Raw genomic sequence first — 450,217 nt, 5'->3', positions numbered from 1 at the left:
GTGTACTGCTGTCCTGGCCCAGGCCCAACTTCAAACCAGGTCTAAGGGGTTCCCTCCAGTTGGGACCATACTTGCCCATCACCACCATTAACCTCAACACCCTCCTCCCCTCGCTGCTGCTCTACGGCCCCGACAGCCTAGAAACATTGCCGGAGGCTGAACGGCAGGAAAAAATGCCACACAGAAGAGCTGAGGGAGAGGCACGATTTATTGGTCGCACAGACTGCACACAAGGGGCTGTGGGTGCGGATCCAGCCTCCGGCACACGTACACTTCTGGATTTGGTTGCCTACATCAATTCCGTTAAGTGAAAAAGCAACACGAGGAAAGACATCACAATCTAGTCTAGTGACCAAGGACGGAGTGCCAAAAGCCACGGCAGTTTCAAAGAAAAGGCTGCACGATCCCGAGAGCTGGGCACGGCGCGGCCCACCCTCCAGGCAGCCAGGCGGCAGCTGCTTCAGCAGCCCCAGGAAAGACTCTGCTAGGAGCATGATGGCAGAAATGCTGGGGGCTGCTGGGGGCTGCCCACGTCAGGGAGGGCCTGGGCATCTGCAGCCCGGGCTGAAGCTGGACGCCCCCACTGGCGAGAAAGGGCTGACTGTCCTTCAAAACAGAAACCGAGAGGACCCAGACACCCTGCTCTTAGCACCAGCTCTGCCCGAACCCCTGGGGCTTTCGCTAAAGCAGTTTGTCACTAAAGCTACAAGGCCAGGTTCCTTGTGCCCTAAATTAACACTCATTCTTCAGCTTCCTACAGGCGAGCCTCTTCCTCCAGGAGGGCAGTGGCCTTACTTTTTAATGCTTTTTCCAAACCTCTCGGGACGTCCTGTTTGGAACCGGGGGGTCTGGGGATGTGGTTGCGGTCGGCTGAAGAAGTCTCAACTCGTAATGTTCGTAAAGCACTTAGCAGGTACCTGGCACGTGGTACACGCAGCCATTATTATTATTAATATTATTATTATTTCTATTTCCACCTGGAAGTCAGCGCTTTCGTTCCTTTCTTCGAGATGGTGACCGGAACAAGGCTCTGGGGTCCCAAGTACCAGGATCAAGCTGGGGCCCAGGTGCGTGAGCTGTTCGTTGCCTGTCAGGTGTGCTTTTCCTTCCAACCTCAGCGCTTGGGGCCAAGTTTCGAAGCCAGCACACTCTGCTGGCGACGCAGACGCCGCCTCCTGACAAGTACGAAGCCCTGCACGGGAAGCTGAGTAGGAGGGGCCGACAGGAAGTCCCAGGAGAGGGTCCAGGTGGCTTGGTGCAGCTCCTCTGGGCTCCTGTCTTATGGGCAGCTCACCGGGGGCTTCACTGTGGGCCAAGGACAGAAGACTGTCAGCATTGCATTCTCGCCAGGCCAGATTTAACTAAAGGTCCCCATGTCCCCGCATGCTGTGGGCCAAGCCAGGATTTCTGGAGAGTGCTGAAGACAGCCAACACTTAGCAAAGGTCTAAGCACCTGAAATATATTCTAACATATATGCATATATGTTATACTTATGCATGGGACTATATAGCATATAAATAAATGACTTAGATATAAATTATAATGTGCAGTAATAATATATAATAAAACGTAAGCCTCCTTTTAAACCGAGAAGGCAGGTCCCACCAATAGCTCCGTTTTTACAAATGAGTAAACTGAGGCTCGAGGACTAGAGCCAGGAGATGGGAGAAGAGGGATTCAAACCCAAGACAGCCTGGCTCCACATTCTGTTCTTAGCACTATTAGCTCTGTTCCGAAAGAAATCCCGGTTTTCTGGAAAGGAAGAGGGCATTGCATCTGAAGTGTCAGCAGTCCTGGGGACATTGTTAAGTGTTAATACTAATGACAATAATAATGAAATGTAAACGATCTGGGCTCTTTGTATTTATGGAGCCTATTCCTAGGGGCCTGACACAGGAGGGCTCAGAGTTTGTCCACAGCCCCTCCTTCAACCCTTTCATTGTTGGAGCAGGGACTTTGGACACAGACAGGCCTGGGTTCAAATCCCGACTCCACCTCTTCCTCATGGAACAGCTCCAGAACCACTGCTTTTCAGAACCCACTCCCGGCCTGGGTCGTTGGATCATGCACAGACACTCACTCACGTGCACGCACGCAAGCCCACGTGCACCCGAGCACACTCTGGGCACGGTGGTCGTCACACGCACGCGCACCCCGGCGCACCTGCATGGCAGCCCTGCTGAGCGGCGTGTCCTCGGGCCGGTGCTTGGCATGGTGGGGCAGCTCGGCGTTCTCCCGGTAGTCGCGGCCCTTGGAGTGCTGCAGGTGCAGGACGGCCGGGCTCTTGTGCGGGAGGGGAGGCCGCTGTGCCGGGGTGGGCGGGGCCTGCTGGCTCAGCTCCGACCTGGAAGGCTTGATGGGCCTCTTGGCGGGCACTGGGGCTTGGGTGCCGGCAGGGGCCTTGGGCTTCCCCTGGCTCTTGTCCCCAGCGGCCGGCCGGCCCTCAGCAGGGGATGAGCAAGTGAAGGAGCGAGGCCGGGGCGTGGGGCTGAGGAAGGGCGTGGGTGGGGGCGTAGGCACTGGCTTGCCAGTCCCCTTGCTTCCCTCGGGCTCCTGGGCTTTGGAGAGCAGGATGCTGGGTGACAAGGATGGTGGGTCCGGGCAGGGCGGGAGCTCCTTCTTCAGCATTTTGGGAGATTCCTGCTCTTTCCTGGGAACCAGCTTCGAGAAAGAACTCACGGAGCCATACAGTGGGTTCTCAAACATCTCGGGCTTGGCCAGCTTGGGGTCCTCGGAGGGCAAAGGCTCCACCCCACTCTTCCCCACGTCGCCAGGCCTGCAGTGTGAGAAAGGAGACGCGGAGACACGTGGGGATGAGTGCTGGGTGCTAGGGCTTTTCTTCGGGATAAAAGCGGAACTAGATGGAGGTGGGGATGGCACAACGCTGTGAAGTACTGACTGCCACCCAACTGTCCTCTTTCAAATGGCTCATTTGTGTCCCATGAGTTTCACGTCAATTAAAAACTTTAAAAACGAAAGGAAAGGGTCTGTGTTACTCCTATGTTGCTGCTCACACAGGTGATCTCAGCTGTCCCTGGACCTTTTCCACCGGAGCCTGGGTGGGCCAGGGGGCTCTCCTGAAGGGTTTGTAGGAGGGGAGAGAGGGCAGGGCTTGCATGGCACCGCCAATATCAAAACCAGCCCCTCTGTCCTCCTCAGAGAAGCCTGCCCCCCTCCGCCCTGCCCCCCACTGCTGCTAACAGACCTGCCTTCCTTGCTCCCCACCAAGAACCCCGCAGCCTCTCTGCTGTCTCCAGCAGATTCTGCTCTGACCCTCAGGGGAACAGAAGCCTTGCAGGTGACCAGATGTCCTCAGCCACCATCTGGGCTACATGAGGGTCGCAGGTCAAGGAGTATCATGTAATAGACATGATGAGCCCACTAGGTGCCCCAGACACCGGAGTGAGCCATGAACAGGACACATTCTGGGCTCAGGGGCCGACGTTCCTGATCAGCACAGGACTCGTCCCGGATTGCTCCTAGTGACCTCGGTTTCCTTCTGGCCTCACTTAGGGGGGGAAGGAAAGTACGCAGTGGTCATGGCGGACGTCAGAGGGAACCTGGAGAGATGGGAAGAAGCCAGCAGCAAGCAAGCAGGAGAGGGAGCGCCGCGTCGGGGGCCGGCGCAGGTGGGCGCCCCCTGTTTGTCTGTTTCCTGGTTTCTTACGGCTCTTACTCGAGGTGATTTTCTGCTGAGCAAATTATGAGAACCAGGAATGGAACACATTTTACTTCCTGGCCAATGGCTTAATCTCCCGGGGGAGTCTTCTGGGTTCTGCTTTCTGCAAAAAGGAAGGCGTCGTGAAGAAAGTGTGGGTCCCTGGGAACCCACTGCCGTTCAGCGTGACGCCCTCACCGATGGGATGTGCGGAAACACTGCTCAAAGCCTGGGCAGCCCGGGCCGATGACTCCTCGGGGAGCAAGGCGTAGGCTCCGGGGGCGGGTCGAGTGCCCACCTTGCCAGGTACCGTGAGATGAGATGACGGGGTATCGGGGGAGGCTAGCCTCAGGGAGATGCCAGTGGGGCTTGGCTGTAGACTCAGTGTGGGGCTCATTCCTCTTTGGAAAGGCCCAGAAGCAGCTGTGTAACTGGGAATGAATGCTGGAACCTTGAAGGAAGACTTTGGAAAGCCTCCCCACCACCGCAGACCTGTATCCCCGCCTGGATCCTCGAGGACCTTGGCTAGGAGTCAGCCCGGGGAGGAAGGTGCAAGGACACCGACTAGCAGCTTTCGATGAAGAGGAAAGAAGGAGAAAGGAAAAGCATGAGGTCTGCCCTGGCCGGTTTGGCGCAGTGGTTAGAGCATCGGCCCGCGGACCAGAGAGTCTCCGGTTTGGTTCCCATTAAGGGCACGTACCTCGGTTGCAGTTTGTCCCCGGCCCTGGTTGGGGTTGTGTGGGTGGCAACCAGTCAATATGTCTATTTCTCTCTTCCCCTCTCTCTCCCTCCCGCTCTATCTGAAGATAAATGCAAAAATGTCCTCGGGTGAGGATAAAAATAAAAAAAGAAAAACGCGAGATCTGACAGCTGACAGCCCACTCTGGGTGGCTGAGGCAGGAGGAGGGGGTCGCCTCTGAGAATTAGGGGCAGGGCCCTGGATGCCAGCCTGTTGGTGGATCCAAAGCTCACTCCCCGGCCACAGGAGCAGAGATGGCGGCAAGTCAAGCTCTCCCTCCGGGAGGGGCAGTTGTCACCCTTAGAGAGCTTGGTTGGGGCGGGAGAGACTGGGAGAACCACAAAACAATTTGAAAAGTCTTATTTCCATGACCAAAGGTCCTAGGAAACCGACTCGCACGGGAGGCCACAGTAGGCCACCCTGTGGAATAAGTGAACCAATGTCCACGACGCAGAGTTAATTCCTGGGGCCAAAGGGCCCCGCTGCTCAGATTTTGGAGTCGGTTCTTCTCCAAAGCAGAGCAACGCTGAGCAGGGATTGAGAAGAACCCTCTTTCTAACCACGCAGCTTCAGTCCAGGGTGACCAGCTGTTCAGGTTTGCCCAGGATTCATAGGTGTCCCAGGACGCGGGCTTCTTAGTGCAAAAAAGGGGACCGTCTTGGGACAGCCAGTCAACCTACTCGGTGCAGGGCAAAGGAGGGATGACATGGAGGATGCTGGCGACACCCCCTTCTCCCCTGCCTTTGCTCAGGCTGAGCAGGTGGTGAAAGCCATTAAGAGGCAGCAGGCAGGGGTGGGAGCTGCTGGCTTCTCGCCTCTAATCACCTCCTTGGTGAGCAGGGAGCTGAGAAGGCCACCCCGGGGGCCCCTTGCCTACGCGTCACCGTTCTGGGGCTGTCACCAAGGAACCGGAGGCAACACGTTCTCCGCCCAGTTCCAAACCGTGTGCTGTGTTGCGTTAACTCTGGGAACTTAGAAACATTTCAACTAAATAATCTCCTCGTTCTATGTGGATGTTTGCAGATCCATTTCCTGGGTGTCCGAAGTCCTGCCCTTTGCCGAAAAGGCCCCTCAGCACCCATCGAGGTGGTTCTTGTCCTCATTTCTCAAGGGGAGGAAACTGAGGCTGTTTTTCCTTCCTCCAAATTTCTTACGAGATGACAAGAGTCCAAAAACATTATCAACAGATTCTGCAAACTAGAGGTACAGAGGTAGCCCGGGCTGTGCTCAGGGCAGGCCTACTGACTTATCCTGTCCTGCCCGTCACATCCTCTATTCCTTCCTTCTTTCCATTCATCTATTAATTTCCATTTTAGAGAAATTAATTTTTAATTTTTTTTTTTTTTAGAGAAAAGGCTTAAAGGATAAAACTGTGACCTGCCCCTGAGAGGTGGGAAGAGGTGCGGTGAGGGAGAACACTGTTCGACAACACTCCCTTCCCTGGCTCCTAGGCAGTGACAGGAAACACCGCTGAGAAACCCCGGAGCTCAGAAAAGGGGAGAGAGCAGCCCCCGAAGTCCCGGTGAACCGTACAGACAGCCACCAGGAAAGCCGGTGCTAATGGTGTCTCGTCCGCCTTCGCTCCTGGCTCATTGATCTGCACTCCTCATTTCCATCTGTCACCGCAGCTACGAGAGACTCGCAGGCCTCCTCATCTTGTGTTTCCACGAGGAGCTTTCGAATGAGTCTGCTCGGTGACAGTGGCACGCATGGGAGCTGGCCGCGGCTTCGCTGCCTGGCCCGAGCTCGGCCCTGGCTCCCTCCTTCTCACACCGGCTGCCTGGGGCACCCCCTTCTAACCTCCCGAGTGCCCGGCCACAGTCCTCCCCCTGCAGGACAGCGCATCCTCCTCTAACCTCCCGAGTGCCCCGCCACAGTCCTCCCCCTGCAGGACAGCGCATCCTCCTCTAACCTCCCGAGTGCCCCGGCCACAGTCCTCCCCATGCAGGACAGCGCACCCTCCTCTAACCTCCCAAGTGCCCGGCCACAGTCCTCCCCCTGCAGGACAGCGCACCCTCCTCTAACCTCCCGAGTGCCCGGCCACAGTCCTCCCCCTGCAGGACAGCGCACCCTCCTCTAACCTCCCGAGTGCCCGGCCACAGTCCTCCCCCTGCAGGACAGCACACCCTCCTCTAACCTCCCGAGTGTCCCGGCCAGAGTCCTCCCCCTGCAGGACAGCGCACCCTCCTCTAACCTCCCGAGTGCCCAGCCACAGTCCTCCCCCTGCAGGACAGCGCACCCTCCTCTAACCTCCCGAGTGCCCGGCCACAGTCCTCCCCCTGCAGGACAGCGCACCCTCCTCTAACCTCCCGAGTGCCCCGCCACAGTCCTCCCCCTGCAGGACAGCGCACCCTCCTCTAACCTCCCGAGTGCCCCGGCCACAGTCCTCCCCCTGCAGGACAGCGCACCCTCCTCTAACCTCCCGAGTGCCCCGGCCACAGTCCTCCCCCTGCAGGACAGCGCACCCTCCTCTAACCTCCCGAGTGCCCGGCCACAGTCCTCCCCCTGCAGGACAGCACACCCTCCTCTAACCTCCCGAGTGCCCCGGCCACAGTCCTCCCCCTGCAGGACAGCGCACCCTCCTCTAACCTCCCGAGTGCCCCGGCCACAGTCCTCCCCCTGCAGGACAGCGCACCCTCCTCCAACCTCCCGAGTGCCCAGCCACAGTCCTCCCCCTGCAGGACAGCACACCCTCCTCTAACCTCCCGAGTGCCCCGGCCAGAGTCCTCCCCCTGCAGGACAGCGCACCCTCCTCTAACCTCCCGAGTGCCCCGCCACAGTCCTCCCCCTGCAGGACAGCGCACCCTCCTCTAACCTCCCGAGTGCCCCGGCCACAGTCCTCCCCCTGCAGGACAGCGCACCCTCCTCTAACCTCCCGAGTGCCCGGCCACAGTCCTCCCCCTGCAGGACAGCGCACCCTCCTCTAACCTCCCGAGTGCCCCGCCACAGTCCTCCCCCTGCAGGACAGCGCACCCTCCTCTAACCTCCCGAGTGCCCCGCCACAGTCCTCCCCCTGCAGGACAGCGCACCCTCCTCTAACCTCCCGAGTGCCCCGCCACAGTCCTCCCCCTGCAGGACAGCACACCCTCCTCTAACCTCCCGAGTGCCCCGGCCACAGTCCTCCCCCTGCAGGACAGCGCACCCTCCTCTAACCTCCCGAGTGCCCCGGCCAGAGTCCTCCCCCTGCAGGACAGCGCACCCTCCTCTAACCTCCCGAGTGCCCCGCCACAGTCCTCCCCCTGCAGGACAGCGCACCCTCCTCTAACCTCCCGAGTGCCCCGGCCAGAGTCCTCCCCCTGCAGGACAGCGCACCCTCCTCTAACCTCCCGAGTGCCCGGCCACAGTCCTCCCCCTGCAGGACAGCACACCCTCCTCTAACCTCCCGAGTGCCCCGCCACAGTCCTCCCCCTGCAGGACAGCGCACCCTCCTCTAACCTCCCGAGTGCCCTGGCCACAGTCCTCCCCCTGCAGGACAGCGCACCCTCCTCTAACCTCCCGAGTGCCCGGCCACAGTCCTCCCCCTGCAGGACAGCACACCCTCCTCTAACCTCCCGAGTGCCCCGGCCACAGTCCTCCCCCTGCAGGACAGCGCACCCTCCTCTAACCTCCCGAGTGCCCAGCCACAGTCCTCCCCCTGCAGGACAGCGCACCCTCCTCTAACCTCCCGAGTGCCCCGGCCAGAGTCCTCCCCCTGCAGGACAGCGCACCCTCCTCTAACCTCCCGAGTGCCCCCGCCACAGTCCTCCCCCTGCAGGACAGCGCACCCTCCTCTAACCTCCCGAGTGCCCGGCCACAGTCCTCCCCCTGCAGGACAGCGCACCCTCCTCTAACCTCCCGAGTGCCCCGGCCACAGTCCTCCCCCTGCAGGACAGCGCACCCTCCTCTAACCTCCCGAGTGCCCCGGCCACAGTCCTCCCCCTGCAGGACAGCGCACCCTCCTCTAACCTCCCGAGTGCCCGGCCACAGTCCTCCCCCTGCAGGACAGCGCACCCTCCTCTAACCTCCCGAGTGCCCCGGCCACAGTCCTCCCCCTGCAGGACAGCGCACCCTCCTCTAACCTCCCGAGTGCCCCGCCACAGTCCTCCCCCTGCAGGACAGCGCACCCTCCTCTAACCTCCCGAGTGCCCCGCCACAGTCCTCCCCCTGCAGGACAGCGCACCCTCCTCTAACCTCCCGAGTGCCCCGCCACAGTCCTCCCCCTGCAGGACAGCGCACCCTCCTCCAACCTCCCGAGTGCCCAGCCACAGTCCTCCCCCTGCAGGACAGCACACCCTCCTCTAACCTCCCGAGTGCCCCGGCCAGAGTCCTCCCCCTGCAGGACAGCGCACCCTCCTCTAACCTCCCGAGTGCCCCGCCACAGTCCTCCCCCTGCAGGACAGCGCACCCTCCTCTAACCTCCCGAGTGCCCCGGCCACAGTCCTCCCCCTGCAGGACAGCGCACCCTCCTCTAACCTCCCGAGTGCCCCGGCCACAGTCCTCCCCCTGCAGGACAGCGCACCCTCCTCTAACCTCCCGAGTGCCCCGCCACAGTCCTCCCCCTGCAGGACAGCGCACCCTCCTCTAACCTCCCGAGTGCCCCGCCACAGTCCTCCCCCTGCAGGACAGCGCACCCTCCTCTAACCTCCCGAGTGCCCCGCCACAGTCCTCCCCCTGCAGGACAGCACACCCTCCTCTAACCTCCCGAGTGCCCCGGCCACAGTCCTCCCCCTGCAGGACAGCGCACCCTCCTCTAACCTCCCGAGTGCCCCGGCCAGAGTCCTCCCCCTGCAGGACAGCGCACCCTCCTCTAACCTCCCGAGTGCCCCGCCACAGTCCTCCCCCTGCAGGACAGCGCACCCTCCTCTAACCTCCCGAGTGCCCCGGCCAGAGTCCTCCCCCTGCAGGACAGCGCACCCTCCTCTAACCTCCCGAGTGCCCCCGCCACAGTCTTCCCCCTGCAGGACAGCGCACCCTCCTCTAACCTCCCGAGTGCCCGGCCACAGTCCTCCCCCTGCAGGACAGCGCACCCTCCTCTAACCTCCCGAGTGCCCCGGCCACAGTCCTCCCCCTGCAGGACAGCGCACCCTCCTCTAACCTCCCGAGTGCCCCGGCCACAGTCCTCCCCCTGCAGGACAGCGCACCCTCCTCTAACCTCCCGAGTGCCCGGCCACAGTCCTCCCCCTGCAGGACAGCGCACCCTCCTCTAACCTCCCGAGTGCCCCGGCCACAGTCCTCCCCCTGCAGGACAGCGCACCCTCCTCTAACCTCCCGAGTGCCCCGCCACAGTCCTCCCCCTGCAGGACAGCGCACCCTCCTCTAACCTCCCGAGTGCCCCGCCACAGTCCTCCCCCTGCAGGACAGCGCACCCTCCTCTAACCTCCCGAGTGCCCCGCCACAGTCCTCCCCCTGCAGGACAGCGCACCCTCCTCTAACCTCCCGAGTGCCCCGGCCAGAGTCCTCCCTCTGCAGGACAGCGCACCCTCCTCTAACCTCCCAAGTGCCCGGCCACAGTCCTCCCCCTGCAGGACAGCACACCCTCCTCTAACCTCCCGAGTGCCCGGCCACAGTCCTCCCCCTGCAGGACAGCGCACCCTCCTCTAACCTCCCGAGTGCCCCGGCCACAGTCCTCTCCCTGCAGGACAGCGCACCCTCCTCTAACCTCCCGAGTGCCCCGGCCACAGTCCTCCCCCTGCAGGACAGCGCACCCTCCTCTAACCTCCCGAGTGCCCGGCCACAGTCCTCCCCCTGCAGGACAGCGGCTCCCTCCCTTTGGTATTCCTGGTCTCAGCAGCCTCCTTTTCTGACTGTCCTCAACAGGGGGAATGGGGGAGCTGAACCTGAAACAGGCACCCCGTGGCCAAGAAGAGAGGGGAGCTTGGAGTTGGAGAGGGACTTCTACATGGAAGTCCCCACCTCTCCTCGGGGGGCCTCCAGGGTTCACAGGTGATAGAAATGACTTTTTCAATCAATGCAGTTTTTATGGGAGGGTATTTTTCTTGATAGTATCTTTAAAACTTTCTCCCTGGCCGGATTTGCTCGGTGGTTAGAGTGTCAGGCTGCAGGCCAAAGGGTCGCGGGTTTGATTCCCAGCCCCGGTCGGGGCGTGCGGGGGAGGCAACCAGTCGATGTGTCTCTCTCACATTAATGTCTCTCTCTCTTTCTTTCTACCTCCCTCCCTTCCACTCTATCTAAAAAAATCAATGGAAAAATATCCTCAGGTGAAGATTAATGAAAAAAATGAATAAAAATTTCTATTTGAAAAATCTTTCTTTAAAAAAAAATTTTTTTTAATGATTCTAGAGAGAGAGGAAGGGAGAGGGAGAGAGAGATAGAAACATCGAGAGAGAACATTGATCGGGTGCCTCCTGCATGCCTCCCAATGGGGACCTGGCCCACAACCTGGGCATGTGCTCTGACCAGGAATTGAACCAGCAACCTCTTGGTGCAGGGTCGACGCTCAACCACTGAGCCACACTGGCCGGGCTGAAAAATCTTTCAAGTCCACACTGATAGGGTAGGGCTTGGAGATTCTACAAGTATTTCGGCAGTGTCTACTGTGTTCCAGGCCCCGAGGGTGAGTCAGAGAGCAAAGTGGACGCACACCCCAGCCTTCATGCAGCTTCCGTTCCAGGGCTGGGTTTCCCAGCAGCAAACACACAGGGAAGGGAGAGGTCTTGGTGAGGAGGACGCTCACCTTGACTCCTGTGTCCTGAGGCAGGGGCCCCGGGTCACTGTGGAGGATGCAAACTTCTTGGGTGATATGGGTGGCTGGGAGGGTGGTGTTGGAGGGCCTTCTCCCCTTCCGGGTCCCAGGGAGGAGTCCTTGAGTGGCTGGTCATAGCTCCAGGCTGTGGGCTGATGGTCGGGGGACAGGGCCTGTTTCATGTGCCCGAGGGACCCCACCCCCATGTAGTTGGGGTTGATGATTTCAGTGATGCTCGAGCCACTGCAGAGAGGGACCCTGTGGGGGAGACACCCAAAGTCACACGTCAGTTCTCCCTTCCCACCTTTCGATCAGTCCCAGCCTGAGGATGGTGTCTCCTAATGTTCCTCAGGACCCCTCAGGATCTCCTCAATTCCTTCACTTTTGGGGCAGTAAGTGCATGGATTCATTCATTCATTCATTCATACAACGTAACAGTTTCTGAGTGCCCAGTGGGCACCCAGCCCTGGGCTAGGCAGAGGGAATGTGGTTGTGAATGAGGCTGCCAGTCTGTTCTCACGGATCTCAGACATGGTGGGGGAGACAAGCAAAACAAGCTCAGTGACTGAGACAGGTGGTATTTGCACAGTGCTGAAGTCTAAGAGACTCGCCAAAGAGGCAGAGATGGACTGGCAGGCGCGCTGAGCCCCGCTGGGCCCAGGGTGACCAGGGAAGCCCTCTCTGGGGGGCAGGTAAGAAGGCAGGGGGGAGACAGCGGGAAGAGTAACTCATGGCCCTGAAGGGGTGTAACTGTCCCAGGAGACATTGGTGGCCCAACGAGCAGTGGGGAGGATAGAATGGGAAACTGTCGAGGCTGGTGGGGCCGAGTGACCGTGGGGAGTGCAGGCTGGGGTGGGGTACGTGGAGAGTTCCACCGGGGACAGGTCAACGTGCACGTTTGTGTGTGAGGCCTGAGAACGAAAATGGCCACGTGGGCATTTGAAGATGAGGGCACGGAGGTCAAGGCTGGAACCTCGAATATTGGGGAGTCAGCTTAAAGCGACGGAGGGGATGGCCCAAACTCGGGGGAGGGGGCCTGAGACCCCAACCCTGTGCTGCCTCTGGTGACAGAGGCGTCGTCCTTTGTGGCCAGGGCCATCACGAGGAGAAGCCGGATGTGCAGGGCTAAGAGCCCCCCAGCTCCCTCTGCTCAGCCAGCCCGCTCTGGCCCACCCCACTCCAGTGCCTGCTTCCTGAACACGGATTCTAATGCTGGTCAGATGGAGAAGAATGTATAGACCTGCGCTGATCCTCACTCTGGAGCCAGAGCGACACGGGAGAGCCAGGACGCTTTCGTCGGCAGGGTAACAGTGGGAGAGAAAGAGTGAGAGGGAATACAGCACCCAGGGGAGGCTGGAGGGAGACAGGGAAGGGGCTGGAGAGGTGAGCTCCGTGTTCCCGGGGCGGTGCCCGTGGGCGAGGGCCGGATGCATGGGCCTGCGGTGTGGGGACCAACAGGGACAGTGCGTGCTGGGCATCCAGTCCACGCAGCCATCTCCCTGGGGGCTTTCTCCTGGACGGGGCCTCTGTCCCAGGCCGAGTCCCCAAGTCAGGGACGGCTCCTGACCTGCCTTGGCTTCTCTAGAACCTCTCCCATAGCAGGTGCTCAGCCCATGCTCGTTGCGCTGAACCAAAGCCTCCAGCACAGAGGAGTATCTCAGGCCGCACCACAGTCACACGGACCCCGAGGCAGGACGGCGCCTCTCCGGGCCGAGCCCCCTTTCCCTCCGGCCCTGGGTTTCTCTGCGCTCCACTCCCTCCCTGGGTGCTCGTCTGCAAGGCCAGCGGGTCTGTGGCGACGCCCTGGCAACCCCCCTGCCCTACCTGGTGGTAGGCTCCCACTGCCTCATGGGGTCGTGGCTGGTGAAGCTCTTCAGGGACTTGGTCCCGCTGGACTCGTCCCGCTCAGTCTTCACGAAGTCTGCAAAGGACGGGCCGGGAAGAAGCACGTGAGGGCCCAGTGTGCAGGTCGGGCTGGGATGGCAGAGGTTTCCACCGAGTGCCCGCGCCGGACAGCGAACACCGGCTGCCCGAGCACGGTCCCCAGGCCTCATGCGGGTTCAGTGAGCGATTAGTCATGCCTGCCATGCTTCCAGAGGGGGCAGAATTGACACATGTGACCCAGAGGGGTCATTTCATGTGACTTCGCAATTTGTTGGGGCCTGTGAGGGGCAAAACAGGCCAACTGTCCTTGGCAGATCCAAACAGAACAAACAGAAGAAGGCGACCCCACCAGAGCTTCGGGTACCAAAGCCACCTTCTTCACGGGCTTAAAGGGCAGCTCGGACCGTCTTTGTTTCTGACTCGGACATGTAGTTGCAGAGATGCTCAGGCCCCCTCACTCCAACCCACGGTCCTGCTAGAGAAAGGAGCTCCCCCAGGGCAGAAGGGGGCCACATCCCTGGGAGGCGGCACCCCTGATGGCCCAGCACGTCCCAAGGAGCAGAGGCTGCTAGACAGTCCACGTGTGGTGAGCCCTGCTGTCTCGCTGTCCACACAGGGCAGGACCCCAGCACGTGGACAACTTCCAGCTTAGCGCCCGGTGAACCTGCACTTTCACCTGCGGCTGCTTACTCGGTCCCTGACCTCCAGCCAATCACTGAGCCTCTCTGTGCCCCAGTTTCCCCGTCTACCCAGCAAGGATGATGCCTGGCTTTCAGAGAGGAGCTCACTCCTGTTGGCAGGGCTGACATGGGTGCGGGGGTGGGGGATCGTGCCCACTTACCGTACAGCTTCTCCCGCTTCTTGCCCTGGGAGGTTTGCAGCTTGATCTCGCCCCGGAAGTGACCCATCATCTCTCCGTGGTGGGTGAGCGGTGTGTAGATGGGAAGCTGAGTCTCCGTGGCCTCTAACCGCAGAGCAATGCAGCCCTCGCCTGGGGACGTGGAGGGGACAACTGTCAGGTCAAGACGCCGCCACGTCGCTGGAGAAACCCTGTGCACTTGGCCTGGAGAGTTAGCTCTACCCCCAAAGGCAGCCGTTCCAGACAGTGGCCGCGGCGGGGATCATCGAATGACCCTTTTAGAGCAACTCCTCGGCAGCCTGGGGAAAACATCCCAACAGTAACAGCAAATGAACTCCGTGTGGATTAGCTGATGTGGAAAAGAAGGTCAAATCATAGACCATCCAGCAGAAAAACCGAGTTCAGTGCTAATCTGCTGGAGGGAATGACAACTTTCCAAGGCTTGAAGAGATGTCAAAAATGACACTATGACTGGCAGGTAAGAGGACAGAAAAGTTTCAAACTTCTACACAGAAGAAAACATGAAAAGGAGGAGATTGACTGGGGCTGTTCGCTGCAGTCAGCTTCACAGAGCGGGGGTTTTATCTGAACTCACGAGGAACTCCTCAGAATTAACCCTCAGCAGATACCTAGGCAAATAACCCAAACAGTCATTTCACACAAGAAAGAATTGTAGCTGGTTAATTTCAATAAATGGAAACTCATTCAGCCTCGCACGCCATCGAAAATGCAAATGAAGGCAGCACGAAGCGACTCCCTCACAGACAAGAGCTTAGCACAAAACGAAAGGAAGAAAAAGAATCCCCGGGCCAGCCAGGATCAGGGAACCCTGGGCCCTGGGGCAGAGCAAGGTCAACGCGGCAAGACAGAGCCTTTGCAGCAATCGGTTTGATAACAAGGGCAACAATCACGCACAGGTTTAGACCCTTTGATCAGCAAACATGGGAACTCAGACTAAAGAGATAATCCAAAAGAATTTAAAAATGTAGCTGCAGGAGAATAAAAAATATCCCCAAAGAGCTCCATCTCAGCGTTGCTGATAACACTAACAGAAGTAACTGGAAGAGCCTCCGTAACAGCAACAAAGACGACGATAAAAAACAAGGGTGCGCCCTGGCCGGTTTGGCTCAGCGGTTAGAGCGTCGGCCTGCGGTCCGGAGAGACCTGGGTTCGGTTCCTGCTAAGGGCACGTACTTCGGTTGCAGTTTGTCCCCGGCCCTGGTTGGTCGTGCGGGTGGCAGCCACTCGATGTGTCCCTTCACGTCGATGTTTCTCTCTCTCTCTCCCTTCCTCTCTCTCCCTCCCGCTCTATCTGTACAAGAAATGGAAAAATATCCTCGGGTGAGGATAAAAAAAAAACAAAACAAAAAACGAGGGTGCTGTAAATCCGTGGAATATTATGAAGCCATGAAAAGCAACACTCGTGAAGACCATGGAGGAGGCTTATGGGAAATGGGTCTTTAATAGGAGGTGAGGAAAGAAGACTGTAAATGGTAATTCTGTGATGATGAGAAATATAGAAATTTATGCTGCCTATGTACGAGGACGGAAGTGTGAAACCAAAATAAAAAGGACTGGTGTGTAAGGGAATGAGACTCCTGTGACTTTCCTTTGTTAGTATTACGACGTGCTGTTTGTGTGCGTGAATACCAAGAAGACGAAACACATGGAACCATCAGACCCGCATTCCTGCTTCCTGCCACCGAGCCTTCAAACATTCTGGCGTCCGCAGGGATCTTTCTCTTTGCCCAGTGGAGACAGACGGGAGATTCCGACCCGGAGCCAGGACACCCCCCAGGCTCTGCCCGCCCCTGCCCTGGCTCGGGGACCCTCTTTCCAGTGCTGCCCTGGGAGAGGGGGAAGGCATGATTCTGGAGCTGGGCTGCCTCGGTTCAAGTCCAAGGTCACACAGTAGCACATCGAAGTCATTCGGTAGCTACATGACCTTGAACAAGTCACTTCATGTCCTCACCTCTGCCACAAGGCTTTGTCAGAGCCTGCAGACTGGGCAGCCAGCACCCACAGGCGCCCATTGTGTCTATGCCTCTTGCTATTTCCTGGCTTCCGCCATCAGCACCGAGCACCTTTAGGTCCCTTCCATCGAAACAAAGCCCCTCCTGGGCCAGGTTCACCTTCTCACCTGCCTCTCTGCTCCCTCATCCCGCTCATGCCCGAACGGCCCGTGAACGCTGCCTCACCAAGTCCGTGGATGGTCCCCGAGCCACTCTGTCTCAGGGACGCTGCTTGGTTTGTATTTTGTTGGCTTTCTCGGGCACATTTGCCATCATAGCCTTGCCTTCTTCTCAAACCAACTCCGAAGTGTCCCCAGCACCACAGCCTGTCCTCCCACGTCTCTGGCTGTGCCCTGTCAGCTGACCCAGATCCGGAACGGAGACGCTAACGCAGCTACTGCAGCCAGAAGTGCAGGGCCATCCACCCTCGACTACCACGTCCCCCATTCCCAGGGCCGGACCATCTCCCTTCCTAACGCCTCTCAGACGGATCCTGTCTCTCCGTGTGTACTGGCCCCTCGTCTCGATCTCTGCAAACACATATGAAAGATGGGAAGCTGACCCCATCACTGCGCTGCTTGACTCTCCACCGGCTCCCTCCTGCCCTCAGCACACCGTGTTCGCCCCCAGGCTGGCTGGTAGGGAGCTGCTTGCTCTCCTCCTGCCTGTGGCCTCTCTGGCCACCTGCCCCCCTCACTCCATGCTGCAGAACACTGCGTGTACCAAGCGTAAGGCGAGCCTGGCATTGGGCCGGAGCCACGGACAGGCTGAAGATGTTACGGAAGACGGTGTCTCTCCAGTGGGACAGTTGTTGGGGCCACGGGCCTGAGCACTGAGCGATGCTAGGCAGACCTGCGTTCCATAAGGGCTCAGCCAGTTCCTACCTGTGTGACTTGGGCAAGTCACTTAGCCTCTCTGAGTCTGTTTTCTCACCGACTAATTGGAACAATAGTGTCTGCCTCCTAAGGTCTTGTCAAAATTAAATTATACAGTGGCTGCAGGCTGTCACTCCCAGACGCCCGACGGGGCAGGAAGGATGGCTGACCAGTTACTGTCCCCCGGCAGCCCTGGGATGGGGAAAGGAGGGGCAGGAGAGTAGGACAGGGAATGGCAGGTGACAGAGAGGCCACCACCTCCTTTGATCAGAGGCCACCGGCTACCAGCAGGAGCGGCCCCTGTGGGCCCCTTACCGTAGGACTCGTCGCTGTCGGAGGACTTAATGCTGATCAGGATGTGTTGGTCCAGCAGGTACTCGGGGTCGGAGATAATGGGCTTCAGCTGCAAAGAGACGGGGTGTGGGATTAGAGGGGACCAGTCGGGGGCAGGCGGGGGAGGGTTGCCAGCCCAGAGGAGGGGGGTGCTGGAGAAAACAGGCCTGTCGATGTCATTAAACAAATATGAATCCGTGCTCTTCATGCCCAGAGAGCAGGAAGGACCCCTAGGTACCCCCTACCCAGCAAGGTGGGTTATCTTCCTTTCCTGTCCCCTCCCGTCACACTGCACTCCAAGCCCCAGGGACAGGGCCTGACCCCAAATACACCTCACCTTCTCTGTCTCCCTTCCCGCCTTTTGCAGTCCCCAGGGCCCGGGGGAGTGGGGCCAGGCTGAGAAGCAAATGGGAACAGGACCAGACGCCAGGTCTGCATCCACCACCCCCCCAGCAGGGGCAGCCCCTTCCCCCAGGACTGAGGCTGCAGGAAGGGTCACCACAGGGCTGCACTCCATCTGGGCAGGAGGAGGCCTCTGTGTCCACCCCTGCAGAACCCCCCTGGGGGTCTGGAGTGTCCTGTGGGTAGTTGGCAGGTGGCTCAGTGGATAACAGGCAGAGATGCCCGGTTCTAATCCTGTCCTCAACTATATTGCTCCAGGCTGTCCCCTTCCTTCCCACCCACAGATACAGAGACCCCTGATGCAGGCCTGGCGCCATGTTAACCAACAGAAAGTTCCAGAACAAGTGAATGGCCACCGCAGAGGGGGCTCGAGCATTCTGGGGTTCCAGAGCCACACCAACCACTTTGTTCACTGACAGGTCATGGTGGCCGGCTCGAAGTTGGACCCGGGCCGGGCTGTGGATGCAGGAAGACCCTGCCCGGCCAGCGGCCGTGGGCGCAGGGCGGCCGGTGTCAGCGAGCCTGTCTGTGGGCGCACGCTCACCACGGAGGGGGCAGGACAGTGTCGGCGGCGGGGGGTGTGGTTCAGAGTCAGGAGGGAGTGAGGCCCGAGGTGCTGCGGGAGCAGGTGGGGCTGGAGAGGGAGGAGCGTCTGGGAGCCAAGCTGAGGGGCTCGGGCTCACCCCACGTGTCACTAGGGAGTGGACCGGATAAAGAGGGTATGCCGGGGTGCGATGAGCATTCCAGAGAGATCCGTCAGGCTTCAGGACGCTTCGGCAAGAAGGCGGGAGGGTGGAGACCCCGGAGGTGGAAGAGGGTGGAGAGGAGGGCACAGGGCAGGAGGAGCGTCAGGTCCTGGCAGTGGGGAGGCTGTGGGGAGGCGGGTCCCTAGAGGTCCCTGAAGTGGACAGGGTGCCGCAGGGACTGGGTGCTGGTATCCTTCCCGACTTGAACAAAGGTGGGGATAAGCCATTTGGGTGCTGTACAGGAGCAGCTGGGAGACAAAGCAGGAGGTGGGGGTGGGTGGGGAAGGCAGGATGTCACCTTGGAGCCAAGAGCCACCAGGATTCAGGGGCCTGAACACAGCCCCGGGACTCCGGCAGTGGGCCCCGCCTTGTGGAAGACCCGATCAGAGTGTACCCGAATTAGGAGACTGCGACCCAGGCATCGGCCTCTGCTCCTGAGATGGCCTTTGTGTGTGTGGCCCAGGAGTTGGTTCCAACCAACAGTTAATGCCAGCATGGCAGCCAGCACCCTGAAACCTGCCTACACCCCACCCAGCCCTTGGGAGCGGATGGGTCCCTCCACCTGTTAGAGGCCATCCTTCAAAACTCATCTTGGGTGCACCTCTGAGGAATCTTCCAGGAGACCCCGAGACCCCCACCCCATGCGAGAGATTTCCCCAGCCTGGCCGCTCCCTGGTTACCCTCCCTCGTCACGTGACCAAGAAACAGGTCCTTCTCCCCGGTGCACCCAGCAGGAATCTCCAGGTGTCCCCCATCAGCTGAACAGCCCAGAGACTGTCCTGGGTTCCAGACTGAAAACCGTTTGTTCCGCCATAAAGGTGAATGTGTTTTCATAAGTTCTGCCAGGTGTTTGAAGTATAACCTCTGCTCGCACGGGTCATGGCCGTGGCAAGTCCTCTCTCATTCAGTGGCCTCTGCTCTACTCCTCCCTTGACCCTCCGAGCTGGGCTGACCAGGCAGAGGAGCGCTGCTGGGGAGTCGGGGCCTTGGGGCGCAGGTCCTGCGTCCGTCACCGACGCCGTGTGACCGTGAGCAAACCTCTCTGGGATCTGCCTCGGTTTCCTTCTTTGTAAAGTCATGTGGTCAGCCAAGGTGACCTGTGGATCTCTTCCACGATCCATCATGGGAATTGAAATCCATTTAGAGATATTGGGGCCACGAGGCACAGACTCATGTCGCACCACGGCCGTAAAGAGTGCCACAAACCACCTGAAAAGCGAGCTGGCCCCCGGGGTGGGCAGGCCTGCGGGGTCTCTTCACATTTGGCCCCTGGGATGCCCATTCCCTCTGTCAGGTCCGGCTGGCCGGATCTCTGCCGCTGCCCATGATGCTGGCTGGGCCACTGCAACATCCTCCCCGGGGACACGTGTTCTTGAATTACCTTTGGAAGGGTCTCACCAAACTTCACCACCAACTCCCCTTCACTTCCTTCTTCATTTTCTCCTTCCTGACTCTTGACGAAACCTGTTAGAGGACGAGAAGGCTGGTTTTCAGAGAACAGAGTAAGGACCAGACAGAACAGGCTCCTAGGGCCGACCCATCCGGACCCAGGAAGACCGTCTGCCTTATCTCTGTAGGGGCCACAGCATGGTTTAGGGGTCGGGCTTGTTGGGGATGCTGTTTTGGTGTAGGGGATGGTCATCTGCCAGCGGGGGCCAGTTATTTTTGGGAAATCAGACTTCCCTCCTTTTCAGCTCCTCTTTGCAACAAACTAGGTGACAAAGAAATCTCACTTCTGCAGGGAGATTAGGGACTCGACAGCTCTCCCCCGCCACTCAAGATAGCAGCCTTCTGAAACGCTAATTTAAGCTCCCGAATCTGCTGTTTCCATAGAAATGTATGCAAATGTCTCGATAGTTTATTAAAAACACCCCCGCAAAAATCCTCATCATTTTTGGATGTGCTCTGCCCTTGCTCCGGGAACTGGCACCTGGAAACTTCAGGAGAGGGTGGGTCTTTCCCCAGCATGGGGCCCAGGTGAGTCCGAGAAGGAGGGGTCGGGGCAGCACTGCAGCTGGGGGTGCAGGTCTTCTGATTTCTGGAAGAGTTGGTTCTGCCCCCACTACCACCACTACCCAGGGCACCTCAGCGAGGAGGCTGGGCACCACACGGGTCTCCTCACACAGAACAGCCTTAGAAAACACGCCTAGAAGTGTCACCTAGAAAGAGTCCTGTGCTAACTGCTGGCCGAGGGGAGGCCGGTCATCTCCAGCTTGCTCTCGCTGCTCCAGACGCCCTGCGAAAGCGCCCGTGGTACCGGCTAGAGCGTAGGACTGTGGGGAGGTGCGGGCGGTTCAGGGCCTGGCACCGGCCTCCAGAAGCTCTGGACGTTCACCCAGGACCCTGTGGCTGAATCAGCTTGGCTTGCGGGAACCCTCGAGTGGGCTACATTCTGCCCTGAGGGGCAAGGGAAGGACCCAGCTGCCCAGCGCCTACAACGGGCTCAGTGGTCAGCGCATCAGTGACCACCCTGCCCCTGGAGCGGGGCATCGCAGACCACTGGGAGACCCCCACATAACTGGTGTCCCCTCCGCCTGCAGCCCCACTTCTGCACCCCCTTGGGGTGCACCCACGAGTCCTCCCCGGAGAGCGGAAACGGGGCACAGCACCGTCAACGGAAAGGCACGTAAGGCCGAGTCATGGCTGCCACGCCAGAGGGAGCCTTCAGCTCTTACTCTCCAAGCAGCTCGAGTGGAATTCCAGGTAGAATTTGGTCTGGGACTTGGTCTTCAGGGTGGCGTAGCACCGGAGGAACTCGATCTGCCCTTGGCTGTCGACAGTCCCGGGGCCTGGAACAGGACGAACAGAGACCCAGTTCCCGTGTGCCCGGGCAGGAGCACGTCGGAGCCGCCCCACGCAGAGCTCCTGTGGCCAGGGAAGGGGAGAGTCCGGGGGACAGGTCTCCCTGACGTCCCACCAGCCACACTGAGCATCCCAGGGGTAACCGCCTCTGTGACGAACCAAAAATGTGGGGAGCAGGGTGCGAAGAACCAAGAGTTCCAGGCCCGGAGCTACTCCGGGCTTTGCCACTAGAGCGTGCGGCCTCGGGCAATGGCCTTAAGCTCGCTGCCTCGGCCCCTCACTAGTTCCGGCGAAGAGCCTGTCCAGGGGTTTCCCCACTGCGCACCCAGCGGCTGGACACCCAAATCCATCCCATTTCTGAGTGCAGGCCGTGAGGGATCCCTGTGCTTCCTTCCTCGGGCAGTCACCGCCTCTCCTCACTCTGAGCTCCTGCTCCCCGGTGCTCAGACTACTTGCTGTCAACGCTATTCATTTAGATGATGCTTTTTTTTTTTCCCAAGCGAAAGGAAAGTTTTTTACTTTTAATTTTTTTTCTTTATTGATTAAAAAAAATATTTTTCTTTATTGATTTAAAAAAAATTTTCTTTATTGATTTAAAAATTTTTTTCTTTATTGATTTTTAGAGAGAGAAGAAGGGAGTGGGAGAGATAGAAACATCGATGAGAGAGAACATTGATTGGCCGCCTCCTGCACACCCCTCACTGGGGATCAGGCCCACAACCTGGGCATGTGCCTTGACCGGAAATCAAACTGGCAAACTCTTGGTGCACGGGTTGATGCTCAACCACTGAGCTGTACCGGCTGGGCACAAAAGGGAAGTTTTATTTGACAGATACACAGACTCCCCGCAGTGGGGAGGGGACCCAAGTGGATTGCCCTAGATGATGCTCTCACATTAATTCTGAGCCACGGAGAGCAGGGACAGACATTCCCTTCCTCTCTCCCCATCCTTCCTTGCACCATCTTCTTCTTTTCCCCAGCTTTATTGGGGAATCACTGACAATTATAATTGTGTATATTTAAAGTGTACAACATGATGTTTTACTTAGATGTATATTGTAAAATGATCACCAAGATCAAGACATTGAACATATCCATCACCCCATGTAGTGAACTGTTTTCTGTGGGGTTTCCGGTGTGGTGAGAACACTCAGATCTACTCTCAGTCAGTTTCAAGAATGCACTGCCGTAACCCTGGATTGTCACCTAGTCACCGGCTGAGTCGTCGATCACCAGAACGTCTTTATCTTGTAGCCGAAACTTTGTACCCTTTGACCTACACCTCCCCATTTCTCTCACCCCCGTCCCGGCAACCACCATCCTGTTCTGCTTCTGTGCTCCATGAACCCTGCTGAGTGATGTTCAGTGTCCACACATAAGGAATTCCCTGCAGTACTTGTTTTTCTGTCTGGCTTATCCCTGAGCTCTCCTTTCTGTTTGAAAGCCCCACGGCACCTGGGCCGGGCTGGGCTTAGGCAGACGCTCGGCCAGCCCTCAGTCCAGGCCGTCGGGGTCGGTGGGCGTGTGCTGTGGCTGTTAGGCGGGGTGGCAAGCCTAACAGGATTCGCTGAGGGCCCTCACTGAGGGTGCGAAAACTGGGGCTACCCCACCAATGCTGCAGGCACTCAGAGAAAGGGGAGATGGGTGGGAGGTAGGGAGCAGGTGGAAGGTTCTGGAAAACCACAGTGGCCACTGGGAAGGAGGCAGGATGGTGGGTCATGGCTGCAAGGAGAGGGAGGTCACATTGCTGGGCGGGGATGTCAGACCCAACAGCACGGAGAAGTGTCCCGGGAACTCTGCTGCAGCCTCAGCCATGTCCATCACAGCCTGAAGGACACAGTGACACAGGCTCTTCCAACCTGTGCTGAGCCCCCTGCTCAGCCTTCCCAAATGAGTCTGGACTGTCTGCTGACCACAGATGTGGGGGGTGGGCAGAGAAAGTGACAACATGGCTCCCCAGTCACCCAGGCCCAGGGCTGGACAGGCCAGAGAGACCAATAGGCCCCTGATGGGATGAAGGTGGCCGGCCCGGTGATCAGGGCTAAGCTGAATTATTTGAAAATTTACCTGCAAATGTAAGTATTATTTACTCTAGTGTTTCCCCAAACTTCGTCATCGCATCCCATCTTCACAATGTTTACTGTCTCTGCCTACCACACATCCGCACTAATATCAACTTGAATTTTCCTTTGACTTACTTTTTAAACTTTAATAAACGTATTTAAATAAGAAGGTCTAGCCCAGTCAGTGTGGCTCAGTGGTTGAGTGATGACCAAGAGGTTGCCAGTTTGATTCCTGGTCAGGACACATGCCCAGGTTGTGGGCCCGATCCCCAGTGGGGGGCATGCAGGAGGCTGCCAATCGATGTTCTCTCTCATCAATGTTTCTCTCTCTCTCCCTCTCCCTTTCTCTCTCTCTAAAATCAATAAAGAAAATAAATAAATAAATAAATAATAAATAGGAAGATCTATCACAAGACTAAATGGAAAATCAGTGTTGCTTGTCTTACACAGAAGAGAAAACCGTGAAACATACTAAGATAAACGCAGGACTGATAAATTGTCATCCAGGTTCCATCCGGACTCTTCAGTGGTAGACATGCCACACCTTAGAAAACACTCATTTACCCAATTTAAAAGACTGTACTAGAACCGAGGCTTAAAAAGCTGATGCATTTGCCACAGAGAACAAGCAAATGCTCTGGACCAACGTCATGATGGTGCTTGGACATGAAGAAATCAGACCAATGGACTGTGGACTTGCTGGAAGGAGGTGCCTTCATCTAATGAAAACAATTCACTGTTACAACCAGCAGACAAGTGCTCAAGGCCCCTGTTTGTGTGGAAAATGAAGGGAAGGACACTGCCCACCACTTACCATTTTTGGAGACAAACTGGGAGGTGACTCCTGCCTCAAATGTGGCAAAAACAGGGCTGTGGTCACTGGTCATGATGTCACTGGTGCTGCCTGCAGGGAAGGGAAGGCATTTCTGAGCAAAACCCTCTGGCCAAAGCAAGGGTGGCAAACCTACAGCAGAAATCGGCTCACACCGGGGAATCATTCCAGAATGTTTGCACCTGTTGACCTTCCACAACTGCACTCAAGTCTCAGTGAGGTGCGACACAGTCTCCTCCATGGCTGAAGGGTGTCTGCGCTCGTTTTCCCTAAAGACTCACGATTCAGATCGTGGAGTGTGGACTGCGGAGATTCTTCTGGTCCTAAGCACTCTGTTGTGTTGATGAGAAGCCACAGCCCAGAGTGGGATGGGGATTTAAGGTCACTAGCTCATCAGTAAGAGAGACGGCAACTTCCCACATCCCACCGCAACTCGCAGGATCGGGAGAGTGGGGTGATGAAGTGTGGACATGGAGGGTAGACAACTCTTTTAAGGAGCGTGGGGCTTGGAGGAGAAGGGAAGGGAGCAGAGCGCGTTTGGCGTGGGTAAGAGAAAGACCACAGCTCCAGCGATGCTGAGTTCTAAGTGCTCTTGCTATAGCACATGGAGATGTCTGGCTGGGTACTCAGGGCTGCAGACGTATCTTTAGAATTGGGGTCATGCGGTTAGTGGAAGCAGAACCATGAGGGTGTTTGGGCTCCACAGGACAGACATGAAGGATGAGAAGAGACAAGGAGGAAACCAGGACACACCAACCATTCATGGGCAAAGGAGAAACAGCCCAGGCAATACAACAGATTTCCTTCCTTTTCGATGAAGCATTTGCAAATCAGCAAGATAAAGAGAAACATCCCACCCCTCCACCAACCAAAGGCTATGGGCAGAAAATCCACAAAAACAATACAGGTGGTTCCTAAACACGGAAAAAATGCTTCCTCACTAACGGTCATCAGAAGGAAACTGAAACAGGAGACAGATGCGATGATGAGGTGGGATGGAGGAGGAGGAGCAGAAGGGTCACTGGGACTGGGGAGAAGGAGGGATTGGAGTGTGAGCTCAGGGAAAAAGTTAGCTCAGGAAGGGGGACACCCCTTCCCTAAGACAGGAGGGAAGAGGGCAGGAGGGGCCCCCACCTGAAACATGTTTGGACACGGACAGAAGGAAGTCAGTGAGGGTTCGGTGCTGCGTGAGGCAGCAGAGAGGAAGATGGGCAGTCGGGCTGTGTGTGGGCTACACATTTATGGTGGCCATGGAAGAGGGGGTGTCCCAGCGAGAAGTTACAGGGTGGACAGGAAGGTTTTTGAAAATGTTCTTTAAAATATTTTAGATAGATGCTGAACATAATAGCACTGACTATGCCCTGGAATGCGGGTGGACCCTTGCAACCACACTCTGTGTGTCTCCCCCAGCACAGCGAGTCTGGGCTTGGCCACGTGATTTCTTTTGGTCATTAGGACATTAGCAAACGTGAGGCAAGCGGAGACTTAAAAGGCACTTCTGCATCTGAGGCGTGCAGCTGGGAACTCTAGGACCAGAAGGAAGCAGCCTGGACTAGCCTGCTGGACGAAGAGCCCTCATGGCTGAGTTACCACCACTGCCCCTGCCGCCAGCCAGCCAACCCCAGATCTGAATGGGCTCTGGGCCTGGGTGACACCGAACCCAGCAGAGATGAGCAGTCCAAGTTGAGCCCCGAGAACTGTTAGCCACCACCAAGTTTTAGGGTAGTTTGTTATGCAGCAATAGCTAACGGATACATCCTATTTATGTCATCACCATAAGATGCAAGCTCCCAGTGGGCCCCCATTTTCTCAGCTCTGGACATTCCTTCCTTCCCCCACCCCCAAGTTCTTGCTTGGTTTGAATTGAATAATTCATTAAACCCTTCTACTGTGCCCTCTGGCATTCAGTGAAATATCACTAGCAAAATTCCCTCCATCTTTAACTTTCCCTTCCCTTAAACCACCTGCATGCCTTCAACTACCCCAGGGTAGCTGCTCTGGTCCCTCTGGACAGCAGGAGGCAGGCATAATACAAAGCAATGAAAGTCAGTTCGACTGTATGGGACGTGGGTTAAGGTGGGCATTGCCGATCCCCAGAGAGAGGGGGGAGCCATGAAGGTGGCCACCGGGCAGCAGCAAGACTCCCTGCTCGGAGGGGGTGGGAGGGTCAGGGTGGGAGGCCTCAGCTGTGGGACAGGCCCGAGTCACAGCAGCCTGTCAGGGGTCCCAGGCCAGGGACGTGGTCGCATGAGGAGCATGCTGGGTCAGGGGCGGCCCTCCTTGGGATGCTGCTGTCTGGGCATAAGTGTTGCAAGTAACTCTGCGTAGTTCTGGATAATGGGAACGAACAAGCAGCTTTCAAGAATAAGCACTCAAGCGATTAAAAATTCCTGCAGCACAGCTTCCATCCCTAGGGTCAAGTTATTAATCGTTTTGATAATTTTTCCATGCATATTTACTTTAAAATAGCCTATTAGGCCTATTTCTTCAGTTTAACTCATTTCATCTTGAAATCTCCCAAATGACATGTATGTATACTATGATGCGTAGTAGGTAGAACCATGTGCCTTTCCGATATTTGACTATTTGACCTACGGAAACACCACCTTTATAGAGTTCAAACCTACTATGCTTTTTTCCAAGGAGACAAGTATGGATTTCTTTAAAAGTGCTCCACCATCCAACCCAGAAGATAGCATGTTGCCGCCTAAGATGGGAGAGGAGGCACCCACTTTTTTCAGGTGACCTGACAAGGGCTGCAGGGAGCTCTCTCACTTTACAGAGGGACAGACCAGAGCCCTTTAGTTTAGAGCACAGAACCGCCAACCGCCACTCACCGTAGGACTGACACACCACGTGCACCAGCGGGTAGGACTTCCAGAGGACTCGGTCACACCAGGAGGGCAGGTTGTACTTCATCTGCAAATCAAAGTTCCAAGTTTTAAAATGCCTGCAACTTTAAATACTATACATAGTTATATCAGTTAAAGGAAAGATAAACTCTGGTTTTGGGGATCCTTGGATTCACCTGCTGTTGGTTCTTTATAGAATTTCCCCACAGGAGGCCCTCAACCCTTTCTGCTGCCTCAGTCCGGACCTCTGCCATGCGCCGCACCTTCAGAACAGATTGATTCGCCCGGCTGTGCTCCCTACCTGTCTCCTCGTTGTTTCAGAATAGTTTACATTCTCTTACTGTTTTCTAACTCAGATGAACCTCTCTACCTGTTTTCAACCCAGTTTCTGTTTACCTTCTCCAGTTACTTACTTTAATAACATACTCCAGTCACCACACCTGACCCACCATCTATCCACCCGCTCACACATCCATCTTCCCAATTGTGCATCTATCTGTCCAGCCACCCACTCACTCATCCATTCACCCACCTACTCACACATTCACCTTCCCAAATACTTACCTATCCACCCATCCACCCATCCACCCATCCACCCATCCACCCATCCACCCATCCATCCACCCATCCACCCATCCACCCACCCACCCACCCACCCACCCATCCACCCACCCACCCATCCACCCACCCACCCATCCACCCACCCACCCATCCACCCATCCACCCACCCACCCACCCACCTACCCACACATCCACACACCCACCTACCCATCCGGCCATTCAAACAACATGTACTGTGACAAGTCCTCTCCAGGCCATAGTGGTGAGCAAGACCTGCACTGGCCGTGATAAACAAGGCCGCCTGACAATGATAGCAATCCTCCTCGATCAATACCCTTACCTCCTTCAGCCCCAGCTCTCTCCTCCGCCTGCACACGTAACAGTATTCCTCCTAAAGGAGACCGCCCCTGCCCTCTCCTTACCAATTCTTTTTCTCTTTTTACTAAATTTCTCTCAAGAATGTTTCCTTTTTTTTTAATACTTGCCCAAGGACATTTTTCCATTCAGATAGAGTGGGAGGGAAAGAGAGGAAGAGAGAGAGAAACATCGATGTGAAAGGGACACATCGAGTGGCTGCCACCCACATGACCCAACCAGGGCCGGGGACAAACTGCAACCGAGGTACATGCCCTTAGCGGGAACCGAACCCGGGTCTCTCGGGACCGCAGGTCAACACTCCAACCACTGAGCCAAACTGGCCAGGGTAAGAATGTTCTCTTTTTGCCTCTACTTCTGGACTTCCCATTAAATTCTTTCAACTTTAGGTACAACTTACATAAAGTGTAATAATCTTAAATGTATAGCCTGAAGAATTTTTACATTAGTATATACCCCTTTAACCACTACCCAGATCAAGATGTAAAAAATTTCCATCATCACAAACGGTTCCCCGTCCCTCCCTTGTCAACACTCACCTCCTTGAGGTGAACACTGTTGTGACTAATTCTCCATTGACTATATGTGCCTACTCTTGCACTTACACACGGATTCATTCGTACAGTTGAACAACACAGATTTGAACTGTGTGGGTCCACTCATACACAGATTTTTTTCAATAAACACATAGAGTACTATAATTGTATTTTCTTGATAACATTTGTTTCCCCTCTAGCTTGGTTGATTGTAAGAATACAGTATATAACATTCACACTGTGTGTCAGTCAACGTTATGTTATTGGTAAGGATTCTGGTCAACAGTAACTATATTAGTAGTTACGTTTTGGGGGAGTCAGAAGTTATGTAGATTTTTGATTACACAGTAGAGGGTCGGCACCCCCAGACCTATGTTGTTCCAGGGTGAACTGTATAATCTTCTGTGCCTGGCTCCTTTTGCTCACGTTGTTGTGTATAGAAGTTCTTACACGCCATTGCGGTGGTTGTATTGCCCCGTAAGTATACACCACATTTGTCTATTCTACTGTTAAAGGAAGTAGGACTGTTTTCAGTTTGGGGACATTGTAAACAAAGCTGTTATAACCATTCCTGCATTTGCCTTTTGGCAAACAAATGTACTCATCTCTTTGGTGTACACACCAAAGTGGAATTGCTAAATCACGGGGTACATGCACATGTAGTTCCTTACATGCCGCCAAACTGTCATTTCTTAACCTCACGTTCTCAGCATTGGCTGCCCCAGAGAATCACCGGTGGGGCTTCACGAAGATATGGAAAGTAGGGCCCCACTCCAGATCTGCTGTGTCAGAACCTGTGGGGATGAGCCCCAGACACCTGCACTTCAGAAAAACATCACCGATGACTCATCTGCAGCCGTGGGAAGGAGCCGCCTTATCCTCCTGCAGCCTTAGACTTCACCTCCAAGACCTGTTCTTTCAGAGTCCGCTGAAACCTCCGAGTGGCAAGCCCGGCTCCTTGTGCAGGGCTCGTGGGAATGGCGCACGCTCCTGACTCACATTTCATGCTGGTTACCGCTAAGTCTCTCACCCCAGCCTCCACGATGCCGAGCTGTGTGGTCCCACCTACACCAGCATACTTTTTCCATCTTCTTCGTTGTCTCTGTTTCTTCCTCGTTGTCTCTGCTTCTTCCTCTCCTCTCTGAACGTAGATGGCCCTCGAACCCGTCCCTACCGCTTCCCTCCTCAATTCCACTCACTCCTGGTCCACTCCGTGCCGACAGCTCCCAAATCTACGACCCAGCCTTGGCATCTCTCTTTAGCATCCATCTAGTGTTTTAACCGCCTTCTGGATGTTTTCTGAGATTTTCCACTACTATTATACAATCCGTCTAAAAATAAGCTCCATTCCCCCCCTCCAAGCCAGCTTTGCCTTCTGATTTTCCAGTTTTGAGTCCATGGCAGTCAGATCTAGCAATATGTCCTGCTTTTCTCCTTTTCTTTTCTTTTTTACCCATTGAGATCCTAGTCATTTCTCAGCAGGAGGCACCTCCCTGGCCTCCTCCCCGGGCCCGCGTGGTCCTCACCCTCACACTGCTGCAGACGAGGCTTCTCTGTGCAGCGCGGTGACGCTGCCAGCCCCTCCGCAGGACCATCGGAGGCTTCCTGGTACCCACTGGAAAGGCGAAAACCTTACCTGGGACATTTGAGGTCTTGCTCCCTAACACACGTCATCAGTTTGGCTCACATGAACCCTTATATACATTTATCAACAACAACAAAACCCTGAACCGCATCCAGGGCACCCCTCTCTCCCTCCGGCCCCGGTCTAACCCTCCTTACACTCAAATCAAATGACCATCCCCTCAGCAGCCCCAAACGTGTCCCTAGGGACCTGCCCTGACAGTACCTTAAACCAGGTGACCCCACTGCGCAGCGGCCAGCGGACACCTCCCCGGAAGGTGTCCTGCCCTGGTGGGAGGAGGAGTCTCAGCCTCGCCTGTGGCAACAGTCCTGGATGTGTCCTCCTCTCCGCTTCTGTTCTGTTTTCCTCTGTAACTTCTGCTCTGTTCCGGCACCTTCCCGACCCTCGGCCCTTCTCTCTGGTTCCAGTTCTCCTCGTGCCCCTGAGCCCGGAAGGCTCGCGGGCAGCTCTCTGCATGCCCTGCCTCTCCCTAGGCCTCCAGGGGCCCCAGAGACTCCCCACTCGGCGCGCTGACCCCAGGGCCCTACTCAGGCTCGCTCCCCTGGGCGGGTCCCCCGAAGGTGCGGGACGCCAGAATTTCCCGCCTCCGCATCTGTTCCGGCAATTCTTTCAACCGGAAATACATCAGCCCTCCTTACCCCTTGTCACGTCTGCTTGTTGAAACCAGCCTGTCCGTCCAGGCACCACACACGGCCCCTCTTTAACAAGCCTCTCTTGACCCTCCCCTGCCCCAAACGGTCCCTTCCCTCTCGACTGCTCCTCACTGCACCCGGCATCGCCGTAGTCTCGGGGTATTTATCTCGTCTTTCCTACTGCAAACTCCTGGGGGGCAGACAGCCCACTCCTCTTTGACCTCCCACCACCTAGCAGAGTACCCAGCCCAGCAGTAAATTCCTGTCAAACAAGAATGAACAAACGCTTTATTTCAGCTTTCCCCAAACACCGTTCCTTGGAACACAGGTGGCCTCACACGATGTTCGCTGGTATCTCATAACCAGTCAAGTTTGGCACCCGAATCTCCTCATGGGGAACTACAATGTTTATGAGCCCACAAAGGCTCTGATAAGTCCTGCAGCGAAAAAGCTTATTTAATGATTCACTTGGCAGATTAGCAAATCTATTTGACCACAGGACTTTTTTTTAAGTAAGCTTCAGACCCCGGCTAAGAAAATTACCCTTGAAATTCGAATCCCTGGACAGAAGGTAAATACCTCAGAATCTTCGAATCCCTGGACAGAAGATAAATACCGTGAGTGTCACGAGTCTAGCTCCCTGCAGCGGGTAAATCTGGTTGCCTAGCCTTCTTTACGAGAGCTTTTGCTCTGGGACACAATCTACAGGGGATTTCTAATTTTCTCTCTTTTTGGTTGCCTGGTGGACGAGGACCAATCTGTTCACCTTTATAGAAACAGACAAGAGCAGTGAGCTGGGCCAGCGGGCGGAGACCGAGGGCGGGGGGGGGGGGTCTAGGAGGACTCACCCCCGTGGCTTTCTGCTTAGTGTAGGCGTATTTCTCCCGAGTCAGTCTTTCAAAGCGGTAGGTGGGAGCGAACGTGATTTCTTCCTCCTCTGAAACCAAACAAAACCCTGATTGCAGCTTTCAGTCCCCATGTTTCCCATCTGGCCAAGTTTCCTTCCTCTCCAGGCCTAACCCTCCCCACCGTGAGGATATCTGGGGAGAAGGGAAGACAGGGGGATGGCTGGAGGGGGTCCCGGAGAGGGGGCAGCTCTCACCGAAGTGCAGGAAAACCTTCTGCTCCTTCCTCTCCATGAGCAGCTGGTCGTGGGCCAGGAGCTCTGTGTACTGCTGTTGCTTGATCTTCTGGATGATGGTCTCTGCCTCCTGCAGCAAGGACATGGCCACCGTGAGACACGCCTTCACCCACGGCCGGGAGGCATGTCACCGCCTGCTGCCCCAGGCCCCAAATCCTCCGCGATGCTGCACCAGACCCCGGCCCCCACCTGGGGTTGCCCCGCTGTTGCTTCTCAGCTCAACCATTTTCTAGGGAAAACCCTGCAGGGGTTCCTGGCTTTTCCAGATTTGCTGAGGGACATTTTATTCTTTTCATACTGTCTTTTTGTTTTGGTTGTTAATGCTTTTAATGTTGCTAATGTTTTTCCATTGATTTTTTTTTGATACATTGGAAGGGAAGGAAGGAGAGAGAGCGAGAAACATCAATGTGAGAGAGACACGTCGATTGGTTGCCTCCTGCACAAACCAAACTGGGGCTGGGGATCGAACCTGCAACCCTTTGGTCTGCAGGCTGACGCTCTAACCGCTGAACCAAACTGGTCAGGGCTTTCATATGGTTTTTTGTTATTTAATTTAATTTTTTTTCTTTATTGATTTTAGAGAGCGAGGAAGGGACAGAGACAGAGAGAGAGAAACATTGATGAGAGACATCGACTGGCCACCTCCTGTATGCCCCCCACTGGGGATCGAGCCCACAACCTGAGCATGTGCCCTAACCGGGAATTGAACCGGGACCTCTTGGTGCATGGGTTGACACTCAGCTACTGAGCCACACCGGCTGAGCCATACTGTCTTTTAATATCACTTTGTAGGCCCTTCAGTAGGTAGGTAGATATGTATCTCTTGACTCTGTGGGCACTGAGCCACCTGTTGCAAGGCCATGAAAGGCTGCAAAATCCCACTGGGTCTTTGTGATCTGGGCTGGGACCCTGGGGAGTCGGCATGACATCAAGGTGATGCGATGGCCTTGGAAGCCAGCAGTCCCCTCTCCTGAGACTTGTTACCTCTGCTCTGGCCAGGGCACTTGGCCACCACCTGGTGAGTGAATGACCGTGACGGCCCCTTAGACTGAGAAGGGTCCCTGTGTACCCCTCTCCCATCTGCCTGCTCAGTAGGAGCGAGAGGAGGAGAGTGGCCAGGAGAAGCACCTTCAGGGAGGGAGGGGTTGGGGAGTGGTGATGGGCACGCAAGGGCCCTAAGCGCCTGGGTCTCGGCAGAGCTGCGGCCACGGGAGGCCGAGGCAGCCGAGGGACATGGGCAGCTGGGAAGCTCTGGGTCAGCTCCAGCTCGATCAGCGATCTGTAACGAACCCAAGGCCATTTTCTTGGCCTGTCTGTGTCCTGGGCTCTCTCTGCTCTGTAAAAGTGGGTCACGTTCGGCCGCTCTCCCCTCCCCCTCACAGGACAGCAGCTAGACAGGGCACACCAGGCAGGCAACCAAGGACTCTGGGCAGACGGGCTCCGCTCGCTCCCAGGCCTGGCTCCGGCCCCATCTTTCCAGGAGTACGAAGACAACCATCTCTGGTTCTAGGTGCTTCCAGTGCCGTGCCTGTCCACCCCCCTCCCCAGGAAAACCTTCTCCCTCCCAGAGCACAAGGCTGCGTTTGTGCCACATGGCCCCCTGACCACTGCTCAGTGGACAAGGGGAGGTGTCCAACTAAGAATCACTTCCTTAGGCTGGGCCTGAGATACGGGGAGAAAACTGAGCTGCTGAGCCTGACTTCTGCCTTCCCTGGAGATCTGGGACTGACAGGCTGAGGGGCTGCTGCCCGCCAGCTGGAGGACAGAGTGGCAGAGAGGGGGTGAGGAGGGGCAGCCAGGACGGTCAAGGGGAACTAGGCGCGAGCACAGGCAAACTGCAAAGAAGGCAGGCGCTCCGCAGTGGAACAGTGTTGAGGCTCAGAGCGGGAGTAGCTGCCTTGCCCAGCATGGTCTGTGTGTCTCCATGAGCCTCTGCCCTGAGCTAACGCAAGGGAGCCTCTGTCCACGCAGGCCAGCCCTGTCAGACAACTCGTCACCCAGGCGGAGCCCCTCACCCAGGTGGACAGCTCCTCACCCAGGTGGACAGCCCCAGCCCCAGGTGGACAGCTCCTCACCCAGGTGGACAGCCCCAGCCCCAGGTGGACAGCTCCTCACCCAGGTGGACAGCTCCTCACCCAGGTGGACAGCCCCAGCCCCAGGTGGACAGCTCCTCACCCAGGTGGACAGCGCCTCACCCAGGTGGACAGCTCCTCACCCACGTGGGCAGCCCCAGCCCCAGGTGGACAACTCCTTACTGAGGTGGGCAGCTCCACACGGTAGTTGAGATCCCCGAGCCAGAAGAGGTGGGTAAAGCGGTGAGTGATGTTAAAGGGACTCAGTTTCTTGTCTCCCAGAGCCAAAAACCGGAGAATGTTCGTGTAGTTCTGGTTTCGCCTGAGTGAATGACAAAGCAGCATCTTAGTACAGGGCTCCCTGCCCCACCCTGGAGGGAAGTCAGAGGGGCGTGGGGGTGGGGCACCCCCATTGCAGCAGACCACGGCCTGGGCCCCGGAGCATGTGTCCAGCGGGCATGAGAACCGAGAATATTCTAGATGGCTGTCTTCATGACGGGACCACCGACAGGCATCTGTGAGTGTGCCCCAGTGAGGTTTTCTCCTTTAGAAAGAAGTGGTATTCAGGTGTCTAGTAAGTTAATGGCACAGGAAATGTGTGTTCTGCTTTTCAGATGAGATCCATCCACACAGGAGGTCACTGCTGGGTTGCAGGAAGAAACCTTGGGGAAAGCCCCCAAAGGCCTACGGGACAGGGTCCCAGCCAAGGCCCGAGTGCCTGGCATCAGTCTGTCTGGGCAAACAACCCTACACAGACTCTCGGGGAACCAATGCTATTACCTGAGTTTCTTCTCGCTTCCGGAAGTTAAGTGGCTGTTGACAAACCCCAAAGAGGTTCCATTGAACACGAACGACACGCCCACAGCGCCCTTGTTCCCTAAGCCGGGGAGAAAGAAGACGTCAATGTAAACGGGCAAACCTGCCACGCGACGGGACATCAAGGAGAAGAAAGAGGGGCAGAAGCAGGTGTGGGAAAGTGGAGGAGAAGGAAGCAAAACAGCTTCATGCAGGGGCAGGGAGGTGACAGGTGACGGGGACCAGGGGGACAAGACTCCTCCGGGATGGTAAGAAAGCGAGGTGAATGGCCAGCAGTCTTGGGTTCTCTGCAGGACCGAGGGAGGAGGCCACCAATGGACCCCACGTGGCATCTCCCCATATGGGGCTCCCAGTCACCCCACATGCCATGCAGGCAGGAGGAGGAGTAGCAGCCAGAGGCCTTGGGAAGAAGGTCTGGGAGGAGGAGCCGGGCTGGGAGGGCTGACCCTGTACCCAGCTAACTCCGGGCTCCTGCTGAGACCAAAACCCGCGCCGAGACCACCTCCTTTCCTATCAGCTGCACTCTCTTCTAGACCCATGGTTCTCAAAGGGTGCTCCCGGCCCTGCAGGTCAGTGTTACCTGGGAGTGTGTGGGAAGCGCATGTTCGCAGGCCCCACCCTGCACCTGCTGAATCGAAATTTCTGGGGCGCAGAAATTTCAGGGTTTGCCAAGCCCTCTAGGTCAGGGGTGGGCAAACGCTGGCCCACTGCCAGCTGCAAATGGTTTACATTTTTATTATTATTTTAAAAATCCTTACCCGAGGATATTTTTCCACTTATTTTCAGATAGAGTGGGAGGGAGGGAGGGAGAGAGAGAGAAACACTGATGTGAGAGAGACACATCAACTGGTTGCCTCCTGCGTGACCCTGACCAGGACCAGGGACTGAACTGCAACCAAGGTATGTGCCCTTGACCAGAATCGAACCTGAGACTCTTTGGTCCGCGGGCCGATGCTCTAACCGCTGAGCCAAACCGGCCAGGGTGGTTTTTACATTTATAAAGAGTTGTGGAAAAAATTAAAAGAAGGGTATTTTGTGACACATGAGAATGATCTAAAATTTAAATTTCGGAATCCACAGAGAACACTTTAATCAGTGGTTCTCAACCTCCCTAATGCCGCGACCCTTTAATACAGGTCCTCATGTTGTGGTGACCCCCAACCATAAAATGATTTTTGTTGCTACTTCATAACTGTAATTTCGCTACTGTTATGAATCGCCATCGGAAATATGTGTTTTCCGATGGTCTTACGCGACCCCTATGAAAGGGTCGTTCGACCCCAAAGGGGTCGCGACCCACAGGTTGAGGACCGCTGCTTTAAGGGCACACAGCGACAGCCATGGGCAGGGCGGAGCAGCTGCGCCGGTGTGCCAGCTGCAGAGCCGCACACCGAGCTGGCCCTTGAGAGAGTCGGGCGGCCGTGAAGTCCGAGAACCTGCTCTGTCCAACGCGGCAGCCCCCAGCCTGTGACTGAGCCCTTGAGACGTGGCTGATCCGAACTGAGAGGAACTGTAAGTGTGGGAGCACAGGCCTTGGAGAAAACAGGATGAAACGCTGATGGTTTTCTGTACTGAGTACCTGTTGAAATGGCGAGTTTTTTTTTTTTTTATCCTCACCCGAGGATATTTTTCCATTTTTTGTACAGACAGGGCGGGAAGGAGAGAGAGAGAGAAACATCGATGTGAAGGGACACATCGAGTGGCTGCCACCCGCACGACCAACCAGGGCCGGGGACAAACTGCAACCTAAGTACGTGCCCTTAGCGGGAACTGAACCCGGGTCTCTCTGGACCGCAGGCCGACGCTCTAACTGCTGAGCCAAACTGGCCAGGGCGAAATGGTGAGCTTTTACATGGCCGGTGTGCTCGGTGGTGGATCATCGACCCTGCACCAAGAGGCTACTGGTTCGATTCCCGGTCAGGGCACGTGCCCAGGTTGTGGGCCTGATCCCCAGTGGGGGACATGCAGGGCCAGTCGATGTTCTCTCGCATCGATGTTTCTATCTCTCTCTCCCTCTCCCTTCCTCTCTCTCTAAAAATCAATAAGAAAAAACAAAAAACACTCCTTAAAAAAAAAAAAAAGAAATGGCAATCTTTTGGATGTATGAGGTTGGATAAAATATATTATTAAAATTGACTTTGCCTGTTTCCTTCTCCTTTCTTTAATGCGGCTACTAGAAAGCGTCAAGCCCCACCCGGCTCCCCTTCTGTCTGGGCCGAAAGCCAGGCAGGGCACAAGTTTGAAAGGGCCTTGGGGACCTGCTGGCTCCGCCTCCCTGGGAAGGGGCGAGTGGGGGCGGTGGGCAGCCCAGGCAGACACCGAACAAGCTCTAGAAAGTTCCGTCCCCGGGCAGCAGAAGTGTGTGGGCTTCACAGCAAGGCGGCCACTGTGACAGGAAGGGATAAGAGGTGAGGACGTGGGTGGGGTGTGGTTTGTCAGCAGCAAAGTTGAGAGCTTCCCATGTTCAACTGCAGCAATTCTGTCCTGTTCTCTCTGGGGCTGTCCTGTCCCTGACTCCAACCCCCGGACACCACTGGCCTCGCCCTCACCTCTGCCCACGGCCCGTGTGGGGCCCCTGCCACGGGCACGCAGGCAGACTCCCACAGACGGCCTCCCGCACACACTCACGGGGTCCTCTGCTCTTACTGCGGTTCTCTGAGGCACCCCGAGGGGTCCCACTGGCTCGCAGCTGGTACCAGCGCGTCCACATCCCGCCCCAGCCAGTCCAGATCCAGGCCCGGTGGGCAGCGACCACCTGTGGTCACCTCGAGCCCACGGCCTGTGGTGGATCAGGTTGACGGAGAAACCCCTCCCGTTCATGTCATGCTTTTGTGTGACAGAGGAGGGACCTGCGGCCCACAAAGCCTCTCTGCTCCTTCACAGCCAGTCTGCCGGCCCTTGTCCTGGGTCCCTGTCATTCAAGGAGGGGCCTGTGGGCCAGCAGCACTGACCCCCCCGGGTGCTTGTGGGAAACAGAAAGTCGGGCCCCACCTGAGACCTGCCGAGTCAAAACCCGCCTTTCAGCCGGATCCATAGATTGCTGGTGTCACCCACTCCGGTTTTCCCAGGCCCGAGGGGATCCCAGCATGTGAGACTTAGTTTCTAATCCGGGACGTCCCAGCGGGGCTGGACGGGATGGACGCCCATGAAGAAGGCGCCCCTCCCCCGCTCACCCAGCGTGTTGGCGATGCCCGTCTTCACGTTGTCAGTGCAGATGTGGCTGATCCGGTTCTCGTGCTCCGGCTTGGCCAGCACCACGATGCGGATGTTCCAGAGGGTGTGGATGGCGATCTGGTGGGGAGGACGACGCTGTGACCCTGGGCCAGGGCGTACTGTCTGACCCCAGAGCAGGAGAGTCGCACCTGCCCTCACCTCCCGGGTGTGGGATTCCCCGTCTGTCACCCCTGAGCTCTGGGGGACTCCTGAGATGTCCCACAGATGAGACTAAGTATCTTAAAGACGAGAGCCAGGCCTGACGAGATAGATGAAGTAAAGATAATACAAGTACAGGCAGGGCTGAGGGGGGACCCCGCCACTTTCAGCAGCGCCCACGGGCCCCATCGGATTCTGGATTCAGGCTCCAGAAGTCTCGCCCTGGGAGGCAGGGCAGGACCACTGAGCACCCAGGCACCTTTGCGAGTTGAGAGTCAACACGCGGAGCCCACCCTTGCCTGCGATGTCCCTGGCCTTGCACGGTCCGCTGCCCCGAGTCCCACCCAGGGCTGTGGACAGCTGCTCACCGTTTTGAAAGTCATGCTGGTGATTTCTTGCAGGGAATTTTTGAGTATCTCCAGCCATTCCTTCTCCCCCAGGGGGTCCTCCTGGGTGCCGATCACATAGATGTCGTGGGGGATGTAATCGGCAGAATCATCCCGTGTCTTTCCCTGCCCCTTGGAGAGAAACCAGGACGTGATCTTCTTGGGAGGGGGGGCGTTACCTTCAACAGCAAAACCCAACACCAAGTGAGTCACAGGTACATCAGAAGAATTCAAACAGAGAGGGGGAAGCACTGGGGTGGGGGTGGGGTGTCACACAGACATGAAACCATTCAGGCCGCCCACAGAATACCTTAGATGGAGAACTAGGTACTATTATCCCCCAGGATGTCGGGCCAGGTAAGTTTCTTTTTAAGATAATGTGAACTTTCCGAGACTAAAACACTAGAAGGTTCCATGTGGGGTCTTGAACTAGCTGCACGTGAGGTCAAGCACCGGCTAGTGTTTGAAGCTACAGGGCTGAGGGAGTCAGTCCCCAAGGACTATGCATCCCGCTGTCGGGACGACCCAGGAAGCTGACAGGTTTGGGACCCGGCTTCTAGCCGCGGTCGGGAGAAACAATGGCTTCCTTGCAGAAGAGAGATCTCAGTCCAGGTCTGATGTGGGGTGTGGGCCACTGAATCGGGGGGAGTGTGGAGATCCCCTCCACTCCCACTCCGAAAAAGGATTCGAAGTAACTCAATGAGAAACAATGGAAGATTTCTTTCTCCTCTCAACGTCCTTGAAGGTAACTCAGCTTTTCCCCCAAAGACACAACCTTCTCGGCTCACAAGTCCCAAAAAGCCGAAAACCGAAGTAACTCGCCTGCCGCTGAGTTCTGCTCGCGACCGTGTCTCACGGTGGGAGGACAGACACGGCGGGCTGGCGGTCTCTGCCCAGGGAGACCCTCCGCCCCACCCTGGAGTCGCCAGCGCCTCTACACTGCCTTCGGTGTGAAGGGCGCCCCCTGGAGTGGTGCAACAGGATGCCCTTCACCATGCCCAGCCAAATCTAGAGCTCGGTGCTCACAGAGGAGAAGGTGGGAGGGGCGTGTGCCCCGTGCGTGCCCCAGCGTGAGAGCTGGCGAGCTGAGGGTCAGTCAGAGACACTGGAGAGGACAGACGAGCGGGCAGGAGCCCAGGGCATAGGCCAGTCCTGTAGGTGTTGCTGGGGCCCAGAGAGGGCGGGCAGCTTGTGGAATCGGGGTCAGAGCCCTCACTCAGCCAACAGGCCATGGCGTTTTCACCTCCAGATCACCCCCCCTCGCTGACCATCCCCTTCCTGCTGCTCACCCCCTTCCTCTCAGATGCCCAGTCAGATTCCAGTTCCAGATAAACAAAGGCTAATCTTCAGAATAAGTACATCCCACGCAAATCTATTTATCTGAAATCAAAATGTAACTGGACATCCTATATCTACTTATTTTTCATCCCTAGCTGGGTACTTACAATAAATAGTTATTTAGCATAATTTACAGTTAGTATGTAAATATACATGTATATGTATATTTATATGTGTATATGTGTATCTTGCACAATATTTAGTAGAATATATATTTGGTATACATCTAGTACATATTCCCAGCTGCACAGCCACACTAAATATTTAGCATAATTTACATTCAGTATATTATATTTATACATTTGGTATATAATATATATTAGTATATAAATATATAATATATCCATTTAGTGTAATATCTATTTAGTATGTATGTATGTATTTCTAGGTAAACACCTATACTGAAAAATTATTTCTTATTTGTATGAAATTCAAATTTAACTGGGCACCGTCTCTCTCTTCTGTGTCTGTCTGTCTCTGTCCGTCTCTGTCTGGCAATGCCACTCCAGGAAGTTCTTTCTTTGGGCCGGGGGCTGAGCTGCCTAACACGGGCAGGTACCCAAGGGCCCCTTCGCCCAGATGTGCGGACTCTTTACCTAATATCCTCCACCTCGGACCTGCAACACAACCCACTGAGGCGGCTTTTGGGGTATGAAAGCCCCCTTATCCATCATTTCGGGAAAAGGGTGCTCTTCCCTAGAAGGGAGGCTGTGCAGGTGGGCTGGGGTCAGGGAGACAGGAAGCAGAACCCAAGGGGAGGGACAGGAGCGAGGGGCGGCAGCGGACGCACCCATGTTCCAGGTGCCGATGAAGATGGTGATCATGTCGGGCTCCGGCTGCTCCGAGTGCTTGTTCTTCATCTGCTGCAGGAGCTGGCAGAAGCCCTCCCGCTTCTAGGGATGGAAGGGCGACACTCAGGCCTCTGCCCCGCACACTGCCCTTGCAAGACGCTCGGGCAGCTTCCAGAAAACTGAGGAGTGCAAGTCAGTAGGAACTTCCAGGAGGGCAAGCGGGAAAGGAGCCCCGGCACTAAGAAAGGGGCTTCTCTGTGACCCCGCCGAGCCGCGGCGAGGAGCAGACTCGGAAAGTATTCAGGCACCGGGCAAAGACTCAGCCATGTCACGGGAAGTGCAGCCCGCGTTTAGATCCCGGGAAAATGAGAAGCTGCCTTAGAGTCCACTCTCAGGACATGCATTCGTTATGGTATCATGGGTCATCCATAGACTGGCATACCGTAAGGTTTAGAAATTGTGCTGCAGAAAGACCTTATCAACAAGAATGGATCATCACATGTGTATTAACAACACAAAACCACCCTGAAGGACGCTGTCCCAGGTTCTCTAGTGGTATCCAGGCATTTCTATTTGAAACCTTTTGCTTATTTCTAACTTTTCCCCTGATGACACTAGACTGTCTGTGAAATGAAAGACAACTCAGATTAAAGAAACCGATGGAAAGAGCGCAGGAGGCTGCCAGAGCCTCCTGGGTAGTCTATTTAGTTACCCTGGAAACCTGCCTTTAGCAGGGATGGATCAAAACTCTGGACCTCAGTTTACTACCATGTCTCAGCCCTTCTGAGCTTGTAGCATTGGGCAGCACTGATTTTTGGACCTATGTCCCTGTGCCCAGAACGACCCCCAGCCAGGCCTTCCGTCACCTGCCTGGCCCCCACTTCCTTGCTTCTCCCAGCCCCTTCCGTATCACTCCTCCTCGCCCCCGGGCTGTTCTGGGTGCCCAGCCCAGCCCTGCCAGTTTGCCCCCAGGGCACTTGGTGGGGGCTGTCCCTGTGAACCTGTCCTGAGAGCCCGTGTCCCCCAGCCTTATCATGGTGTCAGGGTCCTGGAAGACCTGAGTCCCACCTCCTAGGTGCTGTGCACTAGAGGATAAACGCTGAGGCTGCGACGATGGGGTTCAGCCCCTGGGCAGCATGTCAGAGGGGAGCAGGTCACAGAAAACCCTGCCTCTGGCTGTACAGGGGCCCATGTGATGCCCAAAGACCCTGAGGTCTTCCATCGGCCCATCACCTCTTATTTCAGGAGCCAGTCCTGCAGGGCACCTCGCTTCTGCAGAGTAGGGCCACATGTAGAAGGGGACAGAGCACTGGGTGGGACTCATCTAATTCTGGGGTGCCCCAGAGCGCTTCCGAGTACAGCCCAGAGAAGCTAAAGGCCTCCCAATGGGGGTGATGAAGGGTGCAATCTCAGGCAGGTGGCATGGAGGAGGGACAAGATGCCAGGGCTGTGACAGCTCAAATCCCAGCTGGGGGAACATGTCCCTTCACCAGCCTGGGCCAAGCTTTCGCCGGTGGGAAATGGGGTGTGAGAGCTGAGCGAGCACGTGGTACGACCTTCCAGGCACAGAGCCCACCTCGGGAAACGTGTCCCTCGCTCGTCCCTCACTCCCCTCTTGGCCACCTCAGGAGTCTGTTGTCACTTACTTTGGAGTCAGCAAAAACATATTCCTTCCGCAGGGTCTTCTCCTTCTCTGTTTCCACCAAAATCACCAACTTGTTCAGAAACTTCTGAGACTTGATGAGCTGCAGGACTTAAGAGAAATGCACGTCCACTCATTCGTTCACCCTCTCATCACCTAATATGTAGAATGCCCACTGTATTCTGGCCCCTGACCATCAACAACCCTAGCTGTCCCATCCCCGGGCAGAGCACCAAATCTGTGCCTCGCCCCTGAGATCCCTTTGCTCCTGGCTGGTCTTCTGGGGAGAAGCTCATGTTTGGAAAGGGTGACGTCTCATTAAGCAAGAGGTGCCCGGGCTGCAGCAGAAAGAGCATGACTATCATTTCATCTTCCTTCCTCCTTCCCTGCTCTTTATTTTTCTCTTTGTCTTCCTCCCTACCTCCTTTGGCTTTGCTTTTCATTCAGATATAAATGAACATGTTTTATTTCTATCAGTGATGAAAGGGCTCAAGTTGTTCTACAAGATTTGTACACACAATGGTACCAACACCCCCCTCCCCAATGTTCTGCTTCCCAGAGGCAGCTACTTTCAACCCTCTTAACGGAGTCTTTTGGAATTTCATTTCCTTTCTAAATAACATGCCTATGTTGCTACTCCTGGGGTTCCAGGTTTAAGTATTTCAACATTTCCTATTGTATACTGACTGCACTGTGGAAGATGGAGTGACAGCTGTCTTTCACACATGCAGCCTGTCTCCCTCTCACCAGCCCTCCCCCAACCAATGCATAATGTCAGTTCCTCCATCATCCTCCCAATAGTTGCATCATCATTTTGGCTGGGTGAGTAGCCAGTGTTTTTTATTCTGACTATGGAAACGCTACTGACAGACAAGTCCTGACTGTTTCTCTACATAGCCTTTTGCTTTTCCTGGAGTTAATAATTGCCATATTTTTTCTTTGGTCCTAACTCTTAGTTTGTAACTCTCTTTTCCCCATGATCAAGCACTTTCATCAGTTTTGTCATCCTAGGGGGGCCTCTCCCTGGGCCTTCTCTTCTCTGGACAGGTGACCTCTAGGCCTGACACACAGCCATTACCTACGGGCCTTCCTTGTCCACCATGTAGGAACCCATTCACCTCTGTTTCTCTTGTATTGCATTCCAGTTTTTGGATCCCATGTCTTCCTCCTTATTGGTTTATGCCCTCGTTTGGGTAGAGCAACATTTCTAGTAGCTTTCCAAGAAAGGGGGATGGGTGATAGATGTGTGAGGCCTCGCATGTCTGAAAACTCTACCCTCAGGCCTCACGAACAGAACCCTAAGTTCAGAACAGTTTTCCTCGGCCCCTGGAGACCTGGTTTTGTCGTCTCAGGTTTACAGCAGTGCTGCTGAGCCACTCAGTGCTGTTCCGACCCACGTGCAGCACAAGCGTTCACACGCAAGCCTGAGTGCTGGCCTCGGACGGCTGCTTTCGGGTGGCCCTGGGCTGGCGTCCGGCTTGGAGCTGAGAGCTGCTCACTGTGCCTAAACAGTACAAACAACGTGGTGCCGGCCGAACACCCGCTCTCCCGGGCGTGGGACTCGGGTAGGCGCCAGGCAGAGGGCGTCTACACGACTAACCCAGTAGGAGCCTTGGCCCCTGAGTCTCTTCTGAGCTTTACAAGCTTCCCGGGTAGACAGCTCCTCACTCGGTGTCCACACCGTGCTGCTGGAGGAATGGAGTGCCCCGGGGGCCTGCACAGGGAGGGGACTCCTGGGAGCCGCGCCTGGCGTCCCCTGGATGTTAGCGCACGTGCCCTTCCCTTTGCCGATTCCACTCTGTGCCCTTTCGCTGCGACACATCATAGCTGTGTGACTCGATGCTGGGCCCTGTGAGCCTCCTGGTGAACCACTGACCCTGGAGGTGACCTTGGGGACCCCCAACCCAGCCTGCAATTCTATCTTTTGCTTTCAGGTTTTTAGGATGCTCTCTTTGAACGAAGCCTTGTAAGACTTTCCAACGTTGCGTGTCTCAGGGCAGAACGACTCTCCAGGAGAAGGAGGGCATGATGGGTGTGGGGGTCTTACTTTTCTTATGGCTGTAGAACTTGTCCTCAGAACCATCCTTGGACTTCTTAATGATCAGTTTTCCAGTCTCAACGTCGACTTTGAGCTGCAGTTTCTGAGGAATCCCCAGAGACTCTGACTTCACCTGTGAGGAAGAGGAAGAGGAGGGGGAGGGGGAGGGGGAGAGAGCTTGGTCCTCTTTGTCCAGGCTTCCATGAGCTCCTCATCTGTATGGCTGGCAGCCCTTGGCCAGTCCAGCCTCGGTGCCACGTGTTGGGCCCCCGGCTTCTGTTTCCAAGCTCTCTCCCCCCGGGCCACACCCCGCAGCTCCCACCGCAGCTCCTGAGAGTGGTTGCGAGGCGGCAAGGAGCCCGGCCCGCCCGCGGTGTGCACACTGGCTTCTGTTTCCAAGCTCTCTCCCCCCGGGCCACACCCCGCAGCTCCCACCGCAGCTCCTGAGAGTGGCAAGGAGCAGTGCGCACACTGGCTTCTATTTCCAAACTCTCTCCCCCCGGGCCACACCCCGCAGCTCCCACCGCAGCTCCTGAGAGTGGCTGCGAGGCGGCAAGGAGCCCGGCCCGCCCGCGGTGCACACTGGCTCTTCTTCCAGCAGGTTTGGTTGAGGAAACCAGTGAACAACTGGAAAACTGTTCGTTCCCTGAATGAGTTGACAACACTCATTAACCTGACGTCATCTACGTCCAGAAAGGATTTTACTAATAGATTGAAGCTCCTGGGCCTGGTTACAGCCAACACTGAACACTGGCTGATGGCAGTTAGGAAAAAGACGATTGCCGTGCTCGGAACATAGAAATAGCGTAATACAGAATTATCAGCGGGCGAGGGGCGGATGGCATCTCGTTCTGTGTTTCTGAACGTGGGACCAGGGTTGCAATCGGAATCTCTGGGGATAATTAAGAAAAACAAACTTCTGGGCCGGAGCCTGGAGATTCTAATTCAGTCACTCCAGGGGAAGTCGTGAGATATGCATTTTTTCCCTAACCCCCCCTTAAGGGATGTGCAGCCAGCTGGGGAGCCCCGTTTGATGTTACTCGCTACCGCCCCTTGAGAAGGACGACGTTTAAGTCATCTTCGCCCAGAGCCTCTTTCCTGGGGGGCCTCCCCACGGAGGAGGTTTCACGGGTTCACCTGGATGCCCATCCTAACGGTGCAGCGTCTTCACAGGGGACTCCACTGACCGCCATTCTCAGTCACTGGGCTCCTAGACCTCGTACAGGTGAGCCTAAAGCCCTCCTTCCACAGGGACCGGAATGTCCCCCAGCCTCCACCTGCGGAGCACAAGGGCACAGCCACGTACCTCGAAGGTGACCGGAGGGATGAGAGAACGCCGGTGGGGAGACTCGGGTCCCTCGTGCAACAAGGCCTTGACCTGTGGGCACAGATGCACAGAGCCCTTGAGGTGGGGCGGCGAAGGGCAGGCAGCACCCTTCGGGACTGAGCCCGCACCCCTGGGCATTCTCTGAGCAAAGAGGGGACAAAGAGAAGCTGCAGGAACCCCCTGCCCCAAGTACCTTATCTTCGATAGAGGACAGTAGACTTGTCAGTTGGCTGAGCTTGGTTACCATGTTGATGGCATTGGCCTCACCGGGCACCTGGGAGATGAGGAAATGAGCAAAGGACAGCCACTGAGGGGCAGCACTGAGTGCTTTCTGTGCTTCATCTCATCTCACCCTCCCAACAACCCCAGGAGTGCTATTATCAGGCCCCTTTGCAGACGAACACATCAAGGACATTGCCAATCCCCTCACAGGTATCATGGCCAAAACATAAGTCATTTTTTCTTCCCTCTAAATCTGCTTCTCCCCCAGAACTTCGCACCTCATCCACTCAATTGCTTAAACAAAACTCTAGGATTGGCCTTGATGATTACGTTCCTCCTCCTACGCCTACGGCTTCCGCTCTTCTCCCAAAATAGAGCCACCCCGTTGCTGAAAGCCCTCAACGAGTCGCTGCCCACCGCTGGGAGGGAGTTATCCGAAGTCCTTACCCTGCCCTCCAAGACTCTCTGGCCTAACCCTCCACCCCCAGCCGTCCTCAGCCTCACTTCTGCTCTGCCCATGGCCTCGAGCTACACTTCCTGAGGAATCCCCAGAGACATGGGGTTCACCCGGGAAGGCCACCCTCTTGTCACTCAGGTCTCAGGTCCACAAAGCGGTCTTCCCTGACCAAGCTCAAGTCGCCACCAGGCCACCAGTGCTGCAACCCTGGTGCTTGGAACGGCGCCTGGCCAGAGGAGACACTCAGTGCAGGTGTTCAACGCAGACACGCGGCCGAGAGCCCAAGTCACTTGTTGGAAGCCACACAGCCGGTAAACGGCAGAGCAGGGCGTGACGCCTGCCCCGAGGCACCGAGTCCACATCTCCAGCACGCATTCCCAGAACAAACATTTATAAAGTGACTCTCTGCGCCAGACACACTGCCAGTGCCGGAGGTATAGCGCTATAAGGCACCCCTGGCTCCAGAAGGACAATCAGACATGTGTGTGGTGAACTTGAACACCAAGCAGAACAGGATGAGGGTTATCTTCAATCCAACCAGGTGATGGCCCTTGACTCCACCCCTTGCTTACCAAGTCAGCCAGGTTATGCTTGCTTTTGACCCCAATTTTCCACCCACCACCTTAGCATGCAACTTCTGCCATCAGCAACCAACCACCACTTCCGACACCACCATCGGCAGCATGCCACCATCCCCCCTGACCACTGTCACCTCCATCAGTGTCGTCACTACCACCTCCAACCACTTGCCATCGAGCCCACAACTATCACTGTCGTATTTGTCAACACTTTCTCTGACTACATTGGTCAATAGATGAGACAGTTCAGGATCCCCTTGTTTTAGGGGTTGTTTTTCTCATAAAGGATTGGAAAGATAACAGATTTCAACTCCCTTAACCTCCCTCTTGGACACTTGGAATTACCTGCTTGCTACCTGGGCAGGCACCCGGCAGTTTTAGGCTGAATGTGTCTTTTGGAGCAGGTCTGGCAAAGACTCACAAGCTGTGAGTGAAGTTCCTGACAAACCAGGGTGAGTTCGTGGGCCGGCTATGTGCCTGGTTTTTATTTAGCGGAACACACATGAGGGTGGGGTGAGTTCTTATGCTATGGCCAGCATATTTTGAATGTATTCACTTATCTAATCCACATGTGGATTGATTCTTTTTTATTTATTTTTTCTTTATTGACTTTAGAGAGAGAGGAAGGGAGCAAGAGAGAGAGAGAAACATCGATGAGAGAGAACATCGATTGGCCGCCTCCTGCATGTCCTCCACTGGGGATCGGGCCCACAACCTGGGCATGTGCCCTGACCAGGAACTGAACCGGCGACCTCTTGGTGCATGAGTCAATGCTCGACCACTGAGCCACACCAGCTGGGCTGTGTATTGATTCTTATAATCCTTGTTCTGCAGAGTCAGAGTGGTCAGTCAACTTGATCAAGGTCACACAAATAGCGTACCCCTGAGATGTGAAGGCAGATCTAGCCCAGTGGTTCTCAGCTGGTGGCGATTTTGCCCCGCAGGGGACATTTGACAAGTCTGGAGACATCAGGGTTGCCACAACTGGAGTATGCTAATGGTGTCTAATGGTAGAGGCCGGGTTGTGTTAACAACCAACAATGCACAGGACAGTCCCCCACAGTGAAGAATGATCCAGTTCCAAATGTCACTAGACTAGAGGTTGAGGGCACAATTCACAGCTTGGCCTAGAAGTGGGCGCATTGGTCTGAGTGCCACTTGGCGAGTTATTTCCCTTTGCTTTTCTGTTGACCTTTCAAAGGAGGATGTGGGCTCCCCTTTCCCACATGGGGCAGACCCAAGCCTTTCCCCAACCCTCAGGCCAGCCGTCATTTTAACAACGTTACATTTGTACCCCCCAGCAGCTCTCAAATAAATGCCACGCAGGAGTCCAGGGGTCTCCAGCTTGTCTCGAGTCTTGCCTGGCCGGTGTGGCTCAGTGGTTGAACGTCGACCCATGCACCAGGTGGTCGCCGGTGTGATTCCCGGTCATGGCACACGCCCAGGTTGTGGACCTGATCCCCAGTGAGGGGCATACAGGAGGCGGCCAATCAATGTTCTCCTCATCGATGTTTCTATCTCTCTCTCCCTCTCCCTTCCTCTCGCTCTAAAAATCAACAAAAAAATTAAAAAAGAGTCTTGCACAGTCAGATGGCTCACACGTGCCATTTCCCTTACTGCTCAACACAACCCTGCAGTGTTGGGTGTTTCTGTGCCCATGTCATAGGTGAGGAAACAAAGGCGCCCTGAGGGTACTTCAGACTGAACCAGATGTTTCTGATCCAGGGGCCGGCGTTTTTCACCTCGGAGACTCAGAACCCCGTCCCCCGCGCGTGAACAAAGGCATCAAGGAGGACGTTCTCCGCTATCTCTCCGAGTCAGGGTCTCAGAGGGGGGTGGGAGCAAAGCTTTCTCTCTACCGCATGTCTGCTGCCACCCTCCCGGCTTGCTGCTGTGCCCCCACAGGTCGACAGCCCCCGGGCCCGAGGGCAGAGCGACGGCGGTCAGCTCATCTCCTGGGGGCCCTTCCCTCTGCTGATCAACCTCAAAGATCTGGGGTCCTGGTCTTCCAGTCTCAACTCCTCAGATCTTAGCATCTGACGCGGCCAGTGTTTTGTCCAGATCTGTTCTGACTTTCCTGGACGTGGACCCCTGCTTCACTAGGAGGGAAGCAAAACACTCTGCAGTCACTGCTCAGTAATCCATGATTCCAGCATTTACAGTCGGTAAGCGTCACACACACCCCAGTGGTGAATCTTTAAGTTGTACAAACAGAACATACACATATTTTCTCACTAAAAACTCAAACAATACAGTGATACCTCGGTTCTCGAACGCCTCGGATTTCGACCAAATCGGTATTCGACCAGGAGATTCGAGAAACTTTTGTCTTGGAATCCGAACAAATATTTGGAACTCGAACTTCCGAGATGAGCCGAGTTGAGCCGAATGGCGTTCATTCGGCCCAGCGCGCCTTGCTCGCGTCATCAGTGGAGTGCAGAGAGAGAGTCACGCTTTGTGGAGAGAGTCACGCTTTACACTGAATTTAACCCTTAGACATACTGTACACTTTTATTTCTTGTTGAGACTTATGTTTTTCTACATATTATATACAAATTAGGCCAGTAAATAGGCATTTTCTGGGGCTTGGAACGAATTAATCCAGTTTCCATTATTTCCTCGAACAATTTGGTTCTCGACCGTCCTCCTGGAACGAATTATGTTCGAGAACCGAGGTATCACTGTATAGTAAACCCAAAGCCCCCCCCCCCCCCCCCCCCCCAGTATCCAGAGATGTCCTTCGGGTATAAACCCTCCTGGGCCATTTCCTCCGTGGCACACCAGTACACCGTCGCACCCTTCGCTTTATGCCACCCTCCAGTGTGCTGGGACATCCCGCCACGTCAGTGCCTCCAGCGTAGACAATTCCGTGCCTTCGTTTAACAACTCTCTACGTTTGTGTGGTTTCCAGTGTTCTTGCTTTTAGAGACAAAGCCGCATGAACACTTTTGTCGATATCTCTTTGTCCCTAAGAAAACTGCCTACATTTAGAACTGCTCGCTGGATGGACGTGTGCTGTCGGGGCCCGGGGCTGGCCACCCCACGATAGTGGCCCAGTGATTAGTTCCAACTGCAGTCACCTGGAGGCAGCGGGAGCCAGGGGAGCCCAGCTCTCCACTCTGCCCCCAGAGCAGGCGGCACCTGCGCCCCGGACAGGTGCGTCCCTGCTCCAGAGGGCTGAGACAGCCTTACCCCCAGCCAGGCGTCGTAACGGGAAAGCTGTGTGAACAAGCCCGCGCCCCAGCCCTGCTTGCTGTCCTAACGAGCAGCGACTTTCTCTGTCCTGTCCGCTTCTCACCAACGTGTTCGTCTGAAAAGTCTGAAAGGTGCCTGGTTCGATCATTTCCTTGAGCCTCGTTTTCTGATCTGAGCATCGTACTGGGAGTCTCTCGCACGCACACGTTAAACTGGTTTTTCTCCTATTGATCTAGTCTTGTTTCAGTTTAATTATTTTATTACTAGTCCAGCCGTAACAACTAAAGAAGGGCAGAAGGGGGTGAATGATCTCCCCTCTCTGACAATGCAAATCGCCTTTCAGAAAACCCACCTGGGCTCCCTCAGTGACAACAGCGAGCCCCTGGAGTCCCCGGTGCCCACACAGCCAAGCCTCGACTCCTTGCTCGTCTGACATGCAAGAAGGAACCTCCTCCTTTTCTGGCTACTAACTAGGTGAGGCTAAACATCCTTGCAGGTGTATGTCGACTCTTCCAAGTTCCTCAGGAAAACAATCTTCTTTATATCCTTTCCCCATTTAAAAAATTGGGTTGTTTTCACTAACTTTTTTTGTAGACTTTAAAAAAACAAACATGTTAACCTTTTGTTCCTTATCTTGGTGGCAAGTCCTTTCTCAGAGATATTCCTTTCCTTGCTTTTAATTCTGCTGGTGACACCTGGGTACACAGATCCTCGTTCAAGGACGACCTGGCCTTGGCCCCCTGCTGGGCCGTGAGCAGGTGTCTGGGGGGAAGGGGGAGGGGGAGGGGGAGGGGCCCTGACGCCTCGCTCTTCCTGGGGCAAAGGCAGGATCAAGCATTTAAAGACCTCATTTGTTTCTTTCAGTTTCTGAAGAGAAATGGTGGGAAAAGTCCCTGCTTGCCGCCTTATTCAGCACTAACAAGTAGTTTTACTGATGCAGGCATAATTTAAAATATTTCTTCCTCAAAACAAAATCGGGCGGTGGGAAATGACTTAGCGGGGGCGGGGTGCAGAGTTCTGTGGCTCTCACCGGTCACCCCACAGCACAGTCTGGTGGTCCAGCAAAGTTGGGGTAGGGTGGGGCTCCCTTCTGAGCCCTTGGGACCCTGGTCACCTCAATGCCCCACCCCCACCCCAGTTTATCAAACTCATCTTCCAACCCCAAAACCTTTACCTGAGGCCGAGGACGGAGGCCAGGGGAGAGCTGCTGGTCAAACAACCTCTGCAGAGACTCCAGGGAGGGAAGGGTCCGGATGACTTCTCTGGGGGCAGGGGACAAGGTGAAGGTCAAGGATTAGTGAGGACCCGGCTGAGGCATCCCTGGCTCCATCTGGAGCCCCGGCTGGTGAAGGCAAGAATCTTTCCCAGAACAAGCCTTGGCAAAGACCCTGGCCCACCCCCAGACCTTACTCCTTCCCATCCTACCCCGGACCGAGCTGGAGTCATGATTTGTAGACCTAATTTACCTCTGTTTAGTCATACATGGCCCATAGAAAATTTGGATCTACAATCACAAAAACTCTTTGAAATCACTTCTTAGTAATCCATGGTTCCAACATTTACAGTTGATAAGAATCACACACACACCCCAGCGTTAAACATGCAAATTTCTGGGCCCCAACCTGATTTGGTCTGGAATCTGCATTTTAAATGCAGCTCCAGGAGCTCCCGGTGCTGGCAGCCAGTGCCTTCCGGTTCAGGTCCCTCCTCCAAGGCACGAGAGCTACTCCGGGGTCTAATCCCTCCAGGAACCAACAGGACTTCACAGAATCTTCCTTCCCTTCCCATCTTTTCCGTTGCTTCCACATTGTTTTAAGCTTGGTGGGAAGACAATTTTGAGTTCTATTTTTCACTTCTCCAAACCCTGGTCATGTTTTTACATAGTTAACGTTCTAGCAGTTTCCAAATAATCAATGGGGGTAAATGTACCCAAGTTGGTTGTAGATATTTGGGTTATTTTGAGATCTTGGGGATCATAAAGTCTGCTCTGAACAGCTCTGTACATGTAGCTTTTCCTTTCTTATTTTCAAATACTGTTTAAGGATAACCAGAGACTCCGGCTCGTGATCAAGCTTGCCAAGCCTTTGAGCGACGATGGTACCAATTACAGGGCCGTCAGCACTGTCCAAGCCCAGGTGTGCTGTCTGAATTCCTTCTGTTACTTTCTTGTTTCTCTCTCTCAACATTGCATTTCAATACTGATGGGTTGATTTGCATATCTTTAATTTCTAATGTGATTAAGTATTTTCCTACAAGGTTGGTTGCAACTGTATTTCTCTTTGTACAAACTGTGCATGTATGTCCTTGGTCAGTTTTCTGTTGGGAATTTTGTTAGTGCTTTTATACACTGATATAAACTCTTCATATATTGCTTTGTTTTTATTTAATCTAGGTGCTGTATTTTTCCCCCTATTCTGTTATTTTTATCCTAGGTAGGCTGGATTTCATTATGAAGTGATTTGTAATTTTTTTTAATCCTCACCCGAGGATATTTTTTCATTTATCTTCATATAGAGTGGGAGAGAGGAAGAGAGAGAGAGAGAGAGAGAGAGAGAGAGAGAGAGAGAGAGAGAGAAACATCTATGTTGTTAGAGAGACACATCGATTGGTTGCGTCCTGCATGACCCCAACCGGGGCCCAGGACGAACTGCAACCAAGGTACATGCCCTTGACTGGAATCAAACCTGATACTCTTTGATTCACGGGCCGACATTCTAACCACTGAGCCAAATCGGCCAGGGCTGGTTTGTAATTTTTTATTGTTCCTTTTTTTCATCTTTTCCTTGGTCATTTTTTTTGCTTACCTCAGTCAACAGTTTATCTTCAGGATTTACTGGTGAGCAATTATTTGCTCATTTTAAATTGGCCTCAATCTTGTAAAAGTTATGTTTTATATGGGTTTTGTGGACTTACTGCACCTGTGTTCCACACCTACTCTAGGTAGGCAATCATTTTGTCAGTTTCCTCCTTAATTCAGCTGTTATTTAGGAAAGGGTCTAAAAATGTCTAGATGGTTGAGTAGTTGTGGCTAGTTCTGTTATTTATTTCTATTTGTACCATATTGTGTTCTGGGAGTGACAGGATGAACATTTGCTTTGGGTGTATCCATGTCCAGCTGCTGAGTAAGTGGCAGGGTTCTTAATTTTAGGATCACAACACTCACAAATTCGGGGGTGGGGGGCGATTCTTGGACCCTTTTTGAGGTAGAGGCATGTGATTAGTACTAAGACCTTGGTTGCCATCTAGGCTGAGATAACCCCAGGTCCGTAGTCTTCTCCTTGGAGATGCTGCTTCAGAATTTTTATTGTATCCTCAGAAAAGGTGAATCATATTACATATTATAATTTTTTAAAGTAATAGTGCTGTTCCTAAGTATTGATTATCTGTATTCGTCTTCCTTTATGGTTTAGAAACATTATAAGAAGAGGTTTAGGGGTTGCTATTTGGTTGTTCTGGTATTTGTATTTTTTAAAAAATATTTATTTATTTAACCTTATCTTTATTGTTGAATGTATTACAGACATTCCTCCCTTTTCCCCCATTGACCCCTCCTCCCCAACCTGCCCCACTTCTGCCTTCCTCACACTGTTGTCTGTGTCCATTGGTTATGCACATATGTATAGAAATTCTTTGGTTTATCTCTTCCCGCCCTTCCTACCCCTTTCCCTTTGAAGTTCATCAATCTAACAACTAATCTATACTTCTTAATTTCTTCATTTTTGTCACCCATTATTCCAGCCCCCTTCCATTTGGCAAGCAACACAAAGTTCTCTGTATCTAGGGGTCTGTTTTTGTTCTGCTTGCTCATTTTGTTTGTAGATTCAATTATTCATAGATATGTATTTATTGCCATTTTATTGTTCATATTTTTGTTCTCCTTCAAGAAGACCCTTCAACATTTCATATAATATAGGTTTGGTGGTGATGAACTCCTTTAGCTTTTTCTTGTCTGGGAAACTCTTGATATGTCCATCGATTCTACATGATAGCTTTGCAGGATAAAGTAATCTTGGTTGTAGGTCGTTGCTTTTCATCACCTTGAATATCTCTTGCTACTCCTTTCTGGCCTGCAAAGTTACTTTTGAGAAATCAGCTGACAGTCTTATGGGAGCTCCTTTGTAGATAATGAACTGCTTTTCTCTTGCTGCTTTTAATATTCTTTCTTCGTCTTTAACCTTTGGCATTTTGATGATGATGTGTCTTGGTGTGGACCTCTTTGGGTTCATCTTGTTTGGAACTCTCTGTGCTTCCTGGACTTGTATGTCTGTTTCCTTCACCAAGTTAGGGAAGCTTTCTGTCATTGTTTTTCCAAATAGGTTTTCAATTGCTTGCTCTCTTTCTTCTTTTACTGCCACCCCTGTGATGTGAATGTTGGTACGCTTGAAGTTGTCCCAGAGGCTCCTTACACTATCCTCATTTTTTTGGATTTTTTTTTTCTTTTTGCTGATCCAATTGAGTGTTTTGTGCTTCCTTATAGTCCAAATTGATGGTTTGCTTCTTAGCTTTACCTACTCTACTATTGATTCTCTGTAAATTATTCTTTATTTCAGTTAGTGCATCCTTCATTTCTGACTGGTCCTTTTTTATTTTGTTGATATTCTCACTAAGTTCCTTAGGGTTCTCCTTGAATTCCTTGAAGGTCTTACTAAATTCCTTGAGCATCCTTATAACCAGTGCTTTGAACTCTGCATCTGTTAGATTGCTTATCTCCATTTTGTTTAGTTCTTTTCCTTGAGTTTTGTTCTTTTTATTCATTAGGGACATGTTTCTTTGTCTCCTCATTTTGGCTGCTTCTCTGTGTTTGTTTCTATGTATTAGGTAGAGTTGTTATGTCTCCTAGGCTTCGTAGGGTGGCTTATTGTTGTAGGTGTCCTGTAGGGTCCAGTGGCACAGCCTCCCTGATCACCCCAGCTGAGCACTTGAGGTGCACCCCTAGTGTGGATTGTACACCCCTCTGTTGTAATTGAGTCTTGATTGCTATTGGCACATCAATGGGAGGGATTTACTCAGGCTGATCAGCTGCAAGGACTGGTTGTGCCCACTGACCACTGATCTCTGACTACCTTGGAGGATCAGCTGTACAGGGGCCCAATACACGGAGCAAGACTTACTTCAGCAGGGCTCTGGTACTCATGAGTCTACTCATTGAGTGTGTCACTTGTGGTGGTGGTTGGGTGGTGGTGCTTCGAGGTGGTCTGAAGCTGTTCACCGGGGGTGCTGGCTCTGGGGCCAGGTCAGCCTCTGCCTATGTTCTACCTGTGGCCACCAGGCATAAGCTACAAAGTGATCTGCAGATGGCTGCTTCTTGTGCTGGGCTTGGAGGTGCCCAGGCAAAGCCCAGCAGTGAATCAAGGCTGGTGCTTCTAGTGCCAGGCCTCGGGCCACTTAACAAGATGTATGGGGCTCACTGAGGCCAGGTGCTGTTCGTTGGAGAGATTTTAGGAAGATCTGAAGTAGGATCCAAGACAGACCTATCCTATGGTAAAGCCATTGAAAATAGTTTGGGTGAGCTGGAAAGTTGGGTGGGCGGGGCCTCAGGAAGTCACCAGGGCGGGGCTACCAGTGTGAGCCAGGTTGCTGGAATCCCAGTTAGAGTAGCTGTCTGCTGCCCCAGGGAAGGGCTCACCAAAGGAACATCAGCCTCTGCCAGCACATCTGTCCAGGAGAAAGCTGCCTCTCCAGCTCTTGCCCTGCTGCCAAACAACTCAGTTTTTCACTCTATGTCTCTAGTGCCTTTCCAGCTGCCTCCCCTTTGAGCTGAGAAGGAGAAGTCCGATAAGTCCATGTGCGGGCCCTTTAAGGAGCTGCTTGGGGCTCCAGCAGCCTCAGCCTCCCTGAGCCTCAGTTCCCACTGGTTTTTCCAGCCAGAAGTGATGGGGATTCTATTCCTGGCACTGGACCCTGAGCGGGGCACCTGGTGTGGGACAGGGACCCCTCAGTCCTCAGGGAGGACCTTCCTAGCCGAGATGTCCTCCTGATTTTTCTCCGCCACACCTGGGTGTGGGACCAGCCTGTCCCTCTGCCCTCCTACCAGTCTCGATGTGGCTGCTGCTTTAATTCCGTGGTTGTAGGACTTCCGTTCAGCTCGATGTCAGGTGGTTCTGAAGGATGGTTGTTCTGTAGTTTAGTTGTCACTTTGATGTGGTTGTGGGAGGCGGCGAGACCGGGTTACCTACCCGCCATCCTGACCGGAAGTCTGTGACATTTTATTTTAAAATTCCACTTGCATTTCTCCTCATCTCCCATGTCAGGTTAGCAGATCTTTCAGGCTCCGGTGACACATCCTTTATTTCTCTTTGGGTAAGAGCCCGGCGGTCCAGCAGCCTGCTGGGTACAGATCTTCCTGGAGCTCTGACACTCTCCGTTAGACGCAGGTGCTGACGCCCTGGGGCCTGGACAGCGGAGGCTCCCGGCCCGCCGCTCAGGGCGTGGTGTTGTGCCCAGCGGGGAGAGGGGACGAACCTGGTCACTTTTGGTGTCCTCCTCAGACTCCTGTTCCAGCTGCTCCTCCTGCACCTCACCTCTGAATGTCCAGCCTGGGTCCCCTTCTCCCTGCAGTGACCTTACCCCACTGTCTCCCAGCTTTAAGTGCCAACTGTATGCTGATGATTCCCAACATATACCCCAGCCCTGAGGTCTCCTGGGCTCTAACTTCTAGCATAGGACCCTGGTTGGCAGCTCAGCTGGTAGCATGCCAAATAGCACCCCAAGCCAACAGTAGCCAGAGAAGGATCCCCCACCCCAACTCTAGCCCCTCCACCTTGACTTTCACCTTTTCAGTAATTGGCATCACCATCCACTCAGCTGCTCACACCAAAAACCTAGGGGTCACCCTCGATTACTTACTCTTCCACCCCACATCCAATCAGGCAGCCCTACCAACCACACATACCCCAGGTCACGCCAGCTGTCACTCAATGCCTGCACATCCCCAGGCCCTTGGCTTATTTAACTATCGTCTCTCAACCATTCCTATTGCCAGGCACCGTCTGAACCCTGGACTAGGCAGGAAGCAAACAGACAGAGATGCCTGCCTCTGCTTGCTTCCTTCTCGTGGGTCACCATCAGGTCATAGCCACAGTAGTGCCACTCTGGTCTCCTGCTTTGGGTCTGCCTCCTGGGATCTATTTTCCACAGCCCCAACTTGGATCCCTCCACAGTCCCCTAAAATATATGCAGGGCTTTGTGAGGTGGACATGCCATGGCTCAGCCTAGCATTGCCCAATGTAACACAGGATGTCCAGTTGAACTTGAATGACAGATAAACAATGAATAATCTACTTGCATAAGTAGATCTCAATATTGCATGGTATATACTTATACTGAAAAAGCATTTGTGGTTTATCTAAAATCCAAACTGAGCTGGGCATCCTGTGTTGTATTTGCTGAATTTGGCTGCGTGCCCGCCTCTCCCCGACCTCTGCTCCTAATGTTTTCCTTTTCTCATCATGCTCCAGCCACACACTTTCTGTCTGTTCCTTGCAGGCCTGCCTCATGCCTGCCTCAGGCCCTTTGTGCTGGACATGCCTCTGCCACATCGCTGGATGGCTAGCTCCCTCTTGTCACCAGGGTGCCAGCTCTGTCACTGCCTCAGAGAGGTCTCCTTGACCCGCAGAGGATCCTGGCACTGCCCCCTCTCAATGTCTCTCCATCACTTTTTCCTGTTTTATTTTGTCATGATGCTTACTAACATGATCTTGTTTATTTACAGACTTAATCTACTACTGCGCTCCTTCCTAAGATGTCAACTCCAACAAGGTCTAAAGAGCAAGAACCTTGTGCATTATGCTTATTGCTGTAACCCAGCACCCAGAACAGAAGATGCCTTCCAAACACCTATGTTGAATGAATGAATGAATGAATGAGTGAATGAGTGAATTAAGGACCCGTTCCAACAAAAGCAGTTTGAAAACTACAAGTTTATAGTTACTTTCATGGAACGGCACCAGCAGTGGGAACATAGTTTTGCTCTTAAGATGTTCTAAAATTCCATCTCTCAGTTAACCAAGTCTGCAAACCTGCTATCACTTTGCCTATGAAGGTGAAGACAAATATGTGCACAGGGGCGACATCATAGTGTCTCTAATTCTAACTGGAAGGTGACTCTGCTCAGTAAAAAAACACGTGGAACAGCTAGAAGCCAAAGCAAGCTTTTCCCACTCGCACACTGTTCCAGAGAAGCAGGCACACTGGGGAGGCTGCTGTCCCAGAAGCTGAGGTTACCCTGGTCCAGGTAGCAATGAGATGCCAGGGAACACTGCCCATGTGCTGAGTGATGGGAGAAGCTTAGTGGAGAAATTTAAAGGTCTATTTTCTTCTGGACAAGGAAGCTACAAAGAACAGGATCTCCACTAGAGCAGAAATAAGAGCTTATTTAACCAGTCATCATGAAATTGTTTGTTAATAAGAAACTGTCATGTGCATATATTTTCCCTAGTGATAAACAAATTATCACAGCAGCAAATGGAAAAATATCTCTCCATGGGAATTTATAAATGATGGCTCTAGGCCCAGTGACTGGAACTGGATTAGTGGAAAGCCAATTCAATGAAATAAAAGCTGACGGCCAAGCGCTCCATTTGTCAAAGAAATTATTGGTTAAGTTTACCAAATGTATTGATTGTACTTTTAAGAGATTTTAAGAGAAAAATTCAATTTGATTAATGATGATGAAAGATTCTTCTTTTTGCATATTTACTCAGCTAAGATGGTGGGTATAGCATCGGGGAAACTGACAAAAAAAATTCGAAACTGCTGCATCTGTATAGAGGCTGAAAAAAACCTCACCCACAGGAAATGCAATTTTTTCCAATCAAAATGTTGACCTGTCATTTATGATGGGATTGCTTTGGCTCCTTGTGATTTCTCTCAGATGTTTTTGAACGTTCTTTTCTATTTTCTAAGCTTTTAAAAATGCATCTAAAAGATTCTTCTGCTAATTTTTTGGATGGCAGACAAGCCTGAATTGTGCACCTCTAACAATTAAAGTGTAATTACACTTCAAATTAATTTTATGTAAATGAAATGAAAATGTAAAATTAAAAAAAAAAGTAGATGAAATGGGAATTTTTATCAACTGGTCATTCAATAATTCAATATTAGAAAACTGACAATTTGGTGAATTGAGTCACTTTATCACTTTAAAAAGCAACTGTCCATCTTGGGCCATCACCACCCATGCAGAAAAGGGGGTGACTTTCATTGATTGCCTCTGGGTACCCTACGAGCTTGCTGAATTGCTCGCTGAAGGTGCAAGATGATAGATCAGCCCTGAACGTCTGAAGTGCTAGATGCTGAGCAAGTGTGAAAGGGCTGAGAGCACCAAAGAACCGCCTGCCCACCCTTCCCAGAGCCACCGGCCTCAAACGAACTTCGGTTTTTAAAAAAAAGCAAGCGCTACAGTTCAATACCATGAAAACAAAACCTGAAACAACCACGATGTCTGAGCCCCGCCCACTGCCCGAGGATTCTGCGCAGGCAGCAGAGCGATGAGCAGCCGGGGAAGCACCAGGGCACCCGGCGAGCTGGCTCTCTGCCCCAGCCCTGCCCTCTGCCCGCGGGCTGCATTACCCGTAGAGTTCCTTGCACAGGAACACGGTCAGTTTCTTCAGGTGAGGGAGACTGCTGGAGCCCGTCTTCACGAAATCAGCGTCCAGGGCCAGCTGAGTGCTCAGATAATCCTGTATGGCTTTTAGATGCTCTTCTGGAAGCCTGAGAAAAGCATAAATAAAAACATGCTTACCCCGTTCCTCTAGCTGGAAACCCCAACAACGGGAAGAAATCCGCATTCTCAGAGTCTCCTGCGGAGACCAGGGGACCAGATCTTTGGGGGAACATCTGCTCACCTGCGTGGTTCCCTGGGTCTCAGAGAGGGTAGAGAAGCAGGTTGCAGCAAGATTAAAAGGTCTGGCAAGGAAGGGGGAGGGGGCCTGGTACCCTGTCTCCCCCACCCCCGACCGCCACCCCACCCCCACCCCATGAAGGCTCTTTCCCAAGTCAGTACTTGGAAGTTAGTGATACTGGGAAATGTTTATCCTCTAAAACGAAGATGAAACAGCTTGGAAACTATCCCGTGGAGTTGTTTCCCTAATTCATCTGTTCATAAATATGGATCCCAAGGCTCCAGTCTACAGACAGTGAATGGTCCTAGCTCACATGCCAACTGCAAATTCACAGCCAAAGGCCACCTGGGGGCCTGTGTCGGGAGGTTCCAGTCATTCTGGGCTCCCTGGGGAAGGACTTCTGTGATGAGGGATGGGGCTGTGGTCATCGCGGCCCAGGTGCCCCGCCTTGGCCTCTCTCCCGGGTCTGGTCCAGCCCCTCCTGGACAGCAGGTCGACTTGTCACTGGACACCACGGCCCAGCAGAGGAGAGCCCAGGCTGTGAGGCACCTGGGCTGTCCCCCAGGTCTGATCACACCTCTACTTTCTATGTCCTGGCACTATTTTTTTCTAGATAACTTTTGAATCTTGGTTCGGATAATAATGAAGATTAATCATAGCATATATTTCCTGAGTATAACACTCCCGCCATCTGCTACGTGCGCTCACTTTCTCCTTTAATCCCCAAATCCATGTCAGGAGGCAGGTATTACTATCCCTGCTTCACAAATGAAGAAACTGAGGTTCAAGGATGCTAGTTTACCTGTATGAGAAAAAACTGTTATAAGCCCTAAAAATTATTGTTCCAGCCTTGACAGGTAATCAGGCTGAAAGTGGAGGTCACAGGGTTGTTTTTTTTTTTTTGGAGGATCCTTGAAAGAATAAAAAGTTGTTGCTCTCAAGATTAGAAAGGAGTGAATTAGCCATCCTGACTTATCTAGTTTGGGAAGTCAGTAACTATTTACAAACCAGTTATCATAATATTTAAACTTAATCTATACTTATTCTGAGTCTTGACATTATAAAAATCTCCTGTGGTATTAAGATATGTCTTTTGCCCTGGCAGGTTTGGCTCAGCAGTTAGAGCATCGGCCTGCGGACCAGAGAGACCCAGATTCGGTTCCCGCTAAGGGCACGAACCTCCGCTGCAGTTTGTCCCCGGCCCCGGTTGGGGTCATGTGGGTGGCAACCAGTCAATGTGTCTCTCATGTCGATGTTACTCTCTCTCTCTTTCTTCCTGTATCCCTCCTGTTCTATCTGAAGATAAATGCAAAAATGTCTTTAGGTGAAAATTAAAAAAATGTCTTTTCACCGTTCTAATGACTATTGACTTATAACTCTGAGCCCACGAATCCTTGCTATGGGGAGCTATCTTTGTTTAAATGTCTGTTGTAGAAACGTGTTGACGCAAGATGGAAACTGTGGTTCAGAGGTTAATTTTACTCAGTGGTCTGCGTTCACCAGGACCAAACTGATTAGATCTAATTAACTTGCACAAAAGACATGGCAGGTCGTCTTATGATTAAGAATAGCCTAATGACAGTCCTCTGTGTACAAAGGCATTTTACAAACAAAATTAGATGAACTTCCACCCAAGGAAGAATCTCAGTTTCTCATGATCCAGAAGAGAACAGAGGGCAGGCCCCGTGTGGCCGCCGTCCCTCCACCATAGGCCATTTATTCATTCCCAACTCCAGGCAGAAGTTTTAGGAAGATTCTACTGCCATGTGTTCGCTGAGAAGCAAAGCCAGAGAGAGCATGACCCCCCCACGGCCCCCGCCAGCCTCTCGAGAGGCTGCACAGAGGCTCTGCTGCGTACACTGTCCTGCCCCACTGGGCCCTGGCCCAAGAGAACACCTGTCCCCAGAGAGGAGGCCCTGGCGAGGAGTCGGAGTCAGTAGACGTGAGAGAGGCAGGAGGACTGCGCGGATGGTGGCACCTTTGGGCTCCCTGCCGATTCCCCCAAGGAGGTCACTGCATTCAGCATCTAACCCGGGAGAGAACTGCAAACTCATGGAGACGAACACGGGCTCTGCATGGAATCTCTGAACGAGCGTCTGTTACTTAGACATATCTATCAGGACAATCGCGATGATGCACCAACATATTCAAAGCATTGGGTATTTAGCTGGCTGGTAAAGAGCACAGGGAACTCAGAGTGTGCAGAGCATGTGGCCTGGAGAAGAATCAGGGGGTGCGTCGGGGGGGAAATAGAAAACACCAGGTATCTTAGCAACCGGGAGGCTTGTGTGTACCTGCAGGCATTTCCTTAGGATTTTGCCAGATCACGCGGTAGGGGAGCGGCCCTGGCTGCCTCGAGTTGATCTTTCAAGTGGGAGATGTCACAGCAGCCTGCCGCTAGGATATTCTTTGGGGGGCCTTTTCTCACAAAGAGACAAAAATGTTTCTAGATTATGAATGCACGGAGGCTGCTGGGTACGCACTGACGAATTCATACACTAGGCAACGTGCTGGGCACTGGGGACACGTTCCCCTCATGGAGCTTCCTTCCTACTGAAGCCGTCCCCCTGGCCTGTCTTAAAGTCGGGGCCTCTGATTTGCAAGTCCTGGGCCTGCTAAGAGAGGGGCCATATGGCGAAGAAGCTGCGGGGCCAGCAGGAGCCAGTAAGGGGACACATGAAGGATCAGAGGCTGAGACCTCTGCATCAGAGCAAGTCGGCCTTAAAAGGAAGGAGCGCCATGCTCTGCAGACCTCACAGTCCGTACCACACACGGAACTACTGCTCTGACCCATTCGCAGGTGACAAGGAAGGTGCAGGAAAGGGCTGTGTGGTTTCCAGGTGCAGGGCAGGCAGCTCCTCCCCCCGGACCAGCTGACTCAGTCGATGGGGTGGCTCCCGAGGCACCATGAGGGGGACAGATGCTGTGTGCAGTGTACAGCAAGCCCCAGTAGGAGTCACAGCACAGGCCCCCAAAGTCGGGACCATGCTGTGGGCAGCAGAGAGAGGCACATCGGTCCCGAGCCAGCTCCCGCCATGCTGCTGGGCCTGGCGGGGACGGAGCCCCTGAGCAGGGCTGTCCTGTGCCCTGCGGTGGAGCCGCCAGGTGAGCTGGGCTCCCTCAGACACACCATCGGGGCCAGTGGGCTCTGCAGCAACCTGTCCTAGGGTGGAAGGGGTACCTCCAGGAGTGAGCCCCGAGGGAGCTGCCTGGGTGCTGTGGCACAGGCTGGCCTCGGAGGGGACCCCCCAGCTGGGTACTCACCCGCTGGTGTCCATGGTCTGCAGTCGCTGGAACAAGGTCTCGGAGAGGCTTGGCCGGCTGACCTCGGTGGCCCTCAGATTCTCACTCAAGAGAAGGACCTCCTTGGCTTCACATGGCCCGGCAGATAAAGGGATGTTTCTTGGTGGCAGCTCAGGCGGAGACGGGACACCTTCTGCCCAAGAGAAGAGCAGGAGAGCCATTTGGACTAAGCTCCAGCCCCCCCTGGATCACTCGCCTGCGGAGGGGGCCGCGTGGCTGATACCGTGTCCTCTGTGCAGTGACCCCACCTGAGATGCGAGGCCCATTGCACCCAGTTTCAGACCCCATCTGTGCCCACACTGTCCCTGCCGTCCCCACTCCCTCACTGCCTCCCTGACAAACCAGGGACCTGGTCTTAGTGGTCTTTGGTCCCAGGGGGCCTAGCACAGTTCTTGCCATTGAGGCTCTCAGCGTACACTTTGACATTTGGGGTCCGATGGCTGTGCCAGGCAGAGCGGCTGGCCTTGGACAGGGGGAGCCGGCAACCCCAGGCCGCTCAGCCCGATGGCCAGCATTCAGGTCAAAGCAGGGGTCCCGGCACCGGCAGAGAGAGGCCCCGTTCCCAGAACAGGAAGAGCGGATGAGAGTAGACAGGCCCAGACACACAGCTCATCCCTCTCCTACCTTGCCCTCCTTTCTCTGCCCCCTCTCCAGCCTCTGCCCTCCTTCTCCCCTACCCCCCAGGCCCTTGGAGACAAATCAAAGAAACTGAGGGGGTCTTCCTTCACCAAGAGAACTGAAATATGACACAAATGATTTGACCTTGGCCTGGGAAGTAAAACTCCTGCCCAGTCATCAGGACTTCCATCCTCCACACGCCACAAACGGGTGAGGGTCCTGAGTCCCTGAGTCCAGGACCTCCTGCCTGAGCCCCTTCCCACCCCACACGGCCACCCCACAGCCTTGGCGACAGCGCCGCCTCTCGAAAGGACCAGCCCTCCACTCCCTCTCCTGCTGGGGCTCTGGCTCCCCGGATGGATGAGTCTGCCTGGAGCAGCCCGAGCTTCCTGGGGAAGGAGCAGTCCGCAGACGGGCACTCTTCCGGCTCTTACAGAAGGTCTCGGACCTCCTCAGGTGGCCATCCCCAAGGGGCAGCAGAGCTGGGCTAGTGAGGACTCGGGTGCGGAGGCATTTCTGCAGGGTGGTCTCTCAGCGTCAGCACTTGTGGCACAGCCCTGGTGAGTGGCCCTGGGCTCACACAGGGACATGTCAGCTCTTGGCTGTTCCCACCGAGGGCACCTGTCACTCGGCTGAGGGAAGCGAGAAGAGACACGACCTGCCTGGTCCCGCCCCTCCACCGAGCTGATGAGGCTGCCCACAGAGTTCCCCTCGGAGAAAGCCGGTGAGCTGTGCGGCTATGCGAAGTGGGTCGCCAGGGTGCAGGGTGGGTGGCAGTCCATAAGCCAGCCCGGCGGTGGGAAGAAAGGGTGCCCTGCACACGGCGGCCAGGGACCTCAGCATCTCTGCTCTAATCTGCCCTCCCTTGGGAGCGATCCCAGGGGGCCGGGTTGTTTCCAGACCCTGGAATTTAGGAAGAGCCTGGATCTCCTAAATTGAAGGTCTCAGCTCTGTATCTCGGGGTTTTATTTAAGGAAGTGAATTTTTTTTTTTTTTATTATCTTTATTGTTGAGGGTATTACAGACATCCCTTCCGTTTTCCCCTCTCACTGCACACTTCCAGCTGGCTCCTGCCCCCCCAGCCTGCACTACCCTATTGTCTGTCACCATGAGCTATGCATGTATGCACGCAAGTTCTTTGGTTAACCTCTTCCCACCCTCCTTCCCTCTGAGTTTGTCAGTCTGTCCCATGTTTCCATGCCTCTGGTTCTATTTTATTCATGTGCTTATTTTGTTCCTTAGATTCCACATATAAGTGAAATCATGTGATATTTGTCTTTCTCCTACTGGCTTATTTCACTCAACATAATAATCTCCAGTTCCCTCCATGTCGTCTCAAAGGGTAAGAGATCCTTCTTTTTTACAGCTGCATAGTATTCCGTTATGTATATGTACCACAGCTTTGTTATCCATTCATCTACTGATGGGCACTTGGGCTGTTTCCAGATCTTAGCTGTTGTAAATAGCACTGCTATGAATATAGGGGTGCATATATTCTTTCTGGTTGGTAAGTGAACTTTTAAGGGGGAAAAAAGGGTGCCACCCAGGTGAGAACAAGAGGATCTTGTTCTGTTCTCTCTGTTCCTCTGCAGCTTACAGGGCAGGTCCAATTTGCACATGCTTTTTAGGGTCTATACCTTTTATTTTCTTTTAATGAAGATGAAAAGTAACACCTTTCTCACCCTTCCAGTTAGCAGCAAAGATTTCCTCCTCCTTGGCTCTCTTCCCAGTGAAATGCAGCTAATGATTTTGATAATGATGGTAGCTGCATTTATTGAGTACTTACTATGTACTAGGCTCTGGGCTCTATATTTATTGACTTATTTGATGACACCCTGAGAAGTAGATATTATTTTTACTGTCTCTTTAAGAGAAGTTTGTGGTTCAGAGAGGTTAAGTAATTCACCCAAGCTCACACAACTAAGAAGCTGAAGAGCAGGAAGTCCAACCCAGGTCTGTCTGACTCCAGAGCCCGTGTCCCAACTGTCCTTAACCACTGTGTCACCCTCTCTCCCCCTGATAATTGGACCCACGTAATCTATCGCATTTGTCATGAGAGAAACACCTAAGCAGGTCTCACCGTGGTGCTTGGAGAGCCGGGTGCCCTGTCCCTTCCTACCTGTCTCCTCCTCAGGCTCATCGCCAGCATCCTCCTCCTCCAGCGGCACGGGATACTGCAGGTGAGTGACCAGACCCATGTTCTCCTTCTTGTAGAACTCGATGAGCTGGTCCAGCTTGGCAAAGAACTTCATAGGGACGCCTTCAGATGCCTGAGGATAGAACCCGAAACAGAAGCATGGTTGAACTGGCTGGGCTAGCACCAGACACAAGGCCACCAGTGGGCTGGGGGGTGACCACGATGCAGAAAAAGTCCTGGGCACGTCTGCTTGCCACGCCCTCCCATCCTGTAGCCAGCAGCCCCCAAGAGCCAGTCTCCAAAGGACAGTGTGAAAGATATTTTTCTTTCAGTTAAATATAACTTTCATTTTTAAAAGGATTTTATTAGCCCTGGCTGGTTTGGCTTAGCAATTAGAGCATTGACCTGCAGAATAAAGAGTTGCGGGTTCGATGCCAGTCAAGGGCACGTGCCTCAGTTGCGGTTCGGTCCCCAGGCCTGGTTGCAGTTGTGTGGGAGGCAACCAGTCAATGTGTCTCTCTCACACTGATGTTTCTCCCCCTCTCTCCCCTTCCCACTCTGTCTGAAGATAAATGGAAAAATATCCTCAGGTGAGAATTTAAAAAAAAAAAAAAAAGTATTTTGTTATATAAGTAACATATTTTCATTAAGGCAAAATTAGAAAATGCAGACTTAAAAAAGGTCACCTGTAGTCCCACAACCTCGAGAGACCTATTTTCAATAGTTTAGAATATTTTCCTAGACTGTGTGTGTGTGAGCACATGTGTTTGGTGGGGGAACTTATCCCCCCCAAATCACTTATTTTTAAACACAGAAAAAATCTATTCTAACAATGATTTTGCTTTCATTTTAAATATTTTTTGCATTTGCTATAATCCTGTTTTATCAAAGCCCAGAAAATGAGTCAGCACAAACATCTTCCCTGATTTGTATCTCTGTTGCTGATGACAGAGGAGCCAGGCGACCATTCCCCTGGGCTGTTCAAATGCCCTGGGGCCCATTCTTTCTCTGGTTCTGCGAGTTTAGCAGAAAATTCCAGTAGGACCCTGGACAATCAGCCCCTTTTGCTGACACTGCTTCGCTGAGACCTGACCCAAGGTCTCATCCTGCTGGAGGCCCCGCCCCACCGAGGTCCCGCCCCTGTTGCCCCGCCCCCAGGGGTTATCAGGTAGCAGGGGACTTCAAGGCACGAAGTCTGTGCAGGAAGGTGTGTGTGCTTGAATGTGAGGCTTAAGCTATTCTGCACCTTTGTAGAGGGTTTAACAAAAGGGTTTTAAAAATTCTTTGAAATAGATTCCCTTGTTTTCACGAAGCACACATTAAGTGATCTCTTAGGCATTATCGAACCAGAAATATCTGAGCAGGGGCAGCCAGGCCCTCTACCTGTTGAACTTGAACAGGTTCAACACCCAAAATGAGCAGAGGACCAGAAATCGTTTGACCCGACGCAAGATCAGCGTCGTGGTTCAGCTGAGGAAGCCAGATCAAAGTGTCCTCCTGCCAGAGAATGGGCAGTTGGCAGTGACGGGCCTCTGGGCAGATGGGAGAAAGATCTGAAAATGTCAGAGAAAGTCAGGGCGAAAAGTCAAGTGTGAGTCCGGAACAGGGTTCTCAGCTGCAGGACACCTGGGGAATGCGTGTCCGAGAGAGCCTGTCAGAGGCGGGAATCCAAGGTCCTGATGCGAGGACACATTATTGTATATCCCGCTAAAAAGCTACCATACACCGCCAATCGTGGACACATTTGACTTCAGAGATGTGAACAAATAAAGGTCCTAGAATTGATGAAATAGGTGTGTACTAAGCATGCAGAATTAACAGGACACTCTAAAATTAATCGAGTCCCCCAGAATAAATCCAGTTAAATTAATCTAGTCCCTGCATTGAGGCGGGAGGACCTGGAGGCCAGGGCTGGATGCTGAGTGTCGCCGGGGAGACCAGCCTACAGGGACCACTTTTCCAGGACCTGTTCGCAGAGGCCAGGGGGCCAGTGCCTGGCAAACCAAGGTTGCTGCTGCCCAGGTGGCCCAGGTTCCCAGGAAAGTAGAGAAGGAGGGTTGAGTGCAAACCTCACAGATGGTGGAGCAGACTGTGGGGGAGGGGGGGAGGCAAGCCAATGAATGGCTACTCAAAGGCATGGCTTGGGGACACCTTCCCGCAGCTTCCCACAGCTCCCTAGAGGAGGCACCCGGGAAAAGCGTGGGCCCCACAGCAGGCAGGTCTCCAGGGGGCAGAGCTCCCCGGAAGCAGAGGCTCCCTGGGCCCACGTGGATCTGCAGGGAGCGGCCTGTCTCTGCAGGCAGCCCAGACACACGGACACAGAGGACATGGTGAGGGCACGGGGCCACCGAGGCCAGGGTGAGGGTCTCCTTGGAGGAACTGTTCCCGAGAGAGTATCCTCCTCTCTCTTGGCACTAAGATGTGAAGGGGTCCACAGACACTCCTTGGGGAACCTGTGTTCAAAGCACTTTCTGGAATAGGACAGGAGGAAGGTCCGAGTGCTCAGGGTTACAGGAGCTCCTGAGTTGGACCTGACTGGGGGTGGTGGTGGTGAGGAATGAAGTCTAGACAGGTGATGGGAGGCTCCGCACGCCCAGGCAGACGAGAGCGGCCCAGCAAGGCTTCTCATTCCCGCTGGGCCCGGGAAGACCCTCCATCAAGGCAGGACGGCCAAGAGGACGGGGTGGGGGGGCCCGCAGGGCTGTGGGTCTGCTCAGACAGCCTCTACCGGATGTGGCCTAGCAACCCTGCCAAGTCAAAGCAGGTGGGGAGCTGGGGCTTCAGCTGGGCAGTGCGTGGATCCCGGGCTGGCGGGAGCGCGGGGTTCTGCAGGGATGGGCCTGGTCAGGCGCATGCTCCCTGACCTCCTGTTGTCCCCAGCCAGGAGGCGCTCAGCAGCCAATGGGATGGATCTGCTGCGTCTGCAGCGAGGAGAGGTGGTCAGGGAGGACCCTACGTGGGTCTGGAACTGGGGATGCAGAGAAACTCGGAGGGAAGGGGAGGCGGCCGGGGGAACCCCTCCCTTCACCCCTGCCTTTTCAATAATTTTATTCTGTTCTGTTAATCCTCACTCCAGGATACGTTTCCATTGATTTCTAGAAGGAATGGAAGAGAGGGAGGGAAGGAGAGAGGGAGAATAACATCGGTGTGAGAGAGACACATACATCGGTTGCCCCCCACACGACCTCCTCGGCCAGGAATCGAACCTGTGACCCTCAGTTCGCAGGCCAGCTCTCTAACTGCTGAGCCAAACTGGCCAGGGGCCTTTTCAATAATTTAAAATCAAGATGTCTGAAAAGACGAGTGTCAGGTCCATCAGTCGGGTCCCGGCAGGAAGCAGATGTCACGTTAAACTGGGGAATTTGGGGAGAGTGAGTGGACAGGGTGTAGGGATCCCAATAAGAGGGGTGCCACACCCCAGAGCTAGCAGCCAGGGGGCAGTTACCACCCTAGGGCAGGCCACAGGCGCGGGGTCGGCGAGGGACCTGGAGAGGACTGCCCGGTAGGTGCTGGGCCCGGCCTCCCCCACCCCGCTGGAGCCGGGCAGGCAGGAGGGCTCTGCCCTCTGAACACTGGGCGGCGTCCCACTGGCCAAGCCCCCCTGGAAAGCAGGCCCCAGACCAACGGCTGCTCAGCACCTCGGTGGCCAGAGAGCCTGCTGTTCCGCAAGCACAGGGCGCTGCCCCCAGGAGGCGCCAGCGGGGGCTGCCCTCCGTCCTTCGCAGTCAAGGCCTCCAGACTCTGTTCCTCATTCCGCAGCCACTGGCTTCCTGAGGGGATTTATCAAGTCATTTCGAAACAGAGAAGGAAACCCCGAGTAGCCATCCGCTGTAACGTGAGCCCGGCACAGGGGCAGACACTCCCAGGGGGTGACCGTGGGGGCTGGAGCTCTGCTGTGACCACCCTGCGGGCATCGGGACGAAGCCCTTCCTGCGGCAGGTGCCGAGCACTCGGCGGGACACTGTCTTGAGCCCGCAAAGGGCAGCGTTCCCCAGTTCAGTCGGCCTGTTCGCAGCCGGGGGCACACTGGCACAGAGCAGAGTCCCTGCGGGGTCTCTGTGACCAGCGGAAACGACGTGAGCTTATGCATGTCCATCGCCACAGCTCATACAGAACACAGCGTGGTAGGGGTGAGTTCAGATTGTGAAACAGGACACCCATCTCTTCCCTGCCTCCCATTAACATCTCCGGGTCCATGGAACGTTCCGGGCGCTTTCCAGCAGGGTCACGTCCACGAAGGCCCTGCACACAGCTCCCCACCACAGCCAGCGGTGCCTGTGTCCTCACAAGCTTATCGGTCCTCAAGGAACGGGACCCTGCTTGGCTCGGCCTCATCTAGTCTCCCAAGCCCTTTGTGGGGTACCGACAGGCCCATTGCTGGTTGGAGACATGAGCACAGGGGACCTTGCGGTGGGGGAAGTTGTAGGAGTTGTAGGAGACAGAGACGTGGATTCCGGGCTGGGCCCTGTAGGGAGGGGCCTTCTCCTCATCCGCTTGGCACCCAAGCTGCCCCAGGCACAATATTCCTGGGGCAGGTACAGAGCAAGGGGAGATGCCCTCCAGCCCCAGGGTTCGAGAAGAGGCCACCTCCGGGGTCTTTCGAACAAAGAACAGCTGAACATCCAGTCTGCTGGAGGTACAGGGCTGTGAACTCCGAGAGATGGTGTTTGTGGAAACAGCTCTCGGGCTGTGACCTTCAGACACCCTCCAAAGGCAGGGTCAGGGGCCGGGCAGGGAGGCTGGACAGGCCGCGCTCTCCCAGGGGCTAATTTTAACCTCCCCACGGTCCTATTCTCCAAAGGGAACCGAAAGAGGCTGCTAGCGGGAGGAGCCTGCGCAGGGCCGAGTGGGAGGCGCAGGGCCCGCACCGACTACCAAGCGTTCACCGTCATGGTGGCAGTTTTCACCATGGTGGCGTCATGGTGACAAATGACGGGAAAGTATCAAGAAGTGGAGGGAAACCCTCTTCATCATCCCACCACGGCGAAGCATTTTTGCCACATTCAGTGAGAAAGGCACTAGAAAGGTCTTAAGCAGGGTGACAATGCCATTCAGCAGCTGTGAAGAGAACGGCAGGGACAGCTGTGCGTGGCTAATGTCACCCTTTTCTCTTGTTCCGTGGAGGCTGGAGAGGTGTCAAGGCCTCAGAGGCAGCAGGAAGGCAGAGCTGGATTCAGCGCAGGCCTCGGAGCCCCCCGATTCGGGGCTCCCACACAGGCCCTGCTGGAGCAGAGGGGGACCCAGCTGGGCTCAGCTCAGGAGGGGCTGCACCCCGCCTTCCTGTCAACTCTCACTGTCCCTGGGGCCCGCCTGCTCCTGGCCTTGCTGCGCCCTCCCCACCCCGGCCAGGAAATGTTTTCCTTGGTGTCCCTCTGTCCTCGGGGCTGTCCTCAGTCTTCAACCACTCCTCTCCCCCTCTTCCTAAGAACTGCCACCCCAACTTGGGTGAGGAATGAAGACGCCGGAAGATCCGGTCAAGGGCCCCTTGGACCTTGGAGAGTTTGGATTTTGAGCCAACAGTGACGCTATGGACGCCGGGGGCCCAGGCAACCCCTCTCTGAACTGGGGAGGCGCAGTGGAGGGCCAGGGGCCAGGATGGAGCTGGAATTAGAACAGCCGGACGGACAACTTGTCAACACACCAGAGAGGGGCCAGTGAGTGCCAGGGAGCCAAGGAGGACGACTCCAGGCCTCCAGGGCGGGCAGAATTGGGAAGACTTCTGGGAGCATCTTCAGATCCAGAAATCCCTCTCCAGCTGTGTGGCTGAGGACTGACCCCAGAACATGTCTCCCTAGAACCAGCTCCTCCCTTCTCTTTCTTTCCCTTTAAAACCTATTTATTGGTTTGCTTCCTTCCCCTGCTCGCCCTCTGGGGCTGGGGCCAGGAGGTGGCGGGGGCCTTAGCCACGGGCCGGGGGCCTGGAGCAGCAGAGCAGGAGACCAGAGCAAATGGTGGCATTTTGGGAGCGAGGGAGCCAAGCATCTCGGAGCCAGCGAAAGGACTGAGGCTCGAATGAACTGTCTGCAGTGTCGGGTTGGCAGGGGAAGCTGCCGCGCGAACCCAGGGTTTACTACTTGTAGGTAACGCTGATGTGCGTGTGCATGCATGTGTGCATGCGTGTGCATGTGTGTGTGCGGCACGTGAGTGTGCATGTGTGTATGTGTGTGTGCGGCACGTGAGTGTGCATGCATTGTATGTGTGTGTGTGTGCGGCACGTGAGTGTGCATGCATGCGTGCATGCACGCGTGTGTGTGTGCGGCACGTGAGTGTGCATGCATTGTGTGCATGCGTGTGCATGTGTGTGGGGCACGTGAGTGTGCATGCATTGTGTGCATGCGTGTGCATGTGTGTGTGCGGCACGTGAGTGTGCATGCATTGTATGCGTGTGTGCGCGCGGCACGTGAGTGTGCATGCATGTGTGCATGCGTGTGTGTGTGTGTGTGGCACGTGAGTGTGCATGCATTGTATGCGTGTGTGTGCACACGAGTGCATGTGCGTGCACGTGTGTATGTGTGTGTGAGTGTGTGTGTGCTTTACCAGCCCTGTCACTCAGTTGCAGTGAGGAGCACACCTAAATACCACTCACCACTAAAAGAACCAGGCTTCTTGGAGACATGGGTGATTCTACCACCCAGGCAGGAAAGGGATAATGTGCATCTCAAACATCTGTTGCCCAGAAAGTAAGGAAACACTAAAAAAATGATGAGGATTTGGGAAAAGGATACAGGAGCCAGGAGACAGCAGCAAGGACAGTTGACAGGCACAATTTGAGCATCGAAATGAATAATAAAAATAATTATAATTCATTGAATAAATTATAAATTCATGAATCTACACCAATGTAATAAATAGTGCCAATAACGACTGTCGAAGGAATGATGGAAATAGTCACCGTTTGGCAACTGTCATATTAATAACTGATTCAGGCAAGAATCAACAGTTGTTAAAGATGCTAAAACTAAGGGCCTGGCCAGGTGGTATAGCGGTTAGAGCGTTGTCCCCATACGCCAAGGTTGGGGGTTCAATCCTCGGTCAGGACACATACAAGAATCAACCAGTGGACGCATAAATAAGTGGAACAACAGATCGATGTTTCTCTCGTTCTCTCAAATCAATAAATAAAACAATTTTTAAAAGATGCTAAACCTAGTGGTGAGAGAGTTGAGGAGGAATGGGATACCTACACTATCTCCAAGTATCTTCCCACAAAAATAGTTAATTTTAAAGGGCAAAATAGTGACTTTATAACGAGGACACCAGGCAGACACCACCGCAACCAGGTGACAAAGTTTATTTCACCTGTAATGGGGCAAAGTGACATTGCGTGTCCCCTGAGGTGGGTACACAGACAATGATCCTGTGGAAACCCTTGAAAACCCCGCATCGAGGGACAGTCTACAAAATAACTATTCTCTTCAAAAATGCCAAGGTCATGAAGACAAGGAACGGTGCCCAGCTAAATGGAAGTGATCATTACATCTAACGTGATCTTGGATTGAACTTTGGTCCAGAGGGAGGAGCTTATATATAATATATAAATATGACACATTACATACTGCTATAAAGGGCATTATTAAGACAATTGGAGAAATTCAAACAGGGTCTAAGGGTTAGATGATGGTATTTTAACAGTGTTAATTTTCTTTTTTTAAAAATACAATTTGCTATTTATTGTTGAAAATATTATAGATGTCCCTCCTTTTTACCCACGTTAACCCCTCCTCTCCACTCCCGTACCACCCCCAGCCTTCTCCACACTGTTTTCTGTGACCATTGGTTATGCATATATACATGTAAGTTCTTTGGTTTATCTCTTCCCACCCTTCTCCCTTCCCTTTGAGGTTTGTCAGTCTGTTCCCTACTTCCATGTCTCTAGATCTGTTTTGGTCAGCAGCTTTTTGTTTGTTATGTTCCACAAATAAATGAGATAATGTGATATTTGTCTTTTCCTGACTGGCTTATTTTACTTAGCATAATACTCTCCAGGTCCCTTCATGTCATCTCAAAGGATAAGAGATCTTTCTTTTTTACAGCTGCATAGTACTCCATTGTGCATATGTACCACAGCCTTTTTATCCACTAGATGTACTGATGGGCACTTGGGCTGTTTCCAGATCTTAGCGATCGTAAATAACACTGCTATTCAGTGTCAGTTTTCTGATTTCGATGGTTGAACTATGGTTATAAAGGAGGGGAGTACTTACCATTTAGGAAACACGTATTTAAATATTTAGGGATAATGGGCATAGTCAGCAACTAACTCTTCAATAATTTAAAAAACAAATAATAATAATAGGTGAGAGAGTGATAAGGTTAGAATTCGAAAGCATTGGTTGAAGAAAGAGAGTAAAGGGGATACAGGACTTCTTTGTGTTATTTTAGAATTTTTTTTGTAACTTTCAAAAGAAAAAGACAATCAGGTTGGAAATGACTGATAGCTTCAGGATCTGGATAGTGGTTACATGTAAGCACTTTTTTGAGCAATACACTGATAAAAGAGGGACAGCTCCAGGGAACACGGTGGGGGGGGGGTTACGTAGGAGCGGGCTGAGGGGGAGGCTGGCCCTCAGAGTGTGGCACCCAGGGGTGACAGGTGGGAGGTGGCGAGAGGAGGGCGCAAGCACCTTTTGAAGATGAAAGACCAGTCCGCACGCTGACACACCGAGGGAGGACCCAGGCAGGAGCAGGCAGTGTGCGCGGGACCCGAGGAGCTGCTCTCCAGCCCCCAGGGGGGACTCTAAGACGAGAGTCTAACTCTAGGATCATCTTTAGGGTCCTTTTCTAAGGAGCTGATCACCCCAGAGTCCCGGTAGCCACCTTGAGGTCGGCTTGGGCAGAAGCAGCCAGGGCCCCGGAGGGGAGAGGGCGAGGGTGAATCCGTCAGCTCTCCGGATGAAAACACAACACTCTGACTGGGAGAACATATTCGCCAGTGATACAACTGATAAGGGATTAACACCCCAAATTTATAAAGAATTTATACAACTCAACACCAAAAAACCCCAAACAATCCAACTAAAAAATAGGCAGAATACCTGAACAGACACTTCTCCGAAGAGGACATACAGATGGCCAATAGACATATGAAAGCATGCTCAATGTCACTAATCAGCAGAGAGATGCAAACTAAAACCACAACGAGGTATCACCTCTCACCTGTCAGAATGGCCACCATCAATAAATCAGCAAACAAGCGCTGGCGAGGATGTGGAGAAAAGGGGCCCTTGTGCACTGTTGCTGGGAATGCAGACCGGTGCAGCCGCTATGGAAAGTAAGCAGTATGGAGTTTCCTCAAAACATTAAAAATGGAACTGCCTTATGACCCAGTGATTCCCCTTCTGGGAATTTATTCAAAGAAACCCAAAACACTAATTTGAAATAACATGTGCAGCCCTATGTATATTGCAGTGTTATTTACAACAGCCAAGATGTGGAAGCAGCCCAAGTGTCCATCAGTAGATGAGTGGATAATACAGCTGTGGTACATTTACACAATGGAATACTACTCAGCCATAAAAAAGAAGGAAATCTTACCTTTTGCGACAATACAAATGGACCAGGAGGGCAGTATGCTAAGTGAAATAAGCCAGCCAGAGAAAGACAAGTGCCATATGACTTCACGCATATATAGAATTTAATGAACACAATAAACTAACAAACAAGATAGAAACAGACTTATAAATAGAGAACAAACCGACAGCTATCAGAGGGAAGAGGGGTTTCGGTGGTGGGTGAAAAAGGTGAAGGGATTAAGCAAAAAAAAAAAGCAACAAAGCTCACAGACACAGACAACAGTACGGTGATTAGCAGAGGGGAAGAAGCTGGGGAAAGGTCGAAGAGGGTAAAGGGGGGATAAAAGGTGATGGAAGAAGACTTGACTTGGGGGGATGAGCACACAATACAATATATAGACTTGTACACCAGAAACCTATATAATTTTATTAACCAATGTCACCCCAATAAAGTCAATAAAATTATTAGCTCCTGGAATTTAGCTCGTTTAATTAATATGCATGAGCGTGAGCATGCGCGCGCACACACACATGCCCAAAAGGGAGAGGGGTTTAAAAGGCATCTTGTCTAAAAGCATCAGGTTTTTTTTTTTTTATCCTCACCCGAGGACATTTTTCCATTTTTTGTTCAGGTAGAGTGGGAGGGAGAGAGAGGAACAGAGAGAGAGAGAGAAACATCGACGTGAAAGGGACACATCGAGTGGCTGCCACCCGCACAACCCACCAGGGCTGGGTACAAACTGCAACAGAGGTACGCGCCCTTAGCAGGAACCGAACCCGGGTCTCTCCGGACCGCAGGCCGATGCTCTAACCACTGAGCCAAACCGACCAGGGCAGGTTTTTTTTTTTACTCGTACAAAAGTATTCCTGGTCTGTATCCATCTGGAAGTTTCTGTACAAAATTAACATCTTGGAAACATGTTTGATGCTCAGATAACCATGATAACACTCACGTACCAAGAACAGAAAGACAGTCACAGTCTCCTGCTGCATGTGGAGGGAGGCGAGGGAGGCCGCAGCCCCACGACCAGCCACGCGGTGGGTGCGGCCTCTGGGTGGATGTAAGCGCTCTCAAGACTGACCAGAGGGAGGGGCGGGTCTTGGGGCTGGGGCGGACATCAGGTGCCCGGGGCATTGGCATGGCTGAGCTCCTGTGGAGGTCCCATCCATGGATGATCAGGGCAGGTTCTGTTTTGTGACCGGGAGAGGTGAGAGCCCGGGAGGGTGGGGGTGGGCAGAGGACTGGGGTGGATGTTGACTTAGCTTCTGTTCTCTTCCAGGACCCCTGAACTTGGTTTAGGTTCTGGGGTGAATGAGGGCTAGCTGGAGGCCGTTGGCACGGACTTCTAGGGGAGCCAAACCTGACCGACTGGTGGACAGAGCTGTTGGCACAGAACCCCAGGCGGGGATGGGGCCCCAGTGTTCTCACGGTGCACAGGGGCAGCGTGACGCTTCCTCGCGTGTCTCGCTTACCACAGCCCTGCACAAGCAGCGCTGACCAAGGAGAAAGGGACAGCGCTCTGTGTGCCCTCTGCAGCTGGCTGGCCAGTGGAGGGCACGTCCAGGGGTCTTCCAGGATGTCCCAGAGCTACTCATGGGGCCTTCGGAAGGCCGCTTTGTGGCAGTCTGGATGCAGAGCACAGGACCTGCCGCGTCCCACAGAGGGCCTGCTGCAGCCTCGGGCTGGACGGTGTTTGGCGGGCAGAGGAGGTGGGCGGGGACGAGGGCTGTCCAGGCCCAGGGGAGTGCGTCTCCTCCTTTCCTCAGGTCTTGTTTTGAAACAGTGACCCTTCCCACGAATCAGTCACTTTGGGCACAGTACCGGTCGTGGGGGCAAGAACAGTTCTCAGCGTGTCCCGTGTCGGGGCAGGGGAAGGGTCCCTCTGAGGGGTCTCCTGGAACCTCTCTGGCTCTTCCCAGTTAAGGACCCCACTCCCCAAATGGAAGAAACTGGAACTGGGCCAGGTGTGCTAGGTATGCTATCTAATTCACATTCTACCTAATATCACAGGTGGGTGCCATAGCTCCAGTGTACAGATGAGGAAACCGAGTCTCAGAGACATTGAACAACTTGCCTGCGTGGTCAGAGACATTGTCAGAAGAGCAGAAACTCGGGGGGACATTTCAAGACAAGAAAGAGGACGTGGGTGGGAATCCACGACTTTCTAGTAGACAGGACGGGGTAGCGGGCGCAGGGAGCTGCCAGCTGGGACGAACCGGGTGGTGAGCGATTCTCCCGGAGACTCGAGCCTCCAGCGGCACAGGGGGTGGGCTGGGCGGTGTGAACCTGGCATGTGGGAGAAGCATGTATCCTGGGAGACAAGGCCTGCCCTCCATGCTGGGGTGGCCGATGGTGACGGTGCAGAGGTTGGCATTTTCTGTCTGTGCACAATCCGGTCTCCACGGGCCTGCCCCATGGCAGGGTCCCCAAAACCACATGTCTAGGGGCTTGAGGAGGGTGAAAGATGACACCAGGCTCATTCAGAGTCGTATCTGTGCACAGGGGAGAGATGAGGCAGCTCTGGGAGGGGGCATGAAGCTTAAAGGAGGAGAAGTGGAAACTGCCCAGCCCCACCCACCAGCCACGGCACAGGGACATCCCAGCCCCCAGCCGGCTGCCCACGGGGCCCCGTCCACCCAGGTCTGGTGGGTCTGGCCCTGGTGGGGTGGGCTCTGCCTTGCTTCAGCCAGCAGGCGGGGGTCTCCCACCTACCACGTTCCCCTCAGCCCCCACGTCCAGAAGCCCGGTTCTTCAAGCTTCTCTCTTGCCTGGTTTTGGGCGGACTTCCCAGAACGACTTGGCAGGGGCTTTGTACTCACTTCTAAATTCACATCCTCCCAGATTCTCAGAGCTGAAGCCCCTTCCTTGGGCTTGTGACCCCTCCACCAGCGGGCAGCCAGCGGCCGGCCCACCCGCCTGCGCTCTCCTGCTGGGGAAGGCCCTGCAGGCCGGCGCCCTAGGCTGTTCGCTCTATCACCTGTCAGCTGGGATCCCCCGGGGAGGCGAAGCCCCAAATCTCTGCCCTTCACTCCCTGATACCTGCTCATGGGAGTCCGCCCTGAGCTTTCCTCAAAGACCTGAGAGGCTTACAAAGTGCTTTGAAGCTCTGACATCAAAGGAGTTGCAGGCTGGAGGCTGGGGAATTCACACCTCCGGCTGGTACTGAAATGACATCTCTGAGATGCACCCTCTGAGGTTGCTGGTGGTGTCACCACAGTCATTGCGAGGGGGCAGGGCAGGACAGTGCTCTGTCTGCCAGCAGTTTGGACAGTGGAACTCAGCAGAGTCACAGTTGACAGCTAGAAGGTAAGTAAGCCTCATACCCAGCATCACAGCATGGTGGTCAGCTAACTGTGGAAAAGGGGTTCACGCTTTCTCCAAGACTTGTATCAACAGAAGCCTGGAGAGGAGGAAGGAGGCTGTGGCAGAGCGGGTCTTCCCTGCCGTGGAAGGGCGGCCACCCCCCCATCACGGCACCTTGCAGTGTCTTGCACTCCCGTATGAAGAATTCATGTCTTTGTTCTACTGATGCTGGGCTTGGCTAAGCGTCTTGCTTTGACCAATGCAATGTGGGCAAAATGCCAGTTCTTAACTCTGGGCTTAACAGGTATTGTGGCTTTCTGCTTGCCCCTCCTAGGCCCCTGTGGTGATCTGCCCCTGGGACCCTCGGGCCTTTCAGTGTGGGTCAGGAATAAAGACTTGAGGAGCAGACCTGTTGTTGTAAACTACTGAGATGTGTGAGTGTTTGTTACACAGCAAACACTGACAACTACACGTTTGAAGGGAAGAACGAACTTTTCCTGAGTCTTCCTCTTATTGACACTTCATGACATAATTATCTCCATTTACCCACGAGGCAACTGAAGCTTGAAGGATTAGGTCACTTGTCCAGTGTCATACAACCTGTTTATTACCAGGACTTGCCACAAGGGACACATGTTCAAGTTCCGTGTCCTCATTCCCAACACATCTGCTCTCTAGTCTCTAAGAGGCCCTTATTCTTCAATCTTATCCTCTGTGTAGGCCTTCAGCCCCTTCTAGGCCCCATCACTTTCTGACAAGACTGAACCCCATTGTAGCCACCAGAGATCTGTCCCCATGGCACCCTGACTCCCTGTGCAGACCCTGCCTGTCAACGCCGCAGTCTAGGGTCAGCTCCCCAGCCCAGCTTCTGCACCTGAGCAGGGCTGGCAGAAACCTGAGCCGGAGGGCTCACCAAGCCAGCAGGAGCCCACACACAGTTAGTAACCTCTTACCATGTGCCCCACCCAGGGCTTGGCCACAAGAATTCAGCAGGGACCCACAAAGACCCAGGCCTTGCCCACAGTCTAGCAGAGAAACAAGCCATGAGATAATAAACAATGACGTACATAATTACAAGGTGCAGAGTTCTGTGTGGGGAAGACAATGCCTTGGGAGGTTATTATTGCATGTGGACTTGGCCTGGTGGGTCGGGAAATTATTTGTTAAAGAGGCAACACTTAAGCTGAGATGCCAGAGATGGGAGCGGTTGGCCAGACGAAGAGCAAGGGAGATGCCACAGCAGGCAGAGGGAGCAGCTTGTGCGAAGCACGGTGTTAATATCCAGTGGTGGTTACGGTAAGGCCTTGTATGGAGTGCTGCTGGTGTCTTCCACAGCTCCCCTAGATCCCCGGGGAGCTCTGTGCTCCAGTCCTCCCTCTGCTGGGGGCTCTGTGCTTTGCTGCTAAAGGCTTCAGCCTGGACCCTGGAACCGTTCTCCTTGGGCACTGGAGCAACCTCACTCCTAAGGAGATCCAGAAGAAACTGGCAAGTTCTGTGTTCCCGGGGACCACCCAAGGGAGCCAACACGTGCCTGGGGTGTATGGGCAAAAGCCCAGCTCTGTGCCACAATACAGGACAAATCCTAAGACAGAGTTGTACTTCAGGGCTCCTTATAGGATCAGGCTGCGTCTGAGACGTCACCTGGAAATGCTCCTTTGCTTGGCCTCTCCCCTTCCCTGTCCTGCCTCTCTCTCTGTCTTACTGGGTCCCTTGGAAGCCTTTCTTTGGTGAATTGCTGGCACCCGAACTCAGGGTCTAGAACCTGACCTGTGATGGTCAACTCTCAAATCAATCCGTTTATTTGTCCATCGTGAGTCCTTCCTCAATAGCTGGTCCAAGGATTCACCCTCAAGCCCTTTGCCAGCAGCAAAGAGTCTGGACCCCCCACCCGCACTTTATGGAGGAATTGGTTAGACTTGAAGTCCATGGTTTTCTCCTCCTCTCCCTTCCCACACACGTCTGCCCATGAGGAGCACTACCACCCCCCGAGCTCCGTCCTCCCCCCGCCCCGGGCTCCGCACACCCCTGCCCAACTTCTGCACCAACCAGTTCAAAGCCCCACCTGTAAGCTGGACCTCTGGTCCTGTGAGTCCCGGAGCCAGTGACAGAGGAAAAGAGATGCCCTCAGTGAGACTGGGCACACACAAAACCCAACATTTAGGTGACAAAGTGCATTGCATTCATCTCTGTGCTGAGACCAATCAATGGAAGGATGAATATTTCTTGAGTACCCAAACTGAAGTTTCTGTTGGTCTTCCCATTTTACAGATAAAGAAACTGAGGCTCAGAAGGGCCAAATGACTTGCCCTGTATGTGGTAACACTCGGACTTCGGGTCCTTCGCCGTACGTGCTGTGCTCCTGGACTCTGAACGCTTGTTGTCCTCCAGTTTCTCTGCCTGTGCTCTGGCACCTTGGGCTGAGGCAAGCCTATTCTGAACTCCATCCAAAGGGCCTCATTTACTAATGGATCTTATACATTTAAAGCCCTTTCTCCTTCCATTCCTCCCTGAAAGCCTGTGTTTCATAGAGACTCTCAGGAGGGCAGACTACTGCAGCCATTCTGAGCGACCAGATACAATTCAGACCTAATTACATATGTGAATGTCCTATGATCCAGCTATTTCACCCCTGGGCGTACGCCTAAGGCTCACACCGGGCCATTTACAGGGACGGGCACCACAAATCGGTGCTGGCAGAGATCTGGAGGGAAACGGGGAGCCCAGGATGGGGACCGTGGACAGGCACGGTGTGCTCGAGACACACAGAGGGTGCATGCCGCAGCCAGAAACAAAGACTTGATGTATCCGCAGCAACGTGGAGACTTGGAAAGATCCTTCGACGAAGAAAGTAGAAAACAGAGTGGAAGCTATGAAATCACTCCAGTGAATTAAAAATGCATGTACGCCAACCCATAAACATTTCTAAAGAACATATTCAAATAAAGACACCCACTCGCCTGGTTGCCTGTTAGAGGGAGGGTTACGCAAGTGCAGTGTGGGGCCAGAAGGGATTCGAACCGCTGTGTGATCCTGCCTCCCGGAGGAAATGCACTGCCGCACCGCGGGGTTGCTCTCGGAGTCCGATTGCGAAAGACAGGTCCTTCACTTTGTGGTGACCTTTCTGATTGGGCCTGAATTACCGAAAACCTTGTTTCAGTTTCTTCCTTAGTCAAGTTTGGAAGAAGGACTGGGCCAGGGCAAGTAACATTTAGTTAGAAGGCAGTGTGGTCCATAAGGATAAGCAGAAAATCTGAAGCCTGATGGGACTGAAGCAGGCAGGGTGTGAGACACTAGGGAGAGGTGGGGACTGTGGCATATTGGAGAAACATCTCTTTAAAGGGATTGGCTCCCAAGTAGCTTCAGTTTTGGCCCCATGGGGTAACATAGGCCTGGAGTTGTCAGAATTTCAGAATATTCAAGGGAAGGTAAACATCCAGATTCTTAGATAAAAATCTCAGATTTTTTAATGCTTGCAACTAACTTTTTAAAACACCATGTCAGCTACAAATTCAAATCTTAGCTCCACCACCAATGAGCTGTGTGACCTGGAATACGGTATTTAGCTCTCTAAGGCTAATCCAATTTCCTTGTCCATGAATGAAGATTCTAAGGCCTACTCACAACATGTTTAAATGAGCTCATTTAGGCCTGGCCTGTGTAGCTCAGTGAGTTGGAGAGTCATCCCATGCACCAAAAGGGTGCAGGTTCAATTCCTAGTCAGGGTACATACCCAGGTTGTGGGTTTGATCTCTGGTTGGGATACGTATGAGAGACAACTGATCTATGTTTCTCTCTCTCCTCTCTCTCAAATCAGTAAAAACATATCCTTGGGTGAGGATTAACCCAAAAAGCTCAGATAAGCCCAGGGCAAGGCTCCCAGTCAGGAAGAATTGCCATCATGGAGCACCTGTGGTGTGTTGAATATGCTAATATATTATCAATTCTTATTTTTCAGATAAAACAAAAACAAAAAACTGATACTCAGAGGAGTGGAAAATTAAGTAGAAGAGCAGGTATAAAAAAAATATCCTGCCCGGCTGGAGTGGCTCAGGGGTGGAGCATTGACCCATACACCAGGAGGTCTGGTCTATTCCTGGCCAGGGCACATGCCCAGGTTGTGGGCCGGATCCACAGTAGGGCATGTGCAGGAGGCGGCCAATCCATGTTTCCCTCATTACTGATGTTTCTATATTCCTCTCCCTGTCCCTTCTTCTCTCTGAAATCAATAAAAATATATATCTATAGACAGACAGACAGATAAATAGATAGATCTACATCCTCCCCAAATGTGATAAAAAGGAATGGGCAAAATTGAATTGAAATAACTTTTAAGTACGGGTTTGGGGATTTAAAGGGCTCTCTGTAAATCAGAAGTGGTTATTAATCTGACTGCTAAAGAGCCACCAGAGTCTCTAAGAAAGACACCTACAGTCCCTGTGGCACGCAGACCTCACCAGGGCCTCAGCTGGTATGAGTTTACAATACCCAGGCCTGTGTGAGCTGCTGCTGGCTCATGCCAACTTATGCCAACCTGTACTGGCTCAAAACTCAATTTTTTCTGGAACACCAAAAGCTGGTTGTTAAATGCGGCCACCATGGTGGGAGCCACGGTGAGAGCAAGTATTTACACCATGGAAATTGGCAACCACTCCAAATCAGGCTTTGTTTTATTGCTTGGGGAACTGCTTGTGAAATGTTTGCCACCGCAGGTAGCCCAGCAACTGTACTACTTGGGCAAAGCCACCCCTTCCGTTCTCCCGGGCCCCAGCCTCCTGCGTTCGCTGCCTTTCTGTCCACACAGCCCTAATCTCCAGAGGCTATACTGGGTCAGGAAAAAATATCGCTGACCCAAGACGGTTCATGATTTGTTGGGGGAAATGTGGAGGGGATTACTGTTCAGTTAGGAAAAAACCTTTTTCGCTTAAAGATGGCAACAGCTAGATGGAAATGGGAAGCTTCCAGCTGCCTTCATGGGTAGGTGGAGTTGTCTGAGGCCGTGGGAAGCTGAAAGGGACAGTAGCAAAGTGTGAGGCCTCCAGTCCCCGGCAGGGCTCACCCTGGACCTCTGGGGCAGAGGCTCAGCGTAGATGATCGGGAGTGGATGGAGCTTCTGGTAGACATGTGCCCTGCAGAGGAACCGAAAGTCACCATGTGTGGGCTCTGTGCTCTGAGGAAGTGATAGAGGCACCGCCATCATGGGACCCGAGCCCCAGACAGAAAGGGAAATGCCACTATACCTGTCTACAAGCCCACGCTCCTGCCAGGGGAGGACGAGGAGTCTGGTGAGACAGCTCCAGCACGGGTGCTCATGACGGGGGAAGAGTAAAGGGGAGGGGGCCAGCTGGCCGAGGGCAGGCCAGGGAACCTGTGATTTTCACAATAGGTAAGACGGGTCTTCGGTAGTTTACAGTTTGGTGAGACTACGTCCACCCTAGGCATGATTCTAGAGCCGATTACTAGGAGTAGGGTTTGTAAGATGTGTGAAAGCAAGTAGCGATCCTAGGAACCAGCAGGAGCTCACTAGGAACAGACTGTCAGGTGAACCTGTTGTCCTTATTTTATTTACACAGTAGGAGATCAGTGTGCGTTTGCTAGCCTAATGAGCTGGATCGTTGGTTGCATCTGATGGAGATTACAGCTCAGTTGCCTACGGAGGCCTGGCAGGTGCTAGAAACCCATGGAACAGTATGGGAGCGAGGCAGTAGGGAGAGGTGGGGACTGTGGCACACTGAAGAGAAATACCTCATTGAAAGGGGGAGGCTTCCACTCAACTCTGTCACATCACCAAGGGGTAATAGAGGTCTAAGCTTATCAAATGTTCAAAATTTTCCAGGGAAGCTGAAAATTCAGAATATTATGTGAAAATCTCTGAATTCTAAGAAATGTTTTTAACTGGTTCATAATTTTTAGAGACACATGTCAGGCAAACAGAACACCAAACCCAACACAGGGGTTACCAGTTTGTGATCTTTGATATAATATTTGTAGATTTCAATAAAGCTTTTTGCAATATTCATCTGTGACTTTTGCTGAGAACCACATGAAGGCATCTGGGCTAGGATGTCAGACTGGACAGAGGTTTCCAGTGCTGCTGGGGTCTCACTCTCGTTTACATCCGTGATTCAGACTAGGATCCAGGAGGTGGGCTTACCAGTGTGGGGCTACCACCAACCGAGGGGGCATCTCGAATACGCTGGGCGACGGGCAGAACCAACGTGAAACAGCTCAGTGATCTGGAGCAATGGGGTACTGACCACCGTCTGTACTTAGCAGCTTCCCACCCACTCTGCCGTTCCAGGGTGGGCACTGCTTGGTGGATGCCCTCCTCTGGGCACCCTCGTTTTACGCCTTGGCTTTGGTTTGCATCCTCCTTCCAGAGCAGAAAGCTCCTTGGCGATCAGAAACAAGACGATGACAAATGCCATTGCTGCTAACCTGCATCAGAGTGCCGCAGGCCCAGCCAGCATGAAACACACCCAAACAGCTCCCTCTCCCCAGATTAGTTCCATTGAAAAGAAGAAACAAGTCGATCATTATATGCAGACCACAAGGTCATGCACCTAGAGAAGCCAAAAGAGTATATTCAAAAAAACGATTACAGCCCTGGCCAGTTTGGCTCAGCGGTTAGAGCGTTGGCCTGCGGTCCAGAGAGACCCGGGTTCGGTTCCCGCTAAGGGCATGTACCTCGGTTGTAGTTTGTCCCCGGCCCCGGTTGGGGTCATGTGGATTACAACTGGTGAGCTAATTCAGAAAGATAGGCAAGTACCCTCCCCAAACCATACCTCTCCTAGACTCCAACAAAAAACCCAGTCAGAAAACGTGTTTTCTGCTTGCCAAAGTCACTCAAATGACCTCACACCCAATAACGGGGAAGGTGTATGAACTATATGGATAAAACATAAACTGGACATAAAAGAACATCTGGACAAGTGGAGAGAGATGCCATGTCCGCCGATAGAAGGCTCACGACTGTAAGGATGTGCGTGATCTTCCAATCAATCCATAAATGCAATGCAATCACATAAAAATGCCAACTGTGTAATTTTTAGGGAACTTTGCAAGCGGGTTCTAAAATTCACCTGGAAAAGGAAATACACGGGAACCACCAAGGAATAAAGAGAACAATAAAGAGGAACTCGGCCTGCTGGCTGGGCACACACACAGCAAAGCCCAGGAATGAAACATGTTGGAGCTGGGACGAGGGAGGTTCACCAGCCCGTGGGGAAGAACGAGTCCAGAGTCGGATTAGCGCTGTGGGAATTCAGCAGGTGATACATTGGCATTTTGAATCGATGGGAAAGGAGAGGCCGTTTAATATATACTATGGCTATCCATTTGGGAGATGCTGTTATAGTGGCTATTTTATATCAAATGTAAAAATAAATACTGAGCTGGACATAAAAGCGAGTCCCCAGAGTGTCGGGGAAAATGACATCTTTCCTGGATCAATACCGTTGGGACGAGTGACTCAGGAAACCCAGTCCATCAACGAAAACATTCGACTCCAGGCAAGCTGTCAACTTCCACATGACAAATGAACCGCAAGCAAATATTTTTAGAAGCGGCAGACTGGGAGAAGTTATTTACAGCAGAAGTAACCAAAAAAAAAATTGTTATGCAAAACACACAAAGAGCTTTTTTTAAGCCTGATTTTTAAAAAGGGAAAAAAACGGACGAAGAATAGAAACAGGCAGTTCACAGGTAAAGAAATAGAAATGGCCAGTGCATGTCTGAAAATGTGCTCATCACCGTTTCTAATATGGGAAATGCAAATACATGCCGAGGTCGCCTGTGTCACCGGCTGTCGGGCGGAAATCACAGGCACGGAGGGAGAGTGTCCCGCCATGAGACCTGTGGGGAGGGGGAGACGGCAAGTGACATCAGGTGGGAGGGGGCTCATGGGAGAGGCTCTGGCAGTATCTCCTGGATACGATGTGGCTGTATCTCCAGGAAAAGGTGCATTCCTGCAGCCTAGTTACATTTCGCTTTGAAGAAAACAGAGGCGCACACAAGCCTTGCTTACGGTAGTCACAACAAGAAAAAAAAAGAGGAAACTGTCTAAACGTCTGCCGGTGGGAGGATGGTGAAGTGTACTGTATGACAGTTAAGCACCAAGTTAAAACGCGGCAGGTTAGAAACTGGAGCTAACGCTACTTATTGCGTGTTTAGAAATTGCTGAAAGAGTGGATCTTGGTTCTCATGACAAGGAAAAAAAATGCCTAACTGTGTGGTGCTGGATGTTCACGACATTGATGGTGGAGATCATTTAGCAACATGTACATGTATCAGATCATGATGTTGTGCACCAAAATCCAACACAAGGTCATGTGTCAATTACACCTCAATTAAAAAACAAAATAGCCTCCCCGACCCCACCCCCCAAGAAGCCCAGGGGAATGCGATCTGACTTGGGGCGATCTGAACCACAGATTGCCATGGGTAGGAAGAAAATTGTGGGGCGATATGTACAGCTCATTAAAAAAGAATACATATTTGCCCAGGCTCGCATCTCTATGTAAATGCATAAAGATGGGAAGGCCACACTGTTGGCAGCCGTTACCCTGTGGTGGGGAGAGGATGGGGTGGGGAGGGAATGCTGTCACTTTCTGCTCTTGTGCTTTGGTTTTGTTTGAAGAAGTATATTCATATTTCACTTGGGTTGAAAAACCAAAAAAAAAAAAAAAGGTAGGAGGAGGGAAACGAAAAAGAAATTAAAGAGGCAAAACTGCCGTCAGCAGACCTGCCCTCCCCAGAAAGCGTCCTGTGCCGGGGTCACTCCGCCTGACCACGAGCGTGCCCACCGGGGCCTCGGGGACCCTGTCCCTACTCACACGCTTTAAATAACAAGAGATGTTTTAAAAATCACCCCATCACCTTGTTTTTCCCTTGGGGGATTCACATTCTCCACATATGGTTTTTCCAGAGAGACATAGGGACTAAAAGGTAATTTTTTACAAAACTAACTAAATTATTATTATTATTGTTATTATTATTATTATACGGGTACGAGCTTTTATTTTGGAGCAGTGAAAATGTTTGAGAACTAGGTGGAGGTGGGGTTGCAAAACCTCAGCCCGGCTGCCTGCAGCAGGGAGTCCCAGCCCCCAGCCCAGAGGTCCAGCCCTCTCCAGTCTGCCGCCAACCTCCTTCCCAGTCTGGTCTGCTGGGCTCCCACTCAGGACCCCAAGCACAGCGGTCTTACTCCCAGATTGTCTGAGCCGATCCCATGTCCCGTAATAATAATGTTTTAATAAAGAGGTGAAGGCCCTGGCTGGGTAGCTCACTTGGTTAGAGCGTTGTCCCCATACGCCAAGGTTGCAGTTCGATCCCAGTCAGGGCACACACAAGAGTCAAACAATGATTGCCTAAGTAAGTGGAACAACAAATCAACGTTTCTCTCTCTGTCTAAAATCAATAATAATAAAGAGGTGAAATGTAGAATAGAAAAAAAAATTACTAGATAAGTTATAGATCAGCCATCATTGTAAAAAATTAAAACAGTTCTAAAAGGTGTGGACTGGAAAGAAGCCCCTTCTCCCGTGGGTACCCCATTCTCGCTCCACGGGTCACAGTTCCCCAGATCCTCTGGCATTCTGATGCATCTGCAATCCTGTGTCTCCATTCACCCCAATAAACAAAACCCAAACTCTCCTACCATAATATCTTCCTACGACTTTGTCTTTTTTTAGTGGAGTGCTTATTTTGGTGGTAATTTATTTTTAAATTTTATTTTTCTCTAAAATTTTTTTCCTTTATTAATTTTTATTATTTGTTTGTTTATTTATTTATTTAATCCTCACCTGAGGACATTTTTCCATTTTTTGTTCAGACAGAGTGGGAGGGAGGGAGAGGGAGAGAGAAAGAGAGAGAAAAACATTGATGTGAAAGGGACACGTTGAGTGGCTGCCTCCCACACAACCCAACCAGGGCCGGGGACAAACTGCAACTGAGGTACGTGCCCTTAGCGGGAACCGAACCTGGTTCTCTCTGGACCGCAGGCCAATGCTCTAACCGCTGAGCCAAACCGGTCAGGGCTCCTTTCTTGATTTTAGAGAGAGAGGAAGGGAGAGGGAGAGAGGGACAGAAACATCGATGGGAGAGAACATCGATTGGCTGCCTCCTGCACGCCCCCCACTGAGGATCAGGCCCACAACCTGGGCATGTGTCCTGACTGGGAATCAAACCGGCGACCTGTTGGTGCATGGGTCGAGGATCAACCACTGAGCCACACTGGCTGGACAATTTTATTTTCCACTTACAGTTGACATTCAATATTATTTTGTATTAGTTTCAGGCGTACAGCACGGGGGTTAGACAATCATACACTTTACATAGTGTTCTCCCTCCACTACAATGTCTCCTTTAAAATGTGGAGATGTTTCCAACCTATTACACAGCCTTGCCCTGATTTTTCAACAGTTGTTGAGTCTTTCACTGGCCAGGCCTCCATTTGTGTAACAGTTTCCTATTAATCATACTTAGGTTGCTTGTTGGTTCTTTTTTTTTTTTTTTATCCTCACCCGAGGACATTTTTCCATTTTTGTTCAGACAGAGTGGGAGGGAGAGAGAGGAAGAGGGAGAGAGAGAGAAACATCAACGTGAAAGGAACACATTGAGTGGCTGCCTCCCGCATGACCCAACCAGGGCCGGGGACAAACTGCAATCGAGGTACGTGCCCTTAGCAGGAACCGAACCTGGGTCTCTCTGGACCGCAGGCCGACGCTCTAACCGCTGAGCCAAACTGGCCAGGGCTGCTTGTTTGTGCTTGTTGGTTCTTGTTGGTCCTCATTCGAAGGAGCGCAGCAGCGAACGTCCTAGTCTGTGTATCTGCCCACGTGACCTATTGGACACATTCCTGGGGGACACTGCTGTCGGTGCCCAGGCACTACAGATGTGCACGGATATTGGCAATTTGCCCTCTAAGAGCCTTGGCCCTGTTACACTCTCTCCCGTCATGTGTGAGACTTACTGCCCCTTGCCCCCTCCACATGGTCCTCCAACTCCACGTGCTTGGGAATGACGTGAAGGTCTTGTTTGGACGCTGATTCTCAATCAGGAGGTCTGGGGCCTGGTCCTCTGCATTTCTAACAAGCTCCCCTGTACTGCTGCTGGTCTGTGGACCACACTCTGAGTATCGGGATCCCAGAGCAATGCTGTCCAGCAGAAAAACAAGGCGAGCCTCATATGTGGGTTAAAATTCTCTAGGAGCCACATTTTTAAAAGGTTTTTAAAAATCAGGTGAAATTAATTTGACGACTATATTTTGTTTGCTCCCACATATCCAAAATATTGGGACTCAGTCTGCAATGAAAAATTAAAATCTATTGTATTCTTTCTTTCTCTTTCTTCTCTTCCTTCTCCTTTTTCTTCTTCTTCCATGTGAAATCTTTGAAATCTGGTGTGTGTTTTACACTTTGCACATGTCAGCTCAGACTGGCCGTATTCCACGTGCTCAGTGGCCACCGGTGGCCAGTGGCGGCCGCACTGGCCGGCTCTAGAGCATCTCTTGGGCTGTGCCAGGGAGTATGGCCTGAAGCCACCATGGGACCCACAGTGGAGGGAGCCCTGTACTACGGCATAAGGACACCAAGTAATGATGCTATTATTAATATTATTACTACTACCTGTTCCTAGCCAACATTCCCAATAACTTTTTTTACATTTTAAAAAATTGAGATATAGCCCGGCCAGTGTGGCTCAGTGGTTGAGCGTGGACTCATGCACCAGGAGGTCGCCAATTCGATTCCCGGTCAGGGCACACTCCCAGGTTGTGGGCCAGATCCCCAGTGGGGTGCATGCAGAAGGTGGCCAATCGATGTCTCTCTCTCTGCCTCTCCTTTCCTCTCTCTTTCAATCAATAAAGAAAAAAATAAAATAAAATAAAAAGTAAAAATTGAGATATAATTGACATATAATATTAGCTTCAGGTGTACAATATAACAATTCAATATTTGTATGTTTAGTGAAATAATCACCACAGTAAGTCTAGTTGACATCCATCACCACACAGTTACAAATATTTTTTTCTTGTGATAAAACTTTCCAAATCTACTCTCTCCACAACTTTCAAATATACAAGACAGTAGTATTAACTCTAGTCATCATTCCGTGTGTTACACCCCCAGGACAAGTTCTTTTCTAACTGGAAGTTTGTATCTTTTGACCACCTTCACCCAGTCATTTTGAAAGGGACTCATAGCACACTTGAAACTGTGCCAAGTTCGGTCTAGTTGACTAGGTGTGATGCTATTATTGCTAATTTATTGTACATCTTCTCTCCCCCAAATACCAGAGAAGTGTGCACATTTAAAGAATGCCTCAGCGAGAACTCAAATGCTTAACATAAAGTCTTTACGACTATTTTGAAGATGCCACAACCATCACCGGTTCTCAAGGTAAGCGTTAGAGAAACAAATCTGCATTGACAGGGTCCCGAGGCGCGGGTCAGCGTGGGATTTGGGCTCCTGTTAATTCCAGTGAGAACTTCTGCTCCCTCAGTTACTTCCCGCCGAGGAGAAACTGCAGAGATAATAAGTGTTGGTCCGCAGTAGCCCTTCTGATACAACAGAGAAGGAAAGCAAAGTCATCCAGGCGAGGTGTCCCTGGGCCCAGGAGGCTGTGGACAGAGCAGGACCTGGCGGCCCGCCGCCCAGAAGTGGGCCTACTTCCCCATTTCTCTCTGATCCGTCTGCTTCTTCCTGTGCAGCCATGTTCACTGTGGGGCCAAATCTGTCCACCCAGCCAGCAGGAATGCGCCCATTTAGGTGTGAAGCAGGGGGTAGGGCTGTGGGGCACAGAGGGCTGGGTGTGGGGTGGGCATGGGGGACACGGGGGAGGTGTCCCTGGGCACCTGGGGACAGGAGACAGTCAGGGGCCCCTGGCTCTGAGGCCTGGCCCATCCAATCCGTGTCAAGAAGGAGGAGGGGGTGGCAGATCTGGGGAGGGGCTCCGTTGGGAGTCCTAAGTCCTCCCCCTCCAACATTCAACATTTGCCTTTAAAAGAGCCATTTCCCCCAACACACCAGCCAGGAAGGAAGCTCATCTCCTCCTTCCCTGTTTCCATTTCCCCTTTTCTGTCACCCCAGGCCCAGCCGCTCTTTAAGACCCGGCATGGCCGCAAGGCCTTTCCTTCAGGGTTGGACCCGCTCGCTGACCGGCACGGGGGACCGAGAGGGTGTTTGCCGTTGTGCTGGCCCGTCCACACGGAGGGCCAGTCCTGATCATCTTTCCGAGGCCACCGCGGCCCCCAGGGCCCCAGGCAGGAGCGCTCTCTGTTTCCCCACTGCCAGAGCCTGGGGGTACTTCTATCCTTAACCGCTTCTCTTCTCTCTGACACTCTCGAGGTGCTCCGGGCAGACCAGACGAGAAGTGACAGCTGGCAGACAAGTGGAGCTCTCGGCGGGAGCCAGCCTGGAGAGGAGCTGCCTGGGGCGGAGGAAGCCGGGGCGGCCTCTCCGTGACCTCTTCAGCTCACCCCACACTCCTGCTGCCCTCACTTCATCCCAGACCCCGCTCCTGCTGTAGCCACTGTGCCCGACGACGCCGCAGAGCCGATTATGAAACAGCCACCCTGGACCGCCCCCTCCTACACCTTCGTTGATGTCATTGTTACAGAAGGAATCACAACATTTTAGAGCACGAAGGCCTTGGAGGTCTCCAGTCCACTGTCCATCTTTGTAGGTAAAGCAATGGAGGCCTTTCCTCCCTCGCTCATACTATAAATGTATCCCTTCATTCAACCAACATTTATTAATTTAACCAACATTATTAATTTAGCCAACATTTATTTATTTTTATTTATTTATTTTTTTAATCCTCACCTGAGGACTTTTTTTTTTTTTCATTTATCTTTAGACAGAGCAGGAGGGAGAGAGGGAGGAAGAGAGAGAGAGAAACATCAATGTGAGAGAGACACATCGACTGGTTGCCACCCGCACAACCTCAACCGAGGCCAGGGACAAACTGCAACCGAGGTACATGCCCTTAACGGGAACTGAACCCGGGTCTCTCTGGACTGCAGGCCGATGCTCTAATGGCTGAGCCAAACCAGCCAGGGCTAGCCAACATTTGTTGAGCACCTACTATATACCACATGCTCTTATAGGAGCTGCAGATACAGTGGTGAACAAAACAGAAAAGGTTTTGCCCTGGCTGGGTGGCTCAGTTGGTTGGAGCATCGTCTTGTACACCAAAGGACTGCAGGTTGTTCAATTTCCCATCAGGGCACATACCTAGGTTGCAGGGGCATACCTCTTGGGGCGCGTATGGGAGGCAATCGATTGATGTTTCTTTTCCACATCAATGTTACTGTCTCTCTCTTTCCTTCCTCGCTCTAAAATCAATAGAATATATCCTCAGGTGAGGATCAAAATAAATAAACAAACAAACAAACAAACAAACAAACAAAAAAGCAGATAAGGTCTTAGCCCTGCTGGGTCTCACATGCTTATGGTGAAGACAGATGACAAATGAGTGAGTCAATAAATAGCAAAGACAGTCACTGTGGTGGACAGAGCAATGACCCCCTCAAGACTTTATGTTATGTGTAGTGGGGGAACCAAGATGCAGAGGGAATTAGGGTGCTAGTGTGCTGCCCTTGAGATAGGCAGAGTACCCTGAATTATCTAGGTGGGCTCACTGTAATCCCGAGGGTCCTCATAAGGGAAAGAGGGAGGTGGGAGAGTCAGAACCAGAGAGATGGCCTTGACCGTCATTGCTGGCTTTGAAGATGGACAAAGGGGTCCCAAGCCAAGGAGTGCAGGGGGCCCCTAGCAGCTGGAAAAGGAAGCAAACAGTTTGCCTTTGAGCCTCCAGAAAGGCTCACAGTCCTGCCAACACCTGATTTAGCCTAGTGAGATCCATTTTGGAACTTTGGCCCCCAGAACTATAAAATAATACATTTGTGTTGTTTTTAAACCACTACATGTACGATGATTTGCTACACTGGCAAGAGGAAATGAATACCATTGCAGACAGTATTAAGGGCTATGAAGAAAAATAAACAGGTGTACAAAGGAGAATGATAATCAGGGCTGGGCATGATGTTCTATGGGGAGACCCGGGAGTAATGTCGGAGCAGTCAGCCACATGGTGGTCTGAGGGTCAGAGTCCTAGCAGAGGTCAGAGCAAGTGCAAAGATCCTGGGGCAGGGAGGAGTTTCATGCTCATGGGGCTAACTATCTCCTCCATGCCTTCCCAGGAAGAGAGAGCCATTCTATTGTCCACTTTCCCTAGCAGCCAGTGGTCTTTCTTGCAGATTTCTGAGGAACGTTTAAATCTACTTGTTCGAATGTCTGGTTTCATCTTGAAAGCCTGGGACTATGTCCTTCTCCCAGTATGAGGTACTAAGGCCTCTTCTCAGAGTCTAGAGAGTGTACATTTGTCATTTCATTTCAGAATTTCAGAACCCTTTCTCCCAAGTTACAAGGGAGCATAATTATGGCAGGGAGACAGGCAGACACTCTATGGGTTGTCAGCCTCCCAGGAAGAGCTGAAAAGGAAGGGACTCTGGGAACTCCCTACTCTTTTATGGTGAATCTCTTTGTAAAAATGACTAACTGATCACCTCTACTTCAAGCTATAGAGATATGGGGTTCAGAGAATAATCTTGATGATTGCTTGTCTTTGGGTTCTCAGCTGAATGTCCCTTGAGGGCAGGGACTGTGTCTATGAGGTTGACTATCATATCATCTGTCCCCAACCAACACTTTCTGAATGAATGGGCAGATGAACAGGTGTCTGTGGGGAGTCCCTGAGCTGACCCTCAAGGGATATGTTCAGGAGATACAGCTATAACCCTGGCTGGACTGGGCTGAAGAGCTGGGGTGCCTCCATGACCAAGGGCCAGGCCAAGGAAGGGACAGTGGTCTGACCCTTAAGCCGTAGCATTGTAGGGCAAATGACTTCTGCATTCGCTCACTGACTTCTGTGAACCAAGCAAACAGGGTTAACCCATGTGAGCCTGGTGGTCCTGGCATTTAAAATGAGGATAATGATCGTCCATCCTGCACTGGATTCAATGACAGTGTGCATAGCTTCTGATAAGGGCTCAATAAACAGGAGCAATGATGAAACGGGATGATGAGGAGTTATGGGACCCTCCCTTGGACCCCTCTGTCTCCTCTCTTACGCTGCCTGCTGGGACCCCAGGCATCAGTGCCTGCTCTGACCCCTGCCTCTGTCTTCCTAGTCCTTCAAAGATGGGGCGACCTAGGCCCAATGAGCAGGCTCATTCATCGATTGTTCAACAATGATTCATTGAGTCACGTGTCCGGCACTGCACGGTGTTCACATAAACCATGGCGTGAGAAGTACCGCGTTATCCAATACTTCAGAGGAGGAAGCGGAGGCCAGGGAGAACAAGAGCCGGAGGAGGGCTTCTCCGGAATGCTGCTGCAGAAACTAATAAAACACGCTGGGAAGCAGCGGACATCCTCATGTGGATGTGAAAAGGAAGGACTTCATGACCCAGGAGTAAAAGGCCTCGGGAAAGTCAGTGGACTGCAGGATCAGTAGGGAGGGCGGTCGGCCACATACAGCAGGCTCGCGCCCATAGAGCAGGCTCGTGCCCATAGGGCAGACTCACGTCCATAGGGCAGGCTCGCGCCCATAGAGCAGGCTCGCACCCATAGAGCAGGCTCGCGCCCCTAGGACAGGCTCGCACCCATAGGACAGGCTCGCACCCATAGGACAGGCTCGCGCCCGTACGGCAGGCTCGCACCCATAGGGCAGGCTCGCACCATAGAGCAGGCTCGCACCCATAGGACAGGCTCGCACCCATAGGACAGGTTCGGGCCCATAGGACAGGCTCGCGCCCATAGGACAGGCTCGCACCCATAGGACAGGTTCGCGCCCATAGGACAGGCTCGCGCCCGTACGGCAGGCTCGCACCCATAGAGCAGGCTCGCACCCATAGAGCAGGCTCGCACCCATAGGACAGGCTCGCACCCATAGGACAGGTTCGCGCCCATAGGACAGGCTCGCACCCATAGGACAGGTTCGCGCCCATAGGACAGGCTCGCGCCCGTACGGCAGGCTCGCACCCATAGAGCAGGCTCGCACCCATAGGGCAGGCTCGCGCCCATACGGCAGGATCGCACCCATAGGACAGGCTCGCACCCATAGGGCAGGCTCACACCCATACGGCAGGATCGCACCCATAGGACAGGCTCGCACCCATAGGGCAGGCTCACACCCATACGGCAGGATCGCACCCATAGGACAGGCTCGCACCCATAGGACAGGCTCGCGCCCATAGAGCAGGCTCGCACCCATAGAGCAGGCTCGCACCCATAGAGCAGGCTCGCACCCATAGAGCAGGCTCGCACCCATAGGGCAGGCTCGCGCCCATACGGCAGGATCGCACCCATAGGACAGGCTCGCACCCATAGGGCAGGCTCCCACCCATAGGACAGGCTCGCACACATAGGACAGGATCGCACCCATAGGACAGGCTCGCACCCATAGAGCAGGCTCGCACCCATAGAGCAGGCTCGCACCCATAGGACAGGCTCGCACCCATAGAGCAGGCTCGCACCCATAGAGCAGGCTCGCACCCATAGGGCAGGCTCGCGCCCATACGGCAGGATCGCACCCATAGGACAGGCTCGCACCCATAGGACAGGCTCGCGCCCATACGGCAGGATCGCACCCATAGGACAGGCTCGCACCCATAGGGCAGGCTCGCGCCCATACGGCAGGATCGCACCCATAGGACAGGCTCGCACCCATAGGGCAGGCTCCCACCCATAGGACAGGCTCGCACACATAGGACAGGCTCGCACCCATAGAGCAGGCTCCCACCCATAGGACAGGCTCGCACACATAGGACAGGCTCGCACACATAGGACAGGCTCCCACCCATAGGACAGGCTCGTGCCCGTAGGGCAGGCTCGCACCCATAGGGCAGGCTCGCGCCCGTACGGCAGGCTCGCACCCATAGGGCAGGCTCGCGCCCGTACGGCAGGCTCGCACCCATAGGGCAGGCTCGCACCCATAGGACAGGCTCGCGCCCATAGGACAGGCTCGCACCCATAGGGCAGGCTCGCACCCATAGGACAGGCTCGCGCCCGTACGGCAGGCTCGCACCCATAGGGCAGGCTCGCACCCATAGGACAGGCTCGCGCCCATAGGACAGGCTCGCACCCATAGGGCAGGCTCGCGCCCGTACGGCAGGCTCGCACCCATAGGGCAGGCTCGCGCCCGTACGGCAGGCTCGCACCCATAGGGCAGGCTCGCGCCCGTACGGCAGGCTCGCACCCATAGGGCAGGCTCGCACCCATAGGACAGGCTCGCGCCCGTACGGCAGGCTCGCACCCATAGGGCAGGCTCATGTCCATAGAGCAGGCTCGCACCCATAGGACAGGCTCGTGCCCGTAGGGCAGGCTCGCACCCATAGGGCAGGCTCGCGCCCGTACGGCAGGCTCGCACCCATAGGGCAGGCTCGCACCCATAGGACAGGCTCGCGCCCGTAGGGCAGGCTCGCGCCCGTACGGCAGGCTCGCACCCATAGGGCAGGCTCATGTCCATAGAGCAGGCTCGCACCCATAGGACAGGCTCGCGCCCGTACGGCAGGCTCGCACCCATAGGGCAGGCTCATGTCCATAGGGCAGGCTCGCACCCATAGGACAGGCTCGTGCCCATAAGGCAGGCTCGCACCCATAGGACAGGCTCACACCCATAGGGCAGGCTCACGTCCATAGAGCAGGCTCGCACCCATAGGACAGGCTCGCGCCCGTACGGCAGGCTCGCACCCATAGGACAGGCTCGCGCCCGTACGGCAGGCTCGCACCCATAGGACAGGCTCACACCCATAGGGCAGGCTCGCACCCATAGGACAGGCTCACACCCATAGGGCAGGCTCACGTCCATAGGACAGGCTCACACCCATAGGGCAGGCTCACGTCCATAGAGCAGGCTCGCACCCATAGGACAGGCTCGCGCCCGTACGGCAGGCTCGCACCCATAGGGCAGGCTCGCGCTCGTAGGGCAGGCTCGCACCCATAGGACAGGCTCGTGCCCATAAGGCAGGCTCGCACCCATAGGACAGGCTCACACCCATAGGGCAGGCTCACGTCCATAGGACAGGCTCACACCCATAGGGCAGGCTCACGTCCATAGAGCAGGCTCGCACCCATAGGACAGGCTCGCGCCCGTACGGCAGGCTCGCACCCATAGGGCAGGCTCGCGCTCGTAGGGCAGGCTCGCACCCATGAGGCAGGCTTGCACCGGGATGGAAAAGTCGCTGTAGGAAACAAAACCACACTGGAGGGAGTGACAGCGAGGCCGAGACCGGGGACCAGAGCACCGAGCCGAGAGTGCAGAGGGTCTGAACAAAGCACGGAGAACGAGAGACAAGTTGTGGGACACGGTGCACACCGTGGACACCCAGTTTAGGAACAAGAACTGCAACAAGGGGAAACAAGTCTGAATTTTCAATGAAACGTGCGGCTCTTCCCATATTCTGAAGGGGGCAATGGAATGAATTCATTCAGTAAATAGGCATTGAATGCCCACCATCTACCAGGAATAGTTCTAGGGCAGACAATAAATCCATCGAGTGCGAAGTATATAAAGTCGGGGCGTTACAAGCGCCATGAAGAAGACAGAGCAGGGAGAGGGGACACAGAACAAGTGGGGCTGGTAGGTAGTTTTATGGAGTAATCGGGGAAGGCCTCGTGGGTGAGGTATTTTCTTAGAGGAAGGATTCTTTCCTGTTGGGTCACTTGAAGCAGCCTCTTGATTATCTGAAGGTTAGACCCAGAACCTGACCTTGAAGGTACCTTGACAGGAGAAGCGAAACCATTCTGCAATACGCAAGTCATCGCTAAAGTAGCGATGGTTCCCTGAGCCTTTTCTGGCTAGTGTTGCAGAAAGAACTATTGGAGCCCCGGCTGTTTGGTGTGGAGACATACCACAGGGCATGTCCGGTGGGCAGGAGCGGGTCCCGGCCCGCGGTGCACGCCACAGCCCGGGAGAAGAGAGAGGTGGAACTGTGTGTGCCAGACGGTGACTGTGGGCTTTCCCTGCAGTGACACTTCATGTTCAACTACATTTTTCATTTTTATGCTCTGAAATTCCTGTGGGTTAATCCAAACCTCTGCACGTTAGGATACGTTTAGCTGCAGATAACAGAAAACCTGAATTCAGCTACTTGAACAAGAAAAGAATCTGTTATCTCACAAACAGGAAGTCTGGAGGCAGGGCGGCCACCAGGCTGGTTGATTCTGTTCAGTTAATCCAGTGGCATCACTGAGGACCCAGGCTCATTTCATCTTTCTGCTCTGCCCTCTGCTTATTGGCCTCACTCTCCAGCTACCTGCCCTCGTGATTGCAAGATGGCAGCAGCAGCCCCAGCCATCACATCCTATGACGGCTTCCATAGGTAGAAAAGCCAGTTTCCTAACTTATCTAAGATAAATAAACCTTTACCAGAGGCCCTGCAGAATTTTTCCTTCAGATCTCATTGGTTACAATTGGATCCAAATGATGTGACCATACCCACCAACCACAGCTGGTGTGGGCCCTGCATGAGATCTGCTCTGAGCAACAAAGAGAAAATGGGCCCAGGTCTGGGGGCAAGGAGGACCAGAGGCTCAGAGCAGGAGGAGCAGGGACAAGATGGCCAAGGGCAGGGCAGAAAGTAAAGGCAGACACTCGAGGTAGGCTGACCGATGAAAACCAGGAGGGCCAGACTAGAACCGTATGCAAAGACCAGACAGAAAGTCTTCTGAGACAAAGCAAGACCCAAGTTTGCAAAGCAAACAGGCTCAACCCATTCCAGGAACTAGCAACAAAAGGAAAATGACAAGGATGGAAAAGAATTCCCACCAGCTTCAGAGCAGGAAAAGGAAAACACTGGTTTCTATAGTGGAACTGGCCCCAGCCTGGTGTTGGATTGTGTGTTGGGGTTATTTGTATTACATTTCTCAAGGCAGCGGGACAACCCCTGCGTGGAATTCTGTGGGACAACTTGGTTCCCAAAAGTGTTATCTCCATCAAATTCCCTTTTGAATGGGAAGGCAAGTGGAAGGTGTTTTTATTATTTTATTTATTTATTTTTAAATATTGTTAATAGCTGCAGCTTTTAGTTACTTTTATTTAGTTATTTTTAATGTTTTTCTTCACTGATTTTAGAGAGAGGAACTGAGAGAGAGAGAGAGAGCTAGAAACATCGATGAGAGAGAACATTGACTGGCCGCCTCCTGCATGCCCCCCACTGGGGATCAGGCCCACAACCGGGCATGTGCCCTGACCAGGAATCGAACTGGCGACCTCTTGGTGCGTGGGTTGATGCTCAACCACTGAGCCACACCAGCTGGTCTGGAAGGTGTTTTGAGATCTCCAGAAACTTAGAAAACAGACCTGTCCATGGTCTAGAACAGATCATAGAATAAAAATAACAGAATAGCCCTGGCCATCTTGGCTCCGCAGTTAGTGTCGGCCCACGGACCAAAGAGTCTTGGGTTTGATTCCAGTCAAGGGCACGTACCTCATTTGTGGTTCGGTCCCTGGCCCTGGTCAGAGTCGCGTGCGAGGCAACCAATCAATGTGTCTTTCTCAAATCGATGTTTCTCTCTCTCTCTCCCTCCCTATCTGAAAGTAAGTGGGAAAATATTCTTGGGTGAGGATTAAAAAAATAAATAAATAACAGAATAAAATAAAACAAAAACGCAGTCTTCTAGAAATGGCAGTCCAGGCATAAAGGGACTGCTGTGGACCCCCCCCCCCCGGCCCAGTACCCACCCCCCTGCTGTCCTGCAGGGCGGCCCTGACCCTGCGTGGCATCTGCCGCCTGCGTCTTTTCTGTCCCCTCTTGTGCAATGTCAGGAAGTGTGCGTTAGAGCCACATCCTTCACCCTGTGGCTCAGACGGAATCTTTACTTCACTCAGTGACCACTCAGAACAATAACAACTGCCACCCTCTTCCTGAGCTTAATAACAATGGCTAAACCGTTTACCCACCCGGACACTTGTGACGGAACGGCTCTGAGAAAGTTGTTTTGTTGTCTCTCTCTGAAAGCCACACTGCCCAGAGCAACGTGACGGCTGCCGTCGGGGACCAGGAACTGAGTCACGAGTCTCTTACCCCAATGGCTCGAGCCACTGGTTTTTCTTCTAAATCCGGAAAGAATACCGAAAGCATCTAGGAGGTGACACTTTCCAGTTCCCTCTTCACCTGCACAACAAGCTGCGTGTTCTCATCTCGACTTAAACAGTCGGGACCTGGATAAGGTCTCAGCCGTGAGGACAGACGGCAGGTTCCCAGTGAAGACTGGCGGGCACTGGGGCGGGTTTTGATTTTCTGCTTCTTCTTCTTCTTGGTAGGAAAGGGATCAGAAAAAAGAGCCCGGCTGGAGGGGTTGTAGGAATGGGGCCTCAGTTGCTTTGGGGCCCCATTTCTCAAAGGGCCTCATTAACTTTGACTGTGGTCTTGGGTTTGGGGCAGCCAGTTATGTGGCACTGTATAGCTTCAAATTCGTTCCCAGCCTCCTGGGGACAGAGGTCATTGTCAAAGGCAGCAGGAGCCCAGTGGCTTGCTCTGGACCTGGCATTCCAAGAGCAGGTCACTGTCCAGTCAGGGAAGGCGTTTGGGCTGTGCAAGAAGCCACCCTCGTGGTGCAGGGAAGCTGGGGCCCGAGGGCTTGAGCAGATCTGCCCTCCTCTGGTCTCACCCAGCCCTCAGAGCGCCGCCTATCCCTGAGGACCAGCGCTCAGGCTCCGGCACAGAAGGTTCTCTGGGTCTGAGGACCACAGCGGCTATGGAACTCTTCACAATTCCACAGCTGCCGTGGTCACTCAGACACGGAAATCCACGGTGCCAGGTGCAGGGCTGAGGGAGCCCGATGGCCACAAAAATCTGCCACCCCAGGTGCTGCCTAGAATCTTCTAGAATTCAGCCTGCCTCCCTCCCCACTCCGCTCCCCCTTCTCTGCCATCTCTTTGCCCCACACCTATTTTCATCTCTTCTGCCAAAACTGCCCCCTGACCCTCGTCCACTCCACTCTTCCCTCTTTCTTCCTTCTCTGCTTCTCCCTCTCACTTTTCTCTTCCCTCTCCTTTTCCTTCTTTCTTTCCTTCTCTCCTCTCCCCATTGTCTTTCTCCCTCTTTCCCCATCTCATTCTCTTCCATTTCCCTTCCCTCCTTCACCGGAGCACGAGACAGACCGGGCTTATGTCGGCGAGCAGACGTGACCCTTGGATGTCTGCTCACTGTCTCACTCACTGTCACAGCAGATAAAGACAGCGGCTCCCCTGCCCACCCCCCACCTGGGCTGAGTGTGTCCCACGTGCCCGGGGAGGCACGTGTGTGTGTGTGCGTGCATGTGTGTGTGACTTCCACTTTCCAGTGGAGTTGTCCTTACCCAAGGTCACGCAGCTGGCAAAATCTGGAACCAAACCAGCTGGGAACAGAGGGCTCGGCCTTGGCTCCAGGTCCCTCACTGATTCACCCCAAGGGCCAAAGGCCACATGAGATCAAATGTTATCCAGACCGTGGGAAGGGAAGGGAAGGGGGCCCCTCTCCTCGAGAAGCCACATCGCCTTGCCTCCCTGTCCTCCTGGGGCAGAGTCCATCCTTCCCCAGGGGGTCCCACACCCAGCCAGGTTTGCACACACTCGCTGGTGTGAGCTCCGGCGTCTGCAGGTCTCGGCTCCCACTGTACTTAAAACTGTGTTTCAATGAAGTTAGTTTAATCTTCCCTGCCCATCTCTGGTTTATTCTAAGTCTGCAAAGGTGGAGTAAGACTAAAGTCACTAAACGCCAGGATGCCCCTCTTCCTGACCGAAATGGGGCTGTCGTGGGTCACAGCGCATGGCCCTCCTTCTCTGGTCATTCTGCAAAGAACAAAGATGCGGTGGCGGCTCTGGCTGTCACAGAAGGAGGCAGCCCGGGGAGGAGAGCTGGGTAGTTAACACCAGGCAGCAGCAATTCAAGCCCTCCTGTCTTACTTGGCAGTGTTTCAGCCAGATTCCTATTTTGGGAGCCTCATTTTATTTGGTGGCCCTATAACAACTCAGGTGGAAGAAATGAGTTATTTAGAAACTGGCTAAGCTCAGAAAAGAGCGTGAGGTTTTGCCTCAACATGAAAAGAGGAACTTGAGTTAAAAAAGCCGTGATCTTGTTGAAGCACCGTCAGGTCTGGGGCTTCGCCCAGCTGTGTGCCTGCTTGACTTTGCTCCCGTACACATCTGCTCTTACCGTGTTAGCAAGGTGTGCCTTTAGAGGAAGGTGTGTCGTAGGGATGGGTACTTCCTTGGGCTGCCTGGGCCCCACTGCTCCCTATCCCCTGGCTACTTGGTGTTGGCCACCAAGGAGGTCACAGGCCCAGCGCTGGGGTCAGGAGCAGACATGTCCAGCAGGGCCGCAGGTCTTCTAGGAAACCTGTCCGCCTGTCATCCTGGCTGGACGTGGGCCTCAGGTAACCATGCTGTCTCCACAACTCTACCCCCGTCTCTGAGGGGTGGTGGGCCCTGCATCAGGACAGCCCCTCTGTGCGCAGAGATGTGGCCCTTGAAGCCTACACAGAAGAAGCCGCTGGTGGCTGATCCAACCAGGCTCCCTCTTGGGGCTGGGAACCCAGAATGAGCCCGTTAACGGGAGGGGAGCAGACCCACCGCGAAGGGCTGAGCCGTAGCCTGGCGGGCAGAACGTGCGGGCCCCAGGCTCCTCCGGTCCCAGGTCTCAGGCCTTCTCCCTCCTTGCCCTGTGCATCTCCGCAAAGGCTGCCCACCCCTGACACGAGTTAGCCAAAGTGCGCCTCTGTTCTTCGCGACCCCCCAAAACCTAGTGAGGCCCCCTGATCACAAAGCTGCTGCAGGACGGGCCGTTCACAGGAACACCTGACGCGTGGAGAGGAGAGGGGGGCAGACACGCGACGTGGTCTCACATTGAGGAGCCCCGGGTGCAGACTCCGTGCAAGAAGCCACAAAGCCACGTCTTTTCCCGCTCAAGGCCTAGTCATACTTAAAGCCTTCTTCACTTTGAAGGAATAGAACAAACCACAAGGAGAAAAAGATCAAACACACCGACCAGCTTTTAACTTTAGAGAGTTCAGACTCCTTTCAGCAAAGCACCTCAAGAATGCCACCCTGTCAAGCAGGGTCATGCCGCCCTCGACTTGGGAAAGACCATGGAGGCTGCTGAGGCCCGCTGCCTGCCCCACACAGCCCTCCCCTGGGCGGCCACGTCCCTGGCAGGGGAAGCCCACGTGAGAGACAACCGTTTTAATGGTGAGCGGCCACCAAGCACTGGAAAGGATGGTCATGTGCCAGGTGCGCCAACATTTGTTCCTGGTGAGCAGACCGAGACATGTGGGCATCCCAGACCAGCTAAGAACATTGAAATGGAAACTCTTTCGACAGTGGTGCAGGTGTGCGGATGGGAGGGACGGAGGCCAGAAGCTGCTCAGCCTGACCTCGCTCGGGTGGCGCAATTCCGCGTGAACCCAAACGTGCGTCTCTTGGCAAAGTTGTGCAGCAAACGGCCCCTGACTCGCAAGAAGGCAGCCTCACGACCACTTGGGTGTCTCAAGCATGACCCTCAAGGTCTCACCCCTGTCCCAAGTGGCTCATTGATTCAAGTGATTTCCTTGATCACCGGAAATACTCCCCAGGCATTCTACTCAACACAGCTCCCTCTTGGCTCATTTCCAGGGACGTGGGTCCAGAGACCTGCCGGGTCCCGCCCTTGAGTCCAGCTGCTCGTACTACGGCACCTCAGCCCGGCACGAAATGCTCCACCCCCTCCTGTTCTGGGGTCAGGGATTGTGACCCGTCCACTTCCACTTGTTTTTCTTTTCTGTTTTTAATCCTCACCCGGGGATATATTTCTATGTATCATCAGAGAGAGTGAGAGGGAGGGAGAGAGAGAGACATTGATGTGAGAGGGACACATCGACTGGTTGCCTCCCACAGGACCCGAACAGGGCCGGGGACAAACCGCAACTGAGGTACGTGCTTCTTGACTGGAATCAAACTCGTGACGCATTGGTCCGCAGGCTGACGCTCTAACCGCTGAGCCAAACTGGCCAGGGCTTTCCTTTTTTCTCTTTTAAAACTTATCTTTATTGTTGAATGCATTACAGATATTTCCCCCTCCCCCCCATTGACCCCTTTCTTCCACTTTCTTTTTAATTAAACCCCACAGACCCTGTCACTGCGTTCCAATCACATGGTATCCCAACCCCTGCCTACCCTGGCTGCTCTGGTCACCGCGTGGGTGCACTTGGCCTCGGTCCAGAGAACCGCACGTGACTCCTCCACCCTCATGTGGATGCTGAGCACGTCACCCCCTTCACCTGCCCACCCCAGCTCTCTTAATGCAGCCAGATAAAAACAGCTGCCCCAGCTGCTGTGACATTCAGCTGTCATGCACCGTGGTCACACAAAGGCCTGGTGTTTGTCACACAAACTGCGTGGAGGGTGGCCCTCCCAACGTGGACTGGCGCAAGGTGGTTTTTCTCCAACATGTCACAACAAGATCTACCCGTTTGGACTTTACCTGGTGCAACCGATACCATGAGCACCGGCCAGCCTTTGGCAGGACAGGGCTCTCCCAGTGGAAAGGCCCTGCTTCCTGCTCACCGACTGCAACCTGCTAGCCCCTCAGAAAGGACGGGTGATTCCCCTGCAAGTTCCCCTCCTTCTCTCCGTCCTGGTCCACCGCCCCCACCCCCACCCCGGCAGCCACCGAAGGAAATCACCGACACGCCACGGCAGCTCACTGTCCTTCGTCTCTGGGTCCTTCTTTCCCACTGTCCCCCCTTCACACCCGTGGATATAAACAATGTCTATTACACCTGCTGCAGCGTGCCACGGAGCAGGGGCACTTGGCAGGGTCTCAGTTTCCCTGCTCAGCCACCCCCACCATGGACTTCTAGGGAAAGACAGGCTCAGCCGGGCCTCCCTGTCTGGGCTGCTTGGGGCACATGCTTCTCTTCTTCCTCTTTTTCACACAGGCCTCGGTCAGCTCGGATTTCTAGGTTTGTTACGGGCTTACCTGAACAGTGAACTTGTCGTCTTCGGGCAGAATCCTGTAAGTGTACACGCAGTTCCGATACCTGGAATAGACGGGAGACGGCATCAGCATGCACGTAGGAACGTGTTCCTGGACACCGAAATGACAAGAACGCCTGCCAGGCTTAGGGCGCTGAGCATGAAGTCTCTGAACCTAGGAGCTGCTTGACCTGAGGGGAGACCAGCCCTGACACCCAGGGATCCCGCGTGGAGGCACAGCGAGCCCCGCCCCCGCCCTCAGCACAGGGGCTTCAGGAAGAGGCAGGTGGGCTCCTCGGGGCCTGATTTCTGCTGGTGCCTGGGGGCTCTGTGGTCTGCTCGGGAGCCCCTGCCAGCTGGAGGACTTCCTCTACCTCAGAGCTGTCGTGTTGGCCAAGAACAGGGCCAGAGGGGTTGTTTCAGGTAGAAATAAGGCTCCAGGGGGGCTAGCAAGGTGGGGACATTATGCATGGGTGTCGGGCATAGCCACAGAGAGGGGCCACACTGGCCAAGGAGAGGCTCGCTCAGCTCTGGGTGGGGCCCCTCCCTCCTGCTGAGCTCCCATCAGGCCCCGCGGCCTCCTCCCTGGACACTCTGCCCGTAGGATCATTCTTCCAAAGAACGGCCACCATCCCTCAGAGGCCTGGACTGAGGGTTGCTCCCAGTGAGGAAGATTGAGGGGCCCTGGATACTCTTCCTTCTAGAAGCTCCACCGCCCTTTTATTCAGGCGTCCCCAGAGTGAGCAGCAGGAGAAGGAGCTACTTTTTACTTTCCTAAAAGCTTTGCGAGAAAGGGGAGTTGTCAAGTCTGAGCACCTTGGGAGAGGAACACATTGGTTGGTGGTGCAGCAGGCCCAGAGGCACGAGTTTCAGGGAACACATTTGGGTTTTATACTCTTAGTTGAAACTGCTGGTCTGTTCTGTTCTCACCCACCATGATCTCCCCCATTTCCTCCACTAGAGAGTCTCATGAACCCTGAGCCGCCCACCCCTGCTGACCCCCTATAGGGGCAGGGGCCACACTCCAGCTCCCAGATATTCATTTTGTTGCTGTGATCAAGACAAGGAATACGTCAGTACAAAAATTTCACTTATTTAGCCTTTCTTGCATGCCTAGCACTTTACTATTTACAGGTGTTAGTGTCTAACTAGATTTTAAAACTGTCCACCAGTTTTAAAACTTCAAGACCATAGAGAAAAATATAAAATAAAAAACAAATGTCTCCTTCCCCTATTCCTGTGAGTCCAGCTTCTTAGACTGACTGCTCCTTTTTGTAAATCATTCTAGAACTTTTAAACATGCATGCAAACTTATATATGTATTTTTTTTTATCCTCATCTGAGAACATTTTTTTTTCCATTTTTTGTTCAGATAGAGTGGGAGGGAGAAAGAGGCAGAGAGAGAGAGAAAGAGAGAAACATCGATGTGAAAGGGACACATCGAGTGGCTGCACGACCCAATCAGGGCTGGGGATAAACTGCAACCGAGGTACGCGCCCTTAGCAGGAACCGAACCCAGGTCTCTGGACCGCAGGCTGACGCTCCAACTGCTGAGCCAAACCGGCCAGGGCTATGCATGTTTTTTTAATGCAAATAATATCATTCTATATTTGTTGTACAGAAACGTGCTTAGTTTTTCTTTTTAATCCTCATCCGAGGATATGTTTTACTGATTTAGAAAGAGGGGAAGGGGGGAGAGAGAGAGAGAGAGAGAGAGAGAGAGAGAGAGACATCAATGTGAGAGAAACATCAATTGGTTGGCTGCCTCCCTGTGTCCCAACCAGGGATGGAATCTGCAACCCAGATATATGACCAGGAATTGAACCCAGAATCTTTTGGTACACAGAACAACACTCCAACCAACTGAGCCCTACTGGCCGGGGCCAGAAATGTATTTTTTTCACCAAAAAACAAAACAAAACAAAACTTAGAGGTCTTCCCCAGTCCTGTTCCGCCGTGTGGCTGTGCAGTCGTTTACTTGCTCAGACCGTGCTCTCAGAAAAATGCTGCAGGGGACATCTCTGTTTCTATACCTTGTGTACACTGGGGAGTTCAGAGTTCAGTTTCGCCGTAAGTAAACTGGGGACAACAATAACATCTACCCTGTTGTTGTGTAGACTAAGTGAACCAATGTATGAAAAGCATTTAGAACACCCCCCCACACACACACACACACACAATGTGCTGATGGTTATTGGTGATCACGGACCAACCCTGGAGAGACAACAGCTGGGCTGAAGGACAGGGTTCTTTTCTGAGGAGCCTAACAATCTCCTCCCCCTAAGGTGGTGTCACTTTCTGCTCTACTAACCGGATATGCAAGTGTCTATGTCCCCACACCCTGCCAACGGCCTGTTATCAGACATTTCAATCTCTGCAAATCTGAGAGGTGAGCAAAAAATGACAGCTCTCTTTATGAGAAAGGTCGGGCATGCGCTCCTGTGTTTCGCTACTGGTATTTCTCTTCCTGTGAATTCCTTTTCCTGCCTTGGGCTCACTCTCTTTTAGAACTTTTGCTTATTTATTTGTGAGACGGATACATACTACAACATAGTTTGGAATTATTTATGTCTAACAGTGTTTATTCACTTCTTTGGAGGGGTGTTGTTTGTTTTTTAAGCTGTGTAGAAGTTTTACAATTTTTTTTTTTTTTTTCTTATCCTCACCCGAGGACATATTTCCATTTTTCGTTCAGGTAGAATGGGAGAGAGAGAGAGAGAGAAACATCGACGTGAAAGGGACACATCGAGTGGCTGCCACCCGCATGACCAACCAGGGCCGGGGACAAACTGCAACCAAGGCACGTGCCCTTAGCGGGAACCGAACCCGGGTCTCTCCGGACCGCAGGCTGACGCTCTACCGCTGAGCCAAACCGGCCAGGGCGAAGTTTTACAATTTTATGTGGGCAATTTTACAACCTTGAACAGCTTTTGGACCGATGGATGTTTCGGGAAAGTTTTGGAGAGTGTTGTGGGTCATTCTCGTTAGGAGAGTTTCTTTTTCTCTCTTCCTCTCACCTTTTTCATTCCCATCCTCCCGTTCCCGGCCCTGTCTTCAGAGCCTGAATGGCACCACAGTTGGTTTCTGTCGGAGACGGCAAGGTGAATCTCTAGTCCACTGCCCCTCACCTCCTGGACAGGTCCCAGGAAACAGACACCATCCCAGACCCCAGCCCAGCCCAGCCCCCCGCCCAGCACCTCCAGCCTCCACTCCCCTTTGCAGAGCCTGCCAGACAAATGCCGTATAGCTGCCCCCCCATCTTTCGCGGCTCAGTCCAAGTGACACTTCCGTTGCAGATATGCAAATGAGGGCAGGGCACAAACAGTCTCTGGCTGAGGACAGCTCGTTTGTGGAAGAGGTTGAGCAGGGCCAAAACACCAGCATGTCGATGGAAAGAAAGAACACAGAGTCGCAAGGAGAGGCACAGAGACAGTTGCACAGAACAGGAAGGCCCTTTCTGACTTTCTTCAAAGATGTTCTAGGAACTTTGTTCTGCTGAAACAAAGAAGCAGTACCACGTGACTTAACTAGATCAGAATTCAAAAGCAAGCATAGTAAGAAGAGAGGATACCGTGCCCTTGACAGTCACCTCTCAGCCTCTCCAGTGCAGGGGGCAGGCCCCGCATTCCTGGGGCTGAATCCGCTTAGATCTTCAGGGGAAACTGCCACACAGCCCACGGGGGAGCTGTCGTTCCAGACTGCACCCCACGGGGCGCTGGGGCTGTGCAGCGAGGTGGAGGCAGGCCCTCCCCAGCACCCCCACCACCAGCAGCCGCACTTCAGTCTGGCCCCCTAGTCATCCACGTGTACATACCTGTATACAGAGGCGCACATGGATACATACACGTACACGTGCACATACGGATACAGATTCAGTTAGCCCTAGAGATACACACTCTCCCATGACAGTGCTCAGAGTGAAGGCTCCACAAGGAAATCATCTACAGCAACGGCTCCAGAACAGGGTCCGGGTGGCAGGCCCATTGCCGCCCGGGCCGTGGGTCCCGCCCAGCCCTACCCAGCTCTCTGTGGTGATTCAGTGACAGTGGAGGTGATGCCGCTGGTCCTCCCTGCTACTCCTTGCAGTGCCTGGGTCACATCTCAGGGTAACTGTGTTGGGAACACTCCCACTGGGGACCCAGGTGGGGATGGCACTGGGTTGCCAGTGTACCTCTGCTATCCAATGAGATCGCTCTGTTCTCAAATGAAGTGGCGATGAGAGCTCATTTCCCACGTGATACCAGACAGCCTGGTGACAGCAAGTGCCTCCACCCCGCAAGCGAGGAGGAGGGGAGGCAGGCGTTCCGATCGCCCCTGCGGGGCTCGGCAGCCTCACCGCAGAGCCAGAGGCTGCGGGAATAGCAGCAGGAGGGCACGGGCGCGTTTCATCGATGCTCTCTGAGAACGAGTCCTGGGACTCCCGCAGCGCGGACACCACGGTTAGCAACACTGCGCTGCGCGTTCGAAAGTTGCTAAGAGAGTCGATCTGAGAAGTTCTCATCACAAGAAGAAAACCTGTGTAACGGTGAGGTGATGGATGTTCACTTGACTCGCTGTGGTGATCATTTCACAGACAGACCAGGGGGCACCACTCGGCTGTACACCGAAGCTAATGCAAGGTTCTGTGCCAATTACATCTCAATGGGAAATTATTCTGTATGACTACATTACTAGCCAAACAGACACTGTAAGCATGCCCAGAACATCCTTAACCAGGGCAAGCCAGAGAGAGACAGAGACCTGGAGATAGAGACAGAGATCACCCTCTAAAATTCAAGAACATCATTAGCGTCTTCTCTGCTGATCACCTTGAATGCTTCTGTAATTATTTTTAAGCCCTTTAGTAATAAATTATACATGATTTCTAATTTCTAATGTTGTTTTGTATGTGTTTTCTCTTTTTCTTTCTTGTAAACTTCTGGACAAGACGGTGTGGGAGAACAAGGTCTGAGAACCTGACATTCAAGAAATCCCTGGAGCCCGGCCGGTGTGGCTCAGCAGTTCGATTCCGGTCCAGGGCATGTGCCTGGCTGGCAGTTTGTCCCGAGGGTCGTGCGGGAGGCAGCCAGTCAATGTATCTCTCTCACATCAGTGTTTCTCTCTCTCTCTCTCTCTCCCCCTCTTCCTCCCACCTTTCTCCCATTCTCTCTGAAGATAAACAGAAAAATATCCTTGGGTGAGGATAAAAAAAAAAAAAAAGCCTTGGACCATGTAGAAGCAGGAGAAATGTTCGCCAGCCCCAGGCAGCAAGGGTGTCACCATTCACCACCAAACGCCAAAGAATCCCAGCCAAAGAGAGCAGGCGATGGACGAATTAAAGAGAAGGCAGGAGGAGGTGCCAGGTGCCCAGGTGGCGGCCAGGTGGGAGGTGGAGGTGAAGCAGCCAGGGTGCTGTTGGGTGCCTGCTGAGCACCCTGCCCCGGCAGCCTTGGGGGCCAGCAGGCATTTCCGCGCGAGTCCCTGGGGGGAGGCCCACCTGTTCTCCAGCCGGACCAGCTCCTCTCCACCCACCCCATCAGCTGGCTCTTGGATTGGGAACTCTCCCCCTCCCCTGCCGGTCCTTCTTTGTTTGGGACAAGGATTTGGACAGACACCCACTCTGATCTCTAAAAGAATGTGACCTAATTTTTCCTGATGATCCTTTGTCAGAAAAGAAAAATCACCAGGCCCGTGAAAACGCATTGCCACCCAACAGTCGGGGCACCATTTTTCTAAGGACTCAAAGGCGTCACCGCCGTGTTACACAGAATCACTACAAAAGGGAAGGAAGGAGGGCATTCTGGAGGAGAAGTCTGATTTTCAAGCTCAGTAAGGTTTGAGAGACCACTGCATCTCTAAACCTGGGAAAATCGACCGTGAAAACAGCCACACGAGAGAAGGAACACGATCAGATGGGAACACCTGGAGTTCCAGAGTCAGCATTAGACACAAGAGGTGTTATTTGTAATGAGTAATGCAACCCAAACCACCTGGGTCCTGGTACCTGGGACTGCAATGCTTTTCTGATGAAGGACAAGGGGGTGTGCAGTGAGCAGCCCAGGGAGGGAGGACCTGGTCCACCGAGGCTTGTTCTCGTCACCTCCCGCCAGGCCGGGCCGCGGCCAGCAGCACGGACCCCACCGCCCACGCCCTTCTCACGTCCCTGGGGCCTAGGACTCCAGCCCTCTCAGCACCTCCCACCTAAGCTGGGACTAGTCACTTTGAAGACGGGCTCCTCTTATCTCCTCTTATCTCCACCGTCTGCAGTCTATCTGATTCCACCAGGTGGTTTTTCCTGGCACACGGCACCAGACCTCAGCCTCCAGGCGCTCAGCCGGTCCCAGCAGCCGCGGGCCACCCGTGCGTCATCGAGTCCCTCCCTGCCTCATCTCTCCGAGTACTTCCTCTGAGGAGGCCCCACAAGGCAGCTCGGTGTCTCCCGGAGGCTTCTTCTGGCCTCCAGGAAATTAGAGTAGTGACATGCTGCCTCCGCTCTGCTCCTTCCCCTGTGGATTCTCTTCACGGACCGCCCTGTGCTTCCTGATGTCACTGCTCACATACAGCTCACGAGCGGGGCCAGCTCAGCCGGTGCTGGCCGCATGCTGGCCGTGGGCTCTGCATGTGGTCCTCCCCATGCTATCCTCTCGCTCGTCCAAGGACAGCAGGAAGATGCAGAGCCCAGCTTCCTAAATGGGCAAGGGGTACACACAGACATGTCCTCTCTCTCTCTCCCTCTCTCGCTCTCTCTCTCTCTTCCTTTCCTCACCCGAGGACATTTTTGCATTGATCTTCAGATAGAGCGGGAGGGAGAGGGGGAGGAAGAGAGAGAGAGAAACATCCATGTAAGAGAGACACATCAAGTGGCTGCCACCCACACGACTCCAACGGGGCCAGGGACAAACTGCAACCGAGGTACGTGCCCTTAGTGGGAACCGAACCCGGGACTCTCTGGTCCGCAGGCCGACGCTCTAACCGCTGAGCCAAACTGGCCAGGGTGAATACATTTCTTGTAACAAACAAATGACCAAGAAGCACATGAAAAGTCGCTCAGCACCGTTAATCACTAGGGACATGCAAATCGAAGTCACAAGAACACGCACTTTCACACCCACTAGGATGGTTATCATCAAGAAGCTAATAGCAAGTGTTGGTGAGGACGGAGGGATCGGACCCCACACTGCTGGTGGGGATCGAAGCAGCGCAGCAGCTGTGGCAACGGCGTGACAAGTCCTCGGAAAGGTGCCCGTGGAGCGCCCCTGTGGCCCGCAGTGGAAGTCAACCTCCACACACAGACTTGTACCTGAAGCTGGCGGCGTTACTCACAGTAGCCAAGAAGGAAGTAGAAACAACCCAATGCCCATCGACTGCTGAACAGAAAAATGAAATGTGGTCCACCCACGCAACAGGCTCTTAGTCAGCCGTAAAAGGAAGGATTGGTGCTGAGACATGGATGAACTTTGAAAACAGTATGTTAAGTGAAAAAAGCCAGACTCAAATGCTACACATGGCCCTGGCCGGTTTGGCTCAGCCGTTAGAGCGTCGGCCCACAGACCAATGAGTCGTGGGTTCGGTTCTGGTCAAGGGCATGTACCTCAGTTGCGGTTGACCCCCAGCCCTGGTCAGGTGGTACGGGAGGCAACCAGTCGATGTGTCCCTCTCATATTAATGTTTCTCTCTCTCTCCCTCCCTTCTACTCTATCTGATGATAAATAGAAAAAAATCCTCTGATGAGGATTAAAACAAACAAACAAGACAAAAAAAACCCAAAAAGGTTGCATGTGGTAGGATTCCATTTCTATGAAAGACCAGAAGAGCCAGGTGGTTAGAGGCAGAAATTGGACTAGTGGCTGCCAGAGGCTGGCAGGAGGGGGACGGGGAATTAATGGGTGCAGGGTTTCTTTTGGGGATGATATGATAAAAATGTTCTGCAGTTAGTTCACAACATTATGAATGAACACCGTGGAGTTGTACACTGTACAAAGGGTGGTTTTATGGGATGTGAACTATAACCCAGTTAAGAAAATAACCCAAGGACGTTTCACCCACAGGGGTGCTGGGAGGGCACCGTGAGGCTAGTACTCACGTCAGATCGAGGCAACCACAGAGGGCTTCCCCACAAGGACTGCACCACGTGGCGTGAATTAGGGGGAGAGCAGACTCCGTCACGGGGGTGGGGGGTTGGCCATCTCATCACCATGCCTGGGTTCACGGCCCAGCATAGGCGACCGTTCAGTGGAGAAGCACGGATGTCTGTGCACAGGTGAGTCTACCCTGTTGGGTAGGCAAGCTTGCAGACCACACCAGAGCCAGGGCCCACCCTGGGGGGAAGGAATGCTCTGAGGTGCTGGGCATGGACAGAAAACCTGGGGACACTCAACTTTACCACGGCTGCTCTGAGTCACTTCAAGTGGAGGATACTAGTAATCTGCAGGCCTCCGTGGCCTTCATCCCTCGGGTCTTGCACACAGAAAGAAAACTCGGGAGAGTCGTCCTTGGACAAACTCTTGTGCAAACCGGATGTCAGGAGCCTGTGGTCCTCCAGCTCTGCCCCTGCCCCTGCCAGCACTTCCCCGACGGTCTCTCGGTGCCAGACGCAAGCCACAGGCTTTGCCTTTGCTTTCGCCTTTGCACAACAGTGACGAATGAGCAGTGTCAGCTCTACTGTCTTCGAGAGGGGATTGGAGGAAAGAGGTGTCTGTCACACCCATGCACACCACAGGAAATGGCTCTCTGCCTCTCCTGGGCCTTTCTTTCCTCCGAGACCCTCTCTGGCTCTTTCACCAGGGGTCTCCCCTGCAGACCCCTCAGCCCCACCCATACCCCGGCTTGCTGGCTCCTCCCTGTTCCTTCCTCCCAAGAACAGCAAGAGTTCAAGACCTGGCCCTGCCATTTATGTGTCCCGTAAACATGGCTCGTCACCTAACCTCCCTGGGCCTCGGTTTCCACATTTGCAAAGTGGGAATAATAATAACCCTTCGTCCAAAGCCACTGTGGACAGTAAGGGAGGCGACCCACGGAAGGAGCCCAGGATGGATCCTGGCACGCAGTACACCCTTCCTGAGTCTTCTGCTGGTACTTTTCGGCAGAACAGGTTCCGACCACCTTTTGTTAGTGGAGCGAGGCTGGGGCTTGCTCTCCCTCAAGGGACTGCCATCCTCTTTCTTCCCCAAACAAGTAGAATGCCTTCTCTGAGGGGACTTTGGTGACTAAATGTCCTCCTTGTGCTTCTTCATCTTTCTGGCTCTGCCAACAAGGCCACCAAGTCCAGGCTGCCTGTCCACTGTCCCCAGGGAGGAGCTGCCTGTCCCCGGGCAGGCTGTGTGCCGAGGGAAACCGAGGCTGCTTCCTGCCACGGCTGCTGGACCAGGCTCCGCTCCGAGCCCGTGCACGCCCCTCCCCAGTGGGGAACCAACTCTCTGGTGTGGTTGGGGGGAACTCCACCCAACGGGCAGCTCCGTGCTGGATGTGGCTGACGAACCCGGTCCCAGCAGGCTCTCTGGGGGCCTGAGATGCTCTCACAGAGAGGGCAGGCTGTAACCCCGACAACGCTGGGCCACCTGCAGTTCTGCCTGTCTCGCCTGGGCAGGGGGAGCTGCCCCCCGCTGGGCCATGCCCCTTGCATTGATGGGCCCCCACTCCATCAGACAACCGACAGGCACTGGGCCCCCTGTGGAAACACAGTCCTGGCGGGAGAGGGCACGCCCTTGACGGCCTGTCAGTATCCTCCATCCAAGACAGTTGGGCAGCCCCCAGTGCCCTGTGGACTCCCTAGAGCAGAGCCAACTCTGCTGGTGGCTTTGAGTGGGGCGAGGTGAGGCTGACATAGACCTCACCTGAGACAGCCGCTGTCCCTGTGCTGCACATAGACAGCAGAGCTGGACCTAAACCATGTGGAGTCTTCCCTCTCCAGCTCTCTGTACCCCAAGATAGGCCTCCAGGGTCCCCCCATGGCAGGGCTTTCTGAGTTGCTAAGGAGAGATCTGGACTTTCCTGCCCGGTGACAGGTGGCAGGTGGCAGAACTGACCTCTCCAGAGGAAATGCCAGTTTGCCAGACCTGGGGGACTGTGACTCCCAGGTCACATGGGCAGCACTGAATTGCAGCGTTGTCTTCGCTGCTGCCTCACCCCCTCCCAGGTTCCATTTAAATAGTCAAATCCCGTCCCCTTGTCTGAGCACGAAGCCACCGCTGAGGGAGCTACACTCAGTGCCTGGAGCTCGGACACTCCACCTAAACCAGCACTTGCAGCCCTGGGACCAGGCACAAGCAGGATGAGGTGTGGGCACCCTGGGCCGTGAGGTCTTTTCCGTATGGGTGTTTCTAGAGCGGAGGAGCGTGTCCGTGGCCTCCCCCAGCAGGCCTGGCTCACTTCTGGGCCAGGGTGGCGGGGCTCTGACCTCACTGCACCAGCAGGGTCCCTGCACTCGCTGGCTTCCAGAGACGGCAGGGGTGAGGCCCGTCACCCCGAAACCGAGGGAAGCCCAGCTGCCCCCCCACCAGGGTTTCCGCCCCCGGCAGTGGACCAGGGCGGCGTGGGGCCAGGCTCTCACCAGCGCGCGGGGAACAGAGAAATCCAAGGGTGGCGGGTTGCTTTTCAGGAAGTTACATCGATTTGATTTAAAGGACTGGCTTTTTTCATTTTTCATTTTAAAAGAGTCTGTTCTTTCTGCCTCTTTGGTGGTAAAGAACACTTTCATGAAATGAGCTATACGGAGGTGGCTAGTTGTCATTCAGTTAGTCTTAAAGTCTCTTTAACTGGCGAGGTTAAGGGCAGCAGCAGGATGCGGTCTCCCAGGTTTGGGGGAAGTTTGGTGGTCCGGGGTATCCCTCAGACTATGTGGCTCCTGATCCAGCAGGAAGGGTGGCTCCCCCGCCCCCACCACAGAGGGAAAGAAAGGGGAGCCCTGGCCTGGGGTGGGGTGCCTGGCCCAAGGGCAGGGCTCCCCAGGAGGGCTCTAGCCCTGGTGTCTGGGGATGGGCGGCTGAGAAGTCCAGCCCTGGGCCAAGAGGGCAGTGGGCAAGGGCACCAGGGGCTCCTCCTAAGGTGCAGACCCCGAACACCTGCCACGGACCCGAGTGACCCCGGGCAGGTGAGGGGAGACGGGGGAGGCGCGGGGAGGTGGAAGGATGGAAAGGGGAAGCCTGCTGTCTATCCAGCAGGGCAGCATAGACAAAGGCCTCAGTGCCCAGAGCCCCATCTGCTCATCTGCAAAGTCAGGGGCCGTCAGACCAGAGTTCCCAAGGCGCCTGGTCCCAGCTTTGGCCGGCAGGACCTGCCCAGCCTTCACCTAAGCACAAGCACAGCCCTGCTCAGGGGGCTGCTGCCCAGGCTGGGAGCTGGGCCTTTCTCTGCAGGAGGCTCACGCACACAGACACCCAAGAAATCGGCACCGGCCAGGCAGGAGACAGATCCACACGGGCCCAGTGGAGTCCGATCAGAAGCTCCTTACCCTGTCTAAGATTCTGTTGACAGATCCCCACGGGGGCAGCAACTGTGGGGAAGTCTGGGCCTGCGCCCCTTCTCCGGAGGGTGAGAGTTGGGGGCACAGGAAGCTGGCCTTGGGGTGGGGCTGCCAGCTCCGAGCTCGTGTTCTGGGCCAGCGTGAGCGGCTGTTTCCTAAGCACTCCAGCTGGCCCTTGTAAACACTGGCTGCTCCTGGCGTCACCTGGAACCTCTCCCCAGCCGGCTCCACAACCAGAAGTCTGGTTGTCTGGGGCAGCCTCTGGGAACCAAAGGCCTTGGCTTTGACTCTGAGCTCTCATGTAACCTGTCTGAGCCTCAGTGTCTCCATCTGCAAAGTGGGGTGAGAACAGGACCCGCACTTCAGGTGGCCGGGAGGATGAAATGGGATAACGCGCACATGCTCAGACTCTGTTCTAAACGGGGTCCGTGTTCAGTGACACGTTCGCCCCTGCCTGGAGCGGGGCAGGGCCCTGCCAGCTCAGAGGGACTTCTCTGCAAGCCCAGGGCCACCGCTGAGAGGTACATGGGGACATGCCCTTTGCCCACGAGGCCCCAGCTGGATGGGTGGACCACAGCGCTGCGGGGTGAGGGCCTCCTTGAGACATGGGTCAAGAGGGTGTTTTAAAACGGAACCTTCAGCAAGTGCCTGGTTCCTCAGCTGTTGGGACAACTGCCACATTCAGCAACATCCAGAGCCAGGGAGCAGCAGTTCACAGGGCAGAGGCCCCAGCGGGTGGGGAGCGAGAGGCCAGGGGAAAGAGGCCCGGGCTGCTGTGACGATGACTTCCTCTGTGCTCAGGGCCCCGCAAGTCACTGCTGGGTGAGCTGAAAGTCCTTTCTCGAGTGAACCCACCCCTTACTCGTGTCTCCCCCACTGATGGCTTTCTCCCGCTGCCGGAGCCTGGGCACAGGAGGGTCCCTCTTGCCACATCTGCTCTTCATGAGCGTTTCCACTCTGGGCATCTCCGAGCAGCCCCTGGGCTGAGTGAGCTGCCTCCTGACACACCCACCACCATGGAGCCCCGAGCTTCCGCCTGCCTCAGAGGCCCGCGCCCCTTCCCCTGGGCCCTGGAGCCCCCAGGATGCCTGGCACCACAGCTCCCGGGCAGCTTCGGGGTGTGACCAGGCCTCGGAGGGGGGTGCTCCGAGGGTTCAGCGCTGCCAAACCTGAACCCCGGGGCCAGGCGGTCCACCGTGGACCTCAGCTGGGCCCCGGACAAACCTGGGCAGAGTGCAAGTCGGGCCACTCCATGCGTGATATCAAGACCCCGTGACCTCGGCGGGTCCCCAGCTGCGCCCCACGCTGGTTTCCCCTCTCTGAGCGGCACCCCTGCCTGTCTGCACCCGGGCAGGGGAGGGCGCCAGGCGGCGCAGGGCATGGCCGGGAGGGAGCCTTTACTCACAGCACGCAGAGCGCGTAGGCCCGGGAGATGGACTCGCTGGCGCGCACGAGGAAGCTGCCGTCCTTGCCGGTCCTGGAGAGCAGCTCCTCGGCCTTGGAGCGGGTGATGTTGCCATGGTTCCAGCAGGGGACCATGGCGGGCGGGGGCCTCCTCGGCCGGGCCGGCGGCCACCCGCACGACCGACACGCCACCAAAGGGAGCTGAGGTCCCCGCGCTGCAGCCCCGGTCTGTCCCCTCTCTGTGGCCCCGGCTGCTGCCACCAGCTCACTGACCGACAACTTCCTGTTTCAGGCGCTTTGCGAGGGAAAGGAAACGAGCTGCAGAGAACTTCCTCATTGCAGAGACCGAGCCGGCCCGGTCCTGCACCTTCCACCCCACCCTCCGGCCCGCGCCCCTCCCTCCTCTCGCTGGCCCTTTCTCTGTCCTCGGAGGGGGCTCGGTCTCCAGAGGGTCAAGCGCCAGCCTGTGCCCGGGGCAATCGCAGCTCCTTTGGTGTCGGGAGGCTCATGGCTGGTTTCTGAAGGAGTAGGGCCTGGCAGACCGAAGCAGTGGCCACTCGGGCCTGTCCCTATGCCCACGTGCGGCGGCTGCGCCCTGGCAGGACCCTCAGCCTTCTTCCCTCCCCCAGGGCTTTCCAGCTGTCTGTCCTCTGCCCACCCCATGCCCAAGGAGCAGCGGCTCACAGGGCAGAGCTTCTTCACGGGTCTAAGCCTGCCCAGTGCTGAGCGAAATCGACGGGGAGGGAGACAGTCAAACCCTCCTTCCCACGTTGGAGATTCACGGTTATTCAGACACCATACTGCGCTGGGGACTGGAGGGACCTTGTGTGACACCACCTGACGGCTCCAAGGACCCAGGTGGCAGCTCAGGGGCTGGTGAGGGCGACGGACCTGTTCTCCATGGCAACATGAGTGCAGGCTGGGCTTCACCTGTGAATCTTTCCGGAACACTCAGGAAACCCACACACCCCCAGGGGCAAGCGGGCACCTGGCCAGCAGCGATGCTCCTTTCTGAGGGCGACATCTCAGCGGCCTCGGGGGTGGCCAGGCAGAGCTACCTTCGCCCACGGCTCAAAGGGAAGCTGCCTCCACCCAGGGCCAGCAGATTCGAGGGCTCCAAAGCGGACATCTACTTCTTAGGCCCCAAACTGGGTGCCCTCAGTCCTGGGGTCAGACCCAGCAGTGTGAAGGGGCAGGTGCTGACCTACTGCACAAGGGAGCTCCCCAACCCCACACCAGGCCTCACCCCCCAAGATATGACAACAGAATCCCCCCAGGGCCTGAGCCAGGCCTCCGCCTTGGGGGAAGCATCCCCTAAAGGAGGAGCTCACGTGTGCCAAGGGGCGCCCAGCCCCTCCAGCCTGCAGCAGCACCCACGCAGGTGATGCTGGTGAGCAATCGCTCTCATCCAGGTGGGCCGCCCCATTCGGACTCTGGGGCCCAGAGCGAGTGTGCCCCACCCCCACTACTGGGCTCCAGGTGAAGGTCCTATCGGAAACTCCAGTCCGGAGAACTCCGGTCTCTACCCCACCTCCCCAAACCCAGCCTCCCTTCCAAGCCCCCTCCCTGGCTTCTCCCCAACCTTCAGCAAGCCCATGTCAGGGGTTCCTGGGCAGGCCCTGAGAGGGTGTGGAGACACCGTGGGGATAAGAGGTGGCCTTCACGCTCTGGCCTCCCCGACATCAGCTGGGCCCTGGGTCTGCCAATTCCCCACAGCCCCTGTGGAGGCCTCGTCTTCCCTCACCCCCACCTCCACTCTGCCCCATCTTGCTGCTCCCATCATGTCCCCCTTCCTTGCTGACCTGCACAACTTCCATCTGCTCCCAGCCTCAAAGCCGGGTCACTCCAGGGTCCATCAGAAGGCTCCATCCGAAATCCTGGCCCCTTAGTGCCTTGGCCACCTCATCCCTGCAGCCCTCCCACCGCTCTTTACCTACCCCCCGCACCCCACTTTCCAGCTCCCCACCCTCCCTCTCTCACTCCATCCCCGCTGAGTCCTACCTCGCAGCAGAGATGGGCAGGCGTGGCTAGTGGGCTGTCCTTGCCGTTTGACTCTAGAGTGACTTTCCTTTGACACACACATGACACAGCAGATGTTTCCCTAATTTGGAAGGCCCACCCCCTCTTCACTTCCTTCCCAACTCAACTGCTCGGCTGTCCGACATGGTCAGCTTTCTTGTCCTCCTGCTCCCCCTCAGACAACCCCAATATCTAGGTCAGGCTGCCCTGATGGTGGGTAGGGCCTGGGGAGTCTCTTTTGCAGAGCTCCGTCTCATAAACAGTGCACTAAAGACTTGTGGGCTGAAATCAATGGGCCCGCTGAGGTTCCGCGATTTATCAAAGAAGACTGAACCGTGGACAGAGAGGTGTGTGCAGGTTTGACGTCTCAGCAGTGCACGAGAAGAGTCTTCATGACGGCAGGTCCTCTGCCTGGGCAGGGTTAGTCTGCTTCCGACAAGTGCACCTTCCTGGCTGGTTGCACATCTCACACAGCAAGAAGAGGGCAGCAGTGTGAGCCTGTTGATTCTGAGACGACATTGATCTTCTTGCTGTTGCGTTTCCCAGCACCGTTTATCTATTGCTGGGGGTTTCATTACTCGTGATGCTGCTTTGTCCACGGTGCCACTGTGAATACCAGCTTCTGTGGTTCCCTCCGAGGTTGTTCTTTGCTTCGGGGACAAGCAGAGATGTGTGTCTTGCCCAGATCAGGCAAGAAAATGTTCACAATAATTCATTTGCTGGCCATGTTAAAGCTCCTGTTCCGAATGTTATAGCTTAAACATAGAAAAACACATCTTTTAACCAGCTTCTCTGGAATTTGGGGGGCCACAATCACCGCATTGCTCTATGGTGATCTCTTTCACTGATGACCACATCCCTGCCTTGCACATTCCCAAGGAGTGTCTATCCCCACTGGGCATGATTAAGATGAACCTGGACAGCTCAATGTCAGCTGCCTGGAGGAGCCCATAGGTAGTGTAGAACAATGGTCTCAAGAGCCATCGGAGGAGATGCTGCTGCCTGACACCTGGACAGGGACCTCCAGAGGGGGTGGAGTGACTGCCCAAGTGCTGTTGGCAGGTGTGTAGAGGGCAAAGAACACCTGCCACAATCCCTGCCATCCTCGGTGCTACTGGATGGAGGCAATGCCATGGGTAGAACACCGTAGGTGAGAGAAGACCTGGGGCCCACAAGCAGTTCAAGGCCAGGGATTGTCCACAAACCATTAGTTGCCCAGAACTCTAAACGTACTTGTGTCTGATGTAAGAGTCACCCAAAATCAGCATCTCAGCACTATTCTAGTCACCCAATCTTGTGCCGTCACATACCACCCTGGTCAGAAGTGGCCTGCTCCTCAGGCTGTTCCCTTGAATCACACCCAGCCATGAAGCTCCAGAAAGATCCCATAAGTCAGAGGCTCAGAGCTACTTGGGGCATCTGGTCAACCCCACATGTTGGGGAGAGGGTTGGAAAGCAGCTGATGAGGAAAAGGTAGGATCAGGGCTCATGTGGGCCCAGGTCCAGACTGAAGCACTTCACCTAACTGCACTGCCAGCCCTGGCCAGTGCCAGGCACTGCAGGGACACTCGGAAGATCTCCAGGAAGTCAGAGCACTGAGCAGCATCAGCATGGTCTGGCCGGCACCAAGTCACGGGCACTTGGCCAGCTCTAGAAGCTCTGGGAAAAACAGACAAAACCTCGGCGTTGAAGAAATGCTAACATGGCAGGCTCCCCCTGCCATCTCCTTACAAGGAACCTCAGATCCGCTTCTGCTGCTGGCCTCTCGAGGTGATCCTCCACGCCCTCTCCTGGACCCCTGCAGACACTAATTCCATCCCAGTTTGGTTCCAAAGTGGCTGAGCGTGAGGCCTCCGGGTGCCTGAAGCATCCTGGCAAATAGGCGGGTGAGAACACCCTCCACCCTCTTCCCCCCACGTCGATAACTGTTTCAGGCTGGAAATCAAACCCTAAAACCACAGACAGGTGAGGCCAGGGTCTGAATCCAGCTCTGCCACAAATGTCTAGCCACTGAATCTCAGTTTGCTTCTCTGTGAAGTTATGGGACTCGCCTGATGCCAAGTAGATGCTCGTGACAAGGTAGGTCTCCGAGGTGGCCCTCCTGATTCGTGCCTGGAGGGCAGAGTCTGGGTGGGCTCCAACCTGCAACCAGCTTCAGTGACACTTGCTGTTGGCTTATCAACCCAGGTTTGAAAGAGGATGGGAGTCTATCCCGCGCTCTTGACCTGAGCTAAAAAGAATCTAATTGGGTCAGATTCTGAGCCTGCCGATTCCCGCCACCAGGGGGAGTCTTGAACTCCAGCCCAATCCAAGAGCTCAGGTGGATGCTCTGTAGGGCACCAACTCTCATGTTCCCATGGCAACAATGCCACCAGGGATAGAAGTGACTTCGCAAGAGGTCCAAAGGCCAACAGAATCTAAACTGCATTCAAAGATGTACAGTGGCTACCAAGGCCTGGCAGCAAGCTGCTCTGTCCTTGCACTGACCGTGCCGGAGAATCAAACGAGTGAACAGCAACAAGGAGAATTAGTTTCACTTTGGGAAGAATCGGCCAAGGGAGAATCACATCCACAAAAATAACTGGGGTCTTTTGCCAAGATTGTTAAGGACAAGGAAAAATATTTGTAATCATGCAATGGTACGTGAAAAAAAAGATCAGGAAACCAATGAAAGATATTGATTCCAATTATGGAAAAACTTTATCTCAGGAAATCACTGCTTTTGAAGAGTGCTCAGTTAGGTGGCAACTCCATGAGCAATTTTTTTCTTCCTTCTACTTTTCCAGCTTTCTTTTATGACCACACACAACTTTTATAGTAACAAAATTAAAAATAAAAAGACAACTCTGTTTCCGGAAGGTGTGTATGAAATCTTCCAGGACAACTTGGCTTCATGTGGACGGTTGGTGGCATCCTTCAAGTTTCATAAGAAAGAGACTGACCTTTGTCTTTAATCTTTTAAAAATATTTTTAAAATTAAAAAGTAACACATGCAGCCCTGGCCGGTGTGGCTCAGTTGGTTGAGCGTCATCCCATGCACCAAAAGGTTGCCGGTAGAATTCCTGGTCAGGGCACATGCCCAGGTTTCAGGCTCAATCCCCAGTAGGAGGCGTACAGGAGACAGCCAATTAATGTTTTACTCTCACATCAATGTTTCTCTCTCCCTCTCCCTCTCCCTTTCTTTCTCTCTAAAAAAAAAAAAATTAATAAAAATATTTTTTAAAAAGTAACATATGTGCACACTAAAAATTCAACTAGCACAATGAAAAGTAACCTTTCCTGCTTGCCCAGATGCCCCAGTCCCAGGGCCTCAAGGCCAACATCTTGATTATTCTTGCAAAACTCTCTATGCATACACAAGCATATTTTTGCAAGGTCTCTTTCTTTCTGCCTGTTGTGAACCTTGCTCTTTTCACTTAACAATATTTCTGAACATTTCATGCAGGTTTTTGTGTCAACCACACTTTTTTAAAGCCAGTGTACCATTCCATGCTATACAATTCATGGTGCCAACGTGCTGACGGACACCCAGCGGGCTTCCAGTGTTCACCGTTACAAACCACGCCACAGCGCACGCTTGGCCAGGCCTTTGGGCACCGTGCAGTCAGGGTACCTGCTAGATAAGTCCCCAGAAGAGCAACCTGGGTTCAAAGGCAAAGCCCTTTTTCATTCTTGATCGATCATGCCATATTGTCTTCTAAAGTGGTTACACCAACTGCCATAGCCACCATCTATGAGAATCAGCCCAGAGAGGCAATTCTAGAACATCCACTTTAAGAAAGCCATATAGGCCCAGCTGGTGTGGCTCAGTGGTTGAGCATCGACCCAGGCACCAAGAGGTCACCGGTTTCGATTCCCAGTCAGGGCACATGTCCAGGTGGTGGGCCTGATCCCCAGTGGGGGTCATGCAGGAGGCAGCCAATCGATGTACTCTCTCATTGATGTTTCTAACTCTCTCTCCCTCTCCCTTTCTCTATCTAAAATCAAAAAGAAAAAACAAAAAGAAAGAAAGTGATACAGGCCCTGGCCGGTTTGGCTCAGCAGTTAGAGCGTCGGCCCGCAGACCAAAGAGTCACGGGTCTGATTCTGGTCAAGGGCACGTACCTCGGTTGCGGTTCGATCCCCGGCCCTGGTTGGGGTTGTGCGGGAGGCAATCAACCGATGTGTTTCTCTCACATTGATGTCTCTCTCTCTCTCTCTCCCTCCCACTCTATCTGAGATAAATGGAAAAATATCCTTGGGTGAGGATAAGAAAGAAAGAAAGAAAGAAAGAAAGAAAGAAAGAAAGAAAGAAAGAAAGAAAGAAAGAAAGAAAGAAAGAAAGAAAGTGACATGGCTGAAAATCCCACTTACGAAAGAGATTTTAAGAAACAGGCCATGGTGACTTGTTTCAACAAGTCACTTTCATAACAATATTCATGTACAAGTGAGCTGTCCCCTGTATTTATGATATGCTCTGGATTTAAAATATACATATGTTTCCTTTCCAAGCAAGCTGCCTGGATGTTTCCTGAGCTGAACGTGAAAAACATGAAGGGGCTGACCCAGTGGCCTAGAGGCCCTGGTCACTTTGCATCTTTGTGGCACTTGGGGTGGAAAGCAAGACACACCAGTGATCTCCTCAAGGTGACCGTGTTGCCATAGCAACCGCCCCCTCCTGGTTCTCTGTCTCCCAGGGTCAGATTTGCCAAACGGTGGAGACAGCAAGTCGCTGGCCCTGAGCCAAGCCATTGGCCAGCACTGGTCCGCCTGCCTGTTGCTGTCTCATGCTGGGTGGCCACTGCCCAGGCCCCTGTGCAGCCTCCAACTCTGTTCCGGTCTCAAGCACCTCCCAAGCCTGAATCATGACAGCCCTCCCTGGCAGGGCCTGTGACTGTATTTCCTAAACGCATTTTCTGCCAACAGCCACTCACTTTCCGCAGGGATGACGTGTCAACCCCTTTCCAGCTTCATATTCCGTTCCTCTCGCTCTGTGCCTGGCCATCAGCAGTGCTCCTGACCGGTGCGCCAAACGAGAAACACCCACCCTGCTGGTTCCAGCCTCATCCCATCAGAACCTCTGCCTGGTGGTGTCTCCTGGCCTCTTCCTCCCTCGTGGCCACCCTGGGTCTCAGGAAGCCCTGGGTTTTCCTAACCGAATCCACGCCCATTGATCAGCTCTCAAAGCGATGCCCCTCCCCCGCCATCCCTGCTGCCCCCCCTCCTGCCGCATCACCTCTTTCCTGGACTGTTTCTACCTTGCAGGCTCCCAGAAGCATAGTCTTTCCTGACCACGCTCCTGCTGGGCACCCTGCCTCGGAGCCAGCCGGTCCTGTTCTTTCCTGAGCGCGTTCCTATCGTGATTGCAGTGTTCTGCATGCACCTCTCCGAATCCACGTTTGCCTTATTCGCCCCCCAGGCCGCGGCCTCCACCCGATCGGTCAGCTCGGCCGGCACAGACTGGGGGCTTCAGTGGCACACTGGTCTCCCCCAGTTCCGAGGCTGGGAGCCCCAGGTGAATAAGACAGATGTTCTAGTGAGGACTCTTCTCCTGGCTTGCGGGTGGCCGTGTCCTCACATGGCCTTTCTTCACTGCCTGGATGGGGGGGGTTCTCTTCCTCTCCTGTAAGGCCACTAACCGTATAGGATTAGACTCCATCCTCATGAACTCGTTTAATCTTGATTACCTGCTAAACGCCCTACCTCCAAATACTGTCACGTTAGGGGTTAGGGCTTCAGTGTGTGCATTTGTAGGGGGATCGGTTCAGTCCATGGCGGTTCCCCCTACACACGGCCGAAGGAAACAGCTCACCTGTGTCTGTCGACTACTGCCTGCGAGACTCTGCTAAGCTCTCAGCATGAACTGTCCCGTTCAGTCCTCGTGACACCTCACAGGGGGTCTCATTATTATCTCCATTTACCGGCGGAGAAACTGAGAACCGGAGAAGCTAAGTGATTCATCGGCAAGGCAGTGGCAGATCTGAGATCCCCTCGCTCGTGTCTGCTTGATCTCATAACCACCGTGGATCGGACATACTTCGGTTATAAAGCCTGAGATTCTGCGTTGGGCTCTGAAATTCTTAGGCCAGAGCCTTTGCCCCCTTCACCTAAATCCCCCCAGTCCTCCCCGGGCCCCATGTGCCAGTTACCTACGCCAGTGTTGGAAGTAGCACAGATGAAGGAGTAGCTGCATTCCAGGCACGGGGTGCTGATCCCCTGCACACAAGAGGTTCAGACTGTAGAAACAGAAAGGTTCCTGGTGGAACAGAAGTACGGGTCTCACCCTTTTCTAGGTATTTTTTATTGTAAACTCAAACATGTCGGTTGAGGTGTGGTAGAGAGGACCAGGACCTAGGCAAGTTGTTGAACCTGTCACACTACAACCCCCTTCTGGCCTGGAGGTCCTAGTTCTCACTGCAGCTGTGGCCTGTTAAATCGCAGACCTACAGCTTGCAGTTCTGGTTTGTAGCCACATTGCGAAGAATCACAGGTTCCCCTTCCGGGACTTTGCACACTGTGTCGGAGATCTCCGAGTGGCCCCTTGCTGCCTGTGGAACAGAGCCCCGAATTCTTCACTTGCAAGGACTCTCTCATTTTTTTTTATCCTCACCCAAGGAAATTTTTTCCATTTTTTGTTCAGATAGAGTGGGATGAAGAGAGAGAGAAACATTGACGTGAAAGGGACACATCGAGTGGCTGCCACCCGCACGACCAACCAGGGCCGGGGACAAACTGCAACCGAGGTACGTGCCCTTAGTGGGAACCAAACCCAGGTCTCTCTGACCGCAGGCCGACGCTCCAACCGCTGAGCCAAACCGGCCAGGGCTGCAATGACTCTCTAACTCGTCCCCGCCTGCTTCTCTTCTTGTGTCCCACCCCACTCTGGGGCGCTTGGCACATTAGAAATTGTGTTTTCACTGAAAGCCAAGTGGCCCTGTTGTTATCAAACCACACTTGGGATGCCATGGAAAGATCTAGAAAGAAAGAGCACACTCCATGCATGGAAGTAACATGATTCACACAACAATGGCCAGCTGAGCGCCAGCTGACCCAGAGCCTTTGTGTGCGGAAGGGGGGGCCTGACAACTCGGCCTGTGACCCTTTAGGTGTGGAGAAAAAGAAAAAGAGGCGACAATGGGATTCCACCTGCGTTTGCTGGACCCTTGAGCTTCTGGTCCAGGGCAGAGGTGGGGGCTGATGCCTGCAAGGGCCTGATGCTGTCCAGGCCAGGACTACATGACTTTGAACAAGTCACCCGCCTCCCCGGGCCTGTGTTCAACCCTCGTCAAATGAACAAAGTTAGGCCAAAGAATATTCAGAGAGCTTCTGACCTCTGCAGATTCTAGAGCTTTCTGTATCGTAAACCTAGATCATAGAACACATCAGGGAGAAAGCAGGGACCATGACTTATGAATTAAAGGACAAACATGTGACAGTTTTCTGGGAGCTCAGGTGTCTAAAAGTACGAAGGCAGAGAGCCACCCCAGAACAGGACAGGGTGACTCACAGTGGGGAGCTGTGCTTGACACCTGCAAGCAACACGTCTCAGGACATTTGAGATGTTCATCTTTGACGCGATAATTCCTTTTAGAGCAGTGGTTCTCAACCTTCCTAGTGCCGCGACCCTTTAATACAGGTCCTCGTGTTGTGTTGACCCCCAACCATAAAATTATTTTTGTTGCTACTTCATAACTCTAAGTTTGCTGCTGTTATGTCCTAGGCCACCCCTGTGAAAGGGTCGTTCGACCCCTAAAGGGGTGGTGACCCACAGGTTGAGAACGGCTGTTTCAGAGGGTTCCATTTGCAGAAATAATCACAGATGAGCACCGAGACTTGCTCACAGAGATGTTCATCCCAGTGTATTTATAATAGAAAAAAAAGAAAGAAAGTAACTTCAATTTTTAATACTCAAGGAGGGTTAAGTAATCCATGGTATGTCTCTTTGATACATTATCTTTTGCAAGAAAATAAGATCCGGAGGAAATGCTTATGATACAATGTCAAGTGGGGAGAAAAGCATGGTCTCCATCCACTTTGCCTCATGATGTCAGTTCTGGGGAAATAAAAAAAAGTTCACAGATAAAAGACCAGAAGAAAACGTGCCTCTGCTTAGTGGGATTTGGGGATTTTTTCCGGCTTCTTTGCACTTCCAAATGTTCAGCATCTATTACTTTGAAACCCTCCCTTCAAAGCTGTACAAAAATGGAATTTGAAGCAGTAACACTTTGCCAAAAGTACAGTCAGCGTTCTCACTCTTTGAATGGCGTGGTGACAGCACCCCATTTAAATACTGGGATCCTTCCTTCCTTCTCCACGGGGTGCAGGTGGGCGGTCTGGCCCCGGCCGGAAGCCTCTTGGTGCTGAACCAGGCCCTTGAGCACGGAGCTCCCCGCTCTTCCTGGCTGTGTGTGACCCTGTGGGTGGACCGCTGCCTTCTCAGACACCCTGGGCTGGCGAGTCCTCAGACCAGGGCTGCCATTCGAGCTGCCATCTCCCCACCCACCCTGGCAAGGCTGTAGGGAATGCTCGGGAAGGCGGCACCATGCCCAGGGACTGAGGGCACAGGGACAGACCCAGCAGATCTCTGCATCCCAGAACCTCGGCACTGAACCCCACTGCCCTTCCTGGATGTGAAGACACAGAGGGTGAGCTCAGAACAGAACTGGAAACACTGGTCTGGGCTCAGAGAACCCAGCTGCTCCTCCGGCCTGCTTCTACCTGGCTGTGTGGTCTTCAGGAAGTCACCAAACCCAATGGGACCTGCTTTAACGCCCTGTCAACGGAAAGGAATGGACTTAGTCAGCAGGTCACATCTCCCTTTAAGGGGCTAACCTTCCGTGTCTTGCTGCTGTGTGTGGCCTTGCCTCAAAGAATGGACAGGTTCCAGCTAGTCTATGTGGCCACATGTTGTCCCCAGGTAACCTCTGTTGTGCAGAGGGAGGGTCTGTCCTGAGAGAGGCAGACCCTTCCTGTCGGCACCTCTGGGTTTAGCAGGCCACCCCTCCTGGCCTCATAGGGCCAGGCTGGGCCTTCCAAGGTGAGCACCTGGACACGGCCCAAGCCCTCTCTCTCCTGTCCTAAGTCACATGTACTTCCAGCAGGACCTTCTTGACCTCCACCATCACCCCATCCAGGTGTCCGATGAAGAGGAGGGTCTCCTGGGAGGAACTGCAGGCCATCCAGGTGTCCAGCCAGGGCGTCTGTTTAGGAGGCGCGGTCTTTCGTGGCATAAATCAACACCACGAGCTGGTTCTGGGGAGGAGAGGAGAGGAGCAGACACTCTGCACATATATGCACATGCATGCCGTCCATGTGCATCTATGTGTGAACACGTGTACGTGCACATGTGTGCGTGTGTGTGTGGCTTTGGCGTGGTTACAGTTCTTAGGGGAGGAGGCAGAATCTGATATGGCTGTGGCGGGGCGGACCTGACCTGAAGATGACTCTTGGAGCTTTTTCATTTTCAACCGACAAACTTTGGACAGTTTCCTCTGTCAGGGGACAGCCTGGCCAGCGGCCAGCTGGGTGTAAGCGCGTGTCCCACGGCCGTCACGCACTGGGCACGTGCACCTGTTAACGCAATGAAGGCAGGTGGTGGACTTGCCAAGAGCAGACAGGGCTGGTCCCCAGACTGAGGGCCCCACACACGAAGGCGGCAGGAGTCTTTGTGCTGCTCCATGGCTTTGGAATCATGTAAAAAGTCATTACCAGCCTTTCTATTGAGCCATGCCCATTAGAAACACATATCTAAGTTACAGAAGGGCCCAGAAGGGACCAGGCTTACCTTCCAAGAGCCCACTGATATTGTAGTTCGTTGCGTGGCTGTGTGACAGAAAAGGGTCAGGTCAGGGTGGACTGCAGCTAACAGAGGTGCGGGGTGGGGGTGCGACAGGCAGGAAGAGACCGGCAGAAAACAAGAGGGCTGCAAGCCCCCTGGTACCAAGGGGAGCTTCCCCTGGACCCTTATTCCAGGCCCAGAGAACGTCCTCTTCTAACCCTCTGGACAAGTCAGAAGGATGCTCCCAGCGCACATCCTTCCTGCTCCGTCCACGCACGCTCTGCCAACCCCTCACTCCCAGCCCAGATCATCAACCACCCTCACCTGGGATCCCCCGCGTTTCCAGGCCTGAAGCCCCACGGGGGGCCATCAGTCAGACCAGTGGCGGGGGGGTCTTGCAGAATGGGGTGGGGATGCTTCCTGCATCTCGAATAAAGTCCTGGCCAGGCTGAAATCTACACCAGGGTTTCTTCAAGTCCTCAGATTTTTCATGCACCGGAATCATCTGGAAGGCTTGTTAAAACAGATTGGTGGCCCTGCCCCGAGTTTCAAAGGGTCTGTAGGACTCAGGGCGACCCGAGGGTTTGCATTTCTCACAACTTTCCAGGTGATGCTGTGTTCCGGGGACCACACTTTGAGAACCGCCGCTCTATGTGCAGGTAGAAACCAGGAAATAGGCTCCAGGCAACACCAGGGAAAGGGGGGAGAAGATGTTCCTGGGCCCAGCAGCCCCCTGGACACTGGTCAGGTCCCTGGCCTGTGGCTACGGCTCCTTGAGGGGAACAATCAAATGTATTGTCTCTCCTGGGCCTCTACTAAGATGTCACCCCTCTCGGTCTCAGCCACCACCTTCTTGGCTGTATGGTTCCCTTCCACATTCTTTTCACACTAATCAGTAGGGTTGCGTTTCCTACTTAGTTGCTTGCGTGCTTATCGCCCACTTTATCCACGAGCCGAGGGTTTCTCAAGGACAGTGGCTCTGTCTTGTCACTGTTGAATCCCCATCTCCTGGAACAACATCTGGTTGCTTCACATCTGTTGTGTGAATGTGGCCTCAGCCACCCTGGGGAGCAAACTGAACCCTTGGTACCCGCGGCGGGTGGTGTGGGAAAGGGGCCCTGGCCACGTGACTGACGCTGAGGGGTCTCAGGCTCCTTAGGGGGCCAGCTCTGCAAAGTCTGTGCAGCGTGTGAGGCGCGGGTAGGACCACAGCACGTAGCCCTCGGTGCTCCGTGTTCATCCCGTGCTCATCCGCTGCCTGGCCGAACGGGAGGGGAAATGAATGGGGATGTGAGGAGGACGACGGGCCTGGGCCTGGGGGTCCCTCCTGGCGATGAGCTCTGATTCCTCCGTGCGGATAACAGCCCTGAGGCAGGTATCTGCAGGGACCGAGGCGGCGCCCCACTCCCGGGACTTCAGGACCCCGTCTGCTCCAAGCAGAGTGTGCTGGTGAGGTTGGGCTTCCTGCTGTGTCTGCGCCCTGCTTGTCAGGTCACCAGGCAGAGTCCCAAGCACAGCTACCAGACTCCCTCCGCTTGGGCTTGGTAGTGTGAGAACAATGACTGTGTCACACACACACACACACACACACACACACACACACACACACACTCCACAACAGTCCCTGGATGTCCCGGGCAGTGGCACTGGGCTCAAAACTGGCCAAGCCACACACCTCCCCCTCCCCCCGCCCGGCCAATATGCCGCAGCCCGGACCAGGAGCCCTGGGGTAACTGACCTGGGGGCCACCTTCCCAAACCTTCAGAGGCTGAACTACCCTGACGTGTCCAGTCCAGCAGTGCAGGCCTGAAGCCCATGTTCTTGGCGTTGGCTTGTTGTTTATTTGTTTGACAAGTGGTTTTTAGGGGAAGGTGGGTGGAGGGGAGCGGCCTGCTGGCGTGTGCACCAGTTTCTGGGTGTGTGTGTCTCTACGGACACAAATTATAGTAAAATTCAGTATGCACTAAATATGTTCTGGATTGGATCCTAGAACAGAAAAACGCCATTAGTGGAAAAACTGGTGAAATCTGAATAAAGTCTAGAGTTCAGGTCATAGTAATGCACCAATAGTAATCTCTTAGTTTTGACCAATATGCCACAGTTATGGAAGATGCTAACACCGGGACACTGGGTGTACGGGAATACTCCACACCAGCTTTGCAACTTTTCTGTATATCTACAATTATTCCTCCAAACAAGTTTATTTTAAAAATTCAGTTGCAAAGTTTTACAATCCAACATCACATACTTCTTTGGAGGTTTAATGAACAAATCCACTGTTCAGTTCCACTCTTATATTTCATTGAGGTATAATCTGTATACAGTAAGGTGCACACATCTCGTGTGTACAGCTCATTGAAGTTTTACATATGGAGGCGCCCTCCTGACAGCACCAGGTCAAACATCAGCACGTTCTCCTTCTAGCTCCTTCGGAACTGGCCACTGTCTTGACTTATATACCACAGACTGGTTTGCCTGTTCTTGAACTTCATGCAAATCGAATCATAAGGTATGTACTCTTTTTTTTTTTTTTGTCCTCACCCGAGGACATTTTTGCATTTATCTTCAGACAGAGCAGGAAGGGGCGAGGGAGGAAGAGAAAGAGAGAAACATTGCTGTGAGAGAGACACATCGAGTGGTCGCCACCCACACGACCCCAACTGGGGCCGGGGACAAACAGCAACCAAGGTACATGCCCTTAGCAGGAACCGAACCTGGGTCTCTCTGGACCACGGGCTGATGCTCCAACTGCTGAGCCAAACCAGCCAGGGCGGGTATGTACTTTTTGGAGTCTGGCTTCTTTCACTGAACATAACGTCTGAAAATCAGCCATGCTGTTGTGTGTAGCAGTAGTTCATTCTTTTATTGTCGGGTAATATTCCGCTGCATCAATATTTCCCAATTTAGTTATTCATTTATTCTGTTTTCTATTGACATTTGGGTTGTTTCCAGTTTGGGACGTTTCCAGTTTGGGACTCTTATGAATAAAGCTGCTGTAGATATTCTCCTCTGGGTATTTGGCAGCCATTTGTGTGCATTTCTCTTGGATGTATACCTCAGGGTAGCACTGCTTCATCATAGAGCATTTGCATGTTCAGTTTTAGTAGATACTGACAAACATCTTTCCACAGTGTTCGTACTAGTTACTCTTCTTCCAGAATTCCGGTTGCTTCCCATGCTTGCCAATACTCGCTGCTGTCAATCTTTTTAACTTTAGTTTTTCTACTGTGTAAGGATCTCATGGTTCTAATTTGCATTTCCCTGATGGCCATGGGCTTCGCAGCCTTGAGGATATCCTCTTTTGTGAAGTGCCTGCTCAAGCGTTTTGTCCGTTTTTATGGGATGATTTGCCTTTTTCTTATTGGTTTGTAGTTGCTCTTTATATATTCTGGATACAAGTCCTTTGTCAGATATATGTATAACAAATATCTTTTCCCATTTATGGCTTTTCTTTTCACTTTTAGTGGTGCGTTTTAAAGTGTAGATCAGCTTTAATCAAATAAACTATTGGTTATATATTTTGCATTCAAATCAGAAGACTTTGGCATTTGTATGCATTTAGAGCTAGAAAGAACTTGAGATCATCTGTGCCAATGGCTCTTATGCCATATGTTCACTAGGATAATTTGAGAAACTTTTGAAAAAATATCCATGCCTGGGCCCCACCACCAGAGATCATGAATCAGTTGGTCAGGGACAGAGCCTGGGCATCAGCGTGGTTTGAAAACTCCCCAGGGCATTCAAACAAGCAGCTGGAATTTAGGCCCACCGGCCTCTGTGACTGGTGAGGATCTAGGAGAGTGACCTTCTGCTTGACAGTGGCCAGACACCCTCGCCTATTCCTGCCTCAAGTCACAACTCTCAACAGGTAACAGGCTCTTCCGGGGTGGTTCGTGGAGGCCAGTCCCTGGACCGTCCTTGGTGGGCCTTTCTCTCTTAAAGCTCTCAGTTTGCCCAGAACAGGCCTGGTTGATGCTCATTGTTGGTGTGATTACAAATAGTAGTTCACTCTCAGAAGTGACCCGATCCATCTTGAGGGTGTGCGGTCCCTCACCTGTATGCGCCTGTCCTCACCCTCCCGACTCAGCCGCAGACTCCCACCCCCGCCCCACCAGCTACCCTTGCAGGTTTGGAAGATACCAGGCGAGCATCTCCAAAACAAAAGGGCCTAACTTTTATCCCAGCGATGGCCAGGCCCTCATTCCTCATTCATCAGCTGGATTTATGAAAACCCTACACGGAGAAGCAGCACCCAGATAGGAGGCCAGTGCCAGGGACCACACCCAAAACCAAAGCCACACCTCCAGTTCCCCTCACTGAAAATTCCATTTAACCACTGCTTGGCCACACGAAGACACAGCGCAACTGCAAGGACCTGTGGCCTTTGTCATTGATCCCTCCGTCATCAGCCTGCCAGACTGACCCAGTCGATAAGAGAGGAGATTGGAGGGGTTCGGACAGTGGGGGGCAGGAGGCAAGCCTACTTTTCCAAACAGACATGTGACCATAGCCCTTGAAGATGCCAAAGTTCAGAGAGGTATCCACCTCCTTCATTTAGGTTTGCCATCCTTGGGACAACTGGGAGCAGCCTTCTCTGTTCATCCTATGTGGCTACACAATCAAGCCCTGGCCAGTTTGGCTCAGCAGTTAGAGCGTCCGCCTGCTGTCCAGAGAGACCCGGGTTCGGTTCCCGCTAAGGGGCATGTACCTCGGTTGCAGTTTGTCCCCGGCCCTGGTTGGTTGTGCGGGTAGCAGCCACTCGATGTGTCCCTTTCACGTCGATGTTTCCCTCTCTCTCTCTTCCTCTCTCTCCCTCCCACTCTATCTGTACAAAAAATGGAAAAATGTCCTCGGGTGAGGATAAAAAAAATAAAAAAACTACACAAGCAAAAGCGCCTTCTCCCCTCCCTCTTCACCTCCAGCCGGTGACATATCTGTCACACAAAGACTCAGTGCCCGGGCGCCGCCCGTGTCATGGACATGCGATCAGCAGCTCCCTCCATACGTCTTTGTCATCCGAATTTCATTCATACCTTCAGCCACATCACCTGTCCAAAAACAGCTTCTGACAGGAGTGGGTTAAGTGATAGCCCTCAAAAGAAATATCCACACCTCAACCCTCAGAACCCGTGAATGTGACATTATTTGGAAAAGAGTCTTTGCGGATGTCATTAAGTGAAGGCTCAGCCTGGGTCCTCCAGTTGTGCCCTAACCCAGCGACAAGTGTCCTGTTAAGAGACAGAAGAGAAAACTCGGGGGAGGAGGAGAAAGGCATCAGAAGACAGAGGCATGAAAGCGACACAGCCATGAGAAAGACCTGGGGCCCAGGAAGGTTCTACCCTGGAGCCTGTGGAGGGAGCACAGCCTCCCAGACACCTGGGTTTTGGACACCCAGCCTCCACAACCGAGAGAGAATAAATTTCTGCGGTTTTAGCCATCGAGTGTGTGGCCGAATGTTCTGGCAGCCCCAGGAAACGGACCCAATGACTCCAGCTAGCTTGATTTTCCTAGACTCCGCCTGATCTCCCCGCAAAGCTGTTCCCCTCACTGTCTGCCCTGACGCATTACTGAGGAGACACACTCAAAAACACACACAGTCGCACATCGCTGCTAATTCGCGTCATTGTCAGCCTTTCCCGCGGCCCTTCTTCCCAAGAAGACGTGGATGCACCTGCAGACGCGGGGCCCGGGGTGCAGAGGGGCTCCGGGAAGCCAGGCTCCCTCAGTTTCTGGGCTAAAAACAGAAACTGCGGAGATAATGAAACAACAAGGGACGACAGAGCCAAGAGGCAGACCCCACGCTGCAAAGTCAGAGGCAGACCCGTTCGCCCGTCGCGGGACGAGAACAGGGCAGTGCTGGGGGCTCACTGCGGTGAGCATGCAGCCGGGAAGGCTTGTTTCAGGGTGAACATGAGGAAGACGATCTCCTCGTAGTTGTCAGATTCGTACAGACACCCAAACTGGGGCGAGCCGTCGGGCCCGACGCCCAGGCTCTGGAGGTCTGAGTAGGCGCAGCTGCCCGCGGCCAGCAGGGCGGGCTGGGACCAGGCCTCGGGGGCCGGGGGCCGTGTGTTGAGGTAGGCGCCCAGGTTGGACCTCTGCCGGGGATCCGTCGGGTGAGTGTAGAGCAGCCACTTGTTCGACGGGTCGGACCCTGCGCTGGGGCTCGTGAAGCCGATGACACTCCCGTGGCAGCCATGGGGGGGCTCCACGAGCTTCTGCACCTGTTGGGACCCCCTGAAATCCAGCCCGTCGTTGGCGCTCTCGGCCTGGACCCTGGCCCGGAGGGGGCTTCTAGCGTTCAGATACACCAGCCTCTGTGTTGCACCCCCGACCTCAGCCACTTGGCACTCCAGGGTGTCCCGGGCCACAAAGTTGCCTCTTTCCCACGTGAGCCCATGGTCGTGGCTGACGAAGCAGAAAGCGAAGGGGCTGGGTGACTGGTGGGCACGCAGGTTCCGGTAGGCGTAGGCTGGCACCACCAGGCTCTGTGCCTCGTTGTGCAGCTGCAGACAGTGCCCCGGCCCCACCGCAAAGGTGGCCCATTCCTCGTGGGCCGGGCCAATGGCGGAGGCGGTGAGGTCTCTGGCGGGGCTCCAGGACCTCCCGTGGTCGGTGCTGGTGACTTGGCACAGCCGCGTCACGTTGACCCTGGTGTGGAGCTGGTGGTGCTCAGACACCTGGTTGGGGATGGCAATGAAGAAGAGGAAGAGGGTCCCCGTCTTCTCGTCATACAGGGGGCTCGGGTTCATGGACCGGTGGCCCTCCAGCTGGGCTTGGGCCACGACCTCCTGCGCGTGCCACTGAATGTGGGGAGAGAAAGGAGGAGGCACTGCCTGAGATGACCAGTGACAGTGACAGGACCTGCCCCCGCGGGTGGGGGCGTCTTAGGGGCTTAGGTCAAAGGTCGTGGGGGAAAGTGTTCATCAGCCCTCACTCACCTCGCATGCCCTCCCGGAGCTGCGGGAGCCCAGCTCCACCTGACCGCCTCCCAGGCAGCCCACCCCTCTCGAACGGCTTGGCCGCCCTTCCCACCAGCAGTATCACAGAGCATGGACGGTGCGCCAGACCGTAAGATGAAGAGGTCATCTGGGCATGAGCCGTTCCCAGCTTCACCCTGGTTGCCCCAACCTACCAGCTGGTCCAACTTTCTATTCTTGAAAAGCAAAGCCCAAGTAGGAACTACAATAGTCTGACTTGTGTGGGACAGAGTATGACAATCACCTCCCATCTTCTGTACGTCATACTCTACTAATGCAGCCTGGGAGGGGGTGGCTCCGCGCCACTAAGGACGCACATGGAGCTTCCACAATCCCCGGGTCTATGTCACACGTGCAGCAGCTCTGCCGTCCACCCTCACTCATGAACCGCCACGCCCAGTGAGTGATTCCCAGGGTAGACACTGTGTCAAGAGCCAAACCCATAGCTCCCGAGACAAGTATTATTGGCTCCACCTGACGACTGGAGAATGGGGGGTTAGACAGGGTAGGTGAGGTGCCCAAGGCCACACCTCTGGTAAGTGATAGAACCCAGGTCCATCTGCTTCAAACCCCGTGCTCTGAATAGCTGCTATGTAATGACACAAAGTAACGATAATACTCATATTAAACTCTTCATGTGGTAGGCCAGCCTGGGGTGTCTTTGTCAAAATCAATGACTTGATTGATCTCTGTGCTGGAACTTTAGGACAGGGCAATCATCCCAACCCTCCCGCCCCGACTCCCCAGTTATTGTACTCAAAGGACACAACCCCAGTTATGTGATTCTACACGAGTCCTCCCTGGATTCTCAATAACGCAGGGAAACCTTTCCGAACATTGGTTTCCCTGGGCACTGAAGCCGAGGCCACCAGGCCAACTGGACTTGGTCCCAGTGAACCCATGTTTTCTGAGTGGCCACTTGGGGGCACTTTCTCTGCCCCATCCATCATAGGGTCCTGGGGCCCTCCTGGGTTTCAGTGTCTCCTCCCCTCTGTCCCCCAGACCCCGGCCATCTAAGGACATGGTTCCACATTCGAGCAGGCTGTTATAGCCTCACGGCGCCTTACCTTGACCTGGTGGGTAGAGGCATTGTAGCTCCCCCTGCGCAGGACAATCAGCTCCGCATGCTCGTCCTTCTTGCTCATCCGTTTCTCCGCGAAGGCCAGCAGGGTCTTCTGCGGCGGCAGGTAGAGCAGAGCGGGGATCCGGTAGGCGTGGGCTCCTGACTTGAACACTCTCTCCTTCTGCAGGACGGGGCAGGATGCCATGGGGCCTGGAAGAGGTGCAGAAAGAGAAGATGAGTCTCTTGAAGTTACATCTTGAGATGGGGCCGAGCTATCCATCCAGACAGGGGGTGCCCACCCCACGGGTGAGCCAGCTGAGGCTGGTGGCCTGTCCTCCTTCCCCGTGGGGTTCATCCCCCTCATTACCTTCCAAGATCCTGTCCACCAAGTCCACACATGCCTGCCTGGTAGCGCTCTGTCCATAACACTTTGGGGAAGGGGTATTTGGAAGAGCATATTTTGTGTTGAATTTTTATTGTGAGTTCATCAACCTCGTTAGGACAAATCTGTGATAACCTTCAGTGGCTTTGACAATCAAATGCTAAGCCTTGGTTGGATAGAAGTGCTTGCCAAGTGGCATTCTGCAGCTGCCCAACTGTCAGAAAACGACACATAGGAGCTTTTTATAACTGCAGCCCTGGAAAGTCACCTCCGGAATAAAAGAAAAAAGCGGGGAGAAGTCTTGATTCTGCAGGCTCTCTCCCAGGCTGCCTGAGGCTGAGTTCCCACCCGCCCCCGGTGTGTGGGCTCCACCCCCCGGGGCAGGGAGAAGCATCTGGAATGGAAGACAGAGGCTCCTGAGAGCTCACTGGGGCCGGGAGGGTCCTCCAGAGGTACCCACCCCCCTAAAAAAAATTAAAAATAAGCATTTGGTCAAAAAGGGCAGGAGGGGCCAGAGATAACTTGGACTGTGTGTGGCAGTGGTCCGTCTCTCTGCTGGGCTTCCCGGGGTCCGCATCAGGGGGACGCACCCCCAGCCGCAGGGAGTACTGGCTGGAGAGCGGTGGCCTTCGGCTGAGCATGAAGGACAACAGCCGTCAGTTGTAAAGAACCTCCTCGTGGTCACCCCAGGAAGGGCTTCATCTGACGGCTGGCCCGCCCAGAACACGAAGACCTGGCCCTTGACCCATCTGGATTCTCTGTGGGTGCAGGTCCGGGCTCCCTCGGGTCAGCTGCAGCCCCTCCTCCGTGTCCCCCTTCCTCCTGCTTGCGAATATTCCCCCCTACTGTGTGCGTTATGATTTAACATGCTTGAGAAATAAGTGCAATCTATCAGTGTTCCATTCAATCTGTAACGAACATTACTGTTAGGACAATATAACAAAATAAAGTGAACAAAGGCAAATGCCGCACAAGGTAAAAATGTGTGACTGCCTAACGGGGGCCAGGGGGGTGAAGTCTTTGGGATAAAATCTCCACCTGACGGTTGCAGTCCGAGAAGACAGGGTTTGGCAGCCACAACGGGGGCGAAGTTGAAACTTTGCTATGCAATGCAGATGGGAAAGAATCGAACGTGATTCGGGATCGAAATGAAAATGGGGAGAAAGAGTCGGCAAACAGTGTTCTCTAGAAAATTGATCAGGTTGTATTTAGCACTCGGTGTGAGCTGGGTCACACACATGGTGATTCTATGTTTAACTTTCTGAGGCGCTGCTGGGCTGTTTCCACAGCAGCCGCACGGGTGACGTCTCACGTCCCACCAGCCACGTAGGAGGGCTCCAGTCTCCCGCGTCCTAACTCTGGTGATCGTGTATTTTGGTAAGAGCCGTCCCGGTGGGTGTGACGTGGTGGCTCACTGCAGTAGATTTACATTTCCCTGATGACTAGTGATGCTGAGCATCTTTGCCTGTGCTGACTGAACAGAAGCTGGGTTTTACCCTGAAGGCAAAGGGAAGATTTCAAAGGGGTTTGGGCACGGGAGTGATCTAATCCGACTTATTTTTTAGGAAGTCCTTCTTTCGGTTTCTGGGGACCGAGGGCAGAAGGTCAGTCTGTTGCAGTCGTCCGAGTGAGATCAAACACAAGCCTGGAGAAGCAGAGTTGTTGACCGTGGAGAGGGGAGCCTGGGTCTCGGAATCAGAACACAGGAGTCCTGTGATCGGGAGGGCAGACGAGGGAGGGTCTGAGAGAGTCCGAGTTCAAAGTTTTCTGAACTGATTTCCAGAGCTTCTCTGGCTGTTCTCCAGATTCCTCCTTTAGACTTGGACCCTTTAGGGTGGGGACAAATGTATTCATTCATAAAGCAAAAATTCACTGTGTTCCTACCTTATGCCCTGCATTGTTCTAGGAACTTGGGGTGCTTTGCGCATAAGACGCACGAACCCCAGTCCCCGCAAGCAGCTAGACTAAGTGTCTGTCCCTTAAGTGTTTTGAGCCACTGCTGGTGCAGGAGGGGATGGCGTGGAGGAAAGGGGGACCTTGGGGTCCATTCTAGAGGGCTCTTCTCTATTTGCCGTACCTGAGCACCGATGCAAACTCACACACCTACTGGCAACACCCCGCAACGATGACAGCAAACCCACAGGGCCCTTACCAAGTGCTGAGCGCACTTTAGGTCTCCATAATATTAAAACAAATATTTTTGGATGTTGTATTTACAAACTGTATTGTTTACAATACAGTTCACAAATACATACTCGTTTAATCCCCGCAACAGCCCCACTGTAGATGAAAACGAGCTCACCCAGCTCTGCGGTCAGAGCAGGGACGACAGGCTCCTCTAGCTCGCACAGTCCACCTCTGAGGTGGTTCTGGACGCTTCCATCTTCCTGCACCTCATCCCGTTCCCATGGGCACCCCAGCGCCACGCAGGTAGCTGGCCCATGGGCCCGGCCCTGCTCCAAACGTGAGCTGCTTCAGGCTGAGGTCGAAGGAGAACTGCCTTAGGAATGATTCTGGGCCTGGGTTTATGCCCAACAGGTTGTGTGCCTTTGGGCGAGGCCCTCCTCCCGGGGAACCGTCTCCCCACCTGGCAAGAAGGGGGCTGCAGGAGGGGACTGCACAGCCCCTCCTTCTCCAGAGCAGGCGCCGAGCTAGGGCCTGACCCCTTGCGGGAGGCTGGGCAGGGCCTCAGCACAACCCCGCCCCACACTGCAGCACTCAGGCAATCAGAGGGACAACTGTCAGCTTGCACCACGAGAAACTGCCATTGTGTGGGTGACAAGGGATTAAACAGCAGCGATTTCGGAGGGTCCCACCCCAGGCTGACGTGGCTGGTAGCCTTGCGGGCGCCAAGCCCACCGCGGAGCCTCTCCACCAGGAGCTCCCTTCTCTGCGCTCAGCCAGGACGCAGATCTCGTCTTCCCACCAGATGTGGGGGAACCGAGCAGTGAGTCCAGGAGGCGGTGGGTGACTCCCTCGAGTCGGTGATGGTGAGTGGGTTTGAGCCTGGATATGCCTTATTTCAGAACACACGCCCCTGACCACTGGACTCTCCTACCGCAGACCCACAGCTGGGACCCCGCAGTCTGAAAGCTTCCTAACCAAAGGCAAGTGCCGGGGGTCCCCGCGCACCTCCTGTCCCTCCTGTTGGGAGCACACTGGCTGCCGACACGCCCTCGCCCACTCCAGGAGGAGGCTCTGCCAACTCACTACTCCGGATTGAACACCTTCCCCGTGCCAGGAAGCAGGTAAACACACGAGCCTGGCCGCTGCCCTGCGGGAGCTCATGGCAAAGGGGAGCCAGGACTTCCGAAGACGGAGGAGAGGCGCACTTTGCAGCTTCTCCCGGGGGAAAAGCCCTTGTTCTTTGGGCCGATTCGGGGTGGAATGTTGGCTGGTTGGCACCACGCTGAAACAACGCCATCTCTCCAAAGAGCAGAGGGGCCCATGGGGGCCGCCATCAGCTCCAGCAAAGCCAGTGTGGGGGACAGCACACCCCAATCTCTTACACCCAAGAAAACCCCATCTCCTGTGGGCTCAACAGCTCAGCTGGGCCTTGGCTGGGATGCCCACCCTACCGGAGAGGAGCTCTCTCGACTGCCATGCCAGGACAGGACCCTGAGCATCCTTCTCGAAGCTCACACCAGCAATAACTTGAGAGCAGAACACGGAGTTTTCTTTTACTGGCTGATCTGAGCCTTCTTCCCGCCTTTCCCAGCTAATGTGTCCTCTGGACACCCCCAAAACAGAGTGGGTGTCGTATCAGGGGTTGAGGGGCCGTGAGCTGGCATGCTCAAAAATGGCCACTGACAGGCATTCCCAAGTGTGGCGCCGTCACTCCGCAATTACCTGGTACAGAAGGACTCTTCTTTATATCAACAAGGGAGCAGGTGGGTCACCAAGAGACGCTGGACCTCAGGGACAGTGTTCCAGGTCGGACCCCGCGGCCCGGTTGGAGGTCACACGAACAGAGGCAGTGGGATCCCAGCTTTGGGAGCAACGGCACAGTCCTGCACCCTCTGGCTTCACCCCGAGTGTCACGGCTGCACTGCTGGGCCCGTGCCTATAAACACCCAAGGGAGGCCTCGACTTCTGCCACCCACTCACCGGCAGCCCTGCTCCAGGGCGGTGTCAGTGCAGAGGCCCAGCCCTGGCCCAGCTGGGACACTGCCTCTCGCGTGGAAGGAGCTCTCCACACAGTCATGCTGAATCAGAGGGAGCCACAGGCCACCCGAGTCACGCTTGCCTCTCAAATGGATGCAGCGGGCCAAGTGTGTGCGTCTCAGGGGGCAGACTTCCAGGGCCCGGGAGGGTGAGGACGGGCAGGACGGGCTCCTCTGCGGGCTCTGCCTGGACCAGCTGGGTGAGCAGGGCAGCTGTCTTGATCTCTTAAGACCTCCGTCTCCCCCTCTGAAAAATGGGAGCAGCAGCATCGCCATACACTCCAAGCCGCCTGGGGGTAGCCTGTGACTCATCTGGAACTGCACACAGCCCCGACGGCGTTTCAGACACAGCGCTGACGCTCCATCCACACTCATCGATGGGTGAGTGAGTGGATGCGGCTCCCTGTCCTCCTAACCCAGCGTCAGCACATGGCGAGCACGGAAACAAGCCCTTTTCATCTGGACCCACCACGACCTGCCTGTCCAGAACCAGCCATGGGCCCCGGGCTCATTCCCAGGAGGATGAGTCAGCGGCTGGCACACAGCCAGGACATGGAGCCCAGCTCACCCCGGTCCACCGCCAGCGTGGGTGAGGCCACAGGAGCTGGAAAACCCGAAGGTGGTCCATTCAGTTGAAAGTCACCTCTTGTCTTAGTCTAGACCGGTGGCGGGGGGGGGTCCCCTAACTCATTTCCCTTCCTTCCACTGGACAGAGTTCTTCCACAGTATCTTCAGCTCTAGATGATGCCTGTGGCTCAGAGCCAAGTACAGAAACACCTCGGGGCTCTTTCCTGGGAGGCCAGCTCTCCCTGGCTGCCCCCCAGGTCAGAGTGACCTTGGATGGCCAGCTCAGGGCCCCTTATTCCTGCTCTGGTCTAAACCTCTCACTAGTTCACAGAGAAGTGGTCATGGTCTGACCTTGGACCACGCGAAGGCCAGCCCATGTGAACACCCCGGATGACCCAGACCCCAGCTCTGACTCACACCCCCGGAGGTCCCGGGATCACCTTGAAGTTGACGCTATTACATTCTGGTTGCTCTCCAACTAATTCACTGGGTCACAGAAGGACTGCTTTAAAAGCGTAGGGGGATGGCTCATTAAAGAAATCAGCACATCCGTGAAATGGCAGCCGGTGAATCAAACCACGTTTTAAAGACAGTACACGAAGAAACACTGGACCATGTGAAATATAAAAAGCAGGATCCCACTTTAGTAAATGTGTATATTATATATTCAAAAATCTAAATTACAAAAAAACCAATATCAAATTAGCTATTGCTGTGCTCCCAGAGCTTAGCATGGTGCCTGGAACAGAAGAGATACTCAGCAAATATCCCGCGAACGTAGAATGAATGAATGTTACCGGCAATCCGTTTCAACTACTGGGATTACAAATGATGTTTATTTACTCCCTGTACTCTTCCAGGCACATATGATTTGATTATTAGTTTTAAAAGACATTATTTTTAAAATGATCATAAGTGATATAATGGCAGGCTTTAAAATGTGGCTTAAGGGTGCCTATTAACTCTATTCTGGACAAACCATCAGAAGGGCTTTCAAAAGGGCCCAAGGAGCTAGTAAAAACGGCCTTAATTCAGCATGAAAATGTAACTTCTATTAGATTCCCAAGGATCAATTGATTAGGTGTTCAAAAATATTCACCGGGCACACGTATGCGGCCAACACCATACTGACCTGCGGGGAGGAGGAAAAAATCCTGGATCGGCTCCTAGGGTTCCCAGTGCTTATTATTCGGGGGGGGGGGGGATAACACCAAGGAACAGAAGCCAGTGAAGGCAGCACCCAGGGGCGAGGGTGCACTGTGATGGTGACAGTGATTGAGAGCAAGGGGAAGTGGTGAGAACAGGGGTAGTCAGGAAGACTTCCTGGAGGAAAGCCTACGACCTAGGCTAGGCCAGGAGGAGTAACATGTGCAGGAGCAGAGAGAGCATTTCCGCAGGAGGCGCAGGCCAGCACGTAGTGGGTGCTGTTGGAGCCCGAGGAAGTGAGGAGCGGGAGAGGCCCTGCCTGGCTGGGATCCGCATCACTTGGCCTGTAATCCGTGTTATCTCTGACGCCGCGCATGAGTTCCTTACCTTTGATGTTCTGCGGTCCCGCTGTGGGTCGTCCAGGTGTGAACTCATTTTCCTTGACCTTGCCTGGGTCTCAGCGCGTTTCCAACCCGAGTGCATGTCTTTCTTCCATTGTGAGAGTTCCTCAGTCGCTAACGTTGGAACACCGCCTCGCCTACCCTCTCTCCTTCAACAGCCTCTTGCATGCATATTTGGTTTTCTTGACTTGTTCTCCAGATGTCTTCTGACTTATTTTTCACATTTTCCATCTCTTTGCCTCCTGGTGCTTCATCCTGGGTGATTTTCTCAGATATATCTTCCAAATCACTAAATCTAGAAGTATGTCTAGTTAAGGTGTTGTGTTTTTTTAATGCAATGTTTGTTTTTTTAAATTTCTGTAATTTCTACTTAGTTCTTCTTTCAGTTTACTTTTTTTAAAATTAATTAATTAATTTATTTTTGTTACAGATGTTTCTCCTTTTTCCCCCACTGATTCCCCCCTCTCCCTCCCTCCCTGCCCTGTCCCCAGCTTTGTTGTCCGTGTCCATTGTTCATGCACACATGCATATAAGTTCTGTGGTTTATCTCTCCCCCCACCCTCTCTTTTTAAAAAACAAATTTCCTCAGCATTAAAAAGCAATGAGCATTATGCTACGAAAAGACACGGAGGAACCTTAAACGCGTATGCGTGCGAGAAGCCCACCTGCCAGGCTGCACACTGCGTGATTCTGACTCTGTGGCCCTCTGGACAGCCAGAGCTATGGGCAGTGAAAAGATCAGTGACTTCCGGGGGTGGCGGGTGGGGTCGGGGTGAATAGGAGACATATAGACAATGTTTAGGGCAGGGAAAATATTCTCTGTGTGATACCCTAATGGTTACATTCATTATACATCTGTCCAAACATACACCGACTGAACCCTAATGTAAACTATGGACTTGGGTGATAATGATGTAACAATGTAGGTTCATCAGTTATACCGAATGTACCACTCTGGCGGCAATGTGGATAAGGGAGGAGGCTATGCATGTGCGGGGACAGGGGATATGTGGGAAATCTCTGTCCCTTCCCCTCAAGTTGACTGTGAACCTAAAACTGCTCTAAAAAAAGGAAGTCTTATATATTTTTAAATGATTTTCTATTTTCGTTTTTACAGATCTTTACTCCTGTATCTCTTCAAGTACCCCAAAACATACTTACTTTTAAAGTCTCTTTTTATACTATTTCATTGTTTCTATTTCCCTATGTGCCGACTCCCCCATTTTTTTGTGGGATGCTTTTCTTCAGTTGGGCTTCCTTAAATTCTTTATAACTTGTTGTAATACTCTTTTAATAATTCATAATCATTTAGAGTCTTCAAATTGGTCTTCCTCAAATGATCATTTTTGTGTGCGAGCTCATCCTCCGTGGGAATCATCACTGAATGTGGTGGTGGGAGTGTTTCCACTAGCCCCGGGTCATGAACACCTTCCCAAAGTTGTCTCTACCAGAGACTTAAGGGCTCACGATTTCTCAACTTTCTTTTTCAGTTTCTATCTTAGAGTTTCTGTACTTCATGAGTGGTGAAAGTGTAAACTCCCTGTGCAAATCCAGCTTGTTCTCTATTTTCTTGTAGGTGATTCTACTTCTACTCTTGGCCAAGGACATTTTTTGACTTCTGTAATTTCTCTTCTAACTTCCTGCTGTATTCAAGTCTAAAGACTTCCAATCCTGTTCCTTCACAACTGCTACATTAAAACAAATCCGGCCATGTGTGTGCAAGTTACTGAAGCACGGGGTAGATATAGAATCATCTGTATCTGATGGATGGAAGGCACTAATCCTGTTTATGAAGGTTCCACCTTCATGCCCTAATCACTTCCCACAGGCCCCACCTCCTCACACCGTCACCTTGGGAGTTAGATTTCAACATACATTTTGAGGGGACGCAAACATTCAGCCTATGGCACTCAGTATCATCCCAGAACAATAGACAATCATTATAAAGAGGGAAGGCCTGCCCTGGCCGGTTTGCTCAGTGGTTAGTGTTGGCCCGTGGACTGAAGGGTGTCAAGGTTTGATTCCTGGTCAAGGGCATGTACCTGGGTTGCAGGTTTGATTCTCGGCCCTGGGTGGAGTTGTGTGGGAGGCAACCAATGACTGTGTCTCTCTCACATCAATGTTTCTCTCTCTCTACCTCCCTCCCTTCTTATCTGAAAAAATAAAAATAAAAAAATAGAAAAGAGGGAAGAACTTGAAGGTGTGCTGAACTGGAAACTGCCAAGACAATAGATACAGAACAGTACATTCATGTGATCCTGCCTAAATAAAACACAGGATGTAGGTGTGTGTGTGTGAGAGAGAGAGAGAACATTTCCAGACCACTCACGAAACTGTTAACGGAGGTTATGTAAAATGTTTTTGAGAAGAAAGTGACAAGCTCAGGACTGTGTCAGCATGTTCGCACGCATGTTGAGGGGGATGGGTGGGAAGCACTGGGAGCAATCAGGGGGGAATGAACCCAGGAGGCTGCTGAAAGAACATTGCAATGGTCCAGGTGAGAGTTGATGGGGCCTGTTCTGACGCAGAGGTGGAGTGGAGGAAGAAAAAGAAATGAGATTCACTTTTGAGGTGCTCCCTGTGGTACACCCAGGGCCTAGCACGATATCGACACCTAGGTGCCCAACAAATGCATGAAGTGAATGGTCTCCCATCTGAAGACTTACAGTTCCAGCTCCCAAAGATATCCTTCTGCACACCTCAAGAACCAAATTTCACAGACCCTGCCGTTCTCTTCTGAGTTCATTCACTGCGCCCTGGTCCTGAGAGGACGGGGGAGGGGTCCACGGGCAGGTGAAGCTGGGGCACGAGTTTTCCTTGGGCTCCTTCTGGCCCTGTCCTCCCCCCAGGACTGTGGAACCAGTCCCTGCTCTGCCCCTCGTCTCTCACTCCACCTGCCGCCTCCACCAGCCTGCTGTACCACAGGCACAACTCTGAGCTGGGCCCTGTTCCCACATGGCAAGAGGGGTGGAGACAGGAAGATTACTAATGAGAGAAGGGAAGAGTCACCCAAGAAAATCTGATCTAACCCTACACACATGCACACACGTGCATGCACACACCCGCTACCATCTCTCCTTGTGCTTAGGAGGTGCTTAAAGTCGATTTTTTTCAATGAGTAAGACAAAGAAAGGAGAGTGAGCAGGAGGAAAAGGAATCTCGGGAGCGTGGCATAGGAGGACCAGTTGAAAGAAAGAGCACTATGCTCCTGAAGAACAGAGCATTCAGTGGTAACCTCCAAGAACCCCATGTGTGAAGGCTGTGGTTGTGGGGACAGTGAGAAGAAAGAGGAAATGATTGTATTTATCCTGGTATCTTCTGAGCCTAATGTGGGGTCTGGCTTGCAGTGTCTTACTCAAATGTGCGTTGAATGGATGAACAAATGGAAGGATGGATGAACAAATGGATGGATGGATGGATGGATAAGAGACTACTGCTATCTGGCTTTCAAAGGAGAAACAGAAACCATTGTTTTATGGCAGTCAGGTGGCTGTGATGGACAGCTTTCAAAATGGTCCTTGGCAATCCTACCTCCCGGTATTCACATCTTTGTGTAACCCTCTACCCTGAGTGTTGCCTGTACCTGGTGACGTCCTCCTGATGAGCAGCACACAGCAAAAGTGATGGGATTGTCCCTTCTGTGAGAAGACTGCAAAAGACGGTGACTTCTGTCTTCTGGACTCTCTCCTGTTGCTCACCTTGGTGACAGGCTGCCACGGTGGAGAGGCCTCTGTGGTGGCCTTCGGCCAACAGTCAGTGAGGAGCTGAGGCCTCAGTGTCACAGCACACGAGAAACTGAATGTCATCAACAACACTGTATGGAAGGAGGTCCTTCCCCAGAGGAGCTTTGGGACACGGCCCCAGCCCTCCCAGCACCTTGACTTTAGCCTGGGAGGGACCCCGAGCAGAGAACCCGTCTAAGCTGTGCCAGGTTCCTGGTCACAGAAACTGAGAGAAGCAAACATGTGTTGTTCGAAGCCACTGTGCTTTGTATTGATTTGTTGCCAAAAATCAGTAGCTAATACAGTGGCTGATTTAACATAAAAATGGACATTCTGGCAATTAAATTTGGCAAGTGACATTAATGGTTAAGAGTCTAGGTTTGGGTACCAGTCGACCTGGGTTTGAATCCCAGATCCCCAACTTACTAGCTGTGTGGCTTTGACAAGATGATCGACTTCTCTGAGCCTCTGTTGCTGCATCTTTAAAATGGGCATAATTCTCTGCTCACAGAGATTTTACACAAGGATTGCATGATGTGATTATGTAAAATACAAAGCCCAGTACCTGTCACTGAATAGAAGATAGCTATTCAATAATAATAACAACAACAACAATAATAGAGCAAGTTCCCTCCCAATGCAGCAAGTGTCTCATTCCTGGAAGTGATCAAACTGAGGCATGACGGTCATGTGTGGGAAGTGAATGGACCCTAGAGGACCCCAAGCCCTTCGCAAGCCTCAGGTTTGACAGCTATGTGGCTGCTTGGCCAAGGCCAAGTGGTGGGCGGATCAGGTCTGCGGAGGGACCATCAGGGTTACCCGACACCAAGGAACAGTACCAGCCATTGCCAGCCTTCAGCAAGGGTGCCGCCTTCCCTCCTGCACGGCCTCTGGGTCAGGTATGTGGCCGACACCCTAGCTGGGTCCATGGGGCCCAGGAAGGTAAACACCCAGCCAGGAAGTGATCATCATGGGCATGGGGCCAGCTCTGGGCCGAGGCAGGTCTGAAGGTCAAGAATGCTTCCCAGGGAGCCTTTTCCAGGAGGGGACAAAGCGCCCGCCTGCGGGCCCTCTGGGACAGCGCGGAGGGTGTGTGGATCTTGCTGGGGACAGGCTGACCGGCTCCGAGGCCCTGGGCAGGACAGAGGACGGGAAAGGAAGAACCATCAGGGCAGCCCAGCCCCAGGAGCTCCCCACTGGCAGGTGAGCAAATAGTTTTGGTGTTTTTTTAATGAAATGAGATGAAACAAGAAGTGGAGTAAAGGTCGCAGCCAGGACAGAACTGGACAGACCCCAGGCAGGTGTGTGAAGGAGAGACCACCCCCACATGCTCACTGAGAGGCTCCGAGAGAGAACAGCCCCGATTCCCCTCTGGAGACGCAGACCAGTCCTGGCCTCGCGCACCGCGCTCCCCGCCGGGACTCAGTTCCCCCGTCTGTGAATGGGGGTAACGCTCCCTCTGGGCTCCTCTCCTGTGCTGGCGATGGGCAAGTGAGGTCAGGGAAGGACTGGCTACCGCATCTGCAGGGCCCCACGCGAAGGGAATATGTGAGGCCCCTTGTTCAAAAGTGACCAAGAATTAAAGAACTGACCCTGTGAAATGGTTAACAGTGGCAGCACCGGCGCCGTGAACCGAGTGAGCGGCCGTCTCGGGCCAGGGCCCGGTGTGACAAAGGGACAAACAAACTGTGATTGCTCCCAGCCTGTGGCTCCAATCTCGGGCCAGGGAGTGCCCCGGGGGTGGTGTGTGTGTGTGTGTGTGTGTGTCACGGCCTTGCAGTGACAGCTCCCTACAAGGCCACCCACCCACTTCATTGGCCCCTACCGCTCAGGGTCCCACTTCAGAACGAAAGTCCCCGCTCCTCCGAAACTTCTAGACTGTGTACCTGTCTGGCATGGCGTGACTCAGATGTCGGGGGCACGGCTTTCTCGGACGGGGGGGGGTAGATTCCTCTTTTCTATCGGGGTGTCAAGCTTGGGATGTTCAGTCACTGGTTAAACCGAACTGGCTGTGGCCTGGTCCTTGGGGGGTTCTGCCGTGTTCTGGTGAGGACCAAGGCATGTCTGGCTTTTGGAAAAATGCCTCTGTTACTGCTGTGAGACCACTGGCGGGGGCATGCCAAACCCCGTCACAGCCGAGTCCCCTCTCCCCTTCGCCCTGGCCATTGTCTCTCCCTCCTGCCACCCCTCCTGCTGCCTCAGCATCTCAGCCTTGAGCAGTGGGGGCGGTGCCTCCATGGTGTCTGGAACTTCCGCCATGAAAGCCAACAACAACCATCCCTGGACCCCTTCCTGGAGTGCAAATTGTCTTGACAACCCCACCCTTGGAGGGGCTCCCCACAGGAGAGGCAGGGTGACCCCAGCAGCCTAGATGGAGGGAGACAACCTCTGGCCCAGGCAAGGGCAGCCCGGAAACCTACACCAGGGGGCAGAACAGCCCAGAGACAGCGGAGGAGCCGAACTTAGCGCCCCCCCCCCTCCCCGGTCCCCGGCTCCTGGGACACTGGAGCCGGTTTGTCTCCACAGCCCGAGACCAGACCCCGTCTTCCAGGGCGGGCTCCTGTCCCCTCCCAGTAGGGGGTCAGCCCTGACTCAGGCTCCCACCAGCACATTCCTCCCTCTACTCTTTCTTCAAGTCATTGCTGAGTCCCCTGGCAGGTGGGCCTTTGAAGAGGGGCTGGGCACAGGGCAGCAGCCCTTCCCCCACAAAGGGGGCCCAGAACACCCTCCTCACCCAAGGAAGGTTGCGGGGTCGTTGGGCGGAGAGGCATTTTTGCCGACTCAGCAGGGGGGCACATCTCTGAGCCCCGGGCCATCTCTATTCAGAGCCCCTTGGCACCTTTGGGGGCTGCTGGGGCAGGGCGGCCTGGGCCTCAGAAGGAATTTTCTTCCTGGTCACCTTGGGCTCACCTTGGCCGCCCCACCCAGGGGACGGAGCGCTGCCTCTGGACCGAGAGGAAAAGCCCAGCGAACGGTCAGCTGGCACACCTGCCCTTGGCTGGCAGCAGTCCTGAGGCCCCGCCTGGGGGGACCGCACTGGGTCTGGGCAAAGATTTTGAGCAGTAAACAGGGGCTTTTTCTGGGAGCACCCTTCACTGAGGACCCGGTGCCTGAGAACCTGACTCAGCCATCTCTCAGTCTTTCGGCTTCTACGCACCTTACTTTTGAAATGGAAAAATAAAATCGCACGCTCGAATGAGGGGGGAACCATCAAAGGGAGATCAGGGAGGCCAGCATGGAGGAGGTAGTCTTTAAGCCAGACAGTATTAGACAATTTACATCACTTTTTATTTGACAAGAGGACAAGGCTGAGGGCTATAGTTTTATGTAAAGTAAGGCTCTCTAACTTGAAAGTAAGGTAGTAATTTTTTTACACTTACTCTAATTGAATGTAGAAAGTTCTTTAAGTAGCACACTTGCACAGAGGGTGTGTTCCCAGGAAAGGAACAGCAGGGTTTGAACAAGGTGGAGCAGGGCCTGGGCTCGAGGAAGCAGAGGCACGGGCCTGGCAAAGCGTGAGATCTATTTCAAGGATGCTGATGGCCCTGGCCGGTTTGGCTCAGCAGTTGGAGCGTTAGCCTGCGGACCAGAGAGTCCCGGGTTCGTTTCCCACTAGAGGCACATACAAAAAAATAAAAATTAAAGAATGCTGATGGGACAGGTTTGCTGGAGCAGAGGGAAGGTGGAGGGGAGTGGCCCCCAGCCCATAATGCCTGGACCCCAAGGCTCCCAGAGATCACACTGGGAGTTGGTACGGCCAACATGTCTCATGGGACACACCGCCCCTCACTCCTGAACTCCAGCACCGGCTGACTTTGCCCCAGATTTTCCCTTCCCTTGTCACTCCTGGCTGAGGTTCAAGCTCAGGCGTGGATGTCTGCCCCAGCTCTGACCATCAGCTAGCTAGGTCTTTGATGAGTTTTAAAATGGGGTGCTGCCCTGGCTGGTTTGGCTCAGTGGTAGAGCACCGGCCTGCGGACCAAAGGGTCACAGGTTCACTTCCCAGTCAAAGGCATGTACCAGGGTTGCAGGTTTGATCTTGGGTCCTGGTTGGGTCATGCAAGAGGCAACCAGTCAATGTGTCTCTTTCACATAGATGTTTCTCTCTCTCCCTCCCTCCCTTCCACTCTATCTAAAAAAAAATCAATAGGAAAATATTCTCTAGTGAAGATTAACAACAGCAACAGAAAACTTCCCAGTATTCCCTGGCCAGTGCTCAGTTGGTTGGAGCTTCACCCTGTACACCAAAAAAAAAAGTTGTGGGTTTGATCCCCAGTCAGGGCACGTACAGGAGGCAACTGCTTGATATTTCTCTCTCTCTTCCTTCTTCTCTCTCTCTAAAAAAAACCAAAAAACAAAAACCCAACATATCCTTGGGTGAAGATTTAAGAAAACAAAAACTTCCAAGTATTTTAAGATGATAAAACCGTGGCATGATGGGCGTTATCTTTCATGATGCTATCGACATAAATCCGCTCGTGAAAGTGAGAACATCTAGAAACCGTTTTTCTACTCTCAGCTCAGTGATAAACCTTCCTCGGTGATTCTTGAGTGCCGAGGAGACTTTCCTGCTGAGCACCTTTGTGAGGAAGTTAGCTTTGAACTTTGAAGTGATTTTAAGGTTCTTTGTGGATTAAAAAGGCGTCTGGCACACGGACAATTTTTCCTAGTGCCGCAGACATCAGGGCAGCTGCCTGGAACGTTCTTCCTGCGGGTTTCTGGCCTCTTTGGAAGCAGTCCTAACGCGAGATCAAAGCCACTCACAGTCGGCCAGCTTGGGTCCCAAGTCAAGGTTAGGACATGGAGACACTCTGACGGGGGTCACAGTAGAGCCATCTTGGTGTTCAATCTGGGGTAAACAGACCCAGCTAGCCTGGGGGGAAAGACTTTATTATTGCCGATTTGTGTGTTCTGTATATTTTTGGGAGAACTATTACAGAAACTGCTGAAATAAAGGAACATCTTTCCATCTCAGACACAGGCTGAGGGTGCTAGCGTTCCTGTCACTGCCTAGCTCCAGGCTTGGTCTCTGTCTACTTTTCTTCCTCTCTGAATCTCTTTAATCTTATAAGACAGTGTTCTCAGGAAAGGCTGTTTGCTCTAAGTCCAAATGCTTTTCATTAAAGGGGCTGAGAAACAGCTTAGCAATCATGTTCTTAACCACTCAGCCACAGCCAGGCTGCCTCCACCACTTGCTGGCTGTGTGACCTTGGCTGAGTCAGTGAACCTCTCTGAATCTGCCTGTCCTCCACTGTAAGAGTGGGGGATGGGCGGGACAGCACCTATCAGATAGGATTGCTGGAAGGGAGAAAGAAAGAAAGAAAGAAAGAAAGAAAGAAAGAAAGAGAGAGAGAGAGAGAGAGAGAGAGAGAGAGAGAGAGAGAGAGAAAGAAAGAAAGAAAGAAAGAAAGAAAGAAAGAAAGAAAGAAAGAAAGAAAGAAAGAAAGAAAACAGATCCTTCTTTCCAATATAAAAGTTGACATTAAGCATCAGGGAGAGAATTTATCAGTTTACATAGAGTACTGAGCACCAAACACGAATGCGTGCAGAGAACTCTCAAATCTACAGAGAACAGAGGTTTCTGAAGAGCTCCCAGCCTGCCCCGGGCTGTCTTGGAGAGAGTCCTCTTCCGATGGGGCCACTCAGGCCTGTTGTCTACCGGGGAGACTATACACCCCTAAGGTTTCCATCGAGCATCAGCACATGGGACCCGACGATTACTTCCCTCCAGTGAATAACATTTCTTGATAAGCGAAGGCATTTTTTTCTGGCAAATTTAGCTGATGCGCCGAATGAAAACAAAACACAAACTTGGTAAATGCTGGTACGGAAACATCCGAGGATATCGGTGGCGAACCAGCCTCCCAGGTTTCAGGCTCCATCTGTGGAAGAGAATGTTCGCGTTCGGCGGCTGCCGTCCCCAATCAGGCACCCAGCAGCCTAAAACAACACAGATGACCCTTTGCGGGTCTGGAAGGTGGAAGTCCAAAGCAGGTGTGGCCAGGTTAAAACCTAGGTGTGGCAGGACCGCATTCCTCTGGAGGCTCCCGGGAGAAGTTGCTTTATTTTCTTCGGGTTCTAGAGGCTGTTTATATTCCTAGCCTCAGAGCCTCTTCCTCCATCATCAAAGCCGGCAGCGTGGCCAGATGCTGGAGAGAAAGGGGTCAGTGGATGAGCAGACGTCTCTGTGCACCTCAGTGGGGTGGTGCCTGCATGCACCGGCTTCTAGGCCCCTGGGAACAAGTGGGCCCTGGCAAGACAGAGCACGGAGGAACAGCACAAGACAGGCTGGCACCCGGCAGGCCACGGGCATGAGCCCAAGGGCCAGTGTAGACTGAAGCCATGGCCAGAGCCTGGTCCGCGGGGGTGGAAGCAGAAGTCTCAAGGGGGAGACTGCTCAGGCCAGAAAGGACCGGAAAGAGGCGGGGATCCCAGCCCTGACCCCAGGCGTGCGGGGCGGGCAGCCCTCCTGGGAAAGCCCCCAGCTGCCTCCTGGAGGTGTCCCTGGAGTGGACAAGCCTCGAACACCGCCACAGCTGTTTTGTACCCATCGAATATGCCCTGCCAACCACCTGGCAAGGTCTGCGTTATTTATAATAAAAAGCACACGGACTTGTGAACACACGTGTCAGAGAAATGGGATGGCGGGCACCTCAGAGAGCAGTGGTCTTGACCCTCTCGGGCCACGATGAAAGCAGGCACGTGCCCTCACACGTCTCCGAGTCTCAGACTCGCCGAGGCTCAGGTTCTGAGAGCTGAGGGGCTGGCCGTGTGACAAGGGGTCGTGGCTGCCCCTCCCCAGCGCACCTGCTTGAGCGGGTCTGGGGTCAGGCCGCAGGGAATCTCTGGCTGACAGAGCGGGGAGAAAGCCTTAGGTCAGGAGACAGCGGAACCCTGGTGCCGGGTCCAACCAGGGCATTTCAAGTCCGTGTTTCTGGGATGTCAGTCACCTCCCTCCCACACCTGCATTAGCGGACGCACGCACCCCTGTGCTGCGAGCACTTCCTACGGGCCGGGTTTACATCACCCTCTCTGTTCACCTGCATCCGAAGCACTAATATCTGCGGCATCGCAGGTTCCACGTGCTGACTGGACTTTTCTAAAAGACATGATATGAATGTTTCGAATGTCTGGTGTGCCTCCCAAAATCAACTCCCAGCCGCAGGTCCGCATCCCCGCAGCTGGAAGGGGGACAGGGAGTCTGGGTCCATCCAAACACTGAAGATGTTAAGAAACCACAGCCCCTCAATGTGTCTGCCACTATTGTTCTTTTTTTTTTTTCCTTTATTAATTTTTTTTCTTTTCTTTAGAGAGAGAGGAAGGGAGAGGGAGAGAGAGATGGAAACATTGATGAAAGGGAACATCAATTGGCCGCCTCCTACATGCCCCCCACTGGGGATTTGGCCCCCAACCTGGGCATGTGCCCTGACTGGGAATCAGACCGGCGACCTCTCGGTGCAGGGTCGATGCTCACCCACTGAGCCACAACAGCCGGGTTATTGTTCGTTTTTTAAAAGTGCCGTATCTCCCTCCGCTCACCTAAGCCGAAGCAGAAACCCCAGCCTTTCTGTGCCCAGGTCCCCACAGCTGTCACCTTCCCCCTCTCTAGCCTTCCGTCCTCTTGGTTGTTCCCACCACCCTCTCTGCCCACCGTCAAGACCCAGGCACATGCCACGAGTCTTGATCCCGACAGCCTGTGCCTCCGTAGGCCTCAGTTTACCACGTGCCTCGGAAAACCTTCCCCACAGCCTGAGTCGCCTCCCTTCTACCTGTCGGGGGACCACAGGGTCACACCAGGAGGGCTACGGAGGCGCTTGGAAAGCTCCCCGCACCTCACACATGGCAGAAGGTTCCAGAAAGGAAAGAGAGGCCAGAGGAGGGGCGCTCACGTTTGGGATGATGGGAATGTCAGGAAACTGCCTCCTGCCTGCTGTCTGGGGCCCCAGCGAGGAGGCCACATCTGTGTCATGACCCGGGGCCTAGACAGGCAGACACAGCCGGGCTCAGCGTGTGCGTGGGCGGAACCCACCCAGGATGGAGGACAACGACTGGCCAGGTCCACCCCGTGTCCTAAATCAGTGTTGAAGCCCAGATGCACCACAAGTCGGGAAGCCCAGCTTCGGACCACTGGGAATAATGCGCAGGAGCCCCTTCAAGCCCCGATAAGAGACACTGAAGAGATGCCACTGGAGAGAACACAAGGAACGAAAGGGCACTGTGAAGACCGGCCTGCCGAGGGCGAAAGCCAGGGATAGAAGACGGAACCTCCACACACCCCTCTTCCTCTCCTCTGCTGTTCTCTCCTCCCACACCACCCCCAGCCCCTCTTTCCCCACCCACACACAGCTGGCCCCCCATACCTGGCCCATCCCGGCCAGCTCAAAACGCCTCCCTGACCCGAGCCCCTGCTCCCGGTCCGCTCTCTGTCTCAGGCTCTGTCTGAGCGAGAGAATCCAACTGGCTCAGCCCAGCCTGGCCTGCCTCCTCCTGGGTCAAAGGTCCACTCTGCTCTGGTCAGTTAGGACCAGGGGGCTGGGGGCGTGGCTCTCAGGTTCCTCCTCTTCCGGGGCTGAGGGTAGAGCAAACCCTCCCGGAAGGTTCTGGAGCAGTTCCAGTTGCCCAGAGCCATTCTGAGAAATCAGGTTGGGATTCAGATTTTCCCAGCTAGAGATGCAAGCATCCCTTCATCCCTCTGCCGAGTGTTAGGAACGGGATGTTCATGTCTCCCCCCAAATTCATACGTTAATGCCCAGGGCTCCAGTGGGACGGCATTTGGAGAGGGGGCCTTTGGGAGGGTTAGGGTTAGACGAGGTCATGAGGTTGGGGTCCTGATGATGGGATTAGTGGCCTTAGGAGAAGGGGAGCAGCATGCCGTTCCCCCCCTCTTCCTACGCCTCCTCCCCCGGCCCCCTTGTCTCCACGCACACACCCAGGAAAGGCCGAGTGGGCACATAAGCGGGCAGCTGTCTGCAGGGCAGACTCCGCCCTGACCTCAGACTTCCAGTCTCCTGAACTGGGAGAAAGAGGAGTCTTGTTCAAGCCGCCCGGTCTGTGGCACCTTGTCAAGGCCGCCTGAGCTGAGCCACCAGCCCTGTCATTTCACAGGCCTGTCACACCCTCTAGGATGGGGTTGAGACATGAGCTCCTAGCAACTCCGACATGCCCGACGGCCCCACCGCTAGAACCCAGCAGAGATCCAGTGTTGGCGAGCAGCTTCCTGCCCACGGGAGCCCTGCTTGGCAGGGCAATGACCCAGACCACGTCTGTGCAGCGTCCGCTCTGCCCGCTCTGGGAGCTGGCAGCCCGGCCGCCTCCCTCCGGCTGGTCCGGCCGACCTTGGCCCACAGGAGGTGGGAGCTTGCCAAGGGCGGGGGCTGGCTGAGGCTCACCCAGGAGTGGTCCTCGCTCCCAGCTCACTCCCTGCGACTGCTCACAGCCGGGGGCAGGACGGGAAAGAGGGTCAGCTTCCATTAATTAGTAAAAGTTCTCTTAATAACAGAAGTCAGGGCGGCAGCGAGCTCTGGCTTCACTTCGGGAAAGTAGGTTGAGCCCTCTCCTCCCCCGCCAGTTAAGCGTGGCTGCTGTCACTGATAGGACCGGAGGGGACGGCACTCTGGGGGTGCCACCAGTCAGTCCCTGGGGACAAGGCACAGATTCGCTCACTGGGACAGAGCCGAGGCTCTGATGGACCCTCAGTTTGTTTTCAGACTTCTGTACTTGCTTTTTATATTGAACGTCATGTGCATTTGCCCTGGTGGATTTTCTCCAGTAAAAAGGAAAAGCGCCCCGGAGCGGTGGGCACTCAGCAGCTGCAGGCGTGGACAGGGCCGCCTGGGCGCGTTGCTCGCGGCCTGCTGGTGGGAGGCCAGGCACGCGAGCGCTCAGCCTTGCTCCATCACTGCGTGGCGACAGCCTGTCCCGGAGAGAGAAGCCATAGGAGGGGCACTCGCATGGGGGCTGATGCGGGGTATTAGGAAATCCCCTCCTGTCTGCTTTCTGGGGCCTGCGCTAGGGGCCACATCTGTCCCATGACGCTGTGCCCAGCACAGGGTGGACACAGCTGTGATCAGCACGAGAGTAACTGGAACCCACTGCAGACACAACGGACCAGTGAGACTCCATGTGGCTAGGTGGGTACCATCACCCTACAGATGGGAAGCCGAGGATTAAGGGTGTGTCAAGGACCAGGGGAGCCCCATCCCTAGGGTCCTGCCAAGACATGCAGTCGGGGGTGGGGGGGAGGACATCATGTCTTCCCTCCGCTCCAGGGGTTCCACAGTTCCAGCCCAACTTCGACATCAGAGGAAGGGAGCTAGAGGAGGCCACCCACCCCACTCACGAAGAAGCCGGGGAGTGGCTGTCGTTCCCACATGGGTAACCGTGGGCCACAGTCACTTTGGGGAGGACACTTCTGCACCTGTCTTGAGCCCCTGCCCCGAATCTACCCCGGACTCCCCATAAAGAAGCCTCCGCACAGTATGGAGGGAGGTTTGCTGAACAGAGCCAGTCCCCGGGAGCCTGCGGGCTCGGCCCCAGAGAGAACAGGCTGGTCTGTCCTGCTCGGGCTGTCCCGGGTGCCCCGACCCTGATCCTCCTCTTCTATAAGGGCTGCCTGTTTCCTGGGCCAGCGTCACCTCCACGGGCGTCTCTCCACCTCCCCGCACCGCTGGCCACTCCTGTCCTCCCAGCGGCAAGGCAGGGCTCTGGGACCTGCAAGACCCAGGTTCAAATTCTGCCTCAGCCACTTAGCCAGCTGCGTGATCTTGAGCAAGCAATTGAGTCTCTCTCAGCTCCTTCATCTCTAAAATGTGACAGATAATAGTCCCTTCCCTCTTCCTCCCCAAGGGTTGTATGAGGATCACATGCGTTAAAGGGAAAGTGCTTGACACAAAACCTCGCTGACTCCCTCCGGGAGCAAGAAGCACTGTGTCTGCAGCTCCGCGCGACCCTCTCTGGGCGGGGTGGCCTCCGTCCCGCCTTCCGGGCCGTCTCTGCTGTCCTCAGCACATCGAGCTGACCCACCCCGCGGCCCTCGTCCTGTCCTCTTCAGAAGCCACTGGGAGGGTGGCCAGCAGCTCCGCCTGTCCTCTCAGGGCACCCTGTCCCCAACACAATGGAGGACTGTGGCCTGGGGGCAGCTGCCCAGTGATGCCAGGCAGAGACTTGGACCATCAGCAGCAGCTCCGAGGGAGGGCAAGGCCACCTGGAAAGAACAGCTAGTTACAGCCCTGGCAACAGATGAGACCCACGGGGGAGGGCAGGGATGGGGGCAGGGATGGGGGGAGGGAACGGGACACAGGAGGAAGCGCAGAGGCCGGGCCTGGAGCATCGCCCACATGCGCTGAAGCCCAGGAGGATGATACACACTGGACACTCTCCAGAGGAGGAGAGAGCGAGCCCCTCACCTGAGCCCCCTCTGGGGCTGGGGGTGGCCTGGTATCCAGTGGGTGACAGTCTCGGGGTGGGGGAGGGAAGGAGCTGGTTGATGCTGTGTGCAGTGGACTCTGGGAACCTGTTTATGTTCTGGAAATTTCCACCTTATCCCGCCCACTCCTGAAGGACACTAAAAGGCCAGGCTCAGATGTGTCCACTCATACGTCTGGAAGCCCGAAGGCTCAAACCGCAGACATCTCTGGCAGGAACAGGACAGAGGAGCTGAGCCCTCTCTCCCACCTGACTGGTGAACTACAGAGACCAGCGTCAGCTCGAGACACCAGCCTGGCCCTCCCCTGGCCCTGGGAACACAGGCCTCCACCCGCCCATCCCTCCACCAAGCCCGCAGGCAGTGCCGCCTCTCGACGGTTCTGGAAGCAACAATAATGACAAGCCCAGACGCCTTTTCCAAAGGAAAGGGATTTGCCAGGCTAAGTAGTCGGCACGGTGTGGTCCCCAGACCAGCAGCAGCAGCAGCAGCTTGAGAACTGGTTAGAGATACAAATTCTCCGCCCACCCCAGACCTCCTGCATCAGAACTCTGAGGGTTGAGCTCAGCAATCTGTGTTTTCAACTGTGCAGGTGATTCTGAGACCAATTCCAGTGAGAAAACCACTGCTTTAGAGGAATGGGAACAAACTCTATAACAATGTGAAACAGCATGCAACAGCACGGAACAGCATTGAACTGCGTGGAACAGCATGCAACAGTATGGAACGGCATGGATGGATCTCACAAGCCTGATGTTTTGGGAAGAAGTTAGACACCAAAGAGAACATTCTAAAGGTTTCCATTTACATCAAGTACCAACACAGGCAAAACGAATCTCTGCTGTTGGAGGTCAGAGGTTACCCGAGGGGCCGGGGAGGGGAAGGCACACCGAGGTTTTCTGGAATGCTGGTGATTTCTCTTTCTGGGTCTGAGTACTGTTACACAGGGTGTCAACATTTAGCACTTAGTATGAACACTTTCTGTATTTTATATACTTAATTAAAAATTTTTTTTTTTTTTTTTACTCTATGAAAGGGTAAAATGGCCATTCTTGTATCCTTGGCCAAAGGGTTTCATGAGCTCAACCTAAAAGTGGCTTCAACAGACGACAGCTAATTAAAGCCCGAACGAATTGCTGTGGCCCGTCCCATCTAACACCAACGCCGCTGTTTGGGTCAAAACTGCTGTTCCCACCACTTGCCTGGCTTATAGACACTATTCACAAGGAACAAGAGGTCTCATTCAATCACCTTGGTGGATGTTTCACAGACAGTTTATCTTGGAGGGGACACCAGGAAGTAATGTTGCACAAGGTGACATTCTGTGGATATTTTACTCTGCTGGTGGGGGTGGGGGTGGGGTGAGTTCAAGGCCAAAAGAAGAACCTCACCTCACCTGCCAAGGAATTTCCAGGCTGGATGTTTCAGGCCTTGACATCCTAGAGCTGAGCTCTGGCTCCATCCCCAATCAGCCTGCGGCTAAACTAGAGTCAAAACAATGTTCTTTATGAGCTGGCTGTGGTCCTTCCTGGACGAACACCACCCCTCATTTTCCTTAAGGATGTCCACCCTCCCCAACCTCCTGGTCTACCCAAGTGAGTAGTTACAGACAACACAGACGAGCCACCTCTATAGGCTTATCTCGGAGCTCAGTCTCAAGATGGCTCTACCAAACGTCTACCAAACCCTCCACCTAGAGGGAGACGGAGAGTCCCCCCCGAAATCTCCCTCATCAGTCAGGAGCCTGCACAGTGTCACCAGGAGAGTGCCTTCTGCTGGTTGTGTGTTGTGAGAAGCCATCGGCCTACACTGGAGGGCACAGAGGGAGAGTCCTCAGAAACCTGTTTGCATGAGTGTGTATGAGCCTCATGAGTTCGGGAGAAAGACCACCTTCTGGAACAAATAGATGTTCCTGGGACCCACTGCAGCCTTAGTCCAAATTCCGGGCATGGGGTCCAGGAATTCACATATATAATAAGTTCTTAAAAGTTTGAAAAGCACTGCATTGCACGTCCATAAAACCCCTGGAGAGAAATCCTGCACGATTGGTGGGTTTTATCCCTGAATGCAGTAGAATGAGTCATGGACACATTGCCCTTTTCATGTTGGCTGCTAGAAAGCTTAGGAGTCATTGGGCCCGTTCAGAGCAAGAGTCTTTGTAATGGGAATTTTTTAACTTTATTTCCCATTGAGTTTTATGTCCCCACCTTTTATTCTTCTTTTTCTTGTCCTCTTTTAAATTTATGCTGTGTTGAATAGTGAGATACAAGAATAAATATGTATTATATTTGTAGATGGAAATATGATCCCTGTATAATTTGCATAATAGTGCACAGCTACCATAAATTGAGCGCTAGCACTGTGCACCCTTGAATTAGTCCCAGGACTTAGGTAATGTTTGTCCACCTTACAGGACAGTAGAGGAACAGAGGTTCCCAAGAGAAGGTCACATGGCCGCTCATGTAACAATGGGGAGGGTACAGGGTTGACAGCCCCTGCTTGCTTGGCTCCACCCCCAGACTCTAAACACCTGTACTGCTTGCCCCATTGTCCTCCGGCAAGATTTGGGAACCATTTAATTCCTTCTCCAAACGTTCTATTTTTGACACCAACGGAGGTTGAGGGGCTGGTGCCACAATGCCTTGGCCCAGCCTAGACCTCCTGTAGCTTTTTTCAGACTCCTTTTCCCTCAAGGAAACTGAATGATTGTCTCCTTCTTACAACTGGAAAAGAGCCCAGCTTTCACGCACATTAAAAGAGACAATGGAAACAATCTAAATAATACTAAAACAATGGAACTATAAATGACATGTTACAGGATATTATGCAAATATTAAAAGTGAATCTATTCACCCTACTTCACTGAAATACAACATCCCCCAAAACACATTGTTTAATGGGAGGAAAGAGTAATAAAACCATATACAAAATTTTTTAGAATGCTCTAACAGTCTGAAGAAAATATTTAATGCTTTAATTCCTTTGGCGTTTATTTAGGGAATTTACTTTGAGGATATATACTGATCTTTTTCCCAAACTGCTAACCAATAGTCCAAAATTTTATTGCTAACTCTCCCTTTTACTTAATAACAATTTTATTGAGATATAACTCATATTCTATACAATCCACCCTTTGAGAGTATACAATTCAATGGTTTTCAGTATTTCACAGAGTTGCATAACCATTACCGCTGTCAATTTTAGAACATTTCCAACATCTCACCAAAAGGAAATCTCGTCTCCATTAGCAGATGCTCACTCCCCACTCCCCTCCCTCCACAACCCTTCTAGCCCAAGCAACCCAAACGCTGATCTACTTTCTACCTCTATAGATTTGCCTGTTCTGAGCAGTTCATAGAAATGAAATCAGGCGCTGTGTGGTCCTTTGTGACTAGCTTTTTTCACTTAGCACAGTGCTTTCAAGGTTCATTTATGTTGTAGCGTGTGTGTCAATGCTTAATTCCTTTATAGGCCTGAATAATACTCCATTGTATGGACACAGCCTGGTTTATTTATCCATTCATTAGTTGTTAAACATTTGGATTGTTTCCACTTTTTGCCTATTATGAATAATGTCACTATGAACATTCATGTGCAACTTCTTGTGTGGATGTATATTTCCGTTTCTCTTGGGAATATACTTAAGAATAGGATTGCTGGGTCACATTGTAAGTCTGTGTTTAACCTTTTAAGGAACTGCCAGACTATTTCCAAAGTTTTGGCCCTATTTTACATTTCCATGGGCAGTGTAGAGGGTTCCAGTTTCTCTACATCCTTACCACCACTTGTTATTATCTGTCTTTGTTGCAGTCATTCTAGTGGCTGTGAAGTAGTATTTCACTGTGGTTTTAATTTGCATTTCCCTGATGACTAGTGATGTTGGGCAAGTTTTTAAGTGTTTATTGGCCATTTGTATATCTACATTGGAAAATTTGCATTCAGATCTTTTGCCCATATATTAATTGGGTTATTTATTTTTTATTATTGAGTTGTAAGAGTTCTTTTTATAGTCTAGATATAAGTCCCTTACCAGATATATGATTTGAAACACATTTTGTCCTCGTTTGTAAGTTGTCTTTTCACTTTCCTGATGGTGTTCTCTGAAGCAGTTTTTAGTTCTGATGATGTCCAACTCTTTCTTTTCTTTTTCTTTTTCATTTCAATTATTTTTTTCTTTATTGATTTTAGAGAGAGAGGAAATGAGAGGGAAAGAGAGATAGAAACATTGATGAGAGAGAACATTCATTGGCCGTCTCCTGCATGCCCCCAACTGGGGATCTGGCCCACAACCTGGGCGTGTGTCCTGATCTGGAATCGAACCGGCGACCTCTTGATGCATGGTTCAATGTTCAACCACTGAGCCACACTGGCCGGACAACTTTTTTTCTTTTGTTACTTGTGGTTTCGGTGTCATAGCAAAAACAAAACAAAACTTGCTTAATCCAAGGTCAAGAATATTTACCCCTATGTTTTCTGCTAAAAATTTTGTTGTTTTAGTTCTTACACTTAGGTCTTGGGTCCACTTTGAGTTAATTTTTATATATGGTGTGAGGTAGAAATCCAAATGCATTCTTTGCCTGTGGATACTCAGTTGTCCCGGCACCACTGATTTACAAGACTATGTTTTTCCCATTGAATTGTCTTGGCACCCTTGACAGAAATCACTTGACCACACATATATGGATTTATTTATGGATTCTCAATTCTATTCTAGTGATAGTAGGTTTTGAAATCAGGAAGTATGAGTCCAGTTTTATTCTTCTTTTTCAAGATCTTTTTGGCATAAATTTTATAATTGGTTTATCATTTTCTGCAAAGACGTCAGTTGGGATTTTGATTTGGATTGTGTTGAATATGTAGATCAGTTTGGGGAGTATTCCCATCTTGATAATGTTAAGCTTTCTGATTCATGAAAATGGATGTTTTTCCATTTATTTTAGTCTTCTTTATTTTTTATTGATCGACTTTAGAGAGAGAGGGAAGGGAGAGCGAGAGAAACATTGATTTGTTGTTTCACTTATTTATGCATTCATTGGTTGATTCCTGTATGTGATTCTTGTGTGATAGAATCTGCAACCTAGGCATCTCGGGATGACGCTCTAACCAACTGAGCTACCAAGGTCTTCTTTAATTTCTTTCAAAAATATTTTCTAGTTTTTAGAACATAAGTTTAACACTTTTTTGTTAAATTTATTCTTAAGTATTTTATTCTTTTTGATGATGTTGTAAGTAGAATTCTTTTCTGAATTTCATTTCTGGTTTGTTCATCCTGACTGTATAGAAATACAATTTATTTTTGAATGTTGATCTTATACCCTGCAACCTTATTGCAACTTATTAGTTCCATTAGTTTTTTAGGGGATTCCTTGGGATTTTATATATACAAGACCATGTCTTCTGCAAATAGAGAGAGTTTAACTTCTTGTATTTAATTTGAAAATTTAAATGTATTTTTCTTGACTAACTGCCCTGGCTAGAACCTCCATTATAATGTTAAATAGTAGTGGTGTGAGAGTAGGCATCTGAAACCTTTTTCTGACCTTATAGGAATATATCCAGTCTTTCAGAATTAAGTATGGTATTAGCTGTGGGATTTGCATAGATGTCCTTTATCAGGTTGAAGAATTTTCCTTCTACACCTGGTTTGTTCGTGATTTTTATTATAAAAAGGTGTCAAAATTGAATGTGTATTGAAATGATCATGTGGTTTTTGTCCTTTAGTCTGTTAATTTGGTGTATTACATTAATTGATTTTTGCATGTTAAACCAACCTTGCATTCCTGAGACAAATGCTACTTGCTTGTGGTGTATAATAGTTTTTATGTATTCCTGAGTTAATTTGCTAGTACTTTGTTGAGGCTTTTCATCTATATCAATAAGAAATATTGGTCTGTAGTTTTCTTTCCTGGGATGTTTTCCCCCGGTTTTGCGATCCTTCCATTTTTTAATGTTTGTGATGTCACCTGTATAAATAGCTTTTTTTAGAGATAAGAATTTATTCCTGGGCTAGCCATTCTGTTTTACAGATTGACAACCTTGTGCCAGTATCACATTCCTTTTGTTATTGTAGCATTTTGTGATATTTAGGAGAAGTTGACTCTCTTCATTTTCTGTTTCTCAAAATGTGGGCTCATCTTGCCTGTCTATCCAGCAAATGAACTTCATAGTCATTTTATCAAAATATTCCAATGAGTTATTTTAATTGGAATTTTTAAATTGAAATAGCACTAACATTATGTATTAACTTGGTGGGAACTGACATACAATTAATTTTTCTTTTTTCCATCCAAGAAAAGCCCATGCTTCTTTAAACATGTAAGTCTCCTTCCATCTCTTGAGTTTTTTCTTCATATAAAGTGTTTGTATTTATTCACATGGTTATCTTGTTTTCTGGTTGTGTTACTACTACTTCTTACATTCTTTTTATTGTTGACACGTAGTACATCTATACTATCCTGGCCCTGGGCTGAATTCTTCATAATTCCAGTAGTCTTAATTGGTTCTTTTGGATTTTTTTAGGCATACAAATTATATCAGCTGCAAATTATGATTATATCATCTTTCTGATAACCTTGTTTTATGTCTCATTATATTGGCCAAAGCCCATCAAATAGGACAATAATGATAAGAGCAGGGTCCTGTGTCACTGTATCTGTGATGTGCACAGTACTCTTCATCATTGTGGATTTTCTTCTAGTCTCACTTTTAAAGGTCTTTTCTGAAGATTGGTATTTAATTCTGTCACTAACCCACTGATGTGTTATATTGTATTAAGATTGTCTCATGATTATAAAATTGCCTCCGTTTTATTTAAATCACTCTGAGAACATTTTAATCAGGGAGTTAAAACACCTCATTCTTATTTTCTGTCTGATTTTGGGTGGGGAGGGATCTCGATTTTTGAAGATATAAACATAAAGTGGCTTTCTTTTTCCACATCATGACTACCCATTTTCCTGTGGCTAAACTCACGTCCCTGGTGCATAGTAGAGCTCCTGGGGGCTTCTTGGTCCCTTCCCATAACTTCTCTGTTTCTTTCTGTTTTTAGAAGTGATCCACTTCCTTATTGAAGATTCTGTCCTACTTATTTATTTTCCAAGAAATTTACCTGCCCAGCTGGTATGGTTCAGTGTTTGAGCATTAACCCATGCACCAAGAGGTCGCAGATTTGATTTCTGGTCAGGGTACATGCCCAGGTTGTGGGCTTGATCCCCTGTGGGGGGCATGCAGGAGGCAGCCAATCAATGTTCTCTCTCATTGATGTTTCTCTCTCTCTCCCTCTCCTTTCCTCTCTCTCTAAAATCAATAAAAACATCAAGAAAAAAAAGGTGAAACATATAAATTCAATACAAATTTTAAAATAAATAAAGGGAAACCTTAAAGATTTACCTATGTATTTTTATATTGGTTAACACATTGCATAATTTTTTAAAAATCTAAAAATATTAAAAGGTATCTAATTTAAAATCTCTTTCCCTCCCAATTCCACTTTCCATCTGCTCAGGTTTTGTCCTATAAGTTAATATATATATATATATATATATATATATATATATATATATATGCAACCATTGATGTTGATTTTTTTTAACTCCTTTCACAATTTTTTAGGAACATGCAAATGAACTGGAACACAGTTCCTCCTTGTGCACTGATGGAAACACAATGCATACTTGTTTGTTCGTTGTTGTTTTTTTTAATATGTTTTTATTGATTTTTTGAGAGAGAGAGGAAGGGAGAGAGAGATAGAAATAGCAATGTGAGAAACATCAATTGGCTGCCTCCTTCATGCCCCCTACTGGGGATTGAGCCCGAGACCCGGGTATGTGCTCTGACTAGGAATCAAACTGGGACCTCTCGGTCCATGGGATGATGTTCAGTCTACTGAGCCACACCTGCTGGGCTGTTCTTGTTTTTTGAATCTTGAGATATTTTAGGATGCTTCTTTCAACAGTATATAGAGCTTCCTCTTTCTTGCTTTTATATCTGCATCGTATTCCATTTGTGGAAATGTTTAGAATTTTCTGATTGGCATGACCAGTTGTGGTGGAGAAACATTCTGGTTTCCTCAATTACTTGCTGCCAGGCAACGACACCTGAGTCGCATGCCCACAGACCACTCTCCACTCGTGCAAGCAAAGCAAGTCCACAGACCAAATTCCTGCAGATGAGATTGCCGGGCTCAAGTGTATTGTTTCGTCCTTTGATAGACATTACCAACATGCCCCCATGGGGGTAGAGTCAATGATGGGGGGCTGCCTGTTGCCCACCAATTGCTTTTCAAACTTCGGATTTGGGGGCAAATGTATTAAGTGAAAAAAGGAGCTCAGCGTGGTTTGGGTTTTCATTCCTCTGATGAGACATGAGGTTCCTGGGAAAAGTTCATGGTCTAAAGTTTCTCTGCCCTCCCTATGCCTGCCATCGCCTCGAGTCCCTTAAGGTGACCTTCTCCTTCCTCCGTCACCAGCAATGACACCCCTCGAGCATGCTTTGCCTTCTGAGATTTATGCTCCGCTCATGGTCCCTCTTCTCCCTATGCTTGGCCCTGACCTTCCTGCCAATCGGAATGTCTAGTTTATTCTTTGAGCCTCTGATTTTTGTCTTTCCTTGCACACTGACTTCCTGTCGCAGATCATTTGTATAAATAGATAAGTGTAGATGTAGATGCCACCACTCTCTGGCATTTGAGTACCTTCCTGTAAAAAAGAAATGTGCTCAGCTCCTCTACACCACTGTCTAGTTCCCTGGTTTAAAACTAATTTCAGATTTCCGTTGCATCATCAGGAGAGGGGGTTGCTCACACTCCCTCGATCACAGTCCCTTTAGTTTGGGCATGAATGCTGTCACTGTGTCGGACCCTCCTCCAGTCTCTTGTGCCTGCCCCAGCCTGCTGGGATGCATGACCGCTGGTGGCACCTGGCGGGAGGGGGGTGGCTCCCTGAGCGCGAGGCCTGGATCATCGGCTGGAACTCAGCAGCCGGGTGGGCCTGAGGATGTTCTTGATCTCACCGTGTTAAAGCGCTCGCCTCGAAAGAGACGTCGTTTGGGTTAGAAACTGTTAAGAAGTCTGCGCTCGATGAGTTGTTACTGTGACTCGTAGTCAGTCTTCCAGGGTGCATTCTGGCGAGCTGGGACCCTGTCACAATGGGCCATTTTCAAGTCCAGCTTCCTGCCAAATGCACCGTCTCTCTCTGACCTCAGGCCCAACTTCCCCCTCAGACGCCTGCTCCTTCCCCAGTGTATCAACAGCCTTGAAGGAAAAACGAAGTTCATATTTACTTTTCTCCCTCTTGAACCAGAAGCCAGCCGACAAACCAGTTTGGAACTTTGCCTCCGGAGCTCGCTCTCTGGCCTCCTTCAGGGCCTGCTCAGATGTGCTCTTGGGGTGGGGGCTGGCTCCCACGGAACCCGAAGCCCCGCCCCCTTCCGTTACTCCGCCCCCTCCCAGCCCCACTCAGTTATTTCTGTACAGGGGTCTCCTGCTCACTGGTAAGAGAATCTCCATCCATCCATTAAGGCACCAAACCTCACTTTCTGCATTCAGCCACAGTCTTGGTTCTACAAGGACCCCCACCCCTACCCTCAGCCCTGGGGACCCCCTTTCCCCACCTCCTGAAGCCAGTGCTGTGCCCATGTGGCCATGATGCAGGCCAGGCTTCACCCCAATGTTGAGAACCAGGGGGTCTGGGCCTTGCCCTGAATTCCCCTTCTGCTGCCTCTCTGATTCCGCCCCTCCCCATCCTTGTTCCCCAATTTCTGAATTTCCACTTCAAATTCCTCCGGGTTTCTCTTCCTCTCTAAGGTCATCTGCTCCCTTCCTTTCCGCCCAGAACACCAGAATGCTCGCAGGGCACCTCCAGGGCAGGGCGTCAGCTGCCGCCCTGCTCGCCTGCGCTCCCACATTGTGCACAGTGGTCACAGGTGCCCACAGCCCGAGACGTCCCAGGCAGAGCTCCTCCGGGCAGCTTTCCTCCCAGACCAGCCTCTTCACCACTGTTCCCCCCCGCACCTGAATCCTCCCCCACAGCGGTCCCCTCTGCTTTAAAAGGGGCCTTTGTTACTTCCAGCCCAAGGACAACGCTGCCTCCCGGGGAGGGAAACCTGTGCTGTAGGTGCGGGATCAGCCCGGCCCCTCCCCCTCAGGGGCCACCTTTCCATGGCGACCTGCTGCCAGTATTGAAGCCCCTGTGTTGTCGCAGTCACAGCTAGTGACTCGGGCCACACCCCCGCCCCCACCTGGATGGCTAACAGCCCACAGTCGCAGTGCCCTGGTCTCCTTCCTGAAGACAGAGGTGGGGTTTTCGGTGTGGTCCTGTTGACAATCCTCCCCCGTGCTCCTGCCGGGAGCTGCCAGGGCCTCCCCGGCCTACCCCGTGCTCTGCCGGGCTGTGCCTGAGCCCAAGGCCCCAGCTCCAGGCCCCGGCCTCCAGCTGCCGGCTGGGATGTTCTGACCCAGCAGGGAGTGAACTCCCCACCCAGGACTTCCTGTGATGTGTTTCTCACCCCGACGTCTCTCTGTAAAGGACCCTCCTTGTTTATCACTTGCTTCCTGTTTAGTATTGGCTCTTCCCATGGCCCCAGTCTGAAGGCCTGGTCATGCTGGGCCACCCTGTCACCCAGAGGGTCCTGCTTCAGACCAGGTGCTCAGCGCCCTCAGCCCGGGAGAGGGTTCTTTCTCCACGTCTTGTTTTCCAGTCCCTCCCCTCCCCCATTCCATTCCTTTGTAAGAGGTCAGAGGGGACAGTGGAGGGAGCCACCTGCTTCACCCCCACCTTGACCCTCCCCTGACACCCCTTCCTCCCACCACCCCTTCCTCCCACCTGCCTCAGCCCTGCTCCCCCTCAGAACTTCCTTCTGCCTCTGACCTGGGGTGATGCTGCCCAGACCAGGCCAAGTGTGGGCAGCACCTGGAGCTCCCCGGGGGTCCCACTCCCACACCCGCCGAGGATGCTGAGGTTCTGCTTCCCTGGGGCCGGGCTCAAGGCTGGTCTGTAGACTCACAGTGGAGGCATCTCTGGCCCCACCCCAGACCTCCTGAGTCAGAACCTGTGTCTTAACAAGAGCCCCAGTGACTCCTGCCCTTAAACAAGAAGCTCTAGTCGAGGGGACTTGCCACCCTGTGCCCACCAGGCCATCGCCCCCACCCCAAGCAGCTGGCTTGGGTTTGGGGCAGTTCCCCTCCCCTCCTCACCAACTTCTCCCATGTGTCCTGACCTCCCAGGCTGCCACTGACTCATGCAGGGAGGTCCCCTGGCCCCCCGCCCAACACCAGGAGATTTCATAGTCACTCCTGGCTCGGGCGCTCAAAGCCCCATAGCTGGCACTCTGAGAGCAGACCAAACCCCTCCTGCCAGATCCGCCCAGGCAGTCTTCAGCCAGATTTTAGAACAGCATCTTCTGACCACATCCCATGGTTCCCCAACAAACAAGGCCGACCGATGAGGTCTGATCCTCTCCATACCATTCACCAGCTGTATGATCCTGGGCGAGTTCCCAGAGCTCCCTGCCCTGCAGCTTCCTCACCCGTCAGATGGGGTGATTGTCACACCCGCCTCATGGGGGAATCGTGATGGAGTGCTGTGTGTGCCCAGCACCAGGGATACAGTCACAAAGATGAAACCCTGCCTTCCGGGCTTCCTAACGAGGGAATGTGGGCCGACGTGGAACACGGACTCGGACAATGGGCCAGACATGCTTGTCGTGTGAGCAAGTGCATTAATGAGTGAAGGAATGGATAAGTGAGTGAATGAGTGAATTAATAAATGAGTGAGTGAGTGAAAGAATGAACAAATGAATGAATGAGTGAATGAGTGAATGAATGAGTGATGGAATCAGTGAATGAATGACTGAGTGAATGACTAACGAGTGAATGAATGCTGTGCCAGTGTCACTTTGCCATCAGCCGTCCCCCTTCCAATCACAAAGTGCCCCTGTGGACGTCACCCTGCAGCCACCTGGAACAGAAACACGTGGCTGAAGGCTCCAGGAGAACATCGGAAGGTGGGGGCGGGGCCGTCAGGCTCCCAGCAGTTAATGGATATGGAGGAAATGGAGCGATTATAAGAATATTTCAGATTTAGAACACATTTGCCTGAAATAGGCAGTAATTGAGGCAGAATTAAAGTTGTTTTTCAGAGTTTCACAAATTCTGTGTGTGTGTGTGTGTGTGTGTGTGTGTAATGGTCGTAAAAACGGTGTAATGGTACATTTTCTCACGGCTTCAGAGCCCGCTCATTTAGAGAGAATGATAGGGATGCTTGAGAGCAATTCTGTGGGCTCCCTGGGCCACCCTCCGTCAGAGAGTTTGAAAGCCAGCTAAGGAGCCCGGAGGACACCCCCTCCCCCGGCAATGTTTCCTGGGCAGAAAACGAGGCCCTGACTTCTGGCCAAGTAGGTGATTCCAGGCAGCAGGAAATGGGGATTCAAACCCAGGTCCCCTGACTCCCGGCCCAGGGCCCTTCCGCACATGCCGCAGGCCCCCATGGGTTCACGGCACCGCACCGGAAACCTGGCATTGAGCGTGGGCACACAGGCTGAATCCCACGGCGTCACGCCAGCCAAAGGGGTGCCGGAGGGGCTGACGACAGTGGGGCGCCAGGGAACTTTGGGGTAAAGGAACGTCCTGTATTTTGATTGTGGTGCCGGTTACATGAACCGTGTGTGTTCATCATAACTCACAGAACCGGACACCAACGAGGACAAGTTCTACTAGATAAAAATTATACCTCAGTTTTTGTTAAAGCATGATGGTGATGAAAATGCTCATGATGAGGCTGGCTGGTTTGGCTCAAAGGTTGGAGCATCGACCTGCAGACCAGAGAGTCCTGGGTTCGGTTCCTACTAGGGGCACGTACCAAAAAAAAAAAAAAAGAAAATGCTCATGATGATAACGATAACCTTCAGTGCTGTGACCAGGGCAGGAGATGCCCTGTTCCTAAGTCAGTCCCTTCAGCCAAGGACTTCCCACTGCAGACTCTCCTGGGAGATTTCCCCCTGCACATCCCGAGCTCCAACCCCAAGCCGGCTTTGCTCCCACTGCCCCGACTGGCAGTGAGTGGCAGTGGCCTGCCCAGTGACCCCGGCCCACCATCCAACGTTGGGACAGCCCCCTCCCTGCTCCTACGAAACACTGAACCACTGTGACTCACAGATCCTGTCATTCCTCTGGCACATCATCCCTACCCCAGACTCCACCCTGCCTTAGGCACTCACCTGCCACACCTGGGTGATACCAGGGTGATACCTGCCCTCAGCCCTGCCTGCCCAGGTTCCGGAATCCGGCCACCTCCTCACTCACGGTCATCCAAGACATCGTAGGAACTCCCTGACCTGGTTCGGAGACCTTCACAGACCAGCCCCAACCCACAATTAACTCCTGCGTTACCTGCCCCCGCCCCGCTGTCACCCGGATCCCTGCCACTTGCTGCTCCCAGGTCGACTCTCAGCTGAGAACAGCCTCAGTATTGGAGCCAGTCAGCCCAGGGAGGAGGCCTGGAGAGCAAGGGGAAGGAGAGAGGAGATGCCGGAACCCTTGAATCTCGAACTCTCCACCGTCCGTCTGGACACCGCGGGTGACAGGAACTTCACTGGCCCCAACGCGGCCGCTCCGCCTTCGGACAGCTCTGAGTTGGAAGCTGGAGCCGTCCCTCTCCCGTGGTCCACAGCCGTTCCCGCCCCAGGCCCCAGGCCCCAGAGGGCAGACACGCCACGACCTTGGCCTCCTCCCCCGGTCCTCTCTGCCTGTGCGCCCAGCCACTCTCCGGGGGTGGGTTTCCACCAGAGCTCAGGCAGGGGTCCGCCAGGACAGACCCTCTCACTCTCGTTCTGTGTGTGGCCCGAGAACAACTTCACTTGTACTGCATCCACGTCCCCTTGTGACTCGGGGCGGAGGACTGTCGCTCGCTGACAGCCCTGTCTGTTCTTCCAGGGCCCCCCTTTGTGGCTCCACGCAGCTTCCTTCCTTGCTTGGTTTCCTGGGGTTCCCCTCTCTGTTTTCTGCTACTCTTTTCCTCTTGAATTATTCAGAAAATGTTTACTTGAAAATTAGTTATACACGCCACTCTAAGCATTTCCCCCAAAGCATACCCTATGAATAGAATAAACAAGCCTCAATTATAAAATGATACATGAATGCGTCCAAATTGCAGTGGCTACACTGTAATTTTCATTGACAAAGATGCCATCTCCAGGGCGCGCAGATTATCCCAAATTTCATCGAATCTGAATGGGCGTGGAAAACACCCTCTGAATGGAATAGTTAGCCTGCTGATCCTAACTGAAAATTGTTCTCTTTCTGTTCCCAAGCACTCAAAACTGGCGAAATCCGGGAGCTTATTGCTCTCCAGTCATTCAGTCGAGAAACCATCAGCCATATTTCCATGGAGACCAGGGACTCAGACCAGTTGGAGCAGCCCCAGCAGAAATCGGCAGGTGGTTCTCGGGAAATGGCTGATGAGCTGGCCGAGGGGAGACCTGAGTTACTGCCAGAAGGGAAGATGCCCCATGCTGACCTGATCCAAGACAGAGAGCCCCATATCTACAGCCCAATTCAGAGACACTCCATCTTCAACCGTGCGGTCAGAGGCAGAAGCAAGGGCAGAGCCAGAGACACTGCTGAGCAGAAGGCTGGGCACCTGGCAGGTCAGTACCAGGGACAGAGGTCACGGCTGTTCCTTCACGTCCAGCTGGAGCACGAGCTCTGAAAGGCCCCGGTGACATGAAAGGCGCCTACGAGGTAATGAAAACGATCAAGGACAGGCCCAACGAGGTGGGACACTTACGGGCCACTATCTAAAGAATTCAAATACCCCCATTCGATGATGTAGATACTTCAGGAGAAAGTGTTGACCCAAACTATGCAATGAAACTTGCTTTTATTTCTTAAAGACGTCTGGTTTTAGAACTCAGGCACATACCCCCAGACGTACTTGCATCCTAGGAGGGAGGCTTGGAGCTGTCACGTCCAGGAGACACCTGGGGACGTGAGGCTCTGTCCTGGCCTCTCACTGTCGCCACGATGGCCAGAGTTTCTGCTGCTTTGACTGTACATGAGATGCATTCCCTGCGAAGAACATGCAGCAGAAACTCTCCATCTTTTAACCCAGTTCCTAGCACATTTTATCGGCTCACAGTCTACTTGTTGAGCAGAATAAAGGTCAGGAACATTTACAGATGGGGGTGTCAGAGCTACGGACTCCTTTCCTTGTAACTTGCTCACATGGCTGAGTGGACAGCATGCTGGGGTTGTGGAGGGTGTGATGGTCTCCTTGCCCCTGGAGGACGGCAGCTGCCACTGGACGGACAATATGCTACCCTGAGTGTGCTGGAGGTGGCAACCCCTGCTTTAAATCTAGGGGTGCATTAACGCAATCAATAATTTGTTACTTAAACTGTATCCTGTAGCCCTGTTAAACCACCCTCAAAGCACAGAGACAAAACAATGTTTGTGATTTCTTGTGATTCTGGGGTTGGTAGGGCGGCTCCTCTGTCTGGGCCACTTTGACCTCAGCTCGTGGCTTTGGCTTATCTGGGTTTGGAATATCAAGGAAAGCCTCTCTGGCCTCTCTGGTGGCTAGCGAGCTAGTTTGCCCAAGGGGGAGCTCAGCAGGGACTGCTGGTCTCTGCTCCATGTGGTCTCTCATCCTCCAACAGGCTAGCGCGAGCTTGTTCCCATGGCAACAGGCTTCCCAGAGAGCAAGAGCAGAAGCCACCGGGCCTTGAGACCTGGCCTGAGGTCCCACACAGTCACTTCTCCATATTCTATGGGTCCAAACAGCTCACAGGGCCAGTCCAGATCAAAGCAGATGGAGACACCAACTCCACCGCTTGAAAAAGAAGCAGCATAGAATGTATGGTTATCTGCCATCTGCCACAAGCACCATCAAAGTCACGTGTCGAGTACGTACCAGCCAGAGAAAGACGACTAAAACACGACAGTCATGGACGCTGGGTGGTGGGTACATTATATTACTCTTCCAACTTTTGTGTATATTTGAAAATTTCCATACATTAAAAAACACACACAAGTTGGAGTCTCTGCCCTGGAGGAATCCACAAGATTGCAATGATGTCATTTTACAGCAAGCGATGCATCCAAATTTACAAGAGAGGTAAAGGCAAAGAACCTTCTGGTGGGTTAGAAAGGATCCCTCAAAGAAGATGACATTTTAGATGAGTCTTAAAGGATGTGTAAGGACCTGGCCAGAGAGACAACAGGCGCTAACTTGGCTGAGCATTTATAGGTACAGTGGCTATGACAGGCAAGCATTTCAAGGGTGTCCTTACCATACCCATTTTATAGATTTTTAAAAAAGAACAACCGAGGCCCAGAGAGATCGAGTCACTCACCCCCAAGCACACAGCGGGTGAGTTGCAGCTTGAACCGGCGTTCAGACCCTCCTAGTCGCGTAGCCTGTGCAGATGGAGAAGATGAGTGCAGCAGCTCTGTCCAAAAGAAATATAATGCGAGCCACATGTCACTGTAAACTTTCCAGTGACCACATTAACACGGTAAAAAGGAATGGGTAAAATTCATGTTAACGGTGCACTTTACTTAATGCAATGCATCTAAAATACTACCATTTCATCATAGTCAATAAGCAATACAAAAATTAGTAATGAGGTTTCTTGCACCGAGCCTTGGAGAGCATGGGGCAAGGCACACTCACAGCCTCTGTTTGCACGCTACGTTGTCACGGGAAGGCTTCATCGGGATTTAGTCTCCGTAAAATGTGCAGTCAGAGCAGTAGATTTACATACCCAGATCGTTCCAGATATCCTTAGACATTTTCCAATAACTGACTCGAGTACCAGTTTTTATGTTTAAACTTAAATTAAGTTTACAAAACGCAGAATTGACTGGCTCAGTACACTAGCCACATTCAAGTGCGTGAGAGCCGCCGGCTGGCGGCTGCCCTGGGACAGCTGGGGTTAGGGCCCTGAAACCAGAGAAGAGCCAGACAGCCGCCAGGGCGGGCGGGGCTTTCCCAGCAGGACAAAGGTGAGTGTGGGGCTGTGTGAGACGAGGTTGGAGAGGGAAACAGAGTCACGGGGGGAAAGCCTTGAGCTTGTGGCCTCAAAGCCAAGTGGAAAATTCTTTTTTATTTTTTCTTTTATTGATTTTTAGAGAGAGAGGAGAAGGAGAGGGAGTTAGAAACATCAATGAGAGAGGCCCTGGCCAGTTTGGCTCAGCGGTTAGAGCGGCGGCCTGCGGTCCTGAGAGACCCGGGTTCGGTTCCCGCTAAGGGCACGTACTTCGATTGCAGTTTGTCCCCAGCCCTGGTTGGTCGTGCGGGGAGCAGCCACTCGATGTGTCCCTTCACATCGATGTTTCTCTCTCTCTCTCCCTTCCTCTCTCTCCCTCCCACTCTATCTGTACAAAAAATGGAGAAATATCCTTGGGTGAGGATAAAAAAAAAACAACAACAAAAAAAACAAACATCGATGAGAGAGAACGTCCACTGGCCGCCTCCTGCACGCCCCCCACTGGGGATCGAGCCCACAACCTGGGCGTGTGCCCTGACTGGGAATCGAACCGGCGACCTCTTGGTGCAGGGGTAACCAGTGAGCCACACTGGCCGGGCAACCCAGTGGAAAATTCTGATGCCGTCATGAACTACAACAGCCCCAAAGATGCCATTTATGTCCAGACCAGAAATTTTCATCGGACTCGCAGTTTTATTTTTTAGTTGACTCCCTCATTTCCCACCCCACCCAGAGTGAACTCCCCAAGACAGCCCCGCACTGCCTGACCCAGAGGCGAGGGGAGGACTGGTGTCCGGTGCTCGGCCCGCGGGGAGCGGACACACAGCCGCCTGGCAGCAGCCTGCTATTGAAACACTGTGCTTTGGGAGGAAAAGAAGAGTTACGTCTTTGTCTTAAATAATTTTAGGGATATGAGTTAGTCATGAGACTTACTCATCATCCCAAGGACATATGGATTGGTCAGAAAGATGAGACAGTTAAGTAAAAGATGGCTGGCACATCTATTTTTCTACAAAACTGGAAAAATGAATCTGGTTCTTAAATGCATGACAAAAGAAAACAGGCAAAGCAGTTTTGATTCTTATTTACAAAAAAAAAAAAAGTAATTCACTCCCTAGTTCCCTGACAACAAAAGCAGACTGGCTTGCTCTCTGGGCTCACGGTTTGTGATCCGGGTCTGAGAGGTGAGGACGTTCCCCGTTTCATCTGCTAAATGGGCCCCGTGAAAGTGACACTAGAGCTTAGACGGATGAACGAGGCCCTGCGGTGTTCTGAGCTCTGCAGGAAGTCGCTTAGTTAGTATCCGCTAGGACTTGGACGTTGTAAAGTTAGGTGTTAAAAGATTACATGGCAAATGACTTTTGTCCTGTAGAAACAATAACACCGATTGTTACGGTTTTATTGCTGTCTGAGACATTAACTGGGTTTCTGAGTTTGCAATTTTATCTCCAACATTCTTGTTCCCATGTTTGTATGAATGCATGCATGTATGTATGTATATGTGCATGTACATGAATTTACTTGTATTGTAATTATAATCTTCATAGCGAGTGCATCTCAGGTCACCAAGCACAGCACAAGGTGTGCCACATCCCCCAGGGTGCGAGAGGAGGGACACCCTCTCCACGTCCCCTCCATCCCTTCCCAGGCCGACCCAGTCACGGATACTATCTCCTGAAAAGGGGAGCCGCACATTTTCTAACTTGCTACGTTTCTTAAATGCCACAGATTCACTGAGAAGTGGAAGCTCTATAAAAGAGCCCCCGACCTTGAATTTCGCCCAGAGCAGGAGGCCTCTTCGGCGAAGACAAACAGAGGCGGACCCAGCAGCCCAGAGAACAAGGTGAGAGACAGGGTCCGGAGGGGGGCTGGGCCGTGACAAAAACAAAGAAAAAGAACCCTGGCCGGTTTGGCTCAGTGGTTAGAGGTTAGAGCGTCGACCCGTGGACCAGAGTTGAAGGTTTGATTCCGGTTAAGGACACGTACCTTGGTTGCCGTTTGTCCCCCGTCCTGTTAGGGTCGTGCAGGAGGCAACCAATCGATGTGTCTCATGTCAATATTTCTCTCCCTCTTTCTCTCTCTCTCCCCCTCACACTCTGTCTGAAAACAAATGGAGAAATATCCTCAGGTAAGGATTAAAAAAAGAAAAAAAGGTAACTTTTAGTTGGTTGTGTTTTTAAAATCTCCACCATTGCCTTTTTTTATAAAAACAACCCCACTTTTACTCTTCTGTCGCAACACTAGGAAATTGTAGACAGTACGTATATTGAGAAGTAGAAGAAAAAGAAAAATCACTGTATCGCCACCACCCAGAGAGGTTTGAATCTGTTGCACGGGTCTCAAGTCTTGTTTTCTTTATTCCTTATGCATATTTTCCCTTCATAAAACAGGGTCTTACTATAACACACCTTGCAAACTACTTACTGGTATGTCACAAACACCTGTCCGTGTTATCACCTATCTTTCTGCACAACTGTGTAGTGGTTATAAGATAAACTCGAGTATGATTGATTGTGATGTATTCATCACGCTCCTGTGGTTGGATGTTAGGGTGTTGTATCGGTTCGGAATGAACTGAGCGGCTTGTAACAACAACAACAAAGACCCCAATAGCACCGCCTAACAAGGCGGAGGTCTACTTGGCACTTGTGAGAAGAAGTCCAGAGGGTTATGACTGCAGCTCCTTCATGCCTGCAGGGATCCAGGCTTCTTTTAGCTTCTACTCTGACATCTGTCAAGACGACTCCAGGGTTCCAGCCACCACAGCCATAGTTTGGGTGGAGAGAGAAAGAAAAGCCAGGGAGGTGGGGGGAGAAGGAGGAAGGGCATATGCCAACCTAGTCTGACCTTTTAAGGAGCTTCCCTGAAGCCCACGCAGCAGTCGGTGCTTACATCTCATTGGCCAAAATTGGGTCACATGGCCACCTCCACCTATAAGGGAAGCTGGGAGAGGTATGTAGTATTTAAACCAGGACTGCAGCCCTGGCCAGTTTGGCTCAGCAATTGGAGCGTTGACCCACGGACCAGAGAGACCCGGGTTCGGTTCCCGCTAAGGGCACGTACCTCGGTTGCGGTTTGTCCCCGGCCCCGGTTGGGGTCATGTGGGTGGCAGCCACTCGATGTGTCTCTCTCACATCAATGTTTCTCTCTCTCTTCCTCTCTTTCTCCCTCCCGCTCTATCTGAAGATAAGTGCAAAAATGTCCTCGGGTGAGGATAAAAATAAATAAATAAACCAGGTCTGTTTCCACCCCCCGATAAGCTGCTTCCATAGTAAGAAAGAAGAGAGGGAGGTGGCAGCAGGCAGGGTGCCGGCAGGGTGCTGTCCTGGGAGGGCTCTCTTTCTGGCTTGCAGACGGCCACCTTCTCGATGTGTCTGCACATGGCAGACAGAGAAAGAAAGAAGCTCTGGTCTTTTCTCTTTATGTGGGTCCCACCCTCATGACCTCATCTAAACCTAATCGTCTCCCAAAGGTCCCATAGCTAAACACCATCACATTGAAGGTTAGGGCTTCAGTATGAATTTGAGGGGCGGGGGCACAACTCAGTCCCTAGCAGTGAATTTTTACATATATACACACCCGCTTGACCATCAACCAGACCAAGATATAGGACATTCCCATTGTGCCATGAGGCTCCCTACGGCCCTTTTCCCATCAATATCCAACCCTCTAAATATAACGTCCTTCTGACTTTTATCACCATTAGATTAGTTTTGTTCTCAAACTTTATATAAATGGGACCATACAGGATGAACTCTACGGTGTCTAACTTCCTTTGCTCAACACAATATTTTTGAGACGCATTAATGTAGGCATGTTCTTTTATTGCTGAGAAGTATTACCACCATGTGCTTATCCATCCTTCTGTGGATACACCTTTGGGTTGTCTTCAGTTTGGGGCTATTATAAAGTTGCTATGAACATACTTAGACAAGTCTTTTTGTGGATGTATGCCCTCATTTCTCTGGGGCGCATACACAGGAGTGGGAGCTCTGGGTCTTAGGACAGGTGTGTATTGACCTTTACTAGACACAGCCAAGTCATTCTCAGTATGCTGGTTCCATGTCACACACCTACCAGCAGGTATCAAGGGTCCAGCTGCTCCAGATCCTGGCCAGTGCTGGGACCTGTCCGTATTTGTAGCTATATCCATTCTAAGACGTTGTGGTTTCTCACTGTGGTTTTAATTTGTGTTTCCCTGATGACTGATGCTGCTGAGCACCATTTCATATGTTTATTGGCCATTCATCTTCTTCTGTGAAGTTCCCATTGACATATTTTGCCTATTATTTATTTATCTAAATTTGCAGGATTTCTTATATGTCTTGAAGACCAATTCTTGGTCAGATATATGCATTGCAAATACCTCCTTTCAGTCTGTGACTTTTCTCTTTTTTTTTTTTTTTTTTGGTCTTTTAATGAGCAGACATTTTTTATTTTATTGAAGACTTCCGTTCCCCCAATAAATGCATTGGTGCTTTTTTTTAAAATCCACTGACTGCAGACATGTGGATCTTATCCAGACTTCTATTCTGTTTCATTGATCTAATTGTTTTTCCTTATGCCTAGATCACACTGTCTTAAATAACTGTAGCTTTTTAAAGATTGCCATGGCTATTTTAAATCCTTTGCATTTCTATATAAATTTTAGAATTAGTTTGTCAATGTCTACTCCAAAAAAAATCTCTTAGAATTTTGATTAAGTTGCATTGTCACTACAGATAAATTTGGAGATCACTGACATCTGAATATTGGCACCTTAAATTGTTCAATCTATGAACATGTCCTAACTTTCCATTTATTTAGATATTCCTTAAAATAATCCAGCAATGATTTGTAGTTTTTAGTATAAAGGATTTACAGATATTTTAATTACATTTGTTCCTGGGTATTTAATGCTTTTGATCCCATTTTATTTATTTATTTTTTTATTTTTTATTTTTTTTATCCTCACCCGAGGACATTTTTCCATTTTTTTGCACAGATAGAGTGGGAGGAAGAGAGAGGAAGAGCGAGAGAGAGAAACATCGACGTGAAAGGGACACATCGAGTGGCTGCCACCCGCACGACCAACCAGGGCCGGGGACAAACTGCAACCGAGGTACATGCCCTTAGCGGGAACCGAACCCGGGTCTCTCCGGACCGCAGGCGGATGCTCTAACCGCTGAGCCAAATCGGCCAGGGCTTGATCCCATTTTAAAAGACAGTGTTCATTAATTTCATTTTTTCAATTGTTTATTAGTATTATGTTTAAAAACAATTCATTTCTGCATGGTCACCAGTATCCTATGACCTTGATAAATTCACTTATTAATCCTCATTGTTTGTTTATTCCTTTGGATTTACTACACACACAATCCCGCCATCGGTGAATAAAGACAGGTTTAGTCCTTTCCAATCTTCATGCCTTCTATTTTTTTTCTTGCCTTATTGAACTGGTGAGGACTTCTACTGCGATGTTGTATAGAAGTGATGAGAGTAGATATCCTTGTCTCAGTCCCCAATCATGGTCGCTTTGATCACAAAGATCAGAAACGTACCCAACTGTGTTCAGGTGAAGGGGGTCACTGTGCGGACACTGGAATCCCAGAACTCAAGTGTCAGAGACGAAGCCCAGCTGTGCAGGAAGGGAAAAGCCATCAGGGCCCAGAGCCACCTTCTCCGTTTCTCTCGGCCGTGGGCCGTCTTTACCGATCGCTGCGTCCGCCCGCTCCCCCCAGACCCGCACTGCTCTCTGCTGGCTTGCACACCACCTAGGACGGCTCAGCTGCACTCACCATGGTCCACGGGGACTTCCTTAGGTATTGTTTGGAGAAAGAAAAATCCTAAGGAAAAGAATCTGGTTGGCCATCCTTGGGTCAAGTGTTTATCTCAGGTGCTCCAATCAGCTAAAAAAACAGGAGGCAGGATTAACGGGGCCATTCCCACGTCATCAGTGAGAGCTGTGTTGGGGAGCATCTTTGGGAAGTATATGAAAAACACATCTCCTGTGGTTCGAGTCGGTGTCCCATAGCAGAGAATGCCGAAGGGACGTGAGGGGAGGAGCAGCTGGCTGGAAGTAAGAGCTGGAGGCAGTAGCTTGGAGGAGTGAGGTCTTCCCAGAACGGTGGGCCCAGCAACCAGCCCTCCATTTGCCAGAAGCTTGGGTGGTGCCCATATGGAGCGTGGGATGTTCTTAGTGGTCAGTGCTTGTCCCCAGAGGTTCTGCCATTGTCTGTAGCTCACCCAAGGGTGTTCTGCAAGTCCTCTTCCATATGCCAATGGGGGGGGGGGGGGCACGGTGCTGCTGGGCAGTGCAGCAGAGGGAAGGAAGTACAGTTACTACAGACAGATGTGCCATAAACAGGGGTACAGAGAGGGAACTAACGTTTGTGGAGTACCTTTACGTGCACTATCTCCTTAAATTATCTTATCAGTATGCCTATTTCACAGATAAGAAAAATATGACTAATAGAAGTTAGTAACGAGCCTAAGGTTGCGCAGCAAGTGAGGTAGTAGACTATGAACCCAGAGGCTTCAGCTCCACACCCCGTGATCCCTACCCCCCAGGCTGCCCCAGATGGAGATGCCGGAGTAAACTTGGCCGTGGGAAGGATGTTCCATTTAACCTGCTGACCAGGGCACAGCCCAGAGGCACAGTGGGTCCCCACCCTAGTCCATTGTCACATTGGTGCCTTAAGGGTTCTCTCAAGTCAAGGTTTCTAAATTGGGTCTCTACTATGGATGCAATGCCACACATCAGAGTTGCAGTCCGAGAAATCATTTCATATCATAAAAGTACCAAATCGATCTATAAATGAAAATAGAGCTCAACCATGTGCTTTTCAAAACTGACCTTTCTATATCAAATGAAACTACCTTATAAAATTTCACAAGGGGCAATTTTTCTGCATGAATCGAACAGGCTGAGGCTTCTTAAACCCTTTCCGCTGACCTTCCTGCTGAAGGCACCTTTGTGTTTTCCTGGGAACGCCCTGAAGAGTTGCAGGCATTCTTCATTGTTCGAAGGACGGTGGGCCTGCTTCCTACATTAGTCACCCGGCACTGGGACTCAGTGGGCAGCCAGGGACAGCCTCGCTGAGTGTGACCAGCTCCGCTCCAGCTGGTGCAGCCCGACCTTCCTGGTTATTAAATGTTGTCACTGGTACCCCCGGATCCATCTCCACAATGGGCGTTGCCGCGAAGTCCCTCATTGCCACCAAGGACTCCCACATGCACTGCGTCCTTGAACGCTGACTCAGGGCAAGCACCAGTTTCTCTACCGGAAACTGTACGTGTTTCCATGGAGATATACCAGTTCCACCCACCGTAACCTTGGGGGCAGCTAATCAGCTGTTCGTAATGCTGTTACCAGGAGAGTCTCACAGTCTTTACCCTCTGGAAACGCGGGGAGCAAACACCGAGTCACCGTGGGGCGGGGGCTGCCGCTTCCACTCAAACAGCTGTTTCCAGGTTCTGCCACCGCCCGGGCATCTGGAACAGGGTGGAAGGTGAAGACGCAGCGTAGCTGATCAGCCTGCAGATCTGCCGACTGACAGGAGACCACGGGGAGAGAGCCGGGCAGAGCAACCCAGTGCCAGGCCGTCAGCAAGCCCCGCGAGGGACCGGATTTCTCATCCAAGTGCAAGGAGCAAACAAGGAAGAGAGGGGCGATCCAAAGAGACCAAAGCAATCACCCGAGACCTAACTCGAGTGCTGTTTCAAACAAACCCTGGTGGAGGGGATGGTGAAGAGACCATGGGGCAATTTGAACACGGATCAGATATTTGATGATGTTAAGAAACTATTCATTTGGGGGGCATTGATGGTATTGTGGTTATTTTCTAAGTCCGTATCTTTCAGAGACACACTCTGAAATATTCCAGATGAAGCGGTAAGATGTCTGGGATTTAGTTTAAAATAATTCTGGCCCAGGAAGCAGCGTGTGGGAATAGATAGAAGATAAGCCTCACTGTTGGAAGGAGGTTTACTGTTGATGCTGGTGAAAAGTACATGTTTGAAATTTTCCATAATAAAAGTTTGATTTTTAGGGTTTTTTTTTTAAGTGATTATTTTAAAAAATGAAAAGGCAGGAAGTAAAGAGACCCTAACCCACCCCTACACACACCACAGTGTCTCCTTTTCCAGGGGGCTGGGCAGGACCATCGCTTCCCATCACGGTGGCCTGCGGGGCATCACTGTAGGCTCCTTGAAGGCAGGACTAGGCCAGGTTTCCTTCCTCCTGAGCCCTTAGCACACGGCAGATACGCTAGAAGCACTCAATATTTGCAAATGATTGATGACTGGATGGGCAAGTGGATGGATAGATGGATAGATGGAGTGAACAAATATAAATTTCCCGGGCAAAGGTTGCAACCTGGGAACTTGAAAACCTCTGGAAGGCACACCTGTGCAGACGAGTCCAGTAGTGGCGCCGGACTGTGCAGAACAAGGCTGTCACAGAGCCAGGCCACAGTGTCACCGGGGTAGGTAAATCTCTCTGCAGCCCGGGGAAGGAATACAGCTTCTCTAACTTGGGGTTTGCCTGCCCAGCTGCCTTTTGGAAATAACTCACTTCTTCACCTTCCCCAGCCAGACGGGAGACTCGGTGCCCTGGGCAGTAAAAATGCAAATGGAGCATCTTAAATCAGTTTCCTCTCCGGCATCCCTCCACTTGGGCACGGGCAGAAGCCCTGGCAAGGCCCGTCCAGCCTGCGGACCAGAAGCAAAGGACATGAGAGCATTCAGAGGCTTTTAGGCCACTTGGATTGGGGACTGGAGAGGTCTGGATTTTCTCTCTCGAACATTGTTTCTATTCTTACACTGCCTCAGAACAGATATAACTGACTTACTTAAGTTTCACAGTTTATGCAGCTAATTTCATACACATTTGACAGCTATGTCTGATTCTCAGCAGTTCTAAATGTTTCCCCTTTGGGAAGTTGAAGGGGCGTATTCCCTACCCCCCCCCCACACACACACACACACGCCCTTGCTGATGTGGGCTCAGGGCATGGTCCCTTCCTCCTCCCACTTGGGCCCAGAGGTGACCAGACAGAGGTTCAGGGACTTGCAAGAAACTCTGATATTGGGGGTTAAAGAGCCTCTTGGACTTGCTAACTTCTTTCCCATTTGAAATAATAACAACAACAATAATAATAGGCATTGAAAGAGCTTGACACATGGATTTTACCCACTCATAATTACATCTGTGGTGGTTTACACTATTGCTCTCTATCGTCTTACTTGTTATCCATTTAGGTTTATTTTGCCTTATTTTGGTTATTCTGGTTTATTTTACACATCATTTCTTTATGTTTAAATGTCTTTCCTTTGCCTTTTTTACCTTTCTTATTTTCCCTCTATTTTAATCACCTTTTTTTTTTTTAATTTTATTTTTTTATCTTCAGATAGAGTGGGAGGGGGAGAGAGAGAGAGAGAGAGAGAGAGAGCACCATCGATGGAGAGGGACACATCAACTGGTTACCTCCTGTATGACCCCAACCAGGGCTGGAGACTGAACCGCAACCGAGGTATGTGCCCTTGATTGGAATTGAACCTGTGACTCTTTGGTCCACAGGCTAACATTCTAACCGCTGAGCCAAACTGGCCAGGGCTATTTTAATCACCTTTTAAATGTTTTCCCTTTACAGTTAGTACCACTATTAAAATGCATTTTCTGGCTTTAATGTCAACCCCCCCCCCCACACACACACACACACTTTATTTTTTTCCTAACTATTTAAATCCCTAAGCTTCTGGGCGTTTGTAGGTTTTAACTTACATTTCCTATTTCTTTTTAACTATAATCCCCCGCGTGGCTTTTATCTTGTTTGCTTGACTCTTTCTAGCCACACTTTGGTAACCTAATTCTGGGCTTAAAGGGCCATGTTACTGGGTCTCTTCTCCCTTATGCACAATGTTAATTCTCTGTCTCTTTTGTTGGTCATGATCTCAAAGTCATTGGCTGTATTTTGTCTAAGTCTTTTGAATTCTTCATTTGAACAGTTTTCACCCTTACCTATGGGCTGGCTCTGGGGAGGGGGTGGAACGAGGGTCTGTTTCTCCCCCATCAACACCCAATCTGCTCCGACTCAGGAGGCCAGGAGGGCCCTCGGGCGGGCGGAGATCAGGGAGGTTCCGAGCCAGCGTGAGTCCTGGGCTGTCCTCACACGCAGATCCTCGCTCCTTCCGAGCCTGTCACCCCTCCCGGTGAAGCAGGAGCACCGAGCACAAAACCAGAAAACACACGGGCGGCCCGGCATGCACACCGTGGGAACTGCCTCTGTCCTTGTGGCTCCATTTTGTAAAATTCAGAAACAAGGTGGTCTGCCCACGGTGCATATCCTGAGCGTAACCGCGAAAACGCCAGAAAAACCCGAGTGAAGGAACCGCCTGCAAAATTTGGCCTGAAATGTTTGGGTGTCAAGGCTCCGTATGCCAAGCGAAGACTGAGGACCTTTCTGGCCTGAAGGAAGGCGGGGACACTGCGACGCAGCAGGGACCTTGGAAGGATGTTATTGGGACAACAGGCAAAATCTAAATGGAGTCTGAGCATCCACTAGCAATAGTCAAAGTTAACTTCCTGATGTTGGTGCTTGTATTTTGGTTATATAGGAGCTAGTCCTTGATGGGACATTAGGTCAGCAACTGACCCTCCAATGGTTCAGGAAAAGTAAAAAACGTGTTTTAATTAATTTAATTAATTAAATTAAATATCTTGAGGAGGGGAATGGCTGCAGGCTCTTTATCTAGACTCCTGAGTTTGACGCTTGCCTCCTGATTGACTAGGTGTAACCTTAGGCAAGTTTCTTACCCTTTCTTTGCCTCAGTTTAAGCTCCTTTGAATTGGAGGCTTTGTGAAGGACATAAGCTAATGTTTGCACAGTGCTGAGAACGGGGACTGGCACCCAGCTCGGTTACCCGCTCTTACATCCCAGGGATCTGCACGTGCTCTCTCTTCAGGGCCTTTGCATCTGCTGCTCCACAACCTGCCACGGTTGCCTACGTGGTTTCTATTCTTCAGGTCTCACGTAGCTTCTTCCAGAAAGTCTTCCCTCACCTACCACACCTCCCTCTCGCTTCCTGCTTCAGGCAGCGTAGAAATTCTTCTTTTGAGTTCCCATCGCACTGTGGGATCTCCCCCTCATGTGTCCTAATTTGTAATTTCCAGGTGACTTCTCTGTCTTTTCCTTTAGATGCTGCTACTAGTTCGAGGGCTGAGCTGGTGTCTTTGTTCACTGCCATACTCCCAGACCCAAGACAGGTGAATGGATGAATGAATGAATGAATGAATGAATAAGTGAATGAATGAACGAACGAACATCTGGATGCATGCCTTCCCAGTCACAGAGTCTAGAAAGAATGAAGTGCCCCTACATTGAGGATGTGGTTCCAGGGCCCAACTCTAGAGGGCACCATTCGCACTGTCCTCTATGTAGAAGGTGCCCTTGCAGTTGGGCAGTGCACAGCCTGAGCTCCTGCACAGGATCTGTTGTTATTCATGCACCGATGGGAAGATTAGTCATTCTTGTGGTTAGCTGTTCTAAAACACCATTGCTCTTGCCTGGTGCTTCACCCCTGCACACTGGAGGACTACGTTCGTGTAAGTGTTTATTCATTTGATGAATATTTATTGAGCACTGCCACTGTTCTGAGTGCTGATTTCTACCCTTAGATGGTGACTCAGGGACATTTAGCAGCCCTCACCCCCCAGAAGCTTCCCTGAAAGCCACAGTGCCCGTTAGCCGGTGGTCCAGGAGCCCACTGTCGGGCCTTAGCTGTCTGGTTCTCATGCATCCTGCTGGGAAAGGTCCCCCATCACCTCAGTCGTGCTCCAAGCATTGTCTCAGAGCAAACCCAGAACTGCCCTTCCAGGGAAGAGTCTGGCTCCGGGCAGACCTACCCTATGCAGGGCACAGGGGTGCTGAGAGTCTTGTCCCACTTCTTAGTTTTTATGAAAGGATGCATGCCAACCATCCTCTGGCTCTACTTCTTATTATTTAATTCCTCATTCATTCATTCATTTTCAGTTGTAGGAGTAGCTGTCTCAATGTCAAGGGGTGGAGACCCTAACCCCTTTTCAAAGGTAGATTCATCAAGACAAACAATTATGTTCCTAAGACGGTCCAGCAAAAAGATGGCCAAGCAAGAAAATACAAACTCTTCAAATGGTGTCTGGCAAACAACACCATTTCCTTGCGGCAAGTGACCCGAGACGTTAACCAATCTGCCATTAGAAACGCACAGCGGTTGCTGCGAGAGATAAAACATACCAGGTGCAGCAATGGCTCACCTCCCAGAAATCCTGCCGCTCTGTCTACTGGTTGTCAATGTAGGAAACATCCCAACCTGTGGACAATGTTTAAGAAAGGAGCTTATTTGAGCCAAACTGACCACATTGCCGGAAAGCAACATCTCAAGCGCTCTGAGAATGGCCACATCACAGTCTCTTTTACGCATGTGGAATTAAGGAGGAAATGAAGGAAGATACTTTGAGGTGGGAGAGAAGCAAGGCAGGGATTGGATTACAGGATAGTTAACAAGATTACTGCTCTCTTGAGGGTGCTTGTTTCAAAGGGGTGTTGGCCCAGCTGCACAGAAACAATGGCCAGAGCTTGCCGAGGGCAAAAATAAACCTTTTACTAAAAAAGCTATAGGCCTGGGTCATGACTGCCCACCAGGACCTGCCCCGTGAGGAATTTAAGACCAGGCCACCCTGTAAGGTTACTTTTCGTCCCTTCTGCTTTTTCGTCCCCACGGTGCAGAAAGCAGTGTCCAAGAAAATGAAGTAAATGCTGAGAAGCAAAAAAAGCTCCCAAAATGTTTAAGTACAACCCCCCTCTAAGACTTGTGAGAAAAAAGAGAATGCACAGAAAACATTTATAACAGTGCGTCTGCTGGAGTTTGCATAGCTTGAATTTCCTGGCGATTCTCTATTACATGGTTCTTATGGACTGTGCGTGGAGTCTATATTCACAGTGCAGTTCCATCGGCTTTACCCCGGCCTTCCTCTTCCCCCGCGTGAGCATGGGGTGCACCACGGGCAAGGTCCCGCCTGAGGCCCAGCCCGTCCCTGCAGAGCCCTCGGAGGGCAGCTGAGGGCGTGGAAGCCCACGCACCCTTCCGGGCTCCTGGAGATGCTCGTCTCCCGACTGCCGCAGCCCCCGGGGCTCTTGCTTTGTGCTTTTCCTCCAACTCTCGCTCACTGAGCTGCGCTGCTGTATTAACGTCTCGGTGAACAGCTGCCATAAAACTCCTGCCCAGACTTTCCTGCTACATGGACCATAGTCACGCTCAGTACCGTTGAGCATGTCACCCAGGGGAGAAATGATTGGTTTCCCCGATAAACAATGCACATGGGGCATGGGGAGGAAGGCTGTGCACACACAGCAGCCAAGCACACGGCTCCTGAGAGGGCGTCAGAGCTGCCTCCCGCTCCTTCCTGCTCTCTGCCGTGGGCAATTAGTGCTGTCGGCCCGAGTCCCGGCTGCCAGCCAAGCAGCTATAGAGCCTCCAAACTCAGATCTGGACCCCACACTGTAAAATAATAGCACGCTCTATTTCGGTCCAGTTTAATTACTGTGGCAGAAGTCAGGTGTCTGCAGGTGGCGAAGTCACAAGTCTGCCAAGAGAAGGCCATCACGCTGGACTGGGGAGGCAGAGCCAGTCTCAAGTGCCTGGTTTTACAGAGTCCGCTGTGGCTACAGAGGGCTCCCGAGTGTCTGGGACGATGCAGCCCACTGCAGGGGCTGAAGGGACAGCAGAAGGATCCAGAGAGGGCCCAGTGCCTTTGTCCAATTGGAGTCAAACTCACCAAATGGGACAGCAGCCCTGATTGTCCTCAGACATTTTCAAGCAAGAAAGTTGAAGGAATGGCTGTCTCCCAGGTGGCCCCCAGTGACCCCACCACCCCGGGATCATGCCCCCCGTGGAGTGTGGGCTGGCCTTCCTGACCGCTTCTAGCTGAGAGGGGGACATCACAGTGTGTGACTGGAGTCAAGGTCGGAGACGGCAGTGGGCCCCGGTCTCTCCCCCGTGGATCACTCATTCTGGGGAAGCCACGTCCGTGAGGACACTTGGCAGGCAGCCAGGAAAGGCACATGAGTGAGCGGGGCTGCAGCCTCGTGTGAGACCCTGAGCCAGAGCCACAGGCTTCCTGACCACGGCAGCCACGGCAAAGAACAAATGTGACTGGAAGCTGCGAAGTCTCTGGGTCATTGCTGCACAGCAACAGATAACTGACACGTCGGGAACCTTCTCTAAACGTACACAAAGTGTCTGGTGTCAGGCCCCTGTCCCCGTGCCTGGGAGTTACCTGCACCCCGCACCCCTACACACTCCACGCAGGCCTTAGGCAATGACTGACTGTCACCAAAGTATAAAATTCCAGCTTCCCTGTCACAGGTGGGGCCAACTCCAAGGGGTCGCTTCTGCTCCAGAGCCCCAGCGGGAGCAGCTGAGACTAGGGATCTGCCCGAAACACTCCCTGGCGCTATGAAATGTCCCCTGAAAGCTATCAGAGTCTTAAGCAATTCTTCCATTTCGATCACTCATTAACATAACGTTTAAACAAAGAACATACAGGTTTTTAAATATGTCATTTATCCAGTAATTCTTCCAACATTATTCACTAGGGCCTCTATCACACGGAAAACAATAAAATAAACCCTCTGGAGACTACACCGGTGAAATAGCGTACCCTCAAAGAGCACGGGCTTTCGAAACTGCCGGTACGCTGTTAACCGCGTTTCGTCGTTGACATTTGGGGATTTCCACATCACAATCATTTGAAGCGAGTGGCAGCCAGTCACACAGTAGGTGCCGAGGCCTCGTCACCCGTGGGGCCTTTGGAGCTAGCGGGTGCTCAGTAGTCACTCGTGGAATAAATCAATTACTGAGCAGTTGGCAGTAGCTATAAATTCGTTAGCTGTTCTTCCTTCCACTTTTTTTTTTTTTTTTGCAGCATGTGGTGAAGTCAATCATATGTTACCGAGAAACAGACTAAACCGGCAGACAAGGCAAATCTGCTTTGGATGGTGACAGTTTCAGGTCAAACTGTCTCAGACAGGGTTCAGGGAACAGGCAGTGGGAGGGAACCTCCTGGAAGTGACCTGAGATCACAGCAACTGTCAGGGCTGAGAGCCTCCCCCAACTCCCCCCTCGCCCACGTGGACCTGGAACAGGGTGTGTCCAAGGACAGAGGTCTACCCCTTGGTTGTCCTTTCTATAAAAGTTCAGTACAACTGCCTTTGCATCCCTGACAGCAGGAGCTGAACCAGAAACACGCATGAGGCTCCTCTGTTACCCCCAGACCCTCATGCCCCAGCCCGCACCCGGCCCCACACCTCAGTGAGAAAGTGGCACCAGGATCCCTGAGGGGCGGGGACAGGGGCTGCGGAGCTGACCCCACTGCCCATCACGGAGCCCCGTCAGCCCTCACTGACACTTTGATTCATGCATCCTTTAGAAATAAGTTAAAGTAACTAATTTTAGGGTTTCTATTTTGGTAAGAAAGCCTATGAAGTGAGCCATGTTCTTAAAAAAGAAGCACTCCTACAAACAACATTGCACACTCTGTTTACAAGTCAGTTAGAAAAACATATACGTTCTAAAGTTAAAACAAGCCAAAGACATGAAAAGATTTTCCACAAAAGAATACAAAACTCATAAACAAAAAAAAAAAAATCAACATTGCTAGTAAAGAAATGCAAAATAGAACAAGATATCATTTTTTGTGTATCAAATTGGCAAATTGCTTAAAATGCTGAGTACTAGAAAGAGTACAGAGACACGGGTTGGGTGTAAACCAGGATAAACTTTTGTACCATTTCATAACATGTGTGAAAAGCAATAAAAATGCTCTTATTCTCTGACCAAGAGTCTATCCTGAAAAAAAAAAAAAATCAGAAAAAGCGTTTATCACTGAGCTATGTCCATGTTACTGCATCAGATGGATGCTTACTGAGCACCTGCTATGATCCGGGCTGTGCTCTAGGTCCTGGGGATTTAGCAGTGAACCCGGGAGCAAAAGCTCTGCCTTCCTAGGCTCACATGCCCACGGGTGCTGGCACCCCCGGCTCCCACACTTGGCAAGCTGACTGGCACCATCCTAAACTCAATATTCTGTACCTTACATCTGACTGCATTTAGACCCGGGTGTTAATACCTTTCTTTAAATCAAATGAGATATTTCTCTAAATACTATTTTTCCTTTCCCCCAACTTTTTATAAAGAAAAAATGTAAACATACAGAAAAATGAGAAGAATAGTACAATGAACTCCCATGTAGCCTGAACCTAGATTCAATAAATCATTAAAACACCTTGCGACTTCCAGTCAAGATGGCACGTAGGTAAACAGGTACCGCCTCCTCCTACAACCACATCAAAATAACAACTACACTGCAGAACAGCCAGCATTCGGAGCACCTGCAACCTGGCTGAACCAAGTCCGACAACTAGGGAATTAAAGAAGCTGGCTCACAGGAGGGGCAGAGACGCGGACGGGCTGGTTCCACACCCACGTGTGGATAAAATCAGGAGGAATATCTCACCTTCGCAGGTCCCCCCTAAGGAGCAAGGGGTCCCAGCCCCACACCAGGCACCCAGCTCAGGGTTCCAGTGCCAGGAACAGAATTCCCATCACTTCTGGCTGTAAAAGCAGCAGGAACTGAGGCTGAGAGAAGTTGAGGCTGCTGGAGCCCCAGGCAGCCCCTCTTAAAGGGCCCGCGCACGGACTTATCGGACTCACTCCCTCTGAGCTCCAGCGCTGGGGCAGCAGCTCAAAAGGTGCCAGGGACGCACGGGAGGAAGTGAATCATCTGGCTTCAAGGTGAGAGCTGGGGGGAGAGGGTCAGCTTTCTCCCAGACAGAAGTGCTGGCAGAGGCCATGGTTCCTTTGCTGAGCCCTCCCCTCTCAGAGCCAGCCAGTGGGCACCATATCTGGGTTTCCATCAACCTGTTGGCTCCGCCCTGGTGATTCCCTGAGACCCCGCCCTGCCCAGCTTGAGGCCCACCCAAACCATTTCCAGTGGTTTTCCCACACAAACGACCTCTCTTGGCTCATGCTTTGGACTTAACTAAAATCCTTCAAACAAGCAGCATCTGGCCTCTGCTACCCTGTAACTCTCGTTCAGTGGCCCCAGGCCCAGCACTAGCGGCAGCCGGCCTTGGTTCGAAGCTTGGCCTCTCCTGGGCACCTCCAAGCCCAGCACACATAGCAGACATCTGCAGATCGCTTTGTGGCTCACGCCAGGTGGCTCCGGACAGGGCACAGGGGGCGGCTGATGTTGGCCCGCTCCTCCCAGGCGGCCCCAGAGCCAGTGCCCCCAGCGGACAGCTTCAGACCATGCCAAATTATAACCCAACCATCTTCACAAGTGACATACTCAAGGGGTGGGCCTGGTGGGCACCAAAGCCACACTGAAGTGAGTCCTGCTCCATGGTCACCTGGGGCCAGCCCCTATACAGAGCTCCTCTGCTGTAGTCACAGCTTGTCCTCACAGCTGATCAGCCTGGGGGTCAATCCCTCCCAGTGATGTGCCAACAGCAATCAAGGCTCAACTACAACAGGATAGTGCACACAGTCCAAATGGAGGCACACCTGGGGCACCTGGCTCAGATGACCAGGAGGATTGTGTCACTTGGCCCTATAGGACATTTACTACATAAGGCTACTCTACCAAGACTGGGAGACATAGCAGCTCTAACTAATACATAGAAACAAACACAGGGAGACAGCAAAAATGAGGAGACAAAGAAACATGTCCCAAATAAAAGAACAGGAGAACACTCCAGAAAAATAACTGTGGAGGCAAGCAAACTACCGGATACAGAGTTTAAAACAATGGCTATAAGGATGTTCAAGAAACTTAGTGAGAACAGCATCAAAAATGATATGAAAATCATTAAAAAATACAGTCAGAAGTGAAGCATACACTAACTGAAGTAAAGAATAAATTAAGGGAATCAACAGTAAAGGAAGCAGAGGATCAAATCAGAGATGTAAAAGATAAAGAAGCAGAACACACTTAATCAGAACAGAAAAAAAGAAAAAAGAATCCTAAGAAATGAGGATAGTGTAAGGATCCTCTGGGACAACTTCAAGTGTGCCAACATTTGCATCATAGGGACGCCAAAAGGAGAAGAGAGAGCAAGAATTTGAAAACCTACTGAAAAAAATAATGACAGGAAACTTCCCTAAATTTCAGAGAGTCCCAGACAAGATGAACTCAAAGAGGTCCACACCAAGACACATCAAAATTAAATTGCCAAAGTTTAAAGAAAAAGAGGGAACCTTAAAAGCAGCAAGCAAAAAGCAATTAGTAACCCGTAAGGGAGCTCTCATAAGACTGTCAGCTGATTTCTCAACAGAAACTTTGCAAACCCAAAGGGATTGGCACAAAATATTCAAAGTGATGAAAAGTAAGGACCTGCAGCTAAGATTACCCAGCTAGCAATCATGTAGAACCAAAGGACAGATAAAAATCTTTCCAGACAAGAAAAAGCTAAATGAGTTTATCACCACCAAACCAGTATTACAAGAAATGTAAAAGGGTCTTCTTTAAGAAGAAATAAAAATATATGAATAATGAATGGTAATAAATACATATCTATCAACAGTTACTTTAAATGCAAATGGATTAAATGCTCAATTAAAAGACATAAGATAACTGAACAGATAACAAAACAAGATTCTTACATATGTTGTCTGCAAGAGACTCACTTCAGACCGAAAGACAGACACAGACTGAGAGTGAAGGAATGGAAAAATATTTCATGAAAATGGAAAGCAAAACAAAACAAAGATCTGAGGTAGCAATACTTACACCAGACAAAATAGAGTTTAAAACAAAGGCTATAACAAGAGACAAAGAAGGAGCCAGCAACTCCACTTTTGGGTATTTAGCTGAAGAAACCCAAAACACTAAATCAGAAAACATATATCCACATGTTTATTGAAGTGTTCTTTACCATAGCCAATATATAGAAGCAACCTCAGTATCCATCAACAGATGAGTGGATAAAGAAGTGGTGCATACATACAATGGAACATGACTCAGCATAAAAACGAATGAAATCTTGCCACGTGCAACAACATGGATGGACCTAGAGGATATTATGCTGAATGCAGTAAGTCAGAGGAAGACAAATGCCGGCTAATTTCACTTGTATGTGGAATCTAAAACACAAACAAACAAGCAGAACAGAAACACTCATAGATACAGAGAACATTCTGATGGTTGCTAGTCATAAGGAGGGTTGGAGGAGAGGTGAAAAGGTGAAGGGATTAAGAAGTACAAACTGGTAGTTTCAGCATAGTCGCGGGGTCGGTCAGGATGGCCGAGCGGTCTAAGGCGCTGCGTTCAGAATAGTCACAGGGATGTAAAGCACAGCATAGAAAATAAAGTCAATGATATTGTAATAACTATATATGGTGTCATATAGGTACTAGCTATTGGGTGATGACTTCATTAAGTTACATTAATGTCATCATAGGATTATACACTTGAAACTAATATAATACTATATGTCAACTCTAAATTAGAAAGATCCCCATTTTTTCCAGGACTGACTTTTTGAAGATCCAGGCTTATCAGTTGTGAAATGGCCCCACTGTGGGCTTGTCTGCTTCCCCGTGAAGTGCGTTGAATCGTTCCCTTACTCACAGTGTTTCCTCCGAACAGGGAGTGAGGGCGAGACGCTCGACTCCATCCCGGTTGAACATTTCCAGCAAGGATGCAGCCAGGTGACATGTCCATCAAAGGCATTAAGGTCAACTTGCCATGCGAACAACTGTGAACCTACTTTTGTAGGCTCTCTCTCTAATCTACAAACACACCCAGGAGAATTTCACAACTCTTCTCCTTGTACCGCAACCCATGAATCTCCTGTGTTCGGTTCCCAGGGCTGTAGTAACAAAGCGTTGCAGACTGGAGAGCTTAAACAGAGCAGGAATCTTCGCGCACAAACCTGGAGACCAAATCCAGCTCCGGCAGGTCTCTCCGAAGGCCGTGGGGGCGGAATTGTCCGCACCTGTCTCCTAGGTCCAGGTGGTTGCTGGCAACCCTCGGCATTCCCTGGCTAGTAGGTCCGTCATTCCAGTCTCTGCCAGCACCCCCACAGTGTTCTCCTGTCTGTGTGTTTCTGGGTCTCTCCTCTTCTTATAAAGACCCCAGTTATGGGGTTAGACCCCACCCTAACCCAGTAGGATATCATCTTCACTTGATTAGATTTGCAAAAGCCCTATCAAGTCACATTCAAAGGTATCAGGTGTTAGAATTTCAAACATATCTTTTGAGGGGACACAAGTCAAGCCACATGCCTACTAAGTAAAGTTTAAGATTTCTTTGCTTTTTTTTTTTTTTTTAAGTCCTAGACTAGATCTCAGTAATGGTAAAAAGAGAGTACTACATTCAAAGAAGTACTTGAATTAATTTTTTTTCCTGTGTGCTTATGTTACCGATTTGATACTTAGGCCATCTTGTTTCAGTTTATTTTTAACTCTTGGGTTTAATGCTCCCCCTACTTTAAGGTTTCTAAAAATTATTTGAATACGTAAAACATCAACATGGCTTAAAAGTTAAAACTACATAAAAAAAAGTACACTCAGAAAGGACTTAATCTCTGCTCCAACTCAGGAAATAATCATCTTCACTAGTTTCTCTTTTTTCCTTCCAGGGTTTCTTGTTGGGGGATAGCATGTGTATAACTGCATAACGTCGCCTCCTTCAGTTACTTCTGCACAGGCTCTTGGTCCCCACACTGGCAACCGCTCAGGGTCCGCTCAGGCGCCGCCTCATCCTCGGCCCTGGCCACACAGGACTCCGTCGTATGGCTATCCCATAGTCTAGCCGGTCAAACTCTGCATGGGGACGGAGGCTGCTTCCAATGTTTGCTATCAGAAATGATGCCACAGTGAAGGACTTGCCCGTGTCTTGTTTCATATTTCAGGACATGTCTTCGGGGTAAATTCTTAGAAGTGGAATTGCTGGGTCAAAGGGCGAATGGACGCCGTCGCAGTAGTGGGCTGCTGAACAGCCTACCACGGGCCAGGCGGCTTTGAACAACGCGTTTGTTTCTCGCATTCTGGAGGGGGGAAATCCAGGACCAAAGCGGACCTCTCCAGCATCTCCTTCATAAAGGAGGGGGGCTCCACCTCATGACCTCGTCACCTCCCCAAGACCCCAGGATTTCAGCACACTGAGGAGGCGCAAACGTTCAGTCCATTCACACCTGCGGTTCTGCTAGTTACCGTCAAATCCCCTTCCATGTGAGGCTGGAACCTCGCTTTCTCATCAGCAATATACACGCGTGGCTGTTTCCCTGGGAGATTTTGAAAAAATATCTTTCTTTATTGATTTTAGAAAGAAAAGAAGGGAGAGGGAGAGAGAGAGAGAAACATCGATGAGAGAGAACAGCGGCTGGCTGCCTCCTGCATGCCCCCCACTAAGGATCAGGCCCACAGTCTGGGCCTGTGCCCTGACTGGGAATCAGACTGGCAACCTCTGGTGCAGGGTGGAGGCTTGACCACTGAGCCACACTGGCCGGGCCCTGGCAGAGTTTTAATTTGGGACTTTCAGTGTCTTTCAATCCAGAAAATGTAGCACGCCCCATCCTCAGACAGCAGGACGGCCGGTGCAGCCGCGCGGCGTGAAGTGCTGGCGCCGAGGCCGTGGGTTCGGGGAAGGTGTGTTCTAAGGTGTTCGTGACAGGAAGGAGCTTTTCCACTGCTCCCATCCTCTCTGACTCACCGTGTCGAGAAGACTTTCCTCTCTCCTGTAAGAACCATCACTTCTTAGAGAAAACACTCAGCTGATGAGCTGATGACAGGTTAGAGTCTCTCTCTCTCTCTTTTTTTTTTCCTTAGCACGAATGCTAATTTCAAACGGAAGAATGTATTTCTGGTGAACTTTGGACCCCTCCTCTGAGACCCACATGAAATTCCCTCGTGGTTTGGCGAAAAGAGAGACCGGCTAAGGACCCTTGTTCCACCCTGAGCCCGAGAGAAAAGCAGGCCTAGAGATCCCACTGACTGTGACAAATAAAAGCTACTCCAGAGGCTGAGCCACCGGTTAGAAATAGCAGCCACTTAGCGTGCAATCTTCTCTGCGTGGAAAAAATGAGACGCGGGTTTAAAATCAGGAGAAGAAACATCACCGGCCAGCTCAGGGGGGCTGAGCAGTCCGGAGGTAATGGCACCTCCCCTGAGAATAAAGGTGCTGAGCTCCAGGTGCCCTCCCCTTTCATGAGGCAAGGACAGGAGGTTTGTGTTTAGTGACTAAAGGGAAAGCGTTTGTGAGAGGTTTCGGTGGCTGTGATTTACCCAGAGGCCCTGGGATGATACCAAAGGGACGTCTGTGCTTTCAAGCCTCCTTCAACTCCGCCTCCTCGTGGCAAATGCAGCTCCAGGGTGTGCGCGGTCTCTGCCTGCACGCGAGGGGGCAACGTCATCAGGCTTAGCCCTGTCTCCTCAACAGCCCTTAGGACGGAGAAATGACTCCCCAAGGAAGTGATCAAACCCCAAGAGAAGCCCTGGGGAAGGCTACAGGGGATCCCAAGAGTGAGCAAACATGGCCAGCTACAGGATGGGATGGGGTGGGCTTCATGGAGGAGGTGGTATTTGAGCCAGCGCAGGTGGGATGTAGTCACTGGGGGTGGGGGGCTTGAGAAGGGCTTGTGGTGTGAGGGAGACCTGCCTTGGATGGAAAGTGATTTCTGTGATGATTCCTTCCACGGGACCATGTCCTCCACGGAAAAGGAAGAGGCAGTCTGGTTGGGAATAGGAGGAATTTCTGGGAAATTCCTATTTTTATAACCAGGTAAATTAGAATATCAGGTAAGCGCTTTAATTTCAGAGATGCCAGGAAGTAATCTGTAAAAATTGGATTTGTGATTCTTTGGAAACTGAAGAGCTTTTGAAAAGATAGATGTATGTAATGAATGGAGGTGCTTTTCCCCCAGATAAATCTAGAGAACATAAACCAACTTCCTTCAAGTCTGCTTCATTTATGAATGGACATCTTTTCTCTCTCATTTCATACCTTAAACAGTTTTGCTACATTTGATTAAGGCAATATTGTCTCGTTACAATAGTGATTATTTTAGTGCTAAATGCAGACTTCCTAAATAATAATAATGATAATAATAATAATAATATCATTTTCTATTTGTGTGTTACAGTATAGGACTCACTATATATGGGACTAATTAGATCTAACTATAGCCTACAAGGTGATTTAAAATGAATAAGATAAGTGGAAGGAAGTGGCTATTGGTTTCTTTACAGTTTGAGTTCCTACTAAGAGAACATGAACTCCCATGGCCAAACCTGAAATGTAAACGATGTGTGCCCAGGCAACTCCTCATCTCATTTTCTCCACATTTCACCCTCAACTTATCTTGGGAAAAAACAGTATTCTTCCTTAGGTCCCCCTTGTTTCCGGATGCTTCCGTTGGTCAAAAGCCCATGACATCATGCACAGTCATAATCCTTGACCCTGTGTGTCCCAGGCTCCTTGGTTGGGGACAGTCCAAAGAAGGCCACAGCCTCAGGCTCCCTCTCACTTTCCACAGTTTCAGACAAACACAGCAGCATTATGGCGTCTTTTCCGTGAATTATATGAGGGGAGCCTGTTGTGAGAATCCATTTGTATCAAGGCCGTACAGTTGTCTGCATCTCATAATGGAAGATACGGCTAACCTTTGTCCCACTGTGTCTAATGACACTGCTGAGGACACACAAAGCGTCGAGGTGCTTTGGAATTCCAGCATTTCACCAGCCAACCAACGTCATCGGTGCCGCATCTTCTGCCTAGACGTGGGGCGAAGCTCGGCCACCTGTTTTTGATTTTGGAAATGTATTCAGCATCGCAATATCAAATATTTAGCAGTTAAGCCCAAAGATCTCAGTGCCTGCTTCCCACACCCCTGAAATTCACCTGCACGATACTAGCCTAGCTCCTTAAACCAGACACAGATGTGTATGCCTCTCTGCACCCCTCTGGAATTTTCTCTATTTCACCAAAATATAACAACTGTCCACCATAGCAACCATGTCAAAAAAGAACACAAACAGCCCTGGCCGGTTGCCCAATGGTTAGAGCGTCAGCCTGCGGTCTAGAGAGACCAGGGTTTTTTTCCCGCTAAGGGCATGTACCTTGGTTGCAGTTTGTCCCCGGCCCTGGTTGGTCATGCGGGTGGCAGCCACTCGATGTGTCCTTTTCACGTCGATGTTTCTCTCTCTCTCTCCCTTCCACTCTGTCTGAACAAAATATCAAAAAATGTCCTCGGGTGAGGATTAAAAAAAAAATTGATTTGAGGGAGAGAGAGAGAGAGAAACATCGATGTGAGAGTGACACATAGATCAGTTGCCTCCCACATGTGTTCCAACCAGGGATCGAACCCACAACCTGGGTATGTTCCCTGACTGGGAATCGAACCTGCCACCTTTCAGTGTACAGGGTGATGCTCCAACCAGCCGAGCCACCCTGACCAGAGCTGAAAGGCTACAGACTTAAATCAGCCAAGGGAAGAGAGGCACAGAGAAGGTACACTCAGCCTCCAGTTGTCCTGTCCCTCTGGCACAGGGCCAGCACTTGCATTCCCAGCAACAACGTGTGACGACATTGCCAACCAGGGAAACGCAGCTGAGCCTAAGTGTCCAGCTTTCACTGGAGCCTGATCACCTAGAACTGGTTGGCCACCCGGGTGGCTTCGACCCCTCTGGAGGTTGAGCTATTATCACATGGCCCCAAACCCCTACCTTTTCTGGTGTGGCCCGGACCCCAGGTAAGCAAAGATACTCTTAACAGACGTAACATTCTGATGGCTTAGAAGTCACATCCCAAGGGCCCAGGGCAAAGGCCAGGCCTCTCTTTGGGTACAATGAATACTTTACAACACGGGCTAAACTGATTGTGACTTATTTCCATCACCTGTCACAATCCCACATTTATAGAATATCCTTATGATCCCAAATAAGGGAAGATCTCCCCCTCTCCCTCCCCAGTAAAATACTTCCAACCACACAGGACACGTCTACTTTTGACACCTTCCTTGTGCAGAAATCTTTACATCCATCAAACATGGGTTTCCGGGTTTCTTGATGCTTCCGTGAGAGAGGCTTTGTCCTTTCCCTAACTTTCTCCTTAGATTTTGGGGGTCCATTGATCTCTTGAGGCTGTAGCTTGCCATGGACTTACTGCTGGTGCTGCCTATGTAGTTTAAATGTTGATTTGCAAAGCAACGGAAAAGGTCTTTTGAGAGTGACAAAAATAAACTGTGTTTATAGATTTGAAAGATACAGCTAATTAAAAGTATCAAGCACCTGTTTCTAGATGTTTCCAATATCTATTTGAGGATTATTTCCACACTACAAAAAACATTCCAAGTCCTTTTTCCTACTAGATTTAAACCTACAAATGTATTTTAACATTCGATTGTGTGTTGGCAGACCATGTAACCCCACAAATATTTAGAGTAATTAAATAGAAGTGTGCAGTTCCTTATCCTACACAACATAGTCTTGACTTACTAGCACATTTGCCCCAAAGCTTCCATTAGCCAGCTGTGAGATCCTGGGCTTGTCATCTCAACCCTCTGGCTCTGTTCCTTTTTCTGTCAAATAAATATGTTGGACCAGATCATGTCTAAACTTCCTTCTGCTTCTAGCAAGTCTCCCTTCAACTAAGGTAACAATTTATAAACAAGGACTTCTAAAGTCACTCCCCCACCCCCCGTATTTAATTGTTATAACCCAAAGGAAAAATACGAACAATCTTTAGATAAAATATATAAAATCACTAATGTTCAAGAACAGAACTGAGTAAATTTGAGGATCTAGTTGTTTTCACTGATTCGTGAGTCAGGCAACATCCCATCCAGCAACTAGGAGGGTGTTCTGATGAGTCGTACAAATGAAAGATTCTTTATAGCAGAAGAGGGTGGGGCTAACAAGTTAAAAGAGTGGGTTATTTCAGACGAGGACACCTTCCTTTAGAGAAGGTGAGGGGTCTTACCAAGCAGGGGACCCCCACTAGCACCACACGGGAAATTCAGTACTGACTGGTTTAAAATTCCACTCCTGGGAAAGTCTGAGACTTCAATTAGGTCAGTTACTAAGTGCTGTTTTGGTGACATGGCTTAGCAAAAGTGACTCCCTTTTGGCCTGTTGATTCTTTTATTTTTTAACACTCAATATTTTTTTTTAAAAATCATACCATTAATTCCTTGACAAATACTTAGCACCCACCACGTGCTCATCAGGTATATTTGAAAAACGTATCTATATTTTGTGAATAAAATATATTGTGAGCGAAATGTCAGTTAAGTGGGGATGTTAGTAATTTCCTGCCTAATGAGCACTAACTATGATAGAAAATAGAACATGGGGAATTTAGTTTAAGGTTATATGCCTTCAGAACTCAGTGACTTTCTAAACTGATTTTATAATTAGGAAGATATTTTTAGCTCATTTTTCAACGGAAGGGTTTTATTCTGTTCATCTTAATGCTCACGCTGGCTAACAATTGTGAGTACGTGAAACATGGTTTATTCTTGCATTATTATTTATCAATTATTGGATTACTTTCCAGAAGAACAACTGTAGGCCTACTTTTGCCCACCCCTGTATGTTAATTTCACTTGATTAGTTTCTGATTTTAAAAAAAAATTAATCTTTTTCCCTTGGTGCAGCAAAGTGTGGAAGTACACACTTCCCCGAAGGTTGTCCGAGGTTCAGGGTGCAAAGCGGGGGTACCGGTGATTGCCCAGACACAGCTCCTCCTGATGTGTGCGACATCATGGTGCCCACCCTGGAGGAGCCCGTGCGTAGTGTAAGGACAGCCCTGGCCAATGCTGCTGGTGACACAGAGGAAAGGGGTGGGGGACGTCCCAGTGCCCCCCCACCCGCAAGAATGAGGCCTTGACCCAGGAGCAGAGTCCTAGAGAGCCCAGAGGCTGGAAACTGTGGGAAACCAAAGCCTCAGGGGACCCGTGAGGACAGTGGCCCTGAGCAGCTGACGAGGAATGGGACACCTGTGAAGAGCCTGTTACTGTGGCAGGAGGCGGGCCTCCCCTTGGGTGATGGCACTCCAGTGAAAGTTTCTGAGCAGGGAGGGACTAAGCAGACCCACAGTTTAGAAAGGGGACAGAGAGAGGATGAAATGGGTGGGAACAGGTCCTGATGCCAAGGAGAGGGGTACTGCTTTAAAAGACTGGGGGCCCAAGGGGCTCAGCGAGGCACTGTGTGGGGGGTACAGAAGTCAGGCAGCTCTCACCTCTGCCTGGCCTCCCGGTTGGCTGCTTGTGGCTGGGGAGACCTGTGAGCCTGGTGGAGTGTTTGGGGACGTCAGGAAGAGATGGCCACTGAGCAAGGAGAAACGCAGAGCTCGGGAGAGAGCAGTCTGGGGATATGTGGAAAGAGTCAAGGAAGGGAGGGGCTTGGCTTGGAAAAAGAGGAAGCCAGATGGTTGTCAGGAAGATATTCTGCGGCCTTAGGGGCCGGAGGAGATGGGGACTGTCCATTCTGGCCCCTAGAGGGAATTAATCTTTCACCACAACTGCCATGTTCTAGACAGCTGACTAAGGAACATGTTAAAGCCAACTAGTAACTAATAACAGAAACCCTCCCACCAGGAGTATTTGCATCTCCAAACAAGGAATGTGTTCATTTAAACAAATGCCCCTGGGTGGGACGTGGCCGGGCACTGGGATCCCGGCCCCAGGTATCCTCTGTATCCTCTGCACTGACCCTGGCCGGCAGAGACAGGCTGTTGTCGCGGGCGCCCATCAAGGGCAGAAAGGACACCGGGGAGTGTGCCAGTTGTCCTGCTGCGTGAAATCCCTCTAGATTTCCACCTCACACGGATCGCTCACACTCCACTCGACTTCCGTTTTTGCTTGCTTTCTGCACCCAGACGCGGATCCAGCCCGTTAACACGAAGGTGCAGAGTCCCAGAGTCATTGTGACCGGGTAGGGACACCGGGTGGAGGTTTGGGGACACTTTGTTTCTCCTCCTCTAGCTCCACCATACCCATCCCGGACCGCCAGGGCCCGCGGGTCCCTCGGGACAGCCAGACCCGCCGGGAAGAGGCCTCTGCGCTCACTCCCCTCCCAGGCCAAGGCCGGGACGGGCGGGCGTGCGGGGATCGCTAAGGCCCCGTGTCCGCCTCGGGCTGCCGCGGGCAGAGGCACCTCCAGCGAGAACGCACTCCCCCGAGGCTGAGCCCGGGGCGGCAGAAGCAGGTTCCCCGGGCCGGTCCCCGCGGTGACCGCAGTGCATGTGCGGCGGCGCCAGGCGGAAGTTTGAGCACGAGCAGGGTGGAGGGTCACCCCGCCTGTACCTTCCAAGTTCTCGCAGGCCGGCGGGGTCCGGCCAGGCGGCGAGGAGAGCGGGCAGCGGAGGGCGCAGCTCGCCGGCCCCCACGCATCCCGCCTCCCCCTCTCCGCGGGCGGGGCGCGGTGGCGCCCGGAGAGGAAGGCGCTAGCCCCGCGGGAGGTCCTGAGCCGGGTCCCGTCCGCCGGCCCGGGGTCTCGCCCAGCCCCGGCTCCCCCGCCCCGCGGCCGCCCGGCCTGCCCCCGCCGCGCGCGCCCCTCCCGCCTCCCCGTTGCCGTGGCAACCCCGGGATCCTCCAGGCGCGCGCCCGCCCGCCCGCCCGCCTGCGGGAGCGCTCGGCAGCGGCGGCGGCGGCGGCAGCTCCGACTGGAGCCGCGGGCGCTGCGACCCCGATCCCGAGCCGGCTCGTCATCCCCGGCCCGGCTCCGGCCCCCAGCGCGCCCCTTGACCCGGCCCCGAGCCTGCCGGCCGCTGGTCCCCATGGAGCTGCTGGCCGCAGCTTTTAGCGCCGCCTGCGCTGTGGACCACGACAGCTCCACCTCGGAGAGCGACACTCGCGAGTCGGCGGTGGGACACCTGCCCGGCAGGTGAGGACGAGCCGCAGCCGGACCCCGCGCGCTGTCCCCTTGCGCCGCCCCCGCGCGCGTTTCGGGCCCCAGCTCGCGTCCCCCGCCGCGGACGCCGACCCCCCAGGCCTATGCCTCACGGGCCCCGCCGTCCCTCAGTCCACTCTCGGTCCCCGTCATGCCGGCACCCGCCTGGGGTCGGGGGTGAGTCCCTGCCCGGGCTGGCTCTGCCTCTGTCCCTGCCCCAGGCCGCCTCCCGTGCCCTCTCACAGGCGCCCTGGGCGCGCGCCTTGCTCGACACCCCGATTTCCGCGCCGAGGGGCCCTGGGACGGGAGGTCCCAGCCCGAAGGGGACTAGGGACCGGTGACGGTGGGCGGCGCGGGGTGCGCAGCGCGGGCTGGGCTCCGGCCGCGGGCCCGTCGGGGCGTCCGGGCGGCGCCGCGGATCGGGCAGGGAGCGCCAAGTTTCCAGTGCTGCCCGCGAGCTCCGAAAACATGAAGGTTTGGGCGGGCTGCTGTGGGAATGAATCACTCGGTCGCGCCCTGGTGCGGTGACAAAAAGGGCCTGTGGGGCCCGCCTGGCCGGGAGAGGCGGCAGCTCTGTGGCCGCTCAGACTGGACGGTCCTGGGTGTGTCCGCTGGCCAGGGCCGCGGGTACGAACGTCTCTCGCCAGCTGGCCAAGGTGTGTCGTTGCTTAAAAATAACTGGCCCTGCCCCTGCTTCTTTCTGGCAGCGAGTCGTCCTCCACCCCGGGAAACGGGGCCACGCCCGAGGAGTGCCCAGCGCTGGCCGACAGCCCCACCACACTTACCGAGGCCCTGCAGATGATCCACCCCATCCCCACCGACTCCTGGAGGAACCTCATCGAACAAATCGGTGGGTGCTCCCGCAGTGGCTGGGCTTCACGGGGCAAACCTGGGCTTCTGGTGGACTCTGAGGGTGCCCCTGCTGGTGAGACACCCTTGCATTTCTGCCAGCAAAAGTAACTGAGCGGTTAGGGAACGTTTTTGACATGTTTTGGTTTTAAATGGTTCCATAGGCAAAACTGCCCCATTTTAATAGTGCTGCATAATTGGAATTTAGCAAATGCATTTCTACCCTGCTCTCTCTAAAGAGGTCTACCCAGGACCCTCGTCACTTCTGTGGGAAAGACCAGAGGTGAGGTGCTGCTGGGCCAAGCAGGAGGGAGCCCCGGAAGGGGTCTGGGGGAAGACCTGGGAAGAGAGGAAATCTGCAAAAAAAAAAAAAGAAGGGGGGGGTGCTTCTGGGGAGAGCCAGGCTGAGGTGCAATTCAGGAAGAGGGGGCAGTGGCAGACTTCTCACAGGGGGAGGTAAAGTAGAGAGAGAGCAGGGAACCCCCCCCCCAGGTCCCTGGGTTAGGGAGACCTGGCTCCACCTGCCTGTCCAGGAACATGGAGGGGCGGTGTGGGGTGCAGCTGGTGTGTGTCCAGCTCCAAACAGCTGCAGCCAAAGCCCTGTGAATGCAGAAAGTGGACTGAGTCGGCGTCCCACGAACGCAAAAACTTGCATTTAAAAGTCAAAAATTGCTAATGACATCAAACTAGTTCTCATCATGTGGGTTTCATTATTCAGAAAATGGTACAGGCTGCTTAGAAAATCTTTTTGTTCTTCAGTGTCGTCAGAGCAGCAGACAGTCTATTTGTTCTACTGAAATTCTAGGTTTGGAAAATTTGCTCCCCAAACGTCATCGTTGTCCTCCACCCTAAACACTCAGACAGACAGGAGGTGTCTCGAGTGGAAGTGGAGCATCCGTTGCCCCAGTAGACCCTGCATTTGGGAGACTGGGGGTGGCCCACTCTTCCCTGGCAGGGGCTTTTCCAAACTGAGCCCTGAGAGGAGCTGAGCCCTGCACAGCTGAGGGGGTGGAGCGCACACTGCGCTGTGAAGCCGCTGACTCCGGGAGTTTTGTTTCCAGCAGGCCCCCGGAGTGTCAGGCCGGTGGTGTTGGTGGTGGCGGCTTTTCCCTTTGTTTACTGGGGGAATGGAGAGGGGCTGATCTGAGAACAGACTCCTGAAAATACCTTTGTCCCACCTCCCTGCCGCATTGTCCTTCCTACTGAGGAGGGCCACGTCTGCCTTGGCAAACACTGGAAACTTAGACTTCCACTCTCTTGAAAGGGATCCTCTTTGGCTAAGATCAATGCCATGACTGGAAGGAAATCAGGGTGGGGCTGGGAGAGGCTCCCGTCGCATTGTGGGCATGTGGAGACTCCTGTCCTGGAGACGGTTGGACCTGTTGGGCCAGTGCCATAAGCCCAAAGTTGGGAGTCAGGGGCCCCGAGCTCTGGTGCCTGCCCTCAGTTCCCTCATGGGCCAAACAGTAGAGACCGACATTCAGGCCCTGCCAGTGTCTGCTGGTATGATGATGACTCTCTTTTTCTGGCTCCTGGGCTAGAGCCACAGTAGGTGCTGAACAGATGTGTTGAATGACAGCACAGAGCTGTTGCTGCCTTCTTCTCACATCCTTCCTGGTAGATTGGAGGCCAGTGCAGTCCTGCCCCGGCCCTACCTGCTTTTAGCTCTATGAATGAAGTGAATTCTTTGCCAGGGATCAGGAAAGGATGACAGGTTCCTCAACACACAACGTAACCGAGGGGGGAAGAAAGTGGAATGGCTAAGGGGCGTTTTGCATACCGCTGTGTTGGATTTTGCAGTGGCTCCCACAGAGGCCAGAACAGAATTATGCCAGTATTATGCATGAAATGGTGAACCCTGAGACTTTGCAGGTGTGTGTGTGTGTGTGTGTGTGTGTGTGTGTGTACATGCATTATTGTTGTTGTCGATGACACCTAACAAATGCTTGGCACGTAGAAGTTGCTCAGTAAAAAAATAAAAGAATCCCCTGTTCTTTAGAAGTTTCCATTGGAAGGATTCTAAGAACAAAATTATTCTGTTCAGAGAGTGAGATTTTGAATGACTCCGGAGCTTACCTCGTCTGCAGGGCAGCACAGCCAGCCTGCTATCAATCATTTTAAGGATTTTTTAAAAATATGTTTTTGTTGATTTTTTTAGAGAGGAAGGGAGAGAGAGAGAAACATCTATTGGCTACCTCCTGCACAGCCACTACTGGGGATCAAGCCCACGACATGTGCCCTGACCAGGAATCAAACTGGAACCTTAGCCCATGGGATGATGCTCAATCCACTGAGCACACTGGCTGGGCTGGTATCAGTCATTTTAATTAGGAGAGATGAGAACTGAGCCTTCTAATTCCACATGAATATAATACTAGGTGCAGAGTTTTATAGGTAAAATTAATTTCCATATAACATTGTGCTTGCTAAATGTACAAAACATAAAATAGGAAAACATAATATATTAACAGTACACCAAGTACAGAAATTTAATCAGATAACACAGTTCCTCAGGTAAAGGTACTCTATTTCTGTGGTAATTTGAATTTTAAAGCTAAGAAAAATAAATGGGTGCACAGTGTGTCACATAACTCTGTGCAATCATAGTAACTCGAGGAAAATTAGTGTTTAAACTCATAGTTTAAATACTACAAAAAGAAATGTGAGGTTTTAAGCATATTTTAAAATTACTTGTATTAGAAGTCTTTGGTTGAAAGTAACAGAATAGCCAGCATAAGGTAAAATGACCTTAAACAATGGAAGTAATCTATCTCAGTTTATGAGTCCAGAGGTAGGATGTTCTGCAGTTGGTTAATGCAGCCAAGCAATCACCCCGCTTCTTTTCCTTCACCATTCTCAGCATGTACGCTTCATGTCACAAGATGGCTGCCATAGCTCCAGACATCACGTCTTCAAGCAGTCATGTGTAAAAGCAAAAAAAGGCAGTCTGTCTTCAGGTGTCTGTTGGGGTAGGACATCCTTTTGAGAAGCGATCCCCTTACTCTCCTCAAGCAGGTTGTGTCACATGCTTACATTCTACCACTGGCAAGGGGAAGGGAACTGTCACAGAAAGTTTTGATCAGTTGACATTCACCCACTTCTTTGAGCACAGAATGGGTCAGCACTCAGACTTCTCCCTGTCAGCTGGGAAGAAGGAGTGTGAGGGGATAGAGGAAAGGCAGTCAGCTGTGTCTGCCACAATGTGATTTCAGAAATATTATTTTCAATCCAGCTACCCACACTGCAGATATTGTTGTTGTTGTTGTTGTTTAGCATATGACATTGGAGATAGTTTTTACCCATGATTTGCCAAATGTAGCTTACATGAAATCTGTTTTTGAACCTTCAAAAATATGCCAAATTAGACATTTTTTTGAGGTTTGTAAACTGCATTTTTAAAAAGTGTTCAATTCAACAAATATTTATGTACCTACTATGTGGGGGGAAGCACTGTGCTAAGCATTGAAAAATGACTCCAGCCCCGCTGGCGTGGCTCAGTGTTTGAGCGTTGACCCAGGCACCAAGAGGTTGCCGGTTCGAATCCCAGTCAGGACACATGCCCAGGTTGTGGACTCAGTCCCCAGTGGGAGGCATGCAGGAGATGGCCAGTCGATGTTCTCTCTCATCAATGTTTCTCTCTCTCTCCCCCTCTCCCGTCCTCTCTCTCTAAAAATCAATAAAGAAAAAAAAAATTTGAAAAGAAAAGTGACTCCAATTCAACTGTGGGAACCTAGTTTCTTTAAACCTCTGAAAACTTAGTATCAGAATCGCAGAATAATTGGTTTACTCTTGGCAACAGGAAAGATCTTGTGCTCATGGCTGAACCAGCTCAGGGGGTGACAGGAAACCTCTGTCTTTATAGATCTTCAGTCCATATTGCATTCAGTGTAGACTCGGTTTTCTTTTTCATTCCTTTGTCAAATAACTCAGTGTTGTATTCTGCTGGACTGTAACCTTGAACAATCCCAGGATTTTTTTTTTTTTTTTAATAAATTCTATACTTCGCGTAAAAGCGTTATAATTTAGCATCATGGAGCATAGGAAGCCAACTAGTTTAATCCAAAGGGTGGATTTATTGGGTTCCTTTTTATAATTCTAGTCTAGCCAGCCACATGCAGGATTTCAGTGTTTGTTTTCTTTCCTGCCTTTTTCTACTGTGTGGCCATGTTCAGCAGATAGATGCAGACGGAGGAGGAGCCAGCGTCTGTACTGCATTGTAAGGAAGGTGCTCTACCCACGGTGCACTTGTCCCGTCAGAACTTTCCTGGGAGTCACCTTTGCTTTACAGATAAGCATAGCAAAGGTCCTGACTGCTCTCCAGACCAGTATGCCCAGCTGCCCTGGATCTCGCCACACAGGTGCCCGCTCGGCTGCCTGCTGGCTCCTGCCACCATTCCTGTTCCAGCCAGACCTTCCTCCTGTGTCCCTCATCTCCTTGGATGGGGCCCACCCACCTTATGGCCAAGCTGGTCACCTGGGCATCCTTCATGACCCAGCAGCATCAGCCAGTCACCAGGACCTGTCTTCCACCTTATCACTGTGCCCTGACTTAGGTTCGGCTCCTTTACCCCCACCCCCACACTGCAGGGCAGGTCTACATCCATCATGACCCTTGAGTACTGCCACAGCCTCTTCCTTCCCATCCAGAGGCCTCTGAAGATGGGGACCAGAGCTGCTTGCCTGAGGGCTCGTGGAGCCCCCCTCCTGCACCTCCAGGGCACAGCAGGCAGACAAGACCCTTGGGGTCTGATGCCCCTCTTCCCAGCCTCATCTTCCCGCTCCCCTCGCCACCCGGCTTCCCCTCTCCCTGGGCTGCCCCTCTGTGCCACCCCACAGCCAGGATGTCTGAAATGGGTTTTTCCCTCTGGAGGAGGTGCTACCTCTGTGCTGACTCATAGGCACCCCCAGATCTCCTTGGAGACTTAGAATACATTTATTTCAAGTACAATCAGTCAAGGAGGTAAGTCTGAAACTGCAGAAGCAAAAAAAGAATGTTTCCCTTTTGAATCCTAAGGCTGGTGAAATATTGTTTTTTCCTCCAAGATGAGAGTTGACAACTACTCCTAGTTCACAAATGAACATACTTGAGTTTTAATATGGAAGCGTTTAAGGCTGGGAAAGCATCCTGTTGGGATATTGAAGCATAATGGGGACATTTGCATCCACTCTGCACACGTTGGTGATGAACACATCGAGTTGTAGATTCTTGTTGTTTGCCACGTGTGTGGGGGGAAAGCATGTATTCGTGTGATTGGATTTTCCATCGGTGGTTGAGAGGCGACCCTCTGCAGGTCCGCTGTCTTGGTGTATTCTGGGGCCCTGGCCCTTATCAGAGGACAAAGCTTTGCCGTGGTGATTCAGAGAGATCTTCATCCGAAATATTTTTCTGCTCTTCATTCCAATTCTATTGACTTCAGGGCTCCTGTATCAGGAATACCGAGATAAATCAACTCTCCAGGAAATTGAAACCAGGAGGCAACAGGATGCAGAAATACACACCAATGACCTCGGTTCCCCGGCCAGCGAGGAGACTCTGGAGGAGGAGGAAGAGGAGGAGGAGTTGCCCGCAAGTCCACCCGAGAGGAAGGCTCTGCCCCAGATCTGCCTGCTGAGCAACCCGCACTCGAGGTTCAACCTGTGGCAGGATCTCCCAGAGATCCAGAGCAGTGGGGTGCTGGACATCCTCCAGCCCGAGGAGGTTAAACTGCAGGAGGTAAGGGCGCCTGGGTGGGGTCTTGGGGGGTGGGGTGTTTTAACCGGTGTGGTGTGAGGCTGCGCAGCGGGCTCACCCTGAGAATTTCTGGCACGGTTCACCCATTCAGAACATTCGGGAAAATTCCTTTATTTCACAGGCGACCAAAAATAATCTCATCACCTTCTAGGGTAGCTCAATCCCAAGACTGAGTGTCCTCCGCATAGGTTTCATTAGACAGCAGACCGCATTCTTTAGACCCACCGTTCTCGTCGGGTGTGTCCCAGCACCTGAGCATGAATGCACAGGTGGTGCGGAGCAAACTGGGGCCGGGACGTGGCCCCCGTCGGCGCTCGGCTTCTCGCTCGGCCTTCCCACAGCTGCACTGTGCTGTCGCTGGAGCCCGGGGTGAGCGGAAGCTCCGACAGGAAGCCCTGGGCACGGCCTCCCCTCTGGGGCTGGTGCCGGAACCGGAACCGGCGTCTCTGCCCTCACTGGATGTCCGGGCCGACGGCCGGTCCGTGGGGCTGAGCGTCGCTGCGGTGCCGCCTGGGTTGTGGCTCCCAGGCGGCAGGAATCAGTTACAAATGAGCACTGCTCGATTTGGTGGCACCGGGATAATTTGGGCAGAGAGGTGTGGAATAGGGAGACGAGAGTGTGGTCAACAGGAAGGGCAGAGACTGGGCGACAGAAATGGTAGGTGTGCCAGTGTGTGTTTGTTGTGAAATTTAAAAAATGAGTATACCCTTGGCCCGTGTGGCTCAGCGGTTAGAGCGTCGGCCCACGGACCAAAGAGTCGTGGGTTCGATTCCGGTCAAGGGCACGTAACTCGGTTGGGGTTCACCCCTGACCCTGGTCAGGTCGTGCGGGAGGCAGCCAGTCAGTGTGTCTCTCTCATGTCAATGTTTCTTTCTCTCTCTCTCCCTCCCTCCCACTCTATCTGAGGATGAATAGAAAAATATCCTCGGGTGAGGATTAAAAAATAATAATAAGTAAAATAAAGATAAAAAGTGGGTACAGCGCGGGAAATGAAGAGATTGGGTTTTTCCAACTCATTCGATCCAAGTCCCATCATCTCTTCCTCTTGCCCCGCCTTGTGCTCACCTGCTCCTGCAGTCACGACAGGTCATCTACCTGCTCTGACCCCGTGACTCACTCCTGCGCCAGGCTCTGCAGACACATTTGCTCTTCTCATTTCCTTAAAAAGCAGAGTACTAACTGGGCACCCAGTTGGTGACCAGGACTGAGAATACTTCCTGCCCAGGGTCGTCTGACTCAGACCCGGTGGCCCCAAGCATCCGCGCCCCAGGAAAGCTGAGTAAAGGAATTTTTGAAGGGCCCCACAGTTCACCTGCCCAGTAAAATCAGGAGAAATTGGTTCAAATGTTGACATGCCTGGGCCGCGAGCAGTGATCTGGCTGCATCGAGAGTTCTATATGAACCTGCTGCTGTCAATGATGTCATCAGTCCCCACCAGAAATGAAGACGCATAGTGGGGGGTGCATCTCCCCTGGGGCGGGTGGAGCCGGCAGAGGAGAGCCGCCAGCCTCCGCCCATGGAAAGCAACCACGTGGAAGGCACCAGAAGACATGGAGGAATCCCCTCCGAGGCCCCCCTGCTCCGCGAGACCCAGGGGCTCCGCCAGCCACGGCAGCCGCCATCCCTAACTCTGGCTTTCTGTGGAAGGAACTGTACAACATCGTGTGCTCTGGCTTCTTTCACACAATGTCACACCGGGGCCGAGTCTGGTTCCCTCTCAGTCCTCAGCACGGAAGAGACCAGTTGAGGGGGTATTTTTTACCTTGATAGTTAGAGACGTGAAGGTTTTAAATGTTGTGGAAAGCCTAGAGATAAATCCTAGTAGAACCTAAACCACGATACGAACCGAGGACACGAGCAGAGCCGAGGCAGAGGAGGCCGGGCCTTGCCCTGAGGGCGGCAGACGGGAGAAGCCGGGCTCCGTGGGACGAGGCGCGGGGTTCACGGCTTGCTCCTCCACGGAAGGACAGCGACTCTCCAGTTGGCTGGCAAACGGAACCCATGATACTGTCAGAGTAGAATTCGGGGCGAGGCAAGTCACCACAGGGGACAGTGAGTCCTTTTGTATTGTTAAACGTGTCGCTTCATTTTTAAATGTTTTCAAATTAAATGAGCAACTCATTAGTACATTTGTGAACTGTTGAAAAACAACCACCCTGCCACCAATGCAGATGTGTGCGGGCCTTTGCCGGGCTCCTGGGTTCTCGCCGGAGGACGGGCCGTGTCCACGTCATCTCTCCCGTCGCAGTCACAGTGCCCCGTCTGATCTTGGAGCTTAGACACTTCAGAAGATTCCTAAGTGCCAAATCCTTACGGACCGTTAACGATGTTTTTCTCCTGTTTTGCACTTGATTCAGCAGCAGGCTGCTGCTGTTGTTAATCCTCACCCAAGGACAATTTTCCCCTTGATTCTTAGAGTGGAAGGGAGGGACGGAGGGTGGGGGAAAGAGAGAGAGAGACATTAATGTCTAGTGGTTGTCTCCTGCACATGGGCCAGGGTCAGGGACGGAACCTGGTACCCAAGCACGTGCCCTTAGTACCCAAGCGCAGGCTCACGCTCTAACCACTAGGCTCACCTGCCAGGGCTCGGCGGCAGCGTCGATTTTGGTTTTCAGCAACTTGTCTTCACAGGACTCTTATGGTTCTCACCTTAGTTTTCATGAAAACAACCCCCTTCGCCATGAAATGCGTTCGTTTTCATCAGTAAAGGACATAAGCGCATAGCAAGTGTAACTGGCTTGAGTAAGTTAAGGATGAACACAAGGGACTCAGCTTGGAGGGAGGTGTGCAGGTGGCCTGGAGAGGGGCCTGCTGCCCCCGCTCAGCGGACCCCCCACAGCTTCGCAGGAAAACAGTGCAGTTGAACTTGGAGCATCAGCCCGTGGAGCTTAGTTATGAGAGCACGTGTGTGCCCCTGTGCTCACGTGGGACCATCGCTGAGGGACAGAGGCCGAGGGTGCACCTGCTGGTCAGAGGCCAAGTGCATTTTCAGTGCAGCTGGGTCCTGCCAACTGCATTCAAAGGGCACATGTCACAGGACTGAGCAGTCAGTGGTCACTTCCACACAGCACCCCGGCCCTGGTAGCAAACTTCTTAATTTTCACACAAATCTGTTGTTGAAAATCATACTCTGTTGTTGTTGTTTTAATTTTCTTCCTTGCTATAAGTTCAATAATTTAGCGTTGTTTTATTAACAGGTTTCTTGGTGATCTTTGTGAGGACTCAAAAATGGACAGTCTTACCTTTCTGAAATATAAACGGAAATATTCATTTAAATGATATCATTTCTGAGAGCTCCGAAATTAATGTTCTAAAAACAGAGAAAGTAGAGAGGGGTAGTAAAATCGGTTATACATTTTTGAAGATGGGAGTGCATTATAATATTCGGTCTACTTTTGTGTGTTTTAAATTCTTGATAATAATAATAATTTGAAAGTTATTTTTTTCTTCAAGTCCTTAAGAGGAGTGTTCATTAAGATCACATTAAAGTTACACTGTCTGACCAGGGCAACTAGGCTCTGGAGAGCATCTGCCAAACGTAACCCCCGTCAAACCGAATCTTTCTCCTGATGGACAGCAGGGAACAACCCACTGGTTGTAGCTGTGAGAGAAATAATTCTTTTTAATGTCCTCCTGCAACACCCCTAACGTATAACCGATAGATTTAGATGTTTGTGGCTTCGGAGAGTGAACCCGCGGTGGTCTGCTGACTCCGCAGTCTGCCTAGGAGGGAGCTCCCCCCTCTAGGCTACTCCCTCGGAACCCCAGGCCTGGCACGGGTGGCTATCCTGATCGCACACACACAGCGATGCCCACGCTGAGGTTTCCAGTAGCCGCTCGTGCGCGGTGACTTTTCCGTGCATTCGTATCGAGGCGTGTCCGGCTCAGGTGGATGCGCGGGGACCGGCGAGGCTCTCGCGCCAATCTGTGGGTTGAAAGTGGCTTTTGGTTGTTGTCGTTTGTATCATCTGTTGTTTCCAAGTGGTGTCCAAACAGGGCAGGCAAGGGTTTGGGCTGCATGCTGTTCTGTAGGTCGTGTCTTCCCTGGTTCCAGGTCCCATCAGGGCTCTGCTCAAACCGGGCTTCTCATCATGGGGCATCTCCATCCACTCTGGGCAGACTCGGACGTGTCTTTCCAGTCCGTCCACACTGCAGCGTGGACAGCTGCACTCCCGAGGCTGCCAGAGTGTGGGTCTGTACGCAAACAGGTGAGCAGCTGTCTCTGGAGGAACTCCGAGCAGCGGGGATGAACCCTCTGTGACACACACAGAACACGGCCTCGCCCTCCCTGGCCCAAGCCCGGCTTGTTTTAACCTGCCTGTCCTGATGACTTGAAACTATGAGCAGCAAAAGGAAAATGGGCAAAACATTTCTCATAGAAAAAATGCACACGGCCGGTGACTAAGTGAAGAAAGGGGGGGGAATCACTCCTGACACTGGAGTCCTGAGAAATACAGGAGAACCTGGAGGCGATGTCCCCAGCCCGGGACCTGGAGCGGTCACTCTGCGGCTGGTGTGAGTTTTGTCCCCAGCATGTGCCAGGAGCCTGTCTGGGCAAAGGGCACAGAGAGAGGCAGGCTCACCGTGGTCCCTGATCTCGGGGAGTTGGGTGTGTGTATCTTGAAAAATGAACGGGGAGTGATATTTGATTATCCCCAGGGAACAGGGACGCATGTACATTCACAGCCCCAGCGTGCTCAGACGGGACCTCCAGCTTGTCTGCTGGGAACAGGAGGCGAGGAGACCCAGCGGCACCCAGGGATCTCCATGGGGAGCCAGCCAGTGAGGGCGCAACTCGCAGTCACTCTGCTCCGCCTCTGCCACCAGGGCTGCATTGCCGTGGTTTGTCCACTTATTGTCACACCGTGGAACTTAAATGTACTTCCATTTTGTCCCCGAAAGAAAACTGTCCCTTGTAGAAGGCAGTTACCATGGGTCTTCATAGGATGTATCTCTATCTAAAAGATTAAAGCGTGATTGTACTGTACTTACCAACCCTCACTGAATCACGCCTTTGTCTCTCTGGGCTAAACTTAACCGTTCAGCACGTTAGTCCCAGGTCGGGAGGGAGCAGGGTTTCGCATGACTCGAGGTGGACAGTAGCGGTCACCCAAACCCCAGAGAACTCCTCTTCTCTTTCATCTAGGAAACAGCGCCTGTGACTGTGTGTGTTTGCACGTGTGCGTGAGTGTGCATGCGTGTGTTTGTGAGTTATACAAATGGTAAGATATAAATCTCTTCATGGCAGCCCCTAGTTCTACAGCAATGCCAGGAGTTAGCTGTCACCCCGTGGGACAGCCGAGGCCCCACGAATTTGCTCAGCCTTGACCCTGATCTCCTGTGAGGACAAGCACTCTCTGCGGAGGGTCAGGCACAGGCCGTGGGGTCCCTCACTTAGTGTTTACAGAAGCAAGAGACACTCTAGGGCTTCTCCGTGACTACAGCCTTTGAGGAGTCATTTCTGTCCACCCTTCTGGGGTGCGGATTACTGGCCACACCCGTGAGGAAGGCTGTACAGTCAGATCACGGGGGAAGCAGGTCCGGAGAGCTGGTGGGAGCCCACCCGGGGGGCTGGGCTGGCACAGAAGCAGAGGTTGGCTCGGCCTTTGATGGGAGGGCCTGGCCACCCCTTCCGCTGGCTCCCACTGGCACCCTTCAGAGGAGAGGGAGCATGCGGTCGCCCCAGCACAGACAGCTCCCCTGGGGCAGCCTCAGGCCCTCGGGACCTCTGGCTCGTCTTTGGGGTCCGTGGCTGCACAGGAGCTGAGCATCTTGGGCACAGCACCAAGGTGGCCGTAACTCCTCCCAGCACGTGGAGGGTGATAGAGCCAGGACTGCGGGATCTGAGCTAAGGTATCAGTGGGTGATGTCACGTGGCCTGCAGGGGCACCCGAACTCCAGGAGGGACCCCCAAGCCCTTGGCCTTCTGGCCCAGCTCTCTCTTCATCCCCTGCCATCCTCCAGGCCAAAGCAAACACATGGACAGCAAAGTCGAGCAAGGGGCAGGCGCCCTAACATTTAGGACTCAGGGCGACAAGGGCAGAATCCGCCCTGCGTCTTCCTTTAACTGTAACCAAAGCCCCTCCGTGGGAGGCAGGTCTGAGCCCTGCACCGGCTCCTTGCGCACCGATTCTGCAGCAAAGGCTTTTTACTTTCTCCAAAGCCAGCGCCCGGGCGTCGGCGGCCCTGTGACAGGCAGGGTTTGCACTCGCCTTTCTGCCTGGGGCAGTGTTCGGAAGCAGCATTTGCACAATGTTGCTTTACACAACGCTGGCGGCCAGTCGTCCGTCTGGTCCGAGCCTGCCCAGTGGCACAGGGGCCACGGCAGAGACGTCGCTTTCTCAACTCTGGCCCTGGGCCTCCCTCCCGCCAACTGCCTGGTTCTGGGAACTGTGTCCCTGAGTCAGGAGGGGCCTCGTGAGTGACCCTCCAGTCCTCGGCCTGGGCAGACGGACGGTGGGGGCTGCGTGGACTAGCGTCTGGCCCAGAGGGCGCAGGGAACAGAGTTCTTGCCGCTGGGTGGGGAGTCGGGGCGCCTCGCTGCCATGGCAGACGCCCCACGGGGCAGCTCACGACAGACGGCTTCTTCTCACAGCTCTGGAGGCTGAAGTCCAAGCCCACGTGCCCGCAGGATGGGGATCTGGTGAACCCCCTGCCTTGGCCTGCAGTCAGCCACCTTCCCACTGTGTCCCCATGTGGCCTCTCGCCTGCACCTCTTCCTCTCCTTACGAGGACACCAGGCACCTTGGGTCAGGGCCCCCCCCGCTGTGACCTCATTGCCCCTCTTCAAAGGCCTCCTCTCCAGATGCAGACACGTTGGGGGTTGGGGCCTGAACATATGGATTTGGGGGGACACAGTTCAGTCTATAACGAGTGGGGAAGCTCGGCTCCCTGAGATCTGTCCCATTCATCCGCTTGGTGAGCGCTCACACCTGCCATCCTGGCCCCTGGGAAGCGGCTGGGACTCGGGTGGAGGAGAGGGGCCTCCCGGATCCTTGAGGTGAGGGGGTGACAGTGCTTCTCGCTGTGCTGATGACACACCAGACAAAACCGGCAGGAGGAAGGCGCCGGCCCTTTCGTCCTGGACCCCGCAGACGCCGCCCTGAGCCACGGCATCGCCCTAAAGGGGCGGCGGCAGCATCCCAGGAGGCTGTAGTCCATTGACGCCGAGGTCGGGAGCCGGAAACAATCCACGCCAGACCGAAACACCACACGGGGGTCCCCGAGGACCTGAGCCGAGAAGAGGCAGGGAGTGAGCGCTGACAGAGCAGTGGGATGCTCTCTGACTCTCTGGGGCACCTGGGCCTCCCGCAGCCTCGGTGGCCACTGGACTCACCCTCTGTGACCCAGTGTGGTCAGCTGCCGGGTGAGGCTGTAATACACTCCCGTCCGATCAGAGGGCCCTGAAAGGTGCGGCCTGACCCCCAGGTCACTGACCCTCCCCGACCTTTCCCCGGCCAGCCCGGGAGGGGAGTGCCGTTTCCCCAGCATGCAAGGGTGCAGTTGCCGGAAGGAGTTTGTGGCCAGTTGGTCTGAGTAAGGGACACGAGGAGAGGCTGGGGAAACCACTGCATTAAGTTCCCAAGTCCTTGTGGCTCAACGTGGCTGGGAACCACCACCAGACGCCCCCCGAGGCTCGCCCATTCACTGAGCTGCTGTCTCTGGTACAGGGCGGACAGGGCCTCCCAACACCCATGCTCATCCTCTGCGGGGTCACTAGCACGACAGAGTGGCCCCCGCACAGCTGCAAGGACTGGCCAGCAGAGCCAGCTGCCACACACGAGACAGCAGTTTGGACGAGACGGAGCCACGTGAGCCCAGCCCTCGAGACGGGAAGGACCAGCTGTGCCCACCAGGGCACTGGAGGATGGGTGGGGTGAGCTTGCCTCGAGCGTGAGGACCCACGTCCCACAGAGAAGCACGGCATGAGCAAACTGCCCGATCACGGGCAACTCAGGGCCCATCGGCCGAGTTCTTAAGGACCACGCGTGTTTGGGGAGGGCTTTCTGCCTTCCTTGATCAGAAGCAGGTGGTTTGCGTCCAGACTGGTCTTGGTGTCTCTGCTTCCTCTTCCAGCCCCTTGCTGGTAGGCTGGCGTCTCCTTCTTCTCTTTAGATGCATCGTCCCACGCGGGTCCAGGTGGGCCCAGCTCTGGCCACTCCAGTCCCGAGGCCGCCTGAGGTTACTGAACCCTAAGCAGCCCCCGGGGCCTGGGCACATCGGTGGGGTGTCTCCTGGCAGTCAGTGTGGTACAAGCCTGGGGTCTGCAGCAGAGATGCTCCCCAGCTGAGGCTCAGCCGGCAGCTCCCCTGAGACTGCGGTGACGGTCCCAACCGAAATGCCAGCGATTTCTCTGATGCGTTGTTGCCTTCCTTTGGAGGAAAATCTAAATTTACTGGGAAAAGTATGTTCCACTGCCTCCCGGGTGTGACGGGGCGGCCTGTGGGGAGACAGCATGGCTTCAGAGCCCCGGGCAGCAGCCCTCCACGGCCTCGTGAAAACACAGCTGTGTGGTTCTGGCCCACAAGCTGACCAGAAGGGATGCGCTCAGCGTGTGACCAGCAGCCTGTTGTTCCCGCACCCAGCCCGCTCCAGGGGCCTGGCCAGCCCCGCGTCCTCACCGGCCCCCTCCTCCCGCAGCTCTTCCCTGCACAGGTGCCCCTGGAACGGGCCTTCTTGTCGAAGTCTGGGACTCAGTCCCGATGTCACCTCCTGGGACAGGCCCTCCCTGACCCCTGGGGCCAGAGCACCATCCACGAAGCGTGGTCCTGTGAAGGCAATGCCCAGAGGTCGGGTGGATGGTCACCCCCATGTCTGCAGCTGCTTTGAGATGGGCTGAGTCCGGGCTGAGTACTTCCTGCTGGGACCGTCCCCATCTGCACACCTGGAAACTGAGGCTTAGCGACGAGGCAGTGCTGGCTCACAGCAGAAGCCTGGCGACACCAAGGCCTTAACCACCTGCGGCTCCGCGGCCCATGGTGGCTGCCAGGCCCGTCACAGCCCTCGCCGGTGGCAAATCCACCTGGACTGGCCCCTCTGAAGGAATGGCTAGAGTTGGCCTGCGAGCCACTGACACTGAGGATCTCACCCCTCGAAGACTCCACGCGGGAGTGGGCTTACGTTACCAGAGTGGAAAATGCCAGGGGTCATGGGACTGTTGGCAGATGGCCAACAGAAGAGCCCAGCACTGAGAGCGCCCCTGGGAGACCAAGCTGTGACCCATAAACCCAGGTTGGCCTGAGTGCTCCCACAGACAGCAGCCCCCTGTGAGCCCAGTGGTGGGGACGGAGGGCGCTGGGCTGGGACGTGGCTGCTGGTTTCACCGAGGAGGGCTGCCCTGTGGCACGTAACACACTCACACATGCGCACACACCTCTCCCCTGCCCTGGGGCATCGTCCTCCTGTCTGTCCTGTCCCCGCCCCCCTGCCATCTCAGCGTAGTGGCCGCAGGGAGTCTGCTGTGTTCACCGCAGAACGCCGGGGCCTCGCCCGCGGTGCTCAGAAATGGTTATGGAACAAATGGACGAGAGAGCGCGTGATGGACGAGGGAGCGCGCGATGGACGAGGGAGCGCGCGATGGACGAGAGAGAGCGCGTGATGGACGAGAGCGCGCGTGATGGACGGGCGGGCGGGTGACGGGCGGGCGAGCGAATGAGCAGGGCCTGGACCCCAGTCCTCTCCATGCTGCTGTGGAAAGACTTGAATGACAGAGTAAACATCATGCGGATGAAGAAAAGACAACCTTATTGAGGTGGCAAATAATTTGACATATCAAATGAAGACAAACACCCTGGAAAATGAAAATGACTAACCGCCTATACACAGAGAAGGAGGGTGAGCGCCGGGGAAACGGCTCAGCCTGTACCCACCGCAGTGGTTCGAGCCCAGCCCCTCCGGTGTCCGCAGCTAGAAGGCCACCTGCCTCCTCCCGCTGCCCCGGACCCGACCTCCGGAGATCAGGACAAAGATGCCGTCGGCCCGGGGACCTGGGGAAACCGAGGCAGGACGGCGTTCCCATGCACAGCCCCTCTGGTGCTGCGTTCGGGGCCGGGTGTTTTCCTTCGCCTGGTAGCCGTAACACTCAGACAAATTAGTTTGGAGGTTTTGTTTGTTTTTTAAAATTATATTTGCTTAGACTTTATGAGCTGAAATGGCTTGACATTTTCTTAAGAAACTTACATGTGGCAGCAGGAAAGAGACGTGATCTCATCCTCAGTAGCAGAGAAGCTTCCGGGGCCTTCCTGCCCGCGGTCGTCTGTCTCGCCAGGTGTGAGGGAGTGAGGTGGGCGGTGGCGGTGGGCGGTGGGCGGGACACCGGGTGGACACTGGCGGAGCAAAGGGTGGAGCCTCGCTCAGGGCTGGGCCCACAGCTCCCGTCGGGGTGGCCGGTGTGCGGTGCTCTCCGTAGCTTTGTGCCTGTCGGGAGACCTAGCACCTGTGACGTGGGGACGATCACAGCTGGCCAGGGCCCATTTCAGCGGCGGGAGGGGGGCAGCTGCCGCTGCTGCTGGTGCCCAGGGTCTGTAGCTGGCCGCTGCCCCGGATGACGCCGGGTGAGTTTCCTCACTGTTGCTGGTCCCGTGCGTGGTAGTCAGCACTCGCACCTACCAAGATGTCACTATGCTAAAGTGCTTCGCCACACTGGCTGCTTGCCCAGCTGTGCCTGGAAGCCACAGAGCGGCTGCTGGACGTCCACCTGCAGACGCCGGGCGACCCCGGCTCTGCAGCGCCTGACACACAGGGTGCCGAGTGCAGGGCCCGGACTCGGGGAGTCTTCGCTCTCCCAGGGCCCAGCAGTGCGCCTTCGGGCGTCACTCACCCTCGACGTCCTGTTTCCTTTCGGCAAAACGGGAGCTTCGTACGTCCTTCCGGGACCTGTGAGGATTAATGAGACACAGCCTGGTGTGTCAGAGCACGCGCCAGTCCCTCCCCCGTTCCCGTCCTGACCCCCATCCTTCCCAAGGAACCCCTGGAGCCATGGGAAGTGGACAGGACATGGGGGAGGGCCCGAGCCCCAGCTCGTCACTGCCTCTGTTTGTCCATCGTCCCTCTGTCTGTGTTCATCTCCTGGGCCCGTGCAGCAATGACGCACGCCGGGGCTCACAGCGACAGGAATGTGTTCTCCCAGGGTGGCGGAGGCCAGAGGCCCAAATCAAGGTGTCCCAGGCAGGGCTTCCCTGTCTTCACGGGGCCTTGCTCCCTGTGTGTCTGGTTCAGACCCCCCTCTGCCTCTCCTGTTCAGACACCGGCATTGCGTTTAGCCCCCCGTCGTGGGTGCCCTCCCCGCCTTGACACCCTTAACTACTTCTGCAAGGACCCCTTTTCCAAATAAGGTCACGTTCACAGGTGCCAGAGTTAGGATGTGGACATGGCTTTGGGGGGCACAATTCACCCCACCGCACTGTCCCTTCTGGGCAGCCACCCTGGGACCTGAACCCGCTCGAGATGGGGGAACAGTGGAGGGTGGTGGGGAAGGGGAAGGTGGGCCCAGGGTGGTCAGGAAGGGTCATGGGGTCGCTGGGAGCGAGGAGGAGGGGGAGCCGGGCACTCTGCTTACGGCCCACACCTGGCAGACGATTCTCGAGAAAACGGCTTCGATGAGGTGTTCATAGACAGTGTGATCGCAGCAGGTGCCTCCAGGAAGCTGGTCTGATTGTGGGTCCCTGTTTCTCTTCCAAGATGAAAGTGCACTGTCAATTACGTTATAAAATCAGACCATGGGAGAAATCGGAGCTGCCCATTTTCCAATCTGCAGGGCGAAGGGAAATAGATACATATTTGTTGTCCTTGCGGTTTTGCTTAATCCGCCACTCTCTCCTCTTGTCCGCTCTGCCGCTGTCCTGCCGCAGGCCATGTTCGAGCTGGTCACTTCCGAGGCCTCCTACTACAAGAGCCTGAGCCTGCTGGTGTCCCACTTCATGGAGAACGAGCGGCTGAAGAAGCTCCTGCACCCGTCCGAGGCGCACACCCTCTTCTCCAACGTCCTGGACGTGCTGGCCGTCAGCGAGCGGTGAGCCGCCGGCTCCGTGGCCGGCTCCCGGGCAGGGCGCCTGCTCGCCCCTCAGGCTTCTCCGCTTGCTAGGTTTGGGGGTTTCCGCGATAAGAACGGAATAGACACATAAACCCCAAACCTGCCTCCGTCCCGGCAGGGCGGCCAGTCACGTCCCCCTGGACAGGTCGTGGCTGCAAGTCCCTTCCCGGGAGCACAAGTGTCCCGCACAGTCAGGTGGTGTGGCTGGTGTCCTGACGGGTCCTGGGGCATCCGTGTAGGCTGTTCTTCGTCCTGATACAGTCCTAGCACCCTGGCCCGTGCGTGCAGGGTCTGAGAGCCTCTGGGGCCTTGTCCCCGCCATGGGGGGTCTGCCAGCGTGTGGCAGTGCTCAGAGCTGTGCTTCTGTCTGGTCCCCTGAGAGGCTGGTGGGCTCAGGGGAGCACAGACATCCATTAACCGAGTCTTCCAAAGGAGAAGCGGACCCCGATCGTGGCGTTAGGGCAAAAAGAGCCCCTCACCCTTTCACTGTGGGCCGCGGGGTTTTACAGCCAACAGCGCAGAACTCGGCTTTCGGGTCACGTGGCCCACCACCAGTGCTCAGATGTGAAACCCAGCATGGCAGAGCCGCTGGCTCTCCGTGGGCCCCTCCGAGCGGGTCCCCCCCCCCGAACCCGAGCCCATCCGCAGTGGGCTCGGGAGAGCGGCAGCCCTGAGACCAGAGCAGCCATGAGACCCCTCGGCCTCTGCTGCTTCACCCTCGCTGGGAAGAGAGGTGTCTTTATTGATGTATCTGTTAATGTTTTATTAGGGAAAATTCCAAACACGTGGACTAGACACACCCGTGTAGCGACCCACGCTCAGCATCTAGGCTCAGCTATGTCCCCACCCTCCCCCAACGCCCACGGGATCGCTCGGACACAAATCTTGGACATCATTTCCTTTCGTCTGTGGACCTATCAGTGTATATCTAAAAGATCAGGGCTCTCTCACTTTAAAAAATAGTCCTAATGCTATTCCCACCTTAAGAGAAGGGAACAATAATTCCTTGCTGAGACCAGATATCCCACCAGCACTGGGACCTCATCTTACGTGTGCAGGTCCGTCCGAGAGGGACTCGCTAGCGCAGATGGTCTCGAGTCCGCACCCGGGCGCCCTAACCCCGCCGCCACCTTTGCAGCTTCCTCCTGGAGCTGGAGCGCCGGCTGGAGGAGAACATTGTCATCTCGGACGTGTGTGACATCGTGTACCATTACGCGGCCAACCACTTCTCGGTCTACATCACCTACGTCAGCAACCAGACCTACCAGGAGCGGACCTACAAACAACTGCTGTGAGTTCGCCTTCATGGGGACACTGAGTCAGGTCCTCGGACCTCGGCTCTTCCGGGATACTACCCAAGCCTGGCACGTTCCAGGGGGCTCCATGTCCCTAGAGAAACGCTGATCCTGAGACGGTCAGCCATGGCACCCTCTGGACCTGTGCACCCAGCTGAGCTCTGTGAGGTCTAGAAAGGGGAGTTCGAGGCCAAGGGACAGCTGGAGGCAGGCACGTGGTTTGAACCAGAGACAAAACAAGGGGGGGAGGGGTGTCTTTGCTGGGCGTTGCCCAGCAATGCCCTTGAGTTTCTTGCTAATCTGCCCATTGAGTGAACTTTCTTGGGATTTCAGGTGACAAGATAATTTTTCAGGCAACTTGCCTCTTGAATCCTTTGCATTTCTGTGCCGGGCGTCATGACAGTGTGACCAGTGATGTGTTCTTAGCTGGACACTGACTTCACTGGGCCCTTCCGTCACACTGTCATCCACTGTGGCTGTTTTAGAGCTGGCGTGTATTCAGGGGGTGGGTGTTTTGCATTTGGGGTTTGGGATCGGAGGGAATTGGGAAGCCGGCTTTGAGGACAGACATCGAGAAGGCAGGCAGACAGGAGAACAGAAATCTAGAAATTGCAGCGCACACGGGTGCACTGGTTAGCTGTGGGTGCAGGGGCCCGAGGACGGAGCAGGGTGCCGTGTCCCTGCTGACGTCAGGGTCTGTGTCTAACTCCAGCGGCAGTTTCCCGGTGCCCCGTCAGCCCAGCCCGTCTACAGGCGCAGCGCCCCCATCTGGCAGGAGGAGCACAGGCTCCCCGCAGTTGTCCCAGCTGCTGCCTGTTCCCGTCACTGGTGGGTTTACCTGCCGCGGCTCCTGCTGGGTCACCAGCACGTGGGCTGGGCGTCTGATCCGCGGACTTGGCCACACGGGGCATGCCCTCCCACACACGGCATATTTGGCCACGTCTTCGTGGGCCAGGCATGCGAAGTCACTATTGAATAGTTTATTTCCATTAAAATAAAGAAAGAAATCAACCCGCGTTCGGTGCCCGTGGCTGTCTGGTTCCTGCCAGGCTGTGGGTGGGGAGCCAGAGACCAGCTCCCGAGTCTTTGTCCGCAGCCAGGAGAAGGCGGCCTTTCGGGAGCTGATCACGCAGCTGGAGCTCGACCCCAAGTGCAGGGGGCTGCCCCTCTCCTCCTTCCTCATCCTGCCTTTCCAGAGGGTCACTCGCCTCAAGCTGCTGGTCCAGGTATGGTTCTCCCCCCGCCTGGCACACCTGGCTCGTGTGTACTTCTCCTGCCAGACACCTGTTTCCCTCGGGTGTTCGGCCTCCGCCAGTCTTCTAGGAAATCTGTCTGTTCCACAAACCCTAATTCAGCTCCTACCGTGTGCCGAGCGGGGGGGCTCACTTCTTCCAGGGAGCCACACTTAGGCAGGGAGGGAGCAACAAGCACACACTCAGGAAGTGGTCATGGCTGAGAGGACTGTGAAACTGGGTAACATAATAGGGGTGCTTCCTGGCCACTGCCAGCTGGGGGAGGGTCAGGAAAGAGTCTCGGATGAGTGACACTGAAGCTGAGACGTGGCTGACAGGCAGGAGCCATTCAGGTGACAGAATCGCTTGTGCAAAGGCCCTGGGGCAGCCAGGTGCACAGAGGAAGGCCAGTGATGAGCTGGGGGAATGTGACAGGAGTGAGTGTGGAGATGTAGGCAGAGGCCGATCGGGGGCTCTAAGAGGCCAGGTAGGACACTGGGTTCTGTCCTCAGTGTGACAGGGATTCACCTAATCTAGTTGACGTTTGTCAGAGCACACAGAGGTCACCGTGTGGAGAGCGGTGGGCAGGAGTGAACATGGGAGAAAGGATTAGGAGGCGGTTAGAAAAACAAAGATGTCATGACCAGCATGGAGGGTGGAGGGTGGAAGGAAATCCGTGGATTGAGCCTCGGACTTGCTTCTGTGCAGTAAGAAGGAAGGGGAGACTCTTCTAGTTTGAGCAGCTCCCCAAGGTGGGGACGACGGTGAGGGAGCAGCCCGGGTGGGTGCTGAACTCGCTGAGTTTGAGATGACTTTGAGCAGTGGAATATTCAGGTCGAGAGTCAAAGGGAGAAGGAGGGGCCGGAGCGTTCAGCACGGAGATGGCATTTAATAGTGGGACCACCAAGGAGGGACAGAGAGGGGTCCCGGCACGCAGCGCTGGGACACACATGCCCAGGAGGAACTGAGGCAGCCAGTGTGCAGACCCGTGCACCTGGCTGAGGAGTCTGAGGCCCGGAGCAGGCGCTGATGGGGCGGGCGTTCTATTCCAATGGGAAAAGGTAGAGCCTGGCCGTGCTGGTTGGGTGAGGGGAGCATTAGGGACAGGGTCTGGTGGCCATGTTGGTGAGGGTGCGAGGAGGCTTCTGGGATGACTGTGGTCTCCTGCCTGGCTGTGGGCAGAGGCGGGCAGGTACCCACGGGAGGCCGGGCAGCTGCGGGATGTCGGAGGTGGCAGGGATCTAGGTCCCGTCTGGTCTCAGGAGAGAGGCCGAGCATTGTGTGAAGAAGGCGTCCCGCCATCCAGGTGTGTCCAGCGCGGAGTGGTCGTCAGCGGTGTTCGGCAGTCAGTGCACAGGGCAGCTGGCGGGAGGAGGTCTGTGCTCAGACGCCCTCAGACCCCCTTAGGGCCGAGCTGATCAAAAAGTATGGGCGGAGTGAGGACTGGAGGCAGACACCAAGTCCGGGGAGCAGTACAACTGTAATCTATCGGTAAAGGCAACATGAGCATCATTTTTTGATAATTCAGGAAAAATTTAGTTAGAAAACAGATATTTTGATCAATAAGACCACAGTTCACAAAGTCTGGGGTTGATTGCGCCTCGGCTTCCAATGGCAATCCCGGCGGAGGGGGAAGGGAAGCCCCTGGCGCCTGTCATGAGCACCGAGCTCCGGTCCCTCCCTGCGGGACCCTGCCCTCCCACCGCACCTGGTCGCATCCTTTGCTTTGATGTGCCTTGTGTAGCGAGTGCCAGGCTCTGGCCCGGCCCTCAGGGTTACTCCTTGTGGGAGACTGACCCGTTTAGAGCCAGGCAAAGCTTTGGGTCCGGATGCTCGGCCCTCGCTGCAAGTTCTCCCGCCCTCTGTTGTCACCTGGTAGGGCTCTTTGTCCGTGGGTGTCGCAACAAGAGGCTGTTCGAACTGGTGCAGCAAGGGGGCCACCACTGCAAAGTGTGGGGGAGCGGGGTGGGGGGTGATGGCCGTAATGAAAATTCACACAGACTCTCCCTGTGCTCAGAACATCCTGAAGAGGGTGGAGGAGCGGTCAGAGCGCGAATGCACCGCCTTGGAAGCCCACCGGGAGCTGGAACTGGTGCGTCTGCGTCCTCTCTGTCCTTCCCGTAAACTGCTTCCTCGCCTACCCCTGCCCTCCTGGTCCTGCTCCCTCACGTCAGTGTGTCTGTGGAAAATGTAAACCGGTTTTAGTATTTGCTTTTGCAATCCAGAAGAGTCACTGGGTCCAAAGAACAGGCCGGGCGTGTCCTGAGCAGAGCAGCTGTCTTCCTCCTCCAGCCCTACGTGTGGGGTGGTCCCACAGCAGCCCAGCTCTCCCCGCCCGTGTTGACCTCTGCTGCCACCCACAGGCCCAGCGTGTCTCCTCAGCTGCCCATGCAAACAGCCTGGCCCTTGGAGGCCCCACACTTGTCTGTTTCTGATGTCTGCCCTCCTGTGACTCTCAGAGGCTGGTCCGGATCTCTCGAGCCTGGTGTAGCTCTGCCCCGAGCCCCTGCCTCCAGGCTGCCCCATGCCCCTCCCAGCTCTCCTGTCTCTGCCGGAGGACTCAGGCCCTCCCGGCCCCCGCCGTTCCTGCCCAGGCGTGGAGAACCATCTCTGCTCCTGACCCTGGAGAAGTGGCCCCCAGAGTGGAGGTTTGGGTGGGCTCCAGTGTGTCTGGTCTCCAGGGCTGGGCTCACGTGGCTCCGTCTCGTCCAAACTGCTGTCTCGTGTGTGGCAGCTGGCTCTGCGAGCCAGTCCTTGCAGCTGTGCGGGGCCACTCTGTCGTGCTAGTGACCCCGCAGAGGATGAGCACGGGTGTTGGGAGGCCCTGTCCGCCCTGTACCGGAGACAGCAGCTCAGTGAATGGGCGAGCCTCGGGGGGCGTCGGGTGGTGGTTCCCAGCCACGTTGAGCCACAAGGACTTGGGAACTTAATGCAGTGGTTTCCCCAGCCTCTCCTCGTGTCCTTTACTCAGACCAACTAGCCACCAAACGCCTTCCGGCAACTGCACCCTTGCATGCTGGGGAAACGGCACTCCCCTCCCAGGCTGGCGGGGGAAAGGTCGGGGAGGGTCAGTGACCTAGGGGTCAGGCCGTATCTTTCATGGCCCTCTACTCACCCCTCGAACTTACATACCTGATCGGACGAGAGTGTATTACAGCCTCACCCGGCAGCTGACCACACTGGGTCACAGAGGGTGAGCCCAGTGGCCACCAAGGCTGCGAGAGGCCCAGGTGCCCCAGGGGGCCTCCCTGCAGCCAGAGAGCATTTCTGCAGCTTCTGTTCTGCTGTCCACTCCCTTCCCTGTCCTCGTCATGGAAGGTGTGCTCCCATTGCTCAGAGATCATTTTTTACAAAGATTTTTTTTTTTCCAATTTATAAAAGCGATTGATGCTCAATACAAAAAAAGTCAGACAGTGCTCGTAAGTAAGAGGCACAGACGACGCCAGGTACTCCACAGCCACGCTCACGCGCTGGTGCTCGCCTTCCAGACCTCTTCCCCCACAGGCGCCTGCACCTGCAACTCTATTCTTTGCAAGAAGACATTGTGGCTTATAAGCCGGCCTGCTCTCCATTTAGGTGCGAGAAAACTTACTGCAGTTTTTAATGATTTTCAAATACTTGGTTATATAGATATACGAGCACTAATCAATCCCAGTCATTGGACATTTAGGTCGATGGTCTTTGGGCACCATCCTCATTCACAAATAGTGTCTGCTGGGTGTTGGGCTCTGTGCCGGGTCCCTGTGACCAGTGTGGAATATTTTTGTTTGTAATGAGTCCCCAGAAGTCTCAGGAAATGTGGTTTTATTAGGCGTCTTGGTATGTAGACTGCCTCCCAGGAAGGTAGGGGACCCTCACTGCCCCACAGTGTGTGACAGGGCTCAGTCCCCACTCCTCACCAACCTGGAGCCTTGTCACCTGTCTTTTCCAGTCTTATTGGTTAACTTGGTTTCTGACAGCCTGACAAGTTTCCCTGCTTTGCCTTTGTTCCAGAAGGTGCTGGAGGAGGGAGCTCCAGCCCGATGGAGACCGGCCGGTCAGTCTCAGCTGTGGGCACAGTGTCTGATCACAGCGATTGCTCAGCCCTCTGTGGCCGGAGTGGACAGAAGGACGTGACTAGGGACAGCTGGCTGCAGGTGGCCTGAGGTGCTCTCCTTTTTATCCCAGGTGGTAAAAGCATGTAACGAGGGCGTCAGGAAGATGAGCCGCACGGAGCAGATGATCAGCATCCAGAAGAAGATGGAATTTAAGATCAAGGTTAGCCGTGCCCCCTGGTGCCCCTGGAGCTGTGGTCACTATTGGGTCATGTGCAGTGTCACCTCCCCCGAGGCTATCCTTGACCCCCAGCTGGAGGGCGCCCCCCGGCCGATGGTCACCTGGCCTTCACCTTGGCCCTGCCTGTCCTCTGAGAGGCGGCGTCAGGACCCCGCAGCCCCGCCCTTCTGCGTGGGCTGTGTTCGCGTGAGCACCTGCCAAGGAGCACCCAGGGGTGCTTTCAGCGGGGAGATGTGAAACTGATGAGGCTGCCGACCTTCTTCCCCACTCACGTAGGGCTTCAGGCATGGACACGTGACACATGGTGTCCACCGAGGGTCCCTGTGGTTGTGCTGGTTTGGGTGCTGAGCCCCAGCCAAGGATGCAGACATGCCTTGTGACCCCTACATGACTTCACCAGCCAGGCTGACAGCCAGGTGCCAAGGAGAAGGGACCTCACACAACGCAGCTCTCTCCTCTCCCATGAACTTGGCCCCTCCTCTGATTCTGCATCCCCCGGGCCGCCTGGTGAGGGGATGATCACACACGCAGAGGTGCCCACACGAACACAGAGTTACACGTGTACAGACACAAACGGATATGTGTGCAACAGATAACACGCACGCACGCACCCCCTGCCCTCCCCCTGTTCCCGAGGACCCGCCCCTCCCTCCTGCCCGCACCGCCTGGGCCCTGGGCCCTGTGCGCCCTCGCACACGCCCCTCATTCGCATCACTCCAGTGAGGGCACGGGGAGCCTGGGGAGGGCGTGGGGCGCAGCCGTCCTGACTCCCCCCCACCCCCGCCCCGCCCAGTCAGTGCCCATCATCTCGCACTCCCGCTGGCTGCTGAAGCAGGGCGAGCTGCAGCAGATGTCAGGCCCCCGGACGTCCCGAACCCTGCGGACCAAGAAGCTCTTCCAGGAAGTTTACCTCTTCCTCTTCAATGACCTGCTGGTGATCTGCCGGCAGATCCCGGGGTGAGCTGGGCCCAGTGAGCTCCCTGTGGCCTGGGGGCGGCCGGCCGGCAGGAGGACTGGACAGCGCTCAGGCTTTCGGGCAGGTTTAAGGGCAGCTCCGCTCTTGTCCAGAGGGACAAGTTTAGGGCCCTGGGCTCAGTTTGCCGCCCAGGGCTATGGGGAGGCCAGCTCAGCACCCGACACAGCGAGCACTCAGCAGAGGGCTGCTCTGTCCTGTCACCCCGCGGGCCACACCATGGGAGGGGCCGCAGGGTGGGGCCGGGCACTCTGGCGGGTCCCCGGAGCCAGTGAGGCGTGGTCCTGGTGGGGCTGGTCCTGCTGGCTGGCCAAGGTGAGGTGTCCCCTGGGACCCCAGGTTTCCTCGGACCAACAGGCCTGCCCTGCCCCTTGGTGCGCAGTGACAAGTACCAGGTGTTCGACTCGGCCCCGCGGGGCCTGCTCCGAGTGGAGGAGCTGGAGGACCAGGGCCAGACGCTGGCCAACGTGTTCATCCTGCGGCTGCTGGAGAACGCGGACGACCGGGAGGCCACCTACATGCTGAAGGCGTCCTCTCAGTGCGTGCCGTGCGCCCCGCCCCGCCCCCCAGCTCGGGACTCGTCCCGCCCCGCCCCCAGCTCCGCGCCCCGCCCCGCCCCGCGCCCCACTCCGCCCCGCATCCCCTCCCCCCGCCCTGCGCCTCTCCCCCGCCCAGCTCCGGCGCCTCCTCCCTGCGCTCCGCAGCCCCTGCTCTCCGTGCCCCCTTCAGGGCTCAGCGCACAGCCCACCAGCTCCTGTTCTCCCCACCCCAGACTGTGGGGAGGGTTTCTGTGGGGGGTTAGTGTCCAGGTAGCACGCTGCTCTGTGTGTGTGTACACACGTATGTACACGTGTGTGTGTGTACACGCATGTTCCCTCAGGGCCTCTTCCAATGAGATGTTGTAGATCCCTCGGGCCAGGCTGACAGGTGACCCACCACGCTGTGTGTGGCCTTGGGCTCATCTGGTCGCTTCTCCGAGCAGCCGGGCTACCTGCCCTGCAGCCCCAGGGCTCGGAGAGGCATAGCCCAGATCAGTGGGCAGACACCCTCCCTCCCAGGGTCACAGGCGCCCATCGAGGCCCAGCCCCACTACTGGGGTAGGGATGGCCTTGGCCTTCCCCAGTGACAGTTTTTCACATTGAATTTATTGAGGTGACATTGATTCACAGAATCATACAGGTTTCAAGTGTATAACTCAGCAAAACATCATCTGCACACTGCATGGTGTGCCCACTGCCCCAAAGTCTCTTTCTGCCCCCATCCCCCTTTGCCCACCTCCACCTAGCCCCCACCCCCCTTGGCTAATCCCTTCACCCTCTCTCATCAGGCCCCTCCCGCCCCCCAGGGCTCACCTTCACCACCCGACTTTATGAAGTGCCCCAGGGAGATTCTGTCAGGCTCCCAGCCTCTCTGGGTACCCTGTCCTGCTGGAGCCCCGGGGAGGCTCAGGACCGACTAGTGGGCTTGCTGGGCACTGGGCACTGCACCTCGGTGGGGCCATTGCTCTGCAGTTGGGACATGTGTCCTCTTCCCTGTGCCAGGAGTGAGATGAAGCGCTGGATGACCTCTCTGGCCCCCAACCGGAGAACAAAGTTTGTTTCCTTCACATCCCGGCTGCTGGGTGAGTGGCCCTCTGGGACAAGGACACCTCTGGGCAGGACAGGTGAGGCCTGTGTGGCCTCCAGGATGCCCGGTTCGACTGCCGGATGGTCCATGTGCCAGCGGCTAGCTTAGTGCCCCATGGAGGACATCAGTGTGCTGAGCTCTGCAAACAGGATGGTTACTGAAGGAACAAGTCACTGGGTCCGAGTGACAGGCATCACAAGGAAGCCACGAGGAATCTGGGCCCAGAAGGCAGGCGCCGGTGTTCTTTGGGGTTGCCAGTTGTCTGAAAACCCTCCAAGATACGAAAGGGGGCCAGTCCGGCCGCCTGCTAGGGAGGCTGCCCCGCCGGCCAGTGCTCACAGGCCCCGAGCATCCTCCTGAAGCCTCGAACACGAGCCCTCATGGCCTGTTCACCCCTTTATGCGTGGACTGTTCTCCCCGAGTCCCCGGTTATTTCATCTTATTTCCTTTGGAGCCAGGCTCCCTCTCTCAAATGACCCCTTTTCGGGTGCTGCAGGGTAGGCAGCAGCGTCCTGCTAACCACAGGGCAGTGTCCAGGGTTTGCTGGGTAGGGGCAGGGTGGTGACCAATGATGAGGACATGCCACCTCCCTGCTCCCTTCAGACTGCCCCCAGGTCCAGTGTGTACACCCGTATGTGGCCCAGCAGCCAGACGAGCTGACGCTGGAGCTGGCGGACATCCTTAACATCCTGGACAAGACAGAAGATGGTAAGGCGGGCTGGGCGGCTCCCCCACCGTGCCCTGGACTCTGCGCCCCGCGCACCAGCCTGAGGAGGAGGCGGGCGGCTCAGCCCCAGGTGGAGAAGCTGCCTGATGGGCAGGCCAGCCCGAGCCCGGGCACATCTCCGCTGCCCTGGACCACTTCCTGGCTTTCCCTCAGCGCCGAGAAGATGCTTCTCCCAGGGCCCCTGCTCCCCTCCCCCAGACCCCTGAGGTCGCATCAGGCCTGCCCGAGCACGGGCTCTGTGCCTGCCCTCTGGCAGCCCTGCGCTTGGCCCCCATCCTCACCCTCACCCTGACCCTGACTCCAGACTCTATTAGCAACAAGCGTCCAGGTGAGCCTGTGAGCACCAGGCTCAGAGCCTCGTGTGGGCCAAGAAGCCACCCACCCAGCTCCCACCTGCGTGGTGACCGCATCAGGCCAGATAGGGTCACTCCCCTCCCCTGAGAAACGAATCCCTTATTCCTACATCAGCTGCTCTTCATCAGAATCCCCCAAACCGCACAGAGCCTCTCCCCTCCCCCAGCTTCTCCTCAGGCTGGTTACCCCAGCGATGGCCATTTCTACTGGTTCCAAATTCCAGGGTCTCACATGGCACTGGAAGAGCTGTGCCCCCACCATGTGGAATAAAACAGCCAAATCCCTCCCACATGGCCCGCAGAGGGGGAGCCCCAGGCCCTCAGAGCCCAGGTCCTTGCCCTGCCCTGGGACCTGCCCAGGGACCCCGCACTGCAGGGTGATCTCCGGGGGAGGGAGAGAGAACCAGGGCACTTTGTGGTGTTGGCCAGTCCCTGACCCCGGCCCTCGGCCCTCGGGAGATTGAGGCTCAGAAAGGGGTGCCCATGAGAGGGCTCTGTGCCATTCCAGCTCAGTAACCACCAATCAGCCACCACACCCACCGGCTCTTGCTTTTGGGAGAGCCCTTGGGGTCTTCTGACCTCATGTGGGACAGCCTAAGATTACTGTGGGCTTGGGAGTGGGTTCCAAAGCCAGGACATTTGGGACGCACCGTGGCACAGAGCGTAGCTGGTTTCGTTACAGCCATTCGCACACACTGCTCCCTAGGAGGGCATCGGGGTGGCACCTCCCCAGCATATGGGGGGCAAACCCAATCGAAGGGTCTCCGGCAGGGTCTACAGAGCAGGCGCCTCTGGAAAGGCCCTCTGGACCCCTGTGTCTCCCTCCCTGTGCCAGGAGGGCTCAGCCAGGCCCCCGCGGGAGCTCTGACCCTCCCGCCCCTCCCCACACAGGGTGGATCTTTGGCGAGCGTCTGCATGACCAGGAGAGAGGCTGGTTCCCCAGCAGCACGGCTGAGGAGATCTTGAATCCCAAGATCCGGTCCCAGAACCTCAAGGAATGTTTCCGTGTGCACAAGATGGATGACCCCCAGCGCAGTCAGAATAAGGACCGCAGGAAGTTGGGCAGCCGAAATCGGCAATGACCCCCAGCCCCTGGCCCCCGGCCCCCGGCCCAGCAGGGGGATGTGGGCAGGCGGCAGCAGGGCCTGGCAGGCAAACCCACGAACCGAACCTGAGGGGCTCTGGGGGAAGGTGACCTTGTGCAGGAGTCATCCTGACTGCTCATCCCTGCCGCGTGGTGAATGCTCATGTGTCTTGGCCCCTTGCTTGCAAACCGGGAAACCAGTGCCCACATCTCCCTCTGATGCATTTGTAAATGAGAAAGTGTATTTTAAACAGTATTACACCCTCTCCCTCTTGTCTCTCAGAGGGGTGGAGGGGGTTGGCATGCTCCAGGGGCCTTCCCAGGCACTGCAAGAAGCCCCAGGCCCAGGGTGTTCCTGGTCGAGGGCAGGTGCAAAGGTGATGACTGTCATGACCCCCTGCACGTGACCTTTACTACCCTGGGAGCTATTAGAATCCACCAGGTGAGCAGATGGACTGCCCTTGCCCGGTGAGCTGGATGAGCGGCCCTTGATCTACAATTTATAAGACTGCCTCCGTCCACCTGTGCCAGCCTCTGGCTGCACGGCCAGGCCCTGCCTTGTGACAGGCCTGCCAGAGCTTGGCTGAGGGCCCACGCTGCCTCTGGCTCCCTGAAGGGCTGGATGGAACTTGTGTCTCTGGCCTCTCGAGGAGCCCAGGTATCGTAAGGAATGAACTGGTCACTGCATCCTGCATCAGTTATGGTTCCATGAAGCAAACACCATTTTTGGCTGCATTAAAAGAAGCATCATGTATACAATGAAAGAGGTGAAGTTCTACTCTTTATTGCCCTGCTGCACACAAGAATGAGGTGTTTGGTTCTGGGCAGGGGAGAGGTGTCCTCTTCAAGGTCAGTGGAGGAGGTATGTCCTACAGGGGAGGGTTGGGGGAACCTCGTGGAAAAGGGGCAGCCGAGGTCAGGGCCTCCACTTGTTCGAGAACTCCAGAAACAGAAAAGGATGTTTGAGGGGGCTAGAGACACCCTTCTGCTGCAGCGGAAGTGAGAACGTGGTTTGGAAGAACACGGGACTGAGTAAGTGGTGGTCCCACAGGGGATCTGACCACCAGGTATGGAGCTGGGGCTTCCTACGTGGCCAGTCACTGGCCGTGACCTCTTCTTCCACCTGGGGAGGTATTGCCAGAGGCTGCAGCTCCTCCCCCAGCCCAGTCGGCCCTCACAGCCACCTGCCATCACCACCCCCCTCCCCAGGTTGTGTGCCAGGCTGGAGTGTGGATGGGCCTGAATCTGACCCTGCCCAGCCCTGCCTGCTGGGACCATGCTCCCTGCCAGGACGCACTTTCCTCCACACAGAACAGGCCTTTGATCAGAGCCCAAGGTGTCAATCCAGGGGGACTTGGTAGCTGCTTCCCACAGGCCACAGCAGGCTCCTGGCATTCTTGAGGCCTGAGTCCTCTGAGAATTGTATGAATCCTGCAAGAGGCACCCCCAACATGTTCCCTCAACCGAGGAGGGAGCCCCGGTTCCAGCGAGGGCCTGGTGCTCTGTGCTACACCTGGGAGCCCCAGGGCTGAGCTCCTCCCTGCTGGAGGGCAGCCTTGGGACAGAGTGGCGGGCTGTTGGTCCTGGCCCTCACCCAGCTGGCTGTCTGACGCTGGGAAACAGCGTGCTGACTGGCTCCTCTGCTCTAACGAGGACTCTGGCGCTGGAGGTTATGTGAAATGAAGTCATTTACGCAGTTTCATAAACACTGGTCAGTTTCCTAAGCAGAAACTTGTAACGCAGGATGTGTTTGGGGAGAGCGTGGGCAGTGTGCTTGTCTGGAGCGCGGAGGAAGCGGCCTTCACCGGAGCAGGTGTGGCCAGGAGATCAGGGAACCAGGGGCCAATCCTGCCGAGCCGATGCGGGGAAGGAGCCGGAGCAGCTCCCACCACCGCGCCCGCCCGTTCGAGGTCCTCCCCGGCCCGGGTGCCTGCAGACTCCCCTCCAGTCCTCCCCAGCCCGGGTGCCTGCAGACAGCCCCTCCAGTCCTCCCCGGCCCGGGTGCCTGCAGACTCCCCTCCAGGCCTCCCCGGCCCCGGTGCCTGCAGACTCCCCCTCCAGCCCTCCCCGGCCCGGGTGCCTGCAGACTCCCCTCCAGTCCTCCCCGGCCAGGGTGCCTGCAGACTCCCCCTCCAGGCCTCCCCGGCCCGGGTGCCTGCAGACTCCCCTCCAGTCCTCCCCGGCCCGGGTGCCTGCAGACTCCCCTCCAGTCCTCCCCGGCCAGGGTGCCTGCAGACTCCCCTCCAGTCCTCCCCGGCCAGGGTGCCTGCAGACTCCCCCTCCAGGCCTCCCCGGCCCGGGTGCCTGCAGACTCCCCTCCAGTCCTCCCGGGCCGGGTGCCTGCAGACTCCCCCTCCAGTCCTCCCCGGCCCCGGGTGCCTGCAGACTCCCCCTCCAGCCCTCCCCGGCCCCGGGTGCCTGCAGACAGCCCCTCCAGTCCTCCCCGGCCCGGGTGCCTGCAGACTCCCCTCCAGGCCTCCTCGCTGCACGAGGCCCTCGCGGGCCGGGACAGGACGCGGCTCTGGCTTCTCCCTGCTGTGCCCAGGGCCAGGCAGCGCTATTTTAAATCTCTCTCAACGACAAACGTCGGCTTCCTGGGGGCGTGGAGGACGGAGCTGACCAAGGGCGGCAGCCAGGGCCAGCTGGGGAGCTGGGACTGCGGGGCGGGGGCTGGACCCCTCGGCTCGTCCAGCTCCTGGGGCTCCCTGGGGCGCCGGGGTCCCTGCAAGGGCTGCGCGGGCTCTCGGGCTGGCCGCGGGCCCGAAGTGGGGGACCAGCAGGGGGCGCCCCGGGCGCCGGGGATCCTGCTCCGCGCCGGGCACCCCGCTCCGCCCCGGCGGCTCCCGGCCACGTGCACACGCGCGCCGCCCTCTCCCGCCCCGCTCGCACACACTCACGCGCGGACACACTCGAGGCTCGGGGAGCGCGGCCCCTTTATTGCTTCAGGAGGCGGAGAACTTCCTCAGCGCGACCACCACGAGCGCCAGCACCACGCAGGTGGCCAGCAGGGCGGCGATGACGATGGCCGCGATGGCGCCGGGCCCCAGCGAGCCTGCGGGACGGACGCGTCAGCCGCCGCCGCCTGGTGCAGGCGCCCCCTCCGCCTGCCCCCCCTCCCCAGCCCGCCCCCCGACCCCCCTGACCCCCCCCACCGCCTACCGCCGCCCTGGTCCAGGCGCCCCCTCTGCCTGCCCCCTCCCCAGCCCGCCCCCCGACCCCCCTGACCCCCCCCACCGCCTACCGCCGCCTTGGTCCAGGCGCCCCCTCCGCCCGCCCCCTCCGCCCGCGGCCTAACGCCGCCTGGTCCAGGTGCTCGCCTCCCCCCCGCCCACCCCCCGACCCCCCTGACCCCCCCCCCCCGCCTACCGCCGTCCTGGTCCAGGCGCCCCCTCCACCCGCCGCCCGACCCCCCCAAATCCCCCCGCCCCCCGCCTACCACCGCCGCCCTGGTCCAGGCGCCCCCTCCGCCTGCCCCCCCTCCCCAGCCCGCCCCCCGACCCCCCTGACCCCCCCCACCGCCTACCGCCGCCCTGGTCCAGGCGCTCCCGCGCGGTGCTGTCCTCGGGGCTCGGCGGGGCGGTGGGCGCAGGGGCGCCGCTGGCCGCGGGCTCCCGGGCCGGGCTGGTGCTCTCCACCGGGCCTTCTCCCGACGGCAGGTCGGCGGGCTCGTTCCACAGGGTGGGCACGGGCTCCTGTGGGCCCTCGGCTGCAAGCCAAGGACAGGCGCTGGGGCCCAGGCTGCTGGCCCACGAGGTCTCCCCCCAGGGAGGTGGCGCTGTGTTTGGGGGCCCTGGGGCTCAGCACCACTCTAGCCTTCGCGTGTCATAGGTGAGGCAACCGAGGCTGAGAGGCCACGCGTGGTCCCAGAACCCCCCTGGGCCAGGCTGCCTCCAGGCCCAAGCGAAGACAGATCAGTGGGGGGAGGTACCAACAGTCTTAGAAAACTGCTGTGAGAACCCTGGACTGGCAGCAGATTAGGGGGCATGGGACAGGGCCCCTCCTGTCTCCCAGCAGAGTCCCCCATCTGAGCCTAGGGGCTCTGTAGGCCTGGGTAAGGTGACAGGTGGGGGACCCGCCACCCCAGAGCAGACCCAGTCAGCCTTCACCCTGGAGAAGAGGCCGGTAAGGTGGAGCACTGCCCACGCCCACCCCCATGAGGCCAGGGGGTGCCGTGCTGCAGGCTGTGGACAGTAGAGGTCACCCACACCCCAGGACAGCCAGCCCTGCCTCTCTTCCCTGACCTCACCTGGTGAAGACATGCGGCCCACAGGACACGGGTCCAGCACCCACACATGGCCCTGTGTGTCTGAGACTTAACGCCCAAGGTGGGCCTCTCTACCCTAAGGAACTGGGCCCAGTTGTTTCAGACAGAACAGGGCCAGAGGGGTGTCTGGGGTCTGTAAGGGAAGCCCCAGGAAAGGGTGGGTGCCCCCCCCCATACAAGCTGAGGTTCAATTAGCACGTCAGTCTTGGGACAGCCCTTTCTGCAGGGGCTTTTCTTTGCTCATGAGGGGTTAGCAAGGGTTTGGGGTTCTCAGGGGCCCCAGAGAACTGAAGGGACAAGATGTGCTAACCCCAGCCTCATCTCCCAGCTGGGCCCCAGGCAGTTCGTGTCAGTACCCTCCCCCTACCAAGGATCCTGGCGGGAGGAGCCCCACGGCACCACCCAGCCCTGGACCCATCCCCGGGACAGGAGGCCCCAGCCACCCAGTGGAGTTCAAGGCCAGGGCGGCAGGCAGGCTCCAGGCTCCAGGCTCCCGCTTGTGCCTGGTCCTGACTGTGACCCAGGGATGCTCTGGGAAGAAGCAAAGATACTCCCAGACCTTTCCTGCCAACAGTGCCCACCTGGGGCAAATCGTGAGAAACCTCGACCAAGCCCAAATTCAGGGTCATTCTCTGCCAACGGGGCTTTCCAAAATGTCAAGGTCGTGGAAGGCAAAGGAAGGTTGGGGAGTTGTTCCGGATTAGAGACCAAGGACGGATGACAACCAAACGCCGTGTGTTCCCGGATGGGGGCAGAGGGGCTGCTATAGGAGAGTTTGGGTCCACTGGTGAGCTTTGGGTAAGGCCACGGTTTAGGTAACAGTAGGGCATCCGCTTCGTTTCCTGCTTGGACAGCGGACTGGTTACGTGAGCGAATCCCTTGCTCTTGGGCATATTTAGGGGCAAAGCGGCATGTCTGCAGCTTACTCTGAAATGGTTGGGGCAGGCGGGAAGACAGAGCCAGTATGGCAAAATGTCGGAAACTGGTGACTCTAAGTGCCGACTCTACTGGTTACTGGATTATTCTTGCAACTTTTCTGTAAACGTCAAATCTTTTCACGATAGAAGTGTACAAGCCTCCCCAGCCCTGCCCCGCGGCCCCTCCAGGCCCGGGCTGGCTCGGCTCAGAGGCTCGGCTTGCAGGCAGGGCCCGCTGCCTCACTGCCCAAGGCTGCCCAAGCCGGTGCCTCTTCTCAGAAGACACCCTGGCAAGAAGGCCTCCAGGGGCAAAAGGCCCCAGCACCCAGAGGCGCAGGGGTGGGGGGCTTCCCTCCCCAGGCACAAGGCTCAACTACAGCACTGGGTCTGCGGCCACCCTGGCCCCCGTGTGAGGTTGTCCCTGTGAGGAGGGCAAAGTGACCCTGTCAGGCCTCCCTTGTGACCGCCCGGGAGGGCGGGGGCCGCAGCCTTTCCGCTGCCATGGAAGGCTCTAGGCCCCACGTATGCTGGCTTCAGGGTCCCAGGGCCTGAGCGTGCCCACAGCGTGGCAGGCCCTGAGGTCTAGGGCTCACAGACTGTCTGTCTCCCCAGATAAACGGAGAAACCACTGGCCCACATTTGTTCCCCACACACCCAAGACAGGGCGACAGGCAGGCACCACCCCGTCGCACCACTGCCAGCCAAAGCTCACCTCCGACTGCCGGGCACCTGGCCAGGGAGGCCGCCACGGGGCTCCTGAGAACCAGGCCCACCTGGGTGGCATCTGGGGAATCAGCTTTGAGCTCAGGAGGAGGTGTGATGGGCCCCATAGCCCTTGGGAGGCCAGGGGCTCACTCCCTGGAGCTGGCCACCCTCTCCCGTGCCAGAGCCTGGAGCCCCTCTGAGCAGGGCAGCTGGGCAGTGCACTCGGCCCTCTCTCCCAGGACCAGCCTTACTCTGCTGCCCCACAGAGGCCCAGCTCCTCCCTGCCAGACACAGGCTCAGGCTGCCTCGTCCCTGCTAAGTGTGCCCTCCTCCGGCCTCTCCTCCAACACCCGCAGTCCCTGAGGCTCGAGGGGCTAAGCCCATGGACTTCTAAACCCAGGGGCTGGGCCCAGATCCCGGCTCTGACACGCTGTCACCGGGACACTGGCAGACTGACTTCCCCTGCCCCGTTCACTTTCCCGACCTGTGAAGCAGGGTGGGGCCACGCCTGTCACCGCCCACACAGGTAGTAACTATTCGTGGTCGTTAGCACGGGGACTGCCTGCGTCCCAGGGCCCCTCTGGCATGAGCTATGCGGCCAGACACGGGCCAGGCTGCCCCATGCGCTACAGCGAGCTGCCGCGGGAGACCCCCAAGGCTGGTCCGAGGCTCATTGGTGCTAAAGCAACAGGGCCCCAGGGGCCAGCCAGCTCCCTGCCGACCCCACTGGGTGCCCCAGAAGCAGCCTGGACTCAGCCCCCAACCCCCAGCAAAGGAGGCGCAGCTGGCTGGGAGGGGACACATCATGTTCTTATCCTCATCTGCATGGCCCTGTAATTTCTCAATTTGCTGCCGTACGAGGGAAAAACAAGGTTTAAAGGCACAACCCCCAGCCCCCCAGATCTATGCTCTGGGAGCCATGCACAGAAGCCGTCATCGGGAGTGTGCCAGCAGCGGCCCACCCGAGGGGACGGAATGCCAGGCAGAGGGACCAGCGTGAGCAAAGCCACGGAGGAAGGAACCGATGGGCACGCAAGGCGAGCTGGGAGTCAGCCGCAGTGAACTTCGGTGGGGACGGAGAAGTGATGAGACCCGACCTCCAAGGACCCGAGTAAACAACGTTCTGGGACTCGGTGCTCTGCCCGAGGAAACCAGAAGTGGGGGCCTCGTGACACAGGCCTGGGCACTGTGGGCTCTCCCCCAGCCCACGCCCCAGCTGCCCTGCCTTTCGGTAAATAAGTTTGTTTAGCGCTCACCCCGACCACAGGGCCCCGAGGCCAGGCGCCCGTGCTCACAGACGGCCTTTGTGTGGCCATGAAGGGCCTTTTCATCCCTGCCCTGGCCTCCCGCCCGCTCAACCTGGCCTGCTCCCCCTGCCCCGGTAGCTGTGGCCACAGGCGACCAGTGGGGGGGGCAGCAGGCCGGCCTGGACGGCAGCCACAGGGCCACTCCTTCCTGGCCTGTCGGCTACAGGCCACGGCCCACCGAGCAGCGGGCAGGGGGCTGCGGGCCTGGTACACACCTCTCAGGGTGGCGGGAAGGACAGCCAGCCAGAACCCCGAAGACTCCAGGGGAGTTGGCCTGTCCCTCTTGGTAGGACACGTGGAAGGAGGTGAGACCAGGTGAGATCCCAGTGACGCCAAACACGAGGCTGTCCCCCAAGCATTCCTGTGGTGGAGGACGAGGCCCACCCACCCAGGCTGTGTACACAGTGTGACCCAGCGCCTCTAGCAGCAGCCTGGGCTGGGAGAGCTGGCTGCTCGGGTGCAGGAGATCGGACAGGCGCCCCCCAGGCAGCCCCAGACCCCCAGGTGGGAAAAGCATTTCAGTGGGTGTAGGGGCTACAAGGAGCCCCAACATCCAGGCCACGGAAGATGCCACCTTACACTTGAGGTCACTTCCCTGAGTCCTGGGCATCTCTCCCACCCAAAGGGAGCTAGGTGCTCTCAGCCTGTGCGAAGGGTGCTTCTGCCCTGAGACCACCCTGCACCGCGGAGAGGCTGGGGACATTTTGACACACTCAGTGACTCTGAATGAGCACCCCAACCCGGTGCCTGGCCCATCGCGAAAGCTGGTGTCTGGTCTCGGTCGGCCTGCAGTGCCCTGTGAGGGTGTCAGAGGCCATGGCTGTCGCCCTTGTACAGACGAGGAAGGGCACAGAGAGGCTGAGGAACAGGCTTAGCTCCTTCCCAGAGCGTCTCCCCTCCTCGCCTTCACCAGCGGCTTCCGTGTGTGCCTGAGGGTCGGCTGTCCCACCAGGCCTCGCCCCAGGGCCTCGCTCACACCCCTGCTATCCAGTAGCCTCCCCCACGGACCCATAGACTTCCCCAAAGCCCACGCTGCAGGGGGGTCTCCAGTCCCAGGACCCCCGCACGGGGCTCTGAAACAGACCGTTGGCTACATCATGGCCAACAGAGGTGGCTTTCTTCATGGAGAAATACCACCCGGGACCCATCTGCGCCTCTTCTCGCTCAGGCTTCGACGCCAGCGCGGGCCGTTCCTCCCATCTCAGGGCCCCACAGCCTTGCCCAGCCAGGGCTGAGGTCCTGGGAGCCTGCCGCCCCAAGCCTGTTGGGACCCCCTTCTTGCTGGACCCCAGACCCAGCCATGGAGGCCTCTGTGCGGCCTCAGCACCGCATCCTCACGGTTCTCCGAAGGAGTCTCCGGCCTGTGTTCCCTCTGGAATGTTTCCTGACACAGGACTTGCACCTGGGGCTTCATTCTTGGGAGACCTTTCCGAGGGCCAGCGGGGAAGGGCCTGCAGGGCTGCAAGCGGCAGCGCCAGGGCTCCGTGGTCTTCTGTCCAGGGGCCTGCGGTCTGGCTCCTCAGCGGCTTGCCCTGGGCCTGGGCCCCTCCTGACTCCCAGATCTGGACGCCTTCAGATCTGTGGGTACTGGAGTAATCCCCTTGTCCCCCAAGCAGCTAACGTGCCTGGCCCTGCTGCAGGGGGCCACTGTGCCCTTGGTTCCCAATTCCCAACTGCTGCCGTCTGTCTCGTGGGAGCCCTCCGCCGAAGCACCCCCGGGAGCACCCCTCTGCCGTGGAGGACCCCTGCCCCTAGCTCTGGAGAATCTGGCCCCGGGTGCTGCTTGGCCCCGGGAGGCTTGTGGCGGCAGAGCCCAGGGAGCACCTTACCTGTGAGCACCGCGGGGGCCAGGACCCCGGAGAGCAGCAGCGCCATGCGCAGGGCCAGACAGAATGCCATCCTGGGCGAGTGAGTGTGGCTGGCGAGGGGCGCACCGAGGACTGAGCTGGTTAACTTCAGGGCGGCGGGAAAGAGGTATCAAAGGGCTGGGAAGGGTTTTCATCAATGCAAACTCTGTCCTCCTGGGACACCGTGCCCGCCCCCCACGCATGCCAACACACACACTCACACAGCAGAGCTAACAGAACAGACCGCTTTCCTGAATTCGGAGCAGCCCCACCCTCGGAGGGGAGAGGAAATTGCACCCTTTCTCTCTCCCTCTCCCAAACCTCCATGTGCAGAAGACTCACCCGGGGAGCTGGAGAATGCAGACGCCTCAGCACTGTTTCAGTGGGTTGTGTGGGCCCAGGGACCTGCATTCCGGGGCCCAGGCGGGAGACGGGCCTGCCGAGGCTGGCAGCGCTGAGCCAGGCTCTGCTCGCGCTGGGCCCTGGGTGCCCGGCCCGGAGCGGCCCGTTTGAGGAGAGCAGTGTCAATCCGACCCTCGGGCAGCGCTCGTCTCCTCCCGGAAAAGCCCGTGTCATTCAACGTCGGTGCTCCTCTCCCTGCTCTGTTCTCCCAGGTGCCTGAGACTTGAAATGCCTCCGAAATGCTCATGACCCATGTTCCAGCCTGGGTCTGGCCCAGAACCTCAGCCCCACAGCCCACTGCCTTGCTCCAAGGGTATCTAATGAGCACCTCCAACTTAACATGTCCAAAACACACCCCACTGCCCTGCCTCCCCAACCCATCGAGTCCCAGTCCCCCCTCCAGATACCCCAGCCACACAATTAATAGTTGTCAAAAGTCCCTCTCTTTTTATTACTCCCTTTGACCCCCTCTAATGGCTCAGAAAACACTGCTAACCCCCCTGCCTCACATCCTTCATGGTTTCCCACTGCTCTTCAAACAAAAAGGCCAACCTAAGAGCTTGTCTTGGTCCTACTCACCTCCCCAACCCTGCTCAAACTTGATGCTGCCTCAGGGCCCTTGCACTTGCTGTCCCCTCTCCCAGAAAGCAGCCCCTCAGCTCCTTAAGTGGTTCCCTCCTTATCACCATTCAGGTCTCAGTTCTGATCAGTTAGCCACCCCCATCCACACATCACATCACTTGTAATTTCTTCTTAGCACTTATATTTATATGAAACTTGGTTTTGTTTTTGAGGACCAATATATATACTGCAAAGTGTACAAATCTTAGGTTTACAGCTTGATAAACTTTTATACAGATATACATACACCTGTGTAAACACCACCCTGCCCCTCCCGTCAGTACCCCCAAAGTGCCACCCTAGCTTCTATCACCATAGTTTTTTGTTTTTTTTTTATCCTCACCTGAGGTCATTTTTCCACTTTTTGTTCAGAGTGGGAGGGAGAGAGAGAGAGAAACATCGACGTGAAAGGGACACAACCCAACCAGGGCCAGGGACAAACTACAACCGAGGTACGTGCCCTTAGCAGGAACTGAACCCTGGCCTATCTAGACCACAGGCTGACGCTCTAACCACTGAGCCAAACCAGCCAGGGCACCATAGGTTAGTTTTGTCTACACTTGAACTTCAACTAAATGGAATCATACGATATGAACTCTCTTTCGTTCAACATTGTGAAATTCATCCACGGTGTTGCACGTAGCAGTAGCTCATTCATTCTTATTGCTCAATAGTATTCAACGGTCTGAATGTGCCCCCAACTTATCTGTTCTTGTGTCCATTTCATCCGCTTACTTATCTATGTCCATGTGAATGATTTCCAGGCGTGAACTCTCATGAATACGGCTCCTGTGACTATTCTTGCACATGTCTCCTGGTGGACATGGACTCTGATTCTCTTGGTTATCATCTAAGGATCGAATTGTTGGGTCAGAGGGCGGACGGTGTTGAGGTTCTGTAGAGCTGCCCGGCAGTTTTCCTGCGTGTTCCCATCTCTACTCCCATCAGCAGTCGCCCCACATCCTCACCTCACCCTAGTATTGCCCGTCTTTTTATTTCTAGTCGTCTGCTGGGTACGTGGTGGTGTCTCATGGTTACGTTTCCATGATTAATATAGTTGAGCACTTTGTCATATTTATTGACCACAGGAATAAATGACTTTTATGAAGGGTCTGCTCAGTTCTTTTTATCTACATATGTATTAGGGTAGTCTATCTTTTTAGGAGTTTGTGTGTGTCCCAGATAAAAATCCTTTGTCAGACATATGTAACAGTGCCCCGAGATGAAGTGTTCATTGGTTGTCTGTCCCCACCCCGTAGTCCCAGGACAGCAGGGGCTGTGTTGTGTTCAGTGTATTTCCAGGGCCTGGCCCCACGCTCAGCACGCAGCAGGGACTGGATACTTGGATTCCGTCAGCGGGTATTTGGGGGATAGACTTCACTGTGAGCATCACCTCACCGTTCATTCCCTTGTGCTGCTCGGCTGCTCAGCATCCCCCCCTCACCTCTCTGCGCCCCAGCTCCCCAGGTCACACTCCCGAGAGGTCCTGCCAGCCGGCTTCCTGCCCGCATCTGCCGGTGGGAGGCACTGCTGGGAGCCGGGGAGGGACAGAGGCCTCTTGCTGCCTCGGATTTCTGACAGCGTCCCTGGCAGCCGCGGCCGCGGCCGCGTTGGCTGCAGCAGTGACAAAGGGTCAGGTGCAGGCGGCTACAGCACAGAGGACTGGCGGTGCGGGCTCCTGGATGCGGACCCCAGCAGCCTTCCTGGACAGGGCCCTGGCCTCCCAGGGGGCTCTCTGCTCCTCCAGCCCAGGCTGGTGTCAACTTCCGACTTGCAGGTACTAATTTGGGAAGAACCCTGCCTTCCGTCTCTTGCTCCGTCACCCCTTCAGACACCCTTCGGACAGATTCCTGTATTGAATCTCTTCTGCCTGAGCAGGGGACTGCTCCCTGGTGCGTGGCCCCTGGAATGGTCCCGGAAAACTGGCCCTCAAAGATGTGTCTCCGGGCTTGCTTTGCCACCCGGGGCTGAACGTCGGGAAGACCTCACAGCCCGAGGAAAATGACATCTGGCAGCGTGGCACCACCGTGTGTCAGGACGTGACTGTTTAGGTGAAGGGCCTGTTGAAAACAAGGCTTACAGGACCAAGCAGACGCTGCACTTGACAGAAGTGACCAGGATCGACAGGACAGTGAAGTAATCTGGCTGCTTGTTACTGAGCGGGGTGTTCACAGAAAGGACAAGTTCAAGGATGGAAACTCCAAGGTTGGCACGATCAGAGAACTAGAGCATTTCTATAGTCTTTTAAAAGAATCTCTCATTTCTTATAGACACAGGGCATAGAATCAGGTCCTAAGTGTGCATGGGTCGCAGAATCAGAACCTTCAATTGAATTCATAGCCATGCCAATGCTTAGTGACATCTATGGCACTGCCTGGGAAGGACCGAGACCTTGGGTCTGGATTGAGGATACCTGGGGAGACTCACACAATCAGAGAATCTCCCCCTCACAAATCCCCAGGTAGCTGGTTCTTCTCCGGTCTGAAGACATGGCCTTTTCTTGTCTGAGTAATAAATAAGCTCGCGTGATAAGAATCCTTTCGAGAGGATGCCTGTCCTCAGCACCCACCCTCCCTGTCTCCATACCCATGACCAGAGGCAAGGACACCAGGTACAGAGTCTCAGCCAGGGGGACAAAGTACACACCAGAACGATGGCAAACATTCTAGCAATGAGTTAGTAAGGAAGTGCTAAGACTTCGCTGGCTTACACGAGCAGAACCCTGGAGAATACGTGTGGGAGTGAATTCCAAGGTGTCAGGTACATGGACAGGATGTGAGTGACCTCAGGGCAGGTCCAATGCATCGGCAGGCGTGTCCAGCAGATTAGGAACTCCATGTTTCGCTCAAGCATCTAGAAGTAGCTCTAACAGCTTGGCTGGTTGACTAAAACCTAGACTCAGCAGTAGCCTGGATTCCATGACATTGAGAACCCTGATGTCTGAAGAGGAAGGAAACAAAAGACTTAGGAAGGAAGGGATGTCGGAGCAGATTCATCATAGTAACTCACATGTTCTCCACCCATAACATGTCCTCAGTAGGTCCCTTCGCTGAGGCATTGACAGATGCATTGGGAAGGAGACCAGCATCTTTAAAAAGCTATGTGGTGTGTGCCCTGCAGGCCAGCACCGACAAGGATGGCATCTGAGCTCAACACTGCAAGCATGTCAAAGGCAGAGTGGCCACAAGAATGTTCTGACCCACCCTGGCCAGTTTGGCTCAGCGGTTAGAGCGTTGGCCTGCGGTCCAGAGAGACCCGGGTTCGATTCCCGCTAAGGGCACGTATCTCGGTTGCAGTTTGTCCCCGGCCCTGGTAGGGTGGTGCGGGTGGCAGCTACTCGATGTGTCCCTTTCATGTTGATGTTTCTCTCTCTCTCTACCCCACTTCCACTCTATCTGAACAAAAATGGAGGAGTGTCCTCGGGTGAGGATAAGGAAAAAAAAAGGGTGTTCTGACCCCTCGAACACCAAGCCTCTCGCCTGGTTCCCAGACCCAGGATCTCAACAGGAAGGAGGCAGCTTCCCGGTGAGAAAGGACTCGGCGAGGTGGCCGCACGGATAAACAGCCGGCTTCCCCAGCGATGCTGGCAGCCACAGGCCAGGGCAGCTGTGCCCAGGGGAAGGGACATACACCATCTCCAGGGGTGACTGGGCGCGGGCTGTGTGGACACTAACCTCTGGGCACCCACAATGCCCCTGTGTCCCCCAGAGGGAGCGCTGAATCCATCTCGGGGAGGGCTGCCCAAGGGCAGGAGCGGGCAGCTGAGCCCCATCCCGGGGAAGCGGACCCTGTGGGAGCCGCGGCGCCTGTGCATGTTTCACCATTCCCTTAGGTTTCGCTTATGAAAGACAAATTCAAGTTAAATTATTAAGAATTTCAAGACAGTGAATTGTATTTAAAATAATTAATGAACCACACTAAAGAGCAAAAAATGGCAATGCGCTCTCAGACTAGACAAAAAGTCTAAATTACAAAGATGACAATTAACCATGTACGTACAGGGTGGGACAAAAGTAGGCTTACAGTTGTTCACATGGGAAATAATACAACTGATAAATAATAACACAAGAATAGCCTGTTTCGCATACTCACATCTGTAAACCTACTTCTGCCCACCCTGGATGTATTTTGTTGGAGGTGCATTTTTAGAGTAAACAAATACTGAATTCTAGCAAGCAAAATACTTTTCCACAGTATTATGGGTTAGCAATTAATTATGAGACCATGTTGGCATATCCTAGGCGTGAGCAAATACAGAAATATATTGAGGACAACAGAAGCCGGTAGGAGAGAGGAATTACAAATGCAGGGAGAGAGATTCGAACAGAGCCAGTGTATTGGAATTGAAGGTATCAGTAAGAATTCATGGATGCAGAGATAAACAGTACGACACAGATACACAGGTGTACATGCGTGTACACACACACACAGTCTCTCTGTGGAGACACCCCATTAGCAATAAAGCATGACCAGCGCCCAGATTTTGGTTTCTGGATACCATTCCCTACTACAAGAAAGCACTGCTCCTTGGGAGAAATGGTTTCCAGATCTGGAAAAGGAAAAGTAGGTGATAAGCCTAGAATACCTCATGCCAAAGTTAAGAAAATACTCGAAGAATGATGGGAATTCAACAAAAGAACATAGAAGCCAATTTGTGCATGAAAAATAGAATCAGACGATAAGCTATACAGTGTGTTCACCAGCGCGCGAGCGTGCGTGTGTGGTTGTCCTTACAGCAGATGCTAACACACGTGAAAGGAAAGCTTGGCAAACACCTTAGTAACTGCTCAAGAATCACCAAAGGCTGCTGAACCAGTGGATCAGTCTGATGAGGAACTGGGTTATCTAGTCTCCAGGTGCTCCCCGAAGAGAAGGCACCACAATGCAGAAACCCGGCAGACTGCACCACACCGAGGAATTCAAGTGAGCATCGCCAGTACCGGCGATACGACCCGCGGAGGACACCACCACATCACTTCTGTAGTATTCTTGCCCAACTGCTAACCTCGATCAAATCATGAGAAAACACCAGGCCAACTGCGGGCATTCTACAAAATAACTGTCTTGCCCCCTTAAAAAAATGTCAAGATAGGAAAGGCAAAGACAGACTGAGGAATTGTTCCTGGTCAAAGGAGACCCAAGAAACGTGACAACTCAATGCAGCCAGTGACGGTGGATGGCCTGCCGGTCCCGTTGGTTTGCCTTATAAAAAGCCCATCAGCAGGACAACTGATGAAATACGAAAACCTGGATATTAACTGTGAGTGTGTACTGCCCGTTTCCAAGTTTTAATCACTGTATGGTGGTTATGTAAAAATGAAAAAGTCAGGGATGAGGGATAGAACGTCTGGAATATGGGCATGACTGCTGGTGCTCTAGCAGTCACCTTGGACCGTAAGTGACCTTGAGGATGGGAACCACAAGCAGTTTGGTGACCAGAAAGAACCTGGGTCCCTGAGCCACCACACCAGCCTCGGACTAATGATCTCCAGATTTCACTTGAGAAATAAACTATCTTGGTTAAGTCATTGCTACTTTGTCTTCTGTTATATGCAATCCTAACTTACTACTGACCCCCCGACCATTTTCCTGACCGTTTCTCATGCGTGAGGGGCAATTCGCAGGAAAAAGCAACGTGCTGTCAAGGGATAGTAATCTCCCCTGCATTTGGGGACAAGGACACAATCTTCAAGACATGATGTCTGAGTCTGGAGACCAGCTGGACTGGGCTGTGAGGTGATTTTGAGTTTGGTCCCTAATGTTACCACCTTGCCAGCAATGAAAGGGAGACAACAGCAGCTTCTAGGCCACTGGGCAGCCATCAGAAAACGAGCCCCCTCCTCTCACTCCCCTCCATCGATTCTGCTTCTCACATGCAGTGAGCCAGAGCTGCAGCCGTTTCTTTAGCTGCAAAGTGTTCCCGCTGATAATCCCTGGGGAAGCTCTCCTCGCGAAGGCCCAGGTTCCCAGTCCAGAAGTGACACTACCAAAAGCTGCATAGGTCCCTCACGCCCATCAGTAAGCCAGCCACCCAGGTTCTCACAAGCAGGTGGGTGCTGCTTCCATGTACCCAGCTCCCCCACGGTCCTGCCAGGCGCCGCAGGACAAAGCCATCCTCCAGAGATGAGCCCTCGCCTGTTTGTTCCAGGAAGCTCACGCTTCAGCAGCGAGGCCGGCTTCCACGTGGAATGTGCTGGTGGTTGTGCTGTTTAGAACGTGCATGGCCCTGACCGGGTCGCCCAGTGGTTAGAGTGTTGTCCCGATTCGCCAAGGTTTCGGGTTCAGTCCCCGGTCAGGGCACATACAAGCAACCAATGAACCCATAAATAAGTGGAGTAACAAATCCATGTTTCTCTCGCTCCCTTCCTAAAATCAATTTTAAAACATTTAGAATGTGGGTGCCTGCTGCTCTTTTGGCAAAGTTCTACTTCCCACAATGGACGCACAGAGAGATTCATTTCACAACAGCACTTCTGTGTAATTAGTCATACACAGACTTCCTATTTTTATTAATAGTGTAAAAAAGGGCATTTTGTATAAAATAAAATTTAATTCTTCCACTTGATTAACTTTGTATTTAAAATAATACCCACTCTATAATACATATATTTATAAAATGGTTGCCCTAAGAGAAATTCTATTTAAAACAAAGCCAGAGGTACTATATTTATCCCATTAAAAAGAAAAAGGAAAAAAGCCCTCAATTTAGAGCCGACAGAGTCCAAGCTCCTTGACGTGTGTGCAAAATCATTTTATGCAGTTATTTCTCCCAAATGGCCACGGCGGTCTCTGCATCCCCCCTGCTCCTCCACAGCGTGGCCTTCCATCAAGGGGTGGGGTGTTCCTAGCCCCTGAAACCTGAGTGGGCTGTGTCACACAAGTGAGACTATAACTTCTGCCTGGTTCTCTGGGAGAATGCAACTGCCACACAAGAAGTCTGCCTACCCTGAAGCTGCCAGGCTGGAGGACACAGGGAGTTCCTTCAGCCTTAACACAGCCACATTCCCACCAACAGTCAGCGGCAACCACCAGTCCCACGAGTGAGCTGTGGGAGCCAGCCCACCTAACTGGCCTTCCTAAGCCTGCAGCCCTGAGCACGCTGGGAGACCACGTGGAAGGACTGCCCACTGGGCCCTCCCCAAGTGCCAACTCACAAAACTATCAACAAGATGAAGGAGCTGCTGTAAGCCAGTCTACAGGTCCTGGCTAAGCACCAACTGTAGCCAGAGCACCAAATTCCCTGGATAAAGTCTCCACAATCAAACTATTTTGTCTGGGTATGTTTTTAAAATAACTAGAAGCAGACAGTGTACAAAACAGAGACTTTAACACTAGGAAGGTTCGGATAATTTGCAAATACGTTTATAGAAAGAAATAAGGACATGGCAGCTGGAAGTAAGAGTGAGCAAATCAGAATGTAACAGAGCAGAGTTAAGACAGACAAACTCCTAGAGAAGAGCGGTCTCCTTCCACGAAGTGGGAAATTCTGCAGGTAGGAGCAAGGCTCCCGTTTTAGCAAGTGGAATGTTCCATGACGAAAGTGACTTGTTCCTCCTAACCCGCCTAGCCCGCCCCTTACCTACTCCCTGAGCAAGCACACAGCAGGGCTGGTGGAAGCCGAGGGCAGGTCCAGAGCAGTGCATTCTGGGAGGTGGGTCTGGTGAGAGGGCAGCAGATATCCACACGTCAGCATAAAGGGACACAGGAGGGCCATTTGGTCAAACTTACCCATGTTTTCCTTGACCTCGACATTTCAAGTCGAGCAGCAGCCAGCGTTCAGAGGCTGGCAGAGCGCTCCGGCTGCCCCACCCCCGTGCCGGGTGCTCCTGTGCTGGGAGCTTCCCACGGACCGAGAGAACGGTGTGCAAAGCGCAGCCTCGTCCAGGCGAGCACAGGAGGTGCGCTCAGACAGACCACCACCAGGTTTTATTTAAGTTCTTTTTTATTTTCCTCCACACTGGCAAAAGTTCCGAGGGAGCTTAAAGTTTTGTAAACATTTTAACTATTCCTCTTCCCCACCCCCCACTTTTGAATTTACAAAGCAAAGGAGAGCAGGAGTCCCAATTTTAAATGGTCCCCATCTCCTCATGCTATTTGATCCAAAACTATATACAAGTTTATAGCAGTCTCTGTATAGTTACTGTACATGTTTAGGAGGGAGGGAGGCAAGAAGGGACAGGGAGAATGGTGATCCAAAAGAATAAAAATAGAAACCAAATATAATCATCCAAAACTAAACTGCTCTCAGAGCAACTCCAGCCTCTTCAGGCAGTGACGACAGAAAGAAAAGGTGCTCTACCAGGAGCCACCAAACAGCACTTCTTGCACAGGGATGGACGGTCCAATGGCTCCAGACATAGTGTGACTGGCAGTCCGGTGATGTTCTGTGGGGGCTGATGGAGGCAGGAAGAGTGTTGTTGATAAACAGGGCTTGAACACATCTACATGGAAGGGAAGAGGTATGCGGAGGCACGACCAGAAGCCAGCACCAGGCTTCTCCCTGTTCTCTCCCGTCCCCTCCAGCCCACTGCCTCCTCCTGTATAGTGGTTTCCATGGATGAAGGTCTGCAAGATGGTCAGGTTTTGTATGTTCTTTTCAGAAAAGGCAAGCAACTTGCCATTCCAGAATCTTTAAACAAAACCTTTTCGGGGCCACAGCAAGACACACACACAATGCTCTGAGGAACCAGATGAAACTCCGGGTTTTTATCTGATGCAAAAGTTTATCCCTATTCAAAATGAAATTATACAAATTCATACATATGGTAAAGATCCTAGTTGCCTCTTAAACGAGACAAATTTTCAGCAGAAAGGCCCAAAAAACAAACTGGTCCTAGTCCTCTGAAGTAAAAATATTTATGGGAAAATCAGTTTTTGTAAGAAAGAAAAGTTAAGAGTAAGCCCCTCTCCCAGGCCACAGGCTCTCCTCTGTCCAATCAGGCTGGAGTATGCCAGGGGAGAAGTCGGCTTGCTTGGAAGTCACTATCTAATGAAGAAAACAGGAATCCTTTCTCCGAAAGGATGCTCAGAAAGAAGAGGCGAAGGGTGTGCAACATCAAACCAATCCAATCTAAACTGCACCCGACTCAGGGCCTCTTTGATGCAATCCCAAAGTTAGCAATGTGACCTTCAGACTGCAGAGTGCTGTCTCTGTTGGACACTCAGTCATGGTCCATGGGCGTTTTGTAGCTGGCCAATGTCTGTTACCATTAACTCTCTTCATGATTGCACCAGTTAGACCCCTTGCCCTTGTTGGGGGGATAAAATGAAGAAAAACAAAAGAAAAAAAGTGACAAGAGAAAAAAGTAAATTGCTATTGGCAGATCCCAACACACTTTCTGGGAATAGTAGATGAAATCACGGCACAGTAAACACTTGCTGCCCAAAATCAGCCTTGTTGGAGAGAAATCCCAACTGCCACCCCCGAGACACAGGGTCCGGTCCACTTATCTACAGTCTGAGATGCTCACCAACAGAAACGGTTTAAAGGATCTTGGACACAAAGGGCTAGAAGAAAAAGCCTGAGATGATGGGTTCTGTGATTTGTTGCAGAGTGATTAGAGTAAAAGGTGAGTAAGTGATGTGTCCAAAGGTGGAGAATCCATGGTCAGCAGAGAGGAGAGGGAAGGCCAGTCCACTGGCAGGTGCTCAGTAGTCATCCAAAGTCTCGATTTCACCCATATTGAGTCGCTCCGATGAAGCATTGACTGAAAACCCTGCAGGAAAAAATTGGCAATGAGTGACCACACCCAGACAACTGTGCATCTCAAAGGCAATGGGCTACAATTCCGGGGAGTGGGCTGGACACCTCAAGTCAAGGGGAGGAGAAGAAGGATAAAGGCCAGAGCAGTGTGTGTGTGGGGTTTTTTCCCTGCTCCTCAAATGAGAGGTTTTTTTTGTTTTAGTTCTTAGGGTTCTGATATAATTTAACTATGGAGAGAAAAACAAAAATAAAAAGCCCAGCCTCACTGCTTAAATAGAATTGCAAACCACTGGGGTAAAAGTATGTGTTCAGGCCAGGCCAGGCTGGTCCTCAAGGTAGGAGGGGAAATTCATCCAGATGTACCTTAAAAGAAATCAGGGCAGGGGGCAGGAGTAAGACAATATGAATGACAGTAATACTACTTCAGCCTCATGTACTACTGGGAGCCCCCCCCCCCCCAAATTCACAACCTCTATCAAATTCTGGCCAAGAGCTTTTGCTGTGTGGAGGGAGGAGGCTTCAGGAAAGCCCACTACCGGATCCCCAGAGCCTTTACATTCGAGTGCTCGATTCAGCTCAATGTGCTGTAGGGAGGCCTGCAGACTGCAGGGAGCAGTGCTGCTGGACCACAGCGGGACCCAGACAGAGCAGAGCGCCGCACTGGAGGCAGGCAGCAGTCCGCACAAACACTGCTGACATTTGAAAACCTGATGCCACCAGTCACAGGCATGTAATTTCCCACAAACTCTAGAATCAGAGATGGATAAAAAGAATTATTCACAGGGCCTCTTTGGAAGGAGTAACTCCTAAAAAGCTTTTAGTTCATCCACCCTGAATGAAATCCCAAACTGTTTCAGCTGCTATTTGAATATCAAAAAGTAAACAAGCAACGCTCTCCAGTCTAAAAGCAGTTCTGTTAATATTGAGTTTTCTACCCCTTCCTTTCTGTTCCTCATGTTCAAGTTTTCAAACAAATACACATTTTAAATGTACCAATAATAAACCAAAAATGCTTTACATAGTAAAAACAGCTTAATTATATTACATTCTTGACTCAAAAATATCACGATTTGAAAACATAAACATGTCTATTTATTAACCAGGGAAGCTGCAGTACAGGCTGCTTACAGACCTGATACTGGGAGGTGAGGATTCCAACCCCAACCAGAGTTCTACCCATCAACTGTGTTCCCACAGCCCACAAGACTTTTTTACCTTAAAAATAATGAAAGGCTTAGTGTTCATATTTTAAAATAACGGTTTAATTAGGCAAGTATAAAAACCTAAACGCTGAGCAAGTCTCTGAATTGAGCCATTACTCTATTCTGAAGCAGGTTTTTCTTTGACTTTACATATATCTCAAGAACAGATAAAATGTGATAAAAACAATAACAAACTACAGGCAATAAAAGTAGAAATGTAATAAAAACACAAACTAAATTATTTTAAATCACAAACAGACAAGAAAGGAGAAGCATCCTGGGGCCAAAAAGTTATCTATCCATTGCTATAATATGCCGATGACGAGGTTGTCATAAAAAACCAGGCTGGTGTGGCTCAGCGGTTAGAGCGTCGACCTGCAGACCAGAGAGTCCCAGGTTCGGTTTCCGCTAAGAGCACGTACCTCAGTTGTAGTTTGTTCCCGGTCCCGGTTGGGATTGTGTGGGTGGCAACCAGTTGATGTCTCTTTCACATCGATGTTTCTCTCTCTCTCTTCTGCTCTGTCTGAAGATAAATGCAAAAATGTCCTTGGGTGAGAATTAAAAAAATGAAAAAATAAAAAACCAGCAAGGTGAGCGCCTTGCTCCATGGACAGAAAGGAAGGCTCTGGGACACCACGAAACCCAAGGCAATACGAACGAAGACTTAAGCCCAGGATGCCTAGCTCTAAAGACCACGTTCTCTTCAGAACAGGTCATCTCTTGTTTGCACAATCTCTTTACGGTTTGAGAGCCTGTTCTTTCTTTTTCTAATTAATTAATTTGTTTGTTTATTTATTTTATCCTCACACCCGAGGACATTTTTTGCATTTATCTTCAGATAGAGCGGGAGGGAGAGGAAGGGAGGTAGAGAGAGAGAGAGAGAGAGAAACATCGATGTGAGAGAGACACATCAACTGATTGCCACCCGCACGACCCCAACCGGGCCGGGGACGAACCACAGCTGAGGTATGTGCTCTTAGCAGGAACCGAACCCGGGACTCACTGATCCACAGGCTGACGTTCTAACAGCTGAGCCAAACTGGCCAGGGCGAGAGCCTGTTGTTATAAGGAGAGTGACTGTGTGTGTATACAGCTGACCCTAAACAACATGGTCTAAACTGCACGGGTCCACTTATAGGCAGATTTTTTTCAATAAATATGTAGTAGGCCCTTCACATCCCAGAGTTTCGCATCTATGAATTCAGCCAACTGCAGATGGAAAACAGTATTCTTGACCGGCTGTTGGAAATCAGTGGATGCAGAGGGCTGACTATGCACTGCTCTCTGCCATTTTATAGGAGGAACTTGAGCATCCTTGGATTTCGGTATCCGCACCAGTCCTGGAACCAATCCCCCACAGACGTAAGGGATGACTAAGTTTGGGGGGAGTCAAAAGTTATGCGCGGACTTGTGACTGTGCAGGAGGTCTATGCTCCTAACCTGTGTTGTTCAAGGGTCAACTACATTGTCATATCCAAGGACAGGATGTTGGCTCACAATGGTACCTGGTGGCTCTAGAATCTAGGGGAAGAAGTGAATACAAGGGAAGAAACTGAAATGAGACCGATGGTATATTTTAGAAGAACACTTCTATTTTGATCAATGACTACTTTTTTTTTTTTAATGTTGAAGTAATACAACTTATGCAGCCACTAAATAAGCTGGCTAGAGCTGACAAACTCCAAATTACTCTTGCATACACTGCCCCCCCTGCCTGGCCACGAGCAGAGTCAGGCAAGGTCTACGGGTATGCCCAATGACTACTTTTTAATGGATACGTTTGGGTCAAATTAAAATCTGTTTCCTACTCTGTGCATGGGGAACTTGTGACTGACAGATACTTACCAATTTTCTTAATCTGTAAATTAAGAAGGCACATATAAACTAAAAGTAATAATATATGAAAGTTAGGTAAAGAGCAGAAATTAGTAATTACCAAAAGAATTTCCAGGAGGTTCAGTTGAACAGAAATTTTCATAAAATGGTCCAAGAGATTACCCAAATGAGTTTCCTCAATACCTTGTTTTTTCTTCCCCTTTAAGATACACAGTCCTGGAACTCTACTCCTGAAATGACCTCTCATTCCCCTAGAGAGATTTTACGCCCCTTTCTGTCCTATGTTGGTAATAGGAGATGGAGTCAGATCAGATATTAATCCAAAGAGCTTCACCTCATTTTCAAAGGAATCTTCTCCCAGACAGCCCGGCCTCTCAGTGCCACCGCTAAGCAGCAAGGGGTTCTTAGCTAGAACCCACCACCACACTTTTAAATCTATATTCACCTATTTCTGTCCAAACTAGATAAAAGTTTGGACTATTCCATCCCTCATTTACATAAACTTTCAAGACAGGCAGAAAGAAAGAGAACATCACCAGCTCACCATGTTCCCAGAGCCAGCATTCAGGTACCAGCTCCGAAGAACACTGCTCAAAGTTGAGGTTTTGTTGCTGGCATTTGGTTCTCCAGGGCAGGAACCTTAGAGGGAAGCAGGGGTTGTACCCAGGGCAGAGTGGAGTTGTAACCTCCCTCTTGCTGTGCTATCAGCTCTTTCATGCGGGTCTCTCCACTGAGGTCTCAGACTCACTCCACTCACCTCAACCAGCATCTAACACCCTGAGTCTCCCCTTCTGCTCACTCCACTTCACAGTGCTTATCATTTTAGCAAAAGCCAACACTATCCTTTTTGCTGCCCAAATCCAGCCAATTCTATCCCCCAAATCCCTCAAATCCCTCGAACTCCTATCTCCAATGCCAAAACCCTATTCCAGGCCACCATCATATTTCACCTGGTCTATACATAAATAAATAAAACAGCTATAACCTGCATCCCCCAACATCCATAAATCATTCTGCTCTGGACAGCATGGTTTTGTAATAGCCTGTTTTACATTCATAAATTAATAATTTTAATTTTATCGTTGTATGTAAGTTGTTAGGCCAATTTGAGGAACAAAGGCAACCCATCAGCTTTGCCTATGCTGTTTATTCATCCAGAAACACCATTCCCCATCCCGCCTGCCAGTCTTTCAAACCCCAATTCAGGCGTCACCTTTTCCATGAAGCTGCCTTGTGTGAAGACACTGGTCGGTCCTCAATGCAGACAAGAACAGCAGCTGGTTACCACAGGAGAGTGAAAGCAAACAGACCTGCTCTGCAACCCCAGCCCCAGTGCTGACAGACGGGCGCTGTGGGTAATGTTCTGAACCCTCCAGGCTGGGGTGTACTCCTCGGTAACCCTGGCACATCACCTCATAAAGCAGCCACTCTAAGAATCACATGAGATACACACAGTGGGGATCAACAAACACTGGTTTCTGTTCTCTGAACACCTGATTGGATTTATGGTCAGTTTCCACACAAATCAGCATTTAAGTTTGTAAATAACTTTTACTGTCCTCCATTAGCATTATTTACAACTAAACTGAAAGGCCTTTTAGGGAAATTCATATTGAATATGAAACAGGCTTTAAAGTGTGAAGCACAACACAATGTAGCCCTACAGCGCACAAGGCATGGCTCCTGCTTCGAGATGCCCAATAAATACTACTTATTTTGAACTGGTTAAAAAAATTAATTTTGTATAAGAACTATTTCCTTTCATGAAAAACATTCCACCGTGGGACTCCCGTAAACAACTATAACCTGCATCCCCCAACACCCAGCTGAGACTTCAGGCCTGCGCTCACCTAATAAACTGGGATCTGCTCGGACCATCTTCTGTTTTTTCTTCTTCTTGCCACTCTGTACAGCCTCAAAATTGGATTGTTGATTGTTGCTTTGATTGGTCTGAAACACTGAATGGAGTGCACTGTGGTTCATGCCCCACACAGAGTCCTATGAAACAAGATGGCAGAAGTGAGGTTAGGTTACTCAGTGTATGGAGGCTTGCCCCACCCTAAGAAAATGGTGTCTGCTGTCACCCTGTCAACTATGAGTTACAAACAGAAAGCCCACCACGGATTCTGGTACTAATGAACCCAGAACAGTCCACTGAGCCACTTTCTCCTTCATTTAGACTCCAACACCCCATGTAAGCGCTATGCCTCCACAAAGCCTGTCTTGGTGTCACCCTGCTATGACAGCACAGTGGCCAAAACCTCTCAGGTCTACACGGCGTCTGTACCATCATCCACCAGGAAGTTCAATACACAGCAAATGGAATGACCAACAGACCTCTGCACTATGGCAATTTATATCCCTCACCTACCCAAAGTGGAAGGTCCTTTGTTCTCTGGGCCCCAGGACAGAAAACAGGATGCAGATCAGCTGGCACCATATTACCAAACAAAGTTAACGTCATGCACTTGATTCCTATCGGCAGTCCCAGAAAAGATCTGGTCTTAAAACATTATCCATACACTTTCTACCAACTGGTTCAACTGTGAAATGGTCTACTGGGTGTTCACAGTTACTTTTTGCTCTTATTGGAGCAATCAATTTATTTCAAACTGGGATCAAGATTCAACGAGCTAGCTGAAGGAAGGGCGGGTTGAGAAAGCACTGTGGAAGGATGAGCCTGGCCACGCGTGTCCCCTGGTCCTTCAACTTTCTACCTCTGGATGGCTATATGATGTCTCTCTTTTGATTCTTCAAAATATTCTTCCTAGTGCTGTTCATGTTTACATCTTTTACTTTCCTTCAGTTGATCCCTGTTAGCCCATCTACCCAAATGGATTTTAAATGCCCTATAATTCACTGTATCTTACATGTCCCAAGAAGTGACCTATAAAACAAACATCAACTCTGGTAGAATTATGCGATTAAAGGATATGAATATTCTTGAGCCTCTCCCTGTGGTTTGCCAATTCGTCTTTCAAAAAACTTGTACAAACAAGCCTCGTTATTCATGGATTCCACATTTACAAATTCACTACAATAGTTTGCTCTTTTCCATGGTTTCCGCAGTCAACCACAGTCCAGAAATAAAAAATTCATAACTTTTAAACTGTGCACTGTTCTGAGTAGCCACCCCACTCAATGCTGCCCTGGACACGGATGATCCCTTTGTCCAGCGTCACCATGCTGTGTACATACCACCCGCCCATTAGTCATTTAGTAGCTGCCTCAGTTACCGGATCTGTGATCACAGAGCCAGAGACACCATATCCATGTAACTTTTTATCACAGTATATTGTTATAATTGTTCTATTTTATTATTGTTGTTAATCTCTTACTGTGCCTAAATTAAGCTTCATCACATGTATATATGTACAGGAAAAACATAGTATATGTAGTTCAGTACTAGCCAATTTCAGGCAACCACTGGGGGACCTACAACATACCCCCTGTGGAGAAGGGGGGACCACGGCCCTCACTGTAACTTATTTGTAACCCAAACCGATACCAGCAGTGCCTGTGTGCTCGTTCTGGACACACCCACGTGCAGAGCAGCAAGATGTCCAAGCTGCTCAGGCACCCGTTCCCAGCTGAGGCAGATCAGAGGAGCACTCTGACTTCTTGTCTGTAAACAACCGTCTTTTTCAGCCTATTTAGTGTCATGATTTTGACATTTTTGTCCTTTTTGTTGGTGATTTCATTATTTAAAATAGCCCCTAAGTGTTAAGTGCTGTAGTGTTCCTAAGCAGGAGGCTGCAACGTGCCTTATGGAAAGAGTATGTGTAAGTTAAGCTTCATTCAGGCCTGGGTCAGAGTGCTGTGCTGTGAGTTCAACCTTAATGGCATCAACAATACAGGGGTGGGAAAAAGTAGACTTACAATTGTGCAAATAATACAATAATAATAATAATAAAAGAAGAATAAACTGTTTTGCATACTCAGAACTGTAAACCTACTTTTGCCCACCCCGTACATTAAATAAAGCATCATGAAACAGAAAAACAAGGTTACATACTGATCAGCTGACAAAAAAGTTGTGACCAGAAGTTCCTAGGGAATATTCAGTATTCACTAATTCAGTGATGGTAGCAACTTTACAGAACACAACTACCATGAATATCGAAAACTGATTGTACTTTTAACATGCCCATCAAAAATGTAGGAAATTGGCCCTGGCTGGTTTGGCTCAGCAGTTAGAGCGTTGGCCCGCAGACCAGAAAGTCCTTGGTTCAGTTCCCGCTAAGGGCACGTACTTAGGTTGCAGTTTGTCCCCAGCCCCGGTTGGGCTCGTGTGGGTGGCAACCACTCGATGTGTCTCTCTCTCTCACGTCGATGTTTCTCTCTCTCTCTTCCTCCCTCTCTCCCTCCTGCTCTACCTAAAGATAAATGCAAAAATGTGCTCGGGTAAGGATGAGAAAAAAAAAAAAAAAAAGTAGGAAATTGTCGGTACCAGATAAAGTGGATCCTGAGCACTGCAGAGTTAACATTTGTCAGCTGTAACTGTTCAAAACCAAATGTATGGGTCTGTGACAAGTTGGAATTTGCAATTTGACTGAGGCACATGTATGAACCAAGAACAATGGGGCTGGTGGTGTGTCTAACAGAGAATGAATGGAATGAATGGTTATATTTGCTATTTGAAAAATTCAATGTCTCTGGATATGTAATTTAAAAACATCATGTCTAACACATTTTTTAAAGCTTTGGTCATTTGATGTACAAAAATGGTATCTTTGTTCTACTTCTCCTCTTTCCGGCTGCTCAGCAACTCAAGGTATGAACAAATGCTCACACCCAGGGCTGCACTCACTGCCCCACGTACCTGCTGCTGCTGCTGCTGCTGCTGCCGCTGGCTGGCTTTCTGTTTGGCACGGCGTTCAAGAAACTGCTTGGCAAACTCCTTGGCCTCAGAGGTATCTCCTAAATAGGCCCTAACATAGTCATGGACTTCATAAGGAGATTCTACTTCTTTCAGGAACGAAACAAATGTAGGAACTGCAATATGAGAGGGGAGAAAACGAAAGAGTAATAATGAAATATCATGTACAAAAAAATCAGTTTGTTTTAAATATACTGTCATACCCAACAAAGATGACAGAAACTTAAAAGGTACATAGCTATTGTTAAATATTCTTTAATCTACTTTCAAAATAAGAAAAAAACACTATCACTACAATACGTCAAATTATCAGAAACAGACTAGAGTCAAAGACAAAGACATCACACATGCTGTTTCACTAAATGTTATGTGACCGAAACAACTGCTTGCTTAAGACGGAAGTCATCTGGGTGTTCTCTTTTTAAAATTCAAACAATACTTATTAGTGCTATGATGTGTGTCAGGCACCATGACAGATACTAAAGATACAGCCGTACCCCCCTTTCACATCACTGAGATGTCATATGTTTAGAGAGAAATCAAGCAGTGTGGTGTAGGAGAAAGCACAAATGTCAGAGTTAGAAAGACATGGGTTTAAAACCTGACTTGGGAATTTGTTGGCTGTGTGACCTTGATGAGTTACTTAACCATTCTGAGCCCCCGTTTCCTAATTTATAAAATGGAGATATCATCTACATTGTAATGATAGCTTATAAAATTGCTGCAAAGATGAAATAACTGGGATTAATGTATATTAATCCCCAAGAAAGTGCCTAGCACATGGCAGGTGCTTAATAGATGGTAGCCATTACTATTATTTACTATTGTTTTCTCTGGCTCTTTTAGAACATTAGGTATTATTACAATGTTGCAAAGAACTGTTTGGTCCCAACGCTATGTTTTTTAAAGATCCTTAGGTTTTAGACAAGACATCAGAGGTGGACTGGTTCAACACAGTCAATTAGCTATGGGAATCGCCCACACCAAGCTGAGCAGTTTCTGTTCAAACATTTGGGAGTGAAGGAGGGGCTCACTTCTACCTAAGGCAGAACATTCTCTTTGTAAACAACTAACAATTAGCAAGTTTTATGCAATACAAAATTAAATCTACACACTGTCACACAATTCCCACCCCGCCCCCAAAGGCAGAAAGGGAAGAGCCTACATATCACCTCAACCTTCTCTTGCCCAGACTGACCTTTGTCCCTTCCATAACAGTTACCTTCCTTCAGACTTGGCCCGGCTGGCAATGTCCCTCCTAAGCAGTATGGAACCATAGCCTCTGCCCTACATATCATGAAACATCCTGATATAGCATTCACTTTTTGGCAACCTCTGATAACCTATTTGACACCATATTACAGGACTTCTGTCACAAGTAGTAGTATATAATAGGATTAAAGAGCCAAGTTCTTACTGTAGGTGCAGGACTTGACCTCCATTAGATCATTCCAGTTTGCCTACCTCTTTGTGGGTCCTGCTCTGCCATCCCACATGCTGGGTTTCCCTCCCCAATTCTTACCATCCAAGTTATTTGCCGTATTAAGGGCATGAAGCATCTGTTCACACCACTGGGTAAATCCATCTTGGGCTTTATTTACTCCCTGAAAGAGCTTCAGCAACTTTTCTTCTTCTTCTACTTTCTTATTCTGCCGGTTAGACACACCTACAGATTTACTAAAGCAAAACAATAGGGCGATATTATATTCCCAGAAACTGTTACTATATGATTATACTACAACACCATAAATAATGTCTTGGCAACACTGAATGGCTATCCAATAATCCAATGCTTGGCTCCAAAATTCAAATATTTGGATTTGGGGTGAGGAAGGGGTTACTCAATACCACCTTAAAATCTAGCCTCAGCAAATACTAGCTTGTCAATATAGGGCTTCTTTTCAGAGAAATTATTAAATTCTTCCTATATGTGCTTTATTACGGTTTTAAATTTTGCTAAGCCTCAGTTTTCTCATCTGTAAAATGGGTCTAATCTTTGGGTGATCATAGGGAATAGAGATATTCACATAAAGGCCTAAAGCACAGTGCTCTATAAATTGGTAGATATTTAGCATACTATTCATAATATATTAGGCCCTCAATAAAGAAGAAATAATCTGACAACACTACCATTTATTAAGTAGCTGCTTAATACGGTGCCAGGCACCTTACTAACTACTTCACGTGTATTCATTGAATCTTTACAACTACACCCATGAAGTTGTTCTTATTATCTTCATTTTACAGATGAGGGAACTGAGGCTCAAAGAGGTTCCCTCTTGCCCAAGGTCACACAGCTAATAAGTGGTAGTGCTGGATTTCAGTTCATGTACTTAACACTAAAACCCATGTTCATTCATTCACTGTATATTGAGGAAAGAAAGATGAAGGTGAAAGGTAACTAACATCATAAAAATAAACACATTTAAGGCCATTACAGAAGTGTTTATAATACTGATTTTAGTATAAGTAACTTAAAAATATAAATTTAGGAAAAATGTTAAACATCTAGAGAATACCTTGCAGAAATGTTCAACAACAACAAAAATATACTATTCCTAATATTTATTAATATTACTAGTCCATCGACAGGCAATGGACTAAGTGCCCAGCAGTAGAAGGAGCCCCTAGTGATAATACAGATGCATTTCCAGGGGGAAGAAACCAATCACCAAACTATGACCTCATGTGCTTAGACACAGATGATAATAAGCAGAAACTAAATAACTACCCGTCCCTCCCACCCAAAATCCCAATCCCCACACACCCCCTTCCCCCAACCCACCAAGAAGCATAGATTTGATCATTTTGAGCCCTACCTGAGACTGGTGTTGTTTTTATTTTTATTTGTTGAATTCCTAGGTCCCACCTCTTTCACTGCATCATCCCAGAATCCCATGTTGGAGTTTTTAGTGTCAGCATTACTCCAGATACTACTGACTAGGTCAGATGCCCACTGGTTAGGGGGACCAGTATTTATAGAGCCCCAAACAGAATTCCCAATGCTGGTGTGCAGGTTGGAATGCTGTTAAAGAAAAAGACAAATGATTACAGTTAACAATATAAAAAGATAAAAAGAGAGTCCACAAAAGTCATAAAAGATAAACTTGTTCCCTGGCCGGTTTGGTTCAGCGGTTAGAGCATTGGCCTACGGTCCTGAGAGGCCCAGGTTCGGTTCCCGCTAAGGGTGCGTACCTCGGTTGCAGTTTGTCCCCAGCCCTGGTCGGTTGTGCGGGTGGCAACCACTCAATGTGTTCCTTTCACATCGATGTTTCTCTCTCTCTCTCTGTTCTTCTCTCTCCCTCCCACTCTACCTGAACAAAAAATGGAAAAATGTCCTCGGGTGAGGATTAAAAAAAAAAAAAGATAAACTTGTAACACCCATATACAGCATGACTGCTTAGGAAAACGAACCCACCGTATTATTCCGGGCTCTGTTTGGTTGCTGGTGCTGCTGCTGCTGCTGCTGCTGCTGCTTCTGCATTTGCCTGGCTTCTTCCTGTTGTATCTCCAGAAGCGACTTTGCTGTACCTGCGGGTTTACTGACATTCCCCCAACCTGAGAGTTTTTGCTGCTGCTGCTGTTGCTGCTGCTGGAGAGCTTTCATCAACTCCCTCTGCTGGCGCCTTTGCTGTTACACAGAAATTGAAGCTAGCTGAGGATTCCGGTTTCCAAAATAATAGTTACAAATGTCCAGCATACTAAAAGAAGGCAAATGTATAGTAGCTATACCAAATTAAACACCTGACAGGGTTAACTCCTTTGCTGCAAATAAACACATAGACTGCCAAAGCTACTAGAAGGAAATAAGATCAAATGTAGAATTATGCCTTATAAATAACACAGGACTTCTGGTTAAGCAGAGCAATGAAATACATGTTTACTTCCTAAAGCCCTACCAAAGTGACAGAAAATAAAATTATTTTTAAAAAGCACAAACCCACAGAGACAAAGCGAACTGAATAAATTAAAAAGCTGGAAAGCAGATAAACAATGACAGCCAATGTAACAGACCCAATAAGTTAAACTGAAGTAAAGGAAGCTCAGAAACGGTCAATTCATACAGAAAGCTTGGGATAGAGCTGTGGGTATCTCAAACAGAGGAAGACTGGTTGAAGGTCTATAAAAAGCTGTAGTGAGACTCCAGACTGCCTCCCCCACCGGATACAATTGGGCAGCTAGCTCTCCCTCTCTCCAGCAGAAAACTGAAACTTTCTCCTTTTAAAGAGGCTGAGCCAGAACTGACAGATTATTCTATGGGGAAGCTGACCCAACAAAAGAATACATCTATTAATACCAATAGATGGGGGACTCCCGCAACAGAACAGCCTAACCAGAGACCACTATAGCAAAGCCCACCAAGGTGTTATACAACCATAACCTCCAACCAGCTTTTTAGTGCTTTATTCCTAAATATGAACAAATAGCTGAAGATCAACACACATTTGACATAAGCTTCTAAAGTGAAAGTCAAAGATAAAACCAACCAAACAAATTTTTAAAAATTCAGTGGAAACAGAAACAAGACAGGGGAAAATAGAAGCTAGCTTTTAAAAAAGCTGTTATCACCTGGCCGGTATGGCTCACTGGTTGAATGTTGACCCATGCACCAAGAGGTCGCCGGTTCAATTCCCAGTTAGGGCATGTGCCCAGGTTGTGGGCCAAGACCCTAGTGGGGGATATGTAGGAGGCGGATAATCGATGTTCTCTCTCATTGATGTTTCTCTCTCTCTCTCCCTCTCCCTTCCTCTCTAAAAATCAATAAAGAAAAAAAAATTTTTAAGCTGTTATCAGTAAGTGATATTCTTAGGGAGGTAAGATGGTGCATTCAATGAAACACAAATAAGAGGCTGTAAAAAGAAACCAAAACATAAAGACTCAGAAAAACTTAAAATAAGATAGAATACATTACAAGTTCAACAGGAGGCCCTGGCTGGTTTGGCTCAGCAGGTAGAGTGCCAGCCCAAGGACCAAAGAGTCCCCGATTCGATTCCTGATCAAGGGTACATACCTTGGATGCGGGTTCAATTCCTGGTCTTGGGGTCATGAGGGAAGCAATCAATCGATGGGCCTCTCTCACATTGAAGTTTCTCACTCTCTCCCTCCCTCCCTCCCTCCCAATCTATCTAAGAAAAATCAGTGGAAAAGTATTCTCAGGTAAGGAAAAATAAAAAAAAGTTCAACAGGAGAACTGAAAGATAAGACAGAGGAAATGCCCCATCAAAAGCAGAGAAAAAGAGCCCTGGCTGGTTTGGCTCAGCGGTTAGAGCGTCGGCCTGCGGCCCTGAGGGACCCGGGTTCGGTTCCCGCTAAGGGCGCGTACCTCAGTTGCAGTTAGTCCCCGGCCCTGGTCGGTTGTGCGGGTGGCAACCACTCGATGTGTTCCTTTCGCATCGATGTTTCTCTCTCTCTCTCTGTTCCTCTCTCTCCCTCCCACTCTACCTGAACAAAAAATGGAAAAATGTCCTCGGGTGAGAAAAAAAAAAAAAAAAAAAAAAAAAGCAGAGAAAAAGAGAGAGATGAAAAACAGGAGAGAAAATATGAGAAAATCACAATCAGTCCAGAAGACCAACGTGCAACTGATAAAGAACTCAAGAAAAACAGAACTGCACTGGCCAGTGTGGCTCACTTGGTTGAGCATCAATCGTTCTGTGCACCAAAAGGTCGCCAGTTCAATTTCTGGTCAGGGTACACATGACTGGGTTGTAGTCTTGATCCCTGATTAGGGCAGGTGTAGGAGGTAGATGATCTATGTTTCTCACATTGATGTCTCTCTCTCTCTCTCTCTCTCTCAAATCAATAAAAAGAAGGAAGGAAGGAAGGAAGGAAGGAAGGAAGGAAGGAAGGAAGGAAGGAAGGAAGGAAGGAAGGAAGGAAGGAAGGGGGAAAGAAAAAAAGAAAAAGAGAGAAAGAAAAAAAGAGGAACAGCTGTATAGCAAGCCATGAGTGTCCAGATGTGAACAGGTCAGAGGGTCCTGGAAAGGCTACCTCCCAGGAAAGAAAGAAATAAAATTATCTTGGGTATCCCTACATGAGAAATAGCTATTGAAAGGCATTTCATACCTTTTAAAGAATGTATAAAGACTTAATGGTCCAAAGAAAATTAATCAAATAAAAATACAAATGAGGCAATCATTAACTTCTGACAGACAAAAAGATAAATAAGACCTATGAATCTAACCCTGACAATGACTATTATTTTTCATTCAAGACCTGTGATTCTAACTCTGATGACTACTATTAATATTTTTTCATTCAGCAGAAACCAAAATCATGGAATAATTTCTAGCTCTGAAAGAAGATGACATACTCTGCTATGCATCCATTTGTTAAGTTTTTAAAAAAGAAATGAGCGCTGGCCAGTTTTGCTCAGTGGTTAGAGCGTCGGCCCATGGACCAATGAGTCATGGGTTCGATTCCAGTCAAGGGCACATACCTCGGTTGCAGTTCATCCCCGGCCCTGGTGAGGGTCATGCAGGAGGCAGCCAGGTGATGTGTCTCTCTCTCACATTGATCTCTCTCTCTCTCTCTCTCTCTCTCTCCCTCCCTCCCTCCCTCTCTCCCACTCTATCTGATGATAAATAGAAAAATATCCTCGGGTGAGGGGGAAAATAAATAAGTAAAAAAGATATGATTTTGGAGTAAGTTCAGTATTTCTCTTTTTGAAGAGGGTGGGAAATTAGAAAATTTTAAAGATGAAATATTCTAACCCATTTGATGAGGCTGAGAACACTACACAGCGATCATGTACAGACAACTCCTACTTCTCTCTGGGCACCCATAACCATCAGCGAACTGCACCACCCAGGTCCAAAACGACAACTTGCATTATAACAAACTGACTGCTCTGCCTCCAACAATATCCACGCATGCACTTTCTTCAAGACCTTTTCAGAGGCCTTCCCATATTGCACTAGCTAAAACTAGACAACCAATCACTGCCACTAACAACTTTTATTGTCATCTCCCCTCAACTAAAGGGTAAGCTTTATAGAAGCAGAGAACTTTATTTTAGATTCAGCTGTATTCCCAGACTGTAACTATAACCAAGTAGATATTCAGTAAATATGGGAGGGATGGAGGGATGGATAGATGGAGGGATATATGGTATACTGAACCAACCCATTTTACTTATTCATTTTCTCTTACATCAAAAACTGTATTCTTCCTCCCCCCTCCCATTTTTTCTTTCACTCTTTTGTGTCCTCCCTATCCTAAAGATATCAACTGACAACTACTACAAGAAACAGACTTATAAGGAGAGACTTAATTTCTCATCTTGGCATATTTTACGGTTTTCTAGCCCAGTCAGAAAACCCAACACCCTTACAGAAAAATGTATTCTGGATTCTAAAAATCAAGTTTACAAACAAGTATCAGCATAAAACTCACCCACAATTCTGAAACACCATGAGCTATTCTCTCAAGAGCTACATTAAAATATTTAAAATAACTGGATATTTATATTATCCAATCTTAATGTTACTTAATGTTATCCAATCTTAATGTTACTTAATGTCATCCAATCTTAATGTTACTTAATGTTACTAAGATCCTTGTCATTTTCTAAAATGACTAAATTGTAAGCTAAGAAGTTCAATAATGAGCAATTCAGACACACAGCAATCTGACAACAATAATTACCTTTACTTACCACTAACTCAGAATGCACACTAGCTATTTTGGAACATGGTTGGACCAGACCACATTTACTTTTAGAATTTACCTCTTCCCGAAGCTGCCGTTCTCGTTCTTCTTCCAGTTTTTGGATTTCAGCCAATGACAGCGTGGCCTGGGACTGACATGCTGTTGTATTGGACTGCTGGCCCCACGTTGAAGAGGAGGGAAGCTAACAGAAAAGGAAGGCAGAAGGAGTGCATGAGGAAATGTGGAAACACAGAGGCAACCCTGTATCTTGTACAAGCAGAACACTCAAGTTCCTCCTGCGATCCTTTTACATACTATTCTCCCAGTCAGTTGGCTTCCTTTCCTTACATTTTCTGTCACTACCCCAAACCTAAGATTATTTTAAAGCAGCTTACAATATACAATACCTTTCACTTGCTCTTCCATTTGGGGATTGCCAATTTGTTATATCTAGCACTGGCATATACAGCAATACACAGACATTAAGGGAAACAAGCAAACGAAAACTACATTTTTCACCCAAGAAGGCGATAAAGGACATGATATGTGACTTTCCAGTGAAAGGGTTAAGACCAAGATTTCTGAAGAGAAAGCTGAGGTGGACAGCTAATGTAAGATGCCAGGCACAGTTCTTACAAACAAGTAAGCTGCTTGTTTTTAATCAATAATCCTATTTTCCTAACCCTTAAAATTATAAACTGAAGTAGAGTATAAATATCTGAGTTCTGAATACAAAAGCCTGATTACTGCACAGCCACAGTGGCTCAGTTGGTTGAGCATCATCCCACACACCAAAAGGTTGCCTGCCAGTTCAGTTCCAGGTCAGGGCACATACTTGGGGTTGAAGGTTTGATTCCTAGTCAGGGCACATACAGAAGGCAACCAATCAATGTTTCTATTTCACATTGATATCTGTCTGTCTATCTCTCTCTCTCCCCCCTTCTTCTAAGCATGTCCTCATGTGAAGATTTAAAGAAAAAAAAAAAGCCTGATTACTCTTACGAGAAGCCCTCAGTGTTCTGGGCTAGAAAAGGATGCATTTTAATTGTGAGACATCTTACAGGTTTTAAAAATAACAAAAACAACTAACAGATAAGGGGTTAATTTCCAAAATATATAGAGTGCTCATACAACTCAACAAAACGAAGACAAAGAACCCAATTAAAAAATGGGCAGAGGACCTAAATAAACACCTCTCCAAATAGGACATACAAATGGCCAAGAGACATATGAAGAAATGCTCAACGTCACTAATCATCAGAGAGATGCAAATTAAAACAACTATGAGGTATCACCTCACACCTGTCAGAATGGCCGCCATCAACAAATCATCAAACAACAAGTGCTGGCGATGGTGTGGAGAAAAGGGGACTCTAGTACACTGCTGGTGGGAATGCAGACTGGTGCAGCCACCGTGGAAAACACTATGGTGTACCTCAAAAAGTTAAAAATTGAACTGCCATTTGACCCAGTGATCCCACTTCTAGGAATATACCCTAAGAAACCTGAAACACCAATCACAAAGAATGTATGTACCCCTATGTTCGTAGCAGCACTATTTACAATAGCTAAGATTTGGAAACAACCCAAGTGTCCATCAGTAGATGAGTGGATTAAAAAGCTTTGGTACATATACATAATGGAATACTATGCAGCTATGAGAAAGAAAGATCTCTTATCCTTTGAGACAACATGGAGGAACCTGGAGAGTATTATGCTAAGCGAAACAAGCCAATCAGAGAAAGACAAATATCACGTGATCTCACTTATTTGTGGAATATAATGAACTAAACAAACAGCTGCACAAAATTAACCCAGAGATATAGAGATGGGGTACAGACTGACAAGCCTCAGAGGAGGGGGGGTTGGAGAAGAGATAAACCACAGAACTTACATGCATGTATGCATGACCAATGAACATAGACAACAAAGCTGGGGATGGGGTGGGGGGAAGGAGAGGAGGGTGTCAATGGGGGAAAAATGAGAAGCATCTGTAACAAAAAACAATAAATAAAAATAACAAAAACAACTCTAACAAGACTTACAATGTTTATTAAAAATAATATGTGAACATGGATCAAAACAAACAAAATTCCCTCAAACCCCAAAACAATGGCTCCATGGCAGAAATCTCTAAAATTGGAACTGATAGGATAAGAGTATAAACAGTTCCAATTCTCAATGATACTGCCTAACAGCTCTCCAAATGAGTCAACACTTCTGAACATCACTAATCAGTTTTTAGGCAAAATGATAGGCAGTAGGGGCATTTCTGTCAAAATGCACCTGTGTTGGGGTGTGGGAGGGGTACTGAGAGAAACTAAGAGAGAAAGACAGGAGGCTCAGAAAGCAAACTTGAGCACAAACAAATGCTTTTCTCCATAGGAAATGACCTACTTGTAAGGTGCTATCAAGATCAAATAAGGCAGTTGACCTCAAACCTGGCAGCATCACGGGAATATCCTATAAAAGTGTAGAAGCTCTGGCCCCATATTAGATGAATCAGAAGAGTCAAAGGTGAGACCAGAGAATTTGCATACTTTTTCAATTAGACAATCAGCCAGTAACCACTGATGTCTAAAATCCCAGTGGAGCCCTGGGTGGTGTGGCTCAGTTGACTGAGCATTGTCCCATGCACCAAAAGGTTGCTGGTTTGATTCCTGGTCAGGGCACAAGCCCAGGTTGTGGGCTGGATCCCCAGACACAATGCGTACAAGAAGCAATTGATCGCCCTGGCCGGTTTGGCTCAGCGGTTAGAGCGTCAGCCTGCGGTCCTGAGGGACCCGGGTTCGGTTCCCGCTAAGGGCGCGTACCTCGGTTGCAGTTTGTCCCCGGCCCTGGTCGGTTGTGCGGGTGGCAGCCACTCGATGTGTTCCTTTCACATCGATGTTTCTCTCTCTCTCTCTGTTCCTCTCTCTCCCTCCCACTCTACCTGAACAAAAAATGGAAAAATGTCCTTGGGTGAGGATAAAAAAAAAAAGAAGCAGCAATTGATCAATGTTTCTCTCTCTCTCCCTTCCTCTCTCTCTAAAATCAATAAAAACATATTTAAAAAAAATAAAATCCCAGTGGATGTGTCACCCCATAGTATCCTGGAACCTACCCTCCCCACTTCCCTTCCTCTTCCACAGAACCTAGGCCAACACCAGAAAGAGATGCATGACCTCCTGAAGTTGTCTATTTCCCTTTCAGGCACCTCTGAGATCCTTCCCACTGCTGTGCCAAAATATACTTCACTGTACTTTTCGCTCATGATTCACAGGTCTGCTCTGTGGAGTAAGCAGAACAAATCTAAGTCTTCACGTGACAGACAAATGTCTGCAGATAGCTATCATTTTCCTTAAATCTTATCTGCACATAGGAAATAATACCCCATCACTCCATCAACATTGCCTCAGGACATTTTCCAGTTCAACCAACATCCTGTACAGCCGACTCAGAACTGCAGTTTATCAATCATGCTTTTCAGAACAATTCTCTCCCAAATCAGAAGCAAACAGTGGGAAATTTGGCCCATTTTGTGACCCATGAATGCCTAACATCCTTCACTGATTTATTTTTATTTACTTTTTTCTGCCCTGACATTGCTATCTTACCTTCAACACTATTTTTTATTTAAAAAAAGATTGTGTCCACATCCGGTGTAACAGCACAAGGACCCACTCTCAGCAAAACTGGTGGACAGTATTTTTTAAAAATCATTTAAAGATTCTGGGAATGCTCCCAAGAGAATACAGCAAATGAAACATTTCTTCAAGAAAATCTGCTAAAACTTGGTAAGAAAAGTCTGTGATACTTGTACCAAGACAACTCTCTCCCAACTCCTAGCTCAGCCAGAGAGAAACTCCATTCCGGATGAGCACAGGAATACAGACTTCCCTCTCTCCCTCTCGTCTGCCAGTCCGTGGGCTGGTTTCCCAGAAAAGCACATCAGCACTTCTCATCCCGACTCCAGCTACCTGATGCAAAGGCTGTTACAGGACAATACAGCTGAGAGGTGGGGGCGCCCTTCTCATGCCTACCCCTCCTCATGAAATGGAGACTACTGAGACTACTAGGGTCCTGACTGCCACTGCCCTAGCTCAGAAGGCCACCATGCCACCAGGAAAGGCAAGCCAAAAAGACCTGAGTCTACCGCCCCTCCCACAAGAGCTCGACTCCTAAAGCAGGGGTGTCACTCAGAGAAAAGCACATGACTGTTCCCAGCCCCAGAGCTGTGACTCAGATTTTGCTTGGGAGTGGAAGTAGGAAGAACAGACTGGAACGTGGAGAGCTCCAGACCTCTTCCCAAAGGAAATGACTTCATTTACAACAGTGTGGAGAATGAGAAGTTTCAGCCTAAGAGCACTTGCAGGAAAACAGTGAGGATGAGGTAAAAGGTAACTGGGAGGAGATGGGAAAATTCACTGGAGATACAGGTTGTGCTGTGGACCACTACTTGGTCTCAGAGAACCAAGGAAAGAGCTGAACGAAGTCGTCCTGGGGTTAGAAAAAAACCTCAAATAATGACCTCAGGAAGCAGCTCTTAAAGGGAGCCAGAATTTGATTGGACCAGTATGGATCAGCATGAAGCAACTTATGCCCAGGGCACTTCTGAGAGCAAGAGCAGTCCAGCTGGCAACTAGTGGAGCTGGACAGCTGGATGCGGAAAAAGACAATCAAGAGAGGCCTGTCCAAACCAACATCATCCCAGAGTGACTGTGGGCACACCCAGCGCTGCACCCCCAGAACAGCAGCAGAAGCTTCACAATGAGTGGGACTTCACGAACCAATCCAGCCAGTCACAAAACAGTAATGCCTAAGGCCACCTGTCTCTCTATATTCACCATACTGCATTCTACTTTCCTGTTTATATGTCTCTATCCTGTGAGCCTCTTGAAGACAGGCAAAACTGAGCCTCATTACTAACCACAGACCCCATGTGGAGTTGTGCAGACCCTGCCATAAATCTGATCCCCTTCCCAATCACTGCAGCTCCACTGACAGCCCCACTGCCTATGCAGCGTTGACAGCTTACTAACCACTAGGCCCCCAGCTTGGGCACTGGTCCCTAAGTCTTGCTGACTGCTATCAATACAAGTCTGCCGTGCTGGCCCTTCCTATTCATTCTCACCACCACCATCACACTCTCTTTATTGGTCTCCCAGTCTTCACTTTCTACTACTTCAAATAATGCTTTGAATGTTCATAGAACACTTTGCATACATCATTTCAACCCAATTTTCAATAATCCCTCATCCCAGGCAGCTGCGTTTCAAGCCCTGTAATGACAGTTCCTATTTACACACCCAAATGTTATGTCCCCATCACATCAGGCTGTGAGCTTGCTGAGGGAGGTACCTTCTCTCATCTCCTGTCTCAGCAGTGCTGAACTCCTGGAGTACACACTCTGACGTTTGCTGAGCTGCACTGGATTTATGAATCACAGAGATTTACATTGTTTTGCCTGCATCACTGCTCATGCCCTATTTATTCCTCTCTTGTTTAAAGGCCTAACACAAAGTACATACACCATATTATGTTTTATCGATCAAAAAACCATAGTAACATTAACACTGAAGGAAGCACTATTTTACTGTGAGCATCTACCTAAGACATTAACACAGCTTCCTGGGCCGACACCAGGCCTTACCTTCATCTGCGCCAGCTGCTGCTGTTGCTGCTGCTGCTGCAGCCTCCGTAGAGCCTCCTGCTGCTGCTGCCGCTGGCGCATCAACTCCTTGTGCCGCTGGAGCTCCAGCTCTTTCCTCTTCCGCTCTTCCTCCTCGTGCCGAAGTCTGGCTGCCTCCTCTTCCAATCGCAGCCGGTTCTCCTCTAATCGACGCTGGGCTTCTTCTTCTTCCCGGGCCCATTTTGCAGCCTCCTCTTCCTTCCCAGAAGGAAAGATAAAAGAGAATAAAATTTAATTGTGTGGTTTTTTAAAAAATCTGAATCACTTTTGAAGTGACAGAGAAAGGCATAACTTTATGATAATATAAGGTAGAGTCAAACTTTCTTTTAAAATACATTTACTGTAGCCACAAAGGCCTGGCATGCTTACAGGGTAAACTTTTCATTGATTTGCTAATTTCTACATCAAAGGAATGTCGCTTTGAACACCTGTGGTAAGTACAGATCTCCAAGAGATCATAACCAAATGCAGGAAAGTTTGCTGGGAACTGTTCCAACACTGAGGGGAAAAGCTGCCAGGACCTTGCAGGGAGGCTGATTATCAAGAAAGTCAGCCAGGCTGGACCAAAGCAACTTTACAAGATCACTCCATTCAGTTCCTGGTCCACAGGTCCACAGGTCCCTGGGAAGAACTCTCCTCAACTCATCCTCTACCCCTCTTGGCTCCCTGTAATGGCATAATGCATGGTTGGACTAGGATTAGATACTGCTAATTGTTGCATAAGCTTGGGACTATATTAAGCAGCAGTCAATTGTACACTTTAACAGAATAAATTGAGGCGCACCCTCAGGCAAAAGTTGTCAACTTGCAGATCTCACATTTGGTTTCCTAAGGGTATGTATTCTTCAGATTTCTTCACTGATGGTCTACTTTTTAGTTTGTTTGTTTTGCTTCTATAATATTTTGTTCAGCTTTTATAATTACACGTAGGACGTTTATCACAAAAGTAAGAAGAGCCAGTTAGGTCTCTTTTGGTAATTTTCAGCAATTTGAAAAAAAATGGGCTATCTGAACACTTTATCACTAATTTCCAGCTTCAAATAGCAAAGAGAAGAGTAAAACATCTGGTCACCTGTTTTCGTAACAACTCTTCCTGCTTCCGCCTCTCTTCTTCTTCTCTTCTCCTCTCCTCCAGTCTCCTAAGAGCTTCTTCCTGCTGCTGCCTTTCTTCCTCCTCTCGCTGTCGCCTTAATGCAATCTCTTGCTCCCTCTGGCGTCGCAAGGCCTCTTCCTATATTAACAGAAAAAGTGTGTGTGTGTGTGTTGTGGCAACTCTGGATCTCAATTAATGCATTACATCACAATTAGAAAAGAACAGGCTATATGCCACTAAGACTCTGTTAATAATAAACATAAAAAGCATACAGAGCAAAAGTATATATGTAAGTTGAGAAGTTGACACATTAAGAGTTAAAATAATTTGTGTCCTGGCCTGGTAGCTCAGTTGTTTGGAGCGTCATCTCATGCACCAAAAAGGTTTCCGGTTTGATCCCCAGTGGGGGTGTATACAGAGAGGCAATGAATCAATGTTCCTCTCTCTCTCTCTCTCTCTCTCTGTCTCTCCCCCCCCCTTCCCTCCCTCCCTCTTCTCTCTCAAATCAATAAAAACAGAAGATTTTTTAAAAAGTTAAAATAATTTGCATTTAAAATACAAACAGCACTATACTGTGAAGTCTATCCTGGCTTCCACATTAGCTACATTTATGATTACTCCTAGAAAGGGCCACATTAAGACTCAGCCTAGCCCTGGTCGGTTTGGCTCAGCGGTTAGAGCATTGGCCTGCGGTCCTGAGAGACCCGGGTTCGGTTCCCGCTAGGGGCGCATACCTCGGTTGCAGTTTGTCCCCGGCCCTGGTCGGTTGTGCGGGTGGCAGCCACTCGATGTGTTCCTTTCACATCGATGTTTTTCTCTCTCTCTCTCTGTTCCTCTCTCTCCCTCCCACTCTACCTGAACAAAAAATGGAAAAATGTCCTCGGGTGAGGATAAAAAAAAAAAAAAAAAGACTCAGCCTTAGTTTTCTCCATTGGTACCATCAGCCCCAATTTGTGTGTGTGTGTGTGTGTGTGTGTGAGTTAAGCTTCACCTGAGGATATTTTTCCCACTAATTTTTTTAGAGAGAGCAGAAGGGAGGGAGAAAGAGAGAGAGAAACATAACGTGAGAAACAGACATTGACTGGGTACCTCCCATACCTTCCCCAAATGGGGCCAGGGATCGAACCTGCAATCCAGATATGTGCCCTTGACTGGGAATCAAACCCACAACCTGTTGGTGCTTGGGCCAATGCTCTAACCACTGAGCAAAACCAGCCAGGGCAGCCCCGATTTTTTTTTTTTAATTTTTTTTGGTTAATCCTCACCTGAGGACATTTTTCCATTTTTTATTCAGACAGAACGGGAGGGAGAGAGAGGAAGAAAGAGAGAGAGAGAAACATCGACGTGAAAGGGACACATCGAGTGGCTGCCACCCGCACGACCCAACCAGGGCCGGGGACTAACTGCAACCGAAGTACGTGCCCTTAGCGGGAACCGAACCCAGGTCTCTCTGGATCGCAGGCCAATGCTCTAACCGCTGAGCCAAACCGGCCAGGGCAGCCCCAATTTTTTAATCAGCTGAAAACCTAAGGTATAGACAGGTCAAATCAACACAGCTACCAAAAATTCCTGGTGAGATAGAAATAAGTTCTCCAGTCAGTAGTAATGAGTAAAGCTATGTGTCCCAGAACAAAAGTTCCACAGGTATTAAGTATACAGGAAAGGGTCCCCTGTTAAAATAATTGAGGAAATACCGAGCATCACAGAATTACACAAATTTCCTTACTGCAATACTTCTTAGAGCCCTTACATGTTAATGTAGTGGGACTAAGAAGCTTTAGTAGTTCTGATCTAATCTCGGCACAGACTCTTGTTTCTCAGAGTACCTCCTATGGCCAACAAATAGGAAATGAGAAGTAAAGTTAGACTTTTGGGCTATTACAAAGAGGATTCTTTCCACTGGGATCTTGAAAAATCCCACTAGAAAATGGGCTAAGCACATGAATAGAAAACTCTGCACAACCCCACCCCCACCTCACCAAGAACAAATGGCCAAAAATCATGAAAAATATTCAGTGTTACTGGTTATGAACAGTTGGGCAAAGACTTAATTATTTCTGAAATCTAACTGGTTTGTAAAACCCCAGGAAATATGCACACAAAAAAATAAATTCTAATGTTTTACTAGGACTGAGGACTTTCCCTCCAGTGGGTATTAGTAGACAAGACACTCTTTCTAAAGGGTGTTCCAAGGTCCCAATCCCGTTGTTGACCTTGAATAAACTACTCCAAGAACCACAGCCTGTGAAATGATGGGAGCGAGCAGCCACCCTGATGGCCCTCCCTCGGCGCTAACCCTATGGTCAGAGGTAGGATTACCTGTTTCCTTCGGGCAAGCTCTTCTTCCTCTCGCCTTTTCCTTTCTTCCTCCTGCTGTCTCCGAAGGATTTCCTCCTGCTGTCTCCGGAGTTCTTCTTGCCTCTTTCGTTCTTCCTCTTCCCGTTTTGCCCTCATTTCTGCCTCTCTCCTCTCCTGCTCTAGCTGTAATTACACAAGAGCACTCTTCGACATTGGATGCCATGCACAGGGACACCCCAGCATCACTGACCAGCACTGTGGGGAGAAGCCAGAGTGCACAGGCACCACCATTTGCTCAGTTACTCCCACTGCCACAGGGCCAGGAAAGCAGCTTTATAAGAGCTCGAAGCTCTGATATGTCTCAGTGATCAGAACAGTTTTATGATCTTCTATCGTGGTGCACTCTCACCCCACTTTTCCCTGCCTCTTTGCTCCGTACCACCCCTGCACCACATTTCCTAGATGTGGAAGAGAAGGTAGCCAAGAGGAGAGTAACACAATTTTCTTGGGGTGGCCATTTCTCTGCTCATCCCACAAAAAGATTTTCTGATTGGAGATCTAACAATATGGCTAAAAGGCTCAAAAGCAATTTTGTAAAGCTACTGGTGTAAAAAATTATATAATTCTTTAAAATCTGAAGACAAACCACTTGACAAATTCTACCCTTTATATGTCCTTAATACTAGTCAAATACAGCACCCAGTCTCCAGCTCCATGGCCACAAGTGCAGTTCAGGCCTTCATTTTCTCATCCACACTCGTAAGAGTCTCTTATCTGGTTTCCCAGGATCCAGTTCTGCCCACATGCCCCAGCTCAACATCTAACCTCCACCAAAAAAAAAAAAAATCACTCCCAGGTTTACATCACATTTAAACCATCCTTCACCCAGAAAAGAAATCCTAACTTTACCCGGCCAGTGTGCTCAGTGGACTGAGCGTCATTCCACGGACTGAGAGGTCCTGGTCAGGGCACATGCCTGGGGTTGTGGGCTCAATCCCCAGTAGAGGGCATGCAGGAGGCAGCCAATCAATGTTTCTATCTCACATCAATATTTCTATCTCACATCAATGTTTCCATCTCTCTCTCCCTTCCTCTAAAACAATCAATGAAATATATATTTTTTAAAAATCCTAACTTTAACATGACATGTACAAGGCTCAGCACTGACCTGCCTCATCTCTTTAGTCTCCTCTCTCATCCATCATTCCTCAGACGCACCAAGGGTCCAGGCCAGACCAAAGTTCTTAGCTGTTTCCTTAGCCTGTATGTTCTGCATTTGCAAGCCTTTACAGGTGTTGTCTCCTTCAACTGCAATTTAAATTTTCCTCCTCCTACTCTGTCAGCCTAAAACCCTTTAACAGGATTACATCCTACTGTACTTCAAGTGAAAATTAACTCAGGTGTCACTGTCCATCACAAGTATCAGCCAATTTCTGATCGCCACCTCTCTAACAAGGTAGCTGGCCCACAATGCTTTCTTGACCTACTTGTTTGTGTGTCATCATCCCCCGTTAACACACAAATACACACACACACAAACATGCACGCACTCACACATGCACGACTTCAAGCTCTTGATTTCATCATCTATATGTTCCCAGTACAAAACACTGGGGAACTCGAACACATGCCAGAATTTTTTGAATTACGGTTTCTCATTTATGGAGCCAGACCCTGACCATGAATCCCTTCCTCATTCTTGGCACTCTAAGGAGACCATCACTACCTCAGGAGATACGACTACATTAAGTATAAAACAGGAACAAGTCTCTCAGAGGCATACAAACCCAGAAATCATTACAGTGACACTAAGTGCTGACAGACATCCTCTTCTGGCAAGTACTAAAAATCAAAATTCAAGATTCCTAGCTTCTCCAGATGTGAATGGATCACAGGATCTAATGTTCATGTGGAGCTCTCAGCTATGTGTCTGGGACACTAAGAAATGTAAACATCACTATAAAGATTCCAGGTGGGAACCGAAGCTACAGATCCTCTAATAAGCCATGTAGTGAGTATTTTCTTATAGTCTTATATTTGTAACAAGTATTTTCCACCATGAATAATGTAACTACAATATACATGACCATGATCATTAATGTGCCAACTAAACAATCAATTTTAATTGAACTTAAACTTTGTCATTTTAATTCTGTTCAAGGTTTTTTGGGGGATATATATTCACAGCATATGAATCTGCTTACACCCTCTAAGTAGCAGTAAACTAAAAGGGAAAAAATACAGCTAGCTAGCGATTTGGACATCGGTAAACAAATGCCTGTGCCCCACAGCTATGGAAGAATGAGCTCCAGACCTTTGCAGCTTTGGCCTTCTCCATCTGTTGAAGCTGTTCAAGAGCAGGTCCTGGAGTTGTGGTATCAAGGGGAAGATCCCATACACTGCCACCTTCCCAAACTATAAAACAATGAAGGAAAAAAGTGAGGATTTCACAGCTTACACATACAGTCACATATCCACGAGCATAACGAGAAAAGCTGTCTCCTTGTCCCCGAATGAGCTCCATCATGTGTATCTGTTCTGCATTGAAGTCAACTGAACTGCCAGTGGGCTCTAATTTACATCAATAACCTACAACGCATCTAGAAGGGAAGAAAATACCAGGCATTTATTGAAGAATTAATTTCACCCTCAAAAAACCCTGTAAGGTATCTGTTCACATCCCCCATTTTTACAGATGAACAAGCAAAGGGTCACAGGTAGTTCTATAACATTCCCAAAGACACAGGGCAAGCACATGATCATGCTAGGACTTAAATCCCACACTGTGTCACAAATCCCAAAGCCTACCCTATTTATTATAGTCACACCTCTTATTGCACCAAGTGGAGGATGGGGTTAAGAGGGGCAGAGCTGTAGAACTAGAGAAAACGAAGTGGTTGCACAATACCGTGAATGGATCAAATGCCACTGAGTCGTTCATTTAAAAATGGTTAATTTTGTGTTATATGAATTTCAGTTCAATAAAAGAGAGGGGAAAAAAAGAGAAAGAGGTACAGCTGGAGCTGGGGAGGCCTCTGGAAAGGCTAGGCAGGTCTCACCAACAACACTGGGTCCTGCTGACCCGAAAGGGTCAGATGTGGAAGTAAACAAACAGAAGGCTACTGAGTCTGCTATTGCCAGCAAGGTTTGCTTATATAACACTTTTCAGCATTCTCTATTCCCAACATTCCTATTATAGTCTGTTTATGGACTGTATGTTATTATCTACATAAAACTGGTGGAGTATTTGTAAAAAACCTGACTGCATCATACCCAAAGAAAGAAGTTGTTTAATAAAGTCCTTACAATTTCTCCAAAACTGGAGAGTATTTTAACATCCTAACTATAAGTGGCTGCCAAGAAGGTACACACAGCAAGGGAAGTTGATGAGGGAGGATAATCAGTCCTCCTTCTGCCATAATCCCCAGGGTCAATGTTAGCAAGAGAACTATGGCTAAATAGCTCAATGGCTCCAAGAGAACTCCAGCAATGCCCATAGTTCCTGAGAATTTTCAATGTACACTATAACTTCTTATAAGGACTACTCACCTCTGCAGGTATCAGACCTTAAGAAACAGAAGTGCTCCACCAACAGCGACTTTTAAAAACTCCCAGCCCCTGCCCTGGACGGTTTGGCTCAGCGTTTAGAGCATTGGCCCATGGACAGAAGAGTAGCAGGTTTGATTCTGGTCAAGGTCACGTACCTCAGCTGCAGTTTGGTTCTGGCCCTGATTGGGGTTTTGCAGGAGGCAGCCAATCAATGTGTCTCTCTCATATCAATGTTTCTCTCCTTCCCTCCCTATCTATCTGAAGATAAATGGAAAAATGTTCTCGGATGAGGATTTTTTAAAAAAGGAAGAAAATCCCAGCCCCCAATGTTTTAATTTGATGCAAAGAAGAAAAAAATTCAGAAAATGAGGTAAGATGTTCCCTTCAAAGCACGTTTTTCTTTTGCCCAAATTTCTGGGTACCTGCAGTGTTAAGCTATTTATCAACCCTTGACTTAGAGGAATAGATCGTCGTTACTCAGCTTGTACTTATGCTATTTTCCACTCTAGCAGAAGAGATAAAAAACGATTTCAAAGACACTTCCACACTGGTTAGAGCAACATTAAAAAGAGAGACTGACTCCAGTTCAAGAAATGTATCTAGCCCAACTGGTCTGGCTCAGTGGATTGAGCGACATCCCGTGGACTGAGAGGTCCTGGTTCGATTCACGGTCAGGGCACATGCCCGGGTTTCGGGCTCGATTCCCAGTAGGGGGCGTGCAGGAGGCAACTGATTGATGTTTCTCTCTCACATAGACATTTCTATCTCTCTCTCCCTTCCTCTTTCTCTAAAAAAATCAATAAAAACATATTTAAAAAAGAAATGTATCTACTAAATAATTTCTAGCAAATCCTTAGTCTATTTTGAATACTTTCAATCCTTTGCTAGGGTCTATTAAAGAGGGAAAAAAAGGACTTTTTATTAATATTCAGTACACAAAACAGGTTAAAAAAACTGATATATTTTTTAAAAAACTGAATTAAAAAGTTAGTTAAGTCTAAGTCCCTGGAGCTATGCTAAAGGCCAGTCTAAGATTTTACCTGCAGGCTGTGAGGCAGGTGGCTGAAGCTCCCAGATTGACCCAGTATCTGGCACTGACACAGATCTTGTCACTGAGGACATGACGCTCTGATCAGATATTCTGCAAAAAGGAAGTAAGATTAACTTCATCTTGTCATTTACAAAAGTAAAGAAAAAATTCTATAGTATTTGTAGGTTTTCCAGGTTATTTGGCCAGAAAACCCCACTGTTTTAACTAAATCATAACACTACCAAAGCACCTAATAGAGGAACAGAGATAGAGCACAATAATCACCCTCTGGACTCTTAAGGTCTTAACAAACACTAATTTCCAAATACTGAATGTACTTATTATCTTTAAAATCCACAACATCTCAACAAACAAACAAAAACCATAGATTCTAAGTCAAAAGGTTTGCATTGTAGTTCTGTCTCTGAAGTTTTCTGTGGATTATGCCAACCAAGTCCTTTAGCCTCTCGAGTCCCAGTTTGTCCATCTGTAAAATGGAGACCTTACCACCTGACAGGATGGGTTAAGGCTCAAAAGAGAAATATAGAAAGTTCCAGTCACACGGGACAGTAAAGTTTTAAAGAGCAGTGACTGATACGTTTGCAGAAGATAAAATAAGTACTACCCTGAATGATAATCTGCAACAGCAAAAATTTAACATAATTTCTAGCATAATTTTATTTTCCTCTGACCTACCTTAATAGCTTTTGGGTTCTGGAAAATTATAACCTTGTGTGGCATTGTTAATATCTGGAAATAGCACAAGTAAATATGAGATTCAACTTCTAGACTACAACTTTTTTGGTTGCTTCTCAAGTGTTATTCTTTGGTTATCATTACAAATTTATCCTCTGCATAAAAAGACCAAATAAATGTTTTACCTTCACCCTAATTATTTTTTTTAAAACTATATTCTGTTTTAGCACACCACAGTTTTCTGTTTTGTGTGGGTATTTTAATACCTGAGTTCACACATACCAATATTTACTTTCTCCCCCCCCCACCACCACACACACACACACACACACACACACACACACACACACAGTGACACATCATGGAATGACCACCAACCTCATCTTCAGCGCCTGGAATTGTTGGAGAAGAAGTGCCAACTGCTGTTGCTGCTGGGAAGACAGGGCTGCTTTCTGCTGCTGAGCCAAAACCTGTGCATACTGTTGTCTTCAAAAAGTAAAACAAAGTGTAACCTGTCTATCCATATTTAGTTCACTTTACTGAGACAACGAAAGACACAGTTTAATCTACCACCCCCAACAAAACACCATCAGAAACAGCTATCAAATGTATTTTACAATTCTCCATGAGAATAACAGTCACACAGAAAATTCTATACGTTATTCTACAAAGAACTGATAACATATTTCAAAGGGGGAAAAAAAAAATCACAAAATATCAAAAACTGGCAAATTCCTTCAAGATAATAGCCTTGTATCACAAAACAAGTTAAAAATAAAACATTCAATGGGGTTAAAAAAGGAGAAACATCTGTAACAAAAATTAAAAACAAATAATAATAATAAAAAATAAAACATTCAAATAGCTTTTTCCAAATGAAGCACCCTTTGCAAAAATCATTTGTATAAAAATTCTCAAATTTGTTTTTAGCTTGGAAAATTTTAGGTAAAATTGCCCTGGCCAGTTTGGCTCAGCGGTAGAGCATCATCCCTCAGCCCAATGAATCTCAGATTTGATTCCAGTCAAGGGCATATACCTTGGCTGCAGTTCGTCCCTGGCCCTGGTCGGGGTTGTGCAGGAGGCAATCAGTCGATGTGTCCCTCTCACGTCGATGTTTCTCTCTCTCTCCCTCCCTCTCTCTCCCTCTTTGCCTCCCACTCTGTCTGAAGGTAAATAGAAAAATATCCTCAGGTGAGGATTTAAAAAGAAGTAAAAATTTTAGGTAAAATTATTTTCCATTAGATCAGAGGTAGACAAATTTTTTTCTGTAAAGAGCCAGACAGTAAATATTTCTGGCTTTGCAGACCATACACAACTATTCAATGCTGCCATCTTTGTTCAAAAGCAGCCATTGACAATATACAAACCAACTGGTGTGGCTGTGTGCCAATAAAATTCAGCTTATAAAAACAGGTAGGCTGCCAAACTCTGCACAGATGACAGCCAATCTCATCTCTTCTGCAAAAGGAACACACACCCTATGTAATTCTGCCATCATTCCACAGCACTCTAACAGTATAAACTTCTGCTTCTTTCCTGTCCTCTCGTCTGTTTTTCCTCTGTAGCACTCAAAGTTGAGCCATTTAGAAGGCATTTTAATTCTTAAAATGTCTGTTGCTTTAAGAGCTGAAGAGCTTGACAAATTACAGTTATGGGTCATCTTTTGCAAACTTCTGGTATTTAAGAAAACCAAACTTAGTGGTAACATGCCACTAGCCAAGTAACTGAAATATGCTAAAACTTTTAGTTTCCTGTTGTAAAAGGTGAAACTTGTGAGCAGATGATGTCAAAGGCCCTTTTGCTGCTGCAGTACACCCTCTATGTTATTCCCTTACTGTATTAAGAACTGCTGGTACTGGAGGTGTTGCATCTGGTATAAGGCCGTGAGTTCCTGCTGCCTGGTGAGTCGCTCCTGGTCCAACTCTCCCTGGGAGTGAAGAGATGGGAGAGGAAATACCGCTGAGTCAATTGCAAAGAGCCTAAAAGCCATTTAGTACTAAAAGCAAAATGAATTCCAGATCTTTGCTTCCCCTCCACCTTTACACCCAAAATGCTCAACTATAAAACACTCAGGCATCTGTAAAAACTAAACAGTGACATCTAGTGGAAGAAAGTGGTGTCTGCATAAGAGATCCCTAAGGTGGGAAAGGGTCCTTATTTAGCTGCTGTTCTCCCTCCCCTTCTGTCCTTGAAGCTGAATGTTATACTGTAACTACTGCAACTAAAAAATGTATAATTCTCCTAATATTAAAAGTGATTTATAAATTTTTAGATCATCAGAAATTAAAGAAATGGGACAAACAGAAACGAGTAAAATTATCTAAAGTTTAAAGGAAATGGCACATAATGAATACAGGGAGCCAATATGTATGTATGTCTTCTTAAGATGATGATAAATTTTAAACACAACATAGAAGAGTTTTGAAAACTATAACTCCCTACCCTCAAATTAGTTTTTTATACTGTTATTAATACATCATAAGTTAAAAAAATAAGCTGCAGTAAAACTGTTTTATTAGCCTATATTTCAAACAACATGGCAGGAATTTACATTTGAAAAGCTAAAAGTGAGAAAAATAAGAAAAGTATAAGATAACAGAAATAAAGTAGTCCCCCTTATCCACAGTTTGACTTTCTGCAGTTTCGGTTACATGTGGTCAACCATGGACCAAAAATATTAAATAAAAAATTCCAGAAATAAATAATTTATAAGTTTTAAATTGTGCACCATTCTAAGTAATATGATGGAATCTCGCACCATCCCCCTCCATCCCACCTGGGACGTGAGTCATCCCTCTGTCCAGCTGCTACCTTCCAGTTAAGTCACTTAGTAGCTGTCCTAGTTATCAGATTGGCTGGAGAGGAGTGGGGGACACCACATTCAAATCACTTTTATTACTGTCTACTGTTATAACTGATCTCTTTAATTATTAGTTACTGTTGTTAGTCTCCTACTGTGCCCAATTTATAAATTAAGCCCTATCATCAGCTTATATGTATAAGAAAAAACATGGTATATACAGGGTTTGGTACCATTTACAGTTTCAGGCATTCACTGGGGGTCTTGGAATGTATCTCTTACAGGTAAGATAGGACTACTGTAAAAGTATATGGGTGATATAGACTAAGTTTATATCTTCATAGTTTGGAATAAAACACCTAATATACAATTTCTTGGCCTACAGAATCATCTAAAATTTAGAAACATCTTTTTTCTCATTAAATATCAAAGCTAGATAGAAGATATGCTAAGTTAATCTAAAATTTCTACATGAAAATGTAGGTTTCAATGTATATTCATCACCAAGGTGAACTCTCCTATCAGTGCTATTCAGGGCAAAGGCACCAGCTGACAGGAAGCAAGAGCTTCCCACGGTTTTACCCCGTAAGTGAATCTGACTGAGGCTCAGCCTTATAACTGGAAGTCAGGAAAAGGACTAGAGAAAATATGCTAAACTCCAAGTAATGAACTTTCAGCTCTGAAACACACGAGATAAAAACTCATCCCAATTTCAAAGGAAAATAAAGCTCAAACTTGGCATACAAGTTAGATTTATATACAGTAATACACAGAATAATTCTTTGGATTTAGAACCGAAATAATTCCCCTCACCCAGGAATGTTCACTGCTGTCCAAACTATAGGTCTCAACTAATCAGTGGGTTGTGAAACCAATTACTGGGTCAAGCTCAACATTTGTATATTTAAAAAAAAGAAAAGAAACAGAACAGAAAATACGTGCATAACAACATGTTTTGTGAAACTTGTTTCTCATATATACACACGCATGCACAGACAAGTGATGTAAAGCTTTTTTTACTATGGGCCATGGTCAAAAAAGTTTGACAGCCACTATTCTCATCTATGAACTCCCTCAATCTTATTCATTCTCATCTCTTAAGAACCTACCACAAGACCTGGCACAGACCCTCAACCTACAGTTAATGAATAAATCAATGGTGGTGTCACTGTAGAAATCCGGTGTTCACACTGAAGGTTTCTAACTATGGCTACTTTTGACTACGGCCAGTAACCAGACACTCCTACCTGGAGAAGGAAAAGTAAGGCACAGATCCAAAGCCCTCCAAGAGGAACTCTACGAGGAGAGGGTCAGGAGCAGCTGCAAAGGAGTATGATTTCCCGTTCAAACGTACTCTAGGGCCCCTATAGGAGGGGGAGGGGGCTACATTATGACCCAATTTTTAGTTACAATATCAGTATCTACTATTAAAAGAAAAGTTTCCAAAATATATTCTGAAGCACTGAACTTCTATATCAGTAACATTTACTTTAAGGTACACCTCAAATTTAGGAACTGTATGAGTCAAAAAGCAAGAAGCAAATGGAAGGGAAGAAAGAAAGAACATGCTTTCTAACTAGAGGCAACAGGAACTCTCAGTCAAGTGTGCTGAAGCAAAGGAGACTGACATGAGCTTAGGAAGGTGAGGAGCCAGAATATGTAAGCCTGGTAGGTGGGCCAAACTAAGATGTTCTTCATTCTACATCTACTGGAGAGCTACTGAAGAGAGGAGAGAGAGAAGAGAAAGAAAAAAAGAGGAGAAAGCAGGGAGGGAGGGAGGAAATGTGTGTGTGTGTGTGTATATGTGTGTGTGTGTGTGTGTAGATGGGCACAGGTATTTGAGTTTTGAAAAGATTATAGCTAGGTGTGAAGTCTCCGATTAAGACTTTCCGTTGCCTTTCAATTATTTTAACTACAGTTTTTTCCTCATTAGATGCAACATCTGGGTTGTGTTCACAAAAAGAAGCAAGTGCTTCTGTGTCTAATACGTTTTCTGGGTGAGCTGTAAGGTACTTACCATATGAGGAGGGGGTGCAGGACCAGAAGAGAAGGGAACCCTTCCCCACATTTTCATGATATCACCAAGAGGCTGGAAGCTTTCATCACATGCTCTCTTCACCAATAAAGACATAGTAAAATAGCCCGCCTGAAACCATTCAGCCATCTCCTGGTTATTGAAGGGACCTACAATAACATCAATTAAAACATAAGGGCAATTAGAATCCTTTCAAGCTAAAGAGGAAAAAATTATTTTCTGGGTTTGATCCTCATCCAGAGGTTAACAACTTGTTTCAGGTGGTACCTGTCAAATAATTTCTAAGATAACTTAATTCCTCTCCAAAGGTGGTAAACAGGCTTCTAATAAAATACAATGAAAAAGATTTCAAAATAAGCCTTATGTCTACACATCCCAAATTTTCAGCAGTGCTTTAATTATTTTAAAGATCGTAACAGTCTCCAAGTCAATCTCTATAATTCATTTGTCAGAGAAGATATAAATAAAACTGCAAAGAGTTAGTATTTGTTAGACTTTGTATCATTTAGTAGCAGAGAATATAAACATGCAGGGGTGAATACACCCTTCTCTAAATTTTCATTTTCTGTCAGAGATTACTGAAGGTTAGGCAAAATGTAAACAATAATCAATTAAAATAAGACAAACCATAACATATTTACCCAGGTTAAGGAGGCAAAAAAACCAAACTAACACTCTCTAGATGTTTTAAGTAAGAAAGAATCAAATACTTTATACAAAACAACAACAACAACAACAAAAACTAAAAAATACAATCTGCTCCCTAATCATTCATTCATTCTGTCAGCAAATATTCACTGAACACCAATTGTATGCGTCCAGGCAGTGGCAATACAGCAATAAACAAAGCCAAGTCCTGGATCTTCCACTTCCAGGAAGATAGAATAGATGTACTTCTCCTGTTAAATACAACTAAAAACCCTGAATATTATATATAAGACAAACAGAAGAGGACTCTGAAAAGTGGAGAGAAGGCAGCAAATTGACTAGAGGTCTTGAGGCTTGATTTACTGGGTTTTCATTTTACCACATATATCCCAGAACCCAGCAACAAGAAACATGACCCAATATACAAAATTAAAAGCATGACCCAATTATATGCTGTCTACAAGAAAGTCATTTCAAATATAACAATACAAGCAGGCTGAAAGTAAAGGGATAAAAATATTTATCATACAAACATTAATCAAAAGAAAGCTGGAGTGGCTATATCAGTATTTGACAAAGCAGACTTCAGAACAAAGAAAACTACAGAGACAGGGACATTATATAATAATAAAGGGTCAATCACCAAAAGCACATAGCAATCATAAAAGTATAAGCACCAAACAATAAAGCTGCAAAATATGTGAAGCACAATCTGGTAGCTGAAAAGAGAAACAGACAAATCCACAACAAGTACAGTTGAAGACTTCAACACCCCTCTCTCAATAATTGATAGAACTAGATAGGAAATCAACAAGACTGCAGAACTTAACACCATCAACCAACAAGATCTGAGATTTATAGAATATTCCAAAAATTGCAAAATATACATTCAAGTTCCCCCAGAACATATTACAAAAATAACTATATTCCGGGCCATAAATAAATCTCAATAAGGTTTTAAAAATTAAAACTATATATAGTATATTCTTCAACCACAACAGAATCAAACCAGAAATAATACACAGAAATATAACAGGAAAATCTTCAAGCACTTGGAAACTAAACAACACACTTCTAAATAACAAGGGGTGGGGGCAGGTACTGGGAGGAGGAGGGCCAAGGTGGAGGGTAGCCTATTAATACTGCCAACAATAAAAAAAGAGGGGAAAAAAACCCCAGCAAACTGAATAAAAACATGTATATCAAATTTTGTGGTACACAGTTAAAAACTGCTGAGAGAAAAATTTACAGTATTAAATGCTAACAATAGAAAAAAGGAAGACCTTCAAATCAATAATATAAGCTGCCACCTCAGACTAGAAAAAGAGCAAAATAAACCTTAAGATGGAGAAGTGAAGAAATAATAAAGAGCAGAAATCAGTAAAATTGAAAAGAAAAACAACAGTACAAGGGGAAAATCAAAAGAAGAAAGCTATTTTTTTTTTTTTTTAAGATCAGTAAAATTAACAAATCTCTAGCAAGACTGACAAAGAAAAAAGAAAACTGAACAAATTACCAGTATCAGGAATAAAACAGAGGCTATCTCACTACAGAACCTGCAGACATAAAAAATAATAGTAATACTTTTATCAAAAAGATACTACTATTAGCAAAAGGATAACAAGGGAATACTCTAAACACAAAAATCTGACTATTAGATGAAATGGTTCAAATAATCAAAAAACACAAACTACCACATTTCATCCATAGTAAATAAATAATTTAAATAGGATATTGAATTTGTAAGTTCTTAAGATTCCCGAAAAAGTCTCTAGATGGCTTACCTGGAGAATTCTACAAAATATTTAAAGAATTAATACCAATTCTAAACAATCTTTTCCAGTAAATAGAAGGGGAGGAAATAATTCCCAGTTCCCTTTACGAAGTTAATATTACCCTGATACCAAAACCAGAAAATGGGGGGGGGGGGACGACCCACGACAGAGCAACATCCCTTATAAACACAGATCAAAAACTCTTTAACAAATATTACCCAATAGGATTCAGCAATATATAAAAAGAGTACATGTATATACACACACACACACACACACACACACACAATGACCAAATGGAGTTCCAAGGATTCAAAGCTGATTCAATATTCAAAAATCAATCAATGTAATCTACCATACATACTAATTTTCTAAAGAAAGACAATCGCATGATTACATCAATAGATGTAGAAAAAAACATTTGACAAAATCCAATACCTAATCATGATAAAAACTCTTGAAAAATAGGGTACGTCAACTTAATAAACAGCATCTACAAAAACCTAGCAGTGCCCTGGCTGGTTTTCTCAGTGGTTAGAGCATCACTCCACAGACTGAAGGGTCGTGGGTTTGATTCCTGCCAAGGGCATGTACCTGGGTTGCAGGTTTGATTCCTAGACCTGGTCGGGGTCATGCAAAAGGAAACCAATCAACATGTTTCTCTTAACATCAATATTTCTCTCTCCCTATCTCCCAATCTATCTAAAAAATTTCAATGGAAAAATATCCCTGGGTGAGGATAAAAAATAAACACACACACACACACACACACACACACACACACACACTGCTCAAAAAAAAATCAAATACTTAGGTGTAAATCTACTAAAACGTGCAGCATTTATGCTGAAAATTACACAGAACTGATGAAAGAAATCAAAGATCAAAATAAATCGAGAGACATACCATGTTCATGAATTAGAAGATGAAAAAGATGTTGATTCTCTTCAAGATGATATAGAGATTTAATGTAATTTCTATTAAAATCTCAGCAAGATTTTTGGTAAATATAAATAAGATTATTCAAAACTTTGTATAAAAAGGCAAAGGACCTAGAAAAGCTAAAAACTATTTTGAAAAGAAAAATAAAGCGAGAGGAATCAGTCCACCCAATTTCAAGACTTACATAGCTGCAGTAATCAAGACTGTGGTATAGGTGGAGAGACACACATAGGTCAGTGGAACAGAATGAACCCAGAAACAGACCAACACAAATATGCCCAAGTGAATTTTCAAAAAGGTACAAAAGCAATTCAAGGAGGAAAGATAACCTTTTCAACAAAAGGGGCAGCTGGACATCCACAGGCAAAAGAAGTAAACTTAAGGTTTATTTATACAGAAATTAACTGAAAGTAGATCATACACTTGGATATAAAACAGAAATGTATAAATTGAGGAAGGGGAGGAAAAAAAATCTTTAAGATCAGAATCTAGGCAAAGAGTTCTTCTTAGACTTAATAACAAAAACACAATCTGTAAAAAAAAAAAATTGACTTCATTAAAATTTAAAACTTTTGCTCTGTGAAAGACTGTTCAGGATAAAATATACAGGTTGGGAGAAAATATTTACAATCTATGTATTTAACAAAGGACTAGTATCTGGACTATATAAAGAACTCTCAAAATTCAAAAGCAAAAACAATCCAATTAAAACAGGCAAAAAACATGAAGAGACATTTTACTGAAGAAGATAAATAGTCAACAGGTATATAAAAAGATATTCAACATCTTTAGCCATTAGGGAAATGTAAATTAAAAACTACAATGAGCGCTGGCCAGTTTTGCTCAGCGGTTAGAGCATCAGCCTGCAGTCCAGAGAGACCTGGGTTTGGTTCCCGCTAAGGGCATGTACCTCGGTTGCAGTTTGTCCCCGGCCCTGGTTGGGTCATGCGGGTGGCAGCCACTCGATGTGTCCCTTTCACATCGATGTTTCTCTCTCTCTTCCTCTCTCTCCCTCCCACTCTATCTGAACAAAAAATGGAAAAATGTCCTCCAGTGAGGATTAAAAAAAAAATACACACATACATACACACAGATGTGTGTGTGTATATATATATACATACATATAAATAGAAACATCACAAAACCCTATAGAGGATGCAGACAATCTGGATCACATATAGATTACTGGTGGAAATATAAAATGGTTCAAGCCGTCCTGGAAACCAGTTTGGCAATTTCTTTAAAAAACAAAATATGTAATTACCAAACAACCCAACAATTGCACTCATGAACGTATTTATCTCAGAGGACTAAAACTTGTGTTCACATAAAAACCTACCTATAAATGTTTAATAAGCTTTATTATAATAGCCAAAATCTAGAACAACCCAGATGCCATTCATGTGTGAAGTTAAATTATGATATGTCCATATCATGGAATACTAAATTAAAAGAAACAAACCACTGACTTATGTAACAAACTGAATGTATCTCCAGAAAATCATGCTGAGTGAAAAACCCCGACCCGAAAAGTTACATACTGTATGAGAATCCATTTATGTAACATTCTTGAAATGACAAAATACAGAAATTGGGAACAGATCAGTGGTTGCCAAGGGTCAAGAAGGAGGAGAAGGGGGTGTGGATGGGAGAAGAATTGGTGTGGCTACAAAAGGGCAACACAAGGGGTCCCTGTTGAGATGAAAACACTGAACTTAACTATGTCGATATTCTGGTTGTGATACTGTACTGCAGTTTTGCAAGTGGTATACCTGGGGGAGACTAGATAAAGGGTATGTGAAATCTCTGTATTATTTCTTACAAGTGCATGTGAAGCAACCATTACCTCCAAGTAAATTTAATTAAAACACACATCCATATGTATTTTTATTAAAATCCTGCTCTTATATACTTTACATTCTATAGATCATGAACAAATACATACAGTGCCAGGTAGTGATAGATGCTATGAAGAAGAGTGAAGTAGATTAAAGGTACTGAGAGTAGAAAAGGAGCCATTACGTTCGAGAGAGGTCATTTGGTTAAACATCATCATGAAACTGACACTAATAGAGTCAAACAATTTCAGGTTTTTAGCATAGATTTCAAAAGCAGAGATGAAGAATCAACAAATGTTCTTTACTGCATTCTCTCCCCATTCTAATTTAACTTATGCAGCATACAAATCTTTTAAAGAATTCATTTATAACATGGTACTACCTCTTCTTAAGACATTTTAAATAGTTTTTTTTATCATTTATATCAACTCCTCTTCAGCGAAACATTAAAGCACAGTCTTCCAAGGTTGCTGCCATCACTTTTTTATGGAAAGAAGACTGAAATAGGGAGAAGGTAAGAAACTCAACCTGCCTAGTTAACCAGCTGGCATGCCAGAAATGAGGGGGTCTTAAGCATTATGCTTATATCCCTATCATATTAGCATGACATTCTGCCCTGTATTCAAATTCTTTTCATTATTCCCCCCACTGAAATAATAAAGTACTATGGGAGGAGCCCATAAAATTGCCTTGTGTGTATGTGTGTGTGTGTGTGTGGGGGGGGGGGTGTTTGTGTGTAGATAGATAGGTAGATAAATATATAAATATATATATATATATATATAGAAAGCCTATAGTTTTGACTTCCTTTTGTACTACTATGAAAATTAACATTAATCACCATCTTATAGAATCTGGAGGTAATGGCAGACACTTCTGTACTTAAAGTAAAACAAAACAACCTACCCTGAATTTCTCCCTGAGGATCTTTGTAATACCATTTCTGCATTGCTTCGTGCATGGATGGAACTGAGACTCCCTTAGCTCTGTGTTCTTGCAGTTTGGGTGCCAGTCTCTCATCATCTAGTGCACTATCTTGGAGATAAGCAACCATCTTCTCAGCTTGCTAACAGAAAATCAAAAAAAGGAAATAAATTATCCCAACATAATACTTGTATGTATACATAAAAAATGCCTACCTTTTTGGACTACTTAATCTGTGAAAGACATTATGCAAAGAACACAGTAGGCAATGATTTAATTTTTCCAACAATGCCATGAAACATACAATACTATCCCCCATTTCACAAAGGGTTCGTGAAGTCTTACTCAGGGTCTCAAAATTATTAAGCAAAGTGAACTAAAATTACAACACAAACTGGCATGGATCAAGCCCAGGCTTCTAACGAACACACTAATCAGAGTACTTTTTAAAAATTATAAGCCATTGGTCATTCCTACATTGTATAGACTAAACCTGTAAAAACATGTATGTTAACAGAACAAAAGGCTCCATTAGTACAATTAACAAATAAAATCTTCTAGAAGTTTTACTAAGACATTGCCCCCTTTCTTCCTTTCTCCAGCATTTCCTGTCCATAACCACCCCACTCTGAAGTAAAGATAATTTCTTCTGCAGAAGGCAAGCTATCATTTACTTTGCATATACACAATCGTATATACAATCTTAGAAAAATCTAGAAACATGAATAAGATATTAATTTACTAGTTTAACTATTTTCCCTGTTATACTTTAGGCAAAATAAAGAGAAGACACAGTACCTATCCACAGCACTTGTATTCACTATTTCTGGCATTCCATTAATTTCCAAAGAAAAAAGAAAAGCAAACAGCTAAAGGCAATCTCAGAAGAGCAAAAAATAACCTGACATAATGACTACTACATAGCAGAAACTTATAAGCATGAAATTATTTGAAAGACAATTACTCATACAAATAAATACTAGACAAACAACTTTTCCGGTGCATAAAATCTGGTGCACAAAAGTCCCATTTTTGAATATTCATTTAAGGCCTTTGTTTTTTATTGCAGTTTGAGAGGAGAAAAAAAGGTGATTTTTACCTGCTCCAAATGCTTGAGACCCTCTTCATCATCTGGCTCCGTGGAAACACTGCCCATGCCCGGAGCACCTATGACTGGAGTATCACCTGGCCGGAGGGCAGGGCTAGGACTGGGAAGAGGAGGTGGAAGGATGAGGAGAGGAGAGGCTGCATCGGAAGGAATCTGAGACAGAGGCTGCTGTACGTCAGGAACCATTTCTAGAGGGAAAAAATGTAGAAAGATGAAAACCTTTTAATGAAATACAGAGTATTTTACCCCAAATGGGCTCGATGGAAATGTGAGCTGTGTCATGAACACTGCAGCTACTTCTGAAGGAGATATGCAGTATTTCTCTGCAGAATGACAGAAGTACTTCCACAGAATGACAAAATATAAGGATTAAAAGGTATCCAGAAAGGCTTTCTACAGTGCTTACCCGCGTCACCTGAGCATCTATCTACCCAATGGTTATGGGTCTACCTCTTGAAAACAGACTGAGTCAGTCTAATCCCTTCTTTATATCATGTCTTGGAACAGTAGAGACAGTTAACAAAGCAGTGCAAATCTTCTCAAAGATGGCATATCTCACCACCAAAACCTGTATTAAAAACATCTGCAGTGGTCTTGAATGAGTACCTTCTCAAGTCATAATTAATATAACTCAATACGTTACATTTTGTAGGACACTGAAAAACATTCGGAGTCTACTTGTACAGTGCAGGAAGTTGTTCTCAATAAGAATAAAGACTGCAAAAGAGGTTCTGTGTTGGTTCCTATTTCTAACCTACCAGGACGCAGGCTCTTAAGGAAAGGGAGCTGGAACTAATTAGATACACTTGCAGTTTCCCCTTTGAAACCTTGTTTGTTCAATTACAGATAGCTTCTCTAAATTCCTCTCACTCTTTCCTTCCTTTGCCAAATTTTTTCAAAGGACAGCCTATATAAGCTGTGTCCACTTCACCACCACCCACACCTGCTACACTGTGGATGCCACTCCCACACCTCCAGTAAAGCTTCTCTCCCAAAGACAGGCAGTGACCTCGAGTCTCCAAATCAATCCAGTGTTTTCCTCATTCTCGTCATCCAACCTCTTAGTAGCATCTGACATCATCCACCCTATTCCAAGCTGAAAACGTTCTCCTTCGTTTTCTTGCACTCTACATTTGCCTCTGAAGACTTTTCTCTGGCTTCTCTTTATCCTCTAAAAATCAGAATCACAGTTGAAAAAAAAAATCGAAATTACTCAAAGTTCTATTCTCAGTCCACTTTTCTTTTTATCCCTAACAAGTATATGTAACTTTTATATTTTTATTCTCTCTCTGGCCTTAAACTCTTTCTTTCTCTGCAATCACACAAATGCTCTCTAGCCACTTCTAGCTAATTTCTCATTAACATCTCAGAATCAATATTCAAAACTGAATTTACTGCTCTCCCCTTCCAAATGTGCTCCTCAACTTCTATTCTTTTTCTATTAATGGTAGCATAATCCTCTCAGGCACCTCACTACTCATCTTTGACTCTTCCCTTTCCTCTGCCCTGACATACAAGCAATGACTATGTCCTGCCAATTTCTACTCTGAAATCTCATCTGCCCACTCTCTCCCTTGACAGGCACAATGCCCCCAACATAACGACTACTTGGGAGCCCAGCAGGTCACTATGCACCCACCTGCCATCACAACAATCTACCCTACATAAGCTGTCAGAAATACGTTCCGATGTTTCTCACCATTCTTCTTTCACACCTAATGCTTCCTCTAAATAAAAACAGGAGCTGGCCCAGCTGGTGTGGCTCAGTGGTTGAGCATCAACCCATGCACCAAGAGGTCACTGGTTCGATTCCCGGTCAGGGCACATGGCCAGGTTGTGGGCCTGATCCCCAGTGCAGGGGCATGCAGGAGGCAGCCAATCAACGTACTCTCTCATCAATGTTTCTACCTCTCTCTCCCTCTCCCTTCCTCTTTCTCTAAATTCAATATGAAAAAAATTTTTTAAATAAATATAATAAAAACAGGAGCTGATTCCTGCCCATACCTGGATCACTTGAGTTTTCAATGCTACCTAGTATGACAATGCACTTTCCCAATTCATCCAGCCACACCTACCTCCAAATTATACTTATTATTTCAAGACAAACTCAAAGACACTTGCTCCCTGAAGCACTGCAAGAGTCTGCTAATCATGAATTCAAATAGTTCCTTTTTGCCCTAGATTACTGATACACATGCTTTATCTGCCCCAAATCCAGAATTCAATCTTTAATGCATATCTATGAAGATTTCTCAAAATACACATGTATTTTGACCCCATCCTAAAATTTCAAAATGTACAAGTTCTACAGTACCTGGTATAAATAGTAGAGTGTCTAATACTTACTGAATTCACTCATTCAGCTTTGTTTTAGACGTAAAAAACTAAAAAGAAATCTTTGATTCAAGCCCTCAAAATACTAGTTTATTGGGCAAAAAAGATCACCAGATCTTTATAATATTGTATTGCTATTTTAGAAATGTTTAAGAAACAAGACACCTAACCCAGCTTGGGAACGTGAGGTGGGAGGAGAGGTCAGGTACAGAGAACAGCATGTGTGCTAAGGCACAAGTCAAGAGAACAAAGCACCCTTCAGGACCTAACAGGCTGTGAGGCTGGTAACTAGAGTACGAAGGAGACAGAGACTGGTGCTGAAACTGCACAAAGGGAAGCAGAAACCTGATGGTGCAAGGTATCAGAGGCCATGTTAAAAAGTGTGAATTTCTATGGCGAATGACTCAACCTTTCAACACCAGGCCTTACAATGTCATTTTTTAATATGTACAAGAAACATGGAACTAAGTATTAGTCCTGGCTGGTTTGGTTCAGGGGTCAGAGCATCAGCCCAGGGACCAAAGGGTCAAGGGTTTGATTCCCAGTCAAGGGCACGTGCTGGGTTGCAGGTTCCATCCCTGGCCCTGGTCAGGGTCATACTCAAAGCAACCAATAGGTGTGCCTTTCTCACATCGATATGTCTCTCTCCCTCCCTCTCTTCTACCCTCTCTAAACATCAATGGAAAAATTTCCTTGGGTGAGGATTAACACACATGCAAAATGAGGAAATAAATATTAACATTGGTTACTAAGGTATATAAGCAACTCAAAATCAATACAGTACCGTTGGAGAAGGAGATATACTTTAAGCTTATTCTAACTAGCAAAGGTGATGGGAATCCCAGATTCATCTGTGTTCTTTCTGGCCTCTTTAGGAATAATGGCATTTTGGTGTGTCATTTGGATACACATAGTCTTTACAGGAAAGGAAGGTACCTGATATGAGAATCAAACTACTACAGAGGATAACAAATCCAGTTAGCTCAACTGATACCAGAGTGGCTATGTCATAACATCCTAGGAAGTGACTCCTGAGCTCCGCCCCTGCTTCCTCTGTTTCGGTGAATTCTAGAATGGACACAGGTGTGGGAAGCAGATTCACCAGTAAAATAATGTATGCTGATAATCTACTACTAGAAGCAGTTCTAGGAGGTATAAATAGTAGCCTATCTTATCTGTCAGCCAGTGATCATGGTCCCAGCAGAACCCTATTTTAGCTTGACACCTCTCCTAAATACATACCGTCCCCTCTGCTGGGCACTTTGGTTGGCAGACTATTTTCCGTCCGACTCTCTTCTTCAGCTTTTTCTGGCTGCTCAGCCTGGGGTTCCTCTTTCCTCTCAAACTGTGGTGCTTCCTGAGGCGGGCGGTCTGGAGGGGAACCTGGTCTAGCAGATGATGCTAAGATTTGGGGTGTTTCCTCACTAGCTTCTGTAAATGAAGTAATCTTAAATTAACAATTTAGGAAACTTTTGGTTCAACAGAAAAAAAGATAAAGACAAAACTGCACCTTACCGACGCCTACTCTGTCTGTCTTCTCTCCCTCTCTCTTATTTGTCTTATCAGGTTCTTTGGCTTCTTCACTATGGCTGCCCTCGGAGTCGGAGCACTCCTCCCCTTCCTCTACGGGCCGGAAGTCCATCTCCTGCTCTTCCGGAATAGGCTCTTTCTGTACTTTCTGTAGCAAAAAAGAAAGCCAAAAGTTAACAGCACATGAATTTGGTAGAAGGTCAGTGCCTGGCATGATATTTCAAACCAAGCTCTTACCTTCAGAGAGAGGAATGCTCCAGAGGAGTCAAATGTGCCCATTTCTTCCTCAGCATCCTCTAAGCACCACTCAGGCAAGCTGTCCCTGTCATCGTCAATGCTGCCGCTGCCGGTGCGCACCCTTCGGTAGCCCCGCTCATCATCCCGATCTCGAAAATCAAACTCAAACCTTCGCCGTCGTTCCATGTGTTCCCGCCAGCCTGCAGAACGAGGGCCATCTGGGATCAGGAGGAGGACACAACCCTTAGAAAAGTTTTGTGACAGTATTGAAAAAAAAAATGATGGATAGGAAATAAAGGAAAAAACTACAACTGAGAAAGCAAATTCAAATGGACCAACCAACTAAACAGAAAACTAGGCAAATCACATGAAGTTCAGAGCTGAGCATATGTACACCAACACTAAGTGACAGTGGCTGCCTTCATTAAAGTACCGAGCCACAAGGCTCTACGGCTGTTAGAGATACATTTAAAACATCACTTTTAAAGGACATTTTATTCAAAGCATATACTTTTAATAAGCTTTAGGTATCTGACTGAAATGTTGATTAACCTACTCCTAGCTCAGACTTAGCACTGATATCTTCCCACACTGATGTCCATGTGTTCCCTCTGGCAGGTCTTTGAAGCATTTCTTTCTTCTCCTGAAAATATCATTCTTTATGAGTAAGACCAGTTCCATGTGACAATTCATATCAAAATCATCGTGCCTACCTGCTAGTGCCAAGATCTCATTTATAATTCTGATTCCTAACAAAAAGTCATGAATTACAGCACTGGCAGCCATCACAGAGATTTTATATAGTCCACCATCCTAAGTTTATAATTTACAAAACTTCTGCCCTGGCTCATGTGGCTCAGTTGGTTGAGCGTTGTCCTATTCACTGAAAGGTCTCAGGTTTGATTCCAGGGCACATACCCCAGTTGTGCCCTCTCTCTCTCTCTCAAATCAAAATACATTTTAAAAAAAAAAAATTCTGACAGCAGTAGTAACCTGCAAATGGCAAAGCAGAACTAAGAATCCAGGTCTGCAACCTCTACTGCTTCTTCCACAACAGCATGCTTACCTTCCTCTCCCATTCTCTCATCTCTTAACTCTCCCCAGGGAGTTATTTCCGTATAACACCCCCAGAGACATTCCTAAATCCACCCTAGCATACTATTTATTACACCCACCGTCCAGCACAAAATGACTGCCTAAAAATAAAAGATCCCAGTTAAAGTTTTGTTTTGTTTTTCCTAAAAAAGAACGGGAAACTTGGTAAAAATCTGACAAACCTAAGTCTAAAAGAGTTAAAAAAAAAAAAAAAGGCAGGTTTTAACATATTAGAATTTTCCATCCTTGGTGGAAGATACACAAAGAAATGAAGTCGAAGCAAAAATGCTCTTACCACTGAGGCTCAATTTGCTAAAATCAGCAATCTAAAATTCAAACTGAAAACCAAAGGGCAAAAAATGCCAAATACAGGTAGCATACTATAAGCCATTCACAAAATGGTAAGAAAACATTATTTCCACAGTCCATACCCTTTACTTACAACAACAAAACACTATTTACGACCTTCTATGAAAATGAAGAAATTTTATACCGACTGCTTACATGTAAATAAACCCAGAGTCATCACTCAGAACTGTCATGATCTAATGGTGATTGCCAGAGCACTCTGTCTACTGCTGTCATTTCTAACTGTCTATAAATATGCACTGTGATAGGAATGTATCCTTCTAGGTGTCTGGCTCACGTTTCCCTCTTACTGAGTTTCCTAAGTTCAACTCTCAGAGTGAATGCTTAGCTGTCCTAATGTATTTTCTACATGTATTGTCTACATGTAGAGAATCTCTACATGTACCCATCTCTACATGTATTCAGCTGTGCTCCCTACTTTAATGAAACCAGATTTCATAATTCTGTTGTCTTACCAACATCAAAAAAAAAAAAATGTTATTCATGATAGTAAATGTAGCAGGTAAGGCACATCTATGGCTTATTAAGACTGATCACTGCTTTAAAGACTCCATTAGAACTAGTTTGATACTATTTTCACAAAGTAAAATAAGTCAAAATCATTATATTTAAAAAGTTAATCAAATCCTAATGAAAGATTAACTAAAATCTAAGAAATATTAAAAATAACATAATTTATATAATCAGACTCGATTTCTAATATGCTGAGTTGAAAGAGTAGATAGTATTCATTTTAAAAAAATGCATATATTTACAGTGTCTTTTTCATCCCCATATGTCTTCATATCCCCCAAACTATCTTTTAAAAATATGAATAAAAAATTCTGGAAAACTGTCAAGTTGATGACAAATAAAACTGAAAGTCAAATATTAAGGAGAAAGATTTAGAAAAGATAATATATATCCAAAATCTAAATTGTTGATTGAGGAGATTTGATGGTAGAATATAACACTAAAGTTTTAACTTTGTTCAACTCCCTTTAATAGAATCAACATCAGACGTTTGAGCTCAGAAACACTGTTCATCTTCCAAAACATTCACCTTGTTTGTTTTTGATCAGCTGGAATTTTTCTTCTTGCTCAGCCCAGATCCTGTCCATTCTCACTGAATGCTTGTTGGGAACATAGTCTACAAACCTCTGCTAACAGGCAAGCTCAGCACAAAATGCCGCTATGCCTTGAAGAGAACGGTAACATTTGGTTGCCCAGGACACAGACTGATGAGAATTGCCTAGAAAACTATGATGTAAACAATGCCCACTAATGACAGAAAACTCACCCAAGAGGCAGTTATGAAGAGTCGGGGTAAAGCATCCTAACTTTATCCAAAGATTGACTTCACCAAGTTTCTACCTACCCACACAACTCCATAAAGCACTCTAAATGTCTGTTAAAATGCTTCCTCAGACCAAGGCTAGTGGTTTTGCTACTAACTTGATTTTAAAAAGTAAATGGAAACAGTTTACATTATTATAATGTCCTCTGTTAAAGATAAGCTCTCTTGGCATATGGTTGATAGATAAAATACTATGTTATGCACGTGAAATTCAAGACATGTATACACTGTCTGTGTACGCTTCAGTTCTGCATGACCCCACAATTCAAACTACAGTGGCATCTGATTATCATGAGGCGTGGACTCAGCACTTTGGCAGGGAATGAACTCTGACACAAAGCACCAGTGTCTTCAGTTACCAGCATATCTAATGTCAGGGAAGAACAGTTGGAAGCATTCTTAAGAGTCAAACAGAAGAACTTACAAAACCACTAATCACTACTATTCTCTCTCCTTTTTTTAAAGTTAAAGGAACAAAAGAATGAACTTGTGATTATGTTTTTGACCTGGGTTTAAAGTTTATTCTGCAAATAAGCATAAACACATTCTCAGGACAAATAAAAAACTGTGAAAGAATAAATCCTTTTTTACGCAGGGAGGAAAAACATTTTAGGGGGAATACCTATCTCTAATTATACATTTAAAAGTTTTAAAGCAGAATGAAGAAGAACTGAGAGATTTAGAGTAAGACAAAACTAAATGAAATCCTCTCTCAGTTGTGCAGTTAAGGGCAAGTGCCTGCCATGAAACCACACTAGAAAAACTAGAATGATTTTAATCAAATAAATAGATCTGGAGAATTTATGTTGAAATCTTGGTAGTAATAAGACTGAGTGTGATGACATAAATAATGACTCCACTTTTTTCTTTTTTTTTAAGCCAGTTTATCTTTTCCACTTACTCCCTAACAATTTCCATCAAATCCGGAACAGAATTCTTACCAGGACTATGAGGCCGCCACCTCTCTCCATCCCTTCTTGATCCAGCTAGTCGCCAACCTCCATCTTCATCTTCTCCATTTTGTTCCTCTCTAAAAATACGCCAATTGTCACTTTCTGATCGTATAAATTCATGCTTTCTCCCCACCAATGTTGGTCCACCTTCCTCAAAATTTGGTCTTCCTGTAAAGAAAATGAGAAACATGAGCCTCAGCCAGTGAGAATTCTGAAAACAGACTTGACTGCTCATATCAAGCTTTTCTGTAATTGTGTCCATTTCAATGTTCGGGTAGTATAAATAAAATAACTGTGGACATAAGCACAGATTATTAGACACATTTCTCTTTTTTTAAATTATTTTTCCTGTTTTTACTTATTTTTTAATATTTTTTCTTTATTGGTTTTATAGAGAGAGGAAGGGAGAAACAGAAACATCAATGAGAGAGACATCGACTGGCCACCTCCTGCATGCCTCCCACTGGGGATCGGGCCCACAACGGGGCATGTGCCCTGACCAGGAATCAAACCAGCAACCTCTTGGTGCATGGGTCGACGCTCAACCACTGAGCCACACCGGAAGATCTGATACATTTCTTAAGGCTGAACATTCGTAGACAGGGCAAGTTTTTTTTTTTTAAATAATGCATGCATTTAAAAAAAGGGCACGCAGTGAAAAGTAAATCAACCTGCCCCCTACACAAGATCCCCAGTCTTTTCTCCGGAAGTAACCACCATCAACAGTTTCGTATAAAGCCTTCCCCAAACTGTCCACGGCTATATTTGTTCATGTATATACAGAATCCCTCACTGACACTCTTACCACCATCCTCAGAATGTTATACATGTTGTTTTGTACCCTTGCTGTTTGCACTTAACCATGCATCTTGGCAATCCTTCCTTAACAAGTACATAGTTGTTGTTTTATACGTCACACGGTATTTTTATTATTTGCTATTTCTTTTTCTTAAAGATTTATACATGTTTTTATTGATCTTTTTAGAGAAAGAGATAGAAACATCGATGTGAGAGAGAAACATCAATCAGCTGCCTCCTGCGTGCCCCCAACCAGGAACTGAGCCTGAAACCCGGGCATGTGCCCTGATCAGGAATCGAACTGGGACCTCTCAGTCCATGGGACGACACTCAATCCTTTGAGCCACACAAGCTTGGATGCTATATTTTAATTTAATCAACTTCTACTGGTGGTTCTGCCCAAATCTGTAAATTTCAATCTCTCTTTTACTCCAAAATAGATTGTAAATGCAAAAGAAGATACTGTGAGCTATAATATTTCATTCAGTCTAGCATCTAGTACATTACAGGCATATAACAAATTGCTTTTGAACAGAATTCAAAGATAAGCTGTGTCTAACCTGGTACAATTCAAGAGCTACATGAGTAGTAAAAGATGATCTGGTACACCAAGTAAACTCACTTGGTACTTTCAAAGGACAAGATAATTCTAAATGATGCAAACAAATTATTGTTATTTTTTTTCTTTATTGCCCTGGCTGGTTTGGCTCAGCAGTAGAACGTCATCCCGTGGACCAATGAGTCCCGGGTTCGATTCCAGCCAAGGGCACGTACCTAGGTTGCAGTTCATCCTAAGCCCTGGTCAGGGTTGTGCAGGAGGCAACCAGTCGATGTGTCCCTCTCACATCGATGTTTCTCTCTAGCTCCCTTTCTCTCCCTCTCTCTCTCTACCTGAAGGTAAATAGAAAATATCCTCTGGTGAGGATACAAAAAATAAATAAAAATATGTTTTTTCTTTATTGATTTTTAGAGAGAGAGGAAAGGAGAGGGAGGGAGAGACAGAAACATCGATGAGAGAGATGATCAACTGGTTGTGTCCTGCATGCCCCGCAGTGGGGATCTGGCCCACAACCTGGGCATGTGTCCTGACCAGGAATCGAACTGACAACCTCTTGGTACGTGGGTAGATATTCAACACTGAGCCACACCAGCCGGGTGTGAACAAATTCTTTAGTCACCATCACACATGTGCTAATATATATTTTATAACAGATTACATAAAATCTCACATTCAAGTAGTTGAAAATCCAGAACATACAACAATGTCCTCTGTTTATAACAATAAAAGTTCCATATTCTCTCAATGACAATTTTCATTAAGTCATACTAAAAGTGGAAAAAGAACTGTATACTGGACTTGAAAAATGAGGAAATTTTAGTTTTTGGTCATCCTCTTATAGTCCATTTGCATTAAGATTCAACATCTTGTTTGCCCAAATGGTTGTTAGGTTTTTATCAGAAATTATTCTTAAAGAATTAAGATCATTTTAAAAGATAAAATAACTTGGAATTGGGGGTGCAATTATTTGCTGAGTAATACACTACCTGCTTTCTTATTATGGTAGGCAGCCTCTAACACAGCCCCCAATAACCCTGCCTTCTGGCCTGTGTGTAATCCCCTCACCGGAAGTATGGGCTGGACTTGCCCTAAGAAACAGAATATAGCAGAAGTGATGAGATGCCACTCCCAATATTAAGTTAAAAACAATTGTGACTTCCATCTTGGATACTCTCTCTGAGGGCATCCAGCTGCCCTGTCATGAGACAGCCCTGTGGAGAAGCCCACCTGGCAAAGAACAGAGGCTCTGCCCGCAGCCCTGGAGTGAGCAGGAAAGTGGTGCGCCCTAGTTGAACCTTGAGATAACTGCAGCCCTGGCTGACAATATGACTGCAGACCCAGACCAGAACCACCTGGCTGAGCTGCTCCGTCCTTTGAGGTAACTTGTTACACAGCCATAGATAATAAAAACACTCATTTAAACTGATTCACTCTTCAGAACAATTCTCAGTATTAGAAATTATTTTCCCATTTTATAGCTGAAATACAAAGGCTTTTGATCAAAAGTTAACCCAGAATTGTCCAAAGTCACACACCACTGTTTAAATGGCACAGACAGGATTCAAAAGTTAATCTTTTCAGTTCAATAAATACTTATTGCACTCTAGGTGCCAAGTTTTATAAAGTCAAGTGAAGACATTTTCTGTATGTCTGCACTTGGGTTAGAAGGGCTAGAAGACCTTGCAGACTCTCTTGCTCTGAATTAAGAGGAGATAGTCCATCTTACAAGGCACCACATCAATTATATGACTTGATAAAGAATGTAGGGACAGCCCAGCTGGTGTGACTCAGTGGCTGAGCATTGACCCATGCACCAGGAGGTCACCAGTTCAATTCCCGGTCAGGGTACATGTTGTGGGCCAGATTCCCAGTGGAGGGCATGCAAGAGGTGGCCAATCAATGATCTCTCTCCCTCTCCCTTCCTCTCTAAAATCAATAAAGAACAAAATATTCTTTTTAAAGAAAAGAATGTAGGGACACTAAAAGAGGAACAAATCTAAAACAAAGAAATCCCTAGTGTGTATAGGCTGACAAAAGATGGAAAATGAATTTTAACCCATGTAATTATTCAGTCACTAGTATGTGCCCAGCACTGTATGATGACTTGGGAACATAGTGGTAATCACGTGATGGATGAGCTGCCAGTCAAACCACTCATTTTCATCTACTTTTACATTAAGCTTTTGAAAATGTAATGAAGGTACCAAAGTAAACAAAATTGCACTAATGACAAAATGCTTAACTCACCAAAAATTGATCATTTTAATTTTTTTCTAAAAGATTATAAACTGCAAAAAAGTCAAGTTATTAAAAATACTAGTAATCCTTCAATCTAGAAATAGAATTCTATCTGTGGTTAGCTTTTACATAACTTTATATTTTTATGTAGTTGCAATCAGTATACACCTACTATTTTGTAATCTACTTTTCATCGAGGATAGCAAATTCTTCTCTGTGATTAAGCATCTTCCTAATACTACAAATGGGTACATACAAGGTATACCTTGCTGCTGTAGCACAATCCACCGGATTCCCCACAATGGACATTTACTTTATAACTAATTTTTTGAGAACTACAGATAACAAGGTAAGAAATATCTGCGTATATGTGTGTTTTCTTTTAATTATTATAGTTCTTTTTAATGATTTTTAGAAAGAGGAGGAGAGAGAGAGAAACACTGATCGGCTGCCTCCCATATGCGCTCCAACTGGGGATAGAAGCCGCAAACTTTTGGTATACAGGATAATGCTCCAACCAACTGGGCCACCCAGCTAGGGCCTGTGTGTACATGTGTTTTGCTTTTTTGAACTATTCCTTCTTCAAAGACTAAAAATGAAATTACTAGGTCAAATGACAGACTTCATATAGGACATACACCCCCCAAAAGAAGGTCAAACCTTTAAGATTTTTTACTATTTTAATAGTTGTAAAATGGTATACTAAATGTGGCTCAAATATAAATTTCTCATAACAAAGATTTCTCATATTGATTACTGACTTTATTTCCTTTTATGTGAATTGTTTGCACTTTTTTCTAAACTAACAGCTTCTTTACCTTTGTAACTAACTGTCAAGTCCTACATATACTTTTCAGATTAGTATCTAGAAATAAGAAAAATATGAAGACAGAACAGGGAAACTACAGAAAGAAAATATTTAGCCTTTCTACTTACTGTAAACAATCTTGTAATTTTCAGCATGTTGGGAAAACCTGTACCACATAAAGTTCGAATAACTTTATGCCATTTCTTGTTCCAAAAAGGATTTGAGACAGAAAATTTGAAGATAAAGAAGAGCACAAAGGAGTTCAGATTTTGTTACTGAGTGCCTGTTACCACAAAATAATTCCTAAAAACAGCATTACACTTTTGGGCTTATCAAATGTTGTATAGTGAATAACAGCAATAGAAAAATCTAGGTGACAACTTTTCTGGTGTAAACCAAGAAAAACCAGAATAACATAATTATGATACGCCAAACCTATTCCATATGTAAGTGCAAGGTAAGTGGAATTCTGCCTTCAGAAGTCACTGTCACTTTCAAAAGAGAAGGATGAAAAAGATTCAAGAACTTTTAAATAGACTCTACTTATCTCCTCCCCTTACCTTTAAAAAAAACTTATTAAAGTATAACATTATTTTTTTATTGATTGATTTTAGAGAGCGAGAGTGAGAGAGAGAAACATCGATGAGAGAGAATATCTATTGGCTGTCTCCTACATGCCCCTCACTGGAGATTTAGCCCACAACCTGGGCATGTGCCCTGACCGGGAAGTGAACCGGCGAACTCCTGGTGAATGGGTCGACATTCAGCCACTGAGCCATACTGACAGGGCTGAAGTATAACAAACATTCTTATCAAAAAGTACACATCACAAATGTATAATTGAGGGTTTTCAAACAGTAAATATATCCATATAACTCCCACCTAAGACTTTTAAAAAGCAAAGTAGTATAGAAACTCTCAAAAGTCTTCATGTCCTCTCAATCTCTCCAATCAGTTCTTCCCAAAGTAAGCACTATCTTGATTTCTATCCCCAAAGATTAGTTTTGCCTGCTTTTAAACTTTTTATAGAGTATTCGTTAATGTCTAGCTTCTTTCATTAGACATTAAAAGAAATTCATCCACATTCTTACAGACAATAACAGTTTGTTCTTTTGCTGTGGTGTATAGGATCTCATTGTATGACTACACCACAACATATTATTAATCCTCTCTACTGATGATTTAGGTTGTTTCTAGTTTTTTGCTATTACGAATAGTGCTGCTATGAGCATTCTTAGATATGAAATTTGATGAGCATTTGTATTCTGATGGTATTTACCTAGGAGTGAAATTACTGTATCATAGATATATTCAACTTTAGTAAATAGTACCAAATATTTTCCCACACAAACAGTTCTACTTTACCATTTTTTGCTTATTTTACTTAAACCTCTAGTAAACATGAACATAAGTTCCTCCTCTGTGGACAAGACGGGACTGAAAATGAAGAAGAGACTTAGACATAGCACCTAGCCTCTAGGTCCACATCCAGGGACACACAGTAAAGAAATGACTTGATACATTACAGTTGACACAATACACTGATGCATCTCATTTGGTCCTCACAGTAAACACAGAGTTAAGTCGAGCATTATCTTCTCTATCGTTCCTGTGAGGAAAGGATACCTGTAAGGGAGTTTCCCAAGGTCACATAACTGAGTAGTGACCAAATCAGAAATAGAACATAGGTGTCAGACTCCTAATTCAAGGTTTCCTCACAAATTAAACCCATCAGAAGCAGCCAGAAATTCTAGAAAAATTAAAATAGAAAGATCTTGGATCTAAATCTAATAAGCTCTAAAAAGGCAACAGACAGAAAGTAACATCTCTAAAAGGGGAAAGATGGCCCTGGCTGGTGTGGCTCAGTGGTTAGAGTGTCAGCCCACAGACCAAAGGATCTCGGGCTCCATTCCCAGTCAAGAGAACGCACCTGAATTGCAGGTTCCATCCCCAGCCCTGGTCAGGGCATATGCGGCAGGCAACCAATCAATGTGTCTCTCTCATACAGATGTTTTTCTTTCTCTTTCTCTCTCTCTCTCTCTCCACCCGCTCCCTTCCACTCTCTCAAAAACATCAGTGGGAAAGATATCGAGTGAGGATTAACAAAAATTAAATATAATAAAAAGGGGAAGATGGAACTAAATTTGTTAAATCTTCCAGCAGAAATTATATACCTATGGAAAAAAATATTAAGACCAGCTTACTCAATGTAAAAACTCTACTCTAGAAATTATTTTGGGGGGAGGGGGGAATAACTTCAAGCACCATCTAACAGAATATACTTTCCAATTACTCCTAATGCAACTAAAAATTACACTATATGAAAAAAATTATCTAAAACATTAAAATAAATCCTTTATAACCTAAATGATTACAATAGACTTGTATTTGTGTAAATTTGGGTGGAGAGTAGGGGTGTCAAAGAGAATTTCATCCGTATAATTTGAGTTAAAAAATAAATATATTTGTACAGGGTGGACAAAAGTAGGGACAGAAAAAGACTAGTATAATAGCTTTTATTAACTGTGTTTCATGTATTCACAACTATAAACTTACTTTTGCCCACCCCTGTATATTACTAATACAATTTTTAATTAATGATAAGTATTAAAGTCATTCAAGGGCAACTGAGAATATCCCAAATTCCTTTCATGTCTAAAATATTCTAGGGTTCCATTGCGACTAGGGTTAAAATGAGTGAGCGACACCTACGTGACCTTTCCTAGCATTTAAAACCAAGTTTTCCTCCTTCTATAGCATCAGCACCATGACAAAGTTGAGGAACCAAATATTTTAGCTGGCTTCCTTTTTAAATCTTAACAGACTTATTTGTAAACAAGATGATTTAAAAGTAAATGCGACTGAAAAATTTGAAAATGAATGCCTGAACCAAATATTTCTAAGCTAGAGACAATAAATGAGCTCAGGGACTAAGAGTCCTTCAACTGAAAGTACGTATGTGCTAGCATGTTCTTGTTTTCAGGAAAAAGAGTCTAAGGTTTTTGTCAGAATCTTAGGGACATCTATAACCTCTAGAATGTAAACACAAATGTAAAATGTTTTTTCTATTCAATAAAGTTTTGGGAGCAAACTATACTGTGTAATAATACATATTTGTTCTTACATCACAGTATCTCAAGATGCACAAAAGGTGCTAAAATATAGAAGTACTACATATCTAAATTGTTTCCTCAATGGCAATACATACTTATTTCTGTCTTAAAGTATTAAGCCTGAATAGTATTCTTCTAAAAATAAAATTAAATTAAATTAAATTAAAACACACCATTGGCTTTAGTCTGGTCTAATTGAGCGGACTTCCTACGGAGAAAGAGCAGTAAAAGGGCACCTGTGTGCATGTTTGACACACAGCCAAATATGGTGTTTATGGAAAACTTCAGATGGAGCAAGGAGGCTCGCAGCCAACAAAATCTACAGCTGTGAGACTTGGAACTTACAAGTGCCCAAACTCCAAAAGCAAAAGTGGAATTATGGGACAGACTTTGAAGCTTGTTTATGTACAAATTTTTCTAGTAACTTTGTATTCCTCTATTCAGATATATATGTATTCTCTGATCAACACTAAAAATATTTTCTCATGCCTGAGAAAACAGTGAAAGGGAATCCCAATCAGGTGTCAGTTATCTACTTTTCCCCACCACAATTATTTACAAACAAAAGTCATGATGGCTAGAATGGAACAGTTTCAATTCTGTATCCAGAGATTTGCAACTTTTCTCCCCTCCTAACCCTGAGGGCTACAACCTGCTGCACTGGTTAACATGGGTCCTGGAAACACAACAGCTCCCGGCTGGAAGGGAGAAATGGAAGAGGCTGCAACATATCACAATCTCTTTGAAAAGGCATCTCATGTGGTTTGAATATGCTCCACATCCCTAAAATCTCCTTGCTCAGTCACCTGCTGGTGTACACCCAGACTGCCTGAAATCTCTGGGGAAGATGATCAGTAGGTGAGCTTGAATGCACAACCGAAAAGGCACTAGGCACCTTCTAAAGAAAGCTAAGTGCACTACCTAAGAAAGAACACTGGAGCCAGGGCTAAAGTTTTGAAGTTGGGAGATTGTCTGTGTACAGGCAGGATAACGCACCCTAACTAAAGGTTTTGTTGTTTTCAAGTACAAGGCAGTACAGTTAGGGATTATATATATTGAATTACTTCAGCCAAAAAGAAAATCAAACACCTTCAGGGACACAGAATTGAATTTAATAAAGAATAATGTACCTGGTCTTGGCACCTTGCTTAATCATTATAAAGCATAAAATAAATAAATCAATAAAATAAAAATAAATCAATAAATGAACAGAGATCTAGCATTTATGTTCATTCACAGAAGTGATGTTTTAGAGCCATCTGCAATCAAAACCACTAATTATGTTTAGATGGGAGGGTCCATGTGTATTAGAATAAAACTGGCATATTTGTTCCAAAATCAGTTTCATCTCAGTTAACCTGGCCACCTAAACCAGAAATAAATTTAACTGCTCAAGCTATTATCATGGGAGTGCTATGCTCCTGAATGGCACTCCAAAGCTGGCCTACATTATTCATACAGTTAGCAATTAGGATTCACTATGTACAGTCCATAGCAAACTTTCAAATTATAAAAGTTCAGAAACCAGAACACTTTTTCACTTGAGATAGTTCTTGTCGATCATTTTGCCAAATCATTTTTGCCTCAATACAGAGGTATGCAAAATAAGGTTTACAGTTGTAAGTACATGAAACAGTTTGTTCTTGCGTTATTATTTATTCAATGTTGTATTCTTTTCCACGTGAACAACTATAAACCTACTTTTGCCCAACCCTGGATATGTTTTAATGAATATATTATGGAAAGAGCTTCTAAGTTCGGTAAAATCCTTAACTATCTTACTTGCTATGTTCAAGACACATGGCAGATACATTCCAGTTTTTGAAAGGCAGCATTACTACCCTGTATTTACTCTGGCTTTTCCCCCTACAGATAGTTAACTGGTAATTGATATAAAGTATAATTCCTATCAGCACAGGCAGGAAAGCAGCATCACATTACAAGTCCCTCCTTTATGCTTTTACCTTCTCTAGTTCTGAAGGTCAGTTTCCAGTGCTGTGTCTGAACTTGTATTGAAATGTTTGGCATTAATAAAACAAAGAAGGAATTAATATATTTTTTAATTGGGGGAGGGGCATGGAAGGAATCTACAAAGGCGGATTTCACTTTCTAAGTAGCATTATATTGGTCTACATTAATAATTTTCCCAGCAGGCCTTCCATGATTTTACTTTGAATAATCGCAGCCTTTGTTTCTAAGATCCTCTTACATGTGACATTTGATCAAAGTTTTAAAATCAGCAGCTAATGGAGGTGGAGAAAACTAATGCTCAGTAAGGCATTATATTATACAAAGCCATCCCACAGTTCAAGGTTGCTACAAGCTGGATCACAGATGCTTTTCAGCTAAACACTATATAGATGTTAAGTTAAATTTTCTGAACGCAACACTGTGATTTACTGCATGTCATCATACTGCTCAGGGAAGTATCTCCTAAATACCACTAAAGCATGTCTTAAGACCATTCTTCAGGTTTTTCACACAGGTGTAATTTTTAAAGATAAGTACAAGGTACCAAACAAGTTTATTCTTAATCAAGGTCTCTGTACATAGCCTTTAAAAAAAAAAGTCTGCCTCCTTGCCCTCCCCAAAAAGATTTTAGGTAACTAAATTACCTTTATTACTAGTTCTAGAATTAGTGGCTGCCATTCTGATGAGATGGGATATGAAAAGATAACTGGTAAAAACCAATTCATTAATCCATACCTAAAAGCCCTTATCCAAGGATATCTTCCCCAAAGAAATGGAGGAAAAAAGATTAGTAAAGGAAATACCTCACACTTCAACATGCTATATAAGGAAAGACGGCTGAAAGGAAATCTTGCAGGGAATTTTATCCCTTTGAACTTTTAAATAAACTCTTAAGTAAGATTATGCAAACTTACTAAAAACCGGTCCAGATTAGAGGGAAAAAATGCACCCCTTCTCCAAGTCAGTTCTGGAGGCTCTCTCCAGAGTTGTTAAGGTTTGTGTTGGGTAAAGAAAGACCTCCTAATAAACCAGCATTCTTTTCCACATGATCTGAGCTAATTGGCCCCCCTGCAGACTAAGTGACCAATCACATCAGCTTCAGCTGAAACCAGCCCCCACGGCATTATAAACAGAGGAATGTGAACTGTAAACCCAGTCCAAGAAGAGAACCTACAAACTAGACTTGTAGAGTAAAATTACCTCATCAACAAGACTGACTTTGAAAGTTTCCTCAAGACCTACCTGTGCATATAGGCTGACCCAGCAAAAAAACAAAAAACAAAAAAACTGGTGAGTACGTGAAATAATATTCATTCTTATTTCCTTCCTTAAAGGGGAACAGAGAAAGAAAGTGATTGGCAAATAGGGACAGAGCTAGATATTGCCAACGAGTTTTAAAACAAAGACATTACCTACAGGGTCATACATTAAGATTCTTTATTCTTTTACCTTAAATTTTAGAAATGGAATAACAGTCCTACTGAAAGTATTACTGAAATTTTTCTTCTAATTGTTTTATTAAATGTATACTAATTCTCCATCATAATATAGAAACAAGTGGAAGAAGAAAACGCTAAAAAAAATTCAGTAACTTTTAACAAAATGTGTTTTTTCTCTTTTGAAAGGGATTGAAGAACCCCAAATGAGCATACAAAAACAAATGCCAAAAAGAAAAACTGTTTGTTTTTTTTAATCCATGAAAAAAGTGATGAGCATCCTAATTTTAAATTTTGTTTTAAGCATGGATTACTGAAATTAGATGCTTTTACAAATAAGAATTTAAAAGAATCTCTGAGCTTATATAATAGAGTTAGAACTCACACAGTTTGCCCTAATTATGGAGGGACAAGAAAGACAATCGATTATAAGACTCTCGATATGGTCTTAAAGTGTTTATACCAGATATGAACAAATGTGTAGTTAACACTGTAATAATTTAGTATTTGTTGTTATAACCTGTATCTTAACTGTTTGATATGAACTACACTACTACATTACAACATGGCAATAAGAGGAAGTATTTAGAGCTACCGTCTAATGAATAGAATGAATTCATTACTTTGATGATCAATGAAGCAGCCAAACTATCATTTGTATAAAGTATTATTTTTTTCTACCAAACAGTTTATAAGTGGGCAAAAATTTTATAGCCCACACACAGAGAAATACAAGCAAACCTTCCCAAGTTTCGATTCTACTTTCTATTGGGACCAGTTGATGAGAATCATACAAATACAAACAAAACAAACAGAAACAAATTTATAGATATTGAGAACAAAATGGTTACCAGATGGGAGGCATGTGGGGGAAATGGGCAAAAAAGGTGAAGTAGATTAAGAAGTACAAACTTCCAGTTACAAAATTAGTCGTGGGGATATAATACACAGCACGGGGAATACAGTCAATAATATTGTAATAACGATGTAAAGGTGGGTGACAGATGGTTACTAAACTTATTGTGGTTATCGCTTCTTAAGGTATGTAAACATCTAATCACTATGTTGTACACCTGAAACTTATATTGTTTGTCAACTATAATTTAAAATTAAATTTTAAAAAATGTACTGTGTGCTTATAGGGATATGAAAATTACTTGGAAATACAATAGCATAAACATAACATCTACCCATCAGACACTTTTCAATTTGATGGAAAGTACATCTATATATGTCAGGCAACAATAATTTTTTAAATGCTATGCAAGCAGACATATCATAGAGGGAAAAAAAAACCATACAGAAAACCTATCAGTTGAGGGAAATGAAAAGTTTACGAATATGTAGGATTTTAAGGGATCATGTCATTTGATTCCCTCTTCTCTCTCTTTTATTAATATAAAAAAGCCTGACCAAGGGGACTAGGTGGCCTGCTCACACTGACACAGCTATGTAATCAACACAACCAGAGCCTGGCCAGCTAGATTCCCCACCTTGTCTTCCTTATACTAAACACACTGAATACATGAGTCCAAAGAATGGAGTCATACAGGGTAATCTGTTAGGCGGGAATCAAATCTTACTTCTCTCAACTATTCCACTCCACAACAAAATCTAAACAAGAACTAGCAAGGTTTTATACATAAAAAGATGTTGCCTTGCTGCTTTGGTATTAGCCTTTGACTTCCCTGTTGAAAGGTTTTTCCATGTATTTAGTTATTTAGCTGCATGAGAAAAAGAAGAAAAAAAAACCAATAAAAAAACTGTGAAAGCCTAGAGCATGAGTGCTACAAGTAACAATCCTGAAAAGGCCCAAATGAGAATAATTAATTTTGTTAGCTACAGTATGTATTAGAAAGGCTATTTCCCAGGCAATAAATTTCAGAACGTAATGAAGCAGGTTCAAAGTCAAGAAGAATCATGCAGCTGCTTTCCCCTCCAAAATTACTGTGAAACAACAAGCAACCAGTGGTTCCTAAAGGGGAATAAGCACTAGTGTAGAGATCTGTGATGGGCATTTACACTTAGGCAGGAAGTAAAAAACAAGAAAGGACAATGCCATGGACGATGCAGAACTATGCAGTGGTTCACAGCTATCTTTTATGAAATTATGACAGTATTATATTTTAAAAATTATTTTCTCATCTGGCAAAATACAAAGTTGGCAATGCTATGTAAGAACTCTTCTCTCCACATTTTGTTTTAATTCTACTGGTCTGTAGAATCATAGATTGTGTAATAATTCTGAATGTACTAATCTTCAAACCTTGTAAGATGTCTTCCTTAATTGAAAACATATTTCTTGCCTACAAATCATAGGTATGAACCTAAGCAAGCATTCCTGAAGAACAAATATTCTGTAGTGGCTCTTGAACAAAATTTTTAAAATAAAACATTGTGTTATTCATGAAGGCTAACCAGGGTGAAAGAGGCAACAACAGAGCACTAACTCTGAACTATGGACTCAGTATGAGATTTAGCACTACTTATTACCTTTGTGATCTCAGGAAACTCACTGTGCCTCAGTTTCATTATCTGCAAAATGGGCATACTAATGGCACTTTTACTGTGAAAGTTTAAAAATATTAATAACAATTAAGCAATACTTACTGAGACATTACTCTGACCAGACATTGGCTATTAGCTTCACATAAGTTAATACATGTGAAGTGTTTGGTATGACTCCTGGCACATAACAATACATATTAGCTAATATTATTAACCGTTACTGTATAAGAATCGTGTATAAAGTTAACAAATGGTTTAAGATAGACACTTGAGACAGTTATGGGGACAAGAAGACATCTACTAAAGGTGCTAAAAACATCTGCTGTCACAGATTTTTTTTAATGAATGTAATACCAATTATTTTGGGGAAGACTTTTATTTCACCAAACTCTCTAAATAGATTCTTAGAGTAAAAAAAAAAAGTTTAACCAGCTGTGAAGTCAGCCAGACTTTGTTAATAATTCAAATAATCCAAGGCCCCCATCTACTTTGTGTAAATTTCTTTTATCTGCCTGATCCTCAGTGACCTCATCTGAAAAATGGGATAATAATGTCTATCTTGCTGAGATACCAAATTAGTGATAATGCAATATGAAAGACCCTAGCATAGTGCCTGCGAATGTTTTGTTGTTGTTACTGTTATTATTTCCAAAAGGGCAGAGATCGGGTCTCCTAAAACATTTAAAGAATCTAGCAAAATGAGTCATTAAATAGCTATGCCCAGAAAAATAATACACTCAGTAAAATGTAGTAACAACTTGTTAGGAATCACAATTTATAAAATATCAATGCCCTAAGCTTTTAAATTTATAATATGAAACTGAAACAGCCACCTAATCTAAATAAATTTGTCAATCATTCCAGTATTCCATCAGTAACGCAAACCTGAAAAAAATACAAGAGACTGTCTCTAGTATCATCAATAAGTAATAAATTAGCCTCAGGACAAAAAAAGAAAGTATATACCCAGTTGGCTAATGTTCAGTTCCAACAACACAGGAGGCAGTCTCAAGAATCCAGCAAACCCGAGCAACAAGCTAGCTCTATATGTCTGGTCCACTTAAGTGGCACTGTCCTTCAAAAGATAGGAAGGACAGCACCTTGCAATACTTCCCAGGGCATCTACTTCTAAAGGAAGAAGCAAAGAAAAAAGTCAAATATAACTCATACTACTGATTTGTAGCAAAGAAGAGAGGAGCATTCAAGAAAAAAAACAGCATCTCCCATTCGGTTCCTGGTAGCCTCTACACAAGTCTCAAGACGCCTTTGTCAGATGCAGATGGTCACACAGAAAACATACAGTATTTTTCCTACTCACCACAGAGATACAAGGGTAATCATTGATAAATACTGTTTACAGCTAAAAATTAATATTATCTTTTAAAAATTGTCATGTGATGTACTAATGATTATTTAGCTCATTAAGGCCACAGCTTTATTTAGTGGTTTCTTTACTTTCAAAATAAATATTATCTAGTACTCTCTACCTAGAATTTATTTTGCCAAGAAAATAATTCTCTACCCCACAATCTAATCAACACCCAGCTATTTTAAAAGGGCAGCAATCCATCAGCTAGGGAAGAAAAGAGTCCATGAAGATGACCACAGAGTGACAAAAGAGACAAACTTGCAACAAGCTGACTAGAAAGCATACATTAGAACTATGACTCTAAACACTTAGTCTTGTCCTAGCACTAAGTTTGGCTTCAAAACATTTAGACAGCTTAATATTTAACTTCAAATGATTTCTATTTATTTACACAGAGAAATACATATATTTAACATTTCTTTTAAGTATGAGCTTTTCACAATTATACATCATTAAATAATTATAAAAAGTTTTTATTTACACATAATGTTTAGTCAACTCAATAAATACTCGATGCCTGGACTTGTGCAAGAAAGATACATGGATGTCAAATAAGCCATAAACCATAATCCCAGCCTTCAGAAATTTTGAAATGTACCTGAAAACGTTAAAATGCCAAACAATATTTTAACAGTCATTGTAGGAAACAAGAAGAGATATACCAAGACAACCCATGATTAGCTATAAAATGAATGACTTAGAAAATGCCACCTTATGAAAAGAAAAAAGAGAGACAGTTTCAGTCAGACTGGAAAAGCCTGTCCAACAGTCAGGAAGCATTTCAAAGAAATTACAAAGTGAATGAGGTCTCAGAATGTATTAATATTAACTGTAAATCTCTTCATTTCAGAGATTCACAGCCTGAGATGGATGGTAGTAACTGCAAAGTTATTGCTCCTCTCCTAACTCAGAGATACCGGAGGATAGTCACCAAGGATGGCCACAGCACACTTCAAATGGATGGCGCTCAAAGAGGTCTTGTATATCTTCGAGATGCTTGGGGAATCCTAATGGACATGCGCTGGCGCTGGATGATGCTGGTCTTTTCTGCTTCTTTTGTTGTCCACTGGCTTGTCTTTGCAGTGTTCTGGTATGTGCTAGCTGAGATGAATGGTGATCTGGAACTAGATCATGACGCCCCACCTGAAAACCACACTATCTGTGTCAAGTATATCACCAGTTTCACAGCTGCATTCTCCTTCTCCCTGGAGACACAACTCACAATTGGTTATGGTACCATGTTCCCCAGTGGTGACTGTCCAAGTGCAATCGCCCTACTTGCCATACAAATGCTGCTAGGCCTCATGCTAGAAGCTTTTATTACAGGTAATTGATTTTGTTCTTTTAAAAAATTATGAATGTTTTGGAAAGGGATCAGTAATAAGCAATTGTGTTATAGAATCATTTCTTTGCATTATTAGCAGGTAATGCCTGACACTGAAAAGAGAGTCTAGAGACAAATGATAGGGGAGATTATAAGAAATATGACTCTACACTTAAATTTTACCTACTGGAACTTCTTAAGAACAAAGGGATCATTATGACACTAAATTGCAGCAACATTTATGACAAAAATACTTTTAAAAGGTCTACAAGAAAATTTTCAGAGAAGCTACATATTTCATTAAATAAAATAATAAATATTAGCACATATTTTAACATTTTACCTAAAAGAGGAATTTGATATTTTAAACTCAGCTTGAATTTTCTCCTCTGAGTTCACTTTTTCAACATTTACTCAATACTACTGAGCCCAGAGCACCAAAGTCAGCATTGTATACATGTATGTATACATACAAGTATACACATTCTTAGCAAAATGCACTGGAAATACAGCCACAAAGATTATGAAATTTTGCTTATAAAGCAGTTAACACACAAGTAGGGCTAATATACTTTTCATAAGTGATGTATATAATTAAAAAATAAAAAAAGAAGAAACTCTGGTCTTAACACACTACCCAATAATAACCTGAGAAGGTAAGCAGTGATCACGTGAAGGGTGATCTAGAATGAAGTCCCAGTGTGCCAACAAGTGGCCATACAACCTGCAACAAATCACTCACCTTTACAACAACAAGAGTTCTTAACCTGAACGTCATTAGATAAAACTTAGGGAATCTATGAACTTAGACAGGAAAAATTGCATCTTTTTTCACAAATTCCTAACTGAAATTTGATATTTCCTTTGCAGGCAACAAAAAATAGCATCAGCAATATGTGTAACTTTGCTATGAACAGAAATCACAGATATTTTCATATCACACGACAGTACTTCCACATTACAGTACTAAATCCACTAATATATTTTATTATTTATTGTATTAATAAAGAACATATAGTACTATAATTTTTTAAAATATTCAACAGGATTTCAACATATTCAGTTTCTTTTGTATGTAGTTTATTTGTATGCACTTAAAGCATAATTTCATAGACCTACATGCCAACAAGATCTGTGGCACAAAAGTGGTTAAGAAACCTTGGTCCACAGCTCATGGGAACAAGAAGAATGCACCTGAAAGGTACACTGAAATCAACTTACAGGCAGAATTGTCTTTAAAAAAAATAGAGGGAGGAAATAAATTTCAAAGTTAAAAAATTCTTCAGTGTATCTGCAGTCCCTTCCTGACCCCAAATCTTTCTACTTTGAATATAATCTCTATTTAGGCTTGAAGCAATCTGGTTGCACTTAAATTGAATTTATTTTGTCTCTTTTTTAAAAAGTAGGGGCAGGTATATAGGAAATAAGCATTCTTTGACTTTAAAACACACTAGATGATAAAGTTTTACATTTCTATGTAACAAAATAAATTGTGCTTATCCATTTTGAAATCATAATTTTTAAATAAGAATGTATGTATACTTTCAAAAATTCTACAGGCAAATGAGACTACCCATATTAAGAAGTTCAGTTCCTGACCTATTTGGAAAGCATGGCACCAAGAAATGTTTAACTCATGCAGAAAAGGTATTGACATATAAGGTACTCATTCTAAAAAACAAACTTAATGGTTTCTAATTTAGGTGCCTTTGTGGCGAAGATTGCACGGCCAAAAAATCGAGCGTTCTCTATTCGCTTCACTGACATGGCAGTAGTGACTCACGTAGATGGCAAACCCAATCTTATTTTCCAAGTGGCCAACACTCGACCTAGCCCTCTAACCAGTGTTCGGGTCTCAGCTATACTCTATCAGGAAAGAGAAAATGGAGAACTCTACCAGACCAGTGTGGACTTCCACCTTGATGGCATCAGTTCTGAGGAATGTCCGTTCTTTATCTTTCCACTAACCTACTATCACTCCATTATACCTTCGAGTCCTCTGGCTACTCTGCTCCAGCATGAAAATCCCCCCCACTTTGAATTGGTTGTGTTCCTCTCAGCAATGCAAGAAGGCACTGGAGAAATATGCCAAAGGAGGACATCCTACCTACCCTCTGAAATCATGTTACACCACTGTTTTGCATCTCTGTTGACCCGAGGTTCCAAAGGTGAATATCAAATCAAGATGGAGAACTTTGACAAGACTGTTCCTGAACCTCCAACTCCTCTGGTCTCTAAGAGCCCAAACAGGACTGACCTGGACATCCGTATCAATGGACAAAGCATTGACAATTTTCAGATCTCTGAAACAGGACTGACAGAATAAGATGTATCCATAGCATCCTATTTTTTAATGTATTAAATATATCCAGCCAGTTATGCAGCTACTTTTCCTTCATCATATCTCATGTTCTTTTTCCCCCAAAGCTGATTGCATCTCTCTGATTACATCGAGCCTATGCCCATAAAAAAAGGCTGAGCTAACAACACACATCCTGGAAACATAACATTCTACTTTACAAAGTTTGTATTTGGTTATCTGCTGAAATCAGTGCATCTCAACATGACAGATATTTATACAGAAATGTTGGTGAATTTATAAAGATGGGGTATGATACCAATAATGAAGGTAAAATGGACAGTGAAGTTTAACACAGCTGAACTCTAAGAAAATCAACCATAAATCTCTCACATTTTCATCTGCAAGTTGAAGCAACTGCCTAGTTTCAAACCTAGCTCCCTGGGTAAATAAATCATTTCACAATATTTAGTGAACATCCCTTTTAAAATGTTTTTTTTTTTCCAAGATAACAAAGATCATTCCTTTGCTCCTTTATACCACAAACTGGGGTAAAACCCCCTTAATTTCTAACAGCTAAAAATAAAACTTCTTAATAAAAACAGCAAAGTATAGATTTATACATAATTCCAAAAGCATTTGAGCATGACACCCAAACACATGTTCATGTATTTGTGGCAGAATGTAATCAGAAAAAATAAGATAAGCTCCAGCCCAAATGGAACTTGTGGTAGTACTTTTGACAAGGAGATACAAATTTATATCTACATTAAAGCTACCCTGCATAACAATCAAAACGTAATTTAAAAATTATAGTATCTGCTCATTAAATGGCTTGCAATCTAAGTAAAAACATTCCCTTCCTACCTACAATCCAATGACATTAAAAAAAAAAAGACAGGTCTAAGTAACTCATAAACACACATATATTTACATTTTCATAAAATAAAGGTTTAGTTAGATGTTATTCAACTAGGAAAAAAGTCTCCAATAGATAAAGCAAAAAATAATTAGGCAATGAAGTATTTTCAAACCCAAATTCCTGTTCCAACTTCAAATAGTTTTTTCTATAAACACAAAATGAGTGTTTATTCACCAGTAGGAGGTTGGACTAGATAAATCTATTATTTATTCCAAATCTAATACCCCCTAAAAATTGTGCTTTCTCTGCTTCAATTTTTACTTTCTATATACTACGATGTTCCCTTACACATCCAGTTTAAGACTATCCTTTGTATATTTTTCATTTCAATAAAAAAATCCAACTGTCTTCAAACAAAACAAGAACCAAATAAGTCACCCTACCAAATTTTAAATAGATTTGTGGCTGCTTTTTTTTCCTGAAATTTCCCTTATTCGGGTTTATGTGGAAAAAGTGAAAGATTAACCCTCTCCACTGTGATGACCCACACAGGAATATTCTCCTGAAATAAATGGTAGCTGAGTAAAAGCAAGCAGGTATGAAGGGCAGGGCACAACAGCAAGTCACATTTTTCTACTCTTTGACCAAAAGGAAAAGAAATTAAGAAGAATTTTGGAGTGGTCTAAGACTGGTAATAGCAGAAGAATATCAAGGACACAAAAATGTGAATTATTGTGAACTTTTGCTGTTTGAAAATCTTAGGCATTCTTAAGTACTAGCCAGACCAACAGATTTTTTTCCGACCCAAAACTGTTGTAACATACAGACAGCAGTAATTCTTATTTCTATAATAAAGTAACAAGATTCACCTAATCTGTGAAAATAAAAGTTGTATCAAGATTTATATGGTATTTTTTTTCCTGAGCTCTGTCACTTCCGCTGATCACAATTCCAACAGGTAAGTGAAGTTGCCCAAATTGACACAACAAAGGGAGTAAGCGAGATCTGGGATCTAAGCCTCCTTACAGATGCACCAAATTCTCCATTGAAGTACACTATTTATGCATTAACCTTGTATATGAAAACTTGATGTGACTTCCTCCTATACACAGACCCCCCAAAATACTCTTGTTGGTATACTAATGCTATTTTTTTAATCCTCACCTGAGGATATTTTTACATTTATCTTCAGAGTGGGAGGGAGAGAGAGAGAAAAACATTGATGTGAGAGAGACATTGACTGGCTGCCACCTGCACGACCATACTGGGGACGGGAACGAACCGCAAGCAAGGTACATGCCCTTGGCTGGAATCGAACCCAGGACTGTTTGGTCTGAGGGCCGATGCTCTAACCGCTGAGCCAAACCAGCCAGGGCTGCTATTTTTTAAATGATTCAAAAATAGACAACTAGGAAATAAAATAAAAATCTTTTGTCTAATGCAGCAATTCTCAACTTTTTTAATTTCATGGCACACATAAACTAATTACTAAAATTCTACAGCACATCAGAAAATATATTATTTAAAAAATTATATTTTTTGTCAATCTAACAAAACAAAATGAAAGGTGTAATTCTGATTAATTCACATGATTGGCTATTGTTGTGTTGGCCATTGTCATTTGTGTGTGTCTTCTTTATGCGTTTTTTGTTTTTTTTTTAAATCCTCACCACAGGATATGTTTTTCTTGAGAGAGGGAAAAAAAACCAACATTGATGTGAGAAACATCGATCAGTTGCCTCTCAAATGAGCCCCAATTGGGGATCGAACCCACAACCTTAGGAATGTTTCCTGACCGGGAATCGAACCCACAACCTTATGGTATACAGGACCACGCTCCCAACCAACTACGCCACCCAGCCAGGGCTGCTGTCATTCATTTATTTAACAATCTAATGGAAAAGAGGTCAGTGCCCCTGACTAAACAGTCAGGAATTGCATGTTTTAAAAAATCCTGTGGCACACAGTGTGCCGTAGCACACCGGTTGAAAATCACTGGTCTAGGAGACTGAAAGCTTCCAAAGCACTGTTCATAATTCTTTCACTTCAAAGAGTCACGGTTTTTACGTTAAGGGTTAAGTTTTCTGCAAAGATGCCACTATCCTTTCAGGAGAATGAAGTGCAAACAAAAAGAGGGGGGAATGTTACTGGGAGGTGGGAACAAACAGCTCTTAATTCCTGGCTGCACAGCTCACTAACTTGGACCACCTGGGAGTTCCGTGATGTATCTCAGATATAGTATCAGGAAGACCACGTTAGACTTAACTTAAACAGTACAATACAGATACCATGATAGTGCCAACAAACTGAAGAGACAAGTAGTTACTAAAAACCACAAGATCTTGTTTCATTTATATATAAGCCCCTATTATCAACTGCCAGCAGCAGCCTAATAACCAAAAACTTTTGTCTACTTCAAAGTATTTCACACCAAATGCTCTAAACAGTGTCATACTGGGCTATGAAGCTATTGGTATCATCTGGACCATTTCTTATTTTTTAATGATCTTTGAATTTCATCCTCACAGAATCATACTACAAATGATCCTGGAACTGACCTCCCCCTATGGAGTAATCAATGCCCATTGAGTAGGAATGCCATTATCATAGGCCTCCTTCCACACTTTCCCATGGGTGTTCTCTCACCAGTGTTCACAGGGGTTATGCCTCATTCTTACCCAGATGTCTCTAATTTCACCCATTTCTCTCCACATAAGAAGGAAATACATGAAAAGAACCATCTCCAATTTTAAAAAATCATTCTAGAATCTTCTGCACTCAAATTATCTTAATTTAATGTCATAAGACATCTCACAACTGATCAATAATGTATCAGTGTCACAACAAACTTATCTAGTACTGCTGGTTCTGAACAGTGTAAGATATAATTATTAGCAATTTTTTTCATCTACAATATTTTATTTTTAATCCTCACCCAAGAATATTTTTCCACTGATTTTCAGATAGAGTGGGAAGGAGGGAGAAAGAGAGAGAGAGAGAGAAACATTGATGTGAGAGAAAGACACATCGATTGGTTGCCTCCCCCATGATCCCAACCGGGGCCGGGGATCGAACTGCAACTGAGGTACGTGCCCTTGACTGGAATTGAACCCGCAACTCTTCTGTCCTGGGACTGACACTCTAACTGCTGAGCCAAACCAGCCAGGGCTCATCTACAATATTTTCAACAAAAGTGGGTTCCTTACAAAAAGAGCTCAAAATCATTAGCACAGTTAATAACTTGAAAGTGAGCATCAAAAGGTATTCAATAAAAGCCACTGTGATATATTTGAACATGTATGTGCAAGATGCTCTGATATTTTAGTAAGAAAAACTTTCTTAGTATTCTTAACCAATTCACATCAATTTACTTTTACGGAACTTGCTTTTTCAAAAATATACTTTTTCTGTGCCTTTGCAAAGAAAAGAACCTATATTCTTAACAGAGGGTGATTGGGAAAATTACCCTATTGAATTAACAGGGTCCAAATATGAGAAAGGCAAATAATGATTAAAAGGAAATTTATACTCATCTAATCCAAACCACCAAAATGTGACTGGTGTCAAACAGTTAAAATCAAGCTATTCCCATGACAGGGAACTGACTACTGGGCAATCCAAGTCATTTTCAGACAACTCTATTAGATCTTTTTAAGACTGTGTCAAGTATCTGCCTCCTTAAACCTGTCCCTTAGACTCATAGATCAAGTCACATTCCTCTCTTACATGGATGTTAAGCAAATATTTGCAGAAAGTGATCCTATGAACTCTCTTCTCTACTGTGTCCTGTCCACAATCTTGTCTCCCATGTAGACAAACCCATTTCCTTGATGCATCCCCCACCACAGGGCTTTAAATGCCCACATCCTACTCCAATGTATGGATCCTTTCAAGCAGTGGCTCCAGTTCTAAACACAATACTTAAGTTCTCCTGTAACAATCAATATAAAAGACAGTAGGTCTCGCTATCACCTGACTCACTGAGGACACTTTAGTTCTAGTAAATGTTGCCCTTGGACACACTGGCACTGCTGATTAACATTAAGCAGTCAGCTGAGAGGGCTGTGCTTTTACCCAGGAGACTGCTGTTACACAAGGGCTCCATATGCTAAACTGTAGAGTTTATTTATGCGAGGCCACATTTTCTGCTGTTAAACTTCCATCTGATTAGATGTGATCTCGTTTCACCTTAATTGTGAACCCGAGTCCCAACTGTTCCTCTCTATAGCTATCCCTCTCAACATAATGACTTGAAATCTGATCACACACCAACATTATAATCTGATGAAAAGGAATAATTATTTAGCACCTAGCACAAGGCCTAGTATATGAGTAGGAAACTCAATAATCATTGAATGAATAAACGTGTTCACATACTCTTATTTAATCCTAAAAATTCTGTAAAGCATTATCACCTCCATTTACTATGAGACTACTGAATATCTGAGGGCTTAGACTACTGCTCTTCTGATTACAAACCCTGTACTCTTTGAACTACTCTTCATTAACCTCCCTGTATTCACTGGGAAAAGTATTGAATCAAACAAGGATGGGAGCACAGGTCCTTACAGATCCCCAAGATAGTATGTATCCAAGAGTCTACAATTTGAGTACAGTCATTCAACTAGCAGTAAGTTATCTACCCAGTCTGTTAGAAATTTCTTCATGCTACATCCATTTAATGGCTTCTTATTTATATTCCTAATGTCATGACAATAAAAAGAGAAATTTAAATAAGTGGTGTTAAAATGAGTTTCATATGGAAACAACGATGCACAAGTAATAATTACTTCGTTTTAAAAAAAAAAATCAATGGGCAAATCAGTCTGTGAATGATAATTACATCTCTAACATACATTTTTGAGAAATGTTTACCACTGTCGGAATCATGCTCTGAAGAATTTGCCTGGTACTTTTAAGAATTTGGAATTTGTATAGTAATTTTCATAACTGCAATGCTACTATTAATTGGATTTTTTTCTCTCAGATATTAATAATACCTACTGGCAGTTTGTAAGGTGGTACCTTTAATCAGTCAGAAAGCCCATCTTAACATTACAGATCTTTATTATAAACTATGATCAATTTATCATAAACACTGAAATTTTGTTCTCTGTTTGTCTTAATTCAGTGGATTCCTTAAATACACACTTTATTTTGAAAACAAGAAAAAAAGATTATACATTAAAAAGACCAGACAGCCCTGGCCGGTTTGGCTCAGCAGTTAGAGCGTCGGCCTGCGGTCCGGAGAGACCCGGGTTCGGTTCCCGCTAAGGGCACGTACTTCGGTTGCAGTTTGTCCCCGGCCCTGGTTGGTAGTGCGGGTGGCAGCCACTCGATGTGTCCCTTCACATCGATGTTTCTGTCTCTCTCTCCCTTCCTCTCTCTCCCTCCCACTCTATCTGAACAAAAAATGGAAAAATATCCTCGGGTGAGGATAAAAATAAATAAATAAATAAATAAATAAAAAGACCAGACAGCCCTGGCCAGTGTTGCACAGTGGTTAGAGTACCAGTCTGTGCAATGAAGGGTCGTGGGTTCAATTCCCAGGTGACCACGTGCCTGGATGTCGGGTTCATCCCCAGCCCAGGTCTGCATGTGCAGGAGGCAACCAACTGATGTGTCTCTCTCACATCAATATCTGTCTGTCTGTCTGTCCCTCTCTCTCCCTCTACTCCCTTCCACTCTCTCTAAAAAAAAAAGTCAATGGAGAAAATACCCTCTGGTGAGGACTAACAAAAAAAAAGACAAGACAAATAAATGACTAAAGTAAGAACATTCATAATTTTAGCCTTTGCTCTCATATACAAAAGCAAACATTCTAGCATTTTCTCCATTTCTTCTCATCTGAGAGATGCTATTTACACTGGAAAAGAAGTTAATAGACTGGATCCTAACCTGAAATTTCAGTTCACAAGACAGCCTTAATAAAGAATATATGGGCCCAGTTTGGCTCAGCGGTTGAGTATCAGCCCGCGGACCAGAGAGTCCTGGGTTCGGTTCCTGCTAGGGGCATGTACCACCAATCAATCAATCAATAAAATGTTTTTTTGTTGTTGTTTTTTTTATCCTCACCCGAGGACACTTTTCCATTTTTTGTTCAGGTAGAGTGGGAGGGAGAGAGAGGAACAGAGAGAGAGAGAAACATCGATGTGAAAGGAACACATCGAGTGGCCGCCACCTGCACAACCGACCAGGGCCGGGGACAAACTGCAACCAAGGTACGTGCCCTTAGCGGGAACCGAACCCGGGTCTCTCCAGACCGCAGGCCGACGCTCTAACCGCTGAGCCAAACCGGCCAGGGCAATAAAATGTTTTAAAGAAATAAAGAATATATGGCCCTGGCCGGTTTGGCTCAGCGGTTGAAGCGTTGGCCTGCGGACCAGAGTCCCGGGTTCGGTTCCCGCTAGGAGCATATACCAAAAAAAAAAAAAAAAAAAGAGAATATATGCCTTGACCAACCATTGTGGTTCAGTGGTTGAGTGTTAACCCGTGCACCAAGAGGTCGCTGGTTCAATTCCTGGTCAGGGTACATGCCAGGGTTGTGGGCTCAATCCGCAGGAAGGGGTGTGCAGAAGGCAGCCGATCAATGTTTCTCTCTTTTATCTCTCCCTCTCCCTTCCTCTCTCTCTAAAAATCAATAAAAAAGAAAGAAAGGAAGGGAGGGAGGGAGGGAGGAAGGGAGAGAAGGAGGAAGGGAGAAAGAGAAGGAGGGAGAGAAGAATATATGCCTTGCAGAGAACACACAGACCTAAAAAGTAAAACTAAGTAAATTCTAATGGTTTTATGCCTCAGTGCTGGTTTCATGCAATAGAGCCCTCAAATAACCATGGAATTCCCAATGCAACAATGCTACAACCCCATCTACTGGAGAGGTGAAGGTAATTGAGTCAATTTTTAATAAATATATCTTTATGTGGGAGCCTTGTTAAAAACCAGTATCATGGAAGTACAGCTAAAAATACTTCAAAACAATAAGAGAGCCTTACCTACATCTTTTCGTCCTGGTTTTTCAAAACGTCTGTCACCCCTAGAAAAGACAAGTTTCAAACAAGACTTGAGAGTAATATATAGATTTCCATCTATGACACACATTTTCCTATCTTCCTTTAATAGTATTTCTTTCTCTTTCAAATGACAAAACAAATAAATGGTTATTGCCTAACATTTGGAAAATACAGATAAGCAAATATGAGAAAATGTGTTTCCCCGCATTATTAAATATTTTCAAAATCATTCTAACTTTAATGGTTATACTGAATTCTATTGTGTGGATACACCCTTAGATGAAAAAAAAAAAAAAATGCTGATATTAAGCTGCTTGGCTTGTTTCCCATTATTTTATATTATAAATATCATCACAGTGGACATCCTGGCATGTACAACTTTGTCACAAACAATATAGAAGACGCTTTAACAGCAACACACAAAAAAATGTCAATGCTTCCTACTTAATGCTCCTCAAATAGCAAATCTAATTAACTATTAAATATCCAAGCAGGCACTAATATATTTACCTATTAATGCAAAATACTTCTTTTAAATATCATTAAAAAATTTCTACCATGCAACTTGATACTCTATAATTAACAGCATTTTTTAAAAATGAAAATTTGTGCCCTGGCCAGACGGCTCAGTGGGAGCATTTCCCTGTACACTAAAAGGCTGCAGGTTCAATATCCAGTCAGGGCACAAACCTAGGTTGTGGGTTCGATCCCCAGCACATACAGGAGGCAACCGATCAATGTTTCTCTCTCCCTCTCAGTCACTCTCAAAGTAAAGAACATATCCTCAGGTGAGGATTTAAAAAAAAAAAAAGTAAACTTGCAACTGCACGAAGTGCCTTCTCCTCTATAGAAAGCAGAAAAACCCAGTCAGTATGGCTCAGTGGTTGAAAGTCAACCCACGCATCAAGAGGTCACCAGTTCAATTCCTGGTCAGGCACATGTCCAGGTTGTGGGCCTGATCCCCAGTGGGAGGCATGCAGGAGGCAGCCAATCAATGTTTTTCACTCTCTCTCTCTCTCTCTTTCTCTCTCCCTCTCCCTTTCTCTCTAAAAATCAATAAAATTAAAAAAGAAAACAGAAAAGAGGTTTTTTACACAGAGAAACCTTTATACCATGATGTGGATCTCTCAGTTACCTTTCTTCCCAGCTCTGCGACCTATGCATTTCCCTGCCACCTCCTCGACCAAACACACCCTCTACTTCATCAAAGCTTCTTTGGTAAAAACCACATTCACCTCTGCCTCTGCCTGAAAATAAGAAAACAGAAAAAATGATAGTTAGATGTCAACATCTGGCACACATTCAACACCAAAGATTAATCTTTGAAGTTCTGTCTCTATACAAAGCAAAATGTCTATATTTAAATATTTAGCGAGGTCCAATGGATCTTTACCTGTGAGACCAACGATGGCACTGAAGTAGCTAGACCACAGGAGGTTGAAAGAAAGTTAGTAAACTGGTATAAGAATCCCAGTCCCAGTACCAGTCCTGAATAAGAAACAGTGTCAATATTAGCTCTTTAATAAAACTTTCAACAGTGAAATTCTAAGGTGATAACTAAACAATTACTACAAGTTAGAACTTTTATTAGATTGTTTTCAATATAAATTGAAGATTTGGAGCGTTTGGAAAGAGAGAAAGTACAAAAGCCAAGCACAAATGTCAAAATAATTTAACTCCAGAGAAAGAATAATAGGGTCAACTCTAAATATCAATTTTGTGAACTAATTCCTTAAAGGATATGCCACAGAAACCAAAGACACTTTTTCCTCTTTGCTCAAATCTTGAAGAAAAGTATTACGAAGAAATTTGAACCATAGAGCTGACAAAGAGTGTGTAGATGTAAGGATTTAGAAGCTCCAGTGGTTCAGCCCTGGCCAGTTTGGCTCAGCAGTTGGAGTGAACCAGAGTCCTGGGTTCGGTTCCCACTAGGGGCAAGTACCAAAAAAAAAAAAAGAAAAGAAAAGAAACCTGTGTTCTAGAAGCTCCAGTGGTTCAAGTGTAATTTGGCCTTTACTAAAGGTAACTGGGTCAAATTTTGACTCAACAATTCTAACCAGAATGTATCCTAATAGAAATACTCTCACAAATATGCAAATGCATACGTATAAAGATGTTCACTGTAATAAAAAAAAAAACAATCTAATCAATAGGATTAGTTAAATAAATTCTGATAAAACAATTCAGTAGAATACCATGAAGCCACAAAAGATAAAGTACTGTCTTTTTTCAAAAATCTGTATTATTCTGTTGAATGATAAAAGCATGCCAAAGAACAAGTCATATAAAAGTGATCCCACTTATATAAATAATATAACTGCATAGTTCGGGTCAGGAAGGATATATACATAATTGCTGGGTCTGGATGCAGAACACTGTATGAATTTTTGGCTTTATACTTTCTGTACGATGTGAGTATTCCCCAACTAATGTGCACTGTACGTTTCCAATACACAGGTTTGAAAATTGGAGGTGTGTAGGGGATGTCTAGGGATGTGTTTATACCTAGATGAAATCTAAGCCATCATCCCTAGCCCAACTTATCCAAAGAGTAAAACCACCCAAAGAAAAATGATGTTGAATATTGAATAAAAGCATGGATGCAGCCCAGCCGGTGTGGCTCACCAAGAGGTCACCAGGTCAATTCCTAGTCAGGGCACATGCCCAGGTTGTGGGCCAGATCCCTGATGTGGGGCGTGCAGGAGGCAGCCGATCTATGTTCTCTCTCACATCGATGTTTCTATCTCTCTCTCTCCCTCTCCTTTCCTCTCTCTCTAAAATTAATAAAGAGAAAATATTTTTTTAAGAAACATGGATGCATTCCACAGCTAAATACAATTAAGTTAAATGATTATTTCAAATATCCACGCAGAATTTCTACGTCTTGGTTATAATTTCTTAAGGATTGACTCAGAATAGTTGTAGTTTAACATCTCATTAGAAAATACAAAAATAATGGACAAGATTATATGTGGGTAATCTTAGGAACAATGTGTACCTTCTTAATAGTCCAAGTACCCATTTCTTCATCTGTAAAACACGAGGACTAGGGTTTAACTGTAATAATCTTAAACTTGCCTTCTAGTTGTGTCAACTTTAAGTCAACTGAAAGTCAACTCCCAGTTTCAGTACCTCTCTCCTTAGGAAATGTATACATTTTATTTAAGATCCCAAAACAGTTAATACATACTCTTATACAATACTGGGATGATCCCTACAATAATAATTTTTAGGGTGAAAGAAAAACAGTACCCTGTCCTTTTAGAGAACAATTTTCTCTGGAAAACTATTATGTATCATCTATATGAACATAAAAAATAGTCTCCAGGTTGTCAGAAAAATAAACTAAACACAAAAGATTTTCCACCAGTTATGAATGGCATTAGCACTGGACCTCCTTATAAAACAAAAGCTTTATAAGTGGGCACATTAAAAAAATCAGTTTCTAGAGCTTCCCAACTTATAGAATGTAGAAATAATCTTCGAAGTACACAAGGCCCATAATCATTTATAAGTGTACTTCCCAGATAAGAAGGAGCAAGTAAATATAACAAGATGAATCTTTCATAAAGCTCAACTTACAGGACTGTCTTATTATCTGACATTTCACCTTATTCTTTTGGGGGATTAAAATATACTTCCTTTTAATAAAGACAGTGGCTGACAGTTGTGTGGATCAGCTTCGTTGTTAAACATCTTAACCAGATAAAATGGAAAGATGACAACGATGTTGCTTCCCCTCCATTTTGTTAGTTTAAATTTTATTAGTTCATGATATTTAGAAGTCTAGAAATAAGTCAATTTTCATATTAAAGTTTCCTCAAATTGGAAAGAGCCAAGATTATCATCTAATGTTAACTCGGCCCATGCAAAAAAAAAAAAAAAAAAAAAAAAAAACCCTCAATAATCATTATTTAACTAACAAGTTTAAATTAAGTAACAAGTGAAGACGATAAAACCACAAATAAATGGTCTTATGAGGCCATTAAAAGGAGTCACGGTTGGGACAATGGTGTTAGAAGTATTTTTCACAAAGTCAGTTCCTTCATTTGACTAGTTTCAAACTATTCTTTACATCGATGTTAATTCACAGCTTTCATCACAATATCTATCTTTTGTACATGCCATTTAAATTGTGAATATAAGACTTTTATCCTTTGTGATAACTCTACATTTCAAAGAAACCAGAAAGCAGGGAGAATTTTATCAATCTCTCATTTGTTTCTCAACATGGAATTTTGTAAAGCCTATTTAGAGAAACTGGTTGGTATCTGTAGCACAGAAAGTTGATAGTCACTTGAGGCACATGAAACAGCTGGCTTGATTAATAAGATCTCTCTATGACTTGCCCTGAAAAGTACTGGAGACAAAGCTGAGTACAGCCCTAGCAGGTTTGGCTCAGCGGTTAGAGTGTCGGCCTGCAGAATAGAGACAAAGCTGAGTACACACAACCTCTCTCCTTGCTGCCAGCCCACCACAAAAAAATATAGGAAACACCCAAAAGCAGGCTGGAGCCATCTCCGAAACACCATCGCACCACCAAGATGTACACATCTCAAGTGGAATTCTAGATCAATGAGACCTAACTACAGTTGGAAATCACAATGGGTGTGGAGCTTTTGAAGCACACACAAGCCTAAATCTCACCACCTAAGTATTCTCTCACAAAGGTATTTCTTATAAGTTTTACACATAATTCTAACAACTCCCCAGGCCGAAAACCACTGTTCTAGAGACTGACAAATTCAGAACAAAAAAAAAAAAAACATGTACAACTTGGTAACAGTAATTAGCCTACAAGTGGAGAGTTTTAGTTAACCTTTACATTATTCATAACATCTGTACTCCCACATTTTGAATGGACTACTAAAAGAAACCTCTTCACAGGAATGCACAATTTAATACAGTCTCTATAAAGACTGAGTATAAATTACTCCAGTGATAAGGCACAACTTTAAGAAAAAAGAATTTAGGCACTCCACACTCATAATCATGCCAATCTGGGTGGTGCAATATGTGGACACAATGACCGCTGTAGTTGCAGATACCCACGTCTTCCATTTCTACGGCACCTCTTAAATAAAATGACAAGGGATGTTTAGACTACTACTATGACTGAACCAACTTAGAGGTAAGTACTCAAGTAAATACTCATATTATAAACATCAAGAATGCCCTATGCAGTAGAAAATCAATAAACCCAAAATAGAGAGCAGATATCAAAGAAACAAATAATATCAAAATAAGAATGGTTCTAAGAAAAGACACAAATCTATAAAACGTAGGTTAAATGGCTGCTGCATAATTATTTTTTATTCTAGCCCCTAAAACAGCCCCAATATTGATGAAACATCTTTTATTAAAGTCTCTCTAGGGCAGGGGACACCCTGACACATGGCCTTATAGAGAAACCCTGTGTCACAGAGGTCTGTAAGGACTTCAGTGCTGCTTCAGCAGCCAAGGCACTTGGTGGAGCCCTGGCTCTCCAAGTGCAAAGTTTCCTGGGGATAAAGATTTGCAAAAGTTAACTAGGACCATCTGGAATCCTCCACACTCAAATCTCTAAGCTAGAATTACCCTCCTCTGCTCCAAATCAGGTTTTGTGAAGCAGACACATCGAGAAATGATTCAGAAAACAAATGTTCAGGATATTCAGTATGTAGTTAACGTCAAAGAGCAGTTTTTTTTAAATCAAGTATTAAAATATTTTTTAAGTGATTTTCCTATTCTCCACCTCCTCCTCCTCCATTATTACTTTTCATGAAAGCTCACCTCGCCCTCTTGAAGAACTTCGACCTCTAGGAGCCCCCACCACTGTTCCTCCTCCTCGTCCTGTCAATCGCAGGACAGCGGCACTATTTACAGACATGGAAAAGTTTCTCTGCCAAAAAAAATTAAAAAGAAAGAAAAAATGGATAAAACAGATAAAACTGTATGGTGCTTCTCCCCATCTCCCGCTGCACCTATAAAATGGCATCTAGTTACTAATAGCAATGGGAAACCCTAACAATATACTAAGGTGATCCAAAACCTAGTTTTTGCTAAAAATTTCAAATAAACACTTCAGATCAACAAACATTGGCAACTAAAGCCTTACACTATGCTAGGTTCTGTGAAGAAATATTAAACAAACTCTAAATGCTATAGATATCCAAAGCAGACATGGTAAATATGTATCATAACGGAGAAAACTTGGTAAAAGAGAGTTGATTTGAAAGGGTCCTTTAATTAGTGAAAGGCAAAAATGAGAGGGAGTCACAGGGTCTGAATCAAGAGCAGCATGATAAAGAGCAAAATGAATGATCATTTTTGCCTCATTCTGCTCACCAATGTGAATTAGCAACTCCAAGTAGTATGTAATAGATTGACAGGTTTGGGAAATAAATAGGGAAGGGCCAAATAAGAATCTACTTAAGATCAACCACCTTAAAGGGGAAGGAGAGGAAATGGCTGAAAAAAATAAACAAAACCCCAATCAGTCACTAGCCTACACTTGCACTCACAGCCAATCTGGAACAGAGTCAAGTACAAAGAGATAGTAATGGGTGGGCATCCTTCAAACATAAGAGGAAGACAGGAGTTTTGGGAGCCAAAAATGTTTATAGGAAAAGGTAAAGCAAGAGTATTTATTTTAAAATAGTGAAAAATAGTCTATAAATTATAGCAGTTTTAAGCAGATTTTCAAGTGCAAGGTAGGTCAGTATCCCTAATACCTGCATTGTTCAGTGGTCAACCTTAATTTAATTGGAAGGAGAATCTTACAAGACAGTTTTAAACACAGAAAATGTTGGAATATATCCTTCCTTACCTGAATACTTCTTATACACTGAGAACCTAACAGACATTTGTGCACAAGTGCAGGGGTATAGTACACTGAGGAAAATGCAACCTGGACATGGCTATAGCCAAGGGACATTCCTGGGAGAAGGGCAAGAAATGAGACTTAAGAAATGGGTTAAAAAAATTTTTTGCCAATTATTATTTTACATCTAAATTGTTTTATTCTGTGAAGTCTTAATTTACTGCTTTGGTTCTAAATCAAATTGACATGTGATGTCTATACCTCTTTTATACAAAGAAATTATTATATGTATAAACAGCTAAAAAATTTGGAAGAACAATCACAAAAAACTAAAACTGTGCTTTACAAAAATTAGCTTCTGTATTAGAAAAGAATCATAAATGAAACTAAATTAAATTTAAAAATTTAGAAAACAAGTTAGGGTTAGTTCATATAAATAATATAAATCAACAAGAAAACGATTAATAACCAAAAGAAAAATTGACAGAACATCAACAAAAAGAAACATAAATATATTTGAATAGTTCTGCATTGCACAGGAGAAAGAAATATAAACTAAAATAATCATAGAATACTTTTTCCAAATATACAGAAAATCTTTGCAATAAAATTACTCAAAGTTGGAAGTACAAAAGAATGCTTAGTGTATACCATCACTCATACAAAAGGGGGAGGGGGTGGAATATATAGTATTTACTTGGAAAAATACATAAGAAACTGCAAACACCAGCTGCCTTTGGGAAAGGGAGACATGTGGCCAGGAAACAAAATGAGATTTTTCTATTTACTATACTGTAAATTTTGATTTTTAAACCATGCTATTTATTACTTATTCAAAAATTAATTTGAAAAAATAAAAATACTGGACATGGACCTGGCCAGGTGGCTCAGTTGGTTGGAGTGTTGTCCTGTGTGCCAAAAGGATGCAGGTGAGATTCCAGGTCAGGGCACATACCTAGGTTGTAGGTTCAATCCCCAGTCAGAGTGCATATGGAAGGCAACCAATTGATGCTTCTCTCTGTTTCTCTCACGCCCGTGCGCGCGCGCTCTCTCTCTCTCTCTAAATCAATAAAAACATCCCTGGTGAGGATTAAAAAAAATACTGGACATGACAAAAAGTAATGTTAAAATGTTAGTTATGGCAGCAGTGACACAATGCTTCTTAAAAGCAGTATGGAGCAATTGGGTTTTTTTTCTGGACTTTCAATTCTATTCCACTGACCTGTATGTCTATACTTATGGTACAGTTTTAATTACTGTAGCTTTGTATTAAGTTCTGAAATCAGAAAGTATGAGCCCTCCTACTTTGTTCTTCTTTTTCAAAATTTTTTTTGACTATTTTAGGACCCCTACAATTCTGTATGAATTTGAGAATCAGCTTTTCAATTTCTACCAAAAAAGCTACTGGGATTTTGACAGGGATTGCAGTGGCAATAGATAAACAATATTAAATCTTCCAAGGTTTAATGCATACTAATGCCTTTCCATTTATTTAGGTCTTTTTTAATGTCTTTCAACAGTGTTTTGTACTTTTTAATATAAATGTCTTACACCTCCTTGGTTAAATCTATTCCTAAGTATTTTATGGCTTTTGATGCTATTATAAATGGAATTGTTTTCCTTTGAAACTTGTCCATTGCTTGTGTATAGGAATACAACAAATTTTTGTGTATGCTACAACTGTACTGAATTCATTTACTAGTTCTAATAGTTTTCTTGTGGATTCTTTAGTATTTTCTATAAGTAAGATCATGTCATCTGCAAACAGAGATAGTTTTACTTCTTCCCTTCCAATTTGAATGTCTTTTACTTCTTTTTCTTGCCTAACTGCTCTGGCTAGACCTCCCAACACAATGTTGGATATCAGTAGTGAAAGTGAGCATCCATGTCTTGTTCCCAATCTTAGGTGGAAATTTTTCAGTCTTTCACTAATAAGTACAGTCATGTACCATATAACAATGTTTCAGTCAAAAACATAATGCACATATGGTGATCCCATAAGATTATAACAGAGCTGAAAAAATCCCTGCCTAGTGAGGTCCTAGCCATTGTAATGCTGCAGTGCAAAGCATTTACTCACGTCTGTGGTGATGCTGGTGTAAACAAACCTACTGCGCTGCCAGTCATATAAAAATATAGCACATACAACTATGTACAGTACAGAATACTTGATAATGATAACAAATGACTATGGTACTAGTTTATGTACTTATAGTGTAACTTCTCTGTTTAGATACACAATACCATAGTGTTACAACTGCCTGCAGTATTCAGTACAGTAACATGCTGTACAGGCTTGTGTAACCTACGAGCAAGTCTAGACCATATGGCGTACGTGTATAGTAGGCTTCACCACCTAGGTTTTGTAAGTACACTCTATGATGTTCCCACAATAACAAAATCAGCTAACAATGCATTTCTCAGAACATGTCCCCATCATTAAGTGATACATGATGTTAACTGTGGGTTTTCATAAATGCCCTTAATCATATTGAAGTTCCCTTCTATTCCTAACTTTTTTATAATGAAAGGGTGCTAAACTTTGTCAAATGCTTTTTCTGTGTAAATTGCAATGATCAATCAAGTGGGTTTTTCTCCTTCATTCTATTAATGAGATGTTTTACATTTGATTTTCTTATGTTGCACCACCCTTGCACAAGGGGGATAAATCCTACTTGGTCATGGTGTATAATCCTTTAAATATGCTGTTGGATTCTGACTGTATTGGTATACTTTGACAACTAAAGATATACAAAGAAAAGAGACTACAATAAAACATACTAAATATTAATAAGTCATTATCTCTACATGGTAAATTTATGGATGAGATTTTCTTCTTTATACCTTTCTATATTTCTACAATGAATATGAGTATCTCTTAAAATAAAAATAAATATTTTATTGGTTTTAAAGAATATATAAAGAAGTTATCAAATCAAAACAAAACCTCATGTTCTATGGGCAATGGACAAAGACAAATAAAAACCATAATGGCCCATAAGCATATGAAAAGATGTTCAACCTCACTAGTAACTAATAAAATACAAATTAAAAACATTTTGGCCAAAATTTAAAAACTGGAGGGTTGCATAAAAATAAGACCTCTCCTACACTGCTGGTGAGGGTGCCAACTGGCTTAAATCACTATAAAAAATAATGTGGCAATACCCAGTAAAGTTTTAAAAAATGCTAAAAACCAAAACCTAGAGATTTCATGCTTATGGCAACATAATTTATAACAGCAAAAATTCAAAACAACCTAAATATTCAACCAGAGGAGATTTTAAAAACAGGATTTTCTCGCATATGGAATACCATACAGCAAAGATGAATGAACTAAAGGTATATATATCAACAAAGATAAATCTAAAATCACTGAAAGAGAAAAACAAGCTGAAGAATAAAAACTACAGTATGATATTTTCAATATAAAATTTATAACCCTACAAAATGAAACTTTTATGGCATATGGATACACAAATATGTGAAGAAAACATTAAAACATGAATGAGAAAAATAGCCCAATTCATAGTAATCTCTGGGAAGAAAGAAAGGGAGACACCTCAGGCAAGCTCAACTACATGAGAAATCTTATTTCTTAAGACAAAAAGACACAAATATGTCATAATTTTAATTGATGTATCTGAATTATAATACTGGTATTTGTAATAATATGCTCTATTATACTTGTCTACTTGAAATACTCCATAATAGAAATATTTTTAAGAAAAATGAAAATCAAAATACATGGTGGGGCAAAAATAGGTTTACAGTTGCTCATATGGAAAATAAAACAATAATTAATAAATAAATAATGCAAGAATAAAGTGTTTTGCATACTCATAGCTATAAACCTCCTTTTGCCCTGTAAACCTCCTTTTGCCCCAACCTGAATAGCCAAATGTCGATTATTTGGAAAAGGAACTTTATAGCAATTACTCAAAACAGGACCCTTTCTTTACTATGTAATCTTTTTTTTTTTAAAATATGTCTTTATTGATTTCATAAAGAGGAAGGGAGAGGGAGAGAGAGAAACATCGATGAGAGAGAAACATCAACTGGCTGTCTCCTACACGACCCCTACTGGAGATCTAGCCTGAAACCAGGGCATGTGCCCTGACCGGGAATCAAACCAGCAACCTCCTGGTGCATGACATGACACTCAACCACTGAGCCACACCAGCCAGGCTCCTGTATAGTCTTTATTTGGTAAATGAAAAAATCTGCTTATGACCCTAGATGATAATACTGGGTTTCATAAGCAAACATGAAACTAGTCTATTTGGAAGAAACCATAAACAAAACAAAAAATTGCTTATGAAAGTATGGTGCTGAATATCACCAAAGATCAATATTACACCTTTCTCAGAACTTAACACAGTTGGATTAGAGTTCTTTTAGTAAGCCTTTCTTTAATAAAGTGACTTCCTCATGCAAAATATGGCAAGCATGTAGAGGAAACATTCAGGGTTGTCACAAAAGTAATTATAAAAATGTTCTGGAATTAGAGAGTGGTGAAATTTATACAACACTGTGACTATACTAAAAGCCACTGAATTGTATGTATACTTTAAAAGTAAATTTTATGGCATGTGAATTATGTCTCAATAAAGCTGTTTGTTTTTAAGTAATGATTCTTCATTAAAGTGGCATTCCAGCATTCCAACAAAGCTCTTATTTCTCCATTTTACTACAATAACTGTAAGTTCCTTGAAATCAGAAACTCTCTCATTTACCTTTGGACATAGTAAACTATATAATAGGACAGCATGGAATCTGTTATTTTCCAGGCCAAAAGTCAAAATTTCTCACAATATCATTTAAAAAGTTGGTGACTGAGGAGTATTTTTAAGCACATTTTAAGATGAAGATCTACATTTTCCTTTAATGGTAGAATGCACTGGTGAAAATTCAGGTTGCCAATTACTTCTAAAAAGCTGCACTTTTCTGAAAAGCAGGCCCTCCCTGCCAAAAATAACTCTTTCCTTCTACTCGAATGAGTTCTAAAGGGTGGTTCCCAAGGTCTTTAAGGATCTAGAAACATTTCCTTATCTCTACCTAATACTCACCAGTTTCAGATCTTAGCAGAATCTAGTCAACTAAGACAAGCATCCACATGCCAAGAAAACCGTAAGAAGGGAGCAGACTTATGGAGATGCAGTATACTCCTTAGGGCCTAAGTAGTAACCAGTTTCATGCCTCACTGGGAAGGAACAATGGTTTGACCTAAGGCTCAAAGCTAGACACAAACCTGTTCTTCTTCTGTAAAGGGTACAAGAGCCAACGGCGGCAGGGGCTCCTCCTGTAGGATAGGCAGAAACTCTTTATCCAGAAGGTCTGAAGGTATCTGTTTGACCAAACACATGATCAGGAGATTAATGCTATCCCTCCAAGTCAAGAATAAAAAAAAACAAAAAACCTCTTCTGTTTATCTGTTGCTAATTATTATAAATATGGATAAAAAGCTTATTCAGTCACAATTAATTCTGGTGGCACTTACACATTCTCAGGGATCAGATATAAAAACCCCAGTCACCCACGCAGTCCTCCCATCAAACCACCATTTTCAGATTTGATATAGTACTAACTCTGGTATTCCAGAGTGCACAGTGGGAGAGTAAAAATCTCCACATTTAACTCAAAGCACACGGTGGTAAGATGAGTTTTACAAGCAACTCTATCTGTCCTTAGCAACCACTATTAAAATTGGAGGTTCAATCCATTAATAAAATTAAAAACAAAGTGTATTTTAAAATAGAAAATATTACTTCTCACTAGTGAAATAAAAAAAAAGCATTCTTCATACTGTATGAGTTTTGATCATTTTTAAGTGACACAAATGTGGCATCACATTTTAAGATCTTCACTAAAAATTTTATATTTAAGTCAAAAGGGAAAGAACAAGAGAAACAATTCCACTTCTCCCTAACTTCTAACTGGAAAGAAGAATAAGAGGTGCGGTAAAAAGGGAGAAATTCTTCCTTTCTCAGCCATCAAACTGGAGTAGAAAAAAACATGAGAGGTTAAGAGGAAACTAGTTAGACAAAGCATTAAGTACTGACTATTCTTCCTGTTTTCATGAAGCTGTCTACTCTAATAATGAATCTTCGGCCTTCTCTAAAAAAAAATAGAATGCATTACCTTTAGAAGAGCCTCTGTTAACTACTGCAGGTTTCAAAGCACAAAAAAAGGTATAGTAGAGAGGAAAACCATGGGTCTTTCATACACCAATACATCACTGTACATACCCCAATAATTCATTCAGAATAATTCTTAATCTTTCCTTTCTTACCTTGTTGTCTTTAAGGAAAAGTGCTAACATTTCTTCTCTGCCATAACGATAGTCTGCTAATTTATACTTAGGCAATGCTGGAGAAAGAGGAGGAGATGTAATACTCCCACCACTAGACAGAGCTCGGAGCCTAGAAAAGGAGACACACAAAATACAATAGTGAAGTGTCAAACATTCTGGCACTAAAATTTTTTATTTTTATATAATATACCATAAAATTTTTCATTTTAGCTCTTTAAAAGTACATAAATAAATTCCATTATCTCAAGATATCCAAGATTTTAGCTTTTTTAAAACCTGCTGTCATAACACATTAAGAGAGCAGTTCATTGAGAAATAACTAGACAAACACGTGGCAATTCCTTAACCTAAAAGGTATCATGGCACATCCCTGAGAAGCTTGGAAGGTGTGGAGGGGATACTTTTCTCCAAACTATAAAAATAACATGATTAAAACAAAAGTGATATCTCATTAGGTTACACCCATTAGTTTAATAAAAATGAATAAATCTGACAATACCAGTTGCTGGTAAGAATGTAAAACAATTCCCATGTAGTATTTGTGAGATTATAAATTAGAACAACCGCTTCAAAGAATGATTTGCTAAAATTTAATAAAGTACATAAAAAGGACACGACACACACAAAAAAAGCAAAATACAGACTCTTATAAAGACACTGCAACATAATTCATATAAACTTGCAATTAGGTTTATACTGTTCAAGAGCACAAACAAAATGCAGCAAAAGCATAGACCCAAAATGAATAGACAAATACAAAATTCGGGATAAGAAGGGAGAGGAAGAGATAGAAACACTGAGAGAGAAACATCCATCAGCTGCCTCCTGCACGCCCCCTACTGGGGATCAAACCCGCAACCCAGACATATAACCTAAGACTGGGAATCGAAACAGTGACCTCTTGGTGCATGGGATGATGCTCAATCCACTGAGTCACACCAGCTGGGCCATTATTCATTTTTAATGAAAGCAATTAATGATCAGTGTAGAGAATTTGAAAATGCAGTGATAAGTATAAGAAGAAAAAATATAAAAACCATATTCACTGCTAAGAAAAAAAAAAATGTACTCCAAGGTGATACTAGCTGTTGCCTCTGAGGAATGAAACTGAGGAAATAAAAATATTTTGTTTACTCTTGAGATGTTTTTATTAAAACAAAAAAAGGAGGGAGTGAACCTTAGTAAAGAATGACAGCAAGTGGCCCTGGCCAGTTTGGCTCAGCGGTTAGAGCGTTGGCCTGCGGTCCGGAGAAACCCGGGTTCGGTTCCCGCTAAGGGCACGTACTTCGGTTGCAGTTTGTCCCCGGCCCTGGTTGGTCGTGCGGGTGGCAGCCACTCGGTGTGTCCCTTCGCGTCGATGTTTCTCTCTCTCTCTCCCTTCCTCTCTCTCCCTCCCACTCTAGCTGTACAAAAAATGGAAAAATATCCTCGGTTGAGGATAAAAAAAAAAAAAAAAAAAAAGAATGACAGCAAGTGGAAAAACAACTATCGGGAGTAGCTGATGATCTGGGGGCTGCCCAAAGTTCGATGAAGTAATAGATACCAAGGGTAAATGGGACCTTAATTCATAGTTTAACCTAAAGAAAAATTCAATAGAGGCATTTAAAAAATCCCCCAAATTGCTAAGCTTTACTCACAAAAAAAGAGTGGAATAATCTACTAATTACACAATTAAAAATATAAAAGCCAAGCACAGTAAATACTTTCATATTATTCAAAAATGGCAGAAAAAACTGTATATGCACAGTAAATATAAAAATGTGTTTACATGTAGAAAATAACCTATAAAAAGGAATATGCATTAGTAAAGTGAGACTTTTTTTTCATTGTTTCTATCTCCTTTCCCCTTTTTCTCTCTCTAACATTTGATTATGGACAATTCTGAACATATATAAAAGTACTAAGAACATAAGGAACTCCAATGTATCAACCACCCAGTCCCCAAACCAACAACCCATAGCCAATCCTGCTTCTTCTACCACCCCATCTAACCCTCCTCTGATATTATTTTAAATAAAATCACTGGCTTTCCATACTTTTTGAGGAAAGCTTTTAAGGAAAGTTATCATTTCATCTATAAACATTTCAGAATATTATCTCTGAAAGATATGGATTTTTTAAGTCTGAATTTTGCTGATTTTTATCCTGTGGTATAGTTGAACACACTTCTCTGTTCTCTGCATTTCGTGTAAATAGGCGAGTGGACGTACAGACCTGACAGATTTGCACGTCTACTTCCATATAGTGGACTACTGCCACTGGGAGGCACATGCTGCCTGGCTGGGTATGAGGCTTGCAGTCCTTGATGACCAAAGCAAGCTCAGATCCTTACATCCACAAAGGTTACAAAGTGACCTTATTCTACCATTCCTTCTTTATTTAGAGAAACTAAGAGAAACTTCCTTCTAATACTATTTGGTATTGTTACCCAATAGTATAGCTCATATAGCAAAGGATGGAAAAGGCCTTGACTCTATTTGTTTTCAAAATAATTAGTTGGCTCACCAGCATCCTCCAATGGTACCAAATGTTTTTTTAATTTACTGATTTGAGAGAGAGAAAGAGAGGGAAGGAAAAAGAGAGGAAGAGAGAGAGAAACATCAATTTGTTAGTTGATTCTTATATGCACCCTGACGGGAAGATCAAACCCACAACCTTGGCATATCAGTGTGATACTCTAACCAACTGAGCTACCCGGCTAGTGCAACAAATTCTTTTTTATTAATGTATTTCAACTCACGGTAATTATTCTTAATATTAAAATTATCTTGACCACCACTGAGAGACTCTTCAGGTTAGAGTCCCTTTGACACAGCCCTCATTGTCTTTAACAGCTTCATTTCTAGCTGGTATGTCAAATGTTCCAAGGCTATGCTGGTATTATTTCTTGTCTTAGACCAAGAATCAACCATTTCTCCAGGAAGCCAGATTCTCTTTACTATATATTAAGACCACAATCGGGGTTCCAGGAGTGATCATAGCTACTAGGTGGTATTTTGTTCTGTTTTGTTTTCCAATTATCCTTAGACTCAGAAGTCATTCTTTCAAACTCCTGAGACAGGTTAAAAATAACCAGGAAGGAAACAAAATGTCCACAAAGAAGTGCTCCAACCACTGCTAAAGGACCTTCCAGAAAACTGCTTTCCATCAAATTCATGTAAAGTTGGGTTTGTTCCTTAAAAAGTGAAATCAGCCCTGGACGGTTTGGCTCAGCAGTTAGAGCGTCAGCCTACAAACCAGAGAAGCCCAGGTTCGGTTCCCGCTAAGGGCACGTACCTCTGTTGCAGTTTGATCCCAGCCCCAGTAGAAGTCGTGCAGGTGGCAACCAGTCGATGTGTCTCTCTCACCTCGATGTTTCTCTCTCACGTTGATGTTTCTCTCTCTCTCTTCCTCCCTCTCTCCCTCCCGCTCTATCTAAAGATAAATGCAAAAATGTCCTTGAGTGAAGATTTAAAAAATTAATTTAAAAAAAAAGTAGCAACACCAAAATATTTTTTTTTTAAAGTGAAATTAATATCCACTGAGAACTGAGGCTAGGAATTTTACACATACATTACCTCATTTAATTTCATTTAAGCTTTACAACAACCCCAACATAACACATAAGAAAAATGAAGCCAAGGGGTTGATTAAAAAACTTGCCCACAGTCATAAATAGTAAAACAAGGATTCAAACCTAGGATTTTATAACTAAAAAGACCAGCTCTTTCTAAGACCTCCAAATTTCATTTTAAAAAGTCAAGGTTTGCCCTGGTCGGTGTGGGTCAGTGGTCAAAGCATCGGCCGGCCCATGCACCAAAGTCACGGGTTTAATTCCCAGTCAAGGGCACATGCCTAGGTTGCAGGTTCAATCCTCAGGGTGTGTGCAAGAGGCAACCAATCAATGTGTCTCTCTTACATCAATGTTTCTCTTCCCACCTCAAACCCCTCCCTCCTTTCCACTTTGTCTAAAAATCAATGGAAAAAAAATCTTGTCGGGTGAGGATTAACAAATAAATAAATAAAACAGCCAAAGTTTATCCTGTTGAACATCAATTTTAAAACATACATATACATATATATTTTGCTTGTTGTTGTTGTTAATCCTCACCCAAAGACATTTTTCAATTGATTTTTAGATAGAGTGAAAGCGGGGGATGAGAAACAGGAGAAATATTGATGTGAGAGACACATTGACTGGTTGCCTCCCACATGACCCTGAACAGGGCTGGGGATCAAACCGGCAACCCAGGTACGTGCCCTTGACTGGGAATCAAACCCGGTCTTCAGGCCAATGATCTAACACTGAGCCAAACCAGCCAGGGCAAAATATACATATATTTTTAATTAGAAATTATTTTAAATTCTCTTACACTAAGCCAATATACTCTCCAATAGTTTCTACCACTAGAGGGCACCTCTAAGTGTTCTTTCTAATGAAATCATTCAGTATTGGCAAACAGTCACTATGTCTCATCAGATATTTCCTTCTCATGGCCCAACACCCCTCATTACTTGACCTGCTCCTCACAAGGTTTCAAATCCACTTACCAACCTGGTTCCCTTCCAATGCACCCCTCCCCCCCTCCAAGGTTTTCTAATGTCCAGGGTGAACACCTCATAGCCACCAGATCTATTAAGAGTAAATTCACCCCAGTGCATCCTCAAGAGATTCCTTCAACTGCTGTGAGGAGAACAGACCAAGGCAAGCTGAGAGTAACTCAAAATTAGAGAAGATAGTAACCTGAATCAGAACACTTCTTGTGCTCTACAGTTGTCCCTCGTCACTTCGCACTTCGACTTTCGCGGCTTCACTCCATTGCGGTGTTTTCAAATACGAGACTTAAAAAAACGCAATAGAGTGAAGCCGCGAAAGTCGAAGCGCGAAGTGGCAGGGATGACTATATATAAATAAAGAATCCTACTTCGCGGAAATTCATTTATCGCAGTAGAGTCTGGAACGGATTAACCGCAATACATGAGGGCCAACTGTACTCGGTACAACAAATCCTATTCCAAGTCCTTCTTCACATACAGATATCTGGAAAAGCTAAAACATGTTTCTGTAATATCCCTCCCTAAAAATCCACCAGTGATTTTTCACTCCTGTAGGATCTAAAACTCTCTCTTCTAGAAAAATCCCTCCATATCTGCTGTCCCTTCAGCCTCTCAATATATCTAATAGTGGTTTGTTTAAACTTCATGCAGCATCCCCTCTAGCTATGCACCACTGCTCATCTTTCCTCTTCATTTCAGAAACACCTCCTAGTGCTCACTTCCCGTCACTTCCAAACCCAATGCAACCTGGCTTCTCCCCTGCCACTCCACTGCTCTAGCAAAGTTCATCAGTAACCTCAACACTGAACAGAAGGGACATTTTCCTATCCTTATCACCTTGATCTTCCTGCCCATCCTGAGATCTGTTAAACACAGGAAGAGGACCAGTCCTACTACAGTTGAAACTGACAGCAGCAGGAGGGGGCCTTCCAAACCCCTTCACTTGTTAATCATCCAAAATCCAAACTTCAGCTTACAAAAGCAATTTAGAATGTCAGTGTAGATGCAGGAAGGTATAGAAGTCAAAAAGCAATTCTGTTTAAGCTAGTAATTCTCACTTCCAGCTCTGACCTCTCCCCTGGAGTAAGGCTTTCATAAACACCACCACCACTAACAAGTCTCAGGTTCAACATGCTCAAAACCCTATTCAGTTTATCCATCCCAACCCCCTTCATCACTTGTACTCCCAAAAGCCAGAAAGGACACCACCATTTATTCAGCCACTAGATTAAGAGTCTGGGCATCATCCTTTACTCCTCACCTTCTAACTCCCATTACGCATTCCATTAGTTTTAAATCCTAAATTTCTCAAGCCATTCCCTGATCAACAAACCTATTATTGTTCCCACTTTTATTTCTTACCTGGACTGCTGCCTGGGAGAAGAGAGAGTAAATGGGAAGGAGAAGAGAAGGATTGGGGGGTCGCAGTAGAGAGGAGGAAGCTCTAGATCCTCAGGGTCTTGGCTACACACAAGTACCTGCCCAGTCTTCACAGAACTAATTGGCCAGTGGAAGAAAAAGCTAATAAACAATCATATAAATAGACATATAGCTATTGAAGAATTTTGGAGAAAACTTGATCCAATTTACATTTTAAGACTTTCTGGCTGCTATAGGGAGAACAATGAGAAGAAAATCAAGACGGGAAGCCAGGAAACATCGGGAGGCCACTGCTGCAATAGTTCATGTCAGAGGTGGTGGTGGCTTACATGAGGGTGAAGAGAAATGAACAGATTCAAGAGATATTCTGGAGATGGAATTGACACAACATTATTATGGACTAGACATAGGGATACAGAAGTAAAAGAATATATCCAGGATAACTGAGCAAATGGGCACTCTGTGGTATTAAGATGAAATTTAAAAGGCAAAATTTGTAAGCTCAGTTTTGGAAAAGTATTAAGGACGAGATGCCTTAAAGGAAGAGGCATCACATAAGCAACTGAATATCCTGTACTCGCATTAAACTTACTTTACAGCACTGACATCATAGTGAAATTATTTTGTGTCAGCTTCTCCACTAAATAAAAGTAGGTACCATGTCCTTTCATCCTTGTGGTCTCAGCATCTAACCCAAGAAACAGAACACAGGAGGCACCTGATAAAATGTTTTCTAAGTAAATCCTAATATTCTTTTCTAAAATACACCTCTGGATAACATCTAATTTACTATCCCTTCACACATAAATACCTTTCACTCTTTTTGAAAACTGGAACTATTAATGCATTCCATCCTCCAGAAGGTCTCTCACTGTCCCCACAGCTCCAGAAAGATCTAGCAATCTCATTTGCATTCTCTATCCCCCCTTTACCCACACCCCATAAGACTGAAATGTCTCATTCAACATTAAATGCCTATGTTCGGTACACTCAGCTAAACAATGAGCTGAACAAAACTGAGAAATACCGCACTCTTCATAATGGGATTAGTTCCCTTCTGAGTAAGGTGGACTTATGTAAAGAGACACACCACAAAGTCGCAACTACTTTAAAATAGGTATAAATAAGGTGCTTTGGGTAAAAACGTAAGTGCCTCACTCTTTTTGCAAGAAAAGACCTGGGAAAACTTTCTTAATGCCATGAACAGGAGATAGAAGAGAGGTTCCTTGGCTCCTTCCCCATAAAGCCAGGTAACTGTCTGCAATTAAACTTATCTGAGTAGATTTTTGATCCTCAAAAAAATATTTCCAGATAAAACAAGTATAATGGCCCTGGCTGGTTTGGCTCAGCAGTCAGAAGGTTGGCCCTCAGATCAAAGAGTCGCTGGTTCAATACCAGTCAAGGGCACGTTCCTGCAATTTGGTCCCCAGCCCTGGTTGGGGTCATGAGGGAGGCAACCAGTCAATGAGACATCGATGTTTCTCTCTCTCTCTCTTTCTCTCTCTCTCTCTCTCTCTTACCCTCCCACTCTATCTGAAGATAAATGGAAGAATAATATCCTCAGGTGAGGACTAAAAATTAAAAATAAGCCCTGGCTGGTTTGCTCAGTGGTTAAAGTGTCGGCCTGCGGTCCAGAGAGACCCAGGTTTGGTTCCCGCTAAGGGCATGTACCTCGGTTGCAGTTTGTCCCCGGCCCTGGTTGGTCATGTGGGTGGCAGCCACTTGATGTGTTCCTTTCACATCGATGTTTCTCTCTCTCTCTCCCTCCCACTCTATCTGAACAAAATATGGAAAAATGTCCTTGGGTAAGGATAAAAAAAAAAATTAAAAATAAAAAAACAAGTACAATGAATTTGGGTTTTTTGTTTTGTTTTTTTAATGTCTTGAAGTACACCTACAAATATTTGCAAAGAAAAAAGAATAGTAGGAAACAAACCAAAATGATAGCAATGGTTCTTTGGATAGTAGGATTAAGGAGTCAACCAATGAATGCATAAATAAGTGGAACAACAAATTGATGTTTCTTTCTCTCTCTCTCTCTCTCTTTTTCCCTCTCCCTTTCTCTCTCTAAAATAAATTAAATTTAAAAATTTAAAAAAAAAAACTAAATCCACCAGATTTAGAACTAAAAGTGTTTTCTTAAGTAGCACTAAGCATTTTGTCAATGACAAAGTAAACAGGCAAGGGATAAGAATGAAATTCATAACCATCCTTCTGATGATCTATCTGTTTAGATATCATGCAAAGGCCTTAAAAATAAAAAAAATTTTATTTAATAATTTGGCTTTTAAGAAATTAATCCAAATAATCAGCAATACAAATAAAACTGTTCAAGAATGTAGATACATATTTACAATAGCAAAACATTAAAAACAACCTTATTTTCCAACAGTTCATTCATTCGTTTAGCAGATATTTATTGAGTACCAACTATGTGCTAAGCACTGGAGATACAGCAGTCAAGAAACTATACAAAAATCAAGATCATAGTACCTGCCCTCGATGGAGCACACGGTCTAGGGCAGGCTAAAGGATGGGATATAAATAATAAAGGAAAAAAGTGATTTCAATATTTGGCATGTTGTATTTGATATAGACCATTCAGGAAAAATTAAGCAGGGAAGAAAGAGAGTGAGTTAGGGGGAGTTGTTACACAGATGGTCAGAAAAGGCCAAAGGTGGTAACATTTGAGTAAAGACATAAAGTGACTACTGTTTTAAACCTAGAAATTATTTATTTCTCCATTATATCTATCACACCCTTTAATGTGCTTTGGTAATTATGTAATACATTTCTTTAAATAAACTTTGATTCTCATCTATTCTGTACACAGTTCCTTACCTCAAATTCCACAATGAATGTAATGTTACATGTAACATGCAGAAAAACACAGCAGCTTTCTAGCTCAGGGTTACTTAAATTACTGAAGGGTCTTATATATTCCCTTTGCCAGAAGGAATTTTGATAGCTGCTACAAAGTAGGCAAGCTGCCTATTTAAACCTCCACTCCTCAGTTTATCAGCGTTACAGATGACTAAGGGAAGGCTCCTAAACTCTAATGCCAGCAGGTTAACAGAGGTAACAATTATGCAAAGCTACTGCTTTAGCATGAGACTATTAATTGTCCTCTGCTCAAGTTACCTCAATTAAAATTTTATATAAAAACATTGGGCTCAAGCATCGTCCCATGGACTGAGAGATCCCAGTTCGATTCCCAGTCAAACACATGCCCCCAGTAAGGGGACATGCAGGAGGCAGCTGATAAACATTTCTTTTTCACATCTATGTTTCTGTCTCTCTCTCCCTTCTTCTCTAAAAAAATCAATGAAAACATATTTTGGAAAAAAAACAAAACAAAACACCGGGCTCATCCAACAAAACTTCAGCATACCAATGAAAAGGATGTATAAGACACTACTGATAGACTGGATCAATGACACTTTGAAGTGACTTTAGAAATCCATCCATGGTTGAGGACAAGAGCCAGCAAGCTTTTTCCTGTAAAGGGCCAGAGAGTCAATATTTAAGCTTCTTGAGCCAGATGGCCTGTTTTAACTACTCAACCTTGCCATTGCAGTGTGAAAGCAGGCAGATAATATAGTAACAAATAGGTGTGGCTCTGTTCCAATAAAACTTTACATACAAAAACTTTACGTATAGTCTCATAGGCCAACCTGTGGTACAGGGCATCAAGCTAAATATGTACTGACTCTAGAATAACACCAGAGTTTTTTTCTTTCATTTTAGGTAAATTCTCAGTGTTGTCTCTTTTTGTTACCCCTTAATAGAGAAGTACAGGGAAAAAAATTTTCTTTAAATTTACTGATGATTTTAATCATTTTTACACAGAGACATGAAAATGTAAATATCAAAGAGCAGTTACAAATTCTAGATAAAGGCAGAAGAAGGCACAAAGAGTTAAACAACAACAAATTAAAATAGAGGGCTCAAGGGGGGAGAAAAGGAAGGACATCTGTAATACTTTCAACAATAAAGATAATTTTTTTAAATTAAAGTCAAAATTAATAAAATAAGAAGAGGGCACACAAAATAGTTTACAAAATAAGCTATGTGAATTTAACTCCACCAGGTGAAGAAAGTTACTAAGATGTGAATAAAGAGTTAACTATTAAGAATGTTGATCAAAAATATTTTTATAATAATAAAAAACTGAGAACAGCCTGTATATGCTACATCTAAAAGACTAGTTAAATAAATGATACAGCCATACAATGCAACCATTTAAGGTAACAGAAAATATTTATTGATGAAAAGATATTTTTGATGTAGTTATATTTTAAAAGCAGGTTACAAAATTGAATGTACAGTATGATCCCACTTTTTGTGAAAATAAATGTACATATACACAAATAAGCATACATAAAACCACCTGGAAGATACACCAATCTATTAACAGTGGTTATCATGGATGGCTAAATTACAGTGATCATATCTTTTTCTGGCTTACTTGTAACTTCTAATATTTCTAGAAACATATACAGATATCACCCACTTTTCAAAAGTTCACTTTATGCCACTTCGCTTTTACGAAAGACCTACATTAGTACCTGTTTTCTCTAACCAAAAGAAATCCGGAAAAGTATCACTTTTACGAAAAAAGGTTAAAAATTAAATAGCATTCGATATTTGCTTTGCAATGAGTGGTTAATATTGAGCAGCGAAAGTGACCCCCAGCATCAGCCACCATGACTTTGAACTGTGTTGGTGAACATCTATGCTGTATCTCAATTTATTTTGTGTATCTGTTAGCAAGATGTGTCCCTAAGGTAACTGCTTCTTCACTTTACATCATTTCAGCTTATGAAAAGTTTCACAGGAACACTCCATTTTCAGTAGTAGGGGAAACCTATATTGATTTGGTAATAAGAAATTTATTTTTAAATATAAACAAGAACTAAAACAGATGCAGCATTAGTTGCATCAACATTTCCAAAATAAACTCAAAATATAGAAGGTACATCAGTTCCTAAAACTTCAAATAGTGATTTCTCCTCAGTCTCCAAATACTAGGCTATAAAAGCCAAGAAAATTTACAGATTACATAAAAAAGTAAGCTAATAAGAATCCTCAGATAGGGAGCTGCTATAGGAAGTCTGCATCATTTATTAAACCACCATCACCTGAACAATTAAAAATGTTTAAGACACTATTCCAAGTTATCCACTTTATATAATGCCTCTGGTTCAAAGTTTGAAAAGCAACTATATTATTCATGCCACTGAGAAGAGGGTCTTCAATCATCACCTTTGGGGGGGAAAGGAAGAAGAAGGGGGTAAAAGTCACACTACAATGTGATGAATCTCAAAACTCCATGAGAATTCTATATTCGGGGTCCAAACATATCTGTAAGAGACTCAAAGGTCAGTTATTGTTATGGCAAATGCTAACCCAATCCTACATGGGCTTCTGTTAACAACCAATATAATTCTGGATTACCTGCCTAGCCCAATAAAAATTAACTAATAATTCAATAAAAACTACTTTTCAAATGAATCTATGAACAGTACTCACAAACAACATTATAGCAGAAAACATACACATATAAATGTCTGAACTATATAAAATTGTATAGACACCCCGACAAGGACTCAAACAAAAAGTAAATAATTTGATAGAGTATTGGGACTATGAGAGGTTTTAATTCCACTATCGTTAACATAACCAGACCAATAAATTTTTTTAAATAAAGTACACAATACAGTCATTAACCAAATAATTTATTCCCAGACTAGATACATTGTTTTCAACTAGGCATATAAAGCAAACTCTCAAAAACATGCACATTTATAAACCTGCAAAAATACCTTACTGCTGTACTAATCATCCAATATAAAAAAGATGAGATTTTGAAAACTTACCATTCAGGCCCAAAGTTCAGTGTCTGTGTTTCCGCTGCCATTCTTTTCCGTATGTTTACAGGATTTTTATATGTGAAGAAACCTGTTAAAGGGAAAATATCTCCATACAGTTAGTCAAGATCAAATGCTGAACTCCAGCCTACAAAGTATAGCTAGGGAGTGTGTTTTGCTGACGCTCCTCTTAAGCAGTCACTAGAATGAGATTTTTATTTTTATTTATTTATTTTTTTAAATCCTCACCTGAGGATATTTTTCTATTTATCTTCAGATAGAGTGAAAGGGAGGGAGAGAGAGAGAGAAACATTGATGTGAGAGGGACACATCAACTGGCTATCTCCCACACGACCCCAACCAGGGCTGGGGATGAATCGAAACCAAGGTATGTGCCCTTGACCAGAATCGAACCCAAGACTCACTGGTCCACGGGCCGATGCTGTAACCACTGAGCCAAACTGGCCAGGGCCAGAATGAGATTTTTAAATCCCTTTTTATAGCAATTTAGCAGACAAAGTGAAATGAATTATATCAACCCCTACATTCTGATTCGCCATCTTTTTATGTTTATCTAAAGAAAGGAGGCATGGTACAAGATGAAGCTAGTGAGATAGGTGGAACAGACCATGCAGGCCACTGGGAACCAAATTAAGGATTTTCTTCTTTCACCTTAGAACAATGGGGAGTGAACGAAGGGTAATAAATTTCCATTTTAATTTCTATTACTCCCTTGTAATGGGTCTCCCATCACTGTGAGGTATATCAAAGATTCTTAAAATAAGGACCCCCCCCTTACCTATCTCATAGCTTCCACCACAACTCTCCCCAATTTCCCCTTAGCACTTTACACTCCAGTGATTCTTTCAAAAGTATCTTGGAATTGTCTGCCCAGTGTGGCTCAGTGGTTGAGCATCAACCAGTGCACAAAGAGGTCACAGGTTCAATTCCCAGTCAGGGCACATGACTGGGTTGTGAGACAAATCCCCAGTGGGGGGCATGCAGGAGGCAGCCAATTAATGTTCTCTCATCAATATTTCTATCTCTCTCCCTCTCCCTTCCAATCTCTCTAAAAGCAATTAAGAAAAAAAAATGAAAAAAAAACTATCTTGGTGCATCAAGTTAAAGCAGTAAGTTAATGAATTTCATGAGTAGCCTTTCAAAAGCAATTTTAAGATATCAGAACTTAAAATGAAATAAGTCAGACAGGCAAAGACAAATAATGTATAATATTACTTATATATGATATGGAAATCTAAAAAGCCAAACTTAGTGAGTACAGTAGTAGTTACCAGGCGCTGGGGGGTGGGGAAAATGGGGCGATACTGGTCAAAGCATATAAACTTCCAGTTATAAGATTAACAACTTCTGGGGATCTAATGTACAGCATAGTGATTATAGCTAATAATGCTGTATCATATACTTGAAAATCTCTGAGAGAGATCTTAAATGTTCTCATCACAAAAATGAAATACTATTCCAGTCTTCTTTATCATTCCACCTACAAACTTTTATGTAGTGCCAAACTACCATACTACACCAACATTAAAAGCTCAGAAGGTTTTTAATACCTTTATCTGGGACCCTAACTGCCATTTACAACATGGTTTTCATAAGAAGATGTAAAGACTTTTCTAGAACTCTTTTAAGAACCTAAGAATAGCCCTGGCCAGTTTTGCTCAGTGGTTAGAGCGTCAACCTGCGGTCGAGAGAGACGTGGGTTCAGTTCCCGCTGGGGCATGTACTTCGATTGCAGTTGGTCCCCGACCCTGGTTGGGTTTTGGGTTGTGCGGGTAGCAGCCATGTCGATGTTTCTCTCTTTCTCTTTCTCTCTCTCTCTCTCTCCCCCCTCCCTCCCTCCCACTCTATCTGAACAGAAAATGGAAAAATGTCCTCAGATGAGTATTAAAAAAAAGAACCTAATAATAATAATCCAAACAATTTAATTATCAACTAAAGAAACCTACATTGCCTAGCCGGTTTGGCTCAGCGGTTAGAGCGTCCACCCGCGGACCAAAGTGTCACAAGTTCGATTCCAGGTAAGGGCACATACCTCAGTTGTGGATGGGTCCCCGGCCCTGGTTGGGGTTGTGTGGGAGGCAAGTAATTGATGTGTCTCACACTGATGTTTCTCTCTCTCTCTCCGCCCCCGACTCTATAAAAAAAATAAAGAAACCTACATTTCTCAGAATGGTGTTCTGTTCATTCTCCTTTATGAATTAAACCAGGAAATATAAGAGTTATGACTGTTGGAGAAATCTAACTTAAATGCTTCAAGTACTCTAATCACGAATTCCAAATTCCCCACCACAGATTGCTCCTTCTAAATCAATTCAAATGAGCCCCATTCTAGTGTATTTATACGTACTGGAGGGATTGTCTTACATGATGCCTCTGAATTATAAATTAGTCAGAATGATACTGGGCCTTTTTTCTCAATTTTCCTTTCTAAGGATGCAGTGAGGTAGTAAAATGAGCATAGGCGTCACCATTTAAACCCCACCAAGCTAAATGTTGTCAACTCAAACCCCAGGAGACTTGTGACCATTAGAAAACAGCTCTGAGTTTTTACAGCAGTCAGTATTTAAACCAGACTCTGGATGCTGTGTCCCCATCTCTTCTGCCTCTCTAAAATACCTTTTCTTGAAACCATTTCCTCTTTATCCTCCAAGACCAGCACGATATTGTTTTTTTTCCTATCTTCATTTCCTTCCTATTTAGTCACCATTCCCCCCAAATTTTTTTCTAGCTTCCTTCAATGTACCCATTTTTTATTTAACTATAAACTCTACTTAGATAATGTCTTGAACCTTTTATTATTTCGACTAACAAATTGGGTAGAATTCTGCTTACTAAATTATGGGGGAATAACAGGGGACATGCAGGAAGTGGAGGTGTCGTTACAACAATAGCAATGAAAAGTTCTCCCACAAATGTCTAAATTTACCCCATCCCTGGGAGGTACCCCACCTCTACTGTAAATTACAGATTTGATTCTTTTCTGCCAGGACCTGTGTAGCATTTCCAGATATCTGCTCCTCCTGGACACCTGTCTCATCAATAACTGATCAAGGTAGCACTGTTTTCACAATTCACAGGTCAGCCAGTCTCAAAATCCCAGAGTTATCTGAAACTCTTTCTGCTTCTCCATCTTTCTAATCCAATCAATTGTCTCAAATTTGATCAGTTCTCCTTCAAGAGTCCTCTGCATTCTTTCATGATAGTTAAACCTTTAACTCATGTCTGGATTATTAAAATAAAATTTCTAATTGACTACCCTGACTCAGCCTCTAACTATTCACATCCATAAAGGTGAATCTTCCTAAAGCACTGCTCTGGTCATGCCTACCCCTCTTTAAAACAGTCAGTTAAACCTACTATGTATCATCAAAACTCCTAGAATTTCAGGTTCCCATCAATCTGACAACCCAATCCTCCTCAACTCAATCTCTTACTGTTTCACTTTCAAACTCAAAATCAAATGAGAACTTTCTACTCTCCACTGCACTCCCCTTCTTCTGTGGTTCTGCTCATGCCCTTCCTTTCCCCCAGAACACCACCCTCTTTCCCTTACAATGGCCTGTACAAAACTAAGGATCCATTCAAATAACCTACTCCATAAAATATTTCCCAAAGCAGAAACAGCACTGCTCCAACCGGAAAGAAAAAAGTCTAAACAGAGGACACAGAAATAAAATGGACTCTATAGGATTCAATATTGGGCTGGGGTGTCTTTTCAATTTGTACATAAAGCTCAAAAGGAAGGAGAAAACAGGAAAGAAATAATTTTGGGAGGAAGGGCACAATAGTTTTGGACAAAATATGAGGTGCCTGAAAAGACATCTAAAAGATGGTAATACAGACCTTGAATTCCAGCGTAGAGTAGGGATGGGGAGACAGATTTTCAAATAAATCTACAAAAATGCAACCAAAAATTGACTGAAACTATCCCAAAGCAGAATTCAAGTTGGACAAGCTCAAAGGGAAAAGCCTCAGTAAACACTGTGCAAGAGGATACAGGAAGGAAGAGAAAGAGCGGCTAGATATCTCGAACCCTATCCTTTCACCTAAACTCAAATTCACTGACTCTAGCTTTCTCCACATTCACTGTATCAAAAAACGGAAAGAATGCCCTGGCCGGTCTGGCTCAGCAGTTAAAGCATCAGCCCATGGATCAAAGAGTATCAGGTTCGATTCTGGTCAAGGGCATGTACCTCGGTTGAGGTTAGGTCCCTGGCCCGGGTCAGGGTCATGTGGAGGCAACCAATCGATGTGTCACTCTCACATCGATGTTTCTCTACCACTCTCCCTCCCTTCCACTATATCTGAAGATAAATGGGAAAATATCCTCCGTTGAGGATTAAATAGAAAAAAAAATTTTTTTTAAAGGAGAAAGAGCTAGTTTCTAACTACTAAAGTGAAGACTGATAAAGCAGTGGTCATATCACAGAAGTCTTTGCATTTTATATCCCAAGGGCAATGGAAGGCTATAAAAAGATTCAGACAAGAAACTGTCCAGGATGCAGGAGGAGAATGAATTAGCAAGAGCTAAAGGGAAAAGAGGGGTATTAGAAATCCAGCAGATATTGTGGAAGCCAGTCCTACAAAGCAGTAGAGAAGAGAAAGGGGTGACGATAACTATATTTATTGACATTGAAAGATGTCAACAATATATTAAGTGCCTAAGGCAGGTTACAGAATACAGAGAACATAATCATAGTCAACACATTTTAAAATACACACAGTATTTAAAATACACACAAAGTAGGTTTACAGTTTTTTATATGGGAAATACAATAATATGTAAATAATAATACAAGAATAAACTCTGTTTCATGTACTCACAAATGTAAACCTACTTTTACCCCATCCTGTATATATATTGAAACTAATATAATTTTATTAATCAATAAAATTTTTAAATAAAATAAAATACCTAATATAGATAGATATACCCCAAGATGTTAATATTTTTACTTCTGAATGGTCAAATGGGTAATTCTTTTCTAGTAAGTTTCTAATTTGTATATACAACAAAGATAGTTCTGGCACAATTTTTTTTATTTTTATTTTTTTTTTATTAATCCTTAACAAAGAATATTTTTTCCATTGATTTTTTTAGAGAGAGTGGGAGGGAGGGAGAGAAGGGGAGAGAAACATAGATGTGAGAGAAACACATCAGTTGGCTGCCTCCTGCATGCACCCCAACCAGAGCCAGGGATGGAACCTGCAACCCAGGTACATGCCCTTGACTGGGAATCGAACCTTTGACCCTTCAGTGTGTGGGCCAATGCTCTAATCACTGAGCAATGCTGGCCAGGGCTACAGGGTTTTTTTTAATGGAAGAATTCAAAAGTCTCAAATGTTGAAATCAAAAAAGAGACTGAAAGTCTTCCCTGGCTTCCGCAATGAAATCATTGGTGATTTGAATAGCACAGTATAGAAGTGTGGTGGGGGATAGAGCCAGATTTCAGTGGGGTGAGGAGTAGCTGGGAGGTGAGAAAGGAAAGACTACAAATGCAGTCAGCTCCTCCTAGAATCTTAGCTGTGAATAGATGAAGATAAATTAAGTCCAGTGAAAATAAATTTTTCCATTTTTATTCCAGATAAAAATATCCTAATGGAAAAGTACTAGTAGAATGGAAAAGTGAAGAAATAACCTAACAACAAATACATGATCAAGTGAAGTCTCTGAGAAGGCAGTACAAATGGGGTTTCAGAGAACAAATGAGGAAAAAAAGACTTCACTCCTATCTACTAGTGACAAGAGGAAAGTAGATGCAAATAGTTTAGGATGCCTCTAAACATTTTATCGGGTTTTTGGGGGAGACTAGGGAGGAGGAGAGAGGACTCAGGAGAATTCACATTTGATGCCCTCAATTTTCTCAAATAAGAAGGCAAATGTCAGAGAAGATGGCCAGGGTAAAATTTGAAGGGAATGAAGATATGGCTAGCTGCTATGATCTATATTAGTGTTTATTTTTTCAAAAAATAAACTTTATTTAGAAATAATTATAGAGTTATATATATATGTCACAAAGAAAGTTCCCTCAGGTTCCCCGAATGTAAACAATATTACATTTGTCAAAACTAAGAAACCAACAATGGTACATCACTATTATATAAACTCCAGGTTGATTATTAAGAATTCGCCAGTTTTTCCAACAATGTCCTTGTCCTGTTTCAGGATTAATCCAGACCACCACCACTGCAGGTAGCTGTAGCAGTACTGAAGTCCAATCAAGATGAGATGCCACCTATCTGCATGGCTGTGGGTTTCTTTCTCCCACTTAGTAGCCTGGGTCTAGGGCAGAGAGATGACAACAGCACTGAACTGGGTTTGTCAGCAGTGAATGAAAGAATAAGAGGGTACAGGAGAGGTGCTGGCAAAAGTGTGATTCAGGCACAATGGGGAAGAAGAGAGTTTACAAATTTGAGATGCCAGTACTGTCAAAAAGCTGGTGTACTAGGTATAAAAATGAAAGCACTAGAAGAATTAGAGATGGAGGTAGTCAAGGAACCAAGAGCCTGGAAGGACGCTAAAGTCACCTCAGGATAATGGCAGAAAGGAGAGAACAGAAAAGACAACGAATCAAAGGGTGAGAACACAGGATCTATATCTGATAATGAGGGGAATCGATGGTTGTATCATCAGCATGAACTTCAGAGGAAAAGGATTTTGCACAAAACATGGTCGGATAATTGCTAAGGTGACTACATATAATCTATCATCTAAACCAGAAAATGTTTGTGTGAAAGAATGTTAATAATTATAGAGAGACAACAGGGGCAAGCAGATTGACTGGTCACCCTAGTAAAGGAATAGAAGGGGCATGTGAATGAAACAGGATGAAGATCCTGATTCTGCCTGCTGGCGCACCCACCACTGAGCAGGAAAACGTTCTGGTAACCTCAGAGGGTGAAAGAGAAGGTAAAATTATCAAGGCAAGATGGGTTTCAGCTACCTTAACAATGCTGGAAAACATCCTATGAACATGGAAATGTTTAACACAAAAGTGACATTTCAGAGTCCTCAGTAGAAAGGTCTTGGAAAGGAAAGAAACTGAGAGATTGGGTCAAAAAAAGAAACTCAAGGTGGTATGAAGATGTGACTACAAAAAGGATGAATAAACAGATGAACTTCCATTCAGTTCATCACAGATGACGAAAATGACCCGTGGCACAGTGGAATTATCAGGCCTCAAGAACTCTGGAGAGAACTGGTCCTAGTCCTAGAACCTCTAAAACACAGGAGCACTCAAACCTTTGAGGAGTAAGTCAGAAAAGGACATAAAGTGGACAAAAATGGCATAAAATGCTTCAGGGGAATATGAGCAAACTATTCTGTTGCCCTATTAACATATCTTCTTCATGCTAAAAGCAACTGTGACAGAGATGATATGGCTCTCACCTCTTCTATCCTTTGGCTACTCCAATTCAAAGTCTACCCTAAGATTTTTTGCCCTGGCCGGTTTGGCTCAGCGGTTAGAGCGTCGGCCTGCGGTCCTGAGAGACCCGGGTTCGGTTCCCGCTAAGGGCATGTACCTCGGCTGCAGTTTGTCCCCGGCCCTGGTCGGTTGTGCGGGTGGCAGCCACTCGATGTGTTCCTTTCACATCGATGTTTCTCTCTCTCCCTGTTCCTCTCTCTCCCTCCCACTCTACCCGAACAAAAAATGGAAAAATGTCCTTGGGTGAGGATTAAAAAAAAAAAAAAAAAAAAAAAAAAAGTCTACCCTAAGATTTTCAAGAGAGTTGACTTAGTACCTGAGAGAATATTTCTACATAACCATTATGTCAGGCCTTGTCCATTATTCAAAATTCCTTAAGTGAATTCAAAGAATATATTACTTCATCAACTGATACCAGGAAATTGGTCTTCTTCAATAAACTGTATCCTGTACTTGACAATAAATGAGATATAACCTGGTCTTTTGTCAACTTCTTAAAAACTCTGAACTAAGTTAGCACTCACCACTGACCAGGTAGGTCAGTTGGTTAACACGTCATCCCGATATACCAAAGTTGTGGGTTTGATCTCCAGTAAGGGTATGTACAATAATCAACCAATAAATAAGTAGAAAAACAAAACATCCCTCCCCCCACTTCACAATTTTAAAAAATAAAATAAAAATAAATTAGCCCTCACTAGCAATTATTTTATCTCTGATTACTAGTATAATTATTTATCTTTTTCTCTATATATATATTTTTTGTTTTCCTGGCTTCCTCAGCTCCTCTTTGGGACTTCATCTATCACTCTGTGTACATGTGAGTGCATGTTCAAGAGAGAAGAGGGAGAGGAGATCACCTAGCTCTTTCTTATGGTTGGGTTTGAAACAAAAAAAAAGGGAGACCCTGGCCTCTCAGCTCTTAAATCTACCAATTTTTTTTCACAAGAGTGTGGAGGAACCAGATGACTTCCAGGCACATGCAATCACTATCAACATGAAGGAGCTATAGATCTATGTATTAAATCCTGTCTGAACAAACAAAGCAAGGAGAAGCCAAAGGAGAATCTGAATCCAGCACAGTAGCTGATAGTTCAACACTGATCCTGTTCCCCAATACTGCTTCCCAGGAGAAGTCTTAATAGCCTGATTAGCTACCACTATTCTACTATCGATTCAAAACATATACTCCTTTGAAAACCCCCTAAATCTTTCTTTTAAAAATTATCAACTACTGGCCGGGCCGGTGTGGCTCAGTGGTTGAGCATCAACCCATGCACCAAGAGGTCACTGGTTTGATTCCCAGTCAGGGCACATGCCCAAGTTGTGGGCTCAATCCTCAGTGGGGGACATGCAGGAGGCGGCCAATCAATGTTCTTTTTCATCGATGTTTCTATCTTTCTCTCCCTCTCCCTTCCTCTCTCTCTAAAAATTAATAAAGAAAAAAAAATTATCAACTACTACAAATCTCCATTAACCTGGGTATGTAAAACTTACCCAGAAACAAACTATGGCAAATCTGAGATGAAGTCCAACCAGTACTATGCATAGTCTGCCAAAAGACTAGCACAGAATGAACACCAAGGAACCTGAATCTGCCCCACACTTCCTTACCTCCGTTTTCCCGAAAGCAGGAAGAAAAGCACTCCCCCAGCACTCTTTCACACATACCAAATGAATAAACAGTCCTGTACCCATTCCTGCAGCCAGCTCTTTTTACCTCAGCAGGTCTGGATTAAGGTAACACAAGATTAATAACTCCATTAGTGCAAATTAAGTTCAACCACTTCAGAAAATAGCCTGGCATTATTTATTAAATCTAAATATATGCCTATTCCATGATCCCATAATCCACTAGTAGACATACTCAAGGGAAATTTCTATCAAAAGACAAATATAAGATATTCACAGTAACTTTATTCCTAAGTAACTGACACTTGGTGATTATGCTTACCAACACAAATGTCCATCAAAAAGTGAATGATTAAACAAATTGTAGTGGAGCTTCAAGCTGTGGAGAAGGGTGGCACTCCAGAGAGTGCAATGAAGCTCCAAACTCCTTCCCACATACCTTGCCGTATGCATCTCTTTTATTTGGCTGTTACTGAGTTAGGTAACATCACTAATGAGACAAACTGACGCCATGTGCCTCCTAATACAATGCACTGAGAACACAGCATCACTTATGCTATATTCCTGACAATAATGAATAAACTGAAACTGATTTTTAAAAACTATCAAATAGCCCTGGCCAGTTTGACTCAGCAGTTAGAACATTAGCCTGCGGTCCAGAGAGATCCAGGCTTGGTTCCCGCTAAGGGTACGTACCTCGGTTGCAGTTTGTCCCCGGTCCTGGTTGGTCGTGCAGGTGGCAGCCACTCGATGTGTCCCTTTCACGTCGATGTTTCTCTCTCTTTCTCTCTCTCTCTCTTCCTCTCTCCCTCACACTCTATCTGAACAAAAAATAGAAAAATGTCCTGAAGATAAAAATAAAAAAAACTATCAAATAAACTCAAATTGATAGACATAAAAGCAATAAACTGTACTCTCCCAAAATATGTCATAAAGACAGAGCTAGGCTTAAGAACCATCCCAAATTAAGGGAAACTAAAGACATAAAAACTAAGTGCAAGTATGATTCGTAAGTCCATCCTGAACCAACAAAAAATATGAGACAATGGGAATAATTTGAATACAAGTTATGGATTAAATAATGGTACTGTATCAATGTTAATGTTTATGATTCTGACATTTTTACTGTGTTTAAGAAAATATTCTTATTCTTTGTTAATATTTTTCTTTTATTCATTTTAGAGAGAGAGGAAGGGAGGAAGAGGAGAGAAACATCAATAAGAGAGAACATTGACTGGCTGCCCGCAGCATGCCCCCATTGGGGTTTGGGCCCATAACCTGGGCATGTGCCCTGACCGGGGATCAAACTGGCGACCTCTTAGTACATGGGTCGACACTCATCCACTGAGTCATGCCGACCTGGCATAAAATATCCTTATTCTTTAAAAAATACATTGAAATGTTTAGGGGGAAAGGAGCATAAGGTCTATACTGTATTCTCAAATGGAACAGAAAAAATTATAGAAATTAAAAATTATATTTAAAAATCATGTGCATAATGAAATGATAAAAATATGAAAAATGTTAAAAATTGGTGACCCTACCATTTTTTATTTATCTTTGAACTTTGCTTATAGTATAGTTGTTTTCTATGTAATAAAATTTATCAATTTTCACTATGAGAAAAAATACTGGTGACCAAATTGGATGAAGAGCATACAGAAAATCTTAATTTTGCAACTTTTCTATAAATTGAAATTATTTCAAAATAAAGTTTTATGAAATTGTAGTCTATTCATACAACGAAATACTAAGCAATAAAAAAGAAAAGAACCAACTACTGATAAAAGCAGCAATATTGCATGAATCTCACAGACGTGATGTTCAGTAAATGAAGCCAACCACCACGGAATATATACTGTATGGTCCCTTCATAAGATGTTTAGTAGGTAAAATAACCAGTGATGATGTAAGAAAACTGCTCACCATGTAGTAGGGACAACTACTGGGTAAGAAAAGGGGGAATCTTTCAGGGTGCTTGAAATGTTCACTATCTTGACCTAGGTGGTGATTACATAAGTACAGACATGTGAAAATTTTTCCAAGTATGCATTTCAGATTTGTGCACACATTTACCGTATTTTATGTCAATATTTAAATAGGTTTTAAAAAACCATAAATGGTTTTGCTAGGGATAAAAAAAAACAGTATAATTAAAAATATTTTCGTAAATATGAAGCAAAACTATTTTAAATATTTTTTTCTTTATTTGAGAGAGAAGAAAGGAAAGAGAGAGAGAGAGAAACATTGATGAGAGAGAACATCAATTGGCTGCCTCCTGTATGCCCCTCACTGGGGACTGGGCCCACAACCTGGGCATGTGCCCTGACTGGGAATCAAACCGATGACCTGTTAGTGCAAGGGTCAATGCTCAACCAGTGAGCCACACCGGCCAAGTAAAGCATAATTATTTTAAATGTAAGTCTTCTGATAACAAATACTAAAATTCCTTACTTAAAATGTTGTCATAAAAAAAAAAAACTTACACCACTATAATAAAATAATGTAAAAATTTGTCAACTCTTCAAGAGGTTGCTAGTTCTATTCCTAGTCGGGGCACATGCCCAGGTTGGGGGCCCGGTCCCCAGTGGGGAGCATGCAAGAGGTGGCCAGTCGATGTTATCTCTCATTGATGTTTCTATCTCTCCCTCTCCCTTCCTCTCTCTCTAAAATAAAGAAAGAAAAAAATTTTTTTAAAAAAAGTCTACATTCGAATGAAGCAAGACTCAGTCCTAGGCTAAAATATGTATGTCTCAGAATGCATGTTTTTTCAAACTTCAGAAAGCTAAGTAAAATGAAAAGGAAAAGTCCAATATGGGCAGGGGATGACATACACATCACTTATAATTATAAAAGACTGAAAGCAATCTTGTAAAAGCACATTCACTCAACAGAATACAGGTACAATGACAACATTTGCACATGAGTGTAATTTAGTGTATGTCATAAAAAGACAAAGAGAACACATAAGTGAAGAAATATTAGTGAGGTGGGATTAATGATTTTTTTCTCTATTTTCATACTTTGCAATATTTTTCAGTTACTTTATAACAAAATACATTTTCATTCCCACAAAAACTGTTTGCCTTACCTATTTAAAATACTTTTACAACCCCAACATAAATGTCATAGAAAGTTAACATTCTTTTGAACATTAACTCAGCTTAAAAAACAATTTTACAGTACAAAAGTAAAAGGGAACTCTTCTCCCATCTATTTGAACAGAAAGCACTTTTTCCTTCTGTACTCATCTGATCTGACAATACCAGTTCTCATCATTTTTATTTTTTATCCTCACCCAAGGATATTTTTCCATTTATCTTCCGATAGAGGAGGGGGGAGAATCATCGATGTGAGAGAGACACATCGATTGTCTGCCTCCTGCACAACCCCGACCACGGCTGGAGACCGAAGTGCAACCGAGGTATGTTTCCTTGACCGGAAGCCGCAACTCTTTGGTCTGTGGGCTGACACTCTAACCACTGAGCCAAACTGGCCAGGGCCTTCGTTTTTTTAAAATATGTTTGTTTTTAATACTCACCCAAGGACATTTTCCATTTCTTGTTTAGGTAGAGTGGGAGGGGGAGAGAGGAAGAGAGAGAAACATAGACGTGAAAGGGACACATCCCGCACAACCAACCAGGGCCGGGGACAAATGCAACCGAGGCATGCACCCCTAGCGGGATCCAAACCAGGTCTCTCTGGACTGCAGGCTGACGCTCTAAACGCTGAGCCAAACTGACCAGGGCTAAAATATGTTTTTATTGATTTTTCAGAGAAAGAGCAAGTGAGAGGGTCTTATTACGAGAAAAATTTCAGACCAATTCAAACACAGAAGCATTCTACAAAATACTTAACTAGTAATCCTAAAAACTGTTAAAAATAGGGAAGTCTGAGAAAACTGTCACAACCAAGAGAAACCTATGGATATCTGATAAATGTAAAGTGGTATATTGGATGGGATCCTAAACAGAAAAACACACTAGACAAAACTAAGGACATGTGAATAAACTATGGACTTTAGTTAATAACAATGAATCAATATTGGTTCATTAATTGTAATAACTGTACCTTAATAATGCAAGATGTTAATAGGGGAAACTGGTTGTAATATATATGAACTACCCTCTGAATTACTTTCTCAATTTCTCTGTAAATCTAAAACTGTTTTTTAAAAATAAAGCCTAGTCCTGGCCGGTTTTTCTCAGTGGTCAGAGCGTCGGCCTGCGGTCCAGAGTCCCGGGTTCGGTTCCCGCTAAGGGCAGGTACCTCAGTTGCAGTTTGTCCCCGGCCCTGGTTAGGTCATGCGGGTGGCAACCACTCGATATGTCCCGTTCACATTGATGTTTCTCTCTCTCTCTCTCTCTCTTCCTCGCTCTCCCTCCCACTGTATCTGAACCAAAAAAAGGGAAAAATGTCCTTGGGTGAGGAAATAAATGAATGAATGAATGAATGAATGAATGAATGCCTACTGCCCTGGCCAGTTTGGCTCAGTGGTTAGAGCATCAGCCTGCAGTCCAGAGAGACCCGGGTTCAGTTCCCGCTAAGGGCATGTATCTCAGTTGTGGTTTGTCCCCGGCCCTGGTTGGGTCATGCGGGAGACAGCTACTTGATGTGTCCCTTTCACGTCGATGTTTCTCTCTCCCTCTCTCTTATCCTCTCTCTCCCTCCCACTCTATCTGAACAAAAAATGGAAAAACATCCTCGGGTGAGGATAAAAATAAAAAAATAAAGCCTACTGCCCTGGTCGGGTGGCTCTCAGTTGGTTGGAGCATTGGTACGCCGAAGAGTTGTGGGTTTGATTTCTAGTAAGGGCACATGACTGGGTTGGGGGTGTGATCCCCAGTCAGGGCATGTCTGGAAAGCAAGTGTAAGGAGGCAGCTGATTCATGTTTCTCTCTCCCACTGATATTTCTCTTTCTCTCTCTCTAAAAAAAAAAAATCAATGAACATATCATCAGGTAAGGATTAAATAAATAAATAAAAGGGAATTTGAGTTGTAATAAAAAAGTAAAGGCTCTGTACGTTTTTTAAAAATGAATTCCTCAGTCACACTAACCACATTTCAAGTACTCAATGGTCGAATATGGCTAGTGGCAGTGCAGATATACAGATCATTTCTGTCACAACAGGTTTTGTCTGGCAAATAGTGCTGGTGGAGACTATTTTATAAGTAATCACAACTTATGAATGAATATGTATCTACCCAGCACCAAAACCTCACTGAATGTAAAAACTTTCAAAGATATGTTTATTATTCCAGTTCCTATTTTAATTACGTTTCTATGCTTTTTGTAAAAATCAGTGTAGTATATATAACCATAACATGGAAAACTGCTCCATTCTTCAGAGTAGCAATTCTCAAAGTAAGGTCTTCCAGCCTTCTGAAACTCCTTAAGGTATCCATGATGTCAAAACAATCTTCATAATAATACTAAGGTATTATTTTCATTTTTCACTGTGTTGGCACTGCACTTATCATGCAAAGCAGTTATAAGTAAGCTGCTGGCTTCTTAGCATCATTCAAATTAAAAGCGTCAAAATGTACTAGTAGTCATTGTATTCTTGACTACCACTGTTACATACTCACAGGAGAAAAAAGCCAGTTTTACTTAAGAATGCCCTTGACAAAACAGTAAAACCTATTGATTTTATTAATCTTTTTATATATATATATATATTTTTTTTTTTAATTGATTTTAGAGAGAGAGGAAGGGAGAGGGAGAGAGAGATAGAAACACTGATGAGAGAGAACACAGATCAGCTGTCTCCTGCATACCCCCTCTGGGGATTGCCCACAACCTGAACACGTGCCCTGACTAGGAATTGAACCTGTGACCTCTTGATGCATGGGTTGATACTCAACCACTGAGCCACACCAGCTGGACAATTTTATTAATCTTGACCTCTTATGTACACAACATTTTAACATTCTGTTTGATGAAATGGGAAATACACATAAAGCACTTCTGCTGCACACCATGGTCTCAAAGAAAGGCATTTAGGAGATTGCTTTGAGTTGCAAACTCAACTAGCTTTTTTTCATGGAATATCACTTTGACTTGAAAGAAGACCTGCGGAAAAGACCTGCATTCATTTTTCAAAAATGAATGAAGTGAGACTGTTACTTCAAAGAAAACAATTAAGAGTACTTGCCAATTATAAAATTTGAGCTTTCAAGAAAAAAATTAAAATTTGGGGAAACTTCTATTCACCACCATGAGCTTGACAGGTTTCCCAGTACTTAGGTTTTCTTAATACTTGAAAACTTTTTTTGATGAGTGTTGACCTTAATAAATGTGATATTTTGGATAATGTATAATATAAAATATTCATTAAATATAGAAGACCAATGGATTTTACTGTAAGAGAGTACAAAAGGTGCATTGATATAATTCAGATTTCACACTGCAACTAACCTTTAAAAACTACTACTTTTTGAATTATAATATATCAAAAAATATCTCCAATTATCTGAAAAAGCTCTTAAAATATCCCTCCCTTTTCCAACTACATACATATCTTTGTAAGGATGAATTCCCTTTATATACTTTGACCAAAGTAATAACAATGGACTGAATACAGAAGCAGGTAAGAGAATCCAGCTGCCTTCTATAAAGCAAAACAAAAAGCAATTTGCAAAAGGGTAAAACAGTTCTAGCTGGCTTAGCAGTTAGAGCATCGGCCCGTGGACCAAAGAGTCGCAAGTTCGATTCCAGTCAAGGGCACATACTTCCGTTGCAGTTCAGTCCCCAGTCCTGGTCGGGGTCATGAGAGGATGGTAATCAATCGATATGTCACTCTCACATTGATATCTCTCTCTTTTTGTCTCCCCCTCCCACTCTATGTGAAGATAAATAAAAGAATATCCTCGGGAGAGAGTTTTTTAAAAAAAGGTAAAACAATGCCACTCTTCTCACCAAACTTCTTAGAAATAGTTTAGAAAATTGGTATTTTTCCTCACAAATATATTTATGTCAACAAATAATGACATTATTTTAAAATAATAAATTCAACTAATAAATCATTTTTAAATTTCTCAGTATGATAAATAAAGATAGATGTAACTAAAAAACCAAAACTCTTTGGGGTTCTCTAACTTTTAAGAGAGCAAAGGAGTCATAAGATCAAAAAGTTGAGAATGTCTATCTCAGAGAAAGAGGAAAAACTGACTAAAGAAATATATCTATTAACTCAGAACAAACACACGTACCCTGGAAAGTATATCAAGGAGTATAAAATACCAATGACAAGAAGAACATCATGATCCACAATATGATACTTACTCAAAAAGTATCTACGGTTTTAAAATGTATCTTTCCCAAGGACAGAGAGACTTTTCACATTTTGAAATTTACTTCTGTGATTTTTTTAGTTGCCTGTGCCAGTAGGCTATAAACCCCTTGAAGTCAGACCATTTCATGTTTCGCTCACCATTCTGGGTAGCCCAGCACCTGGCACAAGGAGGTATTCAAATATTTGTTGGATTGAAAACAAAACCAGAAAACAAAAGAGTTACAAACAAACCCACTGATGTCTCTATTCAAATTATAAATATAAAATTTTACAATCAAAATTATCTATTTACATAGTAATCATATAAGCTACCATTCACTGGGAGCCTATTTACTATGTGTCATGCACTGTACTGGCCACTTTAGATTTTTAATTCCCACAACCACCATGAGATATACTTTATACAGGGAAGGAAAAATAAAGCTCCAAGTGGTTAACTTATTTACCTAAAGTGACAGGTAATAAGTGACAGAAAATTAAACCTACATTTCTCTGCTTAAAAGGCCCTAAGCTTTTCACTACATACTGATACAGTGCTCAGTACCGCTTGTATACCTTTTCTCCCCCGTTTCCTTACAATTTTCAGAGGAATTCATTTTATGGAAGTCCTTTTTTCTCCTTTTCCTAATCTCCCACCCTGTTCCACTACCCTCTAACATCTACCCCTTGGCATCACTTGATTAAGGAAGCAATATAATAAGCCCTTTGGTTAGGGAAGAGTTTGTATTCTCACAACACACTATTAGAAACTTCATTAACTATGGTGGAGTACTATAAAAAATTAAAGGAAAATACTAGATTCCAGAATATGAATTAAGGCTCTCTGCCCCACTGATTTTGCAGGATGGCTTCACATCCAGTTACTCAACTGGCCATGGTTTGGGCAGTACCACCTCAACTCCCAAGCGGGGTTAATCATGAGAGCCCCTGGATGTGGCTATGTCTTCAAGGCCTGAGCCTTGATTTACCATTTAGAAAGTACCAAGACAGTACCTCTGCCAATTCCTTGCCAGTCTCTATAACCATGGGACCAATACTGAAGAGACCAGAGCTCCCAAGACTTCCTCCAGGCCCAAGACAACTTGAATAAAAGAGCTTTGTTCCCAAAGAACATATTGACCATAATATCACCATAAGAAGAAAAGTTATTACTGTTACTACCATTCTCCCCACTGTATCTGAATACGTAAATATTTCTCTTTTCTCCTCCTCTTGGTGAAAGAACAAGAACAAAATTAACAACTGTGAACTATTCTAGGGAAAATTACAATGTCATAAACGTTACCATGTCATCTAATAATCTCACTACAAGCCCATGTTTTCCAGAGAGGAATCCCCAGAGTCTGGGACACCTTTACAAAGATTATGTAAAAAAATTTTCTGTATATAGCTCAGTAGTTTCAGTTTATGTGACCTGAAGAGTTAAAATATATGCATATCTTTTGGTGAATGAGGGCCAGTAGGTCTCATCAAGCATCTCTGTTGGAACTTCCTATTGCCCAGTTTTTTTTCAAGATTTTTAAATTGATTTTTAAGGACAGAAACATCTATGTGAGCAATCAGCTGCCTCCTGCACTCCCCCTACTGGGGATCAAGCCCACAACCCTGGCAGGTGCCCTGACAGGGAATCAAACTAGTAACATTTCAGTGCACTGGAGGATGCTCAACCAACTGAGCCATACTGGCCAGGGCCCTAGTGCAGAGTGTTAACAAAAGTTCTTGATTGGAGTGGGGGTTTAGATGAGTATATAGGATAAATCAATCAAATTTCCCCTCCAAGGAACCTGAAACGTGGATACAATTATAACCAGTCAGCAAGTGACACTAGAGCCTGAGTTCATATGTGGCTCCAGAAATGAAGTGTTTGTTAAAGCATAAAAGGCCAGGCACTGGAAAGACAACTGAAGCGAGATAAAGAGAGACAAGAGAGAATACTGAATAGCCAGAAGGGAGCAAAGTGCTAGATGGACAACCTTGGTTCCTGAATGCTTCCCAGGTTTCTAGATCGTGTCCTTCATGAAGCCAACTGCTAGTGGGTTCTTTAAGATACCTCCTTACCCCTGCCCCCAAAGCATCCCTCTTCCTGTTTTATGACAGTTTATGACACAAATTTATTCCAGGATCAATGCAGAAAGGGTATGATTATTCTTATGGTTCATAACAATAAAGAAAAAAAACAAAGTTGTTTATTTTTGTTGCTGTTGTTAATCCTCACCCAAGGATATTTTTCCATTGATTTTTAGATAGAGTGGAAGGCAGGGAGGGAGGGAGTCTCTCTCACTAGCTCTGGAGTAGAACTGAAAAATATACTTAGTCTCACCCAAGGATATTTTTTTTCATTGATTCTAGAGAGGGAGAGAGAGAAACACTGATATGAGAGACGTGGATTGGTTGCCTCCTGTATGATCCTGACCGGGGTCGGGGATCAAACCCAAAACCCAGGTACATGCGTTAAAACTGAACCCACGACCCTTTGGCCCACCGACACTCTAACCACTGAGCAAAACTGGTCAGGATTAGAAGTTGTTTATTCATTGTCTACTATCTCAGGGAAAATAATAGGACAAAAACAACCAAAACCTTTAAAAGCAAAAATCAACTGTTTGCATAAACCCACCTCAGCTTTGCATCCCCTTCAATACTCACCTGTTCAAAAGTTCTGCTGGTTCACAGCAGGCAGTTTGAGCAGACTTTGTTCAGGCCCTTTTAACACTGTAAATAAAAGTATTAAAGTAAATGACCCAGCAATCTCTTAGAAAACTTTCATTTTTTAATCATGAATATGTTTTACAGGAAATGGATTCCAAAGCTGATTAAAATATTAGAATCACATAAACCAGATTCTCTGTCCTAACACCTAGAGAGTCTCTCTCACTAGCTCTGGAGTGGAACTGAAATTACACTTAGTCCTCACCCAATGATATTTTTTTTCCATTGATTCGAGAGAGAGAGAGAGAGAGAAACACTGATGTGAGATAGAAATGTGGATCAGTTGTGCTCACCCCCCCACACTTCTAAGGGCACCTCAACTGGGGATTAAACTAGCAACCCAGGTATGTGCCCTAACCGGGAATCTAGCCTGTCACCCTTCAGTGCACTGAACGACACTCTAACCACGGAGCAACACTGGCCAGAGAGAAAAATACATATTTTTATCAAGTTCTGATTCTTTTTACATTTTTTTTTTATCCTCACCCGAGGACATTTTTCGATATTTTTGTTCAGATAGAGTGGGAGGGAGAGAGAGAGAGAAAGAAACATCGACGTGAAAGGGATACATTGAGTGGTTGCCACCTACACAACCCAACCAGGGCCGGGGACAAACTGCAACCGAGGTATGTGCCCTTGGCGGGAACCAAACCCAGGTCTCTCCAGACCACAGGCCAACGCTCTAACTGCTGAGCCAAACCGGCCAGGGCTCAAGTTCTGATTCTGATGAAGCTAACAAATGAGTGCCACTATAAGGTTTCAGAAAAGTAATTATTTGGGATTTTCATTCAAAACCACATTGCGTCCTGGCTAGGTGGCTCCGTTGGTCGGAGTGTTGTCCTGTACACCAAAAGACTGCAGGTTCAATTGCTGGCCAGGGCACATACTTAGATTTTGGGCTCAAACGGGAGGCAACCGATCAATGCTTTTCTCTCCCCTACCCCCCAAATTCTAAAATCAATAAACACATCCTTGGGTGAGGTTTAAAATTTTTTGAAAACCACATTGCTGGGATTTGGTATTAACTTTTTAAACATATCTGACAGAAAAAGAGCAGCTAGTAGCACAGACATATACTATGTGCCCGTGCAAATAATCAATGAGCCTAAGAAATGTAATCACTGGCAAAATGTCCAAGGAACAAAAGCTCCAGGTATGCTTTCAGTTACAAAATCACACATTTCTTTTGTTTTGGGGTTTTTTTCTTTTTGTTTATCCTCACCCAAGGATATTTTTCCATTGATTTTTAGAGAGAGTGTAAGAGAGGGAGGGATAGAAAGAGAAAAATATCGATGTGAGAGAGACACATCGATTGGTTGCCTCCTGCACAACCCCAACCAGGCTGGGGATCAAATCTGTAACCCAGGTATGTGCCCTTGACGGGGAATTGAACCCACAACCCTTCCAAGGCTCTAACTGCTGAGCCAAACCGGCTAGGGCCACAACCTTCTTTTAATGCTCTTGAGACAGGATCTTAAAAATCCACCAGATGGTGATATTTCAAGTGACAAGGAGTAGACTGAACCACAATAGCTTCAAGCCACTTGAGAAAGCCACTCCTGCCTTTAATTTTATAAGAAAAGTAGCTGTTATAGTGTTATAATGTCCAAAGGTCATCCAACTCTGCCCAATGCACTCTACTTTTTATAAAAGCAGGCAGAAGGAAAAGAGGGGAGAACTAGATAATAAAACTTTCCTCCGGGACTAACTCAAGAGAACAACTCTAGGATATCTTCTTTTATAAATTAGGTTCAAGTTTAATAAAACTCTGTAATTAACAAGACAATATAAAACTGTGGTCCTTAATTACTTCAAGTAGGGACGCATGAAATACTTTGAAAATATTTTTATAAAGTTAATTTTCGTCATTTAGGGGAATATCCTTTTGTTTTTCAAACCTCTCCCCTCTTCTCCCCCAACCTCACACAAAATTATGGGCAATTCAACAAAGGTACCATTTTGTATTCCTGTATAATTAATCTATTATATTTCTCAGTCATCTCAGAGTATAAAAAAATGAAAAAAATGGTAATCTGGACAAGAAATATGAGGATTCTAAATATAAGTAAACTTGTCTATGGATTTAAAATCTACTTATATTTTTAAAGATATATACTTCTTTAGGGCATTAAACATGAATGTAAATCCTAGAACTTTATCATAAAATCCTAGTGGGGGTCAAGGGTGGGGGAAAGTTTGGGTTCAAAGTTTTACAACAATGACCAAATAATGTTAAGGCGATTCAAACTGTTGAAGAAAAATGGACATTTAACCTGCCTCTAAAATACCTGGATTAACGCCAACATAGGCTGTAGTAGATTCAACCTCGTGAGACTGGTCCCACTCTAATCTATAAGAAACAGAATAAAACAGAAAGTACTGAAAATTTACTCAGCTGGGGCTAATGGAGAGCTGCAAATAAAGTCTGTCTTTGATAATGGCACAAATCAAAGATCCTTTTTGAGGGAAGGGGCAGTAATAATCTTTTCACCCAAAAAGGTTCTCCTCGTAGCAATTACTATCAATAGTGTCATCTTCCAGTGTGAAGGTCAACAAAAAGAGAACAGACACATGGAGTATTAAAATGCAGAGTCATGAGAACAAATGAGCTGCTATGACATCAAAGACATTATAATTTGGAGATGTCACTTCAAAATTCAACAAAGGAACAAAAGGGAAAAAGGGGATTCATTTAAAACACTACCCTACAAAAAAAGAAAACACTACCCTTGTCACTATCATCACTATGTCTCCCTTGAGCCAAGAAGCTGCACTCACACCCTGAAGTTGTAATTCTTCTCTTCTCTTGATTTTCAGGCAAGCCTATGACAAATTATTTTTCATATATGCAACTCACAAGCAAAAGCATTTCAAAACCAAAACATTAAGTTCCTAAGGTAAATTAAAATGAAAGAGGACATTTGTGAAAGCTCAGTAATAAGAATATGGAGGGAGATAAGCTGGGAGGAAATCAGAAAAAAAAAATTTCCAACGAAAAAGTCTACTGATTTTCAAATTAATTGGAGAACTACTCTGAAAGGTAAAAGTGGAAGAATAAGAAAACTAGGTACAAAAAGCTCTGCACATGTTAAATGCTATAAAAGATACACAAACAAATCAGCGGAAGAGTCCCTGAGTAATTTACAACTGGGCTGGACAACACAGAAATAATTAAGAATTCTTCACTAACCACATTAAGGACAGCATGAGTTAATACACTGATTTCACCTTTCTTTTAGGTCATACCCCTTAATGATCTATCAAAGGAAATTCATTTCCCTACGTTCTCAAATATTCTGAAGTATCCCAAAGATCTCCTTAGAAAGCAATTCCTTTTGAAAAATCACTTTAGGCAGTTTATCATCAATCTTCTTTAAAAACTTACTTTTGAGAAAGATATTTTATGACAACTTTCTGAAACATGTTCTATTAGCATCCTGAATTTTTCCAAATTGGGTAGAGTGGTAGGGGAGGGGGTCAGGTGGAGAGAGGGGGTTGGGCACAGGGGCCCAAATTTCCAAAACCTTATTCCCCTTTCCAAGAGTCACAGAGATGTGGGAAAAGATTCCAGAACACTGAATAACCCTCTCGTCTTAGCACCAACGAACTGGTACATGTTTCCTACTAGCCTACCTCTCACTTGTGCCTCTCTGGCTACATTAGCCTCCACTTTTCCCAGCCGCCCAGGATCTGCTCCCACTTCAGTTTCTGCCTCAGGGTCTTTGCCCTGGCTTCCCTAGCCTGGAGCATTCCTCCTCCACAAAGCTACAGGAGCAGTTCCTTTACCTGTGTCAGATCTTTCCTCAAATATTAGCTTTTCCATGAGGCCTTCCCAGGGCAATGAACCCCTCCCCCAACTCCCTATTATCCTATTTCCCTGTCTCATTTTTTTCCAACATCACTTACCACTGCACTATATATTTTACCTAAGTATTTATTTATCTATCTAGAAATGAGCTCCTTGAAGACAGAAATTTCTGGCCTGTTTTGCTCCTAGCACCCAACGGTGTAGCAAGGTCTCAATATTTGTCAAATAAATGAATGAATGAATGAATGAATGAGTGAATGAAGACACATGGTCCCTACTCCCTCCTCAGACTCAAAAATTTTTAAGCTGTGAAGCCCTTTCTTTTCTAGTGGATCACTACCATCACCAGTGTATTCCTTGGTGTTGACTGTCAAAGGAAGGATTGTGTGACATTTTCCCAGACACATGCCACTTGAATTTTTTTTCTAGTGTCCTCCACTGATGTCAACATCTGATGTAAAAGCACACATTACAGTTTGAGCACTCTAAACGCTGCTACAAATACATAAAATACATAAAAACATCGATGAATGACAGAACACATCTATGTTCTAACCAAAATAGACACACTCTGTAAGGCCAGAGCTGTAAATATCAGTAGGGTGAATTAATGTACAGAAATGTGATGACAAGAAAATTCTTTTTTACTCTAAAAGTCTAAAAAGGAAATACTACATAAGTAAAGAATATCTTTCCTGCATGCAACACTGGCGATCAAAACTGCCCATAACCCACGGTCTGTAACACTGGATAAGAAACTGCTCACGGGTTCTGGCCCCTTCCTCAATTTCTTGCAGCTCACACTGGAATACTTACCTTTCTGACAGAGAGACTAGGTAGGCTTAAGCGCTCTGACTTTCAGGGAAAGGGAGAATTAAAAACACAGTGGCAGGTAAATGCAAGGCAACGTTATTGCTTCCCAAACACCGTCATACACACCTGCTTCTTTCTATCCCCTTCCCTGGTCGTTTGACTCATGTTTCGGCCAAAAACTGAAGTATTCAGAACGCTTCGTGGGAAACTGCTGACACTTGGGGCGAATGCCCACTTGAACCTGATGTGAACGTTCGAGTCCCAAAGCTACCACGGGCTCTCCTTTCCCCACCTCTGTCCCAGGTTCCGACCATGGCTCCACCTTGCCTCAGGCCTGGTCCAGACCCGTCCTCTCGCCACGGAAGGAGTCTTCCAGGGCAGATGCTCAGAGAGGAAGGCAAGGGCGCACCTCCCAGAGGCCAGGTGTGGGGAGGACGGCCGGCAGGAGCAGCTGTCTGGCTGCAACAGCTGTTACCCTGGGCACCCCGAGGCTGGGCGGCTGGCTGGCCCCGAGGAGCAGGTAGCGGACGGCGAGCCCTCTGGCCCTGAGCAAGCCGACCTGACACTGCCCACCCCACCACCCTCTTCCCTTCCTCGGCTCCCCACCGCGATGCCAGTGGGCCCCGGAGGAGGAGGCTCCCCGGCTCCGAGGACAAGGTGTGCCCGGGCCTGGCGTGCCCCTCGCCGGGGAGGAAGCTCCCTCCGGCCCCGCACCTGACCTGTCCCCTCGCCTGACGCCCGAGCCAGCCGCGGCCGCTGCCGGGACGGCCTGTGGGTGTCCATGCGGCTGGACCAGGTCTGCCGGAGCGGCGGGGACGCGAGCGCGGGCGACAGGCCCGGACGACCCGGACGGGCGGCGGAGCCAGGGCGCGGAGCGGAGCCGGGCAGGGGAGCGAGACCGAGTCGCTGGTTACCTGCGGTCCGGGACAGGGAGTCTCTCAGAACCCAAGTCAGTCTTCAGCCTCAACAACACAAGATGGCCGACACGTCGCCACGCACGTCACGTGACAGCGCGCTCGCTCCGCCACGCCCCCTGTTCTGCCCCCGCCCCGCCTCGCCTCCCTCCCGGCTCGTCCAGCCTCCCACGACATCCTTCCTTTCCGCTGCCTCCCGCCCCTCTTCCCCCGACACGCCCCTGCCGGAGTCCCGGATGTCAGGCTGGGAGGGGGCGGGGCAGCGGCAGGGCGCAGGCGCCAGCGGGTCCCGGGCCGGGGCTTCCTGCCTGCCCTTGAGTTGAGTAGAGTTGGCGTCCAGAGTTGGCCCCAGGCCAGGCGCCCTGTGACTCACGGGCCTGGGGGCCCAATCCAGAGCCCGTTCGCGGTTCAAAAAGCTCTGCATCATTTACGAGCTGATGTTTCCAAACTAGAACTTTTCCACAGATTTTCGTCCAGCATTTTTCTGACTGCTTGCCATCCTAGAGAAAACGGGGAAGCGGCCAAAGCTGGAATTCAAAGCGGTGTCTCTACTTCCTAACGGTTCTGGTAGAACTGGGGTTCATGCTGGTCTTGGACTGTGACAGCTGGAAGGACTGTAGCTCCCACCCCCTCCTACTGTATCCGGGCCTAAATCCCTTGTGCCTGAAAACCCTCCGTGTGGGGGTTGTCAGATAAAGTACAGGACACCCAGCAATATTGGGGGTGTACCTACACTAAGAAAATATTCATTGTTGTCCTGAAATTCAAATTTAACTGGGCGTCCTGTATTTTTATTTGCTAACTCTGGCTACTCTGTCCTCAGATCATCTCGTTCTTGTGACTCCAACCCTCTCCCTTTTTTACGGGATCCTTCCCATCACTCTTATTTTTTCCGTTTTTAATCCTCACCCAAGAATATGTTCATTGATTTTTTTTTTTTTTTGAGGTGGGGGGGGAAGAAACATCGATGTGAGAGAGAAACAGCAATTGGTTGCCTCTCATAGACACCCCAACCGAGGACTGAACCTACAACCTAGGTTTGTGACTGGGAACCTATGTCCTTTTGGTGTATGAGAGGCTCTCCAACCAACTGAGCCACAGCAGCCAGGACCCATCAGCTTTTAAAAATACTCACATGTTCTTCCATCTTAAAAGTTAATGCGATGCGAACAACTCCAATTCCTCCTCCAACCATCTCCTACCTCTGTTCCCTTTCAGAGCCAAACTACACAAAAAAAGTTGTTTATAAGCACTCTCCCCGTTCCCACACCTAGCAAGCAATCATGAACAACTTCAATGTGGCTTCTCTCCATTCACCTACTGCTTGCTGGAAGGACACCTCAACCTACAGCTTGCTAACGAGTTTTTCAGCCCTCACCTTGACTTCTTTCCCCTGTCTGGGGATCACTCTTTACTTTCTTAAATACTTTCTTCCCTTGACCTTTATGCCCGTGCTGCTCGAAGTGTAGTCAACCAACAGCATCACTTGGAAGCTTGTTAGAAATGCAGAATCTCAAATGGTGCTTTAGCAGTTCTTCCCCTTACTCTCTGCCCTGAACATAACGCTTCAAATATACCCATGGTTTAGGGCCCTCAAATGTGTCCTTCTCTTTTAGCCTTTGCACATGCTCTTCCCTCTTGTTCAAATGCCATTCCCAACACCCCACTTCTTGCCAACCTGCTTAATGCCGTCTCATCTTTAAGGGCCCAAATTGTGAACCTCTTCAAAGCCTTCTTTAATCCCTTTCCTTAGACCAAAGAACTTATTCCTTAAACTGTTATTTTTAAGAAAAAAAACGTAATACTGATGCTTGTTATGTTATTAAGCACTTCATTGAGCACTTGACTTTCATTCTGTTCTGTAACCCTGGTGATGGCGCTGTAGGGCACCAGATTCTCCAAACCTCAGCCAGGACTTCCCAGCCTAGGCTGACTGATTGCAGAACTCATGTCCCTAACTTGTGCCTGTATTAATATTGCATACAGTAAAATTTAACATTATTATATGCAGTTCTGCAACTTTTGACAAATGTAGACAGGTGTGTATAACTACCACTAAAATAAGGTACAGAATAGTCCCATCACCCACCAAAGTTCCCCCCAATGACCTTTTTAGGTAGCCCTAACCCACCCCAACTCCCAGCCCCTGAAACCACTGTTCTGTTTCCTATCCTTATAATTATCTGTTATCATATAAATAATTTTATAGAGTATACAGACTTTTGAGACTGGCTTCTATTAGTTAGCTAATACATTTGAGAGTCAGCCATATTATTGCAAGTTTCAGCACTTTCTTCTTCTTTTAATCCTCACCAGAGGATCTATTTCCGATTTCAGAGAGAAAGGAAGGGGGAGGGAGAAAGAGAAACATCAATCAATAGGTTGCCTCCTGTATGCACCCTGACCTGGGATTGAACCCACAACCTGGGTATGTGCCCTGACCAGGAATGGAACCTGTGACCCTTCAGTGAATGGGACGACACTCCAACGGAGTCACACTGGCCAGGGCACTTTCTTCTTTATTACTGCTGAATAGTATTTTACTGGATATATGCACTATATTTGCATATCCATTTCCCAATTGAGGGACATTTGGGTTGTTTATAGTTTGGGGAGATTATTAATAAAACTGCTATAAATATTCACATGCAGGTATTCGTGTGAACATAGGTTTTTCTTTCACTTGGATAAATACCTAGGAACAAGATTGGTGGTTATGTGATATTTGCTTACTTTATCAGAAACTGCCAAATTGTTTTTCAGAGTAACTTAGCCATAGTTTTAGCCCTAAACTATAAGCTTCAGAGAACAGAAACTGACTCTAGGGGAGGATAATGATGGTGAAAGTTTATAACATCCCATGCTTTTAACCATTACACATACTGCATTATATGACTTTGTTTCCTCAGCAGCTGACTTTGTCCTGGCGCATAGTAGACACTCAGTAAATACCTATAGAATCAAATAAATTTTTTGAAATGAACATATCCTCAAGATTTTGTCACATAATAAAACAAAATATGAAGCTTAAAACTGGATCACTTGGCCCTGTCTCCTCTTATCTCCTCCCGGTTCAACATGCTGCATCTCTTACTAGCCAGCATTCTCTTAGATCTGCAGATGGGCTCATTGCCCTCAAGCCTCAGCACAATCTTCTTTGTAGTTTTAGCCTTTTTGCGGAAAATCGGCTTAGTCTGCCCACCAGAGCCACTCTGCTTCCTGTCTTTTCCCCGCTGTCCCTGCTCATGCAGAGAAGCCTTGCCCTTCTTGTACTGTGTTGCTTTGTGGGGTTGATGCTTGCCACCCTTCCTACAGAAAGTCCGGTGGCTTTGAGGAATGTTCACCATGCTTGCGAGAGCGCTATTGGCATGAAAATGCTAAATTCCTGGTTATACTCCTCAGGAAGGGTGCTTTCCTTTATCTCTTTGTCTCTCCAATGTTTTGTTAAATAGTATTGTTGTTTTTAAAATATGTTTTTATTGATTTTTTTAGAGAGAGAGATAAAAACATCCATGTGAGAGAGAAACATAGATCAGCTGCCTCCTGCACGCCCCCTACTGGGAATCCAGCCCACAACCTGGGCATGCGCCCTGACCAGAAATTGAACCAGTGACCCCTTGGTCCATAGGTGATGCTCAGCTACTGAGCCACACAGGCTGGGCTAAACAGTGGATTTTAAAGTTACAACAGTCAATTGATGCTTGCCCTAGTCAGTGTGTATCAGTGATAAAAACGAGAAGTTGAGACTAACAGATCATTAGGGGGAGAAGGGAGTAAGGAATTTAGCTGGAAAGTTTATTTAGTACCAAACACAGGTTGATCAACTATGACAGACTGTGCTTTTCTAAAGATGGCATCAACAAAATCTTCCATGCCACCCACTCCTCTAAAACCTTGTAACTACCCTTTCTGGAGGCAGAGAGTAGTTCCCTCCCCTTGGGCCCTTGTAACCAATCCAATGTGCTGGAAGTGAAACAGGTGACTTCCAGTGCTAGATCACAAAGGTGGCGGACCTTCCACCTTGTTTGCACAAACAGTCTCTTTGGAAGCAAGAGTTGCCATCTAGTAAGTCCCAATGCCCTGAGGCTGCCGTTCTGCCAGGAAACCCAGACCACCAGCTCAACAGCCCCAACTAAAGTCCTAGCGTCAACAACCAGACATTTGAATAAACGATGCCACCAGGTGATTTCAGCCCCAGCTGTCAGTCATGCCCAACCCAAGACATGAAGCAAGGACAAGCATCCTCACTGGGCTGTATCTGAATTCCTGACCCACCAAATCTATGAGCATAATGAAATGGTCGCTTTCAGCTACTACATTTTGGGGTAATTTATTACACAACAATTTGAACATACTCTTTTTTTTTTTTTTTTTTTCAGACAGAGCAAGAGGGAGAGAGGAAGGAAGAGAGAGAGAGAAACATTGATGTGAGAGAGACACATCGAGTGGTCGCCACCCACACAATCCCAACTGGGGCCGGGGACAAGCTGCAACCGAGGTACATGCCCTTAGTGGGAACCGAACCCGGGACTCTCTGGTCTGCAGGCTGACGCTCTAACCGCTGAGCAAAACCAGCCAGGGCGAATATTCTCTTTATGGATCGGATTGTGTCCAAAAAATATGTTGGTATCCTAACCTCAGAAAGTACCTCGGAATGTCACCTTATTTGGAGATAGAGTCTTTAAGAGGTAATTAAGCTAAAATGAGGTCATTAGGGTGGGCTGTAATTCAATATGACTAGAGTCCCTATTTTTTTAAAAAGAGAAACTTGACCCTGGCCAGTGTGGCTCCGTTAGTTGCAGCATTGCCCCATGCACTGGAAGGTTGTGGGTTCAATCCCCAGTAAGGGTACGTGTGAGAGGCAACTGATCAAGGTTTCCCTCTCACATTGATGTTTCTTTCTCTCTCTCTCCCTTCCTTTTTTTAAAAAAAATCAATGAAAATAAAAGTTTAAAAAGGGAAATTTGGACACAGACACAGAGAGGGACAACTGCATGGGAAGAGGAAGGTAGAATCAGGTGATATGTCTGCACACCAAGGACCACCAGAGATTGCCAGCAGACCACCAGAGGCTAGGAGAGGGGCTGGAACAGATTTCCCTCTCCGCCCTCCAAAGGAACCAGCCCTGCCCACACCTTGATCTCGGCTCTCTCCTCCAGAATTGAGACGATACGTTCTTGGTAAGCCCCCCAGTTGGTGGTACTTCGTTATAGCAGCCCTAGCAAACTAATACAACCACCCAAAGAGCTGAAGAGGCCATTGGAAACGAAGATTAGAGGGGGTCAAAGCTACAAATCTTGCCCTGGCCAGTTTGGCTCAGCAGTTAGAGTGTTGGCCCGCGGTCCCGAGAGACCCGAGTTCGGTTCCTGCTAAGGGCATGTACCTCGGTTGCAGTTTGTCCCCGGCCCTGGTTGGGTCGTGCGGGTGGCAGCCACTCGATGTGTCCCTTTCATGTCGATGTTTCTCTCTCTCTCTCTCTCTCTCTCTTCCTCTCTCTTCCTCCCACTCTATCTGAACAAAAAATGAAAAATGTCCTCGAGTGAGGATAAAAAAAACAAACTACAAATCTGAGGAGATCTTTGAAATCATGAGGAATCACCCATCACCACCAAAGAGGAAGGTCAGGACTAAGGCAGGCTCTTAGGAAGAAAGGGGTAGCTGGTGGACAGAGAGAAGTTCCAGGTAGGACCAGGTTAGAGGCAGGAGGCAGACAGAGGGAGGAAAATGTTGATTAGCAATGCCAAATCTGCAGGGGTATGAAGGGGCTAGGGCTGGGAAGAGGCCATTGACTGGGTGACGAGCACCCGCAGAGTCGGGAGGACAGAGGGTTAGGAAAAGGTGGGTGATGAGGAAGAAAGATGCAGCCTTTTAAAAGTGGGTGAAAGAGCAGGACAGCATTGTTGCTGCAGAGGGCAGTGCCACTCTGATTGGAACCCTAACCAAGAGTGTTTGGGCACCACTGAAAACCGAGCGGGAAACACAGTTAGAGAGAGTGGGCAGATACGGAGCGAGAGAGCTGAGCAAACACCTAGAAGAGGCTGCTCGTATGATAACTATAGAAACAGATCCATTTTTACGTGGGAAAACTTTCTTCCTTGTCAAAGTACTTGCAGGCTTTAAATTTTCTTCTTATTTCCACCCTCCGGATGTATAACAAGACCAACCATAAAAGCTATCTTGGAGTAAAATAAACATATTATTTCACGTAAATACACCACACTCGTCTTCTCCTGAGCCCCTGCAGATTTAGGATTTCATATTCGCCCGTCCCAGAGGGTCCCACGTGCATGGCCAGCGGCTCTTCTCACTTTGTTTGTGGCCAGAGAGGCCCCTCTCTTTTTATTAGCTGTTAAAAGTAGTAGTAAAGCAGTACGTGTTTGTGATTTCTAAAGTTTTAGTGGTCAAAACATGTAAAGGAAAACAATGAAATCCCCTGCAGACCTACCCAGGACCCACAGATTGTCCCCCTCTCAGGAAACCCACTATTGACAGTTCATTGTGTGGTTTCCCCAAAATATTGTAGGCAGGCACAAGTATGATGTGCCTCTTCATTCTCAGCACCCCCAAGGGCCGAGGGTACAATGGCTGTCCCCAAGTCCACTTGGGCACTGACCTCACGCAGCTTGGCCGACAAGGGCAGGGACATGGCTTCATCTCTCTCATGTAAAACAAGCAAAAGTAAAGTCTAAGCACCGTGATGCGTGCTGCTCTGCTCCTGGCCTCTTCCTAAGAAACAGTATGTCTTGGAGTCCTCTACATTTTTTTCATGGCTAACAGTTCATTTACATGGATGCCCATAATGTCCTTAATCGACCCCTGCTGGTTGTTTCCAGTGTTTTTTCTGTTACAGACGATGCTGTAGTGAGTAGCCCTTTAAAATATACCCTTGTTCGCCTGCCAGTGTGGCTCAGTGGGACCCAGGCACCAAGAGGTCACTGGTTTGATTCCCGGTCAGGGCACATGCTCAGGTTGTGGGCCAAATCCCCAGTGGGGGGCATGCAGGAGGCGGCCAATCGATGTTCTCTCTCATCGATGTTTCTATCTCTCTCTCCCTCTTTCTTCCTCTCTCTCTAAAGTCAATAAAGAAAAAAATTTTTAAATAAATAAATATACCCTTATTCATGTTTATATTTACCTGTAGAATCAATTCCCAGAAGTAAAATCCCTGGGTCAAAGCTCATGAGTATCTCAGCAGTGGACAACTGTCACTCTTATATGACTTTCTACACCTGAAGTACTTTTCATGTTCTGGGGAAATAAAAATCTTGGGGGAGACAGAGCCTGCCTCCCTTTACAGAAGACAAGATACTACCCTTTCCTGCTCCCAGCATGTGGTCAGAATCTGGTGAATAGGCAGGGTCAGCAAGGGGAAATCTGAGCAGGGACAAGGCCACAGGTCACATGATCAGGCTGGGAGGGCTCAGCAAGTGCCAGCTGCAAGGGGGCTGGCAGGTGAGTAGGCAGACTGGCAGAAATCTCCCAGACTGGGGAGGGGGCTTCAAAAGAACAGAGAAGCTGAGCACGTGGGCATCTGGGCTTGGGGCCAAGGTAGCAGCCCTGGCATGGGATCCCTGGCACGTGACTTTAGAGACCCAGGGCTCAGGAGACAGAATTGCAAAAAGTCTACGATAGAGAGGGGACCAATATGTCCCGAGCTCTGGATATATGCCAGGCGTGGAATCTGCCAAGTAGACAATCATCATCCCTACTGGACAGGTGAGGAAACAGGCTGAGTGCAACGAGTTGCCAGCCTAGTGTCTGACTCCAAACCCCGTCACATCACACAGCCTCCAGGGCAGAGGCAGGCTGATTTGTTTGCTTTCCCTATTGCTCAGTGAAAGGAAGGTCTCTGGGGGTGGACTCATCACTCTTCCAGTGAGAATGATCTCCCCACACTCTGCTGTCCTCACTTTCAGAGCTGTCCCCTCAGGTCAAGGCACTTGGAAGGTCCTCCCTTTGCCATCTCTGTCTGCTGCAACAGACCTGAGGCATCCTTATTAAGGAAACATACAAGGGGTCGCTGTCATGTGCAGGGCATCGTGCCTGGCCTGCAGCGGGTAAGGCAGAGTTCCTGCCCTTCATAGTTCGGAGGAGGAGGAAGAAGTAAAGGTTTTCAGCTCGTTCGGATAAACACCAGTAAGCGCAACTGTACAATAAGTCTCTCCACTCCTTTTTCATGTCCACTGCCTCTGGTGGGGAGGTTGGAAGGTGACCCAACCTAGAAAAATGCCTGAGAATTATCTAAGTCTTGGGCTTGTGCAGAAACAGAAAGGAGCCTTGCTGGGGTGCTAAGGCACTTCTCCTAGGACTGAAGTCCTTACCAAGTCCCCAGAACACCCTGGAGTTGCACGTGGGAAGGAAGCGGCATTGGCCCTCATCAGAATTTCAAAGGTCTAGGAAATAAGAGAGAAATTTAGCCACAGGTTTTATGTGCAGCTGAAAGAGTCCTCAGTGATGGAATGGGAAGAGCTGCTGACAGACCACCTCAGTGCTCAGATGCCCTAGAGTCACTCAACTTCAGGGACTTGGTGACCAACAGGAAGCTGGGTTGGATGTGGCCCCTCCAGAGAACACTTCTCTCTCCTCCAAATTAAAAGACTAGAAACACAATAATGTGATGGCAAAGTCTATTTGCACAGTTTATTTTAAAAGAAACAGCTGTAAGGTAGAAGTGCAGATGTTTTCTTTATTGTAAAGATAGCAGTTACAAAAGAGAATAAATATGACATTAGGAAGTATTTATTAAAAATACAACAAACCCCTGGTATTTGTGCGCAGTCCTAAGAACTTGCAACGTATAAAAATGTGTGCTGGAGGTAAGAACAGTTTCACCACCTTGGAGCAGATGTTGAAAACATTCTACATGATGAGGATGGACGTGACCTTTAGGATTTAAAAGGTTCTAGATTTTTCATTTGGGAATGTCAGGGGTCTACTGTAGTATAATTTGCATAGAGTCAGTTAACAGGAATTCCCCTACTCATTAATAGTACTTCTAATTATTCTTGTATTGTAACATTTAAGTAGCACAGTATTTGAGAGCAGGATGAAGGCTGAAAATGGGGAGACATGAATGAAGGGGGGATGAGGAGGAGGGATCTGGGGGGAATGCTGGGGGACAGGAGAAAGGTGATGGGCAGGCACAGAACTTATCTTTCCACTATTTTGTGTCATCTGGGCAGCATGCCACACCCCGTTGGAGAGGGGACAGGCAGGGGTCCAGCCTGGCCTGCCTTAAACCTCACAGCCATGAAAGGAGGGCACGGGTGCAAAGGCAACTGGCAGACGCAGGCTAAGAATGAGAACAGGGTAGCTGATGGGAAACACAGGGGAGGAGAGAGGTGCAGAGAATTACCCAAGAAAATGGGCAACATGAACACCATAGCCTCCCAGGACTACCTCCTCTGAGGACCACCAAAGAAAGAAGGATCTGTACAACTGATTTCCATTCTTTGATGTGGAAGGGACAAGGAACAGGTGCGGGTGGGCGGGACAGGGAGGCAAGGGAACAGTTGGTCTATCTCACGTGGGGGTGGGAGCGCCCCCTGCTGCCCCTCTGGGGCTAGGAATTTGCTTGACAGTGGGTTGTGGAAGCTGGCTGGGGTGAGGGGTCATTTGGGGTGAGGAAGCCCGCCCAACTCTCTCCTGGCACAGCTGTGGACAGAGGTCGTGGTTGCCCGACTATGTGCTAAAAGCGGCCTTGAGCTCCCGGAAGGCTGCCTGGCGGATTCTCCTCTTCTCCTCCTCCCGCTTCCGCTCCTCTTGCTCGGCTTTCAGCTCCGCTTCAAACCTGCTGGCAGAGGACAAGGCCAGGACCTGCAGAGAACAGCAGACGGACCAACAGAGTGAGAGGGGAAGAAGAGAAACCTGGAGATGGAGCACCCACCAAACAGAACTTGGCCGCCTAGGACCATGTGACATGAGAACTCAGGCGGCCCGGGGCAGGCCCCTTAGCAAATACCCCGCCTGAGTTCTGCCCGGGTGTGCCTGGTGGCAGCCAGGATGCAATCACCTGCTGTCCTGGGTCAGTCTTCCCTTCTCTTCTTTGTCAGCTACTGCTTAGCATCCCCACCTGTTACCCAGGAAATAACCTCCCCGCTGGGATTTTGATTAGGATTGCCTCAATCTCCAGCGGCAAAGGGATTTCTTTACAATATATGCTTTCCCTGAATGTTTCCATTTTTAGTCAATGCGGTTTTTTATGTTACGCACTAAAATGTTTAGATCATTCTAAACTTTCTTTCATATATTACATGTTTTTTGTTGGTATTTGTGAATGAGATTTGGTGCGATTTTTAATTTTTTTTTTTTTTTTTTTTTTATCCTCACCCGAGGACATTTTTCCATTTTTTGTACAGATAGAGTGGGAGGGAGAGAGAGGAAGAGAGAGAGAGAGGGAAACATCGATGTGAAACGGACACATCGAGTGGCTGCCACCCGCACGACCAACCAGGGCCGGGGACAAACTGCAACCGAGGTACGTGCCCTTAGCGGGAACCGAACCCGGGTCTCTCCGGACCGCAGGCGGACGCTCTAACCGCTGAGCCAAACCGGCCAGGGCTGATTTTTAATTTTTTTTAAGCTTATTTTTAACTGATTCTTAAAAAATCCTCACCAGAGGATATTTTTCCATTTATTCTCAGACAGAGTGAGTGGGAGGGAGGGAGGGAGAAAGAAATAGGGGGAGGGGGAAAGAGAGAAAGCAAGAGAGAGAGAGAAACATCGATGCGAGAGAGACACATCCAATGTTTGCAACCTGGACCAGAGACTGAACCACAACCAAGGTACATGCCCTTGACCAGAATCAAACCAGTGACTCTTTGGTCCACTCTAACCACTGAGCCAGACCGGCCAGGGCTTAACTGCTTGTTTTGGAGAGAGAGGAAGGGAGAGGGAGAGGGAGAGAGAGAAACAGCCATGAGCTGTCTCATGCACAACCCCCACCAGGGATTGAACCCACAAAGGGGAATGAACCAGCAAACCCTCGGTACAAGGAACGAGGCCCAACCACCACCGGTCAGCACTGGTGCCATTTTTAAAAAACCAAACTTATCCTCAACAATACCATATTGGATAAATTCATCTTAAAATCCACTATTCTAGAACTAATTATTTTCTCTCTGGGTCTCATCCATTTGTGGGCATGTGCATTATTTAATACAGACTGCTAAATTGCTCTCCCACTTCCACCCCACCAGCACGGCACACAGGTTCTCACTTCCCCACAGCCTTGCCAGTGCTTATAATTAATCTTTTCCCTACTTGCCAATCTGATAGGCAAAAGAATTGGCACACTTCACTTCCTCTTTGGTGAATTACCCATTTGTATCCTTTGCTCATTTTTCTATTTAGCCGTTTTGTTTTCTCTTTTACTTTACATAATTTAGGTATTAATCCTTTGTTAATATCTTTCAGTTACTTTCTCCCAGTTTTTCATTTGTCTTTTAACTTCAAGGTAGCTTAAGCCATACAAATATTCTTAAATTTTGATGCAATCCATTTTTTTCAGTCATTTTCTTTCTGGCTTTTGTATTTTATGTCATGTTTAAGAAGGTTCTAAACTCATTTTCCTGTATTTTCTTCTAACACATTTATGGTTTCATTTTCACATTCAGCTCTTGAAGTCATCTGCAACTTATTTTAGTGAGAAAATAAAATAATTAATGAGAACTTGACTTCATTGTCCTAAGTGGATAGCCAATTGTCTTAAAAATGTTACTGAATAGCCCATTATTTTCCCACCAATTTGAAAATGATTCTTTTCATATACTAAATGAAGGATACCTGTTTTTATTATTATCTGTCCTGTTCTACTAACTGGTTTACTTCTTCCTATACCCGTATTACATTATTTAATATTACTGCTTTATAGAATGTCTTTATATTTATAAGAAAAATAAATATTCTTTCATCAAGTTGAAGAAGAATACTGTTTTATTTTAAAATGTGTTACGAATGTTAAACTTCACCAAATGTCTTTGAGATGTCTAACTGAAATGATCACATTTTTCTTATTTGATCTACCTATGGTATCCATATTTTAAGTTATCCTCGCAGTCTTAACAAACATTTCAAATGTTTTAAATTCACTCCATTTCTTAATATTTTAAGATTCTTACAACTATATTTATTAGATTGACATGAAATTTTTTTCTGATGTGTTATTTTTGTTTGTTTTTTGTTAATCCTCACCCAAGGATATTTTTTCGTTGATTTTTAGATAGAGTGGGAGGGAGGGAGAGAGAGAGAAATGTCCATGAGAGAGACACACATCGATTGGTTGCCTCCCGCGTGACCCTGACCGGGGCTGGGATCAATCTTGTAATGCAAGTACGTGCCATTGATCGGAATTGAACCTTCAACCCTTCTATCCATGGACCAATGCTCTAACTGCTGAGCCAAACCGGCCAGAGCTGACGTGTTATTTTTATTTCATTTTGTTATCAAAACCACATGGCTTCAGAGAATGAATGCGATATATAATCGTTTTCAGTGCATTTGAATTATATTTATGACATTGAAAAACATTTATAACATTGAAGAATTTATCCCTACATTCCTCAACACTTTACTGTTTTTTTGGGGGGGGGGGTGCTGGGCAGAGTAAACTCTCTAAATGTCTTTATAATTCATCACATTTTTCAAAAAGCATTCTCTTCATTAAGTTTCTTAATCTCATTATTTTACCTAGCCTGTTCCTGTCTCCATCATCTCTCCGTTTCTCTTGCTTCTCTGTCACTACCTGCTTCCACGTTGGGGTGTCTCTCTAGCCTCGTCTCTGGCCCACTTCTCGCTGGAGCTGAGACTGCCCGTGTCCCACAACGCTACTTAGTCCATTCTGATTTTCATTCCGGTACATTCTTTGCAGCCCAATGCCGATTCTCACAACTCGGTGACAAATTATGGTATCTTTTTTCTAAATTCTCTCTACACTTCACAGGGTTCTGTTTCTGAAGACAGATGCCTCTGAAAATATTACCAGGAAGTGTGAAGTTTTTGCTTTTTCTGAATCAGAAGCCCTAGAGGGTGGGAAGTTATATTTCCCAAATGTCCCAGGTATTCCTCAGGCACTCGGGCCCCTGCCCTGGCCTCACAGCCTCTCCCCTCCTCCAGCCCCCAGGCTCTCACCCGGACCCCCTACGTTAGAACCGGAGACCAGACCTCAGCTGCTCTCCCCATCTGGCTGAAATTCTGCACGCCAGGTGCACGTCTCCAGCCCTCGCACCTCTCCTCCTGCCTGCTCTTTCTGGATTCTGGCATGAAGTCCCAACTACTATTTCCCCAGCCCCCCAAGTGTCAGTGGTTCTAGAGCCCACATCTAGGGTGTGTTGGGCCCACCTGGGTTTACTTTCCGACCTGACAGAGACACCTGGCCAATCTTTGCAGTGACACCTGTCACAGTACCTTTAATTCCCAGGCCCTGTGTTTCTGCCCTGACACATTTACCACCCTCTGCCCACCCGCCAGACCCCACGCTTGGATGGAGGATTTTGTCTGTTCCTGCTTGCAGGCTGAGAACACATTTTCCCTTTAGAAGTCTCACAAGGACGGTGTCTGGATCCACTGGGAGGTGAACGTTTCCCGTTTGGGCTGGGCCCCTGACAGGGCTCAGCCCCCTCCCCCCACACCTCTTTCTCCACAAATGGCTGTGGCCCCCATGCACCCCGCCTCTCTCAGCAGCCCACCTCCCTTATTTAGAAAACAGACAGAAACGTAGTCCTTCCCTCTGCACTCCTTCCCACCTTTTATCTTCCCCTCTTTCCCTGTGCTGGGGGGGCAGGGGTGTGGGGCCCTGGGCAGTTCTCTCAGCATCTCCAGGCCCAGAGGCGTGCTGGAGCTGGCTGGTACCAGTCTGCAAGCCAGCTGCTTGATCTGCAGGGATTTTAGGAGCTGGTTGTTAATTATAGCCATTATTAAAAATCAAATCAGCCTGGCCAGTGTGGCTCGGTGGACTGAACGTCATCCCATGGACCGAGACGTCCCGGTTCGATTCCCAGTCAGGGCACATGCCTGGGTTTCCGGCTTGATCCCCAGTAGGGGGCGCGCAGGAGGCAGCTGATCGATGTTTCTCTCTCCCTTCCTCTCTCTCTAAAAATATCAAGAAAAATATATGTAAAAAGTTAATCATATGAATTTAAAATTTAATAAATTACATTAAAAGCAAAAGTAACAAATACTAAAAAAGTCAATTCTTGCTCATTTTACATTTTACTATGATCTGCGCCCTCGAGGGTATCGACAGGTGGAAACTGGACAGCGCTGTGCTATCGTGAATGCCCCGCCCCCCCCCCCCCCCCCCACACACACACAGCAGCATCCCATTGGCAGCTGGAAAGCGACTCGGGACTATTCACAAGAGGGAAACCAACCAATGCCATGAATTAGGGCTTGGCTGGTTGTGTCACTGACTGTCGAGACAGTCTTTTCTTTAAAAAGTGAAGGGAAAATGTTAAAAATGGCGATTACATTTTTAAAATGTGTAGTGTCTGAAGCCTTTACATCATGGATAGCTCCAAAACAAATTTGAGAGCATGTACTTTTTTTTTATCCTCACCTGAGGACATTTTTTTTTTTTTTTTGCATTTATCTTCAGATAGAGCAGGAGGGAGAGAGAGAGGAAGGGAGAGAGAAACATCGATGTGAGAGAGACATATTGAGTGGTCGCCACCCACACAACCCCAACCGGGGCTGAGGACAAACCACAAACTAGGTATGTGCCCTTAGTGGGAACCGAACCTGGGACTCTCTGGTCCATGAGCCGATGGAGAGCATGTTCTTCCAATGTTTGAAAACTATTATCAAATTCACCCATCACTGAGGAATGAATGAAGTTCTGAGATGTGTCCTTTCCCTTGATTCTTATAAATCAACTTTTTTTTTAATCCTCACCCAAGGATATTTTTTCATTTGTCTTCAGATAGAGTGGGAGGGAAGGAGAAGGGAGGGAGGGAGGGAGGGGGGGGGAGAGAGAGAGAGAGAGAGTGAGAGAGAGAGAGAGAGAGAGACATCGACTGGTTGCCTCCCGCACGACCCTGACCAGGGCTGGGGATGAACCAAAACCAAGGTATGTACCCTTGATGGGAACCAAACCCACGACTTTTTGGTCTGAGGGCTGAAGCTCTAACTACTGAGCCAAACCGGCCAGGGCTCTTATAAATCAACTTAAACAAAATATCAGCCCTGGCCGGTTTAGCTCAGTGGCTAAAGCGTCGGCCTGCAGACCAGAAAGGACCAGTTTCGGTTCCCTCAAAGGGCACGGACCTCGGATGAAGTTTGTCCCCAGTCCCTGCTGGGGTCATGTGGGTGGCAACCACTTGGTGTCTCTCTCACATAGATGTTTCTCTCTCTCTCTTCCTCCCTCTCCCCCTCCTGCTCTATCTGAAGATAAATGCAAAAAAAAAAAAAAAAAAAAATGTCCTTAGGTGAGAATTAAAAAACAAAAATTTTAAAAAAATCAACCAGCACTCATGTTGGAACTACGTTGCTTTGTTGGTTGTCACCATACAAGAGTCTAGCAAAAGTCAAGGAGCCCTTCTTGGAGAATCAACAGGCTATGTGAAGGTGACGATGAAAGCAGTGTATATTTTATTATTTGCAAGTTGTATGCTACATATTCTTTATATCAGTACATTTCATCATGTAATAAACTTAGGCATTAGTTCAGAGAGCCAGTTGCTAAACATTTACACAAGCCACTGACTAAGCCTCAGTCTCCTCCTCTGCAAGGTGGGACACCACCACGTACCTCTGGAGCGCTCAGCAGAGGGCCTCACCCGTCATCAACACCCCCATGTTTGTTACTTGCCCCTCCTGCCCACCATTCCCAGCCAGGTCAGAGGGGTTAGGGACCCTTGCGATTCCTTCACTCGGGGTCCTTCTTCTCCACTGTAAAAGTCCACCTCTTCTCTGGATTCTGTGACTACCAAGTCCTCATCCCATCCATCACCCCACCTGGTCTTCCTGTTTCCTTCTCCCCGGACCACTTCCCTGGGACCTAAACGCATGCCAGCATCTATTATGTCTAGGCTAAAAAACACCCACCCAAGTTCTTCCCTGATCCCAAGCTGCCGTCCCCACTTGGTCCAGGACTCCCCTGCCAACCTCCAGAGAGGAATCAGCCCTCAGGGCCCCTCCTCCCCGGTTCCCACTCACCTCACCCTATTGCAATCTGCCCTCTCCAGTCAACCTGATCTCTCAGAAATCTCCATAGACCCACTTGCTAGACCTGAGCCCTCTGCTCTGGCCTCATCTGGTGTAATGTCTTCTTAAAATTGTTCCCGTGCTCCAAAAGAGCATTTTCCCCAGGGTTTCCTCGTACCTCTGATTACTTCCTTCCTCACAGTCCGGTCACCATTATGCCGTAGCATTTGGTCAATCCCCCCAGTTCATGGTTTCCACCTTGTCTCTTGTGACAAGAGCTCCTGTGACCTGTGTGCTTGGGTGTTCGTGAAGCATCCAATCCATTTCCCCCCTCTTTTCTTCCTATGAGACTTCCCCCATGGTCCAGGCTCCAGGAGAGAGAGCCCCGTCAGGGTCATGACAGTGTAGCCCCTGCCAGTTGGTTTAGCAATGGACATGGGTGGAAGAGATTATTCCATGACCCTCAGCATCTTCCCTACTAGCAGAATTACAGCTGCGCACACAGAACGCCAGGAAAAAAGGCATTTTGTAGCCTCCCATGCAGCCAGGTGTGGCCAACTTCTATCCAACAAGATGAGAACAGAAACTATTTGCAACCAACATGCCCTTCAAATGAAGGGGCATGCCTCCCCTTAGCCATAAGTCACCTTAGACTTAACTCTAAAACCCAATTTATAACTTTTCCTCCTTAAATTATTCCCATGGCAGGATGGAGGTCCTGTCTTGATGGGAAAAAAATATCACCAACCCCTCTCCACACAGCTCTGCACGCCTTGTGGTGTTTTCTGTCCTACCTGCAATCAAGTGGTCATCAATACTGAGCGTTCTGGGGATTTGGAGATCCATCCCACCTCCTCCCCAGTCCCACCGTCACTACTGTCACTGGACCTACAATTCCCCAGAATCTGTGGGAGCTTCCCAAGTCCAGCCTCTCCCCCGGCAAGTCGGCCCTCAGAGTGCCCACCACAGATCACGTCAGGGTCCCGCTCAGACTTCTCTAAGACGCCCGCGATTGCCCTACGCTTTCCAAGCCTGGCTCTACACTGAAATACCTGCAGAGCTCATTCAAGTCCACGTTTCCTGGGAAAATCCCAGGTAGGTCTGGGTGGGGCCTGGGAAGCTGGCCTGCAGAGAGTTCTGGTGGTCAGCAGGCTGGGGAAGGCCCGACCTCCAGCGGAGCCCAGAACTGCCTGTCCAGTGTGCCCAGTGCGGACAAGGGCCAGCCTCCAGACCACTCCTTACCCTCCACGCCTTGGAGCCTCCGCTCCGGCCGTTCCCACGGCAGGAACGCCTTCCCTTCCTTGATTACAAGGTGAGTCTCCATTCATCTCTGAACATCTGTCGAAAACGTCAGCTCCTTTATGGCCCTCTCCCAAATTCAAGGGGTGATTCCCCCCATTTGTCATTCATGCAAATGTTTATTGAGGGCCATTATATGCCAGGCACTGTAATTACAAAGATAACACGCCTACTCTGCCTTTGATTCTGGGTGGGGAGGCAGACGTATAAACATAACAAGTTCAAAAAATTTTATTGTTATTCTTTTCATCTTTTCTCCTGGTTATAAAAATAATGTACCCAAATTATAAAACATTACAAATATATATATATATTTAAAAAGTCCCTCAGACACAGGTATTGCTGATACTTTGATATATAATTATCCAGGGTATATTTAATATTTACAAAATGGGGTTTCAAACAAACTGTTTTGCCTCATTCATTTTGGACATCTGTCCACACACACGCGTGGCTGCAGGGTGTGCAGATGTGTGGGTGGGACAGATGGATCGAGTCCCTGGTAATGGAAGCTTCCGTCGTTCCCAGTTTCTCTCTATTGTCAAGAGCGCTGTAGAAAGAGCTTGGCTTATATTTCTTTTTTTTTTAAATAATTTTTTTCTTTATTGATTTTAGAGACAGAGGAAGGGAGAGGGACAGATAGAAACACCGATGAGAGAACATCAATTGGCCGCCTCCTGCATGCCCCCCCCCCACTGGGGATCGGGCCCACAACCTGGGCATGTGCCCTGACCGAGAATCAAACTGGTGACCTCTTGGTGCATGGGTGGATGCTCAACCACTGAGCCATACCAGCTGACAGCCTGGCCTATATTTCTATACGCATTTGCACGTGTCTCTGAAGGCCAAGGCTAAAATCCAAGCTGCAGGTGAAGGATGTGAGATGTTAACAGCCCCAAAACGCTCTCCAGAAAGCTGGGTCAGTTCATGCACTTGCCCGGAGTGTCCAAGAATGAACAGATAAATTATAACACCACTTCCACTCAGAACGGAGGCAGCAGAAGGGGACAGACGCTCTCGGCCAGGAGAGTCAGGGAACGCAGCCAACAGGAGGCAGCTCGTTAACACGGGTCTCAAAGAACAAGGAGAGTTTTCTAGGAAGAGGCATTTGGACGGGACCATCCAGGCGGAGGAAACAACAGGTACCGAGACAGTCGTGACAAGCGGGGCAGTATCTGAAGAAATGTGCATGGGGCGGACGAGGCTGGGGAGGGGCCAGAACTGGATCACGAGAACTCTGAATGCTGGTAAGACGTTCCCAGAGACTTCACACAGACTTTGACAAAAGCACTTGGCTAAGCTCCGGGCTCCTCCTCTCTTCCACCACCTACCCCAGCTCCAAGTTTAAAGATATATATTATTAAAAATGTAAAATAAGCCCGGCTGGTGTGGCTCAGTGGTTGAGAGTTGACCCATGCACCTAGAGGTCGCTGGTTCTATTCCCAGTCAGGGCACATGCCCAGGTTGTGGGCCCGGTCCCCAGTGGGGGGCGTGCAGGAGGTGGCCAATCAATGCTCTCTGTCATCTCTCTCTCTCTCTCTCTCGGTAAAAATCAATAAAGAAAAAAAAAAATTTTGTTCCATGTAAGTTAAACCCGGCTAGAGTGGCTCAGTGGTGGAGTGCACCGCAAGGTTGCTGGTTCGAGCCCCAGTGGGGGCACGTATGGAAGGCAACCGATCAATGTTTCTCTCTCACATAGATGTTTCTCTCTCTCTCCCTTCCTCACTCTAAGCATGTCCTCGGGTGAGGATTAAAAACAATAAATAAACAAATAAAACCCTGCCTCTTTTAATATGACACAATTATTTTTTAAAAAATAAAAAAAATCCAGTGTCCTGCTAAGATGGGTCTCAGTCATAGAGCCCTGCCCAAGACAACACGAGAGATGTGCTGTGTTAACTCAGTCAATGAATGGGAGGACCCATCCCACCGGAATCAGCCCTGCCTCTCTCCTCCCCGTCTACCAAGGCGGACAGTCTGCTTTCCTCACTAGACTGAGTGTGAGCCCTGTGGAGGGCAAACGTTCTGTCTACCACGCCCTCCTGTCCCCTTAGCTTAATGTGGTGCCTGGCATTGCTGGGAGGAACTGGGTCGAATCAACGCTACATCATGAAGGAAGGGCCAAACCGCTTTCAAGGCTGGACACACAACACTGGTGCTGACGGTGCAATGAGTGGCCAGCCTGCGCTGACACCGTCAGGAGACGGCGGTAGGAATTCAGGCAGAGTCCACCAGGAGTCAGTCCACGTGTTGGCACAGAGACGGGCTGTTTCTCCAAGCGGCATCACAGAGAGGTGAGAAGAGAGGTGTGCTTAGGGCCCGAGCAGGCTGGGATGTGTCAGCAAGGACTGTTTCTGGGCAGACTAGTGGAATACGTCAAAACCACCTAAGAGGCTGGCTCCCACCTGGAGTGGTAGGGAGTCCCAACAGCTCATGTCACATACGGAGTACTCACGACGAGCCACATACTTAACACTTTGTGTATGTGTGAACTCATGTAATCCTCACGGCAACCTCATCATCATCCCCACTGTACAGATGAGGAAACTGAGGCACGCACAGGTACAGGAGGAGGCAGAATCTGACGCCAGGCAGCCTCCTTCCCACTGCACTCCACTGCGGTGGTGGCCCGAGCACTTGGAGGGCTCTCCTGATCTCTTTCCACAGGTGTGCTCCGCAGAGCTGAAGCGAAGCGCCCGGCAAGGGTGGGCTCCCTACAAACGTTCAACGGCTGGATGAACGTGTGAATGAATGGAGGCACCGGCAGAGATCCAAGACCGTGCAAGACAGACTCCTTTCCAACTCCCAGCCATTGTCAACGGAGCAAATTTGGGGGAAGTCACCGAGGCTTCATCCTCTGGCCCTATTTTTATTCACTGGTTTACACATAAGTGTGTACGATACAAACATGGACGTGGCTGTCCAAGTAACTCAAATGTGGTCAGGGCTGGGGAGGAATTCTTTAGGCAGGTCTGCATCAAGAGTCGATCTGGGAGTGTTGTATCAGCAAACCTGCTGGCATCTGAAACCAGGCTCTAATGCATTTACATCCGGTCGTTTTCCTGTTTTGTTTTGAATTTGCAGATTGCACAGACACACACTCTCATTTCCTGCGATCACGCATGATCTATCTTAAGCTTGACCTGAGGGAGTTCAGGAGATGGGCACCAACTGGGGTCCTGTCTGGTGGGCGGAGGAGGGGCGATGGCCCAGCACAGGAAGAAGCCACCTACCTTGGCTTCAAAGAAATCCTTGGCACCTTTGACGCCCTCCAGGGCAACATCGATCTCAGACAGCTTTGCCAGGGCCATCAGCCCACTTTCCTCCTGCAGTTCCCCGGCCGCAGCCTTGTGGAATATGAGCAGGAACTGTGGGGAAAGCGACATCGCTGAGACATTGACCACCACCTCCTTGGCCCACCACCACCACCACCACCACCACCACCACCATCATCATTACTTTAATCATCATCATCATTATTTTAATCCCCACCCCAGGATGTTTTTCTTAATTGATTTTTAAAGAGAAAGGGAAGGAGAGAGAGAGAGAAAAGAAAAGAAAAAAACAAGCATAGATATGAGAGAGCAACATCAATCGACTGCCTCCCTACGTATGTATTCTGACCAGGAATCAAACCCACAACCCTTCGGTGCTCTGGGGACGATGCTCCGACCAACCGAGCCACTGGCCAGGGCCACAGAGCGCTATTGGCAAGCCCACATAGAGGGTGGAGATGTGCGTGAGTGCCCATCAGTTTCTCCCTTATCACACAGTCAACAAAGAAAACGTGGCCATTTTTAAAAAGGATTTAGGGCCATGGGTGCTCTGATATCTAGTTTATGAGAGTGTAAACTTTGATTCAAATTTTTTGAAGGGCACTTTGGAATATTTACCAACAATGAAATGCTTTCACCCTGCCAATCATCGATTGCACTGCGGGAATCTAGTCTCCAAAAAGTTTACACCAACATTACAGGAGCATTAGCTATAAAAGCAAAACACTGGCAAAGCCAGGAAAGAAGTTTGACAGGCCTGTATAGACTATTTATTTTCTTTCTTTTTTTTTTTTTATCCTCATCCGAGGACATTTTTCCATTTTTTGTTCAGATAGAGTGGGAAGGAGAGAGAGGAAGAGAGAAAGAGAGAGAGAGACATTGACGTGAAAAGGACACATCGAGTGGCCGCCACCCGCACGACCAACCAGGGCCGGGGACATACCGCAACCAAGGTATGTGCCCTTAGAGGGAACCGAACCCAGGTCTCTCTGGACCGCAGGCCGATGCTCTAACCGCTGAGCCAAACCGGCCAGGGCTGTACAGACTATTTCTTAAATTAAATAATCCCATATTCCTGATGTTTTCATCATTCCTATTTTCCGATGTGTCCCATTTTCCATTAGATTGTTTACCTTTCTTAGTGTTTCCCAAAACATCTTTATAGATATGTTTCAGATACTTTGGCTCCGTCTTGCCCTTTCTGTTTATGTACTTTTTGACTTTCAAAAATTTTACATAAAAGTCTATCAACCCTTTTCTTTTTCTCACCAGTGTTATGCTTAGAAAAACCTTCCTCGCCACCAAGGTTATAGAAACAATCACCCATGTTGTTGTCTACTGCTTTTATAACTTTTTTTTAACATGTAAATATTTAATCTCTGAAATTTATTCTGCTCTATCGTGCGATGTTGATCATTAACCTTATTTTCCTCCAAATGGTTAGTTAGTAATCCCCACTTCATTTACTGAATAATCCATCTTCTCCTTCAGATTCAAAATGCGACCTGAACGAGTTAATCTTTAAAGCCAACATGTACTGGGGCCGCCATAGAATGCATTTAAAAATAAACAAACAGGCCAAGCTCCCCCCCCCCCCACCCCGCTTTCCGGCTTCCTGCCCCAAGTCAATTTGATGGCTTTTAACTTCTCTCCTTTCACTGTTATCCAAATTCTCTAATTCATGTTTCCTTTTGTGGAGAATATGAATTATGCATTCCACGTCACCTCAGAAAGAGGCTTCTCCAGGTTTTCAGGTGCTACTGGGAGGAAAAAAGCAGGGACATTTCAGGCGTTAGGGTTCTTTTGCATGACCATCGAAGGGCTTCTCCAGAGGACACAGCATTTCCTGAAGCACAGTGAGAGGTAAACACCTTCGACATGCTCTCCAGACTCCACCTGGGCTCTTTTTTTTTTTTATCCTCACCCAAGGACATTTTCTCCATTTTTTGTTCAGATAGAGCAGGAGGGAGAGAGAGGGAGAGAGAGAGAGAGAAACATCAACGTGAAGGGACACATCGAGTGGCTGCCACCCGCACGACCAACCAGGGCCGGGGACAAACTGCAACCGAGGTACATGCCCTTAGTGGGAACCGAACCCGGGTCTCTCTGTACCGCAGGCCGACGCTCCAACCGCTGAGCCAAACCGGCCAGGGCCCACCTGGGGTCTTATTGCCAAGGCTTCTAATCCCTAGAAGGATGTGTTTCATTAAGTCAAAGTTTCGACCTCCACCACCACCACCCCAAAAGTCTCGCTAATACAGCTTTCTCTGTAATTCTTGCTTCGGGGTCCTGACCCCACGTGAGCACTGCCGAAGGCAAAGCAAGGGCCGAAGCCGGATGCTCAGGGATGTGCAGCTGTGCAGGGCCGCGGCCGGCTGGGCAGCAGCCAGGTCCACCCACCTGCAGCTTCCTGCTCTCTCACTAGGGGCCGGCAAAGGCTCACTTTGCTGCAGGCTGTCGAGCCAGAACACGCTCGGGGCTTGGAAAATATTAACATCGTTATATTAAAGGTATAATGATATCGGCTCTATCACTGAATATAAAGACACTTCAGTGTTTCATTTTATACGTCTGAGAGCCAAGTTCAAGTACAGGATGGGACAAATGTAGGTTTACAGTTGTGAGTACATGAAACAGAGTTTATTCTTTTTTTTATTATACTTTATTTTTCTTTATTGATTTTAGAGAGAGAAGAGAGAGAAACATCAATGAGAGAGAACATCAATTGGCTGACTCCCACATACCCCTCACTGGGGATCGGGCCCACAACCTGGGCATGTGCCTGACCAGCAATCGAACTGGCGACCTTTTGGTGCATGGGTCAATGCTCAACCACTGAGCCACACTGGCCGGGCTATTATATTTTATTTTTATCGTTGACATTATTACAGATGTTCCCCTTCCTGCCTCCCCCTTTGCTCCACTCCACCCAGACCCCCCCTCCTCTGGCCCTCACCACTGTCGTCTGTGTCCATGAGCTATGCGTACATGTTCTTCGGCTACTCTCTCCACCTCCATTCATCCCATCCGCCCACCTCCCCTCTGACATCTGTCGGTCTGTACCATGTACCCATGACTCTGCTTCTATGTTGTTTGTCAGTTTATTTTGTTCTTTAGATTCCACATATGAGTGAGATCCTACAGTATTTGTCTTTCTCTGGCTGGCTTATTTCACTTAGCATAATAATCTCCAGGTCCGTCCATGCTGTCACAGAAGGTAACAGTTCCTTCCTTTTTACGGCCATGTAAATGTACCACAGCTTTTTTATCCACTCATCTACTGATGGGCACTTGAGCTGTTTCCATATTTTGGCTACTGTAAATAGGGCTGCCATGAACATAGGGGGGCATATGTCCTTTCTGATTGGTGTTTCAGGATTCTTAAGGTATATTCCCAGAGGGATTGCTGGGTCTAACGGCAGTTCCAGTTTTAATTTCTTGAGGAATCTCCACAGTTTTCCACAGTGGCTGCACGAGTCTGCATTCCCACCAGCAGTGCACGAGGGTTCCCTTGAACACGTGGAACACCACGAACCTGCGTGTCATCCTTGTGCAGGGGACCATGCTAGTCTCTGCATCCTTCCAACTCCAGTACCTGTGCTGCCAAAGCCAGCACCAGTTTGTTCTTGTAGTAACTGTTGTATTATTTTCTGTACGACAACAGGAAACCTACTTTTGCCCCATCCTGTATAAAAGAAGTGTATTCAACTATTTTTAAAAATAAATACATACAGCCCTGGCCGGTTTGGCTCAGCGGTTAGAGCGTTGGCCTGCAGTCCACAGGAACCCGGGTTCGGTTCCCGCTAAGGGCATGTACCTCGGTTGCAGTTTGTCCCCGGCCCTGGTTGGGTCGTGCAGGTGGCAGCCACTCGATGTGTCCCTTTCACATCGATGTTTCTCGCTCTCTCTCTTCCTCTCTCCCTCCCACTCTGTCTGAACAAAAAAAAAAAAGGAAAAATATCCTCGGGTGAGGATAAAAAAAAAAAAATTAAAATAAATAAATAAATACATACATACATACATATTGGCTATAAAAAGAAAAGAAAACGAGCCTGTTGACGGAGGTGAGGCCCCCAAGAGTAGAAGGGAGGGCAAGGGGGCGGTGGGGACGCCTGTGGTCAGGCTCTCGTGGAAGAGACTCGAGCAGCAGAGACTTCAGTGCTGCAAACACGAGCCCTGTGAGGCGGGCAGGGGGGAAGTATCCGTCCCTCAGTCCCTCAGTACCCTGCCTGTCTTTAAAGCATTTAATTAACCCCCCCCCCCGCCCCCCTGCTCTGTAAGGCAAACTCCAAAGCAGGTAGCCCCTCCGACGAGCCTCTCCTCTGGGCCCACGGAGGCAGCCCAGGAAAGACAGTGTACTGCCCCAGCCTAGCAACCCAGGTGACCTTGGGGAGGTCTCTCCCATCCCAAGGGGAGACGACAATGTTCCTTTGTGTTTACAGAATGGCTTAAAGTATCCTCATGAGTCTCTTCCCAGAGCAGAGCCTGGCCCAGCCTCCTGGGCCCGCTCAGCAGATGACCAATAGGAGCCCTGTCCTAAGTTAGGGGCCCCGCCCCAGCCAGGTGAAGAAGAAAAAAGTCCAGCTCCTCCTGAAAATGTTCAGCCTTCCATAAAGCATACCAGACATTCTCATTTAATTTTATTGCAATCAGCAACCCCTGAATGATAATTTCTCCAACTGCCCAGCCTTGTTTGCCTTCCTATTTATAGTCCACAAAGACTGGTATGTTGTGGAGAATTGGAAAGTGTCCTAGCTGTGACTATGAGCAAAGAGCGGGGGAGGGAAGGAGAAGCAGAAAACAAAGAAACAGAGAGAGAGAGAGAACTGACAAAGCTTAAAGCAATTTCAGATACAAGCTATCAAATGCTTCTGATAAATTTGGGAAAATGTAAACGTCATGGCTCTAGCTTGAGATGCAAACACGTGCCCGTATTAGTTAGCGTTCTTAGACTGCAAGTAACAGAAACAGCCTTGGCTTAAGCAAAAAGGAGGTAGCCATTGCCTAAAAGGATGTCTAAAAACACTCAAGGGCGCAGTGTGGCTCATGGTTGAGCATCGTCCCATGCACCTAAGAGGTCGCCCATTCCGGTCAGGGCACATGTCCAAGTTGCAGGCTCGATCCCCAGTAGGGGCCATGTAGGAGGCAGCCTATTGATGTTACCCTCTCATATCAATGTTCCTCTCTCCCTCCTTCTCTCTCTCAAATCAGTAATAAGAACATATTAAAGAAAACAAAAACACAAAACTCAAGGGGAGCCCTAGCCAGGTGGCTCAGCTGGTTGGAGTATCAGCCCATACACCAAAAGGTGGTAGGTTTGATTCCTGGTCAGGGTACATACATAGGTTGCAGGTTTGATTCCTGATAGGGACTCGTACAAGAGTCCCTATCAATGTTTCTCTCTCTCCCCCTTCCTCTCTCTCTAAAATCAATAAAATTTTGGTCCATCCTTACAACTTCTTCTACGTGTCTGGTCGCACACAAACCATAAATGCAAATAATCACATTTTACATACAGTTGAGTAATGTGCTTTGGTCCCTGCTTTTTACATTGTCAACAGTTGTTCTCTGGTCATGCAACACTGCGTTGCATTAATCATTTTTAGTGATTCCATGTATGCCATTTTCTAAAAATGCCCCTAATGTGCATGCATTATTTTCATAATTGGAAAATAAATGGTTTAAGAGAAAGATCAATTTCCTTGTATGTTGGGGAAAAGCAGCAAAATAGTCCTTAATGGAGACCTACCTTCTGTATCAGAGCTTTATTTGGGTGTGACTTGCTTGATAGAGTTTAAAAAAGGGAACACAATGCCCTGACTGGTGTGGCTCGGTTGGTCAAGTGTCGTTCCCATCACCAAAAGGTTGCTGGTTCGATTCCCGGTCAGGGCTTGATCCCCGGTAGGGGATGTGCAGGAGGCAGCCAACTGATGCTTTGTTCTTACATCGATGTTTCTCCCTTTCCCTTTCTCTTCTTCTCTCTCTGAAAATCAATAAAGTCTTTAAAAGAAAAAGAAACACAATATTTACTAAGCACCTACTAAATGCCAGGTTGTGAGAAAGAAATTGAAGAAGTGAGCAATTTTGTCTACCTGGGAACCCCTGGACTTGCCAATCAGTCCCCTGAATGCAATGATTGGTCCAGGAGGCGGGTGTGCATCCCTAGTAAGGCCAATCAGAAGCCTTCCTCTGGGACTGGTATGAACTCTGGGATAAAGATGCCCTCTATTCACTGGGGTTGCTAAACCAGGGCACTGTGCCTTGGGGCTGCTATCAGCCATCTAGCAGGCCCTGGGACAACACCCTACGTGGAAGGAGAAGATGAGGTGGACACAGAAGGAAGCACAGTCAAGATGTCAAGATATGGCAAGGGAATGATGCTGGATTACTTGTGCCTAAAGCATTTCTACCTCTTCATCTTCCAGGTATGTGAACCGATAGTTATCAGGCTTTTCTCACTTACATTAGTTGGCATTCTCTTTCTGTCACTTACAACCAAGAGTTCTCACTGATACCGGCACAGAAAGAGAACTTAGTTCTCCCAACAGTCCTGAGGGAAAGCTGTTAATATTCCCATTTTAAGACAGAAAAACTGAGGCACAGGAGGAAAACAATGTGCTGAAGTCCTGCAGCTTGTGTGAGACTGAGGTCTGATGTGAGCCTCCTTCCAGTACATCAGCAGAGTTAACGGCAAATGTGCCGACACCTGCTCAGGGTGGGAGCGCAGGGGGCTCTGAACTAACAGAGGACTGAACGCGTAGGTCACTGAGCGCTGGAGGTGGGTTAAAAACCCACCACGGGACCCTTGGGGATGTCCAAGCCTCTACTGTCCACTGTCTGTGCGAAATGGTCAAACCAGCCGCTAACCAAGCATCTTGGACTCTAGGAGGAGCAAGTTTGGAGGTCCCTTGGGTAAAATGAGCAGGGATTGTGTGAGCTCAGTTGGTGACCTGCACAGACCTCTCAACACCCTCTCAATTTCTGTTTCCCAGAGATAACAACTTTGCTGCAGAAGCTCTTTCTTCGGAGCTGCCTCCAAAGCGTCACCAAGGCAAAGCTTTGACCTTCCACACCCAGGGCTGCCGGGCTGGATAGAGTCAACGCCAGCACCAAGCGTGCAGGATACGAAGGTACCAAATGGCCAGTGAGGGAGCCAGAGAGAGAGCTGGGGAGGCGACCATGGTGAGTGACAATGGGAGGCCGTGTGCCCCAGAGGCTGCAGCCCAGGCCAGGCCCTGAGCTAGAGCCTGATTTCAGACAAGCGCTGATCTGTTTGGCCCTCTCGCTCCCAGCCCTGCAGTGAAGGCGGGCCTGGATTATCCTAGTTGTGAGGGTCCTGTGATCCTCCACCTCCACAGCTGACAGTTCAGGAAAGGGCGAGCTGGGAGAATCTGGAGTTGATCTGTGGGTAGTAAGAGGCAAGGCCAGTTTCATCACAGCTGGACAGGGGCTCGTGGCTGCCAGTCAGCTGCAGACACTCTAGGAAGAGCATCCAAGGCCCTGTCTAGCCTGGACAGAAGTCCAGTACTTGGCCAAAGTCTCACTGTCAGCAAACAGGATGCCAGTGCCCCACTGTTTCTGGAATAACCAAGGGTAAACACGAGGAAGGACAGTCATCTCCCCTCCCCGCTCCTGAGGGACCAGCTAAGACATGCCTGAGAACAGACTGCAGATGCTGGGCTAATGCCCTGAGCCTTCAGCCTGGCTGCTGTCCCCAAGTTACTCTAATACAGGCCACCTCTAGAGGCCTTTTGATAAAACTTAAACACATGACACATGGAATTCTCTTTCTTCTGGGGCTGGATCCTTACCAGTGGCCCTGAGACGTATCCCCCCCGAACAGGAATAGCCTTCTCACCCACCGGGGACCAGCCTGTGCATCTATGTGCACTTTCAGGAAGATACCCAAACATAGAAAATTTTGCCTGCATTTTCAGGGTTCAAAGGCCAAAAGGACCATTCTAGGACTTTGGGGAGGAGGTGCCATGGGCAGAGTATGACCCTTTGTTTAATTGCTTTTTTTACTATTTAAAAATTTTATTTATTGATTGATTTTAGAGAGAGAGGAAGGGAAAGGGAAAGAGAGATTGATTTGTTGCTCCATTTATTTATTCATTCATTAGTTGCTTCTTGTATGTGACCAGGGATTGAACCTGCAACCTTAGCATATCAGGGCAATACCCTAACCAACTGAGCTACCTAGAGAGGGCAGCCTTTTTTTACTACTTTTAAATGCTTACTATAAAAATAAAAAGTTTTAATCTATAAAAGAGTATAAAATTATAAAACCACCAGGACTTTACACCCACAAATATCTACTATGTATATTTTGGTGAACATCCTTCCAGATGTCTCAATACTTATACCATTTTACCCTAATAAGGTTATCCTACCTATACTGACTCTTTGTTCAAAAGTTTGTTTTAGAGAGAGCAAGTGGGGAGAGAGGGGGAGAGAAAGAGAGAGAAAAACATTAGTGTGAGAGAGAAATGTCGACCGACTGCCTTCCTAGGCATGTGCCCTGACCGAGAATCAAACCCGTCACCTTTGGTGTACAGGATGGTGCTCCATCCAGCTGAGCCACCCGGCCAGGGCCACACCGATTTCCAGCCTGCTTACTGATCTTTCCCCATGGCAGGACTGAGGTTCACCTGCCCCTTAAATGATTATTATTTTATTTATTTTTTAATTTTTTTATCCTCACCCGAGGACATTTTTTTTTGCATTTATCTTCTGATAGAGCAGGAGGGAGAGAGAGAGAGGAAGAGAGAGAGAGAGAAACATTGACGTGAGAGAGACACATCGAATGGTTATCCCGCACAACCCCAATGGGGGTTGGGGACAAACTGCAACTGAGGTGCGTGCCCTTAGCAGGAACCGAACCTGGGACTTTCCAGTCCATGGGCCGATGCTTTAACTGCTGAGCCACACTGGCCAGGGCCCCTTAAACTGCTTTAACAAGCAGGACAGTGGTTTAAATATCCAAACAGTGCTCAGGAGAGGCCAAAGCCATTTGTACTCCAGGGGACTATACGTTTGAGGGTCCTCGGGGACACGCCCTCTCTAGGGCTCAGGGCCGCAGAACGCAGGTACCTCCCGGAAGCTGAGCTTGCCGTCAAAGTCCTCGTCCACCTCCTTGATCATGCTCTTCAGGCCCAGGTGGGTCTGGGGGGCCCCCAGCTTCTCCATCATCAGCTTCAGCTCCATCAGGTCGATAAAGCCATCCCGCCCGGCATCATACCTGTGGGGTCAAAGGAAGTGCGCTGATGAGGGACGGCACAGCCAGAAGAAAGAAACGTTTTACTGTCCCAGACGTGTGAGTCTTTGGCCTCATTTACTGAAAAACGACTCAAACGCCTCCTGCTTGCAGCACCCAGATCACAGCAACAGAAGGGACCGCCCCTCTCCTCAGAACACCGCTGAGCTCTGCATGCTGTGATTCCAGGTAGATCTTGTACTACGTGCTTGTTCTAATGTCTTTCTTTCCATCCTCACCTGAGGATATTTTCCTATTGATTTTCAGATAGAGAGGAAGGGAGGGGAGGAGGGAGAGAGGGAAGGAGGGAGGGAGGGAGAGAGGGAAGGAGGGAGGGAGGGAGGGAGGGAGGGAAACATCAATGTGAGAGAGACACATCCTGCATGACCCTGACCAGGGCCAGGGATTGAGCTGCAATGCAGGTACGTACCCTTGACTGGAATCAAACCCAAGACTCTGGTCTGCAGGCCGACGCTCTAACCACTGAGCAAACTGGCCAGGGTTCATGTCTTTTTTTAAATTTAATATGTTTTTTATTGATTTTAGAGAGAGAAGAAGGGAGAGGGAGAGAGAGAGAAACACTGATGAGAGACAAACATTAACATCGGTCGACTGCCTCCTGCACTCCCCCTGCTGGGGATCGAGTCTGAAATCCATGCATGTGCCTTGACCAGGAATCCAACTGGTGATCTCTGGGTACATGGGACGATGCTCAACCACTGAGCCACACCGGTCGGGCTGCTCTCATGTCTTATCTTCACAACTGGGCCATAGTTTCTTCAAAATTAAAAATATTCCTGTTTACCTTTATTCCCCCCATTTTAGTCAATAAACATCAACTGAATCTCCTGATACAGGACAACAGAGGAGTTGCAAGAACGCACCCCATGCACCCTCAATATTCACACGGAGCCATCGGAGCTTCCAGGAGCCTCCCCTGGGGTCTCCCTACGCCCATCTCCACCGATCCCTCCTCTTATCTGCCTCCTGTTTATGCTTCCTGCTCCTACACGAGGCTGTGAACCAGGCCTGGTCCCTGCACTCTGGCTTTGCCCTCTGGCTCACTCATCTAGTCTCCAGATCTGAATGGTCACTTCTGTGTGAGTGACAGGTAAGAGAGGACCCGGCTCCGCCCTCTTGGCCGAGTTTTAACCACAGAGCTTGTCCCTCTGCTGGCTGTCCCTCCAGCCCCAGCCCTGTGCCTGGAAACAGACTCCGCCTTCCGCGTGGGGACCCAGCGCTTCCCTCTACTCCCCAGTGCCTGGGTCAGCCCAACAGGACCTTCTTTATCCTCCAGTCCTCTGCGTTCTCCTGACCACTCCACCCCCTTCTCCACACTCTTGGGCTGTCACAACATTTTCTCACACACTCCCTGGCCTCCATCTTATCTTCTGCTACCCAGAGTTCCTTTGATGCTCAGGTATGAACACCTCGTTTTAAAAGACATATCCGTTCATAATCACCAAAAGGGGGAAACAACATGAGCTCCACTGACGAATGAATGGATAACAAAGTGTGGCACAGCCATACAACGGGATACGGCATATGTAGGCAATAGAATCTTATTTGCAATAAAAAGGAATGGAATTCTGATACATGCTACGATAGGGATGAACCTTGGCAACATTATGCTAAGGATGAAACAAGCCGGACACAAAAGACAAATACTGCATGATTCCATCGATATGGGCAGCCGGAATTCATAGAGACAGACAGTAGAACAGTGGTTACCAGGGAGTGGGGGATAGGGAGTTACCATTGAATGGGCTAAAGAGCTGGTTTTCACCCGGTGTGGCCCAGCATTTTTAAATCATGCAATACCTGACGGTTAGTCAGGGGCACCGACTTCCTTCCCCTTAGATTGTCAAATAAAAAATGACAACAGCCAACCCAACAATAGTCAGATGATGTAAATGAGTCAAAATTATACCTATTTTTGGTCAGATCGGCAAAAAATGTATTTTTTGGTGTGCCGCAGAATCTTAGCAAGGAGTTTATGTGTGCCACAAGGTGAAAAAGGGTGAAGGGCGCTGGGCTTGAGCTTCCCTTTGGGGTGAGAAAACGGATGGTGGTGATGGTTACAGGAGAATGTGAATGGACACCTAATGGCTAAAATGGTCTATTTTAAACATTTAAATAAAAGAACAAATCTGGTGTCTTCACTATCTCACCCTTCCCCCAACCTAACAAAAAAAACCATCATTGTTGGGAACCACACCACCACCCACCAGAAATATGGCCTGCAGGCGACCAGAAATCTCTCTCTGTGGGCTGGTGGTATTTTGAGGCCCACGTGGTTGGGCTGGAGATGAGGTCTATACTCCCCAACGTGACCTGTTCCAGCCACAGTGGCCAACTCATGCCTTTCTCCCCACCCAGAACATACCACCCTCCCACCCTGACTCTCTCTGGTGGCCTTTCTATACTATGCCGCTGAGCTATGGGGGCCGCCCCCTTCCTCCTCTGATCTCCAACAGCACCACTGTCCGTGCCCCTCTGGTACCCGACTGACACCACCGCCCTCTGCATGGCATTTCTAACTGAGCAGCTCTCTGCTCACACTGGGCACTGCCTCCTGGCCCGGAAGAATCACAGTGCCAGGTGCCACAGGATGCAGATGAGACCCCGGGATCTGCTGGTGAGCTCCGAGGATGCTGAAGGACAAGACAGGTGTACTGGGTCTGGAGATGAGTAAGGTACTTCTGGGTTTCCAGGAAGTAGGCAGAGCATATGAATCGCAGATGGACCAGCCCAGGACCTAGTATTACCAAAGGACGGTTTGTGAGCCCTTAAAAAAGGAACAATGATTGCCATCAGTTCACTAAAAATAATTCAGGGATGGCCCTTATTTACTTGGCTTTGACTTCTTTTTTATTTATTTATTTATTTATTTATTTTTATCCTCACCCGAGGACATTTTTCCATTTCTTGTTCAGATAGAGTGGGAGGGAGAGAGAGGAGAGAGAGAAACATCGACGTGAAGGGGACACATTGAGTGGCTGCCACCCACACGACCCAACCAGGACCAGGGACAAACTGCAACCGAGGTACATGCCCTTAGCGGGAACCGAACCCGGGTCTCTCCGGACGGCAAGCCAATGCTCTTACCGCTGAGCCAAACCGGCCAGGGTGGTTTTTACTTCTTTTTAAAATAGTAGCTTTATTGAGACCCAATATACATACCATAAAATACATTCTTTTATTTTGCACAATTCTGTGGTTTTTAGCATATTGGCAAGGTTGTGAAGCCATCATCACTACTTAATTCCAGAATGCTTTCATTACCCCCAAAAGAAATCTGTACAAGTATTCCCCATTCCCCTCTCCCCCACTCCACCCCTAGCAACCACTGCTTTGTTTTCTGTCTCTATGGGTTGCCTATTCTGGACATTTCATAGACATGGAATCATACCTATGGTATGACCTTTTGTGCCTGGCTTCTTAATATTTTCAAGGTTCATCCATGTTGTAGCATATGTTAATCATTCTTGATTCCTTTTTACTTGTTGCCAAATAATGTCCTATTGTGTAAACAGACTATATTTTATTGATCTATTCGTGGGTTGATGGACATTTGAGTTGTTTCCACTGTCGGTTGTTACGAATAATGCTGCTATAACACTCATGGACAAGTGTTTGTGACAATACATTTTCCTTTCCCTTGGGCATATATCTAAAAGTGGGGTTGCTGGATCACATGCTCATTTACTTTTGAAACAAGATTGTCAGGCCAGCCCAACAGAAAACCATGGCCGACCTGTCATCTCTGCCAGGGTGAGCCAGGCCCCTCTGCCGGGCTGGTGGGGAAAGAAAACAGGTGCCGATGCCTGTACAATTATGTGGGTTGGCTGCTGGTTGTAAGCCAGTCTAGGAAGGGTGCCAACTATCAGATCTGCTGGTGACACAAAGTTGGGGCAGAAGCTAGGCCTGACGGGTCTCAATAAGCTGGTGATGTCCAGGGATGAAACAAAGCAAGGAAGAACGCAAGGTCCTAAACATAGAATCCCATTATCCAGCAATACACCCACAATTATTAAAAGCAGGGACTCAGACATGTTCATAGCAGCATTAGTCACAATAGTCAAAGGGGAAAATAACCCAAACGCCCATGGATAGATGACTGGAGAAACAAAATGTAGGGTGTACTTACAGGGGCTTTTTATTCAGTTTTAAAAAGGAAGGAAATTCTGGCACATGCTACAACATGGACAGATACTATATGATTCCACTTATATTAGCTACCTAGAAAAGTCAAACGCAGAGAGAAAGTAGAATAGTGGTGGAAAGAGGGGGGAATGGGGTGTTGTTATTTCATTGTTATTGCTAACAGAGTAAGTTTTACAAGATGAAAAGAGTCGTGGAAACAGACGGTGGTCATGGTTGTACAACGATGTGATGTACATAATGCCACTGAACTGTACACTTAAAAATGGGTAAAATAGCCCGGCTGGTGTGGTTCAGTGTACCAAGAGGTCGCCAGTTTGATTCCCGGTCAGGGCACGTGCCCAGGTTGTGGGCCTGATCCCCAGTCAGGGGCATGCAGGAGGCGGCCAGTCGATGTTCTCTCTCATCGATGTTTCTCTCTCTCTTTCCCTTCTTTATCTCTAAAACCAAAAAGAAAAAAATAAAATAAGAAAAAGGCAAGGTCCCCAAACTAAGCCCCCCACAGCCTTTCCCAAGGACAGGCTTTGAGGGAGAGTTCTGTGCCATGACATCTAGAGATTTGCGAGACTCCAGTGAATTTGGGGCTAAAATCATAACGGCAAGAACAAAAAGTTCCAAACCCTGGACAAAGGAAGCCACAGTCCTCCCTGCCCCACCACAGTCCCGGTCCCACACACTGGGGACGTGGGTGGGTGGCGGGGGCGCCCAGGAAGGTGGATGGCCTTTCAGGCCCCACACCAGGGAGGCAGAGAGCAGCCTTCAGGAACCTTCCCAAAGGCCAGCCGAGCTGGGCTCTGTTGGAGGAGACAGAGCCGGCCTGAGCCCGCACAGGGAAGCGCTTTCTGGCAAAAACAGGCAACTAGAAGGAGACCTGAGAAAAGAGAGTTCTAACAGGCCGCAGGGACGGTCTCCTTACAGGGAGTCCTAGTGGAAGTAAACAGGCTTCTTAGTGTGGAACTTTCCAGAGCCTTCCATACGGTCATGTGTCTGAGGCTCAGTAGAGGGAAACAGCACAGACTCCTGACCACAGCTTGCATCTGGGGAATTTCCACCGGAGCAGGTGCATCCGCAGCCTGGTGTTCCGAGGGGCAATTCCAGCAGGGCAGCCAGGTAAACGGCCAGGACAGCTGCCCCCGAGCCAGCCGAGATGTGGAATGAAGTGTCCTCCCCACGCTGCCCCGCGCACAGTGCACTTCCCCCAGTGTGCGGAGGAGACGGAAGGGAGAGCGAACTCACGAGGTGGGTTCCTGGGGCAGAGCCGAGAGGGTTAGGGTTGAACCAACAGCAAAGAGAGGCAGGAAGGGAGCAGCCACACAGCCCAGGACAAAAGACTGGGGAGGCCCAGGAAGAGGAGGTAAACTGGGGCGAGGATGGAGATAAGAAAAGGTCAGGGAACAAGGCGGGAATGTGTCCTTACGGTGCGGGGGGGGGGGGGGGGGGACGAGGGTTCCCACTCACCTAACCTAGAAAGCTAGAGTGACGTGGCCTTCCCCGCACAAAGGGGCTGTGGACAGCAGGCCGTGGGGGGGGGGGGGGGGCTCAGAGACATTATTCTTACTTTTCTCATCTGGAGTTCTGATTGAGAGGCGTCCAGAAGGTTTAGAAAACCTCTCTTGTTTTTTCCTTTAAATATGTTTTTATGATTTTTTTTTTAGAGAGAGAGAAGAAGGGAAAGAAAGAAAAACATCGATCGGCTGCCCTCTGCATGCCCCTTACGGGGGACTGAGCCTGCAACCCGGGCCTGTGACCTTTGGTGCATGGGATGATGCCAACCAACGGCGCCACAACGGCCAGGGCTAGAAAACCTTTCTTTTAGGCCCTCGAGCCTGAAACAGCCTTCAGGCCTCTGAGAAAGGACAAATATGTCAGAAAGGGCCTCCACAAAGTGGGAACAGGTTCAGGAATTCCACTTTCTTTAACTGGTCTGGAAAGTTTGGCTTGACCACTTTTTCCTGCCTGGAAGCAGAGCCCACCACCCAGGGGGCAGCTCCCAGACCGAGGAGAGAGCCAAGGCAGCGTCAGGGCAGCCCCGCTGGTGCCCTGCAGGGAGCCACCAGCTTGGCACAGGAATAGACAGTGTGTAGACCAGGAGGGGACATCTCCAAGGCCAAGAAAGACAGGGAAGAAAGGGGTCATGAGCCAGCCACCGCCTTCTCCCAGGGACTCAGCAAAGGCTGCCTTCTTTTGTCCCTGCTGGAAGCGCCGGCCAAGTGCCATCTCTGTAAGCCCTGGCAGGACTATAAAGTGACCACAAGAGTGGCATCTTCACCCCTCCCCGTGGAGCTGAGATTGATCACTCAGACGGTCTACGAGGGTTTGTCCACAGCCCCTTCCTTCAAGGCCTGCTTTTGCAAGAGAGACAGGAAAGCTCCCCAGGTCCCCCTCGTCATCTTACTGGTTCCCTGCTCTTCTCAAGCATCTGAGACTTGATACGTGCAGCACGCACAATGGGACTCAAGGGCCCACAACAAAAGCGGGTCTGCTCCGCAGGTCACATGCATTGTCCCGTACAGGAGTCCTTTTCATCTTTACAAGGCCTATGAAGAATTACTAACAGCTGCCTCTGTTTATTGTTTTATTGAGCGCTTACTAAGTGCTGGGCACTGCGCTGAATCACCACGTTTACTTCCACAGGTGTGAAGTGGTGATTCGTCATCCGCTTGACAGACGGTGACAGCTGAGGCAGGCAGCAAAGCCATTTCCTATGGATCAGAACCGACCTGGGACTTCCACGCCCGAGCTTGGCTTTACGTGGGCGCAGGAACGCAAGCATGATCATTACATGAGTTTATACCATTTGCCCACGGGGCCGGGGAGCACGGACGTACTCACTGTCCAACGAACAGATCGCTGCCGTAACTGGGAGATTTACCTTTTAGAATTTATATCTGAAGCCTTTGGCTGAAATGAAAGGAGCCACATTGCCGAGTCCTGGATGTGGATGGATTCTGACTTTGGTCTTAAAGCGTGGTGCTTTGGACTGCCCAAATATGCAGTCATTCAGTTTTGGCCAGGAGAATACTGATGTTGCCAGCTTACAAACATTTGGAGAGAGTCTCACCAGCCAAGCCCTTCAGATCAATTTTAACTGGTTTAAACCTCCCACACTCCTCTAAGGGGTACAGTACTGTTTGGCTGATGAAGAAACCAGCCCAAGGTCACTAGGCCCAGTGAGGTTAACAGGAGGACCTCTATCCTAACGCCCAAGCCTGCAGCTGGGAGACACGGCCGCCAGAGGTGGGTTCTGTGGAAGGAAGATTTGATATGGGGCCAGTCCTTACACAATGCCCTGGTTGCCCCTCCAGTGACAGTTCCCAGAGACAGAGACAGGTTACCACAGTGAAGGCAGAGAGACGTTTCCTGGGGACGTCAGGTGTTAAAAAGACAGAGGACTTTCCAAAGGTTGAAGGACTGTCCACGTGACTGCCACATTCATGGGTGTGGTGCAGGGTGCAGGAGCACGGACCCTGAGCGGGGGTGCACAAGGCTGGCCCAGGCGTACAACAATCAGCTTTGAGTTTAGCTCTCTCCTCAGGATATTATTCTGCTGACTTTTAGATGGAGTGGAAGAAAAAGAGGGAGGGGGGAGAAGGAGAAAGTGACCCCAACTGGGGCCAGGGATCGAACCTACAACCCAGGTACATGCCTTTGACTGGGAATCAAACCAGGGCACAGCAATCATCTTTTTTTTTTAAATCCTCCCCTTAGAGTACTTTCCATTTATCTTCAGATAGAGTGGGAGGGAGGGAGAGAGAGAGAAAGGGAGAGAGAAAGAAAGATCAATGTGAGACACATCGATTGGTTGCCTCCCGCACAACCCTACCAGGGCCGGGGACTGAACCCCAACTGAGGTATGTGCCCTTGACAGGAACCGAACCACAATTCTTTGGTCCATGGGCCGACACTCTAACCATTTAGAAACCCGGCCAGGGCAACAACCGTCCTTAATGTGCTCAGAGCCGCTCTCCTCGAGCAGCTACAGTATAGAAGCCCCTTTGGACGAGGCTGCCTGCAAACTGCTGACCCTACACCAAACCCCTGGGCCTGTGGGAAAGGCGAATGTAGTTGGATATGTCCTCTTTATTCTAGAAAACTCTTTTGCTACCTGCCTCCATAAAAATGCCACCACCTTGCTTACAGGTTGGAATCCAGCCCTGAGAAAAGGGAGCAGCACCTGGAAGAGCCTGCCCAGAGCGGCCCACCCGCACTGCCCCAACCGCAGGACCACCTGCCAGGCCCCTCCCCTGGAGACAGAGGGCATTTCCCGGGGCTAGGACGTGGGACCAGGGGAACCTAGAAAGCGAAGGCCTGGAAGGGGAGGGAGGCCCCAGCCCAGTGAGGCCCCCAGGGTCCCAGGCCTAAGCCTGTCTGGGGGGCTTTCTCTCTCTCTCTCCAAGCCTGGTCTTTTTCTTTTTTATCCTCACCAGAGGACATGTTTTGATATTTTGCTCAGATAGAGTGGGAGGCAGAGAGAGAGAAACATCGACGTGAAAGGGACACATCGCGTGGTTGCCACCCACACGACCCAATCAGGGCCGGGGACAAACTGCAACCGAGGTACGTGCCCTTAGCGGGAACCAAACCCGGGTGTCTCCAGACCGCAGGCCGACGCTCTAACCGCTGAGCCAAACCAGCCAGGGCTCCAAGCCTGGTCTTAACCTGCATTCACCCTCCTGCCATTTCAAACCATCGACATATGTTCTTTTCCTCCCCAGTTTACGTCTTTCAGATGCTTGCAGGCTTACTGAGTTCCCTTAAGTCCTTGGCTCCCCTACTAACACCTGAGCTCCTTTTTTCTATCATTTAAATTTTAACCCAGATTTTTCTTTTTTATTATTTATTTATTTTCTTTATTGATTTGAGAGAGAGAGGGAGGGAGAGGGAGAGAGGCGGAAACATCAATGAGAGAGAACATCGACTGGCCGCCACCTCCTGCATGACCCCCACTGGGGATCAGGCTCACAACCTGGGCATGTGCCCTGACCGGGAATCGAACTGGTGACCTCTTGGTGCTGGGTTGATGCTCAACCACTGAGCCACACCGGCCGGGCCCAGATTTTTCTTGTTAATGACAACCCAGGATATTAAAGAAAAACCATACATGATCCCAAGACCCCACAACCTTGTTTGTTTCCTGGGGCTTCTCTCTAACCCTTGGGATTGGTGACCTCTTTCCATATTTTTGCTTTAAAATGTCCCCTGTCCCTGTCATCTATATTCGCTCCAGGATTTGTGAGGGAGAGACTCTGGTCCCAACAGCTCTGGGGATGGCTCTTCAGACACAGGTGGGGTTCGGGCCCAGCCCTGCCACGCACGGGGGAGGCCTGGGTGGGGGCCCTCTGTGGAGTGGGTGAGGGCCAGCGTGTCAAGGAGAGGCAGGTCTTTCTAGAAGTAGTGGGTCTGCAGCCCTGAAGAGGAAGCCACAGCCCCAGGGCTTCTGCTCTGAAAAGCTGCCTACACCTGCCCCGGCCGGTTGCTCAGTGGTTAGAGCGTTGGCCCGCGGACCAATGAGTCTCGGGTTCGATTCCAGTCAAGGGCAGGTATCTCGGCTGCAGTTCGCCCAGGTCATGTGGGAGGCAACCAGTCAATGCGGCTCCATCACATCGATGTCTCTCTGTGTGTCTCTCTCCCTCCCTCCCACTGTATCTGATGATAAATAGAAAAACAAGGAATAAAAAAGATAAAAAAAAGAGCTGCCCACACCCAACTGGGCCTCAAACAAGTTCCACCACCTCAGCAATCTGGGGGGGGCCAAATCCACCTCTGCCCCCCATGTGGACTCTCCACAAGCCCACCCTATGTGAGGCCAAGGGCTCACGTCTCTGAACTCAGGGCCCAGGCTGTGGGTGCCTATGCTGGGAGAGCCCGGGCCTGGCCAGAGGGGCCCAGGTGATGCCCAACCCTCCCCTCACTGCAGGCCCTCAGCAAGGGGCAAGGACGGGTTTCCAGTCCGCCCAGAGCTGGGTCCTCTTCCCATGAATCACTTGCTCCCCTGGCCTCCACTGTGCTGAGCCCCTGAATTTTCTGGGTTTTCACCGCACTAGAATAATCTCACCTTAAGGGAAGAAAGACGCTGAAGAAAGACGCTGCCAGCCTTTGTCTGCCGGAGGCTCAGCCATCAGCAACTCCCCAGGGACCCCTGGCGGGGTTCTCAGGAGGATGGCAGTGCCCCAGAAAATGCCTTAGTGTTGGGGAATCACCTATGCCTCAGACCCCACCAGCACACCAGAATACCCACTTGTCTTTAAAAGGCCTTATACAGAAATCATGCATTTCAAACAGACAGAGGCTCACTACTCAAAGAGTGGTCCCCACCAGGTTAGAGATGCAGACTCTCAGGCCCCGCCCAGACCTGCTAAGTCAGAACCTGCCTTTGTACAAGATTCCCGGTGGTGCCCAGGCTCTTCCAAGCAGGAGAAACGCATTGGCCTGACTATCGCCAAAGCAGGTGGCCTTTCCTGGGGCCTCCCCCTCCTCCCTGTGAGTGTCCCTAACTGAGCCTATCAACATGAGCCTCCAGACTCCCCGAGATCACAGGACTGTCCTTCCTCCTCCAGACTGCCCTGGTTGTCCACTCTCTGCGTTTCTGGTTTCCTAGTCTTGGTGTGGGTCCCCCCCGCAGCTGTCAAATCATCTGCTCCCTCCCTCCCTCCTTACCTCCCATCCCTCCTTCCTTCCTTCCCTCCTTCCTTCCTGTTTGCTGCAGGCCGGGAAAGATCTCCCGGTGGGTGTGTTACCACCACATGCAAGGCCTGGGACACTGAGGACTTAAACACAAAAGCCGGAGCCCAGAGTCTTTGATTTCCACGCGGGCTGCTCCCAGCCGGGTTGTCTGTTGGATGAGCTCCTGGCTTTGTCGAGGTCCTTTCACTCTCTCACTCACCACCTGGCCTGTCCGCCTGGGGCCTCTCCAGAGCACAGGGGAAGCACAAAGACCAGTCCCAGTGGGCGGCAGAGGTACAAAGAGACAGCTGAGCTGTGATAAGGCCGGAACCTGGGCAGAGCTGGCGTGGACGGGGGCGGCTGGGACGGAGGAGCAAATGTGCTGTGAGGGAGCCACCAGCACGTAGAGTCCAGTCCAGAGGTGCTCGGATGGCCCAGAAGGGGGCACAGGGCCCGCTCCCACAAAGCATTCTGGGAGAGTTGTGTCTGTCCAAGGCCAAGAGGGGGCAACTCTCAAAGAGTTTGAGGCAACATCAGATGGCTGCTTCAGAAAGACCTCTGAGCTCAGTGTGCAGGATGGATTTTTCTGGGGGCTGGGGGGTGAGCAGACTAAGGCAGGGGCCCAGCTGGGGAGCACACGCAGTCCTAGCCACGGAGGGGTGCAGGGGGCGACGGTGCTGGGAGTGGTACTAGTACAGTGACCGCCAGCTTCACCCGTCTGAGCACAGCCAACGCTGTGGGTTCTCACTTCGGGCCAATCCCTTCCTTTTCTGGTAAAAGGCCAACCTCTTGGCAGGCTGCAGGAGACCAGAGGAGGCTGGATCTCATCCCCACTGTGGGCCACAGAGCCCTATAGTTCCACACACTATGTACGGCGTCTGAAAGTTCATGAAGAAAAGGGGCAGCCCTGGCCAGGGAGTTCAGTTTGTTAGAGAGTCATCCCTATGTACCAAGGCTGTGGGTTTGATCCCTGGGCAGGGCACATACAAGAATCAACCAATGAATGCATCAATAAGTGGAACAACAAATCAGTGTTTCCCTCTCTCTCTCCCTTCCTCTCTCTTTAAATTAATAAAAATAGAAAAAGAAAAAAGAAAAGCAGGGGCAAAGCTGAGCCCCCTCCCACTACAGAACACCCACTGTGTGCTCAGCACCTCATAAGACAGCAGAGGGAGGCAGAGCCCTGGTGGCTGCTACCCAGGCCTCAGGACGCTGCTACCCAGGCCTTAGGAGGCTGCTACCCAGGCCTCAGGACGCTGCTACCCAGGCCTCAGGACGCTGCTACCCAGGCAATCAGGGAAACCTGCTTAGTCCCCAATGCGTGCCGGGAGTACCCCTACTGGGACTGCCACGTGGACTCAGGAGGAGAGATGAGAAGGGGTGACAGCACAGAGCTCCCACAGCCTCGTGCTCTCAAACTGGATGTCATAACTCAACAGCGGGAAGACCTCAAGTAGGGAGGCGATAGCTACATGCAAATCCTGCTGATGCTGGCTACCCAGAGTGGAAACGAAGCCAACCAGTCCCCACGCCACCCCCAAAGGAACGTGCTGGTGACAACACGATACCAGGTCAGTGGTGCATCAGGTGTCAGCGCACTGAAGGCACACATGCCACAAACCTCTGACCACCAGGGATGGGGTAGAGAGGGACGAGCCATGGAAAGCTTCCGACTCCGCAACGCCAATGTGGCGGTCACAACCCCTTCTACCTGGCCTGGATGGGCTCCTCCTGAGGAAGACGAGAGACAGCAGTGGCTGGGAGTGCTCCTGGGGTCACACACGCTGGCTCAAAGCCCTGGGAGGCTCCTGTGCTGTGTGTCCCTGGGTGAGTTACTCAGACTCTGTGGGCTTCCAATTCCTCCTTTGTCCAGTTGTTGCCAAAATTAAAGGCAGGCAGATAAACTCTCAGGTTATCAGGGAAGGCTCCCTTTTTTAGTTCTGGATGATATTCTCCCATTCCGGGGTCTCCCCTTGGTCCTTTGGAAGTCAGGGCTCTCTTGCTGGGTTGGGCAAGCAGAGGGCTGCAAACTCAGTCTGGGAACAGGGGATGGAGTGTGTGGATCTGGGAATTTGGAGTTCCAGGCAACCTACCCAGAAAGGAGGGCGAGAAGAAAGGGCCGAGGCTGTGAGGACAGGACAGTCGGGTCCTGTGGGAAGCCTCCCTGACCGTCACTGATGGGGAAGGGAAGACAAGGGTTCTTCTGATCAGGGATGTCGAGACGGGTAAGGGTGGACGTGAACGTGCAGGGATGGGGCTCCTCCCCTTGGCTCCCAATTCTCCCCATAAAAGTCCTGAGGGGCCCAGAAAACCAGGCAGAGGTGCCCCTGGAAACCTAGTTCTGGGAATTCCCAGGAGCCCTGTGAGTCTCGGGGTACAGGTGCCCCCAAACACCTGGGGTTCCCACACCCAAACTTGGCCAGGCCTGGGCCAGCCCTGGCTGTGCCCCACCTCTCCTTGACCCCCAAGACCAGGAAGAATCTGGGAGGGAAACAGCCAGAGGGAGCTGATGGGCAGTGGGCAGTGGAGATGAGGCTAAGCCCCCCGCCCCCTGGGACAGCAAGGAAGAACACCTGGGCGGCCACCCTCTGGCCCTCAGCGTCCGGCTCTCCACCCACAGCTTCCCTGCTGGCCAATCCTTTGCCTGGGTCCCTTCTCTGGGCTGGCACCACCTTAAACCCAGTGGCCCTGCCGGGGGCCGGAGGGACCAGCCGCTCCCTCAGTGGAAAGAACATGGGCTGGACTGGAGTGACCTAATTAAGGCTGTGACCGCACACCAAGTAGTCACGCGATCTTGGGGACAACCTGAGAAGGTGGTCACTTACCTTTTTCCACATCTCACTTACAAGCGTGTGCCCATGTGGCATGCGGTCAGTGTCACTGCTGGAAGGAACTGTGCCGCCTCATTGAGAGCTCCCATTCCTCTGACAGCCCTGGGCACTGCCAAGCTCCCCTGGGGCACTAGTTAGGGCCTCAGTGCAGCTCCAGAGGCGGACCCTCTACAGGGGTCAAGGTGCCCTTGGCCCGCCCTGGCCCTGGGGCAAACAGGGGACTGGAGGTGCAAGTCAGCCACACACCCATAAAAACCATCTCTGCCTTCCCAGGGCAAACTCTATGCAGGGGGAGGGAGCCTCACCAAAACCAACAATAACAGACAGTTCCTTAATAACTAGTACAATCCGTCAGATGACGCAGGGCGTGGGAAAAGGTTTGGGGGCCATCGGGCCAGCAAGAGGAGGGCCGGGCTGGGCCTGGCCTTAGGGTCCTCATGAGGAATCTAACCCAGACTTTGTTCCACGGGCAATAGGGAGCTACCAAATGCTGTATGTTGTCCCCAACTCACAAAGGCTTCTGAAGAGGAAAGCAACTAATGAGATCCGGGCTCTGGCAAGAGGGCACAACCTGCGGGATGGACAGGAGGAGGGCAGTTTAGGGGGCAGCTGCCCGGCCTGAGCTGGGTGGTGCAGCAAGGCCCGGACTGCAGGCAGCAGGCTGCCACACGTGCTGACCTGGCCTTGGGGGGCCGTCAAGGACAGCTGAGGGGTGATGACGTCACTGAGAGAAGCTCATTGCACAGGGGACAAGAGCGTAAGCCACCTGGGTTCCAGCCACACCACTTACAGCACGTGTGACACTGGGCAAGTTACAGCTTCTCTGTGCCTCAGTTTCCTCATCTGTAAAGTGGGAGGGTTACAGTACCTACGTCAGTGACTCCGAGGGGTAAGCACCAGGAACCGGGCCTGCACACAGTAGGAACTCTGTACACAGTGGCTGCCGGGGGTGCTGGGGAGCCCGGTGATCAACCAAGTTGGCCATTGCAGGGTGGGGTGGGGGTGGGGGAGCATGAGGCACTAGGGAGGGGCAGAGACCTGTCATCGTGGCCAAACTCAGCAGGATAAGGGGCCAGCGCCTCTGCGAGGCCAGGACAGAGGTCCCTTGGACACAGAGCTGGGATAGTCCGCAGCCTGAACTTCTTGTTAGAGGGCTAACGGCTGGGGACCACTGTCCCACGCACAATCAGTGTTCAGTGAACAGTGCTGGGTGGGGCTGCAGGTCCCCCAGAGCTGTCTAACCCCAGGGCTGGGATCAGCTGCAGCCCTCAGGTCCCTGCGCCAGTCCCATCAGGATGGGGCAGAGGGGCCTGCCCTGGGCATGGGGCAATATGTAAGTCCCGAAGTATGCCCTCCTATTTCCCACAAACCTGATCCAAGCTAGCAGAGGGATAAAGGCCTGTGATCGCGGGCCCAGAGGCAGCCTTGCGTGGCGAGAGACCTCACACCACACACCGGCGGGGGGGGTCACCCCTTCGAACCCCAGAGAGGCTGAAAGAGTCCACTGCCCTCTGCCCTGTCCCCACTCCCCCAGGGCTCTGCCTGGCCTGGAACCAGAAGCGGCCAAGGAGGCTGCTGCTGGCACAGGTAACCCCATCCTGCCCTCCAAAAGCAAAGAACGTACCTTCACTCGGCCAACACTGGGGGTGGCCAGGCCGAGATGGAGAGAAGATAAAACCAGGCCCAGACACCCACACACACCCATCCACCCACGACCTGGACCAAGGCCTTCATGCCGAGAGAGGGGCCCTAGCAACAGGACCCCAGGCGGCCAGCAATGCACCTGACTCCCAGCCAAAGGGGGAGGCTGGCCCCTCGCACTCACCACCTCCCCATCTGCAGCCCCTTCCAAAAGGAAGAAGCCAGAGGCATGCACTCGTGACGACAGACAGTGAAAGGGGTTTGGGGAGAGAGGCTAGGGAGAAGGGGGAGTCGTCAGCAAAGAGTTTTCAAAGACAAACAGGTGAGGAGTGTAACCGGTCACTCTGCCCACGGAAGCCAGCTGCCCTTCCAAATGCAGAGGCGGGTGGCAGTTCAGCAATGCCGGGCTTTTTGCAAAGTAGAAGGACTATTTTCGGCAAAAGTAGTTTTGCTAATTGTTGACAGAGACACATCCTCTACCTCCAAATACACACCAGCGCTCCCAGTTGCCAGGGATCTACCAGCACAGGCGAAGGGAGATCATAGGGGTGTCGGTTACAGCGGTGGGAGAGCGTCCCAGCGGACAGACCTCTACACCCAGGCGTTCCGGAGCCCCAGGAAGGGGCTGCTCACTACCTGGTCTCTGGAATCCAAGCCAGTGTCTACAGCACAGAGGGACAGAAGAGAGCCAGAGTACACTGCTCAGGGAAAGACCCAAAAGGACACCGGGGGCCCCCTTCCCTTCCTTAATAACGAACTCCCCTTTTAGCCAGGTTCTGGCTCCTCAGGGAAGGGAGCCCAGTTGTGGTCCAGTCACCGTCATCGCCTTCCTCTGGCAGTTGCTGGCCTGGGTGGGCCCACGACCCAGGGCTGGCCACGGGATACCAGAGGCTGGCTTGGTGGAAGACTTGGGAAGGATTTCCTCATTGTTAAGCAGAACCCCAGGTCTTTCCTGCCTCCGGTTTCGGTGGCTGGATGTGACTGGGGCAGCCTCGCCCCCTGCGGTCAGCCCGCAGGTAAAGCCAGAGTGGTAGGCGGCAGAGGAGGACCGGACCTCAGTCTTCGATGGAAGCAGCCACCACGCCAAAGGCCCTCCTTGTCCTCCGCATTTCCTGTTACAGGAGATGATACATTTTTTAATTGCTCAGTGAGTTGGGGGCAGGGTTTTCCATCACGTGACCCAAAGGCTTCCAACCTAATGTGCAACAGGATGGCCTGTCCGGTCTCAGCATTCCCACTAGGAACAGGCACCCACCCTGTGGACCGTGATCCCTCCGGAACAGAACAGCTTGAGACGTCCATTCTCAACGTGCTACATGAATATCTGGACTCGTTTATAAGAAAATGTAAACAGAAGGCATACTTTTATAAGGGGGGGAAAAATGTGTTTTCTCTAAACTGTGAGATTCTAATCTCCTGTTTCTCTCCTGACCAATGGGTCTCAATTTTGTCTGGGGAAATGGGTCATAAGCCCTTGGAGAAGATGACTTCGGGGGGTCCGAAGACTTGAGGTGAGGGACCCCTGCTCTAACCACGGGACTCAAGGAGGCAGACACCCAAGGCCAAGGTCTCCGTGCCACCAAGTTTTCGTTTTCATCTGGAGCTTTCCAGCCCCTCTAGAGCTTGACATGCTGAGACACCCCCGGACTCCCTCCCAGGGGAAGCACCACCAAGGTAACCCTTCCAAGGTGCAGGACATCACACCGAGGACCCCCGCTTCTGCCTCTTTCCCCGTCAGGACCTGAGGTCAGCCGCAGTGAGAGAAATCCCAGGCCCCGCCCGCCCGGGAGCGAGGAAGGGGAGGGGAGAGACAATCACAGAATCACATGGCTTAGGATTCAGACGATCCTGAAATCGTGGCAGCAAACTACAGCCCGGGGGCCAAACCTTGCTCCACAAGTGTTCTTGGGACACAGCGAGTTCATTCATGTGCTGTCTGCAGCTGCTGTCTATCACCACGGTAGAGTTGAGGGGGGGGACAGAGACCCAGTTAGCCCTTTGCACATCGAGCTTGCCCATGCCCAGCCAGAAGGAACCTTGAAGGCCACACAGCCATCTTCAGTCTCCCCAGAGCTCGACCCTTCCCTGCTACAAAACTCCCACTCCAAGTAGCCAGAGCACCTACTTTCTGATGGAACTCCGGAGACAGGGGCGCACCACTTTTGTGACCATTCTTTTCATTTTTCAACAACTCCAACCATGAGGAAAACCTTTTTTCTGATCATTGAACCAAAGCTGTAGCTTCCTTCCACTGCGGCCTCGTCACCCACCTTCTGCCCTCTGAAAGCACACAGGTCCCCACCATGCTTCAGGCTCTCAGCCCCCATCCTCCAGCTCAGAAACCTCAGCCCCAGGGCCATCAATCCACCAAGGGCCAGAACTCCTTCCCAGTACTGGCCGGTTGCTCTTCTCCGGCTATGCCCAGAAGTGCCAGGACCTCCTGCCATGCAGGCGGCAGAATGCAGCCTCCTCACAGGGTCTGCTAGGCTACATGGGGTGTCTTCTGCATGGATGGTGGGTGGCTTATCCAGGACTTGCTTCCCTCCCTGTCAAGCACCATCATGTTAAATCTAAGTCACTTTAAGAGTTTGTTGAGCTTCTCAAGGGCAGAGACCCCTCTGAACCAATCTATATCTCAGTACTTGGCAGGTGCTTAGTTGAATGAATGAATGAATGAATGAATATCTCATAGATAGTAGGTGAGAAAGAGTCTCACCACCACCACCACCATCATCATCATCATCATCGTTATGGTAGTGCAAAAGTATGGATGGTGCTGGCCATCATCATCATCATCATCATCATCATCGTTATGGTAGTGCAAAAGTATGGATGGTGCTGGCCCTCATCATCATCATCATCATCATCATCGTTATGGTAGTGCAAAAGTATGGATGGTGCTGGCCCTCATCATCATCATCATCATCATCATCGTTATGGTAGTGCAAAAGTATGGATGGTGCTGGCCCTCATCATCATCATCATCATCATCATCGTTATGGTAGTGCAAAAGTATGGATGGTGCTGGCCCAAGGAGCTCAGAGAAGGTAGCACTAGGAAAGGGGTCACCAAAGGTCATGCAGCCTTGGAATCGAGTCACTGAGAGACCTCAGGTCCATGTCTTGGCAGGTCCCTGAGCACAGATCAGGTTTCATCCTGCAGGATGGCGTGGTCCACGCTTCAACCACTCAGATGTCCCTGTACGCAGGCCTCCCAGGGGGCATCTAGGATGTTAGGACAGGGTGCCCGTGATCATCAATACTCAAGAAAGAAGGAGGCTACAGAGGCTTCCCCAGGGGGACTGCAAAATGTGGTAGAGGCCAAGCACTGTGAGTGTGTGTGACGGGGTGCATGGATGTCAGCATGCGTGTAGGCATGTATCAGTGTGTAAGGGTGCCCGTGAGGCCCACTTGTGCAACAGGAAGCTAAGAGTAAGCATGTGCAAAACCCAGAGGGTGTGCTGGGCTCCTAATCTCAGCATCTTCCCCGTGTCAGACTGGTTTGGTGGTCACCAGCATGTGGCAGATCTTCAGAGACCCACTGGCTTGGCCATGAAACCAAGCACGATGAAGCCCCTCTCAAACCAGACCCCCCAATTCAATAGAGAAGGTATTTCTATCTCCTAGTTAGACGGGGGCGAGGGGACCACAGGGCTGAGAGTATACATAAAGTTGGAGTCCCCTGGACCGTACAGCCTTGAAACCAGGCTCTTGGTAAGTAACTTTTCAAGGAAGAAGGGGGGAAAGAACTTTTTTGGGGGGGGTGTAATGTAAGCCTTTAATAACTCAATTTCAAGTTCTTATCATTCAAATTCTCATAAAATGAGATGGCTCCGTGATAAGGAGGGTGGAGACTTCCGAGAAAGAGCGAGAGAGGAGGGAGAAAATTGCAAAGATAAACCGCCAGGAGCGTGACCTCCAGCTCCTCCATCGCGTTCAGCTCGCGCGCGGGCAAACGGAACAAGCAGTGCTCACAGTGGGTGAAGGAACAGTCACTGTCTTTCTGCCAGAGACCAAGACCCCGAAACAGAGGCCAGCCTGGGTTCTGGCTGAACACCCCCCAGGAATTCAGACAAGTCCTGGGTCTCCTCGCCCCACCCTCCTCCAGAACAGTCAGCGTGCAAATCCAGTGCAGATGAGCAGATGAGCGGATTTCCAGTCCGAGGGCACCCCTGTGGACGGCAGCTAAGGAGGGTCAGAAGCCCTGGGTCTCTAGGGGAAAGCAGTCCCCTTCGGCTTCCCTGCATCTCCTTTCCCATCTCTAGTCAGTTCACTCAAAGGAGGCAGATGCCTCACCTCTACCTCCCAGTACAAACCTAAGGCGGCTCCTTTCACCGCTTTGGCAAATTCCCGCTCCGGCTCTACACCCCCCTTCTCCCCCCTCAGAGAGCAGAACAGGGAGGAGAAAAAGACACTGGGGTGGGGGAGACAAGAAATGAAGAGTTCCAGGACAACCTCATCTTTTCGGGGTTCAATGGTGATTCGGGAATTGGGTATTGGCAGGGTGTCCATGACTTCATCATTTCGGATTCTTAATAAAAAGACAACGTTCCCATCGCCAAATGCTCCTCTTCCCACCCTCTCTTTGGGGAATTGAAACACAAGCTTTTAAAACGCTGCAAACGCATTGCAGCTGCATTTTCCGATGTTGCATTTGGGTCCTGCCCTTAAGTGGCTGCCCTCATTACCTCCCCCTTTGAAAGAGGCCCCTGGATAAGCTCCGGGGTAATTGAAATTTCCTGTCTAACCTTGACCACTCCACCAGCTCCTATTACAGTCCTGGACACACAATGTCGAGTCGATTTCTTCTGGGCCTTCTCACTCTTCGCTCAAAATCAGGCCACTATTCTGTTGGCTCAGGCTATCCAGTAACACACTTGGAAACGGAGAGGGAACTTGCTCTGGCCCGGCTGATGACGCCTCTGGCTTCCCACACTCATTAGAAAATCCTCTTTCTTCTACAACTCACCATTGAGGAGCCAGGATACAGAGACAGATGACCCCACGCCAAGAACCCAACATGCTCACGGGCTGGGAAGGAAGGATCCAGTGGTTGTGGGTTTTTTTTCAAAAATCTTGAAAATGTAAGAAATCCCCAGGCAAAATGCTTTTGAATACAAGAAATCGCATTGAAAAGATCAAAGTGCGTTTTGCAGTATCTGCAGGAATCTCTCCAGCCCCAACAAAAGAATGAGCGCGTTCCATACCGGTCAAGTCAGGTTCCCAGCGACATCAGAATCTGGATCTAGAAACTCTGATTAAAAGTGAACTATTTACTGAAAGTAATTGCATCCCTGGCACCAGTGGGGTGGGGGTGGGGGGGTTCGGTTGGTTTGGCTTTATTTTTGTAGTTCGATGGTGACTCCATTTAAATTAGGATTGAGCTTTGGGAAGACTGACCCACCCTTCTGTTGGGGTGGGATAGTGCTGGCTTCCTGAGGTCTCTAACATTCCTAACTCACTTAGATAACCTTGGTTAAGAGTCTGATGTTCCTAAATCTGAGGGCCTCCTTGGAAGGATCTTCCCTCTCCCCCCAGGAGGTGGGGAGGAGGCAGTCATGGTTCCCCATCTGGGCATCTCTGCTCACTCACAGTAATGGGTTAAATAGAGTCCCCCAAAATTCATGGTCATCTAGAACCTCAGACTGTGAACTTATTTGGAAAGAGAGTCTTTACAGATGTAATAAATTAAGATGAAATTGCACTGGATTAGGGTGGGCCCTAAATCCAACAACTAGTGTCCTTGTAAGAAGGCCACGTGAAGAGACACACATGGGGGGACACCATGTGACTGTCAAGGCAGAGCCCTGCCGTGCCTGTGGTTGCTAGCTCGGACCAGCATGCACTGCCACCTCCTGGGCTCCCTGCCACCCCAAGTTCCCTCTGGGTGGCCAGCCAGCTCTGGGACCTTCTCTGCCTACACCTGTCAGCCTTGGGGGCCCTAGCCCAGGCTGGGGCAGGCTGTGGACCTCCTCCCACCTAGGAAGGCTACTATGGGGCTTGGCATTTGGGAATTTGTCACCTGCCCAGGCCGGGCTCGGTCAGGGCCCCTTCATAAAATGAAGGGTGTGTCCATCGGCTAGAGTCTCTGCCACGTTCCGGGCACCAGAAATGTCCAAGGGACAACATCTCCCAGCCAGAGGAGCCCCTGACCCTGATGGGGTAGGGAGAGCAAAGTTTCAGCTCCTCCCAGGCGCTCCTTAGCTCAGCTGAAGGATGCCGAGATGTGGAAGCCCAGGGGGTGGGCCAAGGGATCCGTTTCCATAGGGCCTGGGTAGCCTGAAGGTGGGGAAGGGTGGGAGGGTTCTGGACACGGAACAAAGAGAAACTGGCTTAAGAAAAAGAACTAAGCACTACCGGTATCATCTGAGCACCTAGATCTAGCCAACCAACAAACGTATCCTCTCTAAAAATAATAGTAATAAAAATAAAGACATGAAACCCAACCCACTGCAACGAAACCTAAAGAAGATCCCCAAGATGCCCTCCCTGAATCCAGCTGGTCTTTCCGTAAAAGGTATAACCCCGGACAAGTCAAAGGGGCTCTGACAAAGCACTGCTGATGGCTCTTCCACCTCTGCCCCCGTCGCAGGTGTCCTTCTGCCCCAACTCAGCCTTCCTGAATCGCCCAAACTAGCTCCATCAGGTGTGAACGCCAGAGAACAGTGCCTGGAAGCCGGGGACTGGAAAATCGGACGTCAGGCCAGCGGAGGAGGCGTGGTGGCCCCCGGGTGCCCGCCTCTGCAGACTTCCCCGCAGGGTTGGCGCTGGACAACAGCCCAGCCTCAGCAGAGGCCGAGGCTCCCGCCACACAGCGCCCTGAAATAGAACCTCCACTCGCAGGACAAACATTCCAAGCGCTTTTTAAAACGCCCCAAGCATGACCTGGCCGGCGGCCCCAGCTCCCCCAGGCATTTTTCTGGTCTTGGCCCTATTCTGGAAATAATATTAATAGCTCGGTTAGGAGCTTACGGTGTGCAACATAATTTATGGCCTTAAAAGGCCGGCACGATTACTGCTCCCGTTCTTCAGATGAGGAAACTGAGGCACCAGGAGCTCTCGGGCTACGAAGGGCTGGCTCGTGGGGGCTCTCTACTCGGCCTCCCCCGCCGGGTGGAGCTTACAAAGCAGGACAGGAATGAGCCCTCAAGGGACCGGCTGCCAGCTGCCATGCCCAGTTCTGACCGGCGCCAAGAGACAAGGCGACGCCCCCAGGAGGCTCTCGGGACCCGCTCGCTCCAGGAACACCCTGATCTTTAGCAAAGAGTTTAACCAACTCCCAGTTCTCAGCCTCGGTTAGTACGCAGGATAACTTTCCTCTTTTATTTGAAAAGATAAGGACACCGGGGTTAATTTCTCCCTTGGGAGGTCAAAGCTGGCAGGTGAGGCGCGCGCGTCTCCGCTTCCTAGAAGTGCTCCGAGCAAATCTCGGAACCAGCCCGTGGAGGGGGCGGGACCGCGGTCGCCGCCCGGAGCCCAGGACCGGGGACTCTGGCTCCGCTGCCCCAGGGGAGCTTCTGAGCTGGGTCTGCGGGTACTGCTGTTGGTGCCCCCAGCCTGGTCGGATCCCCCACCGCGCTGGCATAGACTCGGGACGCGCAGGACTTGGGGCATCGAGTCAAAGGCCAAGGGCACCCCCGGGACTCCTGCACGATCCCACCCTGCCCACCAGGCCTGGGTCTCCGGGCCAGAAAGACCAACCCACCGCCACCTCTGCTTTCTCTCCCCGGGTCTCCCGGCGCAGGGCCCTCGGGGCGCACGGGGCAGGGCGCGCTCACTGTTTGAACTTGCTCTCCAGGTCCTTGATGAGGCGGCGGCTGAACTCCGGGAACTCGGTGTAGGGGTTGAAGACCTTGCAGCGGCGGGGCCGCGCCGCGCCCTCGTTGATGTCCAGCCGTCGGTTCAGCTGCGCGCTCAGCTCGGCGCCGGCGCTGGCAGTGGGCGCCCGGGCAGGCGGCTCGGGCTCGGGCTCGGGCTCGGGCTCCGGCTCCGGCTCCCGTTCCGGCTGGGGTGAGGGCTCCGGGGAGCCCTCCAGCGCTCCCCACTGCTGGAGTCTGCGCTGCAGCTTGCGCGCCAGCTCGTCGCTGGACATAGCGGCGTATGGGAGACACGGGGACTCGAGAGCCGGCGCGGGACGGGCGGGCAGCGCGCTCCTCTCAGGCTCGCGGCTCCGCTCCACTCTGCCAGGCGGCGGAACCGGCGGTTGGGTGGAACTGCGGGGAGCCGCGGGGGAGGGCAGGGCGGAGCTGAGGCTTTAAGGAGGCGCCAGGGCTTGGGGACGGCCCTCCTCGGAGGCCTCAGGTGTCTGCGCCTCCCGGGACCTCGACGCGCTCCCAGCTCCCCGAGGCTCCGGACGTCGGACTAACCCTGACCTGGCGGCCGGCGCCCGCTCCAGGGAGCCCAGGGACCCCGAGGTCCCCGGGGGAACAGCAGCCGGGAAGTTTCACGGCTGTTCGGGCGGTTCCTTTCTCGTCCCCGAGAAGTGCCCCAACTGGGGGCGCTCGCGGCCCAGGTCAGGCTGGGGGTGGGGGGGTCCTAGCGCGCCCCTCCCCCGTTGTTACCCAAGTGCCACTACGACTCAGGGTGGCACCCACCCGGTCCCGAGGTTTGGGGGTGGGAGGCGCCTGCAGGGAGAGCGAGGCGGGGGAGCTGCTTTTCAAACGCGCATTGAAAAGAAATGTTTGCAAAACATACTAAAAATACCAAAAACAAATAAGCAAACAGAAAAGAGAACAGAGAACAAGACGAAACGTGTGGCTGCCCTGGAGGTAAGAGACCAGCGCAGCTTCGGGGGCTCTGGCTTTTTCTGCGAAGCCCACAGAAGAAAAGGAGCCTGGAAAGGAAGAAAGAATTCTGCGTGGTTAACAAGAGGAGAAAAACAAGTGTCGTCGTCACCCCCCTAAGGAAGGCTGATGCGGGTGTCTGTTACGTCAGCCGAGCCTTGAGGAATGTCTGGCAAACACTGACCTGCCCCAGCCCACACCGGCTCTGATGTGGCCGTCTCTGCAGCCACGGCCCAGGCGTGTCTGCGACCCGCCGGGCTGGGGCGCCCAGACGGAGACCGGGCCGGCCTTTGGCATGTCTGTGTAGGACGCGCAGAAGTCCAGTAGGGATTGTGGGCATCTGTGAGGGTCTAAGCGGGGGAGGGGGATTTTTTTTAAGGTATTAGGGAAAATATTACGTGTTGAAATAAAGGTATCAATAACGTCTTGCTAACATCACTATTCAACAATTTGATTTGATGGGTAAAATGGCCAGGAAAAGCCTCATTGGAGAGGTGACATTGAAAGAATGACCAGCAGAAGTGAGGCTGCCAAACAGTGAACCAGGGTCAGAACATGACCCACACAGAAACGAGAAATTCCTCCCTTTGCTATCAGCATCCACCTTACTGTCCTCCAACTCTCCCCTACAGATGTTTCCAGAAGGCCCTCGAGTACTTCTTTCTTTTCTGCAGGGATGTCTGAGGTCTTTTTCAGGTTTCTGTGTGGGAAAACCTCCAAGTGATTCACACTGCTTTCCCTAGGATGGGAAAAGCCACTGGCATTCCCGAAATCGGTTTCTCACCTTTCTCTTTAGCCTGGCTGGTGGAAGGCAGGCAAGTTAGAGCCGCCCCTGCCTTTTGTCCTGGGGGTCCCCCAGTGTGGCCATAAGATAATGCTTCCATCCATTTCCCCCACCCTTGCGAGCCCTTCCTCCCAATGCCAAGTTCACTCCCTCACTCTCTCCTGTCTGCTCTGCTCAAGCCGGCCCAGGTCTGGAAGCTCTCGCCTGCCTGGAAGGACAAACAGTGGATCCTTAAACGACACAAGTTTGAACTGCCCAGTCCACTCTGCGGGGATTTTTTTCTCGATAAATGCAGTAAATGTATTTTCTCTTCCTTATAATTTTCTTTTCTCTAGCTGACTTCATTGTTAGAATACAGTATACAACACATGTAACACACAAACTACGTGTAAATCAACTGTTATCAGTAAAGTTTCTGGTCAACAGGAATTAAGTTTTTAGGGTGTCAAAAGTTATACATGGACGTCCAACTGCAAGTGGGGGTTGGCACCCCTCACCGCCCCCCTTGTTCAAGGGTCAACTGTAGTTGACAATCAGTGAATTTCTCTCTAGAGGCCTCACCCTCTGCCATTCTGGGCCCAACCACTCACCCAGGCAGGAAGAATGGGTCCAGAACAGTGCTACCCAGCAGAAATAGGAAGTGTAATTTTATTTGTAATTTTGAATTTTAAATATTCTAGTAGTCAAGTTTAAAAAAGTAAAAGTTTAAAAAAGGTGAGCCCTGGCCAGTTGGGCCCAGCGGTTAGAGCGTCCGCCTGAGGACCAAAGGGTCTCGAGTTTGATTCCCAGTCAAGGGCACGTACTTGGCTTGCAGGTTCGATCCGAGGCCCCAGTAGGGGCCATGCTGGAGGCAACTAATCGATGTGTCTCTTTCTCCCCTTTCCTTCCTTCCACTCTATCTAAAAATTAATGGGAAAATATCCTCGGGTGAGTATTAATCAAAAAATAAAAATAAAAATTGAAAAAGGTGAAATTTTGCCCTGGATGTTTGGCTCAGCAGTTAGAGCATTGGCCCACGGACCAGAGAGTCCCGGGTTCGGTTCCTGCTAAGGGCACGTACCTCAGTTGCAGTTTGTCCCCGGGCCCTGGTTCGGGTCGTGTAGGTGGCAACCAGTCAATGTGTGCTCTTGCATCGATGTTTCTCTCTAAAATTTCATATTAGTATATTTTCTTTTTTTTTTTATCCTCACCCGAGGACATTTTTCCACTTTTTGTTCAGATAGAATGGGAGGGGGAGAGAGAGAGAGAGAGAGAGAGAGAGAGAGAGACATCGACGTGAAAGGGACACATCGAGTGGCTGCCACCCACACGACCAGCCAGGGCTGGGGACAAACTGCAACCGAGGTACATGCCCAGAGAACCAAACCCAGGTCTCTCTGGACCACAGGCCGATGATCTAACCGCTGAGCCAAACCGGCCAGGGCTTTATTAGTACATTTTCTTTAATCTGATATATGCCAAATATTGTCATCCTGACATGTAGTCAATATAAAAATATTCATGGGATGTTTTACATTATTTTATTTTGTACCTAGGCTTCAGAATTTGGGGTGTATTTTACACTTACAGTGCATCTCAATTCAGACAAACCACACTTGCCGTGCTCAGTAGCCACGTGTGGCTGGTTGGTGGCCGCCCTCTTGGATAACTCGGGACTAAGGGGCCAGCCAGAGCATTCGCTGCTCCCTTGCTCTGACCCTCTGCTGCGTAGAAGTTCTGCTGCTGAGCAGGTCTTGTCTGGCCTCCTCTCTGGCCTCCACTCCCTCTGGTCTGAACCACCTCCTCCTCTATTCCCCTCCCCCACCTGCTCCACGAGGTGCAGGGATCCACCCACAGCTGACCCAGTGCTCCACAGATGCTAGACCTGGGAATAAAATCTTAAAACACAGACCACACTAGCCACCGTTCCAGTTCGCAGGTGTCCCTATTGTTCCAGTCTGGGGCCCCTGCTGTAGGGAGTGGATGGGGTTGTCCTCCGGCTGCAGAGGGGACACCTCCAAGGTTCAAAGGCTCGCTAGGTTGCCAGGCATCTGCTGATGGGAGCATGTCAAGTTTGGGAGTATTACACTTCATTGAATCCCCCACCTTCTCTGACAGTCTTTACATAAAGCACAGGATAAGATAACCTTTGGGGCTCTAATAGTCATAAACTGTTCTGGCTCTTCCCTTTAGACAGAACCAGGAGCCCTCTGTCAGAGGTGGGAGGAGAAGAGGAGTGGTATAAATCCTGGCTCTGCCTCTCAGAAGCTGTGTGACTGTGAATAAATTACTTAACCTCTCTGAACTCCTGGTTCCTTAAATATACAACAGAGCTCATACTACCCACAGGACGTACAAGGACGTAGTAATCACTGACGGCATGTAAAGCACCTAGGAGGCGTTGAGTTCATGTCACCTCTTGCGATAGGCACAGCACAGGTGGTGGCTGAGATTCGGGGTGCAGGACATGAGTTCCAGCACAGGGCATGCTCTGTGCCCTCCGGCTTTCGCCTTGGCACTGGCCAAGCCAGTGTTTGGGGGGCGGGGACGTCTAGCAGCCCTCACCCACACTCCTGCTGTGCAGCTCAGCCCTTCAAGGCTTCAAAATCCCGCACCAGTCAGTGTGGTTCGGAGACACCAGGAAATCATATCGGGGCCACCCCAGTGAATTCTATTTTGATTTTTAGAAAACCGGGCTCCTTTACCCAGGGCTTCCTCCCTCTCTCTTCCTCTCCATCCTCGGGCTCCCTCTCAGGGACACGCCCCCTTTTCTCCTGTGTGTTCATGCAGATCACTCCTCCACTCCAGCCCGCCCTCAAACCGGGTCTAGACGGTTCTGCGGTTCTGCGTTTCTAAGGATGGGCTGGTGCTTCAATTAGGGTTTAGACAAAGGCCCAGTGGATCTTGAGATGAGCAGGGATGGTTCCAGAGTCATCCTTGTAACAAACCTTTTACAATCAGTTTCAACGTAAGAGTGGCTGCCCAGCTGGTGTGGGGTGTGGCTCAGTGGGTGTGCGATGACCCCTGCACCAAGAGGTCACCAGTTGTTTCCCAGTCAGGGCACATGCCCAGGGTGGGCCCGGTCCCCAGCGGTGGACATTAGGGGGCGGCCAGCCAGTTGATGTTCTCTCTCATAGATATTTCTCTCTCTCTCCCTCTCCCTTCCTCTCTCTCTAAAATCAATAAAGAAAAAAAAAAAAAAAGAGTGGTCCACACCAAGGAAAAAGATTTAATGTGTTAACTGGAAGAAGGTATTTTCAACAAATGCAAAAAAAAGTATCTAGAATTTTATGGGGAGCACCTACAAAATAATACTAAAAAGAAAAACAGCCCTGGCTGGGTGGCTCAGTTGATTAAAGCACCACCTTGTACCCCAGAAGGTCACGGGTTTGATTCCCCATCAGAGCACATGCCTATGTTTCAAGTTCAATCCCCAGTCAGGGCACATGTGGGAGGCAACCGATCCATGTTTCTCTCTCACATGGATGTTTCTCTCTCTCTCTCTCCCCCTTTCTAAAAAAAAAAGAAAGAAAAAAAAAAACTGATGAAAACTCAGGCAATGGGTATGAGCATCACTGCAAACTTACCTAAACCAGTCAGATCCAGCACAGCTCCTGTGGTGCCTGTTGGGTCAAAGAAGTTGGGGATGGGTGTGAGCTACTCCCCACGATCTTGTTTTCACACTGTCAGAAAAGTCAGTCTCAGATCAAATTCTGCTGAGCACAGAGATAGTGGCAACATTCCCAGCAAGAAGATGCGAGGCAGCTCGGACAGCCTGCTCTGTGAGTTTGACAGTCTCTAGTCCCAGCTCTTGGCCATTCTGGGAGATCCAACGACATCCTTCACCAGGGGCGACTCACATCCCAGAGACTGAGTTCCTTGCCTTATTTATGATCAGCATCAAACAACCAGAAAGCCTCCTGAGTCAATGGTTGAAAACCGACCCAATAAAGCTCAAGCCTTCGGGCAGGTCCCAGCTTTGCTGGATTCTCGTGACCAGTGCACTATGGGGAAGGAGTGATTTTAAACAATTTTAGTCAATTCACATATCTTGAATAACAATACTTTTTATTTTTTATTGATTTTTGAGAGAGGACAGGAGAGGGAGAGAGATAGAAACATCGATGAGAGAGAACATAGATTGGCTGTCTCCTGCACGCCCCCGACTAGGGATCAGGCCCACAACCTGGGCATGTGCCCTGACTGGGAATTGAACTGGCGACCTTTTGGTGCATGGGTCGATGCTCAACCAGTGAGCCACAGCAGCTGGGCTTGAATAACAATACTTTTAATTTCACCAGTGAGAGCCCATGTTTAACATTCATCAATTCAATCAATGAGCTACTATATTCACCAGTGTTTTTTAAAAACCATTTCTGGCCCTGGCTGGTTTGGCTCAGCGGTTAGAGCGTCAGCCTGCGGTCCCGAGAGACCCGGGTTCGGTTCCCGCTAAGGGCATGTATCTCAGTTGCAGTTTGTCCCCGGCCCTGGTTGGTCGTGCGGGTGGCAGCCACTCGATGTGTCCTTTTCACGTCGATGTTTCTCTCTCTCTCTTCCTCTCACTCCCTCCCACTCTATCTGAACAAAATATCGAAAAATGTCCTCGGGTGAGGATAAAAAAAAAAAAAAAAAAAACATTTCTGCCTGGCCGGTGTGGTTCAGTGGTTGAGCATTGACCCGTGCACCAAGAGGATGCCGGTTGGTGCTCATGCCCAGGCTGTGGGCCAAATCCCCAGTGGGGGGCGTGCAGGAGGCAGCCAATCGATGTTCTCTCTCATTGAAGTTTCTATCTCTCTCTCCCTGTCTCTTCCTCTCTCCCTAAAATCAATAAAGAAAAAATATTAAAAAAATAAAAATAAATTAAAACCATTTCTGACATCACTCTGCTAATCAGCAAATCAAGCTTCAGTTATTGATCAAGGTGATGGATAACAGAAAGATGTATTAGCCACAGCTGGAGTGGGACCTTCTGACCTCATGTTGGCTGATGAGCCTGGACTGCGTGTTCCTTTTTTATAAATTAAGGTAAAATTCACAAAACATATAATTAACTGTTTTGAAGTGTACAATTCGGTGGCATTTAGTGCGTTCAGTACGATGTACCGCCGGCACCTCTCTAGTGTCCAACATTTCCTTCATCGCAGAAGAACGCCCTGTCCCCACCAGCAGCCCTCCCCAGTCCCCTTCCTCCCAGGCCCTGATCTGCGTTCTGTCTTTGTGGATTTTCCACATAAAAAGAATCAAACAATATGTGTCCTTTGGTGTCTGAAAGAAGCCAGACTTCGTTCACTTTCCATAACGTCTTCGAGGTTCATCGAAGTTGTAGGGCGTCAGCACTTCATTCCTTTTTATGGCGGAGCAGCGTTCCGTTGTGCGGAGAGACCAGGATGTGTTTAGTCCTTTCCTTTCTTGATGGGCATCTGGGTTGGTTCCACCTTTTAGCTCTTATGGATGGTGCTGCTACGAACCTGCGTGTACGCGTTCCTGTTTCTGTGCGGACATTCGGTCTCACTTCGTTTGGGTATGTGTACAGGAGTGGAATTGCTGGGTCACAGGGTAAGTCTGTGTTTAACTTCTTTGAGGCGATGCCAGATGGTTTTCCACAGCGGCTGCACCGACTTACACTCCCACCAGCAACGTATGACGGTCCCAGCTTCTCCGCATCCTTGGGCTGCGCAGTCTTCCTCCTGCTGTGGCTGAAGTAGACCGCACGCACGCACGGGCCCACTGCGTGTGCCGAGTGTGGGAAAGCACCACGGACTCGGGGGGAGCGCGCAGCTCACAGGAGGCCGCCTGCGCGAGTGGCCCTTGCACGGGGAAGATGCTCTGCCTCACTGAAGGACAAATAGGATGTAAGTCACGGCCACAGTGAAGGGACACTTCCTAGTCACAGGCTCAGTGCACCGCAGGATCTGACACCAGGGTGATGGGATGCGGGCTGTGAGCGCTCTCGTACACAACTGGTAAGTGTGTAAATTGGCACAACCCTCTGAAGAGTCACACATCCCACTATCTGGGCACATCTTAGAGAATTTCATGCAAATAAGAGCTATGCACCCAAAGAGACATGTTTAAACATCCTTATAGCTATTGATGGAGTTCAGGCCCCAAAATATGGCCCCCAAAGATTTCAAGCTGATTTGAGAAGAGGCAGGTGCAGGGAGGACCTCCTGACCTTCCCCCGAGGGGGTCAGAGAACTGTCCTGTGTGAGGTGCCCCCCGGCGCCCGGAGGAAAGCCGCAGCCTTCTCTGTGACACTGAGGGACACTGAGAGGAATCTGACCAACAGGCCGCCCGTGTCCCCGTGTGCACTGAGCCCGCGCGCCTTCCGTCCTCACACTTCCACACTCCGCTCTTCATCAGCCTAGCAGGAAAACCGAGTGTGACAAGTCTCCATGTCCTTCTGAAGCTCCCATGTCACAGCAAACTTACATTAAGTGAACCTGTACGCAAAATATTAAAAAATCAATCTGCCTGCTCGACTCTCGTTAACCTGCCTTTTATTACGAAACGCAGCTGAAAACCTAGAAGAGCAGAAGAAAAAGGTTATTTTCCCCTCTCTACATTATATAGTTGCAGGAGGAACATAACGGAAGCCACCTAAATGAATCAACTACATGTGAGCCAATTTGAAGGATTCACAAAAATAACGCTGAGTAAAAAGGTCTGAAAAGAACAGACATCTCCCGCATGTACCAAACAGAAGTGCGTGCACACGTACCTGAGAAACGTGTGTGATGATGCTCATCGCCACGTGAGTCACAAAAGCCAAACTGGAAACAACCCAAATGTCTGTTACTGGTAAAATAGACACAAGTTGTGGCAAATCCACACAGCAGTGAAAATGAGCCTTTGGAACACATGAAAACATGGTGAATCTCAAAGATGTTAAGAGCCCTTTCGGGGTAGCTCAGTTGGTTAGAGCGTCATCCTGGTACGCCAAGGTTGCAGGTTCCATCCCTGGTCAGGGCACATTTAAGAATCAACCAATGAATGCCCTGGCCAGTTCGGCTCAGTGGTTAGAGCATTGGCCCGCGGACCCATGAGTCATGGGTTTGGTTCCCGCTAAGGGCACATACCTTGGTTGCAGTTCGTCCCCGGCCCTGGTCGGGTTGTGCGGGAGGCAACCAGTGTATGTGGCTCTATCACATGATGTTTCTCTCTCTCTCTCTCTCTCTCTCCCTCCCTCCCACCGTATCTAATGATAAATAGAAAAATATCCTCTTGGTGAAAAAAAAAAAGAAAAAAATCAACCAATGAATGCATGAATAAATGGAACAACAAATTGATGTTTCTCTCTTTCTCTCAAATCAATTTTAAAAAGAGATAAAAAACCAGAACACAAAAAGAAATTAAAAAAAAACAACACAAAAAGATGACCACGCATAACAACAGCAACAACAAAAATTCCTACAAAGACCGGGCAACCTGCAGAGGCTCAGGGAATGCAGCCTCTTTCTGAAGAAACAGCACCATCCAGAAAGGTCTGTCCAAACAAGCAAGACCCGGCGTGGAGACGCTATAGCGAAGGTGAGCGCCAAATAGACTTAAATATAAAGACTAAAGAAGAGCAAGAGCCTGGCCGGTGTGGCTCAGTGGTTGAGTGCTGACCCATACACCAAGAGGTCATGGGTTTGATTCCCGGTCAGGGCACATGCCCAGGTTGTGGGCCCAGTTCCCAGTGGGGGGCATGCAGGAGGCAGCCAGTCTATGTTCTCTTTCATCAATGTCTCTCCCTCTCTCTTTCTCTAAAATCAATAAAGAGAAAATACTTAAAAAGAAAAGAAGAGGAATCATGATTACTCTGGTGAATATATATAAAATAAATCTTGACCTTGTAGAAAAACTATGTAAATACATATACTACTTATAACTCTATAGTTATACACATAACTATGGAGATATACAGAAGGTGGGGTGAGGCTTGAGGGATAGCGACAGGACTAATTTCTTCCTCTCAATATCAGCAGACAATCAATGGTATTGAACTAGGTGGGATTTGGTTTTTGTTTGTTTTTTAATTTTTACTTATTGATTTGAGAGAGACAGAAACATCTATTTGTTGTTCCACTTATTTATGCATTCACTGGTTGCTTCTTGTATGTGCCCTGACTAGAGATCAAACTTGTGTTTGGTTCTTTAAAAAAATTTTTTCTTCATTAATTTTAGAGAGAGAAGAAGGAAGAGGGAGAGACAGATGGAAACACTGATGAGAGAGAACATCAACTGGCCACCTCCAGCACGCCCCCCACTGGGGATCAGGCCCACAACCTGGGCATGTACCCTGACTGGGAACCGAACCAGTGACCTCTTGGTGCCTGGGTACACGGTCAACCATTGAGCCACACCCGCTGGGCTTGTGTTTGGTTCTTAATCATTACAAAACAGTGACAACAAAGAATGAGTGACTGATTTCTCTGCTCTGATCCCCAACCCTTTGGAAAGTCCTGGCCCTGTGCTCAGTGCTGTTCTGCAAGCTCTCGGCACCCCCACACCACCCTGAGGTTAGTGGTACCATATTTGCTCAGGTCACTGAGGTTCAGAGGAGGTAAGCACCTGGCCCAAAGGCACACAGCCGGTAATGGGAGGGGACCAAACCCAGGAGTGCCTGCTGCTGGATCCTGTCCCCACCCCATCCCTGAGGCCTGGTTGTCCCCCACCAGCCTTGAAAAGCCCTCTCTTCTTCTGGAGCAGGGAGGACGCCCAGGACTAGGTATTAGCAGGCGAGTCAGTCTCCAATTTGGGTGAACTTGGGAAAATGGCTCTCTAGCCTCAGTTTCCTCAACTCAAAGATAAAAAAAATGATTATTTGTTATTTATTAATTTATTAATGTATTTATTCATTCAGTCAGTCAACAATAGAGGGCATCCTGTGCCCCCCTGGTCCTAACAGAGCAAAGAGCTGTGATGAAGGCAGCCCGGGGGTCTGCGGGGCGTCGAGGGAGCCAGGGAAGCCCTCTGGAGCCAGAAGGGACCCTGGAGGCGAGAGCTTGGCAAGGACAGAGGCCGTGCCCACCAGGGAGAGGATGGACAGGCACGGAAGCGAGACCCAGGTGGCGTGTGGCCGGGTTTCCCCCGGCCCTGGTCATTGGATCTGTTTTCTGCCACTTTCCATTCATTTTGCCTGCTTCAGAATTTTACGTAATGAGGGCATATAGTACGTGTTTTTCTTTGTCCGGGTTTTTCCATTCCGAATGTTGTTGTTTTTTATTCCTCGCCCGAGGATACTTTTCTATTTATCATCAGATAGAGTGGGAGGGAGGGAGAGAGAGGGAGAGAGAAACATCGACGTGATAGAGCCACATTGACTGGCTGCCCCTGCACAACCCAACCGGGGCCAGGGACAAACTGCAATTGAGGTACATGCCCTTGACCAGAATCGAACCCGTGACTCATTGGTCCGCGGGCTGATGTTCTAACCACTGAGAAATCCGGCCAGGGCTCCGAATGGTTTTGAGAGTCATCTGTATTGTTAGGGGTGTGGGTCGTGACTCCTTTTCCCTGCTGAGCAGCAGCTCGACGCAATGGGTACGCACGGCTGATCTAGTCCGTGCTCGACGGAATGTTTGTGCCCCCAGTTCATAGGTTGACACTTGCCCCCAGTGTGACGGCATTTGCGGGGGCACCATAGGGAGGTGGTTAGGTCATGCGAACGGCATCCTCCTGAGTGATGTTAATGTCTTGTAAAGAGACCTCTCCCCCTTTCTGCCAGGTGAGGACACAATGAAGGGGCGGCTAACCTCGAACCAGGAGGTGGGTTCTCCACAGAGGCCAACTCCGTGGGCACCTTGACCACGGACGTCCCAGCCTCCGGAACCGTGACAGGTAACACTCTGTTGTTCAGAAGGCCTCTGGTCTGTGGTACTTTTGTTACAGCCGCCGGACGGAAATTTGCATGAATCTGTGTGGATGGATATTTTCATCTCCTGTTTAATTACCTAGAATTGGGGTGGTATAAGTTACATGTTATGTTTCAATTTTTAAGAAACTGCCAATCTGTTTTCCAAAATGATGGTACTATTTTCTGTTCCCATCGACAGTGCAGGAGCGTCTCCGCTGTTTCCAAGTGGCAGCCATTCTACTGTGAGAAGTGGTGGCTCATCATGGTTCCGAGTGGCATTCTCCTAGTGACTCATGGGACTGGCCAGTTGTTCTCGTCCTTATAGGCCGTGTATGTATCTTTTTTGGTGCAGTGTTTGTTTAAACCTCTGCCGATTTCTTTTGGGTTGTCTTAGTATTGAATTGTAAAAGCTATTTATATATTCTGGATCAGGTCCTTTGCAAGATAGAGGTATTGTGAATATCTTCTCCCAGTCTGGAGCTTGCCTTTTAATTTTCCTTTTCTTTTTTTTAATCCTCACCCAAAGATATTTTTCCATTGATTTTTAGAAAGAGTGAGAGGGATGGAGGGAGGGAGGGAGAGAGAAACATCAATGTGGAGAGAGACACTGATTGGTTGCCTCCCACACGACCCTGACCAGGGCCTGGGATTGAACCTGCAACCCAGGTATGTGCCCTTAACACTCTAACCGGCCAGGGCAACATTTTCATTTTCTTATTGGTGTCTTTTGAAGCTCATCTTGTTTTCATGTCAATAAAATATCCGAAAGAGGAGCAGTTTGGTGCAGGAGAGGTGCTTCGAGCCCGACTGATCTGAGCATCACTCAGAGCTTAGGATGAAGTGAAGCTGAATGACACAGACTCTGACATCATAACTCATGTCTGGCGTTTAGTTTCCACGTTTTGGGTCAGGCAGGTATAGGGCCAGGCAGGCTGGTTCTGTGCTGGACATTGACCCCTGCTGGCTGTTTGCTCTTTGGGACGGGAGTGGGCGTAGGGCAGCCCCAGGAAACCTACAAACACAAAGTTGGTGGGACATGGTGCCAGGAAGTCTCAGAAGGCTGCCCACTGCTGGAGGCCACAGGGCGCCACGTGGCAGATGGCTCCCTGAGTTGCCTGGGTGGTTGGTGGGAACCCTGTGTGAGGGCCTCTTACCTGCCCCTTCTCCTGGCTGTGGGCAAAGGCTTCCTGTTGGCAGCACTTTGCTGGGAGAGTTCTGGGTTTTCAGATTTAGTTCTTGGAATCTCCGAGGTTTGGGAGGACAAACAGAATGGCTGTGTCTGACATTCAGACGCAGAAGTGGTTCAGTCTGGCTGGTGAGTAGCTGGGACCATCACTGGCCCTCCAGTCACCCTGAGTCTCTGCCACTGTTCCCCCCAATGGCCACACGGTGACCAGAGCCCTCTATCAATGGAAGATCTTATCATGAAGGTGTTATATGTGTGACATGGGGGGTGGAGAGTCCCCTCCCTCCCAAGATGTCACTGTGCACAGGGTGCGGAGCTGGAATGCTCACCAGGCCTTTGGGCTTTGGACTGAATCAGAAGGGCTGCCTTCATCTCAGAATGGACCCCCTGCCCAGGACGCTTGTGGGGTCCAGGGGCCCCTGAAGACCCAGTGGGCAAGGGCAGGGGTGAATCTGGGGGGCAGGTGGTTATCTAGTTCCCTTGCTCTGACAGCTGGGGTCTGACGGGCTTGTCGGCTGGGCCCTCGAGCTACAGGCACACTCACCTGGACACGGAAACGACAAAAGAAGATGGAATTCAGGGCACCTGACCTTCCTGCTCTGGACACTGCTGGCCTCTTCACCTACGGACTCTTCCAGAGTGGATGTCAATGTAAAAAACAAAACACATAGGAGTACAAAGGAAACCAATTATAATGCAATACAAGGATCAAAATTGTTTTGAAAACAGGTGCTATCTGGTGCTTCCTGGTTAATGCACTAACAGCAGCCTCATGGAAACAGGGTGGTGGAAGCGGTATTTCAAGGCGCCCCCCCCACCACCACTGAGACTCGATGCAAAATCCTGCTAGGTTGCTGGCTCCACGCTCGAAGGAAATGATCGAGTCCAGTGGGGTTAGTAAAAATAAAGATGGAATTCCTTCTCCTTCCAAGTTTACAGACCCATTCGAGTCTGTCCACAGTCACCTCGGGGCCCACGGACCCAGGCCGAGACCCTGGCACAGAGGAAAAGGAGAACGCAGCCCTCACTCGGAGCCGTCAGCATGAGGGCACCGCAAATCTCAGCAGCGCCGGGCTCATTCTGCAGACTGGCCCACGACTCCTGGACGTCCCCTGGAAAAGGGACATCTGGGCAGACCCATAGGCCTCAGGGTCCACAGATCAAGACAGGCCAGCTGGTCAATGTCCCTCATGTCCCTGCCTCCCCCAAACAGCACAGAGTTCAGGACAGACCAAGTTCCCCAGGGGTGGTGAAAGCACCCTCCTCCCTGACCTCTCAGTCTATTCCCCCGTGACCCCCCCCCCAGGTCAGTGCCCGGGACACTTAGGGTTTACAAATGATGAGGAAGGAAGGAAGGAATTAATGAATAAAGAGAAGTTTTATATTTTACCTAACCTTGCCTTCCCTGATCAGAATATGTTTACATATGACATGTCAAATTGCATTTTCATTTTAAGAGCTTATGCCTCTCATGATTCAAAAAAAAAAAAAAAATCCGTCTTGTAATGAAAGAGTTGAACCTATTCAAATGGATTATGATAACGAATGTTTGAAATGACTTTGCCGTTGACTTTAGGTGTTTTCCTGGTGCTACCCTGCCCTGGCTTTTCCTTTCCTCTTCTCCTATACAAGTCAAGTGCCCCCATCCCCAAATAATTGTAATGTTATTGTATTGGTGGTTGCCTTCAATTTAAAATAAAAAGGGAAGAAAAAATATATCTAAACTTATATATACATATATTTTTAATTGATTTTAGAGAGAGAAAGGGAGAGAGAAAAACATTGATTAGCTGTTCCACTTATTTATGCATTCATTGATTCTTTTTTTTTTTTTTTTACCTCACCTGAGGACATTTTTTCCCATTATTTGTTCAGATAGAGTGGGAGGGAGAGAGAGGAAGAGAGAGAGAGAAACGTCGATGTAAAAGGGACACATCAAGTGGCTGCCACCCGCATGACCAACCAGGGCTGGGAACAAACTGCAACCGAGGTACATGCCCTTAGCGGGAACCAAACCTGGGTCTCTCTGGACAGCAGGCTGACACTCTAACCACTGAGCCAAACTGGCCAGGGCCATTGATTGATTCTTATATGTGCCCTGATCGGGATCAAACCTGAAGCCTTGGCTTATTGGAAGGATGCTCTAACCAACTGAGCTACCTGGCCAGGGCTGAACCTATACTTTCTTTGTTTTTTTAAACAATATTTGTATTGATTTTTAGAGAAAGGAAGGGCGGGGGAGAGAGAAGCATCCATGTGACAATGGCTGCCTCCTGTATGTGCCCTACTGGGAATCAACCTCGATTTCTTGGTGCCCAGGAGGACGCCTTACCACCTGAGCCGCTGAGCCACACCGGCCAGGGCTGAATGTGTCTTGTCTTGGTGAAGGGTTTCTGTGCCTGCCCCCTGGAGCCGTGAACGAGCAGGCGCACGCGGGATCTCTCCTGTTGGCTCCCAGAAATTCAACAGCATTCCCCGGGCATCTAGTACGAGCGCCTGGGCTGCTAGCAGCTAACGCAAGAACAGTACGAGTTCTTAGGAAGGAACGCTGGCTTCGCACACACGGCCCGCCTACCTTCCCCGGACCCCGCAGGTCTTCCTTCACCTCCCAGCGCCCGGGAGGCAAGCGCACCCAGGCCGGACCAGCATCTCTGCAGCGGAGCCTGGGGGTCGTCTTTAGAAACGAGATGTTTGGGGCGTCCCCAGGCTGGGGCATACTACTGACGCGGATCCTGTGCACCCTACCTTGAAAGACGAGGGTCAGCGTGGACGCGGGACTGCTCAGGGCCTCTGCAGCCCTGGCCGGCCTCCCACGCGAGCTCCCGGCTGCAGAGCGGAGGCAGGTGAGGCAGGAGAGGAGGA

General features: G+C 48.9%; 8 protein-coding genes and 2 non-coding genes across 23 annotated transcripts; 2 read left to right on the top strand and 8 right to left on the bottom strand.

Annotated features, from left to right (window-relative positions):
* Positions 1-201: 201 nt before the first annotated feature.
* Positions 202-118,769, bottom strand: INPP5D (inositol polyphosphate-5-phosphatase D). Its single transcript, XM_036255079.1, has 27 exons — positions 118,420-118,769; positions 105,579-105,639; positions 65,747-65,897; positions 62,971-63,142; positions 59,435-59,575; positions 51,039-51,126; positions 45,606-45,686; positions 45,392-45,463; positions 44,095-44,218; positions 42,052-42,158; positions 40,405-40,507; positions 38,259-38,455; positions 37,692-37,809; positions 34,483-34,579; positions 33,886-34,024; positions 31,592-31,700; positions 31,338-31,426; positions 26,726-26,807; positions 23,871-23,960; positions 20,867-20,980; positions 19,573-19,655; positions 17,026-17,113; positions 13,806-13,955; positions 12,905-13,001; positions 11,072-11,338; positions 2,165-2,777; positions 202-1,305 (listed from the first exon to the last, which is right to left on the bottom strand). Exons 1-27 carry the CDS (start codon positions 118,551-118,553, stop codon positions 1,303-1,305), a joined length of 3,570 nt encoding a protein of 1,189 aa, XP_036110972.1. The 5' UTR covers positions 118,554-118,769; the 3' UTR covers positions 202-1,302.
* Positions 118,770-136,058: 17,289 nt separating this feature from the next.
* On the bottom strand, positions 136,059-138,442 carry NEU2 (neuraminidase 2). The gene is made up of 2 exons (XM_036254994.1): positions 138,242-138,442; positions 136,059-136,997 (listed from the first exon to the last, which is right to left on the bottom strand). The coding sequence occupies exons 1-2, from the start codon at positions 138,440-138,442 to the stop codon at positions 136,059-136,061; spliced, it is 1,140 nt and encodes a 379-aa protein (XP_036110887.1).
* Positions 138,443-205,680: 67,238 nt separating this feature from the next.
* Positions 205,681-236,838, top strand: NGEF (neuronal guanine nucleotide exchange factor). Its single transcript, XM_036254309.1, has 13 exons — positions 205,681-205,928; positions 206,642-206,784; positions 212,201-212,496; positions 224,364-224,524; positions 225,684-225,836; positions 226,937-227,066; positions 229,090-229,164; positions 231,240-231,329; positions 232,141-232,304; positions 232,703-232,858; positions 233,862-233,941; positions 234,550-234,654; positions 235,918-236,838. The coding sequence occupies exons 1-13, from the start codon at positions 205,822-205,824 to the stop codon at positions 236,106-236,108; spliced, it is 1,851 nt and encodes a 616-aa protein (XP_036110202.1). The 5' UTR covers positions 205,681-205,821; the 3' UTR covers positions 236,109-236,838.
* Positions 236,839-239,019: 2,181 nt separating this feature from the next.
* On the bottom strand, positions 239,020-245,251 carry SNORC (secondary ossification center associated regulator of chondrocyte maturation). Its single transcript, XM_036254959.1, has 3 exons — positions 245,133-245,251; positions 239,634-239,816; positions 239,020-239,162 (listed from the first exon to the last, which is right to left on the bottom strand). Exons 1-3 carry the CDS (start codon positions 245,200-245,202, stop codon positions 239,053-239,055), a joined length of 363 nt encoding a protein of 120 aa, XP_036110852.1. The 5' UTR covers positions 245,203-245,251; the 3' UTR covers positions 239,020-239,052.
* Positions 245,252-253,826: 8,575 nt separating this feature from the next.
* GIGYF2 (GRB10 interacting GYF protein 2) lies at positions 253,827-381,557 on the bottom strand. Of its 13 annotated transcripts, none has more exons than XM_036254587.1 (29): positions 366,671-366,710; positions 365,957-366,072; positions 356,904-356,985; positions 345,088-345,217; positions 344,047-344,142; positions 337,766-337,874; positions 333,129-333,240; positions 331,976-332,016; positions 305,690-305,869; positions 301,949-302,166; positions 301,697-301,859; positions 301,424-301,612; positions 297,839-298,035; positions 296,722-296,881; positions 290,595-290,761; positions 287,613-287,704; positions 286,156-286,263; positions 285,092-285,192; positions 282,817-282,917; positions 280,524-280,685; positions 278,184-278,342; positions 277,073-277,309; positions 271,520-271,642; positions 267,212-267,424; positions 266,613-266,818; positions 265,316-265,470; positions 263,737-263,909; positions 260,765-260,912; positions 255,472-255,889 (listed from the first exon to the last, which is right to left on the bottom strand). In XM_036254587.1, the coding sequence occupies exons 2-29, from the start codon at positions 366,009-366,011 to the stop codon at positions 255,822-255,824; spliced, it is 3,945 nt and encodes a 1,314-aa protein (XP_036110480.1). In that variant the 5' UTR covers positions 366,012-366,072; positions 366,671-366,710; the 3' UTR covers positions 255,472-255,821. The 13 variants fall into 13 exon arrangements, with proteins under 13 accessions (XP_036110493.1, XP_036110491.1, XP_036110492.1 ...); XM_036254591.1 differs by lacking the exons at positions 365,957-366,072; positions 366,671-366,710 and adding exons at positions 375,917-375,982; positions 381,515-381,532 and having other exon boundaries at positions 255,476-255,889; XM_036254590.1 differs by lacking the exons at positions 365,957-366,072; positions 366,671-366,710 and adding exons at positions 375,917-375,982; positions 378,268-378,325 and having other exon boundaries at positions 255,476-255,889.
* LOC118625926 lies at positions 258,700-258,833 on the bottom strand. Its single transcript, XR_004958776.1, has one exon. It is a non-coding gene; the product is annotated as a small nucleolar RNA SNORA58 (small nucleolar RNA).
* On the top strand, positions 316,416-324,277 carry KCNJ13 (potassium inwardly rectifying channel subfamily J member 13). Of its 2 annotated transcripts, none has more exons than XM_036254603.1 (3): positions 316,416-316,478; positions 321,352-321,591; positions 323,529-324,277. In XM_036254603.1, the coding sequence occupies exons 2-3, from the start codon at positions 321,368-321,370 to the stop codon at positions 323,587-323,589; spliced, it is 285 nt and encodes a 94-aa protein (XP_036110496.1). In that variant the 5' UTR covers positions 316,416-316,478; positions 321,352-321,367; the 3' UTR covers positions 323,590-324,277. The 2 variants fall into 2 exon arrangements, with proteins under 2 accessions (XP_036110496.1, XP_036110494.1); XM_036254601.1 differs by having other exon boundaries at positions 321,352-321,827; positions 323,529-324,212.
* Positions 381,558-384,552: 2,995 nt separating the features above from the next.
* LOC118625757 (60S ribosomal protein L36a-like) lies at positions 384,553-384,861 on the bottom strand. The gene has a single exon (XM_036254900.1). It carries the CDS (start codon positions 384,859-384,861, stop codon positions 384,553-384,555), a length of 309 nt encoding a protein of 102 aa, XP_036110793.1.
* Positions 384,862-390,661: 5,800 nt separating this feature from the next.
* Positions 390,662-434,919, bottom strand: EFHD1 (EF-hand domain family member D1). Its single transcript, XM_036254584.1, has 4 exons — positions 434,561-434,919; positions 411,322-411,469; positions 402,187-402,321; positions 390,662-391,330 (listed from the first exon to the last, which is right to left on the bottom strand). The coding sequence occupies exons 1-4, from the start codon at positions 434,872-434,874 to the stop codon at positions 391,196-391,198; spliced, it is 732 nt and encodes a 243-aa protein (XP_036110477.1). The 5' UTR covers positions 434,875-434,919; the 3' UTR covers positions 390,662-391,195.
* LOC118625908 lies at positions 405,742-405,844 on the bottom strand. The gene has a single exon (XR_004958760.1). It is a non-coding gene; the product is annotated as a U6 spliceosomal RNA (small nuclear RNA).
* Positions 434,920-450,217: the final 15,298 nt, after the last annotated feature.

The sequence above is a fragment of the Molossus molossus genome, unplaced genomic scaffold (genome assembly GCF_014108415.1).
Source record: "Molossus molossus isolate mMolMol1 unplaced genomic scaffold, mMolMol1.p scaffold_m16_p_11, whole genome shotgun sequence".
Classification (NCBI taxonomy): Eukaryota; Metazoa; Chordata; class Mammalia; order Chiroptera; family Molossidae; genus Molossus; species Molossus molossus.
Note: the sequence above shows the minus strand (reverse complement) of the source record. Positions and strands in the feature narration are given on the sequence as shown.

What these genes read in the sequence shown, in the direction of transcription:
- LOC118625757 (XM_036254900.1), bottom strand. Translation starts at nt 384,861, where the DNA reads ATGGTGAACATTCCTCAAAGCCACCGGACTTTCTGTAGGAAGGGTGGC.
- KCNJ13 (XM_036254601.1), top strand. Translation starts at nt 321,368, where the DNA reads ATGGATGGTAGTAACTGCAAAGTTATTGCTCCTCTCCTAACTCAGAGA. An exon ending in GCTAGAAGCTTTTATTACAG is followed by an intron (nt 321,828 to 323,528) that starts GTAATTGATTTT and finishes TTTCTAATTTAG; the next exon opens with GTGCCTTTGTGGCGAAGATT.
- EFHD1 (XM_036254584.1), bottom strand. Translation starts at nt 434,874, where the DNA reads ATGTCCAGCGACGAGCTGGCGCGCAAGCTGCAGCGCAGACTCCAGCAG. An exon ending in CTGGAGAGCAAGTTCAAACA is followed by an intron (nt 411,470 to 434,560) that starts GTGAGCGCGCCC and finishes TTGACCCCACAG; the next exon opens with GTATGATGCCGGGCGGGATG. An exon ending in GCAAGCTCAGCTTCCGGGAG is followed by an intron (nt 402,322 to 411,321) that starts GTACCTGCGTTC and finishes CTTTCCCCACAG; the next exon opens with TTCCTGCTCATATTCCACAA.
- NGEF (XM_036254309.1), top strand. Translation starts at nt 205,822, where the DNA reads ATGGAGCTGCTGGCCGCAGCTTTTAGCGCCGCCTGCGCTGTGGACCAC. An exon ending in ATGCTGAAGGCGTCCTCTCA is followed by an intron (nt 232,859 to 233,861) that starts GTGCGTGCCGTG and finishes TCCCTGTGCCAG; the next exon opens with GAGTGAGATGAAGCGCTGGA. An exon ending in CCTGGACAAGACAGAAGATG is followed by an intron (nt 234,655 to 235,917) that starts GTAAGGCGGGCT and finishes CTCCCCACACAG; the next exon opens with GGTGGATCTTTGGCGAGCGT.
- SNORC (XM_036254959.1), bottom strand. Translation starts at nt 245,202, where the DNA reads ATGGCATTCTGTCTGGCCCTGCGCATGGCGCTGCTGCTCTCCGGGGTC. An exon ending in GGCCCCCGCGGTGCTCACAG is followed by an intron (nt 239,817 to 245,132) that starts GTAAGGTGCTCC and finishes CTTGGCTTGCAG; the next exon opens with CCGAGGGCCCACAGGAGCCC. An exon ending in GCGCCTGGACCAGGGCGGCG is followed by an intron (nt 239,163 to 239,633) that starts GTAGGCGGTGGG and finishes TCCGTCCCGCAG; the next exon opens with GCTCGCTGGGGCCCGGCGCC.
- GIGYF2 (XM_036254587.1), bottom strand. Translation starts at nt 366,011, where the DNA reads ATGTGTGAAAGAGTGCTGGGGGAGTGCTTTTCTTCCTGCTTTCGGGAA. An exon ending in TTTTCCTTAAAGACAACAAG is followed by an intron (nt 344,143 to 345,087) that starts GTAAGAAAGGAA and finishes TTGGTCAAACAG; the next exon opens with ATACCTTCAGACCTTCTGGA. An exon ending in TCGCAGAGCTGGGAAGAAAG is followed by an intron (nt 332,017 to 333,128) that starts GTAACTGAGAGA and finishes TGTCTTTTCTAG; the next exon opens with GGGTGACAGACGTTTTGAAA.
- INPP5D (XM_036255079.1), bottom strand. Translation starts at nt 118,553, where the DNA reads ATGGTCCCCTGCTGGAACCATGGCAACATCACCCGCTCCAAGGCCGAG. An exon ending in GAAGGTTTTCCTGCACTTCG is followed by an intron (nt 31,427 to 31,591) that starts GTGAGAGCTGCC and finishes GTTTGGTTTCAG; the next exon opens with AGGAGGAAGAAATCACGTTC. An exon ending in CCAGTTTGTCTCCAAAAATG is followed by an intron (nt 20,981 to 23,870) that starts GTAAGTGGTGGG and finishes GTCCTGTTCCAG; the next exon opens with GCCCCGGGACTGTCGACAGC.
- NEU2 (XM_036254994.1), bottom strand. Translation starts at nt 138,442, where the DNA reads ATGGCATCCTGCCCCGTCCTGCAGAAGGAGAGAGTGTTCAAGTCAGGA. An exon ending in CCTCTACCCACCAGGTCAAG is followed by an intron (nt 136,998 to 138,241) that starts GTAAGGCGCCGT and finishes CCCCACATTCAG; the next exon opens with TGGCACGCGCAGGAGGTCGT.